The sequence below is a fragment of the Lissotriton vulgaris genome, chromosome 10 (assembly GCF_964263255.1).
Source record: "Lissotriton vulgaris chromosome 10, aLisVul1.2, whole genome shotgun sequence".
NCBI classification, from domain to species: Eukaryota; Metazoa; Chordata; class Amphibia; order Caudata; family Salamandridae; genus Lissotriton; species Lissotriton vulgaris.
In genome coordinates this window covers 153,329,648-153,906,363 of record NC_141698.1, presented here as the reverse complement: position 1 = coordinate 153,906,363, position 576,716 = coordinate 153,329,648, and the positions used below count along the sequence as shown (strand labels likewise).

General features: G+C 44.7%; 1 protein-coding gene across 1 annotated transcript; it reads left to right on the top strand.

Annotated features, from left to right (window-relative positions):
* The first annotated feature begins 215,466 nt into the window (after positions 1–215,466).
* Positions 215,467–470,431, top strand: LMTK2 (lemur tail kinase 2). The gene is made up of 14 exons (XM_086940730.1): positions 215,467–215,840; positions 303,253–303,377; positions 313,248–313,392; positions 334,832–334,905; positions 341,852–341,970; positions 366,166–366,253; positions 384,175–384,308; positions 407,312–407,396; positions 408,471–408,592; positions 416,973–417,122; positions 419,643–422,637; positions 436,469–436,607; positions 460,020–460,265; positions 466,330–470,431. Exons 1-14 carry the CDS (start codon positions 215,741–215,743, stop codon positions 466,356–466,358), a joined length of 4,551 nt encoding a protein of 1,516 aa, XP_086796856.1. The 5' UTR covers positions 215,467–215,740; the 3' UTR covers positions 466,359–470,431.
* The last annotated feature ends 106,285 nt before the right edge of the window (positions 470,432–576,716 follow it).

Here is a 576,716-nt window from a genome sequence, read left to right as displayed (position 1 = left end):
TCTTTTGAGATCTAGTAGCTCCGATGTGCCTCCATTCACAACCACGCGGGCTTTGGGTTCATTGTACAGTACCATTACCATCTTTCTATAGTGTTGGCCTAGTCCGAATTTTTGCATACATTGGTCTAAGTAAGGCCATGACACTCTGTCGAATGCTTTTTCTGCATCGAGGGCGATCATGACCGCCGCGTTGTTGCTTTTGGCCGCGTGGTTAATTACGTGGCATAGCAATCTTGTATTGTCCTGGGACATCCTGTTCTTCAGGTATCCCACTTGCGCGCAGTGTATGAGGGATGGAAGGTATGTGTTGAGCCTGGTCGCAAGGATCTTGGCGTATATTTTACAGTCAACGTTGATAAGTGAGATTGGTCTGTAGTTTTTCGGATGTTGTGTGTCTTTGCCTTCTTTTGGGATCACTATAATGTTGGCTTCGGCCATTGACGGCGTCATGCGGCCTTTATGTATACAGCTCGCGAAGACTGATGTCATCGCTGGCCTTAGTGCTGTGATGTAGTGTTTGTAGAACTTGGCTGTGAACCCGTCAGGCCCAGGGGCTTTTTTATCTTTCAGGCTTTTGACTGCTCTCTCTATCTCATCTCCAGTTATTTCTGAGTCTAGTATTTCCTTCTGTGTTTCTGACAGGGTTGGAGTTGTAATGCTCCCCAGTAGCTCCTTCCCCCCATCTGCCTTTAGCGTTTCGTCTTTTTTGTATAGCTGTGCGTAAAAGTCTCTGAAAGTGTCCAGTATTCATTTGTTCGATGTGTGTGATTTGTTCGTGCTGTCCCTGACTGCTGTTATTGTGTGCTGCCTCTGCTTGCCCTTGAGGTATGCCGCAAGTGCCTTCCCTGCTCTGTTGGCCGAGCACAGGTTTATTGCTCTATACTTGTTAATCCAGGTTCCTGCCCTCTCACTAAGGATCTTGTTTAGTTCGTACTTTTTCTTTGTTAGTGTTGTGAGGGTGTTCCTGTCCTCTAGATTGATTATGTGACCTGCTTCTAATCTTTTGATTTCGCTTTCTAAGTCGATTATCCTTTTGTTTCTTTCTTTGTTCTGTCTTCCTTTGATGTTCATTATGGTCCCTCTTACAGTAGCTTTCATTGCGTCCCATAATGTCTCTCTTCCTATGTCTGCTGTGTCATTGTTTGCGAGGTAGTCCTTGAGGGCAAGTTCTATTTCAGTACTGCTGCTGCTGTTTTTGAGGAGGTCATCGTCAAACCTCCATCTTCGTGTAGGGTGCTCATTGTGTCTGCCCGTTAGAGTCAGGCAGATGTGAGAGTGGTCTGAGATCGCTCTTGGGCCTATCTCCGTGTGCTCTATAAGGTGTGTGTGAGTGTCTGAAATTAGTATATAGTCGATCCTGCTGTATGAGTTGTGTGGATTTGAGTAAAAGGTATATTCCCTCTCATCTGGGTTTTGTAGCCTCCATGGGTCTGCTAGTCTGAGTCTTGCGCAGAGGTCCCGTAGTGGGTTGCCCCTCTGTGTATTCAGGCTATGTCTTTGTGGGTGTCTGTCTATGGCTGGGTCCAGTACCTGGTTCATGTCGCCCGCTACTATTAGCAGTTCTCCCAAAGGTAGCGCTTCTAGTTCCTTGGCTGTCTGTTCCCAGAATGCCTTATCCTCCGTGTTGGGTGCATAGATGTTTGCCACATGTATAGGTTCCTCCCCCCTGAGCAAGCTAGTGATTAGTGACCTCCCCTCTTCGTCTCTCTTTGTTTTGACCGGTGATAGTTTTGACTTTTTACTAAGTATAGTAATGACCCCGTTTTTTTTGTTCTTTGCAGGTGACCCTATTACGTGACCTATCCATCCTGCCTTTAGGCGGTCTATGTCCTCTTCACCTAGCCTGGTCTCCTGCAGGACATAAATATCACTTTTTAGTTTGGACAGGTGATCTAGGACTTTCCTTCTCTTAACTGGGTGGTTGAGGCCCTTCACATTCATTGATACTACTCTTATGTCCGTTTTGAGATTATGGTTCGTCTTGTGTGTCATTTTCCGTTCCTGCCTGGCTGGCTTCCTGTTGGCCTCCTACTTGTCTTAGTTCTGTACTTGGTTCCCCTGTCTGCTCTCTCTTGACAAAGAATAAGGGTGTAGAAAATAGGAAAATAAAAGAAAATAGTATCAGCCCATGTGTGTGTACCCCGCACCCCCCCTCCCCCCCTTACCCCCCTCCCCTCCCTCCCTCCTCCCCCCCTTGCTTGCATATTGGGTGTGCGACAACAAAGTTCCTTTGTCCGCAACTCCCTGAGGTAGATTGGTTGTCGACTCTGAAGTTGTCCATCGTCTTGTTATTTAGTTCTGCTATTCTTGCTGTGATGGCTTTCTACGCTGCTCGAGGTAGTGTCGTATTAGAGTTCCTTCATTCGAGCTATGAGGTAGCTATGAGGTAGCCATGAGGTAGATGTCGGTGTAATGTTCATTGGCTTAGTCTCTTGGTGTTGAGGTAATTCCTTGTACTTGTTTCTGTCTGGGGGGCTCAGTCTGTTTTCCCTTCTTCGCTCGGTGATGCGCTTCTTTTTGGGGCGCTTTGGCTTTGACCGCTTGCCTCCATCTCCTCGGTCGGTGGTCCTGCCAAGTAGCGTCTGAGTTCTCCGGGCTCCTCGAACGTGATGGATCTCCAGTTGTCTGTGACCTTAAATCGGGCCGGTCCTGTGAAAGAGTAGGTGAGGTTTCTTTTCCGCAGCGCTTCTCTCATGGCTAAGAAGGCTTTCCTGGCTTCTACTGTGGCTTTCGAGTAGTCCTGTGTGAGCACGATCTTGTTGCTCGCCCAGGTGAGGTTTTGGTTTCTCCTTGCAAAGGCGAAGATCGCGTCTGTATGCTCCGCTCTTAGTGGGGAGCAGATTATTGCTCTTGGGGGCTTACCCGTAGCTGGTTTTCCTGCTGGTACCCTATATGCTTTGTTGACTTCAAAATGTCTCTCAAAGTTCAGGCCGGTGAACTTAGGGAGCATGTCCTCGAGCATTGCGGCGCAGGATTTCTCCTTTTCCTCCAGGCCTTCCGGGACGCCTAAGATTCTGATGTTCCGCCTTCTTGCTCTATCGTCCTGCTCCGCCAGCTGCTTCTGTATTGTCTTGGCTATCTTTGCGTGTCCCTCCGTGGCCTTGATGTTCTTGTTAGTTGCGTCTTCCACCACACTATCCTGCTCTCTACTTTCTCCAGTCTGGTATTTGTGTTATGCTGGTCTGCTCGAATCGCCGCTAGCTCTAGTTGCATGTTATCTATCGTCTTTTTGGTTTCTCTCGCCATGTCCTTGACTTCGTTAATTCTTTTCAACACTGTTTCTAGTGTTACATTCTCTGTTTTGTGCTTCCCAGGTGAGTCCATGTTGTCTTTCCTTTGCTTCTTCAGGTCGTTAGTGTTCTTTCCCTCGGCCATCTTTCTTAAATGTGATCTGCTCCTGCTGCTAAGAGTGCCTGCTGTCCTCTCCCCGGCTAGTTGTTTGGCCTGAGTGGGATCTGCTGCCTTTATTGCGGGGTTATAGCGGAAACGGCTCGGGACTTTGAACAGCCTGGTCTTTGTTTTTGTTCTTGTCCCCTCCAGCGCTTGCTTTGTCTCGTTCGCTTCTAGTATGGGTTATGTTTGTACCCACTTTGGTCCAGCAGCTGCGCTGGCGGTGTGGTCTCCTGCTCTTCGCTTGCCTTTTGACGCTAAGTACTGAAGGGAACAGCGCCACCGCGCTCTCTGTCCCCTCTTTCTCCTCTCTTGTTTCCTGGTGTGCCCCCTTTAAGGTCTCTCTTCTTTGGCCGAGCCTTCTGCTGGTAGTGGGCACGGTGTTACTCCTGCACCTCAGTTGTATAAGGGGTATGCCGCCCAGCGCTGCTGTTGCGTGGTAAGGTTGCCTCTTGTGCAAACTCCTGCAGGTACCTGTGTAGAGGTATCACTAGAGCCTCGGTAGCTTGTGTTACCCCCGAGCTCGTCTTCCAGGTGCTGCTTCTGCTGCAGCTGCTGCGCGTTGCTGCTGCCCTCAGTTGCTTTCAGTTACCGCCACTTTATCCCTTCTTTGCTGTTCAGGCAAAATTCCCCTCAGCTTGGTGCTCCTCGCTGGAGCGTGTGGGTCCTGCGCTCACTTCGCGCCTGTTTTTGAGGGAGGGCAGGGCTTTCTCGTTCGCTCTCTCGCTAACGTGGCTCAGGCTGCTGATCGGGTCGCGTGTCCCGTGTTTCCAGGCAGGGGAGCAGGCTGATCTGGCTGATCGTATCACGTCAGCTGTGTCTCTTCCTTCTTCGTGCCTGTCCCTGCTCCTTCGCTTTGCTTCCTGGTCACTGGGTCGCGTGAGTCATTTCCGCTTCCTCCCTCATTGGCTTCCGGTTCAGCTTGCCCTTCTTCTTCCGCCTCCTACCTTCTTGTGATGGCCGCCTCCGTCCGTAACTTCCGGTTTCGGCTTCGATCGATTCCTGCAGACCTCGCCGGCGGCGTATTCCTCCGGTAGGTAGTTGCGGTGCGCTCTTTAAGAGTTGTTTCCTCGCTCCAGCTCGCGTCTCTCAGCTTCCTTTCCGCTGTTTTCTCCGTTTTCTGTTTCTGCCCTCCGATAGAGCGCCGGTTTTCCAGTCCGCTGAGTGTGCTTGTTGTGCCTCCCGGTCAGCTTGTGTTCCGCTTGAGCCTCTTTGTGCGTTTGACTCCAGGCTTAGTTGACCCCAGCTCGGCTCCTTCTTTCTTAGTGTCGTCCTTTCGTCATCTTGTCTCCCGTATCTCTGTGGTTTCGAGAGTTCGTTTGGCTATTTTGGGCTTCTGGGCTTACTTCAGGTCTGATTGCTCCTATTTTCTTGCAGTCCTTCTCTTCATGCTTCGCTGGCTTCTTTTACAAGGTAAAAACCTTGTGTTTGGCTTCCTTTATTCGCTTTTGTTTCCTCAGGGGTCGCGGAGCTCTGGACCTAGACGACCAGAGGGTTCTCAATGCCGTAGGACCCCAATTGTTGTAATCTGATGCCGCGAGACACATAATAGGGGGTCATTTCAACAATGTCTTAGATGGAAAGACAGATGCATACCCCATACCAAAACACTGCCTGCACCAATAAGCTCGGCGCAATTCACGCACACTCTGGGCCTGGGGAACGTCTGGAGATTAAAATATTCACTTGACATGCAATACTCCTTTGTTTCTCTGGAGCTCATAAAACATTTTCACGATTGGAATATGTCTTTGTCCTCTTGCTCAGTGGCCCTCGGATAATTCCCCTCTAAAAATTGTCCTGGATTCGGAAAGGGCTGAGCCTACGATGCCCCCACATGGAAATAAAGCGCATGGGAAATGCAAGATAAGGAAATGGTAAAGGGCCTGAGGGTGGCCTACAGGCTTTATTTAACTGATAATGGCAGTATGTTGGACACCCTTGTTACCCTTTGGAAAGTTTTCAAAACCTTTTCAGAGATAGGGCGCAAAAGTTAGTGGCCCAAGGAAAGAGATGAGAGGCTCAGGAAGTGGAAGTTTTGGAAAAGGAGATAATAGAAAAAGAAGCCCTCTGTTTGACTCCCATTACAGTAGAAGAATTGAGACACCTAGAGATAAGGTATTAGGAATACAGGCACAGCGGTAACCAGGCAGCTAAGAAACACTACATTTCACAACATCACCGTCTATACGAGATAGGAGACAAATTGTGTCACCCAGCAGTGGCTAGCATGGCTGGAGGGTGAGGGGTGGGTGTCGTGAGGAAGGTGCTGTGAGGGGGTGTGTTGCGGGTAGTGCCGCGTGGGCCAACAAAAAAAAACCATACATTTACCTTGAGGCCAATCCGGTGTCGCTGCTCCTGCTCTCCTGTCTGCGACTACAGGAACAGGAAGCAGGCAGCCAGGCTCCCTCCCCTAAGCCAATCACAATGCTGCAATGCAACGTTATGATTGGTCTGAGCGCCGGTGACACGGTGCTCAGCCAGGGGCTGGAGGGGTGGGCATGTTGTCCATGCAGGCGGTAATGCAGCCTGCATGGAAAACAGGAAGTGCGCATGACTGGTTTGGGCAGCCCGAGAGGGCCGACCAAAAAGTCATAGAGCACTTAGGAGTGGACAGACCACCCCTCCCTTGCCCTGTTTCGTGAGCAGAGCAGCCCCACCCACCCGCCTGCCCGCAAAGCAGCAGGACACGTCACGAAGCATAAAATGATAATAACTTAAAGTTATTATCATTTTATGTTTCTATTCTTCACACTGCTTAAAAGCAGTGCGGCTACGCTCCTATGCCATACCTGTTCAGCCTCCCCGAGGTCTCCTTTTGGCTTGATTAAGCAAGAGAGGGCGGGGGAAATTCAGCTTGACAATGGGCGGACCTGTCTTGGCAGTTCAGACTGGACTGTTCCGAGTAGAGCAGGGTCAAGACTGGTTTGCATATAGCTGGGTCCAAACTGAGGTGATATGGTGTGCAACCTAACAGTGGATTGAAATGTGGCCCGAGTAATTACCACTGGCTGAGCTTAATTCAAGCATTCCGTCCATCACTTTTTGTATACTTCATTTTGTATGATCAGCTTCTGTTGTAATAGGTCCAACGTAGGAATTTTAGCTGGATTAGTCTGAGTTTGGACTTAATGCCCCCATTCCACATCCTCCATAGGGCCCATGTCGCACTATTTTGCTGTGCAAGTCAGGTTTGTTTTTTATTTTAGTGTGGAGCCACCTTGCAGCTGAGAAGGAGTCACAAAACCTGAAACCTAATACGCCCTCATAATAGCAGACTTAATCTACCTAGCTATAGTAGAAGTGGAGAGGCGAGACCCCTTATTATGAAGTCAAAAGTGACAAAGAGGAAGACCACTCTCTGAAAAGGAGAGGTACACTCAAAATAAAAACTCAAAGCTTTGCAAAGATCGAGAGAATGCAAAGCCACCGCTTCTAACGAAGAGGGGCGAGGAAAAAATACAGGAAGAGCAATAGCCTCCGAAAAGGGTAAGCGTGAAGGAATCTTGGGCAAAAACACTAGGGCTCGTTCAAAGCCCAACCTTATCAAGAAACAGATAAATGGAGAAACTGCTACCAAAGCACCAATCTTCCTCACTCTTCTGTCCGAACAGACAGCCACCAAAAACACCACCTTCTCCATAAGGAATTTGAAAGTGACAGAATCAAAGGGCTCAAAGGGAAGACCAGTGAAGAACTGGAGCACGAAGGGCATATTTCGGGGGTGGGGAACTGGGGAATAGGAAACCGGTCTCTGAAGAAAAAACTCAGAAGGAGACAGGACATCAAAGGAGCCACCTCAGTGAGCTCATCCCCCATGAAAGCACGAATATCAGCTCACTGTGTTCATATTGTGAAAACTGAAAACCCCAAAATGAAGCTATTGTTCAAAAATCCAAACTGTGTATCTAAGAACAAACTGTTGGATCAAACCCCTTAGTCAAACACCATTTCGCAAAGTGGCACCAGTGATGGTCATAAGACTTGCGAGTCGAGGGCCATCAAGATAGCTGTATAGACTCTGCAACTGCCATCAAACACCCCTGAGCCAAAAAAGTCATCTGCTCAGCAGCCTATCCCACAGATGGAAGCACTGTAGGGAGTCCAGCGACAGAATCAGTTCACTCTAGGAGAAGGGATGTTGAGGAAAGAACTAAGGGGGCAGTCAGACAACTGAAGGAGAAGTAAGTACCACAGCCTCCGAAACCACCCCGGAACCACCAGAAGAACCTGAGAGTGATCGGTCAGTCACCTTTTGCAACACCCTGTGAATCAACAGAATGGGAAGGAAGTGCTACAACAGACCCCCGGCCAGAAGATCGACAGCGCATCTGGCGTCCAAGCATTCTGAGAGGGGAGCAGGAAGCAGAAGCGGGGAAGGAGGGCATTGCTCTCTGTGGCAAACAGGTCCAGCCATGGCACCCCAAACCTTTGGGATATTGCCCAAAAAAAACGTGGGGACAGGCACAGAGAGTTCGAGGAAAGAAACTTCCGACTGGGTTGGGCCCATTCTTCCTTGGAAGATAAACTTCGGTCAGATATAGAATATTCAGCTCTGACCTCCATGCAATCTCTCGAGAAGGAAGAAAGAGACAGTGGATCATCCTCCCTTGATGACACAAGTAATATCTAGCCACTTGTTTGTCCATCTGGACACAGACCCGCGACCTATGGTCAATGGGAGGAAATTAAATGGAGCCTCCTGCACAACAGCCAATTGGTGGAGTAAAGATCATCTCTCCTGCCCCAAACGCTTGTGCTGCGTGATCTCCCAGGCCTACCTCACACCCCCAACCGTTGGCATTAGTTGAGATGACTATGGGTGTGAAGCAAACAATTGCCCTTGTCTAGGATGACTGGGTTCAACCACTACTGCATGTCCTGACAAATCTGGAGTGATAGGAACCCGTGCCTTGAAGTCCTGCAAAACCGGACTCCAGTGCTACAGAATATGATGAGCAATGGGGTAGAGGTGTAGCTGGCACCAAGGAGGTAGAGTTGATGCCATCTCCCTCTGACCTCTGAGCCAGTCTTGCTGCAGCCTCCAGAAGTGCCAAAAGAACAGCCAACTGAAGCACAAATCTGTCTCTCCAAGCCGAAGCCAAAAAGACCTCTCGAAACTCCATCCTGAAAAGGGCTCCGATAACTTGTAGAGATAGGGAAGGATGCAGGTGGGACTTAGCGTAGTTTAGCAGGAAGACATGCGTGAGCAGGAGGGTACAGACCTCCTTGGCTTCCTGGAAAGCCTTAGAGAGAGAAGAAGAGGCAATTAACCAGTTGTTGAGATAAGGAAACACCTGAACACCTTGAGAATGTAAAATACCCACCTACGGAGTCAGCCGTTTTGAGAAGAATCTGGGTGCTGAAGCAAGGCCAAACGGAAGAGCCCAAAACTGAAAATGCTGGTTGGCCACGGAAAAGCTCAGAAACTGCTGTTGGAGAGGAAAATGTGGCTTGTGCAATATGTGTCAAACGTGTCAAAAGATGTCAGGTACTGTCCCTGCGTCAACTTAAGAAAGATACTTTGCAGTGTGACCATCTTGATTATGCAAGGAACCAGGAGACAATTCAATGCTTTTAAGTCCAACACTGAACAATAGACCCCCCAACGCCTTTTTCACCAGGAAAAGACTGGAATAAGACCCTTGCACCTGCTCCAGCTGAGGGACAGGAAGAATTGCTTGTTTGTCGAGCAGTTGCTGAATGCCATTAAAAAGTGCCTAAAGTCGCACTGGATCTCTTGGAAGGAGAGCTTCGGAAGGACTGTCCTGGTGTTCTGAAAATTCCAAATGATACTCCTGGGAGACGACTTGAATCACCCACGCATCCAAAATGTCCTGTTGCCGCTGGTCCTGAAACTACTGAAGGCACACCCCAACTGGAGAAGACCCATAATAATCATGCTCTGGGAGTAGGAGGGGTGAGGGCTGTGGCGGAGAGTTGGAAGCAGAATTTGTGAAAATTTGGAGCGTGCCAGCTGCAAACCCTACCCAGAAAGGGCTGGGTCATACCTCTTAGATGCCTGGGAGGAAAAGCTCTTTTATAGGCAAATCCTTTACCTCAGGAAAGGGACAATCCTGAGTCGCCATTTTTTATTCTCAACTGATTTCTTAATCATCTGCTTTAAATGCTGGCCAAAAACTTTGGAACTCTCAAGAGGCAGCTTCATATGAATACCTTTTTAAGCAGCATCTGCCTTCCAGGAACGCCTCTACAAAATGTCAATGTGAGGAAACAACTGCCCCAGATGTTACTGCTGATGCACACTGATTGTCAAATTCCAATCCAAAAGAACACAGACTTGCTTCTCTATGAGAGACAAAAGGGTTGAAATTCCACCTCATCAGATAAGTGGAGGACCAAGGCCCAGAGTGCTTTAAAAGGGGCTGCACAGTATATGTGGTGTAAGTGTTGGCAAAAATTGAGATATCACCAGAAATGGGACGTCAATCCGTCCCAAGCAACCACACAGTTTGCTATGCCACCTTGGCAAATTTATCCAATCGCAACCATAAGTTTTACACAATATGTTCCTTGTAAACAAAGTTCATTTTTCCATTTTTCAACCTTTAAAACGAGACCACACGCTGAGTGTACATGCTTGTTGCAAATTTCTACTGTTCCAGTTGTGTCTATCCAGACCTTCTCCAAGGACAAGACTGAGGCATGAATTCATTCCAGGCAGTGTTTATTCGATAAAAATAATAACCCAATGCATTTCGGGCTCAACGCCCTTCTTCGGGGGTCACTGTAAATGATCATAAAAAACACACAATTACCACCTATGTTTCATAAACTGTCACATTTACCATTGTTCTACCTCTTGTGACAGTATTATTTTATAGGCTCTCAAAGGGACTTTTTATCGTTTCTAAAAATGTTATCATCTACTGAATTACGAAGAATGCTGAACGGGTGAACCTATCAGGGGTCAGAGTGACGAGTTAAATGGGAGAGGAATTGTGGGGCGCATGAGGTCTCGACAGGAAACAGCGAAGATGTACGGCTTTTAGCAGCAGATGGCAGGTTTGTGTTAAGCAGGAAGTTAGATGTGTGAAAGGGCAAGAGTTTAGATGCAATGTTTAAACAACAGCTTAATATTGGCACACAGAAGTAAATGGTTAGTAGGAAGGGCATTTGAACCGTAAAGGGAAAACAAGTAAAAGGTAACGCATGTAGGTCTACGTTTGTTAGTGAGTGTGGGGTGGCTGATAAGGAGGATCAGTATGGGTAACATACGAAAGAAGAACATCAATTGCATATTGTCACGGAGAAATGGAGGATGGAGAATGCAGGAGCACTGAATGTATAGAGGATACCAGTTAGGATTATGTTGCATTGAAAAGTTGGGATGTAATGCGCAAGGAAACGTAATTGAATGGATGGGTTCATTGTTAAAGCATTCTTCGTAATTCAGTAGATGATAACATTTTTAGAAACGATAAAAAGTCCCTTTGAGAGCATATAAAATAATACTGTCACAAGAGGTAGAACAATGATAAATGTGACAGTTTATGAAACATAGGTGGTAATTGTGTGTTTTTTATGATCATTTACAGTGACCCCCGAAGAAGGGCGTTGAGCCCGAAATGCATTGGGTTATTATTTTTATCGAATAAACACTGCCTGGAATGAATTCATGCCTCAGTCTTGTCCTTGGAGAAGGTCTGGATAGACACAACTGGAACAGTAGAAATTTGCAACAAGCATGTACACTCAGCGTGTGGTCTCGTTTTGAAGGTTGAAAAATGGAAAAATGAACTTTGTTTACAAGGAACATATTGTGTAAAACGTATGGTTTCGATTGGATAAATTTGCCAAGGTGGCATAGCAAACTGTGAGGTTGCTTGGGACGGATTGACGTCCCATTTTTGGTGATATTAGTCCTCAGGGCCACAGGGCATGGCCCTAACAGCAATCTGCACGCATTCTTTGACAACGACTGGATAAACTTGATAAAATGGAAATACGATGTGTGCATCCTGTCCCCTTACTGATGACTTCGTAAAAATTGAGATATGGCAGCAGCATAACAGCGATTCACCGCACCATCAACCTTTTTGTCCACAAGATCCGGTAGGGAAGCGTCCTCAGACCTCACATTACAGAGAGTGGACAGGCCCTCCATCAGAAGTGAACTTTTCCACTGGATAATGACATGAAAGGAACCTGGGAAAAGACGTCTTGTCTACTTCCACCCACTAATTAGATAACACTCATCTGATAGCATTATACAAGGGTACAGTCCCTGGCTCCACACATTGATAATTAGCCAAAAAATCATCCCCATCAGTGAAGGATCCGCATAGGAAGGCTTAGGTTATCTCTTAAGTGTTGCAATAGGTCTGCCAGGTCAGACTCTTGAATATGAGAACTCCTTCTTTTATTTTCTTTAGAGTCAGCGCCCAGGATCATCTAAATTGTGCGTTGGAACCTTAGATGGGGGCTGTCCATCTTGAGCCCTAAACGCTACCTCCACATCAGCTTCAATCATTGCCTGAATCTATTCCAAAGACGGTTGGTACGAGGGCCTTGCTCCCTCACCAGAAGTCTCCAAGTCTGCGCTCAATCCAACTTGCTCCAGCGAGCCAGCAAGAACATAAATGCACCAACTTCCCAGGACGCCAAAAACACGAGGAAGTAAACCACTCGAAAACGTACTGTTAATGGTCAGTTTCTATGAAACCAAACTTAGTTAAGGCCGTCCCGAGGGGAGGATGTGATATCATCCAATGGAACAAGGATTAAAACTGTGTTTTCATTTCATAATATTGGGGCGTGTCATTTCGGGAGACTTGTTTGGTCCTTCTGAAGTGTTGCTTGTTGATCTATTGAAAGCCTCACTGGCTGCACATTGTGTTTCCGTTAGTCTTTCCTTCACGCTAACGATTTTGCTATCACTTTCAGAGAAAAGATAGCTTTATTTTGCAGTTTTATATAACACAAACTCAACCCGAAGGCATCACAGCGCTTTAAATGAGCCACAGTTACATTACAGATGGCCACATTCATTTTGAGGCATGGGGAGATTAAGTGATTTGCCCAGAATCACAGGATATTCGAGCTTCCCGCCAGACTCGAACCTGGCTCCCCAGCTTCTAAATCGGTGGCTCTAGCCGTTAAGCCAACTGCATTGGTAATAAAGTTAGAGTTGGTGATCATGCAGCTCTTAACAGAAACGTTCAGCGTTGTTATCGGTTTCCCCATCCTTGGCACTTATATTCCCCAGAAGGGGAAGAATATTTGGTGCTGTCTGCTCGATGAATCAACATCAGATGGAAATGCCGCCAGATGTCATAGTGCCAATATCGGCCTCTAACCCCAACCCGCTAACAACAATTTCTTCAATAACGGACACCACACAAAGTTTTGTTGGAGAAAGTTGTTGCAGCTTTATTTGCATAAACATATGCCAACACATTGGGTTAACTTACGGACGATCCAGGGTCAGGCCGCCCCTCGCGACCTGCCCACCTGCTGAGCCATAAACCCCTGTGGTACTAACCACAGGGGTGTTGTCAATGTTGGGGGAAGGGCTATCCCCTCCCCCCCAGCGGACCTCTAGTCCACCCCTTACTCACCCCCCTCCCCCTACGGGGGCTGAGTGTTGCAGGCAACCCCCGCTTGCTCAGGTCCACAACCGCCCGAAGGACTAACGGGGCGCCGTCACTCCTCCAGGATCCCACCGAGGATCTCCCTGGGGATAATTGGCTCTCGCACCCTTACTGTGCTCCTGTAGAGGGTACCCTTCTGTACCTTCCAGCGTTGGATTGCTCTGTAACTCCGCCTGCAACACAAACAAACAGAATATAAAATATTTATCCCCCTCCTGTGCTGCTCGCCGCCGGGTTCGTGGTAGGGAGGGAAAACAGCGTCGGGCAGCACGAGTGGGAGGCCCACGAGGGGGGGGGGGGGTTCCGTCCACGAGGCTACCACGGTCAAAGAGGGCACCAGGCCTGCGTTCCTGGGCCTTACACCCTCGCCCCCCCCGCCCACTGCCAACCGGAAGTGACATAACTCGGGACCCACCGGGTCCCAACACTAGAACGCTCATCGGGCTCTGCCATCATGTGGCACTAAGGGTGGCCGCCCACATAGGTGGCCCCCTACGGAGGCCGGGGACAGCCTGTCATAGTACCAATATTGGCCTCTTACCCCAACCCGCTAACAACAATTTCTTCAATAACGGACACCACACAAAGTTTTGTTGGAGAAAGTTGTTGCAGCTTTATTTGCATAAACGATATGCCAACACATTGGGTTAACTTACGGACGATCCAGGGTCAGGCCGCCCCTTGCGACCTGCCCACCCGATGAGCCATAAACCCCTGTGGTTGGGGGAAGGGCTATCCCCTCACCCCCGGCGGACCTCTAGTCCACCCCTTACTCAAGCCCCTCCCCCTACGGGGGCTGAGCGTTGCAAGCAACCCCGGTTGCTCAGGTCCACAACCGCCCGAAGAACTAACGGGGCGCCGTCACTCCTCGAGGATCTCCCTGGGGATAATTGGCTCTCGCACCCTTACTGTGCTCCTGTAGAGGGTACCCTTCTGTACCTTCCAGGGTTGGATCGCCCTGTAACTCCGCCATGGCTCTGGGTGTGGCCGCCGCCGCCCCAGAGCCCCCCCACATTCTATAGCTTCCTATTATTTGCAACCCGCCGATGCAAAAGCTTCTGCTAAGTCAAGCAAGAAGAGGTCCATCCCCACCTTGGATAGTTCAACGCCATCTTTTTCAAAGCATCCTGTGCATTTTGTATGAAGCAACCCGTGTGTGACAAAACCAAATTCCCGCTGCTCTGTGAATTTGCGCATTGCCCTGTTCACCCGCCTGCGTGAGGTCTCCAAGGCCTCCCCTGACCTTGCACCCCGCCAGGATAACCTCGGGATAATTTCGGACCACCATAACTCGCAAGTCCCCAGCAAGTTGCTCAGATCGCATAACGTACTCTTCATACCCAGCAGCAATCTTCTGTGCCCCCGTGAACCAACTCATCACCCCCTAGGTGTATTATTAGTAAGTCAGGAGGAGAATCCCCCTTGCTCAGTCTACGGATAATATTTTTCTTCACGCTATTCCAGTGCATGCCAGGAGTTCCTAGCCACAGAATCCTTGTTTCCGTGAAACAGTGCTTCCACTTTCTGCTCTCCGCCCAATGGGCTACCCTTTGGACTCCTGCATGTCCTGTCACCCAGACCGTTTTACCTGATAAATAAAGATGCAGATGTTTTACACATTGTTTATTAAGAACACCAAACAAATTTTTTTCAGACACTGCAAACATATTTACACCGACTCTTGGTCGCAAAGGCAAGGTTGAAATAAAATGAAGTTAGTGACTATACTTGTTTCCTAAGAACGTATGTACTTCTTGTAGCAACCTGACTCCCAGCGCCCCACTTGTTTTATCTGTTCCACAAGCAAGCCTGCCTGGAAAGCAGTGGTTGCCGCCCCTATTCTGAAGCAGTGGCTACTAAAACGTTTGCCCTGAACCCTGTTCCCTGAGAAATCCAAACACACCTCCATAACACGCTGCACTTGGTACTTAGTCACAGGAGTCCCATCTGCATGAATCAGAAGGTACCCCTTGCAGTGGGGGCGCAGCGCAAGGTATCTTGCAAATAGTTGCACAGGGCAGTATTCTGCAACATCAAGCCTGTTTAATAATATGACTCTGTCTTAGATCTCCTCAACCTAAGCGTCAGGACCTCGTCAGACAATACAACATCCTGTCTGCACAAGGCAGTAAGAGAAATGTCCTGTTTGGATCTAGCCACCAGCTCCCCTATTCTAAAGGCACCAAAGAAAGCCAGGGCAAAAGTTGTCGAAAATAGTGCTGCTTCAAACATGGAATAAGTGGCCCTCTCCACCCAAACAAGTATCTCTTTCAAGGTTGAGAAATCAATCACTGACCTGTTGTCCGGAGCATGTGGCTCGCTTCTGGACCATCCCTTCATCACGAGCGAATTAAGAAAGGCCTGGTGGGATTTAACTGCCCCCTCAACCTAGCATGGCGGTTAATAGCTGACAAATGTCCCGCAACCCAAGATTGGGACTTCCCCTGATCTTTTGCCCATAGAATGAAATCCTGAATCCGGGTTTCCAGCGGGGGTCTCTCCTGCTCCCAAGCACCGGTGCCCGCGCAGAACTTCTTCACGCCTGCCCGGTATCTCTTGATCGTCCGAGGAGCTGAGGCTAGTTTACCTAGCTCCCTCAGTCGCTTTTCAGATTCAGAAGGAACCACAGATGTGCAGGGAACAGGGTCATCTCTTCCCTCGCTCGCGGCCATGCCTCCCGAAATCTGTGCCACTGAAAGCGAGAAAGAGCGTCAGCCGCTATGTTCTGAACCCCCTGAATGTGCTGCGCTCTACACTCTACATTATTAACCAGGAAGACTCTGACCAATTCCCTGAGAAGGCACAAGACTAGAGGACAGGACGCAGAGTGGAAATTTATGGCTTGAACCACTGCCAGATTATCTGACCAAAACAGGACCCTGCGAGCCGCCAACGAGGCTGGCCAAAGGTGGAAGGCAACTACTATAGGGAACAATTCCAGTACAGTGATGTTTACTGTTATCCTTTTATTTCCCCATACATTCGGCCAACTTTGTGCGCACTACTCTGTGTCCAGAATGACCCCAAAGCCCTCCCATCCTGACGAATCAGTGAACATGGCTAGTTCGGGAGACCCAGCCCAAGGCGCCCTCCAAACTACTGCCCTGTTAAAACCAGACCGGAAGTTAGCCCACATCATCAGGTCCTCCTTCATCCCCCTATTGAGCCTGACCAGGTGATAGCTTTTGCTGACTTTCGCAGATGCTCTGGCCAACATGCGAGCAAATACCCTTCCTGCTGGTATGATTCTGGCTGCGAAGTTAAGTTTACCCAGCAGTCCCTGTAAAAAGCTCAACATCACCTTTTCTTATTCAAGAGAAGCCTGAATGTTCGCAGTAAGGTCACGGACTTTATCTGCTGGTAATCTGGACAAGCCCTCAACCATATCAATCTCAATACCTAAAAAGGTCAAAACTTGCGCCGGACCTACTGTCTTCCCAGGTGCTAAAGGGACCCCTAGGATGGAAGTAAGAGCCTCAAAATCTCGCAAAGCCTCGCTACACTCCTGAGACCCATCCGTCCCAATGAACAGGAAGTCGTCCAAGTATACTTAATTCGCCATTTTGTTCTACAAGACGTGAGGTCGCCGTCCCGCTTGTGAAGCAACCTCGCTGATGCGATACATATCCTTATTCTAGCGCAGCGAGGTTCCGCTTTAGGAAACAGCGCGGCAGCAGAATTTGTCTATTCTCCTAATCAGATCGCCACTCCAATTTGCGACTAACCAGAGCAGCATTCGTTCTAAATAAATCTGATACAGCCATCATAATGATTTTTTGCGTGTACCCCTATTGAAAGGAACATCAATTTCCTTTAGATTTTGGCTCTTGGACGAGAACATTACCAACATCCTGTTTTAGGCGATTCGATCCATATTAAAGAAACTGAACAGGAAAGAACTCAGGAGTATTTACCGCAAATAGAATTGATCGACATCCTCTTTTTATCCCATTCGAAAATAATACGATTTGGCAACTTTTACTTTTGTAAAAACTAAAGTTACTATGTGGCCTGTCCTGAAGAAGGTGCTGGTCGCCGAAACGCACGTCAAGATTAATTACTTTTGTGCCACGTACATTTGCTTTGTATTTTTGTTTTTTATTATCTCCCTTATATAGTGATTGTGCTATATGTTGTCTATCTATTTATAGTTCTTTTGAACTATTTTTATTAGCTCCTTGTTTCATTTAATCCATTTTGAACTGTTTTATGAATTTTTGATGTATTGCCAATAAAAATTGTTTTAACCTCACTTCTGAGAATGGTCCCCTGCCCACGTAATATCTATTTGACAAGCATTATGTCTGCCTAGGTTGTTGTTTACACATATAAGTTAAGTTTACCCAGCAGTCCCTGTAAAAAGCTTAACGTCACCTTTTCTTGTTCAAGAGCACCTTAATGTTCGCAGTAAGGTCACGGACTTTGTCTGCTGGTAATCTGGACAAGCCCTCAACCGTATCAATCTCAATACCTAAAAAGGTCAAAACTTGCGCCGGACCTACTGTCTTCCCAGGTGCTAAAGGGACCCCTAGGATGGAAGTAAGAGCCTCAAAATCTTGCAAAGCCTCGCTACACTCCTGAGACCCATCCCTCCCAATGAACAGGAAGTCGTCCAAGTAATGAGACACACCACTAACACCATAGCTTGACTGGAGAGCCCACTGAAGGAAGCTGTTGAACGCTTCGAAGTATGCGCAGGACACTGCACACCCCATTGGCAAGCAACGGTCGAAGAAGTACTGGCCATCTATCTTGAAACCCAGCAGATGCTGGCTGCTGGGACGCACAGGTAGTAACCAGAACGCAGACTCAATGTCTGCCTTGGCCAACCATGCACCCTTGCCAGCCCTCCTAACTAAATCTAACTCCACGTCCGGGGTACAGTAAGTGACGGAGCAAGTGCCTTCCTCCAAACCATGATTCACAGAGGCGCCCTCAGGGTGAGAGAGGTTGTGTATCAGTCTGAATGACCCGGGCTCCTTCTTTGGGACCACTCCCAGGGGGAGACACTACAAAGTTTTTTAGCGGTGGCGTGGCAAAAGGTCCAGCTACTCTCCCTAACAACCTCTCCTTCTCAACTTTTTCTCTGACTACAAGCGGCAAGTCTTTCACTGACCTAAGATTGTCCGCTTCCCCCCGCCCACTGCCAGCCGGAAGTGACATCACTCTGGACCCACCAAGTCCCAACACTAGAACACTCATCGGGCGCTGCCATCATGTGGCACTAAGGGTGGCCGCCCACGTAGGTGGCCCCCTACGGTGGCCGGGGGCAGCCTGTCAGAGGGGTGGCCAAGCACAGCTCTTCATGGCTCGATCTTCGCTCAGGCACAGCCCGGGACGTCCCATGTGCGTCCCTCGCAGCGAGCGAGCAAGCTAATTTTATAGCACTCCTCTGCTTTGGAAATGCCAGCGGCCCTCTCGTCTTGGATGTCCAGGCCAGCGGCGGCTTGCTTTGGAATGGGAAGGGGGATGGTGGGGCGGGTGGAAAGAATGGATAAAGAAAATTGAAATAACTTACCTGCCTTTCGCTGCAGCCACACTGCATGCTTCTCCTCTGTTTGCTTCTTGTGCAGTGGCAGCACCAGAAGCAGATTCTCCCATCCAATCACAACACTGTATGAGCAGCATCATGATTGGTCTGAGTGGCTTGTTTGGCCGCTCAGGCAGTGCCTGGGAGCCTGGGCATGTTCTCCATCGAGCTGTGTAACACAGCCAATGGAGAACATGCGAAGTGCGCATGAATGTTTAGCCGGCCCAATGGTTGTTAGTTGTGTAAGATATATAAGCAACAACTATGGCTTTGTTGTATATAACATTGAAAAGGCTTCAGTTCTGAATAGGTGAGGCTGTGAAAGTACCATAAGGAATCTCTTTGAAGTTACACCAAAGGCAGTGAAAGGTGGTACTGCTGCCGAGGTAAGATGCTTTTTCACCCTAAGGCTGAAAGCAAAAACAGAGAGCCCGATAGGAACCCGTCTCAGCACCTGGTTTTAAGAACTGCTGGTGCTGAGCACTGGCAGAAGCTAGACCAGTTAAAGCCCTGCTCTTATTTATAGCATTCCTGCACTGTGCGAAAACCTGCACCAACACTCCTTAGCGCGTCCTGAGCAGCGGGTAAGTAACGTTGTTATTGATAGCTTTGTGCCCTGTAGCAGAGGCTGTGACACTCTAGGCTTGAAAGCAGTGCCGGATTACCAAATCGGCAAAGTAGGCACCGGCCTATGGGCCCCACTCCTTTTAGTGGCCCCGCGACAGCGGATCAAAATAAGATTGATCTTGAAAGAAAATTACAAACAAAAAATAGAAAAAAATGAATCAACTCAAAGAAACAAAAACTTTACATTAAAGTCTCTATAGAGAAATAACGGTATTAATGTAATGTATCCATTAACAACTAAAAGTACATAAACCAGAGACATCAGATTCATATAGCAGTTTCTCTCTTAAAAGCTCATCTTCTGGCAGCTTGTAAAAAAAATCTTGTGCATTGGGTATTAAGTAACCCTAGGCAAAGCACTACGCTCCGCTTGTGTAGTTTGCGAGGTTTGCGCTACTTCGCACTACGCGAACTGCACGTAGCACAGTGCAAACACACGTAGTGTAGTGCAGCAGACATTTTTTGCTCGCTCACGGTCCTCAACGTCAAGTAGGCGGCTGCGAGCAAGGAAAATGACATCCCCGCGAGACTCTTTCCTCGTTCGCGATCAGCAACATCAAGTTGCCGATCGCGAGCATGGAAAATAAACCTCCCGGCAAGATTCTCAATGTGGGAGGTCAGGTTTCTCATTGCGAGTAGTCGCGTATGCTCGCGATGAGAAACTACCAATCCGCGTTGAGAAAGCTGCCGCTTGAGTAAAAACTACTCATGCGGCAGAAAACTACAGGTCGCATTGTGCAAGATACCGTTTTCAATGATTGCAAAGTGCCGGATGCTTGTCCGCACTGTGCAATCATTGAAAACGGCATCTTGCATAGTGCGAGCAGGGTACTACGCAGTTCACGTAGTGCTACGCGTAGCTCGCGTAGTGAGAAGTGCACTTCGAGTAGCGACGTATAACACTACTTCGCAAACTACGCCAAGCCTTAGTATTAAAATATAATTTGCGAGCGAGGGGGGGGCCCTGAAATTTTGACTGCCTGTGGGCTTCCACAGGGTTTAATCCAGCACTGCTGGGAATTCCAGGCGACAACACACTTCTTAGTGGATATTCAAAAGTTTTTTCAGCCCGTATGTGTTGTCATGGTTAAAAAAAGTAATTATAGTCACCTCAGAGATTGTATCTGTTATTCAAGTGACTCCTACAAAAAATGTGTTGACTAGTTTCTCCGACCCTGATAGCAGCAAATGTCATGCAAATGGCATGCATATGCGAGCGATTAAGCTATTGGCATTGTAAATGACAATGACATTTATTTAACGATTAAGCTATTGGCAGTGTAAATTACAATGCTATTTATTTATGATTTTAAATAAATAAATAAAATAATGTCATGAGCAATGCCAATAGCTCTACCTTTAAAAATGCCGAGACCATTGCATTGTAAATGCTTGAAAATTATGCAGTTGTTCTATCCCTAGAGATCCAAACACCCAGTGTAAAGTGTCCAAACTCGTTGTCATTAATCCTAACAAAACATTGTGTATACATTTGCTTGATGGTTATAGGATGTCTCCATCCTGTCACTTATCATTTCAAGGAAATGGTTCTCATATGGACATCAAGGTTCTAAGTATACATCAACAATGATCACTGTTGGCCACCTTGCTGTTACATGCTGGGTTTTCTACACCTTCTCTAGATCAGACAGTTCATAGGCAGTCATTTACCTTATTAATGGCCCTGTGACATCCGGTTCCTTAATAGTACAAGGATTTGTTTCTCATAGCTGCATCTTGCTTCTGTTATACATATCTTACAATCTTCACTGCTGTTAACACCAGTGGGTATCAACACTGACTGTAGTTCAAACAATCCATTGAAAGTCATATAGCGTATCAACACCTCACCACCTCAAGGCCTGAGAATGTCATAGAAATGTGTAATTTACCTACTCATTTTCAACTAGTAAGGTTCATATTCTCCAACATTGGAATGTAGAACTTTAAAAGTGGCTGAGCAACATTTTTTTGTGTTGAAAGAGCATTCGTTTGGAGGTATTTACATTTGTTATGATTACAGAGATTACCTGTTGAGAAAACAAATCGTACTTGCTCATTATCTACGCTGAATCATTTGTAGTACCTACCACTGGAGTGGCAAATTGGCTCTAAAGGGGTGCATTGGATTCCCTAGCACTCACTTGAATATCCCACCTCTCTAGGATATTTTGATCAGTGATGCTGTGAACAACAAAGGAGGGATGCCCACCCAACATCCATAATCCGAACCAGCGGGTTCTATATAGACACCTATACAGCCTTATGGCACATGCAATTTTTAAGAATTCAGTCTTCTGTCGTTGTGAGCAATCTTGCGCTTTACGAGTGCTTTATTCCGCTTTGCATTAGCCAACACGTGTTTCGTCGTAATCAAGACTTCATCAGGGCTCAATATAAATGCAGACTGCATACAATGACAAAATCTCCCAAAACACATTATTGTCCTAGCTTGCTTATGCACTATCCCAGTGCGGTCTGTTCTGATGCACAATATCCCCATTACTCCACTCTCTACTGCGGCGGCAGAAATCTCAAGACTCCGCCCCTGTAATATATGCCCTGACATTGTTCTTCATTCTAACCAAAAAGGGGGTTGCTGTACTGTTCCTAAAGAAGTCAGAGATAGGAAAGTTCTTGCTGGCGTGACCAAGTAGAGGGGAAAGACAGGGGATATTATTGATACCCTGGGGAATCCATTATGTTGGAAATATTTGCCTCACACACCCCGAGGAGTGTCATGCTTCATCATCGGCGGTTGCTCCTCGTCGGGGAGGCGGTGCAATCCCCGACGGGCACACCTCAGAGAGGGGCTCTTTGGCGGAGATCTTTTTTCCAACTGCCTGTAGGTGAAGTGGGGGTATGTGGGCAGGGAGGTGTATACCTATGGTAAGGTAGCTAAAATGTAATTAGGGGTACCGAGCTCGAGCTCGGCGGGGATGGGTAGGTGATTACACTCGAACGCAGCTGACTGCAGCCACACCCTGGGCTTAGCGCTGTGGTTCAGCCCTGCCGAACACTCATGTGGCCTCTAGGTTCTGATTATTAGACATAGACATAGGAGGATCCACTAAGGTAAACAATTTCAACACATATGACACGAGCATTTTGTTGTCTTCACTTTGGTCCTGAAGAATCGCGGTAAATATACCAAGAGCGAGAAACATGTTGACCACATGCACCACTAGTATCTTCTAGGGTAACACAACATAATTGGTTGACACCTAGGGGACTAGTTTCACTTTTTAACCGTAGCTAGGGGACCCCCAGAATAAAGTCCGTTCCGGTACCCCTAATTACATTTTAGCTACCTTACCATAGGTATACACCTCCCTGCCCACATACCCCCACTTCACCTACAGGCAGTTGGAAAAAAGATCTCCGCCAAAGAGCCCCTCTCTGAGGTGTGCCCGTCGGGGATTGCACCGCCTCCCCGACGAGGAGCAACCGCCGATGATGAAGCATGACACTCCTCGGGGTGTGTGAGGCAAATATTTCCAACATAATGGATTCCCCAGGGTATCAATAATATCCCCTGTCTTTCCCCTCTACTTGGTCACGCCAGCAAGAACTTTCCTATCTCTGACTTCTTTAGGAACAGTACAGCAACCCCCTTTTTGGTTTGACTCCTAGTACTTTGTACAGACACTAAGCTGTTACTGGACCTTCCACTTTTTTGAGTGGTAAACAACAGACTCACTTACCTGATGCTTTCAGCCATCGGGCATTGCCGTGAGGGGAACGGCCGAGAGCAGCGGAGCGGGGAGGCGTCCCACGCAAACCGGACCACACTTCCCAGCATTCCTCGGCGGCCGGCGCGCCCGTGACGCGCAGTGAGCGCCGGAGGCAACGAATAAACGCTGACACCCCCACTCGCCCCGCGAGTCGCGCGCGGGAGCGACCGGGAGAAGCCCGGGCAAAGGGCGGGCCCTCTACGGCCCTCATCGGCAGGAAGAGGCAGGAGCAGGGCCCCACCCCCTGGCCCAACAGAGACTCGCTTACAAGTAAGAATCTGTCGCTGTGTCTTGTCTGTGCACCGTGTGATATATAAATGGCGACTAAAAAGAAACTTGCTGCTTTGCCCGCAAATACCATGGACAACTACGTTGTGCAAACTGTTAAAAAAATTAACGAACAAAGGAGGGAATCACTTGGGCTAAGCCAGTCACCGGATTTGCGTAGGTCAAGTCCTACTTTACCTCTGTCAGCTGAGGATAGCCCCTTTGTGCTGGTGGATAATAGGGTCTCACCAAATACATCACTTATGATTGAGACCGACAACCAGCCACTGATCACGCTAGCATCTCCTTTTACTCTGGATGTAGACTCTGATATTGTTAATGACTCCGATCCAGAAACAGTATCTGGTCCTGTGGACGATGATCTGCCACTGATTGAGAATACACCACGGCCTGTGCGCGCCTGTGTGAAGAACCAGCGCAAACAAGGCGGTCAAAGGCCAAGAGTAAAAAGGAAAAGAATATTATCCCCAGGTCCCTCTAGAGTTCCACAAAGGACTGCAGGGGAAGGGATTTTATCAAATAGAGGAGATGATGATATGCTCACTAAACTGCTTGAGGTTGTGGAGGGTAAACTTTTTGATATTGTAAAACCTCTGATTTCTAAATTAGATAAATTACAGGCGGAAGTGAAGAGACTTGGAGGGGTGCAAACAAAGTTGACGGAGGAAATAAGTAGCCTTAACACTTTACTAACAGCAAGAGATACTCCCGAAAGGGTTATACAGGCCGAGGAAGGGCCATCTGGAGTGCCGACTAATTTAGTCCTTATGCCGGCCCCAAAAACTAATCATAACATAGTAACTGCAGAAGGGCGTCCGTTGACAGAAAATCTACCCCAAGCATTAGTCCACGGAACAGACCCACTGCAGTTTATAGAGGAAGCCTCACCTGTTGTCCTGGTGTTAGCCAATGTACCTCTGCTGGATGATGGTATAACCGAGTCATCCAGCTCTTTGTGTAGTAAGGCCCTTCACTGGCTCTCTGGTAATATGAGGTTAGCGCCTGGTGGATCACAGCAACTGGCTCAAGATATTAAAGCAGCTAAACGTGTCCCCTGGATAGGGAATCGCCCTAAAAGATTTAAAGGGGACTGTGTGGCGGTAACATTTGCCCACCCCGATGTACTCCCTAATGTCCTAACACATATCCTCCCACCTCAGCGTAGAAAAGGAACGGTAGTACCCCTAACACTAAAATTCTTTTATGGGGAACAGCAAAATGTTACTCTACCAAAAACGCCAGCATTAGGTTGGGATAACAATCTGAATATGCATAACCGTTGGGCATCCCCCCTAGTACCAAGTATGTTATTACATAATAGATTTGATGCCTTGTCAGGACTTAATAACTGCGATTGACAAGAGGTCAGACATGAGCTTGCTGAAGTGGGTGTGGGATTAATTCTACATCAGCTCCCAAACACTACTGGTAGTATACAGATTAACAATGAGGGTTCATCTTGCAATACCCCAGAGGGGTCACCAACAACTTGCACTATCGCTAGCTGGAATATCGCAGGACTAGTCTCAAAACTAGAAGTACTAGGGTGGTTAGAACTTATTAGAACATTCAACATCTTATGTTTACAAGAGACCTGGTGCCTAAATTTTAAGGGTCTTGATGGTTTTGTAGCGTATGAGTTACCAGCAACGGCAACTACCTCAGGGAGGGCCAAAGGTGGTTTGCTAATCCTGATCTCTGTGAAAATGCAAATCAGGGTGAAGGAGCACATCATTGTGGGCAACAATTCTCAACTGCTGTGGCTAGTTGATGAGGCAGATAAAAACACTTTGATGATTAACATGTATAATAATGTTTTTGATGCTAGCAGACACACGGTCATTTTAGAATTAGACAACGCAATCAAACAATTGATGAAAACTTCTAATACAGTTTTTGAATACATATGTGTTGGAGATTTTAACATTTCTGTTTGCCCTCTCTCTAACCATAAGTTGTGTGGCATTTTGAACCGTGTTGGAGAGCCAGCTACACATTTCCAGCACAATATATACGGAGAAACTCTGAACTCCTTCCTATTAGATTATGACTTGGAGATCTTAGAGATTGAGCAGGATGGGAAGGGTGATAGTTTGCCAACCTTTGTGGGGAGAGGGGCAAACACTGTAATTGATTTTATTTGCATGTCTTTCGATTTAGCTTATTTTAGCTCCGATGTCAGGATTGTCGATTACTTGGTCAGTGACCACAACTGTCTTGTTATTGAAACTAGGTTCTGGAAAGCCTGTACAATCCCAGATAGTGGCCCTATTACAAACATTGAGGTTCATAGATCAAATGGTTTCAGAATAAGGTGGGCAGGGGATAAAGCAGAAGTAACCTCGAATCGCATTGTCTCATGCTGCTCAAATGAGATCACATCAATTATTGATGAGAAACCAAACCTTGAGGCTTGTATCCCTCACTTTATGAAAATCAATGTTTTTATTAGTGGTAGGTTTACTAGGTTGGCTGGACATTTTAATAACAAAGCAAAGGGATGGTTTAACAATGCATGCACTGTGGCACTGAAGACACTAAAAAATGCATTATCCGTAAAACCCAGAGATAAAATAGTTGTAGCCAAGCTAAGATCCGACTATAATTTAGCTCTCAAGCAAAGGAAAGCTGAATTACGTGAGGAAGCTTGGGAGCGATTGGATCTAGCGGCCGTATCGAATAATTGTACCCTTTTTTGGGCAGTAGTAAATAGCCCCCTTTTAAAAGATGACAAACTTCCCGTGTTAACCTCAAACGTGGGTAAGGACTCATGGGTACAGCACTTCTCTGGTATTTTTAACCCCGACATGGTAACGTTGCCGACAAGTTGTTCCTGGCCAGTACTTAACCTAGATATCACCTTACAGGAGGTCCTAAGTAGTATCAGGGCAAGTAAGGGTGGTAAGGCTCAGGGACCCGATGGTGTCCCAGTCGATTTGTACAAATTTGCACCCGAGACTTGGGGGCCAGTACTAGTCAACGTTTTTAACGCCGCTGTTCGCTATACTTTTCCATGTACCTGGTCTGAATCCATAATAGTCCCGATACACAAGAAAGGGGACCGAGGAAACGTTAAAAATTACCGGCCAATCTCACTGCTGGATTCATCGGTTAAGATTATGAGCCGTGTACTCCTCGTCCGATTAGAAGAATGGGCAGAGTCTAATCAGATAATGACTGACTGCCAATATGGATTCAGGAAAGGTAGAGGTTGCATTGAACAATGCTTAAATCTGGAACTCCTGATAGGGAAATATACCCGAGCAAAAAATGGCTCACTTTACCTCTGTTTCGCTGATTTGAGCAGCGCTTTCGACCTGGTGGATCACGCCATACTATGGACTACCCTGCTAGAAATGGGAGCACCTAGGGAAATCATATATTTTCTGGCCCGTTTATATGAGAGGCTTAGCTCGTGTGTCCGTTATGGGCCGTCGGGCGAATGCACAGAGAAATTTAGGGTTGGGAGAGGTATTAGACAAGGGTGTGTCTTGGCACCCTTGCTCTTCACTCTATTTATTAATGAAATAGACTCGATCTTAAAAAGGGCACCAGCTGACGCCCCTAGAGTAAACACAAATACCATCCCTGTGTTACTCTATGCGGACGACGCTGTGTTGCTCTCTAGGACTCCTCGAGGTCTCCAGCTTTTGATGGATACATTTTCGGCTTTTATTGAAAGCAGAAAGCTGGTCATTAATAAGAGTAAGACATATGTGATGGAGTGCGGAGCTAGTAAAGTCAAAATTAAAAAGCCCTACAGATATCTCATTGATGGACATGTGGTACAATGTGTGGATAATTTTTGCTACCTGGGGGTCAACTTTTCCAAAAATGGCCGCTGGGATATCGAGCACAAGGCGGTGCGCGACAAAATGGCCAGGAGTGCCAATGGAATATTTGCTTTTGCAAGTAAATTAGGTAGTAGAAAACCTAAAGCAATGCTCAAAATTTTTGAAGCTAGGTGTCTTTCTGTGGCCCTCTACGGAGCAGGGGTATGGGGGGTTTCCAGGGCAGAATCCCTACAGGTAGAAGAGAATATATTTCTGAAAAAGTTATTATGTCTCCCGACTTCTACTGCTAATAGTTTGGTCCATAAAGAACTAGACTTTGTCATCTAAACGATCTATTATCACTGAGACCTTTGATGTTATGGCGCTCGGTCTGGATGAAAGACGAAACCTCATTTAATAGGGCCATAATTGAGGATTGTCTACGTCTAGACTATTTTCTTAAAATCCCATGGATTAAATATATAATTGCATCCTTTTCAAATGTGTTCGGGTTTAACGTTACTCTAGATCACTGTTCTGCTTCGGATCTCTCCAAAGATAGTATGAAATCAATTTATCTAAATCATTGTGCAGAAAGACGAGCTACAGATGATCTTAAACTTTCCTCCTGTGTGCGTTATAACCTTTTGAACGATTTTGTGGGCTTACATCCTTATCTCCTTCAGGTAACTAAAGGACAACATCGGTTTGTTCTCACAAGGATGAGGATGGGTACGGCCCACTTATTGGTTGCATTTCCTGAGATTAAAAAGCGCCCCTCAGGTCCATGCCGGTGCGACAATATTTCAGAACAAAGCACAGAGCACTTTCTACTTATGTGTAACCTGTATAGCGAATGTCGTAAATTCTTTTTAAAACCTTTATTTATTAAATTTGGAACTAGAACTGTTAAAGAGGCAATGAAATTACTTTTTAATTTGCATCATCCTGACATCTGTTTTTATACGGCTAGTTATTTACTTAAGGCCATCAGCTATAGGAAAGGCATGATTTTTTTAAAAAAAAACAAAAAATTACAAAATTTTTATAATAACTTATTTATTCCACATCTTTTAAAGTGTGTTATTTGATTTTTTTATATGTATCATACTGTATTCGTCTGGTGGATTGCTATTGTCATGAATATTTCTTTTTAACACGTTTTGTATGTATGTACTTTTATGGACATGATTTACATGTTCCGAATAAAGTTTATTGAATTGAATTTGAGTGGTAAATAGTGTCCTTTTGCCTCCCTCCCTCTTTGGAACCCATTGTTCTTCATTCTGCCATGAATTTTGCAAGACAAAATAAAAATGCAAGTTTACGCTTTAACTGAAGAAGCCTTCAATAATTGGTCATAATTGAGAAGACGTCGATTTTGATATCTTTAAATGCAACATATTCGTGAGTATTTTGGGCAGCATGTGTTCAAAAAGAATGACCAACAGTTTTAAGTCCAGTGCCAGAAACCTGAAGAAACAAAATATATTGGAAATATTTTATTTTGGTTATTGCTTCACTTTGAATGTTTGCCCACATACTATAGAGCTGTTTGCACACGCAAACCCTCCAACCGGTCAATTGCAAAAAAGCTGATGATATATAGTGTGCCTAATTCAATAATTATTTTAAAAAAATAGCATACAAAATGGAAAATGAAAATGTCTTTAACGAATGCCACTTTTTGTTAGCATAAAAAAACTCATGTTTATTGCAAGGCAGAATAGAAATCGTCAGTCAACTGTTTGTCAACTTACACTTTTAATCGGCAAAGGCGATCACACATTGTCATGCACATACATTAACACCATACCATTCTATTGACGCATTAACACCAGGCAGCAGGTGTCACAGATCCCAGAGGTTTGGAAGGACACATCTCACACAGAATATTTCTGATCCTAGGGCATTAAGCACCACGTGTCACTGCGTGGCACGCCCAGCAGATGGTTTCTCGTCATATTTCTTTGCTTTTTCACCTTGGAAGTAGGTCGCATCTACATTGTTTGAAATGGTGGTAGCATGTCCTAAGCTGTAAATGTATGAAAAGAAGACAACAGCTTGAACTATTTTAAGACTCACATAGGGAAAATATAGCAAGGAGGCAGTCATCCACCCACGACAGTTCACACCGGCTAACTGAGGAGGATAAAAAAAGGCTATCCTATCTATAGATGTGCCAGAAGTTAATACTTGTTTAAAGAATTCAAACTGGTGGATGTGCAGCAGTTTACCAAATCATGGGTCATGGCGCGGGGGTCGTGGGAGCTTGAAGTTCTTGTATGACTATTCAGAGTTATTGGACCCGGAAGTATTTTTTACCATTTGCCCTGGAAAGTTCACTCTTGTTTCTTTTAACTTGATGGTCTGTGGTACCACAGACCACCAAGGTGGTGGCTCTAAGGGGCCAAGTTCCAAACGGCCTCAAGAGTAACCGCAATGGGCTGGCTATGGGGGCGAGTGCCTAGTTGGGGTCAGATTTTCTGGTCAGGATACAGATTTGTTACAAACCGCCACAGGCATCAAAGTCCGGTTTTGCGATTCCTAATTTGTGATTTTTACCGAATCGCAAATAAGGAATCGCAAAACGGGATGCATGATTGAAAGTGCATAATATTTGCGATTCGGTAAAAATCGCATTTTTTACCGAATCGAAAATATTATGCGAATTCCAATTTGCGATTTCGCAATTCCCATTGATTCCTATGGGCCAAAAGGCCCATAGGAATCAATGGGAATTGCGAATTCGCAAATTGGAATTCGCAAAATGTTAATGCATCCCATGGGTGCAGGGGGGGGTCCAAAGGACCCCCCCTGCACCCCTGAAATGTATTTTTAAATGGATGTTTCACACACACATGTCCTAAGGACATGTGTGTCTGTAACATGACCGTGTTTAAAATGCTAATTTGAGCATTTTACACCTTTTTCGCAATGAACTCGTCATGAGCACAGGAGTGCAGTGCCTCATGACGAGCTTAGCTCGTCATGAGCATGTGAGCGCTGTGCGCGCCCCCCTCCCCCCCAGCACAGCGGAGTAATATCCCCCGCAGCGAAGGAGTTAATTCATCATCTAGGCTTCTATAACACAACGCTGCCCCTTTCTCAATCTGGTATTCTGTTTTCAGTACTAATCATTGGGAGGGTGCAAGATGGGCAAGGAGACCTCCAGGGCTGAGATGCCTGCAGGTCCTCTGGCATTGACAGACGGGTCGGCTTCTAAGGGACAGCTTTTCAGGCTCCAGTAGGCCTTGGACGGACCAAAAAAACACGGCCCTCACACTGGCCCTTTCAAGCCATCTCATCTGGCAGTAACAATGTTCGGACAGGCCAGTCCAACGCTAGAGCTCTCCCTAAGATCAACTGTTTGTGTGACTGTTGTCCTATCAATAGTGCATCATATTTGCATTTTGAAACAGCATATGTACAATAAGGGACGATTCCCAGAAAATGTATATGGGGAGACTTCTGAACCATGCAAACAGTTGTGCATGCAGAAGCGAATTATGCGTCCACCAGAGACTGTGCACCCTTAAGGAAGAAGGTGTACTTACTGCGGTAACTGTTCACTCCTTCCAGAGTCAGGAAACTACTGACCGACGTGGAACTTTGAGGGCAAATTTGTGGAAATTTGTTGGACAAAAAAAAATGCTGACAAAGTGAGTGGAGCGTGGGTAACAGAAAGTGAGGGGTTGGTAGCTGAATGGGTGATGATTTGTTTGCTGCATCAAATTCACATGGGGGATAAGTTATTAGGGTCGAATGAGTGGCAGTATGATGTGTAAATGAGTGACCGTCCAGAAGCCAGATGAGTGACGGTTTGGGCAACAAATGATTCACAATTTGGAAGAGGTGAGCCAAATGGTGAGTCAAATAAGTGACGAGACATGAAGGGATTTTTTGTAGGCTAGTTAAAGTTTACAGGAATGAATGAGGCAAACTGTAAGGCAATCTAATAATGGGTTAGTGGTAAATGAGTAACGTTTAGGAGCCAAATGGGTCACGGCATGTCGCAAATCAATACAATTTTAAGACAAATGAGTTCATAGCTTAATGGCCAAACAGTGGTCAAATGTTTAAGTGTCTGAGAACATGAGTAACACTTTTGCATCAAATTAGCTGTGTGTGCTAACCAAATTAGCGCAGACAAGCTGACAGTCTGGGAACAGTTAGCGCAGACAAGCTGACAGTCTGGGAACAGTTAGCGCAGACAAGCTGACAGTCTGGGAACAAATTGGAGTCAAATGAGGGATCATTTATGACGTGAGTAATATTCGCGTTTATAAAGCACTTATTGCCAGTATAAAGAATTCTCTTTCGGAATAAGGCCTGGAGACAGAAACCGCAGCCTTTGTCCTTTGTTTCTGTTGTTTATCTTTGTCACCTGACCTCCCCTGTCTCGGAATGCCCCAGGTATGTTATAGTAGTTTATCTGTGGGTGTCGCACGTTCATCCAGAGATCACACACACACACCCCCTGTCATCACCGCTGCTGTCTCCTGCCAGGGTGGAGAGATATTCCGATAAGGGCACGGGACTTTCAGTTCCACCCCATTGACCTTGGGGCAGAGTACAGTTCCTCTCGCTGTATGAGGAAGTGAAAAGTGCTGCTCTAAAACCTTTTTAACAGCACCTTCACTTGCTCTCCCGCGTTTGTGAGGGAAGAACGCAATGATTCACCTGGGTGTTTTGTCAGGCAGGTTGCCAAGGAATGGAGGAAGTGAGTGCAGGGCACGGTTTATCAGGTGTGGAGCAAGAGTCGAAAGACGAGCTGGGCCTCACGGTTGTAAAAAAGATACCTTTGTACAAATATCACGTGTGTGATATCACTTGACCTTCGAATAAGCGGGGGAGACCTAAAAACAGGGCGTGACTGGCCATAGCAGGCATCAGGCTGGAAGGGTGGGAGCCGGTTTTGCACCAGTGGGGGCCGGAGTTGTTACTGGGGGCCGCTTTTGCAGTGGTGCTGCAATATTGCAACCTTGTAGCAAAAGCAGAAGTGCTTCACACTTGTGCCCGCCCTCCCCCGGGGGTTGGTCTGACAAAATTGCCAGGGCTGCTTTCAGTTCCCAGTCTGGCCCTGCCCAAAAGTATCCCTTTTCCCTGTCTGATGCAGGGCCGGACAGGCCTTTTATTCCACTGGGCATTTCCCCCATGGGCTGAGCCCATGGAGGCCATTTTTGAAACACCACACCGCTTCTGGTGCCTCTGTCACTTTGCCCAGCTCCCTTAGGTTAATTGCAGCAGGCACATGGAGGGATCGAGACAGAGATGAAGGGAGGGAGGAGTTAGACAGTAAGCGATAAGAGAGGGAGAAGAGAGAGAGTGTAAGAAAGAAAATGGATTGATGGAAAGAGAGAGAGTGTGGGAAGAAGTAGGGAGAGAGGCTGGTTCGAGCATTTTTGCCAGGGCTGGTGGTTCCCCTGCCCTGGTCCTAGGATTGTCCTTTAGCTTTGCTAACTGAGTCCTGCTGTCCACAGAGGAAAGGTGTACTATGGTACCATCTGCCTGCGCTTCTGGCTCGTCTCTGGAACCGTCAGCCCAGCGTCTTCCAGACCCTGATCCCAGCACTCATGCCACTACACTGCAATCTGCTAAACTGCTCTTAGACCTCAGGCTACAGCTTGGAATCAGGAACTCGTGAGGCATTTTCTGAAAAGACCCCATCGAGACCTATGCCATGTGGAATGGAACACCAATGGAGAATTTTCCTGCTTCCTTTTCTGGATTAAGTCTTGGGGGAAGCAGCAGCCAGCAACTTTCAAGACTTCGGAAAAGAAAATACCATATTTCATCTAGCGGTCGAAGTGTATTAAAAATAGTTTGGGAACTGTGATGCTGCATGCATTGTGAGTGGGGTCAGTGAGCATGGGACGGGGTCAAAGGCGTGGCTAAAAAACAAATTAATTTGTACGTTCTTTTGGTCTGTCACCAACAGGTAGCTACATATACAATAATGCGCTGCTTACAGGAAAAACACATTTTAAAAGTTTTTACTCAGTGGCAAATGCACAGTAGTACATTTTGAAACCTCTTTTATTTAATGCACTGCAGAGGTCTGTGTGTAACCAGAGAGCCACAGTAGTAATTCTTGGTTCGGGCAGTGGTGAATAGCGATGTGTATTTTTAGTGCTACGAGGTCACAGCCTGTGACAGAAAGCACTACGAATATGTATTTCATTATTTTAAACGCATTACACACAGCATAAGATAGACTGCAACAAAATTGCATAAAGAGGTTTAAGATAAAAAGGTGCTTCCAAAATATAGACTTTAGAAATACCAAGACTGTACGTAATGCAATATTTTTTACAGAACTGTCCCTTCAACACCTCGTATGGGGTAGTAAGCGCTATATAAATATAATTACACTTAAAAGCACAGACTTCATAGCTCAGTTGTTAACTCTTTGCGCTACCACTCAAAAAGAATACATTTTTGTCATCACAAAGCTTCGCGTAGGCTCCCAAGCAACCTTTACATTTGAATATTACCCTTTACATTAGCAGAATTAACTCGCACACATTAGCATTTCTTTCAGGCAAGAAGGCACTCTTGCAGGAAAGCTTGCATAGCTGCCTGCCCGGCTTCCGTTTCACAGCACAGGAGACTCTGAATGACACTTCAGCTGAAGCATTTAAACTATCAGAATTAACCGTCCTGGTTGGTTGTCTTTTTACAAAAAGTAGGAGAATGTTTTTTCCTAAATCGAAAAAGTATGAGCACGTAGTGCCCCTCCGACCCCACTCACTTCGACCTCTGATTTCATCCAATCAAACTGGCTTCAAGGCCGGTACAAGCATGAAGCCCATGGTGGTTACCGTACAGGATGAACTGAGCAGGGAGGTAAATGACAGTGATGTGAGAGTGTTGATCCCTGTAGACACATCAGCTGCTTCCAACAACATTGACCTTCCCCAGCTCATCTATCATCTTGTGCCATGCAGCACACCACACACTTGTTCTTAGCTGGCGAGCATCCTCCTCACGGATGGGTCCAAAATTATGGCTACAACACTGTTTCAGTCCTTTCCTAAGAAGGTTCTCTGGGTTGTTTTCCAAGCATTCTCTCTTTATCTCTCTCTCTCACAAACTCACTCTCATCTAATCTTTAATCTCTATATGATTTCCTGGTGAAAGTACTCAACAAGCGACCATATCTGGTTCTTTGCCAACACACAGCTATTACTTTGGCTAAGCCGTAAAGAGGACTTAGAAATCCACCCACTTTACCCAATTGAAACTCTTTCCCAGTTTCAATCGCTGATCACCGTGTGGATGCTGGCTAAGCCCTTGAATCTGAATCCCTCCAAAACGAATCTTATCTGCACCTACTGACTCTTGCATGGGTGTTCATAACATCTGTCCTCCTTCTCTGAGCACTTGTCCCATCCAACTTGTGGTGATGACAACAGATTAATATTGTCCCCAGGAACTCTTTCCTACATCTGCTCTGTTTAAGATGAACCCTTCCCTACCTCAAATCAGGGATTCCTGGTATGGCAACCGGTGTCTATATTCAATCTCTTCTAGAATATGGAAAGTGAGAATAGTTGGGTTCTATAAAATACTTAATGGCAGTGTGTTCAAAATTCCTCACTACAGCTTCTGCGTGGATACAGAGTAGGATAATGTTTTCCTGTACTTGTCCAGCTGCACTGGCACCACTGGCATATGGACCTCAAACCCTTGTGCATGTGTCCGACCCATCAAAGGTTGTGCAAGACATAGGGAAGTCCTCCCTATCCAGGAGGTGGTTCACAGAATTACCCTCCAGATGAGACCAGTTTTATATCATTCTGAATTCCTTTGCAACTCTCCTAGGTACCAAACACAAAGACACTGAAGTGCTGAAATAATTTCTTTCAAATTAATAACTACCACCTTCACCCAGAGCCATTACCTGTCTTAGGAATCAAAGCCTCCAGCTGTTCACTGGCTGGTTTCAAATTGTTGGCAGAGCAGTATTTCAAAGGTCCCTTGAATGGTACCTTAAAACCTTCTATATTGTTTCGTCACTAGAACTCATCCTCCTTTTCACTCTCCTACCCGGTCAATACCGTCTACAGCTTCCCCGACACAATATAAGTAGGTAATCGCAAATCCTGCCAGCTTACTGAAGTCCCTAGCATTTCATTTTTTCATGTCCTGTCCAGAGATGCTACCTAGCCCTGGGTGAAGTTTAAATTACGCAGCTAATTTGAGTAATTTTGGAAATTTCATGCTAGGCTTGTTATGCAAAATTTCCAAAATTACTCCATTACACTACTGCGCATAATTATGTGTCATTCGTGATAAAAATAGACAGCAAATTATGTAATGTACAGTAATTCACGGCAAACATTTACTGTGAACAACAGAAAGTGAACAGCTGTTGTTCGCAGTGCTCTTACTTTAATGCATCCAAAAATTAGCTCGAGGATGCATTGAGGCTAAAATATATCGTGAAATGTTGCATTTCACATAATTATGGGTAATTTCACACACTCCTAGTGCTACCTCCGAAGGTCATACTCGTCCTTTCCCTCGTGCCTATTGAGTACTGGTGCACCTTGTAGACCAGGTTTCAACTTTATTATGGATTCTTCTATTTATGCTTTGTATTTCGGTAAATCTTATGCCAAGAATGGCCTTTAATCTTGTAATCTGTGACTCATTAGAGAGAAACCAGACCTCCAGTAGAGTAACGTTCTTTGCCCTGTTTGATGTTTGGCTTCTTTGTGGAGTCCAGCCACGTAACCCCAAACTGAGATATGCATTTCTCTTCCACATCTTCAGACAACAATGCAGACATATAATATTGTAGATTCAATGCGTTTCCCTCAGCGTCTGTATTATTACTCTGTTCTCCTCTGTTTTCAACCCTACAATGCAGCTTAAAGGGTGGGTTGAGTTGCCCAACTGCCCAGGCTCAGGACATCTTCCATGAATTTTCTTACCTCCTCTTTTTCCATCCTTATCTGCCCTTTTCTTCTTATTTTCTGATCTATCACTCATTCCTTCAAGACGTTTTGCTTTATTTTCCTTTCCTTCTTACCAGGGATCTATTGCGAAAGACGTCTCTTCTATCCCACTGCTTGCCTCCTCCTCATCTTCCTCCTCCACCTCCCTATTTGAAGTGAGTTGCTTCTGTGACTGCCCTTGCCTCTACATCTTCTGGCAGGGGCAGCGCCTCCTCAGGAGTCGAGGAGTGTCGGCCCGTCTACTGCGAGCGCAGCAGGCAGACACAAATAAATAAAATGGCATTTCAATGCCATTTTATTTACTTACCACTCCACCGTCTCCCACTGTGTACAGTGCGAGGGTGGGGCTGAATCCTGCAAATGCAGGATGGCAGTACTGGTCTACAGTGCTCATGATGGATTGGCCGGCTGTCTACAGCCGTCCTATCCGACATGCTCGGTGTAGACCCAGCAAACCAAAGGCTGTGAAACAGCCTGGTAATTGCCGGCACAGGCCCCCAACTTGACAATGGGTACTGGGTGAGCCTTCTCCCACCAATCCCAGTGCTGCTTTCAACGCTTGAAGTGTTGTGAATGTATCTAGGACCCTAATTAAAACATTCCCGATGTATGCCCTTATGTGGTTATAACAAATCATATCCTTATAAAGGCATAAGAATCATAACCATATTAAGTCATAGCCAATGCAGTCCACATACGGCAAGGCTACTCCCATAGACTCCTAGAAAGCACAACGCGTTCTTAAACAAACCAAGCCTCAAGCATTCTCTCTTTATCTCTCTCTCTCACAAACTCACTCTCATCTAATCTTTAATCTCTATATGATTTCCTGGTGAAAGTACTCAACAAGCGACCATATCTGGTTCTTTGCCAACACACAGCTATTACTTTGGCTAAGCCGTAAAGAGGACTTAGAAATCCACCCACTTTACCCAATTGAAACTCTTTCCCAGTTTCAATCGCTGATCACCGTGTGGATGCTGGCTAAGCCCTTGAATCTGAATCCCTCCAAAACGAATCTTATCTGCACCTACTGACTCTTGCATGGGTGTTCATAACATCTGTCCTCCTTCTCTGAGCACTTGTCCCATCCAACTTGTGGTGATGACAACAGATTAATATTGTCCCCAGGAACTCTTTCCTACATCTGCTCTGTTTAAGATGAACCCTTCCCTACCTCAAATCAGGGATTCCTGGTATGGCAACCGGTGTCTATATTCAATCTCTTCTAGAATATGGAAAGTGAGAATAGTTGGGTTCTATAAAATACTTAATGGCAGTGTGTTCAAAATTCCTCACTACAGCTTCTGCGTGGATACAGAGTAGGATAATGTTTTCCTGTACTTGTCCAGCTGCACTGGCACCACTGGCATATGGACCTCAAACCCTTGTGCATGTGTCCGACCCATCAAAGGTTGTGCAAGACATAGGGAAGTCCTCCCTATCCAGGAGGTGGTTCACAGAATTACCCTCCAGATGAGACCAGTTTTATATCATTCTGAATTCCTTTGCAACTCTCCTAGGTACCAAACACAAAGACACTGAAGTGCTGAAATAATTTCTTTCAAATTAATAACTACCACCTTCACCCAGAGCCATTACCTGTCTTAGGAATCAAAGCCTCCAGCTGTTCACTGGCTGGTTTCAAATTGTTGGCAGAGCAGTATTTCAAAGGTCCCTTGAATGGTACCTTAAAACCTTCTATATTGTTTCGTCACTAGAACTCATCCTCCTTTTCACTCTCCTACCCGGTCAATACCGTCTACAGCTTCCCCGACACAATATAAGTAGGTAATCGCAAATCCTGCCAGCTTACTGAAGTCCCTAGCATTTCATTTTTTCATGTCCTGTCCAGAGATGCTACCTAGCCCTGGGTGAAGTTTAAATTACGCAGCTAATTTGAGTAATTTTGGAAATTTCATGCTAGGCTTGTTATGCAAAATTTCCAAAATTACTCCATTACACTACTGCGCATAATTATGTGTCATTCGTGATAAAAATAGACAGCAAATTATGTAATGTACAGTAATTCACGGCAAACATTTACTGTGAACAACAGAAAGTGAACAGCTGTTGTTCGCAGTGCTCTTACTTTAATGCATCCAAAAATTAGCTCGAGGATGCATTGAGGCTAAAATATATCGTGAAATGTTGCATTTCACATAATTATGGGTAATTTCACACACTCCTAGTGCTACCTCCGAAGGTCATACTCGTCCTTTCCCTCGTGCCTATTGAGTACTGGTGCACCTTGTAGACCAGGTTTCAACTTTATTATGGATTCTTCTATTTATGCTTTGTATTTCGGTAAATCTTATGCCAAGAATGGCCTTTAATCTTGTAATCTGTGACTCATTAGAGAGAAACCAGACCTCCAGTAGAGTAACGTTCTTTGCCCTGTTTGATGTTTGGCTTCTTTGTGGAGTCCAGCCACGTAACCCCAAACTGAGATATGCATTTCTCTTCCACATCTTCAGACAACAATGCAGACATATAATATTGTAGATTCAATGCGTTTCCCTCAGCGTCTGTATTATTACTCTGTTCTCCTCTGTTTTCAACCCTACAATGCAGCTTAAAGGGTGGGTTGAGTTGCCCAACTGCCCAGGCTCAGGACATCTTCCATGAATTTTCTTACCTCCTCTTTTTCCATCCTTATCTGCCCTTTTCTTCTTATTTTCTGATCTATCACTCATTCCTTCAAGACGTTTTGCTTTATTTTCCTTTCCTTCTTACCAGGGATCTATTGCGAAAGACGTCTCTTCTATCCCACTGCTTGCCTCCTCCTCATCTTCCTCCTCCACCTCCCTATTTGAAGTGAGTTGCTTCTGTGACTGCCCTTGCCTCTACATCTTCTGGCAGGGGCAGCGCCTCCTCAGGAGTCGAGGAGTGTCGGCCCGTCTACTGCGAGCGCAGCAGGCAGACACAAATAAATAAAATGGCATTTCAATGCCATTTTATTTACTTACCACTCCACCGTCTCCCACTGTGTACAGTGCGAGGGTGGGGCTGAATCCTGCAAATGCAGGATGGCAGTACTGGTCTACAGTGCTCATGATGGATTGGCCGGCTGTCTACAGCCGTCCTATCCGACATGCTCGGTGTAGACCCAGCAAACCAAAGGCTGTGAAACAGCCTGGTAATTGCCGGCACAGGCCCCCAACTTGACAATGGGTACTGGGTGAGCCTTCTCCCACCAATCCCAGTGCTGCTTTCAACGCTTGAAGTGTTGTGAATGTATCTAGGACCCTAATTAAAACATTCCCGATGTATGCCCTTATGTGGTTATAACAAATCATATCCTTATAAAGGCATAAGAATCATAACCATATTAAGTCATAGCCAATGCAGTCCACATACGGCAAGGCTACTCCCATAGACTCCTAGAAAGCACAACGCGTTCTTAAACAAACCAAGCCTCCAGCAGCCCAGGAATTCACCCTGCTTCTGTTTTGATTTGTCCTAGAACTCCTGAGAGTCCTGAAAGAACTGCCAGTTCTTAATGACGTCTTATGTCCAACCTTACGTCAAACTCGGCACCTTCTAGGTATAAACATACCAACATCTGCCTTAAGCAACACACGGTGGTTTGGAGCAGATCGGCTCTCTACTTGCCCGACGCCCTGCTGATTCGAGTGCCGAAGGAAGCCGACCCTCCCTGCTGACGCACTGAGAGAGACGCTGTCTTTTCTCCTGCCGAGAAATCCAGCTCCAGTGTTTCCCTGTCACCCTCGCGGGTTACTGGGAGATCGAGTCCTGAGAGAGAGATACAAGACCTCCTTCATTCTATACCCAAGGAACGGAGCTGATTAGACCCTTAGAGAATTCTTGATTCAGATTCTTGGCAAAAACTGTAACTCATCTACTCCTTCCCACGTACTAGGCTTAGGTTAGGTACACCGGGGTAGGCGTATCTTAGAAACACTAGTTGAGTACGTTTAGTCAAACTATTATCGTTGTATGTAACTGTATATATTTTATACCTTTTAAGTATCATATGGCTCAGAAACCATATAAATGCTTTTACAGTATTATTTCATAATACTCCTTTTACTGTACGCACTTTACTTTATGACAAGTATTGCAATTGTGGCAATTCATTTCTCTTGCATGAGAAAGAAGACTGCTCAATAAATAACCCTTTTATTGAAAACACCCGTCTCTCTATTTCTCTGCATTTCTGGTGAAACGAAGCATGCACGATTGACTGAGTAAAATAGATATCTATTGTTTCCGCGACTCTGAAGATATTCCTTATTTCAGGGGAACAAAGTTGTCATGTTATATGGTTGTCAGAAGCTAATCCCTTCTTGTCTATTCAGGAAAGTTAGCACCTTCTTGTTTACTCGAGAAAGTTTTAAGTGACCTCTGAGCTAGCTGGCACACACAATTAAGTCTAACATATTCAATAGAGACCTAGTCGACCTCAGTCCTACGTCTAAACTATCGTTTATGTTATTCCAATGCGCAGAGCCTATTGGGAATGTAGGAACTACACTACAGAAGTAAGGAACAACAAATTGCCAATGCTAATGCACAACTCTTATCTTTCACCAGGTGTATCAAAAGGAAACAATATCACCATCAACCACTTTTTCCGTTGGGTGTAATCAATACTTTTTTCAAAATTTACATCAATAAATAACCAACACCAAAGTCTATTAGATTCAAAAGTTTAGAAAAACGATCATACTCCCTTTACCCACAGACTCTCTCAAAAGAAATGTTTTCACTCATACAGCCTTCTCTTGTGTACCCTCTCAAAAATCCTTCGCTTTCACACACCTCAATCTACTCACTCATACAATGCACTATCCTCGCATCCCAGCACACTCATACCCTGCTTGCAACCTTTCAAATTTAAACAATTACATACAAAATACATGATCTAAGGAAATATTTCATCAACATAACGGCCAAACAACGTGATTCACTGAATTATACTATTGTTAGATTTTTCAAAAACGTTTACAATCTTTGTTGGCCAATCAAAAGTGGTTGACACGTTTTGAACCCCTTCAGAACCGGGGTTCTCATCAGGACCAAAAGCTCACCTTGTACTGAAAGATCAGCCGAACTCTACTTTGTTCTCACAAACTCTCAGGCTATTAGATGCTCTTGTGGCAGATTGGGAGAAAGTAAGTCCCGGGTCAAACATTTCAGAGCTGGACTCCTAAATGTACTGTTTGTAGATACTTGTTGTCCGAGGGTTCTTTTCTTCTTGTGATGAAATAAGTGCAGCTTGTTTCACGTTTTTCTTACGAAATGGACTATCACCGACAAGTTATTCGAGTTTCGGTCCGCCAAGGAACTTCAGCGCCAGGATTGGTTGGAGTTCGGTTCCACCAGCAGGAAGGAAGTCCTTCCTTTTCCTGTTGGTAGAAGGGAGAAGTGCGGCAGCGGGCATGCTCTTGCTCCAGCTCAGAGTTTATGGTGAGTAGGGCCTTCACGCCTCACCATTTTTTATTGAAGGAAGCCGCCACAGCCTGCTCGTTGTTCATCTCTGTGCCTTTACTTTGTGCTTCATGCCTCTTGAGCACCTTAGTTACACATGCACTATCATAATCTATGGTTGCTCTGAACTACTGCATTGAGTGGTCTGCATATTCTTATAGTCTATGTCCTTCCCTTCCTCCTCCACTGTATAGCCCCAATCCTTCTCTGTGCAGGCCTATGCCTCACTTCCCTTTTGCTCCCCTTGCTTCCCTCATCCATGCTTTCTCTGAATGACGTTTTCCCACAATTTGTTTATACTTTTGCCCTGCTCCCACCACCACCTGCACTTACTGCCCAGCACTTCCCTTCATTGAGCCTAGTCACTATTCCTTTGCCAGTTTCTGTTCCCATGGGCTTCTTTCTTCAACATCATGTTGCTTTCACTTTGCCTGAGTCCTCTATATGGTCCAAATCACAATCTCCCCTTCTGTAATGTGTGGCCTCGGGTAGTATCTTGTGCACTTCCATGATCTCCTCCACTTAATGTTTCACCTGAAACCACTGCCACTGATCACTCGTCTTGTTGTCCCACTTTGTTTTTATTTTATCCTTTGGCAAGGACTTTTCTTGCGTCCTCATTATAGACTATATGTACGCCACACAGTCATTGATGCCTACCAATTACGCTTTTCTGGTGACCCTCTTGCCTCTACATAACCATCATTTTTCTCTCTGTAGGGAACCAGGGAGTCTCAACCAATACTCTTCAATTTGCAGATATTGGGGTGCCATCTTGTCATACCCTTGCACTTTGCAAGTAGCACAGCTTGTGTAATGGATACACCAATAAATCAATCCAGATTAAAACAGTTGTGGATTGAAACGACAGATTGTCTGGCAAGCAATCAACCATCCTGAAAAAAAAGTCCAGCGAGCAGGTGCAATGAAAAATAACACCCTTTGAAAACTCCTGCAAGCAATCAACAATCTAAAATTCCTTTAACAAGAGCTTACACCATTGCAAAAAATTGCCCACTCTGATTAATTGTCCATATTACTGGAGGTATCTTCACTGACCTACATGTTTCTATTCTATTGTGGCTCTGTCCCACAGTCCACAGCCTCGCAGGCCCACCAACACCCCTGTGTTATGGCTCCTTTGTTTCACCCAATCACCTCCAGAGGTGCAGCAGGTGCCCAATTTGTAGTCCAGTAGCCCACCAAATTCTCGGTCCAGGTCTATCATAGACATACTTCCACCCGTTGTCCTGTAGGTGGGTTTCAGACTCTTTGCTCCCTCAGGACAACTTCTGATTCCCCCACATACCCGGGTAGTCTAGTTGTAGCCCTCCACATACGTTCTCTCTTGCCACAAAAAAGTATTTCTCCCCTTGCCCTCTCTTTGGTTCCCCCTTGCCATATGACATCTGCCTGGCATGAACTGCACCCTCCCAGTGGCTTGGTGTTTCAGTGGTCCCCTGCCTTGGATATGACAACAGATGTACAATCAGATCCATCCTGGTCAATGCCTGAAATATCCCAAAACTAATTCTCATGCCAACTGAGTGATCCGGGATTACAAAGTCTGGAGGGAGGCTGTGGGTTGGTAATATTTAAGATCACCATTCATCAATGCGGGCATAGTTGCTTCATCTCCTTTTGGTCTGCAGACACTCCAGAAGGTTTTCTTGTGATGCTAGAAATAGAGAATAAATGAGTATCCTTCAATTGCCAACATTTGAAAGTCCCCAAATCCCAAAAACGTGACCACGTAAAACAAAATTGTGAAGCAGATTTGGAGCCCCAAAAGTCTGCATTAGACAACTCACATCCAGTCTACTGTCTTTCAATTCAAACCCCATAAATGGCTGCTCTGCTGCAGTCTATGTTGTCTCTGACCCCCTCTGGGTCCTGGCATCCCCTCCATAAACCGGTACACAGTCAAAATATCGAGTTTTAAATTTCGACCTACCAAAATATCGTGTTTGAAATTTCAAAGGTGCAGAATATCGATGTCAAGAATATTGTTGAACAGAATATCGACCCTAAGGTAAGTAATATCTAAATTCTTTATATCGATGTAAGTAATATCGAAGTTAGTAATATCGATACCATATATATCGATGTAACTAATTTCGATGACACTAATATCGATATTTGTATTATTTTTTTGTTTTTTATTATGTATGTGTTATATGTTTTACTTAAGTATTTAAAATTATTTATATTATATGTGTATGAATTTTATATTTTAATAAATGTATTTATAAGTAAATTATATGTTTTAGTACCGGAGCGGGTTGTGGGTTTATAGGGGAATAGGGTGGGAGTAATTTAATTGTAATTAATACAATATTTTTTTATGTATAATTTATTTTGTAATTAATTATTAATTGGCAATTAATTATTTTAATTGCTAAATTAATTATATAATTGGTAATGAATGTTAATTTTAATTAAATGTTATGTTTTAGTACCCGAGCGGGTTGTGGGTTTATAAGGGAATAGCGTGGGAAGTAATTTAATTGTAAACATTAAAATATTTATTTATGTATAATTTATTTTTTAATTCATTATTAATTGGCAATTAAATATTTTAATTGATAAATTAATGATATAATTGATAATTAATGTTAATTTTATTTAAATGTTAAGTTTTAGTACCGGAGCGGGTTGTGGGTTTATAGGGGAATAGGGTGGGAAGTAATTTAATTGTAATCAATAAAATATTTTTTATATATAATTTATTTTGTAATTAATTATTAATTGGCAAATAATTATTTTAATTGATAAATTAATTATTTAATTGGTAATTAATGTTAAGTTAATTAAATGTTATGTTTTAGTACCTGAGCATGTTGTGGGTTTATAGGGGTATTGGGTGGAAAGTACTGTTATAGTAAATATTTAATTATTTATACATTTTTTGTTTTGAAAAATTAATGTATTAAATAATTATTCATTGGTAATTAATTATTTTAATAGATATTTATTTTTCAAATTGTCAATTAATATTTGTAATTTGTAAATATTTTTTAAGAATTAGAAAAATTAATTAAATAATTGTTGAACAATTTTTTTAAATATTAAATTGTATAATGTATTTTAATTTTTAATATTGATTTAAATTTAAATAATATGTTATTGTTATGATACATAATTTATTCTTTAATATTTCTTATTTGGTGAGTAATATTTAATAATTATTATTTATTGGTGTTTGTTGTTACTTTATTGTCAATTAATTATTCAAATGTAATTGGTTTTATTAATTACTAATTGTTTTTTATTGATGTGAATGTATTTGAAAAATTAATTATACATTATTTCAAATATAAACATTATTTAGAAGTATGTTAAAATAAAAATCTATGTTATTAAACGCTTTCCCTACGGTTGCACCCTTTGGAGTTGGAATAGTAATTTTTCCCCCTACGCTATCCAAAGCTTTCCCTACTGTTGAACCCTTTGGAGTTGGAATAGTAATTTTTCCCCCTACCCTATCCAAAGCTTTCCCTACTGTTGCACTCTCTGGAGTGGGAATAGTAATTTTACCCCCTACACTATCCAACGCATACCCTACTGTTGCACTCATTGGAGTGGGAATACTCATTTTTACCTACCCGCTATCCAACCCTTTCCCTACCGTTGCACTCACTGGAGTGGGAATAGTAATTTTTACCCACCCGCTATCCAACACTTTCCCTACTGTTGCACTCTCTGGAGTGGGAATAGTAATTTTACCTCCTACACTATCCAACACTTTTCCTACTGTTGCACCCACTGGAGTGGGAATAGTAATTTTTACCCGTACGCTATCCAACGCTTTCCCTACTGTTGCACTCACTGGAGTGGGAATAGTAATTTTTACCCACCCGCTATCCAACGCTTTCCCTACTGTTGCACTCTCTGGAGTTGGAATAGTAATTTATACTCTTACGCTATCCAACGCTTTCCCTACCGTTGCACTCACTGGAGTGGGAATAGTAATTTTTACCCAGCTGCTATCCAACGCTTTCCCTACTGTTGTACTCTCTGGAGTGGGAATAGTTATTTTTACCCACCCGCTATCCAATGTTTTCTCTACTGTTGCACTCTCTGGAGTGTGAATAGTATTTATTCTCCCTACACTATCCAATGCTTTCCCTACTGTTGCACCCTTTGGAGTTGGAATAATAATTTTTACCCTTACGATATCCAAAGCTTTCCCTAATGTTGCACTCATTGGAGTGGGAATAGTAATTTTTACCTACCCACTATCCAACACTTTCCCTACTGTTGCAACCACTGGAGTGGGAATAGTAATTTTTACCCGTACGCTATCCAACGCTTTCCCTACTGTTGCACTCACTGGAGTGGGAATAGTAATTTTACCCACCCGCTATCCAACGCTTTCCCTACTGTTGCACTCTCTGGAGTGCGAATAGTAATTTTACCCCCTACACTATCCAACGCTTTCCCTACTGTTGCACCCTTTGGAGTTGGAATAGTAATTTTTACCCTTACGCTATCCAACGCTTTCCCTAATGTTGCATTCATTGGAGTGGGAATAGTAATTTTTACCTATTTGCTATCCAACACTTTCCCTACTGTTGCACCCTATGGAGTTTGAATAGTAATTTTTAGCCTTACGCTATCCAATATAATTTATATTTATTTATGTATTTTATAATATTTTTATTATGTTACATAATGTTGTGTGGTTGAGTGCGCTGTTTAATTAATTTTTTTAAATATTGAAATCATATTTCATTGTTTTTATGTATTAATTATAAATATTTATTATTAATTATGTTATTATTTTCTGAGTGTTGATGTATTTGTAATTTATATTATTTGTTAATAATTTTAAATGAATTTAAAAAAAATATATTATTATTAATTAAATATATATTACATATTGTATGTTTAATTTTAACTAAATGTTTAACATTAAATATGTATTATTTATTCATTTTAAACATTCTAAAATATTTTCACATAACTTTAAATTATATAAAAGTATTATTTACTTTATATTTCTGTTTTTTAATAACAAAAACCCCCGATATTTTTAATTACGATATTTTTAACATCGATATTTTAGTTTCAACATTTTTGTACTTACCATGTTGTACATAGGGTGTCGATATACTTGCCTTCAATATTCCAGCGTCGATATTTTGTCTGTCGATATCCTGTCTCTCGATATTCTGTCAGAGATTCCCATAAACCATTACGGGCGCTTATCCCTGAAGGGCTCTTTATTCCCTCTCATGCCCTGCCTTCATGTTACTGCTCTTCTGGTTTTCTTCTTTTGATACCCTTCTTCTTCTGGTGTTTTTTTTTTGTCTGGTGCAGTCTGACCTATTATGTTGTTTTACAGCCAGTTTGGAACAAGTGCACACTAAGAAGGTATGGCTGGAGCTCTGCATCTTGAGTCAATTAGCTCCAGTGTTAACTCATCTGCTGGTGCTCATGCCTTTTAGGAACCCCAAGGAGGGTGAGCACCAAAGTCTTCTTTGATTGGTAGTGCCAAGCCCTCAGCAGAGGTTTGGTTGGGTATGAGGTCAGATCACATGGAGGGCAACACTTGCTGAGCGCTTTTGCCCTGGCGACCAAGCAAGTTTACCTCAACAGTTGCAGTGTGGCTGACAATTATAAGCACAACAATTGTTGTTTCACTGATCTTTTTGTCCAAATGTAATTTTACGTTGCGTGGTGAATGCAATGCGGTAGCAAATTTACTCAGTCAGCAGAATAAATCATACTTTCCAGCAACAATTGGCTAATTTCTAGGTGCTTTGCCTTAATATCCATATATTCAAGAACTGCTAACTTTCACAATTAATTGTAATGAAGTAAATTGGACACCTACATACTTTTCTTAGGCAGAAAGAAGCAATGCCATAATTTTTTTGCATTGTGCAGTATTATAACATCTGAGTAGAGCACAGGTAAAAGTTTAAATAAAGAACATGAGCTATTGCACTTTGTCTTCATATAAACCTCACATGGTTGGTAGGGTGTTATGTGGGGACCTGATGATTTCTAAGAGATGCTAGTGGCAGAGGAGGTGGAGGTTGGGGGGGGCAGGTATGTTGAAAGAGAAGGAAGGGGCTACAGGGGGAGTGCAAAATAATTTTTCAAAACGCCTGAACAGAGATGATTCAAAAAGGGTCAACAGGTAGTGTTCCAAAAGTGATACACAAGACATCCTCTCCAAGTGAGTTTAAAGAATGGGGAAGCACCCTTTTTCTGTTGATGCTTCCTCAAATAACAACTGGACATTGTTCCAGCCCAAATACTAGACCATTTCTACAGTTAACCTTGATCCTCCTACCACTATGGTTCTGATGTATAGCGTGCGTCCTCATCCTGATCCGCATGTATATTCATGACGAGACCTGCTCACGCAAGAGCAGTAGCATGAGTCAAGTTGGAATCTTCATTAAATAACTTAACATCTCTCGCCTTCCTCAATAATCCTGCCATTTACAACTGGTTCAGTCCTGACAGGAGCAAAGAGCAGCTCTATTCCTCTCTCACTTGTAAGAATAATAGTAGAATTCAGCTTTCTCAGGGAGGGAGGAGGCAAGCACCAGCCTTCTCTCAGTGAGAAACTCCCTTGATACTTTATCTGATTGAAGGTGGAAAGGACCTTAGCCAAAAAGGGAAGCTGTCACTTGTGAGCACTACAGCCAGTTTCTGTTGCTTGCATTGTTCATGCTGCTTTCAGTGGAACTGGAATGGGGTAGCAGGCAGGCATAATAGTTACCAATCCTTGCCATAATGTGAGCATTCTTGTTACTCCTGGCACTCTAGTACCATGTCTATGCCATATTGTGGGTCCTTGTGCCTTTCTGGATGTCCCTGGCATTATAGTGGCCTATCCTTGACCTTCTGAGAGCATTCTGGGTAACATTCTGCCTATCCCTAATATAATTGTGGCCATCCTAAACATACTGTGGGCCTTCTTGCTATCTTTAGCAAAGGTGCGGCCCATCATTCACAAATTGTTGTCATTTTCAACATCATTTTGACTATATGTTGTATGGTAGTTTGCAAAAGAGGCCGCCTTTGTCTTACTGTGTCCCTCCCATCACAGTTATCTGGCTATACAATGTGTATGTATCTATATGGTATTTCCGTTGCGCAAACCTAGCCAAAAAGGCAGCAGAGTGCTGTACATGGTTAGGACAAGCATAAAGTCAAGTTGTTGAGTGGCAAAGTGAGCAACGGACCCACATCTGGGCATACCCTGCCAACTTAGGGCAAACAAAGCAAAACCAAAGGGGATGATGGATGAAGTGTTGAACAATGCAAGCACTTGCCCCAGTCAACTGATCTGAGTTTAATCCATCATCATTCTTTAGCTCACTCCGCCAACCCAGTTCAGACATGGCCATATGCAAATCAGTCTCACCCTGTGCCTCATGGGAACAGTCCAGCCCGAACTGGCAACCCAAGTCTTCCCTGGACCAGAAACAAGAATCCTGGGTTCAGTTTCCAGTGGCAAAGTGAGCCAGGGATCCATGTCTGGGTATGGCCAGATTACGTGTATCATAGTAACACACGAGTAATGGATTATTTTGTTCACAGAACACTGCCCCTGAAGAACGAACCGGTGTGTTCCGAAATGCATTGGGCCAGTCTCAACATATCTTTATATTGAGAATCTGATAAACGCCAAAAGATGAAATAGACATAACTTATAACCAATTACAGCAATGTTATACAGTGGATTTATGTATTGTAGTGAATTATGCATCAACATGTGAAAATTGAACATATTAATGCAAAGTGAAAGATTGAAATATGAAATGATAAAACCTTAAGAAAAATGTTCACGTTTTGGTTTTGTGTGTCATGATCATTTTATTCAAAGTGACTGTGAGAAATATTTAAAGCTAAGTGAACTTTTGTTCATTAGGTACAGTGCACACTACATTCAGGGTAGCTCCTGTTTTGTTTTGTTAGTTAGTTTCAGTGTGAAGCCAACACACTGTAGTAGTGTAGCACCCTTGTTAAAAATTTGATCAAAAGAGTTCCAGTAGAATACAGAGTGCACCTCATTCCCATAAGGATCTCTTCCCTTGCTCACTTTGCCACTTGATTCAAGCTAGCCTGGCTGATGATGGCTGATTTGCCAGAAACCGGTCCCAGGATGCCTCACTTTGCCACTGTATTCAAGCTAGCCTGGCTGATGACGGCTGATTAGCCAGAATCCAGTCCCAGGATGCTTGTTTCCGGTCCAGGGAAGACATGGCTTGGCAGTTTGGGCTGGACTGTTCCCATGAGGCACAGGGTCAGACTGATTTGCATATGGCCATGTCTGAACTGGGGTGGCGGAGTGAGCTAAAGAATGATGATGGATTAAACCCAGATAAGTTGACTGGGGGTGAGTGCTTGCATTGTTCAACACTCCGACAATCATCCCCTTTGGTTTTGCTCTGTTCGCCCTAAGTTGGCAGGGTATGCTCAAACGTGGGTCCCTTGCTCACTTTGCCACTGAATTCAAGCTAGCCTGGCTGATGACGGCTGATTAGCCAGAAACCGGTCCCAGGATGCTTGTTTCTGGTCCAGGGAAGACATGGCCTGGCAATTCAGGCTGTACTGTTCCCACGAGGCACAGGGTCAGACTGATTTGCATATGGCCATGTCTGAACTGGAGTGGCAGAGTGAGCTAAAGAATGATGATGGATTAAACCCAGGTCAGTTGACTGGGGGTGGGTGCTTGCAATGTTTAACACTCCGTCCATCATCCCCTTTGGTTTGGCCTTCTTCGCCCTAGGTTGGCAGGGTATGCCCAGATGTGGGTCCCTTGCTCACTTTGCCACTGGATTCAAGCTAGCCTTGCTGATGATGGCTGATTAGCCAGAAACCGGTCCCAGGATGCTTGTTTCTGGTCCAGGGAAAACATGGATTGGCAGTTCAGGCTGGACTGTTCCCATGAGGCACAGGGTCAGACTGATTTGCATATGGCCATGTCTGAACTGGGGTGGCGGAGTGAGCTAAAGAATGATGATGGATTAAACCCAGATCAGTTAACTGGGGGTTAGTGCTAGCAATGTTCAACACTCCGTCCATCATCCCCTTTGGTTTTGCTTTGTTCTCCCTAAGTTGGCAGGGTATGCCCAGACGTGGGTCCCTTGCTCACTTTGCCACTGGATTCAAGCTAGCCTGGCTGATGACGGCTGATTAGCCAGAAACCGGTCCCAGGATGCTTGTTTCCGGTCCAGGGCTGGACTTTTCCCATGAGGCACAGCGTCAGACTGATTTGCATATGGCCATGTCTGAACTGGGGTGGCGGAGTGAGCTAAAGCATGATGATGGATTAAACCCAGATCAGTTGACTGGGGGTGAGTGCTTGCAATGTTCAACATTCCGTCCATCATCCCCTTTGGTTTGGCTTTGTTCGCCATAAGTTGGCAGGGTAGGCCCAGATGTAGGTCCCTTGCTCACTTTGCCACTGGATTCAAGCTAGCCTGGCTGATGGCAGCTGATTAGACAGAAACCGGTCCCAGGATGCTTGTTTCCAGTCCAGGGAAGACATGGCTTGGCAGTTCGGGTTGTACTGTTCCCATGAGGCACAGGGTCAGACTGATTTGCATATGGCCATGTCTGAACTGGGGTGGCAGAGTGAGTTAAAGAATGATGATGGATTAAACCCAGAAAAGGTGACTGGGTGTGAGTGCTTGCAATGTTCAACACTCCGTCCATCATCCCCTTTGGTTTTGCTTTGTTCGCTTGAAGTTGGCAGTTGTTAGACCTGACATCATTGGCTTGAGTCTCTCCTCCATTTTTTCTGTTCGCCTCCACTGTTTTTCGATGTTTTGCTGGTATATGCTTTGGGCGCCGTGCCACTGCTGATCAGTGCCACAGCGCAAGTGCTCCCTATGTTAAATTGATGTATCGATTGTATCCATGTTTGGCTTATTTGGTTTACTGTCAGTCCCTAGTCTAGTGCACCAGGAGTGCCGGGGCTTGTAAATACAAATGCCGCTCGTGGGCTTGCAGCACGTGTTGTGCCACCCACAAGAGCGGCCTCGTAAAAGAATGTCTACGGGTCGGTCATTGCGAGACCCACGTGCAGCCTAGTGCTGTCACGCAGGCTGCGCAAGTATACCTTCTTGCCAGCCCCTCAAACCTTCCCTTGACTTCATGTTAGTCACCCCTATGGTAGGCCCACGGGCAGGGTGCATTGTAGGTATAAGGTAGGACACGCCTGACCAAGTTGGCATGTCCTAATAGTGAATTACAGCCATCTTCGTTCTTCACTATTGCGAGGTAGCCTGCTCTCCATTAGTTAGAATGGGCCGCCGGGATTATTAATGCCATGATCCTAGCTGGCTCGGGGAGCATGGTGCAATGTCGAGTTTGGTATCCCTGAACTCGGGGTTTAATTACGCATCCGTTGGTGAGGATGGTTTTTGGACTCTGGGTTTGAAAATAGCACTTTTAGAAAGTGTCTATTTTCTTGTCTAACCATATCTGGTTTCTGCTGGTCTTGCGTGTGTGTGACAGGAGCTGGGTGGCTCCACAGGTCTGGATTAGTCCGTGTGGGATGAGTGGGACATTTACGTGAGAGTAGGGGGAGAGTAGTTGCTGATAGCCTGCCCTGCCTGATACAATGCTGGCTCCACCTCCTGACAAGCGGCTGATGGCTCTGTGCCTGCCATGGACGATCCTAGCCCCACCTCCTGCCAGGAGGCCGATAGTTCTGCTCCGGCCAGTGTCAATGCTGGCTCCACCTCCTGCTGGGCGTCTTAGGACCCAGCCCTGCGCAATGAATAGGCCAGGTGCTTCTGCCTGGCTCCCCCCACAACAGGCCCAGGATGTTGGGAAATTCCCCTGCATGGACAAAGGGATCAAAGCCGAAAAGGGGTATAAGAGAAGGACTCCTGAACCAAGAATTTAGATCACTTCTGACAAGGAACCCTGTAACCAAGGACAAGAGGCCTGCTGATCTGAGGACTTGCCTACCCCTTCTGCCAGTGTGCTGTTTGCTGGGGGGAATCCTGCAGTGCTTCTTTATTTTTGCCAAGGAACCAGGAGAGAGAAACTGTGTGTGTACTCTCACGCTTGCTAAGAAAATCTCCAAGGACTGGAAGAGTGCCAGTCTCCTGTTGAAGTCACAGGGCTAAAGGACTTCACCTGCTTAAAAGTGCTACTTGCTGGAACCTGTGAATCCAGCACCTCTGAAAGAGCCAGCAATCTCGACGTCGACGGACGTCGCCGAATCCAGCTCGACGTAGTGGGTAACGGCCCCAGTGTCCCGCTTCCTCGACGACCGGCCGCCGGGCCCGAACGACGCCAGCAGCAACGCCAGTGAGTGGGAGTACGGCTCCAGCTCCAAGGGACCTCGTGTCTGCACCGCTGCTGATCGCATCGCCCTCGTGCCCTCTCGACGCCGTGAGCGCTGCTCACACTTTGCAACCGCATCATCGACAACGACGCCTGCTGAGGCCTGATCGACACCGAAGACGCGACGCCGGATTGCTCGACGCCGCTGATCATCGTGTGCTTCATTTTCCGAAGGTACTGTGTTGTTGGGGGTCCGTGTGACTCCAGGCTCGACGTAGCGCTCCTCGCGGTCGACGCCGAACCTTTGGATTAACTTTGCCTCGACGTCGTGTAGCTCCCGTGTGGGTTACCTTGTTGCTAAGAACTGTGTTTCCAAGAAGAAGATTTGATTGATACTAAAGACTTTGTGCTAAAGAAGAAACTACCTTTGAACTATCCTTTTTCCTTCCCAACGTATTTATTCAGATTGTGTACAGTTTTGTCGTTATTTTGGTCTTGTGCTAAGCCTTATATAAAAATACTTATTTTTATAATACTACTGTGCCGTGTCCATTTGTAGTGTATTCACGTTATTACTGTATGTGGTCATAAATGCTTATCGCACAGCCTCCGAGATAAGCCTATCTGCTCTGCCAAGCTACCGAGGGGGTGAGCAGGGGTTATCAAAGGGTGTGATCCCCTTGCCCTGACTAGAAAAGGTGTGTCCTTATTTGTCAGAAGTGTATACCTCTGCCAACTAGAGACAGCCGGTATGCCCAGACGTGGGTCCCTTGCTCACGTTGCCACTGGATTCAAGCTAGCCTGGCTGATGACAGCTGATTAGCCATAAACCAGTCCCAGGATGCTTGTTTCCGGTCCAGGGAAGACATGGCTTGGCAGTTTGGGCTGGACTGTTCCCATGAGGCACAGGGTCAGACTGATTTGCATATGGCCATGTATGAACTGGGTTGGCAGAGTGAGCTAAAGAATGATGATGGATTAAACCTAGATCAATTGACTGGGGGTGAGTGCTTGCAATGTTCAAAATATCAATAGAGAAGGATCACTTGTCCTGCGTAACCAGGGTAGGCAGGTTTCATTCCGGCTAGTCCCAATTAAAAAACCCTCATGCACGTGTAGAATTGGTAACTGAAGCGGTATATCTTGATTCTCCGCTGTTCTTAACACGTGTCTGCATAATCATAAGGTTTAGTGGTCATGCATCCTCCGCCTGGAGGTTTTACCCTTGGTTAAAAACAGTAGTGATCAATGATGTGATAGTGAAAGTGTAGAGTGAATATTAAAAATCTCTTCTTACCAGAATAATTACTTTATTCGTTCTGGATTTGAGAAAAAATAAAAATAAAAAATAGTTGTGTGAATTAGAGAAATTAGGGCTCTCGCACACTTAGTTTAGTGAATGTTAAAGGTCGACATGTTTCAGCCCTTAGGTGCCAGTGAGGTCAAGTGGGCTTTCTTCAGGACCGAAGTGCTAGTTGTGTAGAGACCTCGGGCGTCTCTGTGAGTGTTGGGCAAATAGGTATATCATTGATTGCCTATTTTCAGATCTCAAAGGAGTTGATATGTAATTCTGCTCCTTTCAGGTCGCTGGGTACCTGTAAAAAATCACATAAAAACATGAGGTATAGGGGAGTGGGCTTTACATTGGATTAGTGCACTGGTACTGTTTACCAGGAACATTCAAACGCTATTACTGCGAAGCAACTAAAAGATGGCAATACTTCAATTAACCACACACAGACTATGGTCAAGCTCAACTTTCCCAGGATAGGGACATTCTATTCAGTATGGCAAGATTTCTCTACTCATTCTGTGATCACAACAAATTCGATACTGGTAAGTCTAGTGGTATGGTGTCAATTAATTGTGTGCCGTGAAGCACAGTGTGTCATTCATGACACAAATAAACAAAATTGCAAACATAGCCTCGATTTGCCGGTACTATGATAATCAATGTTCGTTTGCACTTAATTGTCACTCACGCGATGTTACCACGTACCTGCGTGTGACATTAATTTTGCCTCATCGGTGTCATTCATGACGCAAATCAACAAAATTGTAAACATAGCCTTGATTTGCCGGTATTATGATAGTCAATATTTGTTTGCACTTAATTGTCACTCACGCGATGTTACCACGTCCCTGCGTGTGACGTTAATTATGCCTCATTGGGGTCCCGGTGGGTCAGAGAGGCCTACTAGAAATAACAATACAGTTTCAGGGTCTAAAAGGTTAGTGGAATACGTTACGGTTTTGTTGCAGCGTTTGTTCTCTCCTCGTGCTACCTGCGGTCTCACTCGGCACGACTTGTGCTGACTCTATCACTCTGGGCCCGGGATCGTGTAGGCTCTTCTGGGTGGCTTAATAACTGACATGGCTGTGTAACTATCGAAGACAGACCCTTCTCAAGTAATTTAGTCTGTTCTCTTTGTTCTAATCACCAAATAATTATGTATTTGATTTAAATGTTAAGGCAGAAATTCATTAGGACTTTTGGGGGGATGGTTTAGCTCTAGTTTTTTCATCACTACATATTGGGTGTTTAGCTGAAGTTACAACCCTCACTTTGGCCACATGTTTATAAATTATATCTCAAGGACACAGAACGATAGCCAACGTGTTTTGCTGAAGTTGGAACCCTCACTTTGGCCACGTGTTTTTAAATTATATTTAAAAAATACAGAGCGATAGCCAACTTAAGGGATTGGATCATTGGATCTATTTGCCAGGCGATCTCTCTGTTGGCAATGACTAGTGGGTGCGAAGTAACACAAAGGTGGAGCTAAGCTGACGTTAAAGTTGAATTAAGTTAGAGGGATGTCAGCTATTTGTATATATTCCCCCACGGAATATTGTCATTTAATCCACCTGTGTCAGTCTGCAGTCTATGTACCCACCTCTGTTCCTTCTCAAAGAGGATTCTTTCTGCATTGTGATCCTTATTGCTTAGGGTTTCTAAGATTACCCAATTCAGATCCTCAGTCGTGTGTCCTGCTTCAAGGTAATGGTTCAACATCTTGGTGGTATTTTTCTTACATTTGACATTGCTGCGATGCTCGCAGATGCGCTGTTTCACCTTTCTACATGTCATACCTTGTAGCACTTCTTGCATGGACACGTGATAATATCGATCACGTGACTGGTGTTACAATTTGTGTGGTTTATAAGTTTCCATTCAAAGTCAGGTAGCAGTTGTATCTCCTTCGTAGTCTTTGTCAGTGGGCATACTGAGCAAGCCCCGCACGGGAAGTGTCTAGTGACAGGAAGGAGGTCCCCTAGGTGGCTGGTTCCAGTTGTGGTTTTCTTTGGAGGTGGTCTCGTGTGGACCAAAATATCTTTTAGATTTCGGGTCCTTTTATTAGCAAACCTTGGTTTTGGCCATTTTTTATTCGCTGAAGTAAGGATTCCCCAGTTTTTATTGATGATCTTCTTTACATTGTTGCTTGCTGGTCCATATGTGGTGACACATGTCATCAGGTCTGGTTCAGGCACCCTCTGTATGGGTTCTAAAAGGCTTTCTCTGTTCTGTTTTTTTGCCCTCTTCTTACATTTGTCGATTACTCTTTGGGGGTAGTCTCTTTCCTTCAGTTTGCCACATAGTTCGTCTGCTTGTTTTTTGTACTCTGTGGTTTTACTGCAATTCCTGCGTAGGCTTAAGAACTGACTATAAGGGAGATTCTCCCTGAGTGGGCGGGGATGAAAACTCTGGTATGACAGTAGACTGTTCTTGGATGTCGGTTTATAGTACGTTTTTGTTTGTAGGGTTTGGTTCTCGGCATAGATGGTGATATCAAGGAAGTCAAGTTGGTGCTTGTCTGCTGTGTAGGTGAATTTTAACCATTCGTCCCTTGTGTTGATCCAAGAATGGAAGTTACTTAGACTTTCTATGTCTCCTTCCCAGATTAAGATGATGTCGTCTATATAGCGACGCCAGAACAAAATCTGTTCATGGTATGGATTAATCGGATTGTTGATGTGTTCTGATTCGAAATTGCTCACGTAGAGCCCCGCTACGCTTGGAGCAAATGTGCTTCCCATTGATGTACCATGGCATTGTTGATACATGGTATAATTGTACTGAAAGTAATTTTCTGTAAGGGCTATTTTACAACATTCAAGTACAAAGTGTCTCGGGGTTTTGTAATCCCAATCGCTGTTGAAGATGATGGTTTCTAAAGTGTCCAGAGTCTTTTGTTGGGGGAGGCTTGTGTAAAGACTCTCAACATCAAGCCCCACCAAAATCATGTTTTCCTCTGAGTAATTGAAGTCTTGTAGGAGATTCAGAAGATCCCTCGTATCTTTTACATAGGTGGGAGTTTTTTGCGTCAAAGGCTTCAGGTATTGGTCTGCAAATTGCGATAATGGTTCTAATACCGAGCCAATCCCAGAAACGATGGGCCTTCCTGGGGGTGGGTTGCGTGCTTTATGGGTCTTGGGCAGAGAGCAAAAATAAGGCGTTCTAGGATTGTTGGTTTCTAGAAATTCCACTTCCTTCTTCGAGATCCAATTATTTGTTTCTGCCTCTATTACCATCAGAGCGATGGTTCTCTGTAGTCTTGGTGTGGGATCTGTGTTAATGGCCTTATAAAACTTTTGGTCTGAAAGTAAATCCAAACATTGTTGGTTGTAGCCTTCCTTTGAGAGAAGGACTATCCCTCCCCCTTTATCTGCTTGCTTTATGATGAGCTCACCATCATTCCTCAATTCGTCTAGAGCTTTTTGCTCTGCTTTAGATACATTTTGGAATGGTTTTTTTGTATTGTCTTTCAAACCGTCTATCTCTTTTATGATAGCCTGCTGAAAGGTGAGTATCTCTATTGGGACTTGCGAATTCATTGGGCAGAAGTTTGATTTTTTCCGTAGGGAAGTGTCTCCATCAGGAGTTGGTGGTGCTTGGTTGTTGAAAAATGCTTTTAATTTCAATTTTCTACAGAATTCGGCAATCTCACATTTGGTTTTGAAAATGTCTACATTGGGTGTTGGAACATATCCAAGGCCCCTGTTTAGTATCCGTTCTTGGTCTTCTGTCAGAACTTTGTTTGTTAGATTAACTACGAGGGCATTGTGCTTGTCCCTGGTTTTGCTCTGGTCATGCTCCGGGTGTGTACTTGTGGCTGGTCCTGCCAAGTTACTCCTTTTAGTCTCGATCTTTGATTCGTTTGGCCTCTCCCTAAATAAGGCGGCCTTTGTTGGTAATTTCCTCCCATAGGTTGTTGCATTTGGAGACTCATTGGTCGTGGTCCTTGAAAATAGGGGTCAACCCATCCTTGAAAATGGGATTGAAGGGGTGAAATGGTATTCCCTGTGGGTTTACAGGGTAATTTGGGGTGTGCCAATAGTTGCGACCACGTCGGTTCCCCCTCCTATTTCGATTTCTTCCTCTCGGATTGTTGGGGAATTCATCCCCGCTCCAATCGGATCCATCTGTTGACGGTACACTGTTGGAACTGTAGTTGGAGGTATTGTCATTGGGGTTATAATCCTTGTGGCTCTAGGGATGTATACGTTCAAGGGAGAATTTTTTTAGCTCTTTACTTAATTTTTGTAATTTTGTTTGTGTAAGATATTCTTGAGTTTCACTCATCTCCTTATTAATCTCATCCAACCTTTTCTTATATACAGTGACATAGACCATGTTATTCAGTTTAGTCTCGATAATTTGGATCTTTATTGTAAGTTCATCAGTAATCTTGGTGGCTGTTTTTATTATTAGGACTAGGTAGTCACGCGTACATTTCCACGATATTGCTGACCAATCTTTGCGGAAGGCAAGGTTTTTCAGAAAGCTTTGCGGTGCATTCGTCACCCAAAGTCCCTTGGGTGCCGCATTAACCCTTAGATATTCGGTCATGATTATCCCATGGACGGCTGTCCTGACTTGTTCCTTTTTAAGTTCCGAAAGTTCGTTCCATTCATTACTGTTTGCCAAAGTCTGGGAAAGGTCCCTGTCCAGTAGTAATGGTGGTTGGGCAAGTATTGCAAGTGATCCTTCTCTATTGATATTTTGATATTGAACTAAGGAAACTGAATGGATCACGTTTTCCTTCTCCCCCTATTCTGATTTTTTGCTTGCAATGTTCAACACTCCGCCCATCATCCCCTTTGGTTTTGCTTTGTTTGCCCTCAGTTGGCAGGGAATGCCGAGACGTGGGTCCCTTGCTCACGTTGCCACTGGATTCAAGCTAGCCTGGCTGATGACGGCTGATTAGCCAGAAACTGGTCCCAGGATGCTTGTTTCCAGTCCAGGGAAGACATGGCTTGGCAGTTCGGACTGGACTGTTCCCACAAGGCACAGGGTCAGACTGATTTGCATATGGCCATGTCTGAACTGGGTTGGCGGAGTGAGCTAAAGAATGATGATGGATTAAACCTAAATCAGTTGACTGGGGGTGAGTGCTTGCAATGTTCAACACTCCATCCATCATCCCCTTTGGTTTTGCTTTGTTTGCCCTCAGTTAGCAGGGTATGCCCAGACGTGGGTCCCTTGATCACGTTGCCACTGGATTCAAGCTAGCCTGGCTGATGACGGCTGATTAGCCAGAAACCGGTCCCAGGATGCTTGTTTCCAGTCCAGGGAAGACATGGCTTGGCAGTTCGGACTGGACTGTTCCCACGAGGCACAGGGTCAGACTGATTTGCATATGGCTAGGTCTTCACTGGTGTGGCGGAGTGAGCTAAAGAGTGATGATGGATTAAATCCAGATCTGTTGACTGGGGGTGAGTGCTTTCAATGTTCAACACTCCGTCCATCATCCCCTTTGGTTTTGCTTTGTTCGCCCTAAGTTGGCAGGGTATGCCCAGACGTGGGTCCCTTGCTTACTTTGCCACCGGATTCAAGCTAGCCTGGCTGATGACGGCTGATTAGTCAGAAACCGGTCCCAGGGTGCTGGTTTCCGGTCCAGGGAAACATGGCTTGGCAGTTCGGGCTGGACTGTTCCCACGAGGCACAGGGTCAGACTGATTTGTATATGGCCATGTATGAACTGGAGTGGCAGAGTGAGCTAAAGAATGATGCTAGATTAAACCCAGATCAGTTGACTGGGGGTGAGTGCTTGCAATGTTCAACACTCCGTCCATCATCTCCTTTGGTTTTGCTCAGCTCTTCTTGTTAAACTATTACTGCCACACAATACTGAAAGGTAATGCAATGTAGTACTGATGGCTGATTGTGTATGATACAAATGCTGTTAATAAATCAATAAATAAAAATCCAATCTACAAATACAACCCAGGGTGGGCTTCAGTCTATGAATCATCTTAGTGAGGGCAATGAGCTTATTATGGCAATATATTGTAAATGGAATGAAAAGTTAATTTTGTATAGCACATTTATTTTCTGAACTTTAAGCCATTTCTTGGGCCGCATAGGTACGTAGATACTTCATGAAAACTAGGGGGCATATCCACAAGGAAATAGAGCAGAACGACGCGGCGGCAAATTTTGCAGCACCATGCTGCATCATTTAAAAAACGAAGGGGTGTGCCATATTTACAACAATACGGCACACTCCAATGTTTTTCCTTGCGCTGGCGATAAAATATAACTGCCTAGCGCCAACACAGACCCTTTTGCACCACAGTGCCATAGTGCCTGCCTTGCAGGGAATGATTGTTTATGTGCAGAAAGGTGTACCTTCCCGCACATACGCAATCAATAATGGTGATTTGTTACTTCTATGTGTGCTGCATTGTGCAGCACACAGAAATAGCAAATCGCCATTATTGAATGTTTGTTTATGTTCATTAAAGGCAGAATGCAGCACATCCAGAAAAAGCAAAATTGAGTAGAAATAAAACTATTTTCCTTGTTACGCCAATTAACGCCTGTTCTTCCAATGACGTTCGTATTTAGTGCTGTCTCAGATTTACAGATCCTTGTAAATCTGGGGCAGTGTCAAAAAGCAATGGGTGTTGTGGTAGAACACCCACAGCAACACCCATTGCACGCGCCTTTCACTCAGAAAACTGCGGGAAGGGTAACGTATTTAAAAGCGACGTTAAGCCACACAAAGTGGCTTAACGCCACTTTTAAATATGGTGCAGAGCATTGCGCTACTGGAACACTGTAAAAAGTGAAGGTGGAGCTTTCCCTTTGTAAATATGGCCCTAGGTATTCGTCAATCCTTTACTCCAGTGTGTGGTCTTATTAATAATCAAAGGAAATCAACATAACAACTGTATGTGTACCCACACCATAAAGTGTTGCAATTTACGTATAAACCCGCTGTTTGTTTATGCCATTAGGGGCATATTTCTTTCCATATTTTACACATTTGTGCACGCATCAAATAGATTTGCTCTTGACAAATTGTTCAGATTGCATGGGACTCGTACAACAACCTTAAGATTTGCATAATGACATGTCACACATGATGATCACATGCATTAACACCATGAGTCATGGAACGCGCAGCATTTTGATGTGACTCAGAATATCAGTGGATTACTCAATGACGCTTGTGCTTGTTTTGTTCATGTTGTTCCCAGGCATTGTCAGATGCCTTCCACTGTGCCAAGGGCTGAAGCAGTGGGCGAGCAGCACAAGACTGGATGGTCTCCTTCCTGTCCCACCCCCAGATGGTACAGTTATCATGGTTGGAAGAAGACACACATCTCATTAAGTTCATATTCCAATTACCAGCATCCGGTCAATTTAACAGTGATGAGCCACTTGCATTTAAAATGCTGCTACCATTGCCACTTTTGTCCAGAAAAACATTTTGTCTTCAAACAGAGCGATCAGGCAATTCTTAATCTGTCTCTCCTAATATTGTTCCTGTGTGATCTAAATACCTACAAATGTCGAGCCTTTCGATGGCTTCTTGAAACCAGTGCTTAATTTATAAAAGAACACATGCTAGGGTCCAAAGTTTTTATCAGAAAACCCATCAGCGTTGCTACTCAGTGGCGGCTGGTAGGGACCAGTGGGGGGAAGGGGGTCAGAAAAAATATGAATTATAAAAAAGTAAATTAACCTGCTGGTCGCCGGTCGCCAGCCACCGCCTCTCCTCCGACGCAGGAACAGGAAGCACCCAGGCTTCCAGAATCCCCTAGCCAATTACGACGCTGTTGTCACCGGCATGATAGTGCCGTAGTTCAGCACTCAGACTGGGAGTGGGAGCCTCTGCATGTTCTTCACCCAGGCTGTGCAATACAGCCAGTGGAGAACATGCAAAGTGCGCATGACGTTTTGGCCAGTCCAAGATGGCTGGCCCAACCGTCATGCGCACTTATGGTGCAGTAACCTCTCCTCCTCCTGGCGTCAGGCGAGCCCTGCCCCACACTAACCTGGCTGCGAGCTCAATACTAAAAATGAAATGATAATAATGTTCTGGGGGAGAAGGAAACTCGAGCGGGCGATATTACACTTACCCGCAAGACTGCATCAGTCGTCCCTTGGTCCCTGACGCTGCTGGCCTCCCTGCCACCGCTAGTAACATCCCCCGGCCGCAGAGGGGGAGACCACAGCTCCCAGGCAACACTGCGACTGCCCCGCCCACTGCCACACATCTCGCGCGCCTGGAGTTGCTTAAACAGCCGAGGCTCCTGCTGAGGAGCGGGGAGAAGGTAACTCAAGCGGGCCATTACACTTACCCGCAAGGCTGCATCAGTCGTCCCTGGGTCCCTGGCGCTGCTGGCCTCCATGCCGCCGCTAGCAACATCCCGCGGCCGCAGAGGGGGAGACCACAGCTCCCAGGCAACACTGCGACTGCCCCGCCCACTGCCACGCATCTCACGCGCCCGGAGGTGCTTAAACAGAGGAGGCTCCTGCTGAGGAGGGGGGAGAAGGAAACTCGAGCGGGGGCCATTACAATTACCCGCAAGGCAGCATCAGTCGTCCCTGGATCCCTGACGCTGCTGGCCTCCCTGCCGCCGCTAGCAACATCCCGCGGCCGCAGAGGGGGAGACCACAGCTCCCAGGCAACACTGCGACTGCCCAACCACTGCCACGCATCTTACGCGCCCGGAGGCGCTTAAACAGCGGAGGCTCCTGCTGAGGAGCAGGGAGAAGGAAACTCGAGCGGGGGCCATTACACTTACCCGCAAGGTTGCATCAGTCGTCCCTGGGTCCCTGATGCTGCTGGCCTCCCTGCCGCTGCTAGCAACATCCCGCGGCCGCAGAGGGGGAGACCACAGCTCCCAGGCAACACTGCGACTGCCCCGCCCACTGCCACGCATCTCACGCGCCCAGAGGCGCTTAAACAACGGAGGCTTCTTCCGCGTAATGGGACGAGCAGAGGGTAGAGGGCGGGCCGTCTGTGGCCGTCCGGGGTCGACAGTGGTCGGGCGGGCCACCCCTCTAAGCTCCTACAAAGGTGAGCCAATAAACACCAATATGGGAAAACGCAATAATACTATCACAACCCAGTTCACTAAGGCTCCTTCTGTTATACCTGCCTCAATTGAAAGCATGCTGGAAAACGCTTTTAATTTAGTTTCTACTGAGATAGCTAATAATGAAAGAAGAATGTCTATGGGACTGACGAGTTCATACTTAGAAGCCCCAGAATCCCAACCAGTTTGTACCACCAACATTTTGCCACTTTCCCCAGTGGTTACAATCAACAGAACTGTCTTGCCGGCAATTTCACCCCCTGTATTATCAGAGGACAATAACGTTATCACCATTACTGACTCACAGCAAGATCCCACGGACCTTACTGTCATCCCCTCCTCGGTCCCTAGGGATAAGACACTCGGAGAGAAAAGGAAGAGAGGACCCACTAAACCAACACCAAACAAGAGGAAACAACCACCACGCAGCAAAGGGCAACCGACCCCACAGAGTATGTGTTCTCGTGGAAAAACCACATCTAGTAGGGGTCCTGTAATAGAGACTGTACCCTTAGTTGACATTGATATTGCCACTGCCTCTTTAAGATGTGAGCAAAACTCTGCCTGTACACAGACTGAGCAAACCATGGGAAGCACTTCTCAGGACAAACTAAATGGGAACTTTATTGAAACGATAGTAGACTCAATTTTTACACAAATGAAAAGTCAAATGGATAAACAGTTTAATATGATTTTTAAAAGACTGGACAGACTAGAAAGCCTGTTGAAAAAGGAAGATGTAAAAAGAAAAGGTTCTATTAATATTGACAAGTTAAGGGGAGATCGATTCCTAAAAGATATGGAGACTGTCAACAGGGGCATGATGGGGGAAAGGCCCATTTGTGGTACTTTGAACACTAAGAGTGTAACCAGGGATAGTGATACAGGGAGAAATTAGCCTCTGCCATCACGAGGTACTACTGTGGATAAACCACCTCAGACTGTGTCGCGTGCACTAGTTAGGCAGCTCTGTTCCACCGATGGGGTGGTTGGCGCCCCAACGGGTTCTGCTTCTGGGAAACCGTGGAACACAGAGAACGTTGTTCTTGACAACGGGTTAACCAATGTTACACGGCCTATAAAACAAACCGGCCCTGTCCTTCACCTGCCCCCTGAAGCCTGCCCATTTGTTTTAATTCTAGCTGGAGTCCCCCCTTTGAAAGAAGATCAAAGAGAGTCTTGGGTTCAGTTAAAAAATAAGTCTATTGATTGGCTGCCAAGGTACAAAGGCGTTGGGATGCAGATTTCTAGCGAAATCTTGACAGTACGACGGGTAGACTGGGTTGGCCCCTCGCCCAAAAACATCAACGGGAATTGTATTGTCATGAATTTCAGGCATCTCTCAACTGTCAAATACCTATTAAACAGCAATAACATCAAATTCAGTCCTTTAACCGCTGTGACCTCTCTACCTCTGGGTTACTTCTATAGACCTCCACAGAGACCATTTAACCAGGTGTTCCAAGGGGGCCGGGATACACGGGTCTTCCGTTACTATACTCTGACTGACAGGGGGTTTAGGAGCAAATAGAAACACTGGCGCCTTGACTAAGGGTTTAAGTGAGGGTTTTATTGGGATATAAGTCTTTCTTAGTAGGGGTGCTGCTCGGTCCCTGGAATGAGCTGCGGGATCATAGGGAAAGGTTGCTTGCTCCAGCTTTGCTTCATTCTCCAAGTGACGGCGAATGGTACTGGTGGGCTCCAGAAGGGGGACGTCTCTCCCCGCTGCTCTCCTCAGCTCCGGTGCAGGAAAGAAAGGAAAATCTGATCAGGTGACTGGTATGACCACGGTGCACTAGACAGGGCCGGGAGTGAGGGGAACCAGTGACAGTGTGGCTCGAGGATTCTATATACAGTCCGTGAGGTAAGAGTGCATGTGAAGGGGAAGGAAGGGGAAGCTTTACACTGGGCTTTACAAATTTACACACGGGGCTGGTTCTTCCGCCCCACCCAACCCGCCACACGACCCCGTACCTCTTGAAGCCACGCTGGTCCCGTGGGAACGTGGCGGGGCGAAGAGCGGAAACGTTGGCCTCCTGGCTTCTGGATCCCAGTCTCTTCTTCCTCCTCAGTATCCTTCTGGTCTCGCCTTTCTCCTACTCCGACTCCTGCTCCAGCCTCCTCCAGGGAAACGCCGTCCGTCCCCTCTCTCCTACTTCCTCCTTTTGACGTTCCGACGCTGCCGAGGGGCGTGGACTCTTCCTCGCGTTCTGGACAGTTAAAGGGGCCGTGTGTGTGTGGATATCAGCCTGCCAGCCCGACTCCGGTTCTTCTGTCCAAGTGCATTCTGGTAGCTGTTGGGAAAAGGGGCAAGGTGAGAGGGGGGTGGCGGACCACCAGTCCGTTGGAAAATTCGTGTCCTGTCCGCACACCCTGTCACATACCTCCCCCCCTGGCTTCTCCCGCTCGGGGATAGGAAACACGCGGGAAAGGAAGTCCGCATTACCGTTTATCTTTCCGCTTGCGATGGTGCACCGAAAATGAGTAGGGCTGTAAAGACAGGAACCACTGTAACACTCAGGGGTTTTGGCTGCTATTCTGGTGTATCCACTTCAGGGGGGCATGGTCCGTATAAAGGATGAATAGTTTTCCCTCCAGGTAGTACCTCAATTTCTCTATCGCCCGCTTGATGGCCAGGGCCTCTCTCTCAATGGTGGAATATCGACACTCCCTGGGAAAGAGCTTTCTACTCACATACAATACTGGGTGTTCTATCCCTTCCTCGTCTACCTGGAACAGCACCGTGCCAATTCCCACATTTGAGGCATCTGTGGCTAATACAAAGGGCTTGGTATAGTCGGGGGACACCAGGACTGGGGCTGTGGTCATCGTACTTTTTAAGAGCTGAAAATTACTCAGGGAGTCTTGGGAGGGGTGAGAATATTCTCGTAGCTTTGTGTCCTTTCTGAGAAGGTTAGTTAGGGGTGCAGCTACCTCGGCAAAGCATGGTATGAACCTGCGGTAGTATCCTACCAGTCCGAGGAAGGCCCTTAGATCTCTTTTGTTGGCGGGAAAGGGAACTTTGGCTATCGCTCGGATTTTCTCGCTTTGAGGAGCTATGGTGCCCTCCCCCAGTACGTATCCCATGTAGTTCACTCTGTGGAATGCTGCTCTGGACTTTTGTTCGGGTGCACATTCTCGCTATGTGGCCCCACTCCCCACACTCGAAGCACTGAGGTCCTTTGGTCATGGGGGACATCATTCCTGTTGGTCAAAATAGTTTGTGAACCTCGTTTCCTGCTTTTGGTCTCTTTTCTACTTTTGGGGAGGTATGGTTTTGTGGGCCTTTTCAGGTTCCCAAGGGCTGGTCTGGGGCTGAGCCCGAGCATAGTGAGATGCCATTTCTATGGCTTGTTCTATATTAAGCCCAGCATGTTGGCGCAGCCAGCGTTGGGTGGCATATGGCAGAGCTTCCATGAATTGCTCTAAATACACTTTATTCAGTATCTCTTCCTTGCTGCAGAGATCTGATCGTAGCCACTTATCCGCGGCGATCCGTAGTCTGAAGAATAGGGTCTTCGGGTTCTCACCTTGAACCCTTCTTTCCTTCCGAAAGCGTACGCAGTAGGCCTCTTGATCCAGACCAAGATGGTCTAGGATAACCCCCTTAATGATTGCATAGGTTGTGTTCCCTAGAGGATTAGCGGCCTGATATGCCGATTGGGCTTCTCCGGTAAGGAGCGGAGCCAGAAAGAACGGCCACTTCTCTTCGGGCCGCCCCGTAGCACGGGCGGCCCTTTCAAAGTTCAGGAGAAAAGCGTCTGGGTCCTCACCGTGCACATACTTTTGCAGGGCTATGCCGGTAGGATGGGGGGTATGCAGACGCACTTCTCCGGGAATGACCTGGGTGGGAGGCGGCACATTCCTAAGGCTTTCAAGCTGGGCCGTGATGGTAGTTGTAAAAAGTTCTCTATCTGCCTGCGCGGAGGTTAGTTGACTTTCTACGGCCCACTCCAATTTTTCCTGGCCTTTGATTATGTGCTCAATCAGGGCCTCCATCTTTATGTTGCGGATGGATTGTGGAGCTAATCCCACTTCTGACACCAGTTGTCCCAAGGGGGCCGGGATACCCGGGTCTTCCGTTACTATACTCTGACTGACAGGGGGTTTAGGAGCAAATAGAAATACGGGCACCTTGAGTAAGGGTTTAAGTGAGGGTTTTATTGGGATACAAGTCTTTCTTAGTAGGGGTGCTGCTCGGTCCCTGGAATGAGCTGCGGGATCATAGGGAAAGGTTGCTTGCTCCAGCTTTGCTTTATTCTCCCAGTGACGGCGACGGGTACTGGTGGGCTCCGGAAGGGGGACGTCTCTCCCCGCTGCTCTCCTCAGCTCCGGTGCAGGAAAGAAAGGAAAATCGGATCCGGTGACTGGTATGACCACGGTGCACTAGTCAGGGCCGGGAGTGAGGGGAACCAGTGACAGTGCGGCTCGAGGATTCTATATACAGTCCGTGAGGTAAGAGTGCACGTGAAGGGGAAGGAAGGGGAAGCTTTACACGGGGCTTTACAAATTTACACACGGGGCTGGTTCTTCCGCCCCACCCAACCCGCCACACGACCCCATACCTCTTGAAGCCACGCTCCTCCCGTGGGAACGTGGCGGGGCGAAGAGCGGAAACGTTGGCCTCCTGGCTTCTGGATCCCAGTCTCTTCTTCCTCCTCAGTATCCTTCTGGTCTCGCCTTTCTCCTACTCCGACTCCTGCTCCAGCCTCCTCCAAGGAAACGCCGTCCGTCGCCTCTCTCCTACTTCCTCCTTTTGACGTTCCGACGCTGCCAAGGGGCGTGGACTCTTCCTCGCGGTCCGGACAGTTAAAGGGGCCGTGTGTGTGGATATCAGCCTGCCAGCCCGATTCCGGTTCTTCTGTCCAAGTGCATTCTGGTAGCTGTTGGGAAAAGGGGGAAGGTGAGAGGGGGGTGGCGGACCACCAGTCCGTTGGTATATTCGTGTCCTGTCCGCACACCCTGTCACACCCGGTTACACCAATCTATCCATTATTTAATAGATTTAGTGTCCTATCTGATCTGGAGAGCCAGGGTTGACCACCAACAGACTCCCCAGATGACACAGAAAGGCCCATGACCAACAACAAAGCTTCTCAGTATAATAATAAACCAAGTACCACCTTCTCTGTCCCCAAGCCTTGCACCAAGGTTATACTACCAGGGAAATTAAACATAACTGATCTTGTTACCCCAGTCATTACCCCTACCGATAGGTTAGCCGTACTAAGCTGGAACATTGCTGGTCTTAAAGCAAAAATGGAATCCGTTGAATGGATCAATAACTTTGATATCCTAATGTTCCAGGAAACATGGTGCACTAGTTGTTTGCTTCTTGAAGGCTATACTTGTCATAACTATATTGTACCACGTCCGGCGGCGGGACGACCTAGTGGAGGTTTATCATTATGGGTAAAGATCACGTCAGGTGGAAAAACCAAAACTCTGGCGACCAATGATGAGAACTTTCAGGCTTTAATTTATTCCAGTAGGATAAAGTTATGTCTAATTAACTTTTATAAAAATGATTTTTCATCTCAACCCAATAATAATTTTATAAGGTTATTTGATTTTATTGACAAAATTGAGGATTGACATACCTACGGTAAATTTGATGGGATCATCCTGGGAGGCGACTTTAATGCCCACATTCACAAGGGCAGCATTAATTCAGCGGGTGCTACCTTGTAAAAGAGGGGAGGAACTACTTAATCACATAGCCACCCGGGACCTAGTCAATGTCATGGAGACAGCCAGTCGTACCACGGGCGAAGGCCCCCTGGCTACATACATAGGGAGTGGCTGTTCCTCCACAATTGACTATGTTTTTATTTACTCCCGACTTGTGGACTGTTTGATAAATGCTGACGTCCCCAGCACCGTACATAGTGACCATAATCCAATTTTGACTGTTTTTAATTCTATTAAAAGATCGGATAAGCAACAGGAAATAGGGGCAACTAACTTGACGGCATCAACCGACAAACTCAGAGTAATCTGGAAAGGGATAGACAACAAAGGGCTTTTAGCGTGCATTATTAATAAGCACCCCCAATTGATTGATATTTGTTTATCCATTAAATACCAACTCCCTGATATTATTGCGGCTTTCGAACAGCTATGTGCGGCTTTTAAAAAGGAGATCTCCAAACCAGTTAAACGCCCGAACAAAGATCCCAGGTGGTTCGACGGCTCTTGTTCCAAATCAAACCGGGAACTACGGGAGGCTCTTTCAGCTGACCCACGAGACCAGCCCCTGGTAAGACAATTAAGGCCACACTATAAGCGTGTCACTAAAACTCGGGCTAAAGAACTATTAAAAGAACAGTGGGAATCCCTAGCCCGGACAGCCGCTCTTAAAGATGTCGCCGGGTTTTGGGGCGAGGTTAAATCTCTGAGGTCTATAGGATCAAACATCACCCCTATTAACTGTAATATACCAGGTAAAATGTGGGAAGATCATTTTACAAATATTTATGCTGCACCTTGCGCATCAGCTGACACCATCTACCCAGTTATGGCACTTAATTTTACGATAACGGAGGTGGAAGACGCAATAACCCAAAGCGCAGGCAACAAAGCACCTGGTCCTGATGGATTATCAATAGATCAAATTAAATCAGAGCCTGAATTTTGGTCACCTCTGTTGTGTAACATTTTTAACAATTTGTCCCATACCCCTGCCCAGGAGACCTGGTCCAAGAGTATTATCGTCCCCATCTTTAAGAAGGGTGACGGACTCAATCCTAGTTGTTACCGCCCTATATCTTTAATTGACAACACCTTGAAGATTCTAGGAAGAGTCATTTTTAATAAGATCAGGATATGGGAGGAGGATTTTAAGAGTTTACACCCGTGTCAACTGGGTTTTAGAAGTAATGTGGGGACTGTGGAGCAATGCTTGAATTTAAACCTAATAATGGGCAAATACATTATAGCCAAAAAAGCCCCTTTGTATTTAGGATTTATGGATTTAAGTTCAGCTTTTGATTTTGTTAACCACTCTCAATTATGGGTGGTTCTTTTAAATTATGGGTTAGACAAAGCACTTGTATATTTTTTGGCCCATTTGCACAGTGACTTGAAAGCCCACGTTAGAATAAATAGTGTGAAGGGGAGGTTTCAGAGGACATTTTAATAGGCAGGGGGGTCAGACAAGGATGTGTCTTGGCCCCCTTGCTTTTTATTTTGTATATAAACGAATTAAGTAATTCACTGTCCAAACAAACAAGTGATGTCCCTAGCATTAATGGCACTTTACTCCCCTGTCTTTTATACGCAGACGGCGCGTCCTTATGGGCCGCACTCCTAAAGCACTACACACTTTAATAACGGGCTTTGTCTCCTATATGGCGGATCTTGGTTTATGCACTAATTTTAATAAATCATACGTAATGTTGTGTGGGCCCAAAAAATATAATATCCAGCATATTATGTCTGGGAGTGATCCACTAAAAAGCACTAGCACTTTTCCCTACCTAGGCTTGATGTTCTTTAACACATGTTCCTGGCAGCACCATGTGGCCCATGGGAGGAATAAACTGGGCAAGGCAATAAACTCTATAATCAGTCTTCGACAACCCAAACGTGCTGAGATAGTAGTCCCGTTATTACAAATCTACAGAACCCAATGCCTACCTACGGCAACCTATGGAGCAGAGGTGTGGGGGTTATCCAATAGCACTAGTATACAGATCGAAGAGAACAGATTCTGTAGAAAGGTTCTGGGGGCGTCTATGTCAGCACCCACCTATGTTTGCCATAAGGAGTTGAATCTTTTTTATGTGGAGGATTTCATCAGGTCAAGACCAGCACTATTTTGGTTAAAAATATGGCGGAACCTTGCTGCGTCTCTGACCCAAGAAATAACTATGGACTCCCTAAAGTGTGACAGGGCAAATCACATACCTTGGTTGGGGACAGTAAAAAGAAGTTTAGCAAGTGTGGGCATGGTGCATTTATTTTCCTCCCACCGAGCCACTGAAGAAGCGCAACATAAGCTAGTAAGTGAGGCATTTGTTTAACTTATATCAAAAAGAGAGAGAAACATCTGAGCAACACAAACCTGCTATTATAAGATATATCCCCCTCCTGGCACATGGTGGCAGGCTTAACAATATGCCGCAGGGTTACCTTAGAAAAAATCTGGGGAGGTGGAACAGACTTTTGCTCTTTCGTCTCAGGGACGGTAGCATTAAATATTCCTCATCATTTCCACTGGGCTTTAACAAAAATCTGGAGGCTTTGCAATGTCCTTGTAACCTAGGGTGTAAACAAACCTGGTTACACTTTTTGTTTTTCTGCGGTATTTATGCTAGATATACAAAACTTTATTTAATTCCCTACTTTAAAAACCATGCTGTGGTGGATTTTAATCCAGCATTCAAGGAATTATTAATGCTGAGCTGTGATTAAGTAATTTTTAGAGTAAGCTGCTTTCTCCACGTTCCCGAGCAACTATGAATATGCCCTGATAAATTGAACCACCTGAATATTATTGCGGTTTCGTACAAGAGATTGATTATTTATTTATCGCAGCCTGCACTTTATTGCAGTCCCCACTGTACACTGTTGTCACTTTGTATTTGTTTTTAATGTCTGGCATATAGCCAATTAGTCCATATAATGTTTACATCTATTGAGTATCTGCCTAGAGTATAAAGTGATGTACTTTTATTGACATAATTAGACAGTTCCCTTCTAAATCTAAATCGTTAGGCAACCATTACACAGATCGATTGTGTATTTTTAAAATGTTTTAGATTGTTTTAATTGCTTATTATGAGGATTGTTGTGATGATTTTGTACTTTTATGGATGTTTTTATATATCCGAATAAAGATCCTTTGACTTTGACTTTGACTTTGACTTTATCATTTTATTTCCATTGCTCTTAGAGCAGGTGGGTGACGCTCGTCCACATTAGCGGAGGAACTGCTACTGCTGCTACCCCATGTTTTGGCCAATAGTCTAGTTTCGATTTCAGCACATGCCTCTTGCATCCACCACTAAACTCTGCTGCCCTTTTATCTCACTCTTGCAGGTTGTTTTTCATGCCTGTTTTCTCCCATTGTCACTGGTTTCCCATTTTTATCTTTCTCCTTCTTTACTCCTTTTCTGCCATTCTCCTTCTAGGTCAAAGTCTGATGAAGAAAAACAAGTCCAGTGCCCAAAAATGTGAGCCGCTGGGCCACACCTGCAACCACCAGCTCAAATTAAGCTTGAAACTGAATGTGCTAGCATTCAGGGAACCGTTAGTACTTGTCTAAAAACGCATGTGTCATAGTTCAACTGTTCACCCTTCAATATTTCGTATGTCAGTGTGTAACCCTCTTTTTATTTCGTTGCTGATAGCCACATAATTGTTCCTTTCGTGGAAACTCTACCTGAAATTTGTACACTTTATTAATTTCACTTGTGAGCAAAAATTGTTTGTAGGGCTTACAAGAAGGGCATTACACAATTACACAGATTATGGAGCAGATGTGACCTGACTTCACACCTTGGTCAAAGTCCATGATAGATTCCTTAGCTTATGAGGGTAATTGAAACCAGGTAGTTTGTAAACAGCCAAGATAGGGGCCCAGAATTATAGCAGCTGTTTTACAACACTGAAAGCGGCCAAGGGACGAACCCTGGAAGCTCTAGGCCAGTTACAACCTCAACATTTCAATTAGAACATATGTATAATTGCTGCTTTTGTGTGTTATGTCGCGTGCTCGCCAGTGCGTTCAAGTCGCCTCACATATTTTTCAGGTATTTATTGATTCTAGCTCAACTGATTTACCTTGAGATGGCACATGGGTGACATCAGATACACATAGCATATACAATATTTTCTTAGGAATCGTATATATACAATATTGTATCTTAGAATAATGATAGTGTTTCTATAGCTCCTCAAGGCTCTATTCTTGCCTCAATGATTTCCGGCTTTACATAGAGCCCCTAGGAGTCCTACTATCGAAAGATAATATCGGGCATCACCAACATCTGAATAACATCTAACTCTACTTTACGGTGTCTTTGACTGCTGTTAGAAATTTGGCTTCTGGTTGTCAGAGGATGCACCCTGTACAAGCAGGAACAACAATCCCAGCCACGGTAAGTTAGATACACACTTGGAGGTTACCTTTGCTCACCCTCTGGTAGCTTGGCAGTGAACATTCTGGCTACCCTAAAGAGGCAATGTGTAAAGTATCACACACACACACAGTAACACAATGAAAACACCACAAAAAGAGTCAGCCTGGTACAAATCGCAAATTGCGACCGCGATTTAGGAATCGTAAATAGGGATTACCTATTTACGATTCCTAAAGCACATGTACATAGTATGTCCTAAATGCAAATCGGGCATTTAAGCAATGCTTTTACCATTGACTTGAAGTCGATGGCAACCATGTGCAAAATTTTAATAATGCAATTTTTCATGTGATATGACGCATACATGTGCACCTAGGGCATATGTGCACTTACATGTGCACTAGGAATTTTGGGGTGCCTCCAGGAGGGCCTTAAGCCCAGAGGCACCCTTGGCAATACAAACCAATTGCTATTTTGGCCATAGGCGGGAATGCAATGGCATTTCCTATTTGCAATTCCCTAATAGCGATTCCTACTGTGTAGGAATCGCTATTAGGGAATCGCAAATTTAGTACATATTCTTTTGCATTTCTTAAATAGAGATTCCTACGGAGTCACTATTTATGAAATTCAAACAGGAAGCTTTTTACATCTGAGGCTTAGTGTATAAATAGCACTTAGAAGTAAATAGCGCTTTAGGGGTTACTTGACGCTGTGCTGTACCAGGACGAAGTCAAAGTTTGGGCCGACTGCAATGAAGCGCAGGCCAGCTACAGGACCCACGCAGGTCCTGGTGAACAAAGTACCTTTCCTGGTTGCAATAGTGAGATGCTCTGTGAGATGCATTGATGTCATTCCCACAGGTCGAGAATGCGTCGATTCCTCTCCAAGCAGGGATGACAATGCATCGTTTTCCACAGGCGAGACACGTGGGCTCCATATAGCAATGCGCTGGGTTTCTCCACGTAGTCAAAGGACGCGCCGATCTCTCTGAGCTGCTGTGGCAGCGATGCACAGTTCCAATGCATCAGGCTGTTGAGGCGATATGTTGGTTCCAAGAGGGTAGTGCCAATTTTAATACCACAACGGGATCGAAGCGCCGGTTCTGCTACCCGCAGACAGGAGATGCATTAAGACCCGTGTTGCAAGTACCTGGGTCAACTTTCAGTGAACCAGGCACAGGAGCAGGGGTAGAGACTTTGATATACCTGAGTCTCAAGCAACAGGAGGCAAGCCAAAAAGCCCTTGGAGCACACTTGGAAAAAAAGGCAGAGTTCAGCTCTTCTTCAGCAGAGTGAGAGAGCAGCAGGCAGCTGGACAACAGCGAGAGACAAGCACGCCTTTCAGGTCAGCAGTACAGCAATGAATCCTTTAAGCAGCACTGCAGTCTTTCTGACAACATTCTGTTGTAGGTCCAGAAGTGTCTGATTTTAGGTGGTCAGAGACCCAGTACTTATACCAAAATGTACCTTTGAAGTGGGTGTGACTTCAAAGCAGGCCCTTGAAGTGCACAGGTCCGGATTTCTTCCCTGCCCTCGCTCCAGACTAGCTATGGGAGGTACATCAGCCCTTTGTGTGGACACACGACATGACCTATTCAAGTGAAGTGTTAGCCCCTCCCTTCCATCCTGCCTTGGCAGGGCAATCAAAATGCAGTTGTATGTAGATGAGTTCTCAGACACAACTATCATTCCAGTGTTTTTGGCTGTCTAGAGGGAATGCACAAAGAATAGCTGTAACCCACCCCAGGCATGTATTGGAGACAGGCTGCAAGGCACAGGGAGCTATGAATGTAGAGAGATACCAACTTTCTAAAAGTGGCATTTCTAAAACAGTACTGTCAAATTCAACTTCACCAGCAAGTCCGATTTATCAATACCATTTCAAAGATGTAAAACAGGACACAGCCCCTCCTTTCTGATCGGGAATTACCACATAAGAGTTTATATGCTAATTCCCAATGCTAACCTTTGCAAGGAGTAGGCCTCACACTAGTGAAAAGGGAATTTAGCTATTTGTCACTACCAGGACATGCAAAGCATAAAAGTTTATGTCCTTCCCTTTATTTACATAGCACCCTGCACTTAAGGCTCCCTAGGGCCGACTTCTGTGTAATAAAGGAGAGTTTAAGGATTGACAAGTAGTTTATTTTAAATGTCAAGTGATCGTGGAAGTAAACTGCACACACAAGCACTGCAATGGCAAGTCTGAGTCAGGTTTGAAAGGCTACTTCTGTGGGTGGCACAATCAGTGCCGCAGACCCACTAGTAGAAATTAATTTACAGACCCTGGGCATATGGTATACCACTTTATAAGCGACTTCAAGTAAATTAAATAGGCCAGTTGTGCATACACCAATTTCACCATGTTTCTGGGAGAAACACATGCACTTTAGCACTGGTCAGCACTGGTAAAGTGCTCCGAGTCCAAAGACAAACAAAAAGAATCCGCAAAAACAGGAGGCACGCAGGCAAAACGTTTGGGCGAAGACCACCCAAAGGCTGACAGGTCTAACAACAGCTGACCTCACACTTGTACCAGTGCTTACACACCATTCAATCATCGATGTCCAATGTCTACTTGAATCTACGCCTGACAAACACAATAGATGTATTAGTCAGCAATGACAGACTGCAGTTGCAGTTGAACATCATGCCAACACCTGGGTCACCAGACTCCCATGACACACATCCCACTCCAGGCCTCCTCCCCTGGACCTGTTCACTGGATCACGGCTTGACATAAACATGAATAGGATCCCGTCTTTTTTAAGAGACCTTTACTTTCTCCTATTTGTGGCTCATATCATCACCATCATATAACTTTATTTCGATCACAAAGATCATAAAAGTATACAGCACAAGACAGATAAAATACAAAATGTAAAACAATGGTTTTAAATTGCATAAATACCATAAAATAGTTTAAAAATGGGAATAATAAAGCAGATAAAATGTACGGGGCATCATACAATACATTTAGAGCGCTTGATCCATAGTGCATGCCAGTATCTGGAGAAACCATAGACTATTACTAGCGTGTGTTGGTGGTCAAGATTCTTAACACCTCAAGGTTGTGGCCGGGGCCAACCAATCTACATAGCGGAATTATCAATATTTTCCTCAAGGATTTATAGTGTGGACAGAAAAAGAGAAAATGTACAATGAATTCTGGACTGGCATTGCACGCAGGGCAAAGATCATCATTAAAAGCATTACGCCACTTTATACAAAACAGTTTTGTGGGTAAGGTCTTGTAGCAAAACTGAAAAAATAGTTTACGTGCCAGAGTGGTAACTATTTCATCGATAGTATCCTCAAAACGGGAGGCAGGTTTAAAATTTAGGAATTCATCAGTCAAGCATCCCTCAGTTTTTGCCAGGACCTTTTCTGAGGTGGCTTCCCAGAACATCACTTTCAGCCCAGCCCTTGGTGTGATGGTCAGACTTTCTGGGTTTACCCAAAGCCCCTCCATCCCAAGCCTCTCCAGTAAATCCCTCAAAGAGCTAAACCAGGGGAGCGAAGTTATCTGGTGGAATTTCAAGAGGCCAGTTAGTGCCTCTCGATAGGACATGAGCTCATCCACGGACCACAGCCTGTGCCAGAACATGAGAAGTTTATAATTCAGTTTATGGGCCAGCTGTCTCTGGACAAGGTCCGGGTAAAGGGGCATCAGAAGGGTACTAGAAGGTAGGTCAACCAGGGATCTGAGAAAACAATTTTCAGTGGTAGACAAACAATTAGTATTACCCGTGCCCCAGAGTTCTGCTCCGTAGAGGACCCCACCTAGGACCTTGGTATTATAAATTTCCAAGGCTGGAGCTAACTGCATGGACAGGTTTTTCTGTGGATTTTAGTAATGTGAGCAGTCTGTTAGATTAGTTGTAGTTTCACTTTCTCGATGTGGGCAGCCCAGTGTATTGTCGAGGTCAAGCGACTACCTAGGAAATCAAAAGCATCAACTAGCTCCAGTTTGCTACTACCAGCTACCACAGGTCTTTTAGAGGGTCTGTCCATTCCTCTCGTAAAAATCATGTATTTAGTTTTAGCCTCATTAAGCACCAGGCCCCGTTCATCACAAAACTTAATGAAATCATTTCAGAGTTGTTGTAGACCCTGTGGGGACTTAGAAATTATGAGAGTGCCACCGGCGAAAAGAAAAGCAGGAACTCTTTGTGCACTGCTTTTTGGAGCATCACACCCATCTCTGTCTGACCTCTGTTGAATGCAATTTCCTACCTTTTTTTCAGCATTACACGGCTGTCATAGCATGTCCCTGATCTCGATGTATAGTGCCTCATGGCGAGTTCCCAGAATCTCCACAACGTTGTTAATATGGTGTCTGGCTAGCTCCAGTCCAGGCGAACTTTGCCCTTAGCTGCGCTTAAGGCCCCCGGATGTTCCTCCACCCAGTCCCGCTGATTAATCTCTGGTTGTGCGTAATTGAGAGGACACCCAGGTCAGGGCTTCCCCTAATGTCAGGTTCAAGAGTGCCCTGTTTAATCAAGGTAAGGGCTAGGGCGTTATGGTCACTGTCACCTCTGTTGACTACTACCATATGTTTGACTAAACACCAAAGTTTAAGGGAGACCAGACAGTAGTCTATTCTACTTTTGTGACCAGGTCTATTGAAAGTAAAGTCCCCTTATGGATCAGAGTTAGTTCTCCTATTTGTGGCTCTCAATTCGTGATGCAAGGTGAGAGCCAGCACCTGGGCTCCCCTCTTTGTCCACCTGGCTATAGAGAGATCTAACTGTGGGATTTGCCACTCACAATCCCAGTCCTCTGTCAGATCTGGCGGGATGTGGCGAGGGGTTCAAATGTTTAATTAAAATCACCCGCCACTGAGAAATGGGACAGGGCGAGGTCTACTATGTGAATCGGGTTGGTTTCCTCTGAGCCCCGCACCACTCTGTTGAATACATTAAAAATCCTAGTTTTCCAACCACTGTAGAAAATAAGCTCCAAGACTAGTATAACTTGAGATTCAACATGAAAGAGCTTGACTTTAGACCCCAGTGTAATTTTAACTCATCCAGCTACCCCTCCCAAGTGTCTACCCAACTCCTTCCTGGTGGCGTTGATAGCATAAGCAGAATAGCCACTTCTGTGTGGGGTATACAAGCTCCAGGTTTCCTGGAATAAGATAACATCAAAGGAGTCTACAAAGGAACACCATTCTGGGTCAACTAACAGCTTAGAGATCCCTGCCACATTCCAAACAAGAACCCCTAAAGAGTAGTCAACGGGATCCCCCCTTCCACAGTCCCAGAGGTGGTGGCAACCACGCTGCTGCTTGCAGCCACAACAGTACACTCATAGTGCTCATCATTGTTGGGAATTGAGTCCAGAAGTGCCGGGATTTCTGGTAAAAGCAGGTTTGGTTTTAGCCCTAGAGATACTCTGTTATTGACTACGGTCATCTGATCCTCATGCAGGAGTCAACTTTGCCCTCTCCATTCATCCCTAATGAGTGTGGGAAATCCTGATGAAGCATACCCAGGAATCATCGACATTGGGCTAGAAGGGAATCCAGCTGGAGGTCTATATCTGATAGAAATGAGGGAGTTTGCAGGGGAATCATACATGAATCTCTCAACAGTAATCATACCCTCATCAAAAAAGCTGACTTCAATCATATCCCAAGGTGACCCTGAAAGGGGCAGTCTTTCTTCAAACTTGATGTCATCTCTAATAATTGAATAACAATGTTGAGTAGACCTAAACCAATGGAGACCTTGTTTTTGAGTGAGTCCTGATCTTCGCGTCTGATCGTGGAAAGTTTGGGAACCTCTGTGAGGTAGACCACAGCTCGATACCCCGTTCACTAAGCCTAGTGTGAACACCATCCCCATTCCTGCTACCCCCGCCAGGAGCTGACTTAGAGGTACTACCTTCGCCCAATGTGACCTCACCTCTATCCATAATCGTACGCTCAGCCCTGCCTAGTGCAAAGCCTCGTGGATTTCCTATCGTTAGATTAGGTATGCCACTAGTGCTGCAATCTCTAGTGCTGTAGGGGGGTGGGTGAGTAAGCTTGGTTGTAATACCATTGTGTGAGGATATGATGTTACCCATGTTACATAGCCACAGGCACCTATCTTCAACCCCCTTTAAGGTCGTGGTCGGGAGGGCTATCGAAGACTGTAATGGAGCCACCTTCCCGCTATTGATCCTCTCTGTTAAACTAACTACCTTCACTCTAAGTGTGAGAACCTCGTCTTTCAGTGATTCAATCAGTGCCTTCAATGCCTGTATCTCACCAACAGGCATTTTACACGCTTGTTCGGGATAATCTGTCCCGGACCCAGACCCAGCCCCTGCCCCAACCTCCTCATTTACAAGCACATCAAATCTATTATGGCATCAAGTTGTGTAATCTGCGCAGCAACGGAGAACCTCTCATCTCATTACCGGGTGGGGAGGCAGATGGACCGTGCTCCAGGTCAGAAGGCCTAGTGGCCAGACCCTTACTCTGTCGTTTGGTGTTTTCTTTGAACATATGTGGTATTTGCTTAGCTAGCGACAATATCACATTTAAGTTCTTGAGCATCATCTACGAAGTTGCACACACACAGAAACCTTACAATCTAGTAGAAAAGCTATCTTTGTCACCCATGCGTACTCCAACTACAGCGAGAACCATGTGATCCACCCTAGAAGATAAAGATTTGTGGTATAGGGTTTAAATTTGCTTATCTAGGGCCTGATTCACGAAGGTAACTTACACTTTTGAGTAAGTTTACTACTTTTTAATATTCACAAACTGCACTTATGTAGTAACATACTCTTTTGTTGTAAATTCAGCGCTACATATAGCCAGTCACTGGTGCTGCAGCACCCTTCCATAGGAAATAGTGGCAGTAGGGACTTAAAATGAAACACCATAGAAAATAATGTTGAATGAAATGAAATCATTTAAAGTAGTTAGAGATATAAATAAATATAAATTAATGTTAAAATATAAAAATTATTCAGATTTATTATTTCATTATAAAATATTTAATATTCTATTTCATCAGCTATTTAAAACGCAATCAAGACTGGCCACATCATAGCACTTTTTTCTTTCCTTTCAGCCATGTTGCACATCTGCCATGCTGCTGTGCAGCATCGGTAAAAAAACATTGGCAAAGAAATAAAACTCATATACGGGAGTCCTATTGGCTTTGCCAATGCTTGTTTTTTTGGTGTGGCAGGACGGTAGATGCAAGTAAAGCAAGACAGAGCAGGATAGGACAGCAGGAGGAGGGGGCGGAAGGGCAAGCAACACGAAAGATCGGGCAGGGCCAATCAACACCACAGATAGCGGGAGGAGGGTGTCCTGTTAGATATCCATATTCCTGGTTACACATGTGTGATAGGTACATGTATCTGTTGTGATAGTATTCATCTTGTTGTAGCTGTGTAGTATCTGTGAGTATGTATGGCACTGTGTGAAGTTGCTTCTGTTCTGACACAGATAGGGGCCGATTTACAAAGGTAATCTGAGACAAAAGTCTAACTACTCATCTGTAAGCTTCTCAAGGTGCTGGGGGAACGGTTGGGATTCGGGCAGCTCAGAGGTCATCCGAAGAGCTAGGTCTTGAGGTCTTTTCTGAAGGTTTGCAGTGTAGTGCTTCGTCTGATGCTGAGGGGGAGTTTGTTCCAGGTCTTGGCCGCGATGTAGGAGAAGGATCTGCCCCCCGTTCTGCCTCTGTGGATGTGGGGGATTTCGGCAAGAGCTAGGTAGGCGGAGCGGAGGTTTCTCTTGGGGGCATGGAAGGAGATTCTTTCATTTAGGTATTGGGGTCTGGTGTTGTGGGGAGCTTTGTAGGCGTGTGTGACCAGCTTCAAGGAAACTCTCTTTTTGACCGGGTGCCAGTGGAGGTCGTGGAGGTGCTGGGTGATGTGGGTATGCCGTGAGATGCCGAGAACGATTCTGGCTGCGGCGTTCTGAACTGTCTGGAGTTTGCAAAGGAGTGATTTGTTAATTCTGGCATAGAAAGTGTGCTTCCGTCGTCTGTCGATTCAGGGTCCAGGTGATGCATCGAAACTTCAGGCGCACAGCAGGGCCAGCAACGGGGTCGGAGTGGGTGTCTCAGACGTCAGAGACACGGTTCTCAGTACTCGGGCTGCTGCGATCTTCTGGCCACACAGCAGGCGCTGTGTTGACTCTTTGGCTGTACTGAAGACCAGTGCATGGATTTTCTTCCTTTCTTACAGCAGAAGCCATCTCCAAGGGCTCAGAACTGTAATTTGTACAACTTGGCAGGTCAGAATCCCCAGCAGAGGAGTTCAGGCGCTTCAGATGAAGTCTTTCGTGGACCTGATACTTCTTAACAGGAGGCAAGCACACACAAACCCTTGGAAAACCTTGGTAAGCAGAATGATGAAAACAAAGTCCAGTCCTTTCACTTTCCAAGACAGAAACAGCAAGCAGTATGCCTGCACAACACAGCAACAAGTAGAATGGCAGTTCCCCTCCTACAGCTTCTCCAGCTCTTCTTCTTCTTGGCAGAATCTCTTCTCACTCCAGAAGTGTTCTAAAACTGTGGGGTCACAGGTCCAATACTTATACCCCTTTCCGCCTTTAAAATAAGCATACATCAAAGGATAGTCTTTGTAGTGCACAAGATCCTGCCTTGCCGTGACCTGGTTCCAGGCGCACTACAGGATGGAGGAAACAGCTTTATGTGAGGACAAGCCTAGCCCTATTCAGGTGTCAGTGACAACTCCTCCCATCACTTTAGCTCAGGATGACCCATCAGCCTGGTGATGGGCCATCAGGATATACAGGTCACACCTCAGCTCCCTCTGTGTGACTGGCTAGAGTGAATGCACAAACAGACCAACTGTCAGTCTAAACCAGACGTGGATTAGGTAGGCATAGGCACAGGATGGTAAAGCAAGAAACGTTCCACTTTCTAAAAGTGGCATTTTCAAACACACCATTTAAATACCAACTTCACAGAAAGATGTACTTTTGAATTCATAGTTCAGGGAACCCAAACTCCAAATCGCTATCTCTTCCCAATTGCAAGTTACACTTGTAAGATAGTACAAGGTATCTCCAATAATAACCTATGGGAGAGATTCCTTGTACGCTTTTTGGTGGGAGTTCTAAAATATGAACGATTATGGCACCGCTATTCCATATGTTGTTTTTAAATGATCTGCCTTTTACGATTTTATCTATAAAATTGAATAAAGATTTAAATGAATGGACTATGGGAGGGATAGTCCTTGCAATAGTAAAAACGGATGTGGCTGATGGGGTTTTTATAAGTGCTATTAAGGGACTACAGAACACCTTGATGGATGACAACGGGTTTATTTTACTTCACACAAAAAAGTATGGGGTGTTTTAACTTCAATAAAGTAGTCCAACAAACAACATAAATGTAGGAGTTGGCTTCTCTCCCAATCAAGTCCTGGTCCTGATGTTTCTTCTCAGGGTTCTTCTGTTCCTATCTCTTGTGCCACAGCCTCTTTCCAGGGCCGTGGCGTTGGGACCCGGGGCGTCTTCTTCTTCTCCTAGCCCGCCGGGTGTGTTGGCAGTGTACAATATATGCTGCTGGCTCCGTGTTCTCTGCTCTCCCACGTCTTCGTTATCCTCCGCCACTCCACTTCTGCCGTTTTCCATTGCTCCGCTTCTGCTGTCCTCTGTTGTTTACTTTCTGCTGTCCTCAGTCTCTCCGCTCCCACCGTCTCCTGCTTCTCCTTCTTCGCCAGCGGCCCTCTTTTCCCCATCTTCCGTGTCTTTTCTTTACGCTTCGGTCATTGGGTCCTCCATCCTCTCCAACACTAGACTGCTGCCCACTTCCGACGTACATGCATGTGGGCCATTAATTACCCGCTTACGGTTGTTCACCGCTCCGTCTTCCTCACATATCTCCCCCCTTAGGAATGGACGGTGGGGCCATTCAATGGAGGGGTATCTGGACAGGTAGTCCACACAGATTTGACGAGATCCAGGGACATGCACCGTCTGAAAAGAAAAGGGTTGTAATGTTAAGAACCATCTGAGGATACGTTGATTAGAATCCTTATGTTTTACAAGCCAGGTGAGAGGCGCATGGTCAGTGAGTATGGTGAATGAACGTCCCAAAAGGTAATATTGAAGAGCCTCAACTGCCCATTTAATGGCTAGGCACTCCCTTTCTATGGTCTAGTAGTGTATTTCCCTGGGAAACAGCTTTCGACTGATGTAGAGAATAGGTTTCAGATCACCTTGTATGTCAGGCTGGTATAGCACGGTCCCCAGCCCTAGACCAGAAGCATCCGTTTGTAGGATGAATTGTTTTTGGAAATCAGGAGAGTGTAAAATGGGTGCCATGCAAATGGCTTTCTTGAGGGATTGGAAACTATTTTCATGAGTTGCGTTCCAGTTTGTTATTCGAGATGAATACGTTTTGGTTAGGAGGTCCATCAGGGGACTAGCCAAGGACGAAAAATTTGGGACACACCGTCTGTAATAGCCAATGAACCCAAGAAAAGAGCGTACGTCACGTTTTGTTTTGGGAATAGGGAGTGTTTTTATGGCTTGGAGTTTATTCATTTGGGGTTTAATAAGCACTTTTTGTATTTTGTACCCAAGATACTGGATGGAATCTGTACCTAATAGAGATTTTTTTGGAATTATCTTGAGGCCTGCATCTTGGATGGGTGAAAATACAGCAGCTAAATGTCTCAAATGTTCGGCCCAAGTTGGACTATAGACGACTATGTCGTCCAAGTAGGCGGCAGCGTATCCTGCATGGGGTCGCAACAGCCGATTCATTAGTCGCTGAAAAGTTGCTGGTGCCCCATGAAGTCCAAAAGGGAGTGCCCTAAACTGATAAAGACCTCAAGGGGTCGCGAAGGCTGTTTTTTCTTTGGCTTGGGGAGTTAGGGGTATCTGCCAATAACCTTTAGTAAGGTCAAGGGTAGACATGTATTTAGCGTTTCCTAATTGCTCGATTAGCTCATTTATCCTTTGCATTGGGTAGGAATCGAACTTGATAATGCTGTTCACTTGGCTGAAATCGATATAGAATCGTAGACTTCCGTTGGGTTTTGGCACAATCACTACTGGAGAACACCAATTACTTGTGAAGGGTTCTATGATGTTGGCCTGTAGCATGGCTGTTACCTCTTTCTCTATGGCCTCCCTCCTTGCTGCTGGGATACGGTATGGTTTTGTTTTACAATAGTTGAGTTGAGGGATATGATGTCATGCTGAATCATAGACGTCAATCCGGGTGTAGAGGAAAACAGGCCAGGGAAGCGTTTCAACATGGCATGTAACTGAGACTGTTGTTTCGGATCCAAAAAGTCTCTGGTTGGGGCTTTTTCATTAAGACTCTCTTGGGTATCTACTGTGGAGATTTCTAAAGGTTTTTCGGTACTGACAAAAAAATGCTGGTTCCCCTACTTCGGGGGAGGTTAAGGATGGTTCTTCCCATTTCTTCAGGAGATTTACATGATAAATCTGTTTGCCCCAGTCCGTTGAGGTTGTAGAACACCATAAGTAACAGGCGTGATCTTTTTTTCTATAATAAAGGGACCTTGCCATTTCATCAACAGCTTATTCTCTGAAGAGGGGAGTAAGAGAAGTACCTTTTCTCCTGAAGCGAATTCTCTTAACTGACTATTTTGCTCATAATAGTGTTTTTGGGAAGTCTGAGCTTTTTCCATATTCTCTTGTACTGATCCCCAGATCTCATTGATTGTCGACCTCAAATCAGCTACATATTTAGTTAAGGGCTGTCCCTCTTCATCTTCCCCCTCCCACTGTTCTGCTGCCATGTCTAACAGTGTTCTTGGTTTTCTCCCGAATAACAGCTCAAACGGGGAATAGCCAGTCGATCTGCTCATGGGTTCTTATTGCAAAAAGGACTAGTGGTAATTTTTGATCCCAATCCCTCCCTGTGTCTGAGATGATCTTGCGTAACATGTTTTTGATAGTTTATTATAGTGTTCCACAAGGCCATCTGTTTGAGGATGATAGACTGATGTACGGAGTTGGCGAATACCTAATATCTCACATACTTGGGCCATTACTCGGGACATGAAAGGGGTTCCTTGGTCTGTCAGTATTTTCTCTCGGAAACCCTACCCAGGAGAAAAGGGTTACCATGGCCCTAACTATGGCAGGAGTAGTCATTGTGGATAGGGGAAAATCCTTGGGATACCTACTTGCATAGTCTACAATGACCAAAATATATTTATGGCCTCTGGCTGAGGGTGGAAGTGGACCTACTAGATCCATGCCAACCCGTTTGAACGGGACATCAATAATCGGTAAGGGACATAAGGGGGCCTTCTTTATCCTTCTGGGTTTGTGTACTGACATCTCATACAAGACGCACAGTGTCTTGCTACATCCCTATACACTCCTGGCCAGTAGAATTTATTCAGAAGATATAGTAGCATGTTCTCTTTCCAGTAGTGCCCCCCCCCCCCCCCCCGTTTGATTGTGTGCTAGGTGTAGTATGTGTTCTCGGAAAGGAAGAGGTACCAGGAGTTGGGCGTTAGAATGTTTTCCCCCTTTCACAGACCTATACAATAAACCCTTTTTTTACAAATAAATATGGTCCTACCTGGTCTGGTTCTGAATCCTGCACTCGTTCCCAGGCATGGATTAGGGTCTTGTCTTCCCTCTGGGCTGAACGGTAGCTAACCGGGGCTGTTTCTACTGGGTCTGTTATGGAGAGAGGAAAAGCATGAGGGGAGGTTTGTAGGTATTGTTTTTTTTCTCTGCGTCTTTCGCTTCTACTCTTCCTGTTCTTTCATACCATGCCCTCTTCATTACTGTTATGGAAAGGGGCCTCATGTAACCAGGACATATCTGCTCTCTTGGTCTCCTCCAGATAGTGGTTAAACCTGGGGTGATCGATGCCTATGATGACTGCTTCAGGTAGTGTAGGTATCCTTCCTTATCTGTGGGTCGTTGGAGATATCCAGTAGAACCTCTGCGACAGGGTAGGTCTTAGTGTCCCCGTGAACACAGGTGACATGTACTTGTTCGTTTTCTTTTATCTGTGATTGGGGTATCAGGGATTTATCTACTACCGTAACATGACACCCCGTATCAAGGAGAGCCTGTTGTTTCTTCCCATTTAGGAAAATATTCTTGTTGTATTGTTGTGGACCTTTTCCAGTTACAAAAACTTTTCCCTTTGTATATCCCACCTCCATTGGTTCTGCTAGGGAAAGACGGTGATGACATTGTCGAGCTATATGCCCCCACTCACTACAGTGATAACACTGGGGTCCTGGTCCACCTGGACTGGGGTTGGGGTATACAGGATTGGGGAATATACGAGGTGCTGTCTGGGTTTTGGTCTCAGGTTTGGGTGGATTTCTTGGGGTCATCATGGGGGTTCGTACTACACCTTGAACTTTGGCGACCGATGGAAAGTACATGCCAAATCCACAGCGGCTGCAAAGGTTAGGTGGGGATGCCGTTTAACCCATGAGCGGGTAGTCGCTGGTAAGGCATCCAAAAACTGCTCCAGAATAACCTTGTCTGTAACGTCCTCTACACTGGACACATGGGGAGTCAGCCATCTATGTCCTAAATCCTTGAGTCTGTAATATAGGGCACGCGTGTTGTCCCCGGAGACCCATCTTTCCTTTCTGAATTTAGTTCTATAATATTCTTGATCGCACCCTAAACGTTCTAATATGGCCTTTTTTACTTATTCATATTTGTTTGTGCCAGCAGGGTTGGCAGCCTGATAGGCAGCTTGTAGGTCGCCCGACAAGAGGGGGCGATGTATTGGCTCCACCTTTCTCTGGGCCATGCAGCAGTGGTTGCAACCCTTTCGAAATTAATAAAAAAATAATCAGGGTTGTCCCCCTCCTGAAATTTTTGCAAAACAGATCCAGGGACGTTAGGGTGTACTTTGGAGCTTACAATAGCATCAGTAAGTCTGAGTATAGCTGTATCCTTGACTTGTTGGTTGGAGGCTATCAAGGCGCTTGGTCCCTCAGGGCTTCCTGTAGTGCTTCTCTATCTTTTTGGGCGGCTTGAACCTGTTGTTCAAACACCAATTGCAGGTGTTATTGTCCCTCCGCCAACTGGTTCACAATGTTCTCCATGGGTAGAGGCACGGGTTGTGTCTTGAGTCAACACACTGGGGAAATATATATCCCACTTCTGACACCACTCTGTGGCCGATGTGCTATTAAGTGCTATTAAGGGACTACAGAACACCTTGATGGATGACAACAGGTTTATTTTACTTCACACAAAAAAGTATGGGGTGTTTTAACTTCAATAAAGTAGTCCAACAAACAACATAAATGTAGGAGTTGGCTTCTCTCCCAATCAAGTCCTGGTCCTGATGCTTCTTCTCAGGGCTCTTCTGTTCCTCTCTCTTGTGCCACGGCCTCTTCCCAGGGTCGTGGCGTTGGGACCCGGGGGATCTTCTCCTTCTCCTAGCCCGACGGGTATGTTGGCAGTGTACAATATATGCTGCTGGCTCCGTGTTCTCTGCTCTCCCGCGTCTTCGTTATCCTCCGCCACTCCACTTCTACTGTCCTCCGCCGTTTCCTTTCTGCTGTCCTCAGTCTCTCCGGTCCCACCGTCTCCTGCTTCTTCTTCTTCGCTGGTGGCCCTCTTTTCCCCATCTTCCGTGTCTTTTCTTTCCCCTTCGGTCATTGGCTCCTCCCTCCTCTCCAACACTACACTGCTGCCCGCTTCTGACGTACACGCATGTGGGCGTTCATTACCCGCTTCCGGTTGTTCACCTCTCCGTCTTCCTCACAACGGAATTGGCCGTATTTCATTTCAGGACATGTAAAACTCACCAGTACATGTCCTACCTTTCACATACACTGCGCAAAGCCCAGAGGGGCTAATTTTGGCCTAGCCTTAGGGGTGCTTTACATGTAATACAAGGGAAGGTTTGGGCCGACATGGCAGTTTAAAACTGCCAACACAGACACTGCAGTGGTAGGTCTGAGGCATGGTTGCAGGGCTACTCATGTGGGTGGCACAATCGGTGCTGCAGGCCCACTAGTAGCATTAGAATTACAGGCCCTGGATACACGCAGTGCACTTTACTAGGGTCTAACCAGTAAATTAAATATGCCAATCAAGGATAACCAATCACAGTCATAATGCACACAGGGAGCACTTGCACTTTAGCACTGATCAGCAGTGGTAAAGTGCCCAGAGTTCTAAAACCAGTAAAAATTCAATGCAGCACACAGTCAAAAACAGGAAATCATGAGCAAAAAAGACTGGGAAAATCATGCCAAAGATGCCAGGTCAAACAGTTGGCATCAAAACACTAAAACAGAGCACACAATAATACATAATAGAGGCCATACAAATGTGCACACCATCCATCCAGATGTGACTGGTAATATGAAGTCTCTGTTCGCACACAGTACATTACACGAGATAACAGACAACTTCCAAGAAAACACATAAAAAATAACGCTGTGCACACAGTTCAAACATTCTATAGTTCTTATCAACAAGCTTACAACATTATGAACCATAATAGTTACAGAACACAATAGTCTTAGTTTCTCAGACACATACCTCAAGCTGTGTAATGCACTTACGAATCACACTTGAACTAGTAAATATCTCCATCTACATGCACCAAGCCAATTAATCACACTCACACTACTAGAAAATGGACTCTAATCAAAATCTTCTAGACTAGGGCTTGGAGGTACTCAACCCTCTAAGTGCTGCAAGGCCATACTAATGGTAACTAGATCTTACAACCAGTGGCTTGCGACACAAATGAAAAGTGGTAAGGCAGGTGGAGGTGGTGCGGGGAGCACTGGGGGGAGCCAAGGGGGGGTAATAATAAATAAAACGTGCTGCCGGCTGCCTCACACCTTGGTGCTCCACTGCTTCCTGCTCCCAGCAGGCCCTGAGACAGCATCAGAACCTCCCCATCGAATCCCTGTGCTGCTCTCATGCTAATACCAAGCATGATGAGAGCACTGCGGGGATTGGCCTAAGCAGGCTGGTTTAACACTCGATCAGGCACAGCAAGTCTGTGCTGTTTCTCCAACCCAGATGTGCAATACAGCTGGGTGGATGAAATCTAACTAGGCATGTCTGTTTGGCCAGCCTAACCGACATGCGCACTTAGCAGCGCACATTATTCTACCCATCTGCCATGGCCCGGCCACGCCCCTCCCTACATGTCCTGGCTCAGCCAGCAGCTGAAAAATTCAACGATAATAAAATATAATTTCATTTTTCAGCTGCTGGCTCTCAGCCAATGGGGCGACGCTCCTCCGCCATTGCGGTGGAGCCACCGCGGCTTACAACGCAAACGGTGCCACCTTGTGTCACCTCATATCGGCTCGCTTCACATGCCAACCCAGTGAGAGCTTATATTACACCGCGTGCATACTATTAACTCGAAACCCCCGCAGGGTGCAGGTTTCCATCTAATTGTTTGGATGCTCTGCAGGGCCAATTTCCATTCCAGGTTTTGAAACCTCCCCAGGACATTGGCTGCAACCTCAAAAGCTTTGGGTGTTTTTTTGGGTGTGGAGACAGTGAGTTAACTCTGAACAGAGCCCATCCACAAAGCCCTGCCCCCTTCTCACACTGTAAAACTTTTCCAGAAGTTGGCAAGTCTGGGCAACACAGCACTATTCAAATCTCCTTTAACGCAAGAGAACAGTGAAATTGCAAATAACCTCAGCTTGATAAGAAGCCCTAAATCGAAGTCGTAACTCCCCAACTATTACCCTGTAGGAATGACATCTGCACTATGGTGAAGGTATCCTTTTGCTTATCTCCATCTTCTGGCACCTTCACTGCCATTGGTGAATAAAATAAGGCAGAAGGGGGGCTCCTTTTGTGTTTGCAAGTGAGGGGGCCCTTCTATTTGCATAACCTTGATGCAAAAGTTCAGTGCGCCCCTCTGAAGAGTGGTGCCTTGGTCCTGCCCAGTTAGGAGCTAGTGGAGAGTACCATAATTACTGTGAATGTACCACTTCTTTAAGCTTCTCACAATTCCTTCTACACAGCATCCTGAGGGCTATCGGGAGTAGGGATAATGTGGGATGGGTGTGGCGCAGCGGCCAGAGCGGCTGACTCCAGAGTGCGGGGCTTGCTGTTCGATCGCCGGCAGCAGCTCAGCTCAGCACCATGTGACCTCGGGCAATAACTCACTCAATCTGCCCGACGGCCCCCAGCGCCTTGAATCCCTTACTGGGTGATATGTCCGCGCTTTACAAATAGAAAATATAATAATGATGTCATTCTTTGAGTCCACTCATTTCGTGTGTGGTTCGTCTTGGGAAACAACTTAAAAGAGAGAAAAGATGGCTTTCAAAGTTCCTATTGAAAAAGATTGTGCCAGCAGCCATCCTCCTCGCCTAGAATGGCCAGATAGCTCTGTGTTACTGGGACATTGATTTTTCATTCCTGGACTTTGCTTTTACATATTTTTCTTATCATATGTTTTGGTCCAATTGTCTTGATTAAAAAGATGCAAAACGACTCCGAGAATGCACTACTATGTAAAAGCAAACTCCAGGAATGGAAAAAACAATATCTAGATTAGATTGGGGCACCTGCCCACCTTTCCTCGCCAAGACTTATTAGTACGACTCCCAGTTTTATGATGTTTTTTGTTTTTTTTTACTTTTATGTCTGAATGTATCCATATTTATTTTTTGGCCATGTTATTGGTATTTACCCTTATGTATTTTGTGTTTTGTAAATAAATTAAGTTGTGACTTTAAAATTACTCCTGCATAAAAATATTAGCATTTTAGCACAAGCATATGCTGATATAAGTCACTGAAAGAAATCTCATACTGTGTGTCTTAACTCCGCATGCTCTTTATCTGCACAGCTATTGACATGAAATTCATGAATGACAGCGTAGAGAGCGAATAAAAGAATTCCAATTTGGTGGGTTGCAGACGGCCCAATAGTCCCCTGCTGCACTCACGCACGCCCACTCGAAATCACACTGACTGATCGGCCCACAAGCACTTTCACAATGCCTACAACTCCGCAATTTATTTATTTGAAGAGTTTTGTAAAGCGCTGCTTTGAATGACAAAACCATTCCTAAATAAACCTTTCTAAAAAAATACGAAAGGACCTTGCTTTCATGAAGAGAAAAAAAAACACCTGTGAAGCCACCCACGTTTCTGGACAATAAATCAAAACAAGTGCTTATGTGAAAACCCCTCAGAATGGTGGTCTGGGAAATAAAAGATTACTAGGGGCTGAGACGACAATATCCAATTGGATGTTGTGTTAGAGGTAAACATCAAAGACAGTCCTGTCGGTGTGACGGAAGCCCTCCTCCTAGGCCCGTGAGTTTTTCTTTTCTTTTTTTGCAGTTTTATATAGCGACACTCGACCCAAAAGTTTCAGAGCGCTTTGCTCGAGCACCAGTTGCATTGCAGGCGGACCTATTCGTTTTCGGGCACGGGTAAATTAAGTGAGTTGCCCAGAATCACATGATCTTTGGCCCTCCCGTCAGACTCGTACCTGGTTTTCTAGCTTCAGGGTAGCCGCTCTAGCCGTTAAGCCGCACCCTCTCCCCCCGAATAGCAGAGCCACAGTTAAAACAGGAGCTTTAATGCTCCACTTTATTTTCAAGAGAGGGGCCTTTTGAGTTACATGAAAAGAAATGTGACCAACGCCGACTCACAGGGGAGGTTTCTTCAAAATATGATACGCTGCCCCTCACAAAGGGCGCCTTGTAAATCTGCCCTCTTGACGGCGCCTTCCACCCTCTCCCCGGATTATGGGGCCTCCCTGGAGCAGCTCTCGTTCTCAGAAGCGCCGCCAGTTTGCCTTTGATCGAGTTCTTCGACATGGACCAATCTCTGATTAATGTTTAACTGCCAGCCGAGGAGCACCGCCGCTGCCAGATGGAATGACAAAGGGCAAACGGGGGCGCGCGCAGCGACCTGGTGAGGGCCGCCATTGTCCCAGCCCTTGGGCTCGCGGCACCACTTCCTGATTTACATACCGGGCCTGTAAAAGGCAAACACGCAGCGCAGCTGCGAACCTCGAGCCAGAGTGGCTAAAAGAGAGATAGGGAGGGACAGAAAGAGACGTAGAGACAAGGGCCACATGTATTAAAGTTCAATTTTGCATTCCCTAAATAGCGAATTTTAGGTCATCACTATTTAGAGAATGCAAAATGGTATGTAAGAAAATAGCGATTCCCTAATATCGATTCCTAAAGAGTCGCAATCCCAGTTAGGAAATCTACTCCATTTGTTCCTATGGGCCTAAAAGCCCCATAGATGTGAATGGTTTTCCATGACCTAATGTGCGATACCTAATTGGTAATCGCAAATTAAGAAATGCAAAACCACCCTTGGTTTTGCACCCCCAAAAAAATGTGCACATGTAAAGCGCATGGATGCCGTAGAGGCATGTGTGTGCTACATGGCACTTTGAAAAATTCATTTTTTGTGCATTTTCAAAAATTGCATATGGTTTACCATCGACTTGGAGGAAATGGGAATAGCATTTCCTAAATGACCAATTTTCATTTAGCAAATGCTTGGTGCATGTGCATAGGGAATGAAAAATTGCGATAGGTTGATACATGTGGGCCAAACAGTTAGAGAAATTCAAGAAGAGATAGGGGAGAGAACGACAGGTAAGAGAGAGATGTGGGGAGAGAGAAGGAGAAAGAGGAGAAGAGAAAAAGGGTTTGGGTGGTATTAGTATATGAGAAAAGAAAGAGAGGAAGGAAAGAAAGCGAAAGAAGCGACAGGTAAATAAAGAGAGTGAAACGTGTAGGGTGCATGAATAAATGCTCACAGGACAGCCTTATACATAGCGGTAACTCACACCTTTATACCTAATTTTCAGACGCATCGCCAAATTCGGTGAGGGTGCTATACAAGTGCCTGTGTGTTCTTCGCCAAAGTGCAGGACTTCGTCATGCAATACTGCACCTGCCGACAAGGTATAAACCCTCTTCCCTCCCCAGGCATGATGAGGCCTCCTCAGAGGTATGGCGATGCTGCTCTAGTCCAGGGATGTTTCCCTAGAAGGTGCCCAAGTACATCACCTATCCCACCCTGGTGAGGAACACAACTCTCTGTTCTGTACTGGTGGAGGGTGGCCGCATGCAGAATGAGGGAATTACAGAAAGTGACAAGGGCCTTTCTCCATCATCTCATGCTGATCCGGCTAATGAAAGGTGAGGTTGTGTGCTGAGGTGGGTACACCACCCTCCGAGCAGTTCCCTAAAGTAATCACCCAGTCCTGAGGTTAGAAGGTGGAAGAGCTTAATCGACTGCAGCACCACTGAATCGGCTTCCACCTTCTTGAGCTTCTAAGAATGGGTGTCTAGTGTTATGGTCTCACCTGGACCTAACTGCTGAGACAAAACTGGAGCCAACGCTGGACCTCTTATCTCTCTAGAGAATAGCACATGTTGGAACAGAAACCTTGGATCACACACTGCCCCCGGGAAGAATTAGGGTTGTGATAAAATAAGAAAAGAGTGACTTGCTGTACTCGATCTGCTCAACAGCTGTGCGATACTGCATAACAGGATCTGTCGCTCAAGAGACCATTTGTGTCTGCGAGGTATATACAAACTGGACCAATACCTCTGGTTTTGCAATGACGCAATACACTGGAAATAACAAGATAAGGCAGTTACCATCAGTACACTAACAGGCCTCTATATACAATGACCATGCATTGACTTCAGTGGCATACACTTACAGGATTCATCAGCAGCACAACGAGAGCAAAAACGCAAAAAGTGGAAGGTGCACACAATTAGAGTCCAAAGGAAAGAAAATGTATTGTTTATCTTCTTCTTTATTAGTAGTTCAAATACAGGCACAGCCAACGCGTTTCGTTCCATTAACCTTGTGGAACTTCATCAGGGCGAATTGGTTCAGTTTCAAGACTGGGATCTATACAGACCCACCTTGTGGATCGCACGCTAGCCGATTCTGGGTATGCAAAGGCATGCAACCTTCATTTATTCAGAGAAGGTATTGTAAACTTGATACAACATAGTGCGCCCAGTGGGTGTTCTTATACTATATCCCGCAGTCTTCAGAGTGCAAATGAGCCAGGTAAAAACTGGTTCAAGGTGGAGTGGCCATTCGCAGAGAATCTAATATTCGTAAAGATAATTTCCTGTAATTCCCTCTAGTGCCGGGCTCCAATACGGGCATAAACTTAAAAAGACGAGGTCACCGGTCCGTGGTAGAACTCGGTGTTCGTGGTAATAACCACTGAGCACCTGCAGTCGGGTGCTCAAAGTTCGTGTAACGTCTCGTGGCGGCGTCCCGGGTTGAGAAGAGCAGACTAACCAAAATCACAGACTGTAGTGTGGGACACCCCCAAGAATTAAACCTGGAACACACATTTCTCACACATATCAAACACTCTGAAGTGCTTTCTCTTAGCACTACTGTTTATCAGAGAAACACAGAGCTACAGTCTTGTGCAGTCACAGTTCTAGCACCAAGGTTACAATAAGGGTGTAGAGTATAAACACACAAGAAGCGTTGGAGTAAATCATTGAGTGGGAAGGGAGGAAAAGTCTATAGTCTTTGAAGATGCTTATACTCGCTTCTGATTACTACTATAGTAGGGTTAGTGAGCACTAAGCTGATATTGAGTACTTAGCCTATTACTTTCACTTGACTCAACAACAACAACAACAACAAGTTTTTATTTGGTTTGGTACTCCACTGAGGACCACAAATAATATATAAAATTCAATTATTACAGCTTTTAAAAGTTCACCTGTTAATACAGAGATAAAAAAGGTTTTAAAAATGTATAAAGTTTATAACAAACTAGTTCATTTGGGGGAGTTTTGCTAGCGATAATCAATTCCTTGACAGTGGTGATGCAGCATCTGAGATATATAGGATACAGATGTTTTGCTCTCACCGCTACTACTTTTAGATTGGGGCATATGAACAGTAGATGCTCTAAGTCCTGCTCCCCACCGTTACATAGGCTACATATTGGTGACTCGTTTTGATGCCATTTTGATGTTAAAGTTTGGGTGGGTAAAATGCCCAACCGGAGCAGGATAATTAATCTCCTTGCGCCGTGAGTGAGATTAAAATCTATATAGTTCTGGGTTTTCTTAAATACCACTGATTGAGCAAAGTTTTTATATAGAATTAATTTGGCGCAATGCGATGAGTCAAGGTCAAAGCTTAGTCTTGGGGTGTAGCATTTTAAAAAGAGTTTCAATTGAGGCGGTGTCCAAGTCAGCAACAGATCAGTACTAATATTCGCCAGTTTGAAGGCGAAAGACATGTTTTTATAAAATACGTGCTTCGTAGAATCACTATCAAAGGTCTCTGTTTTAAGCAGGGAGCGAAGTGTGCCACCCTTTGCATGGAGCAGGTTGTATGCCCTCCTAATGATGTTTGCGATACCTCGAGAGTAAGAGCTCGTGAGCGATAGTTCAAGGCGGAGTGCTTGTACTGGGATAGACTGCGCTACCTTTAGCATTTTCCTCAATATTTTTCCTTCTTTTAGGTCCAGGAATGTCCACTTCTTTATAGGAATGTATTCCAAAGCATATGATAAAACTGCAGGGATCTTCACACTGTAGACTTTAAGCAGGGAGGAGAAATTTCTATTTCCAGAGGCCGTGTATAACCTTTGCAGTGCTCCTGCATGCACCTCTGATTTTCTCGACAAGTTTAGAAACTGGCGGTTATTTTTTAGTGACTTAGTGAAGATCCTACCCAGATAGGTATACTCCTCAACTTCTTCGATTTTTTTCGTCACCAAGTCTCCAACAGTATTTACTGCTTTTTTTCTTTCCTGAGAAAGAGACTATTTTTGTTTTGGTTAAATTAGGTTTTAGAAAATTTTCCTTAGTATACTTATACAGGGCATCCAGATCGTTTTGCAGTCCAAAGGGTGTTTGGTCCAACACTATAATACTTGACTCAAGTTTATAAAAAGTCTTGAGGCTTTGACTCAGGGAGTCGCAGGGGGTCCACAACAGCTGTGCAGGATGGAGAGAGAAGGAAGACGTCAAGGAAGGTGAAGTAGTGTGGCTCACTGGTTAGAGGCGGCAGACCCGAGAGTAGAGGACGGCCCGGGACCAGGGTTCGATTCCCGGCGCGGCAGGTTTCTGGACCAGGGTCAGCGGACTCGATAATTCTCTCGCCTCGGTGCCCACTCTGATCAGCGATCACACTCGGCAACTCTGGGCATTAGCTTGCCTCATCTTCACTAACGGCCCCACCAGACCGCCGGGGATGCCTGGTCTCACCCTGGAGATACCCATTAAGGGACCATCTCTCAGGGAAGCCAGGAAGGGTTTCGCAGCGGTCGAAGCGCCTTGGGACCCTACGGGTAAGTAGTGCGCTATATAAATGCCAATACATTTACATACACATTTACACAAGGTGGAGACATGGGAACCCCTGGTTCACTGGGACTTGAAGGAGACTGGAGCGCTTCTCGGTTCTGGCAGGATTCTTCAGGTGAGGGGGAAGGGTGAAGCTTGTACCGCAGGGAGTGAGGCCAAGCAATGGATCGGGGTTGGGCAGAGTTTATATACCCTCTTGAAGGCTCAATGGGTATAGTTAGATCACATGGGGCACGTGGCCGTCTGGAAGGTTCTCAAACCCTTGAAGAAAACATATGTTAGTACACTTGCTTTGACCTTACAGAATGGGCAGGTGCAACTTGATGATCGGAACAAATAACAGGAAACAAATGTTTTCTCTCGAACGTGCATAATGGAAAACAACACAAAAGTGGAGAAGTGTGGCTCACTGGTTAGGGCAGGCAGACCCTGAAGCAGAGGTCAGACCCGGGACCAGGGTTCAATTCCCGACGCGGCAGGGTCTTGAGCTCAAATGTCCATGGACTCGATAATTCTCGCTTCGGTGCCTGACCTAATCATGGGTTCACACTCTGCAACTCTGGGCATTAAGCTTGCTTAATCTCCACAACGGCCCCCCGCGGCGGGATGCCTGGCTTTCACCTTGGGGATGCCCTGTAGGGGCTATCTCACAGGGAAAAGCCAGGACGGCTTCCCAAGGCAAGCGCGGAGATACCCCTTCGGGGGTTGATTCAGGCGCTATATAAGAAACATAATAATAATAATAATAATAATAAAAGCCCCAGTAACAATGGGAGCAAGGCTTGCCATTGGCTCCTAGGATTTTGAGGGAGGCGTGCAAGGATTCAATGGAAAACCACACCAAGGCCCGAATGACTGCGGGTGCAAGATAATCTATTGGTTCTGGGGGTCGCTTGTAGGGATTCAAGCGCAAAGGAATTACGGCTTTTGGAAGACATCAGTCATGGTATCATAGCGCGCCTTAAAGCACCACAGGAGTAAAACAACATGAGCCCTGCATGCAAGGCCCACTAACATGCAGCACTGATCCTGGCTCAGGGGAAGAAGCAGTGTGGCATTATCAGCTGCCACTTCCCCGTAGTTTCAAGTTTCCCCATAGAGACTCCTGTGCTTCTCTGATGCTGAGGACTGGAGAGTGCTTATCTCACCCTCCGTGGAAATGTCGGTGCCTGGAGACCTTTACCACCTTTGAGGCACCATCAGAGCACAAGGACCCCAGAACCCCATCTCTCCCACATAAGAGTAACAAACCAAAAGCCCTATGAAAAGACAGTCTTCTCAGCAGGCATCCAAATCATTTTTTAAAGTAAAGATAATGGAGACAAAAAGTCAAACAGCATATGCCCAATATATTTTCAAAGTACAGCAAAGGACAAGATTGGCTCCACAGAAGTGTGGGGAGAATAGAGTGCTGGTTTTCAAAAGTGTATCAATTGCTCCAAAACTTCTGAAGAAGTTATCAATCCATGGCTATGCGGTAACATAAAAAGGATAGACTCACACAATAGTAACAAAGAGGTAAATAAGAGAATGTAAGACATTTTAAACACCTATGATATAACAAAAATGAAAACTCAACGAGAAGGGTTGTTTTTTCACTGCATTCAGTGAGATCTGTCTATATCCCAAACAAGGCCAGTTAAACAATAAAAAGGGCATTTATTATATGCCACCGCTATTTCATTGCTTTTTAGGTCGAGCAGACCTACCCTCAATGCGTGAGCATTGAAGGTGTCTGCTTCAGACCTATTGTGGCCCGTATTTAGGAATGTGGACAGCTACCAGACGCGCGCTTTGACGAGGTCAGATTTCACCTCGGGAGCGAGCGTCTGATAGCTGCGCATGTGCGGTGCAAAGCCCTTGCTCATGCACAGACACAGGCAGCCCCCACCCCTCTGTATGCACGCACGCACACACACACACAGGCGCGCGCATGCACACGCAGGCATACGGCACACATACAGGCACACATACAGGCACACTATCCCCTACCTCGCATTCTCTCTCAATCACACACAGTCACGCATGCGCACACACATTCCCTCGCACACACGCACACACGCGCGCACACCCCCCCCCCTCCCCCCCCAGGCATACACACAGGCACGCATGCACTTCACATCAGCCCTGGGCCCCACTCACCGACTGCGCTCTTCCGGCGGGGCTCCTCTCGCGCTCCGCTCCTCACAGCGCGGCGCGTCTCCTCTTCAAAATCGGGGCTCCCTCAGGTCAGAGGAGCCCCGCAACAGGCGCCACACTCCTCCTTCCCCCCGGCCCCCTCCTGGGGACCCGGGCTAACCCGGACCAGCAGGGCGCTCCATGCGCCGGCAGCTCGCGGACCTCGGGAGGCGGGACTTCCGGTCGGCCGCGAGCAGATTGGCCGGCCGGCCAAGAGCTTCCGGGTCGCCGCGGGCAGCGCGGCGGCACCCTGTAATATGAACTTGTTTTATGTATTCGTGACTGCTCTCTCAAATTGCATTACATTCTTAGGATAGCACTAGTGCAGATAAGGTCCTAGGGAGTGCTACATTTGTAAAAATAAATAATAATAAATAACAAATAATAAAAAAAATTGCTAGTGTCCAATGTATTTTTCAAAAGGTTATGTGCGATCCTACTGCTTAGGTTGCTGCTTCCATCACTAAAACATTGCACTGACTTCATGGTCACGTACATCGCATTCGGTGCAAGCACTCACTCCCTTGTTTACATGTGCGTTTTCTCTGAAATCAGGGCTCAAATCTTTCTTCGTATATGGGCAATCAGGGGCATCGCTCTCTGGCTAGTAGACCTTTAGTACCCGCAACACAGGACTAGTTACCCGGCCTCTTGGGGATCATTCAGGAGTATTTCTTGCTCTCATTTGTTTTCACCCAGTTCATGGCGAACAATTGAGGGGATTGTGGACGGACTAATGGGGGGGGGGCAGGGTTCAACCGGCCCTGTGATGTCATGAAAGCATGCAGGACGTCGCAGGCCCAGGGTTCAACTGACTCTGTGATGTCTTTGAAGCATGCATGACGTCACATTTCCGTCTCCCACCATTTCGTTGAATAAATGCCCACGTGATGCAGTCCGGGGATAGCACCTTTTTTTCTTGGACCCTTATAACAAGCTCTGTCTTGTGCCCCTGGGTGGACTCCACAGAGTCCTTCCCAGGCTCTGATGGGGGTCGGGAATTCCTCAGCTTTTGAATGCGCTGAACCAACTTTTTTAGGGTAAACAGCAACATTTTGGATCCAAAAATGTAAAACTCATTAAAAATGCATGTTAGGAATCAGCTCTGCCTATTGTTCACACTCACAACAATACATTATTCTTATGCACTGTGACGTTCACTACACCATGTGTGAAGCACGTCTTAGAACCTCTTGCACCTCCAACAGAGACCAAACTACATCCCACGCACTACCAACTATGCAAGGGCCAGGAATCCGATGCTGTATACACCTGTTTACTCGCAATTCTGTTTCATCAAATACTTGTGAAAACAAAATCATTTTCCCTGACGAAGAATGTCAACTCGAAACGTGTAGGCAATGTAATGCAAGTGTAATTATTCAAACAACCTTTTCCAAACAACGATTGTGAAACAAACCAAATGAAATGGATGAAATCTCTTTTTTCCTCATAAGTGTGCACTACTGCCAAGAAAAGGCTTTTACAGTATTCACATTTATATATAGAAGGTGCCCACCTCAAGCCAGATCGCCCCTTTGCATGTGAACAACAGGTGCTATTATTACACGACTCACTGGTACTCATGTTATCTCTCTCTGAAGGATGAGAGGCCTAATAGGCCGTGCCAGGTGGTCGCACAAGTGGTGTACAGGTGACACGGAGACCGTTGTTGAGAAGGTCCAACCGTGCAGTCCTCTATCTATCTATCTATCTATCTATCTATCTATCTATCTATCTATCTATCTATCGCCCTCACTCTATCCATCTATCGCCCTCACTCTATCTATCTATCGGCCTCACTCTATCTAACTATCACCCTCACTCTATCTCATCTATCTATCTATCACCCCTCACTCTATCTATCTATCTATCGCCCTCACTCTGTCCATCTATCTATCGCCCTCACTCTATCCATCTATCTATCTATCGCCCTCACTCTATCACCCTCACGCTATCTATCTATCGCCCTCACTCTATCTCTCGCCCCTCACTCTATCTATCGCCCTCACTGTATCTATCTTTCTATCTATCGCCCTCACTCTATCTGTCTATCTATCGCACTCACTCTATCTATCTTTCGCACTTACTCTATCACCATCACTCTATCACTCTATCTATCTATCTATCACCCCTCACTCTATCTATCTATCTATCTATCACCCTCACTCTATCTCATCTATCTATCTATCACCCTCACTCTATCTCATCTATCTATCTATCACCCCTCACTCTATCTATCTATCTATCTATCTATCTATCTATCTATCTATCTATCTATCTATCTATCTATCTATCTATCTATCTATCTATCGCCCTCACTCTGTCCATCTATCTATCGCCCTCACTCTATCCATCTATCTATCTATCGCCCTCACTCTATCGCCCTCACACTATCTATCTATCGCCCTCACTCTATCTCTCGCCCTCACTCTATCTATCGCCCTCACTGTATCTATCTTTCTATCTATCGCCCTCACTCTATCTGTCTATCTATCGCACTCTATCTATCTTTCGCACTTACTCTATCACCATCACTCTATCACTCTATCTATCTGTCTATCTATCAATCGCCCTCACTCTATCTATCGCCCTCACTCTATCACACTCACTCTATCTATCTATCGCATCACCACAACATCACTGAGCACGACCACAGCATCACTCAGGGACACCACAACATCACTATGCGCTACCACAGCATCACTGAACGCCACAGCATCACTCGTTGCCACCACAACATCACTCAGCGCCACCACAGCATCAATCTGTGCAACCATTCAACAACGACTAGTTCAAATATGTTTCCTCAATGTTTCAAGCTTTATTACAAATGTCACAAAAAGATGTTAATATTTCACTTCTGTTCTTGGATTTTTGTCACAATAAAATACACTGAACATAATCTTCACAAAAGTTATTTACAAAAGTTTAAGCTATTGCCACTATAAATTACAATAACTTTTACTTAAGTATTAATTATTAAAAAAAACATTATTTGTAATGTCAATACATCTAAGTTACGTAAATATAACACATATTGTATTACAAATGCAATAGGGTGTCACATTTGCGAAAGTTAAAACTGTTGGCATTGTAAATGACTAAGCTATTAATTTCGCTATTTTCAAAACAAACACATAAATAAAAAATTTGTCATTTACAATACCAATAGCTCAAACTTTCCTAATGCGAGACCTATTGCATTGCAAATGCTTGTTTAAAATACCCCACCCATTCATTGCTTCTCCACTCAATCCTTTTGCTGCTTCCTACGCTCAGTGGCATTAACTCCCTCATCTCTCTCTCTCTCACACACATGCACACATAACATACACTTTTATACAGGATCTGGAAGTTACAATTTGCTGTTGTGCAACTCCTTTCTTAACAGATCCTTTCCTGCACATTTTATTCACTTTTGTATTTACCGCTCCTAAATTGATGTCCACACTCTTGGAATATTAAAAAATGGGGGCTACGTCATGGAGTATTGTGGCCGTATGTGTATGCATCCATGTTGGCGCATGTGTGCCTATACGTCATCATGCTGAGCCGCTTTAGCATCATGACACGTACCCGCTTGATGATGCATGCACACATACACATCATGATTTTTTCTTTCAGCACTAGCAAACAAGCATTTGTTTCCTTTTCCCGAATAGCATCAGCAAAAAGCACTAACAAATCCATTAGATCTACATTGTTTTTAAAAGGTGGGACCAATTAGCTTTTTCAATGCTTGTATCCCTATGTATGAGGCTCAGTGACCAATCCCATTGGATTAACAAGAAAGGGTGAGCTATCACCAGCAAGAATACATAAAGGCGGGAGAAGAACCAGGGTACTGTATGGAATGGACCACCAAATATTCAGACAGCAGGAATGTAAAGTCGGATAATGGAGGTCTTCATCCGAACTCACAGATAAAATGTGTTGAAGCCTTGGAGAAGTCAAACGAGGCTTGTTGACTCAGGTAAGTAAGGTAACATCCGATTTTAGACATCTAGGGCCAGATGTAGGTAACTTCCATTTAGCGAGTCCTTAATAGCGAGTTTTACCGAATTGCTATTAAGGACTCGCTAAATGGAATGTAGGTAGGAATCGCTAAAATATTAGCAATTCCTTAACATTCCTTAATAACGAATCGGTAATTGAGATTCGTTATTAAGGAATACCTAGCCATTCATTCCTATGGGCTAGGAGGCCCATATGAATGAATGGGAAGAGATTCGCTATTAGCTATTCGGTATTACTGAATTGCTAATAGCGGGAGGTATTTCAAGGGTGCCAACTTGAAGTTGGTAGTAATTAGCGATTCCTTAAGGCTGAAGTGCACTATTTTTAGTGCTACGTACATTGCATTTAAGGAGTCGGTATTTTTGATTCCTTTAATGCAAGAGCAAAATAAGGAATTGCTATTTGCAAGTAGGTTTGAACTCACCTGCATTGCACATGGCTAAATACCGGTCGGTAACGCAGTAATTTACTGAATTTCGGCGTTACCGACCAGTATTTAGCCACCGACATCTGGCCCCTAATCGGTTAGCCTGATCTAACCGGGGACGTAGAGGCTAACATAGGGATTGGGCCTGCCATACAAAAAGTTAGAGGTTTTTTTTAGCGAACTCCTGAATTTGAAAAAATCACTTCCACTAAGTCATGGAAGTTCCTTGGAGAGGAGCCTTTGCACATCAGTGGTCCTTCCTCCAAATTTCTTTTTTTGGATGAGGCTTTTGGTCAGGAGGTTTTTGCTCACTTGTAAATTGTTTAGGAACTTGTAGTCTGACCTTTTCTATTGTAAAAGGGGCCTGCATTTATCATTGTGTCATGCTGTCGGGCACAAAATAGGACTAGCTGAAGGTGAATCTTACAAGAGTTGACTAGTCAACAACTTATCAGCGCTTTATAGAAGTACTTGACTACTCTCTTTTGCTTTGCCACTGTCTATTCAGGAAGAACATTGACTTCAAATATTATACTTAATTCACAAAAATACCAATGGGTGATGGAGGTGACATTTAAACGTCAACAACATCCAATCTTTTGCTTTTATATTGTATTGTAATTTTATTTATATAGCGCTTACTACCCCTGACGAGGCGTCAAAGTGCTTTTTCAGCGAGTAGCTTGCTACTCCGGAACCCATAAAGGATTAGTGGTAAATTAGTATAGTGAAAATATGAAAGTAATTTGACTGATGTCTTGGGGAAGGGCATAGTGCAGAGACGTTCTTTAAGAATGCTGTTACAGTTCTGATCCATTTGCTGCCTTAAGGACTGCTGAGATCTGGGTAGTTAGGACAGTGTTAGTGTACCACAGGGCAGGCCATGAAGAGCAGTTGTTACCCCTGGCAGATCCACGTCCATGACTATAGATATTTTCTTGCTTAAAGGAAGGGGTCGCAAAAGGTAGTCTTTACATTTAGAAAGCTTTATTGAATTAATAAGCATAGTAAAACATCCTTACAAAAAAAAACATAGCATATGATGGAGAAAAAATGACATATAAATAACGTAAATGCAATCCAGTCCCAAAAGAGGGAAGAAAAACTATACCAAGGTAAAAATGCATTTTAAAGTTTTCAACGAAAGAAAGGGAAAGAATGAAAGGAAATAGGGAAAGGGGGGAGGGGGAAGCATGAAAAACAATCAATACTAAAAACTTCTATAAACAGTTAAAAATGGAAAAGTGATAAAGATAACAATGGGTACTTTAAAGAGGAAAACAGGTAAATCAGGAAGCACATCTGGAGAGGAAAGAGGTTAATGGTGACCACAACAGATCCTTTTTGTTGATTAATAAAGGTAGTGAAGTGGCGAAGGCACGATCAAGCCTGTGATAATGGCTAAAGGTAGTCTTTGACACTAAAAGTTGAGGGCTTTTATGGGCCCTCTTCATTCCACCCGTGTGATATCTCCTAAAAGTCGAGGAACACATCCTCTGCGTGGTTGAACAAATACTCCGCCCCTGCACCCCCATGAACAAGCCATAGCCCCCACACTGCGTTTTATGAAAGGATTTCAGCCAATCGGGAGCCCCTGAGAGAATCTGTATACAGCTTCTGTTCGCGCATTGATTCTGTGATGACGTCTTTCAGTCTGTGGCTGCAGGGGGTCACAGGGACGAGATCTTTCCTACCGCATAACATTCATTGTCATTTCAGTTCAGGCCTTGCACGGGTGCACATACGTAGGCGGCGCAGAAGGCGGCGTCGAGGCAAGGCGGTCGTTATTGGACCAGTAAGCAATGGGGTAACAGGTTGAGCTCAGCAACAGAGAAAGTAAAAAGAATTGTTTTGCGGTGCCAGCTGGGTTTAGAAAAAAAAGGGAAAGTAAAATGAGTCCCGCTAGTCATTACGATCAAGCGATAAGACCTTAAGTGTGTGACACCTTTTCTTCTTTTGCATTTTTATATAGCGTGACCTCGATCCGAAGTTATTGGGGCGGTTTTAAAACAGCACCAGTTACATTCACTTTTGCAGGCACGGGGAGATTCAGTGATTTGCCTAGAATCACAGGATTGTTGAGCGACGCCGAGACTGGAACCTGGGTCCTAAGTATGCATCTCTGGCCATTACGCCACATCCTCCTCCCGTTCAGACACTCTTTGACCCTTTAGTCCTCAACGCACAAACAGCAGGTTTGTTTGTGCCACTAAGTCAATATTTTAAAAACCAAACTGCACACCCCATAATGCAACTTGCTGTCGGCTGAAATTTTAGGACTTGCTGAAAGTGTCGGAAGACTGCGCCTGCCCGAGGCCACGCAGTGGCCATAAGGAGGGCGGGCTCCTAGTCACGGAGGGCTGTCCTGCCCCCGCATGACGCAGTAGTTCCTCACCTGAGGCAGTCTCCCCTGGTTGGTGGAGACTCGTAGTGATGCACGTCCGGGGCGGTTGGGAGGAGCCGTCTGGAGTACATCAGACCTCTGCCCTGCTGGGGAGGCCTCCGGACGTCGCAGTTCCATGTTGGGACACTCTTTTCCCCTGCTCACCCGCGGCTCAAGCGCTGTTGCTCCGGGTCGCCCCGTCCAGAGGCGTTGTTTGGCGTCGGTGTGCGGTTTTTCCTGCGGTCGCCTGGTGGGCTTCTGTTGCGGTGAGTCAGGGGTGGTCTTATCGCGGTTTTGACCTCCGCGGGTCACGCTTTGCATCCTCCGTCGGGTGATGTGCCCCAGGGGTGTGAGGTGGGGGCGGTGAGGGGTGCTGCACGCGGTGGTGTGCGGTCCCCGCGCTCACAGCTGTAAGCTTTGGCATGTCGGGCAGTTTTGAATGTTTTTGTTTCGGTGTGGGAAAGAGTGGAGTTCGGGCCTCGTGCGGCCAGTACCAGTCCAAATCAATAGGGCGAAGGTTCACGCACCGGCTGCGGAGGTCCGTGTATGCATTGTTATTAGAAATGTTAGTGCGCACAACCCCGGCAGTATTGCTCGATGCGATACCGCAGGCTGCAGAGGCGGTGTCTAACTATGAGTGCGGTACCGCGATTTACATCTGGTTTGAAATTACAAGGGTTTCAATAGCGTAGCATTCTGCTTGCCTTGTATGCTTCATATAGAACAGGTTTCGGACTACTCGGTCGGAACTAGACGGGGCCAGTCACTTTTGTGTGCCCCCTTTTGAGAACCGGAAATAGGGTTCCAGTCCACATTCCAATTGTGTGATCCTGGACAATCACTAGCTTGATTGTATGCCGGGTATCCGAGCAGCGATATGTGTTGAGCAAGGGGGATCGTGGTTTGCTTTAGAGTCGCTCTTCTAGCCCCTCGTTGTCCACATGCGTGCCTAGACGCGGTGCCCTCGAGCACTACGTGGTAATGCGGTATTCCAATTCCGACGGTGATTTCATGTTCAAAGGATTACAGCACGCTGTGTGGTGCGCGGGCTTTTGGCGATCGTGAATAAACTTTTCTTGTAGATGCATTGACGTAGATAAGGGGAGATGTGATGGATCAGCCCTGTTCTCCGCATCAGCAGTTAGCATGTACTAACAGATATGTGATCGTTCATTCCTAAGTGTTCACGGAGCTTGGGATTACGTGTGGTTTTAGGTGATGTTGTGTGGGAATTTCGGCGTCTGGCACGCAATGCTGCTCGATTCGGAGGAGGGTTTGAGAAGGCATAATATGGGCCCCAGAGTGGGGCGGCAAGTGCGACTAGGTCACTTGGTGGCGGTGCGTTGCTAGGTCACTATGGATGCAGTGCGTTTCCCAAGCTGTATGCCAAGTTTACGAGGTTATGAACGAGAGTCTTAGGTCAAGCCTGGACGCCTGTAATGACCCGATGCGTGCTCATGCCTTGTTCATTCCATGTCGGGTCGGGTCGCGCAATGGACTAATTTGTACACGACTGGGAACTGTGATCAACCTCTGGGTCACTGGTTCTATTCCCATCTAGTCCACTCCTGGCCTTTCATCCAGCTGAGGTCGAAAAAGGAGTACAATTTGTTTATTGATGATTCGGGACTGCAAATTATCGCGTTTTGTCACGCTTTTCGTCAAAACCGATGTAGTCCAAATGCTAGTCCTAGGTCAGGCCTCGACGGCCGTTATGACCTTAAGGGTGTTTGCCCCGAATTCGTTAATCGCTTATTCAGTGTTTCTTCCGGGGACCGGGCGGGATCCGATTCGTTGCATCTGGCCTCCTGCTAGGTAGTATTAGCAGTTTGGGGTCTTAGTCATGTTAAGTCTCCTCCCTTTGTAGTACCGCGCGTATTTTGTCATCCGACTTCTGTTGCATCAAGTCTCCCACATTTATATTACATTGTCACATATAGCAGTGAGTAAGGGTAGGTATTGTCTCGTGCGGAGTACATTATCGTCGTGGGACTTGCAAGGGAGTTACTTGCAATATCAGTACGGTTGATGGAAATAACGTAGAGAACACTAGATCCTACCTGTGCCGCATACTTTAATTGTCTTTGGCTAAATTATTTATTCCTTCGCGAAGCACGTGTTTGTGTACCGTAGCTGTATCAAACTTTGGTTGTGGGTGGGAGGATATTATGTTGTTGTTAAATCTGCGGCTTGCTTTGATATGTTCTTTAATGAGGTGGTTCATCGTATATGAAAGGCTCACTATTGTCCGCATTTATGAGGTAGCTTCAGGGTATTCCAAAGACGCATCTCCCCCCCCCCCCCCCCCCGCCCCCCCTCAGGGGAGCAAGTCCCCTAGCTCAGTTCCCAGTTCTAGCAGCAATTATTTAGGCCTCTTACCTAAATCAGAATTTTAAAGATGCCGCTAGCCTTGTATATGAGGGGGGTAGAGTAGCCATGCAGCCTAGCAGGAAAGCACAAAACATAAGGCCCGAGCCCCAATCTGAAAGCGTTGTATAGATACTTATGCAGGTAATTCTGGTTGGCCAAAATAACTATTCTGGGTTTGTTCACATGGGCCCCTGTTATGAAATTGATAAGCTATTCATAAGGAAGGGCACTATACGATTTGAATGGGGATCAGCCGTGCGGTGCTACCTTTATTCATGTGCCGTCGTTATAATTTTTACCTCGTATCTGTTGTGCCTTCCCTATAAGTCTCCATGTACAAGGGCGAGTGCGCAAGCCCATACGTCTCCAGTATTCATTTTAGGAGGCGCAGGTAAGAATATTTCAATTTGCCCTGGGTCTCTGGCTCTACCAGGGAAATAAATCCTACGCACGTTGTTTTCCCTAGGGGATGATACACGCTTTCCCCTGATTTAAATGTGCTGGCACGCGCTATTTGATGCCCTAGGTTTCCCACTGGTCGTGGCGGTCGGTGTGTACTGCGGTGTTCTTTAGTCCACACCCAGTCATTTGTTAGAAGGTCAACGACCAGACCCCTGGTCGTGAGAGTTAATATTTTAGGAATGCCCTTTAGGCCATTTATCCTACAATGTGCTCTTTTCTCCACGGCTCCCCCGCTCAAACCCTAGTGTGTCCGCCGAGCATACCTATCTTACTAGACTTGCACGGAGTGTAGAAGGGCAGGAAGTTTCAACACCACGGGTGTCTAGCGGTCGCGCTAATGTTTTGGCTTACAGAAGCAGGGCCATTATCAGTTGGTTATACTTAGTTTTTATACATGCAGTGTATAGGCATTAGGTCTCTTCTAGGCAGCACTGGTGCTGTTTCATCGAGGCATGATGCGGGCACGATAAGGACATGATGACCCGCCCGCTTTCTACCCATCTTTTATCTGATCTTTCGTCCTCGGTTTTAGCATGAGCTGCCGAAGAGATCCAAGTATGACCTGCTCATTTGGGCTAGTAATAGATGTTTAATGACTGTTTTGGCCCTTGTAAATTCTGGAAGTGGTAGTGACACTGGTCGTCATGTCGTACATGTATCGGGTTTTCTTTTATAGCTTAATACTATAGCTCATAGCTCTACTCTTATGTAGCACTGGTACTCCCTCATCAAGCTATAGATCAGCATTGCAGGTTATCAGCAATGGTGTGGGGGGGAGTATGTCATCAGCATAGCATGGGATAGAACTGGCATGTTATTATTATAGCTGTAGGCTGGACAAGAATTGGAGAATAAGACCCTACACCTGTTCTTATATGAAGACGCTCCCTCTCTGAGATAGACATAAACAGGAGCGTAGCGGCAGCGGGAGCAGTGGCACCAAGGACACTTGTCCTCCTCATTGCCGTAGTTGTTCATGGCTGCAATTTTATCAATCTATCACCTTCCTGGGGCTGGCACTCCGGGCCATGTTACGGAAAGTAACATGGCGTCTTAGCGACTACTTTAATTTATAGTTCTGCCTTGCATCTGACACGCAGGTAATCTCCAAAGAAAACCCAGTATCGTTTTATGTTAATTATTATTTTCAAAGCACCTACGCTATAACTGGGTCCCATTTACCACTAAAGAGGTCATCATACTACTACATAGGCATGACGTCCGACCTCCTTTCTGTCCTTTTCTAACAAGCAGCGAAGTGTTAGACATAAGACACCCGTATGCCACACGTAAAAAGACTGGATATGCCACACTTACATAGTCTCAACTTTGTCACCTATGTGTAGGTCCCCCGTAATTTCTCCAGTTAAACAGGGAGGCTTGCTATTTGAAATACTAGGGGTTTTAGGGTTCGACAGTTACAATAAATATTATGTATGTGTGTGAATAAGGTGTGAGTATACAAGCCTACAAACAGGTATGCGCTAGGGCACAAATCATAATGATCTGATATTACGATCCCTTGCGGAGCAATTGCCTTTTCCCTCGTCGTACAGGAAAGCGTCTCCTTAAGCTATTGAACTGTCACTCATATTTACACTCCAATTTTAAAATATCTCTCGTAAGCAACCTGTACTTGGCAGTATGCGGACTGGCGTAAACTCCCCAGCTCCGGAGTTAAGTGTTATGCTAAACAAGTGAGTGTTCATGGCAAATAAGCCAATGCCATATGTACTGCCCTGGCGTGCCCGGTCGACGAAGTGAGCGCTAGTACAGGTGTATTGTTCCCATATGTTTGGTTTCATGCTAACCAACCAATTTCTTGCAACATTAAGCTACTAAACCGTGGGCAGACTCTTCCTCCTGGGATTGAACCAGCTACCCAGACTGTACTCAGCACATTTGGGTGGGCTGAATTTTCCTCCTCACACTTTTCGTATCCTCTGTAACACTCACCAGGCTAAGTACTGTGTCATACCAGAGAATTCTGAATGTATCCACATTAGGACTCCACCCCCTATGTTATCTCGGTCAAACTAAACCTTTTTCCAAGAAATTCGTCCCTGTTAGGCATGGTCTCTTATGCCAGTGGTTTTAGGGTGTGGCTATTCCTAGGTACCTTTGAGCGGGTCCTGTAAGCGAATTCCTGGGTGTTGAATTACGAACTAGGGTAATCAGAAATGCTTAGAACTCTGGGAGTTGATAGTACCACCTAGTATTTTGGTAGGCGAAAGGGGTGCAGCACAAGGATTGTGCCGTGCTGGGTTGGCAAACATGCCAACCTGTGTGTGGTGCAATGGGTATTGCACGCAATACACACCAGGCACAGGAAAAAACGTTATACTTTTGGGTGGGCCCCTAGCAGACTGGAGAATATCCTATCTGGTCTCTTATCCAGTGCCCCCCCCGTGTCAGTTCTCTATCCCTTTGGGGGGGGTCCTAGTTTCCTGGTTATCCTTGGGACAAGCTATCCCTGTGGTAGGATAGACTTGCAGCCGGCAGGCTGGAATGGGGAGTCCTGATTACGTGGTTTTTCTGTTTTTCACTTTCACGACCACGTCGCTAGTTTACCAATATATGCATTTGGGCACTGCAATAGACTTCTGTATCCTTTGGGGGATTAGTTGTTCAAGCGTAATCTTGCAGTGTGATTTGAATTTTTGTGGCAGCGCCTGCATACTAGGGAGGCATTCTCTGCGGGGGGCCCTCCCAGTCACCTGGTCTTTTGCCTGGGTTAGTCTTCACTTTTGTGGTAGAGGGATTGTTCCCGGGTGGTTATGCCTATTGGTGTCAAAAGGGGTCGTATTTGTCCAGACATGTCCCTGCGCAGGTCAGGAGCTTAGGGGGCTCTCCGTTGCTGGCGCAGCTGTCCCCGGGAGGTGGCATATGTCGGCTTACGGTCTAGCTAACTTACCGGTATCTTGGCGGAAGCCGCTTCCAGCCAAAAACGCAAGAGGGCAGGGGATGCCGGCTGTAATTTCCTGTGGACCCTGTATGTTGCTTACCTGGGACTCCCCCAAGCTCTATAGTATGTCTTGTGCCCTCCAATCCCCCGGTCCTTTACTGAGGTTGCAGCTCAAGTGTCATGTAAGCACACTTTCTGCTAAAATGCAGAAGACAGCGTTTCAGTAAGCACATTTTCTACTGATTGTGTAGAAGGCGGCATTCAGCTGCCGCTGTGAATTCACCTTGGCGCAGTTTTTTCTGCCGCTCAGTGTGAAGGGATACGTTGGCATCCCAGCGGCATGTGCTGGACAGCCTAATTTATGTTGCAAAGGACTTTCAGTAGTAGGGGCCCCTCCTATACCTTTTAGTTCCTCTGATTTGGTGAAAGGACCCGGGGGGACCTGCAGATTAGTGGCAGAAGGGGCCTTTCTTGCCTTCTGGCTTGTTAAGTCATGACTGGGGCCTTGGTCTCTTCAAGGTGGATAGGGTCCCCTTGTTTATGGTGGCGGATGGTGTCATCCCACACCTATGGGCATTGCCCTGGTCCTCCTCTTTCTGAAGGAAGCAATTCTAGTTAAGGTTGCAGGTAAAAGAGCAGTAGCAGTGGTGGGGGGGCCCGTGCGGCAGCGGGAACCACCGCACTGGGCTGTGGCGGAGTTACTGGGCGATCCGGAAGAAGAGAGGTGCAAACGCTGGACGTCAGCGGGCACATAGGGGTGCCAGAGCATAACCTCAGAGCCTAACCTGTAACCTCATGGGAGGTGCAGGAATTCGTGTCGGCGCCCCAGTAGTCCTTCGGGCGGTTGTGGGCCTGTGCAACCGGGGGTTTGCCTAGTCACGCCCCACAAGGGGCGTGTCAGTATAATTATGGTAATTGTACAACAGTTGGGTGGTTCGCCACTGTGTTGTTTGGCTCAACAGGCGGGCAGGTGGCGAGAATGCGGCCTGCCCTAGGATCGCCCGTAAGCTAACCCACCGTCATTACATATGTTGTATGTAATAAACCTGCAGCAATTTTTACCCAAACCTAATACTTGTGTCTTTGTGTTATTTGCGGGTTTGGGCATGTGGGGCGGGGGTTCATGTGGCCCTGATGTGACTATGCGCCTGCCCGAGGCCACGCAGTGGCCATAAGGAGGGTGGGCTCCTAGTCACGGAGGGCTGTCCTGCCCCCGCATGACGCAGTAGTTCCTCACCTGAGGCAGTCTCCCCTGGTTGGTGGAGACTGGTAGTGATGCACGTCCGGGGCGGTTGGGAGGAGCCGTCTGGAGTACATCAGACCTCTGCCCTGCTGGGGAGGCCTCTTTGCCGCCCCGGACGTCGCAGTTCCATGTTGGGACACTCTTTTCCCGCCCTTCCTCGAACCCAGAGTGTCGACTTGAGGGGGCTCCGGGGGGAGCTTTTAATGTGTTTCTTTTTCGTTGCAGGCGGAGTTACTGGGCGATCCGGAAGAAGAGAGGTGCAAACGCTGGACGTCAGCGGGCACATAGGGGTGCCAGAGCATAACCTCAGAGCCTAACCTGTAACCTCATGGGAGGTGCAGGAATTCGTGTCGGCGCCCCAGTAGTCCTTCGGGCGGTTGTGGGCCTGTGCAACCGGGGGTTTGCCTAGTCACGCCCCACAAGGGGCGTGTCAGTATAATTATGGTAATTGTACAACAGTTGGGTGGTTCGCCACTGTGTTGTTTGGCTCAACAGGCAGGCAGGTGGCGAGAATGCGGCCTGCCCTAGGATCGCCCGTAAGCTAACCCACCGTCATTACATATGTTGTATGTAATAAACCTGCAGCAATTTTTACCCAAACCTAATACTTGTGTCTTTGTGTTATTTGCGGGTTTGGGCATGTGGGGCGGGGGTTCATGTGGCCCTGATGTGACTATGCTAGGTGGGTATGTAGGGTGTGAAGAAACGGATTTGCAGAAAAGAAGATATATTATGTAAATCTGTAGGATCCCGGGGCAATTGAATATGCCTTATTTGAGGGGGCAAATGGGTAGCATATACTTTAACAAATATATATGTAATGCTCTCACTACTTAGCTGTCAGCATTCCTCGTGCATCTAGAGTGCCTTCAGCCAACAGCAACGAGCATGGTTGAAATTGAAGGTTCGGATTACCCAATAGAAACGTGGGCGTGCAAATCCTGGTATTATATGGGATTCAAGGCAATTGATACTGCAGTTTTACAAGAAAGAGATTCATTTACAATATCCATTTTAAAAAGCAGGGATCACGCAGAGCTCCAGAGTTTCCCTGGTCCATGCACGAGTAACTTCTCTAGTCCAGCTTTTTATTTGCATTCTGGCACTTGCTGTCCTATTTAGCCAGTTATATATTCAGGAATTCAAGCATCGCATTTACTGCAAAACAAGACAAGCATTGGCAAATCCAATAGGGGCTGGGTTTAATGTGCTTAAGCTTGCATTGCTAGCACACTGGAGGAAAGACAGAAGGGAGCCATTAAGAGTAAACAGAGAGGACTATAGTTGTAAAGTAGTTCCTCATGCTGTTCAGTGCAAGCATTCAAAGGAAAGTGGGAGGACACACACAAACAGCCAATAGCATTAGGTGAGAGATTATTGCTCCTGTAAGCTGAGCCATGACAACATTGCCAATGTCTCAAACAAGTGACTGACAGTGTCTGGTCCAAGAAAGCCATTATTTGAAATGGACTGACATAAAGCCCACTCCGTGTGCACTCAGGGTGGGCTGTACCGCCCATGTCTCTTGGAAGAATATATCCCCATAATTCCACACCCAGTTTTCAGTCGGTAGTTTGACACCGAAATGCACTTTCTCTTACCACACTTGCCATCTTTGTGACGGCTTGGAGGACCACACACGGGGTCGGCATTCACACATACCCCCGCCCGCAGGCAGTCTTGGGACGGCTCACACGAGCTTTTGTCATGATGCCTTCAGCTTCCAGAGTTACGCTCCAGAGACTCATAAGATACACCTTGTTTAATCTTTGCAATTGGCGGGGTGGATGCATATGTACTTTCTACAGTTAATTTTTCCATTTTGTATTCTACGTGACCACCCATTGTGTGATATCCTGGACGAAAAGGATTGATAAATTACCCCCTCTCGGGGATTTCACCTGTAAAACCTTAATAAAAATATTCAACAAAAATAAATCCTCAGGGTGGGCTGTTTGCCACCCCTGATGTCAAATTCCAGACTCATGAAGTGTGAACTGAAATTTAACCTTCACTGTCATCAATCGCCCTTCCTCTTCCTCAAGTATTTCCCCCTACAACCCAGTAGCCTTCCCATATGAAAGTAAGGGTGTATGGACAGGTGAGGCTAACTCATTTCAGCAACAGATCAAACTGTTTAACCCCTAAATGAAGGCCATTTAAACTGTGGACAGAGGTCAGCATTAAACCCAAGTCCTGTGCACAGGTTTATAAAGGCAGCGGGTTGATTTGCTCTTCAAGTTATTGACTAGGAATGTACTCTATGTAATTTCCTGTTCTCCAAATGTGAGCCCTGACTGTTTCATGACACATCTTTTATTTCCAGGACCCTCCCTGTTTTCTCCCCCCAGACCCTGGACTTGCAGTTTGCAAGATCAGTTTGATTGCTTTATGTAAATTTTGATTTATTTAGATCTACAGAGTTTGCATTGCGTGCCCTGCACCTTCTAGGCACAGTTGTCTTTCACATGCTGCTATCCTTGGATGTGCAGCTTGATATGACTCTGATGTCTTGACATTTATTTTAAGGTGAGGTATTAACTTTGGGCATTGGAGCAGGTTATTTTGAGGGCTTTCCCGCAAGAGATGAAGGTGGGGCAGAAACACACCATGATGCCAACATCCTCCTCACCATAGTTCATTCAAGAACTTTCAGAGGGCAAACAAACCATGCACAAACAAGAACTGTGGAAAATCCAATTCCAACAAGGTAAATACAAGACTAAAAACATGATGCTATATCCTGAGAAAACTCACCACAACACCCAAAGCTTCTCATTATATCTGAACTACTGTAGAAAGATTAAACAGAAGCATATCCTACGTTAAAGTCAACAAACATTGGATTAGTCGAGTTCCGGCCCCCAACACAAATTCCCTCCCATTAACTAATTAGTAAAAGAAACAATATCAAAAAACCCAAAGTAAGCCACCACCATTTGTTCGACTGCCCACGCGTCATACCATACCGAACACCTTCAAACCACTCACAACTGTCAACTTCACTAAAATCTTGAACACCCTAAAAATCAGCCACTATAAAAAAGGATTTTCTCCCACCTTCCTGGCCAATATTGAACCCATCAACAGAGGAGCACCAATTCCCCTCTTCACAATAGTCAATGTCTTGATCACAGAAGGCATCTTCCCGGACACACTCAAAACTGGACAGTTTTCCAAACTATTGAGAAAAACAAACCCCGCCCTCAATGAACTTGCCAAATACCCACACATCACACATCTAGCCTTTCTCAGAAAGATAATTAAGAAGGCAGTCCACACTAGCAGCAACAACAAATCAGCACCAACTCCTGCCACTTCATCATCAGTCAGGCTTTTGACCACAAGGCAACACCCATGTGTGAAACATAATCAAAATGACTGTCTACATCTATCATCAAGACCATATCAACACCAACACCCTTCCACACAATTATGAGGCAGCATTCAAATCACTGATGATGCACTGCGCATAACTGCAATGATAAACCCTGACTCATGATCCTTCTCAATCCTCAAGCAGTTTCGACATTATCGACCACAGAAGCCCTTATAAAAATACTGTCAATGTGCAAAGAATTCAGCAACAATTCATATCAACAATGTTCTTCCTTGCTCATGAATCGACATCAACATATCCAGCTTAGTTTACGCACATCCCAGCGAATTCCAGCGACAGAGTACCTAACAGAAGGATGCTCTCTCCTTTGAACTTCAACCTTTACATGGAGTCTCCCAGAATACTGATGGACAACCAAGGAAACAAAATTCACTCGTACCTCTACAACACACAAATCTCCTTGAAAGGTTCTGCAACCCGTGACATTTACCAGCTCAAGTTCTGATTCTTTCTCATCCAAGTCAGAATGTCAAGCATCCGAAAATAAACCTGACAACAGAGTTCATTCACATCATCAGCACCTCTGAACATGCCCAGTTACAGTTGTTGCTCACTTTGTGAAACTGGACGGAAGCAACCCCGGTTTTGCCAAAATCACAATATCTCTCGGATACATGCTTGATATAAAAAACTTTTTCAGTACCTATACTGCCAAGCAAAGTAAGAGAAACCAGCCATATCTATCCCCTTTCTACAGAATAAATCCCTCACTCCCTGAAGAACACTAACATCAATTTGGGGTTATTTGCCCCAAATTGGTCTGCAAATTCCCACTGGAGTATTGCTTTTGCTGCAGAACTAAAAAGCTATGCTTGATGTATGAAGGGTTCAACCAGTAGCACCCTTTAAGCTTTTCTTCACTGTTGACCAAGCCTTTGGTGGACCACTGAGGGGTTCCAAGGCACCTAGGAAGAGAACACAAGCAGGCTTAAGTTGTTGCAGCTAAAAACCATTAGGACAAAATGATACGAAGCACGAGTCTAAAGGAAGTTGCTAATACAGCCGCCAAATAGGCATCATGCTCAGCAGATGAAATAGTACTTGCGTCAAAAAAACTTCACACTTCATACTGCATAGTGTTGAGTTGTAAGAGATACTTATAATAAGTGTTTGGTTTGTGTAATTCTGTAAGAGTCCTGATTTGTATTTAATATATTTTCATTGATTTAATGTGTCTAATATGCTTGATTTTTTTAAACAAAATAAAACGAATAAATAACACCTCTTCCTATTTGACCTAAAGTCACCTTTACAGGCGACACAACACAGATGCAATACAGGCAGCCTAGGTGTCGCCAGAATGATCATCAAGATGAGCAAAATGGAAAAGAAAATAATACACATTTCCCCAAGGGATGTATCCTGGATCTGGAATAAAAAAAAATTGCCATTGGTCAAGCTTGCTCTAGCTTGTTTCTGCTTTAGAAATCACCCGAAAATATCTTCTCTTCAAAGTAACCAAAGATAAGGAGGCTCCTGATTCTATATGTCCCCCGAACCGATCCATGAATCGAACCCAACCACTCTCCTCCCAACTTAATATGTACACATTCTTGAAAACGTTTGCCCCACTTTGTACAGCACCAAACGACTTCCCAGCTAGGTTTGTGCTATATACGTTATGGAGAGAATATACTATATGTGGGCCTTCAGAAGTCCACTATTACACTTCCCAAAGCCATCCTCCGACCTGGGCCTGAAGTTATCAGAACCCAGGATTACCAAGTCTAGAATTTGCAGATCCAGTAATTCCAGAGCAAGAAATTTCAATTCATGAGTAGTGGAATTCCACTTGGAGTTAGCACCCTTGGTGGAAATTCCTCAAATAAATACGTTCCAATAAATACATACATTTATTCCTATGAAGAGGGAGCTTGATGTAGAGATTGTGGGCTTTGATGGAGAAGTATTTTCCTTCTCAGTTCTCATGTTGTGAGAGGAGCATAGCACATGTAATAGATCTGCAGGCATCAGCATAGTCAACTGGTCTTTTATCATGAGGTAGAATAAGTTTTTGTTGCTCAAATAAACAGCAATATGTGTCATGCAATCTATTGGCTCATTCTCGTGAAACTAAAAAGTGCCTGTTTGCTTTGTCCGTCTGAATGATAGCCCTGGATATGATCATGACATGGGGTCAGTTGAAAGCTATGCAGCAATGGCATGCTAGTTTTGGATGAGGATGTATTTTCTAAAATTCCTGTCGTTTTTGTGTGAAAGGCAGAACATGTAGTGATGAATTAAAAATGTTGCATTATCAAGTAGGCTTTTTATAGCACAATGTTCACATGGTGTTTTTTCCAGCTCAGTGGTGTGTAGGGATTTGTTAATAGTACTTATATGAGGCCCACGGCTCTAGGGCCATTTTATTGCGCTAAGGGGAGTCCGAGGGCAAGAGAGGGGCATACAATGTAACGGGGAAAACATTTAACTCCTTGGACCGAATCAGAGTCATTTAATTGTGTAGGAAACGTGGAAATTGAGACGTTCAACAGGTCTTCTGAATTTTCATGTGGTGTGAATTCAAGTCAAGTGGAAATGGATGTAGAAGGGAAATACAAAGGCTGGAGTATAAGAAATGGAGCAATCTTCGCCTATAATGCGATGCGTGCATCTCATTTTGAAACAGGTCAAAGGGTGTTGACCTTAGGCGTCTGCTTGGATGGTATTGCTGGACCAAACTGGTGAGAAAGCATGGTGAAGGACATTTGAATGCTCTGTGGGGTATGCACTGGGCCTCATAGACTACTCGTTCCTCGATAGGCAGTCAATGCCAGGATTCTTTTGTTGATTGATTTGGTCAGAGCTATTGTGTTCTGTACTCTTATCAGGCAACTGATGTTCTGGGGGCTGCTCAGCCGAGAGTTGGCTTAGCTCAGTTTGTTGGTGATCTGTGAATCAGCTAAAGGTAGTGTCTAGCAAGGGATCTGCTTTTTCTAAAGCTTTTGAGCAGAATGTAAACTATCAGCCCGATTCATCAAGCTAAATAGCGCTCGCAAAGGGCCAGATTCTGAGAATCTGGCCCTTTGCGAGCGCAATTTTTGCATTTGGGATTCATCATCCCAAATGCAAAAATCGCTATTTGCGAAATCGCATATTTGCAAGGAATTGGGTTTAAGGAATCTCTATTAGAGTTTCCTTAAATGCAATTCATTAACCAATTTGAGATTGCGAATTTGCAATATTTGGTCGCTATTTACCACGAAGTCTGACTTCGTGGTAAATAGCAAAAAATTAGAAAAAAGCACTTTAGTGCATTTTTCTCTTTTGCATGTTACACACACACATGTCCTTTGGACATGTGTGTGCGCAACACCTGTGTAAATTTGCATTTCAGGGGTGCTACAGGTTGTCCTTTGGACACCCCTGGCACCCTTGAAATCGCTATCTTATTTGCGATTAGCTAATTGCAAATCGCAAATAAGGAATACTCCCCATTCATTCCTATGGGCCTTTAAGCCCATAGGAATGAATGGGGAGAAAGGCTCATAGGAATGAATGGGGAGTTATTCCTTATTTGCGATTAGCAATTTGCAAATCGCAAATAAGGAAGATGTAGGAATCGCAATATTTTTTGCAATTCCTACATGAATCCCGTTTTGCAAGTCCTTAATAGCGATTCCTTATGAATCGCTATTAAAGATTCGCAAAACGGCTCTTTGATGAATCTAGCTGTTAGTGACGCCGGTGATTTGGAAGGTCATGCTGAGATTGCTGTTAATATGATCGTTCAAGTTAAAATTGCATACTCATTAAAGAAACGGGTGGGGAAGATGGCGGCGGAGACGGACGTGTAGTCGCCCGGCTCCCCGAGCCTGTGCCTTTCGCAACGCTATCCTGTTTTCCAGCCTGCTACAGCGCTATTGCGGAAGGACGAGGGAAGCGCGCTGTTGCCGGGGGTGCTTCTCCGGTGTCCCTACCTGCCTGCTGGATGGTGCTCCTGGAGTGCTCGCCCGACGATCGGTGCCGAGCCCTGAGTCCGGACCCCGTGTTGCTGCGCACAGCCGGAGACGGCCGGAGCTCCTGCGGCTTGCCTCACGATTGGTGTGCCTGCCATCCCCTGCCGGCCTGCGGTATGCGAAAGCCCCTGCTCTGCTTCCCCCGGTGAAACTGTAGGACGACCGATTGTGGGTCTGCACCGCTACTCCTACTTTGAGCGACGCCGAGGTGAGCCGCGCTGTTTTCTTCTTTGTCGGCGCGGATCTGGCCGCTGCGGCTCGCCTTTGAGACTCCTTCTGCTTGGGCTCGCACGAATGGGACTTCTATTGCTTACCGCTCGCAATTGGGGGGCCCAGTTCCTGTCGTGGGATTACACCCTCACTGCCTATTCTGAGACTCGTTTGCGTGGTCGGTGCACCCCTCATTGTACCTAACATGGCGGCCATCCCCTCTACAGTACTGGTGGGCTCCGAATCGGCCCCTGACTGGGTCGCCCTACATGGCCTCGAGAGGCGTATGGAATACTCTGATGGACCTAGGGCTGTGGATACCTTGTACCGCCCGCCTGGGTACACCTATGCCTCCATTATTGGCGCGCTTGCTGAATTGAGGGCAGAATGGCGTGAGTGTTCTCGCGCACTCGGCGCGAAGTTGGATGCAGCCACTCTCGGTTCGGAGGATGTATCGTCGGCCGGCTCCCCTTGCCGCAGCGATCGGCCCCCTCGTGGCATTGCAATAGAGACATTGTTGCCGCGTGACTGTGAACTGGAGCAACTTTCTTACAGTGAATATTCTACGGAACTGTCGCCAGCCCATACCGTTGATGCTACATTGTTTCCCATCCTGACACAGTTTTCATTTTCGGACACTGACCTACTATCCTTGTTCATGGCGCTGCTGACGAGGATACTATTTCCCTTCACTGACAATGTTATGCACGATGTGACTCCAATTCATTGGTTTCTGCAACTTCAGGCGGACCTGGGAGTGGCTTTCTTTTGGATCGCTACTATTGCGTTTGACTGGAGGTATCCATCTTGTGTTTTGTGGCATTCTCCTTGCCGAGGGGGCCATCTTACTCCTTTGTTCTGTCTGGGGCGGGTCCCTTTCCGGGGCCGGGTTCAGGGGGACGCTTGAAATCTGGCCAGGGCTAGGAAAGTCCCTTTTCCTAGGGAATGTGAATGTGGGACGGGCGGGGACCCGTAATGGGGCGCTTCCTCAACGTGTGCTGCAGTGTACTATGATGTCTCTCCCTATTCCATATCGTGCATGAAAGTCCTGATTTTGGTGTTACGTGTGGGGTGGAGAGTACTTTATGGCCGAGGAGTTCGGGAGACTTAGAATTTGGTCCTCATCGGGTATCGGAGATTTTCTGCCACGGACTGAACCGCAATTTGCTATGCTGATTGTTTAAAATTCTGATTTCCCCCACCTAAGCTTGCAACTGCTATGTTCTGTTTTTTACTCCTCCTGATGGGGATGCGGGTTCTGTGCGGTCCCGGGGACCTGGGTGTGACTGATTTCGTTCTTTTCTTGGTTCTATGTCTTCCGAATTTACTGTTGGACACGGGGCAGAAGTTGTAGATGGCCGGGGAGTCCGGGTGACCTGATATTGAGTGGGCTCCTCCCCACCTTCTCTTTTTCTGGGAGTCTAGATTAGTTTATTCTTTTCTTACTCCCTATATTTCAAGTGTTAAGGTTTTTCTTTCTTTTTCTTTCATTCCCCTTTTTCTATCTTTCTTTCTTTGTCTATATTTCGGGTTCTTTACTGGGCGACAGACACTCTGCCGGGGGGGGGGGGGGGTAGGCCGTAGCCTCCGCATCGGTGTAGGGTGGGGGGGAAGATTTAGTTTTCTTTATTTAGTTTCTATGGGCCTTATTTTTTCTACTTCTCTGCGCTTTCTTAACCTGTTTCGATTCTGAGTCCGCGATCGAGGTTAGTAGGGAGGGGGTGGCGCTGCATGGGGTGAGTAAATGCTGGCTGATGATCTTGCTGTTTACTTTGCACCGCCATATTGCCCGTGGTGTTAACTTCCACTGTTGTTTCCAGCTATGACGCCGCTTGCCCATGTCGTGAAGCTATTGTACGGACTCAGTTCTCCTTAGTTCTTATTCTTCACTGATTTATCTTTATGACTGGAAAATCAAAAAAAACTTTAAAAATTAACCTTAAATTCTCCTTCTCCCCGGCGACATGATTCTATCCAGTGTAACGTTCATTGATTGTTGCTATTTCACCTGATGCCGCTGAGGAACTGTATTGCTTGCACCTGTGCTTAAAAGTATCGTGGCCGGCCTGACGGTTGTAGGCCCGTATTTGTTCTTTTATTCATGCACAATAAAGGTTTTCAAAAATTAAAAAAAAAAAAGAAACGGATGGGGATGGTGGAGTCAGTGGTGCTAGAGAACCTGGGCAGGTACTGAAGAATGATCTTTGTTTTAGTTGCGTTCAAATTGCGATCTGCTGCAGCCCATCGCTTTGTCTAGTATCTTCAAGCATTTGGTTACAGATGCAACATGGTCTAGAGATTTGGATACCATGTGCACTTGAGCGTAAGGATTGGCATGAGGCTCAGAGGAGGCACGTGACAGGGTTCAAGATGTAGGGCAATGGCCAGCAGGGACAGAGAACATCCTTGGGTTAGCTTTCTCCAAGAGTCACTGTTAAAAACATCTGGCAGGCAGACAAGCAGGAGTACAGAGTTGTTCCTGTCATTTGCAAAACTATTATCTCAATTCACTAGAAATGTCTTTACATTACCATATTTCTGTGGTACTCCAGTTGGCATGAGTTGAGGCAGTCCTGGATTTTCATCAAGTCCTTGAGCTGGGTGACTTTTCCTGGATTTGGAAAGCAATGAGACGCAGTGGAAATGGTGGCATTGAGCCAGAGTGAAGGGTACAAAATTGGTTTCTTCAGTATGGGTGAGAAGGGATTGCTGAAGGGTTCTCTGGACTTCATTGTCGAGCAAGATGTTTCTGAAATTAGTTACAGAGCACGTTGTTCAATTGGCCACCTATTTGGTAAGAATGAGGTACTTTAGGATTAGGCATAGGTATAATTTGTTGAGAGGCTGGTTGTTTGGGTACCGGTTTTGTTTGTTTCTTTGTACTTCAACATTAAAAAAAGTGTTTTGATCCAAGCAGTTTCCAGCCAATGGTTTGGTCAATCAGTGCAAATAGGCTTGAGCACAGTGGTGAGATGAAATTTACAAGTTGTGTAAATGGATTATTTGGCTTTAAGTGCATTTAAAACTTCTGCATTAAACGAATATTTATGCAAGCTTGACTTCCTGTGATGTCACTTCCTGTAATGTCACCGCCTTTGATGTTATCAATCCCCGAATAATTAGTTCCATCGCTTTTTAAGAACTGCCTTATTTGGGCCAAAAGCATATGGGCTATAATTCACACTTTCAAAGTCACTCACTCTCCACTATAGCAAAACGTACCTTTTAAAGTGATGTTAAATATTTTAAAGAAAGTTAAAAAAAATAGTGTCAGCAGACATAACTTATACGTATAAGCATTTTTCACTCTCTTTAAATCGAAACTGTGATGCACAGAATCAGGATTTTGCAGTAGATATGCACCTACATAGGTCGTAAATTCTGCTTGAGTGGCAGAACTTTTCGTTACAGTAAGTGCAGGAAAAGACATGCATTAGCACAGGCAATAGGTCCGGTGTTGACTGCCGGCCTTTTGTTGTTGTCAGTGCATGTTTTGCTTCATCATAGCTTTTGTAAACCTGTATAATTAAATATTAAAAAATCGCCTAAAAGAAAAACATTTTTTGGTCTCAAAATCACACATTGTCATAGCAGTCATTGGCACTGAAGAGAAATACCACATGTTCAAATGTGGTCATTGTGAAAGAGCAGACTGTGTCACTCGCAGTGAAATTAGCAAGTGGCTGAAGTGGGTTCACCAAATGCCCCAAGCTGTAGTGGGCGGAAGAAAAATGTGAATGACACAACAACAGACCTATGGATGAAGAGGAGTAGCTGAAAGCCCATATAAGTAAGTAAAATCAAAAGGTCTAATATCAGTCCTAATGAAAACGCAGTGGCGGCTGGCAGGGAAAGGGGTGGCGGTGTGGAGCGGGGGTTACAAACCCCCCACACTTATCTTTTAATGGCCGCCATCTCTCCTCCGTTGTTGCTTCTCATCCAGGTGAGTACCGTAAGCAGGCAGCACACAGGCTCCCCTAACCTATCACAACGTGGCAATGCAGCGTTGTGATTCGTCTGAGCTCTGTAGTTCGGTGATCGGAGGGGGACTGAGAGCCTGTGCATATTTTCCACCCAGGCTGTGTTTTATAGCCCGGTGGAGAACATGCAAAGTGCGCTTGACTGTTTGGCCGGCCCAAGGAGGCCGGCCAGACCGACATGCGCACTTAGAAAGTGCCCACCACTCCTCCCCCTGTGACACCAGCCCCGCCCTGTCATAACCCAGCAATGATAATAGCAGTGTTATTATTACTTATTTTTCCGTTTTCTTGCTCTGAGAGCAGAGGGGCAATGCTCCTGCGCCTTAGCGGAGGAGCCGCCCCTGTAAAAAGGATTGCGCATGAAAAACAAATTGGGAGCCCACAAAGGTAGAACTGTATGAGATCCACAAAAGGTGCACCAGAATCCCCACTCTCCAAACACATGTAAATGTACAGCAACATTTAGTTAGAGTAAATGCGTTTGTTTGTAGGGTGCTCTGGGAGTTAGAAATGATAGTGATAAGAAAAGGCTGTTTCTGTGCCTCCATTTAACCGCTTCGCTGCAGTCGGAATACCCCCGCTATGCTGGAGAATTCCATGCGGGCGCGGTTCGGACAGCCCCCGGCCGTCCTCCGCACAAGCCCACCGTGACGTCAGACGGCCAGGGGCCGTCCGATGCACGGAAGCTGTTAATATAACAACATTATTTGTTGGTGGATAACATTTTTAATGGGATCTGGTGAATGTGCATGCTTTTCATCCATAAGAAACCTATGTATTTTGCATAGGGGTGGGGGGGTCACTTGTGATTCACTGTATTAACAGGAAAAAATTACGAGATGACACTGCCACAGAACGTGCCACCTAGTACTGCCTGATTTGACGTTTCTTGCTGCATAACTAAGTGTGATCTGTCTTCACCTGCGCCACAATCCAAGAGGTCCTTACTAGAAGAGGTGTCCGCATGGGGCTTAATACCAGCCGCAGGATGGGTGAGGCCACGAAAGGATGGATGATAACTGCTTAATGACACAGCAACAGAGGGGGGCGTGGCCAAGTACGCGATGTGAGAAGACGTGCCCGGGCTGAGCTCCGAGCGAAGCTCCCCTTCTACGGGCTATTTCTCCTCCATTTCTAGAGCAATCGGGCCCAAACTCGAACCGAGTGCACCCGGGGACCTGCTCAGCCATCACCGAAATTTTCGGAAGGATCGGAGTACCTGACCCTCCGACCGTCGACTGCCGCGGCACCTGCCCGCCCAGGGCTCACTTCCGGTCGGCGGCCTCATCCACCCGAGACCGGGGATCCGACCCATCGAGGTAGGCCGCAACACGTGTGCACTCCCCGGCGCGATCAAGTGGGGGAAGGAGATCGCGCCGCAACGCCGGCTGCCCACCAGCGCTCCAGCTGCGCAGGGGCCCCAGTCACAAATGTAAGGCATACCACCCTGGCTTGCAACAGGCGGTGAAATCGGCCCGCCCTGCCAACCGACACTGGAGGCATCCTGCCAAGCCCTGTGAGCACCAGAGAAGGGTTGCACTCGGATATCTGGGGGCCCATTTGGACAGCGTTGCCCCTGGCTCCCGGCAGGCTACAGCGAGGGCTGGCCCGCTCTGCCCCCTGGGCCCTCACACTCGCCCACCGCCTCGACACTGGCCCAGCAAGGGGGAAGGGACCGTACCACAACGCCCGGTACCCCCGGCGGACCCACAGCGCAGGGATCCCAGAGGCTGCAAGCAGGCACGCCACTCTGACCCGCGGCGCCCTGTGCCACTGACCCGCCTTGCCTGCCGGCGCTGGGGACTTCCCGCCAAAATTAGCGGACGCCGGAGGACGATCGTGCTCCACTGTTTGGAGACCCACACTGGCGACATCGCCCCTGGGCCTGAACGACCAGCGACGGAGGCTGTGTGGCCCCACCTCCTGGACACCAGTACCCACCCGCTGTTCAGATATAGCCACTGGTCAACGCCGGACCCGTCCAGCACCGAGGAGCCCGGCCCGCACGACACACGAACTACGGCCACGTTGAAGCGGCCCATCTAACAATCGGCCCTATACCAAGGGGCCTATCCAGGCCCACGCGGGTGAGCACCCAGAACAGCCCTGCATTCTCCACTCCGGCCAACCCGATACTGAACTCCACGGTGCCCCACACATCGCTTGGTGGCGTCTAGAATCCCGCACGCCACCCGGCACGGGCGGAGCTGACGGCCTGACCAGGAGAGACCAGCGCGCACAGGCCCCAACAGTGTTCACCGCGAGAGCCTGCCCAATCGGCTACCTACCCGTGACGACCACCCACATGTCAGGGGGGACCAGAGCAAAGTCCGGCACTGGTGGGACACTGAGCAAAGGAAAGATGGTGAAGAACACAGAGACTGACCAAACCGCCTCCAAACTGGACACTATGCTGGCGGCCATGGAACGCCTGGAGGAATCCATGCAGCTAACCCGTACGTCACTAGAGAACAGGATCGACAAGGTGGCTGTGGACCTGACGCTCCTTCGAGCGGACCACAAGAAACTGTCCGACCGCACCACGACCTTGGAACAAACGATGGCGGAGACCACACCCAAGCTGACGCAGACAGATAAGCACGTCCGTGACCTACTCAACCGGGTGGAGTTCCTCGAGGATAGGGCGGAGGATGCTGAAGGACGGGCCAGAAGAAACAATGTACGCATAGTGGGCCTGCCGGAACGATGGGAACGGAGGGAGACGGCGGAACATATGGAGACCTGGCTCAGAGAGCTCCTACCAGAAGGCACACTGTCTCCACATTTTGTGGTGGAAAGAGCGCACAGGGTACCATCCCGTCCACCCCCGGAGGGCTCCAACCCGAGGCCAATGCTTATGCGGGTGCTGAACTACCGTGACCGGGACGCCATTCTCCGCGAAACGCGGAAACTATCGGACATACAGGTAGACAACGCCAAGGTGATGTTCTTCCCTGATTACACCATCCAAGTCCAGCGTCGGCGTCAATCGTTCCTCGAGGTGAAACAACGGCTCAGACGCCTGGCTCTCAAGTACTCCTTGCTGTTCCCAGCACGTCTCAGAGTGGTGGCACAGGACAAAACCCACTTCTTCGATACTCCAGAGGCGGCGGCGGCCTGGCTGGATTCAGGAATAGATGCGAACCACGTACCCGCGCCGAAGGAGCAGCGCCGAAATCGAGGTACCCGCAGGCGGAGACAACGACACGCCTCGAGGGCCGGGTCGCCAACCACGGACGCAGAAATCGGACCCACTCCAGAGCAAATACAAACTGAACAGCAGGAGGCCATCCGAATAGCAGCTGAGATCAGTGGATCACAATCACCCATCCTGATCTCCAACGCAAGCCCGAGATCACGCGGGAGCGAAGACGACGACTTCATGTACGGACTGCCAGATGACTCGAACACAGAGGGCCTACCGGATGTCACACCCCAAACATCGGATCAGATAGTATAAGCAACCCCCCTCAGCCTAGCCCGGGCTAGGCCATTGCAATTGGCATCTTGGAACAGTTTGATCACTTCTAAGGCTGACTCGACCGGAGGTCCACATCGGCACTACTGGGAACCACGGCAGCTACGTTCAGCCTCATCTCCGGGATCTGAGCTCCACTCCTGATCCCCCTACCTACCGACCCGTCACGGACCCGCCGTGACACCGAGAGTAGAGCCGGAGCGGTCCCATTGGCACATCACCGGGAACGAGCATCTGAAGGGGTGGACGGACCCCCAGAGGTGAGTGTCCCCCCCGAGGGAATAGCAGATGGGATCCCCCCTCTGGGGTGGACTGTCCGGGACCAGTGACATTGGGAACTCTGACCTGTCTGCGGACACTGCCACTGACTTTTGGTGCCCCTTGACCCACTGCCCGTGGTGGGGAGCCGCCACGGCTCTCTTGGCGACTTGAACTAACTTGTTTCACCCAAGTGCTAAACTTCGTCATCCCCCCATTGAACTCACGGATTGATTGAGCTCAATAGAGCGTTTGGGCGGCGGCTTGTTCTGTTGTCGCCCTTTTGGTATTATGTTTCTGTTAAAGTTCTTCTTTTTGAGACTAGTGTGGACATTGAAGAGTTACAACGTGCATCCCTGGGTCTGTGAGAGTGGGCGAGGGGAAACAATGGTCACTGTTCGCGGCTGCTGTGCATGTGTGGGTGGGGCGGGCTGGGGATTGGGGGGGGAGGAGCGGGCGCTTGGGCACGATGCACACTGTGATGGCTATGGTTAAATTTTGTACCTGGAATGTCAGGGGCATGCACACACCCTCACGTAGATACCAGGTGTACTCATACCTTAGGCGACATCAGGTCCAGATTGCACTACTACAGGAGACGCACCTGGTCGCCGCTGAGGTAGCCACACTTCGCCGAAGGTGGAGGGGGCAGATATTCGCCACAACCTTTTCAGCGTTCGCACGGGGGACCCTGATCTGGGTCAGACCCGGGGTTCCATTCGCACTAACACACAGCAATATCGACACTGAGGGACGCTACGTCTTCATACAGGGCAGGCTAGACGGGCAACAGATTGTCATAGCCTCCATATACGCACCTAATGTAGAGCAGGGGAAATTCTTCACGCGCTTGTCAGCAGTAATTGCGCCCTGGCCAGACGTACCCTTGATGGTGGGTGGGGATTACAACTGCGTACTAGATGTTTCCCTTGACCGCTCGTCCCCCCCAGCAGCGATCGCCCCAGCGCAAGCAACTTCCAGGGCCCTGCTTGATTGGGCAACACAATGGAACTTACACGATGCCTGGCGAGTCAGAAATCCCACCGCCCGGGTGTATTCCTATTACTCGGGAGCCCATTCACTACATGTTAGGTTGGATCGATACATGCTGTCCCGCGACCTGATTTCCTCCGTGACTGACGCAGACTATCTGGGACGGACGCACTCGGACCATAACCCGCACACACTGGTCTATGGATGGCGGCGCCCGCGTCCGCCCGTACCCACATGGCGCTTGCAACCAGACCTCCTACTCGACACACCATTCCGGGAGGAGATGTCCAGGAGAATCATACAATATTTCGAAGACAACAACGACTCGACCTCCTCACCGAGAGTCGAGTGGGACGCCTTCAAGGCGGTTACCCGGGGAGGCTGCCTCGGTGTGCAGGCGGGCCTACGAGGTCAGGTGGAGAGGGATCTGATAAGGGCGGAGGAGGCGCTACTAGATAAAGAGCGGGAGGCGACGGGGGGCGACGATTCCCAACTGATTTCGGCCAGGGCGGATCACGCTATATTGCTGGAGCGCCTAAAGAACGTTAACTTCGCAGCCCACTCCGCGTGCACTCACAACGCGGGGGACACACCTGGCAGGCTGCTGTCGTGGCTGATACGGCAAGACACGCAATCCGCGTCGGTCCTGTCGATCCGCATGACCCAGGGCGTCGAGGTCTACACCCAGACGCAGATCCATGAGGCGTTCACGTCACATTACAAGTCCCTGTATAGCTCACGGCTGCGGGCCACTGTGGTGGAGATTGTGGACTATCTAACGACTCTACGGCTCCCAACAGCTACTGCTGCCCACCAGACTGAGTTGGGCGCTACGCTCACCGGTGAGGAATTACGGGAAGTGATTTTCTCCCTTTCCAATAGCAAAGCACCGGGCCCTGATGGGCCGCCGGCAGAATTCTATAAAGCCTACTCACTGGTGTTAATACCGGAACTGCTGAGAATGTATAAGGCAATTTCAAAACCACCGGGTATGGGCTCCCAAGCAGCAAGGCCAAGCCACAGCCTAATATATCCAAACACAAATGCCAATGCTGCCAATTAAATAACAATTTCACTAACTTCGCGTCTCACCATCGAATAAAACATAAAGTGAGGGGATCAGTGTCTCTTGAAAGAATCTACAATTTTATTTCATTGATAAATTATTTTTCTTTTTTTCTTTGATTGTTCATGCTCTTTACACTTTAGAAAAACATTTATGACAAACAAACATTATAACACATTAATGTACATTTCAAACACTCCCCACCCTCTCAGACATTGTGAATCACAAACACTCACAGTCAATCACAATCACACGCTTTCTAGAACACAGAAATCTTCCTTGCACTTAGATACAATTCAGTCTAATTATACATGGTGCCATAGACAGTTGTTCAAATCATTTGTAGGTTCTTTTGTCAACAATGAGAAACTGTTTTATGCTTCTTATGGCATCCTACAAGATAAGGTCTACGCGTTTCAAACTCCTCCTATTTGTAGAGTTCTCATCAGGACCACACTGAAAGAAATAAGTGGGGGGAGATCTCGATTAAAGTCTGCCTTTCAACCACATCTTAAACCTACTAGGCGGCTCGACATCCGTCTCCTGCCTCTTACCTTTCACATAGTATATCTTAATTATTGAGATGAAATCTCCTTTGTACCCGGCGTTGAACCACCTGAAACAATGATATAACAGGACTAAGCCAAGCTCAACTGTATGTATTAAATGTACACTGTGCTCATAACCATTCATATCAACTCACTCACCAGTGTGTTGTTTGTTATGACGCCTCTCTAGAAAATACAACAGAAATTGACTGTTAGAAACTGAGTTTATCAGTCTGTTGCTATATGCTACTTAAGGTACCTGCTCTTACCTTAACGTTTTTCTATTGTATGGGGAGGGTGATGGAAAGATCGATTCCTGCAATAAAAGGGTCCTATTACTATTCTCTAATGTCTTTCACAGTCATTAATGTTTGTAAAGAACCTGGTGATCACCTTACCTCCTATACGAGGGGTCTGTCGTTCGGGCCGGATTTTTCGCGATCCTAAAGCGATAGAAAGCGGGGAATTGCCTGTTAGTCCTGTCGTTTAGAAAGCTGAAAGCCTCTCGAAATGCTCAAAAACAACGAGGTTTTTACCGTTAGTCCGGATTTCATGTGTCCATTTTCCGGCTCGAAGGGGGTTCTGGCGTTCTTCCGTGTTGGCGCAATGTTTCCGGTGTTTCCTTTGTTTTTATTATGGATTTCCGGGTGCCGCCATCTTGGAATGGGTATGTATTCGTGCGTGTTGTGGGGCATATTTTTGTGGACATAAACTATTGTAGATGAAATATAGTGGACTTGTTCTGTTGTTTTTTTATATGTAAAACAACATCTTTGCCATTTGTTCATGGTTTGTCAGGGAGTTTGAGTTGTGGGGTTAGTGGTCCTGGAAAGTAGAGGCGCCATCTTGGAATGGGTTACAATGTCATTCTAAAGGACTTATTGTGGTCCTGCTTAGTTTGTGCAAAATACATTACTCAGGAAAGTTTGAATATCTCTGAGATTTCATTTAGTCCTTCCATGGCCGAGTTGAATTTTACAATCATCATTGCCTCTTGGCGTGATAGTTTGGCTTCGAGGTCAAAAACAAATAAAAAACATACCGGTGATTTTCACTGAAGACCCGATCTACAAAAAGGGTTATAGCTATATTGAAACCAAATGCAGTAGGGACCTGATGGTCCTTACTATAGAAACAGCTCAGAGATTGTCGAAAACCCAATTAGAGGAGATTGAAGCCCTTACTACCAGTATTTCCACAAACCAACAAATAACGGATGCCAAAGCTTTACTTGACAAAGTGGACAAAGAAATTTGTGAGTTCAAGGACTACACTGTAAACCAAAAGACAAATCAGTACGAGAAAGATCAAAAATTCTTTAATTTTGAAAAAGTGTATCCCTACCTTCAACCTGATTTTTACACTCGTCCAGAATCTCGTAAATATCTACAGGACAATTCAGGTCGTTCAACGAATAAATTTCTAACATTCTCCGAGACTTCATCATCGGGAAGTAGCAACGAGGGTGATAACTTTGACTTCCGTGGAAATAACAGCCGAAGGGGCTTATACCGACAAAATCAACAAGGGTCTAACAGCAATTTTTTAGGAAGAGGACAGACGAGACCAAGAGGCAAAGTGAGATTCAACCAGCCTTGGGAGATGTCAACTCGACAAAAGAATTACAAGAACTAACACCATCGTTAATATTCAACCTTTCCAAGAAAATTCTCACCAAAGAAGAAGAGAGCGTTTTACAAAAAGGACTTACATTTGTCCCTTCGAAAAGAACTGATTTTGTCAAACTCAAAACTGAAACGATCGAATTCTTTCGTAAAATCAGATTAAAAACCTTCTTCGCAGACAATCCTCTCACACAAGGAATGGAAACCACTGGATTAAGAAACAAATCCACCTTCTGCCCTCCCAGTTTCAAAATACCAAAAGAAGTCATAACCTTTGAGAGAACAATCCTATCCACAATCACCGAAATGGAGAAAAAGAAAAAATGGATAAAATACAATATCACCAAATCTGAATCCAACGCTTTAACTAATCTGAAAAGAGACACATCTGTAATCATAAAGCAAGCGGACAAAGGGGGATCTATTGTCCTGTGGGATCGCCAACTATATACACAGGAGGTCACAAAACTATTAAGCGACACCAACTGCTATAGGAAGATCAATAAAGACCCCACCTCAGAGTTAAAAAATCGACTACATTCAATGATCGACGAAGCTTCACAACTAGGCTTCTTGGGCAAAAAGGAAACAGAATATTTAAAGATCAAACATCCTAGAGTCCCGGTATTTTACATCTTACCCAAGGTTCATAAAAATAAAGAAACCCCGCCCGGCCGTCCCATCGTATCGGGGTGTGAGTCATTGATGGAGCCCATCTCAAAGTTTGTGGATTTCTTCCTTAAACCTTTCCTACCAAGTGTCAAATCATACATCAGGGACACTACGGATTTTATCATCAAACTTAGTGAGATTGAATTCGATAAAAATAACCATTACATGGTTACGATGGACATCACCTCACTATACACTCAAATTCCGCAGGAGGAAGGATTGGAAGTCCTCAAACAAACTCTGGAGAGCAGGGAAAAACCTCACAAAATCCCTACAGAATTCATTAGTCAAATGGCGGAATTTGCATTGACAAGAAATTATTTCAACTTCGAAGGGGACTTCTATTTTCAAATAGGAGGCGTAGCCATGGGCTGCCCTTTCGCCCCAGAGTTGGCCATTCTGTATATGTCAGCCTATGAAGACAAATTTGTACATAATGAGAATCCCTTTTCCCATTGGATAAAGAATTGGTATCGTTTTATCGATGATATTTTCTTTGTATGGACCGGCCCTGAAAATGAATTGACAAATTTCTGGAACTGGTTGAACAACAAAACAAAAGAAATCAAATTCACCTTAAACTACTCTAAAAAGAACATGCCATTCCTGGACGTTGAAATATACCCATCAGAAGAAGGAGGTTTAATCACAACCTTATACAAGAAAGACACGGATCGGAACAGATCCTTACATTTTTCAAGCAACCACCCACGCAGTCTAAAGGAAAACCTCCCCTACGGACAGTTTTTACGAATACGGAGAAACTGCCATGATAAAGAGGAGTTTACCAAACATGCCACCAAACTATCATCCAATCTATTGGAACGCGGATACCCACAGAAACTACTAAAAAGGAGCATGAATAGAGCATGGTGGACACCACGTGATTGTCTTCTAGAAAAAAAGAACAAACAAGAGACTGACCGAATGGTATTAGTAAGCACATATTGTCCCAATTCCAATATGTTAAAAAAAGCAATTAAAAACAATTGGCACCTGATAAGAAATCTGAATGAAGAATTTACCAAATTCCCTCTATTCGCATTCCGCAAAGAAGCAAGCATAGCCAACAAATTGATAAGAGCATCGATGCCCACCAAAGAAGAAGTCTCCTTACGAACCATGGTGGGTCTCCCACCCATCCAAGGACATCATAAATGCGGTCAATGTAATTGTTGTTCAACTACAGTAGAAGGGATTATTTTCAAACACAAAACAACCACATGGAGACATGAAACATTCACAAATTGTAAATCACGTTACGTGATTTATGGCATAAAATGCCCATGCGACCTACTTTATGTGGGGAAAACCAATCAAGAGATTAAAACGCGGATCCAACAACACAAATCGCGTATAAAACGCAAGGTACCAAATGCACCGCTGGTACAACATTGGATGGCGAATAACCATAAGGAATCTGATCTACAATGGACTGTTATCACCAAAGTGGAACAAGACAGAAGAGGAGGTGACCTCGAAGCCAAACTATCACGCCAAGAGGCAATGATGATTGTAAAATTCAACTCGGCCATGGAAGGACTAAATGAAATCTCAGAGATATTCAAACTTTCCTGAGTAATGTATTTTGCACAAACTAAGCAGGACCACAATAAGTCTTTTAGAATGACATTGTAACCCATTCCAAGATGGCGCCTCTACTTTCCAGGACCACTAACCCCACAACTCAAACTCCCTGACAAACCATGAACAAATGGCAAAGATGTTGTTTTACATATAAAAAAACAACAGAACAAGTCCACTATATTTCATCTACAATAGTTTATGTCCACAAAAATATGCCCCACAACACGCACGAATACATACCCATTCCAAGATGGCGGCACCCGGAAATCCATAATAAAAACAAAGGAAACACCGGAAACATTGCGCCAACACGGAAGAACGCCAGAACCCCCTTCGAGCCGGAAAATGGACACATGAAATCCGGACTAACGGTAAAAACCTCGTTGTTTTTGAGCATTTCGAGAGGCTTTCAGCTTTCTAAACGACAGGACTAACAGGCAATTCCCCGCTTTCTATCGCTTTAGGATCGCGAAAAATCCGGCCCGAACGACAGACCCCTCGTATAGGAGGTAAGGTGATCACCAGGTTCTTTACAAACATTAATGACTGTGAAAGACATTAGAGAATAGTAATAGGACCCTTTTATTGCAGGAATCGATCTTTCCATCACCCTCCCCATACAATAGAAAAACGTTAAGGTAAGAGCAGGTACCTTAAGTAGCATATAGCAACAGACTGATAAACTCAGTTTCTAACAGTCAATTTCTGTTGTATTTTCTAGAGAGGCGTCATAACAAACAACACACTGGTGAGTGAGTTGATATGAATGGTTATGAGCACAGTGTACATTTAATACATACAGTTGAGCTTGGCTTAGTCCTGTTATATCATTGTTTCAGGTGGTTCAACGCCGGGTACAAAGGAGATTTCATCTCAATAATTAAGATATACTATGTGAAAGGTAAGAGGCAGGAGACGGATGTCGAGCCGCCTAGTAGGTTTAAGATGTGGTTGAAAGGCAGACTTTAATCGAGATCTCCCCCCACTTATTTCTTTCAGTGTGGTCCTGATGAGAACTCTACAAATAGGAGGAGTTTGAAACGCGTAGACCTTATCTTGTAGGATGCCATAAGAAGCATAAAACAGTTTCTCATTGTTGACAAAAGAACCTACAAATGATTTGAACAACTGTCTATGGCACCATGTATAATTAGACTGAATTGTATCTAAGTGCAAGGAAGATTTCTGTGTTCTAGAAAGCGTGTGATTGTGATTGACTGTGAGTGTTTGTGATTCACAATGTCTGAGAGGGTGGGGAGTGTTTGAAATGTACATTAATGTGTTATAATGTTTGTTTGTCATAAATGTTTTTCTAAAGTGTAAAGAGCATGAACAATCAAAGAAAAAAAGAAAAATAATTTATCAATGAAATAAAATTGTAGATTCTTTCAAGAGACACTGATCCCCTCACTTTATGTTTTATTCGATGGTGAGACGCGAAGTTAGTGAAATTGTTATTTAATTGGCAGCATTGGCATTTGTGTTTGGATATATTAGGCTGTGGCTTGGCCTTGCTGCTTGGGAGCCCATACCCGGTGGTTTTGAAATTGCATTGATAGCAGGCGTTGGCCTGTGTGGTAGCCTTCTGTGGAAAACCCCCTTTTTTTCACTCAACGCTATTTGAATGTTAATCCTCAAAGGAGGATAGTTATTTTGTTTTGCGTCGGTGCTCAGGCACAAGTTTGTTTTGAGTGAAAGGGATTGTATGAATCAAGTGACTATATAATAACATGTCAGAAGACCAGACCTTTGCTTATAGCGAAGATCATATCAAGAACTTATTAGCGGATCCACCGCTCTTTGCCTCGGCCACATTAAGTACAACAGCACAAAACCAAAATGAGACAGACAAATTACTAAGACTCCGGAAAAAACAGATCCGGACGGATCTACACGGACATTTCTTATTGCAACACTTGAGGGCAGGTACGATACCAGGAGGTTTACAAATAAAAAACATACCGGTGATTTTCACTGAAGACCCGATCTACAAAAAGGGTTATAGCTATATTGAAACCAAATGCAGTAGGGACCTGATGGTCCTTACTATAGAAACAGCTCAGAGATTGTCGAAAACCCAATTAGAGGAGATTGAAGCCCTTACTACCAGTATTTCCACAAACCAACAAATAACGGATGCCAAAGCTTTACTTGACAAAGTGGACAAAGAAATTTGTGAGTTCAAGGACTACACTGTAAACCAAAAGACAAATCAGTACGAGAAAGATCAAAAATTCTTTAATTTTGAAAAAGTGTATCCCTACCTTCAACCTGATTTTTACACTCGTCCAGAATCTCGTAAATATCTACAGGACAATTCAGGTCGTTCAACGAATAAATTTCTAACATTCTCCGAGACTTCATCATCGGGAAGTAGCAACGAGGGTGATAACTTTGACTTCCGTGGAAATAACAGCCGAAGGGGCTTATACCGACAAAATCAACAAGGGTCTAACAGCAATTTTTTAGGAAGAGGACAGACGAGACCAAGAGGCAAAGTGAGATTCAACCAGCCTTGGGAGATGTCAACTCGACAAAAGAATTACAAGAACTAACACCATCGTTAATATTCAACCTTTCCAAGAAAATTCTCACCAAAGAAGAAGAGAGCGTTTTACAAAAAGGACTTACATTTGTCCCTTCGAAAAGAACTGATTTTGTCAAACTCAAAACTGAAACGATCGAATTCTTTCGTAAAATCAGATTAAAAACCTTCTTCGCAGACAATCCTCTCACACAAGGAATGGAAACCACTGGATTAAGAAACAAATCCACCTTCTGCCCTCCCAGTTTCAAAATACCAAAAGAAGTCATAACCTTTGAGAGAACAATCCTATCCACAATCACCGAAATGGAGAAAAAGAAAAAATGGATAAAATACAATATCACCAAATCTGAATCCAACGCTTTAACTAATCTGAAAAGAGACACATCTGTAATCATAAAGCAAGCGGACAAAGGGGGATCTATTGTCCTGTGGGATCGCCAACTATATACACAGGAGGTCACAAAACTATTAAGCGACACCAACTGCTATAGGAAGATCAATAAAGACCCCACCTCAGAGTTAAAAAATCGACTACATTCAATGATCGACGAAGCTTCACAACTAGGCTTCTTGGGCAAAAAGGAAACAGAATATTTAAAGATCAAACATCCTAGAGTCCCGGTATTTTACATCTTACCCAAGGTTCATAAAAATAAAGAAACCCCGCCCGGCCGTCCCATCGTATCGGGGTGTGAGTCATTGATGGAGCCCATCTCAAAGTTTGTGGATTTCTTCCTTAAACCTTTCCTACCAAGTGTCAAATCATACATCAGGGACACTACGGATTTTATCATCAAACTTAGTGAGATTGAATTCGATAAAAATAACCATTACATGGTTACGATGGACATCACCTCACTATACACTCAAATTCCGCAGGAGGAAGGATTGGAAGTCCTCAAACAAACTCTGGAGAGCAGGGAAAAACCTCACAAAATCCCTACAGAATTCATTAGTCAAATGGCGGAATTTGCATTGACAAGAAATTATTTCAACTTCGAAGGGGACTTCTATTTTCAAATAGGAGGCGTAGCCATGGGCTGCCCTTTCGCCCCAGAGTTGGCCATTCTGTATATGTCAGCCTATGAAGACAAATTTGTACATAATGAGAATCCCTTTTCCCATTGGATAAAGAATTGGTATCGTTTTATCGATGATATTTTCTTTGTATGGACCGGCCCTGAAAATGAATTGACAAATTTCTGGAACTGGTTGAACAACAAAACAAAAGAAATCAAATTCACCTTAAACTACTCTAAAAAGAACATGCCATTCCTGGACGTTGAAATATACCCATCAGAAGAAGGAGGTTTAATCACAACCTTATACAAGAAAGACACGGATCGGAACAGATCCTTACATTTTTCAAGCAACCACCCACGCAGTCTAAAGGAAAACCTCCCCTACGGACAGTTTTTACGAATACGGAGAAACTGCCATGATAAAGAGGAGTTTACCAAACATGCCACCAAACTATCATCCAATCTATTGGAACGCGGATACCCACAGAAACTACTAAAAAGGAGCATGAATAGAGCATGGTGGACACCACGTGATTGTCTTCTAGAAAAAAAGAACAAACAAGAGACTGACCGAATGGTATTAGTAAGCACATATTGTCCCAATTCCAATATGTTAAAAAAAGCAATTAAAAACAATTGGCACCTGATAAGAAATCTGAATGAAGAATTTACCAAATTCCCTCTATTCGCATTCCGCAAAGAAGCGAGCATAGCCAACAAATTGATAAGAGCATCGATGCCCACCAAAGAAGAAGTCTCCTTACGAACCATGGTGGGTCTCCCACCCATCCAAGGACATCATAAATGCGGTCAATGTAATTGTTGTTCAACTACAGTAGAAGGGATTATTTTCAAACACAAAACAACCACATGGAGACATGAAACATTCACAAATTGTAAATCACGTTACGTGATTTATGGCATAAAATGCCCATTCGACCTACTTTATGTGGGGAAAACCAATCAAGAGATTAAAACGCGGATCCAACAACACAAATCGCGTATAAAACGCAAGGTACCAAATGCACCGCTGGTACAACATTGGATGGCGAATAACCATAAGGAATCTGATCTACAATGGACTGTTATCACCAAAGTGGAACAAGACAGAAGAGGAGGTGACCTCGAAGCCAAACTATCACGCCAAGAGGCAATGATGATTGTAAAATTCAACTCGGCCATGGAAGGACTAAATGAAATCTCAGAGATATTCAAACTTTCCTGAGTAATGTATTTTGCACAAACTAAGCAGGACCACAATAAGTCTTTTAGAATGACATTGTAACCCATTCCAAGATGGCGCCTCTACTTTCCAGGACCACTAACCCCACAACTCAAACTCCCTGACAAACCATGAACAAATGGCAAAGATGTTGTTTTACATATAAAAAAACAACAGAACAAGTCCACTATATTTCATCTACAATAGTTTATGTCCACAAAAATATGCCCCACAACACGCACGAATACATACCCATTCCAAGATGGCGGCACCCGGAAATCCATAATAAAAACAAAGGAAACACCGGAAACATTGCGCCAACACGGAAGAACGCCAGAACCCCCTTCGAGCCGGAAAATGGACACATGAAATCCGGACTAACGGTAAAAACCTCGTTGTTTTTGAGCATTTCGAGAGGCTTTCAGCTTTCTAAACGACAGGACTAACAGGCAATTCCCCGCTTTCTATCGCTTTAGGATCGCGAAAAATCCGGCCCGAACGACAGACCCCTCGTATAGGAGGTAAGGTGATCACCAGGTTCTTTACAAACATTAATGACTGTGAAAGACATTAGAGAATAGTAATAGGACCCTTTTATTGCAGGAATCGATCTTTCCATCACCCTCCCCATACAATAGAAAAACGTTAAGGTAAGAGCAGGTACCTTAAGTAGCATATAGCAACAGACTGATAAACTCAGTTTCTAACAGTCAATTTCTGTTGTATTTTCTAGAGAGGCGTCATAACAAACAACACACTGGTGAGTGAGTTGATATGAATGGTTATGAGCACAGTGTACATTTAATACATACAGTTGAGCTTGGCTTAGTCCTGTTATATCATTGTTTCAGGTGGTTCAACGCCGGGTACAAAGGAGATTTCATCTCAATAATTAAGATATACTATGTGAAAGGTAAGAGGCAGGAGACGGATGTCGAGCCGCCTAGTAGGTTTAAGATGTGGTTGAAAGGCAGACTTTAATCGAGATCTCCCCCCACTTATTTCTTTCAGTGTGGTCCTGATGAGAACTCTACAAATAGGAGGAGTTTGAAACGCGTAGACCTTATCTTGTAGGATGCCATAAGAAGCATAAAACAGTTTCTCATTGTTGACAAAAGAACCTACAAATGATTTGAACAACTGTCTATGGCACCATGTATAATTAGACTGAATTGTATCTAAGTGCAAGGAAGATTTCTGTGTTCTAGAAAGCGTGTGATTGTGATTGACTGTGAGTGTTTGTGATTCACAATGTCTGAGAGGGTGGGGAGTGTTTGAAATGTACATTAATGTGTTATAATGTTTGTTTGTCATAAATGTTTTTCTAAAGTGTAAAGAGCATGAACAATCAAAGAAAAAAAGAAAAATAATTTATCAATGAAATAAAATTGTAGATTCTTTCAAGAGACACTGATCCCCTCACTTTATGTTTTATTCGATGGTGAGACGCGAAGTTAGAGAATGTATAAGGCGGCATTGGAAGATGCTGAGCTCCCGGCGTCCCTAAACGAAGCTAACGTGGTCTCTCTGCTGAAACCGGGTAGAGACGCGACCGAACTTGGCTCATACAGACCATTGGCACTCCTCAACACCGATTACAAAATATTGGCCGCGACGCTAGCTCGGAGACTTGCACCGCTGGTCCCCACGCTGGTACACGCTGATCAAAATGGCTTTGTGCCCACCCGGAGCACGTCCTACAATCTACGCCGTTTTTTTAAGATCCAACGGTATGCAACCCCCACCTGACCACGTTCAGGGTGCATCGTGCTCGATCTGGAAAAAGCGTTTGACTCGGTGGAATGGCCGTATCTCCTCCGAGTCCTCGAGAAATACGAACTAGGCGAAGCCTATATCCAGATGGTGGGGCTCCTCTATCAGGCGCCTGAGGTACGCGTCCGGACTGGACGGTTGTTCTCTGACAGGATCCGCATAGGGCGGGGTACCAGGCAGGGCTGCCCCCTCTCCCCTATGATATTCGCCCTGGCGATGGAGCCATTGGCGGAACTGCTCCGCACCTCCGGCGCCACATGGGGCATCCCGCTAGCGGACGGCGTACACTCGGTGTCTCTGTATGCCGACGATTTACTACTGTATGTCAGAGACCTCACGCGTATACCCGAAGCAATCGCGGACATCTTCCGTACATTCGGAGATATGTCGGGACTCCACGTTAACTGGGCCAAATCGGGAACCTATGCATTCAGTAGCGAGATGCCGCAATGTGAGGTGCGCATGATGGGGGAGACGCTCCGGTGGCACCCGACGGTATTCAGGTACCTAGGGATCTTGATATATCGAGACCCCGTGGATCTCCTGGAGGGTAACCTAGTGAGAGCTATATCCTCGCTCACGGCCCAGGTCACGTTCTGGAACTCCCTCCCACTGAATGTGCCGGCCAGAGTGGCGCTGACCAAAATGATAATGCTCCCCCGGCTCCTTTATTATTATGCTAACCTGCCAGTGTATGTGCCAGCGCACATATTCAGAGGACTGGAAACTCTCACCAGGCGCCTCATTTGGAACAAAGGGAGGCCCCGGGTAGCATTAAAGACCTTATATGCTGCCACGGACGCTGGAGGCTTAGCAGTCCCCAATCAGGAGCTATATTACTTAGCAGCCCAGCTACAATGGGTCGCTTACTGGCTGAGCGGCAAGAACCTGATGGACACGGCCACGGCCGACACCACCCTGTCCCCGTACAGGTGCTAACACTCTTCCACCCCCTAACGCAGGGGCGACACCCCACACAAGTCCATGTGGCGCTCGCGAGGCGGTGCTTTGCGCGGGCCCTCAGACTCACCAAAGGTACAATGCCCTATGCTCCGAACCTACCTCTACTAGGGACTCCCTTAGGCACGGGCATACTGTCCTCGACTGAGCTACGCAGCTGGACTGCGGCAGACCTGGACGACCTGAGCGGCCTATATAGCGACGGAGAGCTGCTGCCCTTCGAGACCCTGGCCACAGATACCGAGCTACCAGTGGGTCAATTCCTGGCACAAGCCAGACTCCTCCATGAGCTGTTGAAGGCATGGGGTGACATGAGCCAAGAACTGCCCACTCATCTACTCATCCAGTACCTACACGTGATGGGCAATGGGTCTCATATAGTGCACTGGCTGGCACAGGCACTACGCACCCATACCCAATTCTCCTCCCAAAGACTGAGGGAGAAGTGGACGACCGACCGGGGCTCCGGCTGGACGGACAAACAATGGGTCGCGATATTAGCGGGCGCTAGAAATGTTCCCCGCAACGCGCGATTTCAAACCATCCAATATTATATCGTTCACCGAGCGTATTTGTCTCCTGACAAACTGAATCGCTATTTTGGACTCACTTCGTCGGCGTGTCCCAGATGCGGCCTCCTAGACTCAGACTTCCTACACGCACTCTGGAATTGCGCCCACCTCGCCTCGTACTGGTCAGCGGTCACTGACACGCTGACGGCGGCTACAGGCGAAACTCTCCCCAGGACGTGGGAAGTATGCCTACTGGGACTCTACAAGAGAACCAAGCAGACCAAGCTGCGGGCACGCTTTTGGGACTTAGGCCTCATTACGGCTAAGCGCCTCATCACGAAACGGTGGAAAAGCGCCACTCCACCGCGCCCTGCGGACTGGCGTCGCTCTTTTGGCAACTGGGCCTGTGCGGAGAGTGTGTCACTACACAGGGAGGAGACCGCTGGCCTACGGAAATACCCGATCGCCCAAGACTGGGACGCTACCCTGATCGAGTACCATCGGGCGTGGGCCCAGGCCGGTATAGAATGCCAACTCGACGCGGAATAGAAAGGGCCCAGTTCACTGCTGTCCATGTAGGGCACGGAATTTACCCCCCCCCCCGCTACCACGCCCCCCCTCCCCCCCCTCCTCCCCCCCCCGCCACCTGCCCTGACTGCTGAGATCTTGCACAACGAGAGATGTCTCCTGCCGCTCCCCGCCACTGCCCTTCCGCCCCCCGCCTCCCCCCCCTCCCTCCGCCCTGCAGCCGCAGCGACACCACATCCTCAATTACCCCCGCCCCTGCGCAGCCCACACTGGGTGCACCACACACAGCTAGGGATCTAGATACACTACCACACACACAAATACTAGTCCAACAGTTGTTGAAATATTTCTCCCTCCCCCTCTTCTTTTATTTCCCAGTTATATCTTTTGGTTGACGCAGAGATTGTTGATGCTGTACACGCGCTAATACTCGATCCCCCCTCCCCATTTTCGTATCACACAATGCCAGCTGGATGCTTCCATGTACAGGAGGCGGAAACCCAGCGACCCACATGATGACGGGGGATATGATCCTGCCCTAGCCCACTACTGTGCTTAACAGGGAACATAACTTAATACAATGACTGTTGGATTTCTTGAACACCCTGGCCCTTGCGCAGTGCTACGAGCCGCGAGCACTGCGGCACAAGACATTTCCTAGCACCGCCACTTGTGAACTAATGCATCTCCACTGGCTACTGTTTATTTTCACTCGTATATAATTGACATGTCATTTTGTGCTGATAGCCAAGTACCGTTTGTAGTAATGATTCATTGGTATGACACTGTGTGACTACTGCTTAACTCATCTGTGAAACTAAATAAAGTTTGGGACCGTTGGTCTTAAAAAAAAAAAAAAAAATGACACAGCAACAGAGACACAGCAGGAAAGCCACAATTAGCAGTTCTTTGTTAAAACACACTACCCAAAGCAAGGCTGCCTCTGACTGCAGTGTAATTGAGTGTTTGAATAATTGTGGGCTCACATTACTTTGTAGGTAACAAAGTTGGAACAAGGACAGTTTTGACCTGCGTAATTATAGGATTATGAAAATGGAGGTGCCGAAATTATATGGACAGTAATGGGAAGGTTTACACATCAGCACTAGGCATGGACATTTTAATTACACAGGTGAAAATCACAAAATTCCTGAGTTTTGCACTGTAATAAAGTCAAGTAATTTCTTGAAAATTTGCATTACACTATTTGTATAATTGTGGGCCCACATGGAACTGGCATGAGCAGAAAATGCCACAACAAGAGACATGTTCTGCTCAAAACACTCTCCTGACGGTATCTTGTGTGATATTTTAAAGATGAGGTGTACCCTCACATGAAAAAGTAATTCAAGATATTGCAAACCTCATTTTGTGCTAAAGTGTAATTCTGTGAAATTGTTCAAAACGTTTGTAAATATTTGTAGGCAAAACTACACACATCTCTCAGCACCCAGTTTAGCTTAAAAATGAGCAAATACGATTTTGAAAAGAGTCTGGGCTACAAATTTCAATTAAAAATCAGATGTATCTGTTTTTAGTAAAGAAGATAATGATTGTTGCATAGTAAGAAGTATTCAAGAATCTGACAAATAATGAGTAGGTTTTAGACCAAGGTAATACTCATCAGCTGCCAAGGATGTCACCAGTTGAGGGACAGATGGTACTACAAGTGGCAAATGTTATGTTACCCAAATTTATAAAGCGGTACAAAAGGGCAAATCTTACTGCACAGGCAATTAATGCTTAGCAGTCACTCCATATGGGATCTTACCGAAGGGGAACCAATGACACACCCAGTACCACATGCAATTCTCCACATGGGGCTAGGGCGGCACTTAGTCACATGGTTTTATAAAGCGATTGGATCTCACTGCCACTACACTAGCCCCGTTGCGATTGAAATGGGTAGAGGAGATAGCCCGCACATTCCATGATAAGGAGTAGGAACGCGTCTCAGAGTATCCAAAGAAGGTCTCTAGAAATGTTGCTTCAAAAACATAACATTTCCATACTGCACCGCACCTATCTCACCCCAGCAAGGCTCCAGCGCTTCTACCCAGACATGCAGTTGGTGTGCCCGAGATGCTAATCCACAGACGCGACATTCGTACATATGTTTTGGTCATGCCCCACACTACGGCCTATGCTGATGACACTCAGCTTCTGTTCACATGGAGAAAACAAGATCTCTCCCCAGTCGCTGCGAGGCTCTGCCTCTCGACTGTCTTTGCTTGGTTAGCTTCAGCCCAACTTAAATGCAACAAGGCTAAATCTGAAGTCCTCCTTCATGGGTCATTTCCCGACACCTTCAGGCAAGATCTCTGACCCCCCAATATTCCCTACCCCGACTCCGCTAGCTATTCTGCAAAAAATCTGGGTGTCTGGTTTAATGAGGATCTTCGTTTCCCTACCCAGATAATCAAGCTTGTAGGTTCCTGTTTTGGAATCTTGAAATCACTCAGGACCTTCCTGCCGCTCCTTCCAAAAGGCGCAAGAGAGATGGTGACCAGAGCACTTATACTTTCACGCCTGGATTACGCTAACGCCCTTTATGTAGGCCTTCTTGGCTATCAGATCCAAAAGCTGCAGGTTGACCAAAACTCAGCTGCCCGACTGCTGTCAGGCACTCATAGATCCTGCAGCGCTTCCCCTCTTCTGAGAGAGCTTCACTGGCTCCCCGTTGCCCAACGCATTAAATTCAAAGCTCTCACAATTGCTCACAGAACTCTGTTTGATGAGGACTCATCTTATCTGAGAACACGTTTTAATATTTATGCCCCTAGCAGACATCTGAGATCTTCCAACCAGTTTTTGGCAATCGATCCTCGGTTCCGGCTCTCTAGGATGGGAGGCTGCTCCCTCTCGGTTAAGGCCGCATCTACCTGGAACACTCTTCCTCTTTATCTGAGGCGAAACCAAGACCACAGGCTCTTCAAGAAGCAACTCAAAACGTGGCTTTTCTCTTAACTCACTGGTTCCCATTTCAGCTCCTCCTGCTATTTTGTTTTCGCACCGGGACACTCCTGAGTAGCTGTGCACGCTACAAATCTTTTTAACATAACATAACATAACATAACATATGTTTTGGTCATGCCCCACACTACGGTCCTATTGGAAGACTATCCACGAGACATTGCAGGAAATAACAGGACTCAAAGACATCGACACATGGGAAGCTAGTGGGTTGGGGCTCTTCCGTAGCGCAAACTCTCAAAGTTTAAGCACGATTTACCTCCCTAGCTCTTCTATTGGCAAAAAGGAGGATTGCTATGCACTGGAGAACCCCAAGCGGTCTTCCCCAGCAGCCTGGGTGAGAACAGTCAAGAAATGGGGCTCAGCGGACGAGAACCCAATTAGGAGGGAGGAGGTGCAGGGGATACGTAAAAGACACATCTCCATGGAATGATCCATGCTGCTGCATCAGTTTTGCCAGCATGGGGCTGACACACAGCAGCCAGCATCGCCCCGAGTGCGCCTGAGGGCTCCAACCATGCCACACAGCCTGGGTCCTCTCTTGATGCAGGAGAAGGCTATCCCCAACTGCTCCATGAGTCATGATCAGACGATACCCCCCCAGAACGGAACACTAAGGCAGTACATAACACTGTTGCGGAACAGCATTCCCAACAACTTACGTGCCCCTGGCCGCACCCCTCATCCCCCCTGCTTATGAAAACACATGACAAAATATATTCCTTTGTCCCCAAAGGATAAAGCAGACAATCCAGGTCACCTGACCGAATTCCCCAAATTCTAATTCCCAGTTAGGCACACACACCGGTAGATTCGCCCCTTTACCAAACCACCTTTATTTTCCACGACACACCACTCTGTTAGGCTAACATTAAAACTTATCAAGACCCACACAATGCCACAAAATATGTATGAGTCTTTTACATTTTCCTCTTTTATTAACTTGTAATCTCAGGATATCACCTGAACTAGTGAACCGCAACATATGATTGTAAAGTCTTGATTAACTGCCATTCCTGTATGCCTACTTATATGTGAAATAATAAAATGCCAATAAAAATTGTTTAAAAAAAATAACCCAGTGCCTGAAACTTTGACACAAACGTGTATTGTATTATACTCCAATTAACCTATGGGAGTGCCCCATCAGATTGTACAGCCATAAAGATTTACAAACGTGGGAATTCACATACCTCTTGCTGGTAGTTAATATTTATCTAAAAGGCAGGAAATTATGATTTCAATGTGAGTAGGGAGAGAACCCTCCCATATTTATTAGGGCATAGGACATACGTTTCTCTAAGGAAAGAAACATTTCCATGTAGAGAAAAAAAGAATTGATATTTGCAAAAGCACATCCTTCTTTGTTTACACATTGCATGAGTACATTTTACATATTGGAGTTCTCCTAGAAACCTACGAGTGTCATAGATATTCTGGAGTACTCCTGGGATCTTTTCACTGGTGAAGCCAATGAGCCATAGGCACTTGATCAATGAAGGTAGACTGAAGTATTAAAAGATAGACATAATTGAGGTGCAGAGGAACCCCCATACCCCTGCGCTCCTCTGCACCATTGTCAGCTATATCCTTGGATCCTTCTTGAATCCATAAAAAATTCAGAAACTGCTTTAAATGTAGGCATAAGAGTATGAGAACAGATTCCTGACTTTCAAAAGTGACCCTTTGTAAATCAATACAAAAGGGTTACTTGCTCACTTTGCCACTGGATTCAAGCTAGCCTGGCTGATGACGGCTGAAATGCCAGAAACCGGGCCCAGGATGCTTGTTTCCAGTCCAGGGAAGACATGGCTTTGGCAGTTCGGGCTAGACTGTTCCCATGAGGCACAGGGTCAGACTGATTTGCATATGGCCATGTCTGAACAGGGTGGCGGAGTGAGCTAAAGAATGGTGGTGGATTAAACCCAGATCAGTTGACTGGGGGTGAGTGTTTGATTTGCTCAAGTGCTCAGTCCATCATCCCCTTTTGTATCCCTTTGTAAATCAGGCCCTTTAAGACCCCTTTCCTCTTCTGATACATTTGTTATGTTAAGTGACTGGAATCTGTGTAGAGGATACTCAGCCACTGATATGGCATAGCAGCACTTTCAGTAGTCCAAAAGGTGACTTTTCAAATGGCTCTAATGTTTCCATCACAGCCAGGAGTCGTACTTGGCTTCTGGAGCTCCCCTATCATTAGTGTGAAAAGGTATGTCTGTTTCAGTGTTATATTTAAAGTATATAACTATGAAATTGTGAACCTAGATGTACCGGCTTCCTTTTCATTAATATCTGTTTTTAAACATACTTGTTTGTAGTTAGTTCCCACTCAGGGCCATCATTATGAGTTTGGTGGAGATGTATTCCGGAGGGATAGCACCCTGCCTGATCATGACTAGACTGGTGTCCCCGCACATGGTTTTCTCAGAACCAATCACATGAGGCTTGAGCTGCAACAGTAGCCAAGCCTCCATCCCATTCCTGCCCCAGCATTCTTTTCCAGCAAGGCCAAAGCACATTTTTCTCCCTGCCTTCCTGACTTTTCCAGCATCCCTACCTCCACCCCTGCCCAGCACATGCCATCCTGTTCACATTTACCCCCCTGCTCAGATAATAATTGTGGACGTTAACCCTTCTGGAACCAGGAAAACCATGTGGAATTCCACTTGGTAAAACTGGTTCTGCACAGTAATTCCCCATTTCAGGGGATTAACGTGTAATTGTGTGGTATTGGTGAGAAGGTACTGCACAGTAACATTAATTCTACAGGACCCAGAGACGTGGATTATGCTTACTCTATTCACTTTATTTTAGCTCCAGCAGCTCTTCAACAACAGAAAAAGGTCCTATCCCATGAACCATAAGGAAGGTGATGTAAAAACATGAAACCAAACACAGTTCAATACAGCGTACCAATAGTCGTTCCTTAATCTCCAGGCTCCCTTTTTCTTCGCTGCTCCACCTGCTGCCAGTCAAGGGCTGCTAGTAATGTTTTTTGCATTGAAAATAAAATATAGTAAAATTGGAGTAATCATCATTTTAAGTCAAGACGACCCCACTGTAGTGTAGTTCCTATATTCCCAATAGGCTCTGCGCATTGGAATAATATATCCTATGGATGTGACGTAGAACTTGGTCTACTAGGTCGCTATCGAATATATTAGACTTAATTGTGAGTGCCAGCTAGCTAAGAGGTCACTAAAAACTTTCTCGAATTCACAAGAAGGGATTTAGTTTCCGACAACCACATAAACATGACAACTTTGTTTCCCCAAGATAAAACTGATCTTCAGAGTTGTGGAAACAATAGATAGATATTTTACTCAGTCATTCATGCATGCTTCGTTTCACCAGAGGTGCAGAGAAATAGAGAGACGGGCGTTTTCAATAAAAGTATTTATTGAACAGTCTTCTTTCTCATGCAAAAGAAATTAACTGCTACAATCGTAAGACTTGTTGCAAAGTATAATGCGTACAGTAAGAAGATTAGAATAAAATAATACTGTAAAAGCATTGTATGGTTCCCAGACCATAGATAAATACATACATAAATAACAAAGGCTAAAAAGTACTCAACTGGTGCTTCTAAAATACGCCTACCCCGATGTACCTAACCTAAGTCTAGTACGAGGGAAGAAGTAAGTGAGTTGTAGCATAAATTTAGTATTCTTTTAGCCAAGAATCTATCCAAGATTTCTCTTAGGGTCTAATCGCTCCGTACCTTGGTTTAGAATGAAAGAGGTCTGGTATCTCTCTGTCTCCGGACTCGATTTCCCAACAACCTGCAAGGGTAGCTTGGAAACACTGGAGCTGGATTTCTCGGCCAGAGAAAAGACTGCGTCTTTTTCAGTGCGTCTGCTGGAGGGTCGGCTTCCTTCGGCACTTGCTGTAGCAGGATGCGTCAGGCAAGTAGATAGTCGAACTGCTCCAAATCACTGTGTGTTTGCTTGGGCAAGTGTGGGCATATTTATACTGTGAAGGTGCAGAGTTTGACGTAAAGGTGGGCATAATAACGTCATCAAAGAGTCTCAGTTCTTTGAAAACTCCATGAGCTTTTGGATAAATCAATATTCAAGCAAAGGGAAGTCCCTAGCTGCTGAAGGCGAGTTTTCCAAGAAATCGTTGTGGATTTTCGGAACTAGTGGAAGTAGCCATGCCGTATTTGGACTGCATGAGCTATGTCTAAATATGGTTATGATTTCTATGCCTATATAAGGATATGGTGATTTATACCTAGATAAGGGCATGAATCGGGAAAATCACACTAGGGTCCTAAAATTCTATACAACACCACCAGGAAAGAAAAGGAAGAAAGGAGTTTCGGGATGCAGTCAAGAGCTTTATTCACGTTTATTTTGACCAAATCTAAAATAGAGTTAGTAAACCATATACCAAGATATTTAATTCTGGAACTATTCCAGCGAAAACCAGTTATATCAAACTGCTCCTTAAGACAGATTTTAGAGGTAGGAAGGATTTCCGTTTTGTCTGAATTTATTGTGTAACCTTACACCAAAGAAAAATCTGAGAATTCTTGTAGCAATGGAGGAAGAAAGGTCACTGGATTGGAAATAAAAAGGATATCATCTGCATAGGCAGAAAGGTTCAAGTGATGATCCCCAAAAAGAAAACCAAAATGGAAGTATTATAGCGAATCTGAGACAAAAAGGGTTCAAGGGATAAAATGAATGAAAGGGGAGATAGGGGACAACTCTGTCAGACACCACGATGAAGTGAAAAACGACTTAAAACAAGACCATTAACCATGGTGGACCCTACAGATGCAGAATAAAGTAAAGAGACAAGAGAGATAAACTTAGGTCTGAAACCATGCCAGCTAAGAGTTTTAAAGAGAAAAGACCAATCTACCCTATCAAAGGCCTTTTCCGCATCTATAGATATCGCGGTTAAGAGATAAGATAAAGAAGATGCCTTGTTTAAAACATTTAAAAATTGTCGAGAATTATCAGTAGTTAATATGCCCTTGACAAAACCACATTGTTCTGGACCAATTAAATGTGAAGGAAGAGACTCAAGATGTAAAGCCAAAAGTTTCGCCAAAATTTTATAGTCAACATTTATCAAACATATATGACGATAGTTCTTACAGAATTTGGGGTTCTTTCCTTCTTTATGAATAAGACATATAGATGCTTACTAAGAAGGTGCCACTCGCCCTACCAGTAGTACAAAAATATTGAAGACGTTTAAAAAAAATTCGGGAGTAGCAAGTTGGAGAAGTATAAGTAGAATTCCACCGAAAAAACATCCGGCCAGCGGATTTATTTTTCTTAAGAGAGTTATGGGAGGTAGCGATTTCCTGAATCAAAAGGTCAGTGTCCAAAGAGGTAAAGTCAAGATCTGTAGAAGAAGGAGGAGGGATATTGCTGAGGTGTGAGTCAATAGAAGCATCCGAGGCTGGTAATTTTGGAGTATATAAATTCAAATAACATTTTTTAAACTCATCTAGAATGTCCTGATCTTTAAATAAATGTTTACCATCTGTGGATTGGATAGAGTTTATCAACACCCTTTCCTTCCTAGATTTAATGTAATTAGCTAAGAGCGAACCAACCTTGTTTCGTCCACCATTGTGCCGGGCACTACTTCGAAGAAAAGTAGAGGAAGCATTATCCTTAGAGATCTTATTGAAATTAAATTTAGCACAGATGAGCTGCTGTAGTGCCAAATTTGAGGAAGAAGTATAAAATTGGTGCTCCAGATATTTTATATTGGCTAGCAAAGCTTTAAGTAGATTAAGAATCAACTTCTTTTGCCTGGAAACAAAATCAATGATATAACCCTGAGCTGTAGCTTTAAAACTATCCCACACTACAGCAGGAGAGATTGATGGGTCTTCATTGAGAGAGAAGAATTCCTCAGCAAAAGAAGTAAAAGAGGAGAAAAAACTGGGTTCTGTAAAAGGAAATTATTGAATCTCCATCTAGAGGACTTAGATTGTGGGCGGAGAAAATCAAAGTCAACAATCACTGGAGCATGATCAGAGATCAAAATGGGTTCAATCGAAGAAAACATAAGATTTTGAACTATAGGCTTGGAGAGGAAGATATAATCTAATCGGGTTAGGGTGCCATGTGGAGGGGAGAAGAAAGAAAACTCTGTCTGGTCAGGGTTACAGAGTTTCCAGGCATCCACGAGATGTGTCTGTGTAATTGTATTGTGAAACTGCTTGTGAGTTTTGTGGGGAGTAAAACCTACCTGGGATTTGCGATCTATGAAGGGTTCCATAGTCTGGTTACAATCACCTCCAAGTATAAAAAATTCATCTTTATGTTGAATACATAAAGGGAAGAGGTGTGGTGCCACGGCTAGGACTCCGCAATCTGGGGATCGAGGTTCGATCCCCGGCACCGGTGGCAGATTAGCCCAGCACCATGTGACTCTGGGCAATAGCTTGCTTAATCTTCCCTACGGCCCCCAGCGCCTAGAGACCCTTACGGGTGATTGTGCGCTTTACAAATGTGGATTATTATTATTATTATTATTTACTTGTAATAGTAGGCCAAAAAGTATAATCTGAATGAGCTGGACCATATACATTAAATATAGTTAAAGGAATGTTATTAATAAGAAGTTTAACCAGAATCCATCTACCTTCAGTATCTATCTCCTGTGTAACAACAGAGCAATTTAATCTTTTATGGCATAAGATAATGACATCATTCTTTTTTGTATTTGTGGGGGAAACAAGAACCAAACCAATTCAGTTACGTTTTAGCTTAAGGGCCTCAATTTCCTTTAAATGGGTTTCATGTAACAAGACCAAATCAGGATTATAGGGGGCTAAACGAGAAATAATTCTCTGTCTTTTTATAGGATTAATAAAACCTTTTACATTCCATGTAACAACTCTGAATAAAAAAGAAATAACATTATATGCATAACAATAAAGTTAACAATAGTACAAGAGCATAAAGGGATTAATAGGCAAAGTAAGGATAGAGACGGAAAGTAAGGTAAGAACAATAAAGAACATGCTATGGAAGGAGTGCAATCATTAAGAGAGATAGAATAGAGAAAAAGTACAATAGTATAAGGGGGAGTTGAGGGGAAACGTCATTGCAAGGTAAGAGGAGAAGAGGAGGAAAAAGAAGAAGAGGCAGTACATGCCAGAAATCTGACGATTGCCGTACATACCTTTACAGAAGAACAAAAGGTAAAAATGAGGGGTAGCAACGGACAAAAAAGAAGACAGCAACACCCAACAGGGGGAGCAACGCACCACACCAGAACGCCGTAATCAACTTATATGGGATCAGGAACATGAGACGGTGTCACGATTCCTGCCGGGCTGGGGTGGCACAAGAGAACAAACGCGACTGGTGGACTGTGCCACCTGAACCCAGTCCTTTCCTCTCTTTCCAGCCTGAAGACTGGAATGTCTGGAGAAATCAGAAGGACAACGAGAACACTGTTTGTTATGGACCTGGCCCCTTTAACTGGGGAGAAGATGAGGAAGACACCGCATACAACTATGACGACATCGCCGAGCAACCAATGAAAATGGAATAGGATCATGACAAGGAGCCACGTAGACCAGGATGAGAAGCAGCCGGCGAAAAGCACGAGGAGTTCCCGGAGTCCAGGGAAGAGTGTGCAAGGAAGAGCCCAGCGGTGCTGCTACTGACCCCAGAAGGAGGAGAAGATGTTGTGAATGAGCCTGGAGGCCATCGACTATGCGTAGCGCCCCTCCACGCTTCCGGAGGAGCGTGGCTCCAACAGGCATGGGAGCGTGTTACGGGGTGGATGGGGAGGAGGGTCCACGCCAACCCTTAGTCACCTCCTAATATCCCCTCACATCTACCCAGTTCCCAGCACAGTAGTTCACTCACACCATGCGTTCGTTTGTGCACCGGTGCTCCCTTACAGCTTCCCTTATTGGTTTTAAGATGTGAGCATAGTTCTCACGGCCCCTTCCTTTTCTCTTTTTTTTCTCTCTCCTGAGCGCCACGGGATACCTGAGGAGAAAGCACCCTTAAAGTGGAGAAAGCGGATGGAAAAAGGTCTCTGGAAGTGAACAGGACTGAAGGCAGTTCCTGTGAATTGAAACAGGACTAAAGGACACACCGTCAGTTTGTATTGTTAATTCTGGCATCACGTAAGAAGAGAGTTCTTACAATAAACCTGCTCTTGCTAGTTCCCGCGTACGGTCTGATCCTTGCCTACCGTCACAGGTGGGTATATACCAAATTCAACAAACTCTGTAAAAAGACAATAACAACACAACATAATGAATAAGAAGGAAATAAATTTATAAAAAAGTCTATTTAGCAAAGAGACATATTACAATAAAGACAAGAAGGAACAAATTCAATCGACAAAATATTAAAGTTCAAGTTAGAGATGAACGACCAGCAATCTCCATCAAAGATGAAGAGTGAGAATGAATGAATTTCTTGAGACCAGCGGGGTTTTCAAACTCAGAAGTCTTGTTTAAGAATGCGACCTTAAAAAGGCAAGAAAAGAAAAGTCCATATCATGCACCAAAAGAACGCAGAGCAGGACAAAGGTCTAGAAATTACTTTCTACGTTTAGCGGTGGCTGACGAAACATCTTGAGAAATATTGGGGCCGATTCACAGAACTAACTTAAGACAAAATCCAAAACTTACTACTTTTGGTATTCACAGAAGTTAGGATTTTGTCTTAAGTTTGTCTTAAGTCAGACTTAAGACAGACTTAAGACAAAATCCTAACTTAAGTCTGTCTTAAGTCTGTCTTAAGTTTGTCTTAAGACAAACTTAAGACAAAATCCTAACTTCTGTGAATACCAAAAGTAGTAAGTTTAGGATTTTGTCTTAAGTTAGTTCGGTGAATCGGGCCCGAAGAGTCTGGCACCAGTCCAAGAAAGTTTTTTTTAAAGATTGGCAGCATTTAAGACTTTTATAAGGTCAGTGTATTTCAAAAATAGAAGAATTACTCCACAAGGTTTGGAAGGAGCAGAAGAGGAAGATAAATGTGGACCCAATCGATGAGCGCGTTGAATATTTTGTTTGGTTGATGTGGGCAGATCCATGAGCTGTGGTAAGAAAGTGGTGAAGAAAGCAACAGAGTTATCGGCCTCAAGACCTTTAGGAAGACCATATAATAGGAGATTATTACGTCGGTTTCTGTTTTCAAGATCTTCAGACGATTTGTAAAGTTGCAACACCTCTTTCTCCAAGAAGGAAATTCTGCCTGATGAATCCTGCACTTCTCTTATTTGTTGTTGCACAGAAGACAGACGAGAGTCCATATCTGACCACTTGTTATCCAAAGTCTGTAATCGGAAGTTGGTATCTTCAACAAAAGGTCGCAATGCCCGGATCTCCTCCAGTACAGTATCCAATGAGATAGGGGACATCGATTTAGGTGACGATGGTGGATCATGTTTGACTCTTTTATTTGTAGATGAAGGCACTTGTGCCTTAGAAGTATTGGTAGGCGGAGTAGTAGAGCGGAAAGACACCGACTGCGCCATTTCCTCAAACGACTGTGAGGAACTATGTAAAGGTGTACTCTGAGTAGAGCAAGAAGCTGGTTTGATAGAAGAAAGACCTTTAGCAGAACGTAGGAAACCTTTGCTTCTTCCCATGAGCCAGTTGCCAGGAATTCCTTGTGTAGCAAAATAAAACAAACAGCGTTGGACACTGCGTCAGAGGTGAAAACCCCACAGGAAATGCTCCTTTTAGTATAGAAACATCATCTCTTAGGAAAAAAATAGAAGAAAATACAAAAAATTGAAAAAAGTAGCATTTTAAGCAATGCAGGTCATTTTCTGAGGAGAAAAATGCAGGCAGAGGAAACAAAATGGCAGCCACTATTTGGCCAAAAAGGGTTCACCAACAAAAATTGATGATCAAACAGAATAAATGACCAAATGAAGACAGCATTCCGTAGAGTAGGTGTTCCGATTTTAGGAAACACCAAACAGCTATTTGAAATACCGCTGGAACTGCTGTTATCTTCATTGTGATCACCGAGGCGGTGCGGAGCTCTGCAGCTAAGCGGTCATCTTGGGTCGCTTGCGCGGCCATCTCTCAGAGCCAATTTTTAATTTTGGCAAGTGGTAGGAGGCTCTATGGGGTCTGTATCGCAACAAACTCACCACCCCCATTACGTCCTAGTGGTCTGTATCCATGACTCCTTCCCCCCTAGACAAAAACTACAGCTGGAACAAGGCCCAGGTACCCACCCAGAAGTAATAAGGGGCGAGCTTGATCCAGGGTAGAGACCCACTGATTGAACCCCAGTGTTCCCAAAATTACAAATGAACCCAGAGGCTGTATATATTCCCTAAATAATGCAACTGCAATACAAATGATGAAGAGTATGCAAGAGGAGGAGTGACACATAGAGGAGGAGTCAATTTCCTACTCTCGCTTGATGACAAGTTCTGCCATTCATTGGATGCCCACTGGGCAGAAGCTGAGGCTATCGCTCCTTTGCATAGACAATTTATACAGATGGCATACCAGTACCCAGGTCCCCTACCTTTAGTGGAGGGCGCTGCCCGATGCTAGGACCCTCATCTTTCCAGGCGTCTTGATAAAGCTCCTACCAAGGAGGGAGAAAAGAAACAACATGCCCAATTGGTGGATATTGATGACTTCAACCGCCTAAAGAAGGCTTCCCTCTCCCAGTCCCTCCTGTCTTCGGGCTAGAAAGAACCCATGGCATCTGCCTCTAAAGACAAGGATACTGGGGACCTAGCCCCACCCGCTGTGCCAGCCACCCAAGAATGCATAGATGGGGACAATTCTCAGGGGGACTCAGATGGTGACCCCACCCTCCCAGCAGGCTGTGGCGTTTGATGACAGACGTTGCCTCAGACCCTGCTCCTAACCCCTCCATGAATGATACCTCCGACATGCTAGACCTGGATGACCCCCTTCACCCCCGCTCATCCGAGTGGACTCGGGTAGAGAAGGTTGCAACTTATCTCACCTGCAGAATGAGGAATTCTCTAGAGAAAGAAGCCAGAGTATGTCTTTGGGTGGAATAAACCCACTCCTCCTTTGAAGGGGAGGTAGCCTTGACCCCCAAGATAGAAGCCAGGAAGGTCACGCTGCTGGGCAAAAATGTGCAGGATCCAAAAAAGGGCATAGACTGCTCTTGGAGGTCATGCCAAGATAAATTGCTGAAAACAGAACAAGATGATGGACGGAGTGCTGAAACCTTTCAACCACTTACCCCCAGTCAAGAGATCTGGGTTTAATCCATCATTCATTTGCTCACTATGCCATATGCCATATGCAAATCAGTAATGACCCTGCTATTCATAGAAACAGTGCAGCCTGAACTGCCAGGCCAGGTCCTTCCTGGACCAAAAACACGCATTCTGGGACCGCTGCAATGTGGTTCAAAGTCTTGGGATCAGCCTCAAGGAGTTTAATGAGTGGTTGGTTTACCGGCACTTGAAGATAGAGGGTATCCACCTCCTGAGGGACATCTTGAGACCTTCCGACTGGATGAGATAACTGGATCTGAAGGACGCTTACCTGACGATTCTAGTTTTTTCCCCACATCACAGGTTCCTGCAGGTCTTATGGGACCACCCTATGTACTCACTAACTTTTCATTAGGTCTCTCATCGAAACCATGGTGTTTTACCAAGGCTATACCCCCAGTCATGGCGAGACTCTGCTCTTGAGGGACACGTTTTATCGTATACCTGTACGATATCCTAATTATGGATTAGTGTCCAAAACGACTATCAAAACCCTCACAGGCAGGGGTAACCCTCCTCAAGAGTCTAGGCTTCATCTTCAATGAGAAGAAATCACTTCTTGTACCAGAACAAAGAATTATGTTTCGGGGGTTTGTGATAAGCTAAAACGAGACAGCTTCCTTAAAAAAAGATTGTGATGATTCAGCCTGAACTTCGCAAGACTCTCTCATACCAAACGACTTCCCTGAGACAGATTGCATGGATCTTCAGCCTACTATTGTCCTCAATCCGGGTCCCACTCCATAATAGGCCCTCATGCATATCACATGCTCAGGAGACTGCCATACTCAGAACAAGTCTCGCTGTCAGAAGAGGCAAAAAAAGAAATGAGGTGGCGGCTCATGCATATGGAAGTGTGGAATGGATGGGTGATTTTCGGATCCAGTCACAATTTAAGAACAGAGTCAGATGCCAGCAACAGCAGCTGGAGTGCCAGATGCAGGGACTTGTCCATAGGAGGAAAATGGCCTGCACATGAACAAACTTTGCACATAAATTGCCTGGAACTTCTGGCGGGTTCCTTCAAAGTCAAATGTTGGACAAAAGAGAGAAGGCGCAATGCTGCAGCTTACTAAAGGTGGACAACATCTCAGTGGTGAGGTATATCAACCACTGCGGGGGCCCACGTTCAAAATCCCAGTTCAACTTAGCCAAGAACTTCTGGCACATTGGCATGGACAACAACATTTTAGTGAGAGCGGACACCTTCCAGGCCTGGACAACAAGGTGGTGTATTAGCAAGCAAGATACAGCGAAGATATGAGCTTGTGGAAGCTCTATTCACAAGTGTTAAAGGCGATAAAACAAAGATGGGATTCAGTCATGGTGGACCTGTTCACTTCAAGCCTGGACCATCAGGTGACCAGGTTCTTCTGCTGGAGGTCGGACCCACAGGAAGTGGTGACTGAAGCTTTTCTCCAGATTTGGAGTTGAGAGAAAGGATATCCATCTCCCCCATTTGTGATGGCACACACTCTGTGGCACACACTCTGAGACAGAAAGCATATCTGGTGGCCTTCACGCTTATGTGGAGGTTGCAAGTATGGTTTCCAGTTCTGATGGAACTTTCTTGGGATTCTCCAGTGCTTCTTCCCCTGTTCGGCATTTTCTTCAGGACCCTCAAGGGCATCCACACCACCTAGTGGTGAGCGAACAGTTGTATCTAATGGTATGGATGATTACTGGGTATGATGGAAATTCTACAGCTTTTTGCAGAGAGCTGAACATCTCTTGTTGAAAACGTGGGCAGATGGCACAATTAAAAGATACAAGTCAAACGGGACAAGATATATGAGTTGGTGTATGCAAAGAGATGTGGATCCTGTAGGGTCCAATGTTGTCTCAATACTAATTTTCTTGTCTGCCCTAGTGTCCAAAATGATGGCCTACAGTTCTTTGAATACCTTTCAATCAGCCATTTTGGCAGGACATGTCCCGCTAGATGCGTCACCAATAGAAGAACACCTGCTGGTACGGAAACTGATGAGAGGAGTCCTGTTATCTATTCCACCAGAACCCAGATGTTCCTTTTTTGGAGGAGCAACAAATTCCTTTCCCATAAAGAAATTTCAGGTAAGCTGGTGATGCTGCTGTGTTTGATTTCCTGCAGACGGGGTTCGGACGTCTGAGTCCTCAATGTTACAGGTAGAGTTATTACTTCAGAAGGTGTCACTTTTCATATTTCCAGAAGAACGATATGTAATTCCAAAATAATTTCTTGTCCAGCCTTTAATGATGTTCCTAAATTATGTGTAGTGAGATGTATTAAGGTGTATGAGTACATAAGAGCATAATTTAGACCCCTGGGGGAGAAGCAGCTTATGATCTTCATTCAGAAACCCTTCAGAGCAGTCTCACATCCTGCTATAGCAAGATGGATCTGGTGGACTATAAAAGAGGCAGGCATCATACCTTAATGTTTGGGGCTTACTCGACTCACTGAATGAGGGCCTTGAAGGCTTTCTTCCTAAGAGTCAATTTGGAGGACATTATGGCCCACAGATGTAACATTCAATCACAAGCCTTTCCTTCGGGTCCTGACATAGAATGTAAAATTTCCTAGCTTTCGTAATGGAAAGTTTCAATTCTATTAAGGATACTGAGGCGAGGATTAGCCCACCCTCTGATTAGGGAGATCACCACCCTCTCAATTGTGCAAGACTGCATTATGGAGCTGAACATTTTCGTATCAACAGTGTAACGCTGAATGTGTCAAATGGTTATTCAAAAGTAATAAAATACAGCAAACAAATATCATTCAGAAATTCTTGTTGGCTTACAATTACGCTTATGATTCCTTAAGTGGGTTGAACTTCCAAGTATTGACATCGCTCGTGTGACTGCAAAGTATATGGTGTAACTTTAGGAACTTTCCAATTGAACCAACCTCATTACTGATGACTTCCTACAGGTGTGGCACTCCACAACACTGCCATAAATAGGAGACAGCTTCATTACCAATATGTGATATTTTAATGCACCTCTGTCTCAAAGCAGGACTGAGTCACTTCCTGATCCTGGCAGGATGCAGAACAGGTTTGGGTTGGATTACGAAATCTCGAAGATTGAATTGCAACCAGGAGGCTAAGAGTCTTGGCACATTCGAGACTCGCCTCCATTGATGGAATAAAGTATAGGTGTGATGTCAGCATCTGCTAGAAAATAGGTGTCAGGAAAACACTTCTCGAATATCTCTAAAGCAGGAATGCCCAGTGGAGGGACAGGAAGACCACATCCATTGCACAGTTTCAGGGTAACCACCAACAATAGAAATGAGTTCCATTTAGATTAATTGTAAGTAAATTTATTGAATGTTAATATCTCGCAAATCTGGTATGGGTGAGGCCCTCCAGGACCTACACGGGACACCCCTGCTCCAGAGGTTCTCACACGAGGAGATTCTTCATCCATTACTTTCCTTATGGTTTATTATGGTGTCCACCACATCATAAGAAACCCACTAAAGTATCCAGTCCTAAAACAGTGAGGTTGTAAAAAAAATAAAGTGTGGTAAAGATGTACATCATTCTGAAATCCTGATTGTGTGTGTTGTGTTGAGAATATTAACATATGAGTTAAGTATGCTGCCTGGATCGAGAAGGAGGCAAACTATGCATCCCTGCCTAACATTTACTGTATACAATCTTGCCTTGAAAGTGTGAGTCAAGCTTGTGTGCACCTCAAAAGCAGGACATATTGAGGTGGGCAGCATTCAAGTTACAGTCATTACAGAATGCAGCTCAGTTGTTTAGAAATGCTAGGCCCAAGGGATGATGTTTTTACCAGAGATCATATGAAAGGTCTTAATGCAGGAAGGGTTTAATCTTGCCTGATGACACTCCCCTATTTCCCATGTTCAAATTTAAAAGTAATAGCCCAGACACACAGACACAGGTGTGTATGAATACTATTACCAAATGTGACCCTGTGGTAAAATACAGATACTAAAAGGATCAACACAATCTGGATCCCACACCTATAAACCATCCCTCGGTTTGAACAACTTCTGAGCCAAGGGCGATGAGCTCTCACACCAACCCGGATCGACTCTGGAAATAACTGAGCTGCATAAGAAACGGCCCAAGATTAAAGATCCTGGCCCACCCTTTCTTGGATGCCCTGGTCTCTTCTGATAAAATCCAGTAACCTCTCATGTTACCACCTTGGTTGTACTATTACTACATTATAATCAGGGTCACTGGAATTATACGATTGTGTGGCCACAGCGATTTTTGCATGATTTTAGATTTGCCACATAATCCATCATCTGCCGCATAATGTGCAGATTTTAACCCAAAAATTGTTTCTAGCTCAAAAACTAGTAAAAATGCAGCAACCCTTGTTTGCTGTTCAGTGGAAGGCTCTTTGCAAAGGTTGGCTGGTCACCTTTCTGTAACTTCTTGCTATATTTGGGTATTAAACTGTTACTAATGAGGTACAACTAATGCCCAGACACAGTTACAAACCATAAAAATGACAAAATGACGAAATAATACTATCACAATGTGCCGAATAATTTGGCTTTTCTTGCCACATAATTTACTCAACCCTGCCGCATAATTTGAAGCTGCCCTGACACATAATTGCTTGTGGTTGCTATATATCCCACTCCATGAAATATGGCCATCTTTGTATACATCTCTTGATTTTTTTCTGGAAGGCCACAGAGCCCTATTCCCTAAACGTGCTTAAGGGAATAAGGTGCCCAGTGTTACTTAAAACCTAAATTTGTCGGACACCAGTGGCACCAAGAGGGAAATCATTGGCCCCTAGCGACCCCAAAGGACAAGAGGGGACCACACTTTCCAGTTGCCCCAGTGCAAAGAGCCCCCATTGCAGAGTTGCGCGGCCGGCAGGCCTGCTCTGTGAGACACCAGTGGCACCAAGAGGTGGATACTTGGCCCCTAGTGACCCCAAGGACCAGAGAGGACAACATTTACACCAGGAGCCCCGTTGCAGAGTTGCTGCAAGGGGGGGGCTTAGAGTGACGGGCTACCAAGGTGGCCAGCAAACCTGCTCTGTGGGACACTAGTGGCACTAAGATGGAGATCCTTGGCCCCTAGAGTCCCCCCAGGACCAGAGGGGACCACATTTACCAGCCACCCCAGCACTAGGAGCCCCTGTTGCAGAGTTCCTGCAAGGGGACGTGGCCTAGAGTGATGTGCTTCAAAGGGTTGACCTCAGACCCGCTGCGCTGGCTGCATCCAGTCGAAGTCCAGGCCAAGGGCAGGCCCGTCCGCGCCCGTCAGACCCTCGAGGAGGCTGGCCTGGGCCATCCCCTTGGGTTCCAGGTACAAGTGTTCTCCTGTCTGTTCATTTCGTGTGCCTTGTTAACAGGAACGGGGTTCATGTGTTGCGTGTGCTGCTCCTTATAAAAGTACAATTGTCTGAGCATAAACAGCGGGCAAGTGCAAAGGCCAAAATAGTCCAGGAGGAGATGCTGCCAAATCCAAAAACCCGAAACTTCAGAAACAGCATCCTGGTAGAACATCGAATCGTGTGACAAGTGAGATCGATACTTTGATAGAAGAGGTAGAAACCCTACTTAATGGTAAAAACACAGGGACTGGGACAAGATAATCAACCAGAAAAGTCCCGGATTTGTTCAAACCTAGACCACCATTTAAAAACTCAACATCTATTACAACGTAGGTTACTTCCAAACAAGGGGAGCCAGCGGGCAGCCAGATGTTAAGAGCCGATTGTGGCAAACACAAAAGTGTGAAGTCCCCTCCCCCGGGCAGTGTAGTCTGTCCATGATGTTTGCTCAAATCGTTCTGCAGTTCTGGAAAACAGACTCAGGAATCTTGCATTAAGCACCTGCAATACCTGCCCCAGTTGAGATCTTGATAGAGGATGCTCCAACATTAAGTGATGCTATGGGACTAATTCAGGCCTTACGAAATGAGGCAGCCTCATTAAAGGGCATGTTGCTAGATGTAAATTCTCTTGGCAAACTCTTCGCATTCCAAGCTTCACCTAAGCCAGCCCCAGATTACCCTGCTCCTGCAAGAGATATAACTTTCTCTACGGGACAGATCCAACGTACTCATGGTGAGTCGTGGCTCATGGTTGGAAGCGGGCATGTGCTGGATTCCGCTGTCGCCCTTGATAGGGCACAGAGGGCCTTGCCCATTGCCTGTATTATGCCCTGTGTTAAAGGCCAAGTCAGTACACATGTTACATCTGTTACCTCTCTGCCTCAAATATGGCAAAATGGCCCTATTACCCAAGTATCCCACACAGTTTACATGATAAAAGTCCCCAAGCTTCTTACCAAATTGTCTGAGAACAATGAGTCCATGGAAAATAAAGTTTTACACTGGATCAGACATGAGAGAAAATGCCAGTCTGTCATCTTCTCAACCATAGTGTCTGGTAAACGACACTCAATGCCGGCTGACCCTTGGGACACATTTGAACTAAATCTAACCACACCAGTCTTGGTAGAGGTAATATCTATGAATGCTCGCTCTCTACCTGTAACTGGATCAAGTATCTCCTTCAAGAGGAATCAGTTGAATATGGATGCCTTCAAATCCAAGGGAAGTAGTAATATCGGTAGAATGGAGTTGATGGAGCAAGGATTCGCATGTAACGCGACTTGCTTGTAATCAGTCCACTTGACATAACATTAATATACTAATCAACATGTTTGTTTTATTAATATTGCATTTCACATAAACATTGGGTATCTAGAAGAAGCTTGCATATGTGTTTCTACTAACGATAATCTGCTTGCACTAAAAATGGCCTCTGCTACGCGGGATTTCTTACTGGCATGCGTCTGTCACACTCACGTGGCGTGACGTATCTTTCGCTTGGAGGGAAACTTTCGCTTCTGCGCAGTAGAACTAGAATGGCTGCTCTGTGTGACAGCATGCATGAAGCTTGCACTGCTACTTTAGATAAGCTGTTCGTTCTGCTTAACTTTAACGCAATAGTTAAATATAAAGTAATGGGAATAGAGTAGAGGTAAGTGGTATACAGTACAATCATTTATTCTGTGTTCTAAAACTGTTTATTGTCTACTTTTCATGTATCGTAATCTTTGGGCCCAAGTGGTGCTATTACTCCATGTTGTTGGGAGATTTCGCCCCTTTGCTCCGCTCACAAAGCGCCCAAAATGAGCGTAGTAGCCCTGCAGATCCTAGACATTATGGGCACGTTTGGCATAAGACTGGGTAACTGGAGATTCTCTTCGAATAGCTATGCAAAGCCAACTTTCACGAGGGAGTCTTTTACTAGTCAATTTTACTATATTTTATTGGATTTGAGAATTTGGCACAAAATAGCTGACCATCAAGATAGTGATCATTTCCCGATTTGGTTATTCCTGGACATGACGGCCCGAAAGTGGAGAGGCCCCCTAATTGATCAAGTTCCCACTAACCAGGTGGTGGTAACCTGAAAAAAGCACTCTGTTAAATGGGAGGTCTTCCACAAATCTGTGGAATTGTTAGCTAAGTTATACCTCCTAGAATCGGAAGAACTGATTGCATGTCAACAAAATGAACACAGCCTAGGACAGATGATGGTGGCCCATAATAATATTTTTAATAAATTAGGGCACTTATTTACAAAACATTGCAATACAGGGATGGGCCAAGCCAGAGAGGTCAAATACGTGGTTTAATGTCAGGCGCAAACATGCAAAGGGTGCTCTTTTAAAAGCCTTAAAAGATAAGGACAGATGCATGATTGTCTTAACCAGAAAGGAGTATGTGTCTGTCTTTAAAGAGAGCAAAGAACAGTGGGAATATGCACTTTTAGACATCCTATTAGGGGCAACTCGAGCCAAAAATACTAGGCATTTTGGGGAGCTGGTTAGCCAGCATGGACGTACTGCCAAAGCAAGACCAGATTGCCATATCCCCACTGAGGAGTGGTCTTCCCACTTTATGTACCTTTATGAGGAAACAAATCCTCGAATTGAGCTAAAAGAAACCCCATCAATATTCATTACTGATGAGGGAGATGAAGGCCAATTAAGTTTTCCCTTAAGGAAATCACTGCTGCCATCTTGGCACAGAAACCTGGGAAAGCCCCTGGCTTAGATAAATTACCCATACATCTTTATGGAAGTAAACCTCAGATCTGGGGCTCATACTTAAATTCCGTGTTTAATGCTGCCTTCGCAGGAGGGCAGATTCCCAGATCCTGGAAGGGAGCCATTATAATACCGATCCTTAAGAAAGGGGATAGGGCAATTCCGGGCAATTGTAGACCCATAAGTCTGATTGATAACACACAGAAAGTATTCTGCTCACAAATACTCAGCATAATATGGGACTGGATTGAGTAAACAGAGACCTTTTAACAGTTACAGGCGGGATTTTGTAATAAAATCAGCGGTCAATCAAATCATACGATTTCTAGTGGAGGACCGTGGATCTTGAGAAAGGGAGATTATTTGTTGCTATTGTGGATCTTCGATCCGCCCTCGATTTGGTCCCAAGGAAAAAATTATGGGAAACACTGACCAGGTTAGGTGTGCTAGTAGGTTTGTTGATAATAATAAAGGAACTGTACACTGCTAATTTTTTAAGAGTTAGGTGGAGACTGGCGGGCGAACTGTCTGCAAATACACAAATACACAAATACAACACACAACACACGGGCCGACACAGGGTCCAATTCCACCACAGACACCCTGCTGGGGGTCACAACACATCCACAAGGGCACCCACACATTACCCACCTGCCAACAAGACACCCCTCTGCATCCGGGACACACATCGACCGCAAACTAGCGGCAACGTCCCGTTCCCGGTCACATCACCGCCGCGGTCAACACATGCACACAATGCAGAAGGCAGGGCCACTACAAGGCATGGGCAGGGCACAAAGACCACAGGGACACACCACCCCCAAACACACATCAACACACCCCATCAAGTCACAGGCCAGGTGGGGAAACAGCTATTACAATGCAACTAAAACAACGCACTACCATTACAACAAAACTTTTACAACGCAGGATCCATTACAACGCATGCCATTACAATGCATGCCATTACAACGCAGCTGCTATTACAACGCATGCCATTACAACGTAAATATGGGTAAGTGTTTAATAAAATTTTAACCCCTACGCCATCCAACACTTACCCTACTATTACGCCCCCCTGGAGTTAGAATAGTAATTTTAACCCCTACAGTATCCAACACTTACCATACTATTACACCCCCCTGGAGTTAGAATAGTAATTTTAACCCCTACACTATCCAACACTTACACTACTATTACATTCCCAATAATTAAAAAAATATATACTTACCCATACTTACGTTGTAATGGTATGCGTTGTAATAGCAGCTGCGCTGTAATGGCATGCGTTGTAATGGCATGCGTTGTAATGTATCCTAAGTTGTAAAAGTTTTGTTGTAATGGTATGCGTTGTGAATGTATGCATTGTAATGTCATACATCCGGCCAGGTGCCCATCCTGTGCACCCCCATGCACACCAACAAGCACAGCAACAAGCAAGCACAATACACACCCTGCACCACACAACAAACAACTAGGGAGACAGCCACTGCAGGAGTGGCTGACAAGTAACACACAACACCCGTGCCTCACACACTGAAGGCTGCCAATACTTCCCAGCCAGCACATACACACACAAACAAACACACACCCTGGGTGTATCCACAAACAAAACAAATACACAGGGAAACTTGAACAGATGCCTGCACAAAAACTACACACAAACACCACAGGAACACACACGGAACCCCAACAGAAACAGACATACCCTGTCAGCCAAACTGTGGAAAGGCAATGGGAGCACAAACACAACATGAGCGCACAACATCATCACTCAAGAACAAAACACAGATACAACATACCACAAATCACACAAGAAGTGCACTTGCACAGACCTACACTGCCACATCAAACAAACCACAGATGCCGATGAAAGCACAAATCATCAAACACCACATGACATCAGGGGATGCACATCAGGCAATGCCAAGTCCACATACACACAGCACTGTATGCACAACAAGCAGTGTGTGCACACCAAGTACAACAGCTACACACAGACATGACTGACACAACCTCAACACACACTACAAATCAGCACAGCACAAAAACAACAGCACACCCAGGTAGTGAAGCAATACCACAGCCAACACACAGACATCCAACACAACAACAACAGGATGCACCACTCTGGGATACAAGAGCAGAACCACCTACACCAGAGCACTTGGCTGCACACACAGCCCAAGTGCACATGGGCAATCCTCACTGATAAATAGCTCAAGAACATCACACATAAACTTGGGGCAATGTCCAGAGTGCAACATCACTCTTGGCCCAAGAACTGCACCCCAAGGCACAGCCTCACAAATGAAGTGATGGGGAGGCAAATACACATGTAAACAAAGGGTACAGCTGACATCAAAGTCAAACGACTTGCATGTCAGTAGTCGACATGTAAGGGGTGTACTATACACAACTAGAGGGAGTGCAGACCCACAATGGCTAGGCACAAGTGGCACACATAGGGGATGGCATCACACTACACATATCATGCCATACATGAGGAGAAAAGGCACCATGTTCCTGCAATGCATGAGAAACACAAACACAATGCCAGTGAGGAGCAGCAGGACCACACAGTATAACAAAACACACTCAAGACACATTGATGATCAAACAAACACAACATTGATGTGCACGTTACACACTTTGCACACTCATAAGTGACCAAAACAACAAGGAGGAGTCACACGGAACTGCATGGACACACCAACACACTGCGCAGTGCACAACAGACAGCTCACACAAGTGCACACAATCATTTACACAGGGCAGGACAATCCAAACAACAGGCACACAACTCCTGGGTGACACATGTGTGTCAATCACACTACAGGGGCACACCCATACCCACACCCACTACAAAGTCACACCCTTCACACTGCACACCTCCTCACCACCCAGGCGCACACATCTCATGTAGGCCAGGGGACCAGGACTAAGGGCCAACACAAAATGAACATATACATACACAGCTGGGCACATATACAGGAATAACACACATACATCATGACATTGCCCAGCCTACATGCACACCTGTGCGCAGCATCACACCCTGTGCTGGCAGTGTACCCCAACCTGACATGGCAACAACGTAGTCAACAATAGCAAACCACTAAAAAGATAACTGCATGACAGGTAAAAGAGCCAACACAGATAACACAAGTATCAGTGTTTGAATGGACTGAAGAACCTGTCACACCTGTTTAAAAATGTGATGCGGACAAAGAGCTTGGCAATGTAGAAGTGACACATAGAGCATGGGGCACAGGCAACCAAATGCACACACCAAAATAACTTTAATCAGCAAGGACACTGACAAAACACACAACAGGAGTAACTGTCTTTATTCACATATTGCACAGATGTGACAGTAGAACAACAGTGGGCAAGAGCTAGGCACAAAATGCTGACCATATGCAGGATAATCTGCACAGAGAAACTACAAACAAGAAGGCCAGTGTCCATGGTACAGGGGAGAGTACAACACAGCAGAGCAACAGGGCCAGTGTCCATGGCAGGGGGCACAGCAAGTACATGAGAGGCTGCAAAGGGGAGAGTCCAACACAGCAGAGCAACAGGGCCAGTGTCCATGGCACAGGGGAGAGTCCAACACAGCAGAGCAACAGGGCCAGTGTCCAAGGCAGGGGAGAGGCCAACACAGCAGAGCAACAGGGCCAGTGTCCATGGCACAGGGGAGAGGCCAACACAGCAGATCAACAGGGCCAGTGTCCAAGGCACAGGTGAGAGTACGACACAGCAGAGCAACAGGACCAGTGTCCAAGGCACAGGTGAGAGCACAACACAGCAGAGCAACAGGGCCAGTGTCCAAGGCAGGGGAGAGGCCAACACAGCAGAGCAACAGGGTCAGAATCCATGGCAGGGGAGAGGCCAACACAGCAGAGCAACAGGGCCAGTGTCCAAGGCAGGGGAGAGGCCAACACAGCAGAGCAACAGGGCCAGTGTCCAAGGCAGGGGAGAGGCCAACACAGCAGAGCAACAGGGCCAGTGTCCATGGCACAGGGGAGAGTACAACACAGCAGTGAATGTCAATATCAGTGGCCAGGGAGAAATACGGATTCAGGACATGAGAAGCTGCACAGTGAGTGTGTTTGACTGCACCCTTCCATGACCAGCAACACACCCAGGTGGCAAACAATGGCCAGGACTAGCACACCTGTATGCAAGATAGGTGTATGAGGGGGGGCTGCCACTCACATTTGGCTGTCAGGCGGACTTGGAGTTGGCTGTGTGTCGGGGACAGCAGGAACACTTGAGTGGGGAGACAGAGGTACAGGTGATGTAGGGCTATCTGTTGTGTGTGAAGCTGGAGGGCTGTTTGGACAAGGTGGCATAGTGGCATGTGGAGGTGGAGTCAAGCAGACCTGTGACACCGTGTGGGTGGGAGAGGTTGGAGGGGTACCCGTCCACTTTTTGGGAATACGAAATGGCTTCCCTGTCTTGGGGTTAAAGGGAACTGGTGATGACACAACAGGCACACGCACCAACTGTCCCACATCAGGTGCAGACACTGGCACTACCTCTGGTGATGTGCTGGATCCTGTGGAACGCTATGTCTGGTTACGCCTCTGGACCACCTTCCCCTGTTTGCCAGGTGTCCCACCTACAGTGCCCTCCTTTGCCTCTTTGCCTGGGGTAGCCCCTACAGTGCCCTCCATTGCCTGTTTGCCAGGTGTGCCACCTACAGTGCCCTACTTTGACAGGGGTTGTCCCTACAGTGTCCTCCTTTGCCTCTTTGTGAGGGGTGGCCCCTACAGTTCCTCCCACCACCTGCTTCACTTGGCTTGGAATTGAAGTTGATGTGGTGGGGGGATGTGGCCCTGTGCCCTTCCTAGGTGTACCCTTGCTATACAACATCTCCTCAGGGGGCACAGACACTGCATGCCTAGCTCTGCATGAAGTTTTAGGGACAGGAGTGTCCTTTGATGGTGATGCCTCTGAGGCATGCAAGCCTGATGTCAGCCTCATTGCTTTTTCAGCCTTGCTCTTCCCTGACGGGCTCTTGTCCTTGCATTCTGGGTTGGCTCTGCTCTTCTGTGGGGATGGTGTCTGTGGGTGGGACCGCTTGGGTTATGTCTGCTGTGTGCTCCTTGTGCTGTATCGTGTCTGTGACGCATGCGAACCGTGGTCACTGTCATCTGGTGTGGCCACTGACTGAGGGGTGGACAAAGGCACCTGAGCAGGAATGGGAGCATGTGCTTGTTGAAGAGCAGACGTCACAGCGGATGACAAAGCTTGGACTGTACGGTATAGCCCACCCACGTCAGAGTGTATGCCCTCCATGTAGGCAATCACCTGGCCTAATTTCTTGTCATGGTCACTGAAGGCATTGAGCAGGGCGGTCTGGCCCACACAAAGCTGGCGCAGGAGCTCAACAGACTCAGCACTGAGGGCAGCAGGGGGTCAGGTGCAGGGTCAGCGGTGCCAGGTGTGAATGTAACTCATCCCCTCTTACTGACACGGACACGGGCAGCACCAGATGAAGTGGATGGGAGGCTGGGCACTGTCCGCTGTGTGGTAGATGATGTTGCAGACTCCCCATCCCCAGTGCCTGCCAACATGGATGCATCACCGCTGGCATCAGATGATGTAGTACTCTATGTCTCAGCCACAGATTCCTCCTGCATACTACTGTCCCCTTCAGATGCGCTGGTGGGCTCTGTGTCACTGGCCTCCGGTGCAGCTGTGGTGCTACTCTCGCCACCACTGGTTTCCGGCTCCCGTTCCTCCATGTCCACTGGCGATTCTGCATGCGAGGGAGATGCAGGGTTGTGTTAGTGTCATCATCTGGACAAAGCAATCCAATCAATGCAGTACAGGGGATGCCCAAATCAACATGGTGACCACCACACCCTGCAATCACATTGCAGCAACACACTACATAGACCACAACAGTGCCTGTAACCCGGAATATCTGCCATGACTGAGCCATGTTGAGGCCACACAGCACAACACCATGCCTGTGGATGAGGTGTAACAGACACACAACTTGCCTTGCCCACACCTATCATGTCCCAACACTCATTGCCACTGACAGATCTTCAGGGAACAGGAGGGGACAACACACACACCTATTAGGACATGATAGTCCACAATGTCAAGTAGGCCATACCAAGCACCATATGTTACTCTGGGTCACCTTGTTGTCAGATGTGTGGGCCTCACCGATCATGGTGCTTGCAAAGTAGGCATACATGAATTCACACTCAGATAGTGGACCCTGTTGTTCAACCCCTAATAGATTCCCCACACTATTCCAATGCTGAATGACCATGTGGATACTAACACATCTGGCTATGAGAAAGCACAGCAGGGAGGATCAGCTTTGTAAGGCCAGTTTGTCCCAATGCCTGACACTAGCACACATCCCAGCAGCCACTCACATGACATAGCACAGCACCACCACACGAACTTCACATGGGCCACCGCTGCCACAGGCCCTGTACTCATGCATCTGCTCCCAGCCAAAGTCACCCTCCCCAAATACTCACCCCTGCCTTACTGGCGATGCTCCTTCAGATGTGCATCAGCTCAGGATTAGTCACTACCAAAATGCGGGCCATCAGTGGTGTTAAGTTGCGCCGTGCCAAACTCCCAGTGCGCAGTTGCAGCCCCAAAGTCATCTCAGCCACATTCTTTGCCAGCCGGCTGATTTCATCCCAGCTCTTGCGGCAGTGGATGCGTCGTCCGTTGGATACCCCCCAGGGCTCGCACCTTTGCTGCAATGGCCCTCCACGCGGCCTTACGCTGGTGTACCTTGAGCTGCATGTATGGGAGAAAAGAAGGGTAAATGACCAGTTACACAGTGTCATGTACCAACATCTATCAGTACAGTGGCAAGACACAGACTCAGGACCTATTGTAATCTCCCTCCATCCCAAACTGGGGGACACCTCACAAGTGCACTCTGCATGGGCCAAACAGATGGGATTGCATGCATACATGAGGGCGTAGAGGGTACCTGATATTCACACACATGCAGGATGACTGCACTGAACCCCCTCAGTGGCTCGCAGACATCAGCAGTCCCATAAATGTCTGACACCCCCCTGCCCTACAGCTCCCTTTATGATAACTTACCACTACATTGGGGCCACCATACAGCCTTGGGTACTGTGCCAGCACCTCGTCCACTAGGACCTCCAGCTCTTCGCTTGTGAATGGACTGGCATGATCTTCTCTGTCCTTGCCATCCCTGTGGACATTGAACACCTGTGGTTGATGTGAGTGGTGAGGCTTCCCAGGCAGCAGGCTCTTGAGGCAGCAACAAGAGAGGGTCCCAGGCAGCAGGCTCTTGAGACAGCAGCAGGAGAGGGTCCCAGGCAGTCGGCTCTTGAGGCAGCAGCAGGAGAGGGTCCCAGGCAGCAGGCTCTTGAGGCAGCAGCAGGAGAGGGTCCCAGGCAGCCGGCTCTTGAGGCAGCAGCAGGAGAGGGTCCCAGGCAGCAGGCTCTTGAGACAGCAACAGGAGAGGGTCACAGGCAGCCGGCTCTTGAGGCAGCAGCAGGAGAGGGTCCCAGGCAGCAGGCTCTTGAGACAGCAGCAGGAGAGGGTCCCAGGTAGCAGGCTCTGTGAACAGTGAAAATGTGAGGTTCACTCCCACCGATTTATAGCCCCCTGGGGTCGTTTGTAAGGTGCAAAGCTGCAACAATTGGTTGTCCAGGTCTGCCTCATTCAAAAGCATCCAATGACCACCTCCGCAGTGGCGGAGCACGCCTTTTGCGATTTTCAAATGTGCATCATGCCACCGCAATCATTGCTCCCATTGGCTGTAGGCAATGCTCCATGGCGGTGATGCACCGCAGTGGCCCGGGGTGCGCTACCGCGATGGTGCATCTTTCAAACCCATCCAATGACCGCCTCCACGGTGGTGGAGCACACCTTCCGCGATTTTCAAATGTGCATCATGCCACCGCAATCATTGCAACCATTGGCTGTAGGCAATGCTCCATAGCGGTGATGAACCGCAGGGGCCTGGGGTGCGCTACCCCGATGGTGCATCTTTCAAACCCATCCAATGACCTCCTCCGCAGTGGCGGAGCACGCCTTCCGCGATTTTCAAATGTGCATCATGCCACCGCAATCATCGCTCCCATTGGCTGTAGGCAATGCTCCATGGCGGTGACGCACCGCAGTGGCCCGTGGTGCGCTACCGCGATGGTCCATCTTTCAATCCCATCCAATGACCGCCTCCGCGGTGGCGGAGCACGCCTTCTGCGATTTTCAAATGTGTATCATGCCATAGCAATCATCGCTCCAATTGGCTGTGGGCAATGCCCCATGGCGGTGTCACACCGCAGTGGCCAGGAGGTAGCTACAGCGATTTGGGTGGCGGCACATGCCCACCTCCATCTACCCATGTCTCCATGCCAATGACTACTGCTGAGCCCACTACAGAATCCCAGGACCCCGGCTGACGTCAGGTACAATGAAACCCATGGCAGGACCCGACGTGTCACTGAGCGGACTTTTGGGCTGCTCAAGTCAAGATTCCGCTGCCTTGACAGGACTGGAAGTGAACTGGAATACTCGCCTGGGAAGGTGTGCAAGATCGTTGTGGCATGCTGTATGCTGCACAGCATGGCCATTTACAAGGGTATTCCCCTGTTCCTGGATGATGGTGAGGACCCAAGGCCCCCGCCTGCCCAAGGACCTGAGTCCAGTGATGAGGACAGTGGTGAGGAGGAAGGAGTTGACATGCGTCAACAGCTCATCACCCGCTACTTCACTTGAAGGTGGGTGAAGAGGTACGACTTGTACATTGTCTGTTGTGATTGCTGTTGTTGTGATGGGCTATGGGCGGATGGTACAGACAGGCACATGTTAAGTCACCTGTGTGTGGAAAAGTGGCTGTGACATTTCACATGTGAACATATGCAGGACTCTGTTTGTTGACACTTGCTGCACATTGTGTTGTCTCCCTGTAGACTTATGTGCATGTTTTGTGTAGTGTTATGTCTGTGATGGCACACTGACGCCAGTGACTGTTGTTCTGTTGTGTCTCCCTAGGTGCTTCGAAATTATCCAGCCCTACATACTGTACATCTTTTGGATACATCTTGGCCATTTTCAACACTGTAAATATGGTACTAAAAACAAAACAGCACAAATTCAAGTGTGTAAGCTGGAGAAGTGTGGCTCACTGGTTAGAGGAGGCATACCCTGAAGCAGAGGTCAGACCCGGGACCACGGTTCAATTCCCGATGCGACAGGGTCTTGAGCCCAATTGTCCACGGACTCGATAATTCTCGCTTCGGTGCCCACTCTAATCATGGGTTCACACTCTGCAACTCTGGGCATTAAGCTTGCTTAATCTCCACAACGGCCCCCCGCGGCGGGATGCCTGGCCTTCACCTTGGGGATGCCCAGTACGGGTTATCTCACAGGGAAAGGCCAGGACGGATTCCCAATGCCAGCGCCGAGATGCCCAAGGGTAAGTCGAGCGCTATATAAGACCTCACAAAAAAAAATATATATATATTTACAAAGTGGACATGTGAGGGGTGCCGGCATATTTACATGAAGGTGGTGATGGAGCAGTGAGTTAACAGTCATGGTAGATGAGATGCAAGAGTAGACATCAAATGGATGTGGTGACCTAGTCCAACAGACAGGTGCCATTCACATGGCAGTGTGGGGAAGGTCAGTCCAAACAGTCAATGCAGTGGGGAAGAGGGTTGCCATCAGGGCCGGCTCCGTAACTGGAGTGTGGCTGGTGCTTTGCCTCCAGAGACTCCCAGGCTCTTCTTTGAACGTCCCCTTGATCGCTTTGGAGGGGGGCGGGCCTGCTGCATGGCCAGCGGCGTCTGAGGACTCACCCCTCTCTGTGGCTGCAGGGGAGGATGGTGCACTGTCATCCTGCAGCACAACAGAGGGGGCGGAGGTGTTGTTTGGGACACAGGGCTGTCCCTCAGCAACGCCACTTGCTGGGTCATGAGGTCCACCATTTGACCAATGCGTGTGTCAATGGACCTCATCAGCAGGATGAGCTCAAGTAATAGTTCATCAGACAGGCCACTTTGTCCCTGGACCTGTTCATATGCCCCGATGACTGGTGAAGTGGTCCAGGGATGTTGTGCCAACCTCCTGAGGTCTGAGGGTGATCCTGGCCCTCCCACTTGCCCTGCTGCCACGGACCTGTTGCCTTGCCACGGTGGGTCCCCGCACACTCTCCCTGCCCTCCACAGTTGGTGGTGTGTCCTGGTCATCACCTGGGACAGGGAGGGTGGTGGTGGCAGAGGTGGCAGTGGTGGAGGCACAGGGCGTGACTGCAGGGGTCTGCTGTTCTGTTGATGGTGCAGCAGACATAGTGGTGGGGAGGATGGGGTCCTGGGACCTGTTGGTCCTTGGCAAAGCAGATGGGCCGGCCTGGAGCTCATCCTCCACACTATCCTGGGAGTCAACATCCAAGAGTCCATGTACTGGGGGTGGAGACTGGCTCTGCTGGTCGTTGTTGTCATCAGCAGCGAGTTCTTCAACACCTGTGGATTAGATGGGGAATGGTCAGTGTTGAGCACTGTCAAGTATTCTGTTAGCTGCATGTCATCCGCTGTCTGTACACTACACAATTGAGACAACTTCACTATTATTGTTAAGAGCAATAGTGGGTGTTATTACATGGTGCAGAGGAACATCAATTACTCGTACATGTCAGGTATCGAAGCATTGCATGCAATTGGTTTAGTGTGTTGTGATGCAGGTCCCACACCCACAAAGAGCTTGACCAGTGAAGATGGCTACCTACCTGTAAGTGTGTTTGGCAAACAGTGCAATGGTTCCAGGGGCTCCTGGGTGGGGGAGCCCTCAATGCTGCTCAGGTGTGAGACGGGGGAATGGTGGGAGTAGTAGTGCAGGCCACCCTCACCCAAACAGGCCTCCCAGTGTGGATGGCTAGCTACCTGTTAGGTGAGGGTGAACAGTGCAATGGCTGACATATGCTCCTGGGTGGGGGAGGCCTCTATCATGCTCAGGTGTGGGACAGGGGGCATGGTGGGAGTCGTGGTACAGCTCTCCCACCCCCAAACAGCCAGTACAGGGAAGATGGCTACATACCTGTTAGGTGAAGGTGAACAGAGCAATGGCGACACATGGGGGGGCTCTATCCTGCTCAGGTGTGGGACAGGGGGCATGGTGGGATCAGTTGTGCAGGCCACCCTCCCCCAAACAGGCCTCCCAGTGTGGATGGCTAGCTACCTGTTAGGTGAGGGTGAACAGTGCAATGGCTGACACATGTTCCTGGGTGGGGGAGGCCTCTATCATGCTCAGGTGTGGGACAGGGTGCATGGTGGGAGCAGTTGTGCAGGCCACCCTCCCCCAAACAGGCTTCCCAGTGTGGATGTCTACCTACCTTTTAGGTGAGGGTGAACAGTGCAATGGCTGACACATGCTCCAGGGTGGGGGAGGCCTCTATCCTGCTCAGGGGTGGGACAGGGGGAATGGTGGGAGTAGTTGTGCAGGCCACCCTCCCCCAAACAGGCCTCCCAGTGTGGATGGCTAGCTACCTGTTAGGTGAGGGTGAACAGTGCAATGGCTGACACAAGCTCCTGGGTGGGGGGGCCTCTATCCTGCTCAGGTGTGGGACAGGGGGCATGGTGGGAGTTGTGGTACAGCACTCCCACACCCAAACAAGCCTCCTAAGCAAGATGGCTCCCTACCTGTAAGTTTGTTTGGTGAACAATGCAATGGCTGTCACATGCTCCTGGGTGGGGTAGGCCTCTATCCTGCTCAGGTGTGGGACAGGGGGCATGGTGGGAGTAGTTGTGCAGGCCACCCTCCCCCAAACAGGCCTCCCAGTGTGGATGGCTAGCTACCTGTTAGGTGGGGGTGAACAGTGCAATAGCTGACATATGCTCCTGGGTGGGGGAGGCCTCTATCATGCTCAGGTGTGGGACAGGGGGCATGGTGGGAGTCGTGGTACAGCTCTCCCACCCCCAAACAGCCAGTACAGGGAAGATGGCTACATACCTGTTAGGTGAAGGTGAACAGAGCAATGGCGACACATGGGGGGCTCTATCCTGCTCAGGTGTGGGACAGGGGGCATGGTGGGATCAGTTGTGCAGGCCACCCTCCCCCAAACAGGCCTCCCAGTGTGGATGGCTAGCTACCTGTTAGGTGAGGGTGAACAGTGCAATGGCTGACACATGTTCCTGGGTGGGGGAGGCCTCTATCATGCTCAGGTGTGGGACAGGGTGCATGGTGGGAGCAGTTGTGCAGGCCACCCTCCCCCAAACAGGCTTCCCAGTGTGGATGTCTACCTACCTTTTAGGTGAGGGTGAACAGTGCAATGGCTGACACATGCTCCAGGGTGGGGGAGGCCTCTATCCTGCTCAGGGGTGGGACAGGGGGAATGGTGGGAGTAGTTGTGCAGGCCACCCTCCCCCAAACAGGCCTCCCAGTGTGGATGGCTAGCTACCTGTTAGGTGAGGGTGAACAGTGCAATGGCTGACACAAGCTCCTGGGTGGGGGGGCCTCTATCCTGCTCAGGTGTGGGACAGGGGGCATGGTGGGATCAGTTGTGCAGGCCACCCTCCCCCAAACAGGCCTCCCAGTGTGGATGGCTAGCTACCTGTTAGGTGAGGGTGAACAGTGCAATGGCTGACACATGTTCCTGGGTGGGGGAGGCCTCTATCATGCTCAGGTGTGGGACAGGGTGCATGGTGGGAGCAGTTGTGCAGGCCACCCTCCCCCAATCAGGCCTCCCAGTGTGGATGGCTACCTACCTGTTAGGTGAGGGTGAACAGTGCAATGGCTGACACATGTTCCACGGTGGGGAAGGCTCTATCATGGTGTGGGACAGGGGGCATGGTGGGAGTAGTTGGACAGGCTACCCTCCCCCAAACATGCCTCCCAGTGTGGATGGCTAGCTACCTGTTAGGTGAGGGTGAACAGTGCAATGGCTGACACATGCTCCTGGGTGGGGGAGGCCTCTATCCTGCTCAGGTGTGGGACAGGGGGCATGGTGGGAGTCGTGGTACAGCCCTCCCACCCCCAAACAAGCCTCATAAGCAAGATGGCTACCTACCTGTAAGTTTGTTTGGTGAACAATGCAATGGCTGACACATGCTCCTGGGTGGGGGAGGCCCCTATCCTGCTCAGGTGTGGAACAGGGGCATGGTGGGAGTCGTGGCACAGCCCTCCCACCCCCAAACAAGCCTCCTAAGCAAGATGGCTACCTACCTGTAAGTTTGTTTGGTGAACAATGCAAAGGCTGACACATGCTCCAGGGTGGAGGAGGCCTCTATCATGCTCAGGTGTGGGACAGGAGACATGGTGTAAGTAGTTGTGCACTCCACCCTCCTCCAAACAGGCCTCCCAGTGTGGATGGCTAGCTACCTGTTAGGTGAGGGTGAACAGTGCAAGGGCTGACACATGCCCCTGGGTGGGGGAGGCCTCTATCCTGCTCAGGTGTGGGACAGGGGGCATGGTGGGAGTCGTGGTACAGCCCTCCCACCCCCAACAGCCAGTACAGGGAAGATGGCTAGCTACCAGTTAGGTGAGGGTGAACAGTGCAATGGCTGACACATGCTCCTGGGTGCGGGAGGCCTCTATCCTGCTCAGGTGTGGGACAGGCGGTATGTTGGGAGTCGTGGTACAGCCCTCCCACCCCCAAACAAGCCTCCTAAGCAAGATGGCTACCTACCTCTAAATTTGTTTGGTGAAAAAATGCAATGGCTGACACATGCTCCTGGGTGGGGGAGGCCTCTATCCTGCTCAGATGTGGGACAGGGGGCATGGTGGGAGTAGTTGTGCAGGCCACCCTCCCCCAAACAGGCCTCCCAGTGTGGATGGCTAGCTACCTGTTAGGTGAGGGTGAACAGTGCAATGGCTGACACATGTTCCTGGGTGGGGGAGGCCTCTATCATGCTCAGGTGTGGGACAGGGGGTATGGTGGGAGTCGTGGTACAGCCCTCCCACCCCCAAATAGCCAGTACAGGGAAGATGGCTACCTACCTGTTAGGTGAGGGTGAACAGTTCAATGGCTGACACATGCTCCTGGGTGGGGGAGGCCTCTATCATGCTCAGGTGTGGAACAGGGGGCATGGAGGGAGTTGAGGTACAGCCCTTCCACACCCAAACAAACCTCCCAAGCAAGATGGCTACCTACCTGTAAGTTTGTTTGGTAAACAGTGCAATGGCTTCCAGGTGTTCCTGGGTAGGAGGGAGTGCTCCATGCTGTTGGGTATGGGACAGGGGGCATGGTGGGAGTCGTGGTACAGCCCTCCCACCTCAAACAAGCCTCCTAATCAAGATGGCTACTTACCTGTAAGTTTGTTTGGTGAACAATGCAATGGCTGACACATGCTCCTGGGTGGGGGAGGTTCCATGCTGCTAGGGTGTGGGACAGGGTGCATGGTGTGAGTCGTGGTACAGACCTCCCACCCCAAACAAGCCTCCCAAGCAAAATGGTTAGCTACCTGTTAGGTGAGGGTGAACAATGCAATGGTGTTTGGGTTGTGCAAGGAAGTACTTTGCCATTTGTTTGTACTTACCAGCCTCCATTCCCCCGGCTACTCCTGTGAGACTCTCAGGATGCAGTATGGCAAGCACTTTCTCCTCCCATGGTGTGAATGTTTTCTGTGGGATTGGAGGGCCACTGCCAGTCCAGTTAGCCAGCTCCCAGTTCTTGCTCCTCCTCTCTTTGACAACCCTCTTCAGATCATGCCACCGCTTCATGATCTCCTTCTTGGATCACGGGGTGGTCCCTACTGCATTGACCCTTTGAACTATCCTTTCCCACATTTGTGTCCTTGTGGCTAATGTTGTCTATTGGACCAGGCCACCAAACAGTTGTGGTTCCACTCTCACTATCTCATTTACCATGACTGTCAACTCACTCTCTGTTAATTTTGGCATTTTCTGTGCTGCCATGGTGCGTGGTGTTTGAAGTGTTTGTGGGTGCATGGGTGTGTGTGATGGGTGTGGTGTTGATTTGTGAGGTGTGTTGTGTGCTGGGGGATTGTTGGTGCTGGTGTGATGGTGGTAGTGATGGTGGTAGTGGTGGTGGTGGTGGTGGTGGTGCGTGTGCTGTGTTATTTTGCCTCTCCTGTCAGATTGGTTTATGGCCTTCTCTTCTGGAGTGTTGCAAAGGATTGTGGTCAGGAAAGGGGCTGGTTTTATACTCAGCTGTGTGGGTGTGTCGAAATGGGATTTTGCTGTGAGGTGTGTTGTGGGTGTTGTCCTGGGAATTGTATGTTTTTTTGGGCATTTGTTTTTTCATTGGTATGTGTTTTGTGTATTTGGAGGGCATGGCTACTTTGATTTGTGCTACGTTTGGCATTGTTGCAGTGTTTTGACATTGTCCGCCATGTTTTTCATGTACCGTCCGCTGTGGTGGCTATGCTGCAGCTCTTGCGCTTTCTCTCCCATTCACTCCTGTGTGCGACCGCGGCGGTTGTAAACAGTGGTTCGTACCGCGGGACCATCGGGGATATTCCCGTACAGTGTCTCCACTTTGCTTGCGGCGGATTTTAGCTTTTCCGCTGTGTTTCCGACCGCCACGGTTGAGTATGGACGTCACCGCCCGCGTGGGGCTGTTTCTGTTGGCCCGCTACCTCCGCGGTCGGTCTTTTTTGGCGGTTGATCCTAATTTGAACGCCAGTTTATCCGTGGTCCCGGCGGGCGGTTGTTTCCCGCCTCCATGGCGGTCAGGGTGGTTTTCCGCCCGCCATCCTAATGGGGCCCTCTGTGTCTAATATTTGCTGTTGACACCTTGTTGTTATGAGAGAAAAAAAACTAGGCCTTTTTATTCTTTTTGAGAAGGTGTTGTTATTTTGTAGAGATTATGCCTGGAAATGGATAACAACAAAATAAAGTATATGGTGTTTGGAGACCGAAAGAAATAAATGAAAAAATATATACATTTAGAAGGGAAGGTACTCGAGAAGCTTGCCAAGTTTGATTACCTGGGAGTTCGACTGGAAGATTCACATAAATGGCCAGCAAAGATGAGAAAAAGTACATTGTATTAAAACAATGTGCTGGGTCCATCATAAGGTTTGCAAATAAGGCTTCCTCCTTCCCGATACCCCCCATTGAAATATATAGACTCCAAGCTTGTGGGGCTGCTCTATATAGGGAAGATACTTGGGGCCATTGAAATTTGGATTTTACGAAGAATGCAGAGAATATTTTTCTTAAGTCTTTATTACAAATATCCACAGTACCCCAAAACTGCCCATCAGTATGGATCTCAAGCTGAGATACATTTCCGATATAGCTGCATTGAGACTTATTTTGTATTGGTTAAGGGTGTGGACAACCGAGGAGTTACAGCCCTACGACATTGGCTCAGATGTTTACAGGTGGGTCCGTATATAGATAAGAACTCTTAGTGGGGCCACATAAAAAAACTGGCTATTCAAGTTGGGTTTGGAAGATTTTTGGACCCATCCTCAAGTACTGCCACAAAACTCTAAAGAATCCCTCAAGCTGGCTCATTGGAATTTTGTATTGGGGGGAAATTTCAAGAGTAGTATTGGGTAGTTTCACATTTGTGTTTTTAAGTTTTAAATGCACTCTTGAATGTGATCCCTATTTAGACATGGTATCCAAACCTGATGCAAGTAAATGCACTTTACATTTAGTTCAGATTAGGGACTATGCCATTGTTAGCTTTAACTAGTTCTAGAAATGGTAAGATAAGTACGTCAAATACCTGCCGTATGGGATGTGAGGTTGTAGAGACCATTGACCATGTATTATTTTTCTGCACCACTTACACAAGGTGTAATGGCAGAGTTTTTGGCTCTATTTAGCAGTGATATAGATCTTAGTCTTGCTCACATCTAGGATAGGTATTCTTAGCTTGTGTTGGCCCTTTTAAGCCCTTTCTTCCAGACCTAGAAGAGGATAGCTGCTTAATATGATGATAGATCCCTTATTCTTGACTCTAACCTGTCTATTGCCTATTGGCTTTGACATACTAGACACATTGGTATGGTTTATGTAGGTATTCTGACAGAGCTAAGGGGTATTTCATCCCTTTCAGGCCTACAGGCCTAGAACTAGAGCGACTCCATCTTGAGGGAGCTGAGAGGCTTTTTAGAGTAAAGGTAAAGTTTATAGTTAAAGCTGTTGTTCGCTTGGAGAGAACCGGCTCAGGCTGGCCCTTATCGAAGGAATGTATTTTTCTCCACTCCGAAGACACAACTTCAGGCTGGCCAGCTGGGAACGTGTCCTTGGTACGGGGAGGTACAAGAATTTGGTGGGCGGCAGGTTACTGGCCGTAACTTTCCATGAAAGGACAAGCTTCCATATTAGCGAGCTACAGGAGAGGAGGAGTGGTCAGTTCAGCGTGGTGTTCATTCCAGCTTGTGTGCAGTTCAGCCTGGAGCTCAGAACAGCTTGGAGCTCAGAACAGCTGGGAGCTCAGTTCAGCTTGGAGCTCAGTTCAGCTTGGAGAGAGAGAGAGGATGTCTGCTGGAGCTGCAGAATAGAGTGCAGTTCTTGAATGGAGAAAGAAAGCAGACGATTGCTGAAGATGAGGAGTGAGAGAGCAGTGCAGAGAGCATCAAAGAAGGCTGTCAGCTGGAGCAACTGAACCAGAGGCGTGGTGATGTGGTGAAGGAGGGAGAGACAGAGAGAGCCCTAATCCCACCAGAGGCAGAGAGAGCCCTGATCCCACCAGAGTCAGAGAGAGAGAAATCTTCCTTCTAATAGGTGAGGTAGTCTGAACCAAGTCCCCTTTACATGTACACCTTAATCTTGTTCTTATTCCCTAGGCTATTGTATGTCTAATCTTTTCCCTTTCAGCGGTGTGTTATAAATTGTATGTCTAATCCTTTTCTTTCAGCGGGGTGTTAAAGTTACTGCTAGTTATAGAGACCCCATAGTTTTGTGTATGTGTACTTTATTATTGTTACAATAAATGACCCCATTTAATTAGTGAATTAGTGTGCATGAGTTTTTTTATGATAAAGCTATCTTAGCTTCTAGCCAGTTGCCGTTGAGCCACTGATGGACCAGAAGGGAGTAGGAGCGCTTAAATCAAGAAATAACTCAATCACATAGTGTGTATATCTTTGTCCCCATACAGTGAGGGTAATCTCCTTTCCTGGTAGGTATTACTGTTTGAACAGATGCTACCCCTGATCAGGTAAGTAATAGTGAGGGAGAGAGGAGACCTGCAACTAAGGGACCACGTTAGTATGATAGAGCGCGCAGGTCACCCGGCTCACCGAATTTCTTTCCACGCACTGGGCCCTGGCGTGTAAAAATGTTTATTCAATTTCAATGATAACGTTTTACTGGGGTGAACCAGGTGATTTCCAATACGCGCTCTTAAGAGTAATCGATTGGGTGACTCTTACACCACTTACTATTCATGTACCTGACTTACCACAGGCACATTACTCCTGACGGATCAGGAGCTAGCAGTGGACAGGTGATAAGGGTTTCCTAAAAGGGAGAAATTCTACTTTACACATTTAATACCTTTAATATCACTTTAATGTATAATGACCACAGACACCTTGATGGTTTTAAGGGTTTTATATAGTATAAGTTTAAAATGAAAATGCCATTACAAGGAGGCAAATGCAAAGCAATACATCAATGATTAAAATCAGAACCAGGATGTAACTATGAATAAGTGTGAGTATCATAGAGTAAAAGGGAACACTATAGGGCATGAATCATAATAAACATATTAACTAATATGTTTTAACTAGGGCAAAGACGTGAGGAGGCCCTAAGGTGTGACCTTATAATTTTATACTAATTCCTAAACCTTATGCTATCTTTACTAACTTCACGGCAACCATACTAAGGGAAAGGGAATAAGTGGAACAATCTAGATAAACAGTCGGGTTTAACCATGTCCTATAGGAAGGGTAAAAGTGGAACATTTACTAATAATCAATTGCATGAAATTACATTCAAAGGAGATATGGAGAATATCACAGGCAAGATTGCTTTAATTAGAAGAGGAAAATTTAAGGGTATAGTATAGACAGACACCTATGCCAATATTTACCTAAGTGAGAATGAGGACTAACCCTGGCCACGGGTCAGTTGGGAAAGAACGGGATAAGGACCCTCAAGGATTCAGGAATACCAGAAGGTGAGCAAGTACAGCTCATGGACAGTCAGGACAGGATACCCCTCAGGTCTGGGTCAGGACTGGGTTCACCAAGGCACGACCAACCCCTCACAGCTTCGGATGCAACGCCAGCGTTACCCCCTCTTCTGCACGGAATCCGCCAATAACCCTGATTGGGTTTTCGAATCTCCCAGCAAAGTGCTTCGCTTAGCACTTAGGACTAATTTCCACCCCTTGGAGTTTATGGAAAGTTTCAGGCAGAATGCTCCGCAGCACTCTGTATCAGGCACCTATAGAGTTCGTAGGGTCAGTGACAGGTCTGCTACTCGGACAAGTCGGACAATTTCTCCAAGCTAAGCTAGGCTATATATACAGTTTTAAGTCCCCAAGACCACCCATAAATGTTGCAAAATGACAAAGTCCCATCTTCTGATTGGTCAAGGGAGGTGGTTTAAGACATTTGTCACCACCTATATTTCTATTACGTATTTCACGTGACATTACCCTCCCCCTAGCATCTGGGTTCCCAGGCATACGTGTGGGAAAGTACAATAGTAAAGTAAAGGTTTGCAACATTGTTGCACATTCAGAGTAAAAATAGCATGTCTTCAAGGGCGAAGGTGCGCTTGGAAAGGACAGTCCCATTTTCAATGGCCAACTGGCCAGGTTCCATTGCTGCACGTCCCAGTCCTCAGGTCACGTGAGTGGGGTAACGTCAGCTTCAATATGGTTCCCATCCCTACTTCCAGGCCCTCATTTACGCGGTACATGAAAAGTAAGCGAAAACAAATTAATAACACAGAATAAAATGAATACACTGTACACCATGACCAACTACTCTTAATCCCTTATTTTATAATACTTATAGCATTAAGAGTTAGTGCAGAAAAGATGCATATACAAAAGCGGCTTAAGATAGCATGAAGCATGATTAAAGACAAGCGGCCATTTTAGCAACAATGCGCATGAGCGAACTTTTCCCTCCAGATTGCGAGTGCGTCACATTACATGGGTATGACCGACGCATGCGCAGACTGGATTTCTGCAAAGCGGCCATTTTATTAATGTGCAAGCGTGATTATGATGAAAAAACACATAGGCAAGCCTCCTAGGGACACCCGTGTGTTGGGGAAATACAAATAAAATGACAAACAATCGGAGTTAGTACAGTTATGATTTAGGCGAGGTTCATGAAAGAGAGCAAGTCGCGTTACGTGCGAATCCTTGCTCCATCAATCCCCTCTTTGATGATATTTACTATCATCACTACACATGAAAACAGATGCCAACTTCATTCTTCCATTTCATTCATGTCAATCTCGATGAACTTATTGTTGAGCTTTCTCTCCGCCTCTCTGTCAGAATGATTGTTCTTTGCTTTCTTATATATCTGGTTTCTTAATTTTTCTAATTCTAAGTCTTCAGCCTTTCGCTTTCCTCTTTTATTCACTATATATTTTCTGCATTTCTGGCATTTGCAACAGATGAATATGATCAGAACAATCACACCTATTCCAACTATTGGCATCAGTATTTTCCATAGAAGACTTCTACCTAAGTTAGAAAACCAACTACCTACAGAGGAGAGACCATCAGTCAGTCTCTTCCAGGCACTGTCAACCTCTAATGGTTTGAGTTCTTTTTCCAAATTAGTAATATTTCTTACATACCTTTTAATTTCGACGCTTTTATCAGGAATGTAAGTGCAACAATGTTGTGCCCTCAGCATCCTGCAGACTCCGCCCTCTTTTGCCAATAAGGTATCAAGAGCAAGGCGATTCTGTAAAACCATTGATCTGATCGCAACCATTTCGGTATTGATCATCAGGAATCCAGCAGCAGTGTCAGTAGATAACCGATCCACTACTGTAGATAATTTGCAGATTCTATGAGTATTCAGAACTACCCTCATTCCAGGTATCAGTGCACTAAAAATATCACCTACAATTTCTCCTACACTTTCACGTTTGCTACGCACAAAGCCATTAGTAATCTCATTGCTTCCAGCTGCATTGTTCACATGGTATATTTTCGGAAAGACAATGCCAAAGTAGCAGCTTCCATACCAGTGATCCGGCAATTTGAAATACGCCTTGTTTCCACATATATAATAAATTCCTGGAAACACAGGTTCTGACCCATTTTTGAAACCCCAACCTCCAATTACCTTGTAATTATGTTCACACTCGCTGGAACCAATGAATACATTGTTATAATAACTAGTCTTTTCTCTATGAAGACAGAGTTTCCCTTTCCGTTCAAAATCCAGCAACAGAGCAGGAGTAACTTCGCTTTGTGAGGTGTTATCCATGTTTTCTGCCCATCTAGGTGTTCTGTCCTTCTCGTCATTTGCCTTTTTCTGAAATTTTTCCCTTCTCTTCTCTGCCATTTTCAAGAACATTTTCTCTTGTGCATGTAAAGAACAAGTCAAATTAGCTTTTCTAGCTTCATTTAAGTCTATGTCACCTATAGTCAGGAAATATTCCCCCATGTAGCGAGTCACTCCACCAAGTGTATGTACAAGGTTCAGATTCCCTCTAATAGGAAGTTCTGAAAAGATAACGTCAGTGTTTGAGTAATAGTACTGTAAAGTGCTTCTATAGAACAAGCTAGCTAGAATACTACAGGAGATTCCATAGGTCAGGGGTAAATGGTGGTATGTCACGCCTTCAGCTACTGAAGTAGGTAGCATCATGCAGACATAGCAATCTTCTATTTCCATAGCTTCTACATAGTGCACTAAAAGATTAGCGAAAACATTTAAGTGTGTCCTGTTCTTCATTTGGTGATAATGTAGTTCACCCTCATCTGATGCTTCTAAGTCAGGTCGTGTATGTCTCAGACGCACTGAATTGTCACGTCTTTCTACTCTTCGTGGTGTTTCTTCAGTATGTACAACTTCTGCGTCTGGCGTCATCGAGTCCGTAGGATATATGTTAGGGTCTTTGTTTATCATAAAAGGTATAAACACTGTTAATCCTATCCATATCACTATTACTAGTACTATATTACAGATGCATATTTTACAGCAAGTTCTGCAACAGCTAAATCTGGACCTTCCATTGACATTTGAATCAGACATTTTATCTTACAGGTGGCTTTCTCAACCCCTCTTTGTTTCTTTTCAGCAGAGGTCTTACTTCGCTTCACCTCAAGGAGGGTCTTCGTCAGAACTCCGATCAGCAATGGACTCTTCGTCGCTTTTGCCACTGGCTTCAGGCTCATCAATTTCTTCCAACACCAAATAAGTCCATTCAGGGCTCCGATACAGTTTGTTCTGTTTCTTTACTCTGCCGCCCTTTCGGATGGACTTTCCTCGGGCTTCTTTTCCTTCACTTTCAGCCCTTTTTCGGTCCTTTAGTTTTTCTTCGACTGTTTTTATTCTTAGCCTTAGTTTCTTCACGTACGGGGGTTCACCCTTCTTTTCGATCCTTTTAGTGGTAGAGGAAACTTGACCTTCTTCGTGAGCTCTTTTATTTTCTCTTCTTGGCCGCACTATTGCTTCAGCAGTGTCTTTTTCCCTTCCTGTCTGACTAGTTCCAGGTCTTTCATCTATTTCTTCTGCCTGGTCCTTAATCTGACCTAGTTCAGGTTTAGATTGTATATGATCTTCGTTTGTGAGTGATTCACTAGACTCTTCTTCCTGAACACGTTCATCTATTTCTAACTGGCCCTGTTCATGCTCTTCGATCTCTTGATTTTCTTCCGCATGAACTTCTGCTTTGACTACTATCTGTCCCTTTCCAGTCTCCTCTGTCTCAGAAGGAGTGTCGATGACTTGTTCTGTCCCTACTTGGCCTATTCCCTGATCAGATTTTATGATGGCTTTGATGATCTGACCTTCTCCTTCTTGTTCTGACTCACCTGCACTGTCCCACTCACTACCTAGGTAAGAGTATTTTCTGGTTCTTATTGGATCAAGAACTTGGTCGTCGGCAGGAAACCATTCAACGTCTTGACTTGTGCTCGGTAGTTCGCCATCAGCGAGATCCGGACCCTCTTCTGGAGCCTCCTCAGCTGGGCTACCTTCAGCTTCAGTCGCGTTTTCTCCGGTTACCCGCTTCGTGTGGCTTGCATGGATCCACTTTGGTACACCAGCACACTTCACAGCAGTTGTGGTGACAAGGATCACTTGTCGAGGCTTGCCCCACTTCGGTCCAAGGCAACTCTTCCGGGTGTGTTTCTTTAACACCACCCAATCACCTGGTCTCAGTTTGTGTGCTGGAGTTGTAGGCCATTCGACAGCAGTCTCTCCAATCTGGTGAGAGATAGAACGCACTTGGTCACCCAACTGCCTGCAGTATTCTAGCACCATATCATCAGAAATACTTAGCAGTTTGTGTCCAGGTACCCATGCCTGTCGCATCACTCTTCCCATCAGCACTTCATGGGGGCTCAGGCCTGTCTTTTTGTTTGGAATACTCCTTAAGCTCATCAGCACCATGGGCAAAGCTTCTATCCAGTTCATTTTTGTGGAGTCACACAATTTCGCCAGCCTGGACTTGAGAGTGCCGTTTATTTGCTCGACTATCCCAGAAGCCTCTGGATGATAGGCACAGTGCAGCCTTTGCTCCATTTTAAATGCTCTGCAGAGTTCCTTTAGGACCTCGTTTGAAAAATGTCCACCTTGGTCTGTTTCAATTGTCTCTGGAATTCCAAAGCGGGGTATCAGTTCCCTAAGTAATAATTTAGCTACAGTCAGGGCATCATTCTTCTTTGCTGGGTAAGCCTCCACCCACCGGGAAAACAAGCAAACTATGACCAGGACATATCTATATCCTTTGCACTGGGGCATTGTTATGAAGTCTGCCTGCATCCTAATGAAGGGACCTTCTGCTCTCCCAATGGTACTTTGCTCCACTACTGTCTTCTTTCCTGCATTGAATTGTTGACACACTAAGCACCTCTGGCAAAGTTTGTCTGCTGTGCTCCTGAATTTTGGACTGTAGAACACCTTTTCAAACATTCGGCACATGGCATCCCTCCCAATATGTGTGGGTTCATGTATTATCCGGGCCATTGCGGTAACCAGTCGTTCGGGGAGTACAGGCATACCAGTTACATGGACCACAACACCATCCTTTTCCCTTGGTCGACATTCATCCTGCCTCCACCTGTTCCTTTCTTCCCTGTCTGTCGTCTGTTGTAGTTCTCTCAATTCATCCCATGTTCCCAACCTTTCAAACAACATCAGTTGGCAGCTGCTTCCACCTCCCCATAGTTTAATTAGGAGGGACATTTTGTGTCGGGCGCAGTACTGGGCAATTTGGTCAGCATATCTGTTTCCGGCTGTCACCTCGTCATTTCCAGATCGGTGAGCCGCACACTTGACCACAGCCTATTCTTTGGGCAATTGGATGGATTCCAGTAAGTTTTGTACTGGTTTCCCATTTCGGATGGGAGAACCTGAGGAAGTCATGAATTCTCTTTGCAACCATAGCTGGCCGAAGTCATGAACAACCCCATAACAGTACTGACTGTCAGTATAAACAGTTACTCTTTTGTTTTTCCCTATTTTACAAGCTCTTGTTAGGGCGATGAGCTCCGCTACTTGAGCAGATTTAACTTCGCAAAGATAGGAAGCTTCCAGGGTTCTTTCCAAAGTGACTACAGCATAGGCAGCACTCAAACCTCCATCCTCATGTCTCAAACATGAACCATCCACAAACATTTTGAGGTCTTCATCAACCAAGGCCACTTCTCTGATATCAGGACGGGGTTTTGTGCTAAATTCAGTTAAGTCTATGCAGCTATGTTCAATTTCATCTCCTGCCTCTACATCAATGGGAAGGGGCAATAGAGTTGCAGGGTTTAGAATGTTACATCGGGAAATTATTACATTTTCTGCACCAATGAGAATCCTCTCATACTTAGTCAGCCGACTAGGGGTGAGATACTGTGTCTTTGTTCGGGTAAGTAAGATCACAACTGAATGTGGAACAAATACAGTGACAGGATGTCCCATCACAATGTTCTCACTTTGCTCTAGACTAGTACAGGTAGCAGCTACTGCTTTCAGGCATCCAGGTAATCCAGCAGCCACTGGATCTAGGGCGGCCGAAAAGTAGGCCACGGGACGTCTAATCAGACCATGTTCCTGGGTTAAGACCGAGAGCGCACAATTGTCTCTCGTGTCACAGAACAGTTCAAAGTTCTTGGAATAGTCAGGCATTCCTAAGGCTGGAGCTGTGCACAGACAATTTCGCAATGTTACCCAAGCAGTCATGCATTCATCATTCCAACAAACTGGGTCTTCCGCTCCTTTCTTTGTCATGTTAATCAAGGGTTTAGCTATAGCCGCGAAACCCACGATCCACTGTCGGCAGTACCCAACAACTCCTAGGAACATTCTTACTTCTTTCTGGGTTACTGGTAGTGTCATTTCTCAAATTATTTTAATTCTTTCTGTAGTGACTTTCCGGATCCCTTTCTCTATCTGGTGCCCCAGATATTTTACTGAGGTTTTGCAGAACTGTAGCTTGTCTGGTGAAACCTTATGTCCTCCCTTTCCTAGGTGATTCAGCAAGGCAATGGTATCAGTGACACAGTCGTCTTGACTTCTAGACGCTACCAGCAGGTCATCTATGTACTGTACCAGGACAGACTCTTTAGGCAGTATTAAAGATTCAAGGCATTTCTTTAGAATCTGGTTGAAAATCGATGGACTTTCGGTGTACCCCTGGGGAACACGATTCCAGACATAGATCTGGCTGTTAAATTCAAAACTGAAAAGGAATTTGCTTTCTGGATGCAATGGGATGGAAAAGAATGCATGGCACAGGTCGATGACAGTGAACCATTCCGCATTCCAAGGAATCTGATACAGTATTACTGCGGGGTTAGGCACTATGGGACAGCAAGGTACTACAATTTGGTTTACCTTGCGCAGGTCCTGCACTAACCTATACTTTCCGCTAGGCTTCTTAATTCCAAGTATAGGTGAATTACAGGGACTGCTCATCACTTCCTGAATGATATTTGCTTTGAGCAATCTGTTTAATTCCTTTGCGACTCCTTCTTTCACTTCTGCACTCATTTTATACTGTTTGGTATTTGGGTATACAGCATTTGCTTTTATAGCTATTTTAACTGGGTCTACATTTGCCATTAAGCCTACATCTTTTCCAGTAAAATCCCAAACTTCAGGTATTACGCTCGATTGGAGTTCTTCAGGTAGACTTTCAATGGACATGGGCTTATTTTCTGTGTCGGGCCTTAGTAACATCAATTTATATAGGCCATCTTCATCTGGGGTCTGAATTTCAACACCATTTGGTGAGCAAAAGATGGTGCAACGCATTTTGCACAACAAATCTCGTCCTAATAGGTTTACGGGACTGGAATCACAGACCACAAATCTGTGCATTTCCTTGAAATTTCCTATGGAAATTTCTATAGGTTCTGTTACCGGAGTACTGATTATCTGATTTGAAACTCCCACTACTTGGATAGCTTCTCCCGAGAGGGGTAGGTTAGGAACGTCCGCTGTTCTCACAGTGGAACGGGTAGCACCAGTGTCCAACAAAAAGGTGACATCTGTCCCTTCAACCTTTCCTTCAATGTATGGTCCAGTCTGGTCCACCGGTAAGGAGGCGCCAAGCACGCACTCCTTGTCCTCCCCTCTCAGGCCCCGTCAGTATTGATCATCACAGAGAAAAGTATCATTTAACAGGTACTGTGGAATGGGTGTATTTCTTTCATTCTCTCCTTCCCACACTTCGACCCTTTCATTCTGTTGACCCTGATTCCTATAATTTTGTCTAGGAGCGCGTGGCAACGGGGGTTGATTTACCTGCTGTTGGGTCTTTCGGATCCCCTCTTTCTGCACCTGTGGATTTAAACCATTTACGGGGGCATTATCAGCCTGCAAGTGCGGACATTTATCTCTCCAATGCCCCATCTGACCACATCCGTGACAGGGGAATTTTCCCATAGCCTCTTCTCTACTCATTTTTACCCGGGGCCTGCCTCCACCCCCAGCATTCGGATTTGGTGCATTATTAGTATTAGTCATTTTACTTAACTGTTTTTCTTGTTGTTCAGCTAACTTCACCTGAGCCCACATCACTTTCTCCTTTAGGGCTTTCTTTTTGTTCTCGATCTCATCTTTGCAGTATTTGGCATACTTGAGAACATCATCAATAAGTTTCCCTTGCCAACTGATTTTGTTATCTCTAATCCACTGGGATATTTCAGGTCTCAATCCTAACACGAATCGATAACTGAAATGGGTCATATCCTTCATGTCCACATTATCGATTCCACTGTAAGTTTTGAACACCTGTAGTAACCTTTCATAAAAGGAGTGGACTGATTCATCACGCTCTTGGGTAGTTCTATCTATACGGGTCCAATCAGTTTCTTTTGCAGGTACCTTTTTCTTTAGGTATTGTATGACTTGGTTATATTTTCTCATTACGTCAGGTGAGGGAGCTCCAGTTACAGAGTCTCTCTCGTACTCCTCATTGGGCCAATCGATTTCAATTTTACATTCGGTCCATAGGTCTACAGGTACTACAATGTCGAAAAACCCATCCAGGTCTTTCAGGAGACATTTCTGAACCTTTATGAAGCGTTCAACCTGTCGGTACCACTCAACCGGTTTCTCCCTCAATTTAGGGAAGTCATTGGTAAATGACACTATATCTTGTCTGGACCAAGGGACATGGACATATTTTCCCCCTGGGACTTCTCTCATGGGACATAATTTTTCTGGTTTGTCCACCTCTTGTAGGACGTACTCAGCAGTCCGTGGTCTCTCCTTGCTATCCTCCTTTTTCTTTGCCCACCTGGCTTTCCACTTATTTAGATCTCCCCATTTCTGTACTAGGTTTATCAGTTCCTTAATCTGCATCTTCTTCCCTACTGTATTTAGGTTTTCTAAATCTTTATCTGAAAAATCTACTCTGTAGGATTTTTGTAGTACTTTGGATCTGCTAACATCAATTCCCATGCATGCTGCCGTGTCCATTAATTTTTCGAAAAATATTTTTGCATTCCGGGTGAGATTCTTGCACATGAACAACAACTCCTCTTCATCCCGGACATTCAATCGGTCTAATCCCACATTTCCTGCTGTCAATTCCTCTAATTCTATTCTTAATTTACAGATATCTAAAGGTTTCGGATGAGAGTCTCCTCCTTCTAATTCTCGGGTCCATCTCTCTATTTCCTCAGGAGTTACTACCCTAGCACTTCGAGTCCCTGATGAAGACTCTATTAGTACGTCTTTGTTCCTAGTCTGAGTTCCAGTTCGAGACATACTACTTCCCTGTTCCTTATTAGGCAGATCCATCAAGGAAACCATGGACTCGCATTCACTTGCTTGGTCATCAATAATGAGTGGTTCCCTTCTGGGCGGGGGCATCATCGGGGTTATGACTGGAGTTTTGGGAGTATTCATTCTGTCCCCATATAGAGGAAAAACTGGACCAATGGTTACTGGAATCGTCAGGGCTTCAGGATTTGGATTAATCTGAGCTATGGCATGTATGAGATCGTTTCGCTGTCCTCTCAGGGCCTCCCTTTCCTGCTCGTGTAACACCCTATTTATGGGGGGGTCCTGTATCATTTGGGGTACTAGAGAAGGATAAATATTCGGAGCTGATGGAGTTGACAAAACTGGTCTTTCCTCACCAAAGGGGTTGTAATTCGGGACTACGGGGTCGGGTCTACCAAATCCCTCTCCTCCCGCTCTTCTCTGTTCTATCCCTGTGGAATCGGCTTCACTAGTACTTCTTCTTCCTGAAGGTCTCAATGGAGTAGTTAAGCTTTGAGATCTGGTTTCTTCATTATAAGGCGGGGGACCTTTCATAAATAAGTCCTCTAAAAATTCATCTTCCGATTCACCCAGGGGCATCATGTGTCGGGTTTTCTCAGTACATTTCTTCCCTCCCATCATTTCATTAGCTCCGAACATGGGGAATAACCCTTCTACCATCATATTTTGTCTCCACTGTTTCAATTTCTGCTCCTTGGTTTCCTTTACCAATTTTGGATACCATCGGGTTACTCCCTTGTCCATCCGGGGTCTGTCTCGCTCTAGAGCCTCAATTTCCCATTCCTCTAAAGCTTCATACTGAGTTAATCTAGGTCTGGGATGTAATTCATTCATTCGGGTCCTCAGGTTAAATAGGACTCTCCCGTTAAAAGTACCATCAATGGGAAAGGCTAAAACTCCATCCTCCGCAGTGTACTTTACCCAGTTCTCTAACCATACACAGGTATGATACCCTTTTTCTAACATCATGAAAGAGGCGGGAGTATCTGGCGGAGGAATGATCACACCCTCCCTAGTTCGTACGGGTTTGTCAGTTTTGAAGAAATTCTTTATTTTGCTGGCAAATGACATTTTTCTCTTTCCTCCGTACATGTTGTGAGGTCTGCCTCTGCTCATCAACTCTTTATGATACCCTAGATTTCGTGGATCAGGCAGAAAATCAGGGTACCACATACACCGCTCGTAACAATCTATAAGCTCGGTGCGGAAAATTTTTACTTCGTTTGTGCTTCCAATGCTAGCGCGACTCCAATTTCTCAACAACCAATCAGTGCAGAGGTTGCAGAAGTTCTTGACCAATGGGTGCGCGGCCTTTCGCGAGACGCGTTCTCACGCTCAGGCACTCACCCCTCCCTTACAATTTCAGCTTCACTACACACCCGCTGGTTTAACCAATCCCAGCGCGGCACGGAGTGACGTTAGAGCAGCCCTTCGACTGACTCCCTCCTTTACAAGGTAACGGAAACTTTGTATTTTCTCTAAGGTGCTAATGTTAATTTTAGTCAACAACGTGTAACATTCGCCATTGTGTAGGAGTGTTCTAAAGAGATAGAAAGTTCTTCTTTTACTGCAAGTAAACCACTTCTGTCTACTTTTCATACACTTCGGATAGACTTCTCTTGCCTACCCTATCACGCAAACATTAGAAAACCTGCTACTTCCCAGACTCATCCACTTCTTTCCGGGATATATACTAAGCCTAAGGTTTCGACAGCGTTTCCCTCTGCTAACACACAAGCTCTGATGACTCTATTACTCCCTTAGTGTGACCCTTACTAGGTGATATCAGACCAAGGTTTCTATCAGCAGTCCCGTTACTGTCATTCACTCAGTTTTTCTGAAAAGACCTAATTAGCGCTTCCAGTTCCACTTGAACCATGCACTAACCTTTCCTCCCTACAAATGACCTCAGAACGGAATGGATTCTACTCACCATCCGTTATACAATTCCCCGGGGATTTCAGACGACACTCAACAGTCACACACAATTGGTTAATAAAACATATAATATTTAGCAGCAATACATATATATAAAATTATCTCAAAACAATTAAAATATTTTTAAAAACAGTTGCGCAATAAAATATTAAGTAACATAATCAATATTAAAATTTTAGCAGCACATTTATTTTTCACGGTTTATTTTCTAACTATCTTATCTACCTATCTTACTAGTCCTAACCATTCCTCTGCTTACCAGAAATTACTGATAGAGCGCGCAGGTCACCCGGCTCACCGAATTTCTTTCCACGCACTGGGCCCTGGCGTGTAAAAATGTTTATTCAATTTCAATGATAACGTTTTACTGGGGTGAACCAGGTGATTTCCAATACGCGCTCTTATGAGTAATCGATTGGGTGACTCTTACACCACTTACTATTCATGTACCTGACTTACCACAGGCACATTACTCCTGACGGATCAGGAGCTAGCAGTGGACAGGTGATAAGGGTTTCCTAAAAGGGAGAAATTCTACTTTACACATTTAATACCTTTAATATCACTTTAATGTATAATGACCACAGACACCTTGATGGTTTTAAGGGTTTTATATAGTATAAGTTTAAAATGAAAATGCCATTACAAGGAGGCAAATGCAAAGCAATACATCAATGATTAAAATCAGAACCAGGATGTAACTATGAATAAGTGTGAGTATCATAGAGTAAAAGGGAACACTATAGGGCATGAATCATAATAAACATATTACCTAATATGTTTTAACTAGGGCAAAGACGTGAGGAGGCCCTAAGGTGTGACCTTATAATTTTATACTAATTCCTAAACCTTATGCTATCTTTACTAACTTCACGGCAACCATACTAAGGGAAAGGGAATAAGTGGAACAATCTAGATAAACAGTCAGGTTTAACCATGTCCTATAGGAAGGGTAAAAGTGGAACATTTACTAATAATCAATTGCATGAAATTACATTCAAAGGAGATATGGAGAATATCACAGGCAAGATTGCTTTAATTAGAAGAGGAAAATTTAAGGGTATAGTATAGACAGACACCTATGCCAATATTTACCTAAGTGAGAATGAGGACTAACCCTGGCCACGGGTCAGTTGGGAAAGAACGGGATAAGGACCCTCAAGGATTCAGGAATACCAGAAGGTGAGCAAGTACAGCTCATGGACAGTCAGGACAGGATACCCCTCCGGTCTGGGTCAGGACTGGGTTCACCAAGGCACGACCAACCCCTCACAGCTTCAGATGCAACGCCAGCGTTACCCCCTCTTCTGCACGGAATCCGCCAATAACCCCGATTGGGTTTTCGAATCTCCCAGCAAAGTGCTTCGCTTAGCACTTAGGACTAATTTCCACCCCTTGGAGTTTGTGGAAAGTTTCAGGCAGAATGCTCCGCAGCACTCTGTATCAGGCACCTATAGAGTTCGTAGGGTCAGTGACAGGTCTGCTACTCGGACAAGTCGGACAATTTCTCCATGCTAAGCTAGGCTATATATACAGTTTTAAGTCCCCAAGACCACCCATAAATGTTGCAAAATGACAAAGTCCCATCTTCTGATTGGTCAAGGGAGGTGGTTTAAGACATTTGTCACCACCTATATTTCTATTACGTATTTCACGTGACATTACCCTCCCCCTAGCATCTGGGTTCCCAGGCATACGTGTGGGAAAGTACAATAGTAAAGTAAAGGTTTGCAACATTGTTGCACATTCAGAGTAAAAATAGCATGTCTTCAAGGGCCAAGGTGCGCTTGGAAAGGACAGTCCCATTTTCAATGGCCAACTGGCCAGGTTCCATTGCTGCACGTCCCAGTCCTCAGGTCACGTGAGTGGGGTAACGTCAGCTTCAATATGGTTCCCATCCCTACTTCCAGGCCCTCATTTACGCGGTACATGAAAAGTAAGCGAAAACAAATTAATAACACAGAATAAAATGAATACACTGTACACCATGACCAACTACTCTTAATCCCTTATTTTATAATACTTATAGCATTAAGAGTTAGTGCAGAAAAGATGCATATACAAAAGCGGCTTAAGATAGCATGAAGCATGATTAAAGACAAGCGGCCATTTTAGCAACAATGCGCATGAGCGAACTTTTCCCTCCAGATTGCGAGTGCGTCACATCACATGGGTATGACCGACGCATGCGCAGACTGGATTTCTGCAAAGCGGCCATTTTATTGTGCAAGCGTGATTATGATGAAAAAACACATAGGCAAGCCTCCTAGGGACACCCGTGTGTTGGGGAAATACAAATAAAATGACAAACAATCGGAGTTAGTACAGTTATGATTTAGGCGAGGTTCATGAAAGAGAGCAATTCGCGTTACGTGCGAATCCTTGCTCCATCAAGTACACCCTCCCCTAATCCTGTAAACAGCGTCTTCTGTTCCAAAGCATAGGTAACCTTTTTCTCCTAGTCAGATGTTATAGCCAGAACAGATGCTGCCCCTGATCCGGTAAGTCTGAATGAATAGGGAGAACAGGGAGCCCTTGAGCTAGGGAATTGTTGACACTAAGTAATTCGGCCATCCCATAATATTATTGTAGTAGCAGCCTCTTAGTGAATAGACAGAGAGCTGAAGGTGTTCATAGGAATGTGGTCGTCGTTGATATACGGCGTTAATGAGAGCGCTGGGGAGGATTACCAGCGTGGAGGGCTGCCGGATTGCGGCCCGTGTGTAAATGAGAGCGTTGGGGGGGATTACCAACGTGGAGATCTGCCGGATTGTAGATCATTTGGAAAAGAGAGCATTGGGTTCTGCAGGCCCGTGTGTAGACACGCCGGATTGTGTGTCATGTCTGCCCTGGGGTAGATCAGTCTGGGTCTGAGTGGCCGCGAGACTAACTGATGTATGAGTGTGGTGTAGGGTATGGATATCCTTAGTAATTAGTGAGTATTCTTAGTATCCCTATAGATTTAGTGGTGTTTCTGATAATATGAGCTTGTATATTGCGAGTTCCCCATCCTCAGGTAGGTACCCAGGTGCCTGGATAGATGGTCCTGAGGAGGGAGGTGGTTACGTTCTGGCTGGGTTGGAGGGGCCCCTAGGGGCTAATCCCATCTAATCAGAAAACCCGACCATTACATCTGGCGTCTACGAACAGTTTACGAAGCCTGTGTGCCTGGCCATGTGCTTAGATTGTTTCCCATGTGTTGTGGAGGAAGTGCCCTGAGCGCCAGACATTACATCTGGCGTCTACGAACAGTTTACGAAGCCTGTGTGCCTGGCCATGTGCTTAGAGAGTTTCCCATGTGTTGTGAGGGAGTGCCCTGAGCGCCAGTTCCATCTGGCGTAGTTTGGCAGTTTATGTAGCCTGTGTGACCTATGGGCTTGAACAGTTGCAGCGTGAGGAGATTGCATTACATCATGGCATTTGGCTTATTCAGGGTGGAAGGAATGGTTTTCATCTTGGTGTTTAAACTGTCAGGGTTGAAAGATGGCATTACATGAGGGAGCCAGTTACATCTTTGTGGTGGTCCAATTGTATAAATGTGTGTAAAAAATGCTTTTAAATTGTCCATTAAATTGCTTGCTGCATCTGCTTATGCTGTGCAATGTGAAATGTGTTCATTGTTATATGATTTGTGGAGTTCTTTGCATATAGCTCCTTGTAAATATGGCTTGTGAATAGCGCCATGTTAATGTGGCTTGTGAGGTGTATGTTCTTATGTTGATTTGCTGTGTTCCTTGTGAATTGCGCCTTGGATCTGTGGAGTTCTTTGCATATAGCTCCTTGTAAATATGGCTTGTGAATAGCGCCATGTTAATGTGGCTTGTGAGGTGCATGTTCTCATGTTGATTTGCTGTGTTCCTTGTGCATTGCGCCTTGGATATGTTGTTTGTGAAGAGCTTGTCTTGTAAATATGGCTTGTGAATAGCGCCATGTGGTCATGGCTTGGACAGGGCATGTTATTGTTGCGTTAGGTAGGAGAGAGCTGGTTCTCTTTCAAATGCTTGGAGAAATTGTTTTGTGTTATCTGTGAACGTGGAGAAATGAGTTCATGACTTTCCCATGTATCCATGGACATTGGGGAATGATTGTGCTTGAGCTGCCAAAGGGTTAATATCTTGAATTGTGATGGCAGTCTTTATTTTTAACATATGGTTTGATTTTGACTTTTTTGGTTCCTGGGTCTGCCTACGTGCTTTGTCAGCTTCTTGACGGAAAGGTAACATCTTGTGCTTTGCGAAGGGCCCTGTTCATTTCACATTCTTTTTGAAATGCGTCTACGAATTTGTGTGGGTTTGCCTTGGAACTGATGACTTCATGTGTCTGACTCTTAGGGGTCGGTCGGTTATAAATCAACTAGTCGGATTGAGATAAGGGTTTGCACGGAGAGAGCTGTGTTCTTTTAAATGTGCTTCTTAATATGCATCCACAGACGTGTGGAGAATTATTTTTGAATGCATGGTTTAAAATGTGTGAAATATTAGAAGATGGCCCAGTTGGTGTGCGCACGCTACGGGCTGTTTTCATTAGTTATTTCTTTGAGGGTTTTCCACCTAGAAAGGAATGTGCTGGCCGATGTTTTGCAATGATTACAGGTTGAGAATGATCAATCTTGCCCGACAGTGCATGGTAACATGTGCTTTTAATTAGTGAAAGGCAACCGTGTGCTTTTAAAATAAATGTGTTCTCATTATTATTTTCCCAAATGCAAGCTGAACCTTTTTTCAAATGTGGATATTTTAAAATGCAAATGTAAATTAACCCACTCAGTTAGAAAATAAATGGCTGTTTGATAATATATGAATTTGGCCCTTTTAATTAGGTTGGATTAAATAGCTTGCATGTTTAATTACGCTGTAATGCAAAATTACATGGTGCCCCTGGTTGAACAAAATACAATGGTGAAATGTGTCTGCATTTTATGTTGTTTTAAAATTATTTCTCTTTCAACAGCTGATAATATATATTTTTAATACCTTACACGATAAACATGCTGCCTGATAGATATATGTGCAGAGAAATATTAAACCCAATGGTCCATGATAATTCGTTTTTTCAAATGCAGAATGCATAATTTTGTGTGCTGAAGTAAGTTGCCCCTTTCTAAATAAGTGCCCATGTTTCAATTATGCTGCCTTTTAGCTGAATTAGTTAGACAAAAGTCTTTTTAGAAAGTGGAGCTTTTAAGTAGCAGTAATTTTTTTTTTAAATGCTAGCTTTCGTTAGTTAGAAAATGAGGCCTGGGAACAAGCTTACAAGGAATTTGTTTGTCGACCTTGGCAGACCAGCTGGTTTGTGAAGACAGGTTTTTTCCTCTGCAGGCTCCCAACACGGCCTGTCTATGATTGGCCATAATCCAATTTTGTTCTGGGGACGGAATGTTTATGTAAGGGAGGGGTGAACTCGCTCTTCCTGGCTGTCGACGCAGGCAGCTTCATTGCCTGCTGATAAGGGATTCTTGCAGACTCTTGGCCCTTGGAGTTAGTTAGATACAGTAGGCCTGGGCGGGCTTCCCTGATCAGGGAAAGGGAGGCTTGCAGCGCCCTGCTCCTGCTATGAGATCTTCATTTGGCAGTGATTCAAATTACTTCACACTGTAGCCTGGCTCCTGCGTATTCTGAAGGGAGGGGCTGTCTCACAGAGGAGGCCCTTCTGGGTGTCCTTAAAAATTAGATTTTGATAATGTTTTTAATTAATTAGGATATTTTCTTTTCAATAATGAAAGGCACCCGGGGTGCTTTTTAAATAGAAAATGTTATCATGCAAGAATAATGATACTTGTTTTCTTGTCCTAGGATTGCTGGGTTGTGGTGTTGGTGCGTGGGTCGCCCCCCCCCCCCCCCCCCCCACTTCCTTTCTTATTTTAGTTTTTTACTTTCATGTTTTTATGTTAGTTTATTATTTTTGGGAGATGGAACCAGACCAGACCAGACCAGATTGGTGGTGGATGGCCGCATCGGAGGAAGTGTCCGGATACCGAAGATGCCGGGTGGTGACCTACACTGATGTCCCAAAATTGACATTGGACTTATAATTTTTTTTTTTTTTTTGAAAAAATATACCAAGACACTTTTTTTTTTAATTTGTGATTTCCTGCAAAAGGATTTTCTTATATAATTCCTTGGCCTGCATTATTCCCATGTTTTTCTTTGCGATCACTATGAACAGGCCCCACTTTTAAAAAAAATATATATATGTCATCATGGTAAAACAGTATGAAGAGAAACAGAAAAAAAAGAATGGTGGTGCACACATGTGTTCCACAGTGTGATGAAAACTAGGTGCTAACTGTTTTAGGGTTAGTGCTACACCAGCTATCTTGTAGAAATGGGGTTGTTTTTATTTTACTGTTATTACAATTTTACCTTAATTGATCAAAGGGTGGTTGCCCTAGACTTTAGGTTGTCCTGGGAGGTGTGTCTTTTAGTATGATTATGTATTAATGTTTGCCCAGACCTTGAAAATAATTTGTCATGTCTATTTCTCAGATTTCACCAAAATGTTTCCTTAAATTGACCATAGTAGGTAGGCCTCATTTAGGCCCATTGTTATTTTCATCCCACAAACACGCCCCTACACCAATAGATTTTATGAGTCCTCATTACCTTAAGTTGACCATAGTAGGTAGGCCTCATTTAGGCCCATTGTTGTTTTTATTACACATTCAAGCCCCTACACCAATAGATTTTATGAGTCATCATTAGCTTAAGTTGACCATAGTAGGTAGGCCTCATTTAGGCCCTTTGTTGTTTTTTCATTAGAAGTTGAAACACATTTAGTTCTTAAGTTGTCCGAAGTAGGTAGGCCCCATTTAGGCCCCTTGCTGTTTTCATTCAATACATAAGTCCCTACATCACTAGACTTCACCAGTTATCACTTGAAGTTGAGGCACATTTAGTTTGAGGGTGCTTTGGTTAGTTTCTGTTGTTATCAGATCCAATCTCAGATATGTTTCAGCATTCAAGTCAAGGGTGCTTTGATTTGTTTTCAGTTGGTTGTTAGGTTTGTATTTCCTACATTGAGTTTCAGGTGGAATTTCCTTAAGTTGTCATTCTTTTTAGAGAGTTTTTTAGTTTTTGATTTGTTGATAGATTGTGTTGATGTTTGTTTATATGGATGTTGTTGTTTATAGATGTTCGCAAGATAAGGATCTAAGGGTGGAATGTAATGGCAGGGTTTTTGGCTCTATTTAGCAGTGATATAGATCTTAGTCTTGCTCACATCTAGGATAGGTATTCTTAGCTTGTGTTGGCCCTTTTAAGCCCTTTCTTCCAGACCTAGAAGAGGATAGCTGCTTAATATGATGATAGATCCCTTATTCTTGACTCTAACCTGTCTATTGCCTATTGGCTTTGACATACTAGACACATTGGTATGGTTTATGTAGGTATTCTGACAGAGCTAAGGGGTATTTCATCCCTTTCTGGCCTACAGGCCTAGAACTAGAGCGACTCCATCTTGAGGGAGCTGAGAGGCTTTTTAGAGTAAAGGTAAAGTTTATAGTTAAAGCTGTTGTTCGCTTGGAGAGAACCGGCTCAGGCTGGCCCTTAGCGAAGGAATGTATTTTTCTCCACTCCGAAGACACAACTTCAGGCTGGCCAGCTGGGAACGTGTCCTTGGTACGGGGAGGTACAAGAATTTGGTGGGCGGCAGGTTACTGGCCGTAACTTTCCATGAAAGGACAAGCTTCCATATTAGCGAGCTACAGGAGAGGAGGAGTGGTCAGTTCAGCGTGGTGTTCATTCCAGCTTGTGTGCAGTTCAGCCTGGAGCTCAGAACAGCTTGGAGCTCAGAACAGCTGGGAGCTCAGTTCAGCTTGGAGCTCAGTTCAGCTTGGAGAGAGAGAGAGGATGTCTGCTGGAGCTGCAGAATAGAGTGCAGTTCTTGAATGGAGAAAGAAGGCAGACGATTGCTGAAGATGAGGAGAGAGAGAGCAGTGCAGAGAGCATCAAAGAAGGCTGTCAGCTGGAAAAACTGAACCAGAGGCGTGGTGATGTGGTGAAGGAGGGAGAGACAGAGAGAGCCCTAATCCCACCAGAGGCAGAGAGAGCCCTGATCCCACCAGAGTCAGAGAGAGAGAAATCTTCCTTCTAATAGGTGAGGTAGTCTGAACCAAGTCCCCTTTACATGTACACCTTAATCTTGTTCTTATTCCCTAGGCTTTTGTATGTCTAATCTTTTCCCTTTCAGCGGTGTGTTATAAATTGTATGTCTAATCCTTTTCTTTCAGCGGGGTGTTAAAGTTACTGCTAGTTATAGAGACCCCATAGTTTTGTGTATGTGTACTTTATTATTGTTACAATAAATGACCCCATTTAATTAGTGAATTAGTGTGCATGAGTTTTTTTATGATAAAGCTATCTTAGCTTCTAGCCAGTTGCCGTTGAGCCACTGATGGACCAGAAGGGAGTAGGAGCGCTTAAATCAAGAAATAACTCAATCACATAGTGTGTATATCTTTGTCCCCATACAGTGAGGGTAATCTCCTTTCCTGGTAGGTATTACTGTTTGAAAAGATGCTACCCCTGATCAGGTAAGTAATAGTGAGGGAGAGAGGAGACCTGCAACTAAGGGACCACGTTAGTACACCCTCCCATAATCCTGTAAACAGCGTCTTCTGTTCCAAAGCATAGGTAACCTTTTTCTCCTAGTCAGATGTTATAGCCAGAACAGATGCTGCCCCTGATCCGGTAAGTCTGAATTAATAGGGAGAACAGGGAGCCCTTGGGCTAGGGAATTGTTGACACTAAGTAATTCGGCCATCCCATAATATTATTGTAGTAGCAGACCCTTAGTGAATAGACAGAGAGCTGAAGGTGTTCATAGGAATGTGGTCGTCGTTGATATACGGCGTTAATGAGAGCGCTGGGGAGGATTACCAGCGTGGAGGGCTGCCGGATTGCGGCCCGTGTGTAAATGAGAGCGTTGGGGGGATTACCAACGTGGAGATCTGCCGGATTGTAGATCATTTGGAAAAGAGAGCATTGGGTTCTGCAGGCCCGTGTGTAGACACGCCGGATTGTGTGTCATGTCTGCCCTGGGGTAGATCAGTCTGGGTCTGAGTGGCCGCGAGACTAACTGATGTATGAGTGTGGTGTAGGGTATGGATATCCTTAGTAATTAGTGAGTATTCTTAGTATCCCTATAGATTTAGAGGTGTTTCCGATAATATGAGCTTGTATATTGCGAGTTCCCCATCCTCAGGTAGGTACCCAGGTGCCTGGATAGATGGTCCTGAGGAGGGATGTGGTTACGTTCTGGCTGGGTTGGAGGGGCCCCTAGGGGCTGATCCCATCTAATCAGAAAATTCGGCCATTACACAAGGTAACGGGCCCGATGTGTTAGACATATTTGTCAATTAATGGGTTTTATGGATAGTCACACAGCAATGAGAGTATGTAGATCCAACACTAGTGGACCAGATGTGTTTTCTGTCATGACATTATTATTATCGATATGGCATGTTAGATCAAATCTTACTGTGAAAAGTTGAATATTTTCACTGAGTAGCTCCTGAGTTAGTGATAATATTGTATTAAGACTGAAGAATTTTGTTTTTATACTTTTTTTAAACCTTTTTACTTTGTACTTTTATTATTGTATTGATCAATTTGGATGAATTTATATTTGTGTGTATGCTGCCTTTTATGGTTTTATTCATCAAAACCGAAATAAAGGATATATGATGATGATGATTGTAACACACGTGACTTTCTTGTTTATCTTTAAGTTTTAACTGTTTATTGAATGCCAGATAACTATGCACACGACAGATAAGCCAACTTCAAAAAACACAATTTACCATGTGAGGAGGGGTACTTGGAGGGACCAGGGTTTCATACATAAACTCCGAAAGAGGTACTTCGGCAGCCGTACCCACAAACCCCTAACAAAAAAACCCCTAACAAAAAAACGAGTGATGTGGCTGCCGCCAATGTTCTGGGTCCCATGGGGGTCTGAAGGGCGACACAGGTCAGGAGTGGCAGACACTGGCCAGAGAGAGGAGCATTTGATGTAGGTAGAGTGGTGGCAAGGGATGTGATGGCAGTTGAAAGACACCACCAACAGACAATGGCAAAGTCTGTAGGTCTAAGTTACCAAATTAGAGTAAGACACATAGGAGGTAGCCATCAGGAGTGGACAGAGAGAAACATAGTTGTAAAATAGTCCCTCATGCCGTTCTATGCAGGCACTCAAGTGGAAGCAGAAGGATATATCTAAATAGCCAATGTCACTAGGTGAGCGATGGAAACCCCACTGGGCTGAGATAAGGTGCGATTGACAAAGACTGAAATAAACTAGTCGAAGAAAGCCAATGGTTGAGAGGGGCGACCCATAGCCGACTCTGTGTACAGTGTAAGCGAAATTACTGTTTGACAGCTGCACTTTCAAAATCCAGACCTAAGAAGCCAGAGATGGCACTTGTGTAATCATTGAAGCAGTATCTGAAGATTGATTAATGAACTGTGGAAACAACAAAGCCTTCATACTGAAATTGACCTTTGTCTCAAAACCCGTGTGACTCTTAAATGGTATTTTATAGATATATCAATAAAATAATAGTTTTAAAAACTATTTCTAACTCCTGCTTATTCATGTTTCAACATAATTTTCTCTTTTATGCAACAGTGCTATTTATATTTTCACTCACTCCTATTCTGTACTCATTGATTATCTTATTTACTTTTAATCACTGCATTTCAAATGTTTTTCTTACTTCATTCGGATCGAGAAAACTGTCTTCATTTCTTCCGCAACATAAAATGTAAATATTAATGTACTCTTTTTTGTACATCAATGATAGCTTCATAATTTATTCATTCATACCTAAATGTATTGATAACAAACCATGTAGTAAATTAATGCGTCTTATTGTTGACACTGATTTCAAATACCATACTTATATTTTAATATGTGAAAATAACAAGACAGCATTTATGTATAGCTCAGCCGTATTAGCTCCCTCTTACTCTTCGCCTTACTCTTGGTGGAAGTCCCAATGGCAACAGCAATTGATAGGCAGTTCACTACGTGCGTTTTACTCAGCATGTCAGTATGGATACAGTGCCTCGCGTCAGGATGATGATACTGGTGTCTCAGGTGCAAGCTGAGGGGGATATCAAAGAGGAAATATATCTGGAGGAAGATCCAAGATGAAGTTATGGCTCATTTCAGAAGCAATGAGCTTCAATTGCCATGGCCATTGACTCAGTACAAGTGGCTGCCCTACGTACCATGGCCAATGCATTTTTAGATCATTCCTGAGTGTAAAAAACGCAGTGGCATCTTGTTAAAGGTGGGGTTTGTTGTGTATGTTAGTGGAATCATATGTTAGTGAGGTTAAAAGTTAAATGTCGTATACTTGTAAAGCGCACAGCTGCCCCAGCAAAGGGGCGTCCCGGCGCTGTATACCGCTGGGGAACCCATCCTGGCTTTCCCTGTGACATGGTCCCTCCTGGGCATCTCCAAGGTGAAGACAAGCATCCCCGACACGGATGTTAGTAGAGATTAAGCAAGCTATTGCCCAGAGTTGCTGACCCATGGTTGGAGTAGGCACAGAGGCAAGAATTATCGAGTCCGCTGACCATGGCCCAAGACCCTGCCGTGTCGGGAACCGAACCCTGGTCCCGGCCCGACCTCTGCTTCCGGGTCTGCTGCCTCTAACCAGTGAGCCACACCACTCCACTCAATGTGACAGTTTCAGACTTTTGGAAGGACCTGTACTGGGACGTCAGATGCAAGCTGGGTATGGAAGTCAACATATATTTGTTTGGCTTCAATATATTCAACTTGAATAACATTAGTCTCTTGCCGTCATTCCAAATATTTCATGATGCATATGGACTGACACTGGATTTATTGGCCCGTGTTTCAGTGTTTTATGGATAAGTGATATGAGGCACAAAACAGATTGTTATTTTTACCGGCGCAATCCTTCCATTTATGTTCTTATTACAAGTGGCACAGAACTTGGGCCCCTATTTGCCCATTCGAGAATTGCTGATTCTAGGAGTCACAGTAATTCTGGAGTGGGGAAAGGTGGTATTCATACTCTTGGGGAACAACATTTGGGAATTGGAGAATTTGTGTGCTTCCAGCAGGCACAGTGCCTAAGTGAAATACCAATCAAACTACGATGGGGGAGGACCTTGGGGAAGTTTATAGACCACACTCTGGATACAATCCCCAGAGAACATGTAGAAAACACTAGATACCAGAGGGTCTAAAAGGAGAACGCCCAAGAGTATAAAGAAGTACCCCAAATCACCCGTACCACTAAATCAATGCAACACAGGAGATTCTCAAAGGATGAGGAAATAACCCATCAGTCACCATTCGGATCCGCCCTTCATCATTTGGGATTTTATCCGAACCACCCGTCTGAGAAAAACAGTGTCACACTCAGAGGTCAACCCGGTGGTTAGGGGGTTCCTCAAAGGGTATGAACACTAACAGTGTGGTTTACCACTCGATGATAGTGAGTGGACAAATACATGGGACTGGGGTGTGCAGTGCAAAGAAATGTGAGTGAAAAAGAAGAAACCAAGAAAAAAGAGTGTATTAAAATTGGTTTAGAATAGGCACAAGATAGTATTTATTCTGTGCGTGCCTTCAGCACCAAGATTAAAATAATGTGCGACCTAAAGCAGTCTGATTATGTAGACTGCCTAAGGTAGGGATGGTCAACATGTTTCTGCAATATACGGACTGCTACGTCCTTGCATTCATCAGGACCAAAGACTGAACAATTAAAGCTACTGCACAACATGAAAAGAATAATGAGTGAAGTGAAAAAGTAACACAAGGAAATGTAAAACAAGTGCTTACAGTCACCTGAATATTCCGAGTGCCCTTACGATCAGTATCGGTCACTGTGGAAAGAGAAAGTGGATAAGGGGTATGGGTATAACTGTCAATAACTCAAGGGCTTCAAAGATAAGTCCATAGTTTATGGATCTAGTTCAGAATCACACCACAGAACATGATCTCAGCGCTCTTATTAAATGGAGCCAGTGGTTATACTCTTGGGAAAAGATTTCATATGCCCAAAGAAACCATGTAGTCCTTACCTTGATCTGTAAGGTAGACCAGCCTCACCCCACCTGGCAGCGGCTCAGGGGAAAATGAAGCACCGCTCTAAAAAACATGCACAGCCACATGTTAATTACAGTGTGCACAAAACAAACAGAACACCCCTTTACGCCAGTCGCTGATTAACAAATGGAACTTGCATCTCTAGTTATAAGTGCTCGCATCTTTTGGCATTAGTGCTCTTCTCATCATTTACCAGAAAAGAACTCACTCGCATACACAGAAATCGTGCCAGAGAAGGACAACCAAGCGCAAGCGAAGGGGCTAGGAGGCTCGAGGTTGCAATGGGTTCGCCTTACCTTTCCGTCGGTACTCCGGGGCCGGCGTCCTGGCCGACTGGGGAGGTACCGAACGGGAGGCGCGAGGCTTGTTATAACCAGCGCTGCCATTGGTCGCGTCATCACGTGATACGCGTGGCCGTGCGATCTGATTGGTTTGAAAAGAAATGTCAGAAGGGCGCTCATTGGCTCACCCGTCTCAGGCCGTTGAATAGTGGTAGACAGACCACGAGGGTGATGTAAACAAAAACAAAAACAGACGCCGATGGTATAACGAGCAAGACAGCGGAGCAGCTGTTGGGCAAATAACAAAAACGTTACTGACAGGGCAAAGTCTTTAGAGGATGTTATATATATATAAATATATATATATATTGTAACCAAAATGTCAACATTACAGGTAGTTTTGAACTAGTGAGCCGTGAGGGCCATAGTCTCCTGATAAATATCAGACGTCGGCAGTAAAAATGTGCTCTGCTGCTCAAGATGTATTAAGAGAGTCTGATAGAAATGTTTTAGAAAGTTGAAGACAACCAAAAAAGTATAAGAGAGAGTGCGTCACACACAGTGTGAAAACTGGGCCACTAAAATGTAGTTAAAAGGACCAGTGAGTTAGCACAAATTTTTTTTTATATATATATTGCTGCTCATGTTGTTAAATAAAGTTACGTGTAGGAAAAAGTTTGAGGACCACTATCCTAATGAAGAGGATACATTGTTGTGTTTTACTGACAGTGTTGTTATCTCAGTGCTGATCAATACGCAGTAAACAACAAGATGTAGTCAGATGTATCAAAAGGAAGGTTACAGAGTGGACCAAGGAATATCGTCATTCAAACCCTCTTTATGTGTCTTGAGTTTTAGTACCCATTTCTGTTCTTTTTTCATTAGGTATTTGGCTACATCCGATGTATGGGTTGGGATGAATGGTTGTTCTAATACCGTCCACTGGAATTCCGTGGCTAGATGTTTTGCCTCCAGGAAATGTGCAGTCAATTTAGTCGCTTGTCTAGCACAACGGATGGTACTCTTGTGTTCCGATATCCATGTTCGGACTTTCCGTGTGGTCATGCCCACGTACTTCAGCCCACAGGGGCAGGTGATGAGATAGATCACGTGGTCGCTGTTGCACGTGGTAAATTTCAACTGCTTCCAGGGTCTTGAAGTGCCAATATCAATCTGTAGTGATTTGGTTGTCTGGGCACACAACTGACAATTGCCACAGGGATGATGTCCCTGAACAGGAGGCAGATTCCACAGTGAACCTACTGCTCTAGGGGGGTCTTCCCGTGGTCTGGTGTGCACCAGTCTGTCTCTGAGATTGGGGCCCCTCTTGAACGAAACCAGGGGGCGAGGAAGGGTCAAACGGCCTGAGTTTAATATTGGCCAGTGTTTTTTGACCATACTTTGAATGCTGTTGGAAAGATTCCCAAAGGTATGTACAAAGGTGAGGTGATCCAAAGTAGGTTTAGGAGGTCTTGGTTCCAGCAGAGCTTCACGATTGTTGTTAGCTGCTCTTTTCAAGGACCTACGTACAAGTCGAGGAGGGTATTTGCGAGCGACCAACTGTGTGCTCAATTCATCAGAATGTTTATCGAAAGCTGCCTTTGTTGAGCAGTTCCTATGAACTCGTAGGAACTGACTGAAAGGAAGGCTCTCCCTCAATGCTTTCGGGTGGTTACTGTCAAACAGTAACAAGGAGTTCCTCGCAGTGGGCTTTCTATATAGTTCAGTTTGTAGCCCTTCAGGTCTAGCAATGATAAGAAGGTCAAGAAATGCCAGTTTATGTCTACCAATTTCGACAGTGAACTTAAGATGGTTGTTTCTGCTGTTCAGCCAGCCTAGGAATTCAAAGCAGCTATCACTGGAGCCTCTCCACACAACAAAGACGTCGTCGATATACCTTTTCCAGGTCTTGAGGTTATCTATGAAGGGATTATGGTCATTCAATACATGATTTTGCTCAAATGAATGGACATAAAGATTTGCTAAGCTAGGGGCATAAACGCTCCCCATGCTGGTGCCCGATGTTTGTATATAAACCTGTTCTTCGAATTGGAAGAAATTTTGTTTCATGGCCAAGGTGGCACAGGCCATTATAAATTGGACAGGAGTAATACTGTTCAATTCCCTGGAGTCAAGAAGTTGGTGCACAACGTCCAGGGTCTCATCCTGCGGGATAGAGGTATAGAGTGCCTCCACGTCAAAAGAGACTAGGAGGTCAGTATCCATATCAAATTCGATGTCAGGTATAAGTCTTAACAAATCAGTGGTGTCTTTGAGATAGGTGGGCATCTCCTGCACCATCGGTCTTAAAAAATGATCCACAAAGGTGGACAGAGGTTCCAGGCCTGATCCTATCCCGGAAATTATAGGGCGTCCTGGAGGTGGTCGAAGCTCTTTGTGAACCTTTGGTAAGGTGTAGAAGTATGGCATCTTCGGGTGTTCAGTGCATAGATACAAGGCTTCAGTTGGTGTGACCCATCCCTCAGAGGAGGCTTCTTCAACCAGTGTTTTGATGTTGCATTTCAATTCGTCAGTGGGGTCATGGTTCAGAGGGGAGTACGCATTTCGCATGTTCAATTGTCTAAGACACTCAGCTCGGTACACTTCAGTGTCCAGTATGACGATTGACCCACCCTTGTCGGCTGGCTTTATGGTAAGGTCCTTATTCTCAGTCAGGGACTTGAGTGCTTGATGGTGTGATTTCGGCAGATTATAAAAAACTTTGTGTCGGGCAGTGAAGAGGGCGTCCATCTCCTTCTCAAGTGCCTGTTCGTAGGCCAACACAAGGTGGTATTCATACTCTTGGGGAACAACATTTGGGAATTGGAGAATTTGTGTGCTTCCAGCAGGCACAGTGCCTAAGTGAAATACAACACATGTTCGAAATGGCTGTTAAACTTGAAATTCTAAAGAGGCCAGTAGCTTCCATCAGAATTCCCAGGCTAGTCCGAATTAGGGCCTTAGTGGAACCACAGTTCTTCATTCAATTGCACTTCGATAGGGCTGCATCCAACTGCCAATTTCACTTAAATGTATCTCTTGTGAACCCCTGCTGTTCTCTGAGTATAATAAATTAATGGCACAAGCAGGATCCAATGAAGAAGAAAAAGATTCTATAAGGATGAGTTAAGCATGAGTGAGGCTATTTGGGTTCAAGTGCTTATGGGAGCGCAGTGCCTACAGCTACCAAGGTAAGATGCTAGCAGTCACTTAACCAACCCAGAGGTTTATGGTAGGGAGAAGTGTGAGTTAGACTACTGTCATCTGCTAATGTAGCAGATCTGTCAAGAAGTACTGCAACTGTGCATTACCGCCAAGCCTGGAGGAAAGGGCCTGCTGAGAAGTGCTGGCAAACATTTACGGTATGGCAGTCATATTGAGATATGCCACTCAATTGTTGTGGTCATCGCAAAATACAGACTCGCAAAATTTGCTATTCTCTATTTTGAGACTGTAATTAAGGAATTGGAAATTGCAATTCCTTAAATGCAATTCTAGAAGCACCAGAAATTTAATATTTGGCCTTAAGGAATTGCAAATTACCACCGACTTCAAGTTGGTGGTAATTTGTGATTTTCTAGACGGATTTTGGCCCAAGGAGTTGGGCAGGGCGCCGCAACCAGCAACCGTGGTGAAAAGCCTGGGCATCCACATTGACAGTAACCTGTCTATGAAGAAACAGGTGTCAGTGGTGGTAGGCACTTGTGTTGGTCTGCTGAGACAGCTTCGCAACATCTCTCAACTGCTGTCGTTCTCTACTTTGAGAAGTGCTGTTTCAGCTATGATTTTGGGACGATTGGACTACGGCAATGCGCTGTATATAGGGCTGCCTCAGCGGCAACTTGCGAGGCTACAGACAGTAATGAACGATGCAGCGAGACTGATTTTTAAGAAGCCTAGGAAAACGCATGCTTCACCGCTCCACCGCTTCGTCAGTTGCATTGGCTCCCTGTTAGACAGAGGGCACTGTTCAAAGGACTGTGCATTACACATAAGGCACTCTACGGTAATGCGCCCAGGTATATTAAATCCAGATTATCTGGTTATATCCCTGGTAGGGTGCTGCGGTCCACTGAAGTCACTCTCTTGGTTAGTCCACGTTTCCGCCTGTCCACTGTGGGCGGGCGTGCTTTTTCCACTTTGCCATTTGCCATTTCGCCGGTCGCTCAAAACCATACTCTTTCGGGAAGCATGGGGGGTGTTGTAAGTCTGCTACTTGCTTTTGTAGAGCTGGTTTTTCTTTTTGTACAAGCGCTTAGAGACCTAGGGGTGATAATGCGCTATATAAATTGAAATAAATAAAATAAATAAATAAATGATGCGTTCCTACAGCACAATCAAAAAGTCTTTGACCTATGTACTATAGAGTTTTACACCTTTTAAGGTTCAATAAAAACAGAACGGTCCACACCCTCTTTAGGCGCGTACAATGCCTTATTAATGGCATGCAGGACGTTATATATATACAAGCTTGCAATTATTTCTTCGCCCATGTTGCTGTAAATGAAAAAGATTTGTAGGTACAGGCAATGTAGAGACAATATAGTTTGGAAAGATGTAAAACTGTGAAAGCAGATGTATTAGTTATACAACATGTTATCACCTGGATTGTAAGAATTTAGGAAGACCACGGGCCATATGTATCAAGCCTTTTTTTCCGTTTGCAAACGGGCCAATTCTCAGAGTCTGCCCATTTGCGAACGGGAAAAAGCCTTTTGGGATATATCATCCCAAAAGGCCATCGCAAAATAGAGACTCGCAAAATTTGCTATTCTCTATTTTGAGACTGTAATTAAGGAATTGGAAATTGCAATTCCTTAAATGCAATTCTGGAAGCACCAGAAATTTGATATTTGGTCTTAAGGAATTGCAAATTACCACCGACTTCAAGTTGGTGGTGATTTGTGATTTTCTAGAAAAAAAACACTTTTTTGCTTTTCTCAAAGTGCCATATGGCGCACATACATGCCCTTAGGGCATGTAGGTGTAGTATCTGATACTTTTGATTCATGGCTGTGTGGACTTGCATTTTCATCATTATAGACAAGAGGAAAATTCCTGCTTTGGTAGCCTCTTTCAAACATGCTGTGTTGTTGGCGAATGGCACACTGACCCTTTTAATATAGTTGATTTTCTGTTTATATTGGGTCTCTGGTGGTAGGTTCTTCTGGTCTGGAGCTTGACAGGTGATGCCATTCTTCTGTACTGTCAATCAGTGTGTACTAGGGAGATCCAATGCCACTCTAAGGGCAGTGCTGAACATGTCCGCTCGACTTGTATCTGGAGTTAAAAGATTTTAACACATCACTCCAGCTCTCAACTGCCTCAATTGGCTTCCCATGGAAGGGAGGTGTATCTATAAGCTGGCCTGCATCACACACAAAACCCTTCACTCTCCTGGCCCCAACTACCTAAACAACAAACTGGTAAGAGCAGGTCAATCCAGAACGCTGAGAAGCTCCATCTCACTCCTTCTTATTCCTCCGAAACTGAAAAAGAAAACCACCCAATACCAATCGTTTTCTGGCAACGCTCCCAGGATATGGAACGCTCTTCCTGGAGTCCTCAGATGCAACCCCTCCTTCTCCTGTTTCAAAAGGGACCTGAAACTCCATCTCCTTAACAAATACTTTTCTGACCAACGTCAACTAACCTAGACTTCTATATCCGAGTTGACTCCTCTCTCTCTGGACATTCAAGGATAGTGGGTGACTGGATTATGTCAATTCACCTTTTTCTTTTTATTGTTCTCTCCCCCTCTTCTGCACTGCATATTTATTTCCCAAGCTGTATTTTTTTCTTTGGTTTGCTTCCTTACTGCCAACCTACTTTGTAATGTAATGTCCTTCTGTTTTTCACTGTGTGTATGTAAAGCGCTCTGATACCTACGGGTCAAGCTAGCGCAATATAAAACTTTTAAAATAAAATAAAATTAAAATAAATAAAATAAATGTGCGCAACATGTGCACATATGCATATTTCAGGGGTGCAACAGGGTGTCCTATTGGCACCCTTGAAATTGCATTTGCAAAATGCTAGGCCCATAGGAATGAATGGGAAGGTATTCCTTAATTATGATTCACAATTTATGAGTCGCAATTAAGGAATATGTAGGATTCGCAATTTTTTTTGCAAATCCTACATACATTGCATTTTGCGTTTCTCAAATTCCTAATCGCTATAAACCGCAATTTGAGAATTGCAAAACTCTTTTTTGATACATATGCACCCACATCTCTTGTTTTCCCCTAGCATCGCCATTAGACAAATGTGAATGGCCTTCCTGTGCACCAGTGCACGATTAACGATGAAGTAGTGCACAGTAGGAATAGAAGCACTGCGCAAGAAACATATTAACTACCTATCAGCATGACCTACTCTTTCCCTTCCCTGTAGCGAGTTCGAACAGTATTTTTCCACTTATAGTGCTCGGGAGGTTACCTGGCAACCCTAGCTATGAGTCTTCCTCTTCCACCCTATGGGGTAGAGGCTCCTGTTTGGGCTCGTTTTGCACCTGTATGTGTTTTAAGCTTCCCCATTGGCCCTCTGCCCGGCCCTCTCAGCACCTGCTGCAGATGCCGCTACAGGTGTCAGAGTCAGCTGCTCGCGGGATCGCCCACCGTCACGTGACCCGCACTTGATGCGAAGGCTGGACCGACGCACTTTATCAGGTTGGAGCCGTCACGTGATATCTCTGGGTATCTCAATCATTGCTCACTGTATGATGTCATCCCACTCACCTATTCAGAAAAAGACTCACTCGTATGCCCGCTCCCATTGGCGGAGGTAAAGTTCTATCATTTCCTATTGGCTGTGATGGTTGTCTTTCAACAAGATTGTGCATTTCGGGCTTAGCCCCGCCCCAAAGCTCGACGTCAGAGTAATGGCTGCCTGAGGAAGCGCTCCCCGCGGTACAAGGCGAAAGAGGCTGCGGTGTTTGCCGCTTGGGCACCGGTCTCTGTTGACTATTAACAATGCTCACCCCTGGCGTCATGTCCGCTGACGTGCGGTGCCCAAGGGTGGCCATGGGGAGCCATTGTGCGCCAGGCGGCAAGGAGCAACAGTGACCGTCCTCAGCAGACTGCATCCGCCAGCAGCTGAGGCTCGGGGCGCGCTTGCAGACCTTGATCATGGGGCCGGCCCGTTCCTCGCCACCAGTGCTGACATTCGGGATCCTGTTGCTGATCATGGGGAGTGTCGGAGCCGTGCCACTTCCGCAAACAGGTGCAGGTGAGAGACATGACAGCGGTGTATAAACGGAGGCGGGGAGCTGGAGTCTATTTAAGATCATAACTTTTGTTTAAGCCAACCCAGTCAATGCTGATTTAAGCATTCCGTATACCTGAAGACAGCACAGGTCCCGTGGGTTACTTGTAATCTTTCATGAGAGCAATTGAGGCCCAGCCCGATGGTTCCTTCTTAGACCAGTTGCAGCTTTAGCATGGAAACTGGCGATCAGAAGAGTCAGTGGCGATGTGCGGGGTTCGAGTCCAGTATCGGGGGCAGGGAGAGAGTTGATAAGAGATCATATCCGGGAGAAGTCAGGGTTAAGGTGCCTGGCGGAGAAATGTCTGATTCTGTTGTGCATTTGTTTTGAGTAATCAAACCAAGTCGATCTGCCACCAGGAGTGAGATCTAAAGTTGAGGGTCTAGACGAGAGTGAAGGAAAGGGTAAGGATACATTTGGAAAGGTAGGAAGGAATTAGGGGCTGCTGGATACAATGAGTTGGCCTCTTGGGTAAAGTCTTGTCTGGAACTTAAGTGGACCCACGGTCGTGCACATGCCCTCTTGAGTATGAATCGTAGGATCGAAGTTGCTGGTCGGTAATATGTATGTATGTATAGGCATTTATATAGCGCACCACTTACCCGTAGGGTCCCAAGGCGCTTCGACCGCTGCGAAACCCTTCCTGGCTTCCCTGAGAGATGGTCCCTTAATGGGTATCTCCAGGGTGAGACCAGGCATCCCCGGCGGTCTGGTGGGGCCGTTAGTGAAGATGAGGCAAGCTAATGCCCAGAGTTGCTGAGTGTGATCGCTGATCAGAGTGGGCACCGAGGCGAGAGAATTATCAAGTCCGCTGACCCTGGTCCAGAAACCTGCCACGCCGGGAATCGAACCCTGGTCCCGGGCCGTCCTCTGCTCTCGGGTCTGCCGCCTCTAACCAGTGAGCCACACTACTTCACTATATGAAGTTATAAAGGACAGATTGCAGTTAAGTGATCGGATCTGGCTGTGGCTGATGCGGGAATCTGGCAGAGATAAGCGTCTGCATAAAGTCTGGTGATTGCCAGGGTCTCAAACGAGAGGTTTTGAGAGAAGGGTCATATGTTCTTTTGCTATTCCCTGTAAATATATATGTGGCTGCCAGGCCAAAGGTATTTGGCACTTATGAAATATTTTTCAACACATAAAAGATATTAAAACCTCTCGCAGTTTTGTACAACATTATGTCAAACAGAGGGCAGTCCTTTGAAGGGCAGGATTGAGCTTTATGTGACTATATAGGCATCACGGAGGGACCCTCCACTATGCTAACACTTCCCGTGGACAATCACAAAAGCCCTCATTGGTTGAGGGTGCCTATTGATAGAGAAGCTGGCTGCTTTCTACTGTACATTAGTGATTTGTTATTAAACTCCACCCCATATATCCTGCTTGAAAATAGGATAACGGCTTCTATATGTGTATTTTTAAATGAATGACAGGAAACTTTCACAAGGCAAAACTTTAGGGGGAATGTATCAAAAATCATTGCTGGTTGTAGGGAGTTATGCTCTGCTTAATCCACACCGATGATTCCTTTTAAGCTGGTTGATATTGCCTTTATCTGCACATGTCAACATGGGAGTGTTATGATGGCTGATGTGTGCACTTTGACCAGCCTCTTCCTCATGACGTTTATGGTTATCTGTTGAGCTTTGTACGATATACAAATTGGTGTCCTTTTTGGCTCCACATAATATAGGCGTATGATTTTAAGAATAGCAAGCAGTTCATCACATGAAAACACAATGTGACTATTTTTAGTGCAATTTATGCTCTTGACTTCTCACAAATGCCACGTCTGCCCTAAAGGATAACGTTTTGGGCAGGGGTTGCTTGTTGATTTCTTTGATTGTATGTACCAAATCGGCTATTTTCTAATGTACAGTGTAACAGTTGTTGAGTCATGCTGAATTGTGATGAGCTGTCATTACCCATCCTTATGCTGTAAACATACCACCACATGGCACCATCAAAGACTACAGATGGTCCATATGGCGAGTATGTTTTAGAATGGCCAGGCCCTGGTGATTGCAAAACCAGGTGTTTTTGCAGAAGCTTGACGAGCAGCAGCAGTTCATAAGTTCTTGACCTCCACAATTAGACAATAATTTATATCACATATATTTTCCTGACTGAATTGCACTTTAAATCATATGAATTGCAGCCCTGATGCTCCAAGGCGTAAGCTTTGATAGTTCAAGTTCTGATTTCCCACATGACTAGCATTGTGTGATCTTGGCAAAATGACTGTCTTTGTTTGTTAGCGTTGTCTTATCTCAGTAGATAGTGGGTGCTTAAAAGTAAACAGGCTGCGTATCCCATTTTGAGTGATTTTTAAAGAGCATGACATTTACATAATGAACGTTCAAAATGTTTTGTGCGTCTTGGTAGGTGTTTAGTCAGAGCACTCCAGATGTGAAAGATTGTTGTCATGGAGATTTAGGAGGGTAGTTTTAATAGGCACAGAAAAGGCTAACGAGCCATTGTGAAATCCGATAGCACATACACGAATATTGAGGGAGACAGACAGTTTCTCAGGTCTTTTTCTTTCCTTTATTAATTTCCAGCAATAAATACGAATAAAGTTTTGCTTCTTGTCTCAGTCGAACCTATAAAAATAGCCCTCTTCTCTGGGCACACTGTTCCCTACCAGCACATCGTGCACCTCCAAGCTAAATTGGGATGAGGTTAATGCTTTCAAGTGTTCTCCCTCGATTGCTTTGACATGAGCATGCTCGTTCCAAGAATTGATTGATCCGGGTGAAATAACTTATATTTAGATGATTTTGTGAAGTCACTTGTCTGAGAAATAGATATGAAAGCCACATCAACTTTTCACATGCATGTTGTTACTTGTTTTCTTAGTGCCTAATCACTACATTTTGATAGTAACATTGCACAGAGAACAGCTCCAATCTAGTTGGAGAGAAGGTTGATCAGTCTTCCAGATATAAATGACATGTTTGTCATCACTGCATGGGATATATTTACAGCAGTTTTTTTTATCTATAAGTGCAGTAAGCTGGCGTTTTTCTGGCCGTGCACCAATAGAACCTACTTCCAAGTTCTCAAGAGTACAAACATAGTTTAGGTTTGAAGGGCCTAACATTTGCAAGCAACTGGGCCGAAAACTGAACTGAGAAGCTTAGCTTCTGCATAGACTTAATACTTTCTAGATAATAGTTTAACAAGATAGAGACCGTGACATTTTTAAAATGTAATTGTACCAAGAAGATGGAGTTATTTAAAGTAAATTATTGCACTGGGAAGATTGAGAACTTTAACCAGCGCCTAAGGAAAGCCCGTCTGCGCCCGTCAGCGTCCCGGAGGCGGCTGGGGGCGGACGGGCGGATGTTCCATTCTATCACTTGTCGGGTAAAGTGTGTAAATAAGCGTCATCACAGCTCACTACTTTAAGGGGCACCATCAGAAAATGTTGTTGTTCAATCTTTCCCAACTGCTCTAAGGGGAACAATTACTGCCCCAGTTGTGGGTGGACTTCAGGTATGGGATCTATTAGGAAGACATCGTCTAAGGGGAAGATCCATCATAATCAAGTGTCGGGCACTGGGAATCTGCTTAACAATGTCTCCTGTTTTCTTCTCAGCACCCGGTCACTTAGTAAACATGCTTTAGATCTTTTTAATCTATTATCTGAATCCAAGCCGAGACTTGGCTCGGTGAGTGTTCGGGTCCTGATGTTGCCAATGCTCTCCCCCAGGACTATGTTATGTTAAGAAAGGATCGGGTAAATGGCAAGGGTGGAGGGGTTGCTATGGTGGTGGACAAACAATTTTCCTGTTCTATAGTTCCTACGGAAGATATCCACTGGGTGAAGGCCCTGGGTTTCTGTTTGTCACTGTCACCCCATCAATCTTGTGCTGGGCTGCTGGTCTATAGGCCCCCTGGTCTGATTGGTTTATTCCATGAAGAGCTTCACACCGCTATCTCATCCTTATGTATGAAGTTTAAGCATTGCCTGCTTTTGGGTGATTTAACATCCATATGGACGCGGACAGTGGACAATATTAAGATCCTGGACACTACCAATCCATTGGGCCTGAGTCCTTATCTTCCTACCCCCACCCATAATAAAGGCCACATATTGGATCAAATTTCGCCACTACTCCGATTCTTGTAGCTGCCCCTGTACCAGTGCTCTGGTCGGACCAGTTTCTGGTCAATTTTGAGATTGTACGCGTAGACAGGTCAACTACTAGTGGCCTTAGTTGTTAGTCTTATCCCCACGCGTGCCTTCCATCGCGTGTCTTCCGACATGCTTGTGCATTCTCTGACAGCTAATCCCTGTGTGCTCTCTGGCGATTTAGAGGCCGACCTAGATTTCTTTCAGTTGTGGCTTGCGCAGTGCCTGGATGAACTGGCACCTCCCCAGGTTGCCCGTAAAAACACCACTCGTGCATCCGCACCCTGGTTTACGCCTGCACTCAATGAGAGTCGTAGGCTTTGTAAGAAGGCTGAGAGGGCCTGGCGTCATAGCTATGATGGGCTATTGAAGGAGGTCTATAGGGAGCGTACCAAGATCTACCATAAAGACATCATTTCTAAAAAAAAAAAAGTCTTATTTAGCCAGGAGAATTGAAGCTGCCACCAATACCAGTAAGGAAATCTTAGCGATAGTGAAGGAATTTACATCGCCTCCTTCTATTACACCCAAGTGCTCCCACTCTGAACCGTGGGTTGTTCAACTTGCAGATTTTTTTTGCTAGTAAAATGAAAAGCATTCAGGTGTCTTTTCTGCCGTCAGATCCGGCGGTGGCTCCCAACGCTTCTCTCCTTTTTCCGTCCTCCGCCTCTGAACGGCCCTTACTTTCGAACTTTCCAGTTCTCTCCCCAATGGCCTCGCTGGATCTTTTATCCAAAATAAAATCGGGCTCCCCATTGGATCACTGTCCCGCCAAGTTCCTCGCCAAGGTAGCACAAGGTATTAACCCGTTAATTAACCCGGCATTAAATCAATCCCTTGATTCCGGAGTGGTTCCCCGGTCCTGGAAGCAGGCCCTTATCCTTCCTCTTCTAAAAAAAAAAAAAAACCTAACCTTGATCACAGCATTCATGCCAACTACAGACCTATTTCCCTTCTCCCGGCATTCGCTAAGGTCGTAGAAAAGCATGTTCATTCCTCCCTCTCTAATTTCCTAGAGACTCATGGCATCCTACATTATACCCAGTCCGGGTTCCGTGCAAACATGAGCACGGAAACAGCACTGTTGGAAGTGACAGAAGCCATTAAGGAGGTTTTGGATGATGGGGGAAAAGCGATGCTGGTGATGTTGGATTTGTCGGCGGCGTTTGATACCGTCCCCCATAACCGTCTCCTTGCAAAACTCTGAGATCGGTTTGAGGAGGACGGCTTTTAGTTGGTTTGAGTCATTTCTATCGGATCGCGCACAAACAATCTGGGCCCCTCCGCACTCAGCCTTGTTTCGTACGCTGACGACACACAGCTTCTTTTCACTTGTGAAAAGAACACCGACTTTAATGGAGAGAGTATTAAGAGTTGCTTAGGAGCCGTTTTTGCTTGGTTCCAACTGAATCATCTTAAGTGCAACTCTGACAAATCGGAGGTGCTCTTTTTTGGTTGCCCTCCTGACCCCGGCTGGAAGTCCTGGTGGCCGGCGGCCATGTTTCCTCCCTCCGCTGCCACTTCTGTGGCAAAGAATCTGGGTGTGAAGGTGGACAATGGTCTTACTTTCAAGCCACAGATTCTGGGTCTAGTGGGACAGTGTTTTGGTCTTCTAAAAATATTGAGGACATTTCTCCCATTTTTGTCCCTAGTCCACAGGAGGACCACGGTCCAGGCATTGATTGTTTCGCACCTGGACTACGCTAATTTGCTATATCTGGACCTTCCTGAATATCTTCTTTCACGCCTCCAAACGGTGCAAAACTCCGCTGCTCGAGCGATTTTCGGTCTCAGCCGGAGATCCAGCTCTGCAGCTCTCCTTAAATCCCTCCACTGGCTGCCTGTACATAAACGTATCACCTTTAAAACTCTAACCACAGCATTCAAGGCCCTCCACGGTACCGGTGCCCGCTATATCAGGAAAAGACTAAGCTTTTATCTCCCTGCAAGATCCACATCGCTGGCTCTGGCCACTGTTCCGGCAATTAGGCGAGCCCGCATTGGGGGTCGCTCGTTCAAACGTTGGGCCCCCCCAACTTTGGAACGCACTGCCTTTGTCTCTGCGGAAGAGTGACAACCTCCTTGCCTTCAGGAAAGATCTTAAAACATGGCTGTTTGGACAATTACTTCATCCTACTCTCTTGCTCTGTGCCTATTAGGTCTGATAGCGCCGGGACACTCTATTTGAGTAGCTGAGCGCTTTATAAAACCCCTTTTAACATAACATAACATAACCAGTCACCCTCTTGCCAGTTGAAGCAGATAGGAAAATGTAACATACACTGTGTCGTTGAGGAGCATGACAGGCTGTTGTCTAGCACAACAAACGTAAATGGAGAGTTTGTCATTTACCAAATGTTTTTGATGAGCTAAAGAAGTAAAATGTAGAGTTTCGTAAGAAATACTCTTCTTCGCCATTTCAGATATAAGATGGAAAGAGATGCTTATCTTAATAGTAAAGTAAAAAAAAAACAGTAAAATCTCTGCTGCCCAAAAAGTGATGGTCCAGATGGATTATGTACTCGGTTATTTACACGGTATAATGTAATTCATCCTCCGCTCTTTGGAAAATATCTAGAACATAAATTACAAAGACACTTGTACCGGGAGTGGAATCCTCTGTAAAAGTTGTAATACCAAAGCCTAACAGGAAAACAGAAATATTTAATCGCAGAACTTCTCTTAGTAATAGAATGCAATAATATTTACAAAAGCATCAGCGAAGGCTTGGGAAAGCAGTTCAGTCCTACTAAATAACGACAAAGTAGGTTTAATTTGAAATCAGTAGGTCTACAGCAATATGAGGCAAATCTTGACTTGATCCAACTGATTAGTTACACATCTTATGTGCATTATTCTTCCTTGTTGCAGTGAAAATGTTTGACATTATCAGTCTGTCTTCCTTTGTCAGAAGGTCAAAAAGATGCCCTAACAGGTGTAGCAAGGGTTTGGTTTCAGGGCTTTTGCGAACATATTCAAACTTTGTTGTAAAAAACATAAGATTTTTTTTCAAATTGAGTTGCTTTTTATTTTTCCACACAATGGTAATTAACAGATTACAAAATAACACTGTTCATATAACCCATAATTTAAAATAGCGATTAGCCCTTTTTTACGTGCTAAAAGGATGTGAAGAAAATCCAGTTTCAAGGCACACAAAGCAATTTTTTTTTCTGATGGCTTACTTTTAGCAGCTTGACTGCCTGTTCTTAATGCCAAAGTTCTTTGGTTTAATATCGAGAGTTAGCACGGTTTTCTCTAAACTACTGCTGCCCTGCTTAGGGCAGGTGCAAATTCATTTTTAAATGGAAACGGAAAGCAATGGTGGTCAAGAAAAGTAGGGTATTGATTAAGGGAAGGTCGAGAAACCGTGTACTTACTAACTGGTGGATAGAGATCTTTACTTGCATGATTAATAAAAACTATTGCAAAAATGGAAAGAAGTCCATATAGCAAAGTTGAATACTATCCTGTTTAAAAACAATGGATATAAGAAACATACTGTGTAACGTGTTAATACATTTTAAAAGTGAAAGGGGCAATCTGCCCCAGAAGGCTGCCTGCATTTAGTGCGGTGTCATAGACTTATAGCATGATCCATACATTTCACAAAAGTACACGCAGTTAATTGTGGATGTGATCCTCTCAAGCTTGGAATCGGGAAACGGCTTTTACAACAAAGCCGTTTCCACGAAACCTTTAACCACGCATGCAGTACAACGCATGCGTGGTTACAACTAATGCCTTTACCACGCATGCCTTTACTACGATGTTTGTAGTAAAGGCATATGTGGTAAAAGTAAAAAAAAAAAAAAGGGGGCTTGGGGGGGTCTCCCCCCCAAATAAAACAACTCACCATAAGTCACGTCGGCATCAGAGTCGATTAAGAGAAATCGGTAAAAAAAATGCCGGTTTTTTTAACGACGTATGACGTCACCACGCAAATAGTCGGTGAAAGGTTTATGCGTGCTAAACGAATTCCGTTGTAACGCATGCGTGGTAAAGGCATGCGTTGCAACGGAAATCGTTGTATCATCATATATTCCTTGGAATCAGGGCCTGTCTGTAAGTTCTTATTTATAAGGCATTCAAGTGTATTTGTAGAAAGTGTTTACGTGCAGCTTTCAAAATAGAGCATACACATTGGAATAGGCAGTATAGTTTCTTGTTTGCACCCACAGAGCCAACTGTTTTGCAGATGGCTATAAATGTTTCCAGTGTGGGATCGTATTTTTTTTTGTCCGTAGACTGCCCAGCCTATAATTCAGGAATTTTATCTTGATTGATGCGAGTTTAATAAGAGGTACCCAAATATTGCTGTGGGTTGGATGTGTATGGGTCTTTATTATTGTCCAAGCTTTGGCTTTCCTAGCGAAGTGATCTTTATCCTGTGAATACGAGAGATTCCTCACATATTTATTAACAGCTTTTTTTTAATGGAATGTTGGTGTCACTGCTGATTTACAGAGGCCTTTGAGGCATGAGGAGGACAGTGCAGAGTGGAGGCAATCATACCAAGGGTTGTGCTTTTAAGGTCTCCAGCGTGAGATACTTGCCACACATGTCACACATGTTGTTAGATTAAAGGAGGCTTAGAACACCCCCATTACCTACTATTTTTTAGTTTCTTCCTCGCTCTTAGTTGCTGGCTCCTGTTTGGCCAGTGTGTGCAGGCGTCAATTCCTGTTCATGTGTTTCTCCTTCCACTCCAGCGTTGCCCAATTACTGCTCCCTTTTCCTGTGCAGTCTTCCACTGCTCACATTTTAGTGGTGGTCATCTTTTTCTTTTTTACTTGCTGCACTCCATAAGGGTGCATGGGTTTGCAGGCCGTCTCCTATCCTCTTGTTCAGCATTGTTGATTCTCCTGTCTGACCCGCTGCCTCTCTCATGTTTGACACAACCCTCCCTACCCCTTCCCACGTTATTGCTTGACCCTGACGTCTCCTCCACCTATCATTGCTTCCCTGTCTCCCTTTATGAATGTGTACTTACTTACTTACTTACTTATGCCTATTATACCTCCTTGTTATAGGCCATCAACTTGGAATTCGTCCTGCCTCATTTCTTTCAATCCGACTCCAGATGTATCTCATCACCTTGCAGTCAGCCTCGAGGCCTCAGCGCAATGTGTTTCTTTGCCTTCCTCTTTTCCTTTCCCCTTGAGGATTCCAGTTCAGGGCTTACCTGGTGGTGTTTGATGCAGGATTACAAAAGGTGTGACCTATCCAGCCCCAGCGTCATTTCATGATTATAAATGTTTAATTGGGAAGTTTTTCAAGGAGATTTGTTACGAATTTGATCAATTCCAGAGCATAGACAAAATGATTTGCTGTATGGCTTATTCTTATTTTGAACACTAGGGTTGTAAGACCGACTTTGAGTATTTGGTGATTGGTTCCTGATTTGGACCATTCCATTTTAGTTGAGTGTTTTTTTTGTTTTTTTTAGGCAAGTGAGTATTGTTGAGTTATGAAGTAATTTTCCAAAGTAACAGGTCTGTTTTGAGGTGTAAGTTTTATAATTTGAGGGAGAAAGTCATACTCCATGCACATTTCTAATTGAAAGTAGCTTACTATTTGAAACATATTTAGGCTCACAATGGAGTAATCAAGTAATGCTTCGTAGCTTGAAGAGATTAGAGTTTGGGCAGCTGGTTTATCTTCTTTAAGATGTCCGTTTAATACGCAAGGATTGAGTAAATTTAAAATTCCTATGAAGGACTAACTTAGTTTGTCCCTCCTCTAATCAGAGTCTCTTTGAGATGGCATAGACCATCAAGGATTTAGAATTCTGACTGGTTCTTGACCTTCAAGAGTTTTTAATTTTTTTTTATTTTCCAAAGACCTTTATTGGGTAACTAACGTGTCATACACAGCCCCTGGCCTACAACCCGGAGGCCGGCCGCTTCTATTAGTCAAGGATAGTGATTGGTCCGATCTCATATAACACAGCCTTTCAGCCGACAACCCGGGGGTCCGGCGGCAAAATAGTATATCCGAGTGTGTCCAATATTAAAAGGTGGGGGGAGTGGGGGGGGGGAAGACCGCCAGATAAGTGCTACCTTCCCACTTCCTATCAGCTCTATTGAACCCCGTTCTGTGTGCTATTCCCGATTCCGACCTCACCGCCTCCCGAGCCCCAATCCCAATTAGGCCTAAACTTAACCAAAAACACATTAGAAACACCACCCCACCCTTTCTCCCATGCACTTCTGTCCCCACTAAGTTACTAGTAAACTCCACTTTCTACATCTGAATCTAGACCGCTACGGAGCGCTACAATGGCCTCATAGTTTCCAGCCCCCCAGACACACCAACTACAAACACTCCGTCTAGCTAGGGGCTACTCTTCCTCATCTGGTTGCGCACCCTCGGCCTTCAAGAGTTTTAATTAGCTACTGTTAAATTCACCACTAAGCAACCTGTTTGAATTAGCGTAAAATATATATGTATATATATATATATATATATCTCAAAAACAGACTCCTAGTGACGGGAGCCGCCGTCCCTGCAGGGCTGCTTCGGAGCGGGCAAGAAGCAGCATACATATATATTTATATATACATTCAAAACAAAACCCTTTCAGGCATAGTGACTCATAAGCGTATGATTAGCTCAGTGCTCTGTGCTTAAATACTTTGCTGTAGGAATGGCAAAAGTCTTTGTCCCTTTCTATCTTGTGTGGATGGCACTGTGCTAATCTTATGCTTAAAGACTTCGATAGAAAAGCAAACATTTGAGGTGAGAAAATTTAGAGTCATGCTGGTGTTGAAAGTGCTCTATACTGAAGCTGCTTTCCTCCTAAACTTGAGAACTACCCAGAGATCTGTGTGTGTGTATGTATGTATGTATATTTAGTGTATGTGTATGTGTATATATATATATATATATCAGGCAAAACTCCAACCACTTCCACCAAAGCCTCGGCGGCGAAGAAGGAGAAGCGAACCACTTCTTTGTCAGGCAAGATGTTATTTTATTTTAACCTTCAGCAGCAATCAACAGATGACGCGTTTCGGGCTCAGGCGCCCTTGATATATATATATATTCCTAAAGTCCTGAACTTCGGCCACAATCGCTGTGGTCTCCACAGGTACAGATCACAAAAAAACGCCAGAAATGTGCAATTCAAGTGGTTTATTTCTCCATTGTCACCAGCATGACGCGTTTCGGCTGCATCACCGCAGCCTTGATCACATGACATTATAGGACCAATGGGGGTGTTTAAATACTGTGAAAAGGGCTCAACACAGGTCACCAGTTGTATAGACATACAAAACATATTTAAGGCACAGGAACAATCATGGATAGCAGATACTTGTGTAAAATTGCAATATAAATATACCTATAAATATATGCACTTGATAAATTAGAGGTATCATTAATAATAATTCCTATAACAATATATACATAAATTGAAATGAGATAGGGTAAAACGTAACATCTGTTCTAGTTCACAGAGCTGTACATTCATTCACCTCATATCAAGTGATTATATCCGCGTTTCCAAAATGAATGTCCTCAGTCCTTAAGACTTCCTATTACAATCTTATGTACTCTGTGAAAAAATTGAAGTGCAAGTGCAAATAATGTGCAAATGTGTGCAAGTGCAAATTTCTAAAAGTGTCTTGGATAAAAATATATTAAAAACAACATATCAAAACTCCAAGTTAGAAAAAAGCATTAAAATTCATAAGATGTCAGTAAAAAACACATGAACGGATGACATGTTCCAAATGGTTATTCTGACTTAATGTCTAAACAAATCAATGAATCTAATTGTCATCTTAAAGTTGTAATCACTAAGATTTGTTATTGATCCCAGGCCCTAAGAACTAACTGATCACATTTTAAAAGTGCAAGTGCTCGATTCGTAAAGTGCAAACAATAAGCTGGAGTTAACATAACTGAATGGGACTGTCTGTACACAGATGCGTGGATTGTTGAGGAGGCAGCCGTATTCGCAAGACCATAATGTAAAACCTATAATGGGGTCCCTGTATATGTAAAATGGAACCACCCTCAACACATAGGAATTGACCAGGGATCAGACGAGACTAAAACTCATTATCTCACTTGAACACAGTTAGAAAAATATATATAATATACACCACCAAAGTGCTGAAGCCTGACGCGTTTCTAGCCCAAGAGGGCTGGGCATGTAATTAAATAAAGAATACCAGGCACTTCCCTCTCACTCATTTTTTGAGCGACCTCTGATGACCGGAAACAGCCTAGAAACGCTTCCGGTCTATGGAGATTTACTACGGAGTAGCAGCGACAGTATATGCCCTTAAGAGAAAGCTGGATGGTTTAGTTTGAGTGTGTGCTTCCAAAAGCTTCGGCACTTTGGTGATCTATATATTCCAAGTCTCCAATAACATCCCATTCATCCAATTCACATTTAAATTGAGCTGAGTGATGTGAAAGTTTGATCTTGTTGCCTCATAACAACAACCACCTTTCAGAATTCCCTTGTTGTGAAGCAATGACATTTAATGTGGCCTATTAGAGGGAGAACCGCTTCACATCATGTTTCTTGAAAGAGAAAAATGTTGAATGTTTGCCCAAATTCTTTAGTGTTATCGTTTTGTGCCATCTGTGCTAAACCAAGCACTTTCTTGTGAAGGGACGGATAGCACCACTGAAGTCAGGAGGAGACAGAAACAGTAAAGGAATAAGGGCACTCCTCATGAAAGGTGATTGCAAAAGTCAGAGGAAGGCTCATATTTGAATTGAAGATGGGAGATGTACAGATAGTTTAAATTTTGACAACAATCCATAGAGAATCTAACGCCTAAACCAAAAGTTGATCCGCTGATACTGTCAGTTATAAAAACCTTGGGCTTCAAAAGAGTAATGTGGAAAATGATAGTTTCACAGCGTCAACTATACTGTGTGGAAAATTACTTTCAATAGAGAGAGCGCAATAGGTGTGAAAGTTTCATGTAAAGACCTGTGTGTCTTTTCTAGGATAGGAAGAGCAAGCAAAATTGAAGGTAAAACTAGAGCACGCTGCTGAAGAACAGTTATATGTATTTACTGAGATTCAGAGAATATATGGGGTGAAAAAGTTGCTTATATTTTTACTTACAAATCTTGGAGCATTGAAATAGTATTCTCACAAGATTTGCCCAAAGCAATATATGAAGGCTGTCAGAAACCAAATGCACTGGGTACCAATTTGGGCCTGAAAATACTTAGTTGAAAGATAGGCGTAATGTGAGAGCAATTGGAATTGACTATGAATGCGATTTTGGCATAATAGGAGCACAGCAATTTTTCTAATATTTTGGTGATTTATACCTGCTGCTCAATATGAGAGTTGATAGCTGTGTTTGGCAGAGGTAGGACAATTTGGACAGGGGTTTTAGATCCGTTTACCACCAGTTTGACACACCTCCTGTTATTTCTCACAATGGCCGTGGTTTTTCGGTCCAGAGGATGCTTTTTGCGTTCGCATCAGCCTTATTCATAGCAAAACCAGCAATCAATGGCAGAGTTTTTTAGTGCCACACAATCATGGTTTTGTAGCTTTTTAGCATGGCAGCTTTGTATATAGGCAAGATGAAAGAATTCAATTACTTAACAAGTCATTACTAAATAATGGTTTGCTGTTAACATGAGAAAAATTACATTATTTATGAATCATGTGGATTAATTAGAGCACCCAAAGGGTGATGGGATTGGAGGAATGTTTACAGCTAGCCTAAACCAGTGGCAATTGCTATGGATAGTTTTCCTACCCATCATTTTCACTGACGTTGCTATTCTAAACAGATCCTGCCATATGAATATCAGTACTGACCCTTTTTCTCATGGAAGCAGTCACTGGTGAACTGTCAGGCGAGGCCCCCTAGAAAAGGAAACATAGTCCACTCCAGAATAGTTTAAACCTTGCTAAGCCTCGTCAGTGAGATGTAGTTTGGATCCTGCGGTGAGCAAGTGACCCACATCTGGACATACCCATGCAACTTACAGCAAGTGAGTGCGAAGTTGTATTTTTCTTGTTACTAAAGAACGGTGAGGCAAGCTGATTCTGAGGATTGAGCTTTAGCTAAAGACATTGAGAATGTGCACAAGAGTTGGAAACACATTTAAATTCCTGGAGCAAGAATTGAAACCATTATCCTAAGAGTTAGAAGCGAGATATCTTGTACCAAGTTACACAATATCTTCCATCTTTGGTTATGTGTAAGGAGTTGGGCCGTGCACATGCTGAACATGGTAGTCTGCTTAGCTCAAAGAAGTTGCTTTGTTAATTTTATTGTTGGCCAGAAATGGATGTACAGATTCCTAAGATTGAAGAGAAGATGATTTTACTTTGTTATTCTACTTGAATATTCATATCAGGATAAAACCACTGACTAGTTCCTTTCTTGATGTATGAAATTAATGGAAACACGAAATCTGGGAAACCAAATTGGATGAAACCCAATCATATAAAGACAATTTTAAGTTAAGACAGTTTAAGGAAAGACAATTTTAAGGAAATAGAAATACATCGAAACTTAAAGTAAATTTTAGGTCCTGAAGAATTGCAGGGTGAATACACCAGTAGCGAGAAACATGTTGACGACACACTTTAACAAAAGCACATAGGCACGCATAGTGGACGTGATAGCGCCTTGTTATACTGCTTTTAATTAGGACAGGAGACCCCCAGAATAAAGTTTGTCCATTCTAGGTACTCCCAGCCCTATTTTATCTAACATCACAGCATCTACACTATTGGGCCCCACACCCGCACTTCACGATACGGCAGTTGGATAGAAGATCTCCAACAAAGAGACCCTTTTTAGGGAGCCCATTGGGGATTGCACCGCCGCCCCAACGAGGAGCAGCCCATATGATGAAGCATGACACCTGAAAGGGTGTGTGATGGCATTATGATCCAACAAAAGGATCCCCACTACTACCCTCTTTAGGGAATAGTGAGATCCAACCACTTGGCTTCTCCAAACGGCTACGGTTTTTAGAGAGGCACAACATAGAAATCTTTTTTGTATTGCTCCTATTGAGACATCCTCTATGTTGGACCTCCCCACTCCTCCTAAAGTGGGAAAACGCCTCTAGTCCCTTCTCTTTGACTTGATCATTTTTAAACACACAAGGGGTTTTGAAGATAGATGGGCCATGTAGAGAAAATGGTCCTCCCGCAGAAACTTAAAAAATATTCTCACACCTAAGGGCGCCTGGGGAGGATGGCCAGATGGCTACATATGGAGGAATTGTGTGGAATATTCAAACTCTGGTGTCTATCCATGTTCTGAACGATCTGAAGTTGCAGTACAAGGTAATGAGGGATACTGGGTTACTGTAGTCCAGTCTAGAGAAAAGAGTGGATTGCATCCCGATTTTATAGCAATCCAAGGGGAGCTGCTGAATGACCTTCTCGTTAGAGTAACATAAAAAGACTTAATGAAACTGGCACTTAAAAGTATGACCTGTAAAATCCCATTTGTTCACGGAATCAGAGGGCACAGGAGTACCAAGCTCACCACACAGAATTCCAGATAATAGGTATGCCACAACAATTATGATCTCTATTTTGCCAATCATGAGTTCTAAAGAATTACTTTTCATCCATGCTGCACCGTCTTTGAGAAGACTCAAAACTTTGATTGAGCAGTCCCTAGATTCCCGTCCAGCCTGAAAATAATCAGGATTTAATCGGCATATGACAAAAGGGGAAAGCCTGAAAGAATGTATTCACTGGGTAAGCGGAGTAAACTATATTGTAAAAAGACTAGTGCTTGGTGAAGAGCCCTGAGGCACTCCAAAACAAAAGGACCTTAAATTTAGAGTGTAAAGAAAAGATTTTAACAAGTCAAGCACAAGATGGAATGAAACACAATGTTGAAGGATGCAGAGACCCAGAAGTATCAGGGCAACCATAAGACTCTGTGACACAATCATTTTGAGATCATCTGCAACCACTAGTAAGGTGGACTTAGTACTATTTAGAGGCCCGAATGCAGATTTGGTAGACTACAAAACGTGTTGGGACTTAAACTCTGCCAGCTGTTTATTAGCTTGTTTTACAACAATTTAGTGGGAAGAGGCAAAAATTGAGTTGGTATGAACTGTTAAGTACACCAGGATCAGCCGAAGACCCCTTTAATAAACAGACCACTAACGCCTGTTTCTATGACTAGATATGGAGGTGAGCAACCCAATATACCCTTGCGGGCTCGGGCAATACTTGTAATAAAGGAAAGGCCAGCAAGGGATTTTATTTAATTGCTTATTGGTCAGCAATATTAGGACTTGTTATGAAAATCAAGGCTCCTGAACCTGTTGTTAATCAGTTGCTGTAATCAATTGTTAATTTGGAATAAAGAGCCATATAAGATCAGTATCTACAATGTTACCACACTAACATAGTAAATAACTTCAAAAACCAGGATTTTGTTTTGTCTGAAAATTATTATTTGTTTTCAAGGCAAAAAATATTTACAAAACAGAAATATTTTTATAAAATAGGGTGCATACACAGATATTGTTTAGATATTCAAGGTACAGATTAATATCACCTTTGGTCTATCTAAACAGAAAATCCAAACTGCTAATACAAAATAACATAATGATTTCAACTAAAAAAGAAGAAAATCAAAAATGATACAATGAATCACATGCAGAATTGGACTAGAATGTCGACGTTTCGGTCTTTATAGAGTTTTCATAAGACCATCAGCAGGACGATAATTCAATAACAGTAGATGACCCTCTGTGAAAGAAACAACAATGTATTACAATTTATTTAAACCTGGTTAAAAACTGTATAAAAAAAAATGTTCATTAATCATTTAATCAGTTAATACTAATGAAGTCGGTGTGGCGACTACAAAAGGTTGTTTGTAACAAAATATTTATTCATATTTCATCAAGAAAGTAATTCACTTGAAGTACTAGCTTTAAAAAGTTACTGACGTTAGGATGGCACTAAATCTTACTTGCGTTCATGAGAGCGGCATTAATGCGTTTGCTTACTTGCGTTCATGAGAGCGGCATTAATTGTAGTATTTAGCCAAAATATAAAGGTCTTCCCTCTGTTTAAAGGAACATCAGTGGTTCCAATGATTTTGGTATTAGTTGGCAGAAAAGATAAATCCTTTTATACCCGGAGTACTGCAAAAAAAGGGGGAAATCAATGAATCAAAATTCCCATTTTGATTTTCAATGCGTGGCCATTATCCATAGAGACTAGGCCATGGTTTCTAATTACCTTGTGCTCTTAAGTTGGTAGAGATCCAAGTAGTAGCGAGGGATCCAATGTTTGTAGATCACTGGGAAGACCACCATTCGAATCTAGTCCAATAGGGAATAATTTAAAAGAACATTTAGACTTAAACTAATATTTATCAGTGTTTCTATGACTGGCACAGATGCTGACATATTAGAAGTATTTTTGAGGTGTTAGAGATTGTGCATAATAGTACAGATAAGGGCAAGCGAGAGAAAGGAAAGGTTCAGGAATCCCAGAAGAGTAGAATCATACTTAAAGGAGTGGAACATATGATCCATTGTTTCGAGATAGGGATGATTCCACTTGTTCTGCTGTTCGTAAAACCAACAGATTTCCTTCCTCTCTACCGAAAATCACCTGTTTGAGTGAGCTGGAGTGAAGCTTTCTTTTAGTATGAAAGAACTCCGATAACAACGAACAGAGGTTGACTGAAGGTTGATCATCAAAGGTTTACGAGAAGGCCTAAATAGGTACTTTGATTTTCAAGAATTCCCATGAAAGGTTTAGCAACTTCATTAATGGCAGTAGTATAAATAGTGATGTCAGTTAGTTTGAAGGATTCTGTCTAACTTGTGAGAGCTTCCGTTAGGGAGAAAATGCTGTCTGGGTCATATTTGAAACCCATAGCTCTCCCAAGAAACAATACAAGGACCCTGGGTATACTTAGTAACGAATAGACAAGGCCAGGTAATCATGGATCATTTAACCAGAGCTAAGGAATCCAAATCAGATTAGATCCACATATTGTAGTTCGGTGACTGACTAACCATCAATGGAATTGCCTGCCTCACAGTTAGAATCGACCTGGAAGGGAGCCCATTCTATAGGCTGAAAGAACACCCCTGAGCAAGATTGACTTGCAGAAGAATGTCTAGGGGTTAAATAGAATTTTAAAGCTAACAGCAACATAACAATTTGTGTACTGATGAAATAGGGGGAGGCAGATGATTTATCTTGAGCTACCTACCCTTGTCTTGTCAGCTGAGGTGGCGGCTTCAGGGCTACTTGCTCCATTAGGGGAAACACCCTGTCTTCCTTACCTCCGTTGACATATACAGAGTTTGAGTTCCTCTGCTCGAAGATAAAATCGGGCTCGCCAACCAAACCTCTGATACCGGCCCATTTTCGTCAGTTTCACACTCTGCTCTCCCTTCTGAATATTGACTCGTCAGTCTTTCCTTGGCGTCAGCTTCTGTGCCTAGGGCGTGGAAACACGCAAAAGTCATCCCGCTGCTTCAAGAACCCTCTTTGGATCCTTCGGAGTCCGGCAATTATCGCCCCATCTCCCAGCTACCTTTCCTGGCGAAGTTGGCTGAATCCCATGTGAACTCCATTCTTTCTAAGTTTGTTGAGCAGAATGCCATCTTGAATCCTTCACAGCATGGTTTCCGAGCTCGCCACATCACTGAGTCTGCTTTGTTGGTAGTTACGGACGCTATTCGGGCGAAGCTGGATGTCGGTGACTCGGCGGCCTTGGTCCTTTTGGACTTAAGTGCCGCTTTTGATACCGTCTCTCATGCGATACTGCTAAGACGCCTACCGGAAATTAGCATTTGGGATTTAGCCCTGAACTGGAACTGGTCTTTTCTTGAGTGAGAGGTCTTTCCAAGTTCTTGTGCCCCCTTTCCACTCTCAGGAGTTTGCTTTGCACCAAGGGGTGCTGCAGGGTTCAGTGCTGAGCCCTCTATTGTTTAACATCTATGTCCAGCCTTTGGCTGTGCTAGCCAAAGAAAGGGGTCTGTCACTGGTGTCGTATGCTGACGACACCCAGTTGGTGATCACTTTCTTCAAAAAATGCAGCATTAATCTGGACAAATTTAGAGAAGATCTCTCAGCGATCGCGGACTGGATGGCGCTAAATTGCGTGCAGTTGAATGCTGGTAAGTCCGAGATCTTATTGTTTGGGAAGGACCAGGGACTGTGGTCTGAGCACTGTTGGCCAGACCGCATTAACCCAGCTCCCCTGCCCAAGGTGACTGTGAAAAACCTGGGCGTGTGGTTTGACATTGGCTTGACATTTGATCCCCAATCAAAGGTAGTTGCTCATGTGTGTTTTGGGTTTCTGCGAGGCCTGAAGCCGTTGCTGGGTTTCTTTCCCCCTAAGGTACGCCAAACTATCATACAGGCTGTCATTCTATCCAGACTGGATTACGGCAACTGCCTATATCTGGGAGCCAACAAGGCTAGTGTTAGGCGCTTGCAGCGAGTACAGAATGCAGCAGCCCGCATCCTGGTGGCTCTCCTGAAAGCCTGCTCAGTCTCCCATGTGCTTCGCAAGCTTCACTGGCTGCCAGTTGAGAAGCGCATTCAATTCAAGTCGCTGTGTGTATCACACAGGATTCTGACGTCACAAGCGCCCTTGGGGTTGGCCAATTTGTTGGAGCTCTATGTGCCACGGCGTCCTTTACGATCAGCGGATTCAGCGCTGGTCTGCATTCCTCGTGTTCTGAAAGCTAGAACGGGTGGCCGTTCCTTTCGCAGCCTGGATGTGCAACTCTGGAATTCGCTCCCTGTGTCCATTAAAGCCATTCAGAACCACCTTGTCTTTCGAAAAGCTATAAAGACCTGGCTTTTCCCTGTGTAATCTTTACTTCCCCATGGTCCTCGCTTAGGAGTCTGTGGTTGCGCTGGGACGCCTCGTCGCTGGGGCAGCTATGCGAAATTACAAATCCGACAAATAAATAAATGTCATAAAATGTCATAAACGATCCATTAGGTGGCCAGTGGATTCGGAAGAACTTTCCCTTTGCATAAGATCAAGAGTAGTACTGCCATTTACAGGGTAGGAACCATTATTATGGGCGTGTTGATCTATAAATTAAGGTTGCAAGAAGTGTACACTTGGAAGCCGCAGTAGGAACCAAAAAGGTAACCGAACTTGTGGTAGTTCCATGAGGGTGACAAATCAGCACAACAATTTAGAAAAATGGGCAGGGGCTAAAGAAATGATTAAATACCAAAGTTTCAGCAGACATTAACATGGCCATAGAGAGTAAGGAAGTGGTCAAAGTCATGAAGGACAATGTCCACTCTTTTCCTAGGCCTCTAAGGGCAATCGGTATATAGGTTCTTATAAGCACATGGGATTGCCAGGGCATAATCAAAAGCCAAGCAGTTGTGAAGCCACACACGGCTGCCAATGCTAAATTGAAAGCAGAATAGTCATGAAGGCACGTCTAGATGAGACAGAATAATTCAGTATTGTTGTCCTAAGGAAATCATTTATTTCGACTCTTTGATATGGCATGGGACGAACATTAAGAAAATGGCAGGACAATATTCTAGAAGCGGAATACAATGGAGTTGAGCCGACTAGATCATTGCAGTTTCTAGTCGAATTGTGGGCGAAAGATAGGAACAGTAGTGCTTACCTCGAGATTAAGGTCAAGCCGGTTTTTGGCAGGTATAATTATTCCCGGGGGAGAGATTTGAGTCCTGTATCTCAATGGCAGCTGGATGCACTCAACTGCACTGGCATTGGGTTGAAATATCGTCCTAGTCTGGATGGAGGGTGTAAGCGTACCTGGTCACTATGTCTATTGGGCTCCGCTTCTTGCTCAACCTGCTTGTCAAGGGGAGTTTATTACAAGGAAAGGCAAAATACAAAAAATAACTGGAGCTAGTGTGATCTGTATTGCTATTGTACATACTGGTAACAGAAAGAAAAGGCAACAAAAGTGATGGAGATGGTCAATAAACGAACAGATAGTTATAATAAGAACGTTGTGCCAATGCACTTGAAGGCAAATCTCAACAAAATTAGAAAAAGTAAACTGTGGAAGCAGGGGATTGGATTTCTAAACCATACCGACCCACACCTTTCATTCTACCCCTCCTACTCCCTCCCCTGCTCCCATTAACTCTATCCCAAAGAAGTCACTTTCGTCACCCTGTGCCAAATTTCCCTCGACTGTCCAAGAAAATGGATTTTATAATCAGACATACACCACTAACATAGACTAAATAAAAGAAGCCTGGCAAAACCTTTTCGGTAACGTGACACACTTCAGTATTGATTTTATAAGTTGATTCTTTCACCTAACAGGTTCTGCTGCTGGTGCTGTTTATTTACTCAATAGTCTGGCACTAACATTGCTATGCCAAGCAAAATTTGGGCAGAGGCCTCCAGCAAGATATTGCAAGTCGTTGCAATGTCTGTTACTTACAAAGTATGAGTGCTATATTTTTTGCATAAACAATCTTTCACCATGTTAGAACTTGCGTTGCCACAATCTTTTAGCTGCCTCAAAGTTCAGACTTGTAGTTCTCCCATCAGATACTTGTGTGATGTGCCTGGCATTTATCCTACAATTGTCCTTTTATAAGCTTCTTGATCCAGAGGGATCAGACACTGCGTTTGATGTTCTGTCTGCATTACTCCTTTGATCATCTGTGCTCACTTTCATACGGTCTGGTTCTTGTTTGTATTTACTCACACTGATAAAACACATGTAATATACCAGTATTTTTATGTGCCATGTATTCTGCCGGTTTCATTTAGGTTTTTGACAATCCCTTGTTGGGATTCTAGGTTACTTTAGAGTCTTTTTCATACTCCATTAAACGAATTGTCCTTCAATCTCATGTCTCAGTCTTTCATCTTAACCCTGTTCCTCCAGCATGGTCTTGTATCTTCCCCCTTGTTACAGCTCCTGATTCTTCCCATCTCTAAAACGTCTTGCCTCAACAGTTCCAAATGTTTACAATCGTACTCACGCCTGCTTTTCCTTCAAACCTTTCTTTATGTGTGCCCATTACTAATTCTAAAGATGTCTACAGTACCCAACACACTGTGCTGTGGCAGTCTTGTTGTGTTGTTAATACACAGCTGTATTCTATATTTAATCATTTATTATTTTGTTTTATTTTCTGTTTTGTATTCCCTTGTCTTTGAATGCCAGTATTTAGAACTGCACATACAGTGCCATGGAACCCATATAGTTAGATGTTAAGTTAAGGACTGGGTAGAGTTAGTAATACAATTTGTAAGGTAACACTGCAGAGTCTTTAGAAACATAATGTTGCCCTGAAGACAAAGCAATACACAGTCCGATTTGGGAGTTGTTTAGAATGGTATTGACTCCCAGGATTCTGTAGAAAAGTAAATGTCCATGTGATGCAATTAACTCAGTGAAATTGTGAGCAAAGCAGTGCCCGCGCCAGCACTTATATCAAGTGAGGCACCCAATACAACATTTGAAATCCTAATGATTCGCAGAACGATCTACAGCCTGCTGCACAGTCACAATGAGATATTGAGGTGTACCGTGGCTGGCATTCAGACAATACCACAGTAATATTGGGCGAGCCACCTGGCGTCAGAAGCATCATATGTCTTCCCCTTCATATTGACCCCTTGCATCAGTGAGTTGATAACGGAACACACATCTGCTTGAGGAGACACTAGAGGTTTTGGTTACAGAGAATGTGCACCTTGTCAATATATATAACATATTGAATAAATTATGAAAAGCAATTTATCACATGGTGTAATGATTAAACCTAAAACACTAGTGGGGGCTGAAAATGTATTTTTATCAGTTTGTATACACTGCTGTACATAAACATCCACCTTGATTGAGTTTACAAATCTAGTCTCCTGCTGGGTCCATCAGTTTTAGAATGTTTCTTTGGCACCTAATTACTTTATTTCGGCTCATAGAACCATAAATGTACATTTAAAAAAAACATCCCAAAAATATTTCCAACATAAACCTTTTTTAAAACATGATTTCTTTCAGTAATACAGTTAAAATTTGAAAACCTATTCCATCTAGCAATTATGCTTTTCTTTCTTTTGTTAACTGTTCTTCCTTTATATCTTTACTTCCACACCTTTATAACTGCACATACATGATAAATCCTGTCACATCTTTCATCATTGACGTCTGCTCACTACCTAATATCTAGCTCCCATAGGAATATTGCCACCATCAACCAAATACCATTTATCTTCTCTCTTCGCCAAGCACGATGATAAACTTTGCGTATTATAGGAATAATTTGCTATGACCTGCTGTTGACATTCTGGTTGTCGCTCTAGCCTACCTTTGCCAGGCCTTAAAGACAGGGCAAGAAAAGATCCCATCAACCATCTGCACAGGAAGTGACATCACTCCTCTCCCCTCCAAGGACCTACTTAATGGCTGCCTCATTGTGCATACTCTGCTGATGCGCCAGAGGCAAATCCATCTACAGTCGCCTGGGCCTCAACTGCTTCCAGTGCTACAAACCCTAGTCCTCCACCCTTCCACCTCTACCATGCTTCAACTCTCCAAGCCCTCAGCCCCAACTGCTGATCCACACACTACTGCCTTGTCGTGCCACACAACACCAAGAGAGCATCCTCCTGTGTTTCCTGCAGGTTTTCATGTTCTTACCCACACCCAACACTCACCGTACCAAAAGCACCCAACACCGCACTCTCTCACACAGTTCTTCAACCACCTACACAATACTCCACACTTGCATTCATGCTCCTCAACACTCGCACACTCGCCAAACTGGCCACAGAGATCAGAGACTTGCTTTTCCTCATGGACACCTGTCTGAACCCTGCATTGGCACCTGACTTCGCCACACCCAAACACAGGATGTTTTGTGAGGCACATGATTTTAGGATCAAATTTGCACTCTGTTTTTGTCAGCCTGTCACTGTAGACCTTGGATGCCGACTTCTGCAAGAATCCTCCTCGAGTCTAATCTCTTCAACACATGCATGATCCCTCTCCCTAACAGCATTTGCTCTCATGGTATCAATGCCCTCTCCTACGTCAATAACATGCAGCTCATTCTCAGCCTCACGGACAGACTTCCAGTACCCAGATCAAGTTCAATGCCTGAATGACTGAAATCACCCACTGGATGAAGACCAATTGTCTAAAGCTGAAACCAAAAAGACCGAAATCGTGATCTGCAGGAAAGCACATCACCGTAGGACTCCACCTGGTGTCCAACAGTTCTAAGGCCGATAACCGACCTCAACACCCACTCCAAAAACCTTGGGATCATCATCGAAGGCAAACCCAACATGACTACCCAAGTCCCTGCCATCAGCCTGAAGGTGTTGAAGATTTTCAAATGGCTCCCAGTCAGTGCCCGAAAACAGTCATGCATGCTCTGGTCACAAGCAAGCTGGATTATGGGAGCACCCACTATGCCAAGATCAATAAAAACTCGCCATAAAGTTGTAGACTATTCAGCACTTAGCGACCTGAACTACTCTCAACCTTCCATGCTGCACTCACTTTTCACCACTCCTGAAGGAGCTCCACTTGTCTCCATTCGCAAACCTACACAATTCAGACTCCTCACTTTCATGGCACTACATAACACTGGCCCAGCATACCTCAGTAATCACATCTGCTTTCACAAATCTTGGGACACCTCCGCTTGCCTGGGCTTCTATTTGCAGAAAATCCCACGCATACGGAAAACCAGATCTAGTGACAGCAGATATGCTTTCTGATGCTCTCTGCCGATACCCGTGTCAACTGACAGGGGTTCTGGAAGCCGATTTAATCCTGGTCCAGAATTGGATGCAGGCAAGATTTGAGGAGCTGGCCCCATCGAGGTCTGCTAGAACAGCCCCTCATCTTGATTCTGCTCCTTGGTTTTCCTCCACTCTACGCATTATGCGACAAGACTGCAAAAAGTTGGAAAGGCGTTGGCGGCGCAAGTATGATCTTGTGGAGAAAACAAAATACCGCGACGCGATAAAGTCATACTATAAACAGATTGCCGCAGCTAAAAAGAACTATCTTGAGCAGAGAATTGACAAAGCCGATAATACGAGCCGGGAACTCTTTAGGATTGTGAAGGAGTTTGTCAATCCTGTTGTAGGTACCCCTGTCCACTCACATACTGAAGAATGGATCAAACAGCTTGCCGATTTTTTTCGTGGCCAAAATCTTAAAGATTCAAGACACTTTCCCATCTGTGGATTCCCGAACGGCTGACGCTGTTTTAGGGGGTAAGTCGACCCATTTAGCTCCCTTACAGGCTGAATCTGGGCCCTTACTATCTGTCTTTCCCCAGTTGTCCTGTGAGACATCGCTCGAGCTGTTATCCCGGCTGCAATCTTGCTCGCCTCTGGATGCCTGTCCGGCGAAATGCTTGGGCAGGGTGGCCTCAGCGGTGAACAGCTTGCTGAACCCCCTGCTTAATCTATCATTGAGCTCAGGGGTGGTTCCACGACAATGGAAACACACACTCATTCTGCCGTTGATTAAGAAGCCTCTGCTCGACCCCCTGCAGTGGGCTAACTACAGACCGATCTTCCTCCTCCCTGCGCTGGCGAAGGTGTTGGAGAAACATGTTCAGCATACTCTGACCACCTTTATTGAGAACAACAAACTGCTGCATGACTCCCAGTCTGGCTTTCGTGCGAACTACAGCACGGAGACAGCTCTGGTAGAGGTTACCGACGCCATCAGGGAGACGCTCGATCATGGAGGAAAGGCTATGTTAGTCATGTTGGACCTATCGGCGGCGTTCGACACCGTCCTACACGCAGGTCTCCTTTTAAGACTCAGGGAGATTGGTCTGCGAGGGACGGTGCTGGACTGGTTTCAATCCTTTCTTGCCGACTGCCGACAGGTGATCTGGGCCCCGCCGTTCTCGGCTGAAATGCCTTCGCTGGAGGTGGGGGTGCCTCAAGGTTCTATCTTGAGCCCCACCATCTTCAACATATATATGGCCCCTCTAGCGGAGGTAGCGGAGGCGTTTGGGGCCCGGGTCATCTCATACGCTGATGACACCCAGCTCCTGTTCACCTGCAGGAATGGAGAGGTCTTCAACGGCGGTAGAATCAAGGACTGTCTGAGTGCAGTCTTTGCGTGGTTTCAGCGGCACAGCCTGAAATGCAACTCAGACAAGTCTGAGCTGCTCTTTTTCGGCTGTGCCCCTGATCCGGGCTGGAAGACATGGTGGCCCCAGGACATGTTCCCCCCTGAGAAACCATCTTCTCAGGTAAAAAATCTTGGAGTGGTGTTTGACGACGATCTTTCTTTCCGTCCACACATTCTGGGATTAGCAGGGAAATGCTTCGGCATCCTTAAGATGCTTAGGAAATTCCTTCCCCTGCTGTCATTGCAGTATCGTAGGAATGTAGTCCAGGCGCTTGTGGGATCCCGCCTGGACTATGCAAATGCGCTTTTTGCAGGCCTACCTAAGTATCTGTTATCCAGACTGCAAATTGTCCAGAATTCGGCGGCCAGAGCCATCTATGGCCTGCCCAGGAGAGCCAGCGCCTCTGCGCTCCTAGCTAGGTTGCACTGGCTGCCAATCTCTGGGAGAATCAGATTTAAACTCCTCACTCTGGCGTTTAAAGCCCTCCATGCGATTGGTCCCAACTATCTGAGGAAGCGTATTGCTTTCTATGTGCCACGGAGGTCGCTGCGTTCAGCGGACCTGGCCAAAATGGAGGTGCCTGTGGTCAAACGTGTCCGGATGGGAGGTCGATCCTTCCAACACGTGACAGCCTGCTTGTGGAACGAGCTCCCACTTTCTCTTCGGAAAGCGAACAACCTCCTGGTTTTTAGGAAGGAGTTGAAGACTCTGCTCTTTACCAAGTAATCCGCTGTGACTGTAGTGTGTATGCCTTTGGTTTCTTGTTTCTCTGGGCCTCTTTGCTAAAGCGCCGGGACACCCTTTTGGGGTAGCCGTGCGCTCAAAAAGTTCGGCTTAACATTAACATTAACAGATCTGGCAGTTGAGCCTTCTCCTACATCACTCCTAAAGCTGGAATGACCTGCTGGTAAACATAAGAGCCTCCTCTACACTTCTTGAATTCCTCAAGAACCTCAATACCTGACTTCTCGAGTACCTCTAAACCCTAGCTGTGCCTTGACTCGCATCTGCTCAGTGCCAGGATACGCTCCTGTGTCATAGTGTGCTGTACAAATCTGCATAAAACCTTCCAACTCTCACTATAAAAATGAAATGGGTAACTAGCCCACTCATTTCTTTGATCAACCAGCCTTATTCTGCATTTGTAAAGCTGCTTCAACATAATAAGATTCTATTCCCTTTCTATCAGAGTGTCAGGGAGAGAATCCAATTTTCAGTGAGTCCTTACCCAGTCAAAAATACTATCCATATTCCATTTCCTTCCAACTTACTTTTACCATATAAGGTTCTTTCTGTTAAAGGCAGCACATTGATGGCATTAAACGAATACATTAGTGTATTTTGACCTTTCATTTGGGTTATTAATAACCAACAACCAATTTCACTCTATTAGGAAATGTTTTATTCAATTTCTAAACATCCTGTATAAGTAAACTCTAATACTCCTTTATTAATTTTAAAGTCTGCCATATATTTCCCTCTTGAAAAATAATCCTTGCTAAATTAGTGTGGGTGGGTCAGTAAAGTGAACCAACATTCTCCAACCAATATCCAAATCCTCTACCAACAGACTGCTAGGCAAACCAGCCTCATAGAAGCAGTGGTAAATCTTATCCGCGCTACTTCATTCTGGGCCCATCTCAGCCAGTCACATATCCTTGCAGTATTCTCCGAGTTCACTGACCTTTCCTTCATAATCTGCTCCATTCTTAAGATTTCAGATGTTACCATTTCATCAGTAGAATCTCTGCAATGTCTGAAGTTTCTCTTTCTTTTCCCCACTCAGCAGCAGGCTTCCACCTTTGCTGGCCTCTCCATCTTTTTTTTCTAGTGAGTACATTCGTGGTTGAATGGCACAGTGAATTGTAACCTCACATTCTCTGATATCCAGTCCTCTGTTCTCTACATGGCATTAAATCGAACTCGGAACTGACCTCTACTATAGGTGACCAATCCATTTCCTTGGTCAGTCTTCACATGTATCGAAGATTTATTCCTTGAACCCCAGATGACCATAGAATTGTGAAATGCACATTTTGTCACTTGTGCAAACTTCATCATTGTTGCTTCTCTCCATTATAGACCTTCCTCTGATTTTGTTTTGAAATTGCCATTGCCTACTGCTGCCTCGTTGCTTTTTGTTCGTTAGATCCTTCATCAGACCAGATTGAATGTCTGAAGAGTACAGTTTTATGGGCGCTAAAGTTCAGCTCCCTTTTCTTTTGCTTCCTGTTACACCATAAGGGGAACCTGTATGTTCTTTTCCCACTTAACATCCTCCCTTTCACCTCCGCACACTTGTGAATGGTTTGCTACCTTGAGCCTGTTAAGGTTGGTTCTTCCCTGGAGTGTCTGCTCCCTCTAGACATTCTTAATGTTTACGGAGGCCAATGGTGGCATCTGAAAAATGGAGGCAGGACTCTATTGGCAATTGTAGCAGCAGGGACTTTGGTTGAACTCTCCACACATTTCAAAGGGGCAGCAGGTAATGGTTGTGGTAGAAGAAGACTGTCTTTTCTTCTGTGACATTCAAATGGACACCTTTAAAAAGCCACTAGCTGCATCTGTTTCTCAAACATTTTAATGCCTGGTTGAGGAAAACAGAAGGTCTTGTTCACCAAACTGGCACCGGAAGCGGAACTCTATGTCTAGAGCTTAGCTAATATGTCCTTCATTTTAGACCTCGCTGGAAACAGCTTTGTATTGTGCAGTACAGTGAAGTGTCCAGGCACTCCATTGAAGGTACATTGTTTTAATTGGTGTTTCTGCTCGGCCCGTCCTCCTACACCCATCAGCTGCAGCTGTGCTGGGAGTCGCTTTGACTGATTCAGCCTTCCTGAGACAGTGACTCTTTTCACCGACTGAGCTTGTGACCACATCCAGCTCCCCCACCACGCAGCTAAGTAGGAGGAATGATTTCCTGTCCTTCCACTAGGCTGCCATTTGTGTGAGGGCGACGTGTTTGTGATGTTAAAGAAAAAGATAGCAGGGGATGGGCAGTAAGAATAACTGCTACACTGAAAGCACTCTCGGAAGGGAACAGCCTCTTTATACAATTTCAAAAAATTCCAATGCAAGTTAATGTCACTTTAAGGCCATAATAATAGTTTCATTGAACATCCTATCATACTTTGTTCAAAATATTTACATACTTATAGTTTTGTTTATTTTACAAATACCAATTGTTTTCAAATTCTCGTGTCAGTAAAATAAAGCAGCAATAAATGAAGCTATAAACTAAACAGAATCTGAAGTGGAACGGTTTTCCCACATTCAGGTATTTTCAATGTCCCCAACAAAAGTAAGACCTGCAACATGTCTCTAATCCTTGCCAATAAGCTCAAGAAAAGGTGATAAAGAAAATAAAGGAAGACCAAGAAAGGGCATAGTAAAGTAAAAGAGTTAAGGAAAAGGTAGGTGATGGGCCTTGGAAAAATCACCTGCCGGTATTCCTGCCACAGTGTCATCATATCATTTGGTACACAAAAGGAGATGATGGACGAAGTTCTGAATTTTTTCAGACACTCACCCCCAGTCACAGATCTGGGTTGAATCCATCATCATTCTGTAACTCACTTTGCCACCTCAGTTCAGACCCAGCTATATGCAAAGCAGTCTTGACCCTGTGCATCATGGCAACAGAGAAACAAAAGAAGAGGCAGGGAGATTAAGGAACACTCTTAGTCCCCGGTTATTAGATACAAAACAAAGAAAGAGATATTACATGTGTCTCAGAAGCCACAGAGACGGAGCCATGTAAAGAGTGAGTTTACACACCGAATTTGGATGGATAGGAAAGCCCTCACACACCGATCTAGTCAGTGTCATGCTTCATCATAGGGCCCCACCTCAGCGGCCGAGTGCCTCCTCGGTGTGCTACGACGCCAGAAGACTGCAGAGCTGGTTGTGTGATAGGGCGTGCAGTGAAGAATATTAATAAAAGTGTCTAAAGAGTATCTAAAAAAAATGTATTAGTAGATCCCTACGACACGGTTTAAAAATGGTCTTGTGTGTCTGAATTTACAGCCAAAGGTAATGGTTTGGTTTAATTAAGAATTTTAATCAGTCAACATGTTTCAGCCTTTTAAGTGGTCTAAATTTACCTAGGCATTCATCAGGACTAGTGTGAACCCCGGCGGTATGGACTCTCTAATCGTCCACCCTAACCTGGGGACGTGAAAGTGAAAAAGTAAAATTAGTGAAAAGTGCAAAAAGAAAAACGGGGGGAGAGCTAATAGCCCATTCCCAACACTCCTGATTTAGGAGTTTTTCTGCACTTTAAAATATGGCGCTAGCTGCACCATGGGTCTCGGGAGGGGGGTAGGAGCGTACCTGGCACATCGCCCTCAACGCTCGCCACCCGCTTCGGCACCTAGCTTCTCCTCTAAACCGGACCCCGACATCATGGGAACAGTCCAGCCCGAACTGCCAAGCCAGGTCTTCCCTGAACCAGAAACAAGTATCCTGGGAACGGTTTCGGGGTAACATCCTTCATTACCAAGGCTAGCTTGAAACTAGTGGCAAAGTGAGCAAGGGACTCACGTTTGGGCATACCCTGCCAACTTAGAGCAAACAAAGCAACACAAGATGATGGACGTAGCTCTGAAACTTTTCAGACACTCACCCCTCAGTCATAGATCTGGGTTGAATCCATCATCATTCTTTAGCACACTTCGCCACCTCAGTTCAGACCCAGCTACATGTAAATCAGTCTTGACCCTGGGCCTCATGAGAACAGCCCATCATCTCCTTGTGTTTGCATCATATCATTGGTACCTTCACCACCAGAGTCACACTATGCTTGCAAGCACCATTCTAGTGGGAGCCTGAACCTCTCACTTACCTCGGCTATCCCTGTACATCAAACAGCCCTGGTGTTGCGGCCTTAAACTGTGTTCCTGCAAGTCGCCTTCCATACAAGTGTATATTATACCCAGCAAAGCCCATGATACCATAAAGTAACTACCCTGAATCCAGCAAAAAAAGTGCTTTTGGCATCACACACTTGCTTCCTCAGAATGGCACACATTCACAGACTAAAAACATTGAGTTGAAATAGCACTCATTAGTCAACCCGTTTCAGCACATCAAAAGTTCCTTTTACTGCTTTAATCTGGACCATAACGGGGCGAGAAAATAATATAATGCAAAGGCCTTTGTGATAACTGTTGTTCTTTGGCTCAAGATCACGCTATCTGCCTAGTAGTAGTCGCCATCTAGACAAACACAGAGTTCAAATTTGATTCTAAAATCATGTGCCTCCCAGTAACCATGTATATTACTGTGATTTTCTTTCAATAAGTGTCCATACTGGCAGTAGATGATCACTGAATATATGTATCCAACATTATGTACTGTGCATACATTTGTCATTATCTGTCGATTAAAGTGTCATGGTAATCTGTACTGGTCACTCAAAATATCCCCCATGAATGCTCGATGGCAAAGTAGCCCAGTAGATTGCTATGCGATCCCTCTTTCTTGTAGATGTTTCTTCCTCAAAAGTTCCAGTGCAACAGGTCACTTGAATACTGAGAACTGGAAGCCATCTTTTAAATACAATTGAGGAGCTTTCCTGTGCACGGAACAGCATTAGACACGCCCCCCCAGCACCCAAGTGATGCATCAAAAACTTCATATTGTGTCACAATGTTGCAAACTCACTTATAGGTTTCATCCTAGGCAGTTACCCGACAGAATGCAACAACAGAAATGGCGTATGTGATGTTGCAGACGCCATGTGTGTCTGAATTATGCGATACAGTCCAGAGCAATAGCCAGTGACTTAGATGAATGCAAACATTCCATCCATTGCTTTATTTGATGCCATAACTTTGACGAGTACGCCCAGATGTGGCTCCCCTGTTCACTGTGCCCCTTGAAGCAATCTATACCTGGCTGATGAACTCAAACTAGTGCGAAACCGGTCCTGAGTTGCTTGTGTTCCAGTTCAGGGTGCATCTGGCCTGCTAATTCGGGCTGGACTGTTCCCATTGGAGCAGGGCCAAGACTGATTCGCATATGGTTGGGTCCAAACTGAGGTGGCATGGTGGGCAAAAAAAGATGAATTGAGATGCTGCCCGAGCGATCGCCAGAAGCTGAAATTCATTCAAGCATTCCATCTATCGCTTTGTTTTTGATGCCCAAACTGTGACAGATATGTCCGGACATGGGCCCCATGCTCACTGTACTACTGGAACCAAGCTATACTTGGCTGATGAGCCCCCACTAGGGCAAACCGGTTCAGGTTTGCTTGTGCTTCGCTTTAGGATAGACCTGGCCTAGCAGTTCAGGGTGAACTGTACCCCTTGGAGCAGGGTCCAGACGGATTTTCATATGGCTGAGCCCAAACTGAGTTGGCATGGTGGGCGAAAAGCAATGGATTGGGATGCGTCCGGAGCAATCTCCAGTTGCTGATATTAATTCAAACTTTCCATCCATCAGCTTGTTTTTTTAAGTCTTAAGTTGGGCGCCATATTACAAGAGTATTGTGGCATGAACTTGCAGACGTCATCTTTGTCCCCGTGGCATACTGTGCAGCTCTTCAGTTGGCTGCCATGTTGTAACATGTGTAATGCAAAATATGATCTTGAGGGATTTGATTGTGTAAACTGACTGGCAGGAACAGAAGATGTATTATGTATTAATTAAGATGGAAATGGCTTGTATTTACAATATAGGTAATATAGATGTGAACCTTCTTTTGGATAACAGTCAGGACATCCTGGCTAGTGTCTGACCTCAGCCACTGGGTCCACCTAATGAGAGTATACAATTTGCTCATTCGTAACAATACCATGTACAGTTCAAGACCGTTTTTAAGGCCAAACTTATTATAATTTTCTGACAAATCTACCACTCTCCTTTTCTGAATAAGATCACTGGTTTCTATGAAGTTGAGTTCACTCTTTCAAACAACACCCATCTCATCATCACTCGAATTATTCTTTTGACCAAATGGGACACCATCTTGATAGTTAGCTTTGCGAATCGTGCTGTGATGCTCTTCTATTCTGTTTTGTCATAAACTCTAGTCATTCTAGTACCAAAGACCCTACTCTAGAAATTTGAGAGCTTGTCTTATTGCCTCTAGTTGAAGAGGCAAAGGTTAAGAAAAAGATTGCCAACAAGGAAACTGATTTCCTCATTGAAAGGAACCCACGTACTCTTTGGTTATTTGTTATTCCAAACTATTTAAAATTAAACATCGAGCTCCCAGTTGATCAAATGTGTCCGGCATTGGTTCAGTCTTTGAAGCTTATTCAAAATTCTGTGGTTTCTTCCCGAGGGAAAATAATGTGCAAAGTGCCATCATATATATTTATGTGATGCAATTCAATTTTTGACCCTTTTTAATTTGAACCAGCAAGAGACTCTGATATTACTCTTGCTGTTGAGGACTTGATACCAGCATACACCATTTGACTACTTTGAGAGCGGTGGAAATTGCGTTAAATGGCCAGGTGTGACTCTCTAACACACCAATGCAGTTTGTCTTTGAGTGTACTAATATTGCCACAACTAAAGACTGCTCTAAGTTTCAAGGGCAGTATTAGTGACAAATCAGCAGCCCTTTAATGGGGGGCACTTGCACCTGTTTAATATTTATGTTGTAGTTTGAATGCATATTTATATATAATAACGTGAATCTAAGGATTGCTTCTGGAAGCTCTTCATAGATGATATCCTCTGCTGTGTTCAGGTCACAATTGTTTACATGGATTAATGAATGAAGACTAATCTCTTCATTTCACATCGGCACACAGCTAACACGATGTGTCTTTTCAGTTATCAGAATATCCTCATGGAATGGAAAACTTGAAATGATGGTGATTCAAAACCAACAGATCGCTTTCACCTCGTCCTCTGACTCATTCCAGCACAAAGCTTTACCTGAGAATCTTGCTTAGGCCAGTTTTCAAGGTAGAATAATGACGGTAGCTCTACCGCAGCATCTATCGCTCGATCATTGAATTTTAAAAACAAATTTTTAGCTCAAGTAAATTCCAAACCGGACTTGTGAAGGTTGGTACTAATGCACCTTGAATAGCAAAGAGGCCTTAAAAGAACTGAAGCTGGAAAAAAACAGAGGAAGGCATGACTATGACTTACATGGAAAAGAACAAATGATGGATGGAATGCTGAACAATGTCATAACATTCACCCCCAGTACAGATATCTAGGCCTAAATCCATTGCTTTTTTGCTCACTACGCCATTCCAGGTTAGACCCAGTCATATGCAAATCCGTAATGGGAACAGTCCAGCCCAAACTCGAGGCCAGTTCCTCCTTGGACCGGAAGCAAGCATCCCGTGACCGGTTTGGGGGTATTACCCCTTATCAGCCAGGTTAGCTTGACTTCAGTGGCATGGTGAGCACGGGACCCCCGTCTGGGCATACCCTTCCAGCTCAAATACAAAAAAAGAACAACTGATGGACGGAATGCTGAATAATGTCAAACAGTCACCCAGAGTACAAGATCTGGGCCCAAATCCATCTTTTTTTTTTTATTATTTTTTTTTTGGGCACGCCATTTCAGTTTAGACCAAGCCATATGAAAATCAGTCTTGACCCTGCTCTCCATGGGAGCAGTCCATCCCGAACTAGAAACCAGCTTCTTGGATCCAAATCGGGGTGGCATAGTGGCAAAAGAATGATGGATTCAACCCAGGTCAGTGACTTGGGGGTAAGTGGTTGAAAAGTTTCAGCACTCCCGTCAATCATTTATTTATTTATTTATTTATTTATTTATTTATTTATTTATTTATTTATTTATTATTATTTTTTTTATTTTTTTATTGGGAGGAGGAGCTACGCAACGATTCAAGATGGCCGCGTAAGCTCCCGGCTCCGTCGACCTCCACCGGCGGTCCATATATCCTGCTATTCATCCTGTACCACCACCGGGCGCCTGGGTGTATGAAGTTTGTCTGACACCGTTGGTGCAAACCCGGTCTTCCTAACTGCTTGGGTGACAGAGTTCTGTCGTGTTTTGTTCTGGGCCTATTCCAGGGCTGCCGCCGGGACCTCGATTTCCTGCCCACCCAGATTGCAGTCGATCAATAGCGGCTGTGAGTTCGGGGTCTAATCCGGTCCTCCGACTTCGGATTTTGAGACTTGGCATCGCAATCCAGTCTTTAATAGGCGACGAAGATATGTTTTCGTGACGGACAGCGATCATCCTGAGCCGCGGTCTGGGGACGCCGCCCGGAGATCTTGTTGGGGAGACGAGGTCGGAGGGCTGTCCCCCGCGGCTGAAGAGGGTGTAGTGTTTACCGGTGGTGAGAGCGCCCGCAGTTTACATCTGCTGTGTGTGTGCCTAGCGCCTCGGAAGTGAGCCCGGGGCTCGAGTCCTGCTTCGTCCCTGTGGCCCGGTGGATGGAGGGGACGAATGGCGCACCAATGTTGAGGTCCATCATGGCCGCCATAGGGGCGCTCCATACCCAGCTTACTGTCACGTATGACCGACTCGCGGAAAAGCTGGAAAACATTCGCCTGGGACCGGACGACGACCCTGTGACATGTGACCAACATCCTTTGATACCGGTGGAGGACTTGACCCATCGTTCTGAGGTTCCCGAACGGCGACCTGCCTCGGCTCATTTGGACTCTTTTGGCCCGATTTCCTCTGCACCCGTCACTACCAATGGTCTTCCCTACGTGCTCCCTGCCCGGCGGACCTTCGCTGCCTATGATCCTGATCGCAGTAGAAAGTCCTTCCGAAACTATTGGAGAAGTCGGTCTTTCCTTTCCATCTTGCCCTGCTGGTTCTGTGGATGCCGCCATTTTGTGCCTGGTCCTTGTTCGGATTTAGCTGTCCCGCACCTCCGCAGACATTTTGACTGTCTCCTGCCTATTGTGCTTTGGAGGACATGGGGCTCTACGCGGAGTCGCACTGGCCAGGCCTGACTTCATCCTGCTTTGACACGTCACCATTGCTTCGAACGGACTGCAGTATTCTTTCTCTCACAATTGTTGTCACTTGGGCGACATGTGTCTTAATGCGGATTTGAACTCGCCTGGGCTTCAACGGGAGGTGGTTGGTCTTGGTTGATGTCCTCCCCAGCTGGACGCTTGATTCTTGCTTTTAATGGTTGGTTGATATGCTTTGGGGAGGTTGCCAATGGTGGGGGGTAAGGGTGTCCGGGAGTGTGTTTGTCGCTCTCCTCCTCCACTTTATATTTTTCCCTTCTGTGGGGTAGTTCCTGGGCGACAGGCACGCTGTTAGTGGGGTTGGCCGTAGCCATTACAGGTGTGCAGGGTGGTGGGTGTGGGGGGGGGGGGGTTTGTTGTTTTAGTTTGTTTTGTTCTATGGTCCTTTTCTTTTTCTGTCTGTTCTTGGGAGGGTACTCTGTCTCTCCAGTAGGGTTGGCGGTTTCTTTTAACTCCTCTCCTTTTTCTATCAGGCGTCTCCACTTGCTTATGCCTTTCTGTCATTAGTGGGTGGGTTTATGGGATGGTGTTCTGCTACACTGCTTGCTGCTGTATTGCCTGTTGCTCTGTGGCTGCCCCGGCGACCATATTGTTTGCATAGCTGTGTGAGTTCTCACCTGATTTTGATTGCTTTGCGGGGTACGTCCCCCCTCATCTCCTTTTTCTTAAACTGGATGGTGTGACGCCTTTGAGATAGCCGCCGCTACTTCTTCATCATAACAAAAAAACGAAAACCTAATGTATCCTCTTGCCTGGGGTGCCCATGACCACGTGTGGTAGTCGTACAGCTTATCCTTTTACTTGATTGTTGTTCGACTTCTGGTTTCGTTGATTCGTTTGCGGCCGGCCCTTGTGGTTGTTGGCCTGCGCATGTAAAAAAAAAAAAAAAAAAAAATATATATATATATATATATATATATATATATATATATATATATATATATATATTGTTTTATTGGTTTTCAGGCATGCATAGTCAATACATATTTATACGATGAGCAAAAGAATACAACATATATATCCTACATGGTGACATAGCGACAGTCCGATACAATGGCAATACATAGCAGGGTAATCAACATGTATCACAGATCTCCCATTAGAAGAGGTGGAACACTGTGTATCGTTGCAGGGGTCGATCCTAGTGTGATGTCGCTTTGTATCGATAGTAATGTTGTCTGGGGTGTTTAGATGAGATTTGGCGTGGGTCGGCATGTTCCAATGGTTACACGCCTTTCCCTGGTCTCTCCTTACATCTAATGTGTGACATGTCACCCAGTACTTTGTTGGATCAGGAGTGGTGAATGCCAGTTGTTTGTTGTCAACCAATACAATATATATAACTTCGGGGCAGATGTGCCTGCAGGAGTTTACCATGACAACTTAACGTAACGGGGGGGGGGGGGGGGTGTAACAAAATAAAACAAAACAGGGAGAGAAAAAAACCCTCTCCAACACCGTGAGATAATAAGGGGGAGGTCGGGAACAAGGAAAAATGATGTCATGCGAAGAGTATGATGAGGTGTAAGGTAGATTGTGTCGTGAAGAATGTCAATACGTGGTTCTGGAGATAAATCTCCGGGTTCGTGAAGAGTGCAACTGCCGATAGGCGCTCCGTGGGGAGTGGGTCCCACCCCGGGGAGGGGAGAGGTGGTCCAGCAGTGAGCACTCCGTCAATCATCTTGTTGTTTTTGCTATGTTTGCCCTAAGTGGCAATGGGTATGCCCAGATGTGGGTTTTTTGCTCACTGTGCCACTAGATTAAATATAGCCTGACTGATATGGGGTGATACACCGAAACCGATCCCTGGATGCGTTTCCGTCAAGGGAAGACCTGACTTTGCAGTTTGAGCTGGAATGTTCCCATGGAGGGCAGGGTCAAGTCTGGTTTACAAATTGGCTAAGTCCAAACTGAGGTGGCATATTGAGTGAAATGAACGTTGGATTCAACCCAGATCTGTGACAGGGGGTGAGTGGTTGAAAGGTTAATCACTTAGTCCATCATCTAGTTGTATTTGCAATTACTTGCACAGCACTGTCTAACTAAAGGTGATGATACTTATTCAACACCATTCCACTGTTACACTCTGCTGGCTACCCACCTCGTATTGAACCTATAGATGAACTTGCTCTTAAATGTCACATTATGAAGATTTTGATGCATCACATGGATGTTGGGAGGCATATCCGGTGCAATTCTGTTCCCGGATATTGAGGTCCCACAATAGGATTTTAAAGATGACTTGCGGTCCTCAATATTCCTGTGATGCACTGTGCTGGAACTATTGTGAAAGAAACACATTTCTGAGACTGTGAATGATTTCAAGACAGGTATAACATACCATTTTTAGGTTTTGCCTCGCCAAAAAGATGCGCTCTGCGCATCTTTTTCGGCGCAGGCGAAAACCTGATGAGAACTGTAGTGTGCTTTAGCTCGGCCCTCGTCATTCATTGGCTGGCTCCGTAAATGGAGCCTTGCCATTGGACGAGGGGCCTGTCCGTCAATGCCGGACCAGACACGGGGGCGTTCCCGACATTCTTTGGCTTTTGCTGACGTCACGCGACGCCGGGAACGCCCCCGAGTCTGGTCCGGCATTGCCGGCACCCGCCTTCCGTCGTCAGCGTCTCTCCTCCCCCTTCCTGCTCCAAGGCCGTCGTCGGCCGTCGTCAGCGTCTCTCCTCCCCCTTTCCCGCCCCCTCCCGCACTCCTCTGAGACACCTCTCTTCTCCTCTGAGACACCCCTCTTCTCTTCTGAGACACCTCCCTTCGTTTCTTCCTGCAGACTCTACCTCCGCCTTGGAGACACCCCCTTCCGCTCGCAGACACTTCTCATCACCCCCTCACAGACACCTCCTTTTTCCTCGCAGACACCTCGTTTCTCTCTGCAGACACCCCAGCTGCCCCCCCCCCCCTCTTCCCGGTCCTTCAGTTCAATCCGAGGCGGTCTTTCGACAGCACCGTCGCCTCTCCGAGCAGGAAGCAGCCTCGTGCCTTTTGGGGCCTCTCTGAGATAGACATCGGAGAAAGAATTCATTTCCAGCGGGAGAGCTGCTCAGAGCCGCCTCATTATCAGCAGGCCGCGTCCGACACGGCGCAGTCAATCCCAGGCAGCGCGCCGTGTGCTCCTGGGCCACTCGAGAGACACAGCACAGCGCTGCGCCGCGCCGTCGATACTCACTCAATGTGTGCCAAGATATCGGTAAAGGATTGACCTTTAATGGCTCTGCTTCCACTGGTGATGGTTTAAAGGGGACCCGCGTGTCCCCAGGAGGCCCCCGGGACTGAAAGTGAAGGGGGCCCTGCACTCCTTTGCTGCATGTCTGATGCGTTGTTGTACATGTGACGCTGCCTTTGGAAGAGGCGGAGAGTGACTCCTGTGTCATTTCAATGGCACCGCACACAGCGGAAGTGACATCATTTCATTGACACGCGCTGTTCACTCGGCGTGCATTGGTGGTAATGTGTGCGGTCTTGCAAGGACCCGTGCACGTGTGCTGTTTTTACACGCACTCCCTACTGACTGTGAGTTGCATCCTGTGTCTATCCTGTGGTGTTCATGGAACAGGGTCAGTGTGTGATGACGGGCTGATAGATCATAAAGAGGCAGAAGTCCTTTAAAGACGCGCAGAGTCCATTTGTTTACAGAGTGTGCAAACAGGGATGTGCATGTGTTTACCAGCTGCTGCGCCACGTGTGCCCCTGGGCATGCGCGCCCTGCCCCCGCAGAACCGCCCAACACCCCCGTCCAGCAGGTAAGAACGGCACCCCGGGAGGGAGGATGTGCTGCAGGGGGAAGGGAGCTGGGAGGAGACAGCCGGATCGGTCCGAGCCCGGAGACCAGGCAGGTAGGACAGTGGCACGGGGCACTTGGTTATTCTGTGGATTATTGTAGCCGTCCCAAGTGGCTAGGCTTCAGGGCGCTTCATCTGTAACTGGAAGACAAGTCCCCGAGGGTGCGGGCATTGTGTGCGCCAAGCGATACCCTGCCTGCCTGTCTGCTCTCTTTACTGGAGCGCTGCAGCCAACTGTGTGAGTACAAGTTGTGTAAGACCCTTCATTCACATTTCGTTCTCCTAACTGAATGTGCCTGTAGCTCTCGGAGTCTTCTCAATGTGTCTGTTGGCAAGCTTGAAAGCCTTGCTTTAGAGTCCAGCTCTACACCTGGATCTGATGGGTCCCTTGGTCTTTTTTTCTGCCCGACACCTCACAAAGCACTGTCGCTTTTCTGAAAAATGTTATTAATGTTGCACATTCGATTCTTTTTCCTGCTTCACCTCATCATGAATCATTGAGTTAGTGCAGCATATGCTCTGAGCTCACAACTTTCTTTACTGCCCTTTCCTCAAACACGTTGACATTCTCGAACACGGCACAAGGCGCTGTGGTGTACTGGTAGAGGTAAGAAAACAAACTGTGTGCGTTTCCCCATATCTGCTTCTCTCCGACACGCACTCACCATCATCACTGCTTCATCTACACGAGCATGACACTGACTAGGCACTCTCTCAGTTCTATGTGGTCATATACCGAAGTCTTTTTTGGCCACAAAATGTGGTGTATCATCTAGAATGTTCCCTTGATCTTTTGTGAGTGCTTTGCAAACGTGACCATAATGCATAAAGTGCTGTATCCTGGAGTGTACTATACGCCTTCCTAGCTTCTCTTTTGTTGAAATCCATAATTCAAACTGGTTGCAAATTATGCAAAATACGTAATTTGTAACTATGAACTCATTCCTGCGAGAAACAACTGCTGAAGCTATAATTAGTATCCAAAACCTTAAAAAGCATGCACTTTGCCTATTTGTGGTTCGCAGTGGTACCACTGCCTTCCCAAGTTCACTGCCTATACACTGCAGACATGCCTTGTAGCCAAAATTCCCTTGCTCGTGGTAATCTCTGGCCATGGCAATGCTTCACTGGCAGAGAGCACCACTCACCTTCAGCCAGTACCCATAGGGCATGCCCTCAGTAGGGCCTCCTTGATCTTCTGCACTGATGCCCTGTTCCAAGTAGGCCTGATCGCAGTCTGTACGTGTGGTACGGTCAATGTCAACCCCATTATATCTGTCATTCATTAACACTACGACAAGCTGCGCATTGCAAGTTACCGAATGTACAAGTACTCGCGCCACCTTCAAGTGCACAGCATTGGCAAAGTCCTGACGAGCAAACTAGCAAAAAGACGGACTACTTAATGTTTGACATAGAAATGTATGAATTTGGAAAGTTTGCAAATATCTTAGCTACTTGTAAAGTGCCTGTTCAATGCAAGGGCAGTTTCAAAGCGCTGCAAATGTCACCAGCCTTGGGGTTGGGAGGACCGAAGCAAGAACCGGGACTCGAGCCTGTGATCGCAGGTCCCACCCACAGCTCTGCCCGGGGTGCGATGAGGCATCTCGAGTTCTATAGTAAATGAAACATTACCGTTATGGCTTGTTAAAATATAGGGCTTCAAGACGGCCTCAGTGTTGAGCTTTCATGTATCAACCTGTTGTATTGTGGGAGATGTAGTCTTGGCCAGTTTCAATTAAACAAACGGGACCAAGATACCGGTTAACAGGAAACGTACAGGGCATAACATTCATTAGTCATGAAGACAGCTTGTACCTCTAAAAATCCGGAAACCCTGCATGCGAATATGATGTTACGTTAAATGCACTTGAATCGCACAATCCCAACCTTTCAGGATCCGCGTGCCCTGTCCGGCTCGCCCATTCACTGGCGTGAATGCGGTTGTGTGTAGAAATGTGTCCCTCAGAGAGGCGGGCAGGCTGGGAGCAGACTGGTATGTGCATTGCTTGGTGGTGGGTTATAGTCAGGGAACAAATCCTAAAAAAATAAGTGCAGATACAGAGTGCAGATACAGAGTGCAGATACAGAGTGCAGATACAGAGTGCAGATACAGAGTGCAGATGCAGAGTGCAGAGTGCAGATGCAGCGTGCAGAGTGCAGCGTGCAGAGTGCAGCGTGCAGAGTGCAGCGTGCAGAGTGCAGCGTGCAGAGTGCAGCGTGCAGAGTGCAGCGTGCAGAGTGCAGCGTGCAGAGTGCAGCGTGCAGAGTGCAGCGTGCAGCGTGCAGAGTGCAGAGTGCAGAGTGCAGAGTGCAGAGTGCAGAGTGCAGAGTGCAGAGTGCAGAGTGCAGAGTGCAGAGTGCAGAGTGCAGAGTGCAGAGTGCAGAGTGCAGAGTGCAGAGTGCAGAGTGCAGAGTGCAGAGTGCAGAGTGCAGAGTGCAGAGTGCAGAGTGCAGAGTGCAGAGTGCAGAGTGCAGAGTGCAGAGTGCAGAGTGCAGAGTGCAGAGTGCAGAGTGCAGCTTCAGAGTGCAGAGTGCAGAGTGCAGAGTGCAGAGTGCAGAGTGCAGAGTGCAGAGTGCAGCGTGGAGCTTCAGAGTGCAGAGTGCAGAGTGCAGAGTGCAGAGTGCAGAGTGCAGAGTGCAGAGTGCAGAGTGGAGCTTCAGAGTGCAGAGTGCAGAGTGCAGAGTGGAGCTTCAGAGTGCAGAGTGCAGAGTGCAGAGTGCAGAGTGGAGCTTCAGAGTGCAGAGTGCAGAGTGCAGAGTGGAGCTTCAGAGTGCAGAGTGCAGAGTGCAGAGTGCAGAGTGCAGAGTGCAGAGTGGAGCTTCAGAGTGCAGAGTGCAGAGTGCAGAGTGCAGAGTGCAGAGTGCAGCGTGGAGCTTCAGAGTGCAGAGTGCAGAGTGCAGAGTGCAGAGTGCAGAGTGCAGCGTGGAGCTTCAGAGTGCAGAGTGCAGAGTGCAGCGTGGAGCTTCAGAGTGCAGAGTGCAGAGTGCAGCGTGGAGCTTCAGAGTGCAGAGTGCAGAGTGCAGCGTGGAGCTTCAGAGTGCAGAGTGCAGAGTGCAGCGTGGAGCTTCAGAGTGCAGAGTGTCAAAAGCAATGCCAATAGCTCTAACTTTAACAAAGGCAAAACCATTGCATTGTAAATGCTTGTTACTGTTAGAGAGCTTTTGTGCATTCAAATAAAAGGCATTAGTACCAGTTGCTCTCTCCTCAATATACCTGTGTATGCTGACCTCGAGCTAATGCAATTGAAACGAAAATCATATAATGTGTTAAAATGTGTTTTAGGGTTTATGTGACATTTTATAGTGTGATTTGTTGGAACAATGATCATACAATGCTGAATTTGCACCCCGTAACATTCTATGGAATAAAACTGTGGGGGTGAGGTAGAACTTTTTGAGACCTTTTTTTCCTTTCTGATTTTGCTACACATTTGAGGCTTGGGATATTTCCCGATTGTCATTTTATTTCTGTAATCTTTGGATTACTGAAAACCTTCATGACAAATTAGTTCTATGCATCCTGATGAGATTAGTGCTGCGTCTGCACTCTTATTATTTCTATATTCTGGCTTTTAAGTTTTGTAATAAACCTTCATGGTTTTTCTAAATTCTAATATTGAACTCCTTTTTGAGTATTTCCTTTTATTACCTGTAATTTGAAATGCTGTTTTGAATCTTGTCCTGATATATTTTGAGGTTAACACCCCCCCCCCCCCCAACCCCCGATCCACCTAATGTTGAGCCACTCATGCGGATTTGCTCAGGCTCTGCACGCCTACAGCTGTTTCGGCTAGTTTGTCTTTGGACATTCATGGTGATGTTTTAGTTCACAAGAGCAGCTTACCTGGGCACCATAGTCCTAATAATAAAGACTTGTAGGCCTTTTATGCGACATCAGGTATGTATGTATGAATATTCGTCATAGGTCAGTATGGACACTTAAAAATGGGGGGTGGGGAATTTACCTTAAATTATATACGTCGTTGTTATGAGGCACACTAATTTATAATCCAATCTTTTCTGTGATGTTGTCCTAAATTGTGACTATTAAAAGGTGAATCTACAAGATTTGGATCTATTGTACTGTGCTATCCACAAAGGTCTTTGTATAATGATACTACTGTCTGTCTCTCTTGTAGTTCTGAAGTAAGCATGAAGGCTTTCTTACAAGCTGGTAATACATGCTGATACCTGTGAGTTGACTAAGGAGTTCTAGTTCAACTCAATGTTTTAAGTCTGTGAAGTGCGGTGTTGTGAATAAAGGAGCCGCTCACACAGTTTTAGGGAGTTAAATATCACTTCTTCCCTAGGTAAACAGTACACATTTAGCTAGGTCAGTCAGGGCCATGATAAGGCAGCAGCACCAGTGCTGTTTGATTTGTAGGGCCAACAGAACTGAGAGAGACACACCCTTTTTTATTAGCATGGTGTGACTGATGGTGAGGTTGCCAATGACACTGTGCCAACCCCTGTACACGAGCATGGTCAGGTGCTTTTACCAGGGCCCGTGATCTACCCACTCATTTGTTTATTTTTTTCTCCCTTCCTCTGGCCTCCTTTTATTTATTTTTTTCATACTTGAGCTGATATAGAAAAGTAAGCTTTTCTAGATTTTATGGAGCAGTCAGAGTATCTGAATATTTTTTATCATTGTCATTGAAAAGTAGTTAGACACTTGGTAACTCTTACTTGTGTTGGGGATATTGAATATACCTGAATGTAAAATCGTTGTTCCACTCCAGGTTGTGGTCAGTTTATATAGTAAGTGGTAGGGGAATAATCTGCAGTGTGTACTCCCTACCCTCTTTTGAGTTATGTGAACTAAATGAAGTGTAAATATAAAATTTGTAAATTGCAGATTATGATTTTCATCGTTCGTAGGCCCTGCCAGGCAACCAGCTATGGAACTGTTGTGCTGCTCATGCTGGAGCATATGATGCTGATGGCGCTAAAGTTGCGGCAGAGGTGCCAGGGGTGGCCGTGAGTGGCTGTGCCAGTTGAACTACGCCAACCCGGGGCACTTGGTGCTGCTGAGTGGTTACACCCAGCCTGGAGCATGTCCTCACCCGTCGGAATGGGTGAAGTGCGATGCCTTTTATCTGCATTCTTTGCGCCCCGCTGAGGGTCTTTTTCTAGCATTACTAATCTACAAGTGGAGACCTTAAACTATAAGATTGGTGTACCCGGTCTGCATCCGTTTATGCACCTGCCTATACATGTGACCATATTCCCAGACACCTATCCATGCAGTCTCTTACCCACTAATCATGCACTTAAGTCAGTGTCTCATTCATGCACACACTCATCTTTCCACCCACTGACACTCTCACCTTGTCCCCCCCCCCCCCCCCAGTCGAACACACAACGCACACACTTCCCTGTCAGTGAAGAGTCTTCCACCTATAAAATTGCCAGAACTATTGTCTTTGCAAACAGTTGCCTTCTTTCCTATTTCTTTTTGCATAATTGTTTTACCTTTGTAAGCAGTCGTTGCTGCTTCTTTTCTGTTGTTTTACTGTGACCTTTTTCCATCTAAGTACAGTTTTCTTTCTTTCAGCTGTCCACATCAATGCCTATACGTGTTTCCGTTTCTCTGTGGTTCGTTTCCTGGAATAAAACTAATTTAGTCGTTATTTGTGCAGAGGTTGGTGTGTTGACGTTTTTAAGCTGTCATTTCTAGAATTGTAGCCTGTCGACGTTATGAACCCATTTTTGTTTTCAGCATGACCCACATATATGCGTGATTTTTTTTTTCTCCAATTGTCTTTTGCCCCTCTCTCGCTTTTGTTGTTTGGCAAACAAAGCTTCTTGCCCCCTCGTTTGTCTGGGCTGACGCCCGACTGTTGTCCTTGTCTGCCATCTGTTGTGGTCTGAAGAGTGGCCTTTTGCCACCATATGCCAGGTAGCGGCGGGGGCGCCGTCTTCTGCCGCGAGGAGCAGATTGCAGTCCACTCGTTGTGCTGAGGAGCATGTGGTGTTTTCGGTGTTTTTAGGACACATTGCAGGGGGGGGGGGGGGGGGTGAAGCAGAGCATCGCGAGACCGGCGTCTCCGTGACCATGCCCTTTATATCTGCGTTTACCTAATGCTCCTGTTCTTCACAGAACATTTACCCGTTGCATGTGCGAAGCGATCGCCCCCATTAACCACCCACTTTCACCTCAGAAACGTTCATGCGCTCCCCCGCGTTTTTTTCTGAAATCGTGCTCGGTGACATCCGCTGCCTTAAAAGTTTCATAACTACCCCCTCGCAGAGCACCCTGTTCTCAGGCTGCCTCCTCCTGCCCTCATGAGGATACTTCAATCTACTCTTAAATCCGAGTGCAGTGTGCACTAATGTCTTCTACGCGAAGCTTGTGCTAAACTGCCCATAAGTGGAGAAGATGGGTTCTTATTATAGTATTTTTCTGACGGTAAACAACTACCTGCGGAAATTGCAACACATTGTTCCTACTTGAATAGAAAAAAACTACTCTTCAGTGGTTTTCTTATCAGGCAGTTATCTTGATGACGCGTTTTACCAACTTTTTACCTCAACGTACTATACCTGACTCTCTTTCTTGTGCACCTTCCATATTAAGTAATGCATAAGTACATCTTAATGTGAATTAGTCTAGCCTAATATGTATGATGAGTTTCCATGCTAAAAATGTTTAATCTGTGTTTTAGTTGCCTTCCACCTGACATCCATGGAATGCTGTGGTGTCTTTTAAACTTCATAGGGCTAGCCCCTTTTTAATTTTCAAGTGATCTCAAAAGTACATTGATCTTCCGGAATTGTAGTAGGTTTTGCACCTTGTCTCATGCTTCTGAGTAGACGCAGAAGTGCTTCTCTATGGTTGAGTAGTACGCTACTCCTTTCTTTGTGCCTGATTGAGTGAATAATGTGGCTTCTGTGGAAGCAAGGGAGACTAAACCTGAGGTTACCACTTGTGCATTTTCTTCCGATCATCTTCGATATAGTCTCCTTATCACAAAAGCACCTTGTTTCGATTACCACCTGAGTCCATGGATTTTAGAGCCTCCTGCTCTGAAATTGAGTTCAGCGTGTCATGTTTAATTCTAGAGTCTTTCCACATCCCACATACATCATGTGGTGTATTTTAGCTGTGCTTTCAGTGACTACACTTGTGACGTTTTTACACAGAATAATTTTCCTTTGCGGAATGTAGACCAGTCTTGTAAAACAAGTTCAGAGCCAATGTTTTCGCCACCATTATTGATCTAGAACGCTTTGTGCAAATATTTTGGTTATTGTTGCTCCTACTTTTTCTCAGAGGCACCTTTCATTCACTTGTTCTCAAGTGCAGGCCTTTGGGGCCTCAGACCACTCCTCTCCCTTGTATGTTTATATGTTCATGGGTCCCACAGTGCTCTGTTAACCAGAGATCCTCTCTTCCTTTATGACATGTCTTCTGTATAGCTATAATGCTTGGTTTAAGTGTCTCTCTAGTCCACAGAAATCATTTTTATTAACATTTCCTTTAGGGTTTTGAACTCATTCCATCACCACTTACACCATTGCAGCTTCTGCTAGTGTGTGCGCTAGTGTTTGCATGGGTGTCACCTCCCATGCATGCCTCTGTATTGTTGTCTGATTGGGTTTCTGTGTTATCTTTGTGATGTATCAAGTCCTTGATCTATGTATGATTTTTACATAGGTAGACGTATCCGTTACGTGAACGCCTGAGGTTTGTGGCCAAGGGGATATCCCTCCATGGCTTTCGTTTCAACATAGTTTTTTAGCAAGCATTAGCAAAACCCATAGGACGGGCATTGGCTATTGTGCCTTTCTTTTGTATATTTCTTATGCATATGCAATAGAAATTAAAAGTTTAAGAAATAGTTACAAATAAAAAAAATAAACAAAAGGACAGATTAACCCTCGGCACTAAGTGCTCTGCTTTCTAGTGCATGAGTTACTAGGAAATGCTATCCCAGGCAAGACAGCCCGGAGCCTAAGTAGGCTGACCACTTTTGTCTGCAGTGGTCGACAGAAGCAACATGTGAACGACAATTTAACATATCGACGGATGAAGAGGGCTCACTCAGAACCTCCCGTATGTATATAATTTAATTCATGACTATTTTAATACCCGAGAAAGGCGATTAGACAGGATCCAAAGAACGCACAAACAATTGCACCTTGAATGTTGACCTAGATTGCTCCCTTTCTAACCGTGGCTTTGCATCGCACCCACTTGCACCGATTTCTTGCCCAAAGGGCTGTCACATTTTGTTTATGTATTGGCCTTTAGTGGGTATACAGTTTGACATGCAGCGTCTGAACAAGGTTCCTTGGAGCAAATTCAATAACCTAATCTCGCACGTTAATATTTCTTCAGTGCACTTTCAAGACCACACAACTGTTTGAAGAAGAGCCTCCAAAGTGAAACCTTTGTAACCGTACTTCAGCGTTGTCTGTACATTCTGCCTCTACCATTCATTGTTATTTGTGGCTTTTTTCCTAATGACCCCATGCATGCATGGTTTAATTAGCATCTGGTGGGATGGTACACCATCTGCTAATATCTAATGTTGAACAGTTCTCGTGTGTGTGTGTGTTAGCGTGGGCATGTGTTTGGTACCCGCTGCTGAAGCACAAAGACTGCTTTGTTGGTTGGCTTGGCCACCTTCTACCATAACACAGTAATTATGTCACTGAACGTTCACCTTTCACCACTTGCTGAAAAGTGCTATGTTGAAATGCTCTGGCCTTGTTTTTTAGGTCGATCCTGGGCAGCGCATGTGTTGCTCTGCAAGGCATGCTGTAATTGAGTATGACCTTGAAGCTCCGCCCACTCTCCACCCATATTTTTCATTGGCTTGCATCATTGTCCTTTATAAATTCTGGCTTTTGATTCGTTAATAGGCTTGTTAGTCCTTGCTTAGTACGCCTTGTCTACATTTGTAACCTCCCGGTCCCTTTTACTTCTGTTACATGGGATGACTTATTTAGTCTGTAAACACTATTTTCTTTCATGCGTTTCTCCTTCTGCAGGCATGACCTGCTTTCCTGCAACATTCAGCGCACCATGCGCGCTTTCACTGTCCAAGCAGCCCAGGACAATGGCAGCCGCTTCTGTGAAATGAAATGGGTATCTCATTTACAAGAGTTTGAGCTATTGGCATTGTAAATGACCATGCCTTTTATTTATGTGTTAATTAACAAAACTAAAATAAAGGGCATTGTTATTTACAATGCCAATAGCTCAAACTCTCGCAAATGCGAGACCTATTGCATTGCACATGCTTGTCCTCACACTGTTCTTACAACCTAAGGACGGGACTCTACTGTTCAGTGGAATTACCAGAGGGGGTGTAGTGCTGCATAAGTCCTGGTGGGGACGTTGGGTACACCCCAGAACAGCTGAAGAAAACAGTCCGGGAGCCACCCCTGCTCTGCTGTTGGTCTAGTTCATTGAAACATCTGGTACCCAGCAGTGACGAGCACAGGGATACTTTGTAGAACCAACTTTTTTATTCATGGCTTTATTTAATCCCTGTCTCGTTTTATTTGTTTAAAAATAATTGTTTGTATTTTCATTTTTTTATAGCTTTTTTATTCACATCTGTGTCCAAAGAATCATGTATGTGCGCTTGAGATATATAGATATATATATTTATATTTATTTTTTGGGATAATGTTACATGGGACTCTGAAATGTTATTAATTACATTAGATGTAGTTAATTTATACACCTGCATTAACCATGAGGAGGGTCTAACTGCTATTAAGTGGTCCCTAGATCAGAAACCAGACCACTTTAACAGTCATAGTGCCATGATTCTCTCTATGATAAGATTCTGCTTATATAACAACAACTTTCTGTTTGATGGGACAATGTATAATCAAAAGAGAGGTACTTCCATGGGCTCGTGCTTTTCCCCCAGCTACGCGAACTTGTTCGTCGGCTGGTGGGAGAAGCACGAGGCCTGGAAAGATACCAATGGTATATGGACCGAAAGAATTTTAATGTGGACCAGATATATAGATGATCTGTTTATTATCTGGCATGGTGATCGTCTGTCTTTTTTTTGTTGAAAATTTCTTTATTGGCAGGATAAACGAAGGTATAACAATCAGAGCATAACAGTTCTGTGCTTAAGTCTCATATTTGCACCATATGATCGCTCTGTCAGGATATACTGGTGATCGTCTGTCTGCGGAGAATTACATTGTTACCCTCAATACAAATAATCTCAACCTAAGATTCACTAGCACTATTAGTGCCAGCAGCATCATCTATTTAGATCTTGAAATATTTGTATATAATGATACTTTACAAACCCGCCTATATAGAAAGCCGACGGCGGGAAATGCGATACTGCATGCTAGCTCTTACCACCCTAAAAGTCTGGTGAAGAATGTGCCTTACGGCGAATTTCTCCGCTTAAAGAGGAATTGTTCCTTAGAACAAGATTACATGTAGGCTAGCAAGGATGCTAAAGAGAGGTTTGAGAGAAGAGGGTACAATAAGAACATTTTACAACAGGCCAGTGTGAAAGCTTCAGGCATCAACAGGAGGGATCTCCTGATACCAAAATTGAAAGTAGAGGTGCCTGATGAGGTGAAAATGATTACCGAATTTAATACCAAATCGGGGGAAATCGTAAACATCTTTAAAAAGCACTGGCACATACTCACCACAGACAAAACACTGAAAAACCACATGCCACAGAGGCCACTAATTACATATAAAAGATGTCCGTCTCTGGCAGACCATCTGGTCCGCAGTCACTTCAGAACAACGGTCCAACCCATCAAACTATCTAAATCAACAGGCTTTTTTCCATATCTAAGATGCAAGGCATGTAGATTTAGCAGTAAAGTGTCAGATTATCCTAACCGTACTGGCGAAAAGAAACCCAACATAAAAATCAAACAGTTACTTAATTGTAACTCAGAATATACCATTTACTGTTTAACCTGCCCCTGTAAGCTGCGATACATTGGCAGCACCATGAAACCTGCCAAACTAAGAGTCCTGGAGCACATGCGGGCAATTACCAATAAGGACAAGACATATCCTGTTGCCCGCCATTTTGCCGAACACCATCAAAGTGACTGAGAGAAACTTAGTTTCTATTGCATAGATCAGGCTCCTAAATTGGAACGGGGAGGAGACAGAGACAAGGCCCTCCGCATCCTCGAGTCAAAGTGTATCATCAGTCTCAAAACCATGACTCCGTGGGGCCTTAATAATAATGAAGAATTATGGGTTCACCTTTGATGCACATATAATCTGACACATAGGATACAAAGGCTATATATATCCAGCTGACATACCCTATGGACTATAACATAATTTCACTGCTAAACTAAATGTCCTCTTTGGTAACTTGTGCTGCTAACATAATTGCCCATTCAGGGCTGTATAACTAGTACAATGCATTATAGGAAAGATTGATCCTATCAATTCTGCACTTTATTGGTCAAAATCTATGAGAGATGCCAAAAATAGAAAATTTATATGAATTTATAAAATAGCAGAATTGTATGCATTCATGAAATTTACTGTGTTTACAAAATGTTTTATGAATATTTTGTTACATGTTTTTAAATCAGCACTATGCACTTTATTTAAAGTCACCATTCAAAGCCACGTACACTCTAATGCAATTTGCATGTTATAAGATGGCCCCCATCTTTTTGAATGTTAGTAGCCGTCTTCTATGTCCATGATTATGTTCGACTGGCTAATGGTTTAAAATGATGACTCTTATGTGGCACAAACGTAACACTGACGAAGCCTGCAAAGGCGAAACGCGTCTGTTTTGGGGTGAGGGGGGTTTGGTGTAAATAAATTCTTGAGACGGATACCAGTGTGCCAGCCGTATTCTTTCCGAAATATATATATATATATATATATATATATATATATATATATATATATATATATATATATATATATATATATATATATATATATATATATATATATATATATATATATATATATATATATATATATATATATATATATATATAGTTTCTGTTTAGGTTGCTGAAAAGCATTGTATTGTGCTATATCTGAAAGCTATCGCAGGCCTTTTATAGTCCTTCATACACTTGAATCTTCCATACAAGCATTGACTATGAATATTTAAATGTTTTGAAATATTACGTTTCTGCCTTCCAGGTCCCCAAAGTAACAGAAGACCTGCAGTTTAGGGGATGTTATAATGGTTGCAGCCAGCAGAATTCCAGTAAGACGGTCTTAATTTGAGTTCACTTATAGGGTATGCAAACAAACGCATTAAAGTATGGACCAATGTGACCTGAACCACAGTAAGAGTGGTACAATATCTGAAAAGCTCAAACAGGTGCACATATTAGTAAGCATGACACTCTGGATGATATCTTGCCCATTTGAGATGATAAACTTCAGCTTTGGGTCTGTACAGAAAGAGCTTTATCTCTCTCTATGAACTTGGGTATTCCATGTAGAGAAGAGACGTTCCTGATATAAGAGTGTTAAGTGCATGTTGACCTAAGCCCTTTCTGTGAGTGGTCTGTCTCTTCTTGGATATATGGTGTCTGTGGATATGCATGTAATCATGTGTGTGTGTATATGTATGTGTATGTGTGCATATATATATATATATATATATATATATATATATATATATATATATATATATATATATTCAATGAAAAAACCATTGGTTTTAGGCCATATATAGTTAGGGATTTGCATTTACAAAACCTTATTTTACTCGCATAAAACCATTGACATTCCATATATAGTTAGATGCGCTAACTATATATCGCGCACCCGCAATCCACTGCTGATGATGTCACATATTACATCATTCATGACATGGTCAGTGACATCACTGATGACATCACTGATGACAACATCCAGTGACTGCATGTTTCTGTAAAGTTTAAATATGTCTTACATATTGAAGAATGAGTGGATGTATAAGTGTCTGGATGAAGAATTTAGTAGGTGCATGACTGACTGTATGAAAGAGTGATTAAATGTGTCTCACTGAGTGCATGGGTTAGTGACTAAACTGTCTTAATTTGTGCATCAGTATGTCTGTTGTTGTGTAAGCTGCTGCATGTGTTGATAAGTAGCTATATGAATAACTAGATGGGTTATTGATTGGTTGCTCAAGTATTTGTATGGGAGACTGAGTATGTGTGTGAGTGACTGGGAGGTGTGTGACTCTGTGCATAGATGTGTGAGCAGTTGATTCACTAGATGTATGATTTCAAAAGTGCATGTGGAAACAGCTGTATGGGCGGTTGACTGTGTGCATGAGTGTATTGGTGAGTGAATGGATATCTCAGTGCTACATGTCAAAGTAAGTACATATGTAAAACACACTCCATGTGAGAGTTGAAATATATAAATAACTGTGCATTAGAGCCAGTGAATGTGTGAGTGGCTGTATGGATCATTGTGAACTTTTATTAGGGATTATATAAGAGAGTAAATATGTGTTAGAATATGTTTCAATAAGTAAGGTGTGTATAACTGTATAGTTGAGGAATTGGAGGTGTGATTGATTCTTTGCATGACTGTCTAGGTGTATGAGTAACTCCATGGATGAGTGACAATCTGTGAGTGTCTGTTTTCACTGAGTGTATCTAAGGATATATCAGAGTCTGTAGAGGTTCATCGTATTAACACATGAATGATGTCATCTGTGATGTTGTCAGTGATGTCATTTGAGTTGTCATCAGTGATGTCATCAGTGATGTCATTTGAGATGTCATCAGTGATGTCATTTGAGTTGTCATCAGTGATGTCATCAGTGATGTCACTGACCATGTCATGAATGATGTAATATGTGACATCATCAGCAGTGGATTGCGGGTGCGCGATATATAGTTAGCGCATCTAACTATATATGGAATTTCAATGGTTTTATGCGAGTAAAATAAGGTTTTGTAAATGCAAATCCCTAACTATATATGGCCTAAAACCAATGGTTTTTTCATTGAATTTTCAAGGTTTTGTAAATGCAAATTCCTAACTATATATCCACTATAACCTATGGTTTTTTCTGTGAATTTCATTGGTTTTTTAATAGCAAATATGAAAAGCTTTAAAATGTCAAGTACGTGATAGATAAAACCATTTTCGTATTTATGCACGCTGATGTGCTTTGAACGCTGCCCCCCTCCCCTCTTTTCTCTTAGTAGTACTCTCTTTTCGCAGATTCTGAAGAGTAGTTAACGCAGGCCTTTACCCCCGTTGTAATCCGTCCTGCCTGCTTGTCTCTCCATTTGATTGATTATTATCCAAGCATTTACTGTTTTACAATTGATTCTCTTTGGTTCATTCTCTATTTACAAACAAGCACAAAGTCGCAATACTCTGTTTAGTCTTTGCAGATCGGGAAAAATCGTGTAAAAAAATAAAAGTAATCGAGCAAAATCAGTACGCCACTAATTGGATCTTTTTTTGACCTCGCTAAAATAGAAATATTATAAACAACCCTTCATGAGAAATACGAAAATAGTGAGATGAACTGAGCTCCACACCATGAGGGCTGCAAGACAGCTCGGCTCCATCACCCATCCCGCACAAAATAACGACAAACCCTATGCAAATATTAAAAATATAGACAACACACAGCAAAGAAACAGGGTAAAACATTTTATTAAAAAACTATTTACATAACCTTGGTTTATAAGATGATGTCAGTAGTGGACCGATGTGTGAATAGGTCGAAAGCAGCACAAGGCTCCAAGATCCGGATGGCAAGCTCCTGGATGTTGGGTGCCATAGTTCAGAGTTCTGAGTTTGAGCCTTTTTCAATGCCTGTGCTTTGTTGTTTCCCCTCCATCAAAAACAAAAAAAATATATAAAACTGTGCAAAAATACAAAAAAAACTAAAAATGTTTACAAAAGCAGTGCTTGAAAGACTGTCTGAAGCTTATTTCCACCTACTGCAGCTTCACTATTCTCAAAGTAAGTGAGGGTCGTTTGTGGACCTGACTGCATTTGAAAACAATGTTATATGGTACCTCCCTAAACCGCTTGACGGAGGCCCCCGAGGGACGGTGTGATGGCACGGACTCGGAGAAGACGCTTGGCTCCGACACCCTCCCCAAGTCTTATAGCACTGGTATAGCCTGAGATCGCCCCCGACATAGGCGGCCGGCTCCCGGGGTCCGGCGGAACTTTTTGCCTTTTGATGACTCTTCAATTCTGGACCTTGTCCCACAATCCGTTTGACCTGAAGACACGCTGTAGTGGGGCGCCCCTTTACCGTTTCAGTTGCCATTCCGCCCGCTTTTGCTACACTGTGCCTCTTCCGCCATTCAGCTGTTTACCGCCCGCTCTTGCGACTACAGCGTCTCGCTCATCATGTAGTTGAGTTGCTCCCGCTCTTGCGGTGCAGCGATAGGCGGCTGCCACAGGACTCTCAAAATGGTGGCCGGCTCTTCGGTTTTGGGCCTGGTCCACTAAAATGGCCCTGGGACACCTTTGAACTCGGACGCTTGTCTGCTAGGGCTTGGGTCCCATTCTCGAAAGCGTCCCCTCAGCCGTGAAGATTCTACAAAAGTCTTGGGGGCCTCCGACTCCCGCAGGCTTCTGGTGGGGAGCGGCTGCCATGTCTGCTCGTGGAATGGCCACGACGGAGCTACGAGATGGAAGTGCTCTCATGCTGACGCCAGCTTTAGTCTGAAACATCCAGAAACACTGTAGACTACCAATTCGATCAGTTCCGGTAGCGCCCCAACATGACCCGGAAGAGAAGAACTTGCCCTCCCCTCTTTGACTGATGGTTCCTGTTGCCTGTCCCCTCTGTTGTCATTTAACAGAACTTTTTGGACTACTGAAAGGGGTTGTGTTCCGAACGCTGGTTGGTGGAGACATTTTGACTATATTCTTGACCTACGTTGTCGCGTAATGCGTTATATGACACGCCGCGTTAGCGCACCCGGAAGTGATCCGAGGCGCGGCGCGCAGCGCGTAACGTAAGCATAACAGGTCATGTGACTTGTTAATAAAACTTTTCATTGGTTCATTTTACTTTTGTTATTTTAATGATGAAAAGCTTGGTCATATGACCTAAAAATTACGCTTTTTATTGTTTTCAAACATTATTTTTTTTAAAACATATGTTATAATATTCCAGGCTAATGTACTTTCCCGGAAAATGTACAACTGTCCTGCAAGTAAAATATATTCCTTTTTCGAGAAAAAGGGCGTTTCTTCGTTCCATGACGGAGCCGTTGAGTAAAAGATACTCGGCCTGCTGTCTTAGTCGCCGATACGCCTGATTATCAGATTCTTATCGATCACTTTATGTTGCAGGAGTGGAAAACACAACTGCCCTTGACCATTTATCTTTACTGCGTTCCTACATATTATACCTTTTATCCGTCATGTAATTGGACTGCTTTATTTCACTTGCCTTTTACTGATTCGAAAACAGTGACTAAAAGTAAAAACTTTACCAATGTAAATACTACTACCGTGTTTTGTTTTAAAAACCTTTATTGTGAAAATGTCAGTATACAAATACGGGCCTATAACCACGTGGGCCGGCCACGGAGCAAACTGAAATCGTATATGATGAGGAGACATTTACACTGTAGAGGAACGTAACGAGCGGGCCATTAGGTTGCAAGAACTAAGGTGTCTAACAGTTGCGGAATCGGTGGACGTACATTTTGTAATTAAAATAAGACAGGGCCACTTACAATAACATTTTCTAGATATACATTTGCGGGCAAGGAGTTACGAGTCCCATTTATACCGGCGCCATTTTGGGCGAGTCCGGGCAGGTCCAAGATATAGTCAAAATGTCTCCACCAACAATCGGCCAGACCAGAACCCCTTTCGGCCCTTTATGCTACAAGATGGTGTCTTCCATTCAGAAAATATTGTTGGCAGCATTTTGAAAGGAAACCGAAACAGCCGTTCTCCTAGTGAGTTTCACATTGTTACATTTAGGAAGAATGTTGAAGAGTAGTATGTGGAAAATCTGAAGCCATTTTTCTACAAACTCTCAATCAGACTTGGATGGAAAAAAAATCCTGAAGAATGTACAAACTGAAAACCAATTTTTGTCTGTATAGCATCAACAGCAACGCTTGAGTCAGCTTTGTGTCAAGCCGCCATTTTCATTCAATCAATAGCGTCCCCCTGCACACATTCAGGGACCTGGTCGTGTCTTCAGATGAAACGGATTGTAGGAAAAGAAGCAGAAAGGAAAAGGCAAAAAGTTCCGCCGGACCTCGGGAGCCGGCCGCCTATGTCATGTGCGACCTTTGGCCACACCAGGGCAATAGTGAAGCTGCAGCAGGTGCAAATAAGCTTCAGACAGTCTTACAAGCACTGCTCAGAACTCTCAACTATGGCACTCAACATCCAGGACTTGCCATTCGGATCTTGGCGCCTTGTGCTGGTTCCGACCTATTCACACATCGGTCCACTACTGACATCACCTCATAAGCCAACGGGGCACCCCACGCCGACTTTCGGCGCAGCATTGTAGGATGGCCACACCAGTGCGGCAACTTGCTGGACACCACCTCGGTGCCATCCGGATCTCGGCGCGTTCGAGTCACTGTACCGCAAGAGTGACCGCAACTCAGCTGGACACGCCGTCTTTCGGCGCAGCATTGTAGGATGGCCACACCAGTGCGGCAATTTGCTGGACACCACCTCGGTGCCACCCGGATCTCGGCGCGTTCGAGTCACTGTACCGCTAGAGTGACCGCAACTCAGCTGGACACGCCGTCTTTCGGCGCAGCATTGTAGGATGGCCACACCAGTGCGGCAATTTGCTGGACACCACCTCGGTGCCATCCGGATCTCGACGCGTTGTGCTGCCTTCGGCCTATTCGCACATCGGTCCGCTACTGACGCCGCCTCACGTGCCAACGGATTTTCTACGCTTTTTGTAGCCCTATGCCGCAGAACAGGTCATGTGACTTGTTTATAAAACTGTTCATTTTACTTTTGGTTTCCTAAAGATGGAAGGCTTGGTCATATGACCTAAAAATACCACTTTTCATTGGTTTAGAACATTTTTTTTTCCCAAACGATGAAAGCCCCACCTTGTTTCTGGATCATTCAGACTGAAGCTGGCGTCAGCATGAGAGCACCACCATGTCGTGGCTCCTTCGTGGTCATTCCACAAGCAATCATGGCAGCCGCTCCCCACCGGAAGCCTGCGGGAGTCGGGGGCCCCCAAGACTTTTGTAGAATCTTCACGGCTGAGGGGACGCTTTTCGAGAATGGAGCCCAAGCCCTAGCAGGCAAGCGTCTGAGTTCCAAGGTGTCCCAGGGCCATTTCAGTGGACCAGGCCCAAAACCGAAGAGCCGTCCGCCATTTTAAGAGTCATGTTGCAGCCGCCTATCGCTGCACTGCAAGAGTGGGAGCAACTCAACAACATGGTGAGCGAGACGCTGTAGCCGCAAGAGCGGGCGCAACTCAGCTGGATGGCCGCCACCTGGGGAGGCCCGTTCACGCCGCCTCCCCCACGCCCCCCCCCCCCCCGGGCCGCCGCACGCCAATTTTCGGAGCAGCATTGTAGGATACCAAAACCAGTGCGGCAGTTTACTGGACATCACCTGGGTGCCATCAACATCTCAGCGCGTTCTGCTGCCTTGGGACTATTCGCACAACAGACCGCTACTGACGAGGCCTCCCCCCGCACCACCCGGGACGCCCCACGCCAATTTTCGGAGCAGCATTGTAGGATCCCAAAACCAGTGCGGCACCCAGGCGACATCACCTGGGTGCCGTCCAGAACTCTGCACGTTGTGCTGCCTTGGGACTATTCGCACAAAAGACAGCTTCTGACCATTGTTGCTTTTTTGGGTGAAAAATGTTTAAATGTTTTTACAGTTTTTGTTCCGTTCATTATAGTTAAAAGTTAATAAAGTTTTATAATCTTACTTTGTTGGAGTGTTATCTATTTTTTTAAAAACGGGTGAATGGGGCCTTGAATCGGGTTATTGTCATGTGTGGGCTTTGGAAGTGTGCTGCTGCAGGATCGGACATTTCAAACTCAAATGCACGTTCTTTTTCTTACCTTTCCGAAGCATGGAGCGCAATAGCAGGCAGAGAAAGGGTGATGCACGTGTTGAACACTACCTGACCTGGCAAGTTGCTGGCAGTGCCCCCCCCGCCCGCTCCTGAAAGAGGGCACACACACACCGCCGCCCCGAGTACTTCACAAATCTTTGATAGACCATGCGCTTGTTCATGAGGCTTAAATGGTTTATCACCTCTTCTAGAACCCCTGCATCGACCCTCTGACGTTTCCTGGAAAAATTACCATGTAACACAATACCAAGCCCTGTCAGCTGAAACCCCCAAGGAATCGTGGGGCATATTATCAAGGGGGTTTATCTCCGCTTTTTTGGCTTTAAAAGCCATGAAAGCGGAGATAAAATTATCTCCCTATTACCAAGCTGTCGCTAACACCAGTTAGTGACAGCTAAAAGGAGATAGCGACCATCTTGGGCCCCGCTTTGCATGTCAGTGATACTTATCACTAATGACTTGCAAAGTGGCGTGCCAAGATGTTAGCGACTGGAAACAGTCCCTAACATCGCTATCTCCTATTACCAACTTTTGGAGATATTCGCGCTAAGCGCGAATATCTCCAAAATTTAACACCTGCCCTGAGCAGTTCTTAGCCATGTTATCCAATGGGAGGTGGATAACATGGCTAAGAGCATTTGCTCGATAATACATGAATATCGCGGACTTTTCTGCGATAATAGCAAGGTTTATCTGCGATAAAAATCGCCGATGTGCGGCGATAATTTTTGTCTCTAAACAAGTTAGAGACAAAAATTATCGCTAGTTGTTCGTAATATGCCCCCGGGTTTTTGCTTGCAGAAATCGGGAGGCGGGAGACTAGCACTGAAATCAGTAGTCTCACGCCTGAATCGGGAGGGTTGGCATGTCTGAATTCTCTACAGCTGGGGCCATAAACTACATCCGCAGGGGTAGGTGATAGCCTGGGACCAGCCTGGCATCTAAAATGGCTGCCGTGCACGACAAAATTGTGGCATTGGAAAAAAGGCAAGATGGCGCAGCCGCTGGAAGAGATGTATCAACATATATGAGCCTCCTCAGCCACCCTCAGGAAACATAGGGGATTAGGATACGTCTCCCGCACTCCCTTATACCTAGTAATTTAATTAACGAAGCACAAAATGGCGAATTCCCGTTTCGCTACCAGTTTGCGGCCCAGTTCGCGGCCCGTGAAGCGCTTCTACCGTGAAAAATCATTTTTTTTTTATTTTCCCCACGGGACCCTTTAATAACCCCAACAACATTCCTAGGGGGTCAAGAGGGGGATACCTTGCCCCCTTTCATTAAATTCCCCGTTCGTTTTTCACCTCTTCTTCTCTCTCGATCCTACCGAGAGATAAGATGGCGGCCGCTCCGGACTGTCACGCAGCAAAAAAAAAAAAAGCTCACGCACAGCCGCTGGAAGAGATGTATCAACATATATGAGCCTCCTCAGCCACCCTCAGGAAAAATAGGGGATTAGGATACGTCTCCCGCACCCCCTTATACCTAGTAATTTAATTAACGAAGCAATAAATGGCGAATTCCCGTTTCGCTACCAGTTTGCGGCCCAGTTCGCGGCCCGTGAAGCGCTTCTACCGTGAAAAATCATTTTTTTTTTTTTCCCCACGGGACCCTTTAATAACCCCAACAACATTCCTAGGCGGTCAAGAGGGGGATACCTTGCCCCCTTTCATTAAATTCCCCCTTTGTTTTTCACCTCTTCTTCTCTCTCGATCCTACCGAGAGACAAGATGGCGGCCGCTCCGGACTGTTTAGAATGTTGACAGACACCGGAGAGCCAACCAGCTTTCTGCACGCAAAGTTCCGTTTCGCGAAAAGTAAGCGAACCGGAGCGCAGCCTGGAGCGCTGTTACAGATATATATCTTGTTTTGAACGTTAATTTCTCAAAAACTACTGGAGCACATATATTGAGACCTAGCAAAGGCACATCGGGCTAACAGTCCCTACAATTTTGCCAAGTTTCGTGCAAATCCATTCAGCCGTTCGAGCTAAAAGTGAGTCCAACCGCCCTATGGAAAACTCAATGTTAAAAACGCGTTTTGGGACCCCCCTTTTTTCTCAGCCCCCCCCTTGACGAAACCCCCCCAAATTTTCAAGGGCTGCTCAGAAACAAAATGTGCCATTTTCCTGAAAATTTCAGCCGATTCCGTCCACAAACGCCAAAGTTATTAGACATAGAATTTTCAGAAATCCCATAGGGAAAAAATCCTAACTATATATACCTACTGGCGACCGCCAGTAGGTAATATATATATATATATATATATATATATATATATATATATATATATATATATATATATATATATATATATATATATATATATATATATATATATATATATATATATATACACACACATATTTTCATTACATTCTTTATTTTTTTTTCCAAGTATAAAACCATAAAAACAATACATAAATAAATTAAAATACGACACGAAGTTGTGTCTCAATGTCCATTCCCAAACACCGAAACCTATTATGGTTGTGTGTGGCAACTAAAGATCTCCAGACCTTAGAGGCCTGTTTAGTGGTCCGCCATATTGATGGTTATAGTCGCCTGGCAGTCCCCCCGCATGTTGATATATGATAAAATCAAAGAGTTCTGCCAGTGAGAGAGGCTTTCAACAAGCACCAAATCGGGTGTAGCTATAAACATTTTCGAAAGATTTATAATGCAGCCTCTTAAGTCGAATCATCCAGATGTGCATGATTTGTTCTTCTTCCCAGGACAGATATAATGAATGAAGTGGCAGAAAAACAAATATACACATTCTCCAAAGCAAATAAATAATTAAAAGCATCCTGATAGTAAATATATTTGGCTTTTTCAAAAATCGGTGCAGAGTATTGTTTTCCAAAATCCTTATAAAAACTACAAAATAAGATAAAGTGCAGTGTGCTCTGTTTAGTTCTACCATCACATGGGCCTTTTGGCAATGTGTCCGTCCATGCCCCTATTTTTGTAAAGGCAACCCTTAAATGCAGTGTTTCTAAGCGTAATCTAGTGAGATAGAACCTATGTTGAGTACTCTTTACCATTAACAAATAGTTTTGCGGGCCCGCTGATACCGGGCCTGGGAGTTGTCTACACAGCGTGGATTTTTTACATTCACGAGTATCTTTCTATTTCTCTTTATCCCCTGAGTATAGATTTAGCTTCAGTTTCGCTGTATTGTAGGATTTGTGCTATTATCCACTTTTCCTAGGTGGCTGTCTATATAGGTCAGCCATCTTATTTTCCTCCATGTCTCTAAGGATAGGCAGTCTGATATAATGGCCTTTGTAAACTCTGTCCCTACTTTGCTCTATATGTTATACAAGTCAAGTCAAGTCAAAAAGCTTTATTTCGATAAAAGTCATTATCATAAAAGCAGATCAATGTATAAAAAATTACAGTTAAGTACAATTTTAAAAAGATTCTATATCTCTGTTCCAAGCAATAGTTTCAAAAAATGTATGTTCAGTTAAACATAGCCAGCTAGTTTGTTAAATTATAAAGGTAGAACAATTATAGCAGCATTTCCAGTTTAAGAAATTTTTCTAAAAAAGAATTAAACAGATTGTATTATACCACAAGATGACAGGGCTGGCTTGTAAGTCATCCTCTATAAAAGGAACTGCCACTTCCTTATGAGTTGTATAGGATGAACAAGTTTTTGGGATGGCCAGCAATCGAGCCCAAAACAGGTTCTCTAGGGTTTGCAAGGGGGCACAATTTGTCCAGTTCCACACTGCAGCACCATAACCAGCACTTGGGAGGCATTTACTGTTATATAACGTCAGTATTTCTCTAATCGGTTTATGACCTACTTTACTTGCAAATCTGAAATTAGATTCTATGGCTTTCAGGAATTTAATTTTAGATGTATTTATTTGACCTTCCCAGCTCACTGAGGCAGTGATTTGAATTCCTAAATACGAAAAAAATTTGGGTCTTGGCTAGTCTCTCTTCCCTAATTCAATGTGTCATCTTTTTTGCTCTTCCTTTTCCGCTCAGCTTAGGGACTATTTTCTCTAGATTTATCTTCATATCGTTGTTTTCCATGAAGGTATTAAAGTTATCAATCAGGAGCTGCAACCCGTTCGCTGTTCTAGATAAAAGAACAGCATCATCTGCATATAATAGGATTGGAACTGGGCGGAATCCAACCATGGGGGCGTCAGCCTTCACTTTCTGTAACATCTCATCCACCCCAGTTATATAGAGTGAAAAGAGCAGGGGGGGCAATAACACATCCCTGTCGGATCCTCTGGGCAACCTTAAATCTTTGGGTACACTCCCACTTTGGTCCATTACGTACCCGTGTAGTCAGATAGGAATACCATTGGGACAAATAATTGAGTTGAAAGTAGGGGGAAGCCATATAGGATTTTTTCAAATTTAATGGCATACTCATGACCATTTAAGTGGCCAGTCCACTCTCCCTTTGAGAGGGTTGCCGGTGTTAGTAGGGAAGTAAAGCCCTCCACATGAAAGTCATATGTTGCCCATGTCTCCTGTAGGCAGGCTAGATGTGTTTGTTTAATAGTCTCCTGCCACTGGATTCGCTAGTTTATTTTTACTCCTGCAACGTTCCGGGTCTTAATTATGAAATTATTGCTTTCATCTTTTTTGTTCAGGTCAGAAGACCCCTATCTAGTTTCTGTGGTTTGTAATCTACTTTATATGTATCAGTTGGATTACTACCCTCCCTACCCAGTTGTCCGTCCTGTTCGTCGTAATTCGAGAGGTGGGAGAACCTATTTGTAGTAGGAATTTTTATCAATGGTCTGTTGTTTGGTTTTAATAGATGTTGAACAGTGTTTTTGTTCACTGGTGTTTCTATTTGTGCGGGCATGCTACCCCTATCCAAAACCATTTCTGGCCTTTTGCGCCATACTATGTCCACATGTTGTTTACTGTGCAGGTTTAAGATCTGTTATCTAAACTTTGAGGTTTTGTCTTTTCTTCTTTGGAGTATGATCATGAATGGCGTGAACTAACATTCCAAGCATAGTTTCAGCAGAAACTGTGGATCTAGAACAGCCAGTAGATGAAACTCACATTTCATTCCTGAACACTTAGTAAGATAGATGCATTTTTAGAAATCCTCATTTCAATTTTCTATAGCTATATTGCGGTTATTTGATCCTGTTCTTGATGAAGGACAGTTTTAAAAAAAAATAATAACTGAGTTGTCAGATTTAGATATCCCCCGGACTAATTTCTTAATAGATTCTAAAATCTAAATATTCTCACAGAATTCTGAAAATCTGTGATCACACACTTACATACAAAATGGTCCCTTTAGCATCGGGCAATAAATTCCTCTGCATATGGTTGTACATTTAAATTGAAAAATCCCCGAAGTTCACAGGTTGTTAGGCACGCAGGCTGCACTGGCATAACAAGATTACAAACCATATCTCTCCAACCAAATGAAATGCTTATGGTCTCACAATATTTATCCCAATAAGTTATAGCACCTATAGCACAACTTAATTAAAAACAATACTCACTGATTAATAATATTACACTCATGTGTCTCTTTCATTATGCGTGCATGTCAACGTTTCGAAAGAGGGAGATAGTGAAAAAGAATCAGGAGAATGTATTTTCCCCATTAACAAACATTGAAACATGCAATTTTCGGTGGGAAATAGATTAAAATGTAGCCGTTTTTGGCGTAAAGAATCAGGAATTGTGCCTCAATCGGATCGGTTGGCATGTAGTATAATTTTATATGTGATCTCATCTGTAAGATTATTTACATTTGTAAGTACATAGTGCATCTAGCGTGTGAGTTATAGATTGCAGTCCTTACCATGACTTGTGAATTACAGTGGCTTTTTGGTTTTAAATTTCAAACATAACTTCACTGTAACAATGCTTTTTCAGTGATGAATATTTATTATATGTTTGGGAGATTTTATTTCATATAATGCAGTGTGTAAGCACCATATTTCAAAGTGAAATGTGAAATATAGACGATATTCTCAATTCTCTGTTAAATATGGGTTTCATTTTCACAATGGCTACCCCCAAACTACTCTGTGGAGCCTTTGCATTGTCCGGGCTACAGAAATTATCTGGCATGTTTATCTAAATTATGTGACAGACTATTCAAATGTTGCTGTACATTCTCTGGCAATATTTTCATTCACCTGAACTTGTAACAACATTTTTGTGAAATTTGTGAGTTATGTGGTAAATGTTGCAAATTCACAATAGGATGAAAACGCTTAAGCCACGAAATCCCATAAATCAATTGTTCTTCACTGTTGCATGTTTTTTATCAATAATTTATTAACGAAAAGTAAACCAAATCTAAACTTTCTAAGTCCAGTCAGTGCCCATCAATATAAATAAATGCTGCCCAAAAAAGTGTTTTAGAGCGACAGCACTAATAAATTCACACATTTATTACTACAGTGCATAATCAAGCCACTTAATCTCCCTGTGCCTAACAAAAATGAATGTGTCTGTCTGTAATGTAATTGGCCCTCATGTAAAGCGCTCTTATACCTTCTTGTCAAGTTCGCGCTGTATAAAACTCCCCCTATGCAATAGGTCTCGCATTTATGCGAGTTTGAGCTATTGGCATTGTAAATGACACTGCCTTTTATTTATGTTTTAAAAACCAAAACATAAATAAAAGTCATTGTCATTTACAATGCCAATAGCTGAACCTTGTGTAAATGCGATACCTATTGCATTGCAAATGCTTGTTTCTTTGATATTACCACAAACATGGCCTGCAGCAAACACATACAGCCTCCCATAATTTGCTCAACCCTTATTCAGTGTGTCTTTACCACTTCAATTTCAATTATAAATCTTTATTCGGCACTTAAAAAGACACCATAAAAGTACATACACAATAAATACACATATTAAAAACAGATTTAAAAAAGTGAGTTAAAAATAAGAGTAGTCTAAAAATGCATTTCATAAACAAAGGAGTTAGAGGGAATTTCCTTACATGGGGCTCTTTTTAAATAGCGTTAGTCAGTTATTTCTCTCGTTTTCCTCAACCGCATTGCAACCCTGATAAAACTTACAGTACAGAACAACGTGTGAGCATCTGAGGCTTCCTGAAGAAACCTCAAGGCCATTTTTGCTTGTCTAAGTTTGGTTTCTTTCAGGATCCCTACTAAAAACTTACGTCTTGGGACAGAATAAAAGGGGCATAACAGAACAAAGTGAAGGGTATCCTGCGGAGACCTAGAGTCGCAGCCGCAGGTACCCTTCGCCTCCACTGTGAGAGTAAACCCAGAGGGAACAGCAAGTAAATGATGCAACATGTTTAGTCTGAATCGAGTCATATAGAATCGATCCTGAGCGTTATGCATCACGGCGAGGTATGGTTCCATTCCCTGTTTCTTTGTTAATAAACTGTAAGATAAAACAGTAGGCTTACATCTTTCCACCTCAGCTCTAGTCCTAATAGTCAATTCTGAGAAAAGTTTTTTGACCATTGTTTTATTCTGACCGGTTAAGGATTCTGGGTCTGTAAAGAGATTTTCGCAGCCAATTGCCTCCATGGAGTCCTTTATATACTTCAGCCATGGTATTTGACCCCCTCTGTCGCGTTTCAGACAGTCTTTTAAAATTTGTCTTGTAAGGTCCGCTTCTGGATTAATCCAGATTTTGATCCAAGCGAGGAGAGGTTTAATTTTAATACGGTCTTCAATGTAGGGCTCCCCTACTTCCTCGTGAATGATGAAGGCCGGGGTACTCTGTGGCAAGTTCAACATTCTTCTAAGGAATTTATTTTCTTCCACCTGGATCTGCTGTGATTGTTTGTCTATAAAGCCCCATACTTCTGCTCCATAGGTGACATTAGCGCAGCATATCGGTCTGTACAGGTTTAGCATTTGCTCTGGGGACCATCTACCAAGTCTTCTCCCGTACCCCATAATGGCCTCTGATGACGCCGCCAGTTTTGCTGCATGTTTGTCCGCCAGGGGGTTAAATTTCAGTTGGTCATCAAACAATACGCCAAGGTATGAGAAGGTCTTAACCTGTCCGATCTTGTGTGACCCAATTTTATAAATAAATTTACCTTTTTGTTTAACCCCAACTGACATGACGTAAGATTTTTCCAGGTTTGTCGATAAATCAAGTTTGGCTATAAAATCGACAAAACCATCAATCAGCTTTTGTAGCCCCAATGGAGTTCTGGCTAACAATACCGCGTCGTCGGCATAAAGTAATACCGGCACCGCTCGATGTCCAATTTGGGGTGAGTCCACATGCAATTTGATTAGGCTTTATCCAGGAGATTAATGTATATAGAGAACAGGAAGGGCGCTAGAATGCAACCCTGCCTCACTCCACTAGTGCATAAAAGGGCTCAGTCCTACTTCCCTCTTGATTATATCTCACTGTTGCGGAAGTGTTCCAGTTTAAAATTTTAAGGACGTCTACCAGTGGTTGATCCACTCCTAGGTTTAATAATAGGCTCCAGAGTTTTTCTCTATTTACGCGGTCAAAGGCCGCGGAGAGGTCCATAAATCCCATATATATAGCCCCCCTGGCAGCGATGGTGTATTTAGCTGTCAGGAGGTACAGGTTCAAACATTGATCAGTGGTAGATCTGCCCTCCCTAAACCCATATTGGATATCTGTCAACACCTGGTTCTCCTCCGCCCATTCCTGTAGGCGATATAAAAGGACACGGCCCAATACCTTGGCTGTCACGTCAATGAGGGATATGGGGAGATAGCATCGGGGGTCATCGCGGTTCCCTTTTTTATAAATCGGGACTATGGTTGCTGTCGACCAGGAACGAGGTAGTCCTGCCACCGCTGCCTCGTTCAAAACCCTTGTAAGCAGTGGGGCCCAGAGATCTTTGTTGCTCAGGTAAAGGTCGGGGGGTATGCCATCAGGGCCGGGTGCTTTATTCTTACTCAAACCTGCTATTGCCAGTTCCACTTCTATCAAGGAAAAGACCAATTGTGTATTTGGGTTTAGGTTTAGACTTGGGCCTTCAGCCTGGATTAACTGTCCTGAGTGATTGTAGAGGCTCTGGAAGTGGGTCTGCCATTGTTCAGGTAAGATAGTGTTTATTATTTTAGGTGCTCCTGGGTCCTGAAAGCATGAAGTATTAATAACTTTCCAGAATCCCGAGATATCTCGCCTTTCTGCCGCCTCCCTTTACAATGCCAATAGCTGAACCTTGTGTAAATGCGATACCTATTGCATTGCAAATGCTTGTTTCTTTGATATTACTACAAACATGGCCTGCAGCAAACACATACAGCCTCCCATAATTTGCTCAACCCTTATTCAGCGTGTCTTTACCACTTCAAAACGGCCTGAGTTCCAAATGTGCCACTTTTTAGCCATCTGATTTCCGGAAGGGGACAAGAGGGTGCATTTCAATTGGGTTGTTGTGGCCCATGGGCAACTTCCATCATGTTTAAAACGCACCGTCGGACTCTAATCCAGTTTACCACACAGCGGGAGGACAGGAAGCACTTGCAAACTCAAACACTTTCACGCGCTAGTATACAGATTTTATTTAGCCATTGTCGCATCGACAGGGTAAAGGTTTCAAGAGTGCAGATTGCGTAGACATAAACCTATTTTCTTTACTACCTCCCCAGTCCAAAGTCCTCTGAATGTAGTTTTCCTATAGAATTTGAAGTTTGCACTGCGCTACACATATCTCTGACTTGCAACTCTTTTAAAGTATTCGTATGCAAAATATAAATAAAACGCACTCCGATGCGTATTGGTCAGTCCCCTTGATACTCTGACACTGTATGCTAGCTCCCACTCTCCGGGGAGGGGGCGGGGTACACGCTACACTCATTCCGAACTGCCTCCTCTCTGCACAACTAAATGAATCTGGTACTTAAGGGACTCCTCGTCGATGACCTGTGCCTGGTCTTGAACTTAAAGGGGTTTTTATTCACACTTCCTCGTAATTCGACAAAATTCTGCGACGGGGCATAACTGTACTTTTTAGGCCGCAACATTCTGGCAGTGCGCGCAAGGATGGTGAGAGAAGTGAAGTCATGCGTTCAGGCACAGGACTACCATGTATGCAAGCGCCTAACAGGTTAATTTGTGGTTATTAATTCCCGAAATAAGGTACACACACGAGATAGAAAAAGAGAGTATGTTTGTAATTAAACAGACCGCCACAGACAGCCTTTGTATAATACGCGTGTTTGTCTAACGAAATACATTTCAAACTTTGTTTGCTTATGGGGCCATCAAAATATGTTTCTGAAGGGGGTTCTGCTGAACGGGACATCGTCATTATAAAACAAATGGTCACATATTAACACATTTGATATGCACAGAGTTAGTTCCCTTACAATGTTTGCGCCCTCTGCCAGGGACCCTACTACCTCCTCCTCTCCGTCCCTTTTGCACCGTGTGCCCGTTTTCACCACTAGTGCTGGCCTATTGCATGCTCGGAGAAATAAAGGGTTCTTAATTGAGCCAGCATTCCAGATTTGGTTTTATTGAAGCGAGAATGCATCCACTTGGAATATAATGTGGCACTACAGATCCCATAACGCCGCTGTGAGGAACATGACCAGTGGGCAGGGGATGTTTAAATATGTGCGTAATTTGAAGGCGTTCTTGTGTGACTGGTAACCTTTGCCACTGAAGAAGAGAGCTCAGCTCTCGAAACGCTTTCGGCAAGCAATTTCTTTGTTGATACCGGTGCTGGAAGCCTGCTGGCAAGCTGACGATATTAAAGACGTTTTGGATCCATTTCCTGTGTGGCCTCTCTCTGAAAGGGTTTCCTGCGTTGATGGATATATATATATATATATCTGTTGCAAACCTGTTCATTCCATCTTTAGAGGACAGAATGTTTACTTTTATTGTTTCCAACCTTGTAAAGCCTATTGCATGTTTCCCAAAAATAGTAAACATAAAAAAATTGCAGGCTTGCCTAGGCTAGACCATAATAGTGTGCCGCGGAAGGGGAGAACTGGCAGGAAGAATCCACCCAGGGAAGATCGCATTGCAAAGGAGAATTTGCTACAATTCAGTTAGCGACGCGCAGAAAAATGAAGCTGTACGCATGAAAGGAGACACATAAGAAGACTCGAAAGATAGCCCCTGATCATAGAACACTAAGATTGGATAGAAATCAAAACCTAAAAGACATTCCAAACCTGCGCCCCCCTTGCCGAAAAAACAGAAGAAAAAAAGCATGAGAATAGGCCCCTTCTAACGTAAAAGACAAGATACCTTGTGAGAGTCCACAAGAATAAACCGCAGTATTAACAAAGCCAGAAGGAAGAGTCATATATAGGACATTTGCAGCAATATTAGTGGTGGTATATTGGGATCATTTATATCGACTACGAACGTAGATGTTTGGTAAAGGCCTAGCACGGATTTGATTGGAAGATACCCTGCACACAAAGAAGAATGAAAGGATAAAACGATTTCTAAGCTGGTCCTGAGGAAGGTGGTCACATCCCACCGAAACGCGTAGACCTGGCGTTAGGAAACTTTTAAGATCTTTTGTTATTTCCAAACTTAGAGATTGTTTTAGAATTTGTAAGAGTGTGAAACTGCATGAATGTGATGTATGTGAGGTAGTTGTTGTGTGTGTTAGGGGTATAGTTGGTCTTGTCGTATCTTTACACTGTGCATTTTTTCAGAACAAACAATACATTATTGGATTGTATAGACGATGATATCTGATGTTACATCGTATAAATTATTTGGATTGCAACAAATGTTAATGAACTGATGAATTATACTCAGGGCTCGACAAATCCACTCGCCCGCTCGCATTTGCGAGGGAGAATGGATGAGGACGAGCTATTTTTAGGTCCTACTCGCCCTTTCTGGCGAGTAGAAAAACAAACTAACTTTTGTCCTCTGTCTTTAAAAACGGAGCAAAAGTGACAAGTTAACAAGATTTAAAGGCATTTTATTGCTCACAAAGGGACTGAGCAATAAAGATGCCTTTAAATCTTGTTAACTTGTCACTTTTGCTCCGTTTTCAGAGACAGTGGTCGAGTAGGTTGCAGTTGGGTCGAGTGGATTTTCCAAGTTACTAGACCTGCAGGACTAGTACAATTTTTCAGATTTGTCGAGCCCTGATACTTATATATATTTAAAAAAAAGATTTTTTTAAAAAAGACAAATAAAATAATTGTTTTAAATAATTTTGATAAAATCGAAAAAAAGAAATAAAAGAGATTCAAATGAAAAATATGAGACTGTTATTCCTATACTAAATGTGAATTTTGATGGTTAAATTGTGAGAGCGAAGCCTGAAAAGAAATTATGATCTGACCATGGGGGAATTTTGATAAATTGCCTAGGCTAGACCTACTTGCTTTGACAATACTTATTTTACATGGCTTTTGCTAGCCCATTCCTCCAGTTGAATTAGAACTTCAAGTATTGCTGGTATTAAATTGAACAAAAGTCACATTTGACCTCGCCTTGGAAGGACTATAGTCCACCGTGACTTGAAATTGACAGTTTCACGCTCATAGCACCAGGAAGAAAAGGTACCTACTGAACTGTTTCTGCATCTCGTGCTATAAATATTGCAGAGCTGTGCTTTATGGCCATTATTTGTGCTTAGTTTGTCCGTAATAGACAAAAGATTTGTGTGTAGGAGCAAAGACGTAAGTCGTGCATATAACGGGCGGTGTAATGTTTTCCGCGCCTTTGCTTTCATATATAAGTGGATGCAGCTGCTAATGCATTCTGAACGCCTTAACTGCACAATACTATTGTCAGTAGGAGTAAACAAATTATCGTTGACAACCAGCACGACGCATGGTGTGGAAATGTCCCTGCACATAGAGAAGTATATGTTCCAAGATCACAAGTAGGTAATGTCTGAAGAGAAGACGGTGAGAAGGTTCATCACTTCACATTAGAACTTCATGTCGAACTCATCCGTGCACGTTTCAGATGATGACGTCAGTAAGACCGGCAATCACATGACTCTGCAGACTTTTAACTTGACTTTTGTGATACTATTTTGCCTGTAAGGTCCAATAAATGACATGAATCTCCAAAAAGAAACCACTACCTCTAAGCTAAAAAGAGGGGTTGTCCACCTATAACGCGTGGAATTCCAAGCCCTGCCATCACGATATGTTCAAAACATGTTAAAGTCGCCTTTGAGGAAGAGTTCTGTACATTTAACACAGCATCAAAGCTTTAGGCACTCGTTACTAACTCTGCAAACATTAGTAGATGGTTTACTCCTTTGGAATGCCACGTTCCTTCTTCCTTTCTGTACAGGAGTCTTCCGCAGATCCCACATTCTGTGTTAGTTTATTGCACTCCCAGGTACGATTTCACCTTAGCTTCGTTTTCTTTTATTATTTGTTCATATTCATTTTTTTTACTCATTCCTTAATTTGTTTTTTAAAATTGTTTATTTTCCTGTCCTGTGTGGATTTATTTCCCCATCCCCCAGGGTAATTTTAAGTTTCAAGTTTCCATTAGTAGTTTGTATACAGTTTAATCGTAGTTCAGCGGCATGTGTAATAAATATGATTTAATCAAATTTGTGTTTAATATTCCTTTACTGTAAATGTTTTATTGAGGTTTCGAAGAAATATACAGAAACCAGATGCTAATGACAACCTACTTGCCCGAAGCACTTGCTTTATGTGATTCGGACTAGCCACTCCCAGGCCTCCCCTCCCCCTTGTTCATACCCCCATGGCCTCCTCCGGCTTCGCCCCTCCCATTCCCCATCCATAGACTTATTTAGTATTTCATTTTCTGCAGGCACAGCTGTAGTTCTAGGTTTTGATTTCCAGGCCATGTGGCACATTACATTCCTTTATATCAAAGGCTTCAGACTTTGCGTTTACTCCAAGGGAATATTTTGAAGCAGTTTTTAAGTATTTGGTCACACAAGCTATCCAAATGTCTGCAATAGATAGGCCAATCAGGGGCCTTGATTTGTTCGAACCTTCTCAGGGTTTGCTGCACTTTCCTTCAACGCTAGCATACCAGAAATTGTGTGGCTACCATTTCAGGCCAATGATAAATGCGTGATATGCCTTAGGGTTGTGTTTTTTTATGGATATTGGTCGGAGTAAGGAGTGGAAGACCAAAACAACTTCTGAAGTGCAATCAAATGCCAATGATCACACATTCACCATTGCAATAAACATATTTTTTCAATATATCTGCTACGGGCATCATCCAAACTTATGTAATAAGGTGTTCCTGTCCCCCCACGTTGCCACCAGCATAGGACCAATCTGGATTGGCGTCAGTTGTGGGTTGTTAACAAAGTACAACGACAACAGTGTAGCAATTTGTACATAGGTTTTCTTCCGCTAACCTATCCTGTTGTCCAAGCCTGTCTCAAAACATATATGCCTTCCTCTAGTGCTTACATTCTGGCCAGCTGTTTTGCCCATTTGAGCCCGCGGTAGCAGGCTTTACTGGCCATTAAAAGCCCCCGCTAACACTTTAACAAGGAAGCGGGCCTTTGTTCGCTGTTAGAGCCTGCTACAGAGGTCTCTAAGGCTATTCGAACATTCCGCCCCTAGAGGGCAGAATGTTTAACTCTGTGTAAAAAAAAAGGCCTCATGCAGCACGAGAGGGTTTAAATCCCCTCGGGCTCCGATAGGCCTCTGTTCACAGCAGCAGCTGTGAAATTAAAAGAACATTGGAATGTTCCTATCCGGTCTTCTATCAGTCATTAGAAGCCCGTAGCCCTCTATTGTCTTCAAAGGAGCAGTCAACATTCCAATGCTCTAATAATGTTTATGCTTTTTCTTAGCTCTGATGTGTCCATGTTTCAACTGGCTGTAGCAGTCTAATACTTATTTAGAATTTTGGGTCCTATTTATACACTATGACTCAGTGAGGGAAGCTTTCTAATGGTACATTATTTCGCAGTGGTTGAGTGTGTCTCACTTGCAAATATTAAAATCATTCTCTCTTTCAGGAAAAATTCCTCTTTAATATAGTTGCAAAACTTAATTTTCTTTGGTCATAAAGGACCTTCGTCTTAATGTAGACCTCATCTGTCCACGTTTTTACCACCAATTTTGGTGTAAAAACAAATCCAGATTGGGATAGAGGAAGGAAGAATGTTGAATCCCCCAATCCCACTGCCCTGTCTTTTACAACCCTTCCTACCACAACTGGCACAATGGCTGTATTACCCTGCTGGGCTGTGCCCCATAACCTGCCAGGGCCCTATCTACTGTGAAATCTACCTTGATTTTCATTTTTTTGGTTTCTACTGTTTTTTTGTATGATTTGTATCTAAATGGGAACACCACCTCGCCTTTGCTACTGGGTGCAACGATTACACCAGGGATCTTTTACCCAGCTGAGGTGGTGGTCTTTATAGGCAATAGCTTTCTATATTTTTATTAGTTACATTGGGGCGCAGCTCTTAAACGCGAAGTCCAATTGTTTGTGTTTGCATTTTTTTCAGGATGAGTTAGGCTAAGGCAGCTATGCATTTAAAGCACACATCATCATCACTTCCATCTTCCACATAACCCAGAGCAATAACTCCGCTTGATGGTGGTACACTGTTTTGCCCATATCCTCCTCGTCCCAGTGTGTGTTATCGGTCTGAGCAGGAAGTGGAGAGAATGATAAATCGGTGGGTACTCCCACTTGTATCTATTCTTACTTTTGATGACTGTTTCTTGACCTGGTGCCAATTTGTGCATTCCGTAAGGAGTACTGGGGAGACAACTCAAGTCTACTGAATTTCCACCAGAAAATAGGCCTCCACAACAGCTTTCTCAAGGCTACAAAAGACTTTGAAACACCTTTCTTAAAGCCGTGCCAGAAGAGGTAAGACCTTCTCCAGACCAGCTTCAGATTATTATCCAGGGCTATATTTCAATTCAATCCCAAATGGCAACTCTCACCTGCTGCTAAGGCATACTCCTTGGCGGAGAAGTATGCTCCATTTCGGAGATTAGTCAAATGTTAGTAAAGCAATAGCGGTTAAATGACTATACCACTGCTTGGTCAGACCGATCCCCTCCCCCTAAAACTACTAGATTCAGCCAATCATCTTTATTGTAAGTCATGTAATACAATTGCTCAGCTCTTGAAGACTTTTTAGTAGTTCCATGTCTGCATACTGTCAAACTTTGTTTATCATGGGGCTAATACGTTTCATTACACCTGTTTGCAATAGTATTACGCTTCATTTAGGTGATGTAATATATTATCTTCTTATATATTTGTCTGGATGGTCATCTTCCTTGTTTTCCATTTGGTTAAGAAAATCAGTCAAATATTGTGTTTCTATAGTGCACAGTGCTGACATTAATGCAGTCATAACTTATCATAAATCTTATGTCCACACCAAATTATTCAATCTAATTGAATAATTGTGCTGCCGAAGTACCCTTTAAAATAAAAAAAGTATTTCTTTTATTTGTATCAGGAAGGTTGAATCAGGTTAAAGCAGTGGGCGTATATAAGTATTGTCATCATCAGTATTTATGATCACCAAGTTTACTTCAGTCTGATAAGGCATTCATGACTCCCTCAGTTGTCAATTTACAAAATAAAAAAGTTCCTAGCTACTAAGAATGAAAGTCTGAGTTCTTTTAAGGACACGAAGGGAAGGATTGTGTTGTCTCTTTCCTCATTATTATTATACTCAGCAGCTGTGGCCCAGCTTTAATAGAATAGCAACATGAATTCGACGTTTCCCAGCATGACCTAGAAAGCAGAATATTCGACAACCAATCGGAGTCCATCAACAGTCTCACAACATCTCATGGAGGACTCCCACATCCTTTCTTCACAGCTCTCTAGCTAAGTTTTCCTTCTTTTGCGTTGATTGAAATGTTATGGACTCCTGATAAACAGCTAGGATTGGATGGGTTAACTGTTATGTCACATTACTTGCTACTACTTGGACTGTTATATGGGGAATTTATTATTATTTTTTTTTTAAAGTTTTATATAGCGCGAACAAGATCCTTGCAGATATCAGAGCGCTTTACAGAGCATAGAATAACACCAGGAGGGTGAATAACAGGCCATAAGGTACATCACAGTTGTAGGTATAGGTGGGGTGGGGTATGTACATGGGGGAGCATAGTAAACAGGTACACCAATAATGCATTTTATACTTGTGATATGGTTGTTATTTTTGTGGCATGCTCTGAATAACCAATTTCCTTACTCAGCAGGCCAAGAAATTACCTCCCCTTTGGGCGTGGGGGCAGTTTTTGATTGGGATACTCTGTACTGTGTGGTAGTTAATGTGTGTTGTAGTTAATGTACATTGCTTGACAGGCGGGGGTAGGGGAGCCTTCTTACATGGCTGCATGTAGGCCGCAGTGAGACGATTAAGTGGTTACGCGGCGCAAATGTGCTGTTCCCCTCTTGGCAGTCCTTCTTTTGTTGTTGGAACCTTTTTTGGCTAGCACATCTGGGTAAACTTTGAGGGAGCCACATGGAGCCCAGTTTAGAGCACCTTTCCCCCTAAATCCACACGAACTGGCTTTTCACGCTTTCGTTCACACGGACAACAAGCAGATTGCTAGCCTGCTTTTGCACAGAATGTGTGTATGCCTTATAGAGCTATAATCCAGACCTCTGGTACTGAAATCTACTTTTCAGTACACTATTGTTTTTCAAATCCATGCTGAGTACCTTTTAAAGTTACTACTGGTAACTAGAGGAGCTTATGAGCCTCAACCTCTCTACAGAGTGGCAAGCATTTGTGATAAGATTGCTTGGTCTTGACCTTAGAACACTTGCTGCATATCGTAAATTAATTTTTAGCTATCAATCAACACAAATTAGCTACTATGAAAGACTTCACAACTCTGGGCTTTTGGTAACCAGGTGGTAAATAATTTCTTGCAGTTTCGTACATATATCTTAACAGCAGCCCAAGGTTTGATTAAGGCAGCCCAAACCAAATACAGTAATAAAGCAAGTGATGCTCTGGTGAGTTGGAAATTCATCAGAAGATTTAGGAGTAGTGAAAGAGCCCAACTGGAAGCAGCAGACTCCAGTCTAATAACTTGTACATGGGTGGCAATGTGTAGCCCAAGTACTCTTCTCTGACTTGGCTCCATATCAAATCAGTAGTGAGAGAAGTTAAAAACAGTCACATGGCACTGCACAATGATTGGTAGAATCTTAAAGCAATGCACTTTTTAAAGGGACAGTACTGCCTGCACCAAATACTCCACCAAATACATACTCCTTATTGCGTTTTTCCTAGAGTTGAGTAACAACTGCCAAGTTTCTTACTAAATAGTCTCAACGGCTTATGGCTATGTAGCCCACTATATTCCCACTGCCTTTCCCACAAATGGCGGGTGTATCCTCATGGGTGGTGGTAGAGGAGATTTTATGCTGGGTTCAGTGGCTGTTTATACCATACATCCAAGCTTTGAAGAGGTGCTCTGCCAGTTATTTGCTTTCTATACAGCATACCACTAAAGTACAGCAATGGACCCTGGAATGGTTTACCCACCTACATTTTAATATATGTCCTTACATATAGAAAATGTGGTATGACAGGGATATTAGAGGCGAAGATTTCCAACAAACATTCATGCACCCGAATATTGGAGGCTTCATTGCCATTATGAGTAACTATAGGAACCGCCATGGAGGCCATAACTCAATTTTTTTATTGATGTTGGTGAGCCTAAGTTTATGAAGCTAGGGCTACACAGGCGCTGAGGGATTGACTGGAAAAACACATTTTCTTCCATAGACTGAGACCTCTAGATGAGGAAGAATATCTCTTGGGATGTGTGGCTGTATATCAGGAGTGGAATGCCTGATAATTGGAGCAGATGATGACATAGGTTAAATGAATTGTTTCTCTTAGAAGAAGTGGGGGCAGGCAAGTGTGGCAGGGAATGTGTAGTATGTACCCTCTGCAGACCCGTTGCAATCAGCTTGCCGTTACTTGGATTACTCCACTCCTATAGTTCTGCAGCCATCCAAGTGTATCATTCTTGTTAGCTTCTTCCTTATGGAGGTATGGAGGAGAGAGAGAGACACTGTCAGTGAGTTGTGCATAACTGTAGTATCCAGTCTGGCTGCACTGCATTTTGAACAGTAACCCGGGGCTGCTACTTCATATAAAGCTACAGGTTGGAGGAAGGGAATTCCAGATTGGTACACTAACAAGTGATGTCCTCGTTCAGTGTACCTCTGTTATAGGAAACTTACACTGATACAGAACTTGGTGTCATATAGGCAAAGATCATATCATTAGTGTTATATATGTAAGCCAGAGTGGGGTTGCCATGTTGGAGCTCTGAACAGCCTTGAAATTTGATGAAAATCCATGGGTGAGCAAAGAATAATCAGGAAATCCACAAATGATTTTAGTAACATGGGAAGGAGTGAAAATAGGCAATACAAAAAACCAAGAACACAGAAAACCGATTCCTTGCAAGTGAAAACTGCACTTCCACACTAAAGAGGAACCCCAAAGCATTGGTAAGGACATCGGATCTGGCTTTAATATACTAACACGTGTCAACACAGGGTTTCACAAATTCCGGTTAAATGTGTTGCATGCACACATGCTGGTTTACCGGAGGCCTAGTTCAGTGATCTGAACATTCACCACTGCAACAACGTGGGGGTTAGCAGGTCATGAGTTTGAATCCTGGTGAGGCCAACTCAGCCTCATCCACCCACAGGTCAGTAAATAGAATACCATGAGTTGGTAATTGTCACATTTTATTCACATAATTTGCAAATGGCATGAGTATGGTATAATCCTATAAATAAAAGAAAATTCAAATAATTTTCTTTCAAGAAACCCTATTGGCTTCGCCAAAGCTAGGAAATAGTAGCGACAAAGGAATGCTTTCTATATCGAATGCAAACAGAAAACTTGAATGTGATACTGCAATGATTAAGTAATTGTAATTGCATTTGTATTGCGCTTACTACCCCTGAGGAGGCGTTGAATCGCTTTTATGGCGAGTAGCACGCTACTCCAGGAACCCATAAAGAATTAGTGATGAATTAGTATAGTGAAAATATGAAAGTAATTATAGTGGTTAATGTGTTAGTTATTTGGATTTAGAAGGATAGAATAGGGAAAAGGTTTGTATTTATATAGCGCTTGCTACCCCTGATGTGGTGTTGAAGCTCTTTTTCGTCGAGTAGCACGCTACTTCGGCACCCATATTGGATTAGTGGTAAATTAGTACAGTGAAAATATGAAATTAATTAGAGTGGTTAATATGTTAGTTATTTGGATTGAGAAGGATCGGGGGATAGAAGAGGGAAAAGGTTGTATTTATATAGCGCCTGCTACCCCTAATGAGATGTTGAAGAGCTTTTCGGTGAGTAGCATGCTTGATTAGTTGGAATTAGTATAGGAAGATATGTAATTAATTTAAGTGGTGACATGTTAGTCTGCTATTTGAATTGAAAAGGAATAGTGGGAGGATAAAAGAGGGAAGGGTCTGAAACACAGCCTTAGCACATAAAAGCCATGCACATTAAAGAAACAAAAGGCACTTTATTGCCTTCATTACAACCTTCTTTTTGTTTCTATCTCAATCCAAGTTAGGGTGAAAAGTGAGCTTTCTCCACAGTGCTTCCAATGAACTGTAATGAAGTGTCCCTTGTCACCCCAATTCCATTTCACATAGAAACAAAAAGAGAACTTAATTGAAGGCAAGGGAGACTTCAAGACAAACCACCTTTTGTTTCAGGCGAAACATGCCTTGGCATAACAGGAGGCTCATACTCCACTCTGTGTATATTTCTGCAGAACAGGGAATTCAGGTGGTGTGGGAGAATTGGCAAGGTGGCGGAATGAAGACTTAGGACAGAAAGGGTTTAAGGTTTGGTAGAGGGAAGCAGTGGCAGGGAAGAACGTGGGCAGCAAGATGGAAAAATGGCAGAGAAAACAGGGTGTGGGTATCAAGAAGCAAGACACGTGGGAAAGAAGGGGAAGAAGGAGTGAGACGTGAAAAATAGGGTGGAAGCACTGGGTGAATGTAGAACCACGCTCGGGGGGCGGGAGGAGATGTGGGCAGCAAGGAGCAAGACACATGGGAAAGGAAGGCAGGGTCACACACTGGGGCTAGGGCTTGAAGAGCATAACACTGAGTAGAGGGAGATTCAGGAGGGAGAAGCAACAGCACTCAGGGAACGGATGGGAGGGAACAATCGGAGGGGAATCATGGGGGAACGAGCATAAAGGAGCCAAATGGGTAGTCTTTAGTGGTAAGTGTACTTTTTAGATGTGAAACAGTCCCTCATTTCTGTGGAAACACTTTCCAGAAGGTGGCATGAAACATCAAACAACCTATTGCATGAGATGAGAGAGAAGTACACTTGTGGGTGCAGCCAGAGCCCCTCACACTCCATATGTTTTAAAAATGTGCTTGCGGTAGGTCTTGCGGACAGCTGTGCTGTAAAATTGAACCTAAAATTGAAAGAATTGAGGCATGGTTAAAATATGGAGGCAGAAAGGGCCTTAGCAGGCTCTGTGCCTTGGTGAACTCACTACACTATCTGCTAAAAAAGGTTTTCACTCTCTCTGCTTCTCCCCCTACCTTGCTCTACTCTCACATGTGAAGAAGATCTCATAATAAAGGAGTTTAGAGAAGGGAATGTTGATAGGGAAGGAGACCACTAAATTCAACATGGACTTTAGTAAAAGAGCATCAACAGAAGCAATAATAAGAATGCCAAACCAGACTGTTGCAGCCTATCAAATTATTGGACTCTATTGGGAAGGAGAAGAATTGTTTACCCTTCACCGGCTAGGATTTAGGATTTCTTGCAAAGCAAGCTCCAAAACTTAGGCCAGCTATAAAACTCCAAAACCTACATCAGCTATAAAACGCCTGTTATCACAGTGATAAATAACAAAACAACAGGGACACCAGCAGGCCTAGTGCTTACACTCAAAAGGGTAGGAGAGGCAGAGACCCATATACCCCAGCTACAGGAAAGTCCAGATACTGATGAATGACCTAGAGTCAATGGTACAGCAAATTGAAGGTGCAAGTTAATGATTTATTTATTTTGAAAGTTTTATATAGCGCGAACAAGATCCTTGCAGATATCAGAGCGCTTTACAAAGCAGGGAATACCAACAAGAGAGTGAAAAGCAGGTCATTAGGGAGTAACGTAGAACAGGTACAACAATAATGCAAATATTACAGATAAATGACCACATGCGTGCAGGGGTTATTTTTGTGCTGTGCGGCTTTTTTCCAAAAGCCGCGTTACATGACGAGCTCAGCTCGTCATCCGCACACGACCACCGTGGCTGATGACTAGCTGAGCTCGTCATCAGCAGCGAAGGGGTTAATGCATGGAATAATAACAAACATTCTGGCATTTTAGAAGGTAATTTTAGAAATGGTCAAAATTAACAGCTCATCCTCTGCGATGGCTCGTTCCATCCCCGAATGAGTCACACCGAAATTAATAAACACACCAACACTGTTTTGGTGTGATTTTTCTGCTGAATTGTGAAAGAAAAATATTTTTGTTAGCTGGACAAAAGTAGTAAATCCTAGGTAAGGGTCACAAATTATGGATTAAAGAGTAACTGGAAATGTCGCAAGAAGGAGAAATGAAGTGCTTTCTCTTACCTGTCGTTGATTTCATAATCTACTATTGCAATCCTTAGGGCGGCTTTTGAGGAAGGACTGGAGTGTAAACCCAGAGATTGTGTGGCAACAGTTAGATTGTAAATTATTTGTACATAATTGGAACTCCCAGGCAGTCTATTGGTCGGGTGCTAGTCATTATATTTCTGCATACAAACACACTGAACAAAAGTAGAGGAATATATTAAGTTGGACAATTGAGCATTACAAAACAAAATTGTCGTAAATCGAATTTAAAAAAAGTATGCTTTCAGTGGAAGTTAAGATTACACCTTGAGTTTAATACAAAACTTGATGAACACAAGCATTGGCTGAGTCAAGAGGTTTCACCTTTATAATGTGCATGCTACTTTTAACTTTCCAATGCTTGTTTGTATAACATTGTTATGAAGTAAAAAAATAATGGACTGTAGGAGAAGCAAACACTTATCTTAAAATATCTTGAAACCGAATATTAAGTTACATTTTTTTAATCTTCATAAATCGCATGGATTCTTTTTTTGAATTTCACAGAGGAAACCCTGAACAGAATGTAAAAAACCTATTGCACATGATCCGTCTTAAAAATAGCAGAAGAGTAGTTACAGGTACTTAAAAGAACATAGCAGCTTTCTGAGGAAGTGTCTCAATTTACAGGAAATCGCTTTCCAAATGACTAGGAAATGGAGCAAATGCTCCAGTCATTTGCTGCCTTCACCAGCACAAGAGCAGGGTTTTGGGCCTCTGGGAGAAGAGGCATTTTTTCAGTCACTCTTCTGCTTGAAGCACGGACTAAGGGGGTCATTATGATGGCGGAAGGACCGGCACCGCCGGGGGTCGGCGGTGGCGATCCTTCTGCCATCACCAAGTGCATTACCCACTGCCAAATTAGGAGGGCTGTGGGTACCGCGGCGGATGCAAAGTCTGTCCGCCGATTCACTGCCAAAGGCAATCGCACCGATTGCCTGGTGGACGGTGCAGGGCCCCTAAAATGGTGGCGGTGCTTTGCAGGCACCGTCCACCAAATTAGGATGTGGGTATAGGAAAGGCTGGCAGGGATTGGGTTTGATGGCCCACTGCGGGCACCCCTTGTTTGGGGGGTGTCGCTGCACTGGGGTTACCCATGGTACCCCCCTGCATTTCCATGCACCAAGTGGCAGGTGCTGCGTGGTGCCTGCCACATAGTGCAGGGAAATGCAGTGCAAGTACTTTTAACATTGCGTACGGAACTGCAGTCAGCAGCACCACCCACAATGTTAAAATCCCTGGATGCGCATGCCAGTATAGTGGGCGCATCCTAATCGCAGTGGTGAGACCGCCGCATGTCTGGTGGGCGGTCCCGAACACCGCTACGATGGTCCGCCCGCCATCGTAATTGGCCTCTAAGTGATCACTGCACTCATACAGACAAACTAGAAGTAGTGTGGAGCAACACAGACAGTCAAGGGGGCACGGATGTGTGGGAGAAACGGTACATGGGGGAGAGAGCAAGAACATTCATGCACTCTCATGGAGAGTTCAAAGGAAAAAGCAGTTCTCGTGGAAGGATATGATCGATCCTGTCCAAAGGATGGTAAAGAAGCTACGCTACAGGCTAGGGATCAGCACAAGAACAGGAAGGAAAGCCTTCAAATAAGCGAGCAAGCAAATGAGAATGACAAGAAGCCAACAAATGATAAATGGTTGGCTGACCTAAAGCCCTCTATAAGTATTAGTATTGTACACAATCAATCTTCGACAACAGACAGCCAAAAGCTAAAAAGCTATCTGTAGGCGAGACATAAAAATAGATGTTAAAGGTATTCAAACATGGAAGTTAAAGTGCCTTTTTAGGCCTGGCCTTTCAGACCGCTTTAGCTGTCTCGCCAGACTATTTGTTTCCAAATAAGTCATTCATAATATACATGCATCAAAGTCATTTTGGTCTGGGGAGTTCCTCCATTGGTCTGTTAAATTACCATTCACTTTTGCTTCTGCCCACCACAGCATACTGTATGGGGCAATGGGCCAACACTTTACCCATTCAGCTTCTTTTATTTGACGGACTGCGCAGAGCCTGTACACGTTGTTCCTATATGCCTAACTCTAATTCCTTTCTTCAAGGTTTGTTTTATTTCATTTCAATGAACTTTATATACTGGCTATTTATTTTGCCTGCACATTGGGAGACCAGCTAGCTGGTGATTTATTTGCCATCTATTTTTACAGTTGCTTAAGTGAAATTGTAACACTACAGCTGCCTGCACTTTGAGTGCTTGTGCAGGTGGTGACTATTTCTTGTGTTCTTCGCAAATAATACAAATAAATGCATGGAACAACTGAGAGTCTTTGTTATAAGTAGCCTGATGCCTCAGTGAATGTTTATTAACTTTACAATTTTATTGAAAGAGTTTGGTAGTCACTTACGTTGCTGCATAGCTTTTTCTTCTTCATTTTTGCTGCATATGCTTGCAAACAAAAATATTTAACAATCCCACCAACTTGCGAAGCCCAGACTTCTTGTCTTTGACAAAGCATGTTTTAACATGCATCCTAGCATGATAAAAACTCAAATCATCAAATCCAATTTTAATTTGCCACAATTAGTCACCCACGCAACATGGCATATGCACGATTAAGAGTTAGTCAATGTACACATGTTTTTATATGCTTTATGGTGTGTTTACCATTATGATCTGTTGGTATTTTACAGAAAGACCAACTGCTTAGTTTTTATCTAAGTGTTGTAGTTTGCATCCATTGTGGCCATAACTTCTGCTTTAAACTTGTGATTTTCAGGTGGGGAGGTGTTTTGTGTGTGTTTTCATTGAAAAAGAGGTCTATTGTGGGAGTTGTGGTTACAGTGGTGCTGGCTTAAAAAGGTAAACAAAGGTCTTTAAATGTAGGGGAATGTGTCCGTTTTATTTTTAACCTACCAAATAACCGATTTGAAGTTTTGACAGGGCTATATCATGGCATTTTGTAAAAGAAAAAAAATAACGTCAAAAATGCATGCAAAACTCACCCTACTAATGTGTTGGCAGATCTGCGCAATGCTTTGTGCACTGGTGATTGTCAAGATGGGAGTTCAGGCTTGTTCTGTCTTTTGTGTATTACTGTGGTATTATCTGCCAAGAAATATTGTCAGGTTACTAAATGTTTGTGATTTTATTGGTGAGCATCTTGAAACTTGCTTTTTTGCTGCATTTTATGCGTGGTTCAAATGATTAACAAAAATGTAGTTTTGTGCACACCACATGGGAGAATGTAAGCATGCATGTTAATGTCTGGATTTCTCATTAAGTACCAGTTTTAAAAAGATTTTATAAATAACAAGTAAATGTCAGAGATAACAAGTTATGATATATTCAATGCTGAATTTTCCACATATGGCCCTCATTTGGTTTATAGTGCTTATTTTGCACGTGCATCTGTCTCGAGTGGGTTTGACTTAGTTTATCCTGAAATCCGCACATCTGTTATGGGTCAAGCCGTGTGTGAAGAGTTCATGAATGTAGATTTGTGAATGCTTTCTTAATGAGACTCTGGGCCATGAAGTTCGAAAGTATAGATATTAATCCACATTATATTTGTGATGGTTGGACATTGGACCGAAACAAATATGGGTTTGTTAAAAATGCATCCAGTGTTGCACATGTCAAGAGAAAGATGGAATTCAATTTTTTTTCTTTTTTTTCTCATAAAGCTGGAATTCAAATGTGTTTTATTATTGATTAGTTAGTTCCTGCACATGACAATCTTTTAAAGATATTGACAGACGGTCAAGTCATGCAGTTTTTCTTGAATAGTATACATGCAATGCGAATAGTATAGGATGGTACATTCACGATGTGACCTATTCTAAGGATGGTGAACAAAGACTTTGTACTGACTTTAGCATAATGGCCGAATTGCCAACGAACAGAGTGTGGTTTTCCAGATGCAGACGTCCGTTATTTACACTGCCAAGTCATGATGCTGCTTAAACTGTTTTATCCTCCTAATACTAGCTGTGTTTTGTCCATGTTTGAAGCTTGCACAAGATCCGGTTCTGTCTGCCTGCCCGATTTGGGAAAATAATGATGCTGACCGCATTGGAGGAGTTGACGATTAAATAAAATACTCAAAGACGTATTTATTGTTATAAAACATGTGATTATTGGCAAATTGTCACCAAACGATTGTGTAAGGAGTAGTCCTTAATAAACTAGTGAACATTAGTCAAGACTTATTTGAAATGGGAAAATCTTTCACACAGGGTTAATTTTAAACGTGCAATACTACACTACATTGGCTCTGTTGTGCAAACATACATTTGAGTGTTTGAGTATATTTGTGTATAATATGTAATAATAATATTAGTTGGATAGCCCGCAATCCCAACTCCATGGCGAAAGATCGATCTTGCTCTGTGACTAGCACGCACTAAGTTTCTCGATTCTGTGTAATTTACCAAGTTTGGTGAGCATCAGTAAAGGGTAGAAAGCTGGGTAAATCCTTAAAATTAGAATCCGACTTCAATTTGTAAAGAAGAGGTTTGGGGAAGTGTAAATGCGAGCACTCGCCGTTATTTTGTCTGTTAAAGTGCAATACTGTCCAATGCCTTTTGATAAATACCTCAAGGAGAAAGTCTGGACTTACTGTTTGAAAGCAGTTGGTTTATTTCGCGATCCCAAACTGCGCATCTGATTCTTTCTGAGCTCTTTAAACGCTTGAGAGACACTATTATATGAAATTCAAGGATCTCTACAAATACAAAGGGTAAAGGGCCTAACAAGAGGCTTGGGGCTTGAAGTCTGAATCTCTTATTTGTTTTTATTATTTTTTATTGAGGTTTCAAATTATCATAGTACATATGACATAAAGATGCTCCTTTAGACAAAGGATTAACACAAAGCACTAGTAGTGACTACTATTTTCCAGCCTGCTGTTCATATGATAACAGAAACATATCCATACAAAAAGTCTGGTGTACATAATGACTTAGTCCTTAAAGCAACCAAACGGAGTAAATCAGATCTTGAATCTAAGGAGAATCCCTAATTCTTACAAACTCTTGCTTATCTAATGTCCCATAGAAGTCTGAATCTTGAAGCGCAGTTTGGCATGATTCCTGGATCAAAACTGCTAGCCACCCCTGCAAGAAAACTCCTCCCCCTACACAATCTCCACCCCATCCTACTCAAGTTAGTGTTTTTAAAATAAGTATCCACTTAATAAGTGTTCTATCTACATCATGTTGTTTAATGCACATTTCATGCTTACTCTACTAAGGGTTAATTCACGTTGTCACCTCCTTATTAATTAAAAAAGTAACTTAAGAAGTGAACCTCCAGCAGTGATATCCATGTTCATGGCATCAAACAACATCAGCACATAATTTAAAAACAACTGGATTGTCCTTTCTTCTAAAATCTGAATTACCACGCTAGATTGTGAAAGTGCTCTTGAACTGGCCGGTACCCAAGGGTTTTCTTCATTACAAATCTCCCCTGCGCACCACACCAACATACAAAAGCTAGACACAGTGCCAATTTCAAATTGTCAGTTACAGGATAAAAACCTATACCAGTGCTCATTCACCCATTCTTTTATCCAAGTTCCCTGCTGAGCACAGGGAAACCTATGATGATCACGGAGATGTTTTATTTTCCAATGTAACACATGTAGTAATTAAAATGGACTTGGGAAAGTATTTCTTTTTAGATGTAAAGAAATGATCACGTTAATAGTTTGGTATTCATTGCCACATAGCAGTCCGTCTCTTTAATAGACACTTTTAAAATGATACTGTCATCTTAACACCTTTTTTTTATTTCTTGTTATTTTTGTAGGTGAAACAGCTGATCATGAAGTTTCCTTGTATTTTGTGGCCCTTTCTGTGTGTACTTTCGTCGTGCTTCTCATCATTCTTGTGAATTGCTTATCCTGCTGCAAAGAACCAGAAATAAACTTTAAGGTGAGTGAATGAAAAAAACAGTGATAAATTCCATGTTTGGCTCTCAACTTTTCTTCTTGAGAAAATTGTGATTTGTGACTAAAATAGAGGAATTTCCCAGTTTTAACAGTCTCAGAACATTGGCAGGCAAGGCACATTGCACTTTACCTGGTGTAGCTTCCTCAGGCATTGCCACATTTTAGTTTGGCTTATTATTTACATTTCCTACATAAATGCTAGCCATCAAAGTGTTTAGTTGAATGGGATGCAATTTGAAGAACCTTTAGTGTGATCATCTGAGTTCTCCTTTTACCTGCCCATTGTGTGAAATAATTTCTTGCATTCCACTGCCACCCCTGCAACAATCCGGTGATGTGAACTTTGTGCAGCAATGCCTCTTAATTTAGAGTCTGTAGCTCTTCCTACTCCTCCTTGTTATTCAGTAACAGCGCCCATCTGCACTCTCATAAGTGTACCCTGTGATGCTTTTGGAAGAGGTATCATGTCAAAGGGGCAGGGGAGTGTCCTCCACCAGTGCCAGACATTCCCAATACATGGTACTGAAATTCAGGAAAGGCTGTTATCCCTTTGCAATTACTGATCTAGCCGTCATTTATATAAACCACAATGGTATCCTATATAATGACAAGTCAAATGTTATTTGTGACCTGTTAATCCCTGTCAATTTAGTGAACATCTATCTCAGTCCTGTCCCTAGTCCCTCATATCATTTGGACTGAAAGATGCTACACACAGCCATAGTATTTTTAAAAGTGGTGCACATAAGTGCCCCTAAACCAGCCTTTTCTAGAACTCTGATCAGACACCTTAGTAAAGACCATATTTTCTCCCTTTCATCAGTTTCTCCCACACATGACATTTCTTCTGATTTTGACTAGGCTGTGCTTTCCTGCTGACTCTCTCCTGTATGGATAGCTTATACGTTTCTAAGATTGTGAAAGAGAGTGGGAGACGAAGGATTAGAAACATGTTTGTCGTCCGTGCCAAGATTAACCTCCATCTCAAGAAAGTATAAAATAAGTTCAGTTGGGCAGAAGAAGTCTTATTCCAGGCAAATCCTTTAGAAGTCTTTTGCCCTTCTAATGGCAATTTGGTATACGCTTAGATGATGAGAGAAAAACCAAATATAGTCTGTGATTTATATGACCTCAAAGGAATTAAGGTTTCCTTAAAAAATCTTGTACATTTATGAATATTGTACAATGTCTTATAGCTCACCAGATTACTGTGCACTACTGATGAAGTGGTCATTGGTTTAATATACTATGAGAAAATGTGTTTCAGAATGGACATGCCTAATAGAGTGATAGCCCACACCAATAATGACATTTTGCTGGATTTATGCAATCGGACAAAAAAATTCCAATCGGCTTTCTAGGTTTCGGGGTAATCAATCTGAATAATAGTGCCAAAAGAAACAATGAATCCCCAAATTGTTATACTGTTCAGGGATCAAATGTTTCTCACATCTATGTAATGGAGACAGTACCTGCTGAGGGCACAGTAAACTATTTGACAAATTGTTTATTGTGGTAGCAGTGGCCATGAAGGAATGGTCTCCATACCAACTTGCAACTGTGCAAAGTGGGCAAGTGACTACCATGTCTTTTGTGACGACCAGACCAGTCTACCATATCCTATGTAATGTTAAGGGACGGTGTATGCAACCTCATTGTTTGATAGACAAAAGCTTACCTGTGGTTTTGCATGCGGCTTATTCAGCCTGCAGCATCATTATGCCTGATTTCACAGATACATTTGATATTATTTAAAACAACGTTTAAGTGCTGTGGGAAGACTTCACCCAGCTGTCCTTACAAATAAAGACCTGTTTATGTAGCTGTCTTTGGAAAGTAAATATATATAATTAATAAAGTATATTTAAATCCCAGTATATGCATGTATTGAAAGGAGGGAACCTCCGTTGTTCAGAGTACGATGCAACAAGCCCGTAACCGGGAAGTAAATTATGCAATTGCAGTTTACATCTAATTGATTTGAAAATAGTTTTTCCTCAGATTTTACAGTTGTCCACAATGGGGATGCTCTTTAGTTGTATTGAAGGTAAGAGATTATTGATGTGTATATTAGTCTCAATCCACCAATGTCCCTTTGGAGCAAGCCAGCTCTCCCAAAAGCCAGTTATGTCAGGGGGGTTGTACCTCTGGAATGGCTGGAAAGAAACGCGTCTTCAAAGAATGATGTCCCCCAATGGGTTTTTCTTTTTTGCAAGGGGGCACAGTTTGTGCCTCTTAACATCAAGCAGTGGTTCCACTCTTGCATCTTCAACCGTGCCAAATTATGTTTCTTTCTGCCTATCAGCAGGACTTGGTACATTTCTCGGGACTCTCATCCTTTCTTTAGCTGAGGTATCCCCTTCATGTGAGGGATGTTTTTCCATGTTAATTTTCTAAAGTCAATTTTGGAAACATTAGCTGCTTAGGCAGACACTATCCCGCCATCTGATTCTGGCTCAATCCTTGTACATGACTAACACACAGTTTCTTTGTTGGCTTATCCAAGCTGATCATTGCAAGGCTGCATACCTCGCGCTCTGACATCATTAGTGTTCCTGCTGCGCAGCTCTCGATCAACTCAGTTGTGCTGCAACAATCACAGGGGTTTGGGTGGATTATAATGAGCTAGTATGCTTGTGTCATCTAAGCAGTGAACGTCTCACATTCAAGAGTCCTACAAGAAAGAAATTAGATTCTTGTTTATGTACCTTACATTTGCTGTAGTCCAAATAGAAATGTGTACTGAATGCCAATACTAAGGATGAAATGGTGTCCGGAGATTGTACCCCTGCTCACTTCTGTTCAGTTAAGAGAGAAAGTGGATGGGATATAGTATACATTTTAACATTGCAATCTATGAAGACTATTTAAGAAAAGTGCATCTATGAAGACTATTTAAGAAAAGTGCAACATCCACAGAACCTGGGAATTCCTGAAATGATTTTTAGCTTGGAAAATTGTCTGTGACACATCTTAGTTTGCAGCCAGAAACTTTGGCAGATTTCCTTTTTTTTGCAGTCACCCACAATGCAATCCTTATTCATTGACGACTCCATAATTCATATCCTGTGGACATTTCTGAGGTCTGAAGATCTTGCAAGTCATGGGTCTGTCTTTTCTTTCTCCCCATGTGCATACATTATGATGAGTGTGGTTAATCCATATTACTCATTATTATTTTTTTTTGCTTTGACGGCGCTTTGGTCAGAGATTTGCATCAGCTTTCCCTGCCATGCCAAGCCCGAGCTACCCGGGACACTCTATTAAGCCTTTCACAAAATTTAATTTGGTGGTACAAGGAGTGAATATTTTATGTCGGAAACAACAGTCCAAAGAATCTATATTGTCTCTATTTACTTACTGACTTTGTAACCATTCTTGGTGATTTACTAAATTGGGACTAATTGTGCTGTTTCTTGTCCTGTTCTCATAGCCGCACCTGGCAATAGCCAAGGTTGCAGCAGTGTTCTAACGCTTTTAGCAACGGCACCCCATTCTGCAAGCCAGTTAGCCTGTTTTTCAGTTGCGTTTTTGCTCCCCCACCTTCATTCAATAATCGATTAGCCAGTCATAGCTTTAGCAACTTCTTTTATGCCGCAAAGTAGTGAGGCTTAGACGAACGATGAAGGCTTCCAGAAAAACCTTTCACGTCATTCTTTCCTTCTTAGTAAGGGATCACAAGTCTGTGTTGTCTGTGCTGCCATAGATGGGACCATGTGCTTGTCACAGCATTTCTGCACCATTTTGGTCATGCTGCGTGTTCTTTGCTGTACTGACGTTACTGATATCTGCATGTGGGACAGTCACTCTTAGGATGTAAACACATTGTAGCTTGTGCCAAATGAACAGTGGTTAAGGGAAAGGATGAGGGAATTAAGTTCCATCTATTTGAGGCTCTACATTCTTCTATGTTATCCTGACTCTTGTTCAAGAGATCCTGACTTTGTTTATATTCCTGTACACAAGCCAGGAGATTTGGTTGCTTGATGAGTTTCTTATGCACTCCCACAGTCGCTCTTCACTCTTCAATCTCTGTACTACCCCTTTCTCCATTACTCTGATTCTTCTTTAAGTTTTGTGAATATTTTCACAGGTGCTGGAAAGTGCTGACATAGACTTTCCCATTTCTTCCCACTCTGTGCAGATATGCTTCTTAATTTGTAACAAATCCACCTGCTTATGTGAGAATTTGAGAAAATGTCCCTGATGCTTTCTCTTACCTCTTGCCTGGGGTGTGAGGCTGCCTTCTTGGAGAAAAAAGATTTGCCAAGCCTATTTGAATGCCTCCACCCCACCTCAGCCCCTAAAGCTTGACATCCTGTTCCAGAAAATGAAGCAGGGCATGATAAGGATTTTGATACATCTAGTCTGTTTTATCCAGTATTGTCAAAAGCCATGCAGGCTCCGAGCTAGGGACCCCCTTCCAATATTCTAGCAGTTTAATTGGATATTGGGTACCTTAAATGATGACCCATTTATAGTAAAGGGTAACAGTTTAGGTCTACAACCAGTTCTTACAGAGGCTCTGGCCAAAAAGTCAGAGGCCCAGCTTGTTCTCCATCCTCAATTCTAGATAAGGGGTTGGGGGAAATAAAGGAATCGAGAGCTATTGAAACGACTCCTTTCCAGAGACCGGTCAGTTCTCCCACAAAAATGTCTTATTTTAATCTCCCAAACTAGGGCAATATTGCAAGATATGCAGAATTTAATCCTGCAGATGCACAAGAGTCTTTCTTCGAGGCCTCTCAAATCAGGAAGCTGCTTTTTTTTTTTTTTTTACAGCGGGTGCAGATCCACAATGCTAGACCATACTGCTGGATCTAAAGTCCTGCGCAGCTCAAGAGACTGCAGTGGATTTGCCCTTTGGTAGTAAAATAATGTTTGCTTCCTCCAGAGAAGATGTCTTGGCAAAATTAAAAATGAGGATGGTAACTACCTAGGCTCAATTTCTTTGGGTAGGCAAAGGGACATTCACAAATCCTATAAGGCATTGAATACCCTTACCAGTAGGCAGGCTTCTGTAGAGAAACCATCTTTGACATCAAATAAATGCTGGTTTCAGTTGTAACATAAATCCGCGGTCAGATTTGGGAGTTAACCCTAGTTCCTGTGATTGAGTTGCAAAGGCTGGCAGTTCCTGGAGCTTGGGATAAAATGGTTAGAACAGTCTGCCTCACCTATTGATGCACGTTAGGTCACAGCACTCATTGTGAGCGGCAGCGTGGGATCACTGTGAATAAACAGTGCAGCAGTAATCCTTTCTTCACCGCTGAACCAGTCCTGAGGAAAACATGTTTCCAAAGAGCAAGAATAAAAATAATGAAAGATTTTTGACTGGCATTTCACTATCGGAAACAATTTGAAAGAAATATTTTGTGAGGTTCTTCCCCGGCAGTCTGTGATGAAAGCAAGAGGATGTAGATGCCTCCCCCTTTGCCTTGTGGTGGGAGACCCAACCCACCGGAGCCTGACTACATAAGAGTCACTTTAATTAGAGCACGAATAATGCTACAAAACTAGTTTCCCCGTACCTGTGAGGCTTTGCCTGATGAAATTTTTACTGCTGTAGTGCAGGCCTGGTAAAAACAGGGTAGGGGAGGAGGAGGCAACAAAGAAAGTTTCTTACAGTGTTGTATGGCGTTTTTAGATTCCGAATGGATTTTCCTGATTCATGCCCTTATATAGGTATAATCCATGTTGCCCTTATATAGGCATAGAAATCAAGCTCTTATTTAGGCATAGCCCATGCTGCCAAAATACAGGCATGGCTTCTTCCATTCTTTCACCAAACGTCACAACGATTTCTTGGAAAACCAGCTTAAGCCGTTAGGGACTCCCCCCCTCCCCCCCCCCCCCCACCCCCCTTGCTTGAATATTGATTTCTCCAAGAACTCAGTTAGTTTTACAATGAACATCTATTCCTTAGGGGTTCATTCATGACGTTCATATGCCCGAATTTATGTCAAACATGGCATTCCTAAACACCTTCAAGGTATAAATATACCTTCACTTGCTATAGCAAAGCACGTGGTTTGGAGCAGTTAGACGACCTACTTGCTCGACGCAGCTCGCTACAGCAAGTGCCGAAGGAAGCCGACTCTCCAGCTGACGCACTGATCAGGAAGCTGCCCTCCTCTGCCGAGAATCCAGCTCTAATGTTTCTGACTCCCCTTGCGGGGTGTTGGGAAATCGAATTTCGAGACAGAGATACCAGACCTCCTTCATTCTAAGGTGTGGAGCTGATTAGAACCTAGAGAAACCTTTGGTAGATTATTGGCAAAAACTAAACCTATGTTAAAGATCATACTTACTTCTTCCCTCGTACTAGACCTAGGTTAGGTACATTGGGGTAGGCGTATTTTAGAAGCACCAGTTGAGTATTTTAGCCTGTGTTATTTATTTATGTATTTTAATATGGCTTAGAAACCATACAATGCTCTTATAGTATTATGTTATAATACTATTCTCGCTGTATGCATTATACTTTGCATTCTGTCCAACGATTGTAGCAGTTCACCTCTCTGAGAAGACTGTTCAATAAAACCTTTTATTGAAAACGCCTGTCTCACTATGTCTCTGCAAACTTTGTAGAAACGAAGCATGTACGATTGACTGAGTGAAATACTCATCTATTGTTTCCACGGCTCTGAAGACAGTTATTCCAGTCCTAGGGAAACAAAGTTGTCATGTTTATGCGGTTGTCAGAAACTAATCCCTTGTTGTGAATTTGAGAGAGTTTCTAGTGACCTCTGAGCTAACTGGCACTCAAAGTTAAGTTTAGTATATTCGATAGAGACCTACTGACCTAAGTCCTACGTCATATCTGTAGGATATATTATTCCAATGCGCAGAGCCTATTGGGAATATAGGAACTACACTACAACAGGTTGCTGGGTTAGAAGGATGGTTGGTTACCCACAGTTTTTTCTAAAACTGAGTGGTGAAAGCCATGTATGTAATAAAATGTTCCCTGCTGGTCCCTCAATAAGGCAGCAGTATTCAGGGATCCCTCCTTTCCTTCTGAGAAGTACCTCCAGCAAGCATTAAAATGTTGTTTGGTAACGTTGTTTAGATGTAGGAGTCAAATTGGCTTTTACATTGCCATTGTTGGCCCCCATACATATCTGCTGGGAATTTGCTGATATAGGAATTGCAGAGGGGGTACTGCGGAGAAGAATCTTGAAAAGGGATTGGGGTAGTGGAGGGAGTACTGGTGATATGTAAAATAAACAAATCCTACAGGACTCTGTAGCTCACCAGGCTAATGCAGCTCTTTTTCTAGCTGGGTTACGGTGCCGGAGCAGGGAGGCCAGTTTGCAATATTGTGCACTTGGTTAGCTTACTGAAGCAGCCAGGCAACTGAAAGTGGAGCTGCTAGTTGAAGACTGGATAATTAAGTTACGTTTGCCAGGTAGATAGGAGATTAAAAGCCAAGCTCACAAGTAAATCATTCTTTGTAGAGCGTTTCATGGTATTATACCAAAAAATGAGCCATATCAGCGGCATATATTCTTTTTTTTTTTTTTTTTAAACTCTTTATTCGCAACTGTACAGTAGTATCATCAGCATATCATTTCCACTTATTACGCAGTACAGTAATTTTCTCGTTTTCTCCCCAACCAAACATGTCGGTTATTTACAATTACAGCGTGGTATAAACGTCATAAGTAAAGAAAAACAGAAGTACAGAATACCATACTCTTTCCCAACATTCATTTCTATGGAAGCGCTTGCACGTGCATTTGTACATTGTACAGCATCTCATCATCGAGTCTAGCAACCAACGAAATAAAGGATCAAACCCCCCATTCTTCCTCCCTCCCAAAAACTCCCACTCTATCGCCATACGTCTCCTGGTCGTGATTAGTCCAGAATGTAACACTCAGTTTTAATGAAATCAGACTACCTCAGCGTATAATAAGTTTACAGAAACTACACCTGTGCTTTTGCGGGCTTATGTTCACCTATATTGCACATACCTACAAGCCGTGTATCATTCTTCCATTCACATCCCATCTACCTGCGATGTTGCCATCTCCATCCCCTCTAGTTCTAACCGCATAACCTCCCAATCCTGCGCTATGAGATGCTTCCTTTGTCCTCTCTCCTCTTCCTGTCCCAACACTGCGCCCTCCGCCCTGCCCCATTCATCATATCAGACTGCCACATGGATACTCTGGGTGACTTCCACTTCATAGTTATAACTCTTATTGCTAATAACAGGGCCAGATCTAGGAACTTCAACTTAGCTTTTTGTTTCTTAGAACGTTTACGGGATCCCACCAAGCAATATAGGGCATCCTCTGGGACTGGTAGGGAGGTTACTGTACGCAGTATCTGGCTAATCCCTCCCCAGTAACTACTCCGTTGCGGACATGCCCACAACATACAGAGAAAGCCAGCTTCATCTGCTTTGCAGCGTGGACAGAAGTGGGGGGAGTCAGGAAACATTCTCTGTAATCTCTGTGGGGTAAGGTACGCCCTATGAAGCACCATGACCTGTATGAATTTAAATTTAACGTTCCTCGACACCCTCCTGGGATGCTCAAGAACTATCTGCCAAGCCTTATCTGGCATCACCTCTCCCGTGTCCTGTACCCACACGTCTCTAAGTGTGGTGAGTGGGATCGTTGCGTGTTCCCTGAACCCCGTGTATAGCCATTGTACTAGGTGGCCACCCGCTCCCATGTGGTATAGCAAGTGGACCAGTTCATGTCTCGTAGGTTGAAGCCTCTGTGAAGCCCAGGTACGTCGTATGTAGTGGGATACCGCGGCGTGTAGCAGGTACAGTCTCTGAGGAGCACCCGTGGCCTGCAGAAAGGAATCCTGATCCATCAGGGTGTCGTCCCCAAAGAAGGCGCCCACATCTTCCACCCCAGCTTCTACCCAGGGTCGTAGTCTATACTGTGCAAGTCTGCCCTGAGCTGTTGGGATGCCTAACAGGGGAATGTTCTCCGCAAAGGGCACTGTGGTTGAAGTGTATGCCACACCTTCCTCCAGCACGTCAGTGCCGTGAGCAGCATATATTCAATGTAGGAATTTGTCCGGGTATGACCTGTGCTTGCCCACGACCTTTAAGCATTACTCATTGAATTCATTTTTCCACAAAAAAAAATACATTTGGCAGGTTTCCTTAGAGCCTGTTCTGCCATATGGTGTTTTCAGCACTCTTTGTTCTGGATCTCAGCTTGTGCAACACCCAGCCGCCCATCCCCTTGCTAAGCATATGCTGTCTTACATCATTGCATGGAAAAAAATCACTGGATAGAGAAGATTGGTGAGTCATGGTTAGAGGTGTGGGTAGTATTGCTGCAAGAGGAGAGGATGTACTGACCTCTATTAACCCCTTGCCTGCTGATGACGGAACCGCTCCATCATCAGCTGCGGTGGCGCTGTGCTGATGACGGACCGGTTCAGTCATGGCCCGCTCGGCGCTCCTGCGCGGCGCGAATTCCGCGCCTGCGCTGAGCGTTCCATTGAGCGGGGCGGGCCATGACGGAACCGCTCCGTCATAAGCACAGCGCAACCGACGCTGGTGACGGAGCGGTTCCGTCACCAGCATGCGGCTGCCGCGCGGCCGCCCGGCCCCCTTAGCACTGCGGCGGAATAGCCGCCGCAGTGAAGGGGTTAAAATGACAGTATTGTTTTGGAGAAGTTTTTTTTCTGGCCCTGTGTTTTGTGCAGGTATTTCCCTACGAGTTGCCATGAGGTAAAACGAGGTAGAATCATACAATGAGCAAAAAGGTAATCTTTCCTGACTAACTTCTAGAGCTCTGTTTGAATACTGTGATTATTTATATAGAACAGTTTTGATTTTACTATAAAATGCTATCCTGTTTACCCTGTTTCATAGGAGTTTGGGGATCATTTCGATGATGAAATTGAATTCACTCCACCTGCAGAGGATACTCCATCCACACAGTCACCCGCCGAAGTCTTCACTCTTTCAGTTCCAACTGTTCCTTTCTCCGCTCCTTCTCAGTTTCAGCTACCTCAAGGTATGTGACTTTTAAATTGACACTAGATTCTAAAGCAATCCATATGTTTCCTTGATGCTACACAGTTATATGAAAATTCTAGGTTAGCCCTTTTGCTTTGCCACTGTAATGGGAGTTATTAAACTAGTGTCTCTGTTTAATCAGTTGTTCAGTATTGAATACATACTTGTTATATTTCAAAAAGAAGGTCTGATGCACAGTACGCCTATTTGCAGGGCCATCACACAGGCTGATTACCACTTAAACACTGTGTAATAAATAACAATATCTAATATGCAGACATGAACATTGTATGTTAGTATTTTGTGACTCAAGAATGGTTTGTTATCCTCTTGCTATTTTTATGACTATTTGCACACGTGTTAGATTAATTATATGATTTTTTTAATTGTGCTTTATGATCATAACTTCTAATCAAATAAAAATTTTGATGGAATGCTATTATGTTATGGTACTGGAATTTTGATAGCGCACATGTTCACCTTAAAGATTTTCTGGTGCCAGGTAGGGTTATCCAAAGTTGAGAGGGCTCCTATTATACTGACCTATTCAAACTGCCAATGTGTAACACTCAGGAGAGGATGTTGTGAACAGGCTAGGGCTGTTGATCTCAAATCTGGGGAACCGGGTTCGAGTCTCTGCAATGACACTCTACATCCTGTGATTCTGGGCAAATCACGAATCTCCCTGTGCCTAACAAAAATGAATGTGTCCTTGTGTAACGTAACCAGTCCTCATGTAAATCACTCTGATACCGCTTTGGGACAAGTTTGCGCTATATAAATCTCCGGGGAAAAAAACCTCTGGGAAAGGCTAATAAGAATGCAATTGAACACAAAGTTAAGGGGTATAAGTTTCATTGTGTTGGTGCAAAGGTGGAAAACGTTCACCAAAGCTGAACTTGTGAAATCTATGAAACCCTTAAAAGTATGGTATTGTAGGATATGAAAGGACTTACTTGCAGGGGTATACAAATCGAGCATTTTCCTAGGGAAAGGCAGAGCATGGCCACAAGTAGACCGAAGGACACTACAAAAAATCTTTTGATTCTAAATACTTGGCCAAGAATAACTGGGGTCTAACCAAAATGGTCTAGCATGACAAACATGAGCCAGTGACTAAGTGGTCTGGTTGGTTGTGAAGTACCTGAAGATGGCATTAAAAGTATCTTGGCAGTCCCCCAGGTAAACAGAGTTTACATAGTCACTGGTGGAAGAAGTGGATAATGTTTCACAGTGGGTGAAATATCGCAACATTCTCTGCACTGACTTGCTAGCCAGTTTCCCAACCTGATGCCCGTTGCTCCAAAATTCTGTTGCTTGGCCTGACTGCTGATCATGATAACAACTCATGAAGACACTCATTGCATTTAAATTATTCAAACTTTTAAGTTATTGTGCTTCAGATGGCCTAGTTACCTGTAGTCATATAGTCATAAATATCTCTATTCCATCAATAGAGTTTTGAGCTCATCTGAGGTGCCATCCTGACTGCTCCCAGTTCCCGCTTCCTTTCACAAGAGGCAAACTGTTTCCTTTCAAACAGATTATATATATATATATATATCTCTTTCAACTCTGCATTGCTGTGTAGACAGTCAACCTGAAACAGCTGATACCTGAAAAACCACTCCTTGTAATCCTCTCTAATATGTCGTCCAACTACCATAATGTGCGTACTAATTTTGTTACTCATAGTTATGAATGTAAACTTTCTTTTTTAACCATTAGTTATGGAGAGTCAGCAGGAACTAAGATTAGTAAAATGATCATGAAGGCTATTTAAAAAAAAAAAAATGTCTGCTGATTTTGCCTCTTCCTACCCAGCTTGTTCAGAATGGCTTCAGATATTTCTAACCAGTTTAGAACTGGAAAAGTCAAAAATTGTAAACCTTAAAAAGCAGGAAATTAATTTATCCTAGATTATAGACTGTATAATGAATGGGAACATGGCCATTAATTGAGCCCTTTAATTCTCCACCATGGTAAATTGACGTTTGGGCACTGAAGAGTGAATGTCTTTAAGGGTAGCAGTAAATTATTTATTTGACAGGAATGTTTGTTACTGTGTTTTGGTGACTATAGAAGCGATAGACACTTTGTGCTTGCTTTACAATTTTTGTACCTATCTTTAGAAAATGAAAATAATCTTAATTGCTCTTGGGTATGGAAAGGTTTCTTTGCTACTGTTTTATAGATCCTCTGTGAACGATTTCAGTTACATTTTGATTTGTACAACTTTTGTTAAGTTGATTCAGTTCTAACAAAAGTGAGCCTGAGAGACCCACGGTAGTGAGTGTATTACAAATGCAATCAGAAACAAGTGTAAAAATCTAAATAAGTACTGTTTATTGAGTGCTGTGGTTGAATTTGTGTTACTGTGTTTTAGCCCATTATGTGGCAAATACAAATATTCTAGCTGACAAGTTTATCCTTCTAACTTTTGTTTATCTTTTAGCTTTGCTTTTTTTCTTGATTAGTATAACTGAATAAACCTCATTCGGTGGAATTGTACTAGATTTTTTTAAACCACCATTGAATAGCCACGTAAATGTCAATGGTAAGGTCTATCAAACAGTGAATTCACTATTTCATTAATAAATGCACATGTCAGGTGGTCTTGGAAGTTTGCCTGTTGCTTGCAGGTTGATGTTTTAATTACTATCAAAAGACTTTTATTGTCGAGTGAATATTATACTGTGCCTTGTTCATTGAAGTGCTCATCTATCATTAGGATGCTAATTGGAGTCTTCTAAGATTTTCCTATGTTTCTTCATATAAGAGTAGAACTCCTGGCACTTCTTAGGAATTTACTGGTGTCTCTACTTAGATCAGCCCTAAGGAAGTAGGAGAACAACCCTGCTATACATAACCATTCGCAGGCTCAAGGACCACAATTGTCGAAATAGCATTATATGGATCACTTGAGATCAAATTGTAGAACTCCTTCTGTGAAAGTACAATTTGTGTGCAAAAGGTAGCTGATGTATAAATAAAGGAGTAGATAACTTTCATAGCGCCAGGTTAAAGTGGGTTGGGAACTTTGGAACTTCATTATATCTGTTGATTTCGGACAGTTGTTAGGATCCATAATGCTATTGGTTGATGCTGAGAGATGCATTTGTTTTCCTTCTGATTTTTGTATAGAAACAATGCATGTACAATAATGTAATATTCAGGCTGATGTTAATTTCCCCGCTCCCCACATTGACATTTTTTTATGCATACTGTCTAGTTAAAAAAAAAACCTGATGGAACAGGGTACTGCCAGTGGGATATGAGCAATGCTTTGCCGCCAGTGAGAATTCCTACCCCTGTATGCACCCTTGTTGTTTAGGCTTGCCACCTTTTTGCATATTGTCTGATATACCTCCCTTCCTCGCACCCTCACTTGCCTTAAGCAGCATATACATGGTTGTGATAACCCTTTTTAATACAGTGCACCTTTTAATTTATTAATATGTGAGGTTCCCTGCTGCTCCAGATCTGTTACTAGGGTGCATAGCTGAATGTCGCAATTATGGATATGTCAGTCTGAATCGCTCCGTTAGCGGAATTCTTTTTAACATTGCAGGAACGTTTTAATTTTCCCCTTTATAAAGAGGGGGCCCAGGGTTCAGCATTCTCCCTCTTTCCATTTTTAAAATGCCTGGACGGCTGGTGTTTAATCAGGATTATGGTAGATCGGTGTAAATAGAGATGGGTACGAGGTCATCCCAGTCTCTTGTCTGTCGAGCGCCAGCTTCTCGTCCCCATGCTGAATATGAATCCGGCACAGGCACTTTTAGGTCTAGACTGCCTACGGAACAAAAGAACATCACAAAGGCATCTACCCAGGCTCTGTTCATTAACCCTGGTTTTACATCGGTTTCCCAGGGCGTCCAAGCTTATAGTCTCAGGTGAGGTGCCTGGTACAGTGCCAGAGACCTACCTACCACATGATCAGTGCTTTAGAAACACCTGCTTTCACACCTCCCCACATTAAAGCTTCAGTCTTCTTTTGCAGTGGTATTATCTCATTTTATGGATGCACATGGGTATAGCCTCTAATAAATATTAAAATCTTGGTAGAATATAAATTTTGACTGTTGCCAATCTCCCCAACCTGGACATCTGAAAGGATTTCCTTTTATTCAAGTCTGCCTGAATTGCAAGGGGAAAACAGTTGGTATTGACAATTGCTGACAACATATCTTAATGTTGAGTCTAAGGAACCTGGTCGATTTCTCTACCCACTTAAAAAGCATCTCCTTTTTCTGCTCCTCCGTCTCTCCTTCAGGAAGTGTAGGATTGAATATCCTAGATTTGTATTTGTTTTTCAGTTTATTTTATTCGTGTCAACTTGTGCTGCGCAATGCTTTTCATATGGCTCGTGCAGTGGTCAGTGAGGACTGACTATGATCCCTGGAGGATAGAAAGAGAGGCCATGACACGCTTAAACAGAGGCCATAATGCTCTTCAACAGAGACCAGTGTCTTTGAGGAGTAAGAGTTCGATGGAACCTGTGAATTTTCCCAATCTGGCTAGAGTCCTTGGCATGTTTTCAGAAAAGCACAGATCCGAAGCCTCTCTGCACCGTCTGATGTCATTAGCCTGGAACAGAAGAAGTAGCAGTCGTGATCATCTCTGCAAGTTTAGGGCATCAGCACAGCAGATGGAGCCAAGATTCTCTGTGATAATTGCATAACCAGCTTGTGGTTGCCTCAGCTCGCCGTGCCCAGCTAGGGTTGAAGTCCAAGATTTGCAAGGCGATGAGCCTCATGTAGAAAATTTTCCTGCATGCCTGAGCCATGTTAAAAGTAGGGCTGGGCCTTCCTTTGGATTTAGGATGCGTTCAACGGTTCGGTGGTGGAGCTGGGTCGGAGCCATTAAGTGTCCTGCTCAAATGAGGTTTGCATAACCTGCCTGTTCTCACAGCTTTTTTCCAGGCTGAGTATGGTATTTCCTGGGTATACAAGTTGGTAGCCACAGTGTTCAGACTGCTGAATGCCTTCGGAATATTTTACATTTTTCACATCTGTCAAGAGGGCATTTTTCTCATCTATAGTGTGTTTATATGTAAATATATGTATTTGGTTTTAGTCTGTTTTCTTCATATATAATGGTACTAGCAGCCCGTCCCGACATTGTCCGGGTATGAATTGCTGCCGGCCAGTAGTATATTGTTTTGTAGGATTTCGTTTTGATAGCATTTCTTATCTGTGACAGGCCTGTGAAACGCTCCGATTCACAGTGCACTGCTGATGCACTTAAGAGTGCGCGTTCAGTAGTGTGTGAACTCGAGTTTCCCTACTTTATTTTTCCTTGCAATATTATATAGCGCGAACTCGACAGCATGGCATGAGCACAATTTACATTACAGAAGAACACATTCATTAGTGGTAGGCACGGGGAGACCAAACGATTTGCCTGGGATCACAGGATGTTGAGCTGATGCCGAGATTCGAACGTAGCTCCCCAGCTCTAAAGTTCGCAATTCTATAACTTGTGGCGGGAGGTGTGTCTAAAAGTGTATGTCGGTGCTGGCCATCAATGAGAGAGACCTGTGCATTTTTCAAATGGGTGGTGAAAAAATATGAGTATGTTGCTGGAGATGTGGGCCACCGTGCCACCAATGTACTTACTGGGGGAGGGTAAACACCCATTATTCCGCAACTTTCTTTCCGCATACCATCACTCCGCATACTTTCATTACGAAAGTACCATGACTCCGCAATGCCATTATACCGCATGGCATTACATTTTACATGCTTTTACCACGCATACATTTACCACGAAATTTGTTGTAAATGCATGAATGGTAAAAGCATGTTTTTTATGTTTGGATAAGGTAAGTATGGGTATAGGGGTATATGCTTTGAGGTACTGAGGTATATGTTTTGGGGTGTTTGGGTATTTTAAGGGTTCAGATATAGTTTTGGGTTATGGGGTACAGGGGTAGTTTTAGGGATAGGTATGGGTTTTGGGGTACAGGGGTATTTTTAGGGTTCAGGGCTAGGTTTGGGGTACAGGGGTATTAAGGGTTCAGGGCTAGGGCTAGGTTTGGGTTTTGGGGAGCAAGGGTATTTTTAGGGTTCAGGGCTAGGTTTGGGTTTTGGGGTGCAAGGGTATTTTTAGGGTCTAGGGCTAGGTTTGGGTTTTGGGGTGCAAGGGTATTTTTAGGGTTCAGGGCTAGGGCTAGGGCTAGGTTTGGGTTTTGGGGTGCAAGGGTATTTTTAGGGTTCAGGGCTAGGTTTGGGTTTTGGGGTACAGGGGTATTTTAGGGTTAGGTTTGGGTTTTGGGGTACAGGGGTATTTCTTAGGGTTCAGGGCTAGGTTTGAGTTTTGGGGTACAGGGATATTTTTAGGGTTCAGGGGTAGGTTTGGGTTTTGGGGTACAGGGGTATTTTAGGGTTCAGGGGTAGGTTTGGGTTTTGGGGTACAGTGGTTCTTTTAGGGTTAGGTTTGGGTTTTGGGGTACAGGGGTATTTTTAGGGTTCAGGGGTAGGTTTGGGTTTTGGGGTACAGGGTATATTTATAGGGTTAAGATGGGTTAGTGTTTAAGGGTTTTGGGGTATTTTAAGGATTACGGGTGGGTTATGATTATGGGGTGCAGGGGTATATAAAGGGAGCAGGGTGGGATTAGCACACGATATAAGACATGGCATGAAGGGAGGAATGTACCACACGCCCCCAGCGTTTGTCACGCCCCTCAGCACACGCCCACAGCACAACGCAGACACGCCCACAAGGGACTACTTTGCTAGCACAGTTCTTTTACCTTTTAAATGTATATGGTGGGTGTCTGCCTAGCCTATGTGGAGAAGTGGAGAAGTGTGGCTCAGGGGTTAGAGGCGGCAGACCCGGAATCTGAGATCGGTCCTGGACCAGGGTTCAATTCCCCGCCCCGGCGGGTCTTGGGCTAAAAATTCCACGGACTCGATAATTCTCGTCCCGGTGCCTCCTCAACTCTCGGGTTCACACTCTGCGACTCTGGGCAATAGCTTGCTTAATCTCCACAACGGCCCCTCGCGGCGGGATGCCTGACTTTCACCCTGTGGACACCCTGTCGGGGCTTCTCACAGGGGAATATCAGGACGGGTTCTCTAGGCAAGCGCCAGGATACCCTTGTGGTGACAGGTTGCGCTATATAAGTATACCTACATTTACATTTACATGTCCTTCTGCTGCAACTGCCCTTTCCAACGCTGTACTGGGTGTTGTAATTGGTGCTGTGGTTCCTGAGATTACCCGCCTCAAGGGTTTGGGCTCTCTCTTTAATTATATTAGTATGGATATTGTTGCTGTTGTTTTTTATGAACCAAACTAAAGGAAATGAATGAAAGGATTGCCTTTGCTAACTGGGATTGTCATAGGGTACCCTCCCCTTCAAAGATTGCTTTAAGGTGAGCTATGAGGGAGAGCTCTGGAGCCCGCAGGACCCTAATGTAGTGTTTGTTTAAGTTCCCCTGACACACAAGGTCTGGGCTCCCAAGACCCAGCTCCAGTTTTAGCCTTTTTCTTCTAGCCTGCCTAGGAGCAAGCAAGATTTACTTATATGCAGTGATCTGGCAGAAGCGTGTTAAAGACTCAGTGGCTGTAGTTGGGAGCCAGGAGCTCAGGCGTTGTAGGTTGTGGGTGACGCTGGTGGACTTGTTTCTGAGATGCCTCAGATGGGCTGCCAGTTTGGCCCCTTCTATGAACCAGACACCTAGGTAATTGTAGATTGGGGTTGTAATTTATAAGCCTGCAAGATGTCAGTGAGTTTGTGTTTTGTGTAGGTATTTGCCAAAGACGAAGACCTTGTTTTTTCCCTGGTTCACCTGGAGTTTATTCTCCTGATAGTAATGGTGGAGGGTGTTGAGGGCTCTTTGTAGGCCAGCTCGGGAGTGATGGATAATTGCAGTGTCATCTGCATACTGCAAGATGGCAAAGCACACACTGCCTAGCCTTGGTGTAATCAAACTGGTGCCTTCCAATGCCGTGGCTAGTTTGAAAAAGAGGGGGACCAACACACATCCCTGTTTAAGCCTGTAGTCTGTTGGCACCTTGGCGGTGGCTGTGGTGGGGCTTGTTTTTATCTGGAACCAGGTCTCCTGATAGAAGGAAATTATCACCTTAAGAAGCTAAGAGAGAAATCCCCCATGTCAAAAGCATCTCCCTTAGCCTGCCCTGATCCATCTTGTCAAAATCAGCGCTATAGTCGACAAAGCAACAGAACATGGGAGAGTTTTATGAAGTGGGAAGAGAACAGATGAGGTGGTGTTCTAGTGGTGGCAAAAGCATGGTTAAAAAGTGGTGCGAGGATCCTAGTCCAGAAATCTTGTGCAGATTTTAACACAGAGGCAGGGATCTCATTAGTCCTGGGTGCCCCATTATTCCATATTTTCTTGATGGTAGCAGTTACCGCGGCCTCAGCGATAGGGATGACGTGTTAAGCCTGGGAATCTGCTGTGATGTGGGATAGGAGAGATATTGTTTCTGCAGCCTAGTCCATTGTATATAGTTGCTTTACGTTACTGATCAAATCCCTAATCTACAACACCGTCCTCTTTGGTTTGAGACGAATTACATAGGCTGTTTATGTACTTTCAGAGACTGGAATGGTCCTCTTTTAAAAGGGAGAAGATCATTAGCCACTCAGTTTCACTGTGCTCCTTTTTATGGTGCCATATTTTCCGCATGTGACCTGCTCTAAGTTCATTGAGTGTTTGATTAGGTAGTAATTTACAGCCTCTTCTTCTGGCAGCCAGGGTCCTGCGGAGAGTGCGCTTACTGGCAATGAGCTCACTTGTACTGCTAGGGGCATTTGTCGGAGTGGGAGAGTTCCTTCTCATGGGTTTTCGTTTTCAATTCCCCAGAACCGTTTGGAGATCTTCAATGAGCTTCTCCCCCCCCCCCCAAATCAGGGGTATGGAATTTAACCCGTTTAGCGCGTCGAACATTCCGCCCCAGTGCGGACGTTCGATCGCGTTAACGGGATTCGGACGTCCAACGGTCGTTCGCAGCACCAGCGAGGTAGTGCACGCGACGACCGTTGGACGTTCGAAGCACGGAAGGGGTTAATAAAATAACTACTTGTCCATGGGGCAGGTTGCTTCATAAATCTACTTGTCATGTAACCAAATCCACTTTCCCTTTGGTGACATGTAGCGCTGAGAATTTTCTGGCAGCAATCTCATTATATAAGAGCTCTGATATAGCCTCTCTGATTATGCCAGTGGGCGCATACAAATGTAGTGTTTGAATACTTGCAATCCCTTTATGTTGGCACGTTTCTGCAGATCTACATACTGCTGCTGAAGGTAAAAATGCCCTTTTAAGTCTGTGCAAACCTACTAATTAGCATGTGTCATGTTTTAAGTGTTTTCAACAACTCTTCTGTAATCTTTTTCCATACAGAGAAATGTTGGAAATTTTCTCTCTTTTTCTCTCTCGTTCTCTTTCTCTCTCTCTCGCTCTCAATTTCAGACCTACTGACTTTGCCAATGCTTATTTATTTTTGTATCCCATAATCTTATTGAAACTGGTTACACTGATTTCCCGTTATCAATATGTTTCGGAAATACTAGCATGCATCAACACATGTTAATAAATAATGCTGCAAAGAAATGGCACCTGAAATTTTCATTAGTTTTGCGAATAGTATTTTTTCCTGCTTTCATTTTTTATGAACATTTTATTTTGAAAGCAAAGAATCATCAATCTTGCTTTCAAGCTTCTGCAAATATTGGCATCAAGTGAGAGAGCATTCTGGGAGCATTATACATAGCCTCTTATTGCTAAACATTGAAAACGTGTGTACGCATTTTTATACTGGAAGCACGGTCAGTTCAGTCCGCGCTTACAACATTTACTTTAAGCGCTCACCCTAATAATAAATGCTTTCAATGAATGAACCATAAATACAAGTTTGAACAGTATTAACATATAGACAAAAATATTACCTTAACTGCAGACCGTGCCCTTACCTGATCCATTATGTGGTACTGCAAACTGACAGCTAAAGGGTTTGTGCTGCAGGGGGTTGGGCCTACTTGTCACAAGGACGAAATACACATGAAAACTTGTTGGCCTTGACCCCAAACAACATATCCTAGGCATCGGGCTATAGGAATTTCACATCCCTACCCCAATCCATGCTAGAAATTTGCAACCAAGGTTTGCTGACTATTTGATTCTGCAAAGGACCATATGATGCTCTTCCCCAGATGGTTTTCCAGTTGAGGATAATGATTGTGAGTCCTTGAAGAATAATTGCAGTATAGTGCACAGGGCTCTATGGTCACGTTTGTCCCTATTGTCAACTTCGCAGTCTTGTAGTTTTAGTGCCAGCACTTCACTGATAAAGATGTACTCAATGGTGGATATATTCCTGAAGGTAGGGTTGGTGTGTCAGTGTGGATTGAGAGTTTCTTTTATTGTTTGAGTGGAGAATATTTTATGATTTTGAAGGAGAGCGTGTAGGGTGGCAATGTCCGCTGTCGAACTTAGGAAGTGAGAGAGCTTGCCCAGGGCCTTGGGGTTAAAGTTCCTAACTATGACTGCCTGATAGGAGTCATAACTGTTAAGCAACTTATCAATCATGTTTGCCTCTTTCTTCTGGTGCTGTGCTGGGTTGAGGTAACAGTTTATTGGCAATACTAGAATGGCTTGGGAGTTGAACTTTAGGCTTATGGGTATTTTACTTTAGGTATTTGTTGATCTTTAAATCCAGCCATTCTTTCAAACGTCTCTTTGGGCGATGAGAACTAGCAGTCATTTTTTGGGTTCTGTCAACATTAATAAAACATCATCACCAAATAGGCGGATTTGGTCTTGTTGACAAGGGCTACCTTTTGTTGGATTCTCCTTTGCGAGTGAGTTGCTCTTGTCCTGTTTCCATTTACCAGGAGTTTTGCTTCAGTTGTGACATACCTGGCGGCAATACAACTAAAAATTACTGATGAACCCTAGTTGGACTAAGTTATGCCTCAAGAAGTTCCAACGTACACAATTGAATGCTTTTTCAGCATTGAGTGTGATTGCACTACCTTGTATCTTTTTCATAATAAAGTTATATATGAAATGGATTGCTCTGTGAATAATATTGTGTGTTTGATACCTGATAAATTCAGATTGGCCTGCGCCTACAAGTCCTGACGAGGGTTCTAGTATCTTTGTAAGCATGTTTGCATCTAGACTGAGAAAAGCAGTTGGTCTATAGGATTTAGATTCTGTCACATATTGAACCTTCAAGAGAGAAAAAAGGATTCCCCCTCTAAAGGGATTAACTTAACAGGTGATGGTTTTGTGCTAATTGCTGGTCCAAGCACTTCCTCGAAGATGGCACTGAAATGGAAACATTTACTGCTTCCTGAACTGGAATTCTGCAAGGAAGCACCCAGAAAGATAAGAATTCTGAATGTATTTAAAAAAAAAAAATCATGACATGGTGTTGAAGGCTTTGGAGAGAAGATGTGAAAATCTAGCCCCTTGGACATCTGTCAGCCTTCCTGTCAAAATCATTGTTGATAAAGTCTCCTCCGTTGGCCACCATAGCGCTATCGACAACCCCATCTATGTCTGTTCCATTGATTACAAAAGCTCCATCACTGACCACCCCAATAACGCTGAATAACTTGTTAATGAAGACTCCATTAAGCTCATCACAGTATGTGGTGCAGAAGACCCCATCAATGGCGTCAGTTGATTAATAACCTGTTGATGATAGGGACTAATACAAAGACTTTATCGACAATGATTCCAGCATTCTTCAATGGGATCCTATTGATGACCATAACACAGTGTATTCATATCTTTGCATTAGTGTAGATGCTGCATTTTTACTTTGGGCTATAGATGTCAAAATTGAAAGTGTTCACAGACTTGCCACTGCAAATGTAGCTTCCGAATTGGAAGCTGAAATGTACAACCAGGACCATGCCTCAGATACTGTATACAGTCCTCCAGCGAGATGGATAAAACAAATATAGTGGACTATGTGGGTGCTCAACCTCAAGGGGAAAGAGTATGAACCTTTTCACTGAGGCGCAGATTCCAGAGGGGTTTGTGAATCGCAGGACTATGAGGTTGTGCTACCAACTACAAGTGATACGTGTGCACTGCTATGGTTCAATGTACGTTAATCAGATTTACTGTACTTTTTTAAATCCGATTTACTGTGCTACCAACACCACTTGGTCCAATGGGCCTGCGTCAGAAGTATTAACGCCACCTCAGATAAAGACGATGCTATCAAGATTGACCGATGATGCACGTGCCTCTGAATTCGCGGAACAATTTATAACAGGGAAACCTTTCATAAGCTGTTCCCTCAATTGCTGCAGTATGTGCCACCTCTGTAGCCATAGCTGCTACAAGCACAGCCAATACTGAAACTCAATCAAGCACAAGTCCCACCACCATTACCAATGTAGCCTTCCACCGATTTTACACTCTATTATTTCTCCTACCCCATTACATCAGAGATGACAATGGTGAAGTGGCAGAGAGGGATGAGGAACAGGTTGTTCAGAATGACGAAGATGGAGAGGGTAATGACCCGACTCGGGAGGATGATCATCACATGGATGATTGCTGGAGATGCGGCCTAATACCCCAGGATGAGAAAGAATGCACCCAGATTGTTCTGCAGACCACACTTCTCCCATCTTCTGTTGGAAAGGGTAGCCAAGAAATTTGGCCAACTCACATAAGTAAAGCTGATCATGACAACATACGTTTGTGGCCTGCCTATGCAGATCATCTTAGAGATCTGTGGCTGTAACTGGAGAAATCGCTTGATAGCAACATATTGGAGCTCTGACCATTCGTCAATCAATCAGGAGTTTGTTAAAGCGCGACTACTCACCCGTAAGGGTCTCAAGGCGCTAGGGGTGGGGGGGGGGGGAGGGGCGGCAGGTTCCATTCCATCAAGGAGGGGGTCTGTCGAAGAGCCAGGTGTTGAGGTTTCTTGCGAAGATGGGGAGCGATGTTGTCTGTCTGAGGTGTAGCGGAAGGGCGTTCCATGCTTTGGCCGCGAGGAAGGAGAAGGAGCGGCCTCCCGATCTGGTCTTTCTGGTGCGGGGGACCACGGCGTAGGAAAGCCGGGCTGATCGTAGGGTCCTTTGGGGTGCGTGGAATTTGAGTCGGCTGTTCAGGTATGCTGGTCCGGTGCCGTGGAGGGCCTTGTGTGCGTGGGTGAGCATCTTAAAGGTGATTCTCGCCTCGACGGGGAGTCAGTGGAGTGTGCGCAGGTGCTGGGAGATGTGGCAGTGTTTTGGCAGGTTGAGGACCAGTCTTGCGGCGGTGTTCTGGATGTTCTGTAGCTTGCGGATTAGGTTTTTGTTTATTCCGGCGTAGAGTGCGTTGCCGTAGTCGAGTCTGCTGGTGACCAGGGCGTGAGTGACTGTCTTTCGGTGTTCGAGGGGGATCCATTTGAAGGTCTTACGAAGGAGGCGGAGGATGTGGAAGCAGGAAGATGAGACAGAGTTGATCTGGCGGTCCATTTTGAGCTCAGAGTCCAGGATGATTCACAGGTTGCGTGCGTGGTCTGTGGGGTTTGGCGGGTTTCCGAGGGCGGTGGGCCACCAGGTGTCGCTCCAGGCGTCGGGGTTTGGGCCCATGATGAGTACTTCTGTTTTGTTGGTGTTTAGTTGAAGGCAGCTGCTTTTCATCCATTTGGCGACGGCTTCCATGCCTTCTCGAAAGTTCCGTCTGGCGGTGTTGGGCTCTTTGGATAGGGAGAGGATGAGCTGGGTGTCGTCTGCATATGACACGATGTTGAGTCCGTAGGTTCTGACGATGGGGGAAAGTGGAGCCATGTAGACGTTGAAGAGCGTCGGGCTGAGGGAGGAGCCTTGGGGGACTCCGCAGGTGATTGGTGTGGGGTCCGAGAGGAAAGGGGGGAATCTGACCCGCTGCGTCCTGCCGGAGAGGAAGGAGCAGATCCAGTCGAGGGCCTTGTCCTGGATTCCTGCATCGTAGAGTCTGCGTATTAGGGTGCGGTGGGAGACTGTGTCGAACGCCGCTGATAGGTCGAGGAGGATGAGGGCTACTGTTTCTCCTTTGTCCAGTAAGGTGCGGATGTCGTCTGTTGCGGCGAGGAGGGCGGTTTCCGTACTGTGGTTTTTTCTGAAGCCGGATTGGGAGGAGTCGAGGATGTTGTGTTCTTCAATGAATGTGGCGATTTGGCTGTTGATAGCTTTCTCGATGACTTTCGCTGGGAACGGGAGCAGGAAGATGGGTCTGTAGTTTTTGAGGTCGGTGGGGTCCGCTGAGGGTTTCTTTAGGAGGGGGTTGACCTCTGCGTCTTTCCAGTCGTCGGGGAACGAGGCGGTCGCCAGGGAGCGGTTGATGGTTTGGCGGAGCATGGGTGCGATGGTGTTGGCGGCTCTGTTGAAGATGTGGTGGGGGCAGGGGTCCATGGGGGCCCCTGAGTGGATTGACTTCATTGTCTTCAGTGTGTCTTCGGTGGTGAGGGCTGTCCAGTCATCCATCGCTGGTTTCCGGGTGTCGGGGGTGGTTGGTGAGGGTTCAGTGTGTTGGTTGTCTTCATCAAAGTTGTCGTAGATGCTCTTGATTTTGTGGTGGAAAAAGATGCTGAGTTTGTCGCAGAGGTCTTGTGAGGGAGGGATGTCGGTAGACTCGCTGGTGGGTTGAGCGAACTCCTTGATGCTGAAGAGTTCCTTGCTGTTGTGTGCGTGGGTGGAGATTCTGTCTTCAATCGCTTTTTTCCTCGTTTCTCTGATGAGTTGATGGTGGGCGTTGGTGGCGGCTCTGAAATTGTTGTGGGCTTCTGTGGATTTGGTGTTTCTCCAGGCCTTTTCAAGGCGGCGGCATGTGCGCCTGGACTCTCGAAGTTCGGTGGTAAACCATCTGGCTTTCTTGGCACGGGTATTGTTTTTCTTGAGGGGGGCTATGGTGTTGGTGCTGTCCGAGATCCATCAGGGGTGGGGGAATCATATCGCCCGACGCCCGAGCCATGTTGTTTTTTACCATGGGCAAGAAGGTTTAATGTCTATTGTGTCCGACGGACAAGTAGACATTAAACTACATACATAATACAGGCTGTGGGCTCTCCGGGACTCTCAGCCAATCAGAAAGCCTGACCGCGAGCCAGAGACGCTTTTGAGGCCTGTGATTGGCTAGCAGCCCATGACTGGGCTCTAGCCAGTGAATGACTGGATGACAAACGCCAGTCTAAAAAAGCGGTATTCTCTGCAATCGGGTGTATTGCTATCTCAAGCTTAATGGAGTGCACATGAACCACGAGGAAGCAGTCTCAGTTTTAACACAAAAGGTTAGCAGTAATTTCTTGCTGCTAGTGGCGCGACCTGAGACACAGGTGAGGAGAAAGGGTGGCATTAATGTTACGAGATTAATGCTAAGTGAGCTTGCGGCACCAGGGGGTGGGGCATAGGAGTACAATTAACTTTATCCTCTCTGCATCAAGAAGGGAAGAAGGGAAGAAGAGAGGCAAACATCCTGCTAAGAGCTCAAAGCACTGCGGTAAAAAAAAAAACGGCATTTCGCTAGTGCTCAGTTCAGATTCCACAAAAGAAAACAGAGCGCGCTAATTCGGGGTTTGAAGCGGACTGTCCTTTAAGTGGCGCTCCACTATGCAATGGCTCATATTATACTAAATGTGGCGTTAAAGAATTGTATCCGGTAGTAAACATTTGAAATTCCCATGATCAGTATCTCCGCTTCAACAAACGGTAGCATTAGAGCAAATGAGCAGTGTTTGTTTTACCTCGTATTGCCCATAACAGTTAGTGGATTTTAAAAGGGGTGAGGCAGATGGGTGATTTATATTAATTTTCTTTAGGGACAGAAGCTGCAATACGTTACCTGCAAAGTTCCTGTCCGAAGTCGTCTACTTTTTACCTGGATGAGAATTGAGGTTATGAACAGTGAGTCCTGTATGCGGTTACATAATATATGTAAAGACGAAAAGATGTTGAAATTCCAGTGTCCCAAATCAGTCACATATCTCAGACACTCATTCATTGGTGGGCTAATAGAGTGTGCTTCTCACATTGCACACAAGGTGACATGAGTTAACACTATCGGTCTCGTTCGCTCCCCCTCGCCTTATTTTTCCCTCAGGGGCCCATATTTCATGCTCTCTTTGCTGCTATTTTTGGGAACATGTGTCTGTTTAACCACATTTTGAAATAACTGCTTGGCTCATGAGGATCTTGAGTGCTGCCTGCAGCCAAGTGCTGCAAGTGCCTCGGCCCTGCCTTTTCCTCCTCAAAGCACCCTCCTAAGATGTTTCTCGCACCTAATTACTTGCTTAACTGTTTGACTTGTGTGGGTCAAACCCCGATCAAAGGACACCTAAAAGAAAATGAGCATGACCTTGTGTAATGTAACTGGTGCTCGTGAGAAGGACTCAAATACCTTTGAGTCGTGATCGGGCTATATAAAAATAAACTGCAAAAAATAAATGTCCACACCAGGCTCACAAGCAAGGTGCTTTGCTTTTACAGATGAAGCAAATTCCGAAGCGTTACTTTCCCAGTTTTAAAGGTGAAAGGAAAGAATCCTGAAATCCGACTTTACCATGATCAGTGCAAGAGGTGGAGGCAAAGTGCTTCAGTGTTCAGGCCTGTGTCATGGCTTGATAACCTAACATGTCCACCTTTAAAGCGCATGTTCACCCAGAAGGTTATCTTGGCGCTGAATAACAGATGTTTATATTGTTACCCAACTCAATGGTACTCATTTTGTCGACCTCAGAAGGATTAAAGGCTGAGTGGATCCAGCAGGATTTGAATCTGTAACCATAGGTCAAACACAGCGCACTGCAGTGGACGCATTAGTTCACTAAGCCACCAGACCCGATATCTCACGAGAGGAAAGTAAAATAAAGTAGTGGCGCTTTTGGGTCTTTGTTGAGCTATTATTTTATCTAAAGCCCCCTGAAGAATAACCCAACTTCATTCATGAGATGGCATTTGACTATCCAGGAGGTCAGGACGGTGTTTCCAACTCTACTGTGACTAAGCCAAGGCGTCCTTGCTAGGTGTGACATGGTATTTTGAGTGGTTGCAGTTACTCACTAGCCTCCGTCTGGATGCTCAGCTCTACACTTTTAGATTAACTGTCTTTTCAACATAACACTCCTTCTCTTCGCTGTGAGTCTAACGCGTGCTTTCCAGCTGTGTGAGTATAAAGATTTCACTGCTGGTACATTTCCTACTTATCGGAGAGAGACAAACTTGATCAATTGGTGAGCTGCACTTTTTCATGTTAGGGTAGCTTGCTCAGCTGCTGCCATTGCTATAAGCAAGAAAGAACCCTGTACTGCTCCTGCCAGTGCTGCACATACTCTTTGTGTGGGATAAGAATGTAGAGATGTAGCGGTGAGTGCACAGTAATATAAACACGCCACAACTGACCAGAAGTGTAAAAGGAGAGATTGATGTAAGCCTATTACTGCCTCTTGTGTATTTGTACATGTGGATACTACCTCAGTGACCCACAGCACATCTGCTACGTGATTTTGCTGCCCCATGAACTGTTCATAAGCTCTGCCAATAAGTGCAGTTATTTCCATTCACAAGTTTATCTGAGCATCACATCTGAAGCTGCACAGCTATCAGTTCGCCCTATGATGAACACCCTTCTGTTCTACAGGTTCATATTTCAACAAAGTGTTGTCTGTGCCAAAAACACTTCAAGAAATGTAGTCAGTTACCAGTCCGCACTCTGACTTTAGGTACTATTTCTCTTCACATGAAAATGTGTTGCATGCAAATTAGTTGATAATTAAGTGCAGTACACACTGACACATCTGCATGCATGCTGTACAACCACCCACTACAACAGATGCATTTAAGAGTGCTTAACCATGCACTGCATAATTGGACTAGTCCTTGAAATGTATATTGCATAGTATGTTGCACTGATTGCAGTACAGGTTCTCTTCGTGCAGACCTCCCTTAGTAATTAATGGAATAGGCGGGGCAAGCTGTTAACTTCCCAGGACAAGTAGATTTGTGTAACATTTTGTCCCCTGGCCAAGTAGATTTTTGGAAAATTTCCACACCCCTGTCCATCTATGCAGGGTTCGGGCTGCGGTGTTGGGGTCGTCGTTTTCCGCGATGGTTGGGGTGGAGTTGTTGAGTGAGGAGGTGAGCTGGTCATCAGTGATTTTGGTCCAGTTTCTTTGTGGAAGCAGGTGCTGGTGTCTGTGGATGGTGGGTGTTCTGAAGGTGAAGTGGACGCAACGATGGTCAGTCCATGGGAGTTTGGTGGTGTGGCTGTAGGTGATGGAGTTTCCTGTAGTGAAGAGGGGGTCGAGGGTGTGTCCTGCTGAGTGCGTGGGCTCGGTCACGATCTGGCAGAGTCCAATGTTGTGGAGGTTTCCAGGAGGGATGTGGTGTTGGGGTCCAGTTGATTGTCGAGGTGGAAGTTGAGGTCTTCCAGCAGGGTGTAGTTGGTGGATGCGATGGCCTGCGGGGAGATAATGTCCGTGATGGAGTTGGCGAAGGGTCCGCGGGGTCTAGGGGGTCGGTAGATGAGGGTTCCTCGGAGGGCGGCGGAGGGGCTGGCCAGTATCTTGAAGTGAAGGTGTTCCATCAGTTCTGGGATTACAAGCATTCCTACCCCAGCTATTCAACTTGACATTCTATCCATATAGGCACCAGTTCCACATACATATACTACATATAGCCCAACAAAGGCAGAAGATTGTAATCCCTAGAAGAGGAGGAACAAACGTTGTGAGACAGGGCCATCAGCATCAGGATAGATGTGTTTGTGGAACACATAATAGGGATACAGAATGAGCAGGCGGTTGCTCTCAGCTGCTCCATTTTGTTTTTTTTAAATTTGTTTTTTTTTAAGTTTATACAAAATTTAAGTACAAACAAGAGGAACAGAAGTTCCAACCACGAACCAGCCAGTTTGTTGTTCCACAATGTACAAAATGTTACAGTTCAAAGCATTAGAGGTACACAAAAGAATGATGTATTACAAAAAGAAAGTAGCATTTGGAGATCAAGCAGCAGTAAATCCATATATACCTTAATTCAAGTGTTAATCATCCCGTGGGTAAATCCATATAGTACGTGAAACATCGGAGGCAAATAATAGAGCATAAATCATCTACATTTGCCCGTAGAAAAGCATGCCCAATTACAATCTTACAAATGCAAAAACCACAGTTGATGGACAGAATGCAGAACAATGTAATACAGTCACCCCAGTACAGAGATCTGGACCTAAATCCATCGTATTTTTGCACTCCACACCACCCCAATTCAGACATGGCCATATGCAAATCAGCCTTGCCCCTGTGCCTCATGAGAACAGCCCAGCCCGAACTGCCAAGCCATGTCTTTCCTGGACCGGAATCAAGCATCCTAGGACCGGTTTCTGGCTATCCGCCGTCTTCAGCCATGATAGCTTGACTCCAGTGGTGTGGAGAGCATGGGACTCACGTCTGAGCATACCCCTCCACCTCGGGGTGACAAATGCATGCATGCAAGACATTGTACATTGTCTGCTAGCGTTCACAACTTTATGCCGAAACAACACAGATTTCTGTAGTGGTTAAAGTGAGTGCAAGAAGGAAATAGGCTTTTAACTCAAACCTTATTTTTTGTCAGAATGGCTAATCCTACAGTGTTGGGCCGATGCACATTCTGACCTTGACTGATGGATAAAGTCAAACTTAAGGGTTAGCCCTTTGGGATTGGTTAATTGTGGAGGTGGCTGTTGGAAGGTTGTGAGGGGTGTACTAGCTTTAGAAACTTTTGGAGGGCTTGGAATAAGCAATGTGGAAATGAGGTTTGTGCAGTAGTCCAGCTTTTAATGGTGTTCTAAGCATTCATTAAGGGACTTGGCAGTGTATAATGTGGGAGGACAACTTTCAAAGGTGCTGCAAAAGTAGTATTTGTCCATTGTTATTTGTCCATTGAGGTGGAAAGTTTGCATCTCCTGTAAAAAAGTTTAACTTGAAGTTGGTTAGAATATGTTATGGTATTAGAAGTAGATGAGTCAGTGGGAGGAACATTAGGCAGCATGTAGCAAGCTGTATTGGATTACAGAGGTCGTTTATGAGCGTAACCTTACAGTGAGCTTGTAAGGATGGGAAAGGACACAGCCTAAGTGTCATAGTTGAGGAGGAGGGGGTCTATGACTGATTCCTGGGGAAGGCCAAATGTAGCTGAAGTAGCGGTACAGCTAGAGGACAGCATGTTACTTGGTAGGAACAATCCATAGGTTGGGAGGAGCACAAGGCAATGTTATTGCTAGTAAAGCCCAAGCGTGACCTATTGCAGAGAATATTTTATGATGAATGGACTCGAAAGATACCAAGCTCGAGGCACGTAGATAGAGCTGTGGTAGGCAGGGGTTGTTCTTTCAATGATGTCAGTGTGTGATGGTCTGGAGCATGCATTTGGCTTAGTAACAATTGAAGTCTTTTACACAGGTAGCTGTTGGAGAGGCACTGGGTAAATCTGAAAAAGACCAGCCCCTTAAGAGTAGTAAAAGTAATGGTCATTGAGATATCAAGCAGAAGCTTCAAGGGTTCTGCAGATGACTTTCATAGGCTTATGAAGACAGCAGCAGTTTTGAAGGAGCAGTTGGTAGGTACCTTTGATTAACTATCAGTTGAGTCAACAAAATAGCGAGTATGGGAGGGTTGTAACAATTTGAGGTGCGTCGGAAGAGGAATTTGCTAACCAGTAGTTTGTTAGGGAATGTCTAGATGGACGAGTTAATTTGGAAATTGGGGGCTGTGAAGATGTGGCTGTCCTGTCCATTTTTAAGTGAAAGTGGGATTAGCCATTCTTTAAGGTGATGTACATTATTTGAAAGCAAAAGGAACAATTGATGGACGGAATGCTGAATGAATGCAAACATTTACCGCCAGTTGCAAAGATCAGGGTTTAATCCATCGTTCCTCTGTTCACCATGCCACCCCAGTTTAGACCCACCCATATGCAAATCAGTCTTGACACATTCCTCATGGGAACAGTCCAACCCGAAATGCCAAGCCAGGTCCTCCCTGGACTTGAAACAAGAATATGGCCAGGTCTAAACTGGAATGCGTGGTGTTAAAAAAACCAATGGATTTAACCCAGATCTGTGACTGGGGGTGAATGTTTGATTAATTCAGCAGTCCTTCTTCTTCTGTTTTTTTTTTAATTTGTACATTTTTTGAAGCCACTTGATTTTCAGTAATGTGTATAATCACAGAGTCTGTTTCCTAGTGTTTAGCTATATATAATCACACACCATCTTAACTCTAAGTACTTGCATATTCAAAACATGATTCGCCTTGGAAGAAGAAACATCTTTATGTTGACTACTACACTTGTCCTGAAGAAGTATATAGTTGAAAAAAACACCTTATTATAGAATATGGAATCCATTGTATTTGTTAAAATAGTGCTGTAATTCAGTTGATCTTGCGGTTTAAATTATGACATACTCTCTTCTGTTTTATTCCTTAACAGATGGCTCAAAATCACAAGTTGCGCGTCACAGCCTGAGCTACATCCAGGAAATTGCAAATGGGTCCTTTGGAAAGGTGATATTTACTTTTTAAGAAAATTTAGCAAAGCAGTTTATTTGTAAATCAATGTCTGTACTCAGTGTTGCTTTTTAAAATCTTTTGACCTCTATCAAAGTAATAGGGTTGTTTTTTATCATTGCCATTTATTTTTTACATATAAGATAAATAATTCAAGTAAAAGGTATCAAGTTTGAATGAAGATGCTGATGGTTTAGTCAAGTAGTGATCCATATTCCTGTTGATTAAACAAAAACTAGACAGGGCTTGTTGCTAAACAGAAATGTTTTTCTGTTTATCTTCGAATACACTTTGATGCATCAAGTGACCCTAATTGCTCACCATACTTTTAGATGATATAAAACATTACTGGTGAGTTTTCTACTTTTTCATCAGACTTGTTGTTCTTTGAGGTAGGTTGCACCTAAAAATAGTTAATATTGCTTGCACTCGAAGAGCAGAGCTTGTGAGCACACCCTTGAGATCCCAGTAGATTCCTGTTATGCTTTCTGCTAACGTGGATTGCCTCTCTTTTTAATTTTCAAAGTATTTTTTTAAGAATTTTACACATACATTTTAATAATCGCTCTTCGCGGGGTAGCATCCCCAGCTCGTACCTGCTTGTGCTGCAAGTTACATTATACATGATTGAATGCCCCCTTACTTCTGTCCTACTATAGGAGTGAGGGTAAGTGAAAAGATGGAAAAGAGAGAGTGTAGGTGCAAAACAAACTTAAGTGGATCGCCTACTTCCTCACAGGACGGACACAGAGCATCTGGCTGCCTTCTTCACCTCCAACCCAAGAACATCATATTGGCTGTACCCCAAGGGTCATCCCTTAGTGCCACATTGTTCAACACCTACATGACCCACTTCTAGTGGACATTGTCAGATCCCACTGCCTCAACATCATTTCCTAAGCAGACGACACTCAACTCATCCTCTAGCTCACCGAAGACCCCCCCCACCACCAGAACAAACTTCCACGATGCAATGACCAATGTAGCCAAATAGATTAGAGCCAATTGCCTTGAACTAAACTCTGGCAATACAGAAGGTACTGATCTTTGTGTACAAACCATCCCTTTGGGTTCACAGCTGGTGGTCAGCAAAACCCAGAACTACACCCGCACTAACAGATCATCCATTCAACCTATGCATCATCCTCAAAAAAAACTTACCATGAAATGACAAGTCAACTCAGTTATCTCCTCCTCCCACACACGCCGCATTCTACGCAGAATCTTCAGATGGATCAATCAATCATGGTATTTGTAAAGCGTGCTACTCACCCGTGAGGGTCTCAAGGCGTGAGAGGTGGGGTGTTTTGCTACTGCTTAAAGAGCCAGGTCTTGAGGAGTCTTCTGAAGGCGAGTAGGTCTTCAATCTGCCGTAGGTGGGTAGGTAGGGTGTTCCAGGTCTTGTCGGCGAGGTAGGAGAAGGATCTGCTGCAGGAGGTCGTTCGTTGGATGCGGGGGACGGCGGCGAGGGCGAGGCTGGCGGAGCGGAGCTGGCGGGTGGGGGGTGTGGAAGCTGAGTCTGCTGTTCAGGTAGGCTGGTCATGTGTTGTGGAGTGCTTTGTGTGTGGGTGAGGAGTTTGAAGGTGATCCTCTTGTCGACGGGGAGCCAGTGTATGTTTGTCAGGTGGGGGGTGATGTGGCTGCGGCGGGGGACGTTGACGATCAGTTGGGCTGAGGCATTTTGGATGCGCTGTAGTCGTCATATGTGTTTGGCTTGGATTCCGGTGTAGAGTGCGTTGCCGTAGTCCAACCTGCTGCTGACGAGGGCCTGTGTCACCGTTCTTCTTGTTTCGGTCGGGATCCACTTGTAGATCCTGCGGAGCATGCAGAGGGTGTTTTATCAGGAGGAGGAGACAGCGTTGACCTGTCATGTGTCAGATAGATCCCAGTCAACACCAGAAAGACCATCAACCAGGTCCTCCTCACCAGCAGCCTCAACTACGTCAACACACTCTACTCTGACATTTCCACCCAGCTTCTCAGAAGACTCCAGACCATATTGAACGCTACAGCCCGACTCATTCTGGACCTGGACATCCCCGAATGGTCCCACATCATTCGCGCCCCCCCTCAGAAACCTCTACTGGCTCCCAATCCAGAAGAGATGCCAGTTCAAGATCCTCACGCACGCCTACAAAGCCCTCCACGATCAAGGTCCTGCTTACATCACCCACCAACTTAACTTCCATCAACCCACAGGACACCTGAGCTCCTCCTCACTAGCCCTTGTGCAGCCCCCCCCGCCTCAGTTGCAGTCGCAGCAGCGGCAGCATTTTCTTCTACATCGCAGCCAAGTCCTGGAACAACCTGCCCCTCCACTTTTGAACAGCACCCTCCCTAGCAGTCTTCAGAAAGAAACTCAGACCTGGCTTTTCCCAGATACCCCTTGTGGTGACAATGCAGCACTATATAATTTCTGATTGATTTCACCTAAACATTTTCACGCGTGCCTTGTTGTTACTTCAGTTTTTTTTGCTTATTTACATGTTTTGCCACAACTTGATTTTAAGAGTTCACTTCTAAAACCCATGTCTAGATTAGGACGATTGCAGTAAGGCAAATGAGAATCTTGTGGGCTCTGAACAGATCACAAAATGTTCCAGTACTTTCATTGAGGTGCGAAGCAAGCATCTTCCTTCCCAGCAGTGCTGCAGGTTCATTAGCCCCATGATAACATTGTGAACATATCAACAAAAATGTGCAAAAAACTATGGTTGCTTATCCTTAACTATATCTGCAGAGCTATTCCACCCTACCCATTTAAGAATTCTAATTTCAACTCCACAGTGTGAAATTCAATTCAACATTAACACTGATTCATAGGAGAAATGGCTATAGCCTCACAATCTCGTAAAAAGTTCATACTTAATACATAATTGTGTTTGGAGAGATTACCCAGTCTACTAAGTTTCCTTCTCCGATTGTTAATGAAATGAGATCTGTTGGCAATACAACATTGTTACTTCAAGACCTGCTCATCCAAAACACAAACTCTACGGTTAGTCATGTTTCAAACTTGGTTGCATCAGAGAAAACCCAAACTGAGTTCTGCTTGTCATTGATTGCTAAATTTGAATTACTCAAATATATTGAGGTGTTAACATCCATAATTAATCTAACATCTGAAAAGTGGTGTAGGGGTTGTAATTTTATCAGCTATATTCAAAATACCGTCAATCAGGAAATCAACCTTTTAAGACTTGTGATATACGTATTAAGCAATAAATTGTGCATAGCTGTACTTATAAATTTGTTCAGACTAGTATTCCCTGGAAGTAGAGCTTCCCAAATCTCAAATCACAAATATACAAAGCCTCCTTTGGCTGGGCACAAAAAACACAGCAGGCTTAATAACAGCATAGTAAATTCCATGGAAAAGATTTGCCACTTGCTCCTAAAAAAGGTGATCAGTCTGCTCGTTTATTTCGTTGATTACCTTATGCCCCTTTCAAGACAACCATCCGAGGCAGATGTTAAGTTGGCACATTCCAGGTCAGCAGTGCTGTCAGTGTTCGAATGAGGCGAGAAAATGCTCCCTGCTTGGCATCCTCCATCTTTCCCTCAAGTCTTTAACTCAGTGGTATCTGATCTTTGCGCTCTTGCGCTTAAGTCATAAACTAAGCAAAGGGGCACTCACAAGCTAGGACTGATTTAATGGATTATGGAATATGACTGTACGCCCCATTAATGCCCTGCAGTCCCTTTACCAATTCGAACACGGCACAATGTAGGTTGCCTAAACCTTTTATTGGGATGTGGTGGTCTTGTGTACTCCACCCAACCTTGAAAGTGTTGACCGCTTTTCGCCTGGCAAAAAAATGTTGTCAGCCTTTTTATGTGCTCATAAACCTCTTAAGGCTTAAAAGTACTTTAGAATATAGTTAAGCCAGACCATCAATTTGGTATAAAACCATTTCTTCAAATTTAGTTAATCTAACCAGCATTTCCTTAAATGTGGTTTTGTAAATGTTTGGAGGGTATCTTCTAACCCAATCACTACAAAATGGATAACTTCCTGTAGCCGATCGTGCTGTTTGGATTAATCTATAACAGCCTCCCCATTCCAAGGAAAAGATCACTCTGGAAGCCTGAGGCTCATCCAGAAAAACTGTCATTGCCCAATAGGTCCTTAGGTACATCGAGTAGAGCTTCTCCAGTTGTACAATTGGTCTGAATCACTGGAAATGTCCACAGGTGTTGCACGTAACACAACCACTTAAACTCGGATATTGTCTTAAAAAGCATCTTTTTCAAAGTATTTACTTCCATCTGGTGTCAAGACTGAAGAAAGAAACTTTTTACGCCACAGTATCAACATTGCACGAATTGGAAAAGTGTAATGAAATGGCGGTTTACTTGCTGTTGTATAATTTCTCAGTGGTGTTGAGAAAATCTGCAATATTTGTAAAGCGAGTCACTTAAACGAGCAATATAGAAATGCAGAATCCAACCTGTGATGACCTTTTGGAAAGGAAATGACTTGTGAAAATTACTTAAGACTCTAACCAGTCTCAGAAATCGATATGCCCCGGCCTGTGGCTTGCTCTCCCATCAGCCTATTGTAAAAATGTGGATGATGAGCCAGATGATCCAGCCATTGATACCCACTGCAGCATTTCAAAGAAGATTGTTGACCTCAGGGAAAAGTTTACCTCATGTCTTAACCTGGAGACATTTTGTAGCAATATTTTATATGATAGCGTTCTGTGTACTCGATATAGCAACCAGGGGCGGTTCCTCCATAGGAGCATAGGGGCATTGACTCCTTGCCCACACTGTGTGCCACTATATCCCAATCTTAACTCTTATTTTCGTTTTTTTAATCCAAATGCTAATACTTTACTACAGTGTGCATATGACATTCATCATTGCTTCCTTAAGGGGGCAGTATTACCACAGAGCTATCTCTCTTAGCAGTAGGCGTGATTGGGGCAACCAGCTGAGGCTGTGTAAATGCCTGGACTGCACATGTCCAATTGACATGCACAGTTCAGGCTTCCAATTCGGCCCTGTTGGAAGCTGGGGAAAAGGAGACCCAGTCCATCGATCTAGGATGGATCATGGAGCACTGCGTTCGCCTGTCCTAGCCAATTCCGGCACTGCTCTTATGCTGTTTACTACTGTAGAAAGCATGAGAGCAGTGCTTGGATTGGCATGGTGAGGACGTGTGGCATTTAGTTTTTACAAGCCGTGCTTGCTCTCCATTACAGCTAGGCAGCGAGGGACTAGTGTCTAGTGTAGTTTTGTAGCGTTAGGACATCGGCCCTTGGGTGTATTGCATTTAAAGGAAGAGGATGGTCGAGGTAAGATTTTATATAAATTTGATATCCAGTGTGGATATCTTCAGATCCGTGAGACCTGTTTTTGCACCAGCCCCTCATACACAGGATCTCTTCCAGTGCATTCCTGCACCACAATGATGCATCATTCTGAAGTTTTTTACATGCAGTCTAGTTTCCTGTAGAGGTCACAGAGACCTCTGTAACTCGCTCTCTAGGTAGAAACTGTTTCCCTCTTGGGGCACACTGCTGGAGCGATACAACCTGCAGGGTCCTGCTGCTTAAGTGTTTGTGGCTCTCTCTGTTGCCATCTTGGCTTTTCATGCCCAGTGAAGGAGAGTTACCACTACGTCCCTACCTTCAAAACACGCATGATTAATTCCAAATGTACGGGGATGCGGAAGTATCCTCACATTTCCTTAGTATCACTCATGATACATGGTACTTGACAGACAAGTAACCGCCAAGGATCAACACTGGTTCAAAGAGCTTGGACACCACCCAAGTCTTGAAAATATTAAGGAAGCACAGTTTAGTTAGAAATGCCTTTGAAACATTTTTTTTGGTTAATTTATTATAAAAATTGTATTGCAAAATGCACCATTATAAACTATTTTTAATGAAAAAAGAAATTAAAAATAAAGTATTGTGGGAGAAACACCCACAAACACCCCTCAGAACAGTTGCACTCATTCATCCTACCATTTTATGTCCCACCGCTTTTAAACTCAACCGGACACCACTGATAGCAACTTAAAGCTTTAAAAAGTTTTGCTCAAGCAGATGATTTCATCATGTTTAAGAGCTTCTTCCATTTGAGTACTGCTTCAGATGTAATGTGTGTGTGTTCTGTTTAAGCATTTGGTTTTGATTGTGCCCTGAATAAAATACTGTGTACAGAACAGTGAGCACTTGTTCTATCATCTGTGTTCCAGTTTCACATTATTAACTACAGTTTGTTCATACCGACCTTAACTTCAGTGTAATTAAAAGTTTCTGTGGATGGAAAAAAACATTTTTGTTACCCATAGCCTGAAAATAGGTACCATAGGTTGCGATGGCGGTGTTCGACAACTTTGTCCAATGTTGTCCCTTATTTATTTTGCCTAATCTTTTACATTCAAAATATCTGTTAAATAAATTATTACTTCTGTATTCAAAAAGTAATATTTCAGCCTGGAACTAGTTATACCTACCAAAACAACTGTAATATGCGTAGACATGTATTTGAGACACCAATGATAAAAAGTATGTACGAATCGGCCTCAAAAAGGTTATTAAATAAAGTGATGGCTTATTATCACTTACTGGATGTTTATTTTCTTTTCAAGGATATTGCTTTTTTAGAACTAACTGTAGCTTATTTTGTTGCGCTTAATTTCCTCCTTCAGACATAAACCTTTTGTCCACTGCAGTAGCTGTACTTTTTAGGAGAAAGATTTGGTTGCAAGACAGTTCAAATTACTTAATTTTCATGACTGTTTTTCTATGTTTGGTGACTATGTGCTTTGATTGCTGGTCATAATATCTCGTGATTTTGGCAGCTGAAACAGATGTGACCTTTCCTGCCACATTGTTGCTGTTAAAGTTCGAATGGAAACTGGAGTCTTTTATGCCAGTGATAGGCAGTCTAATGCTGAATTGTTTAATTGTTTCCTTACTAGATTTTGCTTGGTGAGATCTACACTGACAGCAGCGTTGCAAGAGTAATAGTGAAGGAATTAAAAGCAAGTGCTGGTTCAAAGGAACAAGAACAGTTTTTGAAACACGGAGAGCCATACTGGTAAGACTCAACATTACTTTAAAATCGTTTTTTTTTCTTCTTGTAAAGTATTCATTCTCTCATCCTTTATCATTTGGTCTGAGACAGACAGGACTTCCGCAGTCATGTCTGAACATCAAAGTCTGCATCAGATTGGTCTTACCTGGGATAGGCACTAATTTCTTAGTAGGTAGCTTTGGTGGTTTGAGGTCCATGCACCCAAGTTCCCTTCATAAGGGTAGTGAGCACAGAGCTAGAGAAGTTCCATTTGGTTTAGTTTAAAAAGTACAGTGATGAAAAATCTGACTAATTGTAAATTAATAAGGCCGCTGGAAGCCCTTGTGAAAAGAGAAGGACTATCCTGGCTTAATTGTTTCAAATAGCATAAAGAAAAAGATGCAACATTTGACAGCATTCACATAGAACTTGTGAAGGCAATCAAAACCTTTCATTTTGGTGTTAGAACTGTCTTAAGGTCAAAGTTCCACAGATCATGAGTATGTAACCTAGGGTGATAAGAACCTCCTTTGAAAATCCTGCACAAATATCACACTAAAAAATCCTAGAAATTGAGTTAAACAAACTAAGAGATGCCAAACAAAGATGGCTACACCTTTGAGGAACTCCGGCGACAGAGTCACACACAGAACTGAAAACAACGACATCTGCAGTCGAAACAAATGTGTCACGGGAGGTGACACCTGGAACTTCATGGAACACTAGACTGTCGTTTTAAGTCTGAGACCATCACTTGAGTGATCTTCGGCTACTGCAGCGTGCAAAATTTGAATGACAAAATGATGTCGCCCGTGTGGGGTGCCAGAACCCCGAATGGTTCATAGTAACATATCTATGATGCCGCTGCCGACTGATATCCGTGACTAACAACAGAGTCTAAAAGAAAATAAATTGGATGAGCCTTTCAAGCAGGAATTCAAGTGTAAACTGGTGCACAAAGAAGTGGAAATAAAGCTCCCACGACCCTTATGTTACGATACGCTAGTCCGGCAGAGTACTGGAGGAGCTCAGGAGCAACTGACACTTGCTCACTGAAGACAAATTGATAATATACTCTTCTCCACTGTTGCGCCTGGCTTTTGCCGCTGTAGAGGCACATCCACTTAAGTCACAAGCCTTGGGGAAAGATTTCTGGAAAATTGTGAAAGGACACCACAGACTTAGTTAAGGAAGTGGCCTTGACAAAGTCAGACCTCTTGGCTAGCCTAGAAACCTTTAAAACGTAGCTACGTGTGGGACACTCAGCATATATTTCAGACCTGGGGAAAAAAAATCACTGCATTGAGGGCAGATGGAGACTCCGTAGAATCTCAGGTGGTGGAGGCAAAAGGCAAACTTTAAATTTTAAAATAGAAAAACTCAGTCCTTATGGACAAATGTATCACCCTTCATGCGCAAAATGATGCTATCGCCAGAAAGATTTGGAAACCTGTTCCAGAAGAGATAATATACAAATGCTTGGTCTAAGAGAGGGCTGGAAGCCACAAGTATTAAACACTTTGTTAAAGGTCTCTTTTACACAGTCGCTTATGACAGCCCAGATTAAATCATAGTAGATAGAGCCCGCTGCGTGGGGGCAACAAAGGGATCAGCCAACCCTGCAGTATTTGGATGAAAGTTCATGACTTCCAATCCATAGAGAATGTTTTAAAAGCTGCAAGAGAAAAAGGTCAGATACATCAGGATGTATACAACTGCTCCCCCTTCCAGGATAATGCGACAGGGACTTTACTTAGACATCATCTCTTCTCACCAGTCACAGACAATCTGAAACAAACCATTATCTGCTACAGTTGGCTCTTTCCATTCAGCATTGCATTTGAAATGAACAATTTAATGCATTAAATCTCGAAACCTGCAGAAGTAGCCCTGGTCTTGGGAAGAACTATAAGGGGATCACAGACTAATCACTTGGAAATGCCACCACTGTAATTGAGGGAAAGTTCACAAGCAGCATCACTTTGGCAAACACTGCAACTCCAGAGACACTGAGGGGCGAAACAAAATAGAAACCCCAAAGAACTTGGCAAAAAAGGAAGAGATGATGAATCTTGTCTAACTATAGCAGTAACTCCACTGAAAGGGTGTAGAGGAGTTAGTGACGTGAGTGCCTACTACCTCGCTGTCCTGCAATGCTGCAAAGATAAGGATGATACAGGATGCCTACTGATAACCCAGACAAGATAAGATATCCTGCTTGATGCCATGATGGCGGGACACAAACAAGCCTCCTTGACAAGGGCTTCCAATGTACTGTGAGATGTATTTATATTCTGATTATGTATAATATGCTCTGTTTTGTTCCACGGTGAGAGAAAGGGGCAATGGAAAGGTGTGCAACAGAAACCTATGAGGCATTAGATTGATACAACATACCCGTCCAGCCTAACTAGTAAAGAACTCACAACACGCAATGCATTAAGCACCCACAAACCAAAAACATATCCTATTTTATGCTTGTCTGCACCTTTAGGACAGGTTTGCACTATACAAATACCACATATGTACATACATACATACATACATATTTACAAACGTACAGAAACTGATGTCTTTTTTTAAGCCTTTATTTTAAGAGATTTTCAATAACATAGGACATACTAACAGAGCACATAGATGATCAAGGTTATAAGCATTGTGAATATGGTACAGGACAAAGTGGTAATGAAAGACATGTCGGCTGCAGGTCCCATAATAGGAGAAACCTGAATAGTACAGGACAATTGAAAGACATAACATGAGTTAAAAGGTTGAAGGGTTAAAGTTCCATAACACCCAGATTTGTAACGACAGCAGTCATGCAACAACCCAGTAGACTATGAGCCCAGAATGGTGAGGAGGGTGGGTATGAAGGACCCAGGATTGCAGGCCACTGAGGTATCATTTAATCCTGAGTTGTCGGATTCCTGGGAGACCAAGTTCCCATAGTGATGGACATTTGTTTTTAGGCTGGAATGTATGAGGTTACAGCTGTGCACAATTTTCAATGATCTTTTTGCGTTGTGACATGATCTTCGCCAGGAAGAGTCCCTGGGTCAGAGTCTGCTATCCCAGTGGATGGCTACTTCCCGCTTCGGGAGCAGGAAGGCAGTGGAAGTGAATCTTCAGGTGCTTAATGGGACCTCGTGTGTGTGTATCCCAGGGGTGCCATCAGGGGAGAGGGCATGAGTGTGGTGCCAATCTAGTCCATTAAGGACTGATTAGCAGGCATGTCCACGTAAGGTGGGCAAGTCTGCGTCTGGGGATTGTCATTTCAGACATTGAGATTAACAAGTGGGGTTGATGCGCGTCAAAGTCTTAGGTGTGACTTCAGTCTGGTGAAGGAATTTAAACTGCAGTAGTTGGTTTGGGATTGGTGGGGATAAGCTTGATTTGGAAGCAGCAGTAGGACGAGATCTTATCCGCGAGCAAGATATCCAAGTCAGCCTCCCAGGCCATCCGGATCTACCAAGTAGAATCAGGCAAGGCAAGTACTGTAGAGTCTAGAGATCATTCGTCCACAGTCATCGTCAGCGATGAGCAATGTAAAGGGTGGGAAGTCAGCAGAGGCCAAGGGATAGGAGGGTATCCTGGATCGCAATGTATAATGGAGACACCGAAGTATAAAATGGTCCATGTGCAAGGCGTCGGGCAGTTGGACGGTGTCTGCGTGTGAGAGTACTAGACCGTCCGGAAAGACATCCCCCACCATGCACCGTTCCTGGAGGCAAAGAAAGCGATGAACCAGTCTCTCCCGAGTGAAGGGGAGCCAGGGGTTGTCAGCCAGTGGTATATTCGGTGAGTAGAGGGGCCTCCCCACCCCCTTAGAACTCTGCATAGTTTCAGCCATGCCCAGCAAGTAGTAGATCATGTTTGTATATCGTAGGGATCCCTTCCGGGTGTATGAAGGAAAGGGGGAGGTTGCCAACTTGACCTCTTTATGGCTTAAGCTAGGGGATCGATGCATCTGAGTGATAGCAACTATATGTGTACTGGCATTGTGCAGCCAGATGGTAGAGCTGGGGGTTTTAGTAATTCTTCATTCCTAGTCCTCCAGCTGGTGCTGCAAGCTGCTTCTCTGGTTATGTTGGTATCATCATTCTAAGTCCTCTAGATAGTGCTGCTAGTTGCTACTCTGGTCCCATCAGCAATTCCACATTCTAAGTCCTCTAGGCAGTGCTGCAGCTTGGTGTCTCTACCATGTACTCTACTAGTGTCCAAGTGGACCTGTGTATTGTGTACTTTGTGTTGCCCGCTTTTGATTTAATTGAAAGATTTATATATATGTTCTTGTACATAGTTTTCCTTGTAGGTACTCCATCTTTCCTTTGTCCTGAAGAGGCCGTAATTCTAAGGCCGAAACGTGCTGACATTTGTACTGGAGGAGTCTTCTTTAACTTAATACAAACAGGTTAAGGACTTATTGGCGCACACATTTCAGAACAAGGGGGAGAATATTTTTCCTCATGTGCGTTGCTTATAGACTATCTCCATTGGTGGATTGTGTGAGAACTTTACAACACAGCTACCTTTGATTAACTAATAGGAAGACTGAGAGTGGTGAAACAGTAATTCTGTGGCACATGATTTATGTATGTTTAAAGTTTAATTGTATTTATATGTCATTTTGTGGTCTTTTATGTGTACAATTGTTGTGTTTGACACCAAGTGAAGTGGAGCCTATACATTATTTTATGTGGCAGGAGTCGAATGCAACCCTGATTGTTGTATTCTAAATAAATGTGCTGTAATTATGCTAAAGCACCAAACACATTGAATTTAACCCTCAAGATGCGAGGTAAATAGGGCTTACCCATCTATTCACTGTGCAGCTTTGTCTCTGGTCACAGTGGCAATTCCTCATTCTAAGTTCTGCTATCTGCTTCTCTGGTTTCAGTGGTAATTCATCATTCTAAGTACTCTAGACAGTGCTGCTAGCTGCTACTCTAGTCCTGTCAGCAATTCCACATAAAAAGTCCTCTAGGCACTGCTGCAACTCTGTCTCTGGTCACAGTGGTAATTCCTCATTCTAAGTCCTCTAGACAGTGCTGCTAGATGTTTCTCTGGTCCTGTTGGTAATTTATCATTCTTCGTCTCCTAGACAGTGCTGCACTGGAATCTTTGGTCCATTCAGTAAATTCTCATTCCAAGTCATGTAGTCAGTGCTGTACTGCCTCTCTGGTGCCAGTGGTGAGTCACCTTTCTAAGTCCTGTAGGCAGTGCTGTAGATATGTTTCTGTTCTTACATCCACTACACTCCAAACCAAAACACATGGATAAAAGACATTGTCATTTACAACACCAATAGCTCTTACCCTAAATAATGCGAGACATATTGCATTGTAAATGCTTGTTATACATTGGTGTGGATCTCCTCCTTGAGTCATGTGTCTCATTTATTGACCATTGTTTGTATTTTCAGATGTCTTACACTCTTCTGTGTTAAGCCTAAGGCTGCTCAACCACACTACCCTACCCCCTAATAGTGCATTTTGGGATTACCATAGCAAGTCCCTGTCTACTCATAAGGGAATCACTGGACGCTTAAACAAACTATCTCATTTTGATATATCATATAAAGAGCCAGCTTCCTACAAACATGACTAAAAATGAAAGAACATTATTATAATTGACATAAATGATATCAGTCGGCTTCTATAAATGTCGACGTTTCAACCCTATTGAAAGATTCTGGGTAGCGTTATTATCATAACCAAAAATGGTAGCAATCTCTTATTTTACAAAATTGCTATTTCTAAGCCCATCGGTCGAGCTGAACAAACTCTTGAATTCTATAGGCCTAAAGAAAGAGTATTGGCTTCAAAGTGATCTAAGGGGAGATTAACTACTTCTTCCAGCCAGGGAATGACTCAGATGATGTCCCCTCACCTCTGGGATGCTGACTGTGAAACAGACACCAGCTCTGTTTGCACATCAGTCCTCTGAGTAATCTGCAGTGCACACTCTTCCTTGATCATAGATTACGTAGATCTTGAACTACAAGTGAGTCTGTACCGCTGTAATGCAGTCATAGCAGGATGGAGATGGGGAATCTAATGTAGTGGGGGACCCCTTTTTCGTTACATGGAGATGGCGAATCTCCTGTCTGCACTTCAGAACTGGTTTGGGGTAGATTTCTTTTCAAACACCTTTTTCCCGGCTCCATTCCAGGCAAAGCCTTAGTACAGAGGGATGCTCTTTACAGCAGGGTAGTCTTTAGCCTGGAGCATCCACAACTTAACAAACTACTGTGCACACAGAGGTGCCAGGTTTCTGCACCTGGTTGTCATCAGGCACACCAAAAAGTGATCTGGAGAGAGCCAAATGACTGGCCTCAGTTAAGAGTCCCTTTCACCTTGAACAATGTAGACTGCAGTCCCACTCTTCGCTCTTGCCATCTACCAAATGTCAGTGCTACAGGAAGACTAATCAGCAGCTCTTTTCAACTAACATCCTAATTGAATTTCTAAAGGAGCCGTGTCTGTTCTATCCCCATTTCAGTATCTTTATCTCTTCCCCCCAGCTTCAGTACTGTCAGCTATACACCTCCACCGTCTGAGAAAACAATCTTACCCCAAACTTAAACCCTTCCTGCCAGCCAAAGACTTCCAAACTGCAGTACAAGCACTAGTAATCCCGCGAATTGAATACAGCAGCATCGCCCTCTGCGGTCTCCCGCTAACGACTACTGCACCCTTAAGAGCTTCTCTAAACGCTGCAGCGAGACTCATCACGGGGTCAAAAAAACACTCGCATATCTCCCCTGACTTGAAATCCTTGAACTGGCTGCCGTTTGAAGCCAGAATACATCTGAAAATAGCCTGCATGACACACAAGGCTGTACACCGGAGCTCCCCCGGATACCTCACTCAGAAGCTGTCTATCTCGGGCGGCTCTAGAAACACTAGAGGCTGTAACAATCTTCTGCTAAAACCTCGAAGATTCCGGAAGGAAAAAACCTATAAACGCTCTTTCTCAGGAATGGCACCCAGGATCTGGAACTCACTCCCTCCTGAAACCAGGCTCATCTCCTCCTTCACACTTTTTAAGAAAGAAGTAAAAGCTATCCTCATGGCCAAATACACTTGACCTATTAATGTTGAGCTGTAAAGATTCTGCACCGATTTTTATTATTCTGTTCGATTCCTATGACTATGTGTTTTACCTGTACTATTGGCTTACCTGACTATCTGTGCACACATTTATCTGTAATATTTGCTTTATTGTTGTATCGCTGCTACTTTATTCCTTAATGACCTGTTTTTCATTCTCTTGTTGGTATCCCCTGCATTGTAAAGCGCTCTGATATCTGCAAAGATCTTGTTCGCGCTATATAAAACTTTCAAATAAATAAATAAATAAATAAAGCCACCACTTTCATGACGGAGGGTCAGGATGTCCCAGCGGATGTGGATCTGGTGGCCTGCCATAGCAGTTGTAGAAGAAGACCACATAATGTGGCAAAGAAATGCTGCATAAGAGGCAGCTGGATATTTAGAAAAAGTAAGGAAATTGGGGATTACCACCATTTTAATTCTAGCTATTCGGTCTACCATAGAAAGTGGAAGTGTTATCCAGCATTCCACCTGAGGGGAGAGTTCCTCCACGGCTGGGCCGTAATTAAGGCGGAGCACCTGGTCCTTTTCCCTGTGGTAATAAATATCCAAATATTTGGTGGAATCTGTTCACCATGTTCGAGGATATTCGAGAGATACTGGTTGCGTGCAAACGGTTAATGGAAATAGCTCAGGTTTAGCCCCATTGATATGGAGTCCAGGGAGGCCCCCAGACCGCAGGATTTCGCGAATCAACGGGAGGAGATTGTTGGAAGGGAGGCAAACGAAAAGCAGTATCTCGTCAACATACATAGAGAGTAAGAGAGGGCCATGAGTAAGTTGCAATCTACAGTGTAGGTGTCTCTCCTGGAGATGGCGGGCAAGGAGTCCATGACAATAATAAAGAAGGGAGGGGAAAGAGGGCAGACTTGTCTGGTTACCTTGGCTATGGAAAAGGGACCTGTGAGGAAGCCCTTTACCCACGAACCACTGGGGCAGAATAGAGCAGCATGACCAGGACTATACAATTGCAGCGGAGACCTAGTTTAGTCAGTTTTACCTTCAAGAAAGTCCAATCTAGGGTGTGGCTAGATGCCTTCTTGGCATCTAGCCACACCTCTGCTGCAGGGACCGTGGGGGATGCTCTGTTCAATACAGCAAAAAAAGTCTGTAGATTAAGAGAAGTGGACCTATGAGGAACAACCCTGGACTGGATGGGAGAAATAATCAGTTCTATCAACAAGGGGAGGCAGGTAGCGAGGACCTTTGCTAAAATCGAATTGTCAAAATTAAAGAGGGCGATAGGAAGAACATAGTAGAGGGTCTTTGCCAGGTTTGACTAGAAGCTTAAGTACTTTTTCCCGTAAGGTCCGCGGCCCATCATGAAGATTAGCGAGTGGAGAGGTATGCAGCAAAACAAGAGGCAAAGATGATATTGGTGGTGTAGGTTGCAAATATCACTTAAGATTCGTACCCCCAACGGGTACCTCTACAGCTGTCCCACAGGTCAGGGAGTTGGTGGTAAGCAGCATATGGCGGTAAGGCTCTTGGTGCCCAGAAAAGGGGACAAGAGAGGTGCAGGCCTCAGCACTTGGTGAAGATGAGGGCAGTTTTGGTAGGGTGGGTGCACATGAAGGGCAGGTCCTTCAGGAATGGGGCACCAGAGTAGTGCATGAAGCATTCAGCACAACAGAAAGCAGTAGTGATGCAGAGCAATGTCCAGCAGTGAGAGCTGTGTTGAAAGTAAGGCCCTTACCCCAAGTTATGGTGCAGAGGTCCTGTATGCGGCAATGTGGCCACGGCGGGTAGGCCATGGCTGGTCTGTGTGGGCCTCTACGGACCATCATCAGCAGGTCTCAACACGTGGGCAATACCGCAGTGTGGGGGTGAATTGCGGAACGTGGCCAACAGAAGAGAAGGTCCTGATGCCTCTGTGGATATTTCATAGTGGAGTGTGCTATTGTGTTCTTTGCCCTGCTCCACCTGTCGAGACAGCGGTGGAGTCAGATATTCGTTTCAAGCAGGGAGGGGGGGGGGGGGGCAACAGTTGGGGAAGTATTTCAGCAGTCAGAAATCTCCCAGGGCCCTGGCATGTACCGTAGCGGGTTAGGCAGAGCTGTTCCAGGAGGCCTCACGAGTGTCCACTATGTAACCGATAGGAAGCATGGTGGTCCGGGATACGGCAGTCTTTGACTCCCCCACGGCCCCTGTCGCCACGGGGTATGCGAGGTGGTGCCGGGTCGTGTGAACCTCCGTGGAACTTGCGGTTAATAGGCATTCACAGTGACCATCATCCCTCAATCTGCATTGATCTGTGTTGCTCCATCTGTCCCCACTAGTTATGTGCTGATTGATGGGAAAATTAAGTGATCCTGAAGCATATGCTGCCCGGTCTGGCCGAGCTTCACAACTAAGTGGCCATGTTGAACGCCGGCATGACCACACCCCCTAGAAATTGATGTCAAATTATAAATTCTGATACTATTTTAATGTTCGAGGCATGTGTGGCTGTAGATACACATGCTTTGCATACTTCCGCCAGCTAGTGTTAGGTCTGAATGTGTGCAGTTTGTTTTTCTTTGATGAAGTGTTTCAAGTTACGAGACAGTGTGACTCCTCCTCTTGGGCATACTGCGCTTGGGCATCTACTTTGTTAGATGGTTTGCCCACAGATGGGTGAGAATGGAGTATAGAGTAAGTAGAGAAATAGAAATGTCCATGCAAGTCAAAGAAATGCAATACATTCAAGAACAGATGCTTACAGGGTAAGTAAAATAATCCTTTTGAGACTTGCCTTTTGTGGGATAATGCCTAGCCCAGAGGCAGTGATGTGCAATAGCTCTCCTTCAGCTAATGTAAACTGATGTAATTTCTATATGCTTATGTTTTATGATACATATATATTTTTTCAGTGGTGCATTGTATTCCGTACTGCGTCATTGTCTCCTGGGCATCCAATGTTCGTATTCGTAACACAGGTTTCTGATTGGCAATTGTGTGCTGCTAGAGATCATGAATTCCCCTTCACAACGGTCTATAGAACATTTGTCTTATTGTATGCCTTAGGAAGGGATGTATGTGGTGTGCACCTCCACTCCTCCAACTGTTCCTTCTACTGTCGAGGCAGGCCTGTGAGTTCTGTATCTTCCCAGTCTGAACACAGAGAACTGTAATGTCATTTGATTCCAATTCAGTTGCTAAAACCAGCGATTTTTAAATGCTTTCTCTCCTTGTTTCTGCTGCTCGTAGATAAAAGCAAACATCAACTCTTGCTAAGTAACCTTTTGGGGAAATGTTTTGGATGTCAAATTCCCGTGGCTCCTCGGGAACCACTTTGCCAAGTCTGGTCTTTAGAGACCAGAACTAAAAATTGAACATCTGCCTCAATAGAAGTGTTGAGAGATGGCATCTTTACAGAGCGGGTGTTTGAGTGAGCAGACTTCCAAGCCCGGCACGTGGAGTGGAGAAGATGCAGCTAGTGCCAATCCTGTGACTTATGTTTTACACTGGATTTGTTCAACATTTTTGCAGACCGAGTTATTGGCATCTTACTGAAAGAGCTGAATGGTTTTTGAGCAGGAGAGATAAATGGTGATTGTGTATGAACACGTCCCTTTCTTAAAAGCCAAGAACTGGTTCTTTTCGAGAATTAAAGCCAACCTTTGACCGGCTTCCTTATCACTGTATAGCTCAGCTCATCTGCACAGATGTGTGTTAGAGGTGTGATGTCTGGGAAAAGAGCTTGATCTTAGGTACCTAGGTTTTTGACTGTTTTTCAGGGTACTGGGAGATATAATATGCTCCCAAGGTACTCAAGGACACTGCGTGGGCTGACCTGTTGGGCTCTGCTGCTCCTTTCTTCGCTGGACCCTAACCCCTGATGCCCAGGACGCGGCTTGTAGGGGGAGCGCTGCTGTTGGTGCTAGGACCCGCCCACACCGCTGCGGGACTGCGAGGCAGTCCTCTCACCTGAAGCTTCATCCCGTAGCGGCTCCGCGTGTCCCCCCCCCCCACCCTCCCACCCCCACCCCCGCCTGGAGTTGCATAAACTTTCTTGACTGTTTTTCAGGGTACTGGGAGATATAATATGCTCAAAAAGGTCGGAAAGGCAATGCACAGCGTGATTTTTAAAGAAGGTGTAGTTGATTGTTCACAATACTTTTTTGTGGATTTTAAAGGTGCTCCAACTGGTGGCGTAACCGTCCGTTTACGCCAAAGTTATGACTTCAAATGTGTGTGAGCATTGGAAATGCACACATCCCAGGATTTGGGCACTCCCTCTGGTTCAAAAATGAATTGACTCCATGTAGTTTTGTAAATTTCTTCAATAAAGATTATTTATTTTCAAAAGTTCATCAATGGATTATTTGCATCCAATTAATTATATGTATTTTTCCACAAAATCATCATTGCTCCGATGCATTTCGGGTCCATTACCCTTTCTCAAGGAGCACTGTAAAAACAAGAACGATCTATATTGGCATCAAGGTTATGTAACCACAAAAATGGACATGTTCAGAAAAACGCATTTCCCAAATGAGTGAAAACACACGTGTACATTCAAAAGGACAAAGGCTGTGCAGATGGATGTGTATATGACCAGGGAATATGAAGAAGTTTGAACCAAACCAGAAAGCAGAGAAGTGTATAAAAAAAAACGGGATTAGTGCTCCCATAGCAAAGGGTGGATGCGTTACACAAATGCTGGGGTAAAACGATAAATGCTCACGTGTAAGCGGAGCTTTAATGCGGAGCTGCAGGGGGAAAGTAAAAACCGGCGGTTAGATTGTCACTCGAGGAACGAGTGTTAGTTAAAACAAAACGTTTACTGCCGGGTCTAGGCTGATGCGCTTACCGATATTGGGATTTAAAGGTGGGGACAAATGCAGTCTCCAGGTCGTTTGCTGCAACACGGGCTCGCCGGGCTGAAGTGACGGCTCGCGAGTGCAATTGACATAGCTTAAACGCTAAGCGGGATCGGCTGGTGTGGAAATTAACAAAGGACCAAGAGGTGTTGGTTTTGGGGGCCATATTGGAACGTGCAAATTACATAAACGAAAAGGCTTGCAATGGGCATAAATAAACGAGTGATCGAGGGGTGAAGGAGGTAAACATATACACTGGCAGATAACAAGAATGTCATTAAAGAATATGACGTAAACATAAACATAGGAAATATTGCGACAGATAATAGTAATAAAGGTACTTAATCATTTCAGTAGACTCGCACAATGTAAATGTGTCCATATTGTACCCAGCGGGGTACTTTACAAAAAGCAACTTAACTCTATACGATCATTAAGTCTAAAAGGTTTATATGATTGCAAATGGTAAATCCATGAAGTTTCCCTTTGTAATAGGTACTTGTTGTTGTCTCTTCCTTCTTTTTTTTCAACCATCTCGAGAACCAAGAATTTCAATTGTGCCACAGTATGTTGATTTTCCATGAAGTGTGCTGCCACACTAGACTTGGTTTGCTTTGTCCTAATATTAGATTTGTGTTCGTTTAACCTAACTTTGATTTTCCGCTCAGTCTTGCCTATATAGATCTTGCCACATGGGCATTTGAGAAGGTAGATTAAATTGGCTGAATCACAAGTCGCATTAACTTTCAGGTTGATTGTTGTGCCTCTCATGGGGTGGTTGATTCTGTTACCCAAGATGATGTTGTTACAACTGTTGCAGTTAAGGCACGGTTTGGTGCCTTTGTAAATAGGTGAAATGGATGTTTTTTTGGACAGGATCTCCTTTAGGTTGCTAGCTCTAGTGTATGCAAAGATCGGAGGATCTTTAAACATATCCTTGAAATCAGGTTCTGCTGCCAAAATTCTCCAATGTTGTAAAATGATTTTTTTGTATCTTCCACTCAGTGTTGAGTATTTTGAGACGACTACCATCCGGTTTGTCTCCTTTCTAGTTGTCTTTTTCAACGCTGTTTGGCGTTCAATTCTGGATACTTTCATCTTAGCTTCATCTGTGGTTTCCTGTGGATATCCTCTAGATGTGAATCTTACACTCATTTCTTCAATTCGTTGGACTAAAGTGTCTGGATTAGATACGATGCGTTTAACACGCAACATTTGACTATATGGAAGATGTCGCTTTAACGCATGTTGATTAAAGCTCGCAAAGTGTAAAGTGTTGTTGCGGTCTGTTGGCTTTCTATAAAGGTCGGTAGTTAAGCCAGTGTCAGATCTGGTGATTTGAACATCCAGGAAATTGATTTGGGTGTCATCAATGTTCCATGTCATTTGTATCCTGTGGTCTTTGGTGTTGAGGTTATTAAGTTCATCCTCCAACATGGTTTTGGTGCCTTTCCACATGAAGAATAGGTCGTCGATGTACCTTACGTACATCAACAAATTTTCAGTCCAAGATGGATTGTCATATATGTACTTTTGTTCAAAGTCAGACATGTAAATGTTAGCATACGCTGGGGCAGCGCAATTGCCCATGGACATCCCAGAGGATTGTTGAAACCAGTGGTTGTTGTGACAAAAGTAACTATGGTAAAGTGTGTAAATCATAAGTTCCATCAAAAAAACTTTCATGGCTTCTGGGATATTGCTGTGGGCTAGGGTTTTCTCAATAGCTTCTATTCCACCTCTGTGTGGAATCGAGGTGTATAAACTGTTCACATCAGCAGTACAGAAAATCAGGTTATCGTTGTGGTTTATTTTGATTTCAGATAGTTTGAGTATGAACTCGGTGGTGTCTTTCACATAACTTTTAGATTCTTTAACGAACGGTTGAAGGTAACGATCAAGAAATTTGCCTACGGGCTCATGAAGGGATCCCTTGGTGGATACAATAGGCCGCATTGGCGGATCCTTTAAGTTTTTGTGTATCTTAGGTAATAACGTTATAGTGGGACTTCTTGGGTAATCGACCAGTAAGTATTTCTTGGTACGTTCATCGATAGTACCTGTATCGTGAGCTTTGTCAACAATTGATATCAATGCGGCTTTGTATGAACTAGTAGGATTGGATTCCAATGGAATGTAAGTATCAGATACATTGATATGTTCATCCATTTTGCTGTCGTACATACTAGAGTTCATAACGACGAGGGCCCCGCCTTTATCAGCTTTTGTGCATTTGATCAATTTGTTATTGGCGATCTTTTTAAGTGTGTCATTGTCTTTCTGTGTCAAATTTCTTGTCCCGGTTCTTTTCCTAAAGTTTATTTTGCCCAAGTCTTGCTTGACTAAGCCAATATACTGATACTTCCTCCTCTGGGAGTGATACTTCAAGCAGACAACCTAGGAAGACAACCTTCGACACCAACAAGGGTCAAGATCAAAGCAGAACACAAACGGAAGAGAGTGCTTCAACATCTAACACAGGTCCTTTTTTAGAGAGAGGCCCCCCAGAAACCGACGACCCAGGCGAAGTAAGAGAAAAGGAACCAGAAGTTCCAAACACAAGAGGCTCCAAGAAGGACAAAAAGAAGCAGAATCGCTAGTGGTTAATATCTCTGACACTCAACTGTCACAACATGAGATCGAACTCCTGCAAAAAGGTACATCCTTTATTCCGACCTCATACACTAATCAATTGGAACTAGAAACCAGTACATTTAAATTGACAAGGAAATTAAGGTTACGACACTTCTTTGAGAATGTGATTCCACCTACCATTGATCAGAGGCCGGACCAACTTTGTGGATTACGCCCAACGAGCTCATATATACCACCCACCAGTCACAAAAGTATAGACACATTTGAGACCTTAGTCAAGCAAGACTTGGGCAAAATAAACTTTAGGAAAAGAACCGGGACAAGAAATTTGACACAGAAAGACAATGACACACTTAAAAAGATCGCCAATAACAAATTGATCAAATGCACAAAAGCTGATAAAGGCGGGGCCCTCGTCGTTATGAACTCTAGTATGTACGACAGCAAAATGGATGAACATATCAATGTATCTGATACTTACATTCCATTGGAATCCAATCCTACTAGTTCATACAAAGCCGCATTGATATCAATTGTTGACAAAGCTCACGATACAGGTACTATCGATGAACGTACCAAGAAATACTTACTGGTCGATTACCCAAGAAGTCCCACTATAACGTTATTACCTAAGATACACAAAAACTTAAAGGATCCGCCAATGCGGCCTATTGTATCCACCAAGGGATCCCTTCATGAGCCCGTAGGCAAATTTCTTGATCGTTACCTTCAACCGTTCGTTAAAGAATCTAAAAGTTATGTGAAAGACACCACCGAGTTCATACTCAAACTATCTGAAATCAAAATAAACCACAACGATAACCTGATTTTCTGTACTGCTGATGTGAACAGTTTATACACCTCGATTCCACACAGAGGTGGAATAGAAGCTATTGAGAAAACCCTAGCCCACAGCAATATCCCAGAAGCCATGAAAGTTTTTTTGATGGAACTTATGATTTACACACTTTACCATAGTTACTTTTGTCACAACAACCACTGGTTTCAACAATCCTCTGGGATGTCCATGGGCAATTGCGCTGCCCCAGCGTATGCTAACATTTACATGTCTGACTTTGAACAAAAGTACATATATGACAATCCATCTTGGACTGAAAATTTGTTGATGTACGTAAGGTACATCGACGACCTATTCTTCATGTGGAAAGGCACCAAAACCATGTTGGAGGATGAACTTAATAACCTCAACACCAAAGACCACAGGATACAAATGACATGGAACATTGATGACACCCAAATCAATTTCCTGGATGTTCAAATCACCAGATCTGACACTGGCTTAACTACCGACCTTTATAGAAAGCCAACAGACCGCAACAACACTTTACACTTTGCGAGCTTTCATCAACATGCGTTAAAGCGACATCTTCCATATAGTCAAATGTTGCGTGTTAAACGCATCGTATCTAATCCAGACACTTTAGTCCAACGAATTGAAGAAATGAGTGTAAGATTCACATCTAGAGGATATCCACAGGAAACCACAGATGAAGCTAAGATGAAAGTATCCAGAATTGAACGCCAAACAGCGTTGAAAAAGACAACTAGAAAGGAGACAAACCGGATGGTAGTCGTCTCAAAATACTCAACACTGAGTGGAAGATACAAAAAAATCATTTTACAACATTGGAGAATTTTGGCAGCAGAACCTGATTTCAAGGATATGTTTAAAGATCCTCCGATCTTTGCATACACTAGAGCTAGCAACCTAAAGGAGATCCTGTCCAAAAAAACATCCATTTCACCTATTTACAAAGGCACCAAACCGTGCCTTAACTGCAACAGTTGTAACAACATCATCTTGGGTAACAGAATCAACCACCCCATGAGAGGCACAACAATCAACCTGAAAGTTAATGCGACTTGTGATTCAGCCAATTTAATCTACCTTCTCAAATGCCCATGTGGCAAGATCTATATAGGCAAGACTGAGCGGAAAATCAAAGTTAGGTTAAACGAACACAAATCTAATATTAGGACAAAGCAAACCAAGTCTAGTGTGGCAGCACACTTCATGGAAAATCAACATACTGTGGCACAATTGAAATTCTTGGTTCTCGAGATGGTTGAAAAAAAAGAAGGAAGAGACAACAACAAGTACCTATTACAAAGGGAAACTTCATGGATTTACCATTTGCAATCATATAAACCTTTTGGACTTAATGATCGTATAGAGTTAAGTTGCTTTTTGTAAAGTACCCCGCTGGGTACAATATGGACACATTTACATTGTGCGAGTCTACTGAAATGATTATGTACCTTTATTACTATTATCTGTCGCAATATTTCCTATGTTTATGTTTATGTTTACGTCATATTCTTTAATGACATTCTTGTTATCTGCCAGTGTATATGTTTACCTCCTTCACCCCTCGATCACTCGTTTATTTATGCCCATTGCAAGCCTTTTCGTTTATGTAATTTGCACGTTCCAATATGGCCCCCAAAACCAACACCTCTTGGTCCTTTGTTAATTTCCACACCAGCCGATCCCGCTTAGCGTTTAAGCTATGTCAATTGCACTCGCGAGCCGTCACTTCAGCCCGGCGAGCCCGTGTTGCAGCAAACGACCTGGAGACTGCATTTGTCCCCACCTTTAAATCCCAATATCGGTAAGCGCATCAGCCTAGACCCGGCAGTAAACGTTTTGTTTTAACTAACACTCGTTCCTCGAGTGACAATCTAACCGCCGGTTTTTACTTTCCCCCTGCAGCTCCGCATTAAAGCTCCGCTTACACGTGAGCATTTATCGTTTTACCCCAGCATTTGTGTAACGCATCCACCCTTTGCTATGGGAGCACTAATCCCGTTTTTTTTGATACACTTCTCTGCTTTCTGGTTTGGTTCAAACTTCTTCATATTCCCTGGTCATATACACATCCATCTGCACAGCCTTTGTCCTTTTGAATGTACACGTGTGTTTTCACTCATTTGGGAAATGCGTTTTTCTGAACATGTCCATTTTTGTGGTTACATAACCTTGATGCCAATATAGATCGTTCTTGTTTTTACAGTGCTCCTTGAGAAAGGGTAATGGACCCGAAATGCATCGGAGCAATGATGATTTTGTGGAAAAATACATATAATTAATTGGATGCAAATAATCCATTGATGAACTTTTGAAAATAAATAATCTTTATTGAAGAAATTTACAAAACTACATGGAGTCAATTCATTTTTGAACCAGAGGGAGTGCCCAAATCCTGGGATGTGTGCATTTCCAATGCTCACACACATTTGAAGATATAATATGCTCCCAGTGCACTCAAGGACACTCCGTGGGCTGACCTGTTGGGCTCTGCTGCTCCTTTCTTCGCTGGACCCTAACCCCTGACGCCCAGGACGCGGCTATTAGGGGGAGCGCTGCTGTTGGTGCTAGGACCCGCCCACACCGCTGCGGGACTGCGAGGCAGTCCTCTCACCTGAAGCCTCTTCCCGCAGCGGCTCCGCCCCCCCTTTTTACCCAGGAGTATATAATCATTCTAACCGTCTCGCGCAGCGGGACGCGCGCGGGACGGAGCTCGGGGCTAAGCCCGGGCAAAGGGCGGGCCCTCTGAGGCCCTCGTAGGCCAGAGTAGGCTGGGCTGGGCCTATCCCTTAACATCTACAGCACTGTGGCCCGTGCCCTATAATACATTGGATATGTCGACAGAAGAGGAAACCCCTGGGAAAAAAGGAAGATTACGCAATGGGTCATTGGATAATTATTTTCCCAAGATTCAGAGTGAGGGTGATAAGGATTCGATCTTAGCTGAGCGCAGGGCTGAGCGGCGCCGCTCAGTTGAGAGCATGAAACATAGACCCCTCATTGACAATATCCTTCTTGTTGTGACCTAGGAGGGCGGCTCACTAGACTTGAGTGGGAGTAATGCTAGCCAAGAAGGTTGTTCCCTTTTGTTTCGTGATTTTGCATCCACACCTTGTTTGCCCTCGGATAACATTATAACTGTTTCCCCTACCCCTAGCCCCGGTCGCATTACTGCCACATCTAAGCCTAGGAAACAGAAACCTAAACTTTAGTTGCTGCCCAGATCCACTGCCCACCACCTAGTAAAAAAAGGAGGAAACTAAGGGTGGCACTAGGTAAAGCTAAAATCCCGCATACTGACTTTGGTAAAGGGCCAAAAACCCTCAATCTAATTGAGACCATCCAAGCAGAGGAGTCGGATCTCCCACCAGCAGTAGTATCACCATTGGTAAATAGTTCATCTGAAGCAGCTGCACAGGCCGTGGTTCCTGACAGCAATGCTGGGGTTACAGCACCAGTTATTCCACCTCCTCCCACATTGATAGGGAACTTAGAGTTTTTGCTGAGATCTCTCCTTTTACCTATCAATGAGTCTTTTAAAAAGGTTGAAATTAGACTGACCATACTGGAGACTGCTATAAATAGCATGGTTACTCTGACCAAAGCCCAGGGGAGCGGGGTGGCGCATTCCACATCTCTGGCCAGGCCCCCCACTAACACTGTTTCAAATATCCCAACTGCCCTGACACAGCCGGCCAAACACAACACGCAGCCCCAGGGTGGGGTCGACCTTCCCTCCCAGAACCCACCGCCTCCTAAACAGTTAAACACACCAGCAATACAAACGGGTGGTGACCCCAAAAAACCAGTCCCAAAGGCCCCGACAAGTAATAACCAGAAAGACCAAAGGGAAGGTAGATACACTAGAGTCCCACGGAAAAAGGTGCCACAAGTGGAGATTCCCCCAGAAGCAGTGCCCTTTGTGGTGGTCTTGACTAGGGTCCTCCCGTTAGCAGAAAACAAGAAGGAGGGATACGCGGATCTCAAAAATAAAATCATTCATTGGTTGAGGACATATAGGCCGATAGCACCCAATATAGATGGGGATATAGTGCATGTCAGACGGATTAACTGGCTGGGGAGCTGAACTAAAGATATAGAGGGGGACCTAGTGGTGGTTAACTTTCGAGATCCCTGAGCAGTAGAATATATCTTAAATTGGCCACCCGGAAACGGGGAAACTCGCATCATCCCTCGGGCCCTAACGTATTTCTATCCCAGGACAGATGCCATGCCTCCTAAATACCCAAATAAGTTCCAACCCTATAGGCCACCCCCTACCGTGCCTTATAACAACAATTATCCCCAGTATGGGCAACACTTTGCCTTGGTGGCCGATCAGCATTCTGCCTGGTCTACGGTGCCCTATAGACACACGATGAACCATGCCACCAGGATGGAACATCTAATACCCTTTACCCCATTGGACACTTACAATCGGTTTTCGCAGCTCTCTGGGCTGGAAGATTGCGATTGAAGTTCAGCGCCCAGGGGGGTGACATGTGACCTCCATGGGGAGGAGGCCCCACGAGTCCGTGGTTGTATAGACGCAGGGCAAATTAGTCCACCTTTAGCTCAAATTGCCATTACTAACAACATTACTGAGGCTTCCACGATAGCCGGGTCTTTGGCTAGCAAGGCTAGCTGTCCTGCAAACCCTATACCTTTGGTCCAGGAAGGGGGTAGCTGCATGACCACGGCGGATAATGAGGGTGCGATTAAGGGGGGATACAATAAAGTACCCAAGGGTCGGCGGGTAATAAACCTCCTATCTTGGAACGTTGCCTGGTTAAAAAGGAAGTTAGATATACCAGAATGGCACACATTCATCGAGAAGTTCGATGTTTGCTTGTTCCAGGAAACCTGGAGCCTATTACCCCTAATTAAATCGGGGTATTCCACCCACTTTTTGCCTGCGGTTAGTAAAGGGAAGGGTAGACCGGCGGGAGGTCTCATGACCTGGATTAAAATAGATCTAGACTGGGAGGTCACATGCCACAATTTGGAGTGTAGTGATATACTCCACCTCTCTTCTAGAGGAAACGCAGAGGGAAGTAGGCTTGATCTATTTAACGTTTACGCCAGAAGGACACCTGGGGACACTGCCTCTTCGATTTTAACAGCTCTGGATTCTGCCTTAGCTAACTGCCCTTCATCAGCAAAAATCATCGTGGGGGGTGATTTCAACTGTACGTTTGAACCCCTCCTCGGAGATGACCCCCTGGGCATTGAAGACGAAGATTCAAAATGGTCTATCCCAACCCTATCCCTGCCCCCTATTAGAAAATGGTCAGCTAGGGCTATCCAAATCAATGCACTAACTAGGGACCATAAGTTAAGAGCCCTCAACGGCAGGACCATATCCGACCGGGCAGGTGCACTGACCTTCAATAGACTCACTGGGCCGTCCGGAATCGACTACATCCTAATGGATGTTAGTTTATGGGCAGACCTTATTGATATGGAGGTGGTCCCAAGTCAGGATAGCGATCATAATCCCCTGTGTTGTAAGTTTAATTGGGGCCTCTTTAAAGATAGGAGGGTGAATGCCCCCACAAAGACATCCAAAGAGATCATCCCATACAATAACAACCGTAGACTGAAATGGGACAAGGCTAACCTGAAGGAGGATGACCTAGGGGCCATTAAATCCCTGGTAGAGGGCCTGCACTCTGATTTGGAGGCCTGGGACTGTGAAAATCAGACTAATATGTTTCCGCACTCTTCCCTTGACTCAGCTTATAAAGCTACAATAGATCACGTTAGTCAATTTTTTATCTCGAAAGGGAAAAGTCACAGGAAAACTATTACACCTCCCTCTTTAAACAAACCTTGGTACACAGATCAGTGTAAGGGCAAAAGGAAAAATCTGACAAAAGCCCTGCTTTCTAGGGATCCTTTGCTGGTTAGAGCGGCCAGGAAGGACTACCTAAAAGCACTATCACTGGCTAAACGTGAGTGGGAGGAACAGCATTGGCTAGACCTATCCAATGCTGTGAGTAGAAGGAACCCGAACCTTTTTTGGGATCTGATTAACAGAGCCAGGCAAGGGAAATCACAACCATTAGCAGCTCACATAACCAGTCAACAATGGTTTAATCACTTTTCAACCCTATATGGAGGTAATGATGAGTCAAACAGCCCCGGGGCAGCTAGTTTTGTTGCTGGGGATACCTCCGGGGTGGATGACCTCCCATTCACGACCACAGAAGTAGTGACGGCGATCAGACATCTAACCCCCAAGAAGGCGGCCGGTCCGGATGGGATCCCTGGGGACCTGTTGATCGTGGAGCCGCTGGCTTGGGCCAATTTAATCACCACAATTATGAACCTGATTATTAGGGGACACCAGGTGCCAGATTCTTGGAAGGGGGCAGAGGTGGTAACAGTGTTTAAGAAGGGGACAAGAGATGATCCTGCAAACTACAGACCTATCAGCTTGATAGATATAATTCAGAAAGTGGTCGGCAGGGTCATCATCTCAAGAGTAGGCGATTGGATGGAGGAGGCCAGTATTCTATCCCACCTCCAAGCGGGCTTCAGAAGAAAGGTAGGCACGATGGACCAGGTCTTTCGCTTTTTTGTTATCTATTGGAAGGCAGTTACCATCAAGAAAGGCAGTCTATATATGGCCTTCATAGATCTCAAGACAGCTTTCGACCTGGTCCCCCGGGCTAAATTATGGGAGATCCTAGGAGAGATGGGATTCCCCAGTAGACTTCTGAGTCTAATCGTAAAGCTCCACGAGGGGAACTATGCGAGGGTCAGATGGGGATCCCAGGGACAGTTAAGAGATAGGGTCCCTGTGAGGAGAGGAGTACGCCAGGGCTGTGTCATGGCTCCGACCCTTTTCTCCCTGTTTGTGAATGGAGTAGTGGACCACCTGAAAGGGGAAGAGTCGGATGCCCCATCCCTGGCGGGGGAAAGAATCCCCACCTTACTCTTCGCCGACGACACCTTATTGATCTCCAAATCCCCAGTGGGTTTGCAAAAACTCTTGAACCGGTTTAGTTCCTTCTGTACCAACAGAGGTTTAACCATCAACACCTCAAAAACTAAACTGATGGCACTCTCCCCCTCCAAAAGATTTAAAAATAACTTCTTGCTTAATGGGGCTCCCCTGGAGCTGGTCGATTCATTTGACTATCTTGGTGTCCGGATAAATAGTCGAATGACCTGGAAGGACCACCTGGCCAAAATGTTACTCAGCCACCAAAGAATATCTGGGGTGACCCTGAGGGAGCTCCGTGAGTCAAGTAGTAAACCTGTCTCCCCGGCCATGGCGATTTATGAGGGTCAGATTCTACCGGCGGCATTATATGGTTCCGAACTCTGGGGGTTCGAAAATGTTTCAGATCTCTCCACAGCGGAAAACAACTTTGAGGAAGGTGGTGGCTCTTCCCGCTTCCACCCCACTGATTCCCCTGAGACTAGATTTGGGCAGAAGAGCCCTAAAAGATCTGGTGAGGCTACGCCCATTGCTCTTCTGGACCCGTTTAAGAAGAACCGAGGAGCTTGCAAAATACGCTGAAGGGTTGGATGATCTTCTTTTGTTGGACACTGGGAAAAAAATAGGATGGCTGAATAATGTAAGAGACCTGGTTCTTAAATTAGGTCTAAGGGATGCATGGGAGTCCCAAACGCCGCCACCCAAGGAAGTGATCAAAAAGCTATATTGGGACTGGGTACAGAGTGAAGCACTGAGTGGTTTGGATGGGGGCTCACTCACGGATCAATTTTTGCTAATTAAATGGGTGAAAAAACTGGAACCCTTCCTCAACCTAATAACTAAACCTCTAGATAGAGCGCTATATCTAAAACTGAGATATGGGACGCTCCCGGTGTATGACTTCACGGCGAGGTGGTCCAACTCTGGTGCCCACTTGCGTCCGTGCCCTGGCTGCGCAGCACCAAAAGAGACTGTGGCCCACCTATTCTTTGCCTGCCCCGCTTACAAAGTGGCCTGGAAAATCTGGCTAAAACCTGTATGTAGGGAGCTGGGTTGAGGTGTCATAGCCAGGCACTACGTGTTCTTACTACTGACTCTTCATCCTCCATCATGATATGTGGGGTGGCAAAATTTTTGGGCAGTGCGTGTGTGACGCGCTCCCGTTTACTGAAATTGCATTCCAGGGTACCAACGGTCTGATGCTTGTAACCGCTTGTAGTAAACTAGTGACCGTGGTGCATTCTTCCCTTTTATGCGTAACATTTTATAGTTTTAACTGGAGAATTGGAAATGTATTATGTATATGTATTCTTTTATGGTGATCAAATTGCCGAATAAAGATATTTACTACTACTACTAAAATATGCTTATGGAATATGGCGTACATGTTCCTTTCCCAAGATCTGATTCTGGTTTTACAATGATATAATTTAGAGAAATTAAGATGGATCTCTTGAATGATTGAAGACCAAACATTGAATTATCACCACTTCCAAAACCTTTGCTTATGTGTTGGAGCACTGCTAATACTTTTGATATATGACGGTGGTCCTTGTTGCTCATTTGTAGTATTTACCATTGTAGGAGAGTGGGTACATTGAATAATGTCTTAGAAAGTTATGCCTGTTTCTTCTCAACACTGTACTGTAATGACCAGCATTAGTCCTTTTTTTCCAACAGCAATGCATTTTAGATGAAGTATTTTTACTACTTTTGCAGAACCACAGCAGCATTGTGAAGACACAGTTCTCTGTGCATTTACCAATATATTGTGTTAATTTTTTAAGATTTAGTGATAGATCTATTTATGTGGATGTTATGAGTGAAAAATGAAACACTAATTAATTACTACCTTTACTTATTTAATGACTTATTACATTACTTTCCCAAATTTTTGGTTAAGATAAAGTTTGTGTTTTATTCTAGTGTTCTGAAGCATCCAAATGTTGTGCAATGCCTTGGGCAATGCGTTGAAGCCATCCCCTATCTCTTGGTGTTCGAGTTCTGTGACTTGGTGAGTACTGTTTAAGACTATCTCCTCATACACCACTTAAAGTCTTCACGGGTGTATTAAGCAAATACAAAATATTAGTCTGAATCGCTGAGTGACCAATCCGCTAATCTCATCTACCCAGAAAGCTTTAGAAGCCATGGTTCCACTGGCAGAGTGTACACCAGAAATGGAAGCAATGATGCCTGCGAGAGACTTCACCCACCTAAACCAGCGAGCCAGAGTAGGAGAGGAAACCGGTCTGTGGGGTTTTCTAAAAGGAATGAGGAGTTGGCATTGTGAAGACGTTCTGAGATCAGTTGTTTTGTGTTCATACACTTAAAGGCATTGTCCAACACAAAGTTTAGGTTGAGCAGGAAAATGAGGATAAAACACAGTGGTTAAATTTGTCTTTATGTGACCGTGAACTCAAAAAAGAACACCTGTGGGGGTAAATTGGCGAGGGTTAATATCCAACGCTGTAACATCAGATAGTTGTTTAATTGAGATAAAACATAATAACATAGTCCATTTTGCAGACAACATTTTCAATGAAAGATCATTATCAGGCCAAGAATTAAACAATTTTAATACTATATTCACATCCCACAATTTTCTGTCTTTTGTGACTGAAGGATTACTACATTTTAATCCCTTTTAACAGTTGACAGAAGGGTGGGTGTTCTCCCACCAGTCTTCCGTTGATGTAGGATGATTCATTGAAGTAGCCGATCCGTACAGGTTTATGGTATGATAAGTCTTGGTACCATTAGCCTTGGATGCATGGAAGTTAACAATGTAGAGTAAATTCATCTGAACATTGGACAAGCAACTCCTGACCCAGGTGGACTCGTACAAATAGCTTGGCTTTCAAATAGACCGTAACCTCAAATTCAAGACACATCTGGACCAAGGTCGCACGAAAGCCAAACTGCAGTTCGCTTTCAAAATCTTAAAAACAAGCTCACAGGCTGCTCCACCGGACATTTGTTAAAAGTTATCGCAGCAAAATTCCTTCCCTCCATCTCATATGGTACAGAAATCTTGAACGTCAAAGATGCTACAGTTCTAAATTTAGCACAATCAATTTTCTTTAAGAACCTGTTTTCAATCCCCCGACATATTCTACAAGCCCAATTCGACTAGAATACGGCTAAGAGATCAGATCCCTGACAGACAAGGTGCACTAGTCCAGTACTATTGGATGATGAGGGACACATGATAATACTCTTGCACATTGCTGTTGGGTAGAGATTGAAAACCAATCCAGGCTAAACAACTCCATCTTTAAAGTTTGGAAGGACTCCCTCTCGGCACTGCAACTAGAGGAAGCCTGGCTCACTGTCCCTACCTACTCTGGCTTTAAATCTGTTGTCAACAAAGCAATCAAACGGTCTTCTTTACTAATAGACAAAACTGCCTTTGCAAAAAAATCTCACGCCTGGGCAGTGATACAGCATACCAGAGGCTGCAACCTCAACCTTATTTATTAGACATCTTTCCTCACCAGAAAAAGCACTTCTTTATGCTACTAAGGCTAGGGTCATTCCCATCAAAGGACCTGACTCCGAAATGGAAATATTCCTGGCAATCAAAGGAATGCCGCTTATGCGGAGCAGGGGACAAGTCTTTACTGCATCTATTATGTATCTGCCCCATCCTAGCAGAAACCCCAAAAACAGTCCTTTAGATAGCCTTTAGGAAGGAACAGATAAGAACTTGAAAAACAGCAGTTATTAAATGTGTCGGAGGTCCATGAATCCAACTGTCTTGCAGTGCCATAAACTTCTTGAAAATCGAGGCAAAAGAACTTGACAAAAAAGAAACTGCCTACTTACTCAAGTAGTTTTAGAACAATCAGCCTTGATATTTCTCTATTATATTGCCTGAATGTTTTAATATTTTGGACTTAAACCACCGCCACTTGCTTGCCGACCCACTTCCTCGTGCTTCTCTATATTTTATAAGTTTTAAAAATATGCTTTTTATGTATTTCTTACTAATGATGGTTTTCCCACCCTTTTATGATTTGTTTTAACGAAATCAAATAAAAGTGTATGTTACACTTTAATGTAGAGTATATCCGCTGAAAGGGGATTGATAGATTTTCCAAACACCAGCTTGCCCATAAAGGCCTTGGTGGTACCTTGGACCCAGAATTTGTTGATATATTCTGAAGCTGCTGGCGAAATGAAAGCCGAAGACTGGGAGATCCCACTATTTTCCAGACGGAGAGGCTGAAGCTGTTGTTTAGTACTAGTTTGTGAGGAAGACCCAATGGATCCAAGATACGGTTGGAGCAGAATGGGAGGGGAAACATCCTCAACAACGATTCTGGAATAACTAGTTCCGGAGTCACGCAAGCTGAACAACGACATAGCCGTAACCACGCATGTGCATGGTTAAGGCTAAGTCGGTCTAGTGTTTGAGGCGCGTCTGACAGGAACAGATAAGAGGTTTGGCGGTGGAGGGGGGGGTTTGTGTTTGTTTTTTGGGGGTGGGAGGGGTTTGTGGTGGTGGGGGGGGCTTGTGTTCGTTTTTAGGGGGTGGGAGGGGTTTGGGTTAGTTTTTAGGGGTGAGGGTTCGGGTTCGATTTTAAGGGGTGGGGGGTTCGGGTTAGTTTTTAAGGGGTGGGGTGTGTGGGTTCGTTTTTAAGGGGTGGGGGGTTTGGGTTCGTTTTTAAGGGGTGGGAGGGGTTCGGGTTAGTTGTTAGGGGTTCGGGTTAGTTTTTAAGGGGTGGGGTGTGTGGGTTCGTTTTTAAGGGGTTCTAGGAGGTTGGGGGTTCATCTAAGTTTTTAGGGGGTTGGAGGTGGGGGGTACGGGGTAGTTTTAAGGTAATGAGAGGGGTTCGGTTTCGTTTTTAGGGGGTGGGTTTACCATGCATTCCTTTACCATGAAAATTAGTGGTAGAGGTATGCGCTGTAAAAAAAAATTGTTGAGACGCGGTTGTGCTAGAGACCGCGTTTTTTAGTGAGTCGTTCTTGAGGAACTCATTATTCCAACACACAGCCGAATGGGAGGAGTACTGGGTAGTCAATCACTAGTTGCAGACAAGGAGGGACCATACTTGTGACTGCCAGAAAGGAACTATTAGCACTAACATTGCCTGTTGATGTCTGGCCTGTGCTAAAACCCTGTTGATCATTTCGGAAGGGGAAGCGTAGTTGGTGGAGTGGTTCCAGTCTTGTAAGTAAGCGATTGTAGCTAAAGGTAGAGGATCTGCAAGCCAACTGAAGAAACAAGGAAGTTGGGAATTGAGTTTGGTGACAAATATATGTAGAAAGGACCCAATTTGTGCAGCAGCAACCTGAATACTAAAGTATGAAGTTTCCAGTCGCTTGAGTCATGGTAATATCTGTGCCATGGTACCACTGCAATGGTTTTGAGATCTCATGGTATCTTGTTGAGAAGGCAAAATTCCCAGAAACTCTTTGCTAGCTCTGCTAGGGGTCTGTCTCTGGTACCGTCTAGGTGATTGGTGTAACAAACGGCTATGATATTGTTTGTACGCATCAGACTGGAGCATTACACTCTGTTTTTTGCTTGGCTTTAGATTCTAAACAGTTGATCTGCAATCTGGACTCCTTGTGAGACCATGTACCCCCAGTTGATATTTGGGCACATCAGGCACCCCAACCTGTCCGACTTGGATTTGATTCTAGCACAAGATCAGGGGCTGATGCAGAGATAGTTTTGCTGTTTCATGTGTCTAAATGGTCTATCCACCTTTGAAGCTCCAGCTGAGATTCTGGATCTATGTGAATGGAATCGGAGTAGGTGAAACCCTCAGGTAAATGACGGATTTGTAGTCTTTGAAGAGCCCGATAAGGGAGAGGACCCAGGAAGATGGCCTGTATTGAAGAAGACAGGAGACCCACAATTCTCGCTAAATATGTGAGCGAAATTAAGGAGCTGCAAAGGGTTTGGAGAATCTTTTATTTGATCGCTTTGATTTTTGTCAAAGGGAGATGAACAGTGGCACTGGAAGAATTTATGAGAAAACCTAGAAACTGTTTGGGTTGAGTGAATGAGCACAGATGTCTGAGTGTTGATTATAAAACCCAACTCTGAAAGATGAGAGCTCGTGAGATGCAGATGAGAAAGTAGATTGTGAAGGTTTTGAGGCATTAATAGAATGTCGCCTAAGTTAATGATGAGCCTGAGACCTGATGTGTGCGACTAGTGGCTTAATTTGTTTTGTAGAGCACCATGGTGCTGACGAAAGGCCGTGTGGAATAGAAGAAAAGCGATATGTCTGCCCCTGCTGTTGAAACAGAAGACATTTTCTGTGACTTTGTTGAATGGGGATTGTAAGAGATGCATCTTGCATGTCTAATCTGACCATCCAATCTTGTTGTCCTAGTGAATTCCTTAAGTGTAGAATCGTTTCAATCTTGAAATGACGGTAAACAACAAACTGATTGAAGAGCTTGAGAATGATTACTGGTCTCAACTTTGTTTTTCTTCTGTACAAGAAAGATGGAGCTGAAGAAACTTGATAGATCTAGGAGAGAAGGGTTGGAGTGCTTGTTTTTCTAGAAACGATTTAATTTCTTGTGAAATTAGATTGGACATTTCAGAAGAAAATTTTGAAGGAGGAGGAAACAGTTTGGAAAGGCTTTGCCTAGAGATCTATAACATAACCTTGTATTGAATATAAAACCTAAGGACCGGAAGTTATCGTTTGCCACTTTGTGAGAAAATACTGAAGACGACCGCCTACAGTAGGTTGGCCAGAACATAGAGTGACCTGGCTGGGAGTTGGTCCTGAAGCTCTTTTGTAGACGCCCTCAATACCCTCTGCTTCTCTGGGGGTAGAACTGTGGGTTTTATTCTTGGTAGCCGGAGTAGTTTGAACCGAAGGAGCCTCTGTATCCTTAGTTGTGATAGTTACGGCCGATAAAGCGGCTCCTGCCTCTGCCGGCCCTTGCAAAAACCTACTGGGGAAAAAACTTTTAAGTGATTGCTGTGCCTTGTCAATAGAAGTAAAAGCAGTGTCCTATCTACTAAGTTCCTTGATAAAGGAATCTCCTAATAAAAGTCCCTCAACCTTGATACCGGGATCCAAGGTAGTAAAATTTGCCACCTTAGGGTCCAATTTCAGGAGTAATCCATTCCTCCGCTTGTGGGTGATAGCAGAATTTGCGTTACCAAGTAAGCGGAATACCCTTTGGATACATAAGGATAGATCTTCTGGATCATCAGTATTGTTGTCCAATCTTGCTGCTTCTGTCATATTAAAAATACGGGCTAGGGGCCAATAATGTTAAGCAAATTGTCTTGGCAGGTGGACCGTGCCTTGTCCACGCCTCTACATGACTCCTTCCCATACTTAGAAAAGAAAGTAAGGAAAGAAGGGTCAATGATTGGAGAGGAAGTGATGTTAGAAGACAACGTTGGTCTAGGACATTGGTTTTCGAACCTGGCCCTATCTGTTTATCCAAGGGCAAACCAAGCCTGGATGCAATGTAATCCCCCATTTGTTCGGCGGGAAACCATTCAGTTGAATTGGGATGATGGATGAGACTGAGGTCGAACATAGGCATCCCATTTGCGTCAAGAACTATTTTGGCCATGAAATGGTTATGAGTGGACAATAACACTTTTGACTTTTTCGGGGGAGGAGAAGAAAAAGGATCAGAAAAACCAAAGTTATCCTTGTCATCGTCCACATCTGGATCTGCCATGCCATCATCAGTATTAAGGATAAGAGAGAACTATTTTTGAAGACTGCTCCTAGATGTTTTAGGACTTTGTTTTGCACTTAGAGGGTGTCTTAGAATACCATTCCTTATTAGAAGGCCTAGGAGAAACCACGTACACAACCGTGTGTGTCGAACCCTCACTAACCAAAAGTGCAGAGTTCGAAATGGGAATACATAATTGCACCTTCTTTGACATTATAGGTATAGTGGTGTTTTTACGTTTTCTGCTTTCCACCGCAGAATGGGCCAGTAATGTCTTGGGCATAATATTCACCACAGAATTTTCGATGTTTTTAAACATCTTATCCATAGATGCTGAAATAGCCTGTTCAACAGAAGACTGAATAAAGTCATTCAACTTGGTTTTAAAAACTTCTTCATCCTCCTCATTGGTTTGTGATAAGGGAGAGCTGTCTATCTCCATGATAGAAGGGAGACACAATAATAAAATTCGGCAGAAATTGAGAGCGAGAAAAGGTTGCCATTAGATATCAGGAAAACTAGTGCAAGTTGCACTGCCCAAGTGAAACACTTACCCACAATCTAACCCTTGCGTTTTAGGTTAAATTTGTAGCCAGATCCAATTTTTTTTTATAGAACAATGAGAAACGGTTCCCTTCACGAGCAGACATCTTACTTTGTCGTGGGGGTTTGGTCTGCTACAAAATACCCTCTGGCTCGCTACACTCTGGAGGTCTCCTAAATTCTGGGTTAAGGTATGTATTCCCATAAAGAAATCCAGAGTCCAACAGCCCGCTGAGGTTCATTTGTTATTTGGTGTTCCTACGTTCCCAAATGTATTAATATAGCCATATTGCCCGCCGTAGCGTGCTATACCGCTATTAAAGGCCTGCTCTCGCGTTAGAGGCCTGAGCCTAAGGCAAGGGGCTTTAACAAGGGACCAGGACTTTAATAGCCGTTGTAGCCCAGCTACGAAGGGCTATAAGGCTATTAGAACATTCTGCCACTAGAGGGAAGAATGTTCTAACAAATAAAACAAAGGCATCTCGAAGCTCGAGGGGATTTAAATCTCCTTGAGCTCCAAGAGGCCTTTGTAAAACATTGGAATGTTGCTCTGCGGGCCTTTTGCGGCCTGTAAAAGCATGGAGCACCCCATTGTCTGCAATGGAGCACCCTGCTTGCTTGTGTTTTATCTTTGTTCAGCTACTTTTAGAAATCTAGGAAGTTAATATTTGTATTTTATAGTGTTCGGCTGGTGACAAGTAAAGCAGCCAGAACATTCTTCTCTCCAACTTGCACTATAATTTCTTTGAAAAATACATCTTGCTTATGTGGTATGATAAAAAGAAAATCACAAAGCTAATATAACGGTCTTATATTGACAAAGAGCCATAAAGATGTTCTAGCTTTAATGGCTTGTAGGGGCACACTTTAAACACCATACATTTATAGGTGCATATATTTGCTTTCCCCTCTGTCTGCCTTGAACTGAATACTAGAAAGCCCATCTTACTCGTGAAGAGTTTTTAGCACAGCTGAACGGACAGTTCTCATTACTTCTGGTGGCTAATTTTATGACACGAAGGTTAGAGTAGGAGCAAGTGCTTGGATCCCCATGCTGGGCCATCTGGTAAAATCCAGCTGCAAATGCGGCTTACATTACTCTGCTGTTCGTAGTTTGCACTCTCAGCAGGTGTAATGTGAGCGTGTAGAATTCATGCCAAGTGTCAAGAGGGTGGTTTTACAGAGCAGAAGTACTTGTAGACTCTCTGAAATCACTAGTTTATGGACAGGCAAAATGTTACTATGGAGTCGCGTCAGAGTGAATTTGACGTGGTACGCTTTATTGTGGACTTAAGTCGGAATCCTTTTTTTATCACAAATTTTGATAGCCATGTACTTCTTTGACTGGACTGGAATGGTGTCTTTGCAGTTAAACAAGGTTTGATAACTACAATCCATCTGACTTTCCTACTCCGTTTGTACACATTTTATGACCTCAAGATAAAATGAGTATCCGTGGGTTGTTAGTTGTAGGGAGGTGGGGTTGGTATAGCACTGAAAGATGTGTCGATGAGGATGGTATTGAAGCTTTGGCAGTTCCAAGTTGATACAGTGTGCCGAAAGGATGGTGTTTAGCATCAGGGTGGTGGTATGGTAGTATGTAGGAGTAAGTACTAGTGGTACTTGTGGTGTCGGATGTAGTAACCCAATACTATTACATGATACTTCAGGTGCAGCGGGTGCGTGTAGTGAAGTGGGAGTGGAAGTAATGCTGGCTTGGTAGACCTGTGGTGTGCAGAGTTAGCAGTCTGGTAGATGTGAATCAAAGACACACAGCTTCTGGTAACGCAGTGTTAAGCCTCCTAATAGGGATACAGGGGTGGTAGTATGGGTAGGTGAGGCAGCTTGCAGCTAGTAATGGAGTAAAGAGCGTGGTGTGGCTACCGCACAGTGTTTTGGGGCTGTAATTCAGTTGGTGTGTTGCAGTATAGTGGGAAGACGTGTCAGTGGAGTTCTTTAGGGGTTGGCGGTTGCTTGGTGTAGTAGCCTTTGGCAGAATGGTAGCAGTGGTGATAATGCAGTTGGTAGCATCATTTGTGAGTGGCTGTGCAGTGGTGACGACAGCAGTGCATGTTGGGTGATGGCGTGGTGAAATGAGGCATTAGCGCAATGGTAGGATTGCCTGATTTTGGGGTGTGTAGAACACTGCATAGAGAAGACATCACACGTAAAACTGGTGCTCAAATAGTATCCGGTCTGGCTGGGCTCCAAGAGCCTGTGCACAAGTTGAGCTTTGAAAATATTTAGCATGTAAATCCTGCAACAAACATAATGTGATCTAGTCTCTTCAAAATGTAAAAAACAAAGTGTATGTCTTCAGCATGCTGAATCATTTCACCTTAGTGGATGCATGCTGCCAGGTGGTCACCATGCCCCCTGCCAGCAACTTGATCTAAAATAAAAGGTAGTTAGTACGACCACAATATTATGTGGTACATTAATCCACTCCACCCTCTGAACATGAAATGCTACTTCAAAGGTAGTAACAGCTTGCACCTTCCAAGAACTCACTAAACAGGCAAAGCGCAGCAAGTACCATTCATGCATGTTTTCCTCCCACACAAAACATGTACATTATTGGCAACAACAATACATGCTTATCTCACCGACAAAACAGGCTCAGCATGGACAGTGGTCAGGAATCCTCCCCAAACCCCCCTGCTCCCCACACAAAGCTATACAAGGTACAGAGAGGAACAGTTACTGTCGCTCACGCCTCCACCTGGGTCACAGTGTGTCTCCACGTTTAGGATGGATAATCGAGGCAAAATGGAATAGGTATGTGATCACTGCAATTATGTATCAAACGGCCACATAAAGCGGAATAAGATAACACAAGTCACACAACCGCACAATGAACTCTGGAAGATGGGTCAAATCAATAGTAGATCACTTCCAGGCCATAAAACTGCAAAATCTATCGAACCTTTCTATGTCATTAACAAATATATAATGTTGTGTTATACATAGTTATTGCTACAGCAGGTTTTGCAAGGAGCAGAAAAGACCTATGTGGAATTTTTGAGTCAATTTCAGCCAGTGGTAATTATTCGGGACCACATGCCCACCATACCCCCCCCCCCCCTCCCCTCCAGACAGAAACTAGCAAATCAGCCATGGCCCTGCTCCAATAGGAATAGTTGAGCTCGGTCTGAAAGGCCAGTACCTCTCTGAACAAGATCAGAAGCAACATTAATCCACTTTTGGCCCATTCGGCATTGTCCGTCGGGTACTTGAGGCCTATAACATAGTGGGCACAGGACCCAGGTCTAGGCTCTTAAAACGTGGATCTGAAGAAAGCAAACAAGTGATTGGTGGAAAGCTAGAATTAATCTCTGCCAGTGGTAGCTGCCTATGCCTGTATTCCAGTCCGTCATTTTTTTGTCCACCATGCCCAGGGCTGGATTGGGAACGCAAAGCAGCCCTGGCATTTGTTTCTGACCACCCCTTAGCGAAGCACTGCCTGGCCACGGGAGGCTGAAAATGCGTTTTTGCTGCATTTATTACTGGGGGCCGATATTGCACCAGTGCTGCAGAACTAGCCCCAGTAACAAAACCGGCTTTAATTCGAAATCTCTTCAGGTTGTGCATATTTGTCTGTAGACAACATAAAAATGGCACGTATGACTACCTACATACTCCCAGCTGCAAAAAGTGCACAGTAAGCTGGTTTATAGATGGAGGCCTCTTTTGTATTATTTGATGCCAAGGTCTAATATTTCTTTTGTGCATTTTACGTCAAAAATAGTGCTACACACTATCACTGGCTGCACAGCATCTAGAAATTAACAAAACTCTTACAATGCATTCTATATTTAAAGACACTAGGCTAATGTTATAGACTTTCTTTGGAAGGCAACATTCTTCTAGCATAGCTTTGCCTTTTAACCACCATATGATGAGTATTTATTTTGGCTGACCTGTGGAAGTGTTGCTGGTTGTTTGATGTGATAATGGCATTTTTGACCCCTGTAGATGTTCACCTGTCCACCTTAAAAAGGGTATTCCATTGCTTTTTGCTATGGCTTTAAAATGATCATATTATATATTATGCGACAGGAAGGCAGCAGGGAGTGTGGAAAGCAATAAAAGCACCCAGTGGCTGGTCGGGGCTTTATCCGCCATTGCAGGGAATACTTTTAGTTGTGGCTGAAGGTCAGGCTAGTAGCCCCAGCCTTGCTAGCCCACGCCAGGGAACCTGATGGGCCTAAAGCCCTCTCAGCCCAATAGTCGTTGCACGCCTGCTGTAAATTATCCCCTTTGACTTTTCCATATGTAACACAGTGCAGTTTTTGTACTATAAAAAAAATCGCCAGGGAAAAATAGTCTTTCACTGCCCTCTGTAGGCAACATCTAAAAGCAAGCGATAGATTACTTCTGATTCTCATTTGAATTTGAAACCCAGCTCACTTGTGGCACATTTATCCCTTTCCTGTGAAAGTGAGCGCTCATTTACCTCTGTTAAGTTATCAATTTAAATATTCTGACCTCTGATATAATCTGGACCACCACTTGCCCAATTTCCTTCACATAGTTCTTAAATTTTCAAGTTTATTTTATTCATGTTTCGGAACTCTGATGAGATCCACATAAAAAAATGCATACACATAATTACCACATATGAAATTTCTATGAAACAATAAAATTAATTAAAACATACACAAATTCAGATCGCTAGCCAAAGGTTCGCAACAAGATCAATATATATTTAAAAAACATTTGCAAAAGTTAAATAATCGATAGGAAAACAGTTCTTTTGGAGGATCAATTAATAACTTAACTATCAAGCTTCCAAGGAGGTTCGTACAGACAGTTTCAGAAATTGACTTCTAACATTTCCCGCAATACAATTTTGATTTATGAAAAAACATTCCCCTACTTTTTGCAAAAAGACAACCGTCCCGGGCCAGTTAAATCCGATAGTTTAAATCCTTCAGCTGAGGTGTCATTCAGTGAGTGTCCTCTGCTGTAAAGCCGAAGCGGGCAGACAGCTAAACAAGCCTTGCAAGAATGCCTGCTTGCAAACGTGTTACTATGCAATGTAACGGGTAATATGCTAATGTGAAAAATGCTTGGGAGCCAGTCCTGGCTTTATTTGTTCGATTCTCTGGAAACTGTATGATGCAACACGATTTATTCTATTTGGGGTTAGTGCAAAGAGTTATCAACTGAGCACTGGAGTGCGGGCTTTTAATTTCAATTGTTTTTATATAGCGCTTACTTCCCCTGTGATGTTGAACGGACAGTTATGTAAATCAAAATTGCATTACGTATAGTCTGGGTATTACTAAAATCTATTTTGAAAGCACCATTTTATCTTAAACCTTTCTGCACATTTTGTAGCAGTCTACCTTATACTATGTATAATGCAAGTCTAAAATAATGACTTGCACATTCACAGTGCTTTCTGTCCCAGGCTGTGACCTCGTAGTACTAAAAATACACAAGTCCCTATTCTTCACTGCACCAACCAAGATTTAATTCTGTCTCTCTCTGGTTACACACAGTACTCTGTAGTGCACGGACTAATCGAAGTTTCATACTGTACTATAGAGCATTTCCCAATGAATAACAACTTTTAAAATGTTATTTTCATTTAAGTTGCGCAGAACCGTACAGAATATTGTTTTTTTAGCCACTCCTTTGGCGCCGCCCCCATGGTCACTGACCCCACCCCATTGCATGCGTCATCACAATTCCCACACCTCTTTTAATGCACTTCAACCGTTGCTGCAAAGTGAGAGGAGTGTGTAAGCACCAATCGACGTGCAAAACAAATAAAAAGCTGCAGTTTGTCAGAAAACATAGCCAACATTTCACTTGTCTTTGAAGCGCAGCAAATGTGACAAGATCAATACAGAATTTAAAGACCTATTTATTTATTACTTGGAATATCACGACCCAGCAATAATCGGCTCTGAACCCCAGTTTGGAAAACACTGACCTGTGGATTGTCAATGGCCATTAACTGCGGACTGGGCTGGTGCTTGGACGTTCGACCTGCGGCTCTCCTTTTTCCTTTGGAATAATTCTTCTGGAAAAAAGTAACTGCGTGTGGACATTTGTTAGACACTACACTTGCATGCTTACATTTGCTTTTTTCCAGCAGGGTTTTGAACATAGTTGTTCTGTCTGGTAACAATTGTAGAATTGTAGGTGCTCTGCTGTCAACATCCAAATGTATATCCATCTGAACTGTCTGATCTCCATCATATGGTGCTACAGTCATACACTTTAAATATCTTACCCCAGCCCCAGGGGTGAAGATCCCAGAGAATCGAAACCATCTCTTCCAACATTATCTGCATTTACTGAAAAAATCACCAAAGTTACGTTTCTTTTCTCAGAATTGAAACTGTTAGAACATTGGAATGTGGAGCACTCCATTGAATACGATGGAGTGCTCCGTGCTTCTACGGTCCGGTAAAAGCCCGCAGAGTAACATTCCAATGTTGCTTTTGCTCACCGCTGTTGCTGTGAACAAAGGCCTCTCTGAGCCCGAGGGGATTTACACCCCCTCGGGCTCTGAGACTTTTGTTTTATTAGTTAGAACAGTCTGCCCTCTAGTGGCAGAATGTTCTAAAAGCCTTATAGCCCTTATTATCAGGGCTATACCGGCCATTGAAGTCCCCCTGCCCTGTTGACGCTGGAGCTGGCTTTAATGGACGGTATAGCCCACTACGGCAGGCTATAAGGCTATATTAATAAAAAAAGAAATTCCTCCCCTGAAAATATTTAAAGGGATCTTTTAAAAAATGCAAAAGCCAAAAACACTGAAATTCACCTCTTATGGTGAACAGTGCGGCCCCTCGATACCATGCACTGCTCACGACCATGCCCACAGCATGTAATATAATGGATAGCATTAGAGTGACATCACATAACTATTATCATTAAATATGTAATTGATGGATCTCTACTACCCTATCCCTTGTTAATCCACCAGGCTCTGAGAGGAGAAATTAGCCTTTCTCGTGCCTTGGGTTGTATGTGAACGGTTATTGGGTCCAGATCACAGCGCTTTGTGGGCGACCACAGCCAGGCCCTATACCCACACCCAAATTCATACCCCTTAATTTCAGTGCTCCTGGCCATTATGTGGTCAGTGGGCTCTAGAGTCAGGGGCTGGTCTTTGGCCAGGCCCTGTACTCCACACATGTACCCCTACATTTCACAGCTCCTGGCCATTGGATGTGGTCAGTGGGCTCTGGAGTGAGGGCCTGGTCTTTGGCCAGGCCTTGTACTCTACACTTGTATTGCTCTTGGCCGTAGGACGTGGTCGATGGGCTCTGGACCTTGTCTTTGACCGGCCCTGTACTTCACGCCTGTTCTCTTACATTTCACTGCTCCTGGGCGTTGGACGTGATCGTTGTGCTCTGGATACAGATCCTGGTCTTTGGCGAGACCCTGTACTCCCCACCTGTACCCCCCTACATTTCACAGCTCCTGGCCATTGGATGTGGTCAGTGGGCTCTGGAATCAGGGCTGGTCTTCGGCCAGTCTCTGAGAGGAGAAACTAGCCTTTCTCATGGCTTGGGTTGTATGTGAACGGTTATTGGGTCCAGATCACGGCACAGGCTGTGCTCACAGTCCGGCACTGTAACCCGCACCCACACTCCTACCCCTAGATTTCACTGTTCCTTGTCGTTAGATGTGGTCGGTGGGCTCTAGAGTCAGGGCCTGGTCTTTGGCCAGGGCCTGTACTCCACACCTGTACCCCCCTACATTTCACTGCTCCTGGGCATTGGACGTGGTCCGTGGGCTCTGGAGTCAGGGCCTGACCCTACATTTTACATCTCCTGGCCGTTGGACTGGGTCGGTGGGCTCTGGAGTCCGGCCTGGTCTTCGGCCAGGCCCTGTACTCCTCACTCCTATGCCAAACATTCCCCTGGAGGCCTTCTGCGGTACCCGGTTATCTCTGGGTGTCGGCCATACACTGAAGCTCAGCACCTTTTTCCCCTCAAGCGTCTGGTTGTTGGCTGGGCCTAGTACCTTCTGGGTGCTGTGCCAGGCTTTTTCCAGGCACTGCACACACAGACACCAGATCCCAAAACTGCTTCAATTACTTAATTAATATATCCTTTGTGATGTCATCTGTGACGTAATGCTTCAAGGAAACTGCTTTGGGTGAGTTATTTTGCGTTGCACACACCCCACAAGTGCCGAATTTCGGCGTTTTTTGATTTTGCGTTGTTACCATAGCGCCCTTTCAACTGAAGCTTTTAAGGGGAGTAGGTCTGTGTTGTATATATAATATAGTTATTTTACAATTTACCAGCAGAACTTGTATTAGTTACTAGTACCCAATTTAGTGATACTGCTTTTGCTGACCTCGTACAGATGAGGAGCTGGGCCGACCTGAACCTGTGACCTACAGGGCACTCACAGGTACCAAACACTCTTAGATGACTGAGAATTTTGGCTGCTGGGTACACGGTGTCATTTGTCGATTAATCCCATGCTTAAGACCGCGTACAACTTAGTTTGAAATATCCAGCCTGAATTTGCCAGATCACGGTTTTTTGCCCTCGGTGAAATGCTGGGACCATCTTTGGCTTCTGTCTGCCACCTTCCTGGCCGTCAGCCAATCGGTGTTCCCTGGACGTAAGTGTTTCGTTGAAGCAATATTTGCTATCACTCACTAATGGCCTTGTGCTGCCATCTGGCGTCGAGCCGCTGTAGTAATTTCCTTTTTACGCAATAGAGGCCGTCAGCGAAGTGCTGTTGTTTGTTTCATTGTCGTTAGCACATGATTTGATACATTTTTATTTCCTAGTTGAAGGGGAATTAAGTCTATAAAGTTGTTTTTTTTACTTTGTTTTATGTGGTTCAGAGATAATGGTGTCCAGGCTTGAATTTAAGCTGCTTGATCATTAGCATTCCTATAGAACCGCACATACAATCCAAATTCAGAAATGGCTTATTAACGTTTTTGATTGGCTTCTGTTGATTTGATTACGAAATAATAGACTATGCTCATGAGTTTGTGCGCGGCTATTCACATAAAAAAAATGGTGGTACTTCGTTAATGTACATCGCTCTGTGAAACCTGGGTGATTTATTTACCCAAAAATTAAGCCAAATAAAAAGTTCAAGTTTTAGTGTGGTCTCAGTTTTCCCTTGAACACCATCAGAAGATAATGTTGCATGGTTAGGGGCGAGTGTACATAATGTGATTGACTGTGACAGACACGTCAGCTGAGACAATAACTTGGCACATGAGCGCTCTCTAGCAGCGCCCGCAGATGCCATGGGTCTCGGCGCAATTTGGCAGTCATTGCTCACAAACTCCATGCTTATGAAGAGGCTTGGCCGTTGGCGCTTCCAAAATTCGTTGTGTGGTGTGTAGTGACTGCGGTGTCGCTATGTCGTTCCTTCATCATCCGCTAACACTCTGCAGTACTTATGATCTAGCGGAAGTGTGTGCACCTCTGCTGTGATGGTATCCACGACAGGACCTGCCCCGTACTCCGACCAGGAACCCTGGACATTCTGCAGCAGTGAAGGTAATGGTTCACAGTCGCAGTATTTCACAGAAACGTACATGACGCTCATGACAGATCGGTCTGTGTAGGGCGACAGTAACTCCTTAATAACATTCAATGCAGTATTTGTTTTAATACATAAGAACATGCAGCTCCAGTTAATTCAATGGGCTAAGTGTAATTTTGATGACAGATTAGGTGGTTGACAGGTAATATGTGCTTAGTGCTAATCGAAAGTGGTGCACAATAAAACGCCACAAATAAGAAAACTGATTTGTCTACCCCTTCGGACCCATGTACGCACTCGACACCTAAATTTGCTCCAGAACCAGTGACCGAATTCCTGTACAAAGTGTTTAACGACACGCTCCAATCTGGTAATTTGCCAGCCATCTGAAAGGAAGCCATTGTTATACAGATACTTAAATAACCTAACGATTACCCCCTGGATGTGAAGAATTTTCGCCCAATTTCTCTTCTCCCCGCCCCTGCTAAGATCCTGGAGAAATTCATTAATAAAGAACTGATTAAATATTTTGAGTCCCAGGAGTTCTTAGATCTATCTCAGAACCGGTTCCACTCCGGTCACAGCACTGAGTCTGCCCCTGTTGTTGCTACTGAGTGTATCTGTGCGCAAGTTGATCAGGGCAGGGCGACGGTTTTGATAATGCTCGACCTATCGGCGGCATTTGACACCGTCTCCCTGGTGCCTATGGTTCAGTGTTTGCGGCAAGTGGTAATCTCTGGGAAAGCCTTACAGCTTTTCCATTCATTTATGTCAAACAGGGCCCATGTTGTCAGCTGTGGAGGCTTTAGAGCCAAGGCCTTTAGTCTTCCCTGTGGGGTGCCCCAGGGCTCATCTTTGAGTCCCACCCTTTTCAATCTTTATGTGACTCCCTTGTCCGATCTGATGCGGTCTTTTGGATTTCAGGTGCTATCCTTTGCATACGATATGCACATTTTCATCTCCATCTAGAATGACCTGCATTGGGTATTTGAGAGGATCAGTGCATGTTTAGCATTATTTGCTGGATGAAGGACAACTCCCTGAAGATCAATGCAGAAAAGACGGAAGTGCTGGTGTTTGGCGCGCAGAACTCCATCTGGTCAAACTCTTGGTGACCAGCAGTCTGTGGTCCCCGCTGTCCCTATTAGGACAGCAAAAAATCTGGGGGCCATCTTTGATGACGGTCTGAGTTTTGATGCAGAGGTCATCCGCATGGTCAGCACATATTTTTACATTCTGAGGATTTTAGAAAAGGTTATGCCTCTTATTCCATTTGATGTGCACCAGTCGATCATCATTGCTCTGGTCACCTCACGGTTGGACTATTGCAATGCTCTGTACCTGAACATCAGTGGTGTCTCCCTTAATAAGCTCCAGGTGGTACTGAATGCGGCGACCCGTCTTATTCTGAAGATTCACAAGCATCTGTCAGCCAGGGATGGGATATGTTCCCTTCACTGGCTTCCCATCAGGAAACGTATCTGCTTTAAGGCTCGGAGCATGGTATTCAAGGCCATGCATAGTAAGGGTACTCTACATCTAAAGCCTCTTTTTCAGTGGTATACCCGGGCGGCTTTTGAGAGCTTCCTCACAGAAAAAACTTGTGATTTCCAGATTTTGTAGGACTAGATGGGGGCACACCCCTTTTCAGTAGCAGCTGCCAAGTTATGGAATCCCCCCCCCCCCCTTCCTCTCCAACGCAGACTCCTACTTGGTTGTTTAAAAAAAATCTGAAAACCTGTTTTTTTCCATCCTTGGTTGCTGCTTGTGCGCTCCCATCCTGTCTCTTTTTTGTCCACTATAGCACCTTGACACCCTCTAGTATAGGTGCGCTTTATAAGTGATAGTCTATCCTATCCTTCTAGAAGGTATGTGTTTTGCATCAAGGTTTTAAAAACCTTTAAAAGCAGTAAAACGTATACATGCATCGTGAGTGTTTGGACTAAATTATCGTTGACCTGTCCGACTGGTATAATGTGTGTGATGTAGGGCTTGGCAATGCCTACTTTTCGCTTGTTTATTAGTGTTTCAGTTACCTCCCCTGGAGCACAACAAATTGATTCTAGCTGTAAGAGGAGGACTTATTGGGAGGAAAGTTGTAATAATGATGACACCAATAAGGGATTCCAGCTAATTAATGCTTGTTTATATGCTTTTATTTTAGGGCTCTCTGATGTTCATTCAACAGAAAGAGAAGTTTAGTATTTCCATTTTGTTTTGCAGGGTGATATAAAAGCGTACCTTTGTAACGAGGAGGAAAAACTCAGTAGTGATGCCGAAGTAATGCTTCTGCAAAGAATGGCATGCGAGATTGCTGCAGGACTGGCCGTGATGCATAAACATCATTTTGTGCATAGGTGCGTCTTATAAAATACTGTATTTAATATATTTAGCTTCCCTCAGCAAAAGTCCTTTTTTAAATTCTACTCACGCTGACTTGAAATGATATTTTCTGATCGAAATGTGATATAATACTGCTTGAAGCCTCATCTTAAAATGTATCATTTGTCACTAGTGCATCATATAACAAGCCTGGTCAAAGCCAATAGATCTCGCCTACGTGAGATATATTGGCTTTGTCAACGTCTGTTAGCCATGTTGTACAGCAGCATGGTTCTGTGCAGAGTGACAAAGTGAAAAAAAAAATGCTGTGGTTCTGCAAGTGCTGGTTGTGACAGCTTTTTTTCTGTTTGGAGTGGTGGGATATGCAATACAATGTTGAAACCAAGTATCATATGAAGGTTCCGGGCTGTGGAGTGTGACACCAGTGGAACTGCTGTCTCTTTAACAAATGTGAGGCATAGATGGGTGTCCAACACAAGTCCAGATGGGCTGGATCCACACCATGTTTTAGACACTGACTAATTACATAAGTTGTCTTTCAAATCAATGCAAGAACATTTTTATGTGGATGACAAGAAAATCTGGCATGAATTTGGGTGTCCTGGACCTACATTGGACACTCAGTCACTTGTTGTCATTTTACTTGTTCCGCAAGAAACAGACTGGCGCAGGAATGCTTGTCAAATTGTGAATTGGTCTTTGGAGTGCAAGCACCGTGTGATTTATGTTTTAGTTAAATGCAAGCTCAAACAAGTCATTAAACCATGTTACGACGTGAAGCATTATACTTTCTTCATATCTGAATTAGTAGAATAAACAGGACAGTTAGTACTTCAACTTGGCTGACAGCAATTTTGAAAAATGCAATTCCTATTATCTCTGAACTAAAGAGAGACATGGGGGATATGAAATGGAGGCACTTGAGCTGAGCTGCGTGTCTGAGAATAGCGCCCACAAGCTGCAGGAGAGGCTAGAAATGCTGCCAGCAATGGACAGAAAGACTGTGGCCTCGCACATCAGAGTGGGCTATCGTCAGACAAACTATTAGGAAGTCCTCAAAACCTGTCAAAATGTGTAATGCTCTTACTCTTTAAGTGCTGCCCTTTTGGGCAAAGAATGAACAACTCACTGCAAAGAGCACTGATAGAATAAATGGCTTGCTCAAAGATTCAGACAAGCGCTACAAAAAGCAGTGACAGACGAACCCACTTGTTTAAAAATTTACCCAAGCGCTACAAAGAGCACTGCAGAATGAACCAGGTGCTATATAGAACAGTGAAAAAATAATCAACCCCCTTGTACAAAAAACGAGGTAAGTGCTATAAAGAGCAGTGATAGAAGAACCCACTTGCTCAAAGAATAAACTAAGCGCTATAAAGAGCAGTGACGGAATAACACTGCTATTCAAGCAAGCAGGCGAATACAGACTGTCACAAAACACTTGACGACAACACAGGCAGAGCACAACCTGACCTTGCATCTACATATTGCTTCCAGGAAAATGACTTAATTCTATTTTTTAATGAATGCACATTTTTGAGGCCGAAGAGCAATGCTAACCTTACACCGTACACCGAGATATGAAGATTCAAACAAAACACAGAGGGTTTCCTGTGCTGCAGATCTGACGACGATCCCATAGCGAGGTCTGGATCACAGGGTGTTGTTCATGTCACAAAGGGCAGGCGAGCCCTAGGTCACATCAGAAACCCTGTTCGCTTCCTCCCAATCTTGGAGATAAAAAAAGTTGGAAGTTAAAAAATAATGGGCTAATTATTATGGCTGTCAGTACGACAAAGAAAGGAGAACAGAGTGAAAATGAGGAGACTGTATTTGCCACAGAATATGCCTACGTGGAGCAGACAGTGGCCGGAATCGCACTGATTTATTGGACTGAAACCGATACGATACCTGGCTTCTTTTTGGTCTCAGTCCCAAGACCGTGGTTAGTGTTGGTGATGTATCGTGAGTACTGTTTCCCCCATGGAAAGATGATAATACACTCAACACCGCCACTACCTGCCTCACCTCAAGATCACTTACCCTCTCTGACACTGATTCCCAGGGCACACAAGATACTTATCACACACCTAAGAAGACTATTACCTGGTCCTACCAGATCCAGATATTGAACCACTGGTGCCTACAAAACCATCTCCCCCTGACAACACCATCTTATTACCATACAGAGAGCTGCAGAGAATCATAAGCTCCCAATGCATTCTACAGAGCAGGAAAGTGACTTTCTCATGGAAACACATTCAAGCACACAGAGCGTATAGTCCAATACTTGCCTAGGATTAGATCCATTCTTGATGTTTCCAAGGAGGTGTTCAAAGACCAAGTCAAATCAAGGGACAAATTGAGAAAAAAATATAGAACTCACCAACCATCCAAATCTACATTTGAGGGCATCGCCCAAAAGATTCCCTTGTAGTCACCCCTACTAGAAAAAGGGCAGCTTCAAAAGGCACTGGAGAGCTCCTCCTCCAGATAAGGAGAGTAAAAGGATTGATGCTGCTGCAAAAAGAGTTGCCACTGGGCACGCTAATCATTGAAGAATTGCCAATTCTGTGGGCATGTTCTCATGTTAAAACAGAGCAACAAGGGATGAAATACAAGCGCTCATGCAACATCTTCCAGAAGAACATAAAAAGCAGAGAGAACATTTGGTTAATGAGGGTAAGATCATTTCAAATGCTACCATCAAATTTGCTTAGCAGACACCGCTGCTGGGGGCATAAACACATCTACTGTGCTCAGAAGACATGCATGGCTATGAATTTCCGGTTTCAAACCAGAAGTACAGCAACATATTTTAAATGTCCCTTTCGATGGAGAACACCTCTTCGGTTCAGCTGTACACCCTCAGCTTGAAAAAAATAAAAAAGGACACTGACACTGCCAAATCAAAGGGTGCCCTACACACCACAACACAAAAACAACAGCCCTTTCCGAGTTGCCAAGGTAGAGGGGCTGCAAAAGCCTCTAACACAGAAAATAATACCCATCAACATCAACAGCAACAATACCACCAACATGGGCTTGGTTACTGTCCTGGAGATTACAAAAATAATAAAGGCAGAGGAAGAGGCATCCTCAACATGGGCACCTACACCACCCCACCAAAATGACTTGCTCACTCCCCCCCCCCCCCCCCGCCCCCCCCTTCCCATACGACTACCACAAAACTTCAGTCGGGGGCAAGGCTACAACAATTCCATCAGTTGTGGCAAAACATTACATCAGATCAATGGATTTTAGAAATTGTCAGACAAGGATATTGCCTAAGACGACTACAACAATCACCAAATATTCCACCAAAAAAGCAGGTCTTAAATACACAGCGTCTAAACCTGTTCAAAGAAGATGTAATGGCTTTACTCCCAAAACGGGCCATTGAAATCGTCCCACACAAGTATCAAAACAAAGGAGTGTGTTTATTTTCTAATACCAAAGCAAGATGGAACCCTAATACCAATTCTTGATCTGAGACCACTCAGTTGTTACATAATATCTGAACATTTTCACATTGTCACATTCAAGATGTGATACCTCTACTTCAAAAAGGCAACTTCATGACTGCACTAGACCTGAAGGATGCTTACTTCACATTCCAATCCATCCAGCATACAGAAAATTCCTGTGGTGTGAGGTAAATAGACGTCATTATCAATTCAAAGTACTACCCTTTGGAGTAACAACAGCCCCTAGGGTCAATACAAAGTGGCTAGCAGTAGTAGCAGCAAAACGAAGAATAGAAAATATTCATGTGTTTCCCTACCTCAACGATTAGCTGATCCAGAGTCCAGACAAAACCAAATGTCTATCAGACACCCTAAAGACAATACATCTATTCCATCAATTAGGTTTCCTCAATCAATGTGACAAAATCACATCTCCAACCATCCCAAATTCAAGACAGGGTCAATACTCAGTACCATATTAGGGACAGCTTACCTCAATCTCCAGAACCAACTGGATCTTTTTCAGCCACATCATCGCCTGCAAGTCAAAACAATAATGCGTCTACTAGGAATGATGGCATCTTGCATAGCAATAGTGCCTCAGGCTCGCCTACACATGAGACCCCTTCAGGAGTGTTTAGCGTCTCAATGTCACAAGTGGGAGGGTACATGGAAGATCTAGTGTTGGTTTCGCCCAAGGTTCATCAGTCTCTTTTGTGGTGGAACACTTCAAATATAGTAGCAAGGAGAGCCTTCAAGGATCCAATCCCGCACATAACAGTTGCATCCGATGCATCACTTCTGGAATGGGGAGCCTATAAGAAGGGACAGGGACACTGAACAGAAATACAACAGGTTCTACACATCAACACATTAGAACTACTGGCTTTTCGAGTGGCTCTCAAAGCGTTCCTCACAAACTAGCAGGGAAGACCATTCTTCCACGCACATACAATATGACTGCAATGTATTACGTTCAGAAACTGGGGGAACCCATTCCATTCAATTATCCCGATTGGCACAAAAGATATGGAAATGGGCGAAGAGTAACATCAACCTCCTAGCCCGATGGGAGGCGAACACAATTGCGGATCTCAGGCTGAACGCACTGGTAGATTCACGAGTGGGAAATACACTGCTCACTGTTACAAACATACTTCCAACATTGAGGAACCCTCACTATAGACCTGTTTTTAATAAAAGAAAATGCAACATGCAAAAACTTCGCTTCCAGACCTCCAAACCCACAATCTGCAGCAGAGCTCTATGGATGAACTGATCAGGGCTAATTGAGTACTCCTCTCCTCTGCTCCCACTCATATCTTCTGTGGTCAGGAAACTCAGACAGACTTCACTTACCCTAATTCTAATCGTACCCACCTGGGGTATTCAACCATGGTACACAATACTATTGGAGCTCTCCCTACAACCTCACGATAAGCTACTCAACTATCCAAATTTTCTCACGCACAGCAAGGGCAGGGTGAACATCCCAAGTATTAACAGCTCAATCTTACATTATTGCTCCTGAGGTCATAGAATTTGGATACCTCGATCTACCTGATGAATTTATGTCTATTCTCAAAGAAGCAAGAAGACCTACCAAAAGGGCTTGCTATGCAGCAAAATGGAAGCGTTTTGTGCATTACTGTACAACACAGCACATTAATCCTTCTCTCCCCAAAAGAACAACTAATATGTTATCTGTTACGAGTCAGTTAGCATACACCTCAATACGCTTACATAGAGCTATTGCAGCTTATTTTCAAAACAGGTAACGCCAGTCACTTTTCCACATTCCTGTAGTGAAAGCCTTCATTGAAGAATCATTCCACCATGTACACCTCCAGTACCAGCATTGAATTTAAACATTGTCCTTGCACGGCTAATGTGGGGCACCATTTGAGCCAATACATAACTGCTAACAGCAATTCTTAACATGTAAAGTAGCTTTCCTCATAGTGTTCACATCCTCATGAAGGTCAGCAAGCTATATGCACTCACAACCGAAGAGCCTTACTTCCAAGTGTTCTCTGACAAAGTGCGTTTACGTACCAACCCAAACTTTTTACCCAATTTCTCCTTTACTTTTAGTATTACATCTTTTTATTGAGAGAAAAAGCATCACAAAGGGTGCAGCGGCTCGGCTCGTGCTAGAAGTGGCACAGGCCCGCCAATGGCAATACAGGCATGTAGGTAGGTCTGCGATAAGCTCCGTTCATTTTGCGTGATACACAGCAAGCCGCCTACAACCCAACTGTGCCGGCCGCGTTGTAAAGGTTCAGGAGCCACTTTTGAATGCATTATGCCATATAATAAAAGAATATAATAAAAGAACAACAACCCCACCAATTCCCCCCTCCAATCCCACCCCCCTCCTTGTCCATCGAGTAAGATAACAGGAGACTGACATTGCTTTAAAGGGTTTCTTGGGAGGTATCTCGCCTCTGGACTTTCGGCCTACGTGGTTGTATTTTAGGATCTGCGAGTGGGGTATCCGCCAAGCGCAGCAGTCTCAGGTAGCGTGGGCAGCTCAGCTCCCTGAATTCCCCGGTGAGTAGGGTCAGGAACGGCCGCCATAGTTCCGCAAAGTCCGCTCACTTCCCGGCTTTCGCCAACGACAACTTCTCCATACCTAGCACCATCCAAAGCCTATGTAACCACCCAAGTTGCTGAGGAGGTTGAACGTTTCTCCAGTGTGCCACAATGTTCTGTACCCCTGCCCCCAGTGCAATCGCTATGAGTCTCCCCCTCAAGGACTTCAGGGGGTACATCAAGGAGTTAGGGAGGCCAAGCAGCACATAGGCGGGGAATCTGGGAAGTTGTGTGTCTAGGTGCGTGTCTATTAAATCGAGGATTGCGGTCCAGTAAGGTTGTAAACGTTCACAGCTCCATGGTATGTGTTCTAGTGTGCCGAGCTCCCCGCATCCCCTCCAACAGCGATCGCTAACTCGGGAGTCCCAGCGGTGTAGACGTTCAGGTGTATGATACCAATAAGTGACCACTTTGGTCAGGGTTTCAGTAAGGCCCATGTGGTAGGCAGAATGTCGGGCCCTATGGTATATGCCTTCCCACTCCTTGCGAGTAAGTTCTCTCCCCAAGTCTCTCTCCCATCTGACCCTCCCCGCATTGTATGAGTGGATGTTGGTGAGAAGTAAGTGTTGTTTGTTCTAGAAAGTTGTTCCTTCAATGGTCATATATATCTATGGGCAGTATACATAAGATAATTTTGAGAAAGGTGACAGACTTATATAAACATGTTTATTTTGTCATAGTTTTTATTTTCATTTACTTAAGTTTTTTTCATTTCAATTTCTCAAATACAGATTACAAAATTCATCATAGATACATTTTACAGACTCAAAGCAATTTTTTGGGGTTTTTAAAACACACATTATAAATAACACACTACAAATACAAGAAAGAATTATTTATACACTGAAGAAATTGATTGATTTTTAAGAAGGCCACCTGATATACAAGGACACAGCTCAATTCGCAAACAAACACACATGCATACCACACTTGCACTACCAAAAGGGGAAGAAAAATACGTATAAGTTGACAAGTTCACAGGTTGTCAAGTTTTAGGGTCTCAGAAAGACTTAGGACCCCCGCACATGATTGGTCGACGCGCGTTTCGGTGGATAACCACCTTCCTCAGGACCTTTTTTTCTCTTGTGGGTCAAAGATATCAGGGGACAAGAAAAGCTAGGCCAATATGGATTCCTTGCGTGCTCAGTTGATAGATTTTCAAATTGAATACTTGTTAAAAACACCACTTTTCATTGTGAAACAGGGTTCGATTACTTCAACCTGTTCAGAGACGATTATTTGTTCTCCAGGGAGTCAATTAAAAACTTTAAATGGCTGATGATGCCCTCAGTAGTATAAAACGAATTGGTAAGGTGTAGTCTCAGTAGTTGTGGTGTCTCGTTATTTGCATAGACGCAGGAAACATTCCTTTATATGGCTAGTGATCTGTTGTCAGTTACTGGACCGGGAATGGTGATAATGCTTTTCTCAGCTTGATGAATCTGACCCCATTCATTACACTGCATCCATCTGGACATGGGGGGTCTCGGGGTGTATTCGGGTCTTCCTCGGTCCTCGGCGGTAAGTCTGTCACCTTTCTCAAAATTATCTGATGTATACTGCCCATAGATATATATGACCATTGAAGGAACAACTTTCTAGAACAAATTTCTCTCTTCCCCTCTGTTCCTTGGTCGCAAATTATTCTTTTTGAGGGGGTCCCATTCCTCATGCTGGAGAAGGAAGTGTTGTTACAGGTCTGAGAGCAGCTTTTTGTCGGAGGTACGTGTCAACAGCCATTTTTCGTACGGCGTGAGATGTCGCTGTGCGCCGGGTTTAATTGACTGGTGTAGGACCCAGTGACGGACCTGTAGGTAGGGCAAGCGGTCAGTTTCCGGAACGCCATAATCCTCCTTCACCTTCTGAAAGGGAAGAATACCGTTAAGGTCAAACATGTGTCCCACGTCTCTGCAGGGTGTCGTCCTCCAAATCACAAACTCCTGAGGGTCGAGGCCAGGGGAAAAGTCCGGGTTACCGAATATCGGTGTCATTGGGGAGGGGAATGAAGTGAGACCCCGCCGGACTGCCACATTATCCCAAGTGCTCAGGACCGTGCTCGTGATTTGCGACTCGTAAAGATTGGGCGGCCTATGGCGGCGCGGTAAAAATGGGACACCCTTTAGCAGCTGGCCTGCCACTGCCTGGTCTTGGAAGAGCCAGTGTTTACTGGATTCCAGTTGGAGCCATTCTACAAGTGTGCGTAGCTGGGCGGCCTGAAAGTATAGAGTGAGGTCGGGTATGCCTACTCCGCCATGTGCTGGAGGGAGTGTAGCAAACGAATGTTTAAAGCGCGGGCGACGGCCATTCCAGATGTAACGCCCCAGATCTGATTGCGTTTTGTGGAGCCATCCCTCCGGTGGGCGCAGGGGTAGCGTTTGAAAGACCATAAAGAATCTGTGGCAGCAAGGTCATTTTGGAAGCCGCAATGCGACCCAGCGAGGAGAGTGTGAGGTGTTTCCATCGCCTGAGTTCTCCATTCAGGCGCGAGCTAAGCCTCACGTAATTGGCGTCCGCCGTTGCTCGCACAGTCGGTGCCAACAGGACCCCCAGATAGGAAAAGGGAGAGGTAGACCACTGTAAGTCGAACTCGGCCTGTGCCTCCGCCAACACGTCTGGTGACAAGGAGATGTTTAAGGCCTCCGACTTCCCCACGTTGACCTTGAAGCCTAGGCTAGAGCAAAGGTGTGAAGCTCCACAAAGAGCACCCGAAGGGATTGCATCGGTTTCATCAGAGAGAGCAGAACGTCGTCTTCATAAAGACTGACTTTATGTGTTTCGCCACCGAACGGGATTCCTTCAATGAGGCTGTGCTGTCTTATGCGTTGTGCTAACGGCTCCATATATAGCACGAACAGTAGGGGGGAGAGCGGGCAGCCCTGCCTGCTCCCCTGACTAATTGGGAACCGTGGAGAGGTATGGCCATTGACTCTGACCGTCGCAGTCGGCTGTCGGTAACAGTTAAAAATACGGTTGCGGAGGGTCTCACCCATACCGAACCTTTGAAGTGCCTGGTCTAGGTACGGCCAGTGCACTCTATTGAATGCCTTCTCAGCATCGATGGTAAGGATCATGCAGCCCGGTCTCGTTCGAGACCCCGCTTCTATCAAGTGAAGGACGCGTCTAGTGTTGTCACTGGTTTGCTGCTGCGGGATGAACCTGGCCTGGTCGGGTTCCACCAGTTGCTGCATATACGGGGCGAGCCTGCTCGATATGATCCCTGTGTATAGCTTGAGATCTATATTTAACAAGGATATCGGCCAGTATGATCCACACTGGGTGGGATCCCGGCCTGCTTTGGGTATTACCGATATCGCGGCTTCTAGCAGATCCGGAGGCACGGCGCCGGGTTGATCGAAGGTGTTAAATAGATCACGCAATAGAGGGGCTATTTGTGGGCAGAACGTCTTATAAAAGGCCGCTGAATAGCCGTCCGGTCCCGGCGATTTACCCAGTTTGAGGCGTGATATCGCCGATATCACTTCCTCTAGTCCTATGGGGCGATCGAGGACTTCCGCCTGTGCCTCAGTTAAGGAAGGGAGGGTTGCACCCTGAAGATAGTCCCGGCTCGCCTGCAGCTCTAAGTGGTCCACCTCATAGAGGTCTGCATAGAAGTCCCCAAAGGCAGCGGCAATCGCCCCATCCTCCACTATCGGGTTCCCACCTCCAACCTGGATGGTCCGGATGTGCTGCTTCTGCTGCTGCTACCGCAGCCTGCTGGCCAGTAGTCTCCCACAGCGGTCCCCCCCCCCCGTGTAGTGCGCAAAGCGTAGCCGCAGAGCGGCGTATTCAGCTACGTCTTGATCTAGGGCTGCAAGCATCTTTCTTTCCGCGCATAATTGGCGCCATGCCCGGGCCGCTCCTGTACGCTGATGCATTTGTTCCAGCTCAGCCACACGTTGGGTGATCTCGGCCCTCTTTTGCGCGCGTTCCCTGTTGTTGGCCGTGGCCAGAGAGATGAATTCGCCCCGAAGGACCGCCTTGAGCGTTGCCCATTGGGTGGCTTTAGAGTTATCCTCGTTCGCCTTGTGAACGAGGAATTGGCTGAGGGCAATCTTGATGCGCTCGACCACGACCAAGTTTTGTAGTAAGCTATCGCGCAAGCGCCAGTGCCGCTGGGGTCCCGGTGTGGTTGGCATCAGGAAAGATGCCACCACCGGAGAGTGGTCTGACAGGGAGGCCGGTTGAATCTCGACATCTCGTGCGCAGGACGCCAATTGGGAGGAGCACAGAAGGTAATCGAGCCTTGCGTACGTTTTGTGGGCCGCTGAGTAGTGAGTGTATGCTGTGGCTTGTGGATGTACCTGCCTTCACAAGTCAATTAGGCAGAGATCTGCGAGACGAGCCTGACCCGTCGCCGATAGCGCCCCTACCTGACCTGAACGTTGACCCGACCTGTCTCTGGTGTTGTGAAACACCAAGTTGAGGTCACCTCCCAGCAGTAAGTGTGAGTGTGTGTTGGCTGTGACCGTCTCTAAGGCCCTGTGTAAGAATGCCTCCTGCCCATCAATGGGTGCGTAAATGGAGCCTATCAGTAGTGTCTGCCCTGCTATGAGGAAGCGGTGTGCCAGTAACCTGCCTTTGATCTCTGCCTCCTTGTGTAGGACCCATCCCCCAAATGATTTGGCCACTAGTATCGCTACCCCAGCTACTTTCTTGTTCGCAGAGGAAAAAAATAGCCATGGAAAGGAGCGTGATTTAAGTCTATGTTGATCTTTAGGTAGCAGGTGTCTCCTGTAGGAGGCAGATGTCTGCCCCTGAATGCTCCAGGAGAGAGCGAATCTCCTTGCGTTTGATTGGGTTATTAAGCCCTCTCACATTGAGAGTGAGAATAGTCAATGGGCGTGTCATGTCAAGCCTGCAGGTGGAGAAGCTGTGTGGTGCGCTTGATTCGCGAAGGTGAACAGGGAAAAAAGGCCTTGCTCAGTACTCGTGGACAAGGAGGACCCCCCACCCACTCCCCTTTCCCCCTCCCTCTTCCCCCCCTTCCCCCACCAACACCCCTCCCCACCCCACCTGGATCCCCCCAAACCCCAACAAGAGGAACCATTCCAAAAACAAAACCCCAAACCACTTGACAGAACGCCCCTGAATAACAGACAAGAGGAGGGAACAATAGTCCATCACAAAAGTCCAAAGGGCTGGGGGCAGGAACTTAACCCCACCAGCCACCCAAGTCCTGATACAGGACAGTATTCTTGGCGAACGTGGCACTACGTTACCCATCAAAGTCCATACTTCAGGTCCCTCCGACGCCAGCGATCATCCTGCAGAGGTCAAGCGTTCAAGGACAGCGATCAGGAACCCTCCGGAGTCTCCATCGCCTTCGCCACAGAGGCCACTGCAGCCCCTCTCCTTCAGGCTAATGGACAAATCCGGACCCGAGGATTTTGCTGGTTTGCCCACTGTTTGCCACTCCGCGGAACGACGACGACTCCTCGATGGGGAGGACAAGGCCTCCGTCTGGACCTCCGCTCCCTCCAGTCCCAACAATTCACGAGCTACCTCCAAGGATCGCACCTGGATCAACTTGCCCTTCCACTTGAAGATCAGTCTGAAGGGATGCCCCCAGGAGTAGGGGACCCCCTGTTCATGGAGGAAGGTGGTGATCGGTCGAAAGTCTCTCCGCTTGGCCAGGGTGGAGGCCGCTAGGTCTTGGTATAGTACTGGGCGATGGTCACGAAACATGAGGGGAGCCTGCTCGCGTGCCTTCTTCAGAATCCGCTCTTTGAGCTGAAAATCGTGGACACATACCAGGATATCAGGGGAGGTGCATTGGATCCGCGTGGGAGGCCGACCCTGTGGACTCTGTCCATTTGAATCTCACGGAGGTCTTCCTCTTGCAGGACGTGGCGAAAGAGGCTGTCGACATATTCCCGTAGGTCTGTTCGTTCTCCTTTTCACGGGACTGCTCTAATCCTGACGTTGTTGCGCCGAGATCTATTCTCTAGATCCTCTGTATTCGCCTGAAGGTCTAGGTTCTGCTCCGTAAGGCGCAAGACGTCCTGCTGGAGCTGATGTATGTCCCCGGCCGTCCCCAGGTCATGCTCCTCCAGAGTTGCGACTCTGTCACCAATGGCGTCAACGTCCCTCCTCACCTCCCTTAAATCTGAGGCCAGTTGAGTCCACAGTTCCTGGATATCTTCCTTTATGGCCGTGAAGAGCTCTCGCATAAAGGCTTTGGTGGCAGGGGCCTCACTGTCATCTGGACTGTTGGGTTTATCGGCCACTGGCGCAGGCCGTATCGGCGAGCTCTTCTGAACCCCATCCTTTGGGAGTTTATCCTTTTTGGGCCTGGTCGACGCCATGATGTTCCTCACCTCCGGCGTCTCTGGTCGGTGGTCGGTGCGCAGTGACCTCCTCCTTTCTAGCGCGCCAAGGCCGCGGTTTTGTCATGGCACCCGGGAACTGCTCCGTGCGGCGGTCCGCAGTGCTCGAACACCTCGATCACAGGGCCAAACTCGCCAGGGGTCTCTCTCCAACGGCTCCGGCCCGTTCCCTTAGGCCCGCCTCATCTTTGTCCTTGCCGCTAGGCAGAGGTGTGTCGGTGCAAGCCTGGGCCGTAGGGGCCCGAATGTAGACCCAAGGTCTTTTGCGCAACAAGGGCCCGAGGCAGCACGTTGTTCAGGAGTCCACTAAGTTTATGGCGCTCTGTGGCCGCAGTAGTCGCTCACCGCAGGGCCGCTCACCAAGGCTGCCAGTGTTGGATCTAGCCCTGATCTCTTGACTGGGTGAGAGTATTCTGCTTAATTCAGAAACTCTGTCCATCACCACCCCTTGTTAAATATTTTGTCCACCCTAAGCGTTGAAGGGTATACTCAGATGTGAGTCCCTTGCTCATTGCACCATCTGGATTCAAGCAAACCGGGCCGACGACGGCTGAAATGCCAGAAACCGGTCCCCGGGAGCTTGTTTCCTTCCCTGTGTAAGAATTGGCTTGGTAGTTTGGTTTGCCCTGTTCCCATCATGCACTGGGACAGGAACAGACTAATTTGCATATAGCCAGGTTCTGAGCTGGGATGGTGCAGTGAGCTAAAAAAACGGTGTTGGATCTAGCCCTGATCTCTTGACTGGGTGAGAGTATTCTGCTTAATTCAGAAACTCTGTCCATCACCACCCCTTGTTGTTAAATATTTTGTCCACCCTAAGCGTGGAAGGGTATACTCAGATGTGAGTCCCTTGCTCATTGCACCATCAGGATTCAAGCAAACCGGGCCATCGACGGCTGAAATGCCAGAAACCGGTCCCCGGGAGCTTGTTTCCTTCCCAGTGTAAGAATTGGCTTGGTAGTTTGGTTTGCCCTGTTCCCATCATGCACTGGGACAGGAACAGACTAATTTGCATATAGCCAGGTTCTGAGCTGGGATGGTGCAGTGAGCTAAAAAACGGTGTTGGATCTAGCCCTGATCTCTTGACTGGGTGAGAGTATTCTGCTTAATTCAGAAACTCTGTCCATCACCACCCCTTGTTAAATATTTTGTCCACCCTAAGCGTGGAAGGGTATACTCAGATGTGAGTCCCTTGCTCATTGCACCATCAGGATTCAAGCAAACCGGGCCGTCGACGGCTGAAATGCCAGAAACCGGTCCCCGGGAGCTTGTTTCCTTCCCAGTGTAAGAATTGGCTTGGTAGTTTGGTTTGCCCTGTTCCCATCATGCACTGGGACAGGAACAGACTAATTTGCATATAGCCAGGTCTCGAGCTGGGATGGTGCAGTGAGCTAAAAAACGGTGTTGGATCTAGCCCTGATCTCTTGACTGGGTGAGAGTATTCTGATTAATTCAGAAACTCTGTCCATCACCACCCCTTGTTGTTAAATATACGCCGGCACCCCAGGCGCCCAGCGCTCTCTCCATGCAGGTCTAAAATCACGGGGCAGCGGATGTGTGATGCGGGGCCCCCGGTGCTCGTCACTGCTCTCCATGCGGCGATCTGCTTACCGGGCCTCTCGGGGTCCGCTCGTCGACCTCGGGTGTTAGGCTGGGCGGCGCCGCCTAGCTGTACCACTCGCGAGCCGAGAGGACGTGAATGCGCCATCCGAATCCCTGGTAGCGGGCCGCTAGCCTTCGGTGCGGTGCCACAATGCCTGCCAGTTCTCGTCGCGGCCCTCTTCGGTCCCAGCCCTCCGCGCCGGGGACTCCAGTAGTCGCACGCCGGAAGCGGGCTCCGGCAGCACAGGGCGCAACTCCCGGTCGCGCTCCGGCGGAAGGCCGCGCCCAGCAAGTCGGTCCCGCTGCCTCCAAACAGCCGTTCGTCCCGCGGAGACCCTCCAGGCGGTGTCCGGATGCTCGGCAGCAGCCGCGGACTTCGGACAGGGAGCTCTGCAGGGCTTAAACAATGCTAATAATAAAACTGCGACCGGGTAAGACGTCTTACTCCTCCGCCATCTTGGCCACGCTCCCTCTCCTTTCCTTTTAAATCAAACCTTGGAGTTACCTGTTATCTTTCAAAAACCCCAAATTGTCGCAGAACTTTCTTTACATACACTAGACTTTGAAAGGGCACTTATGTAGTACGTGGAACGTCCTGAACCCTTCAGAAAAACAAAATAACGGTTTCTTTTTCACATCCAACAAAAGGAAACACTATATCCAAAACAGAGCAAGATTGATTGTTATATGCATCCAAATATGTTATGCAAAAGCAAAAAGAACATTAATATCTGTGTCAAGAGCTCATTTAACAAGAAAAAAATGGGCCTCGCCTCTAAATGAGATTTGCAAAGCGGCAAAATGGCTAAATCCACACTCTTGAACAAAGCATTATTGTGTGGATGTTCAATCAAGACGACCAGCTTTAGTTGGACAAACTGTCCTTCAAACATTATTTCAAACAACCTCACCATCTCATGCCTAAAGCCCCCACATGGAGGGGTACTTATTTAAAGTCCATGCATAGCATGTGTATCTGCATCCAAAACATGCTACAAATGGGTTATATTACTTACCCTGTAAGCATCTATTTATAGTGTGTGGTGCTGAAGATTCATATGCACCCTCCCGACTGCCCGACCGGTATTGGATGGTGACAAAATACCTACAGACCCAGCATGTCTAATAACAAACACTTACTAAGCAGACTATGGCCTCACTCCATTCATGGCAAGGGGAAAACAAACTTTCTAAGGAACAAAGTGTTCGACATGCGCAATGCCTGAGGGGGAGGAGAAACTACACACAGCGCCATCATGAAACTTCCTCAAGGAAAAAATAACCTGCAGAGTACGGGCCCAACATTAAATGGCAGGTTTAGGCATAGCATATGAACCTGCAGCACAACAGGGTATGAATATATGCTTACAGGCTAAGTAACATAATCCTTTTAGGACTGGATGCGATCCAATAAATTAGTATCCACTGTATCTTTCAAACGTCTTATTACCCCAGTTCCTAGCGGCTTCGTTTTCAACCGATTCTAGCAAATGCAACCAGTATATGGGGTACTCTAAATTTACTCATGCATTATAAAATTGCATAGAAGCATTAACTAACCACACACTACTATCATGTATGATAGGTTTTAGTAATTATTTTCTTAAAGTCTCAGTAATGGTTTAGACAGAAAAAAACAGTCCTAGCACCGACCTTTAATCATCCTGGGAGACTCACCGATGCTCCTTTTAAACTTGTGGGCCAAAAACTAATCTAGCCTCAACTTGAGGACATCTCTTGTTGCTGAACAATAATTCTTTTTTTAATTCAAATTTGTGCAGTACCTTTTGCGAAAAGCACATTGTTAGTTTTGCATTGTTTCTTCATAATGCTGGTAATATTTAACTGTAGAACGTGCCTTAGCCAAATATTTAACAGTACAAGGGCTAGAACTGAATTTAACAAAAACAAAGGTCGTACGGCTAGTTGATATCAAAAACAAGAAATTCACATGGTATATAGAGGGGAAGAAAGTAGAAATAGCTGTTTCTTACAAATATCTCGGATTTATGGTAGAACGAAAATTAACCTACAAATCACAGCTCATTTCAATGAAGTCAAAATCTCAAAATCTGATACATGGCTTCAATGTATTAAAAAAAGAAATTAAGCTGTCCATCATATGGCAATTTATTAACAGTTATGCAGACACAGTTAATACCTACAGTAACCTATGGCACTGAAATAATGAAAGGTTGTGAAATCACGGTTTTAAACAAAATTCAAACAAAAGTACATAAAAAAGTCTTCCGTCTCGAGCAAAGCGCATCGCCTGCTCAAGTGTGGCTAGAGTTTGGCTTATTAAACCAGGAATTTCGCAGCAAAGGAGCTTTAATAAAACTGTGCTGGAGGTTGCGTGCCTCTGCTAGTGAAACTATAGATCATCTATGCTGGAAAGAAATAGAAAGTCAAAAAGGAAAGAAAACGCAAGGTTCCTGGGGTAGTTACTTGAACCAGGTGATAACGGACCTCTCCGCTCTCGATATCTGGAATCTTGGCACAGGAAAAAAGGAATTCAACAAACTAATTAACATCACAATAAAATGTTTGTCTCATTCAAAGGACGAGAACACCTTACTACAGAGACTGCATGCCTGGACAGTCATTAACTCATATGGGAAAAAGAAGCCCAGGAATATTTATCAGCATATTTCTCACGTACTCTAAAACATCAGTTTATGAGGTTGCGGCTTGGCATATGGGAAACAAAAGACTTAATCCCAGCATGGAAGGATAAAAGGGAAAATCGAGACTGCAGACTATGCGGGTATAAAGATGAATCCATTCAACACATTTTTTGTGTATGCCCTGTGTTACTAAAAGAACGGAAAGCACTTTTAAAATCTCTACTGAACAAATTGAATATACGCTCATGCAGAGAAGCAGTAATTACCTGGCTAGGCGGAATCTCAATCCCACTGGCATGTAGAGGGGTGACATTTTTAAACGTGTATTTTAAAGGAAATCGGTTGAAATTACAAGAGTAAAAAAGATTCTCTAAAAACGAAATTTTAAATATTAGATGCATAAAAGTAATCTATTGAATATTTTTGTATGATTAAGCAAGCTATTCTATGTGTATATATGTAGTAGTATTATTTAAAAACTGTTATTTAATGTAATGGTTTTTGTTTTTAAAAAAAGACCGATCACCCAAAAGAAAAATCTTGAATCTTGAAACAGTGAAACCATCCCATCATCCCAACTCTGAAAAAAACAAAACAATGAATGAACACTTTGTCTGGCCTCACTTCTATAAAGAAGAAGCAGTTATGTGTTACCAGATAAGTTAACATCTATGGGGCGGGAGGCGCGAGGAGGGGTAGGAGATGCAAGGTCTCAATTGGAGATCTTTTGAAAGCATCTCTACAGACCAGGAGTGTGGGCTGTCCATTTTCCCTATGCCTAGCCAGTTGCCCATCCATGCTACCTATATCAGCTACTTGTATTGCAGAGGTTTTAGTTGTGCCTGCCCGTGCGTGCAATCAAGGCTACGCCTAGTGAGGACGCATTGTGTGATTGGTGTATGCCCTTAGTGTATGTGCTGTTTGTTATGCTCTCAGCGGGGTTTATTGTCATTGTCATTTTTAATGAGGGCATGCAATTGTTCAATGAGCTCGCTCCATCTTTGCACTATAGGAAATTTGCGTAGTCCTCTTTATTCTAAAGCATTCTTTGCTAGTAGTCTGCCTGCCTTGTCGCCCAGTGTGTTTTAACAAGATATGTAGCATGATCAAGGCACCATAGATTTGTCTTACCGTATAAGAGTTGCTGAGAGGTGCCCTGGGGGCGGCTTCCCTCTGACAGATACCTACCTGGAAGACTTCCTACTCAGTTGACGGTGAGGTAGCCCTATTTTAATTCTCCATGAAGAACTGTTCGATGTGTGCTTCCATGCCATGTTGAAAAGGGAAATTGACAAGGATCCTAGTTTGATAGCGCCATATAGGGATGGGCGAAAGCATGCGGCAGTGGCAGCACAGACCTGCCCATCGCTGTATCAGGTAAACTGTTAAAGTCCCCTCCCAGTGTCCATGGTACTCCATGCCAGTGTTTCTGTGGGGCCTATCCAGAATTTGGTTTGGTCAGTATTCGTATTTGAGGCATAGATGCTACCTAATGCCAGTGGCAACCCATCGAGTTTACCGTAAAAAAAAAAACATATCTAGCTTCAGGGTATACCTGAGTGTCTTCAACAGTTAACCGGACGCCCGTCCTCACTTAGATAATGCCGCCCCTTGGCAAATGCGGAAAATTGTGACTACACCTGCCCCACCAGCGGTGCTGCGGTTTGGCCCCTTCTGTAAGTGTGAGGTGGTCTCCTGTAGGAACATTATCTGTGCTTCCCAGGGCATCAAGAAGAGTGGACTTTGTCAGGCTTCATGGGCGCATTGAGGCCTCTAATATTCCAAGTAATTAGGTTGTAACCCCCCACACACGCAGTCGCTGCCCATAGCCAATATTGTGTGAGGTACAGACATAACAGAACGTAGAAAAACAAACGAAAGACCCCAACCCACCCCCCTCCGGGTAGACTACCCCGACTATCCGTTCATGAGACTTCAAAACTGCAACAAGCAGTGATACGATACACACTCTACAATGTGCCTGTAGTGGGTAAGGAGGACTGTAGAAGAGGGACAGCTACCTGTAGTAGTAGTCCGTGGGAAATTCTGCCAGTTTGTCAAATGCCTTACCGGGAACCTGTGGGGGCCCAGCTACATTCCATAAATCAACTTCTTCCAATCGCATCAACCCCAAGGGCTCTTCGGGTCCAGGCTCCCTGCAGGAAATGTCGCTGGACGAGACAGAGCCTCCCCCCATCTTGCACACAGCCCGAAGAGTCACAGTGTCACGGGATTGCAGGTCGATAGCTAAAACTACAATTCTACAGGAATATGCTGCATGTCTTTGCCACTGTGTCGTCGGGTCGATAATGCCCCATTACTTCGTCAGGTTCGGGTTTCTGTGGTGCACAGCGAGCATTCTGCATCATCATGTTTGCGACATCAAGACTGATATTGCTTTGTCCAGTCCCAAGCATCTTCTGGTTCAAAGAAAGTGTGGGTATTCCTCAGCCATGATCCTGAGTTTAGCTGGAATAAAAGCGCATACTGGAGACCCATTTCTCTCATCTTCTTCTTAACTTGGAGTAATGAGGAACGTTTATGTTGTAACTCTAAGGTGTAATCTGGGAATATCATCACGTTCGAGTTCTCTATCTGAAACCAGCTCATGCTTCTTGCAACAATGTATCTCTGTCTGATGTTGAGAATGCGTGCTGTTATTTGCCGGGTTGCACTTTTAGGAGGAGTATCGGGACAGGAAGCCTGTGAGCACACTCCAACGCGAAGAAAGGTGAGCGGTCCGGGGGGGAGACCTCCTTATGGAGCCAGGTTTCAATGTACTTTATGGAATCTCGCCAGTCAAGTCTCTCCGGCAGGCGGACAATACGCAGATTATTGAATTGTGCCCTCCCTTCCACATCTTCACCTCTGTCCTCAAGATGTTGCACCCGATTTGAGAGGTCCAATAGGATCTAGGGCAGCTCCATGGTTTGTGAGTGAACGGTTTGAAGAAGGGTACTACTGTTGGTCTGAACTTTTCCGGACTATTTATGTTTGTTCTCATGCAGGATGCCCATATCCTGTACCTCTTAGTCTACTTTTTGCTCTAAAGCAGAGCATCTTTCCAAAATGGCTTGCAGGGTGGGGCCTAACTTGTCTCTGTCCATGTGCTGTGTTTTAGTAACGGGTCCTTTAGGCTCCTGCTGTCCGCTTGGGTCAGGTGAGTGTTCTTGTTCAACCCATGCAAGGCAGGGTGCTGCATCAAGGCATGTCAATTGAGTGTGTGGTATTGTGTGTCAGGCGCTGTTCTGAGGTGTAGCAGGATCAGCTGGTCAGCGATTGTTTCCCTTTATAAGGTTACCTCCACCACAACTACCGCAACTCACTGCCTCAAGCTGCCAGTAGTTGTGGCTTACCGTCAGGTCCGGCCCGGCCCCACAGCAATGGCGTTAGTGGCTCTCTAGGTCAGTGGTTCTTCTTGCCTGGGGGTAATCCCCATCCAACATCAGCCGACACTTAGCTGGGTCCTGACAGGCAGCAGAACCCAGGGCTGGCGCAGCAGTGCAAGTTGGCCTTCCCGGGCCTAGGAACCTAGAGATGGCGGTCAGTCTCTCTCACAGTACCAGGGCCCATGGGCCGGCAGTGCTGCCTTCCTCTCCCGTGTATGGATCTGCAGTGTGAGGGGGACACGGATTGCCCCGATCTCACTCAACCTCGGCACGGCAAAGGCGAATGACACCCAATGCTACAGAAATTGCATGGATCACCAAAATTAGACGTCCGCCATTTTGGCCCGCTAGCCGCGTCCCACAGCTGGACTATAATTCAAGGTCAAATTAGATTCTCTTCTTTTCAGTGCATAAAGTAATCTAAATGATGGCTGATCAAAGTTGTCCATCAGAACTTCCACAATGCCCCATTTGATTTCTTGTGCTAATTTTGAATTAAGAACAATGATTTACTGACAGTACTGTGTATTTGCTATCTGAACGTGGTATTGACTCTATTTTGTGTTTCTTCATTTTACTCCATGGAGAGTGGTATTTGTTGCTGTATTGAACCCATCTGTCACCGTTTAAGTCAGGATTTCTCCTTTCTTAATAGTGGAACTATATCATATGGTCTTAGAAAAGGTGGAATGGTTATCTCTGAAGAATTTAACCAAAACGTGTCATCACATTTTAGCCGTCCACTGTTTGCCGTGAAAGGAGGAATCGCAGATACACTTGCTATCCTCTTTGTTACTAGGGCTTTGTTGTACATCAGGGAATTTGTTTTTAATTGATGGACTGCGTGGCCTGTGTGTTTTGGTCTTTCTTTTGTGCTTGGGAGTTACATTTCAATGTTTGATGCATAATTTTGTATAATGAAATGCTGATACTGATTAAAGTACCTGAGCAGTGCCATGTGTGAATATCCAATATGGTTGGGCTTAAAAAAGTTTACAGAACAAAATATGCATATTCATTATGGAAAAAAACAGGGTCAGTACAGCTCTGTGTGAAATGGAAATAGTGTGTGGATAAAGACAAGTTTAGCTTTTCTTGTGTATCATTAAGGCACATGGACGGCCTGTTGTAAAATATGAAAGTAAGGATTATTTCAGTGCTTGGTTTGTTAGTTTATTTTGTTGTGTATTTTACTAAGGCCCTTCGAATGATGGCCTTGAAATATGAATATGGAGTATTTCCAAGGCGTGTCCTAAGGCACCTAGGGATTTGGGCTTGAAATATTGATTTATATGCTGCTTCTTCATAAATGCTGCATAGCAGTGCACTGGAGGGCACCAGAGGGACCCCCAATAGTGGCCTGGCGGGGGGACGGTCACCAAATGGGTCACTGTGGAAGAGGAGGTGTAATGTTTTGAAGAGCTTAAGGGTAGCCGCAAGCACCCCATATCTATGGCATGGGCCATCATATTACACTCCTTTAAACAGGAGGCGGTGGAGGTACCAGCGCCCCGGAGTGGTCGCTCCCCCGCGGTGAATGTGCACGCTGTGGCTCTCCACTGCAGTCCCTCCATAGAATAAGCACTTAATGGGTCGGAGATAGTAGCCTGGGGCATAGGATTCATATACCACTCCCGGTCTGAGACCCCCTACCCCGCCCTCTTAGCTCTGTGCAACCAGAAGTTCAATTGGATGTTTTAATCTGCGAGACCCGATTCTGCGATGCTATCATAGACAGTGTACCCCAGTTCTACTGCCCAGTTTTGAAGAGTTCTGATCGTTATTTGCTAGGATAGCAACAAGTCGCCCACAGGGCTAGTGTTGAGAGCTCACGCCCGATCTTCAGTACAGAGCACAGGCCATCTCTCATGGACACGTGCTTTACACCCATGTACCTCCCCACATCAGCGATGTAGCCTACTGAAATGACCGATAAGATGTACACTGGGCTGTGGCTAAAACTCTCGCCATGGCGTGCCACCGGCATGATGTTTAATTCCTGTAATAGCTGATATATGTGTACTGTATTTTAAATCAAATTCTAATAAAAACGATTTAAAAAAAAAAAAGAAACCTTGATTTATTTGTACACCTACTTCGTTTTAATTTCTGAATGGGTGTTTTACTAAGGCCCATTGGATGCTTTACATGCTATTAATTTGAGCGGTGGACATGTTGGTCTGTAATTTGGATTGTAAAGGATAGTGGAGGGATAGAAGAGGGAAGGCGTTGCATTTATGTAGCGCTTGCTACCCCTGATGAGGTGTTGAAGCGCTTTTCGGCCCCTCCACAATCCGTTTCGATTCAAATAATTGACTAACATGTCCACCGCTCAAATTAATTTCATATTTCAGTATATTAATTCGCCAATAATCCTTTTTGAGTTCCTTAGTAGTATGCCACTCGCCGAAAAAGCGCTTCAACACCTCGTCAAGGGTGGTAAGCGCTATATAATTGCAATTACACCATTAGTATTTCCTTAGTGTGTATTCTAGGGCGTATAAGATGCTCGCCTCAAAACATTCTGGTTTAATTCAACACTTACTCTGTATGTTCTATTTTCTGGATATGGATTTTACTAAGACACAGGGTGCCCGCCTCGAAATATGACGTATCAACACATGAATTCTAGGTTATGTTTTTGGGATGTTTATCGTACTCGGGCACACTGTCCTTGAAACATGAAGTAAGGGGCTGCTTCCTATGTTATTATGTTCTGGGTGTCTATTGAAAATAAGGTGCATAGGATGCTTGCCTAAATGTATAGCATAGGAAGACATGAATAATTGAGGGTACCCTTGTTTGAACTCCCAAAGGTTGCTCCCTGCGTTTGCTGGTGCCTGCATTTAGCCCTCCAAGTGCGTTTCACTAGGAGCTTCGGAGTATTCTGGTGATGAACGGGTTAACATCCATTAGCAGAAAGCGGTGACATAAGCCGCCATATCGATTCTAAGAGCCTCTTTGAAGGATCGCTTTCCCCGTTTCCTCATTTTGCGTCTCTTCCTTTCCAGTGATTTAGCCCTGCGCAACTGCTTCCTCACGTCGGATTTAACGGCGAAAGTGGGAGATTATGGAATCGGCTTCTGCAGATACAAGGTATGTTGGAAAGAAGCTCGTTCTTTAATTCACTGTAACATTGAATTGGGAAGAGGCTGGTTTTATTTTTTAAACCCTACAAAAGCACTTTTATTCCACTGTTTGTCTACGCTCTGCTTGAGTGCGGTGAGAAGAGGCACTCCTGCGTTTTTTTTTTTGGTTTTTTTTTACATCAGCGTTATTAGCCATGAAAACCAGATTCCTTTCTTTCAAAGTCCCAAATAGAACAACGATTTGAGGTCTGTAGACGTGGCTGAAAAACGTCTTCCATTGTCATCCCGTGCACATATAAAGCAGACTTTGTTGAGCCTCATTGATGTCGAATAAACTATTGAGCTAAGAGAGGAGTTATTTTTTTGGGGGGGGGGGGAGGGAGGTGTGAATAGGATAGCCACCTCACTTAAAAGCAACTGATTGATTTCATTTGCGTTAGTCTATTTAGTTTATTGGAAGAAAAGCAACACTACACCACCCAGAATATTTTAAGCTACTGTCCAGGACTGGAAACACTGCCCGTAATGGCCTGGAGGGGGGTGGTCACCCGGGTGACAGGGATGGAGGAAGGGTAGCGGGGGATTCTGTGAGAGGGTTCCCAAAGAGGTAACCTTTCAGGTCCGTTCTTGAGTTGAGTTAAAGGTGTACAAGTCTTATCTGTTTAATGTGATTCTTTTTTTCTATAGTAACTTAAGCAAGATTCCTTTTTTTCAGTTTAAATAATGGCTTTATATGGAAAAATCATTAAGTTGTATTTGCAAGTATGCTACAGTCTCTGGTTATTAGAAAACTAATTGGAGTAATCTGCTCAGGTCCTCTCAGTTTAGACAGAGCCTCTCAGGGGAGCGACGTGGTTGTGGCCGGTCTTGTTTCAATGGAGATGCTTTTCTAAGATTCTGGTATTTTCTGTATTTGCAATGATATTCTGCACAGCTGGACTTAAAACTGAAAGGAGAATTATAGTTGAAGCGGGTAGTGGTTCAAAGATTAAAAGAAAGACTGGAGATTGAAACGTGTCTGGTGTATTTTCCTTCAGTAACAGTCTCATCCGCATGCTCTCTGTGTTTCTCATTGCTTCAGGAGGACTATCTCGAAACCGACGAAAAGAGGATCTTCCCTCTTCGATGGACTGCCCCAGAGCTGGTGACTAGCTTCCAGGACAGACTTGTCGTAGCCGATCAAACAAAGCACAGTAATATTTGGTATGTAACACATTTTTAAAGTGTTCATACTTTTGGGGGTGGTGTTAATAAAGTCCATATTAATATTTCTAAATGCATGTCCACAATCATAAAGCCAATTGTAAATCTACCTTTGTAGAAGTACTATTCTGCACAGGTGTAGATATACATTTTCCCCAATTCACAAAATTCAGCAGTGGAAATCCTAGTAACGCAAGATGCGGCTTTCCTAGAAACCACAACCGTGAACCGTGATTTCTTTTTTAGGGCTGTTTACTCGGCATCTAAGTATGCATAATGAACAATTAAGCACCATTCACAGGCATCCATTTCTGTTCACAATTGCACTTTTTATTCTCTGCCCCGCCCCATTCCACATGGACTCCCCATTCCACATGGAACCCCCACCCCTCCGGATAATTACCTTCCCCTGCACACCAAGTTATGTGGTTGGAGATAATCCATTCATCTTCACACCCTGAATGGGACATTACTCCTGCTTTTTTTCTACAGTAAAACTTCAGTTGCTTCCAGGATTTTGAAGGGTTGGTTCGGAGTTTGTGAAGGGCCACCAACTCATTCTTTTGTAACCGATCCCTAACTTACCAGTAAAACCCACCCATTTACCAACCTTTGCACAGCGTGTATTGCTTCTTCATTCTTTGCCGAAATGGTGGAAAATTGCACAGGAGTAAAGCATTTATGCCTGACCAGTATCATTGTTTGGATACCTGTCGGGCATAAACGAAGCAATTTTTGTCCATAAATCTAGGTTCACAACTGTAAGAATATATGTGAATCGGCGTAAAAATATTCAAACTTCAATTATTGATGGTATTTAAATGTGTGTCCTCTTGGCAATGTTGAAGACTCACAATATGGAGTCAAAATGCTCATCCCGCTGACCAATATTTTAAAGGGGCCATCCAGTGTAGGAAAAACAGTTATTTTTACCCAGACCTCCCTCCCTAACTAAGACTAACAGTAAGAGTTATGTAAGGATCCATTGTTTGATGTCTGTTTGGGGTTTGAGACCTATTGCGATAGATTTCACTGGATGGCTCTTTTAACATACAAGTATTAATTGCTTTGACCTTAACAATAAAATGAAAATATTTGATGCTGATCTAATAGGTTTTCATTTTAATAGATGTTTAAAGGTCCCTGTAAATTAATGTAATCCTGAGGAAATTCCAGTGCTTCTTTGAAAAGAAAAAGAATAAACCTTTTTTGCAGAACTTTCCACAACTGCGGGAATGCGCCACCTCCCTCTTTTACCCGACATTGCTCCCAGTTTTTCGATATCTGCCTTCCTGGCTCGCCTGCGGCAGCAATATTTCTGATTGGAAAATGTTACTGCAAACTCAGTTATTTAATCAACTAGAATAGCACCACTTCAGCATGTGCACTTGCACCAGAACATTAAAATTGTGTCTCCAAACTTCAGTCAGCGAGGGGGGTTTGACAATGTGGTGTGAAGGGCAAATGAGAGGATCTGCTACAAACAATCAAACCTGCTAACCACATTACAACCTCTTCATGTTTTCTTCTTCCACCGGCAGCCCTCTGTGCACCTGTAAAACTAAATACGAGTGTTTCAGCACCGTACAGAAGAACTCTCTTTAAGCTCAACAGACTCTTTGTCTATAGGGCTCATTATTCTTATTTTATGCTCACTCGCTTTGTCTGGGCGCATAAATGCTGGTTTTTCTTGTATAAATGTATGCACAACACTGATGCCTTGACATTAGTATCACCCAATTGCTTCCTGAACTCCAGCCCTGTGTATGTACTCAAGGAAAACCAGTACTGTGGTTTGTTGTACAGGACATCTTCCATTCCATCTGTAAATTGGATAGTCTCTCACTAGAAACCCTCCAGCCAGGCCACTAACTGAGACTAACCAGCATTGGCATAGCCAATAGGTCTCGCCTTTGGGAAATTTTACGTGTTTAGCTAGAGCTATTGGCAATGCCAATGTGTTAAAGTTATGTTGTAGAAAAGTGTGGCTGCTGTCTAGCATATCGAAAAATTGTACTAAATCAAAACAATAACAATGTGTTGGTTTCTCTGGTCCACTTCGAAAATGGAGACCCTGACATTGTCCTTCTGGCTTCAGCTTATGTTACAGTACACTGGTGTACATTAGTGTAAAAATTGGTGGTGCAACAGCAAAATGAAATATTGTCTGTTGAAGCGCTCCAGTACATTGGATTGTGGCTGTTCTTAATTTACTCATCCAATTCTGCAGCCAGTGCACATATTTTTTGTCGCCCTCATTGTTTGTTTATTTATTTAATTTATGTATTTTGTTGTGAGAGTTTATTTGTCTGAATTCAATCACCAGATTTCCTGGACTACCTTAGATGTGTGTGTGTGGAGAGGGTGAGTGGGAGGAGGGGTGTCTGTAGCAATGTAGGACCAGTGAAGGGTGTGAGACTCAGACATGAATTTGGGGGAGCATGGTTGAGCCACAAAAAGCATTAAAACAGGGAGGTGAGAGAGCAATTGAGGATTTAGACATTTAAAAGGGCAAGCACACAAGATCGAGAGGAAAAACACATTTACTCCCGCAGAATGCTGAAAGAAAAAAAAATAAAGTACCCTTTCAAGCGGTGTCACACATCCATTCCAAAACATTGTAGAATTGCTGTACTTCATGGGAGGGACTAACAAAACCAGAGAAAGGAAAGCCAATGATTAAGAAGTACAGCGATAGCAAGAAAAAGGGAGAGGGAGAAAGTGAGAGGTCAAAGCAAAGAGGTGACAGGATGGATGGCAAAGGAGACCCCGGCTATCCTAACTGCGACAGAGATCAGAGAGAGCAAACGAGCGCGTAAGAAGGAGAGGGCATTCGCTCGACACTTGTTTATGATCACATGTAATTAAATTTCCAGGGAACCACATTTCCATCTCCGATCCCCTTCCTTTTATTAATTTGCAATAAATGCAATGACACTTGTATCCCAGCTCCTGCCAATTAAGCAAACAAATGAAATTGGAATGGCAGAAGGGTGGGGGGAGAGCTACCAGCAACTTCAAAAGAGGGAATGAATATCAGAGGGAGAAAGCAGACGCCATCGAAACGTGACACAGGCCCTGGTGGTTTGTAGGAGAAGAAGGTGACCAGGCAGCCTTAGGCCTCGGCAGACAAGGGAATTTCTGCCGCTGAGAAACAGGGAAGCCCCTGGAGAAAGCACGCAGAGCCGCGGGGCGCCTGAGTTGTGGCTCTGACTGCTGTAGTTCATGACGCGTTGTGACAAGAGATAGGCTGAGTGGCTCTCGGCGCTCGAACACACCACTGATGATGCTGCGGATGGAGTCAACTGACAAATTCCTACGGCGCCTTCTTTTTAGCTGGATGAAGTTGGTACCGGATGCCAATGGCAAATATGTTTGTGAAATACTTTGGAATTTTAAGCAGAATGAAAAGTACTCAAACTTTGGAAGCAAATTAGATAAGACTGTGAGTGGTGCGTGTGTGCGTGCGCACGCATCCTGCTCTTTTTGGAAGCATATACTCTGATTGTGGCACGCCCCTGCTCGCTCCCACAAGGTGCATGCCGCCACAAGCATGAGTATGTGCTTCCAAAAAGAGCAGGGCGACGGCTAAAGGTCCTCGTATGCAGCGAATGCGCGATGCGTAGGCGAGACCTAAAAAGGCAATTTATGCTTCTCGTCCCTGAGAAGTAGTCTCATTTGCTGGACTATTTAGGGCATTAGAACTGTAAAATAGCATGTCTGGTGTGTTTTAGGCTCTCTTTAGCTTCTTTATGCATGATTGAGATAATCATACCATTTTGAAACTCAGAGAATCCCTCCCATAGAGCGTCCTCGTCTTTCAATTCAGACACTTTATCCATTCTGGTTCTGATTTCCTAACTGCTTCCTGCACATCCTTATCCCTGTGGAAGCCACACATACGCCCAACTGCTCCACACACTGTACCATGGGTCACATTTTGCTTTTAGTCAAGTGCGCCTTATCCGTCCCTGCTTACTTGATTGCACAGTTAAAGGAAAACCCAGACATTGAAGCTTTGCCCATCATGAGCAGAGCTTATTTGTTGGCTAAAACATACTGTGTATGTTCCTTAATGAAATGAATAAATATAAATGAATAAAGAGCATTGAACACTCACCTGAATGCTGGTGCAAGTTTCTCATCAGGCAGAATTTGTATAGGTCTGTGTGTGTGGGTGTGTGTTTATATGTGTGTTTTATGTATGTGTGTGTGTGTGTGTGTGTGTGTGTGTGTGTGTGTGTATATATATATATATATATATATATATATATATATATATATATATATAATTACCTACTGTGTCGCTAGTAGGTAGTTATAGTTAGGACCTAGTTTCCATAGGAAAAGCATTTTTTGACTTACCTGTAACTTTGGTGTCGTTTGACCAATCTTCATGAAATTTTCCTCAAAAAGTGTCATAGTATATTCTGTGTGTCAGGGAAAGTTTGGCGGTGATCTGTGCACTGGGGATGATAAATAGGGACGCAAAATAAGGGTGGGTTTGTAATGCTAATTCCCGTAGGCACGCGTTGTCTAACCTACAGCTCAAACCGCTGGACGAAAGTACACCAAATTTGGCAGAAAGGTAGATGTTGCTGCGCGGATTTTGCTTTTTGTTATTTTGTGCAAATCCGTTCAGTAGAAAATTATAGTGATATGTCTGACCGTGGATATTTCGTGATAGTTCCGCGATTAATCATGAAAACCCGTGCTGAATGGCTGGACGCAACCTGAACAGAAAGTTGCGGCTGCCATTTTAGTGTACGAGAACGGTTCCCGGGGCTGCAAATTTGTGTGAAAGCTAACATAAGGGGTCAGGGTGGAGGTACCCTGACCCTGTGTTTGACAAATGGGGGTGTTAGTGACACAAGTTGTGTCCAAAATTGATTTATTTTAATCACATGCGATTTTCACGACGACGCGACCACCAGCACGGCCCCTACGTGTACCATCGCATGGAGATTGTGACTATTGCAACTTCATTGTGAATATTGGTGAAAAATATTTTTTAAACGTTTGTAAACTCTCTCCAGTAATTGTCATAGCCTCATGTACACACTCACAAACTCACTCAGACACTTATACACCCATTCACATACCCACTCACACACCCAGTCACATACGCACTCAGATACTCATGCACCCACTCACATACTCAATCAGGTACTCATGCACCCACTTACAGACTCACTCGGAGCGACACACCCATGTACAGACCAACTCAGAGACTCACACACCTATTTTGAGACCCACTCATATACTCATTCGCAGCCTCATACCCACTTAGAAACTCCTACACCCACTCACAGACCCACCTGGGCACTCATGCACCCACTCTCAGACCCACTCAGATACTCATGCACCCACTTACAGACTCACTCAGTCAAACACTCATTTACAGACCCACTCACACATTTATGTACTCACAGACCCACTGAGACACTTGCACACCCACTGAAAGACCCACTGAAACACTCATACATCCGCTCACAGATACTCCTACTCCCACACCCATACAGTTACTCACACACTCCGTCAGAGACCCTCTCAGAGGCTTATGCAGTCAGTCACACACTCATACACTCAGAGACTCTCACATCCACTCACGGACTTACTCAGATATATACACGCACCAACTAATTCACCCACTCAAAGACTCATACATTAACTCATAGACCCACCCAGACACTCACCCTCTCAGTCATAGGCTCACTCAGACACTCATGTATGCACCTATTCACTTACCCGCTCAGAGACATATGCTCTCACTCATAGACCCATTGAGAGAACATACACCCAATCACAGACCCACTCAAAGACCAAACAACCACTGATAAAACCACTCAGACACTCACACTGCCAGTCATAGACCCACTGAGGGACTCAAGCACTCACAGACCCATTCACAGTCATGCACCCACTCACTCACCCTGACACCTACTTAGACACTCATATATCGACTCACAGATCCAGTCAGACAATCATATACTTACAAATACAAAAAGGCACTCATGTACCCACTCACAGATCAACTGAGACTCATGCAACCAATCACATACCCATTGTGACACTGATGCACCCACTCATAGATTTACTGACACAGTCCCACAGTTTGTTACAGAATCATTGATAGACTGATGGGCCTTCTCACAGATCCACTCAAATACTTATACAGTGAATGAGAGACTTACTGATACAGTGATGCATGCAGTCATAGATTCCACTGAATGAGTTATACACTGTGTTACAGCGATATTAATGAAGTTATCAATGTTATTATAGTCATTTAGATAGTAATGTGTTTAGTGTGTTGGTTATAACCCATTTTGCATTTATAAGTTTTGAATGTGGTGGTGTCTGAAATTCACTTAATAAACCAAAGGTGACATTGGCATTATAGTTAGGAATTAGCATTTATAAAAACCTTAGACAAAACAAAGGTTACAAGGAAGTTATAGTTGGGAAATAAATTTTTTTAAAAATTCGAAATTCACTGAAAAAACAAAAGGTTACACGGACGTTCTAGTTAGGCTAAAATTTTACTCCTACAAAACCAGAGAAATTCAGCAGTTATAGTTACCTGAGCTAAATAGAACTCACACCTCCGCAATTCTCTGCTTATGACCTAACGTATTATTTCACTCACGACATGGTCAGTGACCTCACTGATGACATCTGAAATGACATCACTGATGACATCATCCAGTGATTGTGAGTGTTTTCTAAAACGTACTGAGTGTTAAACTTGTATACTAAGGTAACTCGCTGTGAAAGTGCCTGGGTAAGTCGGTGGATGCGTAAGGGGTGTATAGAAGAGTGGCTGGGTCTATAAGAGACCGTGTACATGAGTATATAGTGGGTGTGTGAGTTTTTGTAAAGGTAAGCGAGTGGGTGTGTCTGTGCGTGTATGAGTAAGTGAGTGGCTGTGTGAGTATCTGTATAGTTGACTGAGTTGGTGTTTCAGTGATTGTAACTGGTGAATCAGAGGGTGCACAGGTGGCTGAATGGGTCTTAGAGCAGATATAGAAGTGCCTGTACGGGTGAGTGACAGGGTACATGAGTGACTGTCGGGGTACATGAGTGACTGTATCAGAGCATCAGTAGGAGGCTGTATGTGTGAGCGAAGGGGTGTTTGAGTGGTTGTATTGGCGAGTGTGAGAGAGGTTGTAAGAGAAAGTATATTGTAGTCTCAGTCACTGTATAGGTGACCAAGTACATGTATAAGTAACTGAGTGTGTGAGTAATTGTATGGGCTAGCTATTGGCTGTGGGAGTGACTGTATGGGTGAGTGGGTAGGTGTGTGAGTAGGTGTATGGTTAACTGATTTAATGTGTCAGTTGCTGTATGAGTGGGTGTGTAAGTCTCTATAACTGAATCTGTGACTAACTGTCTTAGTAAGTGAGTAGGTGCATGAGTGGCTTAGTGGTTCCGTTAGTGTTTCTACGGGTGAGTTGATGTGTGACTGGCTGTATGGATGAGTGACGAGATGTGTGAGTGTATGGGTTTTGTGAATGAGTTTGTTAGCGATTGTGTGTGAGTGGGTGTATGACCTGTTTTATGGGTGTGTCAGTATTTCACTGGATGATGTCATTTCAGATGTCATGAGTGATGTCACTGACCAGGTCATGAGTGATGTACTATGTGAGGGCATAAGCAGTACATTGCAAGGGTGTGAGTTACAGTTAGCTCAGGTAACTAGAACTGCTGAATTTCTCTTGTTTTGTGCACGTGAAATGTCAGTCTAACTATAACGTCCCTGTAACATTTGTTTTTTTCAGTGAATATATTTAGATATAGTATGGGTGTGTTAGGTAGGTGTCTTTGTTGCACGAAAGGATTTGTATGAATACCAGTCTGCTTCTCGTTGAAAATATGGGCATCTTAATCCTCCACCAGCAAATCGATCATAATTGTTTGTGCTTGTGATGCTTTTTGTCTATTAAGCTCACACCATTAGCATGCCTTCTCTTCTAATGTCTATGCCCCATCTAGCCATCATGCATTCATAGTGGTATTCAGAGAGGATGCCCTTCAACCCACTGTTAAGGCAGTATTCCCGATGAGACACTCCTTTTTATTCTGCAACGCACCTCTACAAAGGCTCCCTTCCAATAAGTGCATTCATATAAAACGTTCATATCTCTTATTACTCTAGTTTCTGTTTTAGATCTCTTCCAACCTTCACAATGGCAGCTGTACCTTATTCATTTGCTATGTGCAGTATATCTGAAAGAAACAGCAAGGTCTGATGCCGACAAAATTAGCATAAACTCCAAATAACTATTATTTTTATTGTTTCAATCCAGAAATCAGTAAATGTTGAATCAAAGTTGTGTTAAGTCAAATTTGTCTTCAAAATGTTTTTTATTTCCATCAGGGCTCTTGGTGTGACTTTATGGGAACTGCTAAACGGTGCTATTCAGCCTTACTCTGACCTCTGTGATGGTGAAGTTCTGGCACAAGTGGTGAAGGAAAAACGGGTTAAACTCCCTGAACCGGAGCTAGAGCAACCTTATTCTGATCGATGGTAAAGCTGTGTTTTCTCTCTTTCATGCTTCTGAGGCTCTGACTCACACATTATAACTCAATTTAGGTTGATAATCATTCTTTACTAGCCCGAGTCTAGGTCAGTACTTCGTGTGGAATGAGTCTTTTTACAGTTTCAAGAGTGTAGGTTTTTGCACAGCATTAAAGCCCTGCCAGAGTTGGTGTTTTTTAGCTCATTATTAGCATTCTCTGCAGATGCCACTGTTTCACCTGGTATAGAGTCTTAACTACCATTCCTCCAATAGTAGCATTAAAGTGCTCTCCCTGGTAGGTAGAAGAAATAGGGACACCCAGTCTCCATTACACTCAAATCTTATATTAATAAGTTAATCAACCTACCACAAAGTCTGCTTCCTATACGTCGCATATTTCAGAAAATTCCCTGATGTTTGGCCTTGTAAGTTAATCAAATTCAGTTGAAAGGAGAATACCACTTTCAATTAGTGTATAGAGAAGTTTTCTTTTACAATGCACTAGATAAATGTTCACTGTTGGTATAAATTCTGAAACACTATGCGTACCCGGTCTACTGGAAACAAGGATTGTCGTGAGCTGTCCGGAAAACACTTATTTATGCCATCTATTACAAATTCATGCAATTTGACATCATTTATTGCCATTTTCTTTACTTTTTGACAGAATGCTTGGGAGAATTCTTATTATTATTATTTTGAGTTGTATGTAGTGATTGATAGACCTGAAGGTATCAAAGCACTTTACATGTTATTTGATAAAAGAGGAATATGGAACTCAACAGTGGGTAATGTAAATGTAACTTACAGCTGCTGGAAGCCAAAGGCCAGATGTACAATGCATTTTTCTGGTGGCAAATGGCCCGATTCACAGAATTGACGTATTGTTACTATGAACCAGTGTGTTCTATGTTACTATAAAAAAAACTAGTGGCATAATATACAGCCAATGTCCTAATATGCCATCAGTAGCTTAATTTGGCTTATTCAGTGGTTAACTATGCATTTATTTGTGAAGTCATTTAATCAACCCTGCCTCATCTAAAGTATTGTTACTAGGGACCAGTGTGTTTTTTTGTTATAGTTATTACCCCAAGCCCCCAGTGACCTCTTGTTGAAATTTTACAGTTATTTGACATTATTCTCTTGCTATCTTATCATTTTAACATAGTGATATGATACAGAAGCAGTTCAAGTGCTAGGGAAATACATGGGTTTCTTATGAAAGTAATTCTATACATAGGTCTTTGTGTATACAATGTTGTACTAAAATATGTGCTTCTTTAATTTTGCACATCCGACTTCTGTTCTGATACTTGTCTTCAGTTTTGGTGGTTTGCCCGAGTTCACGTTATAGAGCCCTCCTAAAGCACCACTTTCCTTTAAAAATACATATGCGGAATAGTGCTGTACACCTTGTATTTATTATGGGTCTGTATCATTAGATGTTACTTAAGATTTCAAGACATGGGATTTAACAAAATCTAACACATTTGGGATTCTTTTAAAATTGGAGGGCTCTCTTAAAATAATTGCTGCTTTCAGAACACGTTTTTAATCTCTTTGTATGATTAACTGAACAAAAGAAATTATGACAAAGGAAAAGTCATTCTTTTTATTCTACATCAATTACATTTAAGGATTCTACTGCAGCTTAATGGCCTTTCACCTGCCTTTCCGCGGTCCAGGCAGTTGGGATATTTATGCTATCTGGTCAACATTGTCACTTCTCTAAATGATCGATTACAACAATTAGCATCTGAAAGTGACCAGTGTTTGGTGTTTCTTTAAACCAACTATTTTGTGTAAAATCAGCCGATTATGCGGCAGATGACAGAATATGTGTTGACTTTGACAATTTCATGTCTATGCAGAAAGTTCCAACGCTGCACAGTCTGGGTTTTATAGCGTGCTGGTCATAACCATAAGAACAGCTGACCATCGTAATAGCTGTCAATACAGGGTGGATGGTAGCATGTTGATTTATGAATGCAAACAAAACCTTGGTGACATAATGAGTGAAAAGATTGGACTGTGGTATTCCAAACATAATTATACTGTTTTGACAAGTAGTACATTTTCTTCCACATCAACTAAAATGCAAGTCAGGGGCTACTAGGAAAACTCATTCAGGATCAAATGCTTCAAAATTGTTTTTGCAGCTTGGGTAACAAATTGCCCACAAGTGATGCTTTTTTGCTTTCATTATGGACAGCAGTAACAAATCACTAATATTTAATTATTTATTATATCTTTAAAGTGTAAAAACGAGTCCTCTTTGAGAGCCGTGCTTTCAATGTAGAGTACCAAACCTAAACCCAAACACACTTGGGAACGCATGCAAAATTGTGTAGCATATCTTGATCTCTCTGGTGACATTGCTATGTATTTTTGGTCCAAGGCTCAAAATGTTTGTGGATCAATTATACTCTATTTACATTTTGTGTTTTCCATTCAGATGGAAGTGTGTAATTTGGCCTGTGTTTTTCTTAAAGAATAGCTAAAAAAAAATTCTTCATTTTTTGCAGGTATGAAGTGTTGCAGTTTTGTTGGCTGCCATCGGATAAAAGAATAACTGCAGAGGAAGTACATAGATTGCTAACATACCTCCGCATGCAAAGCCAAAGGGACTCTGAAGTTGATTTTGAACAGCGTTGGAATTCTCTTAAGCCAAACACGAACAATCGACAACTTTCTGCAAACTCTGCATTTCCTATTCTAGAGCACTTTACGGCTGATGGGCTCAACCATGAGATGGACGAGGTCCTTACAGTAACAGAGACAAGCCAGGGACTCAGCTTTGAATATGTCTGGGAAGCAGCAAAACATGATCATTATGAGGAACAAAACCATACTGATCGGGATACGGATGTGGACTACAAGAATATTTTTGTTCCTGTACCCGTTAATGTTTTTGAAAAAACATCTGCAGAGCCTGTCCATGAATTGCAAGATTGTGTTAATCAAGATGACGCCGTTATAGTTCCAGGTGTACTTCCAGTTTTTGATGCTCATAAACCTTCAGGTGGAAATGAATATTACATCCAGTTAGAGGAAAATACTGGAATGGACCAGGCTATTTACAAACCGCCTTCTTCCAGTTCACACAATGATTCTCAAGTTGATCTACTTGGGAAACATTCACAATTTATAGTTCTCGGGGATCTAAACTTCGAGGAATCTAATACAGATGTAGATTTGTTTCACACTGGAGTGGAACTGAAAGATTCCACTAAACCTGAATATTTGCATGTTTCTGGTGGCCATGTTTACTCATCCCAAAGGATGCATACTAAGGACAAGACTTTTGAAGATTTGGTGATGGTTAATAATGTATTTGATCTGCCAAAGGTGAATGGTTTGCATCCTGAAATCTCATCTGCTACATCTGGTTCGAGTATTTTTGTAGAAAGGAATTTATCACTTTGTGACAATGAACATACAAGTTCTGATTACCTTAATAATGAAATAATGCCACTGTCTCATTTTGGGAAAGTGAGAAACAAAGAATTGACTGATAACTTCTTGTTTCTTCAAGAGAAGAATTTGTTGAGGGACCCTCTTCTTGACCAGGACATCACTGGCGATTTCCGGTTAGAGTTGGAAAAAGGTGGCTTCATGAAAAATATATTTACACCCTCAGATAGGAATAGTTTAGACATGGAACTCCAGTTAGCTGAAAATAAATCAAATTTGTCTTCGTTGTTTGATACATGTGGCAGTGTGAATAAAGACGTCGGCGCTGTGCTAGAACGAAAAACATTGAGAAGTAATTCAGATTCACCTTCAGACTTGCTGGTGCTTGCAGGCTCATCTGCAATTGGAACAATGCCTAGTTCAGAAACTAAAAATAGCCTCTTGCATGTAAGTGACGGTATAACATCAAACAATGAATATTCTAAAGAAATTGAAGTTGCATCAACTGATTTATCTCTTGGTTATACCAAAACACAGCACTTCAGTACAGATCTTATTCCGGCAACTGAAATTTTGCATTTAAAGACCAAGAGTAAATTTCACCAAAATGAAATTCCGCAAAGTAATATACTCAGTGAAGTAAAACATGTTGCTACCATGGATGGCAGCAACTGTGATGATCCTCTCAGTCAGCCTTTCGTTGTTAAGGTGAGCAGTGAACTTGCACCTGAAACACTAATGAGCAGCATAGAAAGTTCATGTCAGCCAGAAATTCCAAAAGTGTTTTTCAGTGAAATGCATGTAGAGCCTGTTCAATTTTCAGATACCACAAGTCAAGACAGTGTTTTAGAGGACAGTTTATCAGCACCTTCTCAAACTTTGGAACGTTCAGCTGAAACGCCAGATTCTCTAGACTCATTGGATGAGCACGAAGGTCTGGGGTCTTCAGACATCCAAAGTCCTAATTCACTTTTGCCGCCTGATAAACCTGCTGACAGTGGTTATGAAACTGAAAATCTTGAGTCTCCAGAATGGACCTCTCACACAACTTCTGCTGGCACTCCAAATAAAGACACTGTGCTAAATGGTAGAGTTGTTGACAATGTTGGTTCTCTGTCGCCTACCCCAGTAATTATTATTTCTGAAGCAGTAGATTGCTCTGATATTGAAAGTAATGAAGACAATCTTGAATTGCCCACTACAAAGACCTGTTCCAACTTAAAGCAAAATTCATACAGGGATTCTGCCTATTTTTCCGATAATGATTTTGAGCCAGAACGGAAATTGGAAGACTCTTCAAGTATGACATCAAAACCTCCACCATTGATAGCAGAGGATCAGCCTTTTAATGACTACTTTAATATCAAAGAAGACTTAGGTTATAGTTTTTTTCATAGAAATGTTACAGATCAGATACAGAGTCCGGTCAGCATTGTTGCTAGCAGTAGTGCATTACAGGAAGAGCTAGGGCTAGATAAACATTTTGAACTTCAAAGAGACATTGATACTGATGAGCAGACGTATTATGGAGAATATGACAAGGAAATGCCTCTAGCCATGCAGTATCCAGATGATAAAGATCTAATATATGATAATTTTTCTCAAGCTAAAACTGTTCACATTACTGAGGTATCAAACCCTTTCATAGACACAGATTGGACATCCAGCCCTATGCAAATAAGCTGTGTGGGTTCTGCTGATAGTTCCCCAACAGTAGATTTGGTCAATGACAAAGAATTATCATTACACAGTGAGATACCAAAGCTGAAAGAACCTGATGTTGAAGGAAAATACCTTCGCAGACTTGATGCCAGTGAACTGCGGGAATCATTAGAAGATGGCATTGATGCAGACGAAGAGGATGAAAACAGCGATGATTCAGACGATGACATCAGAGCTTATGATATTAGGAGTTTTAGCTCTGATAGTGATGATGACATAGTGCATCCTGTTCCAATTTTTCTTACGGATAAGGATGATGGGAAGGATTTGAGAAGTTTGCTGAAATTGCCTGTACCTGCATCCAAAAGACTGTTTCATGAAGAAAGGAAGGAGAAGAAGGCAGTCAGCTTCTTCGATGATGTCACTGTCTATCTCTTTGATCAGGTAATGTTTCAACTTTAGGTCTTTATCCTTTACTTCGATTGTAACTGAGTACTCCTAGTGAATTGTAATAAATTCCATGATCTAAAGTGAGTGAGGTATACCGTGATTACTGAGCAGAGTTTCTGTATTCTGCTAAACTATCTCTATCAAAGTATCATCAGTCATTTACACTGCAAAAACACCTTAAGTAAGATCTGTTTAATTTTGCCAAAGTGTCTACATTTTCAGAAACAATAACAAGTTTGTATATCTAACCTAGCTGAATGCACTCTTTTATCAGAAAAGGGAATTTGAAGGTGGTGCATCCAGTCAGTCAACATATATGATCGCTATATACCTGTAAATGTAAGACGACGTGTGTAAAATGTTAATTCAAAGTATGATTCTTGACACTGTTCTAACCATTTTAATCTTCAAAATGGTGGTCTTGTAGAGGAGGTCTGCGATTTCAGTGCTTTGACCCAGTTGTGCATTGGGAAAGGTTTGAAATAAAATGCGTATCTTACTGCCAGCTCTGAAATTGCACAAATTTCTGTAGCAAAGGAGACAGGCTACTCTCTTTCACACATTTAACTACACATAACTGAATGTTAATATAAGTGACATTGTTAATGCCATTATAAAGCATTTGAACTTTGGCCATTAAAACATTCTACCAAAGAGAGGCAAATGGAATAACCACCATGCCACCATACAGACTAGATGTGATATCCAGTTGGAAAAAGAAAGGATCCTTCACCATAATTTGACCCCCTTAACACTGCAGTGGTGTTGCAAAACGGTTATTTGAATGACCCATATGAAAGTGTGAAGATACTGAAAGGCGCAAGACACCTTTCACATGTATCTTGTTTATATTGAACATCTTCCCCAAGAGGATAACCCCTTATCAAGATGGGCTAGAGCCTTTAGCATCACATTTGAGTTTCTGAACTTTTGAGAATCAGCGTTTGTGTTTTAGGTAATGTTTCAATTATTAATTCTCATATTTTTTAAAACAGTTTCAAACACTGTTATAACAAATGAAAAGCGTAGGCCCATAGTTTCAGAACGAGAAATCTTTCAAAATAATATATTTGTGGAGGATACGTTTACTAGAAGATAATTGTAAGGGTTATGTAACTTTTACATGAGCGGACCACTGGCAAATTAGTTGTTAAACTATCATCTGGCTTATGTATTCAGTTAAGAAGGAAACTAATTGCATAAACGTGCTTTTTTTTTTAATTATCTGCAGTTTTTGTCACATGCTTGATTTTGGCCATCTGTTAAATTTAATACTTGCATTCCCTTCCCAGTACTATGCAGCACTAGTAACACTTTTATTTGAACTTAAAATGCTCCTTGGACCAGTTATGAGTATATAAATTCTGTATTCCATTTTACTAACTTGTTACATATTGCTGTCATACCATATTCTTGTAGCTTGAAAGTAACCATTCTTCAACATTCGATCTTTCCTAGATACGCAAGCTGATTCTTTCCTAGTCATCCAGCTGGACGTCCCATGATGATTGTACTTTTAGCAGACAGGCCCATTTCAATAGAGACTCACTTAAAAATTGCTTGTGTAGCCCCTCTCACCTCTTTGTAAAGACCCATACTTTAGTCAATGAGGTGACGGCAAACTGAATGCGATCCCAGAGGCTTCTTTCAACTGCAAATTGGAAGGAATAGAGTCCTATTCAGAGCTCTGCTCAGAATCCTATTTTCCTTCATTTGAAGCTACTTGATACTTTCTATACTGATAACCTGTAATTCCTAGAGCGTTTCTTTTTTTTGTGGTAGATTAGTTTTCTCTCAGGATGGAAGAATACAAAAAAAAACACTGCTTCGTTTTTCAAAGAGATAGTACACAAATATTTATGTTGGAAATTATGTTACTGGTTGAGAGGGTTGAAACCCTACTCAAGCAAGAACCACAATCTGTCAGAGTTTTACACAAGCAACCCCCAAATTAACCTGTGCTTAACCGTCTTGTAGCCTAACACAAAGTAGTAAGGCTTTATTTGGAGGCAATGTGTGCATTACTTAGGCAGCAGTTGAAACAGTAATAAAATGAAAATACGAGACAAGAAAAATCCCACACCAATCTAGAACAAGCATTTGCAATGCAATAGGTCTGGCATTTGCACAAGTTTGAGCTATTGGCATTATAAATGATAATGCCTTTTATTTATGTGTTATGAAAACCTGCCAGCGGTGCGTTAACATGCACTTTGCATTTATAGTTGTTGCTTATGATAAGCAAGGTGGCAGTAAAAGAGGCGCAGTTACTGTCAGCCTTGCTCCTCTGAAGCAAGGAATATAAGTACAAAGTGCATGTTTACGCAGATTTTCAAAACACATAAATAAAAGGTATTGTCATTTACAATGGCAATAGTTGAAACTCTTGCATTTGTGAGACCTATTTCAGTGCCCATTTAAGCTAGAAACAGGTTAAGCAGCAGATGATGAATTATGTGGAATTTACAGAAAACCCATCATTATATGTAAAATGCTTCAGCTGTGGAATCCCATCAATCAAGTGACTTTGGCAAAACCTATGCCTTGCAGTTTGCGTACAGGTCTTAGTGTTAGAAGCACTTACTGATTTACATAAAATGAAAATCTCATCTGCATGTTACAGGATGTGCTTTGCAGAATATACATTAATCCTCTATGCTGCTTAATGAGTCGTGACTAGACAAAACATAGATCTCTACAGCAAGTGCATTAACCACGAGTTATCTTACTATTATTATTCCCCGAGATTTACTGGACACGCAAAGATATCCACAGCAAGTGCCTTAAACCCATAAAATATTTTTTAATGCAGTTCTTGTGACCAATTATCGCATGTCTTTAGATCTGATGTCACTTCTTGTGATGTACCAGGCAGCGTCATGCACCGTGATGTCACTTGCAGATTGACTAACTTGGTTAGTCCCCGCAACTGATTGTTTTTGAACATGTGCCCTGATGTGGTTAATAATTTGCAGATTACAGTAACAAAAATTGTGTCAGCTCAAACAGATGAAAAAATCACAAAAAATGTATCAAAGCATGCTGCCGCACAGTGGAAGGCCCTTAGCAGTTCTCTACTGGTCACCTTTCTGTTTTATTTTTGTATTTGGGTGTCAAAGTGGTATTAATGAGGTGAAACGTTTGTCTAGAATGAGTAAGAATGCCAAAATAATGAGGTAATACTACAACATAATTCTACTAATCTTGCCACATAATTTAGGTCAACACTGCCACATAATTCCAGTGGTCAAGCCTACACCTTCAAAATTGTAAAATGAGACTATTTCTATCTCACTTGCACAGCAGCAGGTGTCTACATAACTGGATTAGATGCACAACAAAAAGCGAGTAGGTTAACTTGAAAAGCTATTGTTCTGGAATTTCCTAATAATATTTTGTATTCCATTTCGAAGAGTACTTCAGTCACTTCCACAGATTTCATTACAAGTTATTAAGGCGGTGCTTTCCCTTAAATCACGACTTTCATAAAAGACTATTTGGAAAAGTGTAATGGTAATGAAGGAAGTCATGAACACACACCAAGTCTGCAGTTACAGGTATTTTTTTGTAAAGCACATAGGAATGCCTGCAGTCCACTGAAGTACCAAACGTACGTTTAACACTTTAAAGGTGGTTTAGGATGAACTGATTTGTAAAGGGGATAATTTAAAGGAGCGTGTAAGAAGGAAGCATACGCCAGACAGAGATGAACACATGCACTACTTGGGCGCAACAAAAACACATTGTCGAGAATGGCCGGCATTGTTGCAAGTGAATGATGTGATTCAACAAGCCCTCGCAAAAGCAGATGTTTTTCACATTTAAACAGTATGTGCGGAAATTATTTCAAGTAACAAAAGAACAAACATATTCGGTTTATGTAAAAGTGTTCGCACAATACCCGATGTCCTGTACAATCGGCGAAGCTTGCTTGTATTGTGCACCTGAGCCTGTGATGCTGGCAGTTTGTATCATGTGTGTGGTAGATCACAGAGCGTGCACTTGGGGGCTGTATAACCCATGCTGTATTTTACCTTTATTATGAATCAACGGGCGTCCATAGCTCAGCAGATATTCATTCTCATTTGCACGTTAGATTTTTGCTGCCTGAGCTGAATATCATGTGGAACGTCTTCTTTTTTTTTTTTTACTCTAAGTTACTGGCACGGAGTCGGATCCCCAGGATTACGAGTTCCAGGTCCCCATTTTGGAACAGCGTTACTTGCGCCTCACTCCCAAAAGGATGGAATAGCAGCATTTCCCGTTGCTATGACTGCGCTCTCCCCTTTTCCAGGAGTCTCCCTGCTCTTCTATCAAGCAACCTATCTGCAAATATTCCAGGTGTGCCCACACACACTCATGGAGCCCTACAAAACACACAGGCCAGAAGCTGGCAGCAGAAACGTGTGGATGTTGTTTTGATAATTTACGGCGCTTTCAATAACATAAGGGAAAGAGCGGGGGGAAGAGTGTTGCAAACCTTTGTCTACTAGCTAGCATTGCATTCAAGTCAAAACAAAAAGGAATCCACAGGTAGTTTGCGTCAGGGACATTCAATAACAAACACGCAACACTTAAAGGATTACAACAACACAATCCTACTCAGAACAAGTTGGCCTGGAGCGCGCATTGGAAGAGACGCGGGAGGGCAGGAGCGTGACGCCGTGAGCGTGCACGTTGGCGTTCCCTGTGGCTTGCACGTTCACAGACCGGTGTCTGCTCGTGCACCGGTCTGTATCACTTGGGGAGGAACACAGCGACAATAAGGCTCGCTAGCTTTGCGCTGCAACGCCAGGCGAGCCCTAAAAATTTGTAAAATATAATAAATTATTTGACACAAAAACAACAAAAATCCAATCCATTGAACCAAAGCTATGCAGTTCTAAAGATTTAAGTAAAAATAGTACCTAGAAGTACAAAGCGACAACTGTGCTTATCTGGTCGTGTTGGGCCAGGACAAAGTCACAAGTTCAGGCCTACCGTGATATAGCGCGGGCCGGATCCAGGTGCCAAGTTAGGCCTGTTGAACAGAAGTAGCTTACATCCTCATTTCAAAGCGTTGCGAGAACCCACATCGAGGATGTGTCACGTTGCAGCAAATCACAGGAGCTTTGATGCGAGGTACTGTGTCACTGAGGATTCCATCAGTGAGGGCTTGCGATGCAAAGCCCTTTGTCAATGATGTGTTGCGCACCAGCGGTTCTGAAGAGGTTGCAGGGCTTGCAATGTGGAGTGCTGTGTCGTCGTCAAAGATTCAGGTGCGGAGGGTCTTGAGATGCAAAGTCCTGCGTTGGAAATGCTCTTCGCTGCAGCTGTTCCAAAGCAGAGTTGCAAAGAGAAATAAGGCCCAGCGTCAGTTCTGACCACATGACCACAGCTGGGCTGGTACAGAACCTTCAGGTCTACTTCCCAGGGTCCACGACTGGAGTGCCACCACTTGGGGATAAGACTCACAGCAGACTAAGCCCAAGTGATGTTTTCAAGGTGTTTGGAGCCTGTTTTATCCCTGAGGCTTTTGATCAGGAGGCCAGCCAACTTGGAGTAGGGTGACCAGACGTTGAGGTTTTCCCTGGACAGTCCCAGTTTTCTGTGGACTGTCTTGAAGCATTTTTTTATTTTGAGTTTTCAGACAAAGGTCGGGTAAGTGCAGTTGTAAGGAGATTTGAAAGGTATGCTGGTCTTCCACGGGCGCTTCAGAAGAATGAAAAAAACTAGCAATTCATTCTGTTTCCGTCAGCGGCACGAGCAGTTCGGCTGTATGCTCCCAGTAGAGCGGAGACAGGGTGGGAGATGGGCAGGGGCCAAATGGTGGAGGTCCTGCCATTGATAATGTTAAGTAAATGTATCCTTGTAAATGTATGTGTGCGTGTGCATGTGAACGCACATAAGTTTAATAGATATATATATATATATATATATATATACATATACACAAAAGATGCTTTTCCAATGGAAACTAGGTTGTAACAAGAGCTACCTACTGGCAACCACCAGTAGGTAATGTGTGTGTGTGTGTGTGTGTGTGTGTGTGTGTGTGTATATATATATATATATATATATATATATATATATATATATATATATATATATATATATATATATATATATATATATATATATATATATATATATATATATATATATATATATATATATATATGCCTGCATGCATGCTGTCCCGTGAACACAAGCGGCAGGAGCTGCGAAACGCGTTGGGAAGGCAAGAATAAATATTCCATGATGCGTGTTGGTTCTGCTTTAATAAAGGACTCTTCCTAGTGAGGCCGGGTCCTTCCTGTCATTGGGTGTGCTCTCGAAAGGAGGGAGACGAAACGGAATATATATATATATATATATATATATACACACACACACACACATTTACAAGGATACGCAAAAAACGGGACAGGCTAGATATAGAAGTAAAACTAAATGTTTTAGTCCCACTTTTATTTCGAGCGTGTCCCTGTTTTTGGTTCTCAATATCTGGTCACTCTACCTTGGAGTCACTGGGATCAAGATGCAGGTCCAGTCCTACCTACTCAGGCAGCAAGGTAACAGAGTAGCAGTCCTTCAGGCAGAACAGTACAGCAGTCATTCTGGGTCTTCCATAGGTCCAGATGTGTTCTGTTGAGTTGGGTCAGAGGGTACAACATTTATACCTGGTGCCCACTTTGAAGTAGGAGAAGGTTCTGGAGGTTTCCATCCCCATAAGTTTTTGTGATTTCTTGCCTCGTTGCCCTTGCCCCAGATTGTCTGGGGTCACAATAGAGTAGTGTAAAACCCTTTTTCAGTGTGCTTGGGCTGAGCCTTTGTGATGTGCAAATGTTTTAGGTGATTGCTCCTCTGCCTCATCAAGTCCGAGTCGGCCATTCTGCCAACACCTATAATCACCTTATCTCACTGTCTGAGAGCAATAGACAAAGACCAACGTTCAGCTACCCTAGTCACGGGACCCAGGATACAGGCAGGATACAGGCAGCAGACACCAAATGGTTAGACAAGAAAATTCAACATTTCTCAAAGTGGCAATTTCACAATTGTGACTTACAATACGATTTTACCATTAAAGAGGGCTTTAAATAATTACAATTCTTTAGACACCATAATCAACCTTTCTACCTGCACCCAATTGAATGTTTTCACTTATTAAATGTAATACACTAACCCAGTGTTATCCTGTGCTAGAGGTCGGCCTTGCAGTAGTGAAAAACGAATTTGAGCTACCAGGACATGTAAAAGTTAAAAACAAATGCGCAACTTTTTAAATACACTGCACTGTGCTTGATGGGTTTGTTAAGGGCTACCCTAGGGATGACTTGCATGTACTAAAAAGGAAGGTTTAGGCCTGACAAAAGGTTTAGTTGGCCAGCTCGAAATTGCAGTGTACCCTGCACACACAGGCGGCAATGGCAGGCCTAAGACATTTTTAGAAGACTGCGTAAGTCGCTGGCACATTCAGTGCTGCAAGCCCACAAATAGCATTTATGTTTACAGGCCCTGGGTACATGTGTTACCACTTTACCAATGACTTACAAGTAAATTAAAAGTGCCAATTGGCTGGGTGCCAGGTTTACCATGTTTAAAGCGAGGACACAAACACTTTAGCACTAGTAAGCAGGGATAAAGTGCACAGAGTCCTAAGGCCAGCAAAAATGAGTTCAGCAAAAATGGAGGAAGAAAGCAGAACGTTTGGGGTAATACCTCCCTTAAAGGCTGTCAAGTCTAATAATCCACATGCTGGGTGCATATACTGTTCTCTTTCTTTCTGGTATCAACCCAAGTATTGCTAAATCTGTTGTACCTTTTCCACTGAAACCGTAAATTCTCTGGGGGTGTTGCCTGTTCAGATACTTTCAGAAGAAGAAAACCTCATAACATCTATCTTCAGGTGAGGAAACCTCCCTCAAACAGCACTTGGAAGGTGAACAATGATGAGGTAAGGTTTGTCAAGCAGTGGCCATCCACGTTTCAAGAACTGCTGAAAAAGACCACCAAAAAACTCAAGAGATAGCCATGCAGGCCATTTAAAGTATCTCTAGGGGCACATTTTGCTCAGAAAAGACATTCCAAGACGTTGTTGGTGCTAACCGGTAACAACAGCCTCCAATGATACAGTCACAACCTAACTTTGTAATCTGCACTCCATTGCTGCTTCTTTGTCCACCATGATGCCTACGTAGATGACATAACCCTCAACACCTCTAGTCACTGACACACTGTTGTCAATAAGACCCTTGAGGAGCACAACTATATCTCTACCATCAGCGAAGCCCACAATGATGAAGACCTTGTCTATAACAATTCTATTGGCGAAACTATCAGGACAATTCACAAAAATAGCTGTACGATCCTTTATTGGACATTCAACTCATATAAAGTCTCAGGCTACGTCTCCTAGCAAAGTTTCACCATGCCCACCTAATAGACTGATATAGAAGGAAAATCTCAGGAAATTCCATTTGGGACCACTACAGGCTAGCCCAACTCATATACAGTAACTGCAGAAGGAGCAATGTAGGCACGATCGACATCAAGGGGACCTACCCTGGTAGGTATTTTGAGGTCTAAGCAGATGAAGACTCACTGAAGACATGGTTGTCCCCTTGGTGACCAAATGTATAATGAATATTATGCAGAACCACAATACTGTTGTCAACCCGTTGTGAATTTGATAAATAAGCTGCATCAGGTGTCTGAGCATTATGCTAGGCTCCCAGCCGCTTTTCATTTTCCTTGATCCTACTCAGCGACCTACATTGCCTTCTACACCTGTGTCTCAGCCCACAACTCCAGCTCTACAGTCTCCCGCTAGAAGCATTCCAACACACCACCTCCACTACTGACTGGTTGATCCAAATAAAAGCAGTGGAGCTGTTCAAGAAATCACCACGTCAATCCTGCTCCAAGTGCTGAGCTCTATCTTGGTAATGTCATAAGTACAGGAAGGTCAGGCAGGATTCGTTCTCCTCTCGCCCCCCAGAACAGGTGAGAAGTTGTGCATTGGGAATTCCAAGGGCCTGATTCCACAGACATCTGCTAACTCTGAGCCCATTCTGATGCAGCCCCAATTTCCCCTGGCTGTCGCCGGAATCGTAGATGATAGAGGCCTTTAAGGAGGCCATGTTTCAGCTCTTCAAGCCGAGGAGACTCCCTATGGAGTGCCTTCAGGTCCCACAAAGCCAAGCCATGTCATCAAGAAAATTTTGCTAGCGGATCCTTCTCTGGACCAAACTGACTCCACTGGGCCACTTTCCTTGATCACTTCTGGCACCATCTCTGAGAACTCCCTTGTTCTGACAGCCCCGACCTGAATGCGTCAGTACCAAATCCGGTCTCATCACCAATGTCTGACCAAGAGCTGATGTCTGCCCGTGATAGATCTATGTTGCACTTCGAAATCACCAAAGTGCAGCCTCCAACATTGGATGATCACCAGCCTCTCCCTAGTCAGCACTACTATAGGAGGATAGTGCCCCTGTTTGCCTCTGATTTGAATGCGGTTCAGGGGCTTCAGAACTTCTCACACAATGATGACGCTTATGTATCAATCTACTGTTTCTGGATTGTATATGGCCTCACAAAATGTTTGGTAGGTTGGGCACTACTCCTGAGATTGAAGATAAATCTCCACCAACGGACAAAAGTTCCTCCTTTGCTGAGGGTGTCCACAGAGCAGCTGAAGTGCTTAAATTACTGCTACCTACGGTTAAAGAATTCTTCCAGACTTGGCCTGCCGTATAGGAGCCTTTGCTGCCTTTCAAAGAGGCCCTAAGAAATACATAAAAGAATATGTGAACACATTTTTGTTACGCTCCCCCAGTCAATCACTCACCTCTGGACAACAAAAACCAGCCTCTGGTGACCTGACCTTTCTCACTCAACATTCATTCCCGGAAAGCTTAGTGGTCTAGACGTCCATGGGCAAGGTTAACTGAAACACATATCCTCCAATGGCACCAGATAGGGACTCAAAGCACATTGACACATTCTGCCAATTATGTTTTTGGCACATGGCCAGCGAGATTTTGCCAACTTCCCTTACAGAATTCAGGACTGCCTTTGCCCAAACAATTCAGGATGGACAAGGCGGGTTGAGTGCTGGCCTTGACTGTGTAGGCCAAGCTATGAGCACCCGTGTGATGGTCAAGCATCATTCCTGGATGCAGGCTACTGCGTTTTCCAGTGAAGTGCAGGCATTGTTAATGGATATGACTTTTGATTCATCTAGACTATAGAAGAGGCTGATTCAGCACAAGAACATTTTAAAGACAGTAGTATTGTCGCCCCTTTCCTAAACTTGCTTTCACTGGGCTGCCAGGTCTACCAACAATATAGAAAATTGAATGGCTACTTGGGTGGTCTGTCCTAATGAAAATCCCAGCACTCTCAATCAGTTTGGCAGCCAGCACAGACTTTTTGCGGATGCAGAGGATGTGGTAGCGACCAGAGTCACGGGTGCTATCAACGGCAATGATCTTCCACCTCCTTTTCACCTGCTGAACCAGCTTCCAAACCACTTTGGTTTCCCACTGCAGGACCTTGCACAGCTGTAGGGGGCATGACTCGATGTTTCCTACCTGCCTGAGAATCCAGCACTTCGGATCGGTAAGTGCAGCAAATTGTTCAAAAAGGATATGCCCGCATTCCCCCCCCATTGTATCCTACCCTTTCCTACTCAAGTTTCAGCAGAATATGCTGCCACGGTTTAGCCGGAATTTAAGATGCTGTTGGCCAAGGGGACCATAAAGAGGGTACTGGAATCGGAAAATGGCAAGAGGGAGTGTTACTCATGTTACTTTCCTGTGCTCAGAAAGGACAGAAGTCTCTGGTCGATTTGATCTTTGTCCTGTTCTATGAAAGGAATGGTTCACAATGGTCAACCCTGGGTCTATGGGATAGAATGGTCTCCTTGAACTTGCAGGATGTGCCAGTCCTTCAGTCCCACATACTCATCTTTGGTTCTTAGTGAGTTTGGAGTATTTGCCATTTTTCCCTTCTGCTCCTCCCCTTGAGTGTTTACAAAGGTCATAGCAATGGTAGCGGCTAACCTTCACAGGTCAGGGATAAATGTATGTACCTTGACAACTGGCTGCTCAACGTGGGTTTGCCCCATTATGTCGTAGACATCCTCCCTATGACAGTCACTATTCTTTCATTGTTACTTATTTCCATGGGTGAGCCAAAGTCATATCTTACCCGACACATAGGCTTCCCTTCACCACGGGCATTCAAGTCAATTCCACCTTGCAACATGTCCAGGACATTCAGGCTATGATCTTGATTTTTCAGGCTTAGTCCTGGATCTGGGTGAGATTGCTTCCGAGCCATTTTGGACTGCTAGCCTCATGCATCTTTATGGTCCCTTGTGCTCACGGGTAAATTCAGGCCTTGCAGTGAATCTTCTTGTTTCATTGGGTGCAACACCAAGTGATCTCTTCTGGACAACATCTGCATCTCTGAGAAGACCTCTCAGAACCTTTGGTGGCGGCAATTGAATACCAGCTTGTCATGTGGCAGTCCATTCTTTATACCCCATCCAGAGATCACAAAGTGAGAGATGAATCATCTTTGGGTTGAGACCGCTACCTGGGAGCGGAAGAAATTGAAAGTCTTTGGTCCCCAGTGAAATAAAGACTCTATATCCGTCCCCTAGAGTTTCATGCTTTTCAGCTCGCTCTGATAGCCTTTCTCCCATCTCTCAAAGAAAGGTCTCTGACAACAACTTGACTGCATGTGGTACGGCATCAAGCAGGGCAGTGTGGGGTCTGGGGTATTGGATCTTGTGGTGGTAGGCACTGTGTCTTTGGTGATGGCTCAACAGTTAGGTTATTTCCCTGTTAGCCAATCATTTATGGAGTGTCTGGCGGCAAAGCTCAGTAGATGCAAATGCCAGACCACAATTCAATACCAAAGGGGATGATGGACAGAGTGTTGAACAATGCAAGCATCTACCCCAGTCAACTGATCTGGGTTTAACCCCTCCCGTGCTCATGGCGAGCTGAGCTCGTCATGACCCGCGCGGCGCTCACACGCGGGGATAATTCCCCCGCTGTGCTGAGCGTTCTATGGAAACTGGCGTGGTCGTGACCAGGTCAGCTCGTCATGAGCACAGCGCCACCGTACTGCGTGACCAGCTGAGCTAGTCACGAGCACCAGGGCGCTGCACGCGACCCCCAGCTCAGCGGGGGAATTAGCCCCCAGGGAAGGGGTTAAACCATAATCATTCTTTAGCTCACTCCGCTACCCCAGTTCAGACATGACCATATGCAAATTAGTCTGACTCTGTGCCTCATGGGAACAGTCCAGCCTGAACTGCCAAGCCATGTCTTCCCTGGACCGGAAACAAGCATCCTGGGAGCGGTTTCTGGCTAATCAGCTGTAATCAGCCGTCATCAGCCAGGCTAGCTTGAACCCAGTGCAAAAGTGAGCAAGGGACTCAAGTCTGGGCGTATCCTGCCAACTGAGGGCGACAAAAGCAAAACCAAATGGCCTCTTCATTCTGGAGTGCCTAACAACAACTTCGACCATTGAAGTGTGCCCTAACTGGATCTTTTCGCCTATGCTGAGGAAGAGCAGTGTTTTCAGATTACTGCATGCTTGTGTTCCTGCCAATAGGGTCCCCAGGGACGCATTCTGCCTGTAGCAGTGCACCGGGTTTCTCTACACATTTCCTCTGCAGTCTCTTGTGTCTCGAGTTGAAGGTCAGGATGAACTAGACTCAAGTCATTTTGATAGCCACAGTTTGAATCAGGAGGGTATGGTTCCCTGATCTATTGAGACTGAACATTTACTGCCTAATTCATCTGCTTCTCCTGGAGGACCTCCAACCTCCGCAACAGGACAGGGTCCTGCACCTGAATGTTAACCTTCTACACCTCCATGCATGGAGATTGACCAGCGACAATTCAGCAGTTTCCCCATTGCCTGGTGATGTTAGGAGTGTGATTCTTGCAGTTAGGTACCCTTCAATTAAATGCATCTCTTCTGGCATTATTGAGATTATTTGTGCCATGGTCTTGGAACCGTCACTTTGTTCTCCTGCAGACTAAATAATCGGATTCTCTTTTGTTTGCTTTATCTTTGGCCCAACAAGACTTTGTGGTGGGCTCAGAAAGTTAAAGGTCATATGTAGGCCCTTTCAACCTTTTTATGTTTGCGTGACCAAACTTGTTTATTCAAGTCGCCTGATGTTAGAAGTATCTTAAAATGTTTGATGCTCAGGGGGCAGACAATGTGAGACGAATAGCGCACCTTGTTGGCAGGCACATCATTGGAACATACGTGCCTGCTTACTGTCTCTCGACACAGAGAAAGCGTTCCCCAGTCATAGGCTCTCTATATTTCATCCTTTCACATTTCTGTTCTAGAATATATGAGGTAAAATAGCCTCTGAACGATTGGATGTCAGATTTCCTTCATTCCATTGGTTGAATTTTTAAGACTTCCCTAATGAGGTGAGTGTCTTGCTAAAGCAAAGGTTTTCTATCTGGTTCTATGCTAATATGATTTTACTACTTAAATATAATCACCGCGGGGTTGGCAGCTCGACAGCAGAAAATGATTCAAGTTGTGAAGTTATTAAAGATACCAACACTGGAGAACAGTAGTTTCGGGTAAATAATTGTTTTTGTGCCACTGCACCTTCTGTCATGAACTTCTAAATGATGATTCGTCCTTGCTGTACTGGAACATGTAGTCCTCACAGCACACACCTCTGAGATATGTGACAGGCATGCAAAATGTTTGGCTGTTGAAATAGTGAAATGCAACTTTTAAACTGGTTTCTGGTAAAATGTAAAACATATTTTTTTTTACTCTTCAGGAAACTCCAACTAAGGAACTGGGTACTCGAGCAACTGATTCAAACAGCCACTTTTCCAGCAGTAGCAGTCCAGTTTCGTCGTCAAGTCCCAATTATTTACAAAAATGCACAAATTCTGAGAGTTCTACTGATGAAGAAGGTAAAGGATAACTCATGAGAAGTGCTGTGTTGTATATGTTTAGGTTTATTTAGAGCACTATTTACTCTGTGGTGCCCTTAAGATGTTAAATTGGTGAATCTGAATTGTGTAAAAGACGAGAAAAGCTAAAATGGTCTAACTGGGTGAGTCTATTTTCTTCAGAAGAATAAAGTGAAAGTATTTATAAAGTACATATAGCAAACATTTGATTAAAGGTTAATATGAGTTATACTTTTTCAGTAAGTGCACGTAAATGTGTGAACATATCTTCATTGGGCTCTCCCTCAACATGTGACATGACAACAATGACCAGTTTGAGGATGGAAAACAAGTTTTTGTTAAATGTTATAGTTACTCTGTTGTTAAAACATCTGTTCTGCTGGAAATATCAAATAATAATTTGCTTGTGCATTGATAGAGGAAATGATTGGTTTTGTAGGAAACAGTGACCGCCATGTTAATGCCTAAACAGATGGACAACACATTAAGGGCTCCAACTAGACATGATAGGCAAGCGCTGCAACACAATAGTCCAACTAAGGTTACCAAAATCCACAAAGGAAGCCACATAGCACCAAGTGTCTTGGCCATTGTGTTCTATTTAAGACTGCCATGTCCTCCCAGTAGTTCATGTTGAATTCAGGTGCACAAACCAACCTCTCGTTTATCATATAAACCTTTTGAATTCCACAAAGGGAACATTTATTCCTGTTGAAAGATTAAAGTAGTTGAATTAAATATTTTCTAGCTTTCGTAATGGAAAGTTTCAATTCTATTAAGGACACAGAGGCGAGGATTAGGCTCATCTTTCTTCACTTTACTGGATCCAGCAGCCATTAAACTTTATTTATTGAACTGTATTAATTTCATTTTCCATGATCAATTGGGAAAGGAACAGAACACAGTCCATCCAATCTGAGGCCAGCAGGCCTCTTAAGAACTTGCTACAGACGCCCTTTCCCCTATTTATTACCGCAAACTGTGCCCATTAGTCCCGATTTCAATCCTGTTTTGTGCAGTCTGTCCCTGAAAAGACAATTACACTTGTATAATTGATTCAAAGGAAGCAGCATAAAATGGAGATTGCTTACATTTGTTCTGGTATTTCACTGTCAAACATTTGAAGACTTCAGAATCAAACAAGTAAAATTACCTGTAAACGTATACATTTGTCTGAATAAATCTGTAAGTAACTCCTTCAAAGGGTGAGTGTAAAAGATGTAATTCTAAAAGGGGTGCTAATCCTCGCCTCCGTGTCCTTAATAGAATTTAAACTTTCTATTACGATAGGAAATGTTTCATTCTATGTCTGGACCGGAGGCGAGGATTAGGCTAGTTTACCGCTTTTCCAAGTATGGGACTGGTTTAGAATAGAACCTCTTCACAGTACAATCAGAGGACCAGTAGCTGCAATAAGGATATCTTCTAGACAAGCTCCCAAAGACAAGGCTTTGTAGGTCATGGCCCCTCTGACCAAATGATCTCTGAACTTGCAAGTGTCAATACCAGCTTCTTGCATTGCCCATCTTACCCACCTGGCTATAGTTGGGGAGAAAACTGCTCTTTTATGTTTGGTGAGGGCAATGAATAATTGTTGAGACCTTTGCGGAAGAACATCTATCATCATAGACTCATAGGCTTTAATTGGCCGTACAACGCATACCTTTGGTACATTTGGAAGTATTGGTTATGAAACAACTTTTGAACTGCATTTTGTTCTCCTGGAAATCCAAAAAAGCACTCCATCTGGAGTAAAATACTCTACCTATTTTATGTGGAGCTCCCCTGTCTGAGACTCTGCGACAGGACACCAAACGCAGCAAGGTAGCTAATTTTGCAGAAATCTGCTTTATTGTCGAGTATTTATTCTAAGCTCATGATATAAATAGGCGTAAGACCGTATGAACATCCCATAATGTAGAATACCTGGGTTCAAAAGGGAAGGATAATCTAATGCCTCTAAGAGGTTTACAAACCAACATATGTTCTACTACAGCACGTCCATCCAGTGGTAAATGGCGTGCCGAAATAGCAGATCGAAAGGTGTTATTCGACTTGTATGCGAAACCTTCTGAAGCTAAAAAAACAAGGAAATTCAAAATGTTGACTACGCCCGATCCCACGGGATCCAATTGCCGTTGATGACAAGAACCCAACTATCGAGACCAGGCAGAGCGGTATCTTTTAATCATGCTCACTGCCCAAGCCTTGGCAAGCAAGGAGGCAGCCTCGTGTGAAATTCTGCCAGTGCGGGGAGTTCCAGTCGGCCACATGATTGGATTTCCCTTGAAGATGTTCTGACAAGACCGAGATCAGTTTGGCTAGGCAGTAGGTCCAAAAAGTTTAAGACAAGTCAGAGAGTCTTCGACCTTGTTCCTCTTAAATGGTTAATGTAGCAAGCAGCCGCAACTTTTTCCAATTTGAGAAGGACACAACATTGGACCTTGCACTTCACTGCAAAGGTTATGCCATCAGTTCCAGACCATTTATATGAAAAGATCTCTCTGCAGATGAACATTTTCCTCCGGTGGAAAATTCCCTGCAGCGAGCTGCACAACCTGTACCCCTGGCATGTGACTTAATTCACAAGATCTGGTTGGGAGACGGAATGACTACAGAGTTGTCGGCACATTTGCGCTTAGTGTCTGCCACTAGTGCCAAGGGCTGCGCTGAAGGTATGGCAGCCTAGGGTTCAGAAGAGTCTTCCCTCGGTGCAAGGGTTTTTGGCTATGAGATTCCATGCCGAGAATTTTCTTCTCCAAGGGTGCCAGATGATGGAGGCTTCCCTGATTTGACAAAAGTGATCATCTATTGGGAGGTAGGTAATCGCCTCCTCCTCCATGTACTCCTCAGAGTCATGCATGCTGTAAGAAGAATTACGAATAAATCCTTAAAATCGAGGGTGATATGAGCTGGGCAAGCACAGTAAATAATGGGAAATTCCTTGAAAGAAAGCTGTAAATTCGGCCTGAAGAGGCCTTTGGAACAAGACACTCCCTTAACAATATACTGGTAAATAATAAAATAATTGTGGTCGCCTGTGATGTGTCTCAAAAATCATAAAAACCTTACCCACAAGGGTGTACAGCTCCAGGCGGTGGCTCTGTAGCTCAGATGAGCTAGGTCAAATGTTTTCAGTGAAATGCGGCAGAAAAAGTATTCAAAACAGCCCCTGTATGCCAAATCGTCTGGTCGCACTTCACCATGTTTGAAATAGACTGGTGAAACGGATGCACCGGACTCCAGGGGGAAGAGAACACCAACCGCGAATATAATTCTGCGCGGGAGTCTAGCCGCCGGCAGACCACACCAGATGAAAGAAGCTACCATGTAGGAGCAAGAACGTTCCCATGGCCACGCTGAGAACGGACAACTGCCAATTAAACACAGCACAATAAGTGGCACGTTATTAGACTAAATTAGAGTATTAACAAACAAATGATAATGTTTCAAAAATGACAAACGCAGAAATGGAAGCGGAGCAATTGAGGGCACTTAACTGGGGCTGCTGGAGCAACGAAGAAAGAGGGAGCAAGAGCATCTGCAGGAGGTTCTTGGGAGAAATTAAGTTTATACAGTTTAAATTAATATTTAATATCTCCTGGTTACAATAAAGTGAAGAAATATCTGCCTAATCCTTGCCTCCGGTCCTGATATAGTATCCAAGTCCCTCGGATATTATGAAGAGGCCTTCTCCTTTATTATGTCACAATGAGATGCCTGCAAGTTTCCAAGGCTTCTAGCTCACCAAGTAGCAACAGGCTTATGCTTTTCAACAGGTTCTCAAGTTACTTCCATTCATCTCAAGAAACTCTTAATAAAAAGTCTGCTTATTGGAGTGGGGGAAATACCACACACATCATTGTTTCACCCCTGTAACGGACCAGAAGGTTTCTATTCTATCAGCTGTTACCCAGGTCCTACAGTTACCATAGTAATATATCATTGCAATAGACTCTGTTTTCCTTTGTCTCCTCACATGTCTCCTCTAAGGCAACTGATTGCCCACCTGAACTTGTATGCCATTAACCTGGTCTCATCAGAGTCCTGATGACAGGGGTTCAGTTCTCTTACCTCACCTTTGGTAACCCTTACTGATGATAATGCCCTATCATAGCCCTTTAGAGTCCAGGTACAACCAAATACAAATCAAAGATCTGAAAGAGACATGTTAGTGATAGATTCCTTACCTTAGAATATCCCCAGGCGTCAGACTGGATCCGGAAATTTTTGCGTAGCAATACCCCTGCGCGTCGGTAGGCATCGTCCGTGGCTCTGCGTCCGTCAAAGGCGTCGTTAGCGCCGGAATGACGTTGTCGGAGTACTTAGACGCCGCCCATGCGCGCTGACGTCAGTTCTTCTTTTTTCCGCGGCAGCTAGCGCAGATCCGGAGAAGCTCTACCCCTAGTCATTTTTTTTACTAAACTTTTTGATCTTTTTGATCATTTCTCTACTAGAGTCTTCGACTCTTTCGGTGCCGATAGGGATGCCCAGGTTTAAGCCCTGCTCGAAGTGCGACCGACTGATGTCGATTACTGACCCCCATCGCCGGTGCCTGAAGTGTTTAGGCCTCGACCACGACGACCGCACCTGCTCCGACTGCTGGGCCCTGATGTCTAAAGCTAGGCGGGAGCGGTCCCGCAAGCGGCTCGAGCTCCGGCAGTCAGCCCGCGCCGTTCCAGGTCCCGGTCCCAGGGGAGGTCGAGGGACCGGTCGCGGGGTCGGAGTCATCGCAGCTTCGGTCGTCGGGATCCAAGTCCTCAGGTAAGAGGCATGAGAGGTCGGAGAGACGTCATCTTTCCTCCGCCCCACCCCGACGCTCGCACAATGCGGCCGGGGGTTCGGATGACACCACCCACGCGGCTCCGACGGAGTCGCATGCGTCGCCGTCTGCCCCACACCTTCGGGTCCCTGGGCACGGCGCGTCGCCGGAGGAGATCGAGCGGTACCTCATGGCCATGAGGTCCCTCCCTCCTCAGCCGGGTTCCGTGGCGCCTCCGGGCCCAACGGTCCCGGCTGGAGGCCCTAGCAGGTCGGGTGCTTTGGCCCCGACGCCGTCGGATGCTTCGGCCCAGACGCCGCCGGCGACTTCGGTCCCGGCGCCGCAGGACCTCACCGGATCCGCTTCCGGTAGACCTCACCGGCCCCGCGGGTGTCTCCCCTGGCGCCCGCTGTGGATGCCGTCCCCAATCTTCCCTTCGGTCCGACTCTGGCGCTAGAACGGCGCCGCTTCCGACTGCCTATGGAGATTTTTATTTCCATGAGGAGGCCCCGTCTGTTGCCCCTGTTTTACAGGAGACGGGTGACGAGGGTGACTGGGAGGGGTCTGAGGACCCTGTGGCACTAGAGTGCCAGTCTCAAGAGGACTGGACATATGAGCTTGGGGAGGCCAGTGGTATTGACACTTCGCCAGATACTGGATTTGTCTCCCCTCCCAGCGTGGCTACGGAGGAGGGGCCTGCTTACAGTGTAGTGTTGACGAGGGCGGCCAAGGCCTTAAACCTTGAGCTCCCCGTCGCGGCCGTGAGGACTAACCTCCTCACTGAGCTACTCAAACCGCAGACAAGCTCCAGTGAGCCTCTACTGCCGTTCAATGAGGCCTTATGTGACGTTCTTGTGGGCACTTGGTCCAAGCCTGCCACAGGTCCGCCTGTGGATAGGAACGTGGCCAGACGCTACCGCCCGGCCCCGGGCGACCCTTGCTTTTTGTCCACCCATCCCACCCCGAGAGCCTGGTTATCCAGGCCTCCGCTTCCCAGACCGCATTCCCGACCGCTCCGCCCGATCAGGAATCCAAGAGATATGAACATTTCGGGAAGAAAGTGTTCACGTCCCTGAGTTTGGGGCTGCGGTCTGTCAATACCGCCTGTCTCTTGGGCCGCTACACCCACACTCTGTGGGACACGGTCGCGGACGTGCTGCCACAATTTCCGGAGGAGGTCCGGGCTAAACTCGCCTAAGCCCTTGTGGAGGGCCGAGATGCTGGGCGATATTCCATCCGGTGTGGGCTGGATACCACGGACTCACTGGGCAGGGCGATGGCAACGACAGTGGCGGTTCGACGCCACGCCTGGTTGAGATCCGCCAACTTTTCGGCCGATGTCCAGACCACACTTCTGGACATGCCGTTCGATGGCCGTCGCCTCTTTGGCGACAAGGCAGACCATGCGCTTCAGCGCTTTAAGGACTCCAGGGCTACGGCCAAGTCCTTGGGCCTCTCGGCCACACGCCAGCAATCGGGTGCCTTTCGCTCCTTTCGTGGCCACGGAAGGGGCGCCCCCACACGTGCTGCCAGCCACTCACCGCAGAATGTTCAACAGCGCGGTGGCGGCCGTGGAAACCGCTGTGGCGGCGGTCGGGGACAACGGCGAGGCCAGTTCACATCTCCCTCCGCAGCACCTGCCTCAAAACCTTCCTAGTCCGAGTTTTCAGGCCCATGTGAAGCCAGTGGGGGGCAGGGTTCGCCATCACCTCTCCCACTGGCGCACTGTCACGTCGGACAGGTGGGTGCTGCAGATCGTCCGATGAGGCTACTCCCTCCCCTTCGAGGCGACCCCTCCAGCCATGCCACCGCAATTCCACCGCGTGTCGGGGGATCACTTGCAACTTCTGCAGGAGGAAGTCACGGCCCTCTTGGCCAAGGGGGTATCAAGCGCGTTCCTGGGCCAGAAGTATGGTGTGATTGTTACTCCCACTACTTTCTGGTACCCAAGAAGGGCAAAGGGGGCCTACGCCCTATCTTGGACCTACGGAACGTCAACGGCTTCCTCCAGAAGGAGAAGTTTAAGATGCTGACTTTGGCTCAGGTCTTAGCTGCCCTGGACCCTGGAGACTGGCTGGTAGCGTTGGATTTGCAGGACGCTTATTTTCACATCCCCGTCCTGCCGGCCCACCGGCGTTACCTGCGGTTCACTGTAGGCCACGAGCACTTTGAGTTTACCGTGCTCCCCTTTGGCCTTACCAGCGCCCCACTGGTGTTCACGAAGGTGATGGCGGTGGTCGCAGCTCATGTGCGCAGGTTAGGGGTGTCAGTCTTCCCCTACCTCGACGACTGGTTGTTGAAGGTGGGCTCGCCCCAGACAGTCGTCAGCCACCTCCAGACTACGGCCGAGCTCCTGCACTTGCTGGCGTTCTCCATCAACGTTCCGAAGTCGCACCTGTGTCCCTCTCAGAAGCTCCTCTTCATCGGAGTGGTTCTAGACTCGGCGCAGTTTCGGGTTTATCCTCCCGAACAGCAGGTTCGGGATATTCAGGCTCTGATTCCGATCTTTCAGCCTGTATCCCGAGTCTCGGTCAGGTTGTCGCTGCGGCTTCTGGGGCTGATGGCCTCCTGCATCCTTCTGGTGCATCACGCCCGGTGGCGGATGCGGGCTTTGCAGTGGGACCTGAAGTTTCAGTGGGCCCAGCATCAGGGCAACTTGTCCGATCATGTCTTGATCTCGGAGGGCACTGCAAGACAGTTGCAGTGGTGGCTCACGGACCGCGATTGGGTCAGTGGCAGATCCCTCTCCCTACCCCACCCGGAGCACGTGGTTGTGACGGACGCGTCCCTCCAGGGCTGGGGAGGCCACATGGGAGAGGCGGAGATCAGAGGCCTCTGGTCTCCGGCGGAGTCCCGGCTCCATATCAACCTTTTGGAGCTGCGGGCGATCCGACTAGAACTGAAGGCATTCTTCCCCTCTGTCCGGGGGAGTGTAGTGCAGGTGTTCACGGACAACACCACCGCCATGTGGTACTGCAACAAACAGGGCGGGGTGGGGTCGTGGACCCTATGCCAAGAGGCTCTGCGCCTCTGGCAGAGGCTGGAATATCAGGGCGTGACCCTAGTGGTTCAACACCTGGCAGGTTCTCTGAATGCCAGGGCGGACGAACTCAGCCGTCGGAGCATGATGGATCACGAATGGTGTCTGAACTCGGACGTGGTGCAAGGCCTCTTTCAGCAATGGGGAGAGCCTTGGTTAGATCTATTCGCCACAGAAGAGAACGCGCAATGTCATCAGTTCTGCGCGTTGGAATTTCCAAGGCGGCACTCGCTCGGAGACGCTTTTCGTCGCGAGTGGAGTTGTGGTCTATTGTACGCCTTTCCGCCTATACCACTTCTGCCTAGAGTGCTGAAGAAGATCAGGCGCGAACGGGCCCAGTTTATTCTTGTGGCTCCGGACTGGGCACGAAGATACTGGTATCCCGAGCTACTTCGCATGTCAGTCGATCCCCCAATACGTCTGCCTCTTCGGGAGGACCTTCTGTCGCAGCAGCAGGGGACGGTTCTGCACCTGAACCTGTCCAGTCTCCACCTACAAGCTTGGAGATGAGCGGCGGCAGTTGAGGCCATTTGACTTGCCTCCCGAAGTCTGTGATGTCATTCTGGCAGCCAAGCGTCCCTCCACAAAGTCGGTATACGCCTGCAGGTGGAACAGATTTGTGGCATGGTGCACAGCAAAGGCTGTGGACCCACTCTCTGCACCCCTTTCTGAGGTTCTCCTCTTTCTTCTTTCTCTTGCCCAGCAGGGCTCTGCTCTGGGCACTCTCAAGAGGTACCTTTCTGCCCTTTCCGCCTTCTTACGGCTACCTGAGCCTTCCTTGTTCAAGTCCCCCATTGTAAACAGGTTTTTGAAGGGCATCACACACATGTTCCCTCCTGTTCCCTTCGTGATGCCCCAGTGGGACTTGAATCTTGTACTTACTTACCTAATGTGTGCTCCCTTTGAGCCGCTCCATAACTGTCCTCTCCGTCTTCTTACTTTGAAGACTGGTTTCCTGGTGGCCATCACCTCTGCCAGGAGAGTGAGTGAGCTCCAGGCTCTTTCTTCTACACCTCCTTTCCTCTCTGTCCATCCGGACAAGGTTGTGTTGCGGACGAGACCCTCTTTCCTGCCCAAGGTTGTCAAGGCCTTCCACATCGGGCAGTCCATTACCTTGCTCACCTTCTTTCCGCATCCCTCGAAAGAGGAAGAGAGGCTCCACCGTCTGGACCCAAAACGTGCGCTCTCTTATTATCTGGATCGCACACGCCAGTTCCGGGTGGATGACCAACTCGTTGTTGGTTACGTGGGCGCTAAGCAGGGAAAGGCGGTGCACAAGGGGACCATCTCGCAGTGGATCATCTTGTGTATCCAGGCATGTTACTCCTTGGCCAAAAAGGAGCCCCCTGTTGGATTGCGGGCTCGTTCTACTCGGGCCACGGCGACTACAACTGCCCTGGGCCGAGGAGTGCCCTTGCAGGACATTTGCCAGGCAGCTACGTGGGCCTCGCTGCACACGTTTGCAAGACACTACTGCCTGGACAGCCCAGTCCGGAGAGATGGCTTCTTTGGCCGTTCCGCCCTCCAGGACTTTCTGGTGTGATTATTGGTTCGCAGACCCACCACCGGGTTGGTATGGCTGGGGTATCTATTCTAAGGTAAGAAATCTATCACTAACGTGTCTCTTTCAGATGCACAAGTTACTACTTGTGTAACGATATATCTGTAAGAGCCCTAGTTTCATGGCACCAGTGTTGGTTCTATCATGGCTCTGCGTATCTGGTGCGGAAAAGCTGTGTATCAGAACTGACGTCAGCGTGCATGGGCGGCGTCTAAGTACTCCGGCGTCATTCCGGTGCTGACGACGACGGACGCGGAGCCGCGGACGACGCCTACCGACGTGCAGGGGTATTGCTACGCAAACATTTTCGTATCCAGTCGGACGCCTGGGGATATTCTAAGGTAAGGAATCTATCACTAACTAATGTCTCTTACAGATATATCGTTACACAAGTAGTAACTTGTGCTTTAAGGTGAGATGTGTATGTATGTAGTATTTCTGTAGCAAGAACCTACCCAAAATGCAGCCGAGCACTGTGCAGGATCAAAGACACGCATAAAATCATACAGAATCGGTAATTGGTTTATGTAATGTTAGTGCATTGTGATTTAGTGTGTTTTAAAGAAATGCGTCTTTAACTCTTTCAAAAATTAGAGCAGCATTGGGGCGGTCCTGCTGGATACAGGAATATTTTTCCAGAACCTGGGTGCGCAGATGAAAAAGGCCTGCAATGGTTTTGTTGGTGATGCATTTGGTTTTGAAGATGATGCGGGCTGGCCAAGGGTGCCCTATGGAGTTCAGTCAAGTGGGGGGGGGGGGGGGGGGGGGGGGTGTTGTGATCCTATTTCTTCAGGCCTTGGATGACACATGCTGAGACATGCAGGTGGCAGTTAATGGGTGCCAGTGTGGAATCTGGCAGGCCAATGGAGCAGGGCGTTCCCTGCATTCAAATTTGTGAGTACAAGGGCTTAAACAGTAGTTTTGAAGTCATTTTCTTGAAGAAATGGTTTCTCTTTCTTTAGAAGAGAGAGCTGTTACCAGGCCCACTCTGTTTTTTTTTTTTTTTTTACAATGTGCTCCTTGAGGGTGAGGCTGGCTTTCAGTAAAAGATGGGTTTTTTAAATCATTATTGATCAGTTCATTAAGCCAGGTTTGCAAGGTTTTGTATTTGTTGTTATTGGGAAATAACCGGCCTTGATGATGTGGTGGCAGTGTGTGTGTGGCGTTGGATGGTCACAGCAGAGGAGACTTTCAAGTAGAGTTGTGTATTATCAGCATATTGGTGAGTCTTTCTGCTGTTTTATTTGTGAGTACTACTCCAAGCAGCCACAGATGGAGGTTGACGAAGACAAGGGACACTATGGAACTTTGAGCAACTCTGTATGATGCAGATATTTTGAAACCTGGAGGTCCCCATGTGAACAAACTGGTGTTGGTTGGAAAGGTAGGAGGAGAACCAGCAAAGGATATTGCCAGTGAATCCCTTTCAAGACTCCAGTGTGCGTATGAGGGCATTGACTGTTCTAAAGGAAACAGAGCGGTCCTGCAATATTAGTAGTTAGAAGTCACTGTGCTGCAGCGTGAATTGTAGCCAAACTTGTAGTTGTGCAGGAGTATGTTAGAAATAATGTGATTTGAGAGTTAAACATAAATTGAAAAAACAATCATCTTGTTGAATGGTAGGTCGGTAGGTAGGTGAGTGATGAGTCGGTAGTTGGCAAGGTCTATAAGGTTTAATGAGGGTTCCTTTAGGAGTGGGATCCTCTCCTCCTTTCAAGATGGATATTTTCTTTCCTCTTCAATCTGCATTTTTTGCACTTGCTAATCTAATAGTACTGCCTGAAACTAGTTGATGGGGACTATATCACTAGTTTTGAGCCTTTCTCCTTGACCACAGCATAGTTCTTTGGATCTTAATCAACGTGTTAACTATGGTGACGACATCTTACTCTATCAAGTGATATTTCATTGTTGACTCTTATACATTTTATCTCAAAATAAAAAAACCTTCTTCCTTTGGTCCTATTCCTATGGAACAAATGAAACATTGCACAGCATAGACACCAGACGAGCCATCATACATATCCACATTAATCTCAAAAAGACCATACAATAACTCCTTTATTTTACATGGTGCTATGTTAATAATGAGTTTTACAATGCAGTGATGGTCCTTTTATAAGCCTCAAAGATGAAAGACATTTCCTGCCACAATGATATTGGAACATATGACCTTCAGGTCACTTTGGTCTTTGGTGGGGGAGCATTGACTATCTGACTTGTTTTCTTTTAAAGTTAACCTTATTCCATTTAAAGAAACCACCCCCACTTCCCTGAGTCATAAAATATCCAGCAGGGGGCAGTCAACATACATTCTATATCTCTGGAAATGATTGAGAAGACTGAAGATACAGCAGGCAATACCCCTCTCTGTGCTCCATTTATATCAAAGCTTCTTCTGTTTATGTCCTTTGAAAGATTGTCACATGGGTTAGAGATGGAGAGCACTGGCTAGATGAGGATGTACTGCATAAGAGTAAAAAAAAAAAATCTGTATTCTAACCTCTCTCCCTAGTATTTGTACCTCCCATTCAACCCACTTTTGACTAGTACAGTAAAATCTGAACTACTAGTTGGTAGATGTAAGGCACATACATGTCACTGGCATGGGGTTGGGAGGGAGACACTGGATTCAGTGAAGTTGCTAGTTTGAAACAAGGCTTCACACCACACGTACAAAGCCCAAGGAATCAGAAAAGCACGGAGCATGCCTTTTTTTCTCTCTGGCATGCGTTCCCTTGCAGTTTAGGCTGATTATTCATTTTGTAGTGGAAATCAGCCTGATATGCCTAAAGCTAGTCATCAGTCATAATGGAAAAGTGAGTAGAGAAGAATTATGGGACACGGCACAGACTCTTTATGCCTAGTAGCTTGCAATGTAAAATTGCAAACAATCTACTCATAGTTTTCTTTTGGCATATTCTTGAGTTCAAAATACTTTCTAGATTTACATATTTAAAGCTTATCAAAGAAACCTATGCTTCCTGTATAACTCTTCCCTTTAAGTAAAACCTTTACATGGTTTAAGTGCTTAAAATGCGGCTAAGGATTTTATATATCTGCTTTTTTTTAGTAAGCCATTCTCTAAAGAAATGACTAATTGTTGGGTGCAGACCGAGAAGGGACCAGAGAGATGTGTCCTCTTTCACTTTTGGCACTTGTTCTCCGTCAGCTATTTTTGACCCCCTCCAGCAGCAACGGGTCACACAGCCATACAGAGGTTAACCTTGGAAGGGGCACCCTTTGAACTGATATCAGTCCTTCAATTGCTCTTGTTAACCTCTAAAACCACAAACAAAGATGCTTCCTATTCCTATGGTAGGGCACGACAATGGCTGCCAACACTAGGGCCTGCTGAAGGAGGGTGGTGCCCCGTAAACGGATTTGGCAAGGGAGGGCTATAGCTGCTTGCACCCTTACGTGGCATGCTGTCCTTGTACTGGATATCCACAGTCCTGCAGTTGAATGAAAAAGTTGAGGAAGTGGGCATGACAATGGGGTCATTGTCAGCATGGAGCTCGCCTGAAGCCGCTGGCCCAGGCAGGGCTGCAAGTTACCGAAAACCTGGGTAACTGATACTTGCTAGCTTTGAGACATCCCCCCCCCCCCCCCCCCACCTCTCAACCACCACCCACCTCTTCCCCAGTATCCAAGAGTCTGCTAAGAGTGATGCCACAGTCGAAATGCAGGCATTATGGTGAACAGCATTAAAGCCTTAAAGTCCGAGAGGAAAGCGAGCAAAGAGCAACATATTGGTGACTGTTGGCCAGGACAACAGACAGCGGTGCTGGTCATTCACTCAAGTTTGAGAGGAAGGTCCAGCACAGGACCTGCATTGAGAAACGACTTGGGTAGCCATCAATAACTTCGCCAGGGGCCTGCACACATCACCTCAGGCTTTGTTTAAAAGTCGTCGGGCAATGTGCTATGGAGTGCAAAATTCAGAACTTACCTTGGAAAAAGCCTAGACCAGGGACAGAGATCATTAAGGGAATGTCATACTTGCATTCTAATGGTTGTAAACTCCACATTTAGTAGTGAGTGACAGTAAGACGTGTGTTTGTGCATATATATTGGGGGGGGGTGGGGGTTGTTCTTCAAGGGGAACGAGGTTTGTGGAGATGTTTAGCTTCAGAGGGATATTTCTCACTTTAAGGTGCATTGCATCCTCTACAATGCTTCCCTGAGTTTAGTATATGATTTGAAGTGCTGAATAGCAACTCACTGAGGTCTCCTAGTGTGGTAAAGATTGCGTGTTTTGTGTGAGTAAAAAATTAACATCGGCTAGTTATAACTGCCCAGTGGGGGCGCCCTGATACCGCTAGCCTTGCCCGTACCTGTTAGTGGAGCTACCGTCTAGGGTCAAGGACCGGAGCGGAGGGAGAAAGACTACCGCGCCCAGGGTCCTTTGTGCAGTTGTGCACCCGTCATCATCACCAGAGCGCCAGGAGGCGCCAATGAAGTCTTGGGGCTCCCACAGCACGGGACGCGAGCGGGCCTGCGCGGGCCTGTCTGCGCCTGTCCAAGGCAGGGCAGGGCCATCCCTCTGACCTCTGCCTTCCAGTTACAGCCTGGACATATAAGGTACTGTTATTCCATCTTATTGGCGTTCGATCTCTACAACTCCTCATTTCACACATGTTCTGGTCCGTTTTGAGCCAGGAGGAAGAGGCAGGGCTGGGCCACCCCCCTTTTTGTTGTGTAAGACACTGAACTCTGGACAAACCTCAAAGTCATTTCATTGTTTTATTGTTTCTGGAGAACGCTAGCCTTCTTGACCCCTCTCAACACGGTTTCCGCAGGGCTCATAGCACCGTGTCCGCTCTCACAGTTGTCACCAATAACATCCGTGCTAAGGTCGACAGTGGCCAGACTACCCTTCTGGTCCTGCTCGACCTTACAGCCGCATTTGACACCCTATTTCCCTCCATCTTAGTCAAACACCTCAAGGAGATAGGCGTGAACGGGCCGGCGCTCAGCCTACTGAAATCTTTTTTGGATGACCGTGTACAAAGGGTCAAGCTGGGCGACTTTCTCTCGCCAGCAAAACCAGTGCAGTGTGGGGTCCCTCAGGGGTCATCCCTGAGCCCCACACTCTTTAACATTTGTGACACCGCTTGCCAGACTCGTAAGATCTTTTGGGCTGGAAGTTTTATCCTATGCCGATGATACCCAGATCATGGTCTCCCTCTCACACTCTGCCGGCATCACAGCCCGGAACTTCAGAAACTGCATGGAGGCAGTTGCCGGCTGGATGTGAGGAATTTCCTCAAATTAAATGGGGAAAAAACAGAGGTGCTGATCTTCGGAGGCAAGGAAGAGATATGGTCAATGGACTGGTGGCCTCCTGCTCTTGGGGTTTGTCCTAAGCCCTCCCAGTCCGCTCGAAATCTGGGTGTCATTTTTGACAATAAACTCTCTTTTGACAAACAGGTCAACAGGACGATCTCCACCTGTTGTGGAGCTCTTTGAACCCTGAGGAAGTTGGTGCACTATCTTTCCCCTGAGGCCCGGAAAACTGTTACAGTAGCACTAATCTCCTCTAGGTTAGACTATTGTAATGCATTGTACTTAAGTATTAATAAACAGCAGGTACAACGCCTGCAAGTGGTACAAAATGCAGCTGCTCGGTTTGTCGCTGTCGCCCCCAGACTTTCATCAGCAACCTCCATCAGGAGGGATCTTCATTGGCTCCCTATGCAGGCCAGGATAAAGTTCAAGGTTCTCATCAGGAGGGATCTTCATTGGCTCCCTATGCAGGCCAGGATAAAGTTCAAGGTTCTTTGTCTTACTCACCGTGCCTTGTATGCCGGTGGATCGGAAGATCTCAAATCCTTGTTAACACCCTATACCCCTGGTAGGGTCCTTCGATCTGCTAACAAGAATCTTCTTGTGATCCCCAGAATCTACAAAGCCAGATGGGGCAGGAGGTCTTTCCACTCCCTTGTCCCCAAGATCTGGAATACTCTTCCGGCGGATATTAAAGGTCAATCGGCTTACTCTCTCTTTCAAAAGGCCCTGAAGACTTGGTTCTTCAGGGAGACTTATCTGTAATTCCTTCCCCCTCCCTCACAGCCTATACCATCGTTAGCGCCTTGACGCCTATGGGCAATGTCGCGCTGGATAAATCCCTTTTCAATTCATTCAATTCAATTCAATTGTTCTTGATTCATTCGCTTGCCTATAAGGTGGTGTTATATATTGAGACACTGGTCATGAGTACCGAACGTAAGGCTACAGGTCTGATGGCTGGGTGGGGTGGGGGGGGGAGGGGGGGGGGGGGTAGTGGGAACTTTGGGTGCGTTTTTGACAAGGGCTGAATCAGTATTAACACATGAAATACAGCTCACTGAAAAAAGGAATTCCTTGGGCACCTATGCAGGGCAAAAGAGATCGTCCCTGGGGGCTATAACTTTGGCCAGATCTCCCCTGGGTGCTCCGCAAATTTCGGACCACTTAAGCTTGGATGCTCTAGTTGCAAGTCCGGTTGGTGAGCCAGTTGATGGCTCAGCTTCCAAATCGGGGGGATTGGAGGTGGACCACCTACGCACTTTGAAAGTTACCCAAAATCCGAGATTGAGCTTATCCAAGGACTTGCTGGTTACTTCACTTGGGGAGAAAACAGATTTGCTTGCGCCCCCTGTTTCAACTTTAGCACACACCTTAACTACGACATGCGTAGCTCAAGGTGACCCGGCTACTAGCTCCAAAAGAGTTGCTAGGGAAAGGGAAAGTGTGGCATGCTCCTCTAAATCCAGGTTAGGAGGGGATGATGAGGGTGGGAATGGTGAGCCGCCTGCAAAACGCACAAGGGGGAGTGTGGCATTGAGGAACAAGGCCAAAGCCAGACTTAAACATCAAGCTTTATGCACACGCGAGAATCACTCCCCAAAATCCAATGGTGGTACGCCTCTTTTTTCAAACACTGACCCCCACACCACTGTCGATCTTGGAAGTGATCCAGACCAATGGAAATATTTGGAGACTTTATCTGCTCTCTTAGCGCCTTTTTGTAAGTAAATTAGAGGCGATTGAAGGTAAGCTGTCATATCTCTTAAAATCTAGTAATGAGCCAATTGATCAGGAGGCATGCAGGTGTAAATGTGCGGCACGAGGGGCAGTTAACGTACCCGTGGCCCCGGTAATGCCAGAAGCCATCGGCCCTGTAGGGGGGTAAAAGGGGATTGGCCTGCAGAGCAGGAATTGAGCTCACTGGTGATGCGAGTCCCGCTATGCCCCGACCATTATGTATGACATCGGGTCCCGGGGGAAACACCGCATATCTGGGCCAGGGAGGTTTGGGGATAGGTGGTAGGGTTAATTCCTTTTGACCAGCTGATTGATCTCGCCCCATCCCGTGGGCCCTTCGAGACCACTATATACTGTCCAGGCCAAGTCTACTACGAGGGCTAGTAATCATCATAGTGATGGTCCCACTGTGCTGAAGGCCACGAATACTATGTGCTCTGGAGGTGTGCTAGATCTGCCCCCGGCCGCATGTCTTTGTTTTGGTTCTGGCCGGTGTTCCACCTCTTAGACCAGACCAAATTGAATTTTGGACCCAACTGCGCAATAAAACCGTAGACGGGTTATCTAAACATAAAGGTTTTAGGGTATCTATGACCAACAGTATCATCATGATACGCAGAGATCGGTGGGTGGGATGTTCACTAAAGAACTTTGAGGGTTATTGTGTGGTCATTAATTTTCGAAATCCTGCGGTTGTACAGCCTATTCTAAGGGTGCAGGATCTGTGCCCTATGTTTGCCACCTCCATCTGGGCTTTGCCACCGAGTTATTTTTATAAGCCTTCTGTGAGAACCTTGACGGTTCCCTCCATCCCCTTGTCCTACAGGTTTCAGGCACTTTCTGGTTTAGACGCTCAAGATTGACTACCTGTTAGCAACGCAGTACCCGTTGTCTTAGACAATTTGGTGGAATTACTGGATGATGTAATAGATGTTCCCATGGTTAGTGGAATTTTTATCCGCCTTGTTCCTTGAACCATCAGACTTCATCAGTTCATATTATAAAATCCACTTCTATCTTAACAATAACCGATGGAGACATAATGAAAGTTTTAACATGGAATATTGCGGTCTAAGGGCAAAAAAGGGTGACGCCAGTTGGGAATCTTTTCTTGCCACATATATTATCGCCCTTCAGGAAACGGACGAGGCTAATGAAACCTACTATTTAGATGGGTTTACATCTTTTTGTAAACTCGCTACACCATCCAGCATGGGTAGAGCAAGGGGGGCTACTATTGATGATCAACCTTAAGTTGTCTTACAGAGTAACTTTGATTGACTCATGTTCTCCCCATATCCTAGTAGTAGAGCTGACCGGGAAGAACCTGCCAGCTCTTCTAGTGGTTAATTTTTATAATCCTTTCACTAGAACTGACGAGTTAGAGCATCTTAGAGCTCTCACTGTTTTTTTGGGCAATTATGGTGACAGTACTGAAACACACTGACACGTTAGTCCTGGGTGATTTTAATATTCACGCTTGCCCTACCAATTGTTTAGAAAGGTTGGAGGACGATCATGGCCCTCCGGGGCTAACCCACTTTAAACATACCTCGTTCGGCACTTTTTTAGAAAGATTTTTATCAACACATAACTTGATTAGCCCTGTGCAGTCGGACAGGATAGCTCCTATACCTACATATGTTGGTCATGGCCGTCCCAGTATAATTGATTATATTCTGGTCTCCTCTTCATTGATTTCGACAATAGGCACAGTAAATGCAACAAAAAACTGTCTTAGTGATCACAATCCACTAATATTGGACCTTAATATACATGCTGTAAATAATGGTAGGACCATGACCCAACTTACTAATGCTAATATTGCGCCTATAGATCAAGCCTGCAGAATGAGGTGGGATCGGATTACCACTGACAGTTTTATTGACAGTCTAATTACCAACTGTGCGCAGGAGTTTGGGATCTGTTCAGACCAGGACTCCCAACCACTATTGGTCCTTTATGCTTTTGACCGAATCGCAAAGCAGGTTGCCTTGAACTTAACTGTATCCTGTAGACCAATGCCCGCAATATTTAAAAAATGGTTCGACTAAACCTGTATGAATACCCATAAGGAACTCATACAGGAACTTAAGCAAAAACCTAGGGTAGCGTTACGGGTTAAAAATGCAAGGAGGGCATACAAACTTGCAGTGGAAAGTCGGAAAAGGCAATTAAGGGAGCTAGCGTGGGAGGAGCTTAGCCAGGCCAGTGTGCTGGCCTACAGCTCTAGATTCTGGTCTATTGTAAATAGTCCATTGTTTGACGATTCACCAAACTATAGTAAAGACTGTGTAATTCCTGCTGAGAGGTGGGTGCAACACTTTGGGAAAGTGTACAGCGACGTGACCCCCGGGACTCCCGCAGAAACACTAGTCAGTGATTGCATATGCCACCCTCTTGTTTTTACCATTGATGAAGTTACTCAAGCGATCACATCAACCTTAGGGGGGGAAAGCTCCAAGTCCCGACGGAGTACCAGCTGACCTTTATAAGACAGATCCTAAGCTTGCCCCAAGATCTTAACCCATGTTTTTAATGGAGCCTGCATGTCCGGTTTTCCTCTGTCCTGGGCCAAAGCGGTTATTATACCGATCTTTAAGAAGGGAGCAAGGGACGATCCGGCTTGTTATAGGCCTATTTCGCTCCTCGACTCCGTGGCCAAAATTGTGAGGAAAGTTGTCCTGGCACGACTAACAGAGTGGCTCGATCAAGCAAGTATAGTTTCCGATCTCCAATATGGTTTTAGGCAAGGGAAAGGTACGCTGGACCAATGCCTTAATCTCCATTTGGTGATAGGGAAGTATACAGTTGCAAAGCGCAGGGACCTCCATCTGGCCTTTATGGATCTAACCTCGGTTTTTGACCTTGTTAACTCTGGGTGATCCTCCAAGATACAGGGCTAGATGTTGATTTGATTTCATTTCTGGCAGCCATCCAGGAAAACAACAGCGGCTGCGCGCTTTAAAGAAGATGTAGCCTAACTGATTCATGGGCAGTTAAAAGAGGGGTCCGGCAGGGGTGCATTTTGGCCCCCTTTGCTGTTCACCCTCTATATTAATAAATTAGGGGATTCTCTTATTTCTTGCTGTAAAGATATCCCTAGAGCCGGGGGCAAAATTATTCCCGCACTTTTGTATGCTGAAGACGCGGTGTTGGTGGCGAGGACTGCAAGGGAGCTGCAAACACTTTTAAATTGTTTTATAGATTTTATGGAGTCATTGGATCTCATCACTAATTTTAAAAAGTCAGCGGGCAGCGAAGATAAAATTCTATTGCAAGAGACTAGAGTTAGTAAAAGTCCCAGCTTTTCCATATCTAGGGGTACATTTTGATCACCGGTGCTCATGGAGCACACAGCGTGCACACAAAAAACGTATTAACTAGAGCATCGGGGGCCATTTTAGACTTTATTTATTTATTTGCGGGTTTGTATCGCGCTGGCATCACTCCCGAAGGAGTATCTCCGCGCCTTTGGCTTCTTCCAAGAATTAAGCAGAGGGGATGTTAAAAAGCTGTTGTGGTCTACTGTTTAAACAAGAAGGTTTTCAGCATTTTCCTGAAAGGGAGGTGATTTGCACATAGTCTAAGGGATAGTGGGAGACTGTTCCAGAGGGAGGGTCCGGCTATTGATAGTGTTTTTGCTCCATGTCGAGCCTTCTTTGCTCTGGGTACACACAGGAGGCCTTGTTCACTAGATCTAAGAGTCCGAGATGGTATATAAGGTATGAATTTAGTGGTCAGATATGCAGGACCCATTCCATTCAGGCTTTTGTGGATGGTACAGCATACCTTGAACTTGGCCCTTTGTCTGACAGGTAACCAGTGTAGTTTTGTCAGCAGAGGTTTAGAAGGCGTGCGAGGAGTGGCATTCAGAACCAGGCGAGCTGCCGTGTTCTGGGCCACCTGAAGTCTGTTCATAACTCCCTCGTTGGCAGACAGGAGTAGGCCATTGCAATAGTCCAGGCGACTCAGAACAAGCGCCTGGACCAGCATCTTCCTCGTGGTACCCGGTAGTAATGGGAAGATTTTTCGCAGCATACTGATTACATGAAAACAGGCTTCCACCACCTGGTTGCCATGTTGTTTGAGAGTGAGCTCCTGATCTAATCGGACACCCAGGTTCTTAACAGTTTGTTTGGGCTTGGGCACTGGGCTAAGATCTTGTGGCTACCATTCTGGGGTCCAGAGCATTTTTGCCTCACCAAACAACATGACTTCCGTCTTCCCAACGTTGCATTGCAAGTAGTTGGAGGACATCCAACGTGCCACTGCTTTCATGCCCTGGGAGAAGGAGTTTCTGACTTCAGGTGTAAAGGTTTTAAAAGGAAAGAGGAGTTGCGTATCATCCGCATAAGATATTGGGATGAATCCGTATCGTCTCATGATGTTAGCCAGGGGTGCCACATATATGTTGAAATTGTTTGGGCTCAGGCAAGAGCCCTGTGGCACCCCCTTGGGGATTTCAACCTCCTCTGACCTATATGCGCCCATAGCTACTTGCTGGGTGCGGAATGTCAGAAAGCTCTTCAACCATGCCAAGGCCTCCTTCTTCAGGCCGATGTTAGTTAGCCTGGAAATCAATGTAGGGTGAGAGACGGTGTCGAATGCCGCAGACAGATTTACTTTGCAAAAAGAATAGGCTCAAAACCACTCCCGGCACTTATGAAGATCTATAATGCCAAGTGCCTACCTATGACAACCCATGGGAGCGACATCTGGGGTTACACAGATGTCAGAGAAATCCAGGGGGCCGAAAACTTTTTTGCGTAGTCTGCTTTCGGGCCCTGCTTCCATGCCAACTTTTAGCATACACGAGGAATTAGGAGCAAGTTTTATTTCCGATCAGATTGCGGTTGCCCCTTTATTGCGTTGGCTGAGAATTTGGGCACAACCTACTCCAAATCTTAACCAATTGATCATCCAAGATTGTCTTACCCTAGAAAAGGTTTTCGACATTCCATGGATTAGCTATATTAAGGACCAGATGGAAATGCTTGGCTGCCCAGATTTATTTTTGACCCCCACAGCATTGAGTAAACCGGCCATCAGAGACCTCAAGCAGCAGTTCTTAAAAAGACGAAGGGTATTAAGGGAGGAGAATGAATTGAAAAAACCCATGGTGAGAAGATTTGCTATCCTGAGCTTGGGACGACAAATGCAACCATATTTATCTTATATAAACACCATCTCTTTGTTCTGACAAGATTCAGGCTGAATATGGTTCCCTGGCTCCGTGCTTTTCCTAAAGGGTACTTGAAAGAAGGAACATTAAGTCCTTGTCCTTGTGATAATTTCTCGGACCAGAACACTCTTCACACAATATTTTTCTGTGCATATTACAATCAACTGCGCAGAAACTGTATCATTCCTTTGCTTAGAGGTTGTAACTTCGAACAAGTTAGGCCGGCGCTGGTATACTTACAAACGCTAGCGTCACCCATGATCTGTTTTGGGGTAGCAAGTTTTCTAACAGGAGCAATCAGGCATAGGAACAGGTCACTTATGAGCTCCCCTGTGGATACGGCAATGGATCAAGTTATTTAAATTTTACTTTTTGGCTTTTACATGTAAAGATGATCAAGTCTGAGCTGGGCTAATTTTAGTTTACTTATTTATTTACTCCCAGGCCTAATTATGTACTGGTACGCTCTATTGTCATTTTTGTGGTTATCTTCCCTGTTATGGATTTGAGCAGTGTCCCCATTCTTGTCTGAATTGTTGTACCATGTGATGGAGTGTATTTTATTCTATTGTTCCCTATGGGAGCGGTAGTCTATGAACACCGAGTGGAGCAGGTCTCTACGAAGATTATTAACTGTTTTATGTTTTTTTACTCTCTGTCTGATACACGGACACAAGACGGGGGATCTTAACTGATTCTATATCTATGTATTTTATGAATGTAGATTTGATCTGTCCTGTTTTGTTATTTGCACTTTGATGGCTTTAATCAGCCGAATAGAGTTAATTCTGTGTGACAAAAAAAAATTGCCCAGTGGTATACGAGGTTTTGCAATGTCCCACAACACCCTTACTAACTGTTCATGCATTGACAATTGGCTTATTGTACTTTAACTGTGTTTGTGCGTGAGACTAGCGCACTTAGGGATATGCTACTTTCTTGGCCTGTGCTGGAGAATTCTTTTCTCCCCTTAGCCCTGGAAAATGAGCGGGTCTAGATAGAGCGCACAGTTGATTGGACAGTCCGCTTAAACTACAGGTTCAGTTCTCTGGAAATGTTACATTACGGTAGTTAATTTTCACAGGCTTGGTGGTAGGGGATGACATGCTTCTGCAGCATTTGTGCAGATAGTTGTGAAAGGTACACATTTATAACCGATTGTTTTTAGTTTCAGTTTTTAGTTTCAGTTGTTTGTTTAGGAGTAATAATAAATTAGAGTTAGCATGTGTTGCCATTCAGTCAGTAATTCTATGGCATAATTACTAGTGCTAAGAACGAGGCTCATTACACCTGCACAAACCATCAAAAGGTTAGAACTCTAAATGCTGGATTCCCAAAGGCTCACTTGGAAATACATGTCCAGGAATTCTTCAAACATATTTAACATTCCATAGATGACTGATGTCCTCCTCGTCAGAACACTCCACATTCCAATTTAAGAACCAGCTTTCACCAGACATTCTGAACTTGGTACATTTTATTATTAAAAATAAAAAGTGGAAATCACATAATTAGTAATTCCAATTCGAAAGGGGCACCCTAACAATCAATTAGGACCGCTAAAAGGTAAAACGGGCACCGGGCGTTTCCCCAGTGGGCCGCTTGGGTGGGGGCCGGTTTTAGACCCCTGGGGGGGAGGGCGCTTTTGTTACCGGGGGGTAGTATATCGGTCCCCAGCAACAAAAGCAGCACAAAGCAGAGTTGGGTTAATAGTTTCAAAGTCAGTGCGATTCTTTGCTGTTATGATCATACGTATTATCTAAAGTGACAGGCTGCAGTCCAAGCCTCAGCATTTTTATTTTGTTAATTGTATTTGATGTTTATTTCTATTTCAGGAGGAGGGTTTGAGTGGGACGATGACTTCTCTTCCCCACAGCCATCGTATCTTTCTAAAACAGCCAACAGCCTGATTAATAGCAAGCATTCGATTCAAGCATCCAAGTATTTCTCTCCTCCGCCACCTCCCAGGAGTCCGGAAAAAAGCTGGACACATGCCTCCCCATATTCTCGGTTCTCCATCTCTCCTGCAAACATAGCGAGCTTTTCTATAACACATCTTACAGATTCAGACATTGAACAAGGTGAGTGTTGCTCTTTTGCCTACTTAATTATTTTGTATTCCATCTAAACCAATATTCGGCGCACACTAGTTCTTGAACATTTACAGTGGTGTGTTGCAAAGATGGTAGCAAGAGAGTTGTTTGGTAGGAAGACTTAATAAACTTAGAACATTTTGAGAAGATCAAACATTTACATCTACAGGTATTTTTTATCAGATTTCAAGTATTTAAGCAGTGTAGCCTAACACAGAAAATAGTGAGGTGTTTTAGAAGTAAGACAAGTCAATAGAACTTGGAAAATAAAATGGCTACGATTAATCACAGTGGGGTAGTATTATTAAACAAGAGACCACATTGTCCTTCAGGCTAGACATCCGCAAGAATTTTATCTGGGTTTTGTTACTGTAGGAAACAAGACTTACAGAAGAACGGATATCTGCAGGAAGAGAGATCCATGCTTTTGGGGTAGCCCCTAGGCTTGTTTTAAGGTTTTAGCTTGCTTCACCTTTGTAAGTGAAGTCTTTTTAAGGAACTTTCTGCACACAAAGATATGTTGACTGGGATGATTATAAAATATAGTCTTACAATATTTTGCCTTATATGAAATACTGTTTAAATTTGAGACCAGTGTGGGGTGACAACTAGCAACAAGTGTGTAGTAACTATTCCTATTCCAATTTCACCCTCCAAGCTAGCCGTCACTCCAAATGCAGAATACCTTCTTGGCCGCTACAGTTGAGTTAAGAAAGCAAAAGAGAAAGGCTTAGTTTTTATAGCAAATGTAATTGGTAATCTATGGATTTAGAGTAGAGTACAGTAAGAATTTATTAGGGTCCACAGTTAATCACCAGGATTTGACATGGGAGAAGGGGATGGCGGAGTTACGAAGATTGAGCTGCCAATTCTGGATTTTGAATGGAGGTTCTTCTAAGGATTTGGACAGACAAAACAAAAATGTCTAATGCGTAATTTTTCAAATGGCAGACTTTGGAGTTGGAGGGGCTTCTTGGTTAGGGCACAGTGGCATCCTCAAATTGAACAGAGAATTCTAGCTTGATTAAGAGTACGCCCTTTGCCAATCTAAATGAAACAGATGCATAATAGGGCGCTGCTAGAGATCTGCTGGATTAATTTTGAATACATTGCTATATCCATGACAGGAAGGAGATGACCCATTCAGATCTTTCTGATGGGTCTCAACCACTGTAACCAACAGGTTAGACCAGAGACTTACATGCCAGACCATATCAAAAGCCTCTCAAAGGTCTAAAAGTACTGCTAAACTAGAGTAATCATTGTTACAAAGTTGCATTTTTCTTTGAAGTCTCGCAGGCAGGTGTGAAGTAAAAGTTTTTTTTTATTTAATTGTTTTACTTTTTATGCCATTTATGGATCGTGGAAAACTTGATGCATATTTGTTTTCCTGCTGTTTTGATGGTATTAAAACATGGCTCTTGACTGGTGGAGGAAGTAGTTGCTTTCATTTTATTTTTTAAATATGACCATTTGGCATTTAGGATCAGTGCCTGTTGTGTTTTTCTCCGGTCTTTTCAAGATTTCAGATTGACTTGAGATCAGGATTTAGGCTCTCTAGTTTGTGTGAGTTATGTGCTTATCTTGCTGTCCATACGTTTTTCTTATGAAAGGTTTGTGAGTGTTGTGTTTATTTTTACGAAAGAGCAAGATTAGTTTTATATATACAAAGTACAGTCAGTGATAGTAACTTATTGTTGGGTGACGTTATGTAGGAGTTCCCATTGTATATTTTACATTTCCATTTTGTTTATAACTTTGGTAAAATCTGATGAATCTGCTCAAAACTTTCCAAAAAATGGAAATCTGGGTTATGTTGGATGTCTGGTTTTGCTTAGATCAGTCAGCCTGATTTCCATTTTAACTACTGAACGGGTTAGCACCAACGTCAAAGTAGAGCTTTACTCGGAGAATGGGCTTTGTCTGGTTTAGTGTAAATCTATTGGTGTAAATCTATTACATTTGCCTATAACTTTCATGCTATTTGATCGTTTTGCATAAACTATGGCATACATTCGGCATGTTCAGCTTTTCTTGCTATTTGTAAACGTGTGCAGTCCCATCAAGGCTGGGCTTAATTAGACAGGGGGTTGGGAAGACCAAAAATAAAATAATTGCTAATAGCATTGGCAAACATTTAGCATGCTTAGTCTTTCTTCTGTGGGTACGGCAGAGGCTGGGGCAGAGTTAAAAAGGGAGGGGCATAATCGTTTTCATGTGCTACTAAATCTGGTGGCTTCATAATAAAATCGAATTTAGGACACTTTTAGCAAGTTGAACCAGTGCAGCAGTCGCCAGTTTCATTCAGATCTAATATGGGGGTAGGCATTATTAAAGGGGGGTCAAAATCATTGATGTGCTAATAACCTTGCAGCTGTTTCATGGGTCTATGTGAGAATAACATGCACATATGCTTTTCCTCTGAAATGTTGAGGTTCATGAAAATTCAAAAAGGAGTTGGGGGGGGGGGGGGGGGGGGAGTGTTCGTTTTCAGAATGAATGAATAATTATGACATTTTGCTGGGGAAGCCAAGTACTGGGATTTCTGGTTTCAATATCTGAGAAGAGCAGAATTATAATGAAGGATGGAAGTCAAGAAATTAGCAATTTTCTGTGTATTATTATTATGGTGGCATTTCATAGTGCCTCTATGAATTTTGCAGACATTTGTCTTGTTTAACTTCTAGTATTGTAACTTTAATGCAAATCTGAAATTCACATAAAAAAGATGACAATTAATGATGAGTATGATTACAATATAAAACCATAACTCACCCACAAAGGGTATGGGCATGAAACCATGGGAAACACCAATGTCATTAACAAGATCGGTATTTTCAGTAGATCTGCAAACCTATGGGAGTTGAGGCACCCACTTGATAAACTGCTTCCAGCTAAGTCTTGAGGAACTGTTTTTTAGGCTTAGTCAGTTTTTTGTCTTTATGCGTCAGTTTCTCTATAATGTAAGGACTAGAGCGATGGTTCACATGGTTCTCAAAATGGGTCATGCTTCTAAAATTGAGGGTGAAATTCAAGTTCTGCTATCCTTCTGAGAATAAATTAATACAACCTCCATAAAGTCAGGGGTCAAGGCAATGAATGTTTGCCACACTGAATTTAGGCATAATGCCTTGATTTCCCTTACCCTTTTGCCAAGTCAATGTCTTCAGTTCAGTTCTGGCCAATTGGGCTGAAAGTTCATTAGGGCTCGTGGTTGGCTCATTTACACAGAGAGACTTCAACATATGCCTGTGTGTGCTAGGATTTGTTCCTAAGCGACGGCCACCTCTCTCCACACACTGTGCTGTACAGCTACTTCTTCTCCAGGGCAGGTCAAAGCAACAGGCTATATGCTATAGTATGCAGCCTATTTCTAGCCTTGGGGAGAAATGCAACCTCCTAAGGTCTCTTTGTAGTTAAAAGGCCCGCACTGGTGCAACAGAAGTCAAAGCAAATACAAACCCTTGACTTGAGGAGGGCCAGTGACCAGTTTGATTTAAAAAAAGGAAAAATAAATGGGTACTTACTGAGACCATGGGCAGGCGAGTCAATATGCTACTTTCACGCAACATAAAACCACCATCTAAAACGAAGGGCATCTGCACAGGCTTTCTTCCTTAAGTTTTGCAAATAAGGGGAAAGGGACACCAACTTGCCGAGAACTTTAGCAATTCAGGAATGCAGTGCAGATTCTCTGAGTGGGATTTTTATGATTTTGAGCTTATCATTATCAAATATCTGTACTGCTAAAACACAGCCACAGGAGCTACCACATTGACTTGGAAGTTGAACTGGCCCTACCAAGCAGTGAAAACTACCATTTTCTACTGCATGCAGCACACCCATACTGTGCACAGTCTCCATACACCTTACACACTAGTCCAAACACAGAGTATAGTACATAGATAAAATTGAAGGTCCTCAGTTGTGTGGGACTGAATACATTTCATGCAACGATCAATAGACTCCACTTGGTAGAACAGCTAAAAGGCCTCTGCTGCACTAGAATCTCAGCTTCCACCAACATTCAGTCTCCCATAGCCAGGTCCCTGATGGTGTAGTAATCCTTCATTATTGGGGGAATTAAATTGGTTATACCCCTATGCCAGCATAACGTTGTGATGTGTTGGTAGGACGTTAAACTCAAAATATATTAGTGTATCACTGATTGTTTACTTATGGAGAAACTAGTGTGCCAGGCAAAATGTAAGGAAGGCGTTTAACTGCCATGCACATGCCCACATAGGTGTGGAGCAGGATTCAGAAAATCTACCCATCTCATATCTGAAAGCCACCTAGGAATGGATAAAACAACAATAGGATGAACACCTAATGGTGAAAAATCGAGGGTCTTCATCTGTATTACCGCCATACTGACTTCGCTTTCTAAGTGCTACGATCAGCCACTGAGTTATTAGACCAGGAGTTCAGTTTGACCGAAAACTGTCGGTAATCTTACCCATAAAATAAATAAGGACTTTTTACATGTTATTAGGAATATATATTTTATATTACATATTTTATTTTGGGGTAGTGAGCTTAAAAAATGTATTTTTGGATACTGGGACATGTGTGTTGAAAATATTAACCAAGAAGAGAACACTATTTAGTAAAGTATTTGAGAATGTAGCAGTTAAGGAAACAAATGCCCTTTGCAATGTTAGAAACACATTCTTCCTGTTGGAAGGGAGAACTCGTTAAGCTTTTCTCATAAAGAAATCGCCATTAGTGAGCACTGATTAGAATTTGAATATTCAAGCTTTGTTTATTTACCCTTCATCAATCGATTGAGAAAACGGTGTCCAGGCCAAGCAAAGTTGTGATTTGCCACAGCTCTATTTACTGCACAATTTGTGTATTTTCCCAAAAAATGTTTTTAGTTCAATTGATCAAATAATGCTGCTTAATGTGTCTTTCCTTGACACATACTTTAGATAGTTCTGCCACATGATTCGATCCTCCATTACCACACATTTCTACTGGCCCAGACAATAGTAAAGCTTGTCAGAGTGGTTTGAAGATCTGCCATTATGATGGCGAAAATCCTGTTTCACATATATATGTGTCTTGAGGTGAATTGGTCTGGTCCTTTGTGCGGGATAGGTCTACCTTATACCTCAGCCCTCTGCTTCTGAACTCCTTCCCTGCATGTGGTAGCTGCTTCACCCTCCCTATTAACAATAAAGCTTAGCACTGTACACAAATCGTATGTTAGCAAATAAAGTGAGAGATGCGTATCATGTCAAGAGAACACTACCCTTATTGTTAGTCGTGTTTGTTCGATTGATGATGGCAAGATCCTGAGATCTTCCCCATGTTCAATTCATTCCAAAATTGGTGGTCTATCATAAATTCGCGAGATTTCATTTAACTATATGGGATTGGATTGCTAGGACTAAGGAGCTAGGGCAGATTTTGTAAGCCACCCATGATGTGCTGCATTTAATACTAATTACTAGCTATTTTTGGACTGGTTGAAATAACCCGTGAAGAGTAGGGGTTTATGTCTTGACCTGTCTAGCAGAGAGAGCTGGTAAATAAAAAAATAAATTTCTAGAGCTGTGGCAGCGAAAATACAGCAGAGGACATAAAACAATGTTTCAAAATAGAAATACAAATATAAATTCTTTATCAAACTGATAAAAATATGAGGAGGTTGAACAATGAATGTGAAAAGTTGTATTTGCACTGGCAATACATTCACTGATAAGCGGTGAGATACCATTCACTGCTAAGTGACTTATTGACAGTTAGTTGTGGTGAAAACATTTTTTTCAACATTCACACTTGATTCTTAATGTGACATTGAGTTAATGTGTGAAGTGACCAGATGTATGGGAGTGGAGCAGGTGTTGAAAGCTGCAGTTGGTTATATTCAACAAATTCAAGAGCAAAAATGTAATACAGCAGTACAACTTCTGTGGGTGTCTAAAATGTTGTTTCACTTAATGATGTGCAACATAATACTGGTATGCATAGTAAATTCTTGGTTATTACTTCAGTGCCTCCGAAATTCTCATATATTTTCAATTTTTTTCTTACTCTTTTATAGGAAGCAGTGAAGATGGGGAAAAGGATTGATTACTTTTTGTGCCAGGATTACATATTTTTTGATTTTCAAAAAAGAACTATTCATATATAGCTCACTTGCACAGAAAGCAATGGAATTTACCACAGCGTCATGAAGATACCATAGGAAATGTAGCATGGAAGTGAACACTGAAAGATGTCCTGTTGAAATCAATATGTTCAATGAACTTGTTTAATATTCTGTTAAATTCAGTGCAATTTGCTTGTCATTTGAAAATATAAATCAGCAGCTATGCTCCCAAATACTTGAAGTACTAAATCTTCAGATATTTGTTTTTATGAACTGGATGTTGTTTGCTTCGTTTGGGAATGTGTAATAATTTTCTTATTTGTTTTACTTTGTACATGATTTACTTGACGTGCTTGTATATGTATTTCCCCACTTCTTTACAACAGGTGATTGTTTGTTTGAAATGTTTTGTAAGAATAGACATTAGTTTGTAGTTGCATTTGTTGATACAAAGTGACAAAGCACACTCCACTACGTCATAGTTGTCACTAGTATCTTATCATTGCACTATGAATTTTTGCTTCTTAGCCTGTGTAGATGCCCTGAAATAGTCTTGAAATCAAGACTGGCATACAGTTAAAACTTAATGGCTTATATGTTCTTTATGTGAATTGCAAGTCTTGAAAATTAAAACGGAATCTCACACTACCAGCTGCAGAACACGTAACACGTAACATACAGTATGCATATAGTTAATAGTAATTATGGGTATGTTTACATGAACAAGAAATCAAGCTGTAAATATAATCCTGTATGTGTATGCCTGGCATTTATTTTCAAATATTTATGAAAGAATTTGACTTTTTTTTAAACTATGATCTGCTAGATTAATTTGGTATTTGAGTTTAGACAGCAACATTTGATGTGTGGCATAAATATATCTTTATGGTCTTGTGATGCTCATGTGCATGTGTCATTATTTGTGCACACATGCTTAGGAATTTTGAACAATGAAGGATCTGCCAATCTTGCAAAAGATTAATATAAAGTATAATGCTTTACCCAAAAGAATTTGTGACTTGGAACTGTGCTCCAAGCTTTATGTTGAATGAGATTTTACGTACAGCACTGTTTGAGATTGATCTTTTAAGAAATGTAGGGTGACACAAAAATCAACTGATCAGATGGTTGTGTGTAGAACAACGTTGCGTTCTTCCAACTTTTGTAACTAAATGTTTTTTTCGTGCATAGTCTTTGCCATGCAAGCTTTTTTTTGTTTGGTTTTTAGTTGAACCTGCACTGTCAGTCTAGTTTAAAAGAGATTCCACAGCCCCACTTTCTCCAGTAGCTTGTCACTTACGTTGAGCACCGTTTAAGGGCATTGTGGTGTTGAGCCTTGTTTATATAAGCTAATTTGAAAACACTAGGAAAATAAATCCCACGGGGAAGCCACCATTTAATAATTATGTGACTTTTCCTTGTAATACGAATCTTCTAGTAGAGTTGGGGCCATGTCAATTTTGTCTGTAAATCAAGTCTTGTAATCTTACAAGTAGCTTGTTGTGTTGGATCTTTCTCCTTTTTGAACCCAATGCACTTGTAGGCTTAATTTGTTTGTTTGTTACTTATATGAAGTGGATAGGGCATTACAATTCATAACCAACCTAGTAGTGTACTTTATTTATATGGACCCTGCATGACTCCTATGTGTCAATAGCATCTTTCTCAGATTTAATTTCCCGCTTGTAGAATGTTTTCCTCCTCCTTGGCACTCACGTCCATTTTCCAGTAAATGGAATCTGGGCAGCGAAGATGGTTTAATCTTTGTGGTCGATATTTAGTGTGTGCCCACTTTTTGCAATCCACCCATATGTATGCTGACCTCATGTTTCCTTCTTATGATTGTTTTTATAATCGTGATGGCTCTGCTCTTATGTTAACCACTCACCATATTTCTGAATGGCTGCACTGCTCTTTGTAGCCAGACCTTACTCCTGGTTACTTTCCAACTTCAGCAGGCTTTGAAGTCACCTACCAAATTGTATCACAGTATTTAGCCTCTGTCTAAAAACCACTGAAAACCTGCTTTTTAGCAAAAACATAAGAGCAGTATGTGTTCCTCTGCTTGTGTGAAATACATGTAGTCCTGTTCCTAGCATTCATGCATTTTCTCACTTATGCCACCATCAAATGAAGCACTAATTCGCACAAATACTGGAATTCACTAGTGAAACCAGACACTAAATGGGTGTGGAATCTGAATCGCTTTTGCACAAACTATAGGTGGTTGACAATTATATTACATGCCTTACACCGTCTTCACCGTCCTGCAAGAGAACGGGAATTCATTTCTTTGGTTTTTAAAGGTATTTAGTAATTTGCTGATACATAACAGTTGTATTCATTTATTGATCATGCGGTTTTATTTCCCTGACCTCTTCACCAGCTGAAGTTAAGCCATTTATACATTTAAATGTCTGGCTGCAAGTATAATTTATGTAGCTTCAGTTATTAGGAATGCAAGTGCAGTATGGTATGAATGGTGATACGTCAGTCCTAATTGGTTGTTTATGTTTCATTGATTGGATGGTTTTGTACTCTGCAGTAATGGATGTACAATTTATCTGCCTAAAATTTCAATGGGAGTGAGGATGCAAGTAATGGCTCATCTCCAAATTTTACATTCTTTAAATGAATAGTTTGTCAGTATTCTAAGAAATATGTATTACAAACCAGTTAAACTATTTCAGAGTAAGTTTGCAACAGTAAGCAGACAATTGTGTAATTCCGATTGGACATAAGAAGTTACATTTGAAATACTATCTTAAAACAGCTATACACTAGATCCAAGCCTATTTTTATTGGGTCAATAAGGATTTTAATTTGGAACAGAACAAAATTGATGTCTGGGCCATTAAAAGCCTTAAGCACAATGTCCTGGAACAAGGTGCACTGTACATATTTATCCCAGCATCAGCAAAAATATTAAATTTAAAAAGAAAAGGAAAAGGGGTTTTGTGTCCCAGGAACGCAATGCAGCCATTTAATGTAAAGTCATCATTTTACCTGACTGTCAGTCAAAGTAGTGCAGCATTATGTGGGTGGGTTAGTCATTTCTATTAAATGAGGTGTTTGCGATCTCATTAATTGAATATGTGAAGCAGTAAGTGGGATGAACTTTGATTAGAAAAATGTCATATCTTTTTGTGATTGCAATAAATAATATTCACAGTGTACTTGTTTTAGTTTAAGAAGTACTTGTGCACATAATCTGTTAAATTGCACCCATATTTTTGTAAGTATTTGGTTTTAGCTACAAAAACTTGTATTGTGAATCTATTATTCAAGGAAAATGAATTTACTGCCAGAAATGGCATGTTTTCAATTTTAATACAATTTATAAAGTGATTTAATTATCTTTTGTAGCCATTTCTGGTTTGAATGGCGAGATTCTGTTTTTGTTTTATTGTTTTAAAATTGAAATACCAAGTTCTATGCTGTATGGGAGCAAGTAAACAAGTTTAACTATTTTGCTAAAACAAAGTAAATTTCTCCTCCTTTACTTAGTCTTACGTACATAAATTAATTTGTTATGTATAGTTCATGAATTTAAGTGAATATTCTCTGTATATTTAAAATTCGTAAATACTGTATTTGTGTATATGTAAATATACAATATATATATATTATTGCATCAAGACTTTATAAATGTGGTGGAAACAAGTGTTTGTATTACCAGCAACCTGTTAATCAGATGAACTTGAATGATTTGTGAATATTAATTTTTGTTTCATACATTGTTGGAACTTGCACAGTCTTGTAAATGTAACTTAAATGGTACTGATGTATATACAATGATAAATGCTGTATATGCAGAAATGCAATACGATCATAGATATGAAGCTTTCCAAATGTAATTTAATACAGATCTACGATTATGACAAAATGTCAAGATAATGGAATTTCAGGTCAAACTATCTTTAAATGGTGTACATTTTTAAATTGTAAAATTTTTACTGTACATTGATTATCATGCATAGTGATTAAAATGCTTGTAATTTAAAAAAAACTATTTAATATTCAAAATTAAAAAGCAAGTCTATATTTGTAAAAACATATTTCCTGTACATTTTTATTGTATTCTTAAATTTAGATTGCAACCAATTTCAATGGACTCTTTATGCTGAAGGTGCTTTGTGAAAGAGTTTAAACAATGGACATAGTTTTCTTAAAGCTATGGAATGTAATAATATTACCTGAAATCTGATTACAGTGTTGATGATAAACTTTATTTAACTTGTTTCATTACTCAAACCGGTGTTTCAGTGCACGGATAGCCCAGCACATACACTCATCTGTTCGAAAAACAGAAGATTCTGCTACACTCTGAAGCATAGCAATCGACTCAAAGCTTCTCTTCATGCAGGAGTTTGCCATATGCCTTCACAATCTAGAATTAAATCGGACATGCTGAATAAATAACTTCACCCCCTTCCCTTTGACCAATTTGAGCCAAACTTGGGCAAGATGCTGTTCACAATTCATCCCTTCTACTTATCTAATTTGGTGCAGATAGACCACAAAGGCCTAAAACTTATTAATGGGCAGAGATATCCAAAACAGATAACTTTTCCATTTAATAAGAGATTTCACTATGGGAGACTTTAATCACGAGCAACTCCAAAATTGCTGATCTGAAGACCACCAAATGTTGAAGTCACTGCGGCTTTTGCATTGTTGAGTGCATTTTCTTGCTTTGGCGAATTCGCATGCAAACATTTTTAAGTTACTAAGAAAATACCAAAGGCATAAATCCCCCAAAAAGTGTAAAAATAATTTGTAGACTTACACCTCAATGTACTTTTACACGTATTTGAAATTACTGAAACAGTTCAAATAGTATACCTAGAAATGGCACGAAATGTGAGCATTTCTCAGTATTCTACTGGGAATGTCATGTGACATTTCTTACAACCTGCTATTTCAACAATACAGAATTGTACATACTGTACTATTATGAACTGTGGAAATGCAACCCGATGAGCAAACATTTGTTTTCCTTCTTTTTCTCCATGCAGAAGACATATTTCCCAATAGACAAATCCCAATCCTCCTTTCAATCCTTGAGGCAATTTTAATCTTTTCCAGGGTGGGGAAGTATCTGAAGGTGCTTGAAAACCCCCCTCAAACATGATGTTTGTGGGTGTTCACATACTTACAAGGTTAGGCTCCACCTACTTCGAAACTCCTTATATTGGAGTTACTACTGCAGATTTCTCTTCACCTTTCTTATACCACAGAAATTGTGAGCAGTGTACTTGTGCCGAGCTAGCACATGCTTGCTTTTTACATAACAAAAGCTTTACAAACATTTAATATCAATAACCTAAGTTATCAAAAATATCAGAATACAAACTACTGCGAAACTCTACAATTGGGATACCTCCCCATAGTCACACAAGTGGTAGTGTGTTTGATAAACAACTATACTATATAAATAACGAATTCTATTGCACAGTTAAACCTCATGGCCATAAGCAGCTCACCAATCTGTCCCACATGTTGAATACTTTCACAGAATGGTCATTCTTGACATAAACGGTTGTATAATTACTGCTTTAACTTCAGCTTGATGAGGAAATCCTATACATGTTTACACACTTATCAATAAACTTACTGAGTTTCTCATTCACATCCTATTTCCAACAATCTCAAGTGATGGAGGAAATGGGAGATAAGTATGAGACACTGTGCTATGCATGGCCAAATGACATTATGCACGGGACATGGCCTTTAAACATGCTTCTACTTTCAAAATGTCTGGCGGGCTATGAGCTCTGCTTCGATAATTGCCTGCCTTCAGTCCACATTTTATCACTGTGATCTTCCTATGTTCGAGGCATGTGTGGCCGTAGATACATATGCTTTGCATACTCCTGCCATTTAGTATTGGATCTGGATGTGTGCAAGTTGTTTTTCTTTAAAGAAATCTTTTGAGCCCAAGGTAGAGTGACTCCTCCCCTTGATGATAATGCGCATGGGCATTGACTCCATTGTTAGATTGTTTTCTTTCGGCCGTCAGGTTTGGACATGTGTGCCTCCGCGCCTCATCGAGACTGCTTAGGTGCTCGGTTCGGTTTGTGCTCACCCTCGTCTGTATTGTTTTTGATCAGGTATTCCATCTTGCGTATCGAGAAATAGAATAAGTTATTGCTCTTGAAATTGACGCGCCTCCACCGTGGTGTATCAAGGGCCTCGCCCATCGGAGCCTCCATTTTAAATGTACTTCAGGTTCACCAGAGGATTGCCTTTTTGTTTCTCTCCGAACTGCCATGCAAAATACCCCTGGATCGACCTTGATCTGGTCTGTTACCTGTATTTGTCACCGGAACACAGGAAGTAGGGTTGCAAGGCCTGTCGATCTTTCCGCTCCAAAAAAGACTCTTAGGGACTGTCAGGCACGTCAACACGAGATACAACTAAGCAGTTTCAAAGACACACTCGGCATCAAGATGTCGAGCAGGAGAAACTCCCTGGACCATTTGTTGCAGAGATAAGGCGTTCTTTGTTGAGGGCAGTTTTGGCTCCGACCTTGAGCTTGAAATGGAGATTCAGGACGTTTTGCCGTTTCAACAATCCGTAAGTATGGTATCCCCTGTTCCTCAGCTCTGTCTCAGACAACCTAAGAGACAATCTGTCCCTACTGTACCAAAAACCCTCAGACCACCACTGCCATCAGGCCATGGTCGGTACACAAAGACTGATTCGGACACCTCACCCTTGGATCCGGCACCGTAACACCAGCCAAAGCCATCAACATTGTCTACCTCATGCTGAGTCGACCTTCAGTACTGAGCCGACCAGCCCCATCTTTGGCTCCGACTGGACCTTTGGTGCCAAAACAAACACTCCTCTACTTCGAAACTGGCTCCGAAATCTGATTCTGGCTAGCCTTTGTAATGTGCTTTCCACAAGGTTCAAGATAAACTGGTGCTTGTCGAAAGCAAATACACATCCAGCCCCATACAGGGTGTGTTATTTCCACACTTTTGGTTCCGGCTCCACCGCCATCGAAGAGATGCTTCTCCTTCAAAGAGGCTATTGATATACCATCACGGCCAAACAGAAGAAGGCCACCATTCCTTTACCATTTCCACCACCATCGCCACCTCCACCACATTCACTATCTCCAACACACTCTGATGGAGATCCCTAGGATATAACTCCTCAAGGGTCTCCACACTCGTACACAGGTGGGTAGGGGATGATACTTTTGATACACCTCCCCCCAACCGACCCCTGGACAGTATATGATTAGGCCCTTCGGGGGACATTGACCCAGATCTATACCCCGCTCGTCCATCTCCTCCTGATGACTCTAATTTGTACCAGGGACTCATTGGTAGAGCAACTCCTTTTGATGGCCGCTTTACAAAAGGAACCTCTGGAATAAGGCTTCCTTTTTGAAATGCTTACTTCCACACATAGGGCCTCTCAATACTTGCTTAAGGTTTTGTTGCATCATTCAGATGACTAATGTAGAAAATAATTCCTAGGCAACAAAAGGATCATTCATGCACCAATATACAGAGGGTGAGCCAGAAATAAGGATGACACCTTTATAGACCCTGCTAGAGGCATCATGCCCTGGGTGGATTTAAAAAATATAAAGCTTCTCCATCTGACCCCATGTACATCAGAAGACAGATTCCTTCTGACTTGCTTGTTTTTACCAACGCTCACAAGTGAGATAATTCCCAAGCTGCCAGTGATGCACGACCTCCTGACAAGGAAAGTGAACTTATTGAAGCCTCTGGTAAAAGGGACGCAGCTCAATACGCCAGAAGTGGCATATTGACAGTTTACTGGGTTTGCTTGCAAGGTATGACTGTGCCCACTGGGTTGAAATGGAGGAACTCCTACCTCTCCCAAAGGAGCACAAGAAAAGGGGTCCGAAGCTAGTATCCAAATGAAAGCTCATCTCAAACACATCTATCCGCTGTGACTTAGATTTAGTAGATACTGGTGCTTGGGGGATTAATACCAGTATCTTGCTGTGGCGCCATGCCTGGATCTGCACATCTGATTTTAAGCCAGAAGTCCAATAAAGTCTATTTAATGTCCCTTTCGACAAAGAATTTCTTTTCTGTCCCCAAGTTGACCTAGCCCTAGAAAAAATGAAGATGCATACAGAGACTGCTGAGTCTATGTGCACACTTCAAACACCTAGTCCCTGTCGCTCCTTTTGCCGCTACTTCTATCGAGCAGGTTAGAAAAACACCTCTTCAGATGCCATTATCTCATACCAGTGTGCCCAGGGTTACCACTCCTCTTCCCAAGGTTACTGTAGAGGCTGCTATTGGGGCAACAATGTCAAAGGTAGAGGAAAAGGTGTGTCCCCACATGGTGCCGCATCCAAAAACAATGACTTCCATCCTCTCCTCCTCCCCCCCCCCCCCCCCCCCCCCCAAAAAAAATCAGAGGACGTTAACAGGATTTCTTGCCCTTATGGCATTCTATAACATCAGACTAGTGGGTGTTGGTCAGTCATCATCTAACATGGCTACTGTCTGGAGCACATTACCACACCTCCAAACATTCCACCTCGGAATCGCAGGCTCTCTCTGGAACACCAAACAAGCTCTCATGTTCAAAGGAGCTTTAGAACCCGCCCCTCTACAGCATTAGGGATCAGGTGTATACTTCCTATACCTAATCCCCGAAGGGACAGATCTTTAATGCCAATCTTAGGTCTATGGCCCTTAAATCATTACATTCTGTCAGAGCATTTCCACTCTCAAACATGATCCCACTTCTCCAGCAAGGTGACTTTCTGTCCGCTCTAAACTTAAAGGATGCATACTTTCACATTCTCATACATGCAGCACATTACATATACCTTAGATTTGTGATAGAAGACAAACATTACCAATTCAAGTCCTCCCATTCGGAGTATTCACCAAATGCCTACCAGTGGTAGCAGCACATTTACGCATGCGAAACATCCATGTTTTCCTTTATCTCGACGACTGGCTTATCTCTTTCTCTGTGCCAACAACACACTCAAAATACCATACATCTGCTCCCTCAACTAGGCTTCACCATAAGTGTCCAAAAATGTCATATTCAGCCTTTACAGGTTCAACTGTATCTGGAGGCTATCCTAAACACACAACTGGCATTATCCTATCCCATTACAGAAAGAATCTAACATTTCCAAACTCTACTACCACGTTTCCAACCTTATCAACAGCTAACGGAACTGTCATGCACCTACTGGGCATGATGGCCTCATGTACTACTACACATGCATCCGCTACAGGAATGTCTACCACGACAGTGGTCTAATTCACAGGGTCAATTAGATGATCTGGTGTTGATAGACAGCCACACTCCGCGCTCACTGCAGTGGTGTATCACAAACAACCTGTTAAATGGGTGGCCTTTCCTAGGCACTGTTCCCCACAAATCCTAATAACGGACACATCACTTACAGCTGGGGTGCTCACTTACGGTACATGGCCTCTGGCACACCAAACACCAGGGTCTCCACATCAACTACCTAAAGCTTCAAGCTATTTACCTAGCCTTGAAAGAGTTCACACCTCACCTGATAGGCAAGGTTGTCTTAGTCTGGATGAACAATATGACAACCATGTACTGTTTACAAAAACATGGCGGGCACACTTTCTCTACAGTTATCACATCTATCTCAGACTTTTAGGCATTGAGCTCTACATTAAAATATTAATCTGTTAGCGGAACACCTCACGGGATAAGATAACAATTTTGCCGACCTCAGGAGGATGCGGCAACAAGTCCATGAGAGTCCTCCTCCCTAACTTCCACAAGTGGGGATTTTCACAAATAGATAGATCCGTTTGCAATTGCAGACCACGCAAAATGCCCAAACTTCACCTCGAGGTTCCCACAATGTCCAAGGGCAGTGCTCTATGGATGAACGGGTCAGGGATATTTGCCTACGGATTTCCTCCTCTCCCGTTTCCGTTTCTGGTTTGGCAGCTCAAGCAAACATCTCTCGCACTCATACTAGTAGCTCCGACATGAGCCTGACAGCCCTGGTTCACAACTCTACTAGAAATATCGGTAGTTCCCCATGGCAAGCTTCCCCTTAACCTGGACCTTCTCACTCAGAACCATGGGGAAATCAGGCACCCAAATCCCAAGGAACTCGATGTAGCTATTTGGCTCCTGAGGCCATAGAATTAGGATGTTTTAATCTCCCATCTGAATGTATGACCATTCTCAAAGAAGCTAGCAGGCCTACTGTTAAAGCATGCTATGCCGCTAAATGGAAAAGATGTGCTGGTTACTTCCGTAAAAAAAGTATAATTTCATCTAATGCGACAGTACAAAACATGGTTTGTTACTTAGTGTATCTACAGCTTTCTGGCCTTGCATTCATCTTCCATACACTTACATCTGACTGCAGTGGCTACCCATTTGTAAAGAGACAACCCCTCTCTTTGTTCAAAATGCCAGTCATCAAAGTCTTTATGGAATGTCTTAAGAGAGTGATTCCACCCGGATTCCACCTGCCTGGAATCTTAACATTGTTCTCACAAGACTTATGGGACCACCATTTTAACCTCTACATAACTGATTCCTTTAATTTTTATTTTGTAGGGTTGCCTTCATAGTTGCTATTACTTCACTCATACGTGCTGGTGAGCTCCAGGCACTAACCTTGGAAGAGTCTTTCTTCCAGCTCCACAAAGATAGGGTAGTCCTTCGTACCAACCCAAAATTCCCACCAAAGGTGGTCTTTCATTTCCACCTTAATCAATTGAGTTACCTGTGCTCTTTCCTCAAACCAGACTCAGTTGAATAGAGGTCTCTCCATACATTAGATGTTAAGATAGCCCTTGTGTAGTACACTGACAGCACTAAAGGCTTTCGCTTACCTGTTAGACCTGGCATATCTTGGCGTAATTGCCTCTGACTTTTTGCCTCTACCACCTTTGCATTTAGATGTCCGAATGAGGTCGCACACTGCTCGTCCCATCAGCGTGTGACCCCGGAGCATGATGGTCGATGTAGTTCGGTATCAGCGGGTGCGCTTCTACCCGGGTCTTGAGTCTTCAAGGTATTCACTTGTTGTGCTTGCCATCCCTGGACTAGTGTTTTGCGTTCATTAACGCACATCAGCAGGGATTAGGCGTGTGCACGAGGTTGCTGCATGGGCTGCCGAAAATATTCGTAGGTCCAGAAACCTCTTAAGGTGCACAGGTGCGTTATCTCGCGGTCGTCTCCTCCACCGGCTCAAGGGAGCCTGTATAAATAGTATATCCAAATGAGGTCGCACACTACTCGTCCCATCAGCGTATGACCCTGGAGCATGATGGTCGATGTAGTCGGTATCAGCGGGTGCGTTTCTACCCGGGTCTTGAGTCTTCAAGGTATTCACTTGTGCTTGCCATCCCTGGACACGTGTTTCGCGTTTATTAACGCTCATCAGCAGGGATTAGGCATGTGCACGGGGTTGTTGCGTGGGCTGCCGAAAATATTCGTAGGTCCAGATACCTCTTAAGGCGGGCAGGTGCGTTATCTCGAGGTCGTCGCCTCCACCGGCCCAAGGGAACCTGTATAAATAGTATGTCCAAATGAGGTCGCACACTGCTCGTCTCATCAGCGTGTGACCCCGGAGCATGATGGTCGATGTAGTCGGTATCAGCTAGTGCGCTTCTACCCGGGTCTTGAGTCTTCAAGGTATTCACTTGTTGTGCTTGCCATCCCGGGGTCACACTCTGATGGGACGAGCAGTGTGCGACATCATTCGGACATGCTATTTATACAGGCTCCCATGTGGAGGTGACGACCTCGAAATAACGCACCTGCGTGCCTTAAGAGGTATCTGGACCTACGAATATTTTCGGCAGCCCACGCAGCAACCCCGTGCACACGCCTAATCCCTGCTGATGAGCGTTAATGAACGCGAAACACGTGTCCAGGGATGGCAAGCACAACAAGTGTGCAACCTCATTCGGACATTGCATTTAGATGCTTTGGGTACTTTGCCGCTGCTGATCAGTGTCAAAATACAGGAGTTTCTATGTAAAATGTAATGGTGATTGGTTGGCCATAATTGGTATGTTGCCTTACTAGTAAAAATCCCTAGTGATGTGCACTGTGTGCGCAAGGGCTAGTAATGCAAGGGCGCGCAGAGAAGGGAACTCAGGCCTTCAGTGTAGAATGCTAATTTAGCATGCAGTCCTGACACGTGCAACCACTTGTCAGACCTGACTTTCCCTTTTACATACACATGGAGCACCTCTGTGGTAGGTACCAGGTAACCCATGGGCAGGGTGCAGTGTAGGTAAAAGGCAGAACATAAGCTGAGGTGTGTGTTATGTTCTGACAGTGAAAAACTCTCCATTTCGTTTTTCACTGCTGAAAGGCCATTCTGCCCGTCGCCATTCTGTCCTATGAAAACCTAAAAACATGCTTGATATGCATTTAACTGCATACCAGGGATAAATAAAAAATCAACCTGGTAGAAAATAATTTTTGCATTTATGGTGTCAGAGGTCTCATGTTTTTAGTATAGTATTAGGATTCCCACCTCTGTACCCCTTAACAGAATAATTCCCCTGTGTTTTATCTGCTTCCTTAAGCTGGCCACCTCCATTTGTAACTCTTAAATAGAGCCCTCTGCCAGTTGGACTTTGTCAGATACCTTACATAGGCCAGTGCGCAGAAGATTGACCTCTCGGGCAACAGTCTCAATCTTATTTTCCAGGGCTAGGTGAGAGCCCTGAATAGCTTCCAACCACCCCCTGCTAGGCACCTTTACCAAACTGCTAGGTATCGCCCTGCGAGGTGGAGGCCAGGGTTGTGTATTGATCCATAGCGTTGCCCTGAGGGGACCCTGCCTGTCTGTTCCTTCCCATGGGTGCCCTAAAGACTAAGGGCTGACGCTCGCCTAAACTGTGATGCTCAACAGACGTTCCAGGACATGTCTCTCCACACTGAGGGGGAACAAGGCAACACAATTCTCCACTGGTGAGTCACCTTTCACTGAATGATATTGGGGTCTCTAATGATCCTTAGACTTTTAATTCACCCCTTCACAAAAAACAGGAGGGCTGTGGAGTGGCAGCCCAGCCCAAGACACTGGTACAGGATCCCCATGGGCCACTACTGGACACTGTCCCATACAGGCCTCTAGGGCCGCTCACCTGCTGCCGCCCGGTGCTTCAATCTCTAGAGCCAGAGTATGCGGATGCCACTCACCTCCCAAACACCCTTCAGGTCCCTCTACAGGTGGCGACAACTCCGAAGTAGACGTCTGCCTCTGACAATGGAATGCTGCCTCTCCTCCTTCTCTTTGTTGGGACTCCCATGCTGCTGGATCCAAGTGGCCACATCCAAGTCTATAAGTGGGGCCAGTAACACCCAGACAGTATCAGCAGAAGGATGACAGGGCCGCAGAGGAGCTCCAGTTGAAACCACATGGTCCCCCTCATACCACCAGGCACAACCAAGAGAAAGGCCAGTCCCTGAGCAGTGCGCTGCCCCGCACCAGCCACTCCATGCAACTCACCGCCGCATGCCCTCCACAGTTCACCGGGCACCCTCCGCACTCCTCAATGCACACTCTGCTGCTGAGGGCGGGTGAGCAGCTCCCTTCGGCCACACAATAGCCCCCTGGCTCCAGTGGGGCGAATTGATCACATCGGGGGGAAGAGAGTAATCCAGATAATTGTGCCCCAGCAGGCCACAGAACACCCATCGCATGGCCTCGGGATCACCGCAAGCTTTCACCTCTCAATTTCTAATGAATGAAAATCAATATCTTTTCCATTTCCTGGTTGTTTTAGTTCATGTTGAAGTAATTATTAAAGAGTACATAAAGTATTATCCAATTGGGCAAATTCATTTAGAATATAATCATCCTTAAATATAGGGTTGTTATCAGTCTTTAAAATAGATTCCATCTTATTTCGTTCTTTTTTATTTATTTTTAAGATAGTTTGCCTAAAGTTTATCAGTTTTATTCTGTCTGCCATAATATATTGAAATGGACGGAAAAGGATCAGAATAAGCGTTTTCTGTGGCAATTTCATTAAACTGAAATTTGCCTTTTAGAATTTCATCTAATCATGGTTTGGAAATAAACAAATAATGCTGATCTAATTTATTATTTTTATACATAATATACAGTTCCCTATCTCACATTCTTCTTTTATTTGATGTGTATCTCATAATAAAATGGGAAGCTGACACTTTGAAGGACTTCAAAACCCTTTTGCATCAAAACATTCCTAGTAGAGTTGTAATTGAGAAACTCAACACTAAATTCTTTAAAGGGAGGGGTGAACAAATAATTCTTTACATGAGCATTGGTAAATCTCCATCTTCTATTTGCATTTGGAGTACATAAGAAATCAAGATTAAAATTAATAGGGGTGAAAGCTATATTAGAATTGCACCAAAATTGTTAAATTTTATGAACTCCTTAGATACAGATATATGATCAATTCTGTACTGGGAATGATGGACTGGAGAGAAAAAGATGTACAGTAAAATAGGGTTACAAAGTCTACATGCATCAGTAAGTGACGTCTGAGTTATTGCACTGACATTTTTTATACATTTTACTTAGGACGAAGGTAAATTTTGAATTCTTGCCAAGAACAGGATCAGACACCTGCTTACAGTCTCCACTAGCATTAAATTGCCTTTAGAATATTTCATTAACTTTTGATCAATCTTACACCAAAAGGAATTGTCAATTTGGTTTCAGACCATATTCATTAGAAATTGTTAAATTAACATTCTTAATAAGTAACTTAATAACCATCCATCTTCTCTCATTAGCACTGTCTTGAGGTATAAGTTGAACATCAAGTTGTTTATCGCATAAAACAACCATGCTATTTCTTTTTCCCGAACCTAGAGAGGGAAAAACAGTACCCACACAACACATTTAATGCTTTAATATTTCTTTTCCAAGCAAATATGTCTCCTACAGTAATGAAATAATTGCTCTAAAGTTGACAAGATTAGCTAAAATGTCTTTTAAACAGAGAGCTTAATTCCTTGACACTGTAGGAAACTATTCAAATTTAGAAATAAGGTACGATCTAGGTTGCTACATTTCAAACAAATGACATAGTCCACCCAGAAACAAAACCATATTCATTATAAATTCATGAAGTTGACAAAGTGAGAGAATGATGGTAGATTTGAAAAAATGAGATTGAAAAAAAGATGAGAATTGGGAATACAAAACATTTTTTGTAAAGAGAAACAGAAGACATAAAAAGAAAAGGCACATACCTACAGACAAAAGCAGGTTAAGGGCGGTGAGGCCACATTATGAAGACTTCAAGTGAATGGGTTGTGCACCGCTCCTAAATGGTTATATCTGTTTGAACTGTGCCCTAAGGTATCACCTCCCTCCAAGGTGTATTTAAGATACTTTACTGGTCGCGCACCTGTTCCATCACAGGTGTGTCACCCTAGGCACAAGCATCGGATGCTGGATTCCAGCCTTGATAAACAATATCATTCATCCAGTAGTTTATCTCATTAGTAATCTTTAATTCTTATTTTCACCAATTTATTCACATTGATTTCCATTTACTTCATATTAGGCGTTGACATAAATTATTCCAATGCATTTCGGTGCATTCTGTACCTTCATCAGGGAACGCCTGAAAATTAAACACATAAACATTTTCTGTAATCAAACTAGTAACCTCTATCTCTAAATTCACACAAAATCATATTAATTCATCATATACAACTTCAATGTCATATTGTCAACTTCAGTAGCTCTATCTAAACTCCTTTAGTTAAAAAACGTTTCTTCGTGTATGACCCTCGGTGAGGATTTTCACTCCCCGTTCTAACCGTTAGTCCATTAAACATTACGCGCTTGCTACTGCCCGCTTGGGCATTCACACGTTAACGTAAACGTTCTACCAGCCATTAGGGGATGTACCCCGAGTTCGTCTCTCACCTTAATTGTAACAGGAATAGTCCCAGTTACGCGAAGCCATTCCGCTCCCTGTAGCTGCTACACTGTTCGTTCAAACACGATTCTAGCGCATGCGCACCTTAATGAAGTTCCGGTATTTTTTTCAAGAGCTACTCAAAAATAAGTATCTACTCCGAAGCTTTCTCTTCGGGTACAAAACATACGCTTCTCAATCTCACGGGTCCTACGCTATGAGCATTATCAAATGTTATACAGTTGTATGCATGATGGAGAAAACTGCTTATGACATGATAATACTCAGCATATACTGTTAGCTTTACAATGATAATTACACTTCACAGATAGCATGTAAATTCCATTCTTTCGTTAAGCCCATTGGGCTTAAGACTACACAAGTGGTAAATCAAATAATTTTCCCTCTGTAAGAGGATTTTCTTGTTCAAGGGTCCTTCTTTTTTTGGTACAATTTCCAACACGCAAGCCCTCAATTGGCTTATGTTATGTTTTTTCTCCATAAAATGTACGGCCACTGTGGATTTCAATTCTCCTGTTCTTATATTACTTTTGTGTTCGTTCAAACGGGTCTTAAGTTTTCGTTCAGTGTGACCCACGTACCCTTGTCCGCATGGGCATTTTAGTAAGTATATAATGTTGGTTGTATCACATGTGGCATTGAGGTTCAGAGCAATTTTGTGACCTTTCATTGGGTGAGTGATGCTCGCACCCTTCATTATATTATGGCAGTTTCCACAGTTCAAAGATGGTACTGTTCCTCTGAATGTCTGTTTGTTTAACCTCTCTTTGGGAGTTTTTAATAGTTCTCCAATATTTTTACCTCTAGTAAATGCGAACAGTGGTTCCTGTTGGAATATTCCTTTGAAATCCAGTTCTAGTTGAACCATTTGCCAATTTTCTCGAATTATTTTATTGAAATTCGCGCTTACGTTGGAATATTTACTGACACACGTTATTCTTTGTTCTTTAGTTTTTAGTGTCGCTGTGAGTAACTCTGACCTGGTTTTTGTGTCTGTTCTTCTCCTTGATTCTCTGATTATTTTTTGTGGATAACCTCGGGCTTCAAATCTTTCAGCCATGATGTCTAACTGTTGTTGGCAAGTGTTTTCTTCCGAGACCAACCTTTTCACTCTAAGAAACTGGGAGTATGGTAGATGTGTTTTCAATGATTGAGGATGGTGACTCTGATATTGCAATAAGTTGTTTCTGTCTGTAGGTTTGCAGTATATGTTGGTTGTGAAGGTTGTTCCTGCTTTTGAGATCTCTACGTCTAGAAATTGTATGACATCCTTACTCAAGGTCCAAGTAAAGCCTATTCTGTCATTTTTGGTATCCAGAATTTCCAGTTGTTGTTATAATGACTCTTCTGTCCCTTTCCATATCAAAACGATATCATCAATGAACCTCACAAACATGAGGAGGTTGGTGGCCCATTTATCATCATGGTAAATATGTTGGTCTTCAAATGACGTCATGAATAGGTTAGCATACACCGGTGCGGCGCAATTCCCCATCGATGTACCATTCAATTGACTGTACCACTTGTCTTTATAGCAAAAGTAGCTGTTGTAGAGTGTGAACTGCATTAGTTCCATTAAGAACATTTGTAGGTCATGTGGATATGTACTTTGTAACAAAGCATTTTCTATGGCTTCCAAGCTTTCCTGGTGTGGTATCGAAGTGTACAACGACCTTACATCAACTGTTGCCATTATGCTTTCATCATTTATCTTTACTTGTTGTAGTTTTATCAAGAAGTCTGTTGTGTCTTTTATGTATGACAAACTCTTAGATACCAATGGCAGTAGATGTTTATCTATATACTTTCCTACAGGTTCGTTGATGCTCATTTTTGTGGAGACTATTGGATGACAAGGTGGCTTAAGCAAGTCTTTATGTACTTTTGGTACCATGTACATATATGGGCTCTTAGGACTATCTTGTGTGAGGTATTTTTTCACTTTCTCACTAATGATACCATTATCCACTGCTTTTTTAAGGATGTTTTGTAAGATCTTTCTCATTTCTTCGGTAGGATTCACTTGGATTTCCATATATAGATTTGGATCCTCTAGATGTTCTTTAACTGTATTTTTGTAAAATGCTGTATTGAGTATCACCATCGCTCCTCCCTTGTCAGCTTTTTGACACATTATTTTCTGATTTGCTGCTATGCCTTGTATAACTCCAAATTCCTTGTTGGACATATTCCGATGTTTGTTTTTCTTGTTGGTGTTGATTTTACTTATTTCTTGTTTACATAAGTTCTCAAACAAGTCGATGGTTTTACGCGACGTAGGTGGCATGTAAGTACTCTTGGTTTTTAATCCTTTCAGCTCATCTTCCTGTTTTGGTGTTGGGTCTATAATCACGTTTTCAAAAAAATGTCTTAATTTCATTTTCCGTGTGAGCTTAAAAAGACTCACTTCAAGCTCAAGTTGATTGGTACGGACCGTAGGTACAAAGGACAATCCCCGTTGTAATGTTTCTATTTGGATAGTATTCAAATGTTGATCTGAAATATTTGTAACCAAGTTCTCTGGTTTGTTTAATAGTTTTTCTTTTTGTCCTTCTTTGAAGTCACATTCCTTGTTTGTGGCTGAGGTTTTTCTTTTGTGTTTACTGCGTCCTCTCCGGGGTCTACTGTTTCTTCTGGGCCTTCGCCTAAAAAAGCCTCAGGTGTCGGTTGTGCTTCTGTGTTCTGTGGTCTAGGTGTTTTGGTTGTTTTTCGCAATTCATTAGTTGATTTTTCACTATCAGTTGAGGAGGTATCCGTTTGTGAGGTATATTGTCTGGTTTGACGACGTTTTGCATATACTTCGGTCCAAGTATAAACCTCTTGAAGCTTATAGTCCAATGTGTCGCGCTTATATTTTCTCAATTTCCTCTCATTCACCTCTTCGGTATGACGTTGAAGTTGGCTGTTAATATCTTCCAGTATCTTCTTGAGTTCGTCTTCAGAAACACCTTTTTTAAGTTCTTCTGTGGTGGTTTCGATTTCTTGTTTAAGTTCTTCAAGAATTTTCAACAGTTCCTCTATTATCAACAATATGAGATCTAAACTGCATTTGTTTAAAATTGCATACCAACGATCTGTAAAGGGTTTAGAATTTTTGCAAAGGGAAGGTTTTAGAGCGATCCGGAGGCCTCTAGGAATGCGTTGTGCTTTGTGATATTTAATCATTGTGCTAGCGTGGAGCCGCTGATTGATCTCCTTTCTCGTGAGATAGAGTGAATGTTTAATGTGCTGTTCTTTATTTCGACTGAATGTAGGTTTAGTCGTTTCCATTTGAATCAATGAATAGATTCTTTCACTAGCCTCTGCCGTGAAAGCAAAGGTTTCCGCTCTGATATCCGTAGAGTGGGTTATATCTTCATACTGCATTTTTTCTGATGGGCGTGCCACTTCCCTATGGGGGATTAGTATTGCAATAACTTCAAGTGAATGGGTTGTGCACCGCTCCTAAATGGTTATATCTGTTTGAACTGTGCTCTAGGGTATCACCTCCCTCCAAGGTGTATTTAAGATACTTTACTGGTCGCGCACCTGTTCCATCACAGGTGTGCCACCCTAGGCACAAGCATCGGATGCTGGATTCCAGCCTTGATAAACAATATCATTCATCCAGTAGTTTATCTCATTAGTATCTTTAATTCTTATTTTCACCAATTCATTCACATTGATTTCCATTTACTTCATATTAGGTGTCGACATAAATTATTCCAATGCATTTCGGTGCATTCTGCACCTTCATCAGGGAACGCCTGAAAATTAAACACATAAACATTTTCTGTAATCAAACTAGTAACCTCTATCTCTAAATTCACACAAAATCATATTAATTCATCATATACAACTTCAATGTCATATTGTCAACTTCAGTAGCTCTATCTAAACTCCTTTAGTTAAAAAACGTTTCTTCCTGTATGATCCTCGGTGAGGATTTTCACTCCCCGTTCTAACCGTTAGTCCATGAAACATTACCCGCTTGCTACTGCCCGCTTGGGCATTCACACATTAACGTAAACGTTCTACCACCTTAATGAAGTTCCGGTATTTTTTTCAAGAGCTACTCATATCTACTCCAAAGCTTTCTCTTCGGATACAAAACATACGCTCCGAAGAGAAAGCTTTGGAGTAGATAAAGTTATTTTTGAGTAGCTCTTGAAAAAAATACCGGAACTACATTAAGGTGCGCATGCGCTAGATCGTGTTTGAACGAACAGTGTAGCAGCTACACGGAGCGGAATGGCTTTGCGTAACTGGGACTATTCCTGTTACAATTAAGGTGAGAGACGAACTCGAGGTATATCCCCTAATGGCTAGTAGAACGTTTACGTTAATGTGTGAATGCCCAAGCCGGCAGTAGCAAGCTCGTAATGTTTCATGGACTAACGGTTAGAACTGGGAGTGAAAATACTCACCGAGGGTCATACACGAAGAAACGCTTTTTAACTAAAGGAGTTTAGATAGAGCTACTGAAGTTGACAATATGACATTGAAGTTGTATATGATGAATTAATATGATTTTGTGTGAATTTAGAGATAGAGGTTACTAGTTTGATTACAGAAAATGTTTGTGGTTAATTTTCAGGCGTTCCCTGATGAAGGTGCAGAATGCACCGAAATGCATTGGAATAATTTATGTCGACGCCTACTATGAAGTAAATGGAAATCAATGTGAATGAATTGGTGAAAATAAGAATTAAAGATACTAATGAGATAAACTACTGGATGAATGATATTGTTTATCAAGGCTGGAATCCAGCATCCGATGCTTGTGCCTAGGGTGACACACCTGTGATGGAAAAGGTGTGCGACCAGTAAAGCACATTATGAAGACAACATGTCTGCACTCCAAGACCGATCAGAATGTGCCCATGTATGATGTAACATAAAGTCACTGCCGAAAAAGTTGTGGCTGAAATTACCTGTATGAGTATGCATGTGAATAGAATTCATAAAACTGACAGTAAATAGATTTCAATGAATGAGAAACTTAAGAGGTATCCATGTCCTACATTTTACAATAATCCAAAAATTTCCTCAGTTTGGTAGGATGTTCATATGCTATTGTCTTTTTTTATCTCTACCTTTTCCAAGTAACATATAGAAAAGACCAAATCTAGCATTAAGAGCTTTGGGTTCTGGTCACATTTCTAAGAATTGCTTTTGCAATATCTTGAGCGAAAATAAGTTATTACCAGGCAATGAAAGTTGCTTCTTCTACTTTGCAGCCATAGTAACCTTGAGTAAGTTAGTATATTCAAAGAAAAGGATAATAACAAGAAGCACAATTTGGTTTGTGCCCCAAATTCTGTTCTCTTTGAATAATTAATAAAACTCATGATGGCAAGTCTAACACCTTTGGTATAAAGCGGTTGATAAAACTTAATAGAATAGTTCCCTTCTGGAATCTATACATTCTAAAAATGTTCTTCCTGTTACGATTTTCCAATCATCCACGTGATATTGAAGAAGCGTTATTTGTAATTGCATTTTGTTGATCTTTGCTTTAGTGTCCTGTCAGTCACTCACCCGTTCATTAATCCATTTGCATTCAAGTGTTCTCAATCTGTTATTAGTTTCTTCAATGCACTGTTGCAATGCTATGATCTTTTCTAAAAGTAATTCCACTGATATGGAGAAAGGTTATTTGACTGGTGAAGTCTGTGTGTAGAGGTGCTAGGTTTTTAATACACCTCAGGTATAGGGGAGCTGGAAGTGTTTGCCGCTGGCTGGAACCCATTTTGGTAACAAGGATTGTATTTCGAAATGAGTGAGAAGAACTAGTACTATTAGTTTGTTAGTTTTTTTTGTTTTGCGCACGCAGAACGATGCCTGATGAAATAATGTTAAAGATCTCTGGGTTAGAGGAACCACTAACTCCTAAAGACCAGACATCTCAGTTGGCACTAAGTAATCTGAAAAGTAATGTGTACAAACTTAGTATTAAAAGTTCTCACTGAGTTTGCTAAATTTGCATGCATAAAGGTATTTGTCACTAAGCAAAAATTAGTATAATGTTTCATCTGATGAAAGATGACCAACATGGTAGCAGAAAATGAAAAGAGCATTTCTAAAGCTCTTAACTTGCTTTTATGACCGGTTAGAAATAGAAAGTCCAAAACTGCTGTGGACTTTGTGGACATTTTACTTGTGTACACATAAATAAAATGACACGTCGCCAGCCAAGGATTTTATCAAAGATGTGAGGTGCGACCTCTTTCAAGAAGCCACAGGACAGTCCAGGAACTGAATATTAAACTGCACTCATTTTGTTTCACATGTGGTGTTTCAGGATAAATTCATTGCAGTTTGTATTTGGTTTGGAGCTAGAAATGCAGTTTATATGCCCTTGGCCTTTAATCTGGAATTTGTCAAGATTAGGAGCTTGACTCTTAGCTGTAATGCCTTTTAATCAGACACCACATTAATCTAAACAAGTGCAATGTCAAAGCTCTCAAAATGTATATCTAAAATAAGTAGGTGAAGTAAGAAATGCATCAGAAAGCAATGCCAGTTATGTAGTTGCAGGCTCCTAGCTAAAACATTAGGAGACAGCTGGTTGCTTCATGATAAACGCCATCTACCCACAAGGAGCATTGAAAACTTTAGAAAGGAGTGACTGCCATGTGGTTATATTGTGGGTTTGAAATACTGACTATAAATTCACGGCTGTCCGTGCCAAATTCCTTCCCAGCTATTGTGGAGCTGAATCAGCAAAAGGCCATCTTCTCTTGGCAACAAGCCACTCGCTGAAGGGTATATTTACCTTTTAAAAGAGTAAAAGTCAGACTGATTAATTCACATAGATTGCATGTAGAAACACGGGGGCAGTAAATGCAGCCCAAAGGTCAATCAAACTGAAGGTTAGTTAAATTTCTGGGCACTCCTCTTATGGAGAGTGGACGTTGATCTGCCCAGTGGTTAGTTGGCCAAGCATCAGCAGCAAGACCTTACTCAGAAGAAGAATTCAGGACCATACTACAGGCATCGGTTTCTTTTCAATGTTTTGCGTACAGTTGAGAGAATGGCTGCGAATGTCTCTTCCAACTGATAACCCTTCAAGACAGGATGTTGCCAAACTAATTGACATATAGGTAAGCCACTGGCTTCTACCAACTGATTTTGCTTTTGGACTCTCTCTCCTTTGCTCTGCCCCCTTCTTCACTGTTATCTCTCCCTAGTTAGTGAGTTCCAGACGTCGCTTATTTCAATTTCCCCCACAGCACATTAAGGATTGGGAGTTGTTTGTTTACATGCCGAACAACAGCCAAGGTGAACGAATCGAATTTGTTACAGAATTTTTAATATGGACCGGAGGTGTAGCAGGAGGGTTGTACTCTATTGTGGTTTTTTTAATGTAGAAAACATAGGGATGTTTTGCTTTTGAAGCGACATGTAAGAACCCTGACATTAAGAAAGTAATCCACAAATGCACAAATTTGTTGGATTAGCATTTTGAATTGTTTGGCATGTTAAAAGCTACAGCTAATATTTCACACAGAATGCTAGCTAAAGTGATCAAACATTTGTAGTAATTAAAGCTTTACCAGTGTTATGGTTTTCCAGTTGCCTATTAACCTGTTGACTGCGGTGCGAATTCCGCTGCGGTGCGGGTGAATTGAGTGGGCGTGTTTCGGACCGCCCCCGGCCGTCCTCCGCACATGCCCACTGTGACGTCGGACACCGAACGGGTTAAAATATATCTCCCTGGTCTCGGGCCATTTCAGAGGGGACAAGTTTGTCAACGTCTTGAGAGAGGAAGTGGCTGGGCTCCAAGAAAGATGTGTTTGCTAATGTTCTGGCTGCAATGCCTTTGCCAGAGGGACCCTGAAGCTCCCATTGAAATATCAAGGTGCACGTTGGGGTAAGCGGCTTTTACATATGCACTTGTTCACCTCGGGTAGCGGTAATAGACAGAGTTGAACTTCACTAAATGCCCCTCATTGTGCAGTTTTTCCCGAATTTTTTCGCAGGGGTTTTAGTCTCGGTTCATGCACGGTAGATTCTATCACACTACCCCTCCTTCAACCCCAAAACCCTTCCTGAGTGCAAATCCTAATTCTGTTCATGTATCATGTTGGACCAGGATATTCCTTTGATTTTTTGTTCTAGCTCTGGACGGAGGACGTCAGGACCAACTCCTCATTTAGTGCCTTTACTTTATCATATATCCCCTGACGAAGGGTTCAGCATAAACCCGAAATGCATTGGGAATGATTTTTGAACTGTTTAATACTGGTTTTAGTAAATTGGAAATAGATTGATTTTCGTTTGTTTGTACCATATTAGTGATGAAGTAAACATTTTCAATGTAGTATGGATACCGAAAAATTGCAAAATTCACTGAATATATTAGAGTGGAACTAACTCACCAGAGTTGTTTACTGAGTTTGTGTTATAAATGACTTTTTGAATACATTTTTGACAAGCATTTCAATTTGAAGAGACATTATTGTCTTTAGCTGTGCTTCATGCAGGTTGTGGGTTTCCACGGCCTTGGTTTTACACGGTCATATCTGAGAGGGGCATAGGGCTAAACCCCATAGCGTGAAGGCATGCCAAACAGCAGCATAAAATGTAGTACATATTCTTTACAATTTGAATAATTTAACAGAGTTCACGGTGTGCAGGCCCACTCTCTGAAATAGTATAGTTACATATAGCTTTAGTCATCTGTATTCCCTCATGCTTTCAGTTCTTTATGAAGTATAATTAGAAGCCATATAGCGAGAGTGTGCTTTGGGTCAGCCCCCATCATCCCCAGCTTTCATGGGTTATTTTATGATTTGCCATTGCTTGAATGGGTGTCCTTCTAGGCAACAACATTTCAAGGAGGTTTATATTGGCCCTTTTGGGTTTCCCTTAACTTTTTGTTTAACAATTCCAGGCAGGATTTTTGTTACACTGCAGATTCGACCCCGTATTAACCTTGTAATTGAGAGCCACGGTTTGGTTTCCTTTTTTCTGAGACAACATTATTTTACTGCTTATTTAGGTATTTTTATTCTTTAGAAAGTGTGTGCTATTAACTAAACACTGTTGCTCTTTCATTTGTTTTTCTCTGCTGTCATGATAACTTGATGTTGGATTTACATTTTTCCTCAAAATAAAGTCCTGGGAAAAAGTTACTACTTTTTATAAACTGTGCCGCTCAACCTTTTAGTTTTTTTTTTAAATACCAAAACAATATGTTTCACAAACCTGGTCATTAGTTACCATGCAACAGCAAATGGCAATGAAGTGGAGTGCGGGTGATCTATGCAAAGATTTTAACACCTCTGCCCTTCTGCTGTCTGTTTGACTCCTGAAAGGAGTATCAGAGATTCAGATGCCAAGAAAAACAGTAACTTATGCTTGTAGATTTGACTCTACCCCCTTTTTCAGAGGGTGGAGACATTTAAGTCTACACTTTTGAATAACTTTACACTGAGATTATCCAAATGTAGTTTAATTCTTTGAACTCTGGTGATTCAGTTGCAAACATGGGACTGCATGGCCTATAACGTACAGCAAAATCAGGACTGGATAAACCTGGTATGATAATATTTGAGAGATCTGAGGAGAAGAGTCCATCCTTGAAGGTTTAATGGGAGGCAAGAGGCTATGAGATGGAAGAAACCAAATCCGACATAGTCAGAGTACTGAAGAACGTATCCTCCATGATCTGTGTGGTATAGACCGTTATGAGCTAATCACTGGGCAGGTATAGAGGGGTTAAAGGTCTATTTAATTATCTAAAGATTGTATTAGCAAAAGCTTCAAAAATATAAAAGGCAATCCATTAATTGAAAGTTTGCGTAATCACTTTACTAAAAGGTTATAACAAAGTGTAGACGGTTTCATATCCCAGCATGCCACAGGAACTAATGTTCATTTGTGTAGGTCCATATAAGAAACATAGTTGCCCCTGATATACCAGGCTACATTAGCTTACGTATTTTCTGGTACGTATCTTCGTAGCCTACATGGCATGTTTGACTGCTTTGTAAATAGTCATGTACTGCTGTTCTGTTCCATTATATTCTATCACAACCTTTGTCTATATTTAAATTCATTGTAGAGGGGTGGAATCACGTGGTGAACATGGCAGACATGCTTGTCCTTGGCTGTGCCAGAATATCGGCCTGCTGCTGCGTTAGAGTGTACTGATGAGTATACAGGGAGGTGGTAGCGAAGCGTGGAGATACTGGTGCGGGGGTCCGAGGCTGCGGAAGAGCCTCTGCAAATGTGGAGAAGGAGATGGCAGAGAAGCTTCTATGAACTGAAGCATAATAAGATGGCAAGTGGTTGGGTGGCCAAGTGCCTGATATGAGAGGAAAGTCTGCACTTTGCTAATACAGATTGGTGAGAGGACCTCTCTGGCTGACAATTATGTTGGCTACTCCAGGGCTGGCGTGAACTGTAGCTCCTCGGACAACCTTCAGGTAGAGTGAGTGTAGGGGAAGATTCCTGGAGAAGCAGACTTTTACAGCCGGCCTAATGGTGGGTTTAGCTAAGGCTTCTCCAATGAGTAGCTCATGTTCTACTGGTAGCCCTCCAGGTACTTGTAAGAAGCTTTCCAGAGTGCAGCCAAGCTTTTGCTTAGTTGACTTAATATATCTATACTACTATTATAAAGAGAGAACACAAACCTTTTGGCAATGTAAACTCGGGAACCACAGCGACAATCCACACACCCAATACATTGTTGTAATCCTCAGGGTGTGCAGATGGACATAGGCTATAGAAAAGTTTTAAAAACGTCAATTTAAAAATATAACTTAAATAAAGAGTAGTGCCTTGAAAGTAGCGCCGGCCGCGACGCTGCACTAGCCGCGACGTAGCCCTGGCCGCAACGTATGTGATGACGAGAAGGAGCGGCAGTGAAGTGAGGAGCGCGGGGAGGAGCGGCAGCTCAGGTGCGTCATGACGAGGAGGAGCGGCGGTGAAGTGAGGAGCGCGGGGAGAAGCGGCGGCTCAGGTAAGGCTCTGGGACACGGGAAATGTCAGGGCGGGAGGGAGCCGGTGCGGGAGATTGGCCCTGAACAAATGTGGCTGAGTTAAGGCTCAGGCTCTGGGGGCAGCATTTCAGGCTTGCGTGCACCCCCGCCCCGGCCCCCGCCCGCCACGACATTGTCTGGGACACAGACAATGTCGTGGCGGGCGGGGGCCGGGGCGGGAGTGCACGCAAGCCTGAAATGCTGCCCCCTTCTGCCCCAGGCAACGCTGGGGCGGGCTGCTAGTATACATATATACACCAACATTAAGTGTGTTTTCGAGGTATAGTTTCAAAAATTGTAAGTTGATGTTTGGAGAAAAAGGACTGAATTTCCTAAATATGTAAAACTCATATTTGAGTGATGAATCATATGCTGTTGGGGAGACTTAATATTATCACCTTGGTGTCGGGGGGGATTGCAGCTGTGGCCGTTATGTATTACCCATGTAAAGGCATTCAAACTGTTTACATTACTGCTGGCAACCCTGCCTCATGCAAGGTGATCCCTACTAGCAGTCTTAGCCACTAATGTAATCTTGCCTCATGTGGTCAATATTACACCACTAACACCATTATTAGCTCGGGATGACTAATTCTTTTTACAGAAAATACTGGAGACCTCTGCCCTAGGAGCTTTGTGAAAGCCACCTTAGCTGGAAAGGAAGGAAGGAGTCAAAATCTGGAGTTTTTGCACCTGTACAGTAAAGATCAACAGACCACTGCAACCTGTGAGGTCTTAGGACTGAGTGAATTAAGCAAACAGCAGAAGGAAATGATTGGAGCTCTGTACTCCATTCAAAAAACAAGCGAAGGTAGGAAGGACCTGTGTGCTTTTTTCTTTAATCACAAAGCATATATATTTCACCAATGTGTATTTAGAATCATCTGGGTCATTGTTGAAACTCCTGCATATAGTGCTTATTTTGCATCTACATTCTGTTTGCGAGACATATTTTACCTCAAAAAAATCCAGTGTCCTCATATCATGCCATACTTTTTCCTATGTTCCCTATTTAAACTAGAGTCCTCTACAGAATACTTTCTTATGGCATTTTAATGCCATCCATTGCATGAATTTACATTAGCATGCCCAGGTTTCTTCATTAAAAAGGCTGACAGATGTTTACCAAATTTGAAAGCCCCATACCTCATGAATAGCCTCTAGAATACATTCCATTCCCCTCTTGTCTGAGTGTGCACCTAACCACAGATGTATCAGGGTTTAGGCAATTTGATCGCTATTCATCCTTGTGAAAACCCTCGGAATACTATAAACCGGAAAAAATAGGCATTACTACATCAATTAAGGCAAACGTTTTGTTTCTATGAGACTTAAACTTAGGAAGATAATTGGCAGCCAGCCTGCCCTTCAGCATTCATTTACTCGTGTTGGTGATCTTTAAGAAGTCCAATCTCCAGTGATAGTTTCCATTGCAGGAATAAGAGAAGATGCATAGTCATTCCTAAACCATATTTTCAAGCTCCAAATATCCTCAGATATCATATTTAGGAATATATATATTTTTTAATTGGGAAAAAAAGGGGTTGCAAATTTGAAACAGATTCTATCAAGAGGTTGGTTATATCCCGCTCTTCACCCTCTCCCTTAGCAGCTGTAATGTTTTGGTATTTTTCTCCTGTATCTCTTTCCTTGGTATAGTCAAAATATAGAGTTCAGTCAACAGTCTTAAAGTGGCGCCCTGCTTACTGTGCATTGTATCAGAGCTTCAGCGGTTCAGCTGATCCGTTTTGAGGTCGAGGTAATATCCGGTCTGCCGAAGGCAGAACCGGAAGTATCGAGATTTTATGTTTCATAGAGTGAACTATTTGTCCCGCCTCTGTTTTTGCCTCTCTCCCATTGGCTGGCTTCCTAAACGGAGGCCAGCCATTGGAGGAGAGAGCTGTCCCTCCGAATAGGCTCCGTCCTTTTCGGATTTGGAGGTGTGTTCGGTGTTCTTCTTTCCACTTTTAGGCCACGCCCATTCTGAGAACACCAAACACGCCCCCAATCCGAAAAATTTGGAACCTTCCGTCCGCCATTATTTTTTTTTTGTGTTCCCATGAGGATCGTCTCGCTTTCGCCGTGATGCAAGGACCGGCAGGTAAGCCATATTGGTTTTTTTGCTTACATTCTCTCCTTCGTCCCGCTCCCCCCTCCCTCCGCCCGCAGCTCTCCTTAGTCCTGCTCCCACCCCACCCCCTCCACCCGCAGCTCTCCTTCGTCCCGCCCCCCTCGTCCCGCTCCCCACCGCCCGCAGCTCTCCTTTGTCCCGCTCCCACCCTCCGCCCGCAGCTTTCCTTCGTCCCGCTCCCCCCCTCCCCCCTCCCTCCACCCGCAGCTCTCCTTTGCATTATTTACACCAGGCCAACTATTGCTGCCCGCCCGCCCCTGTCCTGCCCGCCACCCAAAACAGCTGTGTAACCTTCCCTCTCAGAGCCCTTAGGCACACAAGCACGCGCAGGGCAGTCGGTAGTTTCTTTTAAATCATTAGTACTGTAATCACTCATACCTACAAATAAATCTTGCATTCTTACAGAGCAGGTACACCTCTTACATAGGGGGTTTGAACAAAGTTAAAAACTTGTCTCAACGTCATAGTTTCGCTAAAGTACTTGTGAAAAGCTGTGTGACTTAGTTTCCTTCCTTTCCATTGGCGTCCAGCTGTTAGGCTCAAGATGACTCCCAGCCATAATGATACCTGAACAAAAGGAGGGAGGATGGCCCCTTAAATTAGGCCTTTGTTTGTACCCGGCTGATAGTGAAAATCTGAAAGCCACGTCGCTGCCTGCAGGTTGCTGCATCCAATAGCATGCAGACAATGTATGGGGCTGCTGAGTCCTGGTGTTGGAAAATGACATCCAGACCAATTATGCATATTTTCCCAGCCGGATCCCTGGTCTGGCCCAGAACTGGGGTCCGTCGCGATCCCCCTACTTACCAGCACTGTGCAGTGTCACTGTTAGGAAGCAGAGGCTTCTTGTGTTAATGCACTGGAAGTGCCATACTCAAGTGCAATGATACTAATGTGTGGCCCTACATTTAAGTAATTGCACGTTAACCCAATGGCCAATTATGGGATACAGCGGTACTTACAGGGGTATTGTGTGCTGACTTTCTAAAGCTCATTACGATGGCTTGTGCACACTCAAGCCTTTTTACTCCCATAAGAGCCTGCCAGTCTCGGTCCACTCTCCACGTATTAATTCCCAAAATTTTTGTCAGCAAAAATGAGGATAATGATTCCTTTTAAAGTGTTTAAAAGGGGGTCAAGTAGAAAACGGTGAGGTCACAACAACTCTCTTCAGGACTCATCTACCAAATTAACATAAAAAGTTCCTAGAAAATTAGGATCGTTATCAATTTAAAACAAACTTCCCATCACGTGTCATTCAAAAGAACATGCTTTAGGTGTTCGAAATAACCCAGTACAACTAATTTTTTTGCAATTTGTGACTGTAGGCAATCATTCTAATATTAATGGATGCGCAGTTGAGGTATTTTATCAACGGGTCAGCTTTACCACATAAAAAATTGTGGAGTTTGCATAATGCAGTATATTGGCAATTAAACAAAGAGCTGCACCAAACAGGAACAAAATATGTGTTATATTTGTCACAAAACAAACATTTGACCAATGCTCTTCCATAAATTATATTTTACAGTGCATTTTTCCGGTTCTCGGGGGAAAAAACATCAGCCTCCCTAAGAAGTCGACTTTTCTTTCACATAAAAAAACAATCTGATGAAAAAAGGACTGGGTAACATAAAATATGGATCATTATGCGATGTATTCAACTTTGTTCTTTACTTGCCAGCTAATGAGCTTTGTAAACACATAGCCTGACTTTCCCAACTCTAATTTCATACTGTCGGAAGACTCCGTCAGTCGAGTAAATGTCCCCCGACCAGGCACACTAGGTAAAATGTCAGCAAGAGAAGTGACTATGACTGTTTTTGCCAATTGGCTCAATTTTGTTTTATTTGAACTGTGTCCTTAGTAAGGTAAGTTCTATACATGGAAGGGTGCATACTTGAAAAACATGGGATTACTTTGCATATATTGGAACAAACATTTAACCAGTGGAGGCTCCCCCATTGGGGCGTGGGGGCATCGCCCCACTGCTTTCTCGCAGTGCGAGAAGGCAGAAACATAAATGGTAATAACTACCATTTTATGTTTCTGCCTTCTCGCACTTCGAGAAAGCAGAAGTGCCTGGTTTGGGGCTGGGTGGTCCTGCTTGATGGTAGGGGGGAATGGCTTGCCCACTGTTGTGCATACTGACTGTTAGGTCCGACCAAACAGTCAGTATGCACAACAGTGGGCAAGCCACTCCCCCCTGCCCAGGAGCAGGACCGCCCACTCTCCCTTTTTTAGGTCGAGGTAATATCCTGTCTGCCGAAGGCAGAACCGGAAGTACCGAGATTTAAATGTTTCTTAGTGTGGACTATTTGTCCCGCCTCTGTTTTTGCCTCTCTCCCATTGGCTGGCTTCCTAAATGGAGGCCAGCCATTGGAGGAGAGAGCTGTCCCTCCGAATAGGCTCCGTCCTTTTCGGATTTGGCGGTGTGTTCGGTGTTCTTCTTTCCACTTTTAGGCCACGCCCATTCTGAGACCACCGAACACGCCCCCAATCCAAAAAATTTGGAACGTTGTGTCCGCCATTATTTGTTTTGTTTTCCCATGAGGATCGTCTCGCTTTCTCCATGATGCAAGGACCGGCAGGTAAGCCATATTGTTTTTTTTGCTTACATTCTCTCTTTTTTTGTCTTTGCTTTCTGTGTTTCCCTGTGTTCTGTGAGCTGTTTGTCTCATCCGATGTGTCCTGTTTGTCCCGTCTGATTTGTTAGCGTCACCATCCCGTCGTGTATGGCCCCCTTTTCCTGGTGTGCCCATGAGCTCCGTTTGCAGTAGTGGGCGTCCCGCTTTCTCCATGATGCAAGGACCGGCAGGTAAGCCATTTTGTATTTTTTGCTTACATTTTCTCTTTTTGTGTTTGCTTTCTATGTTTCCCTGTGTCCTGTGAGCTGTTTGTCCCGTCCGATGTGTCCACTTGTGCTGTTTGTCCCGTCCGATTTGACAGTGTCCGCATACCGTCATGTATGGCCCCCTTTTCCCGGTGTGCCCGTGTCCTGTGAGCTCGGTTTGCAGTAGTGGCCGTCCCGCTTTCTCCATGATGCAAGGACCGGCAGGTAAGCCATTTTGTATTTTTTGCTTTCATTTTCTCTTTTTGTGTTTGCTTTCTATCTTTCCCTGTGTCCTGTTTGTCCCATCTGATGTGTCCTGTTTGTCCCGTCCGATTGGTCAGCGTCACCATCCCATCGTGTATGGCTCCCTTTTCCCGGTGTGCCCGTGTCCTGTGAGCTCCGTTTGCAGTACTGGCTGTCCCGCTTTCTCCGTAATGCAAGGACCGGCAGGTAAGCCATTTTTTTATTTTTTGCTTACATTTTCTCTTTTTGTGTTTGCTTTCTATGTTTCCCTGTGATTCTCTCTTTTTGTGTTTGCTTTCTGTGTTTCCCTGTGTCCTGTAAGCTGTTTGTCCCGTCCTATTTGTCTTCCCAGTGTGTCCGTGTCCTGTGCGCTCCGTTTGCAGTAGTGGCTTTCCCGCTTTCTCCGTGATGCAAGCTTTCTATGTTTCCCTGTATCCTGTGAGCTATTTGTCCCATCCGATTTGTTAGCGTCACCATCCCGTCGTGTATGGACCCCTTTTCCCGGTGTGCCCGTGTCCTGTGAGCTCTGTTTGCAGTTGTGGCTGTCCGGCTTTCTCCGTGATGCAAGGACCGGCAGGTAAGCCATTTTGTATTTTTTGCTTACATTTTCTCTTTTTGTGTTTGCTTTCTATGATTCCCTGTGTCCTGTGAGCTGTTTGTCCCGTCCGATTTGTCTTCGTCACCATCCCGTCGTGTATGGACCCCTTTTCCCGGTGTTCTAGGTAAGCCATTTTGTCTTTATTTTTTTTTATGCTTTGAGATTGTGTTTCAGTTTTCTTATACAGTCTAAAGTTTTAGGTGTGTTTTTATCAAATGTTAGCATTAAATAAATGATACTGTGAATTGTTTTTAAATACTTTTGACAAAAGTGTATTTCTCTTCCCCCACACCACTCTCTTCCCCCACACCACTCTCTTCCCCCACACCACTCTCTTCCCCCACCCCACTCTCTTCCCCCACACCACTCTCTTCCCCCACACCACTCTCTTCCCCAAACTACTCTCTTCCCCCAAACCACTCTCTTCCCCCACACCACTCTCTTCCCCCACACCACTCTCTTCCCCCACACCACTCTCTTCCCCCACACCACTCTCTTCCCCCACACCACTCTCTTCCCCCACACCACTCTCTTCCCCCACACCACTCTCTTCCCCCAAACTACTCTCTTCCCCCAAACTACTCTCTTCCCCCACACCACTCTCTTCCCCAAACTACTCTCTTCCCCCACACCACTCTCTTCCCCAAACCACTCTCTTCCCCCACACCACTCTCTTCCCCCACACCACTCTCTTCCCCCACACCACTCTTTTCCCCCACACCACTCTTTTCCCCCACACCACTCTCTTCCCCCAAACTACTCTCTTCCCCCACACCACTCTCTTCCCCACACCACTCTCTTCCCCCACACCACTCTCTTCCCCCACACCACTCTCTTCCCCCACACCACTCTCTTCCCCCACACCACTCTCTTCCCCCACACCACTCCCTTCCCCCACACCACTCTCTTCCCCCACGCCACTCTCTTCCCCCACACCTCTCACTACGTCACTCTCTCTCTCCCTAACTCTCTCACTAACACTCACTACATCTCTATCTCTCACTACCTCACTATCTCTCACTACCTCACTATCACTCACTATACTACACTCTCTCACTAACTCTCTAACTCACTACTCAACTCTCTATTTCTCACAGCAACACAATATCACTACAACAGTAACTATCTCTCACTCTAACACACTACTCAAAATTCACTCTCTCTCTAGCTCACTACCTCTCTATCACTACATCACTCTATCTATTTATATCTCACTCTCACTACCTCACTATATCACCACACACTCTCAAAAAATAACTACATTACTCTCTCACTACCTCACAACTTCACTCTCTCTTTCTAAATTACTAATTCACTCTATCTCACTACCTCACTCTCAAATACACTAAGTCACTTACACTCTCTCTTTCACTACCTCACTATCTCACTACATCACTCTGTTTCTATCTTAATACCTCACATCACTAACACTCACTACTTCACTCTCTTTCAATACATCAATCTTTCACTATCCCACTACCTTACAACATCACTCTTCATCACTACCTCACTCTCTATCTACCTCACTGCATCACTCACTCTCTATTTCAATACCTCTCTATCTCGCTACTTCACTCTCTCTCTGCTAATGCAATATGTCTAATGCAATATGTAACACATATGCAAACACTTAAGCTATTGACAATAGAAATGACAATAACATTTACTTAGGGATAAAAAAATAAAAATAAATAAATAAGCAATGCCAATAGCTCTACCTATAATATTGCCGAGACCATTGCATTGTAAATGCTTGTTTGCCAATATCCCTTTCTTGGAGAGAGGGCTGCTAGACGGCCCAATCCCTACAAAAGCTGTTAGTTCTAGGTCTGTTGACTGTACATCCCTCAATTAATTTCTACATTAGAGTATATGAAGGATAACTTATCAGCTCCAAAATGACTTGCATAATAACAACCCCGATGACTGCAAATCAGTTTTTCTTTTATGACCACAGGAAAAGAGTGACTGGATCCGCAAACTGAGATAGCATACTTTGTCCTGCTTGAGTGCTGATTAGGATGCATTTGACTGCAAACTCCTACTGTAGGTCAGTCAGACAAGGAGATGTTTATTTAGACCACTTGGTTCTTAAACACAAATAAATAAATATACAACAATATCAATGTTTATAATTACATTACTTAAAACGACGAATTAAAATATCTAGGGACTAATTAAACGTATCAAAACTTATAAAAAACTAAATCCTAAGCCTACGTACAGATACATATTCTTAGACTTAAAGGGTCAATTCAGGCTTCAAACTATCACCACTTCTATTTGATTTATAAACACATGAATGTGGAGACTTTGTCACAAACAGCGGCCTCAATTTGTCATCCAAGCCTACCTCTAAATCAATGGTGTAGAAGACATCCAGTGATTGGCTACATGGTCCGCTAAATCCAGAAAGGAAGAAAAAACAACTGCTGTATTTCAAAGACAACTAAATAAAATTTCCCAAATTCACCTGAAAGCCAAAGTAACTGGCACATAGCAATTACACAGAAACCCTATCCTATTCATAGACATACACACTTCTAAAATGAGACCAGATTCAAAGTGTTTCGGAATCGTTTAAACACCTACCCCCACTCTTGAGACCCATGTAGAAAATGTCAGGTTTTTGTTTGCGCTCCTTAAATCTGCTGAGGAAGTCCAACGCCATGCTACCTACCCTTCCCTTTAAGATAGCTCTTGTCCTTTTCTATCTTGGTTATTGTCATTTCCTTTTCAAGAGGATGTAATGTCGTGTCCCACCAATGCCATCATTAAAGAATGGCTGCCTCATCCCAATGCGAAGACTATGTCATAGCCGTAGGAGAACACCTCTATGGGCTCCCCATCACCTTTGAATCTCTCACACAGTACTGCACAGAGAAACTCCTTGCTACCGACCTATGAGAAGTGCTACAGACCACAAAAGAAATGAACCCAATAGAAGCTGAACGCCTACTGAGCTGCACCAACATATACAATTAGCATATATTGATAAAACTATTAAATAGCCACTTGTTCATATGACCTTAAAATACTAAGCCCAGTCTGTTGTATAACTAATCCTGTACCTCTCTATGAGTAACCCTATCCCCTTCTTTTGATCAGCATCTCCAAAAATCTATCCATCATAGCCCCATGATTGTTGCACTTGTACAGGGCTGTCATATCATTCTTGTAATATATGAAATACATTAGAAAGCCAAATATTGGCTCAACAGTTCAATAACAAGTTTTTTTAATGCCCAAGGACTGATACTTGGATTTTGGTTGAAGTACCAAGAGATCAATTCAGGGTGTATGCTGCGCTATATAAACTACCCCAAGACGAGAGTTTTGTGCCAATAGTTTACATTTAGTGCCTTCGGGAAGCATTCAATTTAGTACACAAGGCTCAGTAGCACAACCAAGAATGTGGTATTCAAGAACAATTTTGAGTATAACCCAAGGAGGGATGAGGGCAGGTTTATTTTCTGAAGGTAAATGTAAAAAATATTCAAATATCATCTTTATTGTTTTTGAAGACTACAATTTGGGTTTGTGCTGCCTTGTTTTGTATGCAATAGTATGCGTTGTAGTATCTGTTAGCCTCGGTATGTGCATGTGACAGGTACTACACGCCTTGTCTAAAGATATAACAAACCCTTTTTTAAAAGGGTTCATGCACGTCTTTACTGCAAAAAAATCAAAGCTACACCTCTTACTTTTCTATCGTATTTAATATATATAAGTGTGTGTGTGTGTGTATGTGTGTGTATATATATATATATATATATATATACATATATATATATATATATATATAGACACACACACACGGAAAAAAACCTAAGATTACAGGCAGTGAGATTATAATTAGGCTCAGATATCACTTGAACAAAACCAGTGAATTTCAGCTGTTATAGTTACAAGAGCTAACTGTGACTTACGCCCCCTCAATGCACTGCTTATGCTTATGACTTCACATATTACATCACTCATTACATGGTCAGTGGCATCACTGATGACATCTAGTGAGTGTTTTCTCAAAGTATGAGTGTTAAATATATACAGTAAGCTACTTCATAACTTAAAATTAATATACTTTATGAACTAGTATAGAGTAAGCATGAGCGAATTTTGCGGATCTCGCGTTCGCGAATTTTGCGGATTTGCGGATTCGCAATCCGCAAAATCCGCGAATTCCCGCGAATTGGCGGATTTTTTTTTTTTTTGTGTTCGCCCGTGTTTCTGCCAGTTCGCGAGGGTTTTGTACACTTTCGCAAATTGCGAACTTACCTGTCGGGTCGCAAGTTTCGCGAACTTGTTGTTTCTACGTGTCCAGCCTGTTTGGGACACTCTTCTTCATCACTGCCACTCTCTGTCACCACTGCCACTCTCTGACTACTCATGCCACCCTCTGGCCCACCCATGCCACCCTCTGTTTCATCACCACACCCTCTGGTTGTCCAGTGTACATTATTTTCGGCAAAGCAAAGCACACCTTCCCTGCCTCAAGTGACCTGAATTAATTTGGGGCTGATTCATGTGTCACAGAATATTTTTTTAGCTGGCACCTGCTTCCTTAGTGCGCCCTGATTAGTGATCTTTTGCACTTGCTAAGTGCTTTCATTGTTGCAAAATTAGTTACAACACCTGCCCTGCCCCAACTGACAATAATGAATTAGGGGCTGATTAATGGATTTTAACTTCCAGCCTGGCTCCTGCTTGTCTCCCTTAGCTGTAATTCAGGACCTTTGTGGCATATGTGTAACTATTCTGAGGTTCAGAGCAGGGTCACATACTAGTTTCAACTGGCAACTGAACTCTGGAGGGGCCCCTCAGGAAGCACTCCAGGAAATGGCTACTAATGATGAGCCTGAACTTTTGAACCTGGTAAGTAGTTACTTTCAGTTTTGCTAAGATCGTATTTCTGCAATTTTGCACTTATTCGCGGGGCGCGAACTCACGCGAACAGTGCGAGCAGTGCGAGCAAAATCCGCTGCTCGCGGATTTGCGGATTTTGCGGGAAATTCGCAAATCTCGCGGATTGCGGATTTCCCGAAAATCCGCAAAATCCGCGAGCGGAACGGATTTTCCGCCCACGCCTAGTATAGAGTGATACTATTTCTAATATATATTATGTGAGTTGCTGTGTGACAGTGTGTATCCATATGTGGGTGGGTGACTGAGTGGCTGTATGGGTGCGTGAGAGGGCGTGTGAGTGGCTGTATGGGTTACTGAGTGGCTGTATGACTAGCTGTATAGGTGAGTGAGTGGCTGTGTGAGTGGCTGTTCAGGTAAGGGAGTAGATGTGAGAATATGGATGAGTGGGTGTGTGAGTAGCTGTGTGGGTGTGTGAGTAGCTGTATCGGTGTCTGAATGGCTATATCGGTGTCTGAGTGGCTCTATCTGTGATGAGTGGCTGTGTGAGTGACTGTATGGGTGAGTGAGTTGGTGTGTCAGTGGTGAATGGGTAAGTGAGTAGGCATGTGAGAGACATGTAAAGGTGAGTGTTGGGGTGTACGAGTGGCTGTGTGGGTGAGTGAATGGGTGCATAAGTGGTGTATGGGTAAGTGGGTGTGTAAGTGGCTGACTGGATGAGTGAATGAATGTGAGAGTGGCTGTATGGGTGAGTGTGTTCATGTCAGTGACTGCACAGTTGATTTTGTACATTTGTTTGTATCTGTATGAGTGAGTGGGTGTGTGAGTCATTGCATGGGTGAGTGAGTGACTGTATGAGTTACTGAGTAGGTGTGTGAACAGCTGAATTGATGACTGATTCAGTATGAGTGACTGTATGGGTGTAGGAGTGGATGTGCGAGTATCTTCATGTCTAAATGACTGATTATGTGAGTGGATGTATTGGTGAGTGAGTAGGTGCATGAGTGGCTTTATGGATGAGTTAGTGGTTGTGTGAGTGGCTGCATGAATGAGTGAGTGAATCTGTGAGTACCTCTATGGATCAGTGAGTGGGTATATGAGTGGCTCTGTGGATCAGTGAGTAGATGAGTGAGTTCTTGCATGTGCCTGTAAATGGGTATGTGAGTAGTTGTGTGGGAGTAGGAGTGGGTGTATGAGAGGTTGTATGGGGGTGTGAGTGGTTCTGTGGATGATGTCGCTGACCATGCAATGAATGATGTCATGAGCAGTGCATTGCAGGGGCTTAAGTTATAGCTAGCTCAGGTAACTATAGCTGCTGAATTTCACTGGTTTTGTACGAGTGAAATCTGAACCTAACTATTATGTCCCCATAACCTTTGGTTTTCTCAGTGAATTTCTCAGGTTTTTTAAAATTCTATTTGCTAACTATAATGTCTCTATCACCTTTGGGTTTTGAAGTGAATTTCTCTTGGTTTTTAAATATTAGTTGCGCTCCCCGTGACTGCGTGCCTGTAGCTGAGGAGCTGCAGGGTTTGTGTTTGCTGAGGCGCCGGCCTACCAAAGAGTTGCACTGAAGGAGGTCTGCAGAATCACCAGCGCGTCACAGCAGCGCTTCTTTCAACATTTTGCCGCTCCGCGGGTGCCGCTTCGCTGTGTGAGGCGGGGCAGAAACAGCGTGGAGAGGAGTCCGGGTTCAGAGAGGCTGACAGGCGGTACTGGGCGTGTGCAACCAGCGGGGCTGCGAGCGTGCGGGGACTTCAATACCCAGAAGTCCCTGCAAGACCGTTCCGGTCCGCTCTCCCTGCCGGCCCGCCCCCCGCCCCCCTGAGACCTGAAAAGGGCGTCCTAGCGGCCAAGCGAGTGGGTCATCTTTACCTTTTGCTACAGAGTTGCACTGAAGGAGGTCTGCAGAATCACCAGCGCGTCACAGCAGCGCTTCTTTCAACATCTTGCCGCACCCGCTCCGCGGGTGCCGCTTCGCTGTGTGAGGCGGGGCAGAAACAGCGTGGAGAGGAGTCCGGGTTCAGAGAGGCTGACAGGCGGTACTGGGCGTGTGCAACCAGCGGGGCTGCGAGCGTGCGGGGACTTCAATACCCAGAAGTCCCTGCAAGACCGTTCCGGTCCGCTCTCCCTGCCGGCCCGCCCTCCACGCCCCTACTTAAGTTCCTTTAACTCCCGCAGCGCGGGACGCAGCGTGGGCGAAGACGGGGCAAAGACTGGGCCGTTTCAGGCCGTTACAGACCGTTACAGACCGAATAAGACCGGACCGGGCCATCCCCCTTGGTTGTGGTCCATTTAAATCACAGTACAATTTTCTTTACGTTAAGACTATATCCCCAACCTAAAATATGTCGGTTCGAGCCACACGAAGCAAAACTACAAAAAGTGGCAAAAAGGTCACTGGGACACTTGATGATTTCATCACGAGGACTAGCCTGTCCATCGACAACGAGATTACTAAGCTCCAGCACAGAGTTTCCTTAGAGCTGGAGTCTGCTAGGAAATTGTCTATAGAACTGGCACTAAAAAAGAAATCTTCCTTGGGCCATATTGCTACCTCCAAAACACCGGAGCGCGTTAATGGCCCTGTCCCCATTATCGCTTTGGCTGAAATACACTCTACTAATGAGGGGGCAGCTTCCATTGTTACTACAGAAGTAAGTAGCAAACACCTACCTGATAGCATAGTTCTAGAAAACATCTTACCCTCTGAACTTCCAATTGAGTCAAATCAGGAGGCTAAAATACCGGGGGGAATTGGCTCAAGTGATACTCAAGACAATGTTAAGCCAGCCCCCAAACGCAAACGTAAAAACCTTTCTGTCTATGCTAGAAAGAAGGCCAAGGTAGCATCAAACCAAACATTTTCGGGGGGTCTGGAACAGCCAACCATTAACACAACTACTGGGACTGATCCTATTCCATCTAATAACCAATGTAGTACGGACATTACAGAGTTTCCTAATTTGGCACCAAGCATGGATACACCAATAGAAGAGGGCGAGAATATCTCTACATCTAGATATTCTACACAAGGGGACAGGGAAGAATTTTTGAAAATAGTGTGGGAAACGCTTAAAGTGTTGCTGAGGCCGTTAGAAGTTAGGCTAGCTGGTATAGAAAATCAATTACTTGAAGTAGAGAAGAGGGTTATAACATTAGCAAGTATAAGCCTTAATGGCAATGAGGCGCCCATACAAGTTCAAACTTTGCCATCGGCTGTTACCCCAAATACCAACCCATTTAGTGTTCTAAAACAAAAAGAAGGGGTAGCAAAAAATAAAAATTCAAACTTGAAAGTTACCACCCAAACTGCACCAACTTCTATACCTTTGAAGGGGCCACCGGCAAATGCAACCATATTACAGCATCCTGGGGCTGCTCAAAGTAACAAATCGCAGCCAGTAAATGCTTCCACCACTAATTCTATGACCACTAGTTCTATGCCCACTAATTCCTCTGTCTCCCAGAAGCCTGTGGAGACAACTAGACTCCATCAGGGCCCCAATAGATCCATGCAAGACAGGTCCCAAGTGCGTAGAACTGACCCACATAACCACCAGACAGCTCATCCAAGAAATAACTTCAGGGGAGGATATATTGATTTGCCACCAGATGCTAGCCCATTTGTTATTGTCCTTACTGGTGTCCCAGAATTACAAAATCATAATGAAGAGAACTTTGCTTCACTAAAAAACAAGGTGATTTATTGGTTAAACACAAATAAACCGATTCCAAATCACATGAGAAGCAAAATTCTGATGGTACGTAGGGTGCCATGGGTTGGCCAAATGACAAAGTCAGTACCGGGTGATTGCATAGTTGTCTCCTTTGAAGAACCACATAGTGCGGAACAAATCTGTGCCTGGAAATCGTATGGAGACACATTCCCTATTACAGCTAGACCCCTTTCCTTTTTTTACCCTCCTCCTATAATTCCAAAGTATGGCCCAGCCTGGAACACTCTTAACTTGTTTCATGGCTACGCACCAAATACAGCCAGACAAGCTGAGCTCAACGCATGGTCTGGGGTCCCAACCTTCAACAGGTTTAGCTGTTTGGACGCAGTGGACTGACTCAAAACCATGCCTAATTGTATTCCTATGCTATATGACCTGTTCTGCACTTTGGGAGTGGGGCTAGATCCCCAAAGATCAGGAATAACTATTTCACATAACCTAAACAGCTCTGAAGGTAATTCAGTATGTACCAGCATGCTGAAAGAACGTCATGGTGAAATTCTTAATAGTACAATAGGGGCAGTGGTATACAATACTGAGAACCAAACAGATAGCATACATTCTTCTTTGTCGGCCCCAGTAGTGCCTACTGCTAACTGTAATTACTCCGATAAAGCACTAATTCCTAAACTGAAGTTTTTATCTTGGAATATTGCAGGGGTTGAAAAAAATTTGAAGGACCCTGATTGGGCGGATTATATTGATTCTGGTGAAATCTGCCTTCTGCAGGAAACATGGGCTATGGACACCCCACATAGGATGGGTTTTAAAACATTTGACAAAGTGGCAACGCAATCAGTGAGGGGAAGACCAGCCGGGGGTTTAATTATTTGGATTAAAATTACATTATCTGTAAAGGCCGAAAGTATAGATATAGGAACTCCTGATATCTTAGCTTTAAAGATCACTACTGCAATGGGGCATCAATATTACATTATTAATATCTACAATAGGCCTATAGGTCGTTCCAGAGTTTCACCCACGCTGGAAATTTTGGATTCCTTTCTAAAAACAGTAGTTGGTGATGTCCCAGTAATTTTGGGGGGTGACCTAAATTGTAATTTCGAGCCGATGGCATTACTGAAGTCCTCGAGGATGAAGACTATGCCTATAATATCCCCCAGCTCGAGACTGTCAAACACGTTAAGTGCACTACCCTAGCAGTCCAACTTCTAAGGATAACAGTCGACCACGGTATGCGAGCCTGCAATGGTCGCTTTCCTTCTGACCTATCCAAACAGCCAACCTTTGTAAAGTCTGAAAGTAGGCTTGATTTTATTGTTGTATCATTGAGCATCTGGCACTTTATGGTGGACTTTAGAGTATCTAACAGGGTTGAGAGTGATCATTTTCCCCTGGAACTCCATATTGAAGCACACATGTTCAGTGATTCTATGCCCAATGATGCTGCAGTTGCACTATGTGAAAATGTACACATCAATAACAACAGACGTGCTTTAAAATGGCCGCACCTGCTATCAGATGGCAAAACCCTTGCAGCTGTTTATTCTCTCTTTGACTCGATCTTTGGCCCCATAGCTGGCTATCCTCTCCTAATTGAGAACTATGCGCATTTTGCTGAATTGCACAAAATCTTCTTTGACAAACTCAAGATTCACATGTCCAAAATGCCAAGGAAGCATCAGCAAATATAAGGATGGGTTGCCATGGGAAGCTTTGGTTTGACCGTTCGTGTAAGATGGCCAAAAGGAAACTTTTGACTGCAATCAAAGAGGGCTCTAAACTGGATGTCAAACTTGCAAGGGAAGAATACAAGCACGTCTTAAAGGATTCCAAAAAAGCCTGGGAAGAGCTTCTGTGGGCAGATATGTTGGCTGCTGCCAAAACAAACGATAATGTTGCCTTTTGGAGGTTGGTTGCAAATGGGGGGCATGCAGGAAGAGCAGTTAAGGATACTTTCTTGGATGAATTAACATGGGTAAACCACTTCACATCCTTGTATAAACAATATGACAGTGCTGCTGTTAAGGACTCATGGTCACCCCCACCTCCCGAATGCCTTGATTTCACACTGGAGGAAACAATGAAGGCAATTAACGAACTAAAAAGCAGTAAAGCCCCTGGTCCGGATAAAATACCTGGTGACCTTTATAAACATGCAATCGAAGTCTGGGCTCCTTATATTAATTGTTTATTTAATGTTTTATCTGTTGATTGTTCGTTCCCTGAAAGCTGGCGTGCAGCAGAAGTGGTACTAATCTTTAAAAAGGGTAGCAAGTCTGATCCCTCTAATTATAGGCCCATTAGCTTAATGGACACCCTGCAGAAACTCTATGCCAAACATCTGTTATTTAGAATGAATGATTGGCTGGAGGAGTCACAGATTTTTACTAAATTTCAGGCAGGCTTTAGGTCTAAGACCAGTACATTAGACCAGGTCTTCAGATTCTGTTGTATATACTGGAAGTATGTACAAATTAGGAAGGGTCATTTGTATGTAGCATTTGTCGACCTTAGAGCTGCATTTGATCTTGTTCCTAGAAATCTGCTCTGGGGTTCCTTGAAAAAAGCCGGGATGCCAGGGTGTCTGTTAAGCCAAATAATTGAATTACATGCTAGGAACCATGCCAACATTAGATGGGGACCAAATGGCGAATTGTCTCGCGACATTCCAATCGAGCGCGGCGTTCGTCAGGGTTGTGTCCTGGCCCCCACTCTATTTTCTATTTTTGTTAATGATATTCCTGAACATCTAAATGCCTGTACCAACGATTCACCCCAGCTAAATGGAGAGAGAGTACCTGCGTTGCTCTTCGCTGATGATACCATCCTTATATCTCAGACCAAGAGGGGCCTCCAGATACTCTTAAACTCATTTAGTGGTTATTGTGAAAAAAAAGGCCTGGAAATAAACACTAGCAAAACTAAATGCATGGCATTAAATCCTAGCAGACCAGATAGAGGGATCTTGACTCTAAATGGACAAACTCTGGGAGTCGTTGACAACTTTTCTTACTTGGGGGTGGCAATCGACTCAAAGTTAACATGGAAGGCCCAAATTGAGAAGAGTAGGGTGGTATATGCTCAAAATGCCAAACCTATAATGAGCAAATTGAATGCTAGTATGAGTAAGAGTGCAACACCTGCTCTTGAACTCTTTAAATTTAAAATCCAATCTGCCTCTTTATACGGGGCTGAAATTTGGGGTCCGTGGGCCAAAGAGTGCTTTCAAGGATTGGATAACAAATTTATGAGATCTGTTGTAAGGGTTCCTACTAGCACCCCCCTAATCCCTCTCCAACTAGACCTAAATTTTAAACGCACTGATCACTTTACAATTTTAAGACCCTTGATGTTCTGGATTAGAGTTTGGTCCACCCCAGAATTGTTGGACTATATGAATAGTCTCCAAGAGGTACTAAACCTCGACACTTTTAACTCCATTCTATGGTTTGGGCATATACAAAAATGGTTTAAACTGCTGGGGTTGTACTCTTTTTGGGAACACCCCGAGAACCTGCCACCATTTGCAAAAACCATGGTGAAGAGAGTTTTTTGGTCCTATATGAATAACAAGGTTGTACACGAGAGCAGTACTGGGACCTTAACTAAAGAATTCCTATTGTTTAAAGATGAACCTTGTTTTGAAACATTTCTGGATGAGGTTGAGCCTCCTTTGGTCAAGACCCTTTATCTGAAATTCAGATACGGGAATCTTATGTTATCTTCCAATCTAGAACGATGGTCAAAGAAAAATATGGCATGTACAATTGATAATAACAGAAAATGTCCTATGTGCTCTGCCTCCTGTTTGGAGAATGAAATTCACATGCTTTTTGTATGCAAAGCTTACATAAAAGCACGGAAAAAATGGCTAAAACCGATGTGTGCTCTCCTAGGAACTAGAAGTTGTCATACTGCGTATAGGATTGTTAAAACGAATACTGCCCAGTTCATTGTGTTCAGTATTAGCAGATTTTTAACATCAGTTTTCTTTAGTCGGAAAAAATTGGGTCAAATGCTTTGAGTAAATGTGTCAGATTCTCCAAGGAGGAAAACCTGTTGTGCACTTCTGTTGCTAAATTGAATCACGCTAAAATGAATTTTTTTTACTGTTAAAACGTTTTTAAGGAGATTGTTGATTGGTGACCCTTCTTAGTAAAAACGATTATGTACGTTTCATTTTATGAATTGAAAACTGGAATCTAATTCGTTCTGAATTATGTATGTATATATATGTGTCTTTTATGGCTATTTTGCCGAAATAAAGATTTTAAATAAAAAAAAATATTATTTGCTAACTGTTATCTGTAAGCTTTAAGAAATTAGTACATAATGGACCCATGTGTTTCTCAGTGGGTGTGTGAGTGCATGAGTGTCTCAATAGGTGTGTGTGTGTCTCAATGGTACTGTGAGTGCCTGCATAAGTGTCTCAATGGGTGTGTGAATGTCTGATTGGGTGTCTGAGTGGGTTTGCAAGTGCCTCCATGAGTGTGAGTCAGTCTGTGAGTGTGTGCATGAGTGTCTAAGTGGGTATGTGAGTGGGTGCATTAGTCTCTGCTGTGTCTGTGAGTAGGTGTGTGAATCTATGAGTGGGTGCATGAGTGTCTGAGTCGGTCTGTGAGTAGGTGCATGAGTGTCTCTTTGGATCTGTGAGTGGCATCCAATAGCCCAGAAACACACTTAATAGGGGAGGGGAGCTGCATGGCTCCCCTTCCCGGGCTGTTTTTGGCATGGGGGACCCAATCCTCAGATGCCCAGTCTTCATTGAATAGAGGAGGGGAGCACGCAGCCACATCCCCAGGTCAATTTGAACCCCAGGGACCCCATCCCCTGGGGCCCATCCTTTAAATATTTATATATTTTAGTGGGAGAGGGTGCCATGCAGACCCTTTGCCCAGGCCCATTTCTGCCTTGGGGACCCCATCCCTCAGGGCCTGGCCATGTCTCATGGGTGCCCTTTGACACACAGTGTGCAGGATAGGCACCGCAGGGCCAGCCTCAATGCCCCCGCGGTCCCAGCTAGCTCCCGCCTCCTGTGGAAGCTGGTATTGCTGCTGCAATGAGGGAGCTGCTGAAAAGGACACTCCCTCTGTGCAAGAGCAATCAGTCCATCTCTTTTCCTGCCTGACCATGGGCAGGGAAATAGTTGAAAGCTCTGCTTCCAGTGGGTGGGAGCACTTTGTCAAAGCTCCCACCAAGCAAAAGTAAATAACTATGTCCCGACGGTGGGCAACCCGGTACATAGCAGGAGACTGCCCTGGGGTATGGTGGTCCACAGGGCCATTAATGGCTCCAGGAGGGGGGCCACATGTCTCCCCTCCTTTGTTGCGCATGGGATAGGGCCAGGATGGTGGTGGTCCCCAGGGCTGTAAATGGCCGGGGAGGGGGGCCGTGTAGCCCACTCCCACTTCTTAAACTTATTTGCCCTGGGAAAGTTGTGGTCCATGGGGCACAGGCACTCCTTGAGTCCCCCCATTACTGTCAATAGCCCTAGGGAGGTAGTGGTCCCCGAGGCACATTAGGGGTCCGCAAGGCCCCCTGTGTATTTTTTAAGTATCGCCCGGAGAGATAGTGGTCTCCAGGGCCTCCCTATTAGGTGTTGTTCAGCTCCATGGAGGTGGTGGTCCCCGGGACTCAGGGGGTCTGCCCAGCCTCCCATTAATATTTGTTTAGCCAAAGGGAGGTGGTGATCACTGGGGCCAATAAAGCCTCCAGAGGAGGGCCGTGTGCGCTCCCTTCCTTCTGTATACACAAGCTCCAGGGGAGGTGGTGGTCCCCGGGGCTCTAAAAGCCTCATCAGGCGTTCCCGTGCACCTCCCTAATTTATTTAAACAATGCCCCCGGGACCTGACCCACCGGAGGCTTTTTCCTAGACAAGTGTAAGAGCCCCGCTTTTGTTTTTTCTTAGTTTTTTTCGGTGGAGTTGAAATAAAAAATTGAAATGCTTCTTTGCCCTCTGGGTCCCTACAACTAACGTAAAGGATCAGGGTATTCCTATCCTGCCCCTTTTCTTTTTTGTTTTAAATGTTTTTTTCCGGGAAGCTGAGTCCCAATGTGGCTGCCAACACTTCCTGCTTGAGTGTTGGCAGCCAATCCGATCTCATCACGAGATCTGGAGGGTTTGCGGAACGTTTGGGTCTCTAGATATACAAGTTTTTCTTTTTTAATATCTCCCAAATTACTGGACAGATTTGCACCAAATAACAAAAAGGTTTCTTTCTGGACCAAGAGTTACCTTTCTGTCAAATTTGGTGTAATTCCATCCAGCAGTTCAGGCTGTAGTCGTGCCTAAAACCCAGAATCATCCTATTTCAGCCGTGATGAATACAATCAGCTCCTACTCTATAAACTCAGGGGACAAACTGAATAGAGACAAATTGGAAGTAAAGCCATTAAACATTCACTGCTCAAAAGAGATCCTAGGTTCATCTGGCCTGACATGGCAAACAGGCTATATAAAGTATCTGGGGATCGAGTTTGGCTGCAATATCAATGACACTCATTGTGTGAGTGGCTTTATGGATGAGTAAGGGGATGTATGAGTACTTGTGTGGGTCTGTGAATGATTATGTGACTGGTTGTGTGGGTGTCTGAGTGGCATATGAGAGGTTGTATGGGGTGAGAGTGGTTCTGTGGATGATGTCATCAGTGATGTCACTGACTATGTCATGAGTGATCTAATATGTGAGTTCATAAGCAGTGCATTGGGGGGACGTAAGTTATAGTTAGATCAGGTAACTATAACTGTTGAATTTCTATGGTTTTGTATGAGTGAAATCAGAGCCGGACTATAACTTCCCTGCAGTGGCGACTGGCAAGTATCTGGGATGGAGGGGTGTTAACGGGGTCTACAAAAGATAAAAAAGAAAAATACACATACCTCCTACCACATCTCTCCCACGTCGTCTCCCCTCCACATCAGGGCAAAGTTGCTGAAAAGAAAGCACATCCAGACTCCCCTGAGCCAATCACATCGCTGCAATGCAATATCGTGATTGGTCTGAGCACTATGGATCAGCGCTCAGACAGGGCATGGGGTCCTGGGCATGTTCTCCACCAGGCTGTAATGCAGCCTGGGTGGAGAACATGCTAAGTGTGCATGAAAGTTTGCTGGGCCTCTCGGGCCTGCCAAAGCTTGATGCAAACTTCAGTGGGCCCACCCCTCCTCCCCTGTCCTATTCTGTGAGCTGAGCAGAGCAGCTAGCCCTATCAAGCTGCTGCAGCAGGAGAAAATAAAATGATAAGACATCGTTATTATCATTTTATTTTTCCTTTCTTTCACTTCTTCAAAGCAGTGGGGCAACGCTCCTCCACCTTAATGGAGGAGCTGCCACTGCGTCCCTGTTGCATTTTAGTTTTTTAGTGAATTTCTATGTTTAAAAAAAATCGAATTTCCGAACTACAATGGCCCTGTAACTTTTGTTTTTTTAAGGGAATTTCTAAGGTTTTTTCACTTCTAATTCCAAATTATAACATCTGTGTAACCTTTGGTTTTTTAAGGGAATTTCTAAGGTTTTTTAACTAGCAGTCGCATTTGCAGTGAGGTGGAGAAATGGGGCAGGGATGCCTGGCAGCTCTCAGCAACCCTGCTTGTAGGACTTACTGGGGGTAACAGGAGGGGCTCTTGGCCCCAAGGGTTCTCAGCATCCTAGAGGACTCCCCCCCCAACTTGTAGTGCATCAGGAGGCGCATTTGCAGTGTGGTGGAGAAAGGCAGCTCTCAGCAGTCCTGCTGTGTGGGACTTCTTGGAGGTGACAGGAGGGGTTCTTGGCCACCAAGGACACACAGCATCCATGGGGACGTCATCTTCCAACCAGTAGTGTGCCAGGAGGTGCATTTATAGAGTGGTGGAGAAAGAGGGTGGGGCCTCTGACCAGCTCTCAGCAATCCTGCAGTGTGGGACTTACTGGAGGTACCAGGAGGGGTTCTTGGCCCCCCAAGTACACTCCGCATCCAAGGGGACTTCATCCCCCAACCAGTAGTTCGCCAGGACGAGTGTTTGCAGATCGGTGGAGAAAGGGGACGTGGCCTCTGACAACCTCTCAGCAATCCCACTGTGTGGGACTCCCTGGAGGTAACAAGGGGGTGGAGGTTGTTAACCCTGAGGGCCCTCAGCAGCCACAGGGACTTCATCCACCAACCAGTTGACAACGGGTCAAGTTGGGCGACTTTCTCTCACCAGCAAAACCGGTGCAGTGTGGGGTCCCTCAGGGGTCTTCCCTGAGCCCCACACTTTTTAACATTTATGTAACACCGCTTGCCAGACTTGTAAGATCTTTTGGGTTGGAAGTTTTATCCTATGCCGATGATACCCAGATCATGGTCACCCTCTCACACTCTGCTGACATCACAGCCTGGAACTTCAGAAACTGCATGGAAGCAGTTGCTGGCTGGATGGTGAGGAATTTCCTCAAATTAAATGGGGGAAAAACAGAGGTGTTGATCTTCGGAGGCAAGGAAGAGATATGGTCAATTGATTGGTGGCCTCCCGCTCTTGGGGTTTGTCCTAAGCCCTCCCAGTCTGCTCGAAATCTGGGTGTCATTTTTGACAATAAACTCTCTTTCGACAAACAGGTCAACAGGACGATCTCCACCTGTTGTGGAGCCCTTAGAACCCTTAGGAAGTTGGTGCATTATCTTTCACCTGCGGCCCGGAAAACTGTTACAGTAGCACTAATCTCCTCTAGGTTAGATTATTGTAATGCACTGTACCTGGGTATCAATAAACAGCAGGTACAACACCTGCAATTGGTACAAAATGCAGCTGCTCGGTTCGTCGCTGACGCCCCCAGACTTTCATCAGTAACCTCCATTAGGAGGGACCGCCATTGGCTCCCTATGCAGGCCAGGATAGAGTTCAAGGCTCTTTGTCTTACCCACCGTGCCTTGTATGCCGATGGTTCGGAAGATCTCAAATCCTTGCTAATACCCTACACCCCTGGTAGGGTCCTTCGATCTGCCAACAAAAATCTTCTGGTGATCCCCAGAATCTACAAAGCTAGATGGGGCGGGAGGTCTTTCCACTGCCTTGTCCCCAAGATCTGGAATACCCTTCTGGCGGATATTAAAGGTCAGTCGGCTTACTCTCTCTTTCGAAAGGCCCTGAAGACTTGGTTCTTCAGGGAGACTTATCTGTAAACTCCCTCCCTCTACTGCACAGCCTATACCATCGTTAGCGCCTTGACGCCTACGGGCAAAGTTGCGCTGGACAAATTCCTTTTCATTGATTCATTCATTCAGTTGTGCACCAGGAGGCCCCTTTGCAGAGTGGTTGATAAAGGGGGTGGGGCCTCCTGCGACTTCCCCTGGGGCAGGCCTTTTTCCCCCAAAATTTTATTAAGGAAAGGGGCTATGTGTCCTCCCCTCCGTGGCTGATTTCTTCCCCAGGACTCCTTCTCACAGGACCAAGCCTATTTGTAATAGGGGAGGGGGGCCACGTGGCCCACTATCCACGGGCTGATTTCAGTTCTGGGGACCCCCTCTCTAAGGGCCCGGCCTGTTCAGTTTCATATTTATTATTGGGGAGGAAGTCCGCGTGGCACCCCAGGGTTGATTTCGCCCCGGAGTCCCCATCCCACGCGGCCCTGCCATGTCTGCTGGGTGCCCCCAAGGTGACCCAGTCTCCACTGGGACCGTGGGGTAGCCTGAATGCCCCCGCAGTCCCTGCCGGCTCGCCACCTCCTGCGGGAGCTGGCATTGCTTTCAGACCTAGGGAGCTATTAAACATGAAACTCCCTGTGTCTGAAAGCAATTGTGCTCCGCTACCAGCGAGCAAGAGCATTATGTCTCACATGCTGCAAGAGGAGCTTTGCCCTGCCTTGGTGGAGCGTTAAAGCTCCCATCAAGCCACAGCAAACTGCTATGTCCCAGGGGTGGGTGCCCTGGGACAAAGCAGCAGCCGGCCGAGTGGTGGTGGTGGTCCCCAGGGCCATCTATTGCTCCAGGAGGGGGGGGTGCCTAATCCCCCCTCCTTTCTTGGTTGTAGGGCCTGCCTAGGGGTGGAGGTGGTACCCGGGTCGAGAACGGCCCAGAAAGAGGGGGGACACCCCCTCCCATTTTCCAAAAAGAAGTTGGCCCTGGGGAGGAGGTGGTCCGCGAGGACCGGGGGAAAGGGATCCCTGAAGTGCCCCATTACAAATTGAATGTTTCCCTGGGGTAGTCATGGACCCTGGAGCCCGATGGAGTCTGTGAGGCCCCCCATAACCGTGCATAAGCCCTGGGGAGGAGCTGGTCCCTGGAGCATTTATAATCCCCAGGAGAGGGTGGTCGGGTGCTCCCCTCCTTTACTTGCCAAATGCACCCAGGACCTGGCCCACTAGGGGGACAATTAGTAAAGAATTCCGGGAGCCCCGCTTCTTTTTAAAAAACAATTGGGCAGGAGCTGCGGATGGAGCATATCTCCCGATGAATATTCTTTTTTTTTTTAAAACCTGTTATTTTGCCCTTAGGTGTCCCTCTGGGCCCCCCTTAAGAGGCTTTGGAGGGAAGTCAGGGTATTCATACCCTGCTCCCTTTCTTTTTTTCTTTTACTGTTTTTCTGGGACTCCACTCAGGCCGAGTCCCAAGATGGCTGACAACACTTTCTGGTTTGAAGTGTTGGCAGCCAATCGGATCTCAGCACAAGATCGAGATACAACTTTGGATTTTCTTTAATATTTATAAAACTACTCAACAGATTTTTGCAAACATAGAAAAAGGTCGCTTTCTGGACTAGTAGCTACCTTTCTGCCAAATTTGGTGAAATTCCATTCAGCAGTGCGGGCTGTAGTTGTGTCTAAAATCACTATGGGAATTAACATGGGGAAAATATGTTTTAGGACACCCCCCCTTTTTCTCAGCCCCCGCTTGACAGATCACCCCAAAACTTTAAAGACAGCAGCTGGAGTGAGCGACCTAATAGTTTATTAAAATTTCGCAAGGATTTATCAAATGATGCTAAAGTTATTGGCAAATGAAAAAACGCTCTTCCTGTGGAAAGTAGGTCCTAACTAAAACTACCTGATATATATATATATATATATATATATCCAAGCTCCAATTCCCTCGAACATACCCAGCCGGGTTAGAAGGAAAGTCAGCACTCACGAAAACAGCAGCAGTAGTTTCAGCAGAAAAGTTCTAATTTTCGAACAAACGCGTTTCGGGAATAAGATCCCTTCGTCAGTGTTAACATCGGAATGCACTGCGCGCACCATTATCTATGTTTGCAACCCTTATTGACACAAACAACGGACTTAGGTGGTTACACACAGAATGCGCGCCATCTTGAAATGTGTTAAGATTTCACAAATGACCATAGAAACATCTCGCGTTTCTTTAGCTTCAACATGTATGACATTTCTAACCATTCACTGTTACTTCGACATAATGCATATTAAGGCAACATTTGTCATAAGAACGGTTATTAGATAAACAATTATGCCGTGAATCGGCTACCCATAACTGCATCATATGAAAAATCATATCTCACCTGTATAGTAGATACAATTAATCATAGAACATTTCTCTGAGCAAGATGGCATTGCACAAGACAATGCTCATTCAATACTGGATGTATCATGTTTATATTACTGTATTAAACAAAACTACTGCTGCTGTTTTCGTGAGTGCTGACTTTCCTTCTAACCCGGCTGGGTATGTTCGAGGGAATTGGAGCTTGAATTTATTGACGCGAACACCATCGCGTTGTTTTGTTGGCACCCGCTTTCAGAGTGACTCGTACTTCTGGTGTTGTTGGAGCGAACATATATATATATATATATATATATATATATATATATATATATATATATATATATATATATATATATATATATATATATTCACTGAAAAAACCATTGGTTATAGACCATATATAGTTAGGGATTAGCATTTACAAAACCTTAATTTACTCGCACAAAACCACAGAAATTCGCATATATAGTTAGTTGCAATAACTATATATCGCGCACCCGCAATCCACTGCTGATGATGTCACATATTACATCATTCATGACATGGTCAGTGACATCACTGATGACATCACTGATGACATCTCAAATGACATCATTTATGATATGGTCAGTGACATCACTGATGACATCACTGATGACATCACTGATGACATCTCAAATGACATCACTGATAAAATCACTGATAACATCTCATTTGTCATTGGGAGATCTGGGGAAACATGGCGGCCGCTAGTTAGAGCGGTGCGCACGTCTCTGGCGGAGCTCCTGGGGATATGCCCTGACGCGCGTGTTTGCAGTTTCAGCGTGAGGTCCGTGTGAGAAGCAGTGGACTGCGGGACACCTGGGGAGCCTTTGGAGAAACTCAGAGAACCGGCGGCTAAGCGTGGTGAGAGCCGCGTTTTTGCCGTAGCGTGCTGTAGCGCGTTGTGCTGCCTGAGAGCCGGGGAGCTGTTCGGAGAAAACGGCTGTCAAGCGAGGGGGAGAAGGAGAGCAGGCGGAGTCCTACGGCGTTCAGCTGTAACGTCTTTGAAGGTACCGGTCTTAAGGAATCAAGGCGAAGGGTGAACGGGAACGGAGGATCGGGAGAGAGAGCACCTGAGACTCTGCCGATAATAGAGGGTGAGAGCAGCGTCCAGCCGCAGCGTGCCCGTGGATAGCGGGAGGTGAAGCGAGGCATTTCTATGATGAGACAAACCTGAGTCTCAAACTAAGGGACCGCAGCTACACTGCAGTAGCAGGGGAGTGAGAAGGCAGGCGGGGTTTCAGGCTTCTGGCTCCAGGCTCGAGGAGATTTTCTGCCTGCTGAGAAAGCATGAGAAGCCTGAAAGCGCTGTGATTCAATAGAGCTGGAGTTTACTCGGGCATTCTACAAAAAAAAAAAAAAGGGGCGAGTGAGAAACTCAGGCACAGAGCAAGAGACTTATTGCTTCATTTAAATTCGAATTGAAATTGGGAAATTTACTAATATCACTGAGACTGAGATATAAATCTGCAGGTTGAGAACGCGAGTCAGCCCAGGGTCAGGCTGGCCTGTATACACGGTGCTATAATTGGGTGTGGCAAACGGTGTGCTAGCTGGTCAGGGGATAGGGTTACTAATGTACTGGGAGGTGCTTTTCTCCCCTGCACCCTACCGCTGGGGTGACGCAGCCGTGGAGCTCCGAAGAAGTAGAAGGGCAGCGTTGTACACCACAGCAGAAAAAAAAGTGGCAACAACTACTCAATGCACTAAGGGGGACCAGCAGAGAGGGAGGGCGCTGTCTCCGCTGAGACGTAAGCTACAGCCTTTTGATAGCCAGGACCCCATAGACACAGACACACAGGGATATTACTCTCCACAATTTCCAGATTTCGCACCTAAAACCTCCAAATCTAACACACAACTAAATCTTAGACCGATATCAAGTGAGACCTCTTATATAACTACAGCTAGAACCCTGGGGAAGCGGAAGGCTAAGGGGAAGGGAAAAGGCAGTAATAAAGGCAAAGAATTAGTTGCCGCTAAAGGCTCCAGTAATACAGCCCAACTACAGGATACCGAAGAAAGCCCAAGAGAGCAGTCCCACGCAGAGCTCGGGTCTGGGTCTGAGTCTGAGACCGAATCGAACCACAAGACTACAACTGATACATGTCAATCTCCTGCCCTAAGGTCAGCAAGGAGGGGTAAGGAAAGCCAATTGCGCTATACTGCTCCAAAGGAGCTCCCACATAAGACCAGGTTGAATAAGGGGAGCTACAAAACAAAAGCTAAAATTACCCCTCGAATTACTCCTTCATTGAAGTCTTATTTTAAGGTCCTTCCCCGGTTCTTAAACATAAATCAAGAGGCACATCCTTGTGTACAAACTGTATCTACATTATCTACGATAGTGGGGGAGGCTGGACATATAACTCCTACAGCTACAGTAAATAATTTAGGAGGTCAGGCTGAGAAGAAAGGAGAACTAGAAGCGGAAGGACAGCCAGTCGGAGCCTTAGAAATGGGGGAACCAGTACCCCGAGCTGCTGACATAACTGCCTCTCTGGGACAGCAAGACCTCATTGAAGCAGTGGGAAGTAATATGAAAGACTTGGATCAGTGTAGCCTAGGCTGCAAAGATGATGGGGAAGATAATGCCAGTGAGGATACCATTCAAGCTATACTCCTCAGCATGAGGAAAGAGATTAGGAACGGATTTGAGGAATCAAAGCGATGTTTTGAGGAATCTAGACTCACTCAATCAGAGATCCGCACAATGTGTGAAAATTTAGAGTCTAAGGTGGACGGGCTCTCACTAAGAACAGGAGGTCTTGAGAGTGGTGTTGAAGAACTTAAGGCAAAACTAGAGGCTGCCGAGGGTAAGATTCAGACATTAAGACGAGAAGGCAATGCAGTGAAAGAGAGGGTTGAGTCACTGGAAAATTTTTCGAGACGAAATAACTTAAGGCTCCTAAAAATCCCGGAGGGGAAAGAAGGCGGGGACTTAAAGAACTTTGTTGCAACCATATTAAAGGACTCTCTAAATATGGAAGAATCTCTGTCCGAGATAGAAAGAGACATTCAATGGGTACATAGGGATCCATTCCGTCTTAAACCAGGCAGAGATAAACCAAGGAAGATCCTGGTGAATTTTTTGACATATTCTCTAAAAGAGAAGATTTTGACCTCAGCCCTTAAAGCCAAGACTTTAAAATCTCTAGACTTCTCTTTTGAGGTGAGATCGGATTTGTCCAAAACTACACTGGATAGACAGTGGGAATTAGGCCAACGGATGGAAAAATTCAGAAGTCTAGGAGCTACTGTGCAAATGAGATTCCCTGCCTTCTTGAGGGTAATGTACAACAACAAAATGTATAATGTTAAATCTCCCTTTGAAGCTGATGAGTTACTTATTACTATTAGTGAACACGTAAACCCTCCGGAGCAAGAGTAAAAGAAGAAATTTTTGAAAATAAATAAACAATTCAATAAATATAAATAGAATATAGGTAATTATTGCAAGAAAAAGAACAATAAAACAAAAAAAAAGGGAAAAAAAAGAGAAAGCCCCGTGAAAAATATATAAAACATAATAGATAAGTGGGGGAAAAAGAAAAAAGGGGAAAAAAAAAAAAAGAGAGAGAGAGAGATGAGAAGGGAAGAAGAGAGAAAAAAGAAGAAAGGAAAAAAAGAGGAAAAGAAAATATAAGAAAAGAATAAAACTCACTAAGGGAAAGAGCAAAGGAAGGAGGGAAATGGGGGAAAAAGGAAATTAAAAAAAAAAAAAAAAGAGAGAAGGAAGAAGGAAAAAAAAAAAAGAGGAAAAAAGGAAAAAAAGGGGGAAAGAAAAAAAAGAAGGAGAAAAGGGACAAAGAAAAAAGAAAAAAAAAAGAACAAAAAAAAAGGGAAAATAAAACTGAGGGGAAAAAAAACACACAAAAAAGGGAAAAGGTAAAGGGAAAAAAAAAATAATTATATAAGGGAAAAAGGGAGAGGAAAAGGGGAAAAGAAAAGGAAAGAAAAGGAATGAAAAAAGGAGGGAAAAAAAATGGGAGAGAGAGATATACTACATATAAATAAAAGGGGCTACACAAAGTATTTACACTCTGAGGTGGATATTGAACCTCAGGAATAAAGGATTTAAAATAGGGCTTTATGAGCCACCACTGCCTATATCTTGATCTTAGCGACCATCAGGATAGATATCAGGGCATGGAACAGGAAAACGTCAGAGACGACAAGCTGGCAATACATCAAGCCAGAGTAAGTTGGGGGGGGTTTCCAGGGGAGGGGGGGGTGGGAAAAGCAAAATTTAAAAGTCCTCATGAACCAAATTCAATAATTATGAAGAATATAGATCCATGGATGTTCCAATGCAGCTGTTTGGACGAAATAGTTAAAGATACAATTAATTATAAGCACTTTCTTTTAGATCAGAGGAGGGGACGGGAAACCCCGTTAAATATCAATGGTAGACATTAAATTCATGTCCTGGAACGTAAATGGTCTGCGCGTTAGGGCTAGAAGAAATAGAATCTTACAATATCTAAGGGATTCACCCGCGCAGATCATTGCGATTCAGGAAACACACTTGAATAAACAGGAAATTACAGATATACTTAAAAAGCTCAAATGGGTGGATAAATTCATAACTACGGACCACAATACAAGCATTCGAGGCACAGCTATTATCTTTAAAAAAGCGGCAAGGGCCCAGATTACGAGTTGGGAAATAGATGCGAGCAGTAGATGGCTGATAGTCAAGGTTCAACTACATTCAAAGGATATTAATATTATAAGCTATTATGGTCCTAATCAGGACGATCCTTCTTACTTAAACACTCTGCAGAACCATCTGATTACCTGCTCAGATCCGATAGTATGGGTGGGAGATTTCAACCTCGTCCTAAACCCAAAGTTAGATAAATCCCCCACCTCCAGAGCTGTTGTTCATAGTAATATGAGGGACACACTATTAAGATGTATGTCGAATCTTGGCCTAATAGATTTATGGAGACAAAGGTCTGGCAATGCCATGGGTGTTTCTTACCATAATCATAAATACAGACACAAATCACGAATTGATTACGCTTTATTTAGTCGCTCCATTAAGGACTGGGTCAAAAATATAACTTACCTCCCTTTACACCTGTCAGACCATTCTGCTATCCTTTTCTCTGTAAAAGTGGACCAGAACTCTACTCACCATTCTTGGTCATTTGACCGAACAATTTTACTGGAGGAAGAGGAGAAAGACTATTTGACACAGGAAACAGTCTCCTTTTTTAAGGAAAATTTAGGCTCTACTTCTCTGGTCATAGTATGGGAGGCTTGGAAGGCCTTCATTAGGGGCTGCATTACAGGAAGGGCCTCATTCAGGAGAAAGAAATATGAAGAGGGAATTCGACATATTGAGCAAGAGTTGAGTCACTTAGAATCATTAGACCAGTTCCCTTCAGACAATCAAAAGGAAAAAACAGAATTAAAAACCAAGCTAGACATATTACTACAGGAGAGGTTAAATAAAAGATGGCAGGCAAGCAAACTTGCTCACTTTGAATATGGTGAATCTGCAGGGAAGTTGTTGGCCTGGAAAATTAAATCTGAGCAATCCAGAAATTTCATTAAAGAGGTGAGGGTTGCTGGTGAAGTTAATAGCAGGTCAACAGACTCGGCCATAGGGGAAGCCTTCAAGTGAGTTTTTCCAGAATATATATACGGAGGAACTGAACGTTAATGTAGATGATAGGAATGAATGGCTGAATAATATAACTCTCCCGGAATTGGAGGGCACCCAAACGGAATATATAGAAAAGGATATAACGGAATTAGAAGTTACTAATACCATTAAGCAATTATCACAGGGCAAAGCCGCGGGACCAGATGGTCTCCCTGGAGAATTATATAGGTTGCTCAATTCTACGCTCACCCCAGTCCTTACGAATCTCTTTAATGATATAATGACAAGAGGGCTAGCACCCCCAAGCTCCTGGGGGGAGGCAAATATAGCCTTAATATTAAAAGTAGGCAAAGACCCAGCCGAATGCGGATCTTATCGCCCAATCTCGCTTCTTAATAATGATTACAAGATTTTTACCTCAATTTTGGCTGCGAGATTGGGAAGCAAGATTGGGTCGATTATCCACTCGGATCAAAAGGGGTTTATTAGAGGCCGGCAATTGGCTGATCTAACCTACGATTTGGTGGGTGCCACTGATATTGCCTCAACTTTCGGACTACCCCTTGCCATCATGACCCTCGACGCCACTAAAGCGTTCGATAGGGTAAATTGGGAATACCTAAATTTAATAATGAATAAATTCCGTTTGGGACCCAAATTCTGTAGGACCATAGGCCTATTATATAACAACCCTAGAGCATCCCTATTAATAAATGGCACATGAACCCCCCCTTTTAAAATCAGCCGAGGAACAAGGCAAGGCTGCCCACTATCCCCTCTCCTCTTTAATCTATATGTTGAACCGTTCGCACAATCCATTAGAGAGGACACTAATATTCCACATTTTATTTTCTCGGGTTGGGAAAAGAAGATTAGCCTCTATGCTGATGACATACTTATTTATACAACTAATCCTACACTGGCATTCCCCGTAATTATAAAGAAGGCGGAGACCTTTGGGAAATTCTCGGGTTATGAAATTAACGCAGGAAAAACCGAAATTATGGTTTGGAATATTCAAAATCTTCAACTTCCGATAAAATCATCCATGAGGTATCTGGGAATTACAATAACTAAAGATCCAGAGCATTTGGCGCAAAACAACTTAGCTCGTATTTCTCGAGAATGCCAAATTTTGATGAAAGCTTGGTCCTTCCTCCCACTTAACATCTATGGGAGAACTAGCCTGGTTAAAATGAGTATTCTCCCGAAATTTACTTTTATCTTTAATTCCATTCCGTTAGCTTTTGACACCAAACAGCTTGGAAAATGTCAGCAGAATATTAATTCTTTCATTTGGGGTTATAAATACAGCAGAGTAGCTTGGAAAAAATTGAGAAGGAGAAGAGAAAAAGGAGGGCTTGCATTGCCAGACCTCGAATATTATGCTTGGGCATTTCATCTGACCCATTCTAGGATGCTACTTAAGCGCCCCTGGGAAAACGCAAATGGGCTGATGTACAAGGCAATGCTACTGGGTTCGGGTCTCCCAGAGAATGGCTTTCTCTTCAAGTTCGGCCATCAGAAGTTTTTCAAAAAAATTAGGTTAAAGACATTACTGAGTAGCTTGAAAGAGTGGTCTCAAATAAAATCTAAGGCCGGGATAGGATACTTATCTGAGCATGCACCAATTTGGGATCTACCCGGACTGGCATCACAAGAGGTCAATACAGTTAAAAAAGTTCTGCAAGATGCAGGAATTACAAAGTGGGGAGATATGTTGACGGAAAGATCAATCATAGACTGGGATATCTTCAAGCTAAAAGTAATATCACCACTCTCCTGGATAGTATATCTACAAATCGGAAGCTGGATTCGGACTCAAATTAGGAAAAAAGGAATGTTGGGAGAGGAGAGTCCTTTAGAAAATATCTTAGTTGAGAGACCTGCGGGAAAAAAGGAAGTTGCACTCTTCTATTGGCACATTATAGAGGATGGAGAGCGAGATTCTAACCTCCCGGAAAAAGTATGGGGCACAGAGGGAGAACCAGACAGAGAGGTCATTTGGGAGGAATCTTTCACCCTCCTTCACAAAATCATCAAGCCAGCATGGTTGAGGCGCAACCATTTCTTTACACTCCACAGAGCGTACTATTCTCCTAAAAGGCTGTCGAAATTTCAAACAGGAAAATGCTGCAGCAAATGTTCTTTACCGGCAGCCTCGGACCTTCATATGTTTTGGGAGTGTCCGAACATTGCCACTTTTTGGGGTGAAATCAAAACAACACTCGAATCTATCCTAGGTATCACTATCTCGTGCTCATGGTCTTTAATTATCTTCGGATTAAACCACAATATTAGGGGACCAGAGAGAGATTTTTTGTTTTATGCCATTTTATTGGCAAGAAGAGAAATCTGTAAGAATTGGGTTAATATACATCCCCCAACCCATGCAAAGTGGCTGGCTTCACTTTATGCAACATCAAAGCTGGATTTATCGAGAACTTGCAGCTCTCGGTCACTTAAATTTTGGGACCTTTTGATCAACTGGAGGAGAGATAGTTAATCACCCGGGGTTTTTTTTTTTGTTTTTTTTTCCCCGGATCCGATGATTAGGCCTAAAAATCTCTCTGTCCTAAAGGGTGGTATCGAACAACTACAGGACAACTGGCCGAACTGGTCCGAAGGGAGTAAATCCGTCCAAGCTCTGTTGGCGACGTGGGGGAAGACCCCCGGGGTACCTGGAACCCAGTTTTGGGCTCCGGGTCGCCAAAGGGGGGTCGATCCTCGTGGTTGAGAGGATAAGAGCATAGTTGGATCGACTTTTTGCTAATGAGGACACAAAAAAAAAGAAGAAAAAAAACATCTCATTTGTCATTACTGATCACATCACTGATGATATCATTCATGTGATAATACGATCAACCTCTTCAGACTCTAATATAACCTTAGATACAATCAGTGTAAACAGACTCTCACAGACTCTCACTCATCCATGGAGTTACTCACACACCTAGTCAGTCATGCAAAGAATCAATCACACCTCCATTTCCTCAACTATATAGTTATACACACCTTACTTAATCAAACATATACTAACACATATTTACTCTCTTATACAATCCCTGATACAAGTTCACAATGATCCATACAGCCACTCACACATTCACTGGCTCTTATGCACAGTTATTTATATATGTCAACTCTTACATGTACTGTGTTTTACATATGTACTTACTTTGACATGTAGCACTGATAAATCCAATTACTCACCAATGCACTCATGCTGATAGTCAACCGCCCATACAGCTGTTTTCACATGCACTTTTGAACCCATACATCTACTGAATCAACTGCTCACACATCTATGCACAGAGTCACACACCTCCCAGCCACCCCCACTCACACACTCACTCTCCCATACAAATATTTGGGCAACCAATCAATAACCCATATAGTTACTCATATAGCTACTGATCAACACATGCAGCAGTTTACAGAACTACAGTAATAATGATGCACAAATTAAGACTGTTTAGTCACTAACCCATGCACTCAGTGAGACACATTTAATCATTCTCTCATACAGTCAGTCATGCACCTACTAAATCCTTCATCCAAACACTTATACATCCACTCATTCTTCAATATGTAAGACATATTTTAACTTTACAGAAACATACAGTCACTGGATGTTGTCATCAGTGATGTCATCAGTGATGTCATTTGAGATGTCATCAGTGATGTCACTGACCATGTCATGAATGATGTAATATGTGACATCATCAGCAGTGGATTGCGGGTGCGCGATATATAATTATTGCAACTAACTATATATGCGAATTTCTGTGGTTTTGTGCGAGTAAATTAAGGTTTTGTAAATGCTAATCCCTAACTATATATGGTCTATAACCAATGGTTTTTTCAGTGAATTTTCATGGTTTTGTAAATGCAAATTCCTAACTATATATGGTCTATAACCTATGTTTTTTTCAGTGAATTTCATTGGTTTTTTAAAAGCTAATATCTATAGCTCTAAAATATATTCTTTATTACGTGACGTATCACGTAGCCACGTGAGACGCCTCATGACACGTCGCATAAACGTGACGTATCGTCTCTGCAGCGCAAACAAAACCCGTAACGTAAGCGGGCCAGAGCACGCTTACAGATATATATATATTTTTTTAACCTTAATTAGACAAAATCCACACATGCACATATCTTGAGGCCTTGCAAAGGCACATCAAACAAACAGTCCCTACAATTTTGCCAAGTTTGGTGAAAATCTATTCCTTCACATTTTATTTTACTGTTTCTCTTGGTTTTCCCCTTGTTACGCTTACTGGAACGCTACCCGGTACGCAAACCAGACGCTCCAAACACACAAGATGTCGGACTCCCGTTACGCTGCCGGTTAGCTGCCCGGTTGGCGTACCGGGAAGCGCCTCTACCGCGAAAAATCGAAATTTTCTTTTTTTTTTCTTTTACCCCGCGGGGCACTTTAATATCCCCCTCATCAATCCTAGGGGGTCAGGAGGGGTCTACCTTGCCCCCTTTCCTTCATTTCCCCCTTCGTTTTTCACCACCTCTTGTCTCTCGATCCTACCGAGAGACAAGATGGCGGCCGCTCCGGACTGTTTACAATGTTGACAGCCAATCAGCTTCTCCTCAGACTCCCGTTACGCTGCCGGTTAGCTGCCCAGTTAGCTGCCCGGTTCGCGTACCGGGACGCACCTCTACGGTGAAAAATCACAATTTTTTTTTTTTTTTTGCCCCGCGGGCCACTTTAATATCCCCCTCATCAATCCTAGGGGGTCAGGAGGGGTCTACCTTGCCCCCTTTCCTTCATTTACCCCTTCGTTTTTCACCACCTCTTGTCTCTCGATCCTACCGAGAGACAAGATGGCGGCCGCTCCGGACTGTTTACAATGTTGACAGCCAATCAGCTTCTCCTCAGACTCCCGTTATGCTGCCGGTTAGCTGCCCGGTTAGCTGCCCGGTTCACGTACAGATTTGCGCTTCTACGACAAAAAATCGCAATTTTTTTTTTTGTGCCCGCGGGGCACTTTAATATCCCCCTCATCAATCCTAGGGGGTCAGAAGGGGTCTACCTTGCCCCCTTTCCTTCATTTCCCCCTTCGTTTTGGCCTCCTCTTGTCTCTCGATCCTACCGAGAGACAAGATGGCGGCCGCTACAGACTGTTTAGAATGTTGACAGACACCGGATTAGAATGTTGACAGACACCGGAGAGCCAATCAGCTTCGCTTCGCAAAGCTCCGTTACGCGAAAAGTACGCGAACTGGTGCGCTATCCAGGACGCTGTCACAGATATATAATTTTTTTTAAACGTTAATTTCTCAAAATCCACTGGAGCACATATATTGAGACCCAGCAAAGGCACATCGGGCGAACAGTCCCTACAATTTTGCCAAGTTTCGTGCAAATCCATTCAGCCGTTCGAGCTAAAAGTGAGGCCAAACGCCCTATGGAAAAATGAATGGGAAAAACTTGTTTTGGGACCCCCCTTTTTTCTCGGCCCCCCCTTTACGAAACCCCCCCAAATTTTCAGGGGCTGATCAGAAACAAAATGTGCCATTTTCCTGAAAATTTCAGCCGATTCCGTCCACAAACGCCAAAGTTATTAGACATAGAATTTTCAAAAGTTCCATAGAGAAAAAATCCTAACTATATATACCTACTGGCGACCGCCAGTAGGTAATATATATATAAATATATATATATATATATATATATATATATATATATATATATATATATATATATTTCTACATGTAGATATATATATCTGCATGTATATATACGTGTGTGTATATAGGAAAGACTAACTTTTGGAAAAGTGAAAAAGATATCCACATATAGTACTAAACATCAAATGTGCAAGAACTGTCTTGCTACAGCTCCCAACAAAGAAATATGAACTTGTGGCACAATAGATACAAATTAAATAAGGACAATACTGTTTTGTAAATAAAGAAAAATGTTTTTTTAGTCAAATCGAGCTAACAAATGTTCTCACAATTGGGGTGAAATGTTTACAAACTACCTAACCCACAATGCATCTTAATTTGCAAAGCGGAGAATAGGTATAAAACAATGAAATTGAAAGCGACTGTAAAAATTGCACAACATCTTTCCCAGTAGCTAAGGGTGTCAGACAAGGGTGCGTTCTGGCACCCTTCCTTTTTAATCTCTATACGAATGGTTTGGAGGTTGCGATGCTTGAAGGAAGTCAGGACCTGCCCATGATTGACCGTCGCCCAATACCCGCATTGCTTTATGCGGATGACGCGGTCATCATGGCCAGGACCCCACATCAACTCCAACTCCTTCTTGATAGATACAGCAATTTCATGGCAAGTCTAGACTTAAATGTAAACACGAAGAAAACATTTGTCATGCATTTGGGGAAACGCCTTAAACACTCTGGCGGCGCTCGGATTAACAACACTACCCTGGAAAGCGTAAACTCATACCCTTATTTAGGAATCCAGATAGACAACACTTCTAACTGGCGTCCAGCTCTTTTAGCCAGAAAGATGGGGTTCCTTAGAACTACAACAGCTTTGGTTACATTTGCCCAAAAACTGGGTCAGCGCCCCACGCGGGAACTGATCCAGATTTACAGGGCCAAGTGCTGCCCAGTGGCAATGTATGGGGCAGGGGTATGGGGGTTTGCAAACACAGAATCTATCCAAAAAGTAGAAAATGGCTTCCTGCGGTATCTTTTGGCTGCCCCCAAAAGTTCCCCAACCTTCGGTTGCCATATGGAGCTGGGTGAGGACTATATTTCTGATCTTATTGCTGTCCAACCAATTCTTTTACGGCACCGTATTTGGCAAACTATAGAATGTAAACTGACACGCTCACTTATTTTTGACTGCCTTAAACTGGAAAATTGGAAAAACATCCCATGGTTACTTTATGTCCATAACTTTCTCAGAGACGTAAACATGGAAACAGCCTTTCTGCTCCCTGAGACTATAACTGAGGTTCCGCGCAAAAAGCTGAAAAATACATGTCTATCTCATCTTCGTGAGCTTCGTTTGACATCTGAGATTTTAAAACCCACAAATTTCCATTTACTCTCGGTGCAAGTCTCACATGGGATTCAGCCATACTTATTATCTAGTGTCAATGCTTATGATAAATATCTTTTGTCGTGATTCTGGTTTAATACCTTTCACCGGCAGTTAACTTTCCCGAAGACAAAAGATTGGTCTTGTTAAAGATTAGACTGCAAACGTCAACATTATCGGCGCCATCTTGCCCCTTTCGAGCCCATTCGTGCCCGTAAGCGGCAGCCATTTTGAGCACCATGGCCTCCCTGCCCCTCGCTGATAGCCAGCGCGTCTCTCTCTCTCTCTCCTAACCTCGCAAGCATCCCCTGCACGCTGACAACCCCCGCTCTCTCATGCCTTGGGTCATAAACCCCTCTTCAGCGCAGCTCCGCCACAGAATCCCATCCTGTTCCCAGCGCGACACCTCCCTTCATTCCTTTCATGGTCTCAGATCCTTTTGATGCAAACCCCCTTTCCCTGTGTCCCCGTTTGTCTTCCTTGTTCCCAGGCCGCCACCTGGCCCTGCGGATACTGTTTATTACCCCGTACAGTAGGAAGCTTCCCCTCCCCATCAAAAGACCCTCGAGCCGATCAAAGCCCCCACCCTATGAGATCCGATCAACCCCACGCATTCCGTGAATCGGCGGAATGCCCTGCTGCGCGACAATCATCACCTGTTGTGACCGGGGTGGGGAATTCAACTGTAAATGTATGTGGGAACGGGCCTGAAGGGGAGATTCCGAGGATGTTCTTTCAAATATCAAAGTGTTGCGAGAATGTGTTACGTGCAATAAAGGTCATAAACCCTAGTATAAGAGGCCAGACCTCAGAGATGTGGTTAGAACACCACGTGACGATACTTGCTGTCTGAATTGATGTGTTCTCCTCCGGAGAGAATAAAATCCTCGTTTCCTGCCTTCCAGTCTCCAGCGCCTGCTTCTTCATTGATTAATATTGGTGGGTCATAGAGGCGACACCGCCGGGCAACATAAAGGGGTCTTTGGTTACTGGTTGTCTTTGAACCCCTTTTAACAATTGGCGTCCCAAGCGTGGGGCCCATCAGCGACTCGTGGATCCAGTGGGAGAGGTCCTGACGACAGAGTGAACGACTGCAACGATCGGAAGGTACCCTGTCCGATAGACCCTCGTCTGACAGCCGATCATCCGAACTTCACTGGTTCCGAACAGACCTCTCTCGAGTGATCTGCGGTCCTGACTGGGAACCATCAGGAGTGCCACGAGGAGTACGAAGAGAAGAGGACGATCGGGCGCTGGATTCGGAAGACAAGAAACTGTCCATGCGGTCCGGGTAAGGTCGTGTAAACACGACGAATTGCGAAAGTGATTGATAATTGATGAGAAAATACTAGTATTACTTTTTGTTAATTTATTTGGAGATTCACTGTCTGCAAACGGAGAAACAACAGGCTCTCCCTTTATAAACAGTGAAGGATAGGTACGCATCCGTCGGACCTATCTTTCTCCCCCACTGAACAATTGCCCCTCCCCCATTGATTAACTGTTATAGATTGTTTTCTGGAGATTCTCTGTCTGCAAACAGGGAAGAATAGGTCCCCTCTTTGCAGATAGTGAAAGGGTAGGTGACGCGGACCTTTGCGAGCCTACTTATTCTCCCCATTGACCATATTGATTTTTTATTTTTGACCTAACATTGATTGCTCAAGATTGGTTCATGAGGTATTCACTGCCTGCAAACAACGTAGAATAGAAATATTCTGTCTAGTCTTTGCACGCAGTGATAAGATAGGTAGTGCTGACTATTATCCCCATTGTGATCCGTCATGCCTGTCTTCTCCCCACTGGTTAGTAGCCTGTTTAGCCCGGACCGCTTATTAGAGATGAACCATCCGGCTCCGCTGGAAGGCACCCCTAATAAGGACATGTTCATGAAGCATGGATTGATCGCTATAGCCTATAGCCAGCTGTGGCATAAATATACGAAAAGGGATCGAGAAAGTCAGTGGCCACTGATAGGATCCTTTGAAGACGATAAAATAAACACACTAGAAACAGCCCTTGGTAAAAACAAGACGACGCCCACTATGCTTGACAGCTTCGGCATGTGGCGAAAAGAAGCCGAACAACGTAAAAAGAGAACTGAGAGTAGGTTGGGAAAAGAGCTGCGGAAAGCAGCCCACCTAGCGGCCCAGAAACTAGAGAAAGAGATAAAAGAAAGAGAGGATACCAAACAGAAACTAGAAATAGAAACGTCAAGCCAGTGTCTGGTTAGAACACCCTCCACGCTCTACCCTGAATTACACTCGAAACAGCGAACCAACGATGATCTGCTGCTAGGTCCTCCGATCATCCACATGCCCCCTCCATATGCCCCTTCCCAACCCTTAGCACAGCACCCACTACCCCCAGGTACAAGCGAGAGTAGCACCACGGCTTCAGCCCCCATGGCCTCTGTGCCGGCTGAACTCCTTGTATTAGATGCTACGCAAACGACAACGTTGGGCGACCCAGAGGCCCGAAGGGTTGGTCCTGCAAAAACATACAGACTAAGCAAAAATGAGCGAGCAGGGGTCGACAAGATAGCAAAGATACTGGTAGAGAAGAGGGAAGATGAAGAGTCCGTCACGGATGTGTTTAATTCTTATACAGGGAGTCACAGACGACACTTTACTGTACAACTGTGTTATCACGTCTTAAACGCATACGAGGACCGATATCAAGAAAAAGGTCCCCAGAGCCTAACGACTCTGTACCGGAAGGTCGATATCGGGGATGAGAGTGAGAGTGATGTGACGGACCTCCTTACGCGTACGCTTGAGGTTTTCCGCCACCTCACTGCACAAAAGCCGAAAATCGAATCCACAACATCCGTAGCAACCGAACCACAAACTGAACGATCTAACACCATGATGCCGATACGAGAGGCTGCCCCTTACTGGGTTCCTCCACGAGGTGAAGGGACTCACGATGACGCAAACAACAAAGATGCAAAGGGAAGGGTAGTGTACAATTGGGTCTACCAACCATGGGACCGGCAAGAGATTCTGACCTTCCGGAAATCTCTGCCTGACCTACGTAAAAACCCCACTGCCTTCTATACTGAGTTGGGTACAGCCCTAGGATCGACGATTATGACCCTGGCTGACATAGACTTGTTTTTCGGGTTATGTCTACCAGCTGATGTGTGGAAGCAAATCCGGAAAGTCGACCACTCTGAGCTGTTTGGACATAACTGGTCACAACTCGATGGCATAGACAGACAACGAGAACCCGGACAAAAGCCTTTGAAAGCCATTTTAGACCTCCCGGATAAAATCGTACAGAAATTAAAAACCCTGATCCCAGAAAAGAAAGTGGACTGGTCGATAGTAACGGCCTGTCGCCAGAAACCTCAGGAGGATGTATCGGAATACTTCTCCCGGTTTGAAACGGTGTTCTCCGATTACAGCGGCCAGGACTTGACCACTGCAACCGGACACCATCTGTTTGTCCAGAATTACGTTAAGGGTTTATCACCGGAGGTCTCGCAGAAACTGCAGGCCAGCGAAAGTAGTTGGGCAGCCTCCAAACCTACGGCTATCCTCCAGATGGCCCAATATTATGAACATCAGAAAAACGAAAACGATAGAACAACAGAGAGAAAGAAGAAAGACTTAAAGGAGAGGGTGATGATGGCTCAACTGCAAGGGGTGACTATGGGACGAGACCAATACCGGGGAAACCATCAGATGAACGTCCCTAAAACTGCACCTCCCAAGGACCGTACTTCGACTCCCCACATTGGACGTACAGACATTAGAGAGGACCAGTGTGCTTTCTGTAAAGGAACGGGCCACTGGAAATCTCAGTGCCCAGTTCTTTTGGAACTCATCAGAAATAGAGATCCTAGGGATACAGCAAGTGAACCAAGAAATAGGGGACCACAGCGAGGGCCCCCAAACAACGCAACTAATGATAGATCAGGTAGGCCAAACACATTTGACCGACCCCGACAGAACCAATGCCAGCAATCTGACTACGATGATGTTCATGACTTTGCATAGGACTGCCTAGGGCAAGGGAGGGATCCAGTCGAGCTCCATGTTGACCAGCAAGGCCCTTATGTCACTGCTAAGGTCTTGGGTACAAAGTCACCATTCCTGGTAGACACTGGCGCAACACGTAGTGCATTATCTAAACGACTGATTCCAAGGGCACCCTTGTCAGGCTCACTAATAACATCGACAGGTTTCGATGGAACGCCCTCCACTAACCCTTTGTCCGCCCCGATCCTCTTTGACTTAGAAAACAACACCACTGACACCACGTTTTTGCTTTCCTCCAATAGCCCTGACGCAATTATGGGACTCGACTTATTGAAACACTTCCGAGCAACGATTAGATGTTCCCAAGATGGAGTCCGAGTTTTCCTTTACGACAATCCCGTTCTGCTTAGGCATTGCCCCCCCAGACACATGTTTTCCATCACCGACGCTGACACCTCCCTGCTTGACACTCTGCCTCCGTATCTGTGGGCCAAAACGGATTCGGATGTAGGGCGCATGATGATCGACCCAGTGCACATTACTGTTCGACCAGATGCAACACTCCCAAAACTTCCACAATATCGGATATCGCCCGAGGGCGAGAAGGCATTGGTAGAAATCATCCAATCACTGATAGACGCAGGAGTGGTAGAGGAAGTGGTTAGCAACGTTTGCAACAGCCCAATCTTGCCCATCATTAAGAAACAGGGAGAAGGAGATGAGAAAGCATACCGCTTCATCATTGACCTTCGAGAGATCAACAAAGTGGTGGTACCCCAGTACCCTGTGGTCTCGGACATTACCACCATCCTGACTTTGATTCCCTCCACTGCCACCACCTTCACTGTCATTGACCTCAAAAACGCATTCTTTTCCATCCCCATCCACCCAGACAGCCGATATCTCTTCGGTTTCACCCTAAAAGCCCGCTCATATAGGTTCTGCCGAGCACCCCAGGGCTACACAGAAAGCCCTAGCATCTACAGCCAGGCCCTCAAGAGACAACTGGATCAAGTCCAGTTACCCGATGGAGTGGTGTTAGTGAAATATGTCGATGACATCCTCTTGGCAGCCGACACCACTCCACTAGCTGTCACAGCCACCATTCAACTCCTGCACTTCCTTGCAGAAAATGGCCACAAGGTCTCTAAGAAGAAGTTGCAATTCTGCCAACCCCAGGTCACTTACCTAGGCCACCTTTTGTCCAAAGACGGAAGGAAACTGACTCCTGACCGGATCCAAACCATTCTCGATACCCCCATCCCTAGGACCCAGAAACAGGTCCGATCCCTACTAGGCCTCACCTCCTTCTGCCGACAGTGGTTACCCAACTTTAGCCTCGTAGTAAAACCACTGCTTTCACTGCTAGCTAAGGATATCCCTTTCCCACTCCCTTGGACCCCTGAGTGTCAGGCTTCCTTCATGCAACTACGAGATGCCCTTTGCTCGGCCCCTGTGTTGGGTACCCCCGATTACACAAAGCCCTTCTCCCTTTACACTCACGAAAGGGAGGGGTGCGCTTTATCTGTCCTGACCCAGTCCATCGGCTCAAAGCAACGACCATGCGCTTACTTCTCAGCCACTCTTGATCCTGTAGCCAGAGCCCTGCCTGCTTGCCTTCAAGCTGTAGCTGCTGCTGCGATCTCTATCCGACAGAGTGAGGGGATCGTGCTCTCGAATTCCCTCACAGTACTGGTACCCCATGCAGTTGACACCCTCCTAAACCAAACCAAAACGCAACACCTGACGAGTGCACGACTGACTGGATACGAACTGACTCTGCTCGCACCCCACATCACTCTGAAGAGATGCACCACACTGAACCCAGCAACCCTGCTGCCCTTACCAGAAAACGATCCCAATGCGCACCCTGTACACGACTGTGTGACCCTCACAGACGAACAGACCAGAAGTAGGGTTGACCTCAGAGACACGGCCTTTCCCGACCCCGATGGAGAGCTGTGGGTGGACGGTTCTTGCATCAAACTCCCCGATGGCACCACTTCAGCTGCCTATGCAGTCACCACGGCTCGAACTGTAGTCGAGACAGCCCGCATAACGCAACGATCTGCCCAGGCAGCGGAACTGATTGCCCTGACACGAGCCTGTATTCTAGCAGCAGGAACCACAGCAAACATTTACACCGACAGCCAGTATGCCTTCGGGGTGGTTCACCATTTTGGGCTCCTTTGGAGGGAGAGGGGATTCTTGACCTCACACGGCACCCCCATTTTGCACGGGGATCTAGTCTCCGCCTTGATCGAAGCCGTCCTTCTCCCCAAAAAGCTTGCAGTCATCAAATGCCAGGCACACAAAAAGGTGACAGACATTATTGGACAGGGAAATGCACTAGCCGACATCACTGCCCGAACGACAGCTGAAAATAGGACGACAACACGCATGTACGTGACCAGGTCACAAGCAGAAAAATGGTCTGACGCTAGGGACACTATTAGAGACATTCAAATGGCTAGCACACAACACGAACTGACTGAATGGACACGGGTGGGATTGAAAGATGACGAAGGCTGCTGGCGGACAAAAGACACAAACAAATGGTTGCTACCTGACTCGTATCTGATTCCCATACTGACTATGGCACACTCCCCTGCACACATAGGATCAGCCCCCATGATTGAACTTGTCTCCAGAGTTTGGCACAATGATAAGATCACAGAGTCCGCCAAGCGTCTGGTCCAGCAATGCTTGATATGCCTGCAACACAACCCCGGGAAAGGAACTGTAGTACCCCGGGGAGGGTTTGGGGTCCCAAATCACCCGTTTGAAGTCCTGCAGATGGACTACATCCAACTAGACAGATGTCAAGGCCTGAAATATGTACTTGTTGTGGTATGCGCATTTAGCAAATGGGTGGAAGCATACCCAACCCGTGACAACACTGCTATGGCCACAGCAAAAGTACTGTTAAAGGAGTTTTTCCCCCGTTACGGCCTTTGTCAAATTTTGTGGAGCGACAATGGCCCCCACTTCGTAGCCGAAGTTATCCAACTCATTTTGAAGGGGTTGGGTGTAAAACAAAAGTTCCACGCAGTCTTCCACCCCCAATCTGCTGGACTAGTTGAACGACATAACGCCACACTGAAACTAAAATTGGCCAAAATAGTGGCTACCACAGGACTGAAATGGCCAGACGCACTCCCCCTGGCATTGCTCTCAATGCGTTCCACCCCTACCAAACACCACTTGACACCATACGAGGTTGTATTCGGCCGGCCTATGAATGTCTGGTCTGCACCGAAACCAACTTCCATTCATGACGTCCCGGACGTCCTAATGTCTGATTACTTATGCCAGTTGACTAAAACACTGTCTGTTATCCATCAACAGGTGCTGCATGCCATCCCTGACACTTCCAGGGGTCCCGGACACACCATCCAGCCTGGGGATTTCGTCCTGATCCGGAACTTCCAGCGTGCCAAGAGTCTGGAACCCCGGTGGACGGGCCCCTGGCAAGTCCTCATCACCACCCGAACAGCACTTCGAGTGGAGGGAAAACGCAACTGGCTGCATGCACACCACTGTAAGAAGGTCTCCTCGACCCTGACCTCGACCGAAAACATCGACAACCAAGAAGAGCTCCTGAACAAGGACCGACCGTCACTAACCTGCTATCCTGATACCGAAACACTTGAACTTTCAAAATTCTCTGATCCCACTGTGCCATCGAGAGAAGGGTATTTCCTGCGTCGAAAGGAGGGAGCTTCGGCTAAGTAGACCACGGACTGAGTTAAATCTCAGAACGGTGACCTAAACACTACCAAGGGTTACCCGGAGAGAAGCAAAACAAAGTCTGTGGTTCTGCCCGCTACCGAGCACCTTGAAGATGATGGAAGCGCCAGATAAGAAGATGATGGAAGCGCCAAATAAGAAGATGATGGAGGCAACAGGAAATACCCACCACAGAAACCCAAAAGCAGACAGACTCCACAGCTCAAAGACAATTGCAATCTTCATCACAATCCTTTTCTGCTTTCTCCTCATGACCACACTCTGGATTGTGGAAGAAAATGCACCTGCTCACGAAACATTCCTGACCACTGCTCAGCCTACCACCATGAAGGAACATTATCTGATCTTGCTCTCTCCCCAACTCAGAGAGAGGCGAAAGGAATTTTGGAATAACTCTTTCGTACAACTACTTCACCAGCACAACCTTGCCACCAATGCCACCAACTGTTGGATCTGTGGGTTGCTACCCCACGCCACTGGACACTCGATACCATTCATCCCTTCACCTTTCTCAGTTCACGGCTCCTGTCTTGCTTGGCTGATGCTTCTGCAAGAAAGCTTTAAGGACAATGCCACCTCCAGCAAAACCGTAACGCATTTCTACCACGGGGTCTGGCGGAACAGAACAAAGACACACTTCTGCCCGCAGACCACCAACAACACAATCCACTTGGACATCCCTGCTAAAGAACAAATTGAAATGCAAGTGTTCAATAATCCAACCAGAACCACCTTCTCCTACCTGCGAAAACGAACGGCTGCCACTCTGACTGTGGCCCTGTCAGTCATCAACGTCACCGGCCACATGTGCATGGAAGGGCTTGGGACTCAGCTGGTAGGCCACAGCGCTTGCCGGTTTTCCAGAACTCTGGACTCCACCGACCCACCTTCCTTTGTGGCATCTCCAAACACGTATTTCGTCTGCGGCACGAAGGCTTACACCTGGCTCCCCAAAGGCTGGGGGGGCACTTGTTTCATTTCCTTCATCCTTCCTCCGACTTATGTGGCACCAGCAAATCATCACAGACAAAAACGAGCCAAGGACATTGAACAAGCCGACTCAACAGGAGCGCAGTTCCTCGATGCTATGAAGGGACTTGTCCCCCTCTGGGGCCCGATGGCAAACAGCCGTGCCATCCGACATCTGACTCAAGCAGTTGAGACAACAATGAACATCACGGCTGGTATCCTTGCTAACAACACCGCTGAACTTCAAGCGGTCCGCTTGGTGGCCCTCCAGAACCGCCTTGTCCTAGATGTGGTTCTTGCGGATCGTGGTGGAGCATGCCGCATTATTGGGTCCAGCTGCTGTACGTACATACCGGACAACTCACCCTCAGTGTACAAAGCCATCGAACATCTTCATAGACTCTCTTCAGAAGTCCACCAAGAACAAGAAGAATGGTCGCTTGGTGGTTGGTTCTGGAGCACCGTTAAGAACTGGGGCTGGAGACTATTCACCATTATCCTGATTCCTGTAGTTGTAATATGTGGTTTATGCTTAGGAATTCAATGTCTGCCACCTCTGTGTACATTATGCGTAAATTGTATTTGCCCTAAGACTGTGGACTTTGGAAACGAACATATGAGAGCAATATATGATGCCGAGGTTAGGAATTTGATGAAGATTGACATTGAGTAAGCAAGTTGGCTAAGATATGTTGAAAAGGGAGGACTGTTAAAGATTAGACTGCAAACGTCAACATTATCGGCGCCATCTTGCCCCTTTCGAGCCCATTCGTGCGCGTAAGCGGCAGCCATTTTGAGCACCATGGCCTCCCTGCCCCTCGCTGATAGCCAGCGCGTCTCTCTCTCTCTCTCCTAACCTCGCAAGCATCCCCTGCACGCTGACAACCCCCGCTCTCTCATGCCTTGGGTCATAAACCCCTCTTCAGCGCAGCTCCGCCACAGAATCCCATCCTGTTCCCAGCGCGACACCTCCCTTCATTCCTTTCATGGTCTCAGATCCTTTTGATGCAAACCCCCTTTCCCTGTGTCCCCGTTTGTCTTCCTTGTTCCCAGGCCGCCACCTGGCCCTGCGGATACTGTTTATTACCCCGTACAGTAGGAAGCGTCCCCTCCCCATCAAAAGACCCTCGAGCCGATCAAAGCCCCCACCCTATGAGATCCGATCAACCCCACGCATTCCGTGAATCGGCGGAATGCCCTGCTGCGCGACAATCATCACCTGTTGTGACCGGGGTGGGGAATTCAACTGTAAATGTATGTGGGAACGGGCCTGAAGGGGAGATTCCGAGGATGTTCTTTCAAATATCAAAGTGTTGCGAGAATGTGTTACGTGCAATAAAGGTCATAAACCCTAGTATAAGAGGCCAGACCTCAGAGATGTGGTTAGAACACCTCGTGACGATACTTGCTGTCTGAATTGATGTGTTCTCCTCCGGAGAGAATAAAATCCTCGTTTCCTGCCTTCCAGTCTCCAGCGCCTGCTTCTTCATTGATTAATATTGGTGGGTCATAGAGGCGACACCGCCGGGCAACATAAAGGGGTCTTTGGTTACTGGTTGTCTTTGAACCCCTTTTAACAGTCTAGTAACCTCTCTTCTTGCCCATGTGATGGGCAGTCAGAGCAATCGTTATTGCACGTAGTCTTTTTTGAAGCTATTATGAATTTCCACGTAAACAGTGGATTATCCCTTTGGTGAAACTTATGGGCATGCGCCATTGCCGTCCGGCCCTTCTTGCCCTACAATGCCTGGATATTGAGTATAACATCGCTCCAATAGTTCGATTTTTAAAAGTGTGTGTTAAATTTCGCACAAGCTATCACTGTGTAAAACGATAGACTGTGCTTTGGGGACGAAATAGAAAATAATGGCTTTATAAGTGTGCTGCTGTCTCTGTATATGTGTCTTTCATATGAATTTTGCTGCTAATGATCGGTAACGGTTCTTTTTACTATAAAATGTGTCATACCTTTGTTATACTGTGCATATAACATTTCAGCGATTTTAAACAATGTTTTTTAATTGTTTGTATACTTTTATGGACACAACATTGTATCCGAATAAAGTTTTAATTGATATATATATATGTATATATATATATATATATATATATATATATATATATAAAACCAAGTTTGAATTGGCAAGTATACCTTTCTTTCTTGCCACCTTGTCTGATGAGCCCTCTTTAATTGTGTATGTAGTTCAACACCATTATCAGCTCTTCATTGTTCTTCAATGGTTCCCTCTTGTGGTTGACCGTACGTGGATTTCACGCCTGAGCTCAAATACATAATGCCTTGGTTTATCACTCGCATCAAACTGTGTGATAGAAGGCGCCAGCAATTATCAGTGGGCGTGTGAGGAAAGGGAGATTGCAAAGCACTGGCAGGACAGAGGTTGCATTAAGCAAGCAAAGTCACAAAAGAGACAATTCCTGCATTTATTCTAAACAGTGCTAGATTGTTGTGAGGCTGTAAAACCTGCCAGAATGAAGGGATTGGAATAGTGCTATGCTGAAAGTTGCCTCTGTCCCCAAAGAGGGTTCCTATGCCATTGAGTTGGGTAATAACATATGTTATCTGTTATTGGCACCAAGAAACCTCCACAGGGGAGTGAATGTAGGCTCACAACTATGCCGGCTATATTATTTTATAGTATAAGATATAATATTTATTTTAACACCGACCCATATTTACTAAGGCTTTGTGCTGGTTCAAAGTGGTGTGTGGTATTTACTATCCAGCACAAAATGGATTTTGCATTGGAAAGGTTTTAATGCGAAGCCCAATTTACTAGGATAGCCAGACTGGGTTTTGCGTCAAAATACTAGCCCCCATTTGAAGATGTAACCAAGGTGAAATATGTTCATTACTCAAAAAAATTAAATTCAACGCAGTGCACAGCACACATCCAATGTATGAGGTCCTTCTGAGTTTGTCTAGTCAGAGGAATTTGTGTTGGAATTGTATGCTTCCTGTACAAACCGTCCTCTACTCGGTGCACACTTGTTTGGGAAGTATATACTGGGAGTTATGCGACTGCTTGCATGGCATTGTGCAGTTTGTGCTGCCCTGCACAGTTTTATTGTAGTAAGTTAATAGAAGCAACGCATTGCTCCACTAGCGTCACTTTTCGCCACATTCAAACCTTTGTAAATAAGCCTGTTAAAGCGCCAGTGCAGGAGGTGGTAGCAGCAGGCCAATCATTAGATATGGCCATACACCGTGGCTCAGGTTTACATAGAAGCCATGCTGAGCAGGGCAGCAGGTAAAGTTGCTGCGCTGCGTTTCACGAACCAGAGAGATCAGAACTGCGCCATATCTAAGATGCAGCCATGCCCATTGCAGACCCTCATCGCGCCATAGTGGAAGGGCGTCTATACCTTCTGAAGCATAGTTTCTGTACTGGAAGGCATCTTTTCCAGTACAAATACTAAGCTTTAAGGCTTTCTCTACTATGTATGTGTGCTGTTTAATGCAGCATGGATGGAAAAAAATGAGAAGTGAAAACATCTGTTCTCCTCATGTCTGCCTAGAGGAAGCACAGGATTGTGGTGCAAATCCCGATCAACAATTCTTTGTAGATAGGGATTTAAATCAAATATCATTGATGATTGCATGGGTTCACCCTAGTACCTCCATGGAAATCCTCCTTAAAACTAAGGGGGATATTTTCTAAGGTGTTATGCTGTGTTGACATCACAAAAGTGACGTAACTCGGTGCTACATCTTTTTGCTGATTTACTTTGATAACGTGAAAGTAACGCAGCGCTTTGCATTACTTAGTGCCAAGGAAGCATACCATCGGTGCAGCATGGGCGTTCCCATGCAACCGCCCAAGGGTTCTGATGCTAAACCCTATTTACTAAATAAAGTAGACATGATTTAGCGTCCGAAAACGGCGTCCTTTTGAAGTAGGCGCAACAACGGAGAAATGCCTTCATTTCTCCTTCCTTTTCTGACTTTGTATGCGTGCTGTAAAGTGCAGCGCATGTACAAAGAGGGAAAATGGTTAAAGCCAGTCTACGTATACAATTTTGTACTGAAAGGGTACCCTTCCAGTACATACCCTATGCTAGACTCATGGAGACACAATTGCAATATGGCTCAAAGGTATCTCAGTGACGCACGTCAGCTGATTTCATCACCGGCGCTAGGGAAAGTGGAGGAGAGTGCCACATTTCTGTAAATATGTCGCTCTCCTCCTCTCTGCTTTTCAAGAAGTGCAGCATTTACGGCTGCCGCACTGCGCTGCGTGAGTAAGTGTTAAATCTGTCCCAAAGTAATGGAAGGCAGGTCATTGCCGCAATTTCGCATTACTTTGGGTTACAACGCAATGCAAATGGCGATATGCGTTGGATTGTAAATCTCACGTTTGTGTTTGTATATCTAGGCCTGTGTTTTCCCCAATGTGCAATGCAGCCCAGCAAATGCAATTGTGGTGTGTTGAACAAAAAATTAGTAAATTCATCAAACTGAGCCAATGAGCATTAAGGTAATTTGATTGAAGTGCACAATATTCAAGCACAGTGCATATTTACTGGAGTGTTTTTCACCACAAACTCGAAGGTGTGAATAAGGGGAGAGGATGTAGCCTTGCCGTTAGAGCGGTCAACTTCGAAGCTGGGGAACCTGGTTCGAATCTCGGCAGGGACGCTCGACATCCTGTGATTCTGGGCAAATCACTTAATCTCCTGGTGCCTAACAAAAATGAATGTGTCCTCCTGTAACGAAACTGGTGCTCATGTAAAGCGCTTTGATACCTGATGTCTTGGGTCTAGTTCGCGCTATATAAAACTCTAAATAAATAAATAAATGCAGTGCACCATTGAATTGCAACACGCACTTTAACCAGGGGGTAGTTGGAACCAACCATAACATTTTACCTATTGAATCAATGCTAACACAAACAGGTAGACTGTGTAGAACCAACAACATATGGTAACCCTAATGTGTAGCTGAATTCAAGACATTTTAACTTCCCAGTCATTGGTGTCCAGATCAATGCTGACCCAAATCTTCTGCTCCATGGGCTGTGCGATGAGTTTAAGGATCCCAGCCCTCTTCTCCCTGGTTTAGGGTCTGCTGACTAGTAGGCGCTAGGGGATTATCCTCCGGGCGGAAGTGATCATATCTGGACAACTTGGAAATACCACATAACGAGGATAAGACTCAACGACTTTTAGGTTTTAGCTTTGCTATTTGGGGTCCTGCTTTGCCTAGAGATGGGAGGCTGGTGATGGAGGATGGTTGTTCCTGAGGCTGCAGCTGAAGGACAGCAGATCTGCTTTGGAACCATCCATTTGGTCATGCACTGAGAAGCACACACTTTACATCGTTAAAGTCCATATATATATATATATATATCCTTTTGATTGAATGTCCTTCTTAGGAAACTTGAAACAGTCATCTTCAGTTTATACAACATCCGTCTAACTCTTGAATATAACTAAGGCTCCGTGTTTTCCGTTTTTACTGATTTTTCAAGATAAATACAGACAGAAAACATGTATTTTCTTGTCTGTATTTACTTGTAACTGTGGATAAAAACGAAAGTTGGGTTGCTTTATGAGTAATTCTAAATTCTGTCTGCAATGACTGCCAAGCCACTAGCTGTGTGGATTGATATGTAAGGGGGTTAAAAAAGAAAGGAATTTTAGTACAGAGGCTTTGGCAGCTGTAGCTATGCACAAGGGTGATACTGAAGTTTGCATATTTTCAAGTCAAAGTCAAGTCAAAAGGTATGTTTATTATGACCTTAGTCATTTAAACAGGTGCAAGAGAGTATAAAAAAATTAAAACGTTCACATCAAGACATTTAAAACATTATAACATTAAAATCCGTCAAATATAAGTTAAAACTCTTACACACACTTCTTCCTTTGCCAACAACCATAAAATTGCATTTAAATTAGCATTCTGCATTTATGAAGAAAACCCATTCTACTTCCTTCTGCTAGACTAATTTCATTAATTTAAAATGCTTTAGAATCTACATGTTATTCCCGGTTTCTTAGATCACTCAATGCTGCTTTTATGTATTTCCCAAGAGCAATCGCAATATCGATGGTGGGTATTTCAGTTAATAAGTTAGCTGCCTTCGCTCTAGAGCTTATAGCATATTTTAGGAACACGGGTCGTAACCACAGTTTCCGCTGTTCCAGTAATAACAGGCAATCAAGAAGGATGTGTACCAGGTCTCCTTTGCACCCCAAATTACACTTACAACATCCATTTTGATCTAACAATTTCTTTTTCAGATCTTTATTTGTTAACAATGGGTTTATACCAACCCTCAGCCTTAAGATCTCCTGCCTAAGGCCGCGGTTGGGAAGGATGTCTAGGTAGGGGAACCAGTTTTCATTTATCCAAGCGCCCATCATATGTGTTATTGATTTCTTTTTCGCTGAATATTCCATATCGGTCATTCTCGATATTTCCTTCCCCTTTGATTTCAACTCACTCCTAGTACAGAGAAGTTGATGTGTTTCCTGGTTTACATCTACCTTTAATCTTTTACAAATTTGGGTAACTCTTTCCCTACACATTTTTGCCCATTTTTGATTACTCGATAGGATTTCCTTCTTGCACCATTGTGCTACTTTTTGTCCCTCAGGGTCTTCCAGTCGTTTCCAAAGTCTGAGTATTGCCATTTGAGTTAGTGTCTCCCAGGACTTTGTGCCTATTTCCCTTCTTATGGCTTGCACCATAGCAGATTGTGGGAGAGAGAGGAGTCCTTTGAGGCATTTTCCCTCTACCAAGTCCCAGGCTCCCTTACCGCTCAAATAAAGGATTTCTGCCCCATACAGAACTTGGGAGGGTATCATTGCCTCAAAGGCCCTTAGCATTGGTCTGTGCGACATCTTTCCGTAATCCCTATTAAACATTTTTAGGCCGCATATCGATGTGTGTGCTTTGGCTTTTTGTGTATCCAAATGCGTATCCCATTTTAGTCTTTTGTCAAACCATATACCTAGGTAGCGATACTCATTCACCGTCTCCAGTTTAAGCTCACCTAGGTACCAATTGAATCTGGTTAATTTTTTCCCAAAGCAAAGAACTTTAGTTTTATCCAGGTTGACAGTTAGAAATTTATTAACACAGTATGCGTTGAAGGCATTAAGCTTTCGCTGGAGGCCTATCTCTGTCTGGTCTACTATAACCAAATCGTCAGCATATAATAGGCAGGACACCTTGTTTCCGTCCATTCTAGGACTTGCGCTACCCTCGACCTCTAGCTGGGCCGGGAGGTCTGACAGGAATATAGAGAATAACTGCGGCGCTAAGACACAACCCTGTCTTAGACCGTTGCTGATGGGTATTTTTTGCGTTAAAGAGCCCTCCGTATCCTTGATGACTTGCGCCCAGTTCTCATTGTGTAATTATTTTATTATTAACAGAAGGTCACTCGGAATATTTACTTTAAGTAGTGTTTCCCATAGGCATGCGCGATCAACTGAGTCAAATGCTGCTCGGAAGTCAACGAAACAACAGCATAACTTGCCATTTTGTTCCGTTGACTTCTTCGCCATCGCCCACAGTGCAAAACCATGGTCTATAGTTGAGTGTCCTTCCCTGAATCCTCCTTGTTCTATAGGGACAATCTGGAGCTCTTTTACCCATAAGTTGAGTTGGTTCAGTACAATTTTAGAGAAAACTTTCTCTCCTATATCAAGGAGGTTAATCAGGCGATAGTTTTGTGGTGCCTCCATGCTTCCTTTCTTATGGATGGGCCTAATTATTGCACCCTTCCAGTTAGATGGCATTTTGCCTTCTGTTAATATTATACTAAACATCTGTGCAAAAAATCTTGCCCACCAATTTATGTCTGACTTTAATATTATTGCTGGGAGATTGTCCGGACCTTCTGCTCGGGATAGTTTCAGCTCTCTTATTGTATCTTCTACTTGTTTTACATTAAATTTACCTTTAAGGTCTGCTGATATTTCCTGCCATTTATGTGTCACTACCTGGGTTATAGGGGCTCTTGCCCCATACAATTCCCTAATATACTTCTCCCATGCGGCCTCGCTAACTACACATTTTAGTTCCCCATCAGAAGGGCTATGGGCTGCCTTTACCAATTTCCAAAATTGTCTTAGGTTTTTTTCCTCAATCGCTTCCAGCAAATTTGACCAACATTTCTCTTTAAATGTCCTTTTAGCGTCATTTACCATTTTTTTATACTCTCTTTTTAATCGGATTACGTGGTCCTGTCTCTCCTGGCTGAAGTTCTTTTTTTGTTTTCTTTGTGCTGCCCGGATCTCCCGTTTTTTGGATTGACACTCCGCTGAAAACCATTTTACTCTACTGGGTGGTTTCCCACTAGCATTTTTGACCCTTTTCAATTCAATTCTTAAACACCAGACTACTTCCTCTAGTTTTCCTATGAACCAGTTCAAGGTTTTATTCTCTAGATTTTCCGGCTTAATTTTAATTTGCATAGCTAACAGTTTTGCCTGATATTCCTCCGTGAGTCGTGTCGTCACACGTCTAGGGTACTCCACCTCCTGGGGGATCACTTTATCTCTGGGTAAGCTTCTTCCCCCTTGTATTGTTAGGTATAGAAGGTTATGGTCACTAATCTCTTTTTGTTCCAACCTAAATTCCCGTACTTGGGGGAAGTTCCAGGCATGTAAAAACATATAATCAATTGGGCAGTTCTGAGAGCCTATTTTAAAGGTTTTCCCTGCTGGGCAGTCATTCTTCATTCTTCCATTCAAGCATTGGAAACCCCTGCCTCCTAGGAAATATACCAGATCTGATTCCTGTTTTGATATCTCCCCTGCTGGAAACCTTGCTGGGTTTATTCCAAACACCTCTAACATTTCTCTGTTCCAAGTATCTGCCTTTTTTGGGTTAAGTTTATGATTGAAATCCCCCATTATTATCACAGTATCCAATACGTATTTTTCTACAACAGAATCTACATCTTCTTTAAACAGCTTCATCTCATTCTCATATTCTACACCATTATCCCACTGCATGTATACATTCATTACAGTCAGCATTTTATACTTCTTTTCCACTGTCAATAATTCTATTCTGCTAGTCAGAACCCATTTACATTTCATTTTTATCGGTTTTACTTCTCTGAGCACTTTTGTTGAAACCAATGTCATTAATCCCCCCGACGGACGACCATAGTTCTTTTTCTTAGCCGGGCGGTTTAGTTGTAGGTATCCTTCGTTAATCGGGGTTTCGTCGCATGTCCAGGTCTCTTGCAGGCAGGCAATGTCCACTTTATTTACTATATCCTTTATAGTTTCTCTCTTTTTCTCATTGCCTAGCCCATTTACATTCCATGTCAGGAGACCTAGACTTTGCGGCACCCCCTCATCCTATTCTACCTCACTCATGCCACCCTCTTCTCCCTCGGCCTCCGTATGACTCTCGTTTAGATCGAACCTTGGGCTACTACATTGTGACCAATTACCCCATGGGTCTTCCTTTCCTGTATTGTCTATTTCTATGTTCAGACAACTTTGGTTCCCTTCCTCATCTTTATATAATTTCACCTGTCTTCTCCCTAAACCTGCATGATACTTTAAGAAGGTATTGTCATTGGGGGCTTTTACTTCCCTCTCCGGAATTATTCTTATTCCCAGGTGGTTTATCTCTCTGGTTGCTTTGAGGATTGCCATTTTTACCATGACTGAGTGTAATGATACTTTTGTTATTTCTTTACCATTTCTGGTCTCCACGAAACCAATTTGCCGAAGATCGCTTGTACTGATCCCACATAGGCTACTACATTCTGCGAAGACTTTCAAGATCTGTGCTCTATTCAGGGGATTCCTTTTCCTGTTCGTACTCTCATTCGTACTTCCCCTTTTCCCCGGCTGCATATGGTCCAAATACACCCATTTATTATTCTCTTTCTCTTGTACTTTTTTGGGGGTTTCATATTGATGCTGTCTTGCCTTTGGTCTCTCTGATCGCAGCCCATTGTTTCCCGTTCTAGGTATTACCTGGTCTTGTGGGCTTTCGGCTCTATTACCCCTATTTGGTTGTCCTAAGGCTATTCTTACTTTCTGTTTCGTAACACAGGGTGTTAATGGTTTCTCTTTTGTGACCTTTGTTCTCCAATTTTTTCTTGGGTTTATCGGGGTCGTTCTTAGGTTATACTCCCCTTGCCTTGGTCTATTTGATACGTCTATCGGGGCTGATGCGTTTAGGTCTGCCTGTGCCTCCCTCCCTATATTCCTCCCTTTTCTCTTTGCTTTTAAGGGTTGCTCTCTCTTCTTTCTACCCCTACTCTTAAGGGGGGCCACTGTATACACCCCGCGCCTTTTTATCAGCATTGGGCGTCTGGAGATATATACATTTTCTGATGCTTCCACAGAGTCATTTGTTAGCTTTTGGGTTATTGGTTGTGGGGATCCTGCTGGACTTCCCGCGGATACCTCAACCAGTTCAATCTCTACACTTTCATCAGTCGGTTGTTCAGTGTCAGTTGGGCTTTGCATCCTTGGCATTTGGTTCTTTATCCCCACTAGTTCCTCTTCGATCCTTTTTAGGTTCGATTTCTGAGCTTTCAATACTCCATTATTTGATAGAGTTACTTCAAGGATTCCTTGTAACGTCTTTTGTAATATCAATATCAGGTCCACCAATGAAGAAGTGGGTGTTACGGAACACTCCGGGTCCTGTGTGTGGTCTCTGCCTGGGTTTGTATGATGACCTGTTCTTGTGGGTTCTTGCTGTGGAAGAGAATTTTTGGTGCCTTGTTGTTGAGGGGACTGGGCTGGCTCACCGCCCCAAATAAGGCTCTGGCTCTGTATTTCATTTCCCCTTGGTTCCTCATTTCCCAGTGACTGTAATGAGAATAGTTTTGGTGACGATGAGAGCCGGGGAGCTGAGATGTGGATATTTTGGCTCTGGAGCGTCAGGTTTATTAATACAGAGTCCTCCATTCCTGCTTCCATATCGGGATTCACCCCTGCTGCTTCTATCATTCCTACTCCCTCCGCGCCATGTTCTTCCGTATCTTCCTCGGGGTCCGGTCTTATTACTGGCTCTAAAGATTTGTAGTGTTTCCCTACAAAATCCTTTATAGCTTTGGAGGTTAGCGTATTGTCTTTCTGTTTGGAATTTGTTTGGACACAGTCCCTTTTAGCCTGTTTGGCATTTTTAATTGCCCTTTTAACTTTTCTTTTCTTGCGTCGCCCTTTATTATTCTCCGTAAATGAGGCCTGGCTTTCTTGGCTCTCTTCCAATGATATTGAGCCCTCTAATATTTTACTCTTCTCTGGGCTATCTTCTTTACGCTGGATTTGCCCTTTTTTCGGTCCCATTTCTTGGTTTGGTTGCCTAATGTGTAGTGCAGCTATTTCTCGTTTCGTGCGGTCGTTTCTCAATTTTAAAAGTTTAAAAAGGAATAACTGTAACTTTACACTTACCTCTGTTGTGCCTTATGCCCACCGGTTTGCCTGCCTGCCGCCCCTGTTATCCTCTCTTGCGATATCTTCTGGCTTTTTCCTCGCCTTGTTCTCCTTATACTGTTTCCTCTCTCGTTTTGGTTTTCAGAGTTCAACAGTTTTCACTGGTTTTCACTGGGCTCCCCCCCCCCCCCCCCCCCCCCCCCCTTACAGCAGTGCCTCTGTTGATTTCTTAGGACTCCTATCCTCCAGACTGGGCACCCTGTCCACTTGTGATTCCGTGGGGGTTGGGAGCTACTAAACAGTAAGTAGGCACTCACGAGTGCTTGGTTCTGTGTTTACTGCACAGCCAGGGGTGACTAGGGTGCTCTCCCAAACTGCACCCTGCGCTGCCCCACACTCCGCTCTGCTTGTCCTGGGTGCAGGGTGCTGATTTTCGCACCCCCTAGTGGCTTCCAATTTGCTTCCGGGTGGCTTCTCGTCGTTTACTACGACGCACCGTCCGTCCGCAGTCCTACTCCGCCCCCTCCCTGTACTACGCGTTAGACACGCGCCGCGTGTCTAGGGGGGCTACAGCGGCAAGAAGGAGTATCCGGGCTCACCAGTGATCCTTGTTTGGCGTCCTCTTCTAAGCGAGCCGGCACATTCCTCCTGTGCTCTACCATCCGCTTGGTCGGTGGTCGGTGGTATGTGATGTATGATCCGTGCTCCGCTCCGCGATCAACTGATTGGGTCTGGCAGGCAAGGCTAGGCAGGGCTAGACGACGACAGAGACGCTTGCCACTCGTATATTTTCGTATTTTTTCATATAAGTGCATTGATTTATCGTCAGCGGGTGTTCGCAGCATTGAAACCTGGCAGGCATTCAAGCATGAGTGCATGTTTATCGGTTAAACAAATGTGGAAATATACTCACTTTAGCTTCATTTTTCCACAAAACCCAAAATAAATATGGATAAATAAAGATAAAATAAATAAATACGGATAAATACAGACAGAAATGTCCAAAGAATAAATACCATAAAACCGGGAGCACTAATTATAATCTTCGTCATCATGCAGTGGTAACAACAGCCAAGCCAACACGGGTTTCGCCAAAGTTTCTCTTATTCAGGGTTTATATCGATATTGTTCCCAAAAAATACATTTCTTGCCAATCTCCTGATTAAGAGTTCCCACATTTCTTGTAACCAAGTGCTTCGTCAGATAGTTTCCTCCAATAACATTTTCGGCTGCAACCATTTATCAAACACTGTGCAGTCAAGATCATGAGCAGAGTCATGCTGGTCAGCTTAGAGGAATGGGCCGAGCAAGAGGGTATACTGGCCGACAGTCAATATGAATTTAGAAAGGGCAGGGGCACCCTAGATCAGTGTATTAACCTTGACCTACTGATCGGGAAATATACCGAAGCTAAACAAAGCTCTCTTTATCTCTGCTTTGCAGACCTAAGTAGTGCCTTAGATATGGTTGATCATACTCTTTTATGAACAACACTGTTACAGCTAGGTGCGCCAGAGGGCATAATTTTCTTTTTAGCCAGGCTATATGGGAAATTACAAACGTGTGTACGTTTCGGCTCCAAAGGGGAATGCACCCCGAAATTTAGAGTTAAGAGAGGGATAAGAAAGGGCTGTGTTTTGGCCCCCCTTCTTTTTATCAACGGAATTGATGCTATTTTAAAAAACGTAAATGTAGATGCCCCCAAGATCTAAGGTGTCCCTGTGCCGGTGTTACTTTACGCCAATGACGCTGTATTGCTCTCAAGAACCCCTTTGGGATTGCAGCGCCTGATCAATAGATTTCCCATTTTTATAAAAGAAAGAAAACTGATCATTAATAAAGGAAAAACACATACCATGACCTGTGGGGCTAAAAGCAAATTTTTTAATGCCTTTTTTATTGACGGTGACAAGGTGCAACATGTAGATACATTTTGTTACCTTGGTATCACCTTCTCCAAAGACAGAAAATGCTTAATGAATTTAACAATATTTGTAATAAGATGGCCAAAACCGCCCATGGTGTTTTTAGATTTGCGGCGAAGGTCGGAGATCGCCACACCAGGGATATGCTTACTATTGATCAAGCAAGATGTGTCACTATTGCACTTTATGGGGCGGGTGTGAGGGGCCACAAATGTGACCATAATCTGCAGCAGGAGGAAAACCGTTTAAAAAAAAAAATTGCTGGCTCTACCTGCGTCCGCCCCAACTGAGCTAATCCATTGGGAATTGGGTACTAACTACCTGATTGATCTATTATCCTTGAGGCCACTTATGAATGGGCGCTCCACTTGGCTACAAGAAGAAAAGTCCTTTAATAGATCTATAATTGAGGATTGTCTCTCTCTGGATAAACACCTTAATTTTCCCTGGTTAAAATATGTGACTGTTTGTTTCTCTGAGATATTTAATTTAAATGTATTGATTAACCCTAGTGCAGCATCCCTGATTCCTAAAGCAGAACTGAAAAACAATTTTCTGACTTTCAGAGTGAGGAATCTGGCACTAGCAAATGGATCTTTATCCACTGTCTTGTTTTACAGTACTTAAAGGTTGGCGAAGGATTTCCGAATTACCTAGCCATGGTGACAAGGCCATCGCATAAGTTTGTATTAACCAGACTAAGGTTTGGTGTAGCACACCATTTGGTGGCGCTTCCGATTCTTAAGAAGCACCCAACAGGGCCTTGTTTATGTGATGGTATATGCAAGCAGAGCACCTTGACCTTTTTACTGTTTTGTAAACTGTACATGAATTTTCGTACTGCCTATTTGAAACCTATGTTTGTTAAATATGGTGTATGTACAGTTAATCAGGCTATGAGTTTAATTTTTTTTTTCATAACAAATTTTTTATTAATAGGATTGAGCAAAGTAATAAGTGTGGCTCCCCACAGTCAGGAGAACACCACCAAGCATCTTGGTACAGTTACAGCACAGGACCAAGCGTTCAATCAAAAACCAAGAGAAAGCACAAATAAGAGGAAACTTCTACACCCGCCCCTATCCCTCCCAACCCCAACAACCCAACCCCCCCACTCCTCCCCCCCGGTGACCCACCCTAACCCCGTGCACGTGTGTACAAATAGCTTCAGTGCTTGGTCGTGACATGGCAATCGTTGCGCAGTTCATAGGCTCGCTGGACATCAGAAGCCTAAAGATCTTCCTCAGGATCCGCCGGGGGGTCCAGTGTCAACCCCCTATAATCAGCCCACCTCTTCCATACCTTAAAGTGCTTGCGGGGGCACCCTCGTGCTTCAAATATTGTTCGCTCTAGACCCATACAAAAGTCCAGTCCGGCTCTCCATGCACTCGGGGGGGGGGAGGGGTGGGGGGGTTCTCGCATCCTTCCAAACTCGGGCCAGGTCCCTTTTGGCAACCACCAACCCCAAGAGCAACAAATGACGTTTGTATATGTTCCCACCAACCCCCTCCAGGATGTGGAGTAGACCTAGGCGATGAGTACGAGGAAGATCCCAGCCCAGCACCTCAGACAGGCAGCTCCACACACCCCTCCAGAAACCAACCAGTCTAGGACATGACCACAGCGTATGGAGAAATGTGCCCACTGCAGCCCCACAGCGCAAACATTCCGGTGACCCAATCAAGCCTGCCTTCCACAGACGCTCACGGGTGTAATAGGCCCTATGTAGAATTTTGAATTGGATTAGTCTAAACCGTATTGCAATGGCTACCCCCCTTGGGGACTCCAGGGCCTTCCTCCAATCATCCTCATCCAGGGGACCAATATCTGCTTCCCAAGCCATCCTCAGGGGAAGAAGAGTGGAGGAACAGTGAGTGACCATTGTCTGGTAAATACGAGAGACTTTCTTATCTCCAAGGTCGCCCATGAAGACCCTCGCCTCGATCGGACTAAATTCAGGAAGCGAGTCTAGGTTGGCAATACTGGGTGTCAGTGCGTGTCGGAATTGCAGGTACAGAAGAAACTAGGACTGGGGCATATTGAACTCCGTACTAAGCGTTTGGAATGATTTGAGCGTCATCCCGGACTTTACATGTCCCAGCTGCGAGATTCCGATCGTGTCCCAGCCATCGAATCCCGATAATGTGGAAAGTTCGGGGAGTAGGCCGTTATGCCACAGCGGCGTTTCGGCGGTCAGTCTACCCCACCAGCCCATGCAACGTAAGGCCTGCCGCCACACAGTAAAGACGAGTCTTGTGACCCTAGGCAGCGTCCGGCGCAGCCGGGCTGAGTAGAGGATTGTATGGAGCGTATTGTCGCCCATCAATGTGCGTTCTAGGGCTATGAGTTTAATTTTTTTTTTAATCTGCAATTCGTCGATATCTGTATTTATACTGCCACGTTTCTAAACCAGTCTATCAATGCCAAGAAAAGCATGTTTTTAAGAGTTATGTCTGTTATCTCTCTGGTTGTCTTTTATTCTGAAATTTATTGTATGTAATATCTACTGTGTTTTTTATCCTTGTGTTTTTATGGGCATTTACATGTGCTGAATAAAGCTTCATGAATTGAATTGAATTGACACCCTTTTGAACGGATCTTTGTTTCCTGCACCAGGACGCTTGAGGAGCGCGGCGGACTTGCTGCCCAGCTGACCCTTTTGCCTTCACTGAGCCCACGACTCGCCGGACCCGCTTCGCGGGTCCCGCAGCGCGTCGCTTGCTAAGAGGCTGCACTGAGGATTCCAGGAGGAGCGCGGGGACAGGCGAGTGAACCAGCGGGGCTGCGAGCGCAGGCAGGGGACTCCAGTGTCCAGGAGCCCCTGCGCGCCCAATCAGCAACACCTGGGCTGCTCTCCCCGCTGGCCACGCCCCCCCGCCAACGGAGCTAAAAGCAGACTCAGCCTGAGAGCCTGTGGGACACCCTTTTGAACGGATCTTTGTTTCCTGCACCAGGACGCTTGAGGAGCGCGGCGGACTTGCTGCCCAGCTGACCCTTTTGCCTTCACTGAGCCCACGACTCGCCGGACCCGCTTCGCGGGTCCCGCAGCGCGTCGCTTGCTAAGAGGCTGCACTGAGGATTCCAGGAGGAGCGCGGGGACAGGCGAGTGAACCAGCGGGGCTGCGTGCGCAGGCAGGGGACTCCAGTGTCCAGGAGCCCCTGCGCGCCCAATCAGCAACACCTGGGCTGCTCTCCCTGCTGGCCACGCCCCCCCCGCCAACGGAGCTAAAAGCAGACTCAGCCTGAGAGCCTGTGGGACACCCTTTTGAACGGATCTTTGTTTCCTGCACCAGGACGCTTGAGGAGCGCGGCGGACTTGCTGCCCAGCTGACCCTTTTGCCTTCACTGAGCCCACGACTCGCCGGACCCGCTTCGCGGGTCCCGCAGCGCGTCGCTTGCTAAGAGGCTGCACTGAGGATTCCAGGAGGAGCGCGGGGACAGGCGAGTGAACCAGCGGGGCTGCGTGCGCAGGCAGGGGACTCCAGTGTCCAGGAGCCCCTGCGCGCCCAATCAGCAACACCTGGGCTGCTCTCCCCGCTGGCCACGCCCCCCCGCCAACGGAGCTAAAAGCAGACTCAGCCTGAGAGCCTGTGGGACACCCTTTTGAACGGATCTTTGTTTCCTGCACCAGGACGCTTGAGGAGCGCGGCGGACTTGCTGCCCAGCTGACCCTTTTGCCTTCACTGAGCCCACGACTCGCCGGACCCGCTTCGTGGGTCCCGCAGCGCGTCGCTTGCTAAGAGGCTGCACTGAGGATTCCAGGAGGAGCGCGGGGACAGGCGAGTGAACCAGCGGGGCTGCGAGCGCAGGCAGGGGACTCCAGTGTCCAGGAGCCCCTGCGCGCCCAATCAGCAACACCTGGGCTGCTCTCCCCGCTGGCCACGCCCCCCCGCCAACGGAGCTAAAAGCAGACTCAGCCTGAGAGCCTGTGGGACACCCTTTTGAACGGATCTTTGTTTCCTGCACCAGGACGCTTGAGGAGCGCGGCGGACTTGCTGCCCAGCTGACCCTTTTGCCTTCACTGAGCCCACGACTCGCCGGACCCGCTTCGCGGGTCCCGCAGCGCGTCGCTTGCTAAGAGGCTGCACTGAGGATTCCAGGAGGAGCGCGGGGACAGGCGAGTGAACCAGCGGGGCTGCGTGCGCAGGCAGGGGACTCCAGTGTCCAGGAGCCCCTGCGCGCCCAATCAGCAACACCTGGGCTGCTCTCCCTGCTGGCCACGCCCCCCCGCCAACGGAGCTAAAAGCAGACTCAGCCTGAGAGCCTGTGGGACACCCTTTTGAACGGATCTTTGTTTCCTGCACCAGGACGCTTGAGGAGCGCGGCGGACTTGCTGCCCAGCTGACCCTTTTGCCCCCCGCCAACGGAGCTAAAAGCAGACTCAGCCTGAGAGCCTGTGGGACACCCTTTTGCAACGTAAGGCCTGCCGCCACACAGTAAAGACGAGTCTTGTGACCCTAGGCAGCGTCCGGCGCAGCCGGGCTGAGTAGAGGATTGTATGGAGCGTATTGTCGCCCATCAATGTGCGTTATAGGGCTATGAGTTTAATTTTTTTTTTAATCTGCAATTCGTCGATATCTGTATTTATACTGCCACGTTTCTAAACCAGTCTATCAATGCCAAGAAAAGCATGTTTTTAAGAGTTATGTCTGTTATCTCTCTGGTTGTCTTTTATTCTGAAATTTATTGTATGTAATATCTACTGTGTTTTTTATCCTTGTGTTTTTAAGGGCATTTACATGTGCTGAATAAAGCTTCATGAATTGAATTGAATTGACACCCTTTTGAACGGATCTTTGTTTCCTGCACCAGGACGCTTGAGGAGCGCGGCGGACTTGCTGCCCAGCTGACCCTTTTGCCTTCACTGAGCCCACGACTCGCCGGACCCGCTTCGCGGGTCCCGCAGCGCGTCGCTTGCTAAGAGGCTGCACTGAGGATTCCAGGAGGAGCGCGGGGACAGGCGAGTGAACCAGCGGGGCTGCGAGCGCAGGCAGGGGACTCCAGTGTCCAGGAGCCCCTGCGCGCCCAATCAGCAACACCTGGGCTGCTCTCCCCGCTGGCCACGCCCCCCCGCCAACGGAGCTAAAAGCAGACTCAGCCTGAGAGCCTGTGGGACACCCTTTTGAACGGATCTTTGTTTCCTGCACCAGGACGCTTGAGGAGCGCGGCGGACTTGCTGCCCAGCTGACCCTTTTGCCTTCACTGAGCCCACGACTCGCCGGACCCGCTTCGCGGGTCCCGCAGCGCGTCGCTTGCTAAGAGGCTGCACTGAGGATTCCAGGAGGAGCGCGGGGACAGGCGAGTGAACCAGCGGGGCTGCGTGCGCAGGCAGGGGACTCCAGTGTCCAGGAGCCCCTGCGCGCCCAATCAGCAACACCTGGGCTGCTCTCCCTGCTGGCCACGCCCCCCCCGCCAACGGAGCTAAAAGCAGACTCAGCCTGAGAGCCTGTGGGACACCCTTTTGAACGGATCTTTGTTTCCTGCACCAGGACGCTTGAGGAGCGCGGCGGACTTGCTGCCCAGCTGACCCTTTTGCCTTCACTGAGCCCACGACTCGCCGGACCCGCTTCGCGGGTCCCGCAGCGCGTCGCTTGCTAAGAGGCTGCACTGAGGATTCCAGGAGGAGCGCGGGGACAGGCGAGTGAACCAGCGGGGCTGCGTGCGCAGGCAGGGGACTCCAGTGTCCAGGAGCCCCTGCGCGCCCAATCAGCAACACCTGGGCTGCTCTCCCCGCTGGCCACGCCCCCCCGCCAACGGAGCTAAAAGCAGACTCAGCCTGAGAGCCTGTGGGACACCCTTTTGAACGGATCTTTGTTTCCTGCACCAGGACGCTTGAGGAGCGCGGCGGACTTGCTGCCCAGCTGACCCTTTTGCCTTCACTGAGCCCACGACTCGCCGGACCCGCTTCGTGGGTCCCGCAGCGCGTCGCTTGCTAAGAGGCTGCACTGAGGATTCCAGGAGGAGCGCGGGGACAGGCGAGTGAACCAGCGGGGCTGCGAGCGCAGGCAGGGGACTCCAGTGTCCAGGAGCCCCTGCGCGCCCAATCAGCAACACCTGGGCTGCTCTCCCCGCTGGCCACGCCCCCCGCCAACGGAGCTAAAAGCAGACTCAGCCTGAGAGCCTGTGGGACACCCTTTTGAACGGATCTTTGTTTCCTGCACCAGGACGCTTGAGGAGCGCGGCGGACTTGCTGCCCAGCTGACCCTTTTGCCTTCACTGAGCCCACGACTCGCCGGACCCGCTTCGCGGGTCCCGCAGCGCGTCGCTTGCTAAGAGGCTGCACTGAGGATTCCAGGAGGAGCGCGGGGACAGGCGAGTGAACCAGCGGGGCTGCGTGCGCAGGCAGGGGACTCCAGTGTCCAGGAGCCCCTGCGCGCCCAATCAGCAACACCTGGGCTGCTCTCCCTGCTGGCCACGCCCCCCCGCCAACGGAGCTAAAAGCAGACTCAGCCTGAGAGCCTGTGGGACACCCTTTTGAACGGATCTTTGTTTCCTGCACCAGGACGCTTGAGGAGCGCGGCGGACTTGCTGCCCAGCTGACCCTTTTGCCCCCCGCCAACGGAGCTAAAAGCAGACTCAGCCTGAGAGCCTGTGGGACACCCTTTTGCAACGTAAGGCCTGCCGCCACACAGTAAAGACGAGTCTTGTGACCCTAGGCAGCGTCCGGCGCAGCCGGGCTGAGTAGAGGATTGTATGGAGCGTATTGTCGCCCATCAATGTGCGTTATAGGGCTATGAGTTTAATTTTTTTTTTAATCTGCAATTCGTCGATATCTGTATTTATACTGCCACGTTTCTAAACCAGTCTATCAATGCCAAGAAAAGCATGTTTTTAAGAGTTATGTCTGTTATCTCTCTGGTTGTCTTTTATTCTGAAATTTATTGTATGTAATATCTACTGTGTTTTTTATCCTTGTGTTTTTAAGGGCATTTACATGTGCTGAATAAAGCTTCATGAATTGAATTGAATTGACACCCTTTTGAACGGATCTTTGTTTCCTGCACCAGGACGCTTGAGGAGCGCGGCGGACTTGCTGCCCAGCTGACCCTTTTGCCTTCACTGAGCCCACGACTCGCCGGACCCGCTTCGCGGGTCCCGCAGCGCGTCGTTTGCTAAGAGGCTGCACTGAGGATTCCAGGAGGAGCGCGGGGACAGGCGAGTGAACCAGCGGGGCTGCGAGCGCAGGCAGGGGACTCCAGTGTCCAGGAGCCCCTGCGCGCCCAATCAGCAACACCTGGGCTGCTCTCCCCGCTGGCCACGCCCCCCCGCCAACGGAGCTAAAAGCAGACTCAGCCTGAGAGCCTGTGGGACACCCTTTTGAACGGATCTTTGTTTCCTGCACCAGGACGCTTGAGGAGCGCGGCGGACTTGCTGCCCAGCTGACCCTTTTGCCTTCACTGAGCCCACGACTCGCCGGACCCGCTTCGCGGGTCCCGCAGCGCGTCGCTTGCTAAGAGGCTGCACTGAGGATTCCAGGAGGAGCGCGGGGACAGGCGAGTGAACCAGCGGGGCTGCGTGCGCAGGCAGGGGACTCCAGTGTCCAGGAGCCCCTGCGCGCCCAATCAGCAACACCTGGGCTGCTCTCCCTGCTGGCCACGCCCCCCGCCAACGGAGCTAAAAGCAGACTCAGCCTGAGAGCCTGTGGGACACCCTTTTGAACGGATCTTTGTTTCCTGCACCAGGACGCTTGAGGAGCGCGGCGGACTTGCTGCCCAGCTGACCCTTTTGCCTTCACTGAGCCCACGACTCGCCGGACCCGCTTCGCGGGTCCCGCAGCGCGTCGCTTGCTAAGAGGCTGCACTGAGGATTCCAGGAGGAGCGCGGGGACAGGCGAGTGAACCAGCGGGGCTGCGAGCGCAGGCAGGGGACTCCAGTGTCCAGGAGCCCCTGCGCGCCCAATCAGCAACACCTGGGCTGCTCTCCCCGCTGGCCACGCCCCCCCCGCCAACGGAGCTAAAAGCAGACTCAGCCTGAGAGCCTGTGGGACACCCTTTTGAACGGATCTTTGTTTCCTGCACCAGGACGCTTGAGGAGCGCGGCGGACTTGCTGCCCAGCTGACCCTTTTGCCTTCACTGAGCCCACGACTCGCCGGACCCGCTTCGTGGGTCCCGTAGCGCGTCGCTTGGTAAGAGGCTGCACTGAGGATTCCAGGAGGAGCGCGGGGACAGGCGAGTGAACCAGTGGGGCTGCGAGCGCAGGCAGGGGACTCCAGTGTCCAAGAGCCCCTGCGCGCCCAATCAGCAACACCTGGGCTGCTCTCCCCGCTGGCCACGCCCCCCGCCAACGGAGCTAAAAGCAGACTCAGCCTGAGAGCCTGTGGGACACCCTTTTGAACGGATCTTTGTTTCCTGCACCAGGACGCTTGAGGAGCGCGGCGGACTTGCTGCCCAGCTGACCCTTTTGCCTTCACTGAGCCCACGACTCGCCGGACCCGCTTCGCGGGTCCCGCAGCGCGTCGCTTGCTAAGAGGCTGCACTGAGGATTCCAGGAGGAGCGCGGGGACAGGCGAGTGAACCAGCGGGGCTGCGTGCGCAGGCAGGGGACTCCAGTGTCCAGGAGCCCCTGCGCGCCCAATCAGCAACACCTGGGCTGCTCTCCCCGCTGGCCACGCCCCCCCCGCCTATCACCCAATGAAGACATAGCCGTAGAGTCATAAGGAGTGCAGTATCTCCGCTTCGCGGGAGCGAGCGGGAGAAGCCCGGGACAAGGGCGGGACCGTTTGAGGCCGTTCGAGGCCTAAGAGGTCTGGGCTGGGCCACGTTACTTGGTTCTACGGCAGGCCATTTGCATGTGAGTCTGTTTCCATTTACTTGTGGCAAGCTCCCCACTGACTATTATGTGCACACGAGCTACACGAAGTAAAACTGCAAGGGGACTTGGTGGACCTAGTGGGACTCTGGATGACTTTTTATTCAAGACCAACCTGGCGATAGACCATGAAATTAACAAAATGCAACACAGAGTCTCCCTAGAACTTGATGCTGCCCGTAAATTGTCCCTTAATATTGCCTCCTCGAAAAAATCGTCTCTTGGCAACCTTGCTCTAGCTCTTACCCCTGAGCGTACAACAGGTCCTCGCCCCCTGCTTACTTTAGCAGATATACATCACTGCCCATCTCTGCCCCTAAGTGACCTAGATAGGGACCCTCCACCAAATCCACCGGAGGAGGTAGCGCCACTTAAACCTGCAGACAGTATAAGTTCACAGGCGAAGAGCAAATCACCTAGGGTTGCTACAAGGGTTAACAACATTGCAAAAAAAAAAGGCGCTTCAGCAAAAAAAGAGCTTGGCCAGATCTGCCTTTGCTCGTAAGAAGGCAAAAATTGCGAGAGCCCAGTTCTTTAATTGCCGACGCCCACTGAATGCCTGTGCACATGGTGAACTAAATGACAAAACCCACACTGACAGCACTGTTAGTGCTACCACCTACGCTCTGGAGGGAGCTTCGAATGTTAATCAGGTGGTAGCATCTCCTGGCTCGTGTGAAGAGGGGTTAAGGGAGGGAAGTTTGTGTGGGGTGGAGAGGGACAAGAGGGGTGATGAGGAATTTGTACAAACTGTTTGGGTCACTCTTAAGAAACTACTCACCCCCTTGGAACTCAAACTTTCTAGAATAGAAAACCATCTGCTTGAGATGGATAGGACAATCGTTACACTGGCCAGCCTTAGTCTCAAGCAGATGGAAGCTGGACTTTCACAGGGGGGGAGTTCATCTTCACAACCCATAGAAGTAGAAGCACTAGCTGCTCCTTCTCAGCGACCCAAACCTGTTCCTAAACCACGCACAATAATAGGAAATAGCATCTCCACTGTCCCAAATCTAAGAGCATGTCCTTCGAATGAGCCCCCAGTGCCACCCAAACCCAAGTCCAGTGCCCCTCGAGCTGGGGCTGATTCACACACTCAGCCGAACACTGCACGACCAAAACCTGTGCCACCAGCTGATCGGCAAATTAATCAGCCAGCCCTTAATACCCAGCCACCCCTTGAACCTAGTAGACCCAACTTCCGTGGTGGCTACATCGATTTACCACCGGAAGCTAGTCCATACGTCATTGTTTTAGCCGGTGTACCGACCCTTGATCCACTAACAAAAGAGGACCATTGGTCCCTTAAAAACAAGATAATACACTGGCTAAACACAAATAGACAGCTCCCTAGCCATCAAAGAAGCCGGGTACTAATGGTGCGAAGAGTACCGTGGGTTGGACCGAGCCATAAATCCATCATGGGTGACTGTATAGTGGTGACGTTTGCCGACCCTAATACTGCACAGCACCTCTGTTCATGGGCCCCTTGCGCAAACGACCAGACAGTTGTTGTTAGACCTCTTACTTTTTTCTATCCCCCTAGAAATCTCCACAGGACAGGTGGGACTTGGTCAACAATTCAAAAGTCCAGAAATAGGGGTTATAGGAATGAGGGACCAAGCCAGAGTAGTTGGTGGCAGGGAGCTCCTACGTCTAATATGTTTGGCTGCCTGGAGGAGGTTGACTGACTCGGGGAGGAGAACACAAAAGGGGAGCTGACAGTCCCTAGTATGAACACTACAAGAGTTGATAGTACAGGCTGTCCAATGTTGCCTTCAGCCCAACAAACATTATTTCCCATTGACCACTATCCCTTCCCGGCTGATGTAGGAATCCTGGCTCAACATGCTTCCCCTTGTACTAACAGCCCAGATAGCCAACTTAAAATAATATCTTGGAACATAGCGGGTCTTAGGGGTCGCTTGGACAACGATGATTGGGCTGATTACATCTCCTCCCATGACATCATCCTGTTCCAAGAAACCTGGTCAGTTGCCCCACTTTTTAGACAAGGTTACCTTAACTTCTACAAACCGGCAACTCAGGGCATGAAGGGCAGGGCCTCGGGTGGTCTCTCCATCTGGATAAAAAACAGCTTGGGTTTTAATACTAGAGAATTAGCGGGGACAAATCCTGACCTGCTTTGTATATCCCTAAGCAAGGCGAACTGCAAAGAAATACTGCTCATTAATATTTATGCTAGAGGATGCCAGGGCGGCAAGAAGCAACCGATCCTTAATGATCTGGAAGCCCTTTTGAATGAGCACAAAAGTGACCAACTCACCATAGTGGCTGGGGACTTGAACTGCTCATTTGAGCCCATTCTGAACCTTGCCGAAGATGTTGGCTTAGATGAGGATTCCACATGGAACATCCCCCCGTTAACAATCACCAAGGCTGTCAGGGGAACAGAGGCTGCCTTCAATTGGCTTGGGCTGTGCTTGGAATGGGGGCTTCGAGCCGTAAATGGCCGCAGCTTATCTGATAAGGAGGGGAAGCCTACATTTGATAATGGGTCTTGCGCAAGTCGCATTGACTACATACTTATTAACATCGAATCCTGGGCATCTATATCTGACATGACCATAGACAACAGGCCGGAGAGTGATCAAAATCCTCTCTCTCTTGCACTCAAGGTCCCAGGGCTAGCGCCACCCCAGGAGGAATCAGACTGTATTACATCTGACCTCGTCTTGTGTGATAACAGAAGACGGGTCAAATGGTCCAAGGTGATAGCTGACCCTGAGCTTGTTAGTCAGATAGAAGAATTGGCCCTTACTACTAAAGATAAGATGTTGGCACCATCTCCTAGTGACCTGCCCAAGACTAACAACGTTGACCTTCATGAGGCATGCTTTGTGGCAATTAAAGAACTCCTTACCAGACCATGCCGGAAATTGAAGGTTAAGCAACGTAAAGGCTGGTACAATAAAAACTGCAGAGAAGCCCACGGCATACTCATTGCTGCGGTCAAATCTAGAAATCCCCCGGTCATTAGGACAGCGAGACAGATCTATAAACGCACTATCTGGGATGCCAAAAGGGACTGGGATGACTCATATTGGCTTGACCTTCTTCAAGCATGTGAGTCTTCGAACCAAATTAGATTTTGGGAGATAGTCAGGCGGGGAAGGGGCTCGGATACACTATCCCCTGAAAATCATGTTTCAGCAGGAGATTGGGTGGAATTTTTTTCTGCTCAATTCACTATTCAGAATGTTCCCCAGTCGGCTGAAGTGCCATCATTAGGGACCCAATTAGCCTCATATGAGAATAGACTCATTTTTAGCTGCTCTGACACTGAACATGCATTAGGATCCATCCAGTCCGGGAAAGCTCCAGGCATTGACGCCGTACCAGCCGACCTTTTTAAATCAAACTTAGATCTGTGGGTCCCCTACATCACTATTTTAGCAAATTCTATTGCAGCCGAGGAAAGAATACCGCAGTCCTGGAAAGGGGCTGAGATAATACCGGTCTTTAAGAAAGGGGATCGATCCTTACCAAAAAACTATCGCCCCATTAGCCTGATCGATACCATCCAAAAAGTGGTAGCACGAATGGCCCTAGCTAGAATACAGGGGTGGATTGAGCAAAACAACATACTCTCCCCCCTGCAGGCAGGGTTCAGATCAGGCACCAGCACTCTAGACCAGGTGTTTCGGCTCACTATGTTATACTGGAAGGTGGTCTTTTTGGGCGGGGGTGTCATCTATGCTGCCTTCGTCGACCTTCGGTCGGCATTTGATTTGGTTCCCAGGGCCAAACTTTGGGATGCCCTAAAAAGCATGGAATTTCCCCCAGACTTATTAGACCTGGTCAGACGCCTTCATGAGGACAACTTTGCGCGCGTAAGATGGGGCAACCAGGGTCAGGTGACCGCTAGCTTCCCTGTAGAACGTGGTGTCCGGCAGGGTTGCGTGCTGGCCCCTACCTTGTTCCTCCTGTTTATTAACCGGGTAGTTGCTTTCTTCAACGAAACTCACACAGATGCACCTACCCTGGGGGGCTCAAAATATCCCTTGCTAATATTTGCTGATGACACCCTGCTCCTCTCAAGGACCCGTAGCGGCCTGCAGGCTGCTTTAAACAGATTTTCTGAGTTTTGTTCACAAAATGACCTTCAAATTAATGCCGACAAAACCAAATTTATGATTTTTAACAAAAACAAGCCCATTACCAGCTCATTTTCTTTAGAGGGCGTTCCAATAGAACAGGTCAAAGTCATGTCCTACTTGGGCGTGACCTTGGACCACCAACTCACTTGGAAACCCCAGCTGGAAGTGTTAACCCTTAAGTTTATTCGCCTTACAGGGTGCCTGTTAAAGGAACAGAAAAAATCCTTGACGAAACGCATTACACCTGCTTTAAAAATATACGATGCCAAGGTGAACGCGGCTACACTGTATGGTGCGGATATCTGGGGGTATATAGGTTTGTCGGCCCTTACTAATGCTCAGAATAAGTTCCTCCGGAAGTTAGTGGGTCTCCCCAATCTTCCCCCATTACTCCTCTGCTTTTAGATTTAGGTTGCAAACCGTTGGGTGAGATGGCCCAGTACCGTCTTGTTGCTCTTTGGCGTCGCCTCTGGACGACCGAAGAACTTAGCTTATTTGCCCAAGAACTTGGTGAGGTCAGAGCATTGTGGGGTGCCCAGAAAATTCCATGGCTTCGGGAGGTAAAGCAGATACTGTATCTGATGGGCCTCCCAGAGCTATGGTTACATCCCGAATGCTCAAGCTTCCCATCAAAAGCGGAATTCAAAGAGCTTTTCTGGGCTGTAAAAAAATCCGCACTGGTCTCCCTCTCATCTGCTAACAACCTAACAGGACAGTTTCTTATGCACAAATTAACCCCTTTTCTCGAACCATACTGGGACTTGATTTGTAAGTCGCTTGATCGTAAGTTGTACCATCAGTTCCGAGTGGGAACCCTACCGATCAAGTCCTTTACTGCAAAGTGGGCAACAAATTCCAGCGACAAATGCCCCTTTTGCCCTGATCAAATAGAAAGCCTGGGCCATGTATTTTTTGCATGTCCTGCCTATCGATTGCCCAGACTAAAATGGCTGAGACCAATCTGCAAAACTTTAAATTGCGGGGGTAGCCACACAGCCCTTCTTAAATTAAGAGATCTACGCACTGCTAAATCTGTGATTTGTGTAGCAAAATTTCTGGGTTGGATGTGGCTTATCCGTGTCAAGAATCTGTAAATTGTTTTATTAATTTTAACGCTTACATACCATATCTAATGTACTGGGGTTTTTATTGTACAATGTTGTATACTGGAAATGCTTTTTTTACTTGTTGTCTTTTATGAATCTTTTATTCGAAATAAAGACTAATTGAACTGAACTGAATTGAACACTGTGCAGTCATCTTTGGAACCATCATTGTGGATTAAACCCAGGGCACTCCTTGCTTCAAGGGGGGTCCAGCAGCCTTCCTGGTTTAATATTGTGAGTATTTGGTCGCTGTCAATACATAGATCTCTGTATTGTCTGCCCTGAAGTAGTAGGGGGACATTTTGCTGATGACCTTGACAATAGGGTGAAAGTTGATGTTACAGCGCTTAGGTGACACGGTGACCCATAAGGGACTGGTGGGAGATAGAAGGGCATAGAACATCATAATGTCCGATATGCATAGGTATTTTGCAGCTGCAAAGCCTTTAATGAGCAAAACCCCAGTATTAATGACCATAAAACACCTCTGTGCAATGTCCAAAAGCCATTTTGCGGGTCAGAAAAGTCTCTTGCAACACATTGTACATGGCAGATTTGGTATTTTGGCAGACCAAGGAAATGGTAGACCTGGCTCAAATTAACACTGGCTTGTCCTTACAGGGATAAGGTTTTGAAGGTGTGAAAACATGGAGAGGGTCGCACAGAGATATGGACAATGATCCAGGATGACAAGACCTCTAAACAAGGGAGCTTGACAGGGATAGGGAGGCACTTAGATCTTCAGACACGAATTCTGGCACAGGAAAACATGGTAGACATGCAGAGAAGGAGACATGGACGTTGCAATAGGAAGACACTCCCAAACAGCGGGAGATGTGTGGCGCAGCGGCCAGAGCGGCTGACTCCAGAGGATGGGCTCGCAGTTCATCCCCGACGGCAGCTCAGCTCAGCATCATGTGACTCTATGCAATAGCTCGCTTAATCTTCCCAATGCCCCCCCACCCCCAGTGCCTGGATACCGTTAGGGGTGATGAGTTGGCTTTACAAATGTGAAATTATTATTATAATATAGCAGAGAGACATGGACACTAGGACAGGGAGATACTGCGGTAATAAGATATATACAGAGGAGCAGAGAGACCACACACCTGGGATAAGAAGACAAAGAGACGCAAGAGAACAAAAGGAGACAGCTTAGAGCAGAAGACTTGCCGACTAGGGCGAAAAGGATGGGAGGGTAGTAAGACAGACAGAATTCCTGCAACACATTGCTGCACGAAAATCGGCATGGTTAGAATGGACAACAATTCCACAGCATTGTATTTCTATAGTATTGCCTGAGGATGATGTCATCAGCCGTGCACATACAAATAATGGTGCAAAGGGTACCGGGCATGACTTTTGTGCATGACAACCAGTGCTTAATTTGTAAAAAAAAGAAAAAAATGAAATGCTGGGGCTTTCGTCAGGAGGCCACTGCAGCTTGCACCACACATTACCAGTGCCATGCAGCCAATGATTGTAACAACACAGCTACTAACCATCACACAGTATTGCATTAAATACAGCACATTCCTGTCCTTTCCCTGTCCCACACTTACCGCACTGCACTGAGTGATTTTATGTTTTATCAATAGGCTCCTAAGGGTGTGCCACAAATTACCTTTACTTATAACCATGGACAACTCGCAGAAAACAGAATGAAAGGATAGAATCAACATAAGGACTCAGAACACAGGTTAACATTGGTCTTTTTATGTGCATTATGATTTCAACCAATTAATTAACCATACTCATTTTATATTACATATACGTTTAAATATTCTCCTCTTTCAGCATAAAACAAAAACAGGTATAAAGACCTTTTAGTGGGAAATGATAATCTATGTTGCATGGAAGTTGGTTATGCCAGGTGTAGTGGAAGTAACATCACCCTGTGTCCCACTCTAATACCCAGGCTGGTGGGCAGAGGGCCTATTATTACCTAGATGCTATGCTTTGTAAGGGCAGTATATTATAGTTGTGCTGCAACATGTATTTATAGATTTTAAGACAAAGCTGGGCTGTTTAATAATAATGAGGCTGTTGCAATGCTGCCAATTACCACTAGTTGGCGTCAGATGCTGCTTCTGTGTTGTTTCTTTTTTTTCTTTTCCTCTAGGGTATTGAACATGCTGGCCTTTTATGCAGGGTCTCATACGGTTTGTTGACCCAGGCCCCTCAAAGCTTCTGACATGCCTATGTAGACCCTTCATAGCCTGCTGTTCACTGCTGAGGGGCGGTCTATGGTCCTTACCTAGCAGATCAATTGTAATGATAAGGAAAGAAAACTACAGAACGCAAACTCTGATTCTTAGACCCCCAGTACCTTTCTCTTTATCTTGCTGCGTCCATAACGCTTCAGGGTAACCACGCGCTCTATAAATCCAACATTCATTTATAACTCCTGATACCAGGCAAGCAAGGTGATGTAAACCAAAATATGTCCAGAGGTAGCCATGAGGTAAGTTGTAAATAAGAGGTTTATTTAAGCTTAGTTACAGGTCAGAGTTAGTTGGTAAGTAGAAAATATGAAGTTGAGCCGCACCAGGAGCAGCATCCTTGCTGCTCAGCTCACACACTCCAACTGTCTCTCTCCCCACTCCACCAGTCACTCCAGCATTCCACTACCTCATCAGGCATTCGAACATTCCACATACACATCACATTCATACTGGCTGAGCAGCAGGGAATGAGTAACCAGGGAAAGGATGCATTATAAGAAATCAAGTTATAACACAAGGGCAGTGGCAATGAAGAGCAAGCCCCGACTATGGTTACTTGACGCCCATGCTATGTGTGTAAGTACTCAGAGAAAAGAGAAGTATCGTATCTGACTCGATCATCCATATTCCTCCACCGGGGCTGAAGACAATGGGATATCTGGGGGAGGTTGACTTGTCCTGCTCTCCATTTGTGCTTCAGGCAGTTTGGTGGGGGCCAGGCAGGGAAGAAGCAGATTGGCTGGTTGGGAGAAAGGTGTGTGGTTAGGAGGGTTTAGTGTTGGTGTGCATGGGAGGGCATCCTCATTCTTGACTTACCCTGTGCCGCCATGGGCCTCGCTGCTTCGTGCTGGTAGGTAGTCCAGATGGTTGTCGGGTGAGTGAATTAGTGAGATGAGAGGGTGATGGCGGGTATCAAGCTGCTGCAGAAGGCATTGGGGGCGGGGCTGTTAATGCCAGGAGTGGGCAAATGCCGTGTGCATAGAGGTCAGGAAATAGGGGGCTTCAAAGAGGGTCGGCGGGCAGTGGAGAAGTAGGAGAGAAGGCAACAGAAGTAGCGGAGCCAGTGGGGCGGTGCAGGTCGGTGCCCGTGGACCTGCATGTGTGCAGGCTAGAAGAGCAGTATGCAGGAAGGGCCAGGAGCCCAGAGGCACTGGGGCGGGGATGGCGGTCATGGCCCCAAGGCTACGAGAGGCCTCCACCAAGTAGGCACAGGCTCAATCTGTGGAATTCAGGGGAGCAGGGAAGGTGCAGGGGCAGCACCCCAGGTAGTGCTACAGTGCACTGGAAAAGGAAGTGACAGGGATGAAGGCGGGGTTTGAAGGAGGACAAAAAGAGAAGAGGGTGGAAATGAAAGAGGAAAGAAGAAAACAAGAGCTGAAGGGAACCTGTTGAGGGCCACAAGAAAACCTATTAGGCGAGAACTGGGTAAGGGAAGAATGCAAAAGGGGGCTGGGGTGAAGGGCTTGTGGGGAGCACAGAAGACAGATGGCTAACAGAGGAATGGGGACAGAATTGAGGGTAAGAAGGTAATGGTCGGTTCTTGAAGGTTTGAGGTGGTGGGCCAGTGAGCATGGAAAGAGATTGGTGTTTCCTGGAAATTGCAGAGAGGTATGCTAGGATACATGATGCATTTATGTTGGTTGGGAAGTGAAAAAAGGAAGTGGAGATGGCAAGATGTGGCATCAAATTAGTTTTTGTGGTCAAAGCATTATTGAAGGGTTAGTCGGTGCTGTGGGCACTTTTGGGGATGATCCTTTGCGACTGCAACAGGATATCTCGATCATTTCATTGAGGAGTGTGGAGCTCCACTGGGGTCTTTTCATGATTTGTTGGAGTAGGTACTATTAGCACCAGAAAAAATGGAGGGTCAGGCGCATACTCACATGTTTTGGGATTGATCTGGATTCAGTGACAATGGAGGAGAGATGATCAAAAAAGAAAGTGGAGAATTTGCTGTAGCGGAAAGAGAGGAAAAGCTGGAACTTCTGAAAGTTCCGCTGGTATTAAGGTATCTGAACTATACGTGTAGGTTATCTAGGGCAGGGATGAAGTTTTGTAGGAGAAAATAATAAGTAATGTCTGGGGATTCATTCCCACATAATAGAGTGAACGAGTGGGGCTCTCTAGGTGTTCCCTAGTCTAGTCTCAGTAGCATTAGGGTACCAGGCTAAGGTCTCAAGGTTTGGAGATGTTGGCAGGTATCTTCTGTTGCAAATTGAATGTAGGTGCCTTGGAGCATTATTAGCAATGTAGTTTATGTGACCCTGCAGTGAGAGCTTCTCATTGAGCGAAATCCCCAGGGATCTAGCCCTCCTTGCGATCAAAGATTTGTTTCCAAAGGATGTCAAGTCAATGATAAGAGCATTTGTAATGTTTTTTGTTGTTGTTGTAGAGAGTCTGAACCTATCAGGGTTTAGTTAGAAGAAATGATTCAGAGCATTGACTGTGTGAGTTTGAGGCTTTTTTCTGATGACATTACATGGTTGACCCCTTGTCCTACCCGTTGCCCTTCAAGAACATCCTATTTGTCTGCTATAGGTCTAGGGAATGGCAAGACAGTAACGTAGCTAGACCTTTTGCTGCCCGTGGCAATCCATGTGTTTGCCGCCCCGCAACAGCCGCTGTTAAGAGCAGGGGAGGGTGGCGGGGGCTGGGAGACAGACAACAAGGGTAAAAGTGCTGCTACCCCCAAAACTTGTGCCCCCCCTTGCTATGTCTCTGGGGCAAGGTGGAGAAACAAAAGAAGATAAATGTCGCTCTTAGAGCCTTGCTTATTTTCAGTGCCTTCATGACTCCTGAGTTCTGCGGAAGCAAAGTCAGTGCAAAGAGCAGGCTTGGGGTATCAGATGAACACCACTTATTGACATATTTGCCAGTCTATTGAAAAATGTAGCACAAAAAGATTGTGTTTGATAGAAATATTGATCTGCACTACAGAATCATTTGCCTTCAATATATTTTTTAATTAGGAACCCATTTCAGGGCTCTTGGATTTAACCACCCAGTTTCACAACACCCGCATCACTATTGGGATTATATTACTGCTAAGCGTGTTGTGAGCTGACTGGAGTTAAGGTACAACATTTTGGGGCAGATGTACAAGCCCCTTGTGACACTTATGCGCCGCTGTTGCGTCACTTTTGTGACACAGGGGCGGCGTAAACAATGTGGCCAATTTACAACGTGACGCATCTAGGGAGATACGTCATGGCTTAAAGCCCTGTGTCACATTATACTTGCATCAGGCATAATGTATGCAGGGTGGGGGCTCGCACAAAGGAAAGCCTCGTAAAAGTGATGCAGTGAAATCTCCAAGATTCCACTTCTCCACTTCTAGGACGCAACTGCGTCAAAACCTTACGCCTGCTTTAAGCAGACTTACAAGCACCTTGTGATACTTTTGCGCCGCCGTTGCGTCAATTTTGTGATGCAGCGGCGGCGTAAACAATGTGGCCAATTTACAATGTGACGCATCTAGGGGGATGTGTCACCATAAAGCCCTGCGTCACATTATATCTGCGGCAGATATAATGTATGCAGGGTGGGCGTTCCCACAAAGGAAAGCCTTGTAAAAGTGATGCAGTGAAATCTACAAGATTTCACTTCACCACTTCTAGGACGCCATGCTTGAAGCAGGTGTAAGGAGTGACACAGTACAATAAGTATAGGCCTCAACATGCATTGCTGGAGTGGCATCGTGCTTTCAACACAACTCCAGCAATGAGTGACTTTTGGGCCAACAGATGGGTCAGAATTTCTGATGCATCTGTCAATCCTTACTTCATGGTGCGCCGTGCTGTAAATATGGCGCATCCATGGTGGCGCAAGGGTATCGCAGGCTGTCGCAGGGAAACTGATGCATCTCTACAGATGCGTCAGTTTCTTGTAAATCTTCCCCTTTGTCTTCTGTATGTACTGGACCATGTATGTGTCCTTTGTAACCTGGAAGACAAATGTATTTTGCCTCATTGGCGCAAACTTCATGGTCACTCGGTGTACTGGCTCAAAACATCTTTATTGAGCATGGATATACCATAAATATACCTTAGGAAAAACTTGCTTCATTCATGTTTGAATTGCATTACAATTTGAAAATTTAGAAAGCTGAGAGGTAGAATTTTATTCATTCATATTTAGTTCAATAGGGTGTGCAACAGGTCTACATCTTTGCAACACACACAGATTCCCTCCACTATCACTGTCCAGTTTATATATGGGAGGTCCTATGGCAGCTCTTATTAGTACACCCAACGCAGATGGAGGACTGTAAAGGCAGAGGTGTGCCAGCTCTGATGGCATATTTAGCTGCAACATCTGACTCCTCAGAAACTGGTGGAATAGCCTTCTGAGGCAGAAAGGTTCAATTTCCTGGCACCACTGTACAATTTTTAAAATCTAGACAGCCAAGAGGGTGCCACAAGGTTGATGGTAGATTTCTGGGCTTTGGGAGAATTCTTACTGTCTTGTGTGTGAGAGAAGAGGAAAGACACAAGTCCAGAAAAAGGTAATCCCCTTTTAGAAGAGCAATGTGATCTAATAGATACATGCATATTGATGGCAGACTAATCAACTCGTATCATCTGTCTATTTTCCCGATACATTAAAAAAATCACTATTTAATATTTCTAACTCTATTTGGCATATCATTCCCATAGGAAGGTAGTTCCAGGCATTGATCCTTTCCCTGCAGTTTAAAAATGTCTTCGAAATGGATAAATCACAGAATTAACCTATAACCCGAATGACAATAAGGCCTAAATGTAGCATTTACTATTTTCCATACTACAAATCTTAGGCCCAAACATCAAAGATGTAAATCAGTCTTTGGATTCCATTCATAGTGATACTCTTCCTTCTTTCTTTGTTGCTTTCCCCAGTTTTTACATTGATTTGTATTATTTGTATAATTTGTCCCACTGTTACACAGTGAGATGGGCTGGTGTTGGAATAAAGGAAACAGGAAGTAGACCAAAACTGTAAACAGATCCTGTCCTGTGTTGGTGACAAGGCCATAGGTTGATGCAACTAGATGGGGGTTCAATTACCTTCAAATTTTGAATTGTAGAGAGTCCATTTCCAACTTAATATGGAGTGTAAGTCATTTGTATATGTTCCCATTCTTGTACTTAAGAGTACTCCCAGAAAAATCCCAGTGGCCAAAGTTCTGCAGTCTTCCATCTTAGTTAAATACTCTTGTAAAAATGTGACAGAGTTTGAAGTTCAGTCTGCTTGCATGACAGAGCTACTAGGTCTAGGTAGAGGAACTAGTCTTACACAACTATGTTACTAACGCTCTCAAAAAATATTTGTGATAAGAGAGACACAGAGTTGAGCTGTAGTAACAACAAATGTTCAGTACATATTAGCGGAAATGAAATAATGGTTCTTGGTGAATGTGGTTTGGTTTTAGGTAGATTCCAAACGTGGAGGGTTGTGGGTGAGCTTTTTTTGTTAATTTGATTCGACTTATTGCATGGGAGGGTTGGGGGAAGGTAATTTTCCTTGAAGTAGTACACGTGGTTTTTTTTTAAAGCACAAAAATGTAGGGTTTGTGTTTTTGGGTATTTGTTGACGTGGCCCTTTCTAAATTTATTTCAGTACCCCTGACGAAGAACTAATGAAGAGTTCGAAATGCATTGGGTTTTATTCTGGCGTGGTCGAAGGAACGTTGAACGCACGTGTTTATGTTTAAGCTTTTTTGCAACATAAGACATTTGAAAATGCAAATTAAAACATTCTTACATCATCTTGCTGTCTCTGGAGTGAATAACACAGAAGTTGAAGAATATGGATTACAAAAATGGTATAAAGACATTGGATTAAACACAGAGTACTTGTGTTAAATTTGAAAATCTGGAGAATTTACGAAGAGTTTCTTCTCACCTCAGCAGTGCAACAGCTAGCGACGCAAACGGGGTTCTCTCACACGCGCTCCCCTCCAAAGAATACATCCTTCTGGGAGACCTCAACTTTCACCTTGAAAAAATCAACGACCGCAACACCACCACCCTCCTGGACAACCTCGCCAACCTCGGACTTAAACAACTGGTCACTTCCCCCACCCACATCGCAGGTCACACACTTGACCCCATCTTCACCTCCAGCAATCATGTCTCCTTCAGCCACACTACGGATCTGCTCTGGACTGACCACAGCTGCGTTCACTTCACCTACAACAAGCCCAAACCCACCAACCACCTCCAACCAACTCTGCAAAGAAACTGGAACAAAATCACCACAGACCAGATCTCCTCATCGCTCCTTCTAAACAACCCAGCCCACTCCTCGGACCCAAACCTAGCCGCCGCCAACTTCACCCTATGGTTATCCAACACCGCCGACACCTTAGCACCACTGAAAAAACGTCAAAGCAAACCTGGCAACAAGAAGGCCTCGTGGTTCAACGATGATCTTAAGAAGTCCAAGAAACTCTGCCGCACCCTTGAAAAAGCATGGAAAAAAGACCCAACCACCAGCACCAAGGACGCCTTCAAAACCGCCACCCGCACTCACCACCAACTAATCCGAAAGGCCAAAAAAACAGCATTCAAGGATCGACTTGACAACAACGCTCACAACAGCAAGGAACTTTTCAACATCGTCAAGGAGTTTTCCAATCCCTCGGCCAACTCCAACGACATCACCCC

Bases quoted from the DNA above. Each gene is read 5' to 3' on its own strand.
- LMTK2 (XM_086940730.1), top strand. From the start codon at position 215,741: ATGGGGCCGGCCCGTTCCTCGCCACCAGTGCTGACATTCGGGATCCTG. The intron at 215,841-303,252 runs GTGAGAGACATG...TTATTTTTGTAG, and splicing joins ACTTCCGCAAACAGGTGCAG to GTGAAACAGCTGATCATGAA. The intron at 341,971-366,165 runs GTAAGACTCAAC...GTTTTATTCTAG, and splicing joins AAACACGGAGAGCCATACTG to TGTTCTGAAGCATCCAAATG.